The sequence below is a fragment of the Stigmatopora argus genome, chromosome 8 (genome assembly GCF_051989625.1).
Source record: "Stigmatopora argus isolate UIUO_Sarg chromosome 8, RoL_Sarg_1.0, whole genome shotgun sequence".
Taxonomy (NCBI): Eukaryota; Metazoa; Chordata; class Actinopteri; order Syngnathiformes; family Syngnathidae; genus Stigmatopora; species Stigmatopora argus.
The window spans coordinates 9,373,159-9,842,820 of NC_135394.1; the positions used below are offsets into that span (position 1 = coordinate 9,373,159).

The 469,662-nt window shown below is 40.6% G+C and overlaps 40 protein-coding genes and 6 long non-coding RNA genes across 96 annotated transcripts in view; 25 read left to right on the plus strand and 21 right to left on the minus strand.

The window, feature by feature from the left end:
- The window catches only part of prdx6 (peroxiredoxin 6), a 2,649-nt gene extending 246 nt beyond the window's left edge, over nucleotides 1-2,403 (plus strand). The window contains exons 2-5 of the mRNA XM_077608158.1: nucleotides 948-1,104; nucleotides 1,621-1,764; nucleotides 1,934-2,080; nucleotides 2,151-2,403. Of these exons, the coding sequence (XP_077464284.1) occupies nucleotides 948-1,104; nucleotides 1,621-1,764; nucleotides 1,934-2,080; nucleotides 2,151-2,276 (574 nt within the window). The 3' untranslated portion in view covers nucleotides 2,277-2,403. The remainder of the gene's footprint in view (nucleotides 1-947; nucleotides 1,105-1,620; nucleotides 1,765-1,933; nucleotides 2,081-2,150) is intronic.
- A 15,250-nt stretch (nucleotides 2,404-17,653) lies between these two features.
- Nucleotides 17,654-20,919, plus strand: LOC144079121 (uncharacterized). 4 transcript variants are annotated; one of them, XR_013301426.1, is made up of 4 exons: nucleotides 17,654-19,739; nucleotides 19,818-20,051; nucleotides 20,141-20,670; nucleotides 20,803-20,919. It is a non-coding gene; the product is annotated as an uncharacterized LOC144079121 (long non-coding RNA). The 4 variants fall into 4 exon arrangements; XR_013301425.1 differs by having other exon boundaries at nucleotides 17,654-19,153; nucleotides 19,233-20,051; XR_013301424.1 differs by having other exon boundaries at nucleotides 17,654-19,034; nucleotides 19,233-20,051.
- A 52-nt stretch (nucleotides 20,920-20,971) lies between these two features.
- On the minus strand, nucleotides 20,972-64,177 carry LOC144079427 (uncharacterized). Of its 4 annotated transcripts, none has more exons than XM_077608186.1 (8): nucleotides 64,107-64,177; nucleotides 51,586-51,711; nucleotides 47,015-47,076; nucleotides 45,458-45,653; nucleotides 27,913-28,095; nucleotides 25,086-25,131; nucleotides 24,912-25,006; nucleotides 22,964-23,295 (listed from the first exon to the last, which is right to left on the minus strand). In XM_077608186.1, exons 5-8 carry the CDS (start codon nucleotides 27,965-27,967, stop codon nucleotides 23,072-23,074), a joined length of 420 nt encoding a protein of 139 aa, XP_077464312.1. In that variant the 5' UTR covers nucleotides 27,968-28,095; nucleotides 45,458-45,653; nucleotides 47,015-47,076; nucleotides 51,586-51,711; nucleotides 64,107-64,177; the 3' UTR covers nucleotides 22,964-23,071. The 4 variants fall into 4 exon arrangements, 2 of the variants coding, with proteins under 2 accessions (XP_077464312.1, XP_077464311.1); XM_077608185.1 differs by having other exon boundaries at nucleotides 24,826-25,006; XR_013301522.1 differs by lacking the exon at nucleotides 22,964-23,295 and having other exon boundaries at nucleotides 24,037-25,006; nucleotides 25,086-25,248.
- Nucleotides 62,107-64,015, plus strand: jun (Jun proto-oncogene, AP-1 transcription factor subunit). Its single transcript, XM_077608028.1, has one exon. It carries the CDS (start codon nucleotides 62,439-62,441, stop codon nucleotides 63,414-63,416), a length of 978 nt encoding a protein of 325 aa, XP_077464154.1. The 5' UTR covers nucleotides 62,107-62,438; the 3' UTR covers nucleotides 63,417-64,015.
- Nucleotides 64,178-65,102: 925 nt separating the features above from the next.
- On the plus strand, nucleotides 65,103-67,649 carry LOC144079361 (uncharacterized). 2 transcript variants are annotated; one of them, XM_077608071.1, is made up of 6 exons: nucleotides 65,103-65,237; nucleotides 65,530-65,735; nucleotides 65,841-65,881; nucleotides 66,014-66,088; nucleotides 66,170-66,359; nucleotides 66,715-67,649. In XM_077608071.1, the coding sequence occupies exons 2-6, from the start codon at nucleotides 65,669-65,671 to the stop codon at nucleotides 67,068-67,070; spliced, it is 729 nt and encodes a 242-aa protein (XP_077464197.1). In that variant the 5' UTR covers nucleotides 65,103-65,237; nucleotides 65,530-65,668; the 3' UTR covers nucleotides 67,071-67,649. The 2 variants fall into 2 exon arrangements, with proteins under 2 accessions (XP_077464197.1, XP_077464198.1); XM_077608072.1 differs by lacking the exon at nucleotides 65,103-65,237 and having other exon boundaries at nucleotides 65,515-65,735.
- On the minus strand, nucleotides 66,168-74,358 carry LOC144079362 (uncharacterized). Of its 2 annotated transcripts, none has more exons than XR_013301506.1 (6): nucleotides 74,136-74,358; nucleotides 71,223-71,410; nucleotides 70,375-70,511; nucleotides 69,584-69,648; nucleotides 69,243-69,474; nucleotides 66,168-67,090 (listed from the first exon to the last, which is right to left on the minus strand). It is a non-coding gene; the product is annotated as an uncharacterized LOC144079362 (long non-coding RNA). The 2 variants fall into 2 exon arrangements; XR_013301505.1 differs by having other exon boundaries at nucleotides 70,375-70,515.
- On the plus strand, nucleotides 69,155-71,538 carry faslg (Fas ligand (TNF superfamily, member 6)). The gene is made up of 4 exons (XM_077608070.1): nucleotides 69,155-69,492; nucleotides 70,401-70,455; nucleotides 70,523-70,600; nucleotides 71,079-71,538. Exons 1-4 carry the CDS (start codon nucleotides 69,259-69,261, stop codon nucleotides 71,504-71,506), a joined length of 795 nt encoding a protein of 264 aa, XP_077464196.1. The 5' UTR covers nucleotides 69,155-69,258; the 3' UTR covers nucleotides 71,507-71,538.
- A 1,203-nt stretch (nucleotides 74,359-75,561) lies between the features above and the next one.
- On the minus strand, nucleotides 75,562-76,019 carry LOC144078560 (uncharacterized). The gene is made up of 3 exons (XR_013301248.1): nucleotides 75,977-76,019; nucleotides 75,737-75,887; nucleotides 75,562-75,652 (listed from the first exon to the last, which is right to left on the minus strand). It is a non-coding gene; the product is annotated as an uncharacterized LOC144078560 (long non-coding RNA).
- Nucleotides 76,020-78,691: 2,672 nt separating this feature from the next.
- hook1 (hook microtubule-tethering protein 1) lies at nucleotides 78,692-86,297 on the minus strand. Of its 3 annotated transcripts, XM_077607649.1 has the most exons (23): nucleotides 85,696-86,047; nucleotides 84,979-85,061; nucleotides 84,812-84,897; nucleotides 84,501-84,573; nucleotides 84,378-84,428; nucleotides 84,042-84,174; nucleotides 83,817-83,884; nucleotides 83,457-83,519; nucleotides 83,240-83,314; nucleotides 82,544-82,707; nucleotides 81,929-82,069; nucleotides 81,641-81,842; nucleotides 81,397-81,507; nucleotides 81,235-81,322; nucleotides 80,627-80,693; nucleotides 80,413-80,553; nucleotides 80,251-80,338; nucleotides 80,140-80,171; nucleotides 79,808-79,890; nucleotides 79,637-79,737; nucleotides 79,458-79,559; nucleotides 79,328-79,396; nucleotides 78,692-79,254 (listed from the first exon to the last, which is right to left on the minus strand). In XM_077607649.1, the coding sequence occupies exons 5-23, from the start codon at nucleotides 84,399-84,401 to the stop codon at nucleotides 79,093-79,095; spliced, it is 1,914 nt and encodes a 637-aa protein (XP_077463775.1). In that variant the 5' UTR covers nucleotides 84,402-84,428; nucleotides 84,501-84,573; nucleotides 84,812-84,897; nucleotides 84,979-85,061; nucleotides 85,696-86,047; the 3' UTR covers nucleotides 78,692-79,092. The 3 variants fall into 3 exon arrangements, with proteins under 3 accessions (XP_077463775.1, XP_077463773.1, XP_077463774.1); XM_077607647.1 differs by lacking the exons at nucleotides 84,979-85,061; nucleotides 85,696-86,047 and adding an exon at nucleotides 86,081-86,297; XM_077607648.1 differs by lacking the exon at nucleotides 84,979-85,061.
- A 1,888-nt stretch (nucleotides 86,298-88,185) lies between these two features.
- Nucleotides 88,186-91,271, plus strand: LOC144079276 (E3 ubiquitin-protein ligase RNF170-like). The gene is made up of 6 exons (XM_077607946.1): nucleotides 88,186-88,350; nucleotides 89,215-89,302; nucleotides 89,560-89,656; nucleotides 90,406-90,479; nucleotides 90,694-90,804; nucleotides 90,919-91,271. The coding sequence occupies exons 1-6, from the start codon at nucleotides 88,280-88,282 to the stop codon at nucleotides 91,195-91,197; spliced, it is 720 nt and encodes a 239-aa protein (XP_077464072.1). The 5' UTR covers nucleotides 88,186-88,279; the 3' UTR covers nucleotides 91,198-91,271.
- Nucleotides 91,272-91,558: 287 nt separating this feature from the next.
- Nucleotides 91,559-101,066, minus strand: pfas (phosphoribosylformylglycinamidine synthase). Its single transcript, XM_077607123.1, has 26 exons — nucleotides 100,917-101,066; nucleotides 99,675-99,794; nucleotides 99,319-99,454; nucleotides 99,076-99,181; nucleotides 98,696-98,894; nucleotides 97,731-97,977; nucleotides 97,549-97,673; nucleotides 97,211-97,339; nucleotides 97,000-97,137; nucleotides 96,796-96,924; nucleotides 96,448-96,521; nucleotides 96,223-96,379; nucleotides 96,097-96,158; nucleotides 95,845-96,006; nucleotides 94,978-95,214; nucleotides 94,662-94,892; nucleotides 94,426-94,606; nucleotides 94,123-94,206; nucleotides 93,902-94,057; nucleotides 93,633-93,755; nucleotides 93,414-93,559; nucleotides 93,135-93,342; nucleotides 92,952-93,043; nucleotides 92,605-92,869; nucleotides 92,045-92,185; nucleotides 91,559-91,981 (listed from the first exon to the last, which is right to left on the minus strand). The coding sequence occupies exons 2-26, from the start codon at nucleotides 99,790-99,792 to the stop codon at nucleotides 91,671-91,673; spliced, it is 3,957 nt and encodes a 1,318-aa protein (XP_077463249.1). The 5' UTR covers nucleotides 99,793-99,794; nucleotides 100,917-101,066; the 3' UTR covers nucleotides 91,559-91,670.
- A 436-nt stretch (nucleotides 101,067-101,502) lies between these two features.
- On the minus strand, nucleotides 101,503-122,123 carry ipo13b (importin 13b). 4 transcript variants are annotated; one of them, XM_077607425.1, is made up of 23 exons: nucleotides 121,979-122,123; nucleotides 121,556-121,664; nucleotides 116,653-116,778; nucleotides 116,226-116,582; nucleotides 115,886-116,139; nucleotides 112,586-112,726; nucleotides 112,374-112,515; nucleotides 112,118-112,284; nucleotides 111,914-112,034; nucleotides 111,619-111,766; nucleotides 111,363-111,544; nucleotides 111,255-111,281; nucleotides 110,949-111,083; nucleotides 110,025-110,177; nucleotides 109,778-109,858; nucleotides 109,550-109,687; nucleotides 109,103-109,199; nucleotides 106,709-106,761; nucleotides 104,542-104,608; nucleotides 103,765-103,823; nucleotides 103,597-103,686; nucleotides 103,279-103,460; nucleotides 101,503-103,184 (listed from the first exon to the last, which is right to left on the minus strand). In XM_077607425.1, the coding sequence occupies exons 2-23, from the start codon at nucleotides 121,625-121,627 to the stop codon at nucleotides 103,088-103,090; spliced, it is 2,889 nt and encodes a 962-aa protein (XP_077463551.1). In that variant the 5' UTR covers nucleotides 121,628-121,664; nucleotides 121,979-122,123; the 3' UTR covers nucleotides 101,503-103,087. The 4 variants fall into 4 exon arrangements, 3 of the variants coding, with proteins under 3 accessions (XP_077463551.1, XP_077463550.1, XP_077463553.1); XM_077607424.1 differs by having other exon boundaries at nucleotides 121,556-121,706; nucleotides 121,979-122,073; XM_077607427.1 differs by having other exon boundaries at nucleotides 121,556-121,671; nucleotides 121,979-122,072.
- A 900-nt stretch (nucleotides 122,124-123,023) lies between these two features.
- On the plus strand, nucleotides 123,024-132,949 carry LOC144079326 (uncharacterized). Its single transcript, XM_077608007.1, has 5 exons — nucleotides 123,024-123,199; nucleotides 126,991-127,155; nucleotides 128,235-128,732; nucleotides 130,302-130,459; nucleotides 131,000-132,949. Exons 1-5 carry the CDS (start codon nucleotides 123,130-123,132, stop codon nucleotides 131,042-131,044), a joined length of 936 nt encoding a protein of 311 aa, XP_077464133.1. The 5' UTR covers nucleotides 123,024-123,129; the 3' UTR covers nucleotides 131,045-132,949.
- A 167-nt stretch (nucleotides 132,950-133,116) lies between these two features.
- On the minus strand, nucleotides 133,117-137,530 carry LOC144078908 (uncharacterized). Of its 2 annotated transcripts, none has more exons than XM_077607366.1 (12): nucleotides 137,208-137,530; nucleotides 137,051-137,128; nucleotides 136,813-136,855; nucleotides 136,576-136,697; nucleotides 135,892-135,973; nucleotides 135,741-135,816; nucleotides 135,588-135,661; nucleotides 135,375-135,451; nucleotides 135,175-135,269; nucleotides 135,046-135,101; nucleotides 134,545-134,664; nucleotides 133,117-133,704 (listed from the first exon to the last, which is right to left on the minus strand). In XM_077607366.1, exons 2-12 carry the CDS (start codon nucleotides 137,114-137,116, stop codon nucleotides 133,571-133,573), a joined length of 945 nt encoding a protein of 314 aa, XP_077463492.1. In that variant the 5' UTR covers nucleotides 137,117-137,128; nucleotides 137,208-137,530; the 3' UTR covers nucleotides 133,117-133,570. The 2 variants fall into 2 exon arrangements, with proteins under 2 accessions (XP_077463492.1, XP_077463491.1); XM_077607365.1 differs by having other exon boundaries at nucleotides 136,576-136,733.
- A 296-nt stretch (nucleotides 137,531-137,826) lies between these two features.
- Nucleotides 137,827-160,480, plus strand: mmachc (metabolism of cobalamin associated C). Of its 2 annotated transcripts, XM_077607890.1 has the most exons (9): nucleotides 137,827-137,977; nucleotides 138,076-138,256; nucleotides 138,357-138,554; nucleotides 138,675-138,824; nucleotides 139,216-139,392; nucleotides 139,475-139,639; nucleotides 158,049-158,361; nucleotides 158,476-158,611; nucleotides 159,354-160,480. In XM_077607890.1, the coding sequence occupies exons 2-7, from the start codon at nucleotides 138,146-138,148 to the stop codon at nucleotides 158,064-158,066; spliced, it is 819 nt and encodes a 272-aa protein (XP_077464016.1). In that variant the 5' UTR covers nucleotides 137,827-137,977; nucleotides 138,076-138,145; the 3' UTR covers nucleotides 158,067-158,361; nucleotides 158,476-158,611; nucleotides 159,354-160,480. The 2 variants fall into 2 exon arrangements, with proteins under 2 accessions (XP_077464016.1, XP_077464015.1); XM_077607889.1 differs by having other exon boundaries at nucleotides 158,476-160,480.
- On the minus strand, nucleotides 149,373-159,914 carry lrrc52 (leucine rich repeat containing 52). The gene is made up of 3 exons (XM_077607888.1): nucleotides 159,373-159,914; nucleotides 158,055-158,593; nucleotides 149,373-152,572 (listed from the first exon to the last, which is right to left on the minus strand). The coding sequence occupies exons 1-3, from the start codon at nucleotides 159,480-159,482 to the stop codon at nucleotides 152,259-152,261; spliced, it is 963 nt and encodes a 320-aa protein (XP_077464014.1). The 5' UTR covers nucleotides 159,483-159,914; the 3' UTR covers nucleotides 149,373-152,258.
- Nucleotides 160,481-161,489: 1,009 nt separating the features above from the next.
- echdc2 (enoyl CoA hydratase domain containing 2) lies at nucleotides 161,490-170,348 on the plus strand. 2 transcript variants are annotated; one of them, XM_077606893.1, is made up of 11 exons: nucleotides 161,490-166,012; nucleotides 166,662-166,729; nucleotides 166,801-166,888; nucleotides 167,537-167,623; nucleotides 167,708-167,800; nucleotides 168,001-168,057; nucleotides 168,142-168,204; nucleotides 168,694-168,818; nucleotides 169,597-169,647; nucleotides 169,716-169,763; nucleotides 169,857-170,348. In XM_077606893.1, the coding sequence occupies exons 1-11, from the start codon at nucleotides 165,901-165,903 to the stop codon at nucleotides 169,932-169,934; spliced, it is 870 nt and encodes a 289-aa protein (XP_077463019.1). In that variant the 5' UTR covers nucleotides 161,490-165,900; the 3' UTR covers nucleotides 169,935-170,348. The 2 variants fall into 2 exon arrangements, with proteins under 2 accessions (XP_077463019.1, XP_077463018.1); XM_077606892.1 differs by having other exon boundaries at nucleotides 161,491-166,057.
- zyg11 (zyg-11 family member, cell cycle regulator) lies at nucleotides 169,942-176,857 on the minus strand. Its single transcript, XM_077606890.1, has 18 exons — nucleotides 176,152-176,857; nucleotides 175,917-176,082; nucleotides 175,581-175,792; nucleotides 175,190-175,507; nucleotides 174,989-175,102; nucleotides 174,742-174,858; nucleotides 174,537-174,677; nucleotides 174,302-174,478; nucleotides 174,108-174,172; nucleotides 173,929-174,028; nucleotides 173,798-173,848; nucleotides 173,570-173,731; nucleotides 172,730-172,777; nucleotides 172,408-172,605; nucleotides 172,293-172,345; nucleotides 172,108-172,205; nucleotides 171,257-171,449; nucleotides 169,942-171,052 (listed from the first exon to the last, which is right to left on the minus strand). The coding sequence occupies exons 1-17, from the start codon at nucleotides 176,173-176,175 to the stop codon at nucleotides 171,268-171,270; spliced, it is 2,226 nt and encodes a 741-aa protein (XP_077463016.1). The 5' UTR covers nucleotides 176,176-176,857; the 3' UTR covers nucleotides 169,942-171,052; nucleotides 171,257-171,267.
- Nucleotides 175,016-179,199, plus strand: coa7 (cytochrome c oxidase assembly factor 7). Of its 2 annotated transcripts, none has more exons than XM_077606895.1 (7): nucleotides 175,016-175,116; nucleotides 175,205-175,265; nucleotides 175,334-175,472; nucleotides 175,601-175,745; nucleotides 175,939-176,041; nucleotides 177,423-177,563; nucleotides 177,919-179,199. In XM_077606895.1, the coding sequence occupies exons 6-7, from the start codon at nucleotides 177,446-177,448 to the stop codon at nucleotides 178,365-178,367; spliced, it is 567 nt and encodes a 188-aa protein (XP_077463021.1). In that variant the 5' UTR covers nucleotides 175,016-175,116; nucleotides 175,205-175,265; nucleotides 175,334-175,472; nucleotides 175,601-175,745; nucleotides 175,939-176,041; nucleotides 177,423-177,445; the 3' UTR covers nucleotides 178,368-179,199. The 2 variants fall into 2 exon arrangements, with proteins under 2 accessions (XP_077463021.1, XP_077463020.1); XM_077606894.1 differs by having other exon boundaries at nucleotides 175,017-175,116; nucleotides 175,939-177,321.
- Nucleotides 179,200-179,479: 280 nt separating this feature from the next.
- On the plus strand, nucleotides 179,480-229,484 carry ralgps2 (Ral GEF with PH domain and SH3 binding motif 2). 3 transcript variants are annotated; one of them, XM_077607380.1, is made up of 21 exons: nucleotides 179,480-179,681; nucleotides 192,362-192,464; nucleotides 192,817-192,944; nucleotides 193,743-193,850; nucleotides 194,565-194,615; nucleotides 198,464-198,547; nucleotides 202,443-202,532; nucleotides 202,617-202,709; nucleotides 203,710-203,836; nucleotides 219,367-219,504; nucleotides 219,810-219,900; nucleotides 220,259-220,326; nucleotides 220,411-220,549; nucleotides 221,163-221,314; nucleotides 221,459-221,513; nucleotides 221,879-221,956; nucleotides 223,112-223,217; nucleotides 224,430-224,522; nucleotides 225,898-226,003; nucleotides 226,110-226,201; nucleotides 226,949-229,484. In XM_077607380.1, exons 3-21 carry the CDS (start codon nucleotides 192,885-192,887, stop codon nucleotides 226,976-226,978), a joined length of 1,761 nt encoding a protein of 586 aa, XP_077463506.1. In that variant the 5' UTR covers nucleotides 179,480-179,681; nucleotides 192,362-192,464; nucleotides 192,817-192,884; the 3' UTR covers nucleotides 226,979-229,484. The 3 variants fall into 3 exon arrangements, with proteins under 3 accessions (XP_077463506.1, XP_077463507.1, XP_077463508.1); XM_077607381.1 differs by having other exon boundaries at nucleotides 192,362-192,463; nucleotides 192,811-192,944; XM_077607382.1 differs by lacking the exon at nucleotides 221,879-221,956.
- On the minus strand, nucleotides 204,768-217,600 carry angptl1a (angiopoietin-like 1a). The gene is made up of 6 exons (XM_077607164.1): nucleotides 217,378-217,600; nucleotides 209,984-210,246; nucleotides 208,779-209,399; nucleotides 207,105-207,298; nucleotides 206,265-206,535; nucleotides 204,768-206,182 (listed from the first exon to the last, which is right to left on the minus strand). Exons 2-6 carry the CDS (start codon nucleotides 210,171-210,173, stop codon nucleotides 205,995-205,997), a joined length of 1,464 nt encoding a protein of 487 aa, XP_077463290.1. The 5' UTR covers nucleotides 210,174-210,246; nucleotides 217,378-217,600; the 3' UTR covers nucleotides 204,768-205,994.
- Nucleotides 229,485-230,162: 678 nt separating the features above from the next.
- LOC144079435 (glycosaminoglycan xylosylkinase-like) lies at nucleotides 230,163-236,187 on the plus strand. The gene is made up of 8 exons (XM_077608216.1): nucleotides 230,163-230,376; nucleotides 231,927-232,140; nucleotides 232,202-232,449; nucleotides 233,122-233,211; nucleotides 233,274-233,555; nucleotides 235,305-235,496; nucleotides 235,579-235,638; nucleotides 235,723-236,187. Exons 2-8 carry the CDS (start codon nucleotides 232,012-232,014, stop codon nucleotides 235,952-235,954), a joined length of 1,233 nt encoding a protein of 410 aa, XP_077464342.1. The 5' UTR covers nucleotides 230,163-230,376; nucleotides 231,927-232,011; the 3' UTR covers nucleotides 235,955-236,187.
- Nucleotides 236,188-236,222: 35 nt separating this feature from the next.
- LOC144078999 (glycosaminoglycan xylosylkinase-like) lies at nucleotides 236,223-244,947 on the plus strand. Its single transcript, XM_077607518.1, has 8 exons — nucleotides 236,223-237,030; nucleotides 240,263-240,476; nucleotides 240,538-240,785; nucleotides 242,761-242,850; nucleotides 242,913-243,194; nucleotides 244,064-244,255; nucleotides 244,338-244,397; nucleotides 244,482-244,947. The coding sequence occupies exons 2-8, from the start codon at nucleotides 240,348-240,350 to the stop codon at nucleotides 244,711-244,713; spliced, it is 1,233 nt and encodes a 410-aa protein (XP_077463644.1). The 5' UTR covers nucleotides 236,223-237,030; nucleotides 240,263-240,347; the 3' UTR covers nucleotides 244,714-244,947.
- Nucleotides 244,948-244,990: 43 nt separating this feature from the next.
- On the plus strand, nucleotides 244,991-256,356 carry LOC144078997 (glycosaminoglycan xylosylkinase-like). 9 transcript variants are annotated; one of them, XM_077607512.1, is made up of 14 exons: nucleotides 244,991-245,787; nucleotides 248,213-248,464; nucleotides 248,526-248,773; nucleotides 249,894-249,983; nucleotides 250,046-250,327; nucleotides 251,196-251,387; nucleotides 251,470-251,529; nucleotides 251,614-254,231; nucleotides 254,415-254,500; nucleotides 255,510-255,609; nucleotides 255,673-255,791; nucleotides 255,856-255,972; nucleotides 256,034-256,150; nucleotides 256,213-256,356. In XM_077607512.1, exons 2-8 carry the CDS (start codon nucleotides 248,297-248,299, stop codon nucleotides 251,843-251,845), a joined length of 1,272 nt encoding a protein of 423 aa, XP_077463638.1. In that variant the 5' UTR covers nucleotides 244,991-245,787; nucleotides 248,213-248,296; the 3' UTR covers nucleotides 251,846-254,231; nucleotides 254,415-254,500; nucleotides 255,510-255,609; nucleotides 255,673-255,791; nucleotides 255,856-255,972; nucleotides 256,034-256,150; nucleotides 256,213-256,356. The 9 variants fall into 9 exon arrangements, with proteins under 9 accessions (XP_077463638.1, XP_077463635.1, XP_077463636.1 ...); XM_077607509.1 differs by lacking the exon at nucleotides 255,673-255,791 and having other exon boundaries at nucleotides 251,614-253,704; nucleotides 254,077-254,231; XM_077607510.1 differs by lacking the exon at nucleotides 255,673-255,791 and having other exon boundaries at nucleotides 251,614-253,009; nucleotides 254,077-254,231.
- Nucleotides 256,357-256,396: 40 nt separating this feature from the next.
- On the minus strand, nucleotides 256,397-258,551 carry LOC144079003 (uncharacterized). Its single transcript, XR_013301379.1, has 4 exons — nucleotides 258,283-258,551; nucleotides 257,262-257,335; nucleotides 257,022-257,168; nucleotides 256,397-256,499 (listed from the first exon to the last, which is right to left on the minus strand). It is a non-coding gene; the product is annotated as an uncharacterized LOC144079003 (long non-coding RNA).
- Nucleotides 258,552-260,287: 1,736 nt separating this feature from the next.
- On the minus strand, nucleotides 260,288-295,492 carry LOC144078996 (choline transporter-like protein 5). Of its 6 annotated transcripts, XM_077607505.1 has the most exons (30): nucleotides 295,450-295,492; nucleotides 294,536-294,653; nucleotides 293,624-293,709; nucleotides 293,466-293,550; nucleotides 292,840-293,029; nucleotides 291,334-291,597; nucleotides 287,752-287,828; nucleotides 284,559-284,882; nucleotides 278,785-278,859; nucleotides 274,025-274,073; nucleotides 269,672-269,745; nucleotides 268,351-268,429; nucleotides 268,164-268,248; nucleotides 267,953-268,069; nucleotides 267,293-267,350; nucleotides 267,147-267,210; nucleotides 266,519-266,587; nucleotides 266,077-266,189; nucleotides 265,863-265,994; nucleotides 265,686-265,785; nucleotides 265,308-265,400; nucleotides 264,511-264,595; nucleotides 264,158-264,420; nucleotides 263,815-263,909; nucleotides 263,639-263,742; nucleotides 263,468-263,541; nucleotides 262,616-262,686; nucleotides 262,432-262,511; nucleotides 262,087-262,171; nucleotides 260,288-261,590 (listed from the first exon to the last, which is right to left on the minus strand). In XM_077607505.1, exons 8-30 carry the CDS (start codon nucleotides 284,572-284,574, stop codon nucleotides 261,466-261,468), a joined length of 2,106 nt encoding a protein of 701 aa, XP_077463631.1. In that variant the 5' UTR covers nucleotides 284,575-284,882; nucleotides 287,752-287,828; nucleotides 291,334-291,597; nucleotides 292,840-293,029; nucleotides 293,466-293,550; nucleotides 293,624-293,709; nucleotides 294,536-294,653; nucleotides 295,450-295,492; the 3' UTR covers nucleotides 260,288-261,465. The 6 variants fall into 6 exon arrangements, with proteins under 6 accessions (XP_077463631.1, XP_077463629.1, XP_077463628.1 ...); XM_077607503.1 differs by lacking the exons at nucleotides 293,466-293,550; nucleotides 295,450-295,492 and adding an exon at nucleotides 295,184-295,407; XM_077607502.1 differs by lacking the exons at nucleotides 293,466-293,550; nucleotides 294,536-294,653; nucleotides 295,450-295,492 and adding an exon at nucleotides 295,184-295,407.
- On the plus strand, nucleotides 262,815-265,467 carry LOC144079004 (uncharacterized). The gene is made up of 3 exons (XR_013301380.1): nucleotides 262,815-263,512; nucleotides 263,834-263,905; nucleotides 264,147-265,467. It is a non-coding gene; the product is annotated as an uncharacterized LOC144079004 (long non-coding RNA).
- ptgfr (prostaglandin F receptor (FP)) lies at nucleotides 282,055-283,964 on the plus strand. Its single transcript, XM_077607475.1, has 2 exons — nucleotides 282,055-282,168; nucleotides 283,129-283,964. The coding sequence occupies exon 2, from the start codon at nucleotides 283,143-283,145 to the stop codon at nucleotides 283,962-283,964; it is 822 nt and encodes a 273-aa protein (XP_077463601.1). The 5' UTR covers nucleotides 282,055-282,168; nucleotides 283,129-283,142.
- Nucleotides 285,392-287,191, plus strand: btf3l4 (basic transcription factor 3-like 4). Its single transcript, XM_077607523.1, has 6 exons — nucleotides 285,392-285,534; nucleotides 285,714-285,775; nucleotides 286,035-286,148; nucleotides 286,237-286,438; nucleotides 286,726-286,785; nucleotides 286,936-287,191. Exons 2-6 carry the CDS (start codon nucleotides 285,722-285,724, stop codon nucleotides 286,980-286,982), a joined length of 477 nt encoding a protein of 158 aa, XP_077463649.1. The 5' UTR covers nucleotides 285,392-285,534; nucleotides 285,714-285,721; the 3' UTR covers nucleotides 286,983-287,191.
- On the plus strand, nucleotides 287,883-299,284 carry zfyve9b (zinc finger, FYVE domain containing 9b). The gene is made up of 16 exons (XM_077607501.1): nucleotides 287,883-288,041; nucleotides 290,538-291,136; nucleotides 291,221-291,320; nucleotides 291,400-291,602; nucleotides 291,968-292,079; nucleotides 292,677-292,799; nucleotides 292,877-293,032; nucleotides 293,504-293,728; nucleotides 294,223-294,305; nucleotides 294,403-294,507; nucleotides 294,571-294,721; nucleotides 295,636-295,716; nucleotides 296,360-296,522; nucleotides 296,739-296,844; nucleotides 297,205-297,384; nucleotides 298,096-299,284. Exons 1-16 carry the CDS (start codon nucleotides 287,978-287,980, stop codon nucleotides 298,255-298,257), a joined length of 2,613 nt encoding a protein of 870 aa, XP_077463627.1. The 5' UTR covers nucleotides 287,883-287,977; the 3' UTR covers nucleotides 298,258-299,284.
- A 669-nt stretch (nucleotides 299,285-299,953) lies between these two features.
- On the minus strand, nucleotides 299,954-313,476 carry elovl1b (ELOVL fatty acid elongase 1b). 4 transcript variants are annotated; one of them, XM_077607520.1, is made up of 10 exons: nucleotides 313,384-313,476; nucleotides 313,249-313,275; nucleotides 306,396-306,501; nucleotides 302,250-302,344; nucleotides 301,964-302,154; nucleotides 301,786-301,866; nucleotides 301,428-301,484; nucleotides 301,243-301,348; nucleotides 300,943-301,079; nucleotides 299,954-300,749 (listed from the first exon to the last, which is right to left on the minus strand). In XM_077607520.1, the coding sequence occupies exons 4-10, from the start codon at nucleotides 302,317-302,319 to the stop codon at nucleotides 300,405-300,407; spliced, it is 987 nt and encodes a 328-aa protein (XP_077463646.1). In that variant the 5' UTR covers nucleotides 302,320-302,344; nucleotides 306,396-306,501; nucleotides 313,249-313,275; nucleotides 313,384-313,476; the 3' UTR covers nucleotides 299,954-300,404. The 4 variants fall into 4 exon arrangements, with proteins under 4 accessions (XP_077463646.1, XP_077463647.1, XP_077463645.1 ...); XM_077607521.1 differs by having other exon boundaries at nucleotides 313,249-313,272; nucleotides 313,384-313,412; XM_077607519.1 differs by having other exon boundaries at nucleotides 299,954-300,289; nucleotides 300,379-300,749; nucleotides 313,249-313,397.
- A 3,401-nt stretch (nucleotides 313,477-316,877) lies between these two features.
- Nucleotides 316,878-320,964, plus strand: mob3c (MOB kinase activator 3C). 3 transcript variants are annotated; one of them, XM_077607347.1, is made up of 4 exons: nucleotides 316,878-316,961; nucleotides 319,086-319,657; nucleotides 320,293-320,495; nucleotides 320,618-320,964. In XM_077607347.1, exons 2-4 carry the CDS (start codon nucleotides 319,240-319,242, stop codon nucleotides 320,645-320,647), a joined length of 651 nt encoding a protein of 216 aa, XP_077463473.1. In that variant the 5' UTR covers nucleotides 316,878-316,961; nucleotides 319,086-319,239; the 3' UTR covers nucleotides 320,648-320,964. The 3 variants fall into 3 exon arrangements, with proteins under 3 accessions (XP_077463473.1, XP_077463474.1, XP_077463472.1); XM_077607346.1 differs by lacking the exon at nucleotides 316,878-316,961 and having other exon boundaries at nucleotides 318,898-319,657; XM_077607348.1 differs by lacking the exons at nucleotides 316,878-316,961; nucleotides 320,618-320,964 and having other exon boundaries at nucleotides 318,879-319,653; nucleotides 320,293-320,489.
- Nucleotides 320,965-321,709: 745 nt separating this feature from the next.
- mknk1 (MAPK interacting serine/threonine kinase 1) lies at nucleotides 321,710-327,535 on the plus strand. The gene is made up of 14 exons (XM_077607668.1): nucleotides 321,710-321,816; nucleotides 322,341-322,403; nucleotides 322,813-322,918; nucleotides 322,985-323,083; nucleotides 323,155-323,252; nucleotides 323,451-323,530; nucleotides 323,629-323,702; nucleotides 323,787-323,891; nucleotides 323,974-324,029; nucleotides 324,384-324,479; nucleotides 324,635-324,829; nucleotides 325,614-325,778; nucleotides 325,865-325,908; nucleotides 326,003-327,535. Exons 2-14 carry the CDS (start codon nucleotides 322,350-322,352, stop codon nucleotides 326,232-326,234), a joined length of 1,404 nt encoding a protein of 467 aa, XP_077463794.1. The 5' UTR covers nucleotides 321,710-321,816; nucleotides 322,341-322,349; the 3' UTR covers nucleotides 326,235-327,535.
- Nucleotides 327,536-328,145: 610 nt separating this feature from the next.
- On the minus strand, nucleotides 328,146-358,937 carry LOC144079355 (uncharacterized). The gene is made up of 4 exons (XR_013301504.1): nucleotides 358,453-358,937; nucleotides 358,316-358,380; nucleotides 352,668-352,806; nucleotides 328,146-328,303 (listed from the first exon to the last, which is right to left on the minus strand). It is a non-coding gene; the product is annotated as an uncharacterized LOC144079355 (long non-coding RNA).
- On the plus strand, nucleotides 328,948-329,636 carry LOC144079335 (transmembrane protein 275-like). The gene has a single exon (XM_077608024.1). The coding sequence runs from the start codon at nucleotides 328,982-328,984 to the stop codon at nucleotides 329,528-329,530; it is 549 nt and encodes a 182-aa protein (XP_077464150.1). The 5' UTR covers nucleotides 328,948-328,981; the 3' UTR covers nucleotides 329,531-329,636.
- A 241-nt stretch (nucleotides 358,938-359,178) lies between the features above and the next one.
- LOC144079246 (diencephalon/mesencephalon homeobox protein 1-B-like) lies at nucleotides 359,179-364,750 on the plus strand. Of its 2 annotated transcripts, none has more exons than XM_077607901.1 (5): nucleotides 359,179-359,393; nucleotides 361,259-361,414; nucleotides 361,497-361,691; nucleotides 362,342-362,750; nucleotides 363,485-364,750. In XM_077607901.1, exons 2-5 carry the CDS (start codon nucleotides 361,262-361,264, stop codon nucleotides 363,901-363,903), a joined length of 1,176 nt encoding a protein of 391 aa, XP_077464027.1. In that variant the 5' UTR covers nucleotides 359,179-359,393; nucleotides 361,259-361,261; the 3' UTR covers nucleotides 363,904-364,750. The 2 variants fall into 2 exon arrangements, with proteins under 2 accessions (XP_077464027.1, XP_077464028.1); XM_077607902.1 differs by having other exon boundaries at nucleotides 359,183-359,393; nucleotides 361,259-361,415; nucleotides 361,513-361,691.
- Nucleotides 364,751-372,200: 7,450 nt separating this feature from the next.
- faah (fatty acid amide hydrolase) lies at nucleotides 372,201-380,844 on the minus strand. Its single transcript, XM_077607807.1, has 15 exons — nucleotides 380,351-380,844; nucleotides 379,661-379,774; nucleotides 379,337-379,477; nucleotides 379,081-379,214; nucleotides 377,990-378,196; nucleotides 377,855-377,895; nucleotides 377,657-377,781; nucleotides 376,606-376,731; nucleotides 376,442-376,536; nucleotides 375,194-375,293; nucleotides 374,614-374,657; nucleotides 374,495-374,534; nucleotides 374,322-374,430; nucleotides 374,100-374,245; nucleotides 372,201-373,183 (listed from the first exon to the last, which is right to left on the minus strand). The coding sequence occupies exons 1-15, from the start codon at nucleotides 380,570-380,572 to the stop codon at nucleotides 373,058-373,060; spliced, it is 1,770 nt and encodes a 589-aa protein (XP_077463933.1). The 5' UTR covers nucleotides 380,573-380,844; the 3' UTR covers nucleotides 372,201-373,057.
- A 273-nt stretch (nucleotides 380,845-381,117) lies between these two features.
- Nucleotides 381,118-382,986, minus strand: uqcrh (ubiquinol-cytochrome c reductase hinge protein). The gene is made up of 4 exons (XM_077607165.1): nucleotides 382,821-382,986; nucleotides 382,235-382,267; nucleotides 381,456-381,617; nucleotides 381,118-381,299 (listed from the first exon to the last, which is right to left on the minus strand). The coding sequence occupies exons 1-4, from the start codon at nucleotides 382,863-382,865 to the stop codon at nucleotides 381,267-381,269; spliced, it is 273 nt and encodes a 90-aa protein (XP_077463291.1). The 5' UTR covers nucleotides 382,866-382,986; the 3' UTR covers nucleotides 381,118-381,266.
- Nucleotides 382,987-383,513: 527 nt separating this feature from the next.
- LOC144078800 (uncharacterized) lies at nucleotides 383,514-389,961 on the minus strand. The gene is made up of 19 exons (XM_077607166.1): nucleotides 389,728-389,961; nucleotides 389,221-389,340; nucleotides 388,972-389,112; nucleotides 388,604-388,729; nucleotides 388,268-388,390; nucleotides 388,051-388,173; nucleotides 387,173-387,295; nucleotides 386,983-387,105; nucleotides 386,661-386,783; nucleotides 386,424-386,549; nucleotides 385,603-385,731; nucleotides 385,433-385,525; nucleotides 385,061-385,156; nucleotides 384,784-384,879; nucleotides 384,602-384,697; nucleotides 384,339-384,440; nucleotides 384,163-384,268; nucleotides 383,886-384,002; nucleotides 383,514-383,793 (listed from the first exon to the last, which is right to left on the minus strand). The coding sequence occupies exons 1-19, from the start codon at nucleotides 389,834-389,836 to the stop codon at nucleotides 383,730-383,732; spliced, it is 2,136 nt and encodes a 711-aa protein (XP_077463292.1). The 5' UTR covers nucleotides 389,837-389,961; the 3' UTR covers nucleotides 383,514-383,729.
- A 105-nt stretch (nucleotides 389,962-390,066) lies between these two features.
- On the minus strand, nucleotides 390,067-405,187 carry ghrhrl (growth hormone releasing hormone receptor, like). Of its 3 annotated transcripts, XR_013301292.1 has the most exons (15): nucleotides 404,610-405,187; nucleotides 399,267-399,372; nucleotides 398,151-398,258; nucleotides 397,017-397,108; nucleotides 395,741-395,844; nucleotides 395,024-395,156; nucleotides 394,786-394,939; nucleotides 394,178-394,238; nucleotides 393,918-393,984; nucleotides 393,592-393,683; nucleotides 393,335-393,464; nucleotides 392,584-392,625; nucleotides 391,323-391,485; nucleotides 390,241-390,369; nucleotides 390,067-390,121 (listed from the first exon to the last, which is right to left on the minus strand). XR_013301292.1 is itself a non-coding variant. In XM_077607031.1 (13 exons), the coding sequence occupies exons 1-13, from the start codon at nucleotides 404,661-404,663 to the stop codon at nucleotides 391,465-391,467; spliced, it is 1,164 nt and encodes a 387-aa protein (XP_077463157.1). In that variant the 5' UTR covers nucleotides 404,664-405,187; the 3' UTR covers nucleotides 391,053-391,464. The 3 variants fall into 3 exon arrangements, 2 of the variants coding, with proteins under 2 accessions (XP_077463157.1, XP_077463156.1); XM_077607031.1 differs by lacking the exons at nucleotides 390,067-390,121; nucleotides 390,241-390,369 and having other exon boundaries at nucleotides 391,053-391,485; XM_077607030.1 differs by lacking the exons at nucleotides 390,067-390,121; nucleotides 390,241-390,369; nucleotides 391,323-391,485 and adding an exon at nucleotides 391,662-392,458.
- Nucleotides 405,188-405,707: 520 nt separating this feature from the next.
- Nucleotides 405,708-418,632, minus strand: fyco1a (FYVE and coiled-coil domain autophagy adaptor 1a). 2 transcript variants are annotated; one of them, XM_077607028.1, is made up of 18 exons: nucleotides 418,585-418,632; nucleotides 417,199-417,299; nucleotides 416,053-416,159; nucleotides 415,571-415,696; nucleotides 415,076-415,182; nucleotides 414,663-414,806; nucleotides 414,406-414,499; nucleotides 411,674-414,178; nucleotides 411,504-411,596; nucleotides 410,852-410,970; nucleotides 410,617-410,784; nucleotides 409,607-409,759; nucleotides 409,309-409,538; nucleotides 409,079-409,232; nucleotides 407,987-408,079; nucleotides 407,697-407,907; nucleotides 406,830-406,939; nucleotides 405,708-406,694 (listed from the first exon to the last, which is right to left on the minus strand). In XM_077607028.1, the coding sequence occupies exons 2-18, from the start codon at nucleotides 417,257-417,259 to the stop codon at nucleotides 406,619-406,621; spliced, it is 4,551 nt and encodes a 1,516-aa protein (XP_077463154.1). In that variant the 5' UTR covers nucleotides 417,260-417,299; nucleotides 418,585-418,632; the 3' UTR covers nucleotides 405,708-406,618. The 2 variants fall into 2 exon arrangements, with proteins under 2 accessions (XP_077463154.1, XP_077463155.1); XM_077607029.1 differs by having other exon boundaries at nucleotides 417,199-417,296; nucleotides 418,585-418,628.
- A 913-nt stretch (nucleotides 418,633-419,545) lies between these two features.
- On the plus strand, nucleotides 419,546-420,743 carry xcr1a.1 (chemokine (C motif) receptor 1a, duplicate 1). The gene is made up of 2 exons (XM_077606503.1): nucleotides 419,546-419,589; nucleotides 419,674-420,743. The coding sequence occupies exons 1-2, from the start codon at nucleotides 419,562-419,564 to the stop codon at nucleotides 420,681-420,683; spliced, it is 1,038 nt and encodes a 345-aa protein (XP_077462629.1). The 5' UTR covers nucleotides 419,546-419,561; the 3' UTR covers nucleotides 420,684-420,743.
- An 86-nt stretch (nucleotides 420,744-420,829) lies between these two features.
- On the minus strand, nucleotides 420,830-425,419 carry LOC144078434 (torsin-1A-interacting protein 2-like). Of its 4 annotated transcripts, none has more exons than XM_077606496.1 (7): nucleotides 425,187-425,419; nucleotides 424,884-425,009; nucleotides 424,611-424,778; nucleotides 424,120-424,215; nucleotides 423,780-424,037; nucleotides 423,644-423,697; nucleotides 420,830-423,149 (listed from the first exon to the last, which is right to left on the minus strand). In XM_077606496.1, the coding sequence occupies exons 1-7, from the start codon at nucleotides 425,260-425,262 to the stop codon at nucleotides 422,371-422,373; spliced, it is 1,557 nt and encodes a 518-aa protein (XP_077462622.1). In that variant the 5' UTR covers nucleotides 425,263-425,419; the 3' UTR covers nucleotides 420,830-422,370. The 4 variants fall into 4 exon arrangements, with proteins under 4 accessions (XP_077462622.1, XP_077462621.1, XP_077462625.1 ...); XM_077606495.1 differs by having other exon boundaries at nucleotides 424,120-424,221; nucleotides 425,187-425,416; XM_077606499.1 differs by lacking the exon at nucleotides 424,884-425,009 and having other exon boundaries at nucleotides 424,120-424,221; nucleotides 425,187-425,418.
- LOC144078435 (torsin-1A-interacting protein 2-like) lies at nucleotides 425,393-428,390 on the plus strand. Of its 3 annotated transcripts, none has more exons than XM_077606500.1 (6): nucleotides 425,393-425,496; nucleotides 425,879-425,968; nucleotides 426,268-426,429; nucleotides 426,502-426,642; nucleotides 426,716-426,850; nucleotides 427,080-428,390. In XM_077606500.1, the coding sequence occupies exons 2-6, from the start codon at nucleotides 425,920-425,922 to the stop codon at nucleotides 427,814-427,816; spliced, it is 1,224 nt and encodes a 407-aa protein (XP_077462626.1). In that variant the 5' UTR covers nucleotides 425,393-425,496; nucleotides 425,879-425,919; the 3' UTR covers nucleotides 427,817-428,390. The 3 variants fall into 3 exon arrangements, with proteins under 3 accessions (XP_077462626.1, XP_077462627.1, XP_077462628.1); XM_077606501.1 differs by having other exon boundaries at nucleotides 425,394-425,496; nucleotides 425,892-425,968; XM_077606502.1 differs by lacking the exon at nucleotides 425,393-425,496 and adding an exon at nucleotides 425,537-425,815 and having other exon boundaries at nucleotides 425,892-425,968.
- Nucleotides 425,872-464,753, minus strand: atf6 (activating transcription factor 6). Of its 4 annotated transcripts, none has more exons than XR_013301206.1 (19): nucleotides 464,546-464,753; nucleotides 463,774-463,850; nucleotides 463,046-463,115; nucleotides 462,412-462,509; nucleotides 461,406-461,529; nucleotides 461,110-461,313; nucleotides 459,235-459,392; nucleotides 454,623-454,808; nucleotides 454,293-454,384; nucleotides 453,007-453,132; nucleotides 451,144-451,239; nucleotides 450,932-451,034; nucleotides 450,337-450,407; nucleotides 448,231-448,342; nucleotides 445,840-445,924; nucleotides 431,974-432,136; nucleotides 431,114-431,338; nucleotides 429,182-429,559; nucleotides 425,872-427,707 (listed from the first exon to the last, which is right to left on the minus strand). XR_013301206.1 is itself a non-coding variant. In XM_077606494.1 (16 exons), the coding sequence occupies exons 1-16, from the start codon at nucleotides 464,628-464,630 to the stop codon at nucleotides 438,207-438,209; spliced, it is 1,902 nt and encodes a 633-aa protein (XP_077462620.1). In that variant the 5' UTR covers nucleotides 464,631-464,753; the 3' UTR covers nucleotides 437,308-438,206. The 4 variants fall into 4 exon arrangements, 1 of the variants encoding a protein (XP_077462620.1); XR_013301204.1 differs by having other exon boundaries at nucleotides 431,114-431,412; XR_013301205.1 differs by having other exon boundaries at nucleotides 429,182-429,591; nucleotides 431,114-431,412.
- LOC144078431 (olfactomedin-like protein 2B) lies at nucleotides 429,283-437,185 on the plus strand. 2 transcript variants are annotated; one of them, XM_077606492.1, is made up of 8 exons: nucleotides 429,283-429,633; nucleotides 431,133-431,396; nucleotides 431,522-431,629; nucleotides 432,892-433,041; nucleotides 434,345-434,543; nucleotides 434,984-435,844; nucleotides 436,153-436,329; nucleotides 436,435-437,185. In XM_077606492.1, exons 1-8 carry the CDS (start codon nucleotides 429,457-429,459, stop codon nucleotides 437,049-437,051), a joined length of 2,553 nt encoding a protein of 850 aa, XP_077462618.1. In that variant the 5' UTR covers nucleotides 429,283-429,456; the 3' UTR covers nucleotides 437,052-437,185. The 2 variants fall into 2 exon arrangements, with proteins under 2 accessions (XP_077462618.1, XP_077462619.1); XM_077606493.1 differs by having other exon boundaries at nucleotides 429,493-429,633; nucleotides 431,204-431,396.
- Nucleotides 464,754-469,662: the final 4,909 nt, after the last annotated feature.

A 469,662-nucleotide genomic window follows, 5' to 3' on the forward strand; every position in this document is an offset into this window, starting at 1 on the left:
AGTTCAATGCCTGAACAATTCGTCGTTATTTTCTGCAAATAATAATGCCTGCATCAGGTCATCTAGTTTTTGACGCCCAAAGATTATTTGAATAGGATTTGAAGTATTTTCGATTTCAGTTTCGTTATTGCGCGGATTTCCTGCTCACTTTTCCATTTTAAATATTACGTATTTTTACAATGTTATTATTACTTTATTTTAATTCAGCAGTTTAATTACAGTCACTTAAAACTCTAAATGAATGTATCCCAACAATTTATTTATACCACATTAAAATGCATCGTCATTGTGTGACACTAGTTTAAATGTGCATTGGTGTTGCAAGAAGCAATGAGTTTCACTTGTGTTTTGAATAACAACTATTGCCTGAATATTTGAACTTCCAGGACACAAGGCTTGCATTGTTTGCACTCTTCAACTGGGGCATGAATCTGGGCAAATCGCCATTTTTAGGTTCCCATCTTATTTGGGGCTGCCTGGACTGACATACTAGTTCAATTAACATTACAATCACAATAACTAATCTAACAGTGTCATAATGTTAAAAATCAACTCAAGTGCAGTTGAGAACATAGACCAGGAGTCGTCGACTCCGGTCCTCAAGGACATCTATTCGGTCTGTTTTTCATGTCTCCCTCCTCCAGCACACCTGATTTAAATGATCAGTTGGTGAGCCTTGGCGTAGGCTTGTCATGTGTGAAGTCACATGAGTGTGCGGCGACCTTAGGAATTTGTTTTTAAAAACTTGTTAGGTCTTGCTGTCATGGTTTCAGCACTTTTGAAACATCTGAAAGGCTTTCATTGTTAAGCCATTCACAATAGGCATTCAATCCATTTTTGCTGTTTGATTATGCTTTTAAAATGAGTGTTTGTGATTATAGACTCATATATTACAATGCTTTTGAAGTGTTTGCTTAATAACCATTGTGGCTGTTTCCAACAATCAGATGGGGCATCTTGTTCTCCCACCCGAAGGACTTCACTCCCGTGTGCACCACTGAACTGGCATGTGCCGCTAGTCTAAGCGAAAAATTCACCAAACGCGACGTCAAGATGATCGCCCTCTCCGTGGACAGCGTGGAAGATCATCGTGGATGGAGCAAGGTAAAGGTTTCTAAGTTATAATAGTGTGCATTGAAATTGCATCTGTATACCTGCTAAGGTCCTCAAATTGTGCTAATATACTTCAACCTTTCTAGAGGAGAATAAAGTCCAAAACATTTTCTAGTAGCTTTAAATAGCTTTTAGTTACTCTATAACCTTTATAAACTTAAACAGTTCATCATCTACCCAACTTGAACTTTGAGGCTTTTGCAACATCTTTGGTGAAACTGTGTTTATGGATTTGTTTTTTTTTGCACGTAATCACAGCAAATTTTCTTTCCCCAAATAAAATAGACAACTAAATAATTAATAAATATTTACTTAAAATAGGATTCACTTATTTAACCTGGGCCTGTTATTTCAGATAAAATAAAAATAAAATAAAAAAATAAAAAAATCCTGCTAAGAAAGAAAAATAATACGGTATTTTTTTAAAATGATTTCTTTAATTGGTCTGTTTGTTATAGATAATTCTACTTGCAAAAAGTCATCCAAATTGTACTGAATTTTATGCAGGACGTGATGGCCTTCAACAGTCAGGCTTCCAGTCCTCTGCCCTTCCCAATTATTGCCGACCACAAGAGGGAGCTTGCCAACAAGCTTGGAATGCTGGACCCTGACGAGATTGACGGCGACGGCATCCCACTCACCGCTCGCTGCGTAAGAACCAGATTCTATTAAACACTCATTTGGATCCTGACTGCAAGAAAATCATGTACACATGAGAGGATTGAGAAACAAAAAATAACACACATACACAAAAGTAAACACACAAAAAACAGGATATTTTTGCAGGCTCCATTTGGTTTTACTATTTTGGACTTTTCAGGTGTTTGTGGTCGGGCCCGACAAGCGCCTGAAGCTGTCTATTCTCTACCCGGCGACCACGGGGAGGAACTTTGACGAAATACTCCGTGTCATCGACTCGTTGCAGCTCACCGCCCAGAAGAAGGTGGCCACGCCCGTCGACTGGAAGGTACACCTGACCGAGCTTCCCTAATATTTTCACGTCCAAGTGACGGGACGCACGTTCTCTCGTCTTCCAGCCCGGACAGAAAGTCATGGTGCTCCCCAATGTGTCCGACGCTGACGCGGCAGTTCTCTTCCCCAACGGTGTGACCACCAAAGAGGTGCCTTCTGGGAAAAAGTACTTGCGCTACACTCAGCTGTAAAGACAGCATTTACATTAGGTTAGACCCCATCGCTATCAAAATAAAAGCTAGGGTAATAGACGCAACAACAAACCCCATATTAGTGCCTTTTATACAATCCCATAATAAACATTATTTGCAAATACAAGTTTTTATGTTATACATTCATTTGCCACCAAGTGTTGCTGTCTTACCATAACAACTGCAGTAATCACCTGCAGTTCTTCGTCTCATAGATAGATGTCGCTAAATTTAAGGCTTCTGCTTTACTTACTAACAAATGCACCAAATTTTTCCATTTGTTTAAAAAAATCCTTACTTTTTAACACAAAGTGGCAACATCTCATCTCATTTTCTGAACTACTTTATCCTTGGGGGTGCTGGAGCCCATCCCAGCTGACTTGGGGCCAGAGGCGGGGGACACCCTGAATTGGTGGCTAATTAGGACATGTTAAATTTCACCCCTCATTTGGCATTCACTACTGAAAACTCACTTACATTTCCTCCATCCGGAAGCACCACAAGATGGCGGCCCAGCTTTGTCTTATATATCGCGCTCGTGCTTTAGCGCCACCCTTTGACGCCATTTGTCAAACTATTTTGGGGCGGTGCCAATGGCTTGGGATTTTTCACCATTCGCTGGCACAACAACAATAGCGTTGTATTATAAAGGGCGGGCGGGCATGAGAAGAGATTAGGAGTGTCAGACTCTGGCTCAACTGCCCTCCTTTTCATCCAACCCCGCACCCCCCACGCCCCAGCCGTCCCCTCGCCACGCTCATCTGTCACCCTGAAGCTTCGTCCAGCGTGGTAATACAACACCAAGCCCCGTACCAGCTGCACGATCGCACACAAGTATGTGTGTAGTAGTGCTGATCAAAGACATAAACAGTGCTGGCCTCCCAGCAATCCCCTCTCCCGCATCTCGGGGAGGATATTTAACCCCTCCTGAGCTGCTCGCCTCTTCTCAGATTGGCTGCTTTTCATGGGGATTGATAAGCGAAACAAGCACTCTTTCCTATTCTGTCACTCCAAAGCTCCCCTTTTAAAGTAATTTATCATTTGCCATTGACGGCGATAGGCATCCAATCCGTTTTGGAGTGCAACCCAAGAATGAATGATTATTATTTTACATAAGGCTATTTGTTATGGTTAAGGTTTCAGAATGACCTCGTGTTTCATATTACAAACCTATCCTGCAAGTTTGACAATCCCCTTACTCATTCTTGAATTATCTTGAGCCCAAACAGAGCCGGGCGGACATGGTATAAGCTTTTACCTCCTGGCAAAAGTAAAAATACTGTACAATTTTTCCAATAATAACAAAAAACCCCAATCAAATTTCTTAAACCTATTCCATTTATTTCAACTTTCTATATAACCCGACCATTTTACACCACTTCTTTGCCTAATTCCAGTGGGTCAACTAAACATGTATTCCCCTCTGACATCCATCTTAGTTTAATGTTATACCAATAGCAAGATTTCTGTCAATGTTTACCTCGGGGTGTTAAGTTTTCTACCTGAGGGGACATTCTATTCCACGTTTTGCCAGTCATGGTGACAATCAATGCTCACGTTTCAGTGCCATTGATGTCCACCGCCGTCAATGACAGTTTTCTCTCCAAAACTGGAGAATCCATACTTTCTCACCTTTCCTCTATTCAGACAATTTTCCACGTCCTTTCCCCCCCTTCCCCAATCAAAGCAGGCTCGGCGGCTTCAACTATTGGTTTGAATTTCTTTTACGAGTGCCAAGAGAACCAACGTAGGATACAAAACCCTCTCAAGAGCCAAGAAAGTTCATGAGAACAGTTCCTCTATCCGCTCCAAACTTTTTGGAAGCTAATCTGTGATAGCCAAGAACGGGAATATAAAAACTAAGACGAGGGTCGTTAGTTTCCATTGGAAGCTGCCAAACGTGCGCTTTTCCAATGAACGTTACTGGATGTAAACTGCCCGTTACAGTACACGTATTGTTCCTTGGCTGTTTTTTTAAGGCTCCCCGCTGAGTAGTAACCGCAATGGATGCAATAAAACAAAGCGCTCTGTTTGAGAGTGGCTGTTAAAAAATGCAGCAAGGTTGATACTGGATGTGGCGTTTAAAGCGGCCTGTTCTGCGAAAGGGATCCAGACGGGTTTTGCCGTTTGGGGAAAATGGCCTGAAATTCCCAAAGTGCAGAGTTTGGGAAGTAGCCAGCGGCGGGACAAAGAACAACTGTGCCACCGCAGCCGCACAAAGAACCAGCGTTATAGTCTGCGATCAGGCGAGACAGCACTTTGGGAAAAGACCTGGAGTTGCAAAATACAAGTGGCATTGAACACACCGTACGAATGACAGCTACAGCTAATGGAAACAAAAAATATTTAGAAAATATATATTTTTTGTTTCTTTCTTTCACAAAAAAATACATGACTAAGGTTTTTTATTTTATTATTTTTATATATATTTTATATATAAATATATATATGTATATATATATATATATATATTTCAATAATAAAAAATAAAAATAAAACTCATGTTAAAAATAAATACATAAAAATTACACTTTCTTTTGTTCAAAGTTCTTTTTTATTTTATTTATTAAAAAAATGTGACTTTCTTATATAATGTAGAATTCGTTTTTCCTGGAAAAATCAAATACATTAAGATATTTTTTTATTTATAACGTTTTATTTCTTGAAACCATGCATTTAAACAATATTCATCTTATTTATTTTTCCCTTTAAAAATGTATAATATTTGCATCAAAATGACCCTTTATTGTTCAATAACTCTTCCCCGAAAAAATAGATTCTGTTCACCCCTCCAATTTTTTTCCCCCGGCTATACACAACTTTTTAAAATTTAAATATAATTATGTCATAATAAAAATACCAGATTTGACCCCTTCAAATATATCAATTTTCTTAATTCTCAAAAATTATGTATTTGTTCCCCTTTAAATTTCTCAACTTTTTTGTCAAATTATGTTCAAAGACACCCTTTTAAAAAAAAGCATTATTTAAGCTTGCAAAAAGTTTTTTTTCCTGAAAAATATACTTTCCCCCCTTTAACCTCTCTGTGAAAATGAAATATAGTTAAAGGAACACATTTTTTAGGGAAAAAAAGCAGTTGGTAGGTTAGATTGACCCCAGCTAACTTTTCATCCCGCTGCTGTCAACAATTCTAATCCCCAAGTCCATAAATATGCAAACGTGTTTTTTTGCGGCCTTTGGCATTGAGATCGTTGAATGAATCAGAAGACGGGCCGTAGTAAATTGGCGCCTTGTTCGGATGTCTTCACTTTGAACGCGTCACTGCTGACCCAAACATAATTCATATTGGCTTGGAAATTCAACACACTCCCTACAATCATTCAAACACATTTTCAATGTTGGAAAGCTCGGAATGATCACTTTGAGAAAACGGCTGAGGAGGAGTAGCCCTTAAAATGGAGGCTGTGTTTTTAGAAGTTTGCCAATATTTTTGTTCAAACGAAACCCAAATAATGGCTGGCAACCAATTCAGGGTTGCCTGGGATAGGCTCAGGCACCTACAACTCTTGTGAGGATGAGCAGGATTGATGAATTATTTTAATTCATGACTTTCGACTCCTTTTTCTAGAATTTCTTTGATTTATATGGCATTTGTTGTCCACAAAAATCAAGATTGTATCAATGCTAATAACATTGTTTTTCCCCCTTCGGGATCATTTTTGTTCAAAATTTGAGCCGTTTGACTTTTCAGTTGGGCACCAAGGAAGCCAAAAGGCGACCCCCATGAGCTTTTTATCGGACAGGCAGGCATTGAAAGATGAATGGCGTGAAAATATGAAACTCCGGGCGCAAATGTTGTCACGCTGCTTGCTCTGTGTTGTCGCATCCCATTCACGACTACTTTTCTTTAATGGTGGTTGTTGTTATTATGAGGGTGGCTTTAATTGATAGGCCTGGCTCTCTCGCTGTAAGATGAACATAAACAACTTTTAAAGCAAAACATGTGTTAGTCACTCTACTCTATCTGTTTTTGTGTGGGTGTGTATGCGAGAGAGAGAGAGTTAGAGAGAGAGCCAGGCAAGGCAGACTGGTTTCATTACCAGGCCCATTATGGTTAAGCTAAGGGGAAAAAAATCATCCCAAACCCAAAGTAGTTGCCATGGCGATGCCGCCTCACACGACCTCCTCTGTCAACTTTCTCCCACTTTTCTTCTTGTGGTACCTCGCCCTACCGCCAGCATGTTTTTTTTATTTTTTATTTTTTTATGCCCCCTACACGCACGCGCATGGTGAAAAGTGGCAGCCGGCCCGTTTTCCGTCCGGCTGTCGAGTTTCACACGGGCCTTCTGGTCGCTTGCCTCGGAACGAATTCAAAAGAAAAGTCTGAGTTGTTGTTGCAGTACTCAAAATCTTAACTGCTCTAGAAAGGGAAATAGTATTTTTGCTAACATGCTAATCACTAATCAGACTTGGACATGACGGCATATTTGGCTAAAAAATTATTAAATTGGTGGGCCGTGAGTGGTTAGCATGATGGCCTCACAGCTTTGGGCTCCTGGGTTTGAATCCAGGTCTGTCCACCTTTTTGGGCCCTGCGTGGGTTTTCTCTGGGTACTCCTGTTTCCTTCCACATTCCAAAAACATGCATGGTAGGCTGACCCACCCGTGACCCTTGTGAGGATAAAGCGGTTCAGAAAATGAATGAATATAATTAATTAAATTGAATGCTTTTATTGGTAAATATTTCACAACGTATTGGACAAATAACAACAACAAACAGACCAATAAATATTTAATAAATAATAAATACAATAATAAGTAGTGGAGCGGCCTTGTTCCGTCTGAAGTCCAGGATGAAATCCATGTTCAGTGCCAAGTGAGTCAATGGACTCAACAACAAACAAACAAAAACATAGATAATCAATATACAGTAATGATGAGTAATTAATCAATAAATAGAAATAGATAAATAAGTGGTCAACACATAATATATAGTAATCAGTAAATAAGTGGTCAACATAATAAATTAGTAGACATGGGTAAGTGGTACAAGGTAAGTGGCTAGCAATAAGTCTTGATTAGGTCCTAGGTGTAGAACTCCATTTGAGTATGGTGACAGCTCTTGGGAAGAAACTGTTCTTGAGTCTGTTTGTCTTGGCTGTTATTGCTTTAGCATCTTCCAGAGGGGAGCAGGTTGAAGTGATGGAAGCCAGGATGTGTATTGTCTTTTATGATGCTCTCTGCCCTTCTAAGGCACCGAGATTTGTAGTTGGTGGACAGGGTGGGCAGGGGACAGTTGATGATCTTGTGGGCTGTGTTGTTCACCCTCTGCAGGTTGGTGTTTAGTTGTTCCTTGCCGAGTACTTTCAGGAAATTTAGCCTCTCTTGTGCCTTCTTGATAAGTGAATGAGTTTGATCATCCTGATCTAACTGCTAGCATGCTAACGGCAAGAGCATTGGAATTAAGACCATCAATTCCTTCTATTGAACAGATTTTAAATGATAGGCATCTGTGCAGCTGTGAATCCTCATGTTCAATCCATTTGCACTGGGAGGGGTCGAATGAACGTTCGTTGAGCGGCGTCAATGGCAGCCAATATGTTAATAGCACAGGGTTATGATCACGCGCACACATGGAGTAAATGTGCACTCTATTATGAAAGAAGCCATTTTGCTTGTCACGGTGATGAAGTGCTTGGCACTACTGTGGCGGCGTTGCTTTTTAAAGGCCCAGACGTAGACGGCCTCGGCCATTAGTCAGCGCAGGTGATCAATGTGGCTCCAACAAAGATGAGAAAGGGGGGGTGATGTGGTCGTAGTGATAGAGAGAGGGAGAAAGCCGAGCAAAGACACGGAGCGGACACTTTTACCTTCTCGTTCATCAACTTGTTTGCGAGGTTCTGACAGCAAGTGGTGCCTTTAGGAGGGAAACAAGTGTATTGAGGGCAGCTTTGTTAGATCGTGTGTCACAGTTACAAGGAATCCTCAAATTTCTGCTGGCTTTTGCTGTTTAAGTCAAAATTCAGGTCAAAATAAAAGTTAGTTGCTATACTTAACATCATTGCTGAGAAGTTGATAATTGTTTATAATTATTGTTAGGATACCACCGCGCCTTTCGAGGCGAACTTCCTACTTCTCCATACGTATTGGCAAGCCAGCTCAGTCAGACATACACTACTCATGTTTTTCGATTATTTCATGCTTAAAGTGTCATCATACGCCTTTTCTCCGCACTACCCTTCATTGCACCGGCTTGCTTTGAACCCATTGTGATTTACTGAATTCTGCACTGACTAACGCAAAAAAAACAGAAAAAAATGCAACGCTGTTCATAGAGATCTTTGCACGAGGGAGATGCGGTGAGAAAGACAGTGAGCTAAAATCATAAGCAGCTTCTCGCGGCCTGGCCACCTGGCTGTCTCGTATCTCAAAAATTTTCTCGTATCTCAAAATGTTTCTGGTATATCAAGGTAAATATCTGCTCGGAATTTTACTCGTATCTCAAATTCCTCTATGTCGGGGTACTCGTATGTCAAGGTATTACTGAACGTGAAAGTGACTGTTGATGTGGTTGTCCGCGTAAGAGCTCCAGGGTGACATTGGTCCTCACAAAGTTCATCTTTATCTTTAGGTCAACGCTAAAGCGTATGTGCGTGTCTGGTCCTCCGTCATGTCATCACCGGCTGAGGGTGGAAGTCTCCGGGGGCCGTCGCCGCCTCTAGAGAGGATCTAAGTGTAGTGCAGGAAGCCCCCTCTCCTCCTATGCACGGCGCCCTGTGGCACCGCTGCAGTGTTTTGTCTGCGCTTGGGAAAATGGAAGTTGAAGAGGCAAAAACTGTTGATAAGCAGGCGCTGGTGGTTAAGGGAGTTAAGTGTGTGTGTGTGTGTGTGTGTGTGTGTGTGTGTGTGTGGGAGTGGGAGAGTGGGTGCGAATGCCAAGCCGAGTTGGAGGGCGGGTGCGTCTGGAAAGCATCAAGTCATGGCTTTGCGTGCATGTGTGTGTGCGTACGTGCTCTCCAGCTTGTTAACCTGCAGGTCACGCGCAGCGTCAGGTGATGAAGTCAGTGCCTGGCACAATCACACACACACACACACACACACACACACACACACACACACAGCATGGGAACTGGGCGCAATTCCTTGGTGGATAAACATACGCATACATACAGGGAATATATACGTACAGCATGTTTTATAGTATACTGTATATATGTGGGAGATTGATTATAAACACATATGTCAAGTATATTTTCACAGTGTTTAACAAGTACTGTATACTATGTTTGGGGGGATGTGTTATATGTTTTCGTTAAGTATTCTTTTTTTTTTACTAAAAATGTGCGATAGTTAACTCATTGCGTCCATTGACAGTGGTAGACGTGCAATTCATTTGGAGTATTGATGTTGTAGTACGCCCAGTTGTTACCTCGTTTTAGGTGGCCCGCAAAAGTACATGATTGGAGGACGCGCCAGATCAGAAAATGTTTAAGTTCATTCATTTTCCGTACTGCTTTTCCTCACTAAGGGTTGCGAGGGGTGCTGGAGCCTATCCCAGCCAACTATGCGACACCCTGAATTGCTTGCCAGCCAATCACAGGGCACAATCAACCAGCCCATTAGATTTTTAGATTGTCCAACCAGACTACCATGCATTTTTGGGGGGAATGTGGGAGCAAACTGGAGTACCCCAGAGAAAACCCACACAGGCCCAGGGAGAACATGCAAACTCCACACTTGTGGACTAACCTGCATTTGAACCCAGAACCCCAGAACTGTGAGGATGTCTGGAGTTTTGCAAAAAAACAGATTTTTTTTCCAGAAGAAAGGAAACATGAGCAGTTTTTAAAAAAATAGATGTTTATTTTTCATAAAAGTCCCTTTTGATTTTGGTGGGCCAAAGTAAAGCCAGATACAAAAGAAAAATGAAAGACAGAAACAGACAGCATTTGACAGATGAGCACACGTATCTATCGCCAAACACCTCCAGGAGCCTACACGGCACTTATCATCTTATCGTTCATCGTTAACTGCTTGCCAAACAGGAAGTCCAAGCAAATTACACGCTGTCTTTCTGCAAAACAAAAGCGTTTTTGTATGTTCAAAGGAACAAGTTGAAGCTAGTTACACCCACAAGACTGCACAAATAAAGAAAATCTGTTGTATGTTGCAAGAGAAAAAAAAGCCTTCTTTTTCACTAATACGTTATAGATTTACAAAGTATATGTACTGTATTCTATGGAAAAAATGAAGAAAAAGCATGTTCATTGACAAAAGTCAAATATTTTTGGAGTAAAAAATGTAAAGACAGCGTAGTTGTAGAAAAAAAGGAAACCGTATTTCTTGACTAAAATTTTTAATATTTAAATCATATACAGGGTGTTCGAAAATGTTTGAATCCATTTCTCAGGCTAATAATAGGCTAAATTTTTGGCAAATTTCATTGGAATGACTTCAAAAACCTGAAACGTTTCTACACAAGCTGTGAAAATTTGAGGTCATTCCAACGAAAATTCTCAAAATTATTGGCCTACGAAATGGGTTCAAACATTTTGGAACACCCTGTATTTGAAGAAAAACATTTATTAAAAATATATATATATTTCCCCAAATCTCCACAATTACCCAAAAGAATTTAATAATTCTTCCCTCTAAATCATGTTGACAAAGTCTTATTTGAGGCACAATACTTTAAAAATTTACCACAACAACAAAAATTCTCATTTTTAGTTCTGATAACAATCTGTATTAAGAAAAATAATTTAAAAAAAATTGCACATCTTTATGGCCCAGAGATTATTTGCGGTGACCCTTTAAAGAAAAAAAAAAAGCGTTAAAAAATTTCCCCAAATTTTACAGGGATATATTATCTAGAAAAAAAAGAAAGATGTATGTAAAAATGTATAAAGAAAACACTCTTATAATGAATTTCTTCACAACAACATATTCCTACCAAAAGAAGAACTAAATGTATTTCATTCACTCATTTTCCAAGCCGCTTGTCCTCACAATGATCATGGGGGTGCTGGAGCCTATCCCAGCTGACTTCTGGCAGGGGACACCCTGAATTGGTGGCCAGCCAATCACAGGGCACAAAGGAACAGACAACCGCTCACACTCATACATAGGGGCAATTTGGTACTCGGTCGTTTGGTCGCCGGTCTTTTGGTCGCCCGGAAGCTTATTGATAATTACCATTTAAATCGTTGCTCAAATTCCCTAAATACAAACTGCAAATTATTATTTAGTCATACTTAATGCCCTAGTAATTGTTAGGCTAAAGAAAAGCTCAAAATTTCCGCTACTTTTATTGTGTTTTGTTGGAGAACTTGTTAAGACCCTGACTGACGTACCTCCTTAAAGGGACAACCCATGTACATACAAACTCTTATACACTCACAAGTCGGCTCAGTAAAACTGCTCATGGCCATTGTAGGCTTTTATTGATGCGTAGACCGTGTTGTTTTACCTTGTTTTGTCGCCGGTCTTTTGGTCGCCGGTCTTTTGGTCGCCGGTCTCATAGTCGCCGGTCTTTTGGTCGCCCGTTGTTTGGGTCCGGGGACCAAACGACCGCACACGGGGCAATTTAGACTGTTCTTTTAGGATGTGGGAGGAAACCGGAGTACCCAGACAAAACCCACACAAGGGAGAACAGGTTATTAGTCTGACACGCTAACCACTCTTTCACGGTGCCATACTAAATGTATTTCTCAGATTTAAAAAAAAGAAGACATTTCAGCGATATTTTTGTTGTGTGAGACGAACAGCGGAGCGAAGATACGTTCTTTCCTCTCACAATCTAAAAGCTACTTCTTCTTGGCCTTTTGCTCTTTTGCTCGGCACTCTTTCAACTTAGCGCACCTCACAGAGCGGGCGTCTTTTTCCTTTCCCACCCTCAGCAAGGCTGTCACATCAAGGCTGACCTTCCCAAATGGCCTGCAGGCTCACAATTTGGCAAATGTCAAGCACGGCGCGCGGGCGGGCGGGCTAGCGAGCGAGCGCGAGAGAGCGCCGTCGCACCGCAGGGACCGACGAGAAGCTGAAACTTGAACTGCGGCCCAAATTTTTTGTAAGAGTAGCCGCGCCGCCCGCAGCTGTCCCGCTAATCTTTCCCACCGCTACAATCTCTCGCCACATCTGTCTTTACTCCACCTCCCCCGCTCGCACACGATTGTACGAGAAAAAAAAAGTTCACCCAAAAAGTACGCGTAAAAGCCATTTAAAATATCATCTGAGTTGACAAAAAGACATTGAAAATTTATTGGGAAAAGTCTATATAAATGACGAAAAAGCCCATAACAATAAATCTGACAGAATTTAAAGAATTTACAGAAAAAAATGCTAAAAATATATGTTTTTTGGGGTAAATATGTAGAAAACATAGATGTTATGGAAAAATGTATATATATATATTTTGTATTAAAAAAATCGCGAGATTTAATAGTGTGACAAATCCTTTTGAAATCAATTTTTTCCCCAATTCATTTTCTAATCTCTGTGAGCTTTGACCTTATCGACCTAAAATGCAATAACCCATATTCAAACAAGTTTGATACATAACCTGCCAGTTTGACAACAATCCTTTTTTTGTCCTTGCGTTATCGCAATATTCCCTTTTTGGCCACCCTGACCTTTGACCCCAATCCCCCAAACTGTAATCACATCTTCTGTGTCATATGACAAACATAACCCAAAAAGTTTGATAGTAAACCACTTTATTAGTCCTTAAGTTATTGCAAAATTCCTTTTCTGACCTCGGTGACCTTTGAACTTACCACCCACAATTGTAATCACCGCTTGTATTTCATATTGTAAATATATACTGCAACTAGAAAAAATAGACTGGGATCAAATTTGCTACCTTTCGCATGTTAATAAAACAATTTAAGACAATGTCAACGTATTAAGGGGGTATTGGAAAATAAAATGTGTATCTGAAAGATTAAATTAGTGCCTTTCTGGATGAAAAAAGGTGCATCATTTGATATAGAAAAAAAACTGTATTTCCAATGGGCGAAAAAAAAAAAACTAAATGAAATCCTTTATAGATTGCCACCCTATTTGTGTGTGCATAAGTGTGTGCGTGTGTAATGCAAAATCCCAAGTAAGTCATCTCCATTTACACACACAAATCCGCCTTGCCCGCGAAACCTGATCCTCTTTCATCGCATTTCCAGTTGAAATGTTGAGAGAAACGTCTGAGAAGGCAATTTGGTTTGGAGTTTTAGCAAGTCAAACAAAAGTGCACTATGCGGGAAAAAAAAGAAAAAAAAAGCTAAACCTTTTGGGACGAGATGAAAAGAAATTAGCAAACGTAACCTTCTCATGTGTAACTCCACAGCTGATTTTTTGCAATCAGGACATCCAAAACTACACTAGAACCCCCCCACACCCCAATTTCGAGTTAAGTTAATTTTCTTCTGTAGGCTTGACGGTCGTGTTTTGGCAGGTAAGCGGACCTCCTGCCGCCCCCCCCGTCCGAGCTTGCCAAGCATCAATAAAAGAAAAAAAAACTTTAAAAAAAACCCACTAGCGGCTCAGATGGCGAGCAGATGGACGCCGCGTTAGCAAGGACGAATGTGCACCCCCCCTTGACATTTCTTTGTTTTGGGGGTCTTTTCATTCCTTTACCGTCTTCTTTTTTGTTCATGACTTGCATTTTGGCAACATTTTTTTCAAAGGCAGGGGGTCATTTCCTCTCGATTCATTTTGGGGCATCTTCAGGTCGCAGCCAGTTCTCCCAGTTTAATTGAATTGGATGTCAATGGTTATCGATGGTGGGCTAATGTGGGTTACTTCCTGTTGATTTTGGGTCACTTTAAAATCATTTTTGTGGTATTTTTGAGTAGCTTTCTGTAGATTTTTGGTCACCAAATGTTAATTTTGGGGTCCCTTTTTTGTTAAATCATTGTTGGTGATGGACGTCCAATTCATTGTGACTGGAAGGGCTGGATGAACCTTCATTTCTTCTCCCACTCAAAATGGCACTGAACGTTAAGCAGCCAAAGTCAGTTCTCCCAGTTTAAGTGAACTGTATGTCTACTGTTGTCAATGGTAGGCTTGAGGGTCACTTCCTGTACATTATGAAGTATTCTGGGGTCACATTCTGCTGATTTAGGGGCATCATTTGAGCACTTCCTGTCAATTTTTCATAATGTTATGGCATTTCCAAGTTATTTTCTTTTTTAAAATTGAATGAACACCATTTTATTTCAAAAAGTGCTGGTTAAAACGCTAAAATGAGTTCAAATAATAATATGATAATTCGCTCTTTACCTTCTTACAGTGGCTGTTTCAAGGCGTGGCTTATTTCCATTTTCCATCAGCTGTAAATTGGGCCAATTGCGGTTTCACGATTAGCGCTAAGCTTCTAACTAGTGAGAATCCATCTGCCACTCCCGTTTAAAATGCGACCGTTTGTGTACGTGGGACGTGTCACAGGTGTTCAGGTGAAGCGCCTCCAATGCATGATGGGTAAGGCTAATGGAAAAGGAGGGGGGTTGAGCGCTCGCTAACAAGAAGAGTTCAAAGCCCTGGAGTGACACCCCTATTAGACGCTAATGGAGGCAGCTGAGCACCACGCCCAGCGACAAGCCTCGTACTTAAAGCTTTTTATGGTGGGGTGAGGCGGGGGAGTCGGAGTGGGAGTGTGGGGGCAGGAGGGGGGCGCATGCAATCCTTCTTCCCCGGAGGTTACAAAGGGTCAAGGGCGCTCATTTTTCATGCTGCTCTTTTACGTCGCGGGCTTTTTCTACTCCGCCGATTCACAGTTGGGCTGTGAACCAGGGACCAACAAACATTTGGGGTATTTGATTCAAAAGCTCCATTTAGGGGGATCAATTAACCAGTTGTTTAGTTAACTCGTTTGCTGCCATTGATGCTTTCAGGTCGAATAGATTGTCGTCAATGGCAGTGAATGACTTTATTGGAAACAGAATCGTGGGTATAGATTGCTGTATTGTTTTTTTTCATGTGCAGTTTTTGTATTTGTAATTAAAGTGGGCCAATCAGATATATATTTTTTTTTGGGGGGGGGGGGATGAGTGTATCCTCCGTTTTGAAATGATATACTTTTAACCATGTTATTTTATAACCAGCCTTTGGAAATCACTTAATCTGCACTGTTCCAATACTTTGTTGTGTATGAAAACACACTAAATAATAATAATACTAATAATCAATCTTATGCATATTTTGTAGGTTTTTTTTAATGTTTTGTAGAATTCTTCATTTTTTTTTTAGATTAGATAACTTTATAAATAAGTTAATAAATAAATAAATAAACAAGCGTGTTGCTGAAATATACTTTTTATTATACTAATATATTTAATTTATTATAATAATACTAATTACTCAATACTTTTTAAAAATTGCAGTTAAAAATATTCATGACAATTTAAATACTACCCTCCAAAATAAACGTGTTCACTTTATTTAAAATTATTCATATGTATTTTTTTTTATTGCCCATCCCAAAATACATGGTGGCAACACTAATGTTACAATTAAATGTCAAATGGGGGCCGCAAAAGATTGTCTCGTGGAGTGCAATTGGCACCTGCAAGTAATAAAAACCATTTAAGAAAACAATAAATAATAATTCGTGCACGAAAAGAGGGTCGTAAAAGTGCCCTGTCATCCATTGTGCCTCAGCCACTCTCACACAAACCGTGTTCTTATCTTCAACCTCGTGACAAACTTGCATTGTTTGGGCTTGATTTTTTTTCCCTCTTTTTGGGAAGGGAAATTCCCCTTCCAATGAACATTCCAGCTTTTCCTGCAGATCTCCTTCTCATAGTGGCCCTGCTTCCTGTGTGAAAAAGTCCAGGACTATAGCTGGGTTTGTGCCTTTCTGAGGCCGGCGGGTGGGACAAGGGGTCCGGAGACGCTTTGACCTCCCGGCGCTCTCGGGAATGCCAAACACGCCGCGGGAAACAAGCCCAGTGTCTATGCTGCCCATGAAAAAAAATGAAAAAACCTGGACAGTGCGATAGGAAAATGAGGGGGTCTACTGAGGGAATATGTGGGTGATTTTGGCAATTACTTCTAAGAGGGAGCACAATTAACCCTCTGCTTCTCTGTGATTCCCCTCCGCCTTCACATACTTAACCCCACCCAAGGGTTACAGGGGTGGTAATACGTTCCAAAAATGTGGAAACATGAAATCAAATTTATTATTATTTGCCCTTTTGGTTAGTTCAGAGTTAACCGAGTCAATTAATAAAATAGAATGAAGAATTTACTTACTTAGCTACTTGATAAGCCACCGTTTGCTAACTTAGGTGGTGAATTAGACATTGTAGTCACTTAGATAAGGGTTAGTCATTTCCTTGTTTAGGTTGGTGGAAGGCATGTTAACCATTAACTTCAGGATGGTTGGTACCATATCAATTATTTGGAAAACGATAATAACCCCACCCAAGGGTGAGAGGGTCATACATTCAAACAATGTGGAAACATGATGATTTCTTTTCTTTCGCAGTGTTTAGTTTGGAACAAACCAAGTCTATGGATAATTAATTTATGATCATCCCTAATTGATAATCCCCTGCGATTGGCTGGCCACTGATTCAAGGCGCCCCCCATTTTGTGCCCGTAGTTAGCTAGGATAGGTTCCAGGACCCCCTGCGAACCTTGTGAGGAAAAATAAATAAAAATAGATCAATAAATTTTAGATATACAGGATGATACCCTGTTTAGACAAATGTTACATGGAAATATTCTCATAAACTGTAAGGAAGAGAGTTTTGACACTAAACTGTACAAAATAAGCATTATTTTTTCATTTATAAACGTTCTTTTTCTCTTTAATAGTAGGATATATGAATTGTACATTCCCTGACCCGATGATCGTGTTATAGTCTTTAGTGAGCCTAAATATTGAATATGCCAATTCAATTTGCTGCCAATCGTGAGGTTTATCTCACCCCCTTTTACACATTTAATACAACAATACTGAGTACTTCATCAGGGAGACTGTTTTTGTTTCCCCTTGAAGTTAAACTAGTGGAAGTAATGCACCCTGTGAGTTTGTATGTGTACGCAAATGAGTGGCAGCTTTAAACAAAGCGGAAAGTGAGAGAACAGTTCCGTCTTTCCACAATAATGGAGTTTCATGCCAAACAACACAAGACCTACGGCGAAGATTAGCAGCTTCTTTTGTGACTCATTCGCCGGACTTGCACCGTACGTAACCAAACAGCGGGGCACACGCACTCACCTCCTTCCACTGTCATACCAGAGCAATGAGTGTCCTTTAGCCCCATGAAGTCGGGGTATGCCATGAATATCTTGGGAAAAATGATATGCAAGAACAGGATGTTTATATTTCCAGTGAATCATCATGTTTTAATGCCATTGGTGACCTATTCATTCGAACCGGGAGGGCTGGACGCATTGTAGCTATGGTTTCTCTTTATCACAAAATTCTCTGATGTTTAAACATTTTGAAAGCTATATTTATCATCTTTAATTCACTGAAAAAACTCAAATGTTCATACCTGGCAACCCAAAAATCTAAAGGTATCAAGATATTCGAAATTCCATACACGTATGTTTACTCTACTGAAAAATTCCACACAATTTTCTACATTTGTTTCAACATGTTGTCAGGTTTTGAATCTTCAGTTAATGGAGAAGTGCTCTATCTAGTGGTAAAACTGAGAAATGCTATGAAGGCTGAATTTAAGTTTCATGTGCAGGCCATATTCAATGATATTTTTATCATTTGCTGCAGGCCGTAGTTTGGACAGCCCTTTGTTGAACTAAGTGAATTTATTTGCCAAAGAGGAATCATTTAGAGGCCTAAAAATGTTTTTTTAGACAGTTATCCAAAAGATTCTTATTTAGCATTACTTTCAAGTAAATAAAATCAGCATCAGGACATCTCAGATTACAATTTGCAGGGCAGCGATCAAAATGGATTATACGTTTATCCCCGTCAATGAGTTAAAAACATAAAAGCCTCTCTTTCGTCAGGTCTTGGCAGCCATTTTGCAAGAAAGCTCAAAGTCAGAGGGCGGATGCTGTACTTTTCGTCAGCAACCACAGCGCGTTTACCTCTCATCTGTCGACAAGGAAACACAAAGTGCACCCGAAAGGTCAAGGGTTTCTGAACGTTGACACCTTCTCGCTTGAAAAACTCCAGCAAAAATTGATGAGCTTTACTTTTAGAGCTGTCATTTCCAGAAAATGAAGTGTACATGATGTATGCAATCACATTGAAAGCTTATTTGTTTAAAAAAAGAAGAAAATTCCAGGTGAAGATAGAGGGTTATTTTGAAGTATTTCAATCCTTCAAGTAAGGGAAGAAAATTTGAATGGCAATTTGATAAATTTGAAATGCATATATAACAACAAGCAGTGGTGGACCTGCTGGCCTAAAAAGTATCTGAATCACAAACTGATGTTAATTATATTTTGGCCATGAATACTTTTTGAATAATTCCAAATTGTCTGTCAGATTCTTTTCATTGCGTTTGCTTTTATGTGTTTTTATATTTAAGCATTTAACTAATCACATTTCAGTCATTATTGGTTGCCAGGGTTAGAAATCTACCTGGAATCCTTCACAAACAGTTCCGCAGGCCCTGCAGCATAAGATAAACGTGGGTAATACTGTTGCTTTAAGCAGCATTAATATGCATGACCTTTGGGTTAGAGTTCAAACCGCCGCCATCTTCAAAATGGCGGATGAGCCGCGAGCTAGTCCACTAGTGTACTGTCGAGCAGCTCAGAAGTGACGATTTACCGAAGAAAAACCTGATAAAGCTCTTACGGGACAATGCGGCGCATTCTGTACGTTGTCACGTTGTCATTTGGGGATTTCGAAGCCCCATGTCTCATTTTAAGAGTGCTTTTTGACGGCAGAATGCTTCGATGGCGTGCTGTAGCCCCACATGGATGCAACTGAAAATGTTTGCAAACAAATTGGCTACATTGCGTTACCTATAACTCTTTATGTTTAAAAGGAATTCATTCCATTGTGTGTTTCAGGTCCTCAACGAGCACAGACTGCTGGGAAACATCAAGAATGTGGCCAAAAAGGAGCATTTTGTCGACGCCATAATGAGCTGTTGGTCAGCAAAGTGAGTCACTTTCTAAATAGTTTCTATATTCTTTATCCGTGTACTAATTAAAGCTCAGCGTTCAATAATCAAGGCTTTGTTCAATTAGCTCGTTTTTTTTCCTCATTATGACCCATTCAACTTTTAAATGAAAACACACTAACTGGTCTGGTGTTGATTTTTTTTTTTTTATAGCAAGAACCTGTGTGGATAACTCGCACAATTGCCATCAAGGGAGGTGTAAGGAATAAACCGTACACTTATAGAATATATGTATACTTTTAACCTGGGTTTTTTCCCCCCCTTCACTTTCTTAAAGGATGACCTCAGTGCTTGGACCTTTTCATTTTTAGTTTTGAATGTGGTTTGGACAAAACCTATGGGAGACATTCATTCAACAATAGCACAGGGGTCATTTTTGAGTGTAAATAATATGGTAAAATAACAATTTTTCTTCAGTGTATGAAGAGAAAAAATGAAGTAATGATGACTTTTTGAAATATTTATTTTAAAGAATGAATGTATTTGAAATAATTGACTGGAAAAAAACTAATCCAGGATGAAATATCATGGGAAATGAAGGTGGGTCATTTGTGCATCAAAATGGTTGAATAAGCATTTACATAATCATGCTGTGGTGTTTTGTAGTGGTTTAAAGCCATGGAGACGATGGAAGAGGTGACGAAGCAGGAGAAAGCTATCAAAATCGATGAAGACCAAAGAAGTCGAGGCAGAATTTGTGGATGAGGTTAGACCCAAGTGTTTCAGGTTATTTAATTCATTATTTTCATGTAATGTGTACTAAACCGACTCATTTTGTAACTTGCTTCTCTTCAGGGTCCACCCAAGTTTACCAAATCAACGCTAAAGAAAGATGACAAGACAAACTTCCCCAAAAAGTGTGACTGGGTGAGCTGGTGGTATGTGGACGTTTGAGGACGGCAATCTTTGACACCAACAACCCCTCAGGGTCTCCAACTCTGGTCCTCAAGGGCCCCAGTCTAGTATGTTTTCCATATTCCCCACCATATCTGAATCAAAAGCTCAAGACCCTGATTATTTGATTTAGGTGTTGGTGGAGGACATGGAAAATAAACTGGATAGGGGCCCTTGAGGACTGCAGTTGGAGATCCCTGTTATAAAGACTTGGATCATTTTTGTCTCTGCCTCTCCAGTGGACAAAAAGAACACCATGCCACTGAGCAAAGTCATAAGTGGGGTATGTATAATATTTCCATCTTCCCCCCCCTCCTTTGGCTTTAATATAGCTTGTTTTCTTTTGCAGTGGGATGAAGGCCCCTGACTATGGACAAAGGAGAACTGGCACCTGAGTGGGGTTATGGAAAGAAGGGCCTTCCTGATGACAGGTATACTTTTCATGTTGATAGCAAAAAACTAACTTAGTAGTTGTGTTTGTCATTTTTTGACTTATCTAATTCCCACTCTATTTTTTATGTTGGACTTTGTTCAATTGTAACTTAACCCTCTTTTTTTTCCAGAATTCCACCCAAGGGCAAGAGGATTTTTGTCCATTTACTGATGGATGATCGCACTGCTTGACAGTTTTCTCAAAACCCACTTGAAATTTGTGGAAAAATAAATGTTCTCAAAGTGTATACTTGTGTTATTCTTCACATTTACCTAGCAAAAATGCAAGAAACATTTCAAGTAAAAGTATTTTTATTAAAAGGAAAACATTTTAACACTTAGAAAAGTTGACAACATGTTGATTTGTGTACCCAATCTTTTCTCCACCTGCAGAAAAAAATACTTATAATTAAAAAACAAAAGCCAAACAATAAAAAAAGACTTAGAAAATAAAAACACAAATTAAAAGAAAAAAAAAAGACCATTAGGTCTTGTGGTCTTTTTTTCTCCAAGTGTTTTGAAAAAATCAATTGCTGCTCAAATCTCCTTTATGGTTGGCTTAAATCCTTAGAAGTCTGGCCTCTCACTTTGCCACCATGAGCCAGAAAACTCTGGACTTTACCTATAAAAGAGGGGAGTAAATTGTAACTTATGTTCAGTAAAACCTCACCATGGAAAAATAATTCATAAAATAGATCTCACATTTTTGACGAATACTAGGATATTTTACAATAAACAAATAAATTTACCTCTCAGAAGAGAGCCATCATCTTCAAGTGGGCAAGATCACCTGGTCCTCCAGAGTCTGGGCATGGGCCTGATGCGTGCAATCAAAAAAAGAAGCAAAAGTTAGCATATATAGAGACTGGAGATCCAACAGAAAGGCTTAGGTGGTTTCTTTTTTGGAAGTAGTTTTACCTTGATCTGTCTGGCTCAAGTCTCCTCTCCTGTAACCTCAAGGGTGTGATTGTTCTGGGTAGGCAGGAAGAGGAACAGGGAAAACTTTATTTAAATAAACTATTTGGGAGTTGCCAAACAATTATTACAGGAAAGAGAAATCTTACAAGGAAATTAATAAACGATTGAGATAAAGAATGAATGAAAATGAGTTAGCGAGTGCTCTGTGCTATTTCCCTTTTCCAGACAAGGTGATTAAATATACAGACTGACATTTACAACTAGTTGACCACAAAGTTGGCTTAACAATTTTTGTAAAGATTATTTTTAATGAAAACAGAACAATTACAAATTGGAAAGGGTGTTTAGTACTGGCAGTGAAAACTATCATTACATTCAACACACCGACGAACTAAATCATGCCTCTGGATGTCATTTTTGAGTCAGCCTTTACCCAGCAAACTGTCCGTTGATGTCTAGGATTTGTTTGATTCAATTAAAAGTCTTTCCACACGACAAAATAATCGAGAGAAAGCGGACCTGATACGTTTTAAGTCAAATGAAAAGCCTCGTCGTGATGTTAATGCTAAGATAGCTAGTCACATGCAGCACATGGACAGTGGGGAAAAGGAGCCCAAACTTACATTATCGACGGTGTGTTCAACCTGGCATTAAACTAACACATTTGTTGGCGTTTTGGCTCAATCGATTCCTAAAACAAATCTCCCGGTAGCGTGATAAAAATGCACATAGGCCAGTAAATTGCTCAACGACTTACCTCGTTGGCATGCTACTCGTCCGTGAGCATGGAAATGGCTGTCGGAGAAGACGAGGTACTGCGCATGTGCTGAATTTACACAGCTACGTCAATAGGCATAACCACGCCCATATTGCCCCGCCATATTGAATGTGGAAAAGATGGTGGATTGTTTACCGTGTTTCACGAGATGGTTTGTCCTCCCAACTCAATGTATCTGTTTTGAAGATGACGTAGAATAGTCGTGATTTTTGTGGTCTTGATGCTATAAAACAGTGTGTTAGTACACAAATTTTACCAAATATTGAGTAACATTTTTACTTAGTATTTTACATCAACTCACCTTTATTCCAGGCCATATTAGTCAATTAAAAGTTTAACATTTGAAACACAAAGAATGCTTTGTTGTCTCATCTCATTTTCTGAACCACTTTATCCTCACTAGGGTTTAGTAAAAGACCCTACAAAAACATACAATTGATATAAATCTTTTAAAAGTGAAATGGAAAAAAACCCTTTTATATATTATTATATATTAAGGATTCCACTGTATAGTATACATAGAACCAACAGTTTTGACCTTTTTTTTAAAAAACAAATTCCAAGGTGGAGAAATGGCAAGGATTTGCTTCAAAGAATAAATATGCATTTCATTTTATTTTTGGTGGTTGTGTACGTCACAGATGGCAAAAGCAAAGAAGGAAAGTCCATTTATGAGAAGAAGAAAAAAAACACCTGATGTAAAACTAGTCGTTCCTGATAATCCTTGCAGACGTCTCCGTTATTTTTTTTTCTTTCCCTGGATGGAAACTCCAGGCGGCGGTACCACAGGCTCTCTTTTCTTTTGGGCTCCACCCATCTTCCATCCTTCCACCTGATGGCTTTTCCTCGCTCGCTCGCTCGCTCCGGCGTAGCTGAGCCAGACCGGAACACAAACACGGGCAGGTGGATTGAGGCCCAGGAACGTCAGCTGCGGGGATGGAGGGGACGGAGGAAAAAAATAATAAAGATGGAGCCGCTTGAAATGAAAGAGGGAAAGCAGACACAAACATCAACATGAGCTCCTCTGACTCAGCCCTCCACCATAAACAAGGGCAGCGTGGAAAGCGCCGTAAGAAGCGAGCGCAGGAATCGCTCAATTTTGACTTTTTGTCAATCTTGATTAGTAAACTTTTTTTTTTTGTGTGACAAAAGCTTCCTTAAAATATGTATACGGATAGTCTGATGGATTAAGTGCTGACTGTGGCTATTTCATATGGAGATTAAAAAATGTGAAATAATTTTATGGCTGATTTAGCCGTAGTATTTCATTTTGAATATTTTTTTTCAAATTGATCTGATTTTATTGAAATAAAAAACAAAATTAAAATAATTTATTCCACAATATTTTCATGGGTATTTTATTTTAAAGGTGGCCTGGGTTAGGGTCTGTTTTGTTTAACACCTATTGTGATATTAATTGCATTAAAATAAAAAATGGACTTATTTTATTGACAACATTTTTTAACAGCTTTAAAGTTTTTTATATCATGCAATTACTAGCCCCTTTCTCATTTAGTTTCAACATTAAAAGGCAAATGTGTCATAATATATGAATTATCAATATAATTCTGGCTAAATCCAAATGGTTGGTTTCAGCTTTTATGTTAAATAAATCATATCAACTTTTACTGATTACACACACACAAAGTTGGGTTTTCTCCGGGTACTCCAGTTTCATCTCTAATCCCAAAAAACATGCATGGTAGGCTGGTTGAACACTCTAATTGCAACTAGGTATGATTACCCACCCCTCCCACTAAAATGGATTAGACGTCTACCGCCGTCAATGTCAGCCATAGACTTTAAAAAATAGTACTAGATGGAACACCCACGCAACGACGTAGGAAAAACGCTCCAATTCCAGACTAGGACGAAAGTGAGCGCCAATCTTCTAGTGACAGCGTAAAGACTAAGTATATACACTCTATTTTTACATGGCGCGCCACCCACTGCTCGCTGTTTGTTTAATATGGCATTTCACTTAGAGAACAGTATATCCCGCCGCCTTCTTTATAAGGGCACAACTAATGCACTGGTGAGACAAGTCGCCCTCCCCTTCTCACTCCATTTGCAATTACTCTCTTGCTAACACACACACACACACACACACAAGCACGGTCGTGCGGTGCCAGCAGCAACAGTCTCTTGGCACCGTCCCGTCGCCCTCGCCGGGAACGAGCATCTGCTTCATCTTTTCTTCTCTACGAAGAGCCTTCACACACCGACACACACACACACACACAAAGTGCACGCACCCACACTTTGGCGGCAAATGCTGGGATTTGAGGACTGAAAAAGACAAGAAATCCCGACTAAATGGGATCAAAGCTAGCACACGGAAGACTGTCCGTTTTCCAATGAATGCGAAGTTGTTGCGTCAACGCGCGTCAAGCAAACTTTGTTCTACACGTAAAGTAGTTTGTTCGTCACTTTACGCATTTTCAAACCAATATTTTACTTGGGGAGGCGGCCCGGTGGACAAGTGGTTGGCGCGGCGGCCTCGCAGTTTCCAAGTCGAGGGTTTGATGCCCACTGGATCCTCACCGTGGAGTTTGCATGTTGTTACCGGGCTTGTGTGGGTTTTCTTGGGTACTCCGGTTCCCACATCCCCAAAAGATGCAGGGTAGGCTGGTTGGACACTGTAAAACATGAGGGTGAGCGTGAATGGTCTCCTCATGCCCTGCGATTGGCTGCCAACCGATTCAGGGTGTCCCCTACCTGGTGCCGAAAGTCAGCTGGTATAGGCTCCAGCACCCCCGTGAGCCTAGGGAAGATGAAGCGGTTCAGAAAAGGAATGAAAAAAAGATTTGGGGGCATACCTTCCTGTGGATTGAGCGGCTTTTCCAGGTCACTTCCTGATGATTTTAAGGTAAGCGTACTCCTCAGAAAAAAAAACCACAAATCGACAAATAAGCAAAATCGAGTCTTCCATCCTAATGACGCACCCACACCACAAAAAGGTTCAACAAGCAACCCATAAAGAAAGCCTTGTTTATCGATTTGAAGACATTTTCCAGTATAAATGGATTGAACGTCGATGTCAGCCAATGAGCTAAAAGTTTTCATCCCGGTCTTTGGGTCAAACAAAGCCATTTTGTGGCACCATGGCTCAGGTTGGAGGGGCGCTCGCGGTAAATACAATCTCCCTGTGTGATATGTTCAATGGTCCTATGGGGCCTAAATGCGGTAATTTGTTTCGTTTTAATAAAGCGCCTGTTTTTCTTGGGTCACATTGTCAAGGGGCAAATTGCTTTTTAATCACATCAACACGCGCCAAGTGCCGCCAGCGGGGACGATGCGCGCCCGCGAGTATTAACACACGTGTGTTTTGATTCCAAAGCAAAACATGTCAGAGTTTGGCCCACTTTTCGCTCACGCGGCGGCCGTGACGGACAGACGGCTGGAACGGAGTCCTGACCGCACCAGAAGAGAGACGGCGTGTTCTGAAAACAAGCACGCTTCCGTGCTCGTACATCCAAGGAGACGGCTTGGAATCGCTGGGAAAGAAAAATCAAATCTGGGATTGAATTCAAATGAAGGTTGTTGAGCACTCCAGATCATTCAACTAAATAAGACTAAAAGCATTTATTTTTTATTTTAGCCCAGCATTTGTTTACATGGAGCCAAATCAATGCCAAAAGTATTGCGTGTAAAAATAGGCTTTGAAATTGGTTTGTTTTTGATTTTTTAAAAGAGGAAACACCTTATAAAAAGTAACATCAATTTTTTTCAGTTTCAAAATCACATTTATGCATACGGCCTGTTCAGGCCGTCCAAAAAAAGTGGATCACTAGAGTTGGAATTGAGTTGCATTGTGAACATGTGTGTCCCAGTCTGAACAGGTTCCGATCCAAATTGGGAATTTGCATCGGAACAGGTTAAAATCCAAATTGGGAATTTGCATCGGAACAGGTTCAGATCCAAATTGGGAATTTGCATCGGAACAGGTTCAGATCCAAATTGGGAATTTGCATCGGAAAAGGTTCAGATCAAAATTGGGAATTTGCATCGGAACAGGTTCAGATCCATATTGGGAATTTGCATCGGAAAAGGTTCAGATCCAAATTGGGAATTTGCATCGGAACAGGTTCCGATCCAAATTGTGAATTTGCATCGGAACAGGTTCCGATCCAAATTGTGAATTTGCATCGGAACAGGTTCCGATCCAAATTGGGAATTTGCATCGGAACAGGTTCCGATCCAAATTGGGAATTTGCATCGGAACAGGTTCCGATCCAAATTGGGATTTTGCATCGGAACAGGTTCAGATCCAAATTGGGAATTTGCATCGGAACAGGTTCAGATCCAAATTGGGAATTTGCATCTGAACAGGTTCCGATCCAAATTGGGATTTTGCATCGGAACAGGTTCAGATCCAAATTGGGAATTTGCATCTGAACAGGTTTGCTAAAAACCGTGTGAGCAGTCAGCCCTCAAAATCAGGTTTGATGCCAGAGGAACCGTGTCGGAATCCGAAGGATATCCTTAGTCATGTGCGTGTTAAATCCAAATAAAACAGCAGAGGAAGTTGTAGGGCTTTTCTGCTTTTTCCCCTCTAAAGCAGTCTTTTTTGGACGGGTGGGGTGGTGGTGGTGAGTTAGGGGCCCCCCAAAGGAATAAAACACTATTTAGCGAGGCCTTGTGCAGCTCCACACCTGCACCACACAAAAGCGCCCTCTGTGTGCGTCAGTCCTACGTCAAAAAGTGCCACCAGGAAACAAACAGAGGCTCTTTAGTGGAAAAAAATTCACACATTTGGACTGGAACGGCCACTCCAAATCTTCCCTCCATTTCAACGACTTAATAGCACGCTTTGCCTCCATTGACAGCTGTTGACACCAATTTACGTCTTATTTTTTTAAAGGGAGAATCTGGAGGAAAATAGAGTTTCCATATGTCAAAATGCGAGCGATAATGTCACAAAGTCCATCCAAATATTTGGATGTTATTTCAAAGTGCGTGTAGCCGACATGGGCTGTGTATCTTTCTCAGTCGAGCGACGGAACGCCGTGCGGACCAATATTGACGTTGGCGCTGCGGAATAGACAGCGCTGGCCTAATAGATATAATGATCTCACGTCATTATCTCCCATAATTACGTCAAATGAGAAGAAAAATAAGAATACGCCTGTGTTTCTGGGCACGCCGTGTTTGTTTGGATCCTCTGTGGGTAAATGGTAAGTCAGCCATTTTTTTTTTTAGGAACGATCGCTTTTGGATGGTCATGCACGAATTATGATTGTTTTGTAAAACCCTGCCAGAGCACTTGTTAATTTACAATTAAATTAAAAGTATTTAAAAGAGTGTTTTTTGGGGGTGGTTAAAAATGGGTTTAAAAATTTGGATTCCACACCCAAAACAAAAATGTCTTTTCATGAAACAAGGAGAGTGCTCAGAAAAAGAATAAGTCTTCCATATGTGTTCATAATTCAGGAGTGGGAGGGAGCAGAGGGGGCCGCATGATGGCAACATCAGCAGATAAAAAACGTGGCAAGGATACGATTCCAGTAAGCGGCGGTGGCGGCCGCGGCGGAGGATGACTCACCTGCTGTAAGACTACATCGCCGACGGCGTGAGATCATCAGGTGACCGGCAGGCATCGTGCCACACGCCGTCCGCCAATAGAAGAAGAGGATTCCCCTTGAGGGAATACGCGGAACGGCATGCTGGGATATCGGATGAGCCTCGCCGTTGTTTAATTAACAATTCGGTCTCAACTGCTTCGTGCCTGCAAAAAAAGGACAACATGACGTCAGCTTTGGGAAAGTTAGAAGTTAGATTCTCAAGTCAAATGCCTGCTTTGGCCAAATATTTATTTTTAGGTTCAAAGATGATGTTTAAACGCATGTAGTGAATATGATACGCAATTTTGTCACAATTTTACTTTACTACCAAACGGGTCTAAACCAGCTGTTTTCATGACAGGAAAGATGAATTAAAAAAAAAACACCGAAATGATGACAGCATTCATCGATGGCTAATTTTCAATTGATTTGATTGGATTGTTGTTCAATCGGTTGAACAACAATTTAAAAAAATTTAAATACATTTTTAATTTTTTGAATTTTCTTTTAAATTATCCCCAAAGAATTGGTTCTTTGGACAGTGTTATGATACTGAATGATTTTTCAAAGTCTGCAATGATTCAATTTTAATTCCATCCAATTTAACGGATGTACAAATTGAAAAAAAAAACAATTACAATTCCCCTGAATAAAAAAATAGAGAAATTTTGACCGTAAAACCTTTTACAAATTTGAATAGAATGCACAAAACATAATGCAGATGACTTATAAATAAATACATGAATAAATGTAATACGTTTGGCTTTATATCTGACAATTTTTTGCATTTGTGTCACTGAAATATTGCAGCCATTTGGATATTAAAATTTAAAAAAAGACTCAAAATATCTAAACAATGAAAATCTTGGGAGTCAATTGCAGCTCATGTTCATTTTTTCCAGGTGCCATCCAAACAAGAGGGCGCAACCTATGGCTCCAGGGCCAGATTTGGTTCTCGTCATCTCCCGCGGCCAACGTTAAACATCCCCGAACGCCGAAAACTGCCACGGCGACGTGCCCGAAACCAGAGCGAACCTTAACGGGATGGTCTTTGACCGCAAACTGCATTTTAAAGCAACACCCTACATTATTAATGTGCCCCGTGCTGATGGGGCAAGGCAAGTAATTACGCTGCGGCCCCAGCAACACTCAAGAGCCGGCGGGACTAGCATCAAGTTTCAGACGCCGGGCAATTATGTACGAGAAAAAGAAGGAAAAAAAAAGACAACCCAAATCAGAGCGTGGGACAAACTGCTAAATGATAGGCACCACTAAGCTAGTGTATTTTAGCATTCCCCTGGCCCAGTGCGCTCGTGGACGTTTATTATTGATGCGGCGAAACACGAGCGGGCGCTCCGAAACCAACGCTACTCGCTTACAGTAAGCCACGAGGAGGGATTTGCTTCACTCGCACTTCCCCAAAGCAGCCTATACTTTTATAAGCTCCCGGGTACAACCATAACAAAAAAAAATATTGGCCACATCGGGAGTCCACGGAAACTAAAGCAAACAGCGAATTTTCAACGGGAACAACGCGGCTGGACAGATTTCGCCGTGTAAAAGTCTGAAACTTTTGGAATCAGACAAAAGGGTCAGAATAGATTGTTGAGAGTTTGATGGCCTGCAATTGAAGAAGATGACATATTGGCTAAAATTGATTGGAGATGCAAGAAAATCAAGTTATGAGATTGGTCATGGAATCAATGAAACTAGTTTGTTTTCTAAACTTCTTTCGGGAAAGAGTGTGAATGAACGCTTTCAAGGATGGCACCATTTTCAAAGACCTTTAACCATTTGAAAGCCAGGTGACTATTTGGAGGATTATCGTAATATTATCTTATGGAGGTACATATTAGTCCCTACTGCATTTAAAAAAATTTTTTTTTTATATCTTGTATATGTCATTTAAAAAAGTAATATTTATTATCAAGTTTTTTAATGAAGCCTTATTATATTTTTGGTATTTTTCTCATATATAATGACTAAATTTACAAATGAATGCAATTTTAAGAAAGAATAAATCAATTAAATTAAAATCAATTTGACAGATATCCACTCTGGTTAGGGCCCTAACTTGATTTTTTTTATTGTCATTGTATTTTATCCATTGCATGCCGTTGGCGGCGTCCAATTCATTTAAACTGGGAAGCCTGGCCAGGAATGCTTAATATTTTAACATATTTTTCCAGGAAAGAACTGTAAAATTCAAGAAAAATATTCATTCCAATATATTAAAAAATCATTTTCTCTCAATTTTGTGTGTACTATCTCACATTAAAAAATCATTTTCTATCATTTTTGTGGGTATCTCACATCCTTCATACAAATTTGGGACACTTTGATCATGTTCAAAGGCAATAGATGTGAACAAATTATTGAATAAAATGATGAAAATTATTATTTTTATTTTTTTTTACCCTGGCAAGTAAACCATAATCCATTCGAAGTGGCGCGTTGGGCACAATTGAGCAGTCGACGAGAAATGTAATAAAGCGGCAGAGGGGGGAATTTCATCACTGATACGGCACGGCTCACGCTTTCCGGGAAACGCCGTCAGGAAGGAAGCGGGCTGATTTTTCCAGGAAGTCACGTGAGGGAATCTCCCGCAGGTCACATGACTGCTTTCTCTCCCCCTCCTTTTCCCACCATCTTATTCTAACGTCGCCCCCATCCGATGGCCGTAAAGCGGGTTCGCCGCAAAAGGCAGCCGGTGGGTGGGGGTCTTCCGCACATATCGGATGTCCCCAACGCCATGCCAGCCCAGCGCGCTGCCATGATGATGCAGCAAAATGTGCCTGTCATTTTACTTTCCTTTTGGTTGGCCATGATCCATCGACTATTTGGCTGCTCATCGATTATCAAATGAATGCACAATTATCTAAATAAAAATAAAATAAAATAAATACATGTTTTTGAATATGCATGAACTCAATCGAGCTGCTTAAATGTCCAATTCCCCCAAAAAACAATAAAGAAAAAAAATCTATTTACAGTCATTTTAATTTTTTTGTTAATCATTTCCAAAAGCATAACAGCTAATATTAGCATTTTCATTTTTTAAATTGAAACTTTTTTTTACATGTTTTTTTAATTAAGATTATTTTGTTTAGGAAAATTGAAAAAAATATTTATGCTTTCTTTTTAAATGCATTTATTTTTTACTTAAAACAAAAAAAGAAAAGGTTAATACTTTAAAAATAAATAGTTTGTTATTTTTTTAAAAATCAACAAAAAATTGCAAATATTTTTTTCTTTTGTTTCAATTTGTTTAACAGTAAATATCTTCTGGCATCTGAATGGAGGCCTACAGATTATTTTATTTAAATTGAATTTTAACCAGAAACTATAACACGTAAAATAACACGGTGGGCTGGAAGTGGCCCCCAAGCCTTAAGTTTGACACCTGCCGTTTATCTGCTACCTACGATATTTTCCGTCCCCCACCCCTATTTAGAGCGGGCCTGATTGTCATCCCAAGACATCCGATTCCATGCCTTCTCTTCACTCTTGCATAACACTTTTCCTAATTGTGACTCTCGAGAGCTACAAAAAACGGGGATGGTGTCGCTTAGAGCAATCAGGCTAAATCCGGTCTTCCATCCAGGTGGTCCGGCCCTGATTACTTTTGCTAATGATTGTCTTCGGGCCCCTGGGGTGATTGTCCACGCTTGCTGAAATAATCAAAGGGAGGGGATCTCTTTTTGAAAGTTATTCTCCCTCCCCCTGCCCAAAATTCCCGCAGGTGCTTCCCCACTCCAAGTTTTTGGGCGTGTAGACGTTGGACAGAATGTCGGCAACTCTTGACATTTTCTTCCCGTGCGCTTTTGCTGTCAATCAAAAATATTTGAATGTCACCGAGAGCTGTGGGGGTGGGAAACAATACTAAAGAACACAATAGAATAGAACCAAAAAAAAAACACTGAGGCGGACCACCATTCACACACACACACACTCATACCTAGGGGCAATTTAGAGTGTCCAACCAGCCTACCATGCAAGTTTTTGGAATGTGGGAGGAAACTGGAATACCCGGAGAAAACCCACGCAAGCCTGGGGTGAACATGCAAACGCCACACAGTGGGTTAAAAAAAAAAAAAAAAAATGAAAATCAATTGAGAACTTTCAGAGTGTTTTCCTTTTTTATACTTAATTTACTGTATTTTTCAGATTGTACGTTTTTGGAATGTGGGAGGAAACTGGAATACCCGGAGAAAACCCACGCAAGCCCGGGGTGAACATGCAAATGCCACACAGTGGATTAAATGAAAAAACTAAAAGATAAAAATCAATAGAGAACTTTTATAGTGCTTTCCTTTTTTTTAAAATTAACTTATCGTATATTAACTGGAATACCCAGAGAAAACCCACGTAAGCCCAGGGAGAGAAAGAGAAAACCCACGTAAGCCTGGGGAGAACATGCAAACGCCACACAGTGGGTTAAATATAAAAACAAAAAGATAAAAATCAATAGAACAGGCTGTCCCGAGGAAGAAAAAAATACATATATAAGTCACAGGTCAAACTATGAAAAACGTGTGATTTATAGTCCGGAAAATATGTTATTTCGTAAAAAAAAGAAGATTTTTATTTTGAAGAATCACAGTGTGATTTTTTTTTCACATAACTGCCGATTTAATCGATTACTCTATTCATCCTGTGCTCCCCAATTGGCAGACTCGATTGACACAACAGAATTACAACTTTTAATAGACTTCATTTAAAAAAAGCACCTACTCTACTCTGCAATGCCAAAAACTCAACCCCTTAAACTAAGCAATATGACAAAGACAAGCATGTGTTTTTCCTCTTTTGCGATCCAATTCACGCTTCACGCACAGTTTGGGCGCGAAAAGGCTGGCTGTCAATCACGGCCAGCAAACACTGGAGCTATTCTGCCATTCTCTTGGCAGCGGCCCATCCAGAGAGAGCGCAGTGTGTCACACGCTAGCGACACAAGCTGCCTCCTGTCACGCGCAAACGTCTCCCTCTCGTACGACAAACTTTACGGCCGCTCCGCCCCTGCGAATTGCCTCCACGCCATTGGAGCCAGCGACCAATCGCCGAGGAGATACCACTACAGATATTTTTGTACTTCAAATGTGACACAAAAATGTTGTATATATACTAGTATATATGCATTTAAAAAAAAAGTCAATTAACAGAAATGAGTAGCTGGTAGGGAATAATCTTGTTTTGGCGCAATTGCTAGAGATAGACGTCCAATCTTTTTCAACTAGGAAGCCTGGCAGGAAATATTTGCAATTTAATTTACAGATTTTTTACTCACTGCAAAATTATTGCAATGCAATATTATAAAGTTTTTGAATGCCATTGACGATGCTAGTTTGTAAGAAAAAACTAAAAATACAGAGCAACTAAGAAAAATACAAATAATTCAAATTTTAAAAAATTGGGGGTCTTATAATTGTAAAACTGATGAATAAATTAGTAGTTAGTCAATTAATAATATTTATACATATATGGATACGTATAAAATATTATAATATTAATCAATTATATAAAATTTTAATGAACAATAATGAAATAAAATGATTTAGCTGAACATAAAAATCTAATTAACAATAATGAAATAAAATGAATTAGCTGAACATAAAAATCAAATAAAAAAATAATGACGTGAAAAATTTAAATGGAAAATTGCTGTTTTAAATTCGAAAAATACTTTTAATTAAACTCACTTTAAAATTTGTAGATAAATAAATGAAACAGAAAAATAGAAAATCTTGTAGATTTATAAAAAAAACATCAAAGTTGAAAAAAAAATCAACTGGACAGAAATGATTTTGCTACTATTTGCTCTCCCACTCAACCTTTTTCCCCTTCCCTTACATTGGCCTAATTCCTTGACGGACACTTGACATGAAATTTGCATGAGTGGAGGCCTCACACACAAACACACACACACACACACACACACACACACACACACACACACACACACACACACACACACACACACACACCCAAACACATGCGGCAGCTCCCTGGCGAGCGACCGAGTTCGGCTTCGAGACGTTACGTCATTTCCACAAAAAGCTGCAAATAAAAACACGCGTGAGCCGCTTGAGCAGGGAAAAATACATAATCATTGAAAAAAAAAAGTGCCTGGTGACCCACCAATCAACATTACATAAACTTGACAACTGACAAGGGCTGCTATCCCAATCATGTTCAAAAATAAACCTCGACTCTCCCTCGAAATTTCAACCCAACATAGAAATAGGTACGTCAAACATTGGGAGCCTGTTTCAAATTTTTGGAAAATGTTCTTTCGTGTTCCGTAGCAAGTGCGTAATGCTGTGCAAAAACTCAGAAAACATGACCAGAGGAATGGGAGAAATGAATTTGACTCCAAACTTGTCCCCTGTGTTGGTCCTAACAAGGAATTTAGCAAATAGTGACTAAGTCCAAAGAGAAAAAAGCCGAAAGACGGCAGGTTTCCCTCTTATCCAGGGGTCTCAAACTTGCGGCCCGCGGGCCAACTGCGGCCCTCGGGACGATAATTTGCGGCCCCCGTCTTAATATGAAAGATCGATTTTTTTTTTTTTTTTTTTTTTACCCCTTTCCCCATGATGGCGCCGTTTAAGTGGCAGCCAGTGGCAGTAGCTCTGTCCACTCATGTTTTTCTTGTTTTACAGCATGTTTTACATGAAAAATTAGAGGGAACATTGACATGCACCTGCTTGTGGCAGGTGTGATACTGGTGTGCCGATAGCGAGCAATGATGATGTCGTGACCGGATGATTCGCCTAAAGACGTTTCGCCGACGGATGTTTGACAGACGGACAGGTCGTACTAGTATTTGTTAGTTTAATGATTAAATACAAATACTAGTATTTGTATTTAATCATTAAACGCTGTTTTCAGCTGGATTTGACCGAATTTGAGAGCATTTTGAGCCGTTTGGCGAATGGACGTCTATAGACGTTTTTTTGCCTCCATCGCGATATCATCCAGTATTTGTATTTAATCATTAAATGCTGTTTTAGGATGGATTTGACCCGATTGCTGTCATTTTACGGCTCGGTTCTGCTACATCTGCCTGCCCAAGAGTGCTTATTCCCGGACTGCCATTGATGGTAGACGAACATTGATTTTTACTATAATTTGGACAACACCGGCGGCGGGCCGGATTAAAAATCCTAACGGGCCGTATATGGCCCGCGGGCCGAGGTTGAAAAACTTGTACACACACGATCCGGCGGGGCGAGCGTTCGAATCCCGTTTCGGCGAAACCTCCGTTCGGCCGAATGAACGTTCGGTGGAACGTCCATTCGGCGACCTGCCCGTCTGTCAAACGTCCGTCGGCGAAACGTCTTTAGGCGAATCATCCGAGTACCGATGATGTCGCTCACACTGGTACTCAGTGCGCTCAGGGAGGTTGTCTTTCTGCTCAGACCAACAAAAAATTAGAGGGAACTTTGGTTCGGAGCTGAATGAACCAATCACGGTGAGGTATACGGCTCTGGAGGGCGGGACATCGGCCGGGCTGTCCAGTGCCTCGCTCACTCACTCATTCATTCCTCCAATCAGCTGGGCGGAGGAGAAGCCGTGAGGCCGATCACTCCGCTCGGCGCGCACACTCCTCCGCTGCTCTCAGCATAGAACTGAATGAGGCGCTATGATCCGTGATCCAGCCTGTGTCAGTGTCTGTAGCCATCTCCGCGATTGAAACGGAGAGCGAAAGTGCACATGCGCCACAAACCCGCGCGACTGAATGTGAAAGATCAACCCGAGACTCATTCCAAGTGGAAAAACATATTACAGAGCCCCAGAGATGTCTCTTTCAAAGCCTGCCGTGAAGAGAAAGGTCGGTGATGAGCACAGACAGTTTCAAGAAAAGTGGGGAGTGCAATATTTCTTTGTTGAACACAGGGGCACCCCGACGTGTCTCATTTACACTGAAAAAGTTGCGGTGCACAAGGAATACAATTTGAAACGTAATTGTACTACGAGACATGCTGAGGAGTACGAAAAATACCAGGGAGATGAGAGAGCCAACCAGGTTGCCAGTCTTAAAACACGTCTTCTGAGGCAACAGGATCTCTTCAAGAAGGCTACCAAAGACAGTAATGCAGCAGTCAAAGCTAGCTACGCCGTTTGTGAGTTGATTGATCCTGTGCTAAGTGATCCCAAATGGCTCATGGACTTGGCTTTTCTTGTTGATATCACACATGAGCTTAATGTACTGAACAAGAAGCTACAAGGCCAGGGGCAACTTGTCAGTGCTGCCTATGACAACGTGAGAGCATTCTGCACTAAACTTGTGTTATGGAAAGCCCAGCTCTCTCAGACAAACCTTTGCCATTTCCCAGCATGCAAGGCTCTCGTGGATGCAGGCACACCATTCAGTGGTGAGAAGTATGTTGAGGCCATTTCGAAGCTACAGGAGGAATTTGATCACAGATTTGCAGACTTCAAGACACACAAAGCCACATTTCAAATTTTTGCGGACCCCTTCTCCTTTGATGTGCAAGATGCCCCTCCTGAGCTTCAAATGGAGCTCATTGACCTGCAGTGCAACTCTGCACTCAAAGCCAAGTTCAGGGAGGTGAGTGGAGAAGCAGACAAGCTTGGGCAATTTTTGAGAGAGTTGACCCCCAGCTTCCCTGAACTTTCCCGAAGGTTCAAGCGGACCATGTGCCTTTTTGGGAGCACATACTTGTGTGAGAAGCTCTTCTCCACCTTGAACTTCAATAAGTCCAAGTACAGGTCCAGACTTACTGATGAGCATCTTCAAGCTCTACTGAGGGTCTCCACTGCTTCCTCCCTCAAGCCAAATGTGACTATGTGAGAAGAAGCGCTGCCAGGTCTCTAGCAGCAAGGAGTAGGCAAGAGAAGCCGTGTTCAGAATATTTCATGTTCAATGTTCCATTCAAGTTCAGAAAGTTAAAGGTTAAAGAGCTGTTAATACAGACATTTGAAACGGAATAAAAATAATTCATTTTCTCTACTTAGCCAGCCAGTGTATATCTACTGTATGCTCATTAGTATTATTTGGTTTTGTATTACTGATTGATTTATTTTTTATTCATCTTTAAGTTAATTTATTTAATTCATTATTTTTTGTTAAAAAATAAAGATATTTGATAACGTTGGAATGTTTTATCAGTGCTTTTCTTGTGGAAATCCTGATGCGGCCCAGTCTCACCCAGACTCGGCCTCTAGCGGCCCCCAGGTAAATTGAGTTCGAGACCCCTGCTCTTATCTAACAGTCCTGGAGCGGCCATAATGAGACTTTTCCTTCCAGAAGCTGCCCCAGCGGCGTCGCAAAAAGAAAAGGAAAAAAAAACAAGGCGAGAAGTCCAATTTTCTGCAAGTTGAGAGTTGTAACATCGTTGCGTTTCCGATGGAGACGAAGTGCCAGATTCCAGCGCCTTGAGGGACGCCGCACGTCACAATGGACGCACTGTTTCAACAATAACACACCACATACTTATAATACACTAAGGAATGGGAGGTAACAAAGTAAAAATACTTGATTACGGTACCCAATCATTGCCATTGGTTTTTGGATACAGGGACTCAAAACGCAATGGTCGAATTTGTCAAAAACTAAGACGAACGGGAGTACTTTTGAGACTCTCCTATCATACGTTTTCTTTTTAAATGTAGTATAAACACAAACTGCTAAACATAATTTAACATTTAGATGAATAACTGTTCTCTGCAGCTTTTAAGATGTTGATATTTGGCCCTTACTCGAAAGACGTTACCTCTCCCCTATGAGTCTTAGTAATTATAGTCCAGTCTCAAATCTTCCATTTTAAGCTTAAATGACTGCTAGGATTCTGCTAGAATATATTGTGTTATATTGCTACTACATACTTGGCCGGACGTATCCCGTATTTGATGGCAATACGACTCTTTATCATTTAGTATTGTACTATTTGGCAGTATCGTTAGCACATATAACATTAGCTTTTTTGTTATGACAATGACACCCATGTATACATGCCCTGTATTTTTCTAAAAATATATATATTTGAAACCTCATATCGCAATAAACCACTTTAAGATTCTAAAATAACCTGATTACTGCAAATAAAATGCAGATCATCGTACTTTTGACCCAACTCTTTTCGGTATATCTATACTATTTACAAAGTATACGTTGTGGTAATCCGTAAGAATCGTAATTCAAACCCGCCATTCACGACGATAGACATCCAATCCAATCAGTGCGTTGACCAGATTTTTTTTTTTTAATTTATATAATAACAAGTCACTTTTACCAAAGTACTTTTGTACTTTTTCCACCTCTACTGAAAAACCCTGACTGCGTTAATCCCACTCTTGGGGAAACATGAAAAATATTCCAGTGGCTACACTATGGAATCTTTGTCATTCCTGTATGTCAAAACTGATGACAAGCATGTCTCTGCAAATCCTGCTCAGGTGGAAATGTGTGTTCTGGAACTGCTTTTGTTTTGGGGGTGACTTGCAGGACAGAGTCAGTGGGATAGTGCAAGCGTACGTACATACGTGTGTGTGTGTGTGTGTGTGTGTGAGTGTCTCTGGGGTCGGGCATCCCATTAGTAAGGCTCTAATTGCCTCTTCATGAGCAGACACCCTGACAGCTCTGTAATCTACGCGTTCCAGCCAGCACTCCACACGGTGGGCGTCCTTCTGGAGCGAGGACTTAATGTTAGTTTTATGATGCTCAATTAGGGCGCCGCTCGTCTTTGGTGGCTCAAGTGAGGGCGTCGACGGGAGGGGAGGGGGGAAGCCAGCAGGCAGGTTGCGGTCGGGAGCTACCGACGTTCCACTTAATGGACGGAGTGGGCGTAAATGTCAGCCCTTGTTTGAAGCTGCTTTTAAATTATGTATTTTTTTTTCGGAGTTGCTACCACAAATGTTTCCCTAAACAACTGTTATTTGGGTGCGCGAGGCACGGAGGGCGAGTGGTGAGAGAGTCGGTGTCTCGTGGGAGAGAGGTTCCGGGTTGGAATCCGCGTTGTGGCTTTGAGGAGTGGCCGTTAGTTGGCGACACCAAATATCCGCCAAGATGCGAAACGGATGAAGGCGCAAATCAAAGCATTGAAAATGAGCGTTTGCCTGGAAAGTCGCGCAAAGTTCAAATAGTGCGCGTGCCTCCGTTAGGGGGGGGGGGCAGATTAAACATTAATAGAACAACTTGGCAGTTTGGGCCTTTGTGTAGATACGGTAATAAGTCAAACCCCTAACCGTCCGTCCTTTGGCTTTTCAACCGGGATTTGAGTGGAGATAGGCAGGATTAAGCAACGCTCGGCAAAGCCTTTCAAACGGGATGCCCTATGAATTATTGACATGCGGTTGGTTGGGTGCAGCTGTACAAGCCAAATTTATCACGGCCGGCTCGGCAGAAGAAGAAAGCGCTCTGGATTCCCTGATAGGGGAAAAGGTTTAAATAGAGACACACGTCCAGGTATGCTTTCATCTTGTCACCGGCGCGTCTTATCAGGGGAAGCTCGGCCCCGCAATCTCCACAAAAGCGCGGCGTCTGCACAAAGAGCTCGGCTTTCACGGGATGCTCTGTTTTCTTCCTGTTAAATATTACTCTCAGGAATCTCCTTTGGCGCTCGGTGTGTTTTGGAAGGTTTGTTCGGAGCGTTGAGAACACCAGTGTTACGAGTGTTTAAAGGGCCAACGGTCTGTTTTTCACTAACAAGCTTACTTGACATATTTTTGGAGGAAACGGTAATCTTTTTTAATTTATCGGAATACAATGGGTGCCAATGATTTTGGATGACAGTGGCCCTTTAAGTATGGTTAGCAATGGGTGTACCTTGGTGATGGCATAAATATTTAGGGTTGCCTTGAGATGTGACTAATCCGACATAGAGACCTGAATTTTGGTTAGGTACACAAAGCACAAAAAATAAAACCGGGCGACATTGAATAACTGAAAACTATACACAAAGAACCAAACATTCACACAAAAATATTTTGTAACTCATTCAGTGATATAGAGCATATGCTCAAATTCACTCATTCACAATTACGTATGACTGCGATGACTCAAAATCAGACCAACATATTCCCTTACTCATTCAAAATACTACATGATACACTCACTCAAAAACTAATAAAACACACAAACTAAAGCAAACAAAACAATACACTCAACACTCGATCATTTTCTCACTCAAACACAAACAAACAAAACTCACTCACCCACACAAAAACAAACAAAACAATCACTCATTCACTCACAAACAAAACAAACTCACTCACTCGCTCATTTTTTTCACTAATTCAAACATAAACAAACAAAACACACATTATCCAATTCACTCACACAAAAACAAACAAAACAATCACTCATTCACTTGGAAACAAAACACACTCAACACTAACTCGCTCATTTTTTCACTCATTCAAACACATCAACAAACAAAACTCACTCACACAAACACAAACAAAACAATCACTCATTCACTTACAAACAAAACACACTCCACACTTACTCGCTCATTTTCTCACTCAAACACACAAACAAAACAAACTCACTCATTCACTCGCTCATTTTTTCCACTCAATCAAACACAAACAAACAAAACACACACATGATCCAATTCACTCACACAAAAACAAACAAAACAATCACTCATTCACTTGGAAACAAAACACACAACACTCACTCGCTCATTTTCTCACTCAAACACACAAACAAAACAAACTCACTCATTCACTCGCTCATTTTTTCACTCATTCAAACACATCACCAAACAAAACTAACTCACTCACAAAAACAAAACAAAACAATCACTCATTCACTTAGAAACAAAACACAAAATACTCACTCGCTCATTTTCTTACTCAAACACACAAACAAAACAAAGTCACTCAATACTCACTCGCTCATTTTTTTCCACTCAATCAAACACAAACAAACAAAACACACACATGATCCAATGCACTCACACAAAAACAAACAAAACAATCACTCCCTCACTTTCTCACTCATTCACTCACTTTCTCACTCGCTCACTCACCCGACTCCACTCCCTCCACCCCATTCACACGCCCATCGACATGGGCGAACAAACGAGTCATTCACGGCCAGGGAGCCAATTTGCAGCACTTGACTTGACACGTGAAGGAACGCCACGGACAACAAGTGCAAACCATCTCGTCTTGTTTTCCTGCGCGCCAAACAAGCGTCCCGTTTGAGGGGCTGCGTGTTTTATTTTGGACGCACCCTAGCGACGGAGCTGTTTCTGCTTACCCCTCACACTCTCGCACCCCCGCCCTCTGGCCCCGAACGCCGCGGGCTGATTTTTTTCACGTGTGCGCGTCGGTGCGTACATGCTCGTGTGGCACATCTGCTTTGCATTGCGCACGAAATCCCTCGCCATTGCGCTCCCAACCCAGCGGCTGCGATGGGCGAAGACGGAAAATCCGCAGGCGGCGACGGGGGTCCTATAAATGAGGTCCACCTGGCCTATATGAATAAAGTTTGATATAAAAATAAAAAAAAGTTGGAGGGTTATGGCGCTATAAAAGTTTGCCAGAGCACACCCCACTTTTTTATTTCCCCAAAAGAGGTCAAATGGGGCGAGGCAAGAAAATGTTGATTGTAATGGCGCATGTTGGGGATCAAGAACTAAGAAGGGAGGTAACGGTTGAAGCAAAACAAGATGGAGGGTCACTGGGTTTGTCTGGCAATGACCCTCCATCACCTCCTCGACTACGTATGTTTTTTTTTACTAATTACTGGTCTTGGCCGCCAGATTATTTATCGCAGGATGACTGACAAGACTGAGACGCATTCTCTTTCTCTTCACAGACAAACACTGATTACGACATCAAGCAACAAGTTCAAACGTTTCAGAACTGCCCCACTTATTTTAAATCCAAACATTCTCAATTAACCATTGCTGCCAAATCGTTGGCCTCCATATGAATTCTCATTGACGAAAAATGTGTAATATACATGAGTACATGCTAAATTTAGTCTTTCAGTGCCGACGCCGGAAAATCACCGGAAATGAATGGCATTTAAAGTCCCACTATCATTTGTCGCTGAATTCGTTAGCTTGGACTGGTGTTAATACATGTTCAGAACGAAATTGCCACTTTTGAATGAGACTTACCTTTGAAAACTGGTTTCCACTATGCGGAGGCGTACCGTTACATCAATTATTTTTTACTGTACAATTTAAAAAGTTATGAGTCTTGCTAATATATTTTTTGAATACTCTCTGGCAAGATACTATCATTTACAATCAGTGTGTAAAGATTTAAAATAGTGGGACTTTAAACATCATCATTCACTGCTAGTCTGATCTCAACCCAACAGAGTATGTTTTGGAGATAAAAACAGAAAAGCAAGATGAGTAAGTGTCGGGAGGATGAAAAAAACTAGGCATAAATTGGGACAGGAAATACTTTTGAATATTCTCCTCTCTGTCTTTCATGTATACTTGCTGTCGGTGCAAAGTTGTTGTTTTGTCAGGGGCTCTCTAGCATGTTATTAGCCGCTTTGCGGCTTCGACACAGATGGCGCGTTGATGGCCCGTGCGGTTGCAAATACGGTTAACAATGTAGGCCTTTGTACGCATGCCAGTCTGTGTGTACGCGTGTCTTTGGAAACTGGATCGCAAAGTAACGTACTGATTCGTGACGTTGACTAATGTCGGATGAAATTAACCCTTTTGGGCATAAATTATTGATCTATAAATCTTTTTTTTTTAAATTCATGAATTAATTGAAGGATCCATTTTGGAAAATAAATCAATTTGTTAAATAATAATAATAATAAACAAAAAATTAATTTAAAAGCATGCAAGCTAGAAAAAAAATCCACGAGAAATTATTATTTTAAATAGGGTGGCCTATTTGTATTTTTTTCTGGGAATTTATTGATTTTTTTTTAATCTCTTGTGACCTCACATAACTTAACGGTCATGACGGCAATAGACGTCCAATCCATTTTGACTGAGGGGAGCAAATGAACATTATTTCTGCAATAGTGATCGCTCTTAAATATTAGCTATTATTGTTACATTTAATTTTTAATGATGAATCATTACTGTATATTTTATATTTGTTCTAATCGTAGAAAATGTACATATGAATACAATATTAAAAACTCATTTAAACTGAGAGGACTGGCTGTCAAAGCTGATCTTTCAGTGCCACTGACGGCGATAGACGTCCAAACCGTTTTAACAGTCAAAATGGATTGGACATCTAGCATCATCATTGGCAGCCAATGAAAAAAAAAAGTCCACGAAAGGGTTAAATCCCACATAGCGGAAAGCCTACCCATTTACACGTGTGACATCGAATGCACCCGCACACACATGAACACACACACATGGATGTGGTTAATTTCCAGGTGGAGCGTGTGTTCCAAAGTTGGAGTTCAAAACAAAAATCTGCTCCTTGTCCCTTTTTGACCTGACATACGCGCCCGCCTGCGCCCCCACGCACACCCGCACACACACACACACACACACACACACACACACACACACACACACACACACCCGTAGGCAGTGATATGAGAGCCAGTTGGTGTTTTTGCAGCACTTAGCTGGCCCGTATTCCCTTACCACAACAACATCCAATCACCTGCCAGCGCCTGACCTCTGAACCCTGTCACACAGTCAAAAAGGGGAGTCGGAGGTCTAGATGGAGGGGGGGATACGTCGCATACCAGTGCGGGGGGTCCGTGATGTTGAAAGTGAAGAGGGGAAAGGCACCAATATGTAACTTTTAGGGGCATCCTTTCATCACGGGAAGACACGTGAACCTCCCCCAGGGATTTGGTTCTCTTCATCGTCATCATTTTCATCCTCTCATTTTTCTTTCTGTCTTTCTTTCTTTTTTTAAACTATGCCAAGCACAAAAGACAATTTTTTTGGAGTTCAATGTCATGAAAAAAATAGGCGCAATTGATTTCCATAGGGAGGAATTTCCCTCTATTTATCTTTCTCATTACTTTCTTGTATAGTAGTGCACCTTTTTTATTTACAACAAACTTGCACATAATATATTGAAAATATTAGACTTTTGACAAATATTCTTGCCCTGTTTACAACTATATTGAGAAATTTTAAATTTATGATATTCAAATGTTATCTCTGAAAAAATTACATGTAATTTTTTTTTCTTTTGAAATGGTTTTCCTCATCATTTTGTGGAATGTTATTTTATACTACTATATATGGTGCAGCCCCCATTGTCATCTACAGTATGGTTGCACCAACTGTTACATGAACACAGATCTTTGTCTTTACTTGAATACATAAAGGAATCGTTGACACTCGTAACAGCCTCATTGTTGCGCGAGCGTTCACCGCCGATGGTGGACTTTTTTTTTCCTTTTAAATCCTCCCCGCAGTCCCTTTAAAACCATAACGCAATACATCTGAATTATGGGAAGACGCTTGTCTATCGCAGGCAATTACTGTGAAATTGACCTTTTTATTTTATCAGCTGAAGACCCAAGGGTGCAAACACTCTCACATACTGAAATGCACTCACTTGGCCTGTTTTACATGGGCGTTAAAGGATTACATTAGTCAGTGAGCCCATTAAACGCCATTGGATAATAGCTAGTGTGTGTGTGTGTGTGTGTGTGTATGTGCGCAATAATCATGACTCAGCACTTTGCGGGGATCATAACTACTAAGTAACGCCAATGAAATAAGCACGTGTGCCCATGTATGGCTGCGTGTCCTCTCTGGTTGTCCCTGTCTTCGTAGGTGTCAAACTCAAGGCCTGGGGGCCAGTTCCACCCCGTCATGTGGTTTTGTGTGGACCGCGAAAATAAATCATCTTCGTCGACATCACGTTTTACACATTGTTGATTGACTTACATTGTCTCTTTTAAACATTTAAAAATATCTATTCAAAGGAGTATGCATAGCGGTATTTACTAAAAGTGGGCAATTGGTATTAAAAAAAAAAAAATAACTGGAAGGGGTCAAAGCAATCCAATGATGTCCAAAAAATAATCGATTATCTATGTTTTTGGATTGGATTGGATAACTTTATTCATCCCGTATTCGGAAAATTTCATTGTGACAGTAGCAAGAAAAGGCATAGTTATAAGTTAGACAGTTGATTCCAAATTTCTTTCATTGAGTTTTCTTTTTTAGAAATTCACGTAATTTAGATTTAATAAACACTGCAATGTAAAGTAATTCTATGCCAGATGTACATTGTGAATTGGTGCAAAACTTGACACCACTTGTATAAATAGAAAACAAATCTCATTTCCAAACCGCTTATCCTCACAAGGGTCGTGGGGGGTGCTGGAGCCTATCCCGGCTAACTATGAGGGGACACCCTAAATCAGTAGCCATCAAATATAGAAACGGACAACCCTTCATGCTCACTCTCATACCAGGGGCCAATTTAGAGTCTACCCTGCATGTTCGTGGGGATGTGGGAAGAAACTGGAGTACCCGGAGAAAACCCACGCAAGCCGGGAACAACATGCAAACTCCACTTGGGATTAAACCCACCAGGGAGTACACAAAAAATGTAAAAGAAGAAAAATAAACTCACTGTATTTGAAGTGTTTTGTCAGTGCGAGGTGTTTGAGTTTGGATGGCGGAGTCGCCCACTTGACCGGGAGACAGCCCGCCAACCGTCGGCGTGCCAGGGCCCGCTCACAAACGCTCCGGCCCTTGGCCCATATTAACGGGCACTCGGCACACGTCATCGGAAGGATTAAGGACGCGGCCATCGCACGCCTCATCACCTGGATAAATGGGGATTCCACATTAACGCCTTGACTCGCCCGCCGTCACCGTTGACGGCGGCAGACGTCCGATCCATTTTGACCGTGAGAGCCTGCCGCCAAAAGATAGTCAAAACGGATCGGATGTCGGCCGGCGTCGACACGTGAAGATGGACTATTACCAGGAAACAACGTGAAACATTTGACAAAAATAACAAACAGTGTGTTTACAGTACATCCAGTCACATTTGATTGTTCCCAGCCGCAAAGGGGAAACAAAAAAAGAACAGGTGTTGTTTACACGCGCCTCGGTATGCACGCTTGTCACTCGACGTGTTTCTGTCAATGTGCCAAGCCAGAACAAGTCAGGTGAGCCCAAAGGAGAATTTATGAATGCCTTCGTTGTTATTCGACGCCGCTTGCTAGCGACCGCTGCGCGTATTACAGAAATCACCCGGAGGGTGAACGCTCGCATTGAGACGGGTTGGAGTGATAAACGACTGCGAGGTGGGCGGAAAGTGCGTGCAAACGAGGCCGAAACGCTTGCTTCGTCCAATGATGGCTGCTGGATTGGAAGCACTTTGGTCATTGCAAACTGGTTTAGAAGAGAAACCACAACTCAATATGCTCCCAAGCAGATGGCAATGATTTCATTTTTTTTTTTAATAAGATCCTCAAATGGAGATGTTCATCTCTGGGTCTGGGAGGCCACATGCTTGTTTTTTTTCTTTTGGATCTTTTGTTGTATTCAGATGTTTATTTATTAACATCTTTCTTTTTATGTTGTTTTATTTTGGTTTGATTTCCAAATAGTTTTGGATTTTATTTATTTATTTTTTATGATTACCGTATTTTTCAGGGAAAAAGTCAGTTGCACCATCTAAAAAAAAACGAGAGATTAACTCATTAACTGCCATTGAAAAATTAAAGGCTTACCAAAAATATATTTTAAAAAATTTACTTAGCATAAAATCAATTTATAAGCACAATTTGAATCAGATATAATGGTGTATTTTGAGAGAATTTTTACTTTCTCTGACCTCTAATAACCAAAAAGTAACTTGTTTTATCTCTATATTTTTACCTTTGAAGTGGTGTGACCAATTATATGTTTTACAATGAAAAATTGAAATAATTGCTTTCCTTTTTAAGCGCGAAAATAAATAATAATGGTCTCATTGTATTTATATTTTGACCCACTGTATGATAAATCCTGTATGATCAATTCTGTACGATTGCTTCTGTAATATTCTGTAAGATAAGTATAACAATAAAATGAATGCACAAAAATATTAAAGTATTGATTTCATCATACCATCACTTCGACCATTCTATGGTGACACGATGGGGGAAATAAAAGAGGAATTAAAACAAATACTCACTCAAATGTCATCTCCCGAAATTGGCCATTTTCCACACACATCACCTTTAGTTTCTGCAGTACCTGTAAACATACACAGAGAGTAAAAAAGAACTTTATTGTCCCTCCGATAGAAGTCACGGCACATAACGTATCCTAACTTTGGAAATAATAACACTGAACAAGATTGGGCCTTTGTCTGAACCCTGAAGTACTCCATAAACCATAATAAATGGACTCGAGAGAGAAAACACAATAAAGTTTTTTAATTAAACCCAGAGGGAGCTTCTTAGTGTGTCGCCGCGACGTCCAGAGAAGACAAAAGAGGGCAGACAATAGGTTGCAAAATGTCTCAACACACTGTGGGGGAACAAGTGGAGAAATTGTTCAGTACACAGGGGAGCAAAAATAAATGAATATGAAAAAAAGAACTGGCCGTGGAGTCAACTCTTTAACTCATTCACTGCCATTGATGGTGCTAGACCGCCAATCCATTTTGACTGGGAGGGGTGAACATTTAGTCAAGGTTTTTTATCGTTTAATTGTTGAAAATTAATCAAATCCTGCACATAAGTATGAAAAAATCAAAATATGGACTTTTCTGTAAATGTAAAACAGCAAACCAAACAAATGAAGTAATTCAGAAAGAAAAAACGAAAAAACTGAATTTTAAAATTTACAACATATTTCATCAATAAAACCCCAAGGAACCCCCAAAAAAATCTTAGCAAAACCTTCGACAAAATATTCAAAACCAAACAAATCTTTCATTCCAAACGATTAAACCCTGATCTCAACCCAATCGAGTATGCTCTATAAAAACCCTAACCCTGCACACCGCCGTCTTTCTGAGCCTCAACCATCAGAGGAAACAGCTGCACGGGTTCCGCATGCGTCGGAAGAGGCGGAACTGGCCAGATAACCCGCGACCACTCAGACGGGAAGTTTGGCGCGGCGCCTCAGGAAGCGACGCTCGGGGCCCCGATGTGCCAAAACGTGCGTATAAAAATAAACGATGCTCAGGTGCACAAACACAATGACATCTCTGCCTTTCCCTCCTTTTTTGGGGTTTTACAAGCCAGCCGAGGTGTTTCGACCGCGAGACGGTAAGAACAGGACCCCACGGTCACGTGATAGCGTGCAGCGGTTTAGTGTGGCACCCATCAATCAGTCAGCGTTGGCTCTGTATTAAGCCGCAAAACTCTGGAGTCAATCTCTATAAAAACTCCACCCGAGGCTGGAGGAGGAGAAACTGGCAGTGTGCCTCCTTTTAGCAACGGGAGAGGAAGCGCTGCGAGTACTTTTATGTTTACTCCTTCCTGCTACGCTTGGAAAGGTACACATTCACACGACAATGAGTGGCAATGTGAGCTGTGATATGGCGGTCGGAGCAATGGCACTGTTGAAAGAACTGGGAATTTGCATTGGCGTAATTTCCTAACGACTCGTTACACATTTAACATCATTACATCTATCTTACAGTGGTGTAAATCACTTTTATGAAATTGAAGTGATCAATAATTATCCTTTTGCTCGATACATTGATCAAAATTGACCGCTTTGGGAATTTTTGGTATTTGATCATAATACATACAAAAATTGACACTCAAATCTTTTACCATTTCAAAGTTATTCTATCTAAAAAAATGCATGTCGGAACACCATTTTATTTTTTAAAGCCATTCTGGTGGCGACGTCGTAACCAAAGTTGCATTCTTAAAATTTGGCCAGTGCATGTTGACAGAATGTCACATGACCACAAGAGAATAGAAAACTTATGCCAGCTTGCAGAATGGAAAAATCGTGACAGCTTCTGTTTGGACATTTTGTGTGTGTGTGTGTGTGTGTGTGTGTGTGTTTGTAGGAGGGTTAAGACAGCTGAAAAAAAGTAAGAGTAATTATAATCTACTTTCCTTATTAAGCCTTGTGTCACTTTTTGATGTATTTGTGTTTCCGAAAATAGCATCTGCCATCATTTACATTGACTTGCTGTAGCATTTCACAGCAGCCTTTTAACATACAAATAGGCCTGTAACAAAAGTGTAACATTTTGACCTGGTGCCTTGAAAACAACATAATTACTTGAAATGTGTTATGCACTGCGACAAAGTTCTTACGAGGCGACAGTCCCCAATCTGTTTGTCATTATTTTTACGTAAGAGACTGTTTTGGCCGAAGCTGCTGCACAACAACACGGAAACGCTCCAAAACGACGTAAATCCTGCTTAACGATAAAAAACACCTCTCTTCAAGCAAGCACCTATTCACCAACCTACTCCAAGCCAATATTTTACGTTTCCATCCAAATCGACTGACGTGCGGCGTACGTCCAACCCAAATGTCAACATCCTGACAAGTCTCCCAGATGTGGCGTGCAGCCGCCAAATACCACCGCGGCGCTCTATTGTCAAAACAAGTTAGCCTCCAGGGTAGCGGCGCATTCCGTACGCCTTTGCGAGATCTCAATGCGGCCCCTCGGTGTGGAGGCCATAAATTGCGACTAAAGGACGCGTGTCACTCGGGCTGTCGACGCGGGTAATTGTCACCGCTGCAAATCAACAGAAACCAGCAGCTGGTATTGAATATTCCTGTTTGGGCACGGTTGGTGAAGAAACACGTCCAATCTCTTTCAATTAGGAGGGCTGGCAGGAATTCTTTGCAATTTTCTTTAACTGACAAATTCTGTATGCACTGCAAAGAAGGAACTGTTCGGTAACCTCAGTCTCAGTCTGCAGAAGGTGCCCACCTTGTAAACTTCTTGTGTGTGGCTCCATTTTTTTTACCTAGGTCTTCAATGTCTTGTGTGTCTTGTGTATGTCTTGAAATTTCCCAAATACGGGATGAAATAAAGTTCTAACCTAACCAAAACTCTTTCAGTGGATGTTAGACGTCCAATTGTGTGGCTCTTAAAAATGACTGTTTGAATGAGTTTATCACCAGACGTCCAATCCCTTGCATTTGAACAGAAGAAGTGGAAGTAAAGACTGTCAAAAAGTCAACGTTCTGGTAACAGTTGTGGGAAGGTGATGCTAAGCATGTAAGAGTGCAGTATTTCCCCAGTATGAAAATAATTGGATTTTTAATATTATTTCAGTGCATTTTTGTTGCATTGGCAACATTTTAGTTTAGGACTCAGTTTTGGCAGATCCTCAAAATCAGGCGATTCTGCTGCCTAATTTGAAATACGTTTTATTCATTGATTTACATTTACAAAAAAAGTAATGAAACAAATAACAGCTACAAAACTGAAACACATTTTTTTAAAATTTGCTCACCGGCCAAGTCCATTTAAACAGAAACTGCATTTTCCCTGTTTTGTACGTAGATTATTGAAAATTTGAAGGTTGGGGCAAAATGTTTTCAAGTTGAGGAAAGAACCAGCAAGCATTTTCCAACACAAGCCTCCATCCAAAACGGCCACAGTCGCCAACACACCTAATACAGGTACTAATAATAATAAATAAGCAAGCTTTCACTTGCAATGTAATCAATGCGAGACGCCGGGCCAACAAGGCCAGCTGTGTTATCGTTGGTGTCCGAAGCCGGCCCGTCAAAAACTGGCAAAGTGACACGCGTATATGCACAATGGCTAATTACTGCCAGTTAGCCAGCTCATTTATGGCTATTATCCCTGAAATGACTTCCTCTACTGCCCGGTGGGATACGCGTCAAGTTGGAAATGTGCCTTTGAGTTTTTCAGCACAATTTAGGCCAAATGGCCAAATGGCCCGTCGTTATTGGCGGCACCTGCGGGGTCTGACAGTTGAGGCGTTCAGTACTCACCCGGGTGGGAACGAGTGTTGAAAATAGGGCCATTTAAATGTGATGAATAATTGACAGCTTGAGTTTGCGTCGGAATGTCGTTGGCCTGTCGCTACTTTCGATTATTGCAGATAAACAAAAAGACAAACATGCAGTTTTTCACAAAGTGGGGATTCGCACTCACGATCATAGCGCCACCGAGCGGAAATCGAGCCCACGCCTGACCGCATCTAAGTCAGGCGAGTCAACCACTAAACCATCAGACGGCCTATGAAAGAAAATATTGAAAATAAATATGTCCCATCTGTGTGAACGACCCCAAAAGTGTCTCTAGAAATAAATAAATAAAAGAAAGGAAACCATCAACAAAAGACATTTCTGGAATGGCTCTTAAATCTTAGATATTTTCCTTTCTGCAAGCCACACCCAAAACTTCAGCAGCGGCGCAAATTGATAGCTTTGACATATTGTTAGCAATTTAAAAACCGTCCTCGTAACCGTGACTACGCACGAGCGGATGACCCGACCTGGATTCAAAGAAGAAGAAACAGAGACATGGGCGTTCATTATTCACTAGACGGAATAGAGAAGAAGAAGAAAGAAACGTGATGACCTCGTGTAACGCCGACACCAGTATTGCCTCGCACTCAGATCCACTGCCCAAATGGACAAAAATGTCCAATCCATCAGAAATGGGAGGACGGCTACCACTGTCAAGCCAATTAAATTGCCAACTATTAAGTGAATGACTTGAGATTCTGTTTTTTTGTACTTGATGATGATGCGAAAAGTAGTGAGGTGTCATCAATGTGTTGCTCAAGGACGCCCCACCTCTACGCCAGCTCCAGGGTGGGCCGCCACATCACATTGTTTGGTCTGGGCCGAGGGTCCCGTTGGGAAGCGCACATCCACTCAGCACGCTTGCGTACAAACATGTCTGGACCTTCCATGGCCGACCTGCCAACACACAACAGTCGTCTCATGAGCTGCTCTGGGTTTTGTCAAACACACACACACACACACACACACACACACACACACACATGTGCGCTCAGGGGTTATCCAAATACACACACAAGCAAGCAGCTAATGCATGTGCACACAAGAGGCTGTGATAAGAGCCGGAGCCCTTAACCTTAACCAGTGCGCTCAATCACCCTCGCTGTTTGTGTGCGCTTGAGTTTCGACAGACTTTTTTTTTCTTTCTTCTTTTACCTCTCTGACAAACCAGTCGGACCGCACAAATATCAAGGCACGCGAGAATAGAAGCCATTTGTGGAACTGATTTCTCGTGCCCAAAGCACCACAACAAATAGCGATGACTGATTGATCCAGAAAGAAACGCATTCCAGTGACCAGGAAACCTGATTTTGGAATCAGAAAACCAGATTGTGAACCCTTATTTAGTAAAATGACTTGACAGCATGATGTGAAACTTAATCTGACTCTAAAAAGTAACCAGAAACCAAACTTTGACGACAACCTATAATTTAAAACTCCAACCTGATTAGAAGTCTAATTTGAAACCCTAACGCACACTTGAGAACATCATTTGAAACCCAATTTGAAAGCCTAACCAGACATCAAAACTTAATTTGAATTCCAAAACCTGATTTCAAACTCACTTTTTAAAACCCCACACTGACTTAAAAACCCAACCAGACTTGATTTTTATCCTCCTTATAATGACTACGAACACCAAATTGGAAACCCTAAATGGAAATTTGTCTCCTGAAACCAGTCCCAATTTAGAACCCTACTTTGAAACGCTGTCTCTGAATTTGGAATCTTTAATCACCCAACTAGAAACCCGAAACCCCATTTAAAACATTGTTTGAAACCATAGCTTCAAGTTCAAATTGGGCTTTCAAAACAACCTTTTCATGTTTGGTTAGGGGTTCAAATTAGACTTGAACGTTTTGAGTCACGATCAAGAGTCTAAAATCAAGTCTGCAGTGAAGCTCAGAAGCCAAAATGTGTACTTCTCATCCACAAAGGGCTGATTTTAAATTTTGAACCTGACTCAAAAATCTTAATCAGATTTGAATCCTGAACCAAAAAAAAAAACTTCATTGAAAGCCCTAACCACAACTTGAAACCCAATTTTCAAATCATGAACGTAAATATCTGACTTTGAAAGCTTAACTTAAAATAACAAGTCATTTAAGAAAAAAAAACTATTTGGAATTGACTCGTAACCATGACCCAGACTTGAAAATCCTTACAAACCCAAACTATAACCCTAAATCATTAACTCAACACTGACTGGAAACCGTTGGGGTTGCCAAACCCTTGAAAACAACATTTTTCTGCGTATTCTGCTTGTGATTGTCGTGCCCCCTCCTCTTGCCTCTCTTGCTCAACGCGGGCGTGGTGCGGATCGAGCGTGGACGCCAAGCTGAGTTTGTTGTGGAAATTTGACAGAGCAACGCTGCAAAGTGTCAGGGGCGAAGACTTTTGTTCAAGGCTGCTTTACATGCTGCCATGTTGACATGAAGCTGCATCAGTCCTCTGTCAACAGTCACAGTCCAAACAGCTCTAGGAACACTATGGGCCAGGCCTACTTGGAAAACCCAATTTATAACCCAAAGACAGACTGGAAAGCTACTTTGAATTCCAAAACGTATAAAGGGACTGAAAACAACTGCTAAAAAAATGACCGTCACGTGAAAGCTTAATGTTCAGAGCATGCAAAGGACAAATTTCTTCGACTTTTGGCGCTAGACAAAATACTTTTTAAACTTGAAAAAAAACGGCACCGCTTATAAATGCAGGCATTTTGTCAAATAAATGATACATTATGTAGCTTCAAGTATAGATGTATGTCATTGTGTTGCTCTGACACCATTTTTTTGACACTCCATTTCGATACGTGGTTAGTAGCCATTAGTGTACGCAGGACACGCCTTTTGAAAAAATACACGTAGTATTTTGTACGTGGTCTGGCTACTACTGGTTACTTTGGAGTAAACATCTCAGTACACAGCTCTACACGCCAGCATAAGAGTTTTTGTTCTCCTTCCTGTTGATAGGCTCTGCACCTTTGTAAGATAAGTGGAAAATGAATTTAAAAAGTACGTCTTTTAGATCAATGTCATTTATATACTGAACAGTTTATGTCCTTCTATTTTCAAGCCCTAACTCTAAACTAAAATGTCAACTTCAACCCCATATTTCAAAACAAACCCGATAAATCCTGACCTCTCACTCCAAACCACCATGCCTTTGACGGCAATAGATGTCCAACCATAACTTTCAAACTGTATCCTGACTTTTAACCTTAACCTTGACTCAAAAACATCATTTAAAAAGTTTGACCCTGACTCAAAACCCTCAAAGGGTGTACAGAAAAGTCCTTGTTAGATAAATGGACTTTCAAGCGGCGAGGAAAGTGTAAATAAAACAAACATGTGAGACACTTAAAGGTATTCAACAGCAGAGGACAAAGAGCACATTTATCCTGAGGAGATGAGAGACAGTGAAAGAGGAAAGGAAAGATAAAAAAAATAAAAAGGAAGGCGGGGTCGATGATTGGAGGAGGAGGAAGACGGGAGAAGATGCCAGAAAAAAAAAAATCAACTGTCGGTGGAACCATTCCAAAATAGCAGATGCTGGAATGTTGGCGTAAGGTGCCACATGAAGCTGCAAGTATTTGTTATTGAGTCGCCGCGGCAACGGGACAATCCGAGCCGTTCTCGTGCGCGTGCAGCTTTGCGAAATGACAGGAATGCGGACAATTGAAAAAGGCTGTGAGCAAAAAAAACAAAAAACAAATGCGGACCCCAGCACGAACGCTCAATATACGGCACGGCTGTCATTTTGCTATTAAACGACAACCTCAACTTAAAATTCTACTCAAGCTAGAGACTACTTTTGTCTTTAACGTGTCCCTGGGAGAAGACAAAGTCAGGAGACACTAATTACAACCATCCAGACACATCGGGGCCTCTTGCCACGAGAAAAAAAAATAAAACCCTGATTTATGGTCACCTTCACCTGCTTTCAGTGCACGAATCAATGTGAGCGTCGCAAGGACAACCCGGAGACAGACAACGCTGGGAGGTGTTTAAAAAAGGACGTGAAAACACAATGATAGATGTCTGACACATTCTCTGTCATTCAAAAAAAAAAAAAAGAAAGCGACCGTATTTTGCGACTATAAGTCGCACCTCAGTATAAATCACGGAAGTCAAAATAGAATATACATATAAGAATAAAACAGAACAACGGGCTAAATAGGCCTGTGTCAACATCACGTACAAACATTATTTAGATAGCTATACCCTACTTGACACAAAATAACATTACTAAATTAGATTAGATTAGAACTTGATTTCATCCCGTATTCGGGAAATGTCTTGGTTGCAGTAGCAAGACAGACACAAGACACACAAGACAATGTAGACCTAGGTAAAAAAAACTGGAGCCACACACAGGAAGTCAACAAGGTGGGGACCTTCAGCAGACTGATACTGAGTTATCGCACAGTCCCTCAGTAGTCTGGAGGTTTTAAAGATCATCTTCCTTGCCTAGATCCTCCTAAACTGTCCTATCACCTAATCAGCAGCAGCAGAGATTACCAATCTACCTCAGAATCACTACCAGAACCATGAAAGACTTCATCTTTAAAAGAACATGTCTAGAACTCCCTTTTCGTGTGTGTCAGTGGGAAAAAAACCCAAACAAACAAAAAACATCTCAGTTGCAGTAGAAAGCAAACTCTGAAAAACCAAGAAAGATTTCAAATGAACTACGAATAGCGCACACTAGCATCTGCATAGCTACTTAGCATATCAATCTATGTATATGTTTCGTTATTGGCGCGATGGAAAGAATATTTGGTCTTTCACCCTATAAAATATTCCGTGCATTGCAGTCATGATCAATCATCCTCATGTGCACATTGACAGCAATGGATGTTCAATCTATTTTGGCTTTCCCAGTCAAGCAGTCCAAATGGATTGGATGTCCGTCAGCGTCGGTGCCACCGAACAAGAAAATCCACTCGTATAGTTACACGTCTGCTTTCGTAGGCCAATTTCTACTTGCGAGCGAGCCCCCTCCCTTTTGTACTCATCACCCAATATTGATCTCAGATCAGCTTTCATGGCCGCCTCAGAGAAAAGGGGGCAGGATGCCTTGGACAAGTACTAGAAGTAAGAGAAAGCTGAGTCAGGAGTTGCTTGTCTAATGTTTCATAGGCTGCCGTCCTATTTGTAACTCTCATAAAACCAAAAAGGGCCGTCTTAAAGCCACGGTATGATATGAATTTGTCCTTAAAAAATGAATTCAAAGCATTTGGATCCGGTAACCTCGGAGTTTATTTTGATCCGAACTGAAAATAGCCGAATTTGAAAGCTTTCCCTATCAGTGAAACTGCATTTTTGAACCTCATTTAACTCCTGGCAAGACAACCAATCCATTTTGACAGACTTTTGAAAAGCTGCCCACTCTCCCATAAAGGGTTATAAGAACCATTATGCTAATCCATTTCCATCAACTGAATCTGAAATATAAATTATTGCTTGCCTAGAATCAAGAACTTTACCCTTTTAGCATTGTTACACTGTCTGTCTGCATGTGTTGCTCCACCGTTGGTGTTCACTCTCTGGATCATTTGACGGCTCCATTTTTTTTAACTTCACCCAAAGAGTCTCACTCATAAGACAAATTTTGTAATTCCCCCCAAAAAATCAACGGAGGAATGGTTTGTTGTTATAACTAAAAAAACGTGCAAGGTCGTATAAGTCAAAGTAAAAGGGCTTAAAGTTACCAAAATGGAGTTCTGAATTGTCCATTTGAGACTTAAAAAGAACAGCCTCCTACTCTTCTACGCTGCTATTCCTCCTCCTCTTCCTCCACACAAAACAACTTTGACTTCTTGATTGCCTCCGAAAGGCCCGGCTGGAATAACCAGCAAGTCCAAACAGATGCTGACAAGCTGCCAGGCGCCCTTTTTTTTCACGCACACAAAACAACACAAACGCACATGGAAGCCCCTTCCCCCTGCCTCGTGTGCCAAAACAAAAAAACTCACACCGAGTGAACCGAGTTGAGGAGGTCCCCCCCCTAGCTTTGTAGAGCTAAATGGAGTGGAACAGGTTAGCATTGCTGCCATACAGCATCCCACCTGTCCAAACATAGAACTCACGCGCACACGTAGAAAAAAAGGCCTCCATCTGGAGCGAGGCACCGCTGGGTTTTAATAGCGATCGATCATTCTCCCCGGTGGACGCACTCGCACTCGCCGCCCTGTTTCAGCCAGATGAGAATATGCATGTGCACACATATGCACGTCTTAAGTGCAGCAGAGTAAAAAAAAAGCCATTTACTCTTGCTGTGTGCATGTGTGTGCCTGAGAATGTGTGTGTATGTGTGTGTGTGTGTGTGTGTGTGTTTGCGTGTGTGTGTGTGTGTGTCTGTGTGTTTGTGTGTGTCTGTGTGTGTGTGTGTGTGCGTGGCTCACAGCCTTTGGTTTTTGATTTCATTTACATAATGAGGCCCAGACGCACTCCGAAAGATTAAATGACACTGGGACAACAAATAGATTCGAAACATCTTTCTCCCTCTTTGGGAAAAGCTGCCTCGTGTTACATTTAATTTACAATAATAATTGTTAAAGCCATACGCAGTGATGAACGGGAAATGGAGATAATCAGATAGCACTTTTTTTAAAGGACTATGATTAAAAATACTAGTAGTACGTACTTAGATTGGGGGAGTTGCCGATACCAAGTACGGAAAGTCGGCCATTTTGGAGGTAAAAATACAATAAAAACATTTTGGGGGGGTATAAAATAATCGTTAACAGATGGGGAAGGGGCACGTTATCCACATTTGTTTTTGTTGTGGTTTTTTTTGAATCCTCAGAATAAAAATGACAGCAAAAATCGGATTTCATAAAAGCAATGAAACATAATTAATATTGTCATGAAGTTAAACTGGAGGTTTGGAAAATAGGCTAATATAGATAAACACAGCATGTTTTGCCTTCATAACAAGGCTTTTCATTTTTGGGCGACTTTAACCCTCATTTCAAAGGCCAATTATAACTATAACTTAATGTTTAAAAATTTAGCTAATATCGAAGTTGATTTTTTTAAAGCTAAAAATAAAAACCAGTCAAAACAGATCCTCATGATGTCATAAATCCCCTATTTTGATTAGTCTGGGTAGTTAGTGACGATTAATCGCCAACACCAATAAAGTCTTTGGAGCTGCCACCTTTTATGGAGCTAATTAATTAAAAAGATGAAAAGACCTCGCCGGGCACTGAACGCTTGTCGCTTACTGGCGCTGAAGGGCGGAACAATAGGATGTCACCCTTCTTGTGTGATAATCAAACGCCGCGATTCCCGTCTTTAAGCCATCACAGTAAATCTGGGAGGTAACGAGAGACATTTGTCATGTGGCCCAGCCTCGGCTTTTTCATTAGAAAATGGCTGCCGGCGCGTCTTGTTAATGTGTGCACGTTTGCGGGCCTCATTTCAAATTCAAGTTAAGTCTGTAGGGCAGACAAAATGTGATGAAGGATAGGGAGCGTAAAGGAGAAACGGGGAATGAAAGGGAGGATTTCAAGGTGGGCTTTAAAGTCAGGTTACGGGTGAGAATTTGGGTCATATATAACTGAAATATTGATTTCAGAAATTTGGGGTGTTCGGTTAATAGCTAAAAGTAAAACCATTTTAGTTTGCTCATTTGTTTAGAGTCAGTTAGACTCATTAGCCCACTTGCATTTTGTCGCGGACATACGTAGTGATTTTCATGAACAAATCTAAGTGTACTTTGGGGTATTTTCATACTTTACATCCCCGATTGAACGTCTATCTTCATCAATGGCGCTGAAAGAGTTAAGAGGAGTTATGCAAGTGCTAAGTAAGGTTGGAAAGCAGAATTTTACTTCAGGTTTGGGGTTTCAAAATGCAGTCCGCAATTGTTTTTTCCCATACAATATGAATAAATGCTGTTTTTTTGGTATCGAGCGCACCTTCTCATCTTTCACTGTTGTCGATCTCACACACACTCACATTATCGCATTCACGCATTCACGCATACACGCATACACACATACGCAAAAATACTTCCACCCCCTGCTTTCGAGACTCGGCGTTCCTGCTCAGCTGCATCCTGACCCGAGTTGATTCGCTCTGCAGCTTTTCCTCCCATCGTGCCTCTCTCGCTGAACTCACTTTTTCATCCTGACCTCCCTCCCTCGCTCGCTTGCCCCCCCGCCTTCCGCTTTCCTTGCCTCCCTCCATCCCAATGATGACTTTCCCCTCTGTATTGTCCTTAGCCTACTCCCCCCACTCTCCCAACACACACACATGCACACACACACACACTTTGTCTCTCTCTTATCTCTCTCCTCCATTTTTTTCTCCCTCGTTCCTCTAGCTCTCATCTCGTTCCTATCAGCGGCTGTCAGGGCGGCCGGATTTCCCCCGTGATGGAAACAGGCTGTGGTGGGCCGACTTGTATTGTTTTGAAAAAAAGTTCTCGCCGCTGAAATCTCAGATGCTCCTTGCTTTCCCTCGCCACGTGTGTACGGGTGTCGCCATGGTGACAGGGTGAACCGGTGGCCAGCGAAAGGGTTGGGCGATACGGCCTTGAAATGAAAATCTCATCAAAAGATTTCCAAAGTTTTTAACTTGAAGAAAACGAAAATGTCCACGACTTGGTTACTAGCTTCTGACTTTAGGAAATGTCGTCTTTTAATCATTTTTATTTTTGCTTTTTTATACCTATGTTTGGGCCTTTCAGCATTTATATGCTCTGCGCTAACATTGCTAACATTGTGCACAATCATCAGAATAATTGCCAATAATGTAAGTATGATAAACGATTTCATCTCTATTTTTTTTCCGACTTTATCAATTTTGTAAGAAATACTAATAAAAAGATATACATGTTAAAATTCATCGCACAAACAGCTTCCATATTAAGTTGACAGTAAAAGCATACTATTCTTTTTAAGGTTAACTTATTTTTACATTTACATTCTCCCCTAAATAAGATCTCTCGGGGTCCCCCCGAGCTAATTTTAGCCTCGCGACAGCGCACAGCCAAATATATTTGACAAACGACCGTGCTGTAACTGCAACTTTAAACATGGCGGCCATTCAGAGGGATGACCGCATATTGAAGTGTTAAGGCCGCCGCATTAGAGACTGCTGATTGTTGCCAGGCCTAAAATGACATCAGAACTTGTAAACCCAAGCATGTCGCTGAATTAAGGGCACGGTATCACGCCCTAAATCACTCATAATCATTTCATATGTGAAGAAGTCACGACGAGAGTGGGAATAATTCATTTTTAACTCCTTCGATCCCGGACGTCTATTGATGTGGCTCTTTTGATCTGCTAACTTTCGAAAAAAAAGTTTACCGCTAGTAGTGGTCCAATCCATATGAGGTCGGAATGAACAAACGTTCTTTCGCTGCCATCCCTCCCACTTCAAATGGATTGACGACTATTGTTGTCAATGTTAAGTCTTGCTGCTTGACAAAAAGTCAAATGTGAAAGTCAAGAGTAAATCAGAACTTGTGTCATTTTCCATGCGTACTATCATTGACATAGTTAATACCATAATACAACTAACTAACTAACTAACCAACCAGTGAGCAATCAAAACTCTGGCAGTGGTAATAACAATTCCCTTTCTAACCCATTAGATCAGACTACACCTGACGTTATTGATCGCCACCGTGACATTGCACAGCGACGTTTAAAAGACCACATTAAAAGCCGTAAAAAAAATAAAAAAAAATCAGACGGCGGTGCTGTTTTTTTACGATCCGGTTTATCCTTCTTTCGGTGCCTGCCTGAGCCAGCCAGCGCCAGGGGACTGATTTACTCGTCAAGCCGGCAGGCGAGGGAGGACATATTTAGATGCGGCGCGCTGAAGATAGCGACCGGTAAGATGACCCAGACAGATGGAGTGGAGGAGTTAACCTTCCGCCATTAAACCAGCGCTGATTTCTGACAAAGGGCCAGGGGGACAATGGACTGCACTACACTAATTACACACTCTGACACGGATAATAGCAGATGTACTTGCACTTTACAGGCAGGGCCTTACAGTATATCTGTAACCCTATTACTCCTAAACTAAAATGTACATGGCTCTCAGAATGAGACTAGGGGTGAAGAAGCTTCTTCCCACCAGGGGCAAGGAAGAATTTATGAAAAAAAAGGATGTTGAAATCTAATAAAGGTTTACTATTACTGTATATCTTACGGGCATTTGTGAGTCTAATCAAATGCGCTCACAGAAGGCAAAGGTCCCACAGGATGTTGGTTTCTTTGGGCTTTAAGTCAATCATTTTTAATGGCAGTTGCTCTTCCCTTCTGTCAAAATGGATTGGACATCGATTTCTGTCAATGGGAACCAAAGAGGAAAATACTAGAGGCTTAATGAAATATGGATGTCAAACCCAGTTTGGTTCTCAGGCCACATTAATGCCAACTAGAGGGACTTTCCACGATTCTTCTGGTTTGTTTCTGTGTTCCTGCTGATTTTGCCACTTATTGCTAACGGTCCCAACTTTTTTTGATAGCATACAATTTAAAATCACAGATTTTTCCTTTGAAAGCATGCATTTTCTCAGTTTAAACATTTGATGTATTTTCTATGGTCTATTTTGAATGAAATATAGAAAATTGGCTCGTTCACATTGTTGCATTTGTGCTTTATCCACAATTGGTAGAGCATGTCAGACTTTTAAAATCTGCTTTCTATTTATTTTACTACAACTATAAATGTTGGGATTGCCACCGAGTGAGAGAAAAGCAATATTAAAATAAATGTGCTTTTGATTACAATTTATAATGAGGCTTTATCTCACAACCTTACAGATCTTTGCACTTCAATCTTAATTCACAATAATTAAAAACAAAAGCTAACTATCATCGGGAAGCGACGTAAACCACAAACACCCAGTAAAAAGGAGTGTCAAAAAGTGAAAATAGTGCCAACATAACTTGCCAGTAAAGTAGCTGTTTTAAACAACTTTAAGAGCGTATTTATGTGGCATTTAATGGGTTCTAAAGTGTTTTAAAAAAATATAAATGGAAGGACTATGGTGCTACTGTCTCGAACGCTGGCCATCCCGCCACTGACAGCAAGGGCGGGTAACCAGATATTCAAAAACAATACGTCAACCCACAATGCACCGCGCAGGCGCTCTTCCACGGCATGACCTCATCCCAACATGCACCGCGAATATCAGAAACTTCTGGGCGGGTGGGTGTTAGGTTGCTGTGGCGACGCATGGTCGCTCCGCCTTTAGACACGCCCCCCGGCCAATGGGAGAGCCCTCTCGTGACATCATGGCTATTTTCGGAGAGGCAGCAGCGGCATAAGGTTTGCCTCCACGCTTCTCCAAGTCAGAGTATACACAAGCAGCGTAGGGGAAACACCAGCCCTCACTTTGGAACGATCACCCCGGCGGATTCTTTTAGGGAAAAAAAATCAAGAAAAAAAAGTGGATCTATTTCTTAGAAGCTGTCCGAAAGCAAAACACTGAGTATCCAGTGTCGACTGGATTCGCTACTCGAAAGTGCATTTTTGAAAACTTTTGCCGGGACTTTTTGGGGACGTCAGCTGTTCACCAGGAGGAAGTCGTTTATTATTTCGTTTTTTGAAATTATTTTTTTTTTATATATTTTTTTCGGTTTCACTTCTATGTATACGAGGATGGAAACTACTTTCTACGACGACTCGCTCAACGGCGCCGGCTACGGATACAGCGGCTCCAAGGCGCTCAAGCACAGCATGACGCTGAACTTGTCCGACCCCGCCGGTAGCCTGAAGCCTCACCTCCGGGCCAGGGCCGGCGAACTGCTCACCTCCCCGGACGTGGGCTTGCTGAAGCTAGCCTCCCCCGAACTGGAGCGACTCATCATCCAGTCGAGCAACGGGCTCATCACCACCACGCCGACGCCGACTCAGTTCTTGTGCCCCAAGAACGTGACCGACGAGCAGGAGGGATTCGCCGAGGGCTTCGTGCGCGCCCTGGCCGAGCTCCACCACCAGCACATGCCCGGGGTGAGCGTCCCCTCGGGGGCGGCCGCGCCGTCCCTCGCCGGGGTGGCCGTGTACAGCGGCAGCGTCCGCTCGGACTCGCCGGTCTACGAGGATTTGAACACTTTCCAGCCTGCTATCAGCAGCGCCGTGTCTTCCCCGAGTTACACCACGTCGGTGCCGAGTTACACTAGCGCGGCTTTGAGTTACACCAGCGCGTCCTTCCCGATTTACGCCCAGCCGCCCTCTACCTCCTCCTGTTCCTCCTCCTCCTCCTCCTCCTCTTCTTCCTCCCACCTGCCGCTGCTCTCCACGCTCAAAGAGGAGCCTCAAACGGTGCCCGAGATGCCGGGCGAGACCCCTCCGCTGTCCCCCATCAACATGGAGAGCCAGGAGCGCATCAAGGCCGAGCGCAAGCGAATGCGCAACCGCATCGCCGCCTCCAAGTGCCGCAAGAGGAAGCTGGAGCGCATCTCTCGGCTGGAGGACAAAGTCAAGAACCTCAAGTCGCAAAACTCGGAACTGGCGTCCACGGCCAACATGTTGCGCGAGCAGGTGGCTCAACTTAAGCAGAAAGTGATGAACCACGTCAACAGCGGCTGTCAACTCATGTTGACGCAGCAGCTCCAGACATTCTGAGGAGGAAAGGAGACTACCAAGAAGTTGAACCCCCCCAAAAAATCCCTGTTCGGGATGAAGAGGCGGAACACTGGCAGGAAGGTCCGAGGGGCCGTGCAGAAAAATAAAAAGTTCAACTTTTAAAAAAAAACTATCCCAGTGCCACGAGGTTGGTCCCGATGGGAGCTGCCCTGGACACGGTGAAAAAAGCAGAATTCTATTCTGTTTTTCTTAGCCAAACTGGACAAAACGTTTTTTTTCTTGCTTTGGATCAGTGGAAAATACATTCAGTATTACTGACTCAATATGAAACTGCAATCATACAATGGACTTGTTTTCTTGTTGCAGCTCATCCTAAGCATTTGGACTCAAGTTCTTGAGGGGGGCCGGGGGGGCGCGCGCGACACGTCGTCTGACTTCTTGAGTTCCGACACAACTTTTTCTTTATTGTAAGAAGTTAGAAAATTCAAGATTGACTTTGTTTAATGGGGTTTCACTCATTGCTATATGTATATAAGATCAACTTTGAGTACTTATGTTTACCATTTGTAATAAGTCTAATTTTTTTATGTTTGGAAGTCATCCATATTTAAGAAGAAAATAAACTGTCTACAATGAAATTACAGTATCTCCTTGTGTTCTTACTTGTGGGTGTGCCATACAACAATAAGGCATGTCACAACATGTCGCAAGAACTGTGATGTGTAGTACCTTGCTGGTTAAATTCCATGAGTCCAGGGTGACAGGCCAAGAAAGCTGACTTGAATTTCACATCTTGAGAACTGAAACAAAAAATTGTCAGGGTGAGTTATGACACCTGTGGAATTTCACGTATTTGACAAAGGCGGAATTCAACCACCTAGCCTTCATGTTCTTACACCACACATTCCTTACTACTTCCTGTCTTGTGTAAACATGAAAAAACCCATCATGTGAAATGAAAGAAAAATCACTTAATGCAGTTCCTGTTAAATATAATAAAACTTCCAAGTAAAAAAAAAAAACTAAGACCATAAGACACAACTCGAACACAACAAAAGTTGATAAAAGCATTGTTAGATTACTATGATTACATTATAACACTAAGTTCGACAAAGTTTTGGACGCGTCAACAAGAAATTAGTGGCAGTTAATTTAAAAATAAACTTCCAATGACAGCAGTCGACATCCAGTTCATTTCAAAAGGAATGCCTGGCAACTCCCCCACTTCAAATAATTTACACATCCATTGCTGTCAATGTGTCAGTTTTTATTAAATTAGCTATCACTATCTCTACCGTTAATTTTAATGATAACAGTGGGTGAATGTGCTCATTTACTGCCAGCCTCTCCCAGTTCAAATGGATTGGGGTGTCTGTCAACGTCAATGCCAGTCAGTAAGTTAGCCATTTAGTTGATGAGCTACTAAATACCTTCCATTAGTTTTAACACTCTTAAGTGTATTATTAACTGCAGGTGAAGATAGTTAAAACAGTGCTTTAAAAAGTTTTGATGTGCCTGAGCGCTCAATTCACCACTAAGGGGCGACACAGGCCCACTAAATCTACTACCACAGGACTGTATTCGTTTTTGTGATTAATTATTCTCGAAATTTAAATACACCGAGATGATCTAAAATGCCAGTACAGTAGCATTTTGTCAACATTTAAGCATCTTTTTCTAATCGTGCAGCCTAATTATTTTCCTGATCCGATTGCCGAAAGGATGGACTAGCTGACATCATTCCGGAAGAAGTCCCAGCTTCTCCATATAAGGAGATGGGTCGCTCGGACGCTCAACGTCACGAAAAGGGGGCGTCACTTACGGGAAGTGACTTCGCTTTGGTAATCTCCTCTGTATACGGTAAATCGCGAGACCTTTGACAATGGACGACATTCACGACAGAACGTGTAAATTAAATACCGTATTTTTGCTGAAAAAGACTCAATGACTACCACATCCTTTACAGTTTTTGTATTTTACCTGACACTTTCTAACGTTTACTTTAGATTTTATATCATGTTCCATATTGCACTGAACTGTAAATTGTAAATGTCCCTCATTAATTATTATTATTATTTCTCAATGGCCAAAAGTACGCCATAACTGAATTGAATATAGTACATTTTTAAATTTTCCTAATCACTTTGTACAGGGAGAGCTGTTCCTGACAAGGTTCGGGCTGTTCTCGCGATACTATCACGCAGAAAGAGACAACATGTGACTTTGGCATCACGTGATTTTGTTTACTTCCGGTTGCTTTCCGAGGCAATCGAATTTGTCGCTTATGAAAAATGGCTCGTAACGAAGAAAAGCAACAAGGACGCTTAAACAGACTTTGGTTACAGAAAGAGAGAGAAGGTAACGTTGTTACAATTATAAATCAAGTACATGATATAGGTAATTAGCATCCAACGGCTATACACCCTAATAAATGACATTTACGTTCTACTATTTTTGTAACAGAAGGTCGAATAAAAGATGTCAGAGAGAGACGGCCAAAGCTGGTAATTAACCTTATTCTTCTCAAGTCTCAAATTCACTCATCTCGACTAAATATCTGAAAAAGTCGTGTGTAAAATGATTCAATCAGATTTCAAATGGAACTTAATTGCATGAAATTAAATGTCCCTTCCTAGTGTACACTTAACTCGACTACCTCTGTCAAAAAGTGGATCCCAAGCATCAAGAAAGAAATGGAGTATTATTTGCAGGTAATGACATGCTCACGTTAATTTCTTTGCATTTTTTTGTGTGGAACAATATCTGCCATTTAGTTATTTTCCCTCTTCTAGCAATCCCAACTGACCCACTACCCCGAGAGGAAGCTAGCAGAATTCCAACTCAAGTTGGAGGCCCTGGAGCGAGAGTACAAAAGGTTCATCATCAAGTTACGTGAGCTTGACCCCACCTGCAAGCACCATCCATGGACCCCCAGAGCTTATTGTAAACGGAGAGGAGACGTGCAAGAGTCTACGAGCGTCGGTGAGTGGCCTTTAGTCCAAAATCTAATGTTAGTTAGTTCACATTGGCAGCAAAAGAAGTCTGATTCAACTGCAGTTAACGCATTTGTTTCAGTGACATTGATGGTGCTATACAATCATACATTTATACTGGTAGGGCCTGGCAGTGAATTATCACTGCTAACCCTTCAGTCAAAATAGATTGGACATCTAACGCCCTCAATCGCAACCAGTAAATGAACAACTCTCGATAAAACATGGCCTTGGCGCCATCTTGTGGCACCAACAGCTAATAGGATAGTTTCGTGTTTTGTCATTGGGATTTTACGCTGCTAGTTTCTTCTAAATGACTGTAGTTGCTTCTTTTTTTGTCACAGTAAAGAAGTCTAAAACCTCAAGTAAACTCTTCATTCAACCAGAGAGCAGCATGCCAGTTTCTCTACATACTACAGAAGTGACCTCCACAGACCAAGACCAGCCCCTCGCTTTCGATCGCACACGCCTAGCAATGGCCGCCGCAGCGTTCAGAGGCGCGCCAGATCACCAAGGTGTCTCAGAAACACAAAACCTAGCGAGGATACTTCAGCGTTCTCTGCCTAACCTGGGTAATGCAGCAGCAGCAGCAGCAGCAGCGTCCAAAGACGCTGCCGATGAGGCGGCTTCGAAATCCTCCGTGGATCATGTGCTAGGGCTGGACTGTTATTCTTCTTCTGGGGAGGAGTCGGAAACGTGATGTTCCAGCCATGTATTTTTCTATGTGAAAAACAAAACACAGGTTTTCCAAGTTTTAGTTGGGGAATCTTTTTTTTTTTTACATTTTAGACATTCACATTTGTTCAGGCTGATCTGACAAGATAAAAATAATACAAAAAAATGCCGTCTTAATGACCGATCGATCGATTGATTACATTGTCATTGTCATAGCAATGAAAGGAGACTGTAACTTCCTGTTGTTCGGCCAGCGGCCAGCGTGTTAATCCAAAGTAATTGTCCAAAAAATGAGCCTTGAGGCACACCACACACTGGTGAAGCGGAGACTGAGTTTTAAGTAGCGGTTACCTGTACTGACTGCTAGTTTGTTCTTAACAATGAGGTTGGGAAAAAGTCAGTCAGATTAAATGAATTGTCTTGGCAGCTATATGGAAATCTGTTAAATACCGTGATTTTTTTCATTTTGATTTGATAGCGATTGTTCTCTTCCTATCAAAGTCTCTGTTTGTTGTTAAAGGCACATCTTGCGCCAATTTTGCTGTCTGTATTTAACTTTTTTATTTTTTTTTAAAGACCTCAGCATACTTTGTGGACAAACCTTTATTGTGTCCTTTTTGCATTGTTTTCCCATGCGCTTGTGAATTATTGTGGTAATAAGGGGTGTTAAAAGGCCTTTTTCCACATCGTCATTTTCTTAAACATAACCACAAGCCCTTCTGAAATCTGCCATGATTCATCAGCTACCGCTTACTCGCAAAGCGCCGCGATTCGCTCGCTCAACACACCGCAAGTTGGTATGTCTGATGCAAAAAGAGGGCATTCAAAAAAGTCAGAGGTGCCCCAGAAAGTGAGTGGAGTTGAGTCTCAAAGACCACAAAGAACTGCAGAGGAAGTCTCGACTGTTTTTGTAAATAGGACTTAGTCAGCGTTCACACGTTGCTTGCATGCGATGCCTCTTCTCAACTTTTCACACAAAGCCAACTTATACAATTTCACACGAGTTGAAATAGGAAAAAACAATCTTTTTAATGTAAAAATAAATTAACGTTTTTAACTTTTCCTAGGGCAAATGACTATTTATGGTAATTCAACCCTTCCGTGCATGCATTTTTTTTCGAATATTTTGCAGCCCCTATTTGGCATCCAATTGCGATTATTAATCCTTCCTGTACATATTTTGTGATGGGGTATATTTTTACATTTTAAATAAATGAATAATGTATTTGAATGATCGATTTAAGGAATAAATATAACTTAAATAGTAACTTATTAAAAAGAAAAAACCATTAGTAATAACAAAATCAATTCTACATAAATGAATTTATAAATGTTTAAAAGGAAAGAAAATTTCAATAAATACAAAAAGGTAAATGAAGACAAAAATAAATGGCCCGTGTGTATTTTGCTCTGGGAATGCATCTTTTTTGTGTTGATTTAAAAATCTCTTGTGACCTCGCTCAGCTTTAGCTGCTATTGACCACAACAGATGTCTAAGTTGCTCTAAAGTACTTTTGAAATTAATAGTACGTAATTCATTGCATGCCATTGAGAACGTTTTATGTCCAACTCTTTTAAACTGGGAAGAATGGCAGTGAATGCTCATCTTTCAGTGCCTTTGACTGTGCGTTCATTCGCACCTCCATGATTAACTGATTTGGACATTTAGGTTATCAACGACCGCCAAATAGTTGGCCTGATATCTTATCTTACATTTTTACATAGGAAATTCTAATCAAGCATTAACATAAAATCTACATTTTTTTAAAATCTAACTTGCTTGTTAGAAAAAAAAATCTTTTGTAATTTTGTTCACACTAAATGTTTCAAATATTGCAATCTATTGAACATTATTCACACACATCGTGTAGTTATTTTTTGTTGCTATTTTGCAAATTAGATAAACTGGAAAAAGCACACAATTGTTATGTGTGGTCAAAATATCAAACATTTTTTGTTCTTTAATTTCATATTTAAAAATTCCTTAAAGCATTCTTTTAAACCCCCAACGTGAATGACTGACTACAAGAACGGGTAAAATGAGGTGGGAAAGGGTCCTTTCAAAGTAGGACGGGTGATTGTGACTCACATCCTGAGGCTTTTTCAAAACGCGCCGTGTTAAGACGCCGACGACATACGTGCAAAGGGGACGGAATTTGCGAGCGGTAGTGTTACATACAAGACAACACATACGTACTTTGCAGCACGGCGCGATGATCTATGAGCAGGGCAACTTCGTGGACAGGGGTCAACTGCACCTTCACCAGCATCAGCCGGACCGGCCACCCGTCTGGCCCCGGCGGGACCGAAAGGGGGGTGGCGTCATCCCCAAATTGGCCACATTGGCCACTGGGGCCCTGCTGCTCTTTCTGGTGGTGTTTGCAGCTCTGGGCTTCGGTGGCTACCTCGTGTACAACATGCAGATGGAGCTGAAGGATTTAAGAAAGGTAAGGACATTTACTATGGGTTCACATCATAAAAAGTTTTTGTTTTTTTAAATCACTGGATTTGGATGCATTTTTGTCGGTGGAAACTCACCTCATCGCGGTTTTGATGACATTTCCGAAAGGCTTGACGATGCCACAAGGTGGTGTCAAATCTCCCTGACCAACAGGAAACAAGACATAGGTGACCAGCATTTTGAGGACAAAGCAAATCAGATGTGGGCATATAACCAGTTTATTGAGAAATGCAAATTACCCTTTCATAAATTTTGGTTTTTCGCTCAAACAACTTGTTTCCCTTTTTTTTTCTCTCCTAAAAATCACAATTTGAAATTTTGGGCCCTTTTGTTTCTTTCTTTTTTATACATTTGGTAGTATTTAAACATCTCTTTATTACATTATATTTGCTCAATTATGTTTTAGTTACCTTATTTGTTTGTATCATGTGTTTTATTTAGGTTTTAATTTTATATTTTAATTTTGCAATGAACTTGTGTCCTTTTTTTCTCTCCATATTTTCAAGTGTGCCTATTTTTGCTGCCATACTCCCCCAGTCAAAATGGATTGGACGTTTAATGACAACAATAGTTTTGAATTTTCCTCGTTTGCCAATTACCACAAAATAAACCCGGCGAATATTATACATCTACCTTGGTTGCCAGTTAGTTGATTAAAAATTTGAATTCCATTTTTAATTTGCTAAGTTTTGGCACATTTTGTAAATAAGACGGCGTCTTTTGGACACAATCATTTCCTGCATGTTCAGATGAAGCAAAAGCATTATCTGTGGTGTGACATTTAAAACTGTGAGTTTGACTTTGTGTGGTTGGTTAGTGCTCAAACAAATTCCAAGAATTTGATCGTGTGTGACTCTGTGGTACTCACCACGTTTATTTCTTTATTTCCCTCAGATGTCACGTGAGCTCAAGCAAGCGCAAGAGTTGGGCAGAGCTCAGAGGCAAATTGGTAAGTGCCGACGCCACCTCCTTCACCGCAATGTTGCGACGGTGGCAATGCGCTGTCTGTCTTCAAGGTTTCAAGGATGAAACCGGACGGAACAAAGATGACAAAAAGAAGAAAGAGTTAGAAAGGACCGCAGCGCATGTCATAGGTAAAGTGTTTCTTTAAAATATGGCTGAAGGCTCCCACACAAACTATTTCTGCATTTTTTTTTTTAGACTTTATAGAAAAATATTAAAAACCTTTTTTCACTTCATTTAATATTTTTTTGAAAGGTTAGAGAATTATTTATTAATCCCTTTTTTTTTTTAAAGAACACTTTTCGAGAACAAAATATTTTGGTGGACCTGTTCTATTTCATATTTTTTCTAAACATGTCCAATGTGAAAATATATATTTTTTAAAATAATTTTAAAACATTTACATTTTGTTAAAAAAAATCTAAATAAAAATCCTAATCAAATCAACGCTTTTTTTCCATTGTGCAATAGTTTTCCTTGATTCATTAAACAAATGTTCACTTACAATAGAAAAAAAAGATTCAATTTCATGAAAAAAATATTGCTTCCCATTTTATCTGGTAAATTTGCTTTCATTCTACCATCCAAAAAGTTTCTTTTGTGTCGCAGGTCGAATTGAAAAGAGCCACTTCCCCAAAACGCTTCGCTGGGATTCGCGCATCAGCGGCGCCTTCACCGGCGGAGGCGTGGCCTACCGGGTGTCGGACGGTGCCCTCCGCGTCAACCAGAGCGGACTCTACCACGTCTACTCACGGGTGGAGTTCATCTTCAAGCACTGCTCGCCCACGTCCTCCTTCATCCACACCGTGTTCCTCCGCTCGCCGTCGGGTGACGACAGCGCCCTGCTGGAGGCCCACCGGGTGGGCTTCTGCTCTCAGCGCCACGAGCGGGGGCCCCCGCACGCCTGGACCACTGACAGCTACCTGGCGTCGGCCCTGAACCTGCGGCAGAACCAAAGTGTGCTGGTCAACGTGTCGCACCCGGAATATCTCAGTCACTCCAGCCACGCCAACTTTTTCGGGCTGTACAAGATCTGACGGACACAACACCAGGGAACGCCATTGCGGTCGTCAAGGAAACCGTTAACACTAATGTCGTGTGTAGCATTCTATTTATTCTACCTGGTCGGCCTGGAGACAGCTTTGTGTTAACCACTTCTCACCATGTCGCCACTATTTTCATTACTACATAAATAAAGAGCCCAAAATCAAATGTGAACTCTTTTCGTGTTTCTCTATAGCAGGGGTAGGGAACCTATGGCTCGGGAGCCACATGTGGCTCTTTTGATGGGTGCATCTGGCTCTTTGCTAACATGTGAGCTAAAATATGGAAATCGCTGGTGACAGAACTGAGATATTACGTTTAGAACTGCTTTAATCTTCTTTTTTTTTGCTTTAATCTTTATTTTTTTGCAGTAGACTCTTCTAGAATGCACCCTCTCATTGATTAGCAACAGCATAAGAATCTTTTTTAAAAAAATCAGTTTTTTCCACTTTAAAAGTGGTGAAATTACAAAAAAGGCACTCGTTTACATGTATGTATTTTGACTTTTAAATTTGTAGTATGGCTCACAAGGAATAACATTTGAAAATATGAATTGTTTGTGGCTCTCTTCGTCAAAAAGGTTCCCGACCTCTGCTCTATGGGGACCTTTTTTCGACAAAAAAAACTTCCTTGAATGGGCTTAAAATTAACAATAGGGGCCTAAGAATTTGTAGAATCCTCAAGTGATCCGCAAATTGTTTTTTTATACTACAAAATTACATCAAATTGTGAGACACATTAAAGGTACTGTAAACTCAATGTAAAAATGAATAAATTGCTGGATTGGGTAAAAGTGAAGCCTGTTTACAACTATAACCAATTTGAATAAATGAAAAAGGGGTGCAAGTAATAAGGCTTTAAAAATGTTGCCCTATTAGTAGTACTAAGATTCAGTAAGGCATGACCGTGCCAAGTGTCAATCACATTTTCATTAATTAAATAACCAATCCAACTTCCATTTCCTGTTAGCCCTACCCTAGCATAGAATTAACGCAAAAAGTCCAAAGATGATCATGGAGATGACAAAAGTTTGTAAATGCACATTCACAGTATTTTGGGGTCGGATGGTCTTCACGTTTGGTTTTGCTTTGCACGCATGCTGAAAGAAGGTCGGAATACAAGTGGTGCACCTCTAAAAGTTTGCACCACAATTTCCTTCCTGTATAAGGACGTTTTGGGGGTCTCAAGTGAGTATCAAGAAACTTTGCACCCTTTCGGCGATCCCTATAATATCAATATCACTTGAGAAAATAAATAAATAAATGGAATAAGAAACTCGTTCATTTTTCATACCGCTCATCCTAGTAAAAATAAAAAGCGTTTGATAAATCTTGCTTATAAACCCAACAAAACATGACATCAATTCTTTATTTAAATGATTTTTTTAAATGACTTGATCAGGCCAAATTTTCGATCCCGTGATTAGCTGTGGAACATCCCAAGAAGTGAGATGGATAATTTTGTAACATTTTAAACACGTCTGTCAATTCCAATGACACGTATGTATGTCAATTCCAATGACCATCAGTTAAAGTTGATTTATATTTATTATATATATAATATATACATATGTATACATATTTAAACATCTCTCGTCATACGACCGCTCGTCATACAAAATTCTCGTCTTACGGCGGAAATTTCGATCGAATAATTCGCCCGTCATGCGATCAAAATTTCGTGATGCGACCAAGCCAGGTCTTTTTTGCATATCTTTCGTGTATAACAATATTTACGAGCACGGAACGATTAATTCAGACGAGTTTCTCCTAAGACCAGGAAACGCACAACGCGCATGCGCGGGCAAAAAGAGGGCTTTCTGGGTAATGAAGTATACTCGTGCACACAACACCCATAGGCAATGGCAACCTTTCTCAGAATAAAACTTCATTACCCACAATCAACACGTGGGTAAGCTCAACTATTGTATTTCCTGTTATTCTTTCTAAGGAAAGAAGCTCCTGCGATCGTTCTTTAAAGACTATTTCTCGTTGGCAAGTGGTCGTGCGTTGTCCTATTGTGAGGACATTTGTGTGCATCATTTTGGGAATATTTTGAAGGCAATACAACAGCAAACAGTCCATCGATAGCGAACGTGAGGGTGGCGGCGTGGCAAACCACCAACCCGGAAAACGAAGGTAACAAAAGATTACAACAAAATTAGAATTCAGTTTTGTGTAAAGTTACATTAAACGTATGTTTGAGTGTCTGTATATATTAATCCAAGTTAATTTAAATTTGTTTGTTCCGTTTACGAGTGCGTTGTCGTGGAAAAATTTTTTTTTTTCCAATCCAATATCCTGTTTTTGGTGTTTTTTCAGAGAAAACGTCCGCTCGAGTTACGAGAATCTCGTCATACGAGCTCAGTTCCGGAATGGATTACGATAGTATCTCGAGGTACCACTGTATATGCATATAAGCAGATTAATTCGAGAACCTCAAATGTTGCAGCAAATAATGTTAACCTATTCTGTTTGAATGTTCATTAAGCCTCCTGTTTCAATGTTCATTAAGCCTCCAACTGGTTGATTAAATATGGAGTTAATTAACTTGCATATTTGAGCAAAATAGTTTTAATTTGGCATTATGAGAATAGCACAAGTGGGTAAATGAGGAACTCACCAAACAATTCAATTCAATGCGTAGTTCTCGGCAGAACTGATGGTAACTCTTTTCGGGGGGGACTTTTCTTTTTGTATAAAAACTAATAATTTAGTTTTATTACTGTAATTTTACCTTTCTGTTAAGATACTATTAGCGATAATTTTGCATCGTGCACGCACGGTCACAGGTTGGAAATTGAACGTCACTTCCTCACTTCGATCTGGCCTACAATGACGATGAAAACGCTGCGCCTGTCCCCTGCTGGTTAAAATATTTACTGCAAGCAATACAACCTGAAATAGTGACTGGCAGGCCCGAAACCGAATGTATCAATATTTATAACGCCTTTTCTTCCAGTGTTAACTTTGGCAATACAATTTTTCGTTAAAAAAATATTTTTTTCACCTAAAAAAAAGCATTTCCCACAAAATAAACATTTCTGGATTAAGATCACACAATAACACTTATTTAATATAAAAACATAAAAACAACATTTAAAACAGTAGTAAAATAGTATTCACATTTTTTTTTACAAATCGAAAACAGATAAATCAAGGTCTTCGAATTCATCGAAGAGCATATCTCCATGCTCTTTAAAAAAATCATTTAGTTCCAGCTCAAGGCTGAGTGGCATCTGAAACTCTGTCGTCACGTCAAAGGACGTGAAGAAGGGCCAGGTGTCGGGAACCGTTGCCGGAGCGGCTTGGAAAGTTGCCGTTGGAGAGGCGGATGGATAGGCAGTGACCGGCTGGACAAAGCCTGGATCGGCATCGACTTGATGGGCGTAAACTGGATAGACACTGACTTGAGGAGGAGACGCTGGATAGCCAGCAACCGGAGGAGCAAAGACCGGATAGGCAGCGACCGAAGTGGCAGCGGGGCGCTGGCTCGTGCACCCTGAGAAGAAAACAAACAACAATTACTACCCACAACAATAACATTGCACGACTTGATTGTTCATTTTTCCACCCTTAAAATGTTGTCAGAAAACGACATCTTCCTTTGGAAGTTGAAAAAAAAAAATTAATGTAGGTTATCCCGTGATTTAGCGTGGGTATTAACTCACTATCTGCCATTGACAGCACTAAACGTCCAATCAGTTGGCAGTGAATAATTGGCATAATTCCATCAGGTTTCTCACAAATACTCTTCTTTTCTTATGTACCAACTATGATCTCAAATCATGTGACTTTTATATTAAGCTCCTAAATGGATTTTAAGAATTAAAAGAAAGAAAGAAAGAAACTTACGTGCCGCATGACAACACTTCTTTTTCTTTGTTTTACCCTGGAAAATAAAAACAAAACATAATCAAGACCAAGCTGGAGTGTGAATATGTTGAATATAGAAATGATATGATAAATAATATTGAAAATTCCATGAAAAACATCAGCTATGACAAGTTGTTGCTCAGTTTCTCAACTTACGTAGTTGTCACGGGTCGACCAGTTGGGATACATAATGGCGTGCTCGTCGTTCAAGCGCTGCGCCTCCTCGAAATATTTCTGTTTGTCACCTTGCGAAAGCGTTTTCCACTGTGGACAAAACCACACGAGCGTCAACACACACAAAAAGTTCACAAGCAGCAACAACCACACCGCATGGCCAGTTAAACTCACCATCTGACCCAAGAGTTTGTTAATGCTGGCGCTGTCTTTTTTCTCATAAAGCATTTTCAAAATGGGCCGGTTCTCCTTTGCATAAAGCATGAAGGCATTCAAGGGCTTCTTGATATAATCCGGTGAGCCTCGCACCGATGTCCTCTTTTTCCTAATAAATAAATAAAAACACAAAAATAAGTCAGTTGGGCTGAGTGTTGCCAAAGTGCAAATTTTTGGTGAACGGTTGAGACATCTTACAAGGTTGATGAGGACTTTTGTGGAGGATCAGCACCATAGTTGGAATCTGGGGGTGGTTGGTTCACCTGCCCTTGGCTACACAAAACCAACTGACATTAGGCCATGTTATAAAGCATGTGTATGTGTGTGTGTGTGTGTGAGAATGGTACTTACGTGCTGACTTCAACAATATTTTTAAGACCAATCCAGAATCCAGCATCAGTGTTCTGCTGAAAAAAGAAGAAAAAAAAGCAGTTAATATCATCTAACTACTTGACATTGTTGTAAAAGCTGTTGTTTAAATGCTGTTATTTGAGCCTATTACTTGCAACATGCATGTTTTTTTCCCATGCAATTTAACACTTGTGCCCAAACACTCCCATTTCTTGACAATTGTGGTAATTTTGTAAAAGTAAGAGCATCTAGCAGAGAAAACCATTGGTGCATTTTCAGTTAAAGCTTGGCAGAGCATGATGCCTGAACAAAAATATTTTTACCTGAAAAGTTTTACGGACATCTGAAGTTATTGTCAAAAGTAAAAAGTTAAGCATATTTATTAGGAAAAGATCTAAATCTAAACTACAATATTAAACTGGGATGATAATAATTTTGGTCTCCTACCTGTTGCATGGCAGGAAAAGTTGTGAATTCCCCAAGTGCATCTGGAGAAGAAGTCAAATTCCAGTCGATCAGCTCAAAGGTGGAGCTCAACCCAAGCTGGTTAATAGTTTCGAAGGACTCCATTTGATTTAATATAAGTTTTTCTTTCTTGCTGCTTGCAGAGACCCGAATGCTTCGCAGGCAAAGATGGACTGATGATGGATGACTGCCGTTGAGCGAAGGCCGCTGTGACGTCACGGGTGAAAAACCCCGCCCAACTAGAACGGCGCGTTCAACCATTCACTTCGCGAATCAACTCATCGCATTAAAATTCGATTTGAGTTTTGGACACTAAGGAAAAATAACGTTACCATTTTTAAATCTCTCTATATCGTCTAAGAATGATTATAGTCACTTTTTTAATGCAAGTTTACTAATGGAAAAATGTGTATTAACCAAAAAAGTTGGTGACTACACAATTATGATGTGATATAAACAAACGTATTTTACCTAGGCTACTTTTATTAAATAATTCATTGTCTCGTTTGTTCAAAATGTTATTTGAAGATCGAAAATATTTGGATTTTTATAATTGCAACTGATAACATTAGCATGGTAACACTTTTCTTTGACGTCTTTCATATACGTCACGGCGTTTGATGGCGCTTGTCCAATAGGAAGCCGGGAAAAAATGAGAACCATTTCACTCGATTTTTAAGTTTAACAAAATCGTTACATCGAATTATATTAATTGTCATATTTACATGAACACCCCGTTGAATTTTATCAACGGATAAATTAAAAGAAAAGTGGGAAAAATAAAAAGTGTAATACTTTACCGTCTTAAGATGGCGCCCACCCTAAGATGGCGCCCACCCCCCATCACTCGTAGCTCTGCTAGTTTTCCGCCAGGTTATCTTTGTTTATGTCGACAAAACACAACAAATAGCAAGTTTACACCATTTGAAAGTATTCACAAACATGCTAAACCCAAGCAATAAGGACAAAACGTTTTATTACGTCTGTGGTTGATTTTAGGAGTAGCATGTCGATGATTCCAATGTAACGGTTTGCACGTTAGCCAGAAAGATGGCAGGTGATAGAAAAAAAACAGGCCCCAATTTTGGATGACGTCATTTCTTAATATTTTGAGCCCCATAGAAACTATTATATTTTTATTTTATTTCAGGACATCGTACATCAAATTAAATACGAACTAGTTTTATGCAGACTTTTTTTTAATATGAAAAATTAATCAAGAAATGACCTGCATTAAAATTTGCACTTTTTTTTAGTTCACATTGTACACAAAAGGGGGGAAAGGGGGTGGGCAAAATAATAATTCCTTTTATAATACACAGAAAAACGATACAAATTAATAATTTCATAGAATATAATTTGACAGAGTAATTGGAAAATAAAATTAAATAAAAAATAATAATAAATTTAAAAAGCATATGCAGCCATCAAGTGAAAAAAAACTACCTTTGTGCTTAGGTACAATTAATTTGTTTATTTACGGAGTCAGGAGTTAAACCAATAACACTATTTTATGCCAAAAAATGAATCTTTATAAAAGACTTATGACCTAGGCACACTTACCCGATTCTCCGCTGCATGTGGTCAGTTATTAGAAATGTACACACCCAGAATATAGATATGTAACTTAATCAGCATGACACCAGAAAATTCATAAAAACTAAATTTAATTCCATCATAATTTTGCTTCAAAACATTTCTTTTAATACAACCATTAAATACAGATATATTTGGACAGCTTTATTTTACCATATAATACAGGAAAATTGTCAAATGTCTAATCAAAATTAAGCAAATCTGCATATTAACACATCGTGACAGAATAAGCCTGCCTAATGTTGATAAAGCACTTAGCAAAGCCCCGAACATCAACGCCCCCAATTAAAAACTATGCCATTGTAGGACCCAGGCTATAATTCTAAGACATTTGGATTTTGGAAAAAAAGCTGGTGTTTAAGTGCAACTCCATGGTTAATAAGATGAGACAGTCACCATTTTGTGCCCCCTGATTGTCCGTCAGTGATGAGTCGGTGGCCGGTACAAAATCTACCAAATTTCACATGACATTCACAAACGTAATGCAAGCTCCGACATCACCGTCCTCTATCTTGTAAGTAGTTAAAGGTTGTCAGGCTTCTGTTCCGTCCTGTTCCTGATGATCTGGTGTCGAGAGAAACTCTAGTCAGCTGAGCGGCCTGGATCCCCATCTTCCTTTAGCCTTTGGCACGGCGCTGACATGTTAAGGTCACTTGAGACTGGATTGGTCCTTTTTTTCCTCAGGGATTTCACTCCATTTTGCCAAAGCAGTAGAGAGAAATGACCCAATACGGTCAAAATAAAAACTATTGCTAGAAATCAATCGGTAAAATTGAGTATAAAAAAGAATGTTCTTCTACAAAAAGACCAAAATAGCTAACTTTGTGAGTAATATATATGTTTTTTTTACAATAAAGGCCAGAAAACGCTGACTGAGTTAAACATGTGGGCTCCACACAACTCTACTTGGAGGTCGTGTTGGGCACGCTGATGGAAAGCACGGGGCGAGGGGCGTTCGACACTTGTCGTTGTTGCGACAAGAAGGACTGGCCAGAACTTGACAGAGCGGCACCAGCGCGGCCACCCAGACGCGACTCGATGGCCAGCTTCTGAAAGTTCAAACTCTGAAGGGCGACAGCATGTTCTTGAGTAACTTGAGCGTGGATGGCGGCTTCAAAAGCGCATCTTGGACCTTACCTTGTTGTACCAAGCGGAGACTATCAGTTTCTCTTCGTACTCGCGCAGTCGGGCCTGCTCACACTGACGCTGTGGAGCCATATTGGCCTTAATTTTCTCCCAATGTGACAGTAGAAGATAGTACAATTACCTCTAGGTTGAGAATCTGTTTGTCTCTGTCTGTCACCTGGTTCCTCAGAGCCTGAATCTCAGCGGTCGCTGGGTTCAATTTAGGGTCTAGAGCTCGGATCACCTGTAGGCAAAGAGGCTCAAACCTTCAACTTCTTAAGTGGGGAAAAAATAGAACTTCATTCAACTCCTGTTACTCACATTTCGAGCTTTCTCTAGGTACAATTTGTACCTCTCCTCCATGGCCCTCATGTCATCATCCTTCTTTTTCAGCGCAGCCATGAGCTCGTCCACTTTTAATGCTGAAAAAAACCCATAATTGGACTGATTCGGGTGGGGAATTCCGTCATCCTGTGGGGACGAGACACTCACAGTTTTGAGTGTTGTCGGGCTGCAGGTCCTCCAGGAGCTCTTTCTTCTTCATGATTTCGTCCTGGGCCTCATTCAGCTGGACCCTGATGAAACAAGCAAAAGGCCTCTTACTGTAAAGAAACATCCAGATAGTATTCCTGGGGCTTCAAAACCTTGTCCCGCAAAAATGGTCACGTGGCAAAAGTAGGTACTCTCAGGTAGCAACATAGTTACCAGTTTTCCACTAGTTTTTCTTATACACTATTTGAACTGTGAAACTATAAAAATATAAACTATAGAAATATGTATGCTTTCAAGTTCCATCCAGAATCATAGTCCAGTCTGATACTTACATGTGCGCGTCCAGTTTCCGCTTCAGGTTTGACTATGTGTCAGGGACAGGAAGGACAGTTAATAATCAATGTAGGTATGCAAACACAATAGACATCTGCCAGCGCACTCACGTCATCAGGCTTGACCGCCTGACTCTGCAGCGCCTTTTGGAGGTCTTCAACCTGCTGCTGCAGCTCCCCGACTCGTTGGCGACTCAATCTGCACTTTGGGAAAGTAGGAATAAGGCAGAGTAAGGACACTGAACAAATAATCAGGCTGCAAGGAGGGGTAACCTGTTCTCCGTGTCCAATCGACTGCGGCTCTTGTGAGCGTTCTCCAGCTGAGACTGCAGAGATGCGATCTTCTCTCTCTCAAACTCTTCCTGCTGCACTCTAAGCATCCTGTTCTCATGCTGAAGCCTGATGAACTTCTCCCTACGCGCCAACCACAAAAGTCAGCGTTGGGCTAACCGGCCAGCCGTCGTACGTGTTGATGGGACTGTTGCACCTGTGCTCGACGGGGATCAGTTCTGCTGCTAGGTTATCGTGACTGGGGCTTGTGGAATGCAGCATCCCTGCCGCACACCAGAGAGAACCGCTGATGAGGTTTAGAATTGAAGATCAACCGCGGGAAAACGTTATAGGGGCATTTCAGAATTGGAGGACATTTTATGTTCCACTTTCCAAATTGAAATAACCCACATACGAAATCTTAAAATAGCATTTACTCGTTTGGAGACCAAATCTTAAAAAACTAAGACGAAAGGACGCTTGAAAATATGTTTGAAAATACCAAATAGGACTGAAGCATGGCCTAAAAATGTAAATTTTCTCCCCTTTGTCCTCAAGACAAGAACAGTTTGTTTCTACTCCTTTGAAAAAATTGCACATTGGTATAGCTTCGCAACCCTCTTACTATAATTATACTATAAATAAAAACTAAATCAATCCAATCATGAAAATTTCACAATAGATCTGTAAAATAGCTAATCTATCCGGTAAAGTTGATTAATACCATGAATATATATGCAAGAGAAAATTCATTTTTCCAATTTCTTTTGTTGACCAAGACAACCAATTCTGGAATGACCCAAAAGTTTTCTGAATGCACCCTACCGGCTTGGGAGAGTTGGTGCTGTTGCGCTTGGGTGCACCGAAGCTCCTCATTGAGTTCCTTCAGAGAGTCTCTCTCCACAATGATGCGCTGCAGGTGGATGGAAAAGTTACTCACGCTCCTCTCATTTCCCAACACCCTCCCCAGTTCCTAGAGAGACCCACCTCTTTCTCCTTCGTCACCAGTTCGTATTTCTCTTCCAGCCTTTTCATTTCAAAGTCGTGACTGTCCGCTCGCCTTGCCTCGTCTGACAACTTCAAGTGTAGCTCTTGGACCTGAAGGGGTGCAAACAACCAGAATACACCAAATCAGGGGTCCTTTGTTGATTTTTTTGTCTTTTCAAAATAAATCAAGGACAAAGAAATAATTCTCAAAACTTTCTTTTTTTTTTTAAATACATCCGACTACCTGGCGCTTATACGTTTCCAGCTGTGCCCGGGCGGCGTTGGCCTTGCGCAGTTCCTCTTCCAGGCTGACGGTGTTCTGCATGTAGATGGTGTTGTTCTCCTCCAGGAGCTTCATCTGCCTCTTCAGGTCCCCCAGGTTGTCCAGTTTACGCTTGTACGTTTCCACCGAAGCCTCCAGCATCACCATTCGGTCTGAACAGTTCCTAGAAGGCAAAATGAGATGTTTTCACTTGCGCGGGAAACCGTGAGCCAAATAATATTGCTCATTTTTGGGCAAAAGCTAACAGACCTCAGTACGTCCAGCTCATCCTTGAGTGACCTGGACTCCTCGGCCAGGCCGGTCAACTCGTCGTTGCGGTGCTGGACTTCCACCAGCTGCTTCTCCAGCTCTTCGCAGTGGATCCTGTAGTCGTCCTTTGCGGCCTCCAGCCTGACAAAATTACTTTCAGGGTCAGTTCACAATAGGAGCACATTTTTGCTCAAAGGAATCAAAGCGTTTATTTATCAGATTTTCCACTACATAGTATGTGTATTAAAACAAATGTTCCCACAGTTACAAAAAACAGTCACGAGAAAAGAAAAAAAAAGAAAAAAAAAGAAAAAAACCCAAACAAAAATCTAATTTCAACTCATTTTTATAGTTTTACTTTTGAGTACATTTGTTTATGGGGATAGCGGGACAAGAGAAAAATTGTATGCAATTAGGTGATACGCCAGACTTATTTGGTATTTTAAAACGACTTAAAAAACGAATAACAATTATTGTTCTTAACTGAGTTTTAATGTAAATGAGTTCAGATACTGCATGTTTTGTAAAATGTCCCATTTCTTCAGTGATCCCCAAGGTCTTCATGCTTGGCTTTGGGCTCCGCCTAGTGGCACAAGTTGGTAAGCGGTCACCTACCTGAAGTTCTCCTCCTGGAGCACTTCTAGCTGTTGCTGTAGCTGGCTGTGCTTCCTGCCCGACGGCGTGTTGGGGTCGTCAAACGTCTCCAACTGATTGGCTCGGTCGGTGAGGACGTCGTTCTCGGCGAGCAGGCTGTTATGTTCCTCTTGGAGAACAGCCACCTGATCAAGAAGTTCCAAGAAGAAAAACACAGGTAGTAACCTTGGAGAACGAGACTCTTAAAAGACTGGCGGTGGTGAACAGAGTGCAAGTTAATCCATGCACAAACACTCAGTTGGCAGTTAGTCAGCCCACATTTGCCTGGGTAGTACAGAAAAACCACTGAATTAAAATTACTCAAATCACACAGCGTGTCCATGTAGCAACCTTAATGGAGCCCCCGTTAGCCGAGTTAGCGTCAACATCCAAACAGCACGGGGGATTAGTTTCGCTCATGTGGGGCTTACCTGACGGTCCGGCGGGACGGCAAAGGGAACGACAACCGAATCTGTCGAGAGTGATTGGTCAGTCAGTGCCCGCTGCTGAGCGGAATGACCGCAAAGTGGCTGGGCAGACTATATAAGCTCACAATCCTTCTGCCACAGCAGCTCCAGACAAAGGCAATATTTTATTTACACTGGCACCGCGGACGAGTGTGCATGTGCTCTCGCTGTGTTTGTGTGCGGGAGGGTCCTTTAAAAGAAGTGGAGTCACCTGCTGGTCAAGCTCCTGGCAGCGTTGCGCGAGCGCTTCCTTCTCCGACGTGACTTCCTCCAGAGCTTTTCGGAGCTGAACACATGCGGCAGGGACAAACGGAGTATGAATGACTGCATGCTCATTTGTGCTTTAACTCATTGGCGTTGAAATTGAAAGACTTCCGTGACATTTGAACTTCAAAGGCTCTGGCAGCGAAGGAGTTAATCGTACTGACCTGCTGTTCGAGGTTTCCAGATTGCTCTGCTCCTAAGGGGGCCACGGTCTCTCTGTGTAAGAGCTGTTAAAAAAAAAGAGTTAAACATTTCACCCATATACGAGAACGCCATTTTCTTCAATGAACATTATATTAGGAGCGCCTTGATTAATCGACAGAGGCCAAAACAAAAATTATTTTTCGATTAATAATTTCCAGACATTGTTGACCAAAACAACTACGGTAAATTCCGAGTTTAGGGATTTATGCGTGGAATATTTTATATTCCAATTTTATCAGTGCAAAGTTTTAGTCGCAATTGTATTTAAAACTATTTTTTTTTACTACAAAACATAAGAGTTTATTAGATGTAGCACGAACCTCCTGAATGGCCGCCATGACGACATGCTGCACCGATTCCTCCAACGTCATGATGATTTGGATGTACTCTGTTAAAAGGGATTCACATTCAGTTGTTTTTTGTTCCTTTTACTTTCGTGGCCGTGGAATGAAGTAGCGAATTTGTTAGAAAAAAAAAATGCACTTAAATATTTAGCCTTTGACAAAAATACCATATTACATCAATTGGCTTAGCCCTATCTATACCTTGCTTACGCTCACATCTGACAGCGCAGCCCAGTACGAGCTGCAGTAGCCTGCCCAGCTCCGCCGGGTTCGAGTCCTCGGCGGCCAAGGCCACGTCAGGCAGAGGGAAGTCAGAAAGTCCCTGGACCAAGACCTAGTCCAAAGTGCATCAAGTTACGACTACCACAAAATGGTTAACTTTTTTGGCCCCGGTGATATGATCACATAAGCGCATACCAGACTTGATCTGAGCTTTTTTAGCCACAATACACACTGTTTTCTTTCTTGTGCCTTTTGCTAACAACACAACGTGCCTCGTTGGCCACATGAATCCGAACGAAATGAGGAGGCGCTTACCTCGCTGTAATACTCCAACACCATTTGGAGTATCTTCTTTAGGTTGTTCAGCTGTGACACACACAAAATCAGATACTATATTTATCCATTCAGTGCCATTGACGCTGACAAATAACAGTTTACCTTCAGCCTCCAGTTGTCATCCACGTCGGTTTTGATACGAGCAAGCCAAGCGTCAGTGAACCACGAAGGGTCTCTGCGCGACACACACTGCTTCTTAATGAATGGCTTAGATGAATTTTGATGAAGTAAATTCAACTTTAGAACAAAAACTGTTTGTCAGTAGTAGCTAGTAATAGTAGATAGTAAAGATTTAGCAAAAATAGGCTAGGTTCTTCATTGCACTTAAGTAGCAAATGTACAATACAAATATCAAAATCTCATGTCCCAAGACCGCAGGGGGTGCTTGTGCGCGTGCGTATGTGTCCTCTCACATTTGATGCAAAGCCTGTGATAAGGCAGCTCCACTGGTCAAGTCCTCTACTGTTGTGCATGGAGCAGACGTGTTGAAGGTCTGTAGCTGGGGGAAAAATGACAACAAAATGTTACCTCAAATGACCCTTTAATTAAATTCTTACATGGATTTAACAGGTTAGCTTACTTATAGGGCTGCTGTTGCCAAAACAAACTGTTAGGAGTGAGTTGGGTGTAGTCGCTCGACGGCCAGTTAAACGGATTAGGGCTCTAAATGCAAACTTGTGAAGAGTGGCTTAACAAAGATGTCTGATTGAACTTCAGACGCCTCAAAAGTGTAGTACTTTATGGGCCCTACGAAAAACACTTCTAATTGAACGAATAAGCCAGACAGTTCAAAAGTTTTTAAAGGCCACAAAACATTTCTGCTTGACATTGAAATTCCTTACAAAAGGATGACTCAATTCCTTGGGCAAAAATAGCAGCAGTCATCAAATTTCAGTTTTTAATCATCAAAATTTTAAATTGATAGACCAGCTAGAAAGTTGAATTATGATTATGCAACACTGTAACTGTCTCATTGTTTTCAAGTACAATAGTAAAGGTATGCTGTTATCGATTTTTATATTATTCAGAAAGATAACCAACTACTTCCATGGACTACAGAAATCAAAGTATAGTAGTATTTACAACTAAAAGGATAAAAAAAGATGTTGATCACTTTTAGTCTATATGTGTATCTAAACGACTAAATCAACTATCAAAATAGTTAAGTTCCTAATCAACTAAAATTGCTCAAAATGACTTACTAATGACAAATATTAATGAAATTGAAATTTCGCACAAGCATTTAGGTAAATTAGAAACTTATAGATGTCTCAAACAGAAAAGTTTGACCACATACCTTTTAATTTAACCACATAGTAGTATATATCGTTGAATTGAACCAAAATGGCATGTCTGTGACCAGACACGTGTGTAGTGACACTCACTCTATAGAAATTGTTAAGGAAATAATGACTTAATTAGATGAATGTCGTCGCTTGTCTGCTTAGATAACCGGATTAATGGTCTCGAGGTCGCCAGCCTGGCAACCTCTGTTTACATTAGCTGTGGCACGCGACATCTTGAAAAACGAATACTACAAGATTACAATACAGACAGAAAGCTTGTTTTAGTTCTTAATGACGACTATAGTTATGTAAACGTTTACTGCAAACCCGAGCGCCTCCAAGCAGGTGCGGTGGGCATTATTTTTTGCTATCCGTGCGTCACAGACCAAAACTCACCCATATTATGAGGCTTTCAACCAAAACCGTTGTGTTTTCGTCCATTTGTCCCGGATGGAAAAAAAGACCAACTACTATACAGTAAGCAGGCGGTGTACGTCCGCTCCGTTTCCTCTTTTGCATTTGACCTCACCTGCTGTCAATAGGTAACGCCTTAACGTAATTTACGTAAGGATGGAGGTGGTGGTGGTTCTTTCCGCCATAAAAGAGCCTAACCATGAAAATGAATAGCAATTCACTGGTACGCCGAATTGTTTCTGGGCTTACTTGCGCTAGTCGCGTATCCAATCAACGTCGAGATGCGCGAAATTGACTGCTGCTCGGGCAAATCGGAGCCCTTCGATTTACAAATGATTAACGCCTACATTTAAAAAGCCAGGAGGAGGATAATAAGGCTATAAAAAATATGAAAAAAATGCCTTCGTTTTCAAAATTTCTGCTATATATTAATTAATAATATGTAAATAAACTGTCAAAAATGTGTTTATCTCTTCTTAAAAATAAAAATATTCGTGATGTATTTGGTGTTCACTTAACACAAAGCAAACAGAAAAAAGTATGTGATTGATTTCTGAATCTAATTCATTACAAACCCTCCTAATAATCATTGGATTTGTCATATGACTAAATCAATTTTACCAACTTGCAAAATATTTTACACTTAACCAATTTCACTATCTATTGTACAATATTTACACATTTTGCATGAGCTTACATACACTCTTCAAAGGAAAATGTGTCAAACACTGCTGCTGAGAAAGTAATTCAAGAGTTTATTTTCAATCATAATGATTTGAAAATTGGTATAAATTAGGGTAACAAAGCCGAATAAAGATGGATAGCTAGCTACTTTAGTTTGGATAATAAATCTTAATAAAATATGAGAAACAAATGTCCAAAACACCAAAGTGTTCTCTGGATAACTTTTATTAGGAGCAAAAAATGCCAGTACTCCCAGTCTAAATGAATTGGATGTACTACCGGTAAAAAAAAAAAAGATAAACAGTGTATCTTCTGAGGAAAGATAAGTTATCTAGTCATAAAAGCAAAAGAAAACACAAATTAAACGACTCACTAATTGAAATGACATTTCACGTACAAAAAAAAATCAAAACACACATCATCCTGTGGTGTTCGATCAACAATGACCAGTGTGGACTTTGGTTCTGCAACTTCTCAGTTACTGCTTTTTATCTCTCTTCTGTGACCCTAAATCCACTAACCCCTCCGAGAGTTATTTTTAGATCTCTTGTATGTGTAGTACCAATATTATCGAGCCAATATTCGCTCAGACAATTCCCACATGATTTCCCACACAAATTCAGTGCAGTTTCCTGTTTTAAAAGTAATCATATTTAATAATTGCATGTCCTTGACGGCATTTGACGGCCATTTTATTTAAACTGGGAGAACTGTCCCCGAATGCTCATCTTTAATAGCCACCGAATGATTGCTTCTTCGCCCCCTCCATATTAAAATGTCTTGCATTGTCAAATGTAGCCAAATAGATAACTGCATACCCTGTACGGAAATAAAAAAAAAGAATCGAATGATCGCTTCCTGCCCCTCCGAGTTGATAGCGATTGGACGTCTATTGCTGTCAAAAGTAGTTTTCTATATCAATTTTCCTCTTTTACTAACTACCACAGCACATACTCTGACCTGGAATGGAAGTGAATGAGATTATCTGCAAATGACTTTTGAAATAGACGTCCTTTTTAGCGATTTTTATCCCTAAAATTGTAAATGGATGATTTCCATCAACTATAACCTGTGATTGACATATAAGTTGTAATGCTCTAAAAATCCTGTAGCAATACATATGACGGAAACCCAAGTACCAAGCTCAGGAGTTCTATCGGATTGGCGGATTGCCTTTCCAAACAGGTCTGATTGACTTGAAATTTCTCATGTCACTGTTTTTGTGTTGACATTAGTGGTATCACAATCAGGTGGAGTAGCGTGTTTGGTCAATAATTGTCCAGGTCAGCTTTAACCTACTTTTAAGCGCACCCGCTCATGTGACCTTGGTTGGAATGTTTCGTTTTATGGTTTACGGGAACGTTTTCCCGCACTACTTTACAATCCTAATGAGCTGCGTTGAGACCAGTTGTAAGGATTTTCGCTTGTACTACGCCAAGCTTTGGAGGAAAATGCGGTTGATGATTAACAGGCAGATGTTATATAGGCTGTGATAACATGGTGGCGCCTGCATTTTACTTCCTTCTCGTCAATTTTGCTATGAGCGCCGGTCAGATCGCCCAAACCAGGTTGGGACACACTTTCCATTACAAATGGCAAAATTTGGTAAAGTTTGTGGATGAAATTGTGCTAATAATGAGTAGATTTGAAACTGGAGGTCTGTTGTACTTTTACACTGAATGTGGTGAATGTATTTGAATTTATAAATGTTGGTATTGTGTGTGTAATGAATGATCCGTTGTTATAGATCAGACAAAACATAAAATATCGATCGACATCTTTTCACTATGGCATTTTGTTAAAAATAATGTTTTAATTCCCGAAATGGAAAAAAATCTGAAGTGGTTTATATTTTTTTGTGTATGGTAAAATGTAACGGATTTGTTCAAAGACCCTTGAAATATAGCAAATCTTGACAGTCTTTGAAAAATATCAAATTGCTATCTGAAATCTTGATGGCAATTGAAATTGTTGATTTACAAACCAATGTACATTATGTATTAAATGTGTTCGTTAATTCCATTTATATTTTTTTGTATCTTAAACCACTTTGGGATTAATTTTTAAAATCAATACATTTCATTCCATTAGAACATTCATTCATTCAATCAATAATTATAAAGTAGACCCAATTGTTTTAATTCAGTAACATGTCCAAATGTTGAGCTTTTATTTAACTTGCTTTTTATTCCATCATTTTATGTCCCTAAAATATTGACAATAAAATTTTAATCATCAGAACTCTCAATGCAAGATAATTTTTAACTTTCTATCATTGATACGCATTTTCCACAAAATCTGAATTCCCTTTAACCTCATCGCTATTGAAAACCACACTTCCCAAAAAAAGGACGTCATCGCAAAAATGTAATCATTACAGCGATTCAATTTGCCATGACATGTATTTACCTTGGCATGGTGTCATCTCTCAGATGGCGCTGTCTTCCTTCTCAAGGTCCAACGGGTCAGGGTCACCCAAGCTCGGCCCAAGGCCAGACGCCACAGCCCACTGCCAGCATGGTGAGAATTTGAGAATTTCATTTTAAAATAAAAATGACTATTCACATTAAGATGAGCTGGGGCCTTTAATATTACATGCTAAAATTATATGTTCCATTTAGCGACTAATACATGACAAGTTCATGCTATAAAAAAATCTGAAATACTACCACTCTCTTTTATGGGAGCTTTAACAAGGTCACAATTGTGTTTATTCCCCATCTACTTCTTCATGGTGCCCATTTTATTGGGGCTAACTGGCCTATAAATGTCTGCAGTCGTATCCATTGACAAGCCAACGAGAGCAACACTGTCCCGTGTGTCTACAAGCTGCCAGCCTGCCCGTGCGGACCAACTGCGGACATTTATTTTGCGGTAGGAGCACACACACGCTGAGACATGTAGGTTTCTGCCCCAAGCAAGCAGATTGTACGTTTTCTTAATGGTAGTCATTGCTGATTCTGGTGATGTTTATATACATAGGTTAAATTTATGATTTTTAAAAAGCCCTCTGGAAAATACGCATTGTGTGAATGTAAACTTAGGGGCTAGCCTTGACTGTGATAGACGTCCAATCCATTTGGCAGCAAATTGAACGAATGCTTTCATTGGCTCTATTAGTTACAAAGTAATTTAAATTCACAGCAAAAAGATGAAAAGAGTCACATCTCTCATCGTTAATGGCAGAGCGATAAAAATATTTTACCTTGTGACTTAGTTTTTTGCTATTCTAATAGGACATATAAAAAAATTCGCTTTGTAACAGAAAGCAAAATGGAGGCTGATATTGTTGTCCAATAGCTGGCTGTTTTTCAGTACAAATTGTTGTGCCGGCTCCCTGCTAGCGTCACCCATTTGTGTATTTAAGTCATCATGTGAAGTGTTTAGACCGGAGGCCATCTGGCACCGTTTTAATGGCTAACTTTTGGCAGCAGCCTCAAATGTAGTGATAGGAATTCTTTAATCCTATTTTTTTTTCCATTCACATTTGGGTGGTTGGCAGTGATTGTTGGATATGACACTAATGAGTTCATATTTTGCCCAAATAGAAAATTGGCTTTAACACTAATATTCTCACATCCAGTTTTATAATCGGTGTATATCTCTTTTCTATGCTTTTGCAGCTCCATGTTTAATCACCTACTGGAGGCACGGCCCATGGTTAGATGCAGTCAACTGCCCTCTCTGTAGACAGAAGGTATACTACAGTATGTGCTGATTTACAGTATATCGTAAACTCGGCTGTCAAAAAAATCGTTTGTAGCAGTCCTAACATGTACACAATCATAGACTAACGTTACATGAACAACTGTGTTCACTGTAGCAACAAACCTCTTTTTATAAGCCTCGTAATTAGTTTCATGAGCACGAACTGGCAGCGCATTACACAAATAATATTTTATTTTCCACAGGTGAGCGTCATGTGTCAGCTGTTTAACGAGAGTCGACTGGACCGTCAGTCCGAATACGTCGCGGGCCAAATAAGCGACTACAACAAACGCTATTCGGGAGCGCCTAGACGGGTCGGTATTTTTAACTCATTCGCCGCCAGCTTCTTCCAGTCAAAACGGATTGGATGTCGCTGTCAATGGCAGTGAATGACTAAAACAAACTTACAATGTTAAAAAAATATATAGATACGAGACTACCTGTTGGATGGGCCCCTGCTTCTTCAAAGGGGGTTGGGCACCCTGGGTGGTTTGGTGTCGCTCTTTTTCCTTCGGGTGGCCGTGTGCTGCGTGGGCACCGTCGTCTCCATGGCATCGCCGGCGGGCTCCCCAAAAGCGGCACCGTCCCTCTGCGGGCTCTTGGGACTGCTGGACGATCTGGTAGTAGTGGTCCTTCTCCTCCTGTGCGTCCTCAACGTCAATCATCAGATGGTGCCTGAAAGAGGACATTCTCAAAGCACCCCTTAGAAGACAAAATGCTACATGTTAGTGTCTTTTATAATGTTTTAAAGTCAATCATTGTGTATGACAACCAGCATTCTACCACTTTGGACTTCGTTGTAAATATTTGTACTGTTTTTATGTATACAATAAAATATTTATTGTTTTCTTCCCAAAAGAAACATTTTGTCTCTTGCTGTTAATTAGTCTGTATAGTAGGGCTGGAAGTGGCACAGTACCCACATGCACCGCATTAGAAAAAAAAAAACAAAAAAACGACGGCATTGCAGCTGATTGACATCCCAATGGCAGTAGTTTAATGATCCTTCTAAACAGCAAAACAAAACTTTAAACAGGGGTGGGTAGTCAACATAATCATTGGTTGACAGAGACATATCTATTCCACTTGAACTGGATGTCAACTTGAACTAAAGACATCAATGACAGGCAGTAAATTAAGAGTGAAAAAATACAGCAATAACATGGGGAAAAATGTGCATTTAACACTTTTGGCTGCACCAAGCGGCGGCGTTACGAAACATGCAGAGCCAGGGCGACGTCTCCAGTTGGGGGCGGAAGCTGCGAGGTGCCCACGGCCACTGCCAGCCCAGCGTGCAGCGCTCCGGGTGGGGCATCACTGCCAAGTGCCTGCCGTCTCCGGAGCACAGGCCGGCGATGCCCAGCGGTGAGCCGTTGGGGTTCATGGGGTACTCCTCTGTGGGCCGGCCGCCATCGTCCAGGTAACGGAGCGGGGCCAGGCCGCTTGAGGCGAGCTCATCCAGGACCCGTGGATTACGGAATTGCATCAACCCTGCCAGAAAACAGTGAGAAATTGTGCTTGCAATGGATCAATTGAAGGAAATGGATCTGGTACCTTCTCCATGAGCCACCCACACGCCCAGAACTGAGCCCTCCATGCCGGACAGCCACATAGAGGGTGAATTCTGGATTCCCACAGTGACAAATCGAGACTCAAACCTGCCCGACTTGTTGTGGCTTAGAACAACATTCGACTCTGAAAGACAATCAGACAGCACACTAATTTAGGAACTTTGAGGAATGGCAAAAATTGTTCAAGACTTTTTGAAGGCGAAAAAGTGGAGCTTTTTGCTATTCACCTGATCTTAACACAATAGAGTATGCTTTTCCTCTTCTGAAAACTCAAAGAGCAAAATTCAAGATAGGTGAACAATTCAATTTGGACTTGATGAATGAGAATTCAAACTAATTTTACTCGTATAAACTAAAAAAATAAGTTTACTCTATTCTAATCACTGAATAATCCATTAATCACTTACAACCGACAATCAAAAAGTAAAGATTTTTTTTTGAGGTTTTCAAAATTTTTGCACAAAAACACAAAACAGAAAAAAAAATCATTCGGAACCAGTGATTGTCAACTGGTGCTGCTTTCACCAAGCGAGCGCATCTCACCTGCGCCATCTTGGCTCTCCCCCACCCAGCCCAGCAGAGCCAGCAGCTGGCAGCCATTGCACACGCCCAGGCTAAGCGTGTCGTCCCTACGCCGGAAATGTTCAAATTGGGTTTTGGCGGTGGCGTTGTAAGCCACGGTGGCGGCCCATCCTTTAGCCGAGCCCAGCACGTCGGCATAGCTGAAACCTCCCACAAACACGACGGCGTTAAACGGGTCCAGCGTGATGCCGGCGGAGCACAAGTCCTGCATGGTCACGTCCCACACCTGCACATACAATTGGTTTTTCAAAAATCTCTTGTGTAGATAGATTTTAGCATTGGACAGAGGCAGTTCCACTGTATCCTACCTCAAATCCTGCCATGTAGAGCGAAGCCGACATTTCTCGGTCGCCATTGCTGCCCTCTTCCCTCACCACGGCCGCACGAGGCTGCACTGCAGCTACAACAGAACCTAAGTTCAACAATTTGCACCTACGCCAAACTCAGCACAAATTAACCTACTGTCCATATTGCATAAAAGCTCGTCATACCAGGCTGCTTGCAAAGGTGCACCTCAGAAGGGTCAAAAGTAACTTTAAAGTCAGGCTGCGTCCTCTTGGCGAGCCCCTCCTCTTCCTGTTGAACGCAGAGCTCGTCAGCCTGCAGGCGCTCCAGACGGAAGCTGGTCTCCTCCCATGAAGCTCGGAGGTGGGCCAGGGGTTGCCTCAGGACCTCTTGCCCGTCTACGCGCATCGTCACCTGGGAAAAAAAGGGAGGCACTAAGTGCAAATAAAAGGGAGCGGATGAAGAAGAGGAGGAAGAGGCCTCACCGTCGCCTCAGGGCCGAAGCCGCTGATCGTGCCGATATGGTGACACGGGACGCCGGCATCCGTGAATCTGCGGCACACGCTTTCTTCATCTGCCTCTGACACCTCCAGAACAAGACCTAACTCCTCACTAAAGAGAAGCTCCATGACTGCAAGGAGGGCAGAAACCCTTCAGCACATCCGACTTATTGCTTTCTTAATACTCAAAAGATAAAGAGGGACCTCCGGGGGCTCCCAGCGAAGGCACGTCCACGTCAACGCCACGGTTTCCAGCAAAGGCCATCTCCAGTATACAGGAAATAAGGCCTCCGTCGCTAATGTCGTGTCCGGCGCTGAGAAGACGGTCTGAGCAAGAATATTTCATTTAGTAAAAATAAAAATGAGAATGTATTTACTGTTAGGAGGTTCAAGAAGGAAGAGTTTGGACCATTTGTCTCTTAAGAATTAATTGACAATCAAAATAGTTGTTGATTAATTTAATCATTTAGTACCTGTGATTAAGGTCTGGATGGTGTTGAAGCAGGCAGCCAGGAGTTGCGGCTGCTCCATGTCGGGAGAACAATCTCCCAACTGAGCATAGCACTGTGCCAACGCTGAACCGCCTAGACGGTGCTGGCCCGGACTGAGCGGAACCCACAGTAGCATGCCTGAACACGCAAGCAATGGTCAAAGGTCAGAACTGGAACGTCCCTTTGGTTTGTGTGCGCCTTACCTTTTCCGTCTGGATCCTCGAGATCGGGCGTGACGGTGGCCCTGATATCTGGACACACGGCATAGGCCGAGATTACCAGTGCTCCTGAAACACAAGCAAAATTAGCACTTAACGTAAAGAAGTCTTTTCCATTTTTTTCATTTATTGTCAGGACACACACTTTAGATCCCCGATGTAGACAGGCCACTGTCTTTTCTTTAGAAACACAGACATAACAGGTCCTCTGACTAAGAAGGTAGCCCTTGTTGAAACTAACAAACAAAAATAATAGAAACCTTGAGCAGACTGGAATAGTGAACATACCTGGTGCTTTAACAGTTTCCTTTGCCACCCGTGCAGCCATACTGAGCGAGTCCTTGCCACCGTCGACGGCAACCCCCAACTCCCCCATCACCTTACACATGGCCCTACACGACTCCCAAAGAAGCGCCCCCTCGCCGGGCAGCTTGGCGGCCCACATCCAGTTGCCGCTGCACTTCACGTCCTGGAACGAAGCATCTGTAAGTTCATGAATTATTCACGCCAAGGCCTACGCTCACCTTAAGCGCGGTGACGCTAGCGAACATCAGGTTGGTGAGCGCTTCGCCCACCGCCATGCGAGCGCCCGCCGCCGCATTCACCAGAGCTTTGACAGGCTGCTCGCCAATAGCCGTCGCCGCCCCCTCTAGGCTAAAGGGCGACAGGGCCACCACTGCCACATCTGCCAAGGGCGTGTGGAGGGGGCCCACGCATTGTTGTTGCGCGACCAATCCTGTCACAGATCTGTCCACCTACAAAAAGTGACAATTTAAACGTTTTTTTTTACCTCTCTATAAGTGCTCCTAGTTTATTTTATTCCAAGGATCTTTAACAAACCTTATTAGTCAGGTAGCGTTTGGACGCTACGGCGGGCAAGCGCAAAACTCTCTCCAAGGCGTCTTTTACTGTGAGCTTGGCGGGAAGCAGCAATGGCTGAAGCGCGGGATTTAGCCTCTCCATCTTGAACTCCTTTTGAGGCATCTTGCCCAGCACCCATTCAAGTTGCAGGTCCACAGGATGGCGCCCGTTGACAACTGACTCGCCACCTGCTCTCTCGTCGTCCACCAGCACAATCTGTTTAAAGACGCACGCAGTGAATACAATGTAGGAAGGCTGACGCACTTTCCCCTCATATTTATTCAGATTTGTCCTCACTCTGTATTTTGATGAAAAATGTAATTGGAGTAGAATTTGACAAAAAATGTATTTGTTAACATATAAACCTTGCTGTAGTATAACCCTAAGGGTTTAAACTTTAAAGTGAGGTTAAAATGTAGTGTAAAATCACAGTATTAGCAAGGGCTTTTGATAATCAGCGTTTAATTGATGAGTGGTTAAATGGTAAATTATCAAAAATTAGGGCTGGGGAATAGTTGCTCATTTATGTGGGATTAAATGCATTTAGGATAATAATGAACTGAAAAGTAGTAATTAGCGCACTTTTAAATGTACTTCCATAACAATGAAATAATAATCTGGAATAAATCATATAGTACATCCAATCCATTTGTTTTGGGAGAGTTGGCAGCAAATGAACGGATATTCATCCCTGCCAGCAATCCTAGCCTGGGAAGTTAATTTATCGACTTTAAAATAGTATTTGCGATTAAAGGCATTCTGTATAATAATAATAATAATAATTTAAAACTAGTAGCCTTAAAAAAAATACATAATTAGTAAAACATCTGCTTGTTGAGCGCTCACCTTGCCGTCGCCAGTGATATTCCCCACAAAGTCCACGGGACATTTCTCCCGCTGGCAGACCCTCTCCAGAAAGGAGCGGTCCGATGGGCTTAGCAGCAGAGCGTTGCTCTCCTGATACTCAGCCCCCCACAACTCCAGCACGCTCAGCGTGGGATCGCCTTTCTGAAACGACACCCACTGATTTGACCTCCGCCGACTTTTGCACTTCTATACTGTCTTCCCCCGAGTTTAGATCTTTGTTCCTCGGCTCACCTTGAACCGGCTGCAGTAAATGACAGCGCCAGAAGGCTCGCTCAGCTCCTTTAGAACATTTCCTGGAGAAGAAAAAGGGTGAGTGTCATCATTAAATCTCTCCCGTAACATTCCAGTCATTACTACCGTTCCCTCCCGCTCCCTGGTCATGGATGCTACAAATGGGGTTGCCGCCACGTCGTTCCAGACAGGCCCTCAGCGCGCGATTCATCTTCTGCTCCATCTCGGCGTCTCCTCGCTGCACGGCGCCAAGGTCCCTGTCGCTGGAGTTGTCACCTTGAACCTGCAGGGCGTCGAAACACATTTAAGCATTAATGTTGAATCACAATAATTGGATTTTGCTGGCCCTACTTCAACGGACGACGCCGCTCCTCCTCCCACGCCGATTCGGTACACCGGGCCGCCGATCTTGACCACTTCCATACCTGACAGCAGGAGAGGGGATGTTCGTTAACTCATTGGCTGCCATCGCGGGGGGTGCTGGAGCCTATCCCAGCCGACTATGTGCAGCAGGCGGGGGACAACCTGAATTGTTGGCCAGCAAATCACAACCATTAACGCTCACACTCATACCCAGGGGCAATTTAGTGTTCAACCAGCCATCCATGCAAGGTTTTTGGGATGTGAGAAGAAAGCAGAGTACCTGGAAAAAAACCACGCAAGCCCAGGGAGAGCATCTAAACTCTCTTTAAAAAGTACCTTTTTCTGGCTGCTCTTTCTTTACATGCGTATCTTCAATGGAACCTATCCCCCCGCTGAACATAATGGGCTTAATCCACTCTCGTCGCTCACCATCGCGCAGCCTCATGCCAAAGGAACGAGCAAATCCTAGCAAAAAAATAGTTTCGTTTTTTTCCTCCCCTCCATATTGAGGTCACATTGATGACGACCTGGTGTCCCCACCAGACAAAACCGGCTCCCCAAACTTGTTGCCGTAGTCAGAAGCGCCGTTACTGGCCTCAATGGCTATTTGCAGTGGTGGAGCAAAGCTGCTTGGGTACTCCCATTCCTCTCCGTCTTCCTCCCATGGGAGAACGTAACCTGGGGGGACAGAAGAGGTTTTAAAATGGTGTTTTAAACAAACACGAGTTTTTACAGAAGTTTGTTTCTGCACCTGGTATGTGCAAGTTGCCAAAGCAGTACCCGGCAGTGCCAGCAATAACGTGGCCTCCCCGCCCGGCGCTCTGAACATCTCGGATGCGGCCGCCGGTGCCGGTGGTGGCGCCACTGAATGGTGCCACCCCTGTAATTTCAATACATTTTTTTGTATTTAATATACATTATTTGTTGGGGTGAGTCTTAATCTATTTGTCTTTTTTCTCACCGGTAATATTTTGAAATAATTTGATCAAGACTGGACTTTGAAATCGCCCGCAAACCAAGATTGTAACTTTATCTTTAATTATTTCCAAAATGTTAAATACAGTTCATGCATCATCTGAACAATGTAACCTGTTGGGAAGTTGTGCGTCTCGGCAGTGAAGATGACGTGTCGTAGTGACTGGCGTGTTTCGTAGGGACTCGCTTGTGACGTGTCTTTGGGGTAGAGGCATTCCAGCTCCACGCCTTGAATACCACTAAAAAGACACCGGGCAGTTTGGCCAACATTCGCTAGCTCGGTCGTCGTGTCCTACCTGCTGTTGTCGCAGAACTTGATGACATTGTTGCCATTGCTGTGCTTCTGGGTGTCCATGATGAGGCGGAAGAGTGTCTCCTCTTGCTCCTGCCCGTCGATGAGCACTTGGCCTCGGAAGAACCAGTGGCGGCTGTGCTCACTGTTGGACTGAGCCAAATCGAAACACTCCACGCTGGTTGGGTTCCTCTGTATCCTCTGGAACATGGCGGTGTAGAAATCCAGATCCCAGGCGTCAAAGGCCAGACCTGCGAAGCGCATGTGTCAAATCCGACTTGTTATGGAGTCAATTTTTTTTAGAACAACTGCCCTAAAGCAAATACAAAGTAATTCAAGTCGCTAAACAATCAACGATTCAATATGCCCATATATATGGTCAATTAATACGATACGGCTGATCACCAAGATCCATGTAAAAATTGACCGCACAATTTTCAATCATAAAATCACTCAGCCCTAATTTCATGATACGTTACCTGTGGTCACCTTTTTAAAATATTGTCATGTAATATTATTAGCAAATATATTTTAAAAAACAGACGGGTCTGTTTTTCCTGAAAATCTATAAAAATGATTTACGGATTATTTTAAGAAGGCTTTGTTATGTTTCTCCTCAAATACAACGCAATGAGGAAAAGACAGAAGTGAGCAAGCACAGTAGGAGGAAATGCAAAAAAACATGCAGTTTACAACAAAGATAAAGGAGCAGATCATTCAAGTTGAAAGACGTATTAAGGGATGCTTCCACGGATGGTCACACGTGCAAGCACGAGCAGCCTAATAAGAATCATGATGGCTGTGTGACCCGTAATAACATTAGCATGCGCGCATGTGACAGCATTACCTCAACCAGAAGATAAAGAGCAGCTACACTGACAGCAAGCGTAAAATAGAGAAAAAGAGGTTTAAGATGTTTAATAACAAGAGAACCAATTACTAAAACAAAAGGAGGGATCGATATATTACCCAGTTGGTCGTTGACTTTCTCAAGGGCTGCTCGGCCCTCGCCCATGATGTCCACCTCAAAGACGGGCTGAGACCTGGCGTCCACGACGAAGGAGGTGACAGGACGCTCGTAGATGCACTCGGTCATGCTGTCGTGCAGGAGATCGACGAGATTTTTCACTTCCTTCTGAATAGCGGCTACGTCCGTGTAGTTCGTCGGCTGGTAGAAAGTAACGCATATTTTATGTATATTTAAAGCACAAGGGTTTGAACACATTCAATGGCTTAGACTAAATGAATTTTATGTCTATCGTCATTAATGGAAGTAGATTAGTCAATCAATTCAACTAATTATAAACTATATTTCAAGCTTTCTATCATTTCTTTTGAGGCACGGTCACCTTGATAAGAAATCGTCGAGACAGTTCCACACGTGTGATGTTGGTCAGGCCGGCGCTCTGGCAGATGGACACGGCGTTGGTGGACCAAGCGGTGGAGAAGTTCAGCCTGAAGAGCACAAGAAAAAGGAAATACTTTGCTCATAAATATTAGGAAGATAGAAGCAGAAGAAAATGAGAAGAATAAGCAAAGCAGATGAATATGTGTAAAATACTGTACTTTTTTGAGACACTAGGTTTGCATACCTTGGTCCAATTTCCACCAGTGTGGCGCCATCTTCCTCTTTGAGTTTGGGGGTCTCACACAATGGTTCGGTCTGCATCGGAGGTCGGAACAACCAGACGAGGACCTCCTTATGTTCCTGGCTTAAATTCTCGCTACCTGCAACACACAGCATTGACAAACAATACAATTTAAAAAGTCTCCACACCCATGCTTGAAATGTCAAGTTTACGTGAGAAAGGATGAGAAAGAATTCATTTTTATGCTGGAAAAAGTTCAGTAAGGATTCATCTCTGTCTCAGTTTTAGTGTGACAAAAAACTTGGCAATGTGGAATGCGGACCTTATGGTCAGCTATTTGACATTTGTGTAACACTTACCCGTCAGCTCCACATTGTAGCAAAGCTCTGTTGAGATGGACAACTGGGGGTGGAGCTTGGCTGCCTGCTGGAGGCTCCGCCCCCTCACCTTGCCACCGTAAAACCTCACCACAGCCATTGCTAATGGGCACAAAATAAAAACTTCAAAAGCTTAACACAGTAACTTTTGGGACATAATGTGCATTATTTATTTAAAGTATATATGTTTTTTTTCTTGTTTGCAGGATATGTTGGAAATATGAAATGGAAGAGTAAATTGAATCTAATGAGGTAAAGGGTCAGAAAAAAAATATTGCACTAACTTGTAAATAACTAGATAATTCGGGTCACAGGTCACAGAGACCAGATATGTGGCCATGCTTTGAATTTGGCTGCTTAGACACTACTCAGCTCTCTCAAAGTGCTTTCTTAGTTTGTCTTGTATTTTGGCTTTATTCATCAAAATATTTATTTCTAATATTTGTGTATTTTCATAATTTGTGTCCACTTTGCCCCCATATTTTTTTTACCAATATATCATTAATAAGTCAGAATTTTTCCAAACTCATACTTGTGGAAAAGTTTCTTATTAAATTATCCAAGGTAGTACCTCAATTCACCTAACTTGGATTTTATGATGTAAATCTTATTTGTGCATGCATAAAATATACCTGTAAATACCTTACAGTTTTTCCATTGTGATTTGAAAAAAAACTACTTTAAGGCAAAATGGTTTGCATATTGTCTTAGACATTCAGTTATGCAACTCTGCTAAAGTAAGCATACCTGTAGCATACATCATTTGGTATTATTGATTTTAAACAAAGATAACCTCATCACCTCATCCTATCCACAACACAGTCAGTCGAGGAAGATAGAGGGAATTATTGATTTTTCTCTTGGCAAATAGTACATAAACAATCAATCACATGACTTTGGGCAGTGAATGGGTTTTCCCACGTAACAAATAGAAAAGACCAATATGTGGCAGGCGTCCCTTTTCAAACAATGTGACTCTCACTTTCTCCCCTCACATTTCATGATTTCAAGATTCACCAAAACACACGCTTACACGCACGTGGAATAGCAAAAGTTATTCCCTAAGAAAATGGAGGAACAACACACCGACCACTCCGCGTTACTTAGCGCTGCACACTCATATGTGAACAAATAACAATTTTTACCCCATTGATTCATTTTGCACCCAAAGTTAGGATAGAAGCTAAACTAGCTTGTCCTCCACCCAAAAGTTTCCCAACTTACGTCAAAGTGTTGGAGCGGGGTCCTTCTTCTTCTCGTCCCCGAAAAGAGTGACGTTTATTCGGCAGAAGTACGAAAAAATGTGCCTTTGGACGATAGCTACAGAATGTATGCACCCGAATGACATCCGCGTGGACTTCACTGGTAGACACAGTAGGAAGTGCGCATGCGCAGTACTAATCAAGCAGATGTAAGGACAACCTTGTGACACTCAAACGCATCACGGGCCACAAAAGTGGACAATGTTGGTGTGATATCTTTAAAAACGTATTGTAAATAATTTCCCCTTAAGTTTACTTGGAATTTATGTAGTGTGTAATATTTCCATTATATTATTTCATTTCATCTTCTCTTTAAAAAAAAAAAGAATTACACTGGTGATGAGCCTTAATAACATATTAACAAATAACATTTTATTTAACAAATACATTGTATTACATAGAATAATTGAAGTTTTATTTTTTGTGTGTTCAAATTAAAATATTTATTGTTATTGGTTTTACCATTTTGAAACAAAATTCTAGGATAAATTGACTAAATATTTTGAACATTTCTTCTCTGCGTTTGTTTGAAATAAATCAGACAGTGGTTTTCAATCTCAGATATATTTAATAAATTAAAGCCAAGGTACAAAAAGAACAATGTACATTTCAAATCTCCCCAAATTGAAACCAATTACTTCCTTGAACATGATCCAGTTTCTCACTGTTCATTCTAGAATCCATCTGTGTCCCGAAAGCCTTTCCGCCCTCCCCGACAAAACACAAATACATGCTACATGTCTGCAGGCACCTCGGAAAAGACAGCAGGATTAGGGTTTGATTGGGAATAAATACAACTGAATGCTGATGATGGTCCCCTTCGTCGATATCCTCTAATCCCGTCGAGGCGACCGCTCCTGACTTTGGGAAGCCTGTCAAGAAGTGAAGCTTGCAAAAGTGTCTGTTGTTTTCGGGGGTGGGAGTGAAAGATGAGGTTAGGTATACTCGTGTACTGGTAGGTCCAATATAAGTGCGCTGGACAAGTGGCTAAAGATGCAGCTAAGAACACGCACACTTCGATAATCTTGCCAAAATGGCTAAAAATATGCACAATTTTGATTATTGTCATGACAAGTGCTTAGAGTGGCGGGTATCGCTAGTGTCTGGACACGGCAGCAAATTTTCATTATTGTTGAACTCATCGGCTGCCGTTGACGGCGATCGAACGATCGGTGCCAGCACCCAGTCAAACTGGATTGGACGTCTATCGCCGTCAATGACAGTGAAAGGTGATCACGCAATGCCAGCCTTTTCAATGGAAATGGATTTGATGTCTCTAACCGTCAATGATATTCAAAGATTTTATTGCCAGTCCATGGTTGGTCACCAAATCACCGTCCACATTTAGAGCAACAAAGACCAAATCAATTAGAATGCTAACCCTCTTATTAAAAAAATTGCATATTGATTAAAGCGAATTTTGAAAGCGTGGCTGACGTCGTTTTTGAAAATGTGCCTTTTCGCAAGTGCTCAGACATTAGCGACACCCTTCCCTTACTTAAAGAAATAGGAATCATGATTCAAGATCCATATTATGCCCCACTTTTCCCCGAGTTCCAGTCTTGTCTTTGAATTTCGGATGCGATCAGGAAGGCGTGTGAAACATTGTCGAACATTATGAGCATTTTGGCAACAGCAGTTATCACAGGCTAAGATAACATCCAGAACCCAGCACACCGTCACCATTAAACATCAACACCAATTTCTCCCGAGTAGCAGCTCAAGTCCTTCTCTCGATATAATTAGTATATATATATTTATATATATAATATACGTATATTTATGTCATCCTGAATAAGAACTAGTAGCTACGTTACGATACCATTTTTCGTTTCATATAATCACCGGGAAACCACAGGGAGATGAGAGAAGGCGGAACAAAGATCGCTCCGAAAATGGCAGTTTCTCTGCCTGTTTTTGAGGGTTTTGCTTTGGAAGGAACTCAGAAGGTACACGAGGCAGCATGCTGGGAAGCTGAAGGAGGAATTGGGGTGGGGGGGGGCCTCCCTAAAAGCCACGAGGGTGTTTGTCCGTGAAATGAGCTTCCATTCTAATCTCGTCCCGCCATCACGACTTCCTCGTTAGTTGCGTTGTCCTTTGAGGATTATTGTTTCTTTTCTGAGCTTCTGCAATTCAGTACTCAGCGGCGTACTCCGTGCCGTGCAAGCCTCGGCACAGCAGGGTAAACTCCTTGACGATTTCCTTCACCCGTCGCTTATTCACTCGCTCTCTGTGGAGGAGGACATGATGAAATGGGTTCACGTTCAAAACCTTGAAGTGCCTCGAACCCAAATTTGTAACGATAACCCTCGCTTAAAATTTACCTGAGTATCTGCTGGGAGAAGTGGTCTTTCTGCGCCAAGGTGACCCGGGACGATGGGAAACCGGGCGGCTGCAGCGCCACCTTGAGCCAGACGGCTAGCAGCGAGAAGCAGTGCTTGTTCAGGCTGAAAAGCACCTCCGCAAACTGGTCCATCAGGTTCCGAGATGCCCCTCCGCCGATACCCTAAAGTATTGGATTCGCTATTGTCAGGTTCGCCATTAGACATTCCCAAAAACGTGCATAGATAAAGACAGATGAACACCATGAGACAACCTTATTGTGCAGGATAATGTAGAAAATTGGAATCGGCATTTCTTACTTCCAGTAAGGCCTGGATCAGCAGTTTCCCATCCTCCTGGAGCAGCCCGGCCACCGGAGACACGTCCAAACAACGGGGCAAAAGTTCCGTCTGGAATGAAAGGAGACCAACTTAAACGCGGTTCCATCCTCGTCATTTCACGTACGTGCTCGAAAAGTGTGCGCTCACAAAGAAGAGACACGTTGACTTGACGGTCGGAGCCTCGGGAAACTTGAGTGAAAGAAGTCCTGCAGGTAAGAAATAAAAAGGAATGTCAAACGAGTTGTTGTCCGTAATATAGCAACAAGCCCTTTTTAATATTAACAATTTCTTTCCGCTGAGCAATACATTTTTGGAAATACATGTGAGTTTTGTGATTGATTGTCAATGTATTTTAAAAGGTGAATATTCAAATGAGAAAATGAACAAAAACAATTGAACCTTAAATATCCTAAAATAAAAACTGCATATCGGTTTTGTTTGACATAAATTAGGTTTTTATATGTGGGCATAAAACTTCATCAGATTGAATGTCAGTCCCTGCATATTTTTTTTAGGCAAAAATACAAGATTTGGACTTATAAGAACAGCAATTCTGTTAAGACAAGATGCATATTTGATTTTTTTATTTTTTAAAAAAAGGCTCTTTAACCCCCAAATTTTATCATTTCAAAATATAAATTTTAATATTACGAGAACAAATGATCCTATTCACGTTCTCGTTGAAAATGTAGTCGGTGTGTGTATGCCTTGCTTTATTTTGTTGTTGTAAGAGGTAAACTTGAATTATTTTAAACTATTTACTTTTGTTGTCACTATAATCACTGGTTTAGATAGAAGAAAGCCAATTACTATTAGTGTAAAAATATAAATATCATAAAATGACTACGAATTGTGAACCAAAGTTTGATCTTATCAAAACCGAGGTAGTACACGGGACTTTAAAGTGGAACCAGGCAAACTTACCACAGTGGTACACGGCTTTCACGTCCAGACTCTCAGATAAGTACAAATCGGGCTTCCGTTTGAGAGCCTACGAGGTAGACAAAGGTGTTACGTTTGGGTTGGTGATGTCCTAGCACTACTAGCACCACTCTGTATCCTCCTATCCTTCCTTCCTACCAGCCTGGTAGTTGGATCTGACAGCAAAATGAGACTGAAAACAGATCTGCCTACCAGGCCACACTGGTAAAGACTCTCCAAAAACTCAAGCGATAAAGGCTCTGGTGTGCAACTCCGCAGGTATAACAAACAAATTGAAAGCAAAAGCCTGAAATCATAACTGGGAACTAAAACTAAAAGGTAATGGTGGTTTATGTCTGATACTAGCAAACAACTTTTTTTTTTAAATGTGTTTTTGGTTGAATATGCAACAAAAGAGTGCAGGTAATTACCATGTGCAGATAAAGAGAAATACAACTCATCTCATAAACAACTCATTCAGGATGGAGAAGAGGAGAAGAGAGGAGAGAGGGAGAGGAAAGGAGGAGAATTATGGAAGTTCCATCTAACCAGAGATAGAACTCATGAGAGAGGAATGAAGACGACGACAACAACAAAAAATATTGAAAAAAAAAACAGACAAGCCATCAGCCAATTTGTCTGAAGTGATTAATATTAGACTTGAATATTAATTCTTTTAGGGCTCCTATTGGCTATGGGCTGGAATGACATAAGACAACGCTCAAAGACTAAGCAGTCACCTTGGTGAAATACATTTTTTCAAACTTTTTGGTCATTTACTCTTTCCACTAAATATTAGGATCAACTCCCATTCTTTTTTTGTTCTTTAGTATTTAACAATAGAACATAGCTTCGCTGGGTCTGCGACTTACAAAGGTGCAATTTCAGTGTTTTTTTCATTCCTGCCCACGACTTCCAGAGTTGGTGGAGTTGTTCAGAAGTGATATCTAAAATAAAGACTTCAATGGTAGTAATTGCGAGTGAGATTGAGAGTGTGATAAACAAGGGCTGTTGAGGCTATAATTACAATGTGTTGTTACTCCAACAGGTGCAAAAGTATTACACAATATATGAAAGACATTTAAAATTTGAATGAAAATTTTACATCAATCAATTTAATGAGTGCATCAACCTCTTTTTCCCTCATCAGTGATAAAGTTGTGTCGTTTTTACAAGTTCACATCAGCGAGAAAAAGGTAATTATCCAGAAAGTATATCATCCAGTGAGGATTGTCAACCTCGATTACAAGCTGGCTCATTTATCGGTTAGGACTTCACTGATCTACGGGAAGCCAAAGCCTGCAAAGGTTTGGAGAGGGACTAATTACATTTGATTATAAGTAGACGGGACACCCCTCTAACGGCACAAAAAAAGCACCCAGGCCACCCTAAAGTCCATGAAAGTTGGCTGTCAGCTAAAGCCATGAAGAAAAATGTGTCTAAAAAAGAGAATTTTGTCAAAAACCGTGCAATTCTAATGTACGCTATTCCGCATTGAAAAAATATCGACACATACTCCACATTTTCACTTTAAAGATTGCCCTTCTGAGACATTCAACATGGGGGTGATATTATGCCGACCAATCACACCAGTTTGGTCAGGACACTTTCAAAACGCCTGCCAAATCAAGTCAATTTTTTTGTATAGTTTTGGATGTTATGGGTTTGATCTAAATTACCAGAATGCATACTAGTGCACTGTATTCCTATAGATACAGTTAGGTCTGTGATTCTCAGACAAATCCACATTTATGTCATTTATAATGCACATACAGGGTGTAATTTAAAAAAAAAGTTTGGGCCAATAATTTTGGCAATCTATGCTCAAATGTTCACATAGTCTCAAAGAAACATATGCGGCAGGTGTAAAATTCTTCCACGTAAAAAGGTAATTGTGTTCATATCCGTGAAATATTTTGGGTTTACAACATTGCGTCCTGAATGTTTATGTTCTAATCAACCATTTTTCAAATTTTAGGTGACAGTTAGAAAGCTGAGCGTTTGAGGAGAAAATGTCATTCCAAAGCTTCACCACACGTAACGGGATGTCGTAAAATTGGTTAAACAAGGCGAGGAGGAGTGGAGAGGAAAGGGACAGAAGGAAAGAGAGGAATAAGAAAAGAGGAAGCGAGAAACCCAAAGTGAGTGAAATAAGGAACCAAAAACACACCTGAGCTTGGAGTTGCATAAATGAATCAACAATATCAGGATGATCCCTGGGTCCTAAAATATAATAAAGATGAAACTTAAGAAATCAAAAGAGAATAAGAATAATATACAAACAGCAACGGAACAAATTCAACAGTCATGTGGAACTCAAAAGAGAACTCAAAAGTATTTCATTGAAATAATTCACATGTGAGTAAGGAACAAAGGGGGGGGAGTTGGGAGTGGCATTTTTTTTTTAAAGAGCATGTGAAGCATTGGCGGAGTCTTGAAGGGAGAAAGAAAATAGGCAGGAGACGGAGACATGGGTCTGTTGGTCGACAACAAAGAAAGAAGTAATCAAGAAACAGAAGAAACCTAAGAAAGAAAAGTGGCTTTGGAAGTGGGAACCCAGGAGGCACCTCTGTTACTGTGACGCTTTGGAGGAAGGGGCACCCAAACGCCCGCTTGCTTCCTTGCCTCGCCCTGAAACACCAGCTAGGTCATGAGCAGCAAAATCATGTCACATTTTTTTCCATTGAAGGTCAAAATAGGAAAATTTCCACCTTTTGCCCCATAATTCTGTCCTTTATGAATGACACTAACACAAACGTTGGGTGAGTCAATTTTACTATGAAATGCCTTTAGTGTCCTCAATCATGAAAATGTAAAACAATAAAATGGAGGTCCAAAAGTGTACTTCCAGACCCTTTTTTAATTTACACCGAACAGTTGTAAATATAATATTTCAAGCCAGTAGAAGAAAGCCTTCCGTAGGATAGGAATTTACCAGTTGAGAGTATCGCGCAGAGCACGAGGACTTATTGGTGCCCATGTTGCCTGTAGTTTATGAGTAAGCCAGTAGAAGGCAGTACAGATACAGGCTTGAGATGCATACATTATACACTTGAATGTCAAATGCACCTTATTAATGATTCCGACTCAATGATGAGTTCAACCTTACAATTTTTGGAAGTAGTTTCAGATTCCTTTTTCTGGTAAAAGCTAGAAAGACACTTTCCAAATACACTGCTTGACAAGGCTTGTGTTTCAAGGCAAAGTATTGAAAACCAGCTTACCAGATGCCCCTTTGCTCCAAAGATGAACCCTCGGTGTGAAATCGTTGAATTGTCAAGAAAGGTTCAGATAACACGAACCTCCGTTATGTTGCTGGACACCGGCCACTAGATATTTCTTTTCAAACATTATGACCAATTCCAAATTTATCAAAAAAATAAATAAATAACAGAAACACTGAACATTTCAGAACACGTTCCCAGTCGACAAGCCATCCTGGCCTGAAGCTGATGTCTCAAAATTGATGTTGCGACGACAAAAGTCAGTAGTGAGTGCCCAGCCTTTAGCTGTTCCCACACTCCAAACAAATTTTACCTCCAGACACCCTGTAGCGCTTTACACACTCACAAGTGCACGCAAACACACTCTCACTCTCGCTCTCTCTCTCGCACAGAGCTTATTCAGAGGGTTGCCACTCAGCTCGAGTAAAGCCGTCCATATGTTGTGTTTACAGGCAGCCATATGAATAAGCAAGAAAGCATCCTGTCTTACAGAAGAAGGGCACCTGCTTGGAAAGCAAAGAGCTGGTTGGTGAGGCAGCCATTACGTAAACAGTCAGAAGCAAGGAGGCAGAAGAGAGTGGTAGGGGGGTGGAAGGGGGAAGGAGGCAACATAAAGGGAAGTGGCAGACGCTGGCGTCGATGCCCTTTTTTGTGTATTGAATATCTAGCCTGAGTGTCAATTCCCCAAAATGGATTTACAGGCTACACTGAAATAAAACAGTCAATGAACTCTACTTTAGGTAGATCTGAACCTGCTTAATGAAATCTGTTAGATCATAAATTCTGCATTCACAATAAAACTATGCTCAGTTCAAAGTAGTATTTGATTGAACTGGCAGACTTCTCTAATACAGTCAAGATTTCATATTTGTCAACAATAACATTATCAATGCACCTAATTGTTGGATTCAAGGGATTGGGGTTTCGCCGAACAAATTTGATCACTTTAAATGGATGTCAATTAATAAGCTATTATATACAGAAATTTTCCAAATAAAGGTTACACATAAATCGGATCCTTTTTTTAATCTATGATACCCCCCACTTTTCTTTAAACAACAAAACACATTTTGACCTTTTTTTAAATTAAAGTTTAAAACTTATTTCTAAATGTACAATCCAAAATAACAGGTGTAGCTTTGTCTCCCGAACTTTTTCTTGATATTCCACCATGTTTATTAGATAATTCTGAAGTGAAAATTTGAATGGTTGTGCCAAGAAAATTTGGAAATTGAGCAAAATCAGTCTGTTTTTGTGTGACTTTGGACTGTATAAAATGAAAGGTAACACATTTAAAGATCTCTTGGAGGAGTGCATTTTACAGTAGTACAAATCCCTACCTTGCTGGAAGATGGACAGCGTTACCGAAGTAACAAGCTCAAACAGAGCCTTGATGGGAGGGAAGTGCTCCGTTTGGCTAGCAAAGATGTGGACCAGCTGTAACGCACACCAACCAATACATCACAATCAGAGCACACCCTTAAATATCTGTAGCTTGCACGTGTGTAGTCTCATTTGGTTATTTTTCCGGAACAACCACACATACTAGACTTCTTTGCAGAGTTGCCCTGGCAACCTATGTTCTGCCTCAAGTTCTATTCTTTTTTTAAATTGTTTTTTTTTCACGACAAAGAATTAGAAATGAGTCAAAGGGGGAAAATGACAGACGTATTTAGATGAAATGCTTTCCTAACAAAAGTGAATGTAGGTAAATATAACCTTATTTAACAAAAAAGTCAGGTTTTACAGTTGTTGCATATGGGGAATTCTCACTTTCTTTGGCCTACCTGTCTTGTTAGGTCAAGGGCCGAGGCTTGGGGGATGGTGCTGTACATCTGTCCTAGCATCTGGCTCAGCTGTGACACCATGGGGGCAAAGTCGTGCAACAGCGTCTTCACAGACTTCTCAAAAATGGCGCAAACTGCCTAAAGGGAGTACCCGCGAAATCCATTCGACCAAGTGTGGAATAATAATGTTACCAAATTCCAGCGGGAGAACATTTTTTTTGGACCTACCTCCACCACTTGTGAATCGTTCAGCCACTTGCTGAGTACGTTTTGTATGAGGGCAAACACTTGCTGCAAGACCACCACCACCTGGGGGGGCAGACATATATTTGACTGAGGCTATATTTGAAAGCATTGTTTTCCTCATGCTGTAGCACTGCATGAATCACGTCAGTGTTTAATGTGACCCTCATTCTGGCTACTCATATTGCTGGCAATGTTGTGTGTTGGGTGGGAGTAGTGGGGGAGCACTGACCGGGTTGGGCCCAGCTGTGGGAGGGGCTGTTTTAACAGGCACGGCAGAGCCGTCCCCTGATTCGTCATCTTGCTTGCTGATGTCGAGCGTGGTGAACAAGTTGGATAACAGCCCCAAGATGTGGATGATAGCTAACTTATTGGACGGATTAGGCTGCAGGAAGAAACAGCATAAAAAAAATCATTCAACATAGGTCGAATATCTACAGCTCAATGGTTCGTATACACACAAATATTTCAATGTATTTTTTTCTCCTTTTAATGTACATCCAGTGCACCTAATTCAGGTCATTATTAACGGTCTCCGGTTTCGCCATTGCCGGTTGCCTGGTGATGTGACGCATGAGAAACATCCTTAGTTAATTTTAGAATTCAACATTGAATCTCCTCATATCTGGAGAGGTGGAAGGTCTGCCCGCTAGGAGCTGCTATTTGTCCAGCGCCGGGCATGTTAGCTGATTTGCTAGTCTGATGTCATGCTGACAAAGCAAATGCGAGGCAAAAAAAAGCTGCAATGCAACGAGGATGGATGTGAGGTACTGTGGTACTCAGTTTGTGTATGTGTGTAGACTGAGAACAAAGATGAAGGAAAAGCTTTATCGTGGGTGACGTCTGGCGGCACCCAGCAGTGATCAATGGCAACTCTTGTTTTGTCTTCCTTAATCACTAGACGGAAAAAGCTTCCCTTATGTTGAACACGCTTGAAAATAAAGACTAGCTCAATGTGGATAATAAAATTGGTTTTGGGCTTGAAATAAAAGCTCCCTGATATTCTTGTCTGGAAAGAAGAACGGCTGCAGATATGCCGTAACTTATTTTTACAGCCAGTTCTTTTGACCTCTTGCTCTGAGATGCACTACAACCTTTGGAACTTTACATACGATGAGCTGAAGACAATTGTGTATGTAATTGTTGGTCCACTCACCGTCTCCTCCGCCAGTTTCTCTAATTGCTGGATGTAGGGCGTGATCAGGGAATGAAGATTCCTCAGGATGTCCTCCACAGGCAGAGCGGACAGAAGAAAGCCCAGCGCCTGCATCAGCCACATGCACTGACTTGTCTACCCAAAGAGAGCACACCATTTTAGTCACAACCACAAAAGAAAATGATGTTTCGAATTTAAATTTAAAGATATAAATGTTATTAACGACTTGTCCTTAAAAAAATTACCTTTGTCATTCAATGTGCATCATGAACTGAAAACATTAAAAATGCAACTAAACAAACTAACCTTGTGGATTTGCTTTATTAAAACTTCCTGTAATAATAAGAGGCAAAACGTCAGTGCCACAAAGCGGAGTGAACATTTTGCAGGTCGTAAAGAATAGAAGCGACATACTTGAGATACGGCTACTATGTTGGTGGCGTAAGGCGGTAGGTCGCTTTTGCATTCGCGGCAGATCTTTTTCAGCGTGGAGACGGATGAAATGGAAAGCTCCGGGTTGCCTAGAGCCTGCAGCACAAGGGGCAGGACGCTGCTCAACATCACGGGGTGGTCTGCCAACCACTCAGCCAGAGCACCTGGCAGAAGGATTCACTTTAAAACCCAGTAAACACACACATCAGAATAATGAAGATGACCGTAATGGTTTCACCTATGGTGAACATCACCGTGTCAGCCAGCTGAACATTGTTGATGCTTATTCTGGGAATGAGGCCTATGAGGCCTGGAATGACGTCGGAGTAATTCACATCTATCGTCTCCGCTATGGACTGGAAGCCATAGAGCAAAGCCTCTATATGCTGGAAGAGGAACATTGACGTGAGGTAGACTTAGTCTTTTTAATTGCTTTATTAATACTATCGAGATGTAATTAGGATAGCATTTCTATCTTAAGAGGATGTCAAACAATTGGTGAAAAGATCTGAGCAACACAGCAACCCACCCACCTGCCATGACGTGGGCTGCTCCGTATTCGTCAAGAGCCGTCCTAATTTGTCATACAGATTACTCAGCAGCTCAGCACCCAACATCTCATAGACGTACATGAGCGTGTCGGATATGTCCACCCTAAAGGCAAGGCCTCTTGTATTTAGTCTTTTATATAAGATATGACATGAATAAAAATTTCCCTTCGGATTGGAAACACCGACCTGTAAATTCGGAACTGCTCTTTCTCATCTGAGGACCACGATGCATACTCTTGGTCGGAAGGGAACTGGGCTTTGTGTAGCAAAACGTCCACAAGTTGAAAATAGACTGGTCTGTAAACCTGCAGGTACACTGCCTGCTTACTTGTCTCAAATGACATGATTTCATCCTGGAGGGAAATCAAAGGCGTGCCTTTCTTGAGTCCGGATCACAAATTCATTTCCAACGGACATTCCGTCTACACGAAGCCGCGCTTACTTGTAGCGTGTACCAGAAGGTGAGCGTGAGCGAGCTGGTGGTCTCGTTGACCGGGTAGTGGCCAGGGATCCCCGTGCAGAACATGATCATGTTGACTAAAGCCAAGAAGCTCTGCCAGTGATCGACCTGCTCCAGCAGAATTCTGGGGGGCAAAAAAGGGGAAATTTTGATAATAATACCAGGCGTTTTGTCATCAGGCAACCCAAGCTAACCTCGAATGGTTCTCTCCCAACGTGACAGCAATGCGGCAGATCCCGTGGCAAGTCTCCATGTCGCCGCTCTGGACGGCGTCTCGGAGCTGTTCCTGGAGAGCCAGCACATGAGGGACCAGCTTCAGCAACGTGTTCACGTACCTGTACGACGCATGCACACACAAAACTAGCATTTGGTTCCATTGAGAGCCAATTTCCTTCCTCCGATTACCCAATTGCCTGCCATTGAAATGATTGCTGCCTGCCCTTCAACTCAACGTGGCTTGGGCATCTATCAGCACTAAAACAAAATCATTCATCACCTTCCCTTCACTTTTAAACAGTTAATTCACTATCTGATTGCCTTGTGCCACGTCATGGGACAATGTCATCTTTAATGGCATCATGAAACAGTGTGACATTTAAAGATGAAGGGCATGTGTGTGTGTGTGTGTGTGCGTGCGTGTGGGGGGGGAGTTGTAGTGAAAGTCGATACATATGTGAGAGAAAGCAACAAAAAAAATGCGTGAAAATGTGTTTGTGAAAACCCAGAAGTAGTTTTGGGACGAATAGGGCAATGTTTCATTCTTCAGCGAATGTCAATATGAAGCGTGATTCTGGCTTGATTAATATTTAATGACAATGACACAGCAAAGTTAAGTGACTATTATTTCCATATGAACAGTTGTGGTTACATTGACCAAAATACTCCCAATAGCTTAGCACGTTAGCGAAAATACTATCTCCAAGTATAAAAGTGATTGAAAGATTTTTCCAATCACATTTCAGAGTTGAACTCTCATTTCCAGAAGAGATACTTCTGAACACAGACGGCCATTTTACCAAGTCCAGCATCTTGTGGACAGACGGCCTGCACTCAAACCCTAATGAGTGACTGCAACTTGCACTTAACTGGTTCATTCATTTTTAACTACTGCTGTACAGATGCGGTTCATGTCCTTTAAACGAGACAAATTATGCATCTTTTATAGACGTCCAATCCATTTGAACATTTGCTCTCAGTCCATTCAGTACAAATAGACTGGATGTCTTTCTACGTAGTCAAAAGTTAAGTGATTTAAGAGACATTTTAAGAGAGTCTGGCTCAGTCTGCCCGTCATCCCTAAAGTCGAACACTTCTCGACAACTCCTTGTTGTGATCCCAACCGCAATTACCCCGGAGACGGAGGGGAAAGGGTTGCCTGGCAACAGAATGCGGCTGGACCAATCGTGCGCCCTCTGACGAGTTGATTGTGATGAGTTTAAACAAGAGGGAGAGAACCCGACGAGGGGAGGGGGAGGAAAAAGACTGGAGAAGAAACATTGCTCCATGTATGGCGGATGCAAAAATAGTTAATGGTATGCTTGCTACGTGCTAAGGCTGCCAACTTTTGCTGATTGTTTAAATAGCCAAACACAATTAGACATTGATTATTTAAAACTGTTCAAATGCTCTTTTTTAGAGACAGTTAATAGTAAATAACCTCTCCTTTTAAAATTTAAAAAAAGAGGGCAGGGTAACAACAGTATTTTCTTTTTGATTTGTTCATTTTAGAAATAAATTAAAACCATTAAAATTCTGTTATAATTTTAATAAAGGCAAAAGAACAGTTCACATAGAATGACAATGTTGTCACTTACATTAAATGTCAAGTAAATCAGCAACTATTTTAATAATAAATCGTTAAGACATTTTGACATAAAAAAATTAAATCTGCTTTTCTGAGGCACTTAAGAGTAAATATTCCTTAATTATTATTTGACTTTAAAAAATCAGTCTTTGTAATTTGTTCATATAAACAAAATATGTATTATTTTTATGAAAAAAAAACATTATTAATTTTCACATTTCTTTGCATTTTAAATTGGGGGAAAAAAATTAACAGAACATTACAGCAACAGAATGGCTGCCATTGACGGTTATAGACATCCAAAGCATTTCAGCTGGGAAGGCTAGCAGTGAGGAATGGAAAACAATCCATTGTCACAGTAAACTTAGCACGTCCCAGTTCAAATATAGATTGAACATCTATTCCCATTAATGGTAGTGAAAGATGACCATTCACATTCAGAGTTAATTAAAGAAGTACTGGTCTATTTCTCAATCCACATTAGTGTAAAGCAGAGGGGCGGACCACCATCCTTTTTTCCCCACCTCCATCCTCTCGCTTGCATTCGGGAAGGAGGGGTAACGAATACTTGCCACATCTGAATCGACCGGTCGCGATGACATCTTGGCCCGGCTCTGTAACCATAGCGACGCCAGCCAACCAAGACGTGCTCCTCTCTTCCTCTACCCCTTTGCCTTCGCTCCCCCCATTAGCCGTCAACATGCTCCGGCATCACGTGACCACCTCTCTCCCGCCGGCATCTACCCACCCAGTCTGCTTCTAATGGACTAGCAATTCTCATATAGCTCCAAGGAAAAGCTTTCCATCATTTCTGTGACAACCTTTGATGCTGTTACAGTGGAACCTCAAGTAGAAAATTCAACTTTGACAACATTATTTGGATCATGCATTAAAGGGGACATATTATAGTCAAACTTTTTAAAAGGCACAGATACATTTTATTAATAGTTGTTATAAATGCTTCTCTGGAGTGCCTTCCTGCCCAACAAGTGTGAAATTGAACACGCTGGCTAATCTTTTCTTATCAGACTAAATATCTAATCATATTTTATATCCTGCTTTACGGAAATGTCAGTAGAAAATTAATGTTATCAAATTAATATTCTTGTCATTAAAAGCATTAAGACTTCACATTTTTTATAAATACAATATCAAAAACACTGAACAATAATTGGTTAAAATATATTATATTGGTTTTACTTTCATTTGGGTGCACCCATAGTTATGTTATTACGATCATAAATTATGCTTTTTATTAATTTTAAGATTGCGCTCCTGGTCTCTGATCAAATAAAATCTCCTTCTTGTGAGTGGTCTTAATTTGCAATTGTGTGTTGTTAGTGTATGCTCAGTTTATTACTGTAGCTCTCGTTTGAGACCATGACATGACTTCAATCTGGCAGTCACTTATGTTAACACATTCACTTCCAAAAAGGTATAAACAATGTTGTTCATGAAGAAGAAGTTAGAGGAAAAACTTGTTTTTATGATGAAAGATGCAAATATATGGTGCTTGAAAGAAAGGGATTTCTTGTAAGGTGATGTTTGGTAGAAAATGAGTTAACCTTACTTTGACCTCAATGTTAGCACACAAGACAAAACAGATGAACAAAGTGATGGCCTGCAACACAAAAAAACCTTAAAGCCTGTACAAGTACAAAATACTATTGAACTATAACTTGACACGCACCTTTGTGAGTCGGGCTGCGAAATGGCATTGACCAGCGCTTCCACGGCAGTGTCAAAAAGCTCGGGGTCCGGCAGGGCGGTGAAGCAATCGTGCACCAGGCCTTCGCTCTCGCTGAGGGGCACGTCCAGCAGCACCCACGATGACAGGCAGCGCAGCACTCGGGCTTTAACCGCGGCAGGACTGTCTGTCCGTCGCAACAACTGCTGCAGCAGCGGGGAAACTGAACCCCACTCTCGGCCCAGGGCGCCCCTGACCTAATAGGATTGAGGACAGTTTGTGTATTAGTGCTTTTTTATGAAGCAATGTAGAAATTCCATTGAAGTCAAGCATACAAACATACCTGTCCCTTTCTGTACTGCGGCAAGCGGCTGGTCTGGAACTCCTCGGGAAGCACGGTGAGCAGCTCCAAGAGGGCAAGGCAGCGCGAGCGCCCGTCGATCCCTCCGCCTTCCTCTTGAAACACTCGCACCATCTCGGCCACGGCACCGGGCCAGGCTTCGGGCATGGTGTTGAGCGCCAACGAGGCTAGCGCCACGCACAGCCGCGTCAGCACCATTTTGGCGCCAGATGAGAAGCAGGCGATCTGCGTGAACAGCTGGCTCTTCAGCGACTCATATTGGTCGCTGGGGATGTCGGACCAGTAGCGAGAGATCTTGGTGTGGAGCGCGTTGGCGCCAAAATATTGAATCTCTGGCACCTGTGGCAAAGGCACGTGGTACGATGTTTAATTTGAAACCTGCCTACGCGACAGTGTGTGGGTATTGTACCTTGTCTGGGCTGAGCAGAGCCCAGCAGAACTGCCAGGCTTGAGGAGACACTTGGGCCTGCATGAGCCACTTTTGGGCCAGATTCTTGTTGTCAATGTTGGGATCATAGTACAGTTGATGCAAGGCCTGCCAGCAAAGACAGATATTGAATACAACTCAATCCTTACACCATAAATTTAGAAAATAGAATAATTTTCATAGAAAAAAGGAATAACTTGGAATAAAGCAATGTTATTGCGCTTAAGCAATGATTCCTTTCACTTGGTCCAAAACTATATTGAATGATCCATTTATAGGCCACGCATTTAACTCATTAGCTGCAATTGACTGTGCGAGACGTCCAATTGACTGATCGCGGGCATCTGGATTGATCCATGCTAGTTAGCGACTTACAGTGAATAACAGAGTAGTTAACTGTGCTTCCAACATTACATGTCCCTGTTATTTTGTCCTAAACCATAAAAGTGTAGTATGCTGGCATCTATTATCAGTCCAAAAAAGCCCCGGAGCACTTTTTGAGCTATTATCGAAACCAATGACCTAAAAACGGAGCGCTTGAGTACTGCTGTTTAGTGGTGGCGAGGGTTAGAGAACACAGTCGTGATGAATGATGGCATCTGAAGGCGCACAGCCACAAGTCTACAATGGGAAGTTGTTTTTTTAAACAGGACATAGCAATCTATCATCTGCGTAATGACTCGCAGGGTCAGCGAAGCAATAACGATGCTGGCGAGAGCTTACTTATTCATTTTGAACCTCAATCTAATTCACAGAAAAGTTGTTGCTGGTCCTCTAAATCTGGATTTAAGATTACATTAGATTTTCTCAGTGGTGCTGAAAAATGAATAAAAATTACATTACAGTAATAACAGTCTGAGAAAGAGAATGTAAAAAAGAAAACCATTTTGGAGTCAATTTGAAATTGTGCTGCTCCTCCTAGTTTGCAAACATTGATCACCTGGGGGCAGTATAACGTACAATGCAGCTTTAAATACTGCCTGTAGAGCACGTGTCAAAGCGGCGGCCCGGGGGCCAAATCTGGCCCTCCCATCTCCGCATCATTTTGTGTGACACGGAAAAGTAAATCATGAGTGCCGACTTTCTGTTTTAGGATCAAATTAAAATGAAGAGTATAGATGTATATTACATTTCCTGATTTTCCCCCTTTTAAATCAACAATTGTAATTTTTTAATCCATTTTTCTGTGTTTTTAGTTCAAAAATCATTTTGTATAATCTAAAAAAATATTTAAAAAAAAGCTAAAATAAACATTGTTTTAGATCTATAAAAAAACTGAATATTTAGAGCTTTTAATCCATTTATGATAAAAATAATCTAAATATTATATCTAAAATGGTCCGGCCCACGTGAAATCAAGTTGACGTTAAAGCGGCCCGCGAACCAACTCGAGTCTGACACCCCTGATTGGATTGGATTGGATAACTTTATTCATCCCGTATTCGGGAAATTTCGTTGTTCCAGTGGCAAGAGGGTGAGGATGCAGGAATAGGAAAGGCATTTTAGACATAAATAGATAGGTGATCTAGAGCTAATAAGGTTCTTGGCAATGGTTCCACCCTGAAACACTTTAATTCAACTCCACTCCTTATTTCCTTGCTCCATCAAATGCAATATTAATATTCAGTCTGGGTAGAAGACATTTTATAATTTCATTATGTATTACACCATGCTTTGTGTGTGTATAAAAGGAAACTCAAAGAGATAATATAAAGCAGTTCTGGATACATCTTCCCTCATTCAAACAAACATGTGCACTAGGATGTTTTTTTTTCCTGCATCAGCTCCACTCTAATTCCCCTTTCAGCTAATTGCGGTGTTAAAGTTGAACACAGCAACGCGGCAGCGATGGATCATTAGTGGAGCTCACAGGGCTTGGCTTACTTTAAACCCCCTCAAGACCTCTAAAAGAGTTCTCAAGTGTCTTAAAAACACATCTGTTAGAGCTCAAAATATTCCAAGGAAGAGGAACTTTCTTTTAGAGCCTATTCGTGAAAGCGACAGTAAAGTTTGAGGACAAACCTACATTTTGCAACCATGTACTCCCTGATACTGTCCCTACAAATACTGCTAGAATTTTTCAAACAACTCATTATTTCAGCCAATATTGGCTACAAATGGAGGGGGAGCCCATCTATGCCACCCGGCTTCACCTGAGTACACCGGGCTCTCGTCAGTTTTGCCATCGAGAGGCGGAGGAGTGACGCAAGTGAGAAAATGTCCCCTCGGCCACAGCCTCACCATCTGCTCTCACATTTGCCAAAGTCACACTAAAATGCGCCAGCGGACTCAAATTAACGATAAGAGGCAGTCGCAAATCATCAATGACGAGCAATGAGATTGGGAGGGGGAGAAAAAAAATTATACCTAGTACTTGACAGGGGCATAATCATTTTCTTTCTTTTTTTATATGACTGAGAAGATTATTAAGAGAATTAAAGGCATAGGAATGCTGAGAAGAAAACACAAAAATGAGGTGGTCAGCCATTGCAATAAACACGAGTTGTCAAAAATGGCTATTTTTGGATTTATTTACTCCCGATCTGAATCACTGTGCTATTAAGGAATTAAGAGAATAAAAGTAAATTCATTTGACAGTCCAAATGGGAAATATTTAATTCAGGCCTCACAGTTATGGGGTCGTGGCTTCATATTTATTTTATGGCATTCTAGTTTTTACAAGTTTGTATTTAATAGTATTAAGATTACTTATCAAGATATTTATGAATGTTATTGATTTTGATCAACACATGGCAGTTTGTGGAACTAGCAAACGTCAACAATGTGGAACATTGTCTGTCAACCGGATAAAGAACAAAAGCCATCTTGGTGGCACCGGAGCTAGGAGCCATTGTCTCCGGCATTTGTACACAAAAATCAACAGACACACCATCCCACTATGACATGCTACGCTGGAGTTCCATGTTTAATTAATACCATTAAATCCCCAATTCTGCTTCTGAAAAATGTTCTTTTATAAAAATATTGAGTTGAGGAGCTTCATTTATGGCAAAACAAAGCTTTGCCACAATCTTGTAGCAATCTGTGTACGAGTAAGTTGAGGCATTTCATTTGGACCTAAATTATGCTTTTCCAACATTTTCTAGTAATTACAGCCAATTAGAAACCCTTTGCAAACATTAATTGCACTCAGCATTTTAAAAAAATGTCCCAGAGATCATTTCAAGAGAAACAGCATACTATATGAAAAAAAAAAGTTGTAAAAAATAATGATACCCCCCTTTGTGGGTTTCTGCATTAGTGCCAATTAGCATTTAGCTCATGTGGAACTGAACAGAACCATCAGGTATTTTTCTTAATTGAATAAGTTATTAATAAACCTAAAATAACACATTGGTTCATCTTTTTATTAATAATATGTGGACAAGAAAAATGACAGGAAAGGTCCTTAATAGCTATTAAAATGAAAAGCACAATAACAGTCTTGTCATTGTACCATTTATTAAATCGCCACGCTCCAAGTCTTTCCCTTCCCCCACTAGTCCAATCGGCACCCCTCCATTTCTGCACGTTAACTCTGCTTTCACACACACACCTTCCTGTCTCGATCCTCCCCCAACCATCCCTTTAGCAGCGTCACTGGCTACCTAGCAGGGAGATTTACTGCAACAACACAACACTACACACAGTTCATCACCTTAAATCAATGTCTCATAAAATGGTGGACGACCCAAAATGACGGTTGATTTCAAACTGAAAGGTCTCTGGACATACCAGACATGATTTTAGACAAAATTCTAGCCCGGAACGCAATGATCGATGAAGGTTAGTCATGCTGTCAAATGTAAACAACTAGAAAGTCAAAATATCACAGGGTAGTGACGTTGGCCTCAAGGACTACCTGTACGCAGGCGCCACGTCTATGAACCATGATGTAGACTGCTTGGTTAGCTATTCACTAGCCAATTACCCATACAAAATTATGTCCCACTGCAGCAAGAACATTATTTTAAATTATTTTCTAAATTAAGGCGTCAAATTTTGTCACTGGCGTTTTTTTAAATTGTTTATTTAAGGTACCAACAAGTTTGTAACCTAACTGGGTGAGCTGTGTAAGTAATTACTCAATGAGATATGACTAAGTTTTGTGAGGACTATATATTTTTTATTATTTACCATAACTAACGGCATCGAACATGTTAATTTTATCCACGCCTTAGCACATATGACAAATCCTACACATTTTCCAGATTTTATAGTTAACAAATACATTGCTAAAGTACTAAATTATCTCTTTAAATTCAAATAAACACAATCTGAGTGATACATTTTCAATGTTTTTGCCCATTCACATTTACAAATACATTGAATTAGTGTTATCAAACAACAAATTCCTGTTACCTGTGATTTATTTATTCCTGTTTATTTATTTTAACAAGTTAATAAGCATCTATTGGCTCATACCAACCAGCGATTGTTCACTGCCAACCTGTCTCCAATTCAAATGAATTGGACATTTACTGCCATCAGTAGCACTGAAACATTTTCATTTAATGGCAGCCCCACTCCATCATCTATTGCCATATTTTTGAATCATTATATACTGTCTGTTTCTATGTTTAGAAAACTTTCCAACAACAACATTCTTTTCACACAGTTTCAAAACAGTTGTGGATATCTGGGAAAACAAAATCTAATCTAATCACCTGAAATCTTAAATACTGTTGTTAGTAAAAAGTGAAGGACACCTACAGTATGTTACTGGAATTGTCTTTCAAAGATCCGATGATGCTGATCTCAGGTAAATTTTTGCACATATTGCTTGTCAGGACAGGCTGTTTCACGGAGTCCAAATATAGAGTAGGTACAACATCTACCTTATTTTGGAGTAAAAGAACATGAAACGACGACTCCGTAAACTCACCTTTTCTACGTTCTCCACTGTGAAGTCCAAGGCATCTGGTGTGGTTGCTATCCTCCCCGGTGTCTGCATCATAACAACCCTCCTTGGACACTGAGCTGTCAAATGTCCCCTAATCCCTCCCAAAAATCAGGGGGAAGCATAAAATCACAAACTGGAAGAGAGTTAAATAGGCATCCCAATTAAAGTGCAGGGCGGTGATGGTGGTGACAGGATCAGCTAGCCGGCAAGCTAACCAAATGCTAACGCGCACCCATAGAGAAACACTATGGAGACGTTAGCGGCTAGGCTAAGTTTAGCAATGCGCGCCTCTGGAAATTCAAGACTCCCCTACGCTAAACCCCGAACAAGACACTACGATTTATTTGTGCACGCCCGTGCTTGAGCTCGTGGGTCTTGTGCCTAACATAACGACGTTTTCCACACCTTGGCGTCCGGGAGAGACGTGAGAGGATGTGGGCTGGCTGGCAGCTTGATGCCGCTCACTGCTTTGCGTGCGTCCGCCTCCCCGTGTTACGTTCAGGTGCTATAGGAAGGGAATTCCAACATCTTCAGGGTGTTCAAAGTAATGTGGGAATTTTGGGTGCCAAATCGCCAGCGACCTGTCTCAGGTTTTCTGACACCTTCAGTCCGTTCGTAAACCATGTTTGAATTTATATATTTATTTATTTTAATTTTATTTCTTTGCTTTGAGAGGCATTTTCCAAAGCAACGCTGTTGGAAAATAGAATAGAATTGAATGCAATGTATTGTCATAATACAAGGATAATAAGATTTAAAGCTTCACCACGAAGTGCACAAATAACAACTACCAAATAGGCGAATAAATAATTAATTAATAAGTAGTCAATATAAGTACTCAACAACATAAATAAATGGGGAAGTGCACAAATAACAACAACAAACATACAAACGAACAGATAAATAATCAATGTAATTTACAGCTAAATTTGACTTTTCATTAGAATAATAACATTTCGCTATAATTAATCCAATGAGTTACATATGTTGTTTTTATTATAGCTCTTTGCTACACTTGTGTGAAAAGGCGTGGACTTTCAACATTTGACACGTTCAATATAGGGATCACGCATGCGCACTGTATCAGAAGAACGGCACTGACATTCAAATTTTAACCAAGGGACAACAGCGACATGAGGTGGTCAGACAGCGACATTACACCCTCACATTACCCTATCATTGATTTGACGACATATGCCAATTCTATGACTTGAATTCAACATTTAAAAAAGGATAAAAAGACCATTCTAGACTTTTCAAAGGATTAATTTGACACTGTAGAGACGGATTGTGTGACCTTTATCATGTGACAGCCAAAGCAGTGAGCTCAGCGGGCTATTTTTGAACTGGGAACACGTGGCACTGTTTCTGGTAAACGAAAGAGCGAGAGAAGCGCGTGCGCATGCGCACTCGCTTGTGCGTGTATGTATGTATGTGTGCGTGTGTGAGAGAGAGATAGAGAGAGAGACTAGTGTTTCAGCCACGAACACAACACGCAGTAGCAGAAGAGACAGATCACCTCTGTGGATTACAGAATTTGAGGAAAAAGGCCAGAAATGATGGAGGCTAGAATATTTATTTACCTTGGTGGCTTGATGCTGATTCACGTGGGATCTGCTGATCACGGTATGCGTCAATTTGTGCTATTTTTGTTGGATGAGTATTATTTACTCCAAACTTGATCATATCGCAGAGTATATAAAATGAATGGGTTTACTTCTATCAGTTGTACTGCAATATTGGGGCATTATAGTCGTGTATTTTACGTAAGGTATAGCAAGAAAATACTCTATTTATCTCTTTAAGACTAGTGAAACCCTGGTAATGTTGGACAAACTAAAATGAGTAAACGTTCTCTGCCTGTAAAATACAAAATACTGTATGAGTCATCAGAAAGGATTAAAAAAATAAAATAATATGAACATGCAATCTATTTTCTGGAAATACAGTAGTACACTGCACCTTCGGGTGGCTTGATGGTGTTTCTCCTTTAAAACAAAAATAAAAATGAAATAACAATAATACTTTTAATTCATCAACATAATAAACCTATGTTTTTCCCTTTAAAAAATAATAAATACAATATAAAAATAAGTTAAAGAGAATATATACTTTTTCTTTTTTCCTTTATGTATCTATACAAATAAGAACTAAAGAATATTAAAATATTTATAATAATAATAATGATAATAACAAAATACTAATAATATTAATAAGGTATTAATATGAAATATTTTATTTTTAAAAGGCTAAATAAGGTTATTGGACAATTCTTAGGTCAACAATGTCTCTTAAGTCTAAACCATTCATCATCTATCAATTCATTTAATCATCTATCGTCGATCAATGTCAAAGGCACTGAAGGAGTTAACTCTTTTGGTAGCAGTTGAGAAAAAACAAAACAAACAAAATCCCAACATTGAGTTCCTAATTTAACTCATTCAGTCTCAGTGACATAGTAATAAGTGGGTCTAATCCATTTTAAGCAGCAATTATTCTACCATTAAAATGGATTGAACGTCCATCACCATCAACGGTTGCAAAAAAGTCTAGTGAAGTGCCATTAATTTCACACATTTCCCCCCTCCTCTTCCTCTTTCAGCAGCACACTGAGCCTGTATGTTCACACTTGATGTATACTTCCCCTTTTAGCCCCTTTAGTTCCTCAATTCTGGGATTAAAGACCCCGTTTACTAGCTGTCAATGGACAAGGGAAGCGCTCAGCAGTGCAATAATGACACCTAGCACCAACGTCTTCACACATAATTGGGCCCCTGCAGTCTTGTAGGGTGTGTGCTGGTCCTCTGTTGTCTATGTAGCCTCTGCCTTTGAGACGTTGGCTGTTATTTGATGATAATGAGCTAAAGAAGGTCCAAAAATGTCAGAAAGCACTTCATCAAGTTATTGCAAGACTACAGTGCATGCAGAGATTGCTGTTAATTAAGGCTCATCACATTTCAAACACGCTGCTTTAAAAAAAAAAAATATATATATCTAAAGGTTGTGTGTTTTATCATTGTTTAGCCCAAAAGGAACAACAACACCTTCCTTAATCATGCGCATTCCAGCGGAAAAAAAGATTTTTTTCTGTTGTGTTATCGTGAATAAAAACCTAAATGAAGCCAATATTTCCACAAAGTAGCTACTTTTATTGCGGGCAGACATTTTGTTTCTGTCAGTGCTAATTTAGCCAATCAAATTAGCATAAGTTCTGCCCTTTTTTCTCAATACTTATTATCACAGTACTCGAGTCTATCAGTGTGTATGTCCATGGGTATAAATGACATCACAAAAGACCTGCGCCTATAAGCAGTCATATTTTTTTAGTCTTTAACCATTATTTACTCCATTATCAGATAACTCAATTCAGAATTCATGTTATTTTTTTATAGAGTTGACAATAAGGTTCTAGTGAGTATCCTAACATTTATTACAGGGCGAAATATTGGAATGGAAGAGAAAATAACAGACTAGAGGCAGTTTGAGGTCATTCAGTTGGCAGTGAACACCTGCAATAAGTGCACTGGGAAAAGGCCCTGAAAGAATGTCAGAGCAGATCTATTCAAATACAATATGCTCGCATGTCCCCCCCCCCCCCCCCCCCCCAAAAAAAACATTTTTTTTTTTTTAAAAACAGTGGAGGATTAAGATTTATAGAAATGTGCGTCGGTTGTCATTTCTAACCATCAAGTAATCATTCCATGCCAACCCTCCTCACCACTTGAAAACAATTGGACATCTATCGTCAACAATGCGAGTAAATGAGTTAAGAATGTTAATAAAATAATAATGAAACGCAAGGACATATATACTATGAAATGTAACTAAGGTAGTAAAAACAGTAGGATAAAACTTCCAGTTTTGGGGATTGCAGGAGCAGGTTTCTACATGTTGAATCTCATGTACACCAACTCCAATTTGCCTCATGTCGGAAACAGAGATTCTCTGTACCGTATGACCCCACTTTGTACACATGCACGGGGCTTAAGATATACAAAAACTCAAAAGTCAAGGCGTATCAGAGTCAGGTTCCTGAACAAGTCCGGCATTATGCAGCTGCTATGTTCGTCTATTTACGTGAATGTTTACCAGAGGTGGGTATAATAACGTTGTCAATTTACTTAGTTATGACTGCACAAAGTTTATGGCTCCAAAGCTCTACAACAGACAATCCTAAAATTAAATTAAAAACATTACATAATTAAATGTAACATTTTTAATGGCATTTAATCTGCAAACTATAACTAATAAATCACTAGTAGTAGTAGTAGTGGTAGTGGTGGTAGTAGTCGTAGTAGTGGTAGTAGTAGTTATAGGAGTAGTGGTAGTAGTAGTTATACGAGTAGTGGTGGTAGTAGTAGTTATACGAGTAGTGGTGGTAGTAGTAGTTATACGAGTAGTGGTGGTAGTAGTAGTTATACGAGTAGTGGTGGTAGTAGTAGTTATACGAGTAGTGGTGGTAGTAGTAGTTATACGAGTAGTGGTAGTAGTAGTTATACGAGTAGTGGTAGTAGTAGTTATACGAGTAGTGGTAGTAGTAGTTATACGAGTAGTGGTAGTAGTAGTTATACGAGTAGTGGTAGTAGTAGTTATACGAGTAGTGGTGGTAGTAGTAGTTATACGAGTAGTGGTGGTAGTAGTAGTTATACGAGTAGTGGTAGTAGTAGTTATACGAGTAGTGGTAGTAGTAGTTATACGAGTAGTGGTAGTAGTAGTTATACGAGTAGTGGTAGTAGTAGTAATACGAGTAGTGGTAGTAGTAGTAGTATTAGTAGTAGTAGTAGCAGCATCAGTAGTAGTAGTAGTAGTAGTAGTAGTAGTAGGAGTAGTAGTAGTAGTAGTAGTAGTAGTAGTAGTAGTAGTAGTAGTAGTAGTAGTAGTTGTAGTAGTAGCTTATACTTAATAGAAGTAATAATCACTGAGGCTAAACATTACTAAGTAACAGCATGAAGAACTTATAGAGAATCTTCCTCAAAATGAAGCATAACTTGAACTGTGAGCATGTGTTTGACTGATTGAGAAGGTAATAAAAGGCACCATGTTAACGAGCTGGCCAGCGTTAATGACATTAGCTTAAATGAGTGTTCTGGTTTTCCTCAAAGAGAAATTGAGGAGGCCGAAACTTCTTAAACTAATCAAGAGCAATAGAGAGAGGAAGCTGTGTTTGCTCAATTAGCAAATTAAAGCATTGAGGGACATCGTGGTTGGTCGCTGATAATATGTCATATTGTCATAGCGATGGTGACTGGGTCATAACAAGTGGATTCATAGTATAGTTGTAGCTGAAATGTAAATGTAAATTGACATGAAACACAACCTTGTCATTCGGATTTTTTTTGGTTTCATTGTAACAAACCCATCGTCCTCAATACCAAAATAACCATTAAGCCACCTTGTTGTGATTTGCTTCACATTAGGTAACGATCACACGACGCCACCAGCACCAGAACGGGATGTGGTTTTGAACACTCATCTACCCAGCGATGCCCCAAAAAGCTCCAACACCAATCCTTTGCCTGGTGAAAGTACAACGACGCACGGGCATATGAACAATGCGACGGCACGACCGAGCGGAGGGAACGGTAAGTGTGGAGATTTATGGACACCGTGCACCACAGGAAGTCATTAGCCGGGCTATATTTGTCGTCGACTGTCAAGGATGCTGACGGATAAGCTGATGAAGTGCCAGTTGATAAAGAGCAACCGACGTAGGGCAGGCCGAGACCAAGTTACGAACGGAACAAGAACCAAAAGCTACTATGATATAGTGAGGGTTCTCTTGATATATATATATGCAATTATCTAGTTTTTTTCCTCCCACATTCCAAAGACATGCATGGTAGGCTGATTGGACACTCTAAATTGCCCCTAAGTATGGGTGTGAGCGTGAATGGTCGTCCATCTCCTTGTGCCCTGCGATCGCCACCGGTTCAGGGTGTCCCTGCCTCTGGCCCGAAGTCAGCTGGGATAGGCTCCAGCACCCCCCGCGACCCTAGTGAGGATAAAGCGGTTCAGAAAATGAGAGATGAGTTGAGATTATCTAGAAATTTTTCACAGTGCTTCACTTAAAAAAAAACGAAGAACAAATTACCTGTGGATGAATTGCACAGTTTGATATCAGATGGTGAAAATGCATTAAACTGTTTATTGCCACTCCCAGTGAATGAAAAAGTAAGGAGGGCGTGAAATGATTCAAATAATTCTACAGCTAGGCTGTGTGAGACTTCACTTTCAAGTGAGAAAAGCGGTGATGGTTGGAAGGAACGCACACAGATACACAAACACACACACACACACACACACATTCACACACCACATTCCGAGGCACTTGAAGGTTATATTGGACAGTTTGGTTTCACAACTCAGCACTACCTGGCTTTGCAGATAGCACCACCTTCACTTCTTTTTGATTTTGCTGCCTTGTTTAGCGCCTGACTCAAATAGCTGAATAATTGTTCATTTCCACAAAGGTTGATCTAAAATACTTCCTACCATTTTCTGGTGATATAGGGGTAATGAGTGTTCTATTTTGAAAGGGTAAAAGGAAATTAAACAATATTGTAATACAGCAGTAATAAAAGGTGGAAAATGCAGAGCAGCGAAAAATACTGCTATGTATGATTTTTTTTCCAATGGAGATAACACAATTCTCGTTCATTAGCGACAAAGATGGAGCCCACATCAGCGTCATCCAACCCCCAAAAGGCCACAAACCTGACAGACGATACGACATGGAAACCTTCTGTGCCGACCACTCTTTCCACTCAAACCCCCAACACAACATCTCACAGCCACTTGAACATAACCCACGAGAACCCATCTGCACACGAGCCATTTTCTGCCTCCTCCACGCTGTCGAGCAATACAACAACCATTGAACCGCATCCTTCTACGTCTTCCATTTTGGCCCTCACCACATTGGGTACATCGCCCACAACAACTCAGCAATCTACAACGACCATCCCAGCCACAAGCCCCTCAACAACCACCACAACAACCACTTCAACAACTTCTCAGACAACAACGACAAGTGTACCGTCGACGCAGGAAACCAGAAGCAAGGCCCCCCCTCTGACCACCATTGCCCTTCAGACCCACACCTCCATGAAGACCAAACTGCACCCCGACACCCCGTCGCAGCTCAACGTGAATGGTGAAAGTGAGTACATATGTTATCAAGTATGAATGGTAATAATTATTGGCTGTTGTTGTTAATGACTATTTCCCTGAGTTGTAATATTCACGAATTTATTAATATTTCTGAACAATTTATATTACCACAGAATGTAAAGCAGAGGTGCCAAACAATTTTTTTGTTGATGGCCACATGTTATGGTTATAGTTTAAAACCGTTTAATAAAAAAAAATGGGGGGAAACATTAAATATTCCTTTTTGTTAATTAAAAGAACTAAATATTTTATTTTTAAATCTATTTATTTATTTCCATTGAAAAATAAATGGGGAAAGGAGAGGTATTTTTTTAATTCGAGAATTTTAAAAACATTTTTGGACTGAAAAAAGTTTTTTCTTTAGATTTAAAAAGGTTTATTATTATTTTTTCTTAGAAAAAACATTAAATATATTATTTTTTATTCATGTAAAAAAAACAAAAGCAAAAATAATAGTGTTTTTTGTCTTAAAAAGTGTTTTCTTTTACTAAAAACATACTGGGGAAAACATGACAGTTTTGGGATTTAAAAAAGTGTATTTAAAAAAAAGGGAACAATAGTAAAAAATATCTTTACATCTGTCATCTTAATTTGAATTTTGACATGAACATAAACTCGGAACACTTGCTTTACTTTGGTGGGCTGCACAAAATGATGTGACAGGCTTGATCTGCGTCACTTTGACGCCTGTGGTGTTACGTTTGATACAGGGAGTCCTTGAGTTACAACTGACTTCCGTTCCTTTGCTAGTGACGCAACCCGAATTTCCCACATTCACTGCTTAAGTTGAAATTCTACTGTACATAATGTTCCTTACAAGTGACCGAAATCCAGTCCCGAGTCCACCCTGCTTCCCTCAAAAGTCATCTGGAATTGGTACTACCCCACTTACCCCAAAATCCATAATAGCCACTAAATGCTTTCTAAACATGTCCTGGGCATTTCACTGTTTGGATGATGACAGAGTCTAAACTGGCCAAAGAACAACAACAAAAAACACACTGCTCTTTTGTTTGCTTAGACACAAGCCAGCTCTTTTCTGCTTCTTCTCCACACAAGTGCCGTCACCACCATTCCGTCCACAGTGGTCCCTCTGTTTTAGAGACAGTCATGGGACTCGTGTTCCTTTATCTGCCCCGTTCAATTATTTAGACACCCGCAGTGCCGTTCTGTAGTCGTTGTGGGAGCGTGCCACGCTATTCATTTCATCTTTCCCCAACTGCCTAGCAGAGTTTTCTAGGACGAAAATGAAAAAAAAAAAATCTCATCATTCCCGCTTCTGTGGCATTGTGGTTATATTAGTCCAAGTTTGGCACGCTCCCTTTTTCCATGATCCCAGCCGAGCTCCTTCCTCTGTGGTTGTTTTGACTTGATGATGTGAAAACAGTTGAGTTGGCAAAACAGTGCTTCATAGCAACGTGCTTAGATAGATGTGGCGGGCCGTGCATTTGCTAATCGGATTTAATTCACTCCTAATGCAGTAACTGGCTCACAGCCTTTATTGATGGCAGCTATGAGTGAAAATCTCTAACGTGTACCTTTGCGTTCCCGACTCCAGCCGTCCAAGTGCACGAATCCCCGAGGCTGGATCCGCTGCTGGCCGGCTTGGTGTCGGCCTTTGTCGTCAGCGCCGTCGTCATCGTCCTGCTCCTCTTCCTCAAACTGCGACGACGAGATAACAGGCCGGAGTTCCGCAGGCTGCAGGATTTGCCCATGGTGAGCAAGATTTTTTCAAGATTCAAGTAAATGCTAGCAAATTAGGAAAAATCTGTTTATCTGAAAGCCAAGAACTTGGTACGCAAAGTTTTCCATGCATGTATTTAAAGGTGAAACTATTTTTAAAATAGTCAACAATAGAAAAACAAATAATAATAAATTTGCAGGGCAGGCACCGGAAACTAATTATGATTGATTATCCAATTAACCAATCACAGTCAGATATAAAAAAAACCCACATAAGCTCATCTCATTTTTTGAACCTTTGTACAAGATTAGACCTTGGCTACAATCTTACATATTTACATATATATGTCCATTAACATGAATATGAATATGTTCATTAATATGTGCTGCCCCTTATTAAATAAATCAAACTATTTTGATAGACACCTAATCATTCTGAAACATTGTTGACCTAAAAACTGTCCAAACCTCTTATTAATGTTTTCCTTTTCATCCGGAATTGAAATATTCTCTTTAACGATTTCTATGATGGTGTATTAATTATCTTTGGTGTTTTTTTTTCTTCTTTCACAGGATGACATGATGGAAGAAACACCTTTGTCCATGTACAGCTACTGATTCTGGATGCAAAACCAAACAATGACTCCCCTTTCAAAAGCCTTGTTTTATTAAGGGTAATATTTACCATGATTTAACACACTGGCTACCATTGACTGCGATAGACGTCCAATCCATTTGAACTGGGAGGAGCTGGCTGCGAATCATAGTCAAAGGTAGCCAATGAATTCTTCTTAGTCTTGCTCCTGAAGAATTCACGTTTTGTGAAGCCACATGCAATGGTAATGTGGGTCGTGACTATTTTATCCAGGTCTGATGGCGGCTTTTGGCGCCACCCTTGTCAGGTTCTGTGGAAAATGTTTTTCATCTTCATACGCACAGTTCATTCTTTAGCGCGTTCACCGCATTTCCCCCACTGGCACCCAGTTACTAAGTAAACCTTTCATGGGAAAAAGTATTGAACATTATTTGCAGATGGCAACATAATGCCCAAAGCAATTTCAAGTCTTTTTTTTAGTACAAAGAAGGACCTCCTCTACCAATCTGCAGCAATCTTGTTAGTAAAGGCTTTTTGGATCATTCACATGCCCTAGAGGAGAACTGACCAAAATGGTCTGAATATACTTTTAATGAGGTTGCACTTTATTTTTATTCCGTGTTTGGTATTGAGGAAAATTATTTGTGTGAATGCAGTGGCGGGCGGTGCATTTTCTGGTAGCGCCTTCAACGTATCAATCCAACCCTCAAAAACTATTTTATGGCTATAAAACCTCTACTGCAGCTACAGCTGCGACACATAAAAAATAATCAATAAATTAATGCACAAAAATGGGGTAAAATCCACTTCCTAGCAGCATTTCATGATTAAATACAAATACTGGAGCTTTTCAGACATTAAAACCAGGCCAGGGGGTGATTTTCCCTGGAAAAGACAGCGATGAACGTCAATGGCATACGGGCAAACATTGCCCGAAAATGGGGTAAAATCCAGCCGAAAACAGCATTTATTGATTAAATACAAATACTGGAGCTTTTTAGACATCAGAACCGGGCCCGCAGTATCATTTCCCCGGTAAAAAGCGATCTCGGCTGCCTCGGTACTGCTTTGGCCCGCCTACTAGCCAATCATAGTTTGTGAAAGCAATGACACGTCCCAGCCAGCAAAATGCTAACGCCTATGAAAAATCATTGTGGGGTTTAGTTTAATGCAGCAGAGCCCGCAAGAACTGATTGTGCAGGCTTTGAGGCAGATCTGATCTGGCAACAAATAATGGCTGAAATGTGATTGGTTAAATGATTCAATATGAAAACACACATCTGGAAGCAGTGCAACCAGGGGGAAAAGCAATGAAAGGAAGCTAACAGACCATTTGGAATAAGTATTGATGGACAAAATATAATATGATTCAGATATTTCTTAGGCCAGCAGAGAAGGCCTTGAAGGCCCTGACGGCCCGCCACTGTGTGAATGTTTTTCAGTGTTTGTGTTTTAGATTAGTGTGCGTTGGGGTTTGATTTAATGCAAACGTGGGTCAGAACATAGGGCAAATGTGCACTGTAAATACAAGAGCTGCATGGAGCATTTTGCCCTTCACTAACATGATGATACGCCGATTTGATTGAGGGAGTGTGCTGGATGAAGATTCCAGTGTGTTTCAAATACAGTATTGTGAGTGGTGCTTTAACCCCCAAGCGACGTCCACGTGAGGGTGCCTTTTCAACATTCATTTGGTTTAGTGGCCTTTATAGTGTTTCTACTGTGAACAGTATTGTTGTTGGGTGTGTAAGTTATGACAACTCCCCAAAATGCATTCCCCTTTGAGATAAATCCACACTTAAAAAAATGATGCACTTGTGTTTAGCGATTGAAGTGTCAAACGCATCATCGTTGCTTTGTGAAGCTTTGCTGGTCAATGTGGATTATGGACTTGTTATTGTGACCAATAAAAAGGTATTTCAAGTGCATCTCTGTTTTCTTTTTTTATTGTGGCGACCAACCACACAGGTGAAAATCAGTATTGTCAATAATGTTATTTGGTGATATGTGATAGATTATCAAATTATCTACGTTGATATTTGCACTTCTTAAATTGGACGGGCTGATTTTGCTTAAGGAAGCTAGGTGTCAAAAATAAGGCAAACAAAAAGGGACTTTTAATCATGTTTTTTTTTACCAGCTTAAACGGGTTTGTTTACATATTGCGCAGAAATACATTAAAACATTGAAAATGAGGATGAAATCAGTATCAGTAAAAACATTTGTTTTTGACACTTTTGACAATAAAACCTTTCAGACATTTGCATAAAAAACATTCTATTGAACAAAAACTACATATCTAAAGATGACAATTTTGTGTTTTGATTTATTTTCATTGGATTGTAGTTAAAAAAAATCCATATATCAATCTAGATCAGTTAATTGATGTACTCCTACCACAAATTAAGCATGCGCCACATAAAGACTGTTGGCCGACAGCATCCTGATGTTTATCAGCCTGGGAAACATTGCCCAGTCCCCTAACACTTAACATGCCAAAAACTGATCCCCATGTCGTCAATCCAATCCCTGACCTCACATAAAAAAGATCAGAGGTCTGCCAGACTCAGATCAGATGCTAAATCCAGATTCACGTCATCGTCGATATCATTCAAGATGTCATCCACGTCATCGTCCTCCCTGTCTCGATGATCACGATGGACTCTGGAGTGATGTTCGAGAGCTGGCGGAGGAGCACAGGAAGTCATTAATGCGCTAATATGCGTGTTACTTTGTTTTTTTCCACATTTGGGATTACGATGGAACACAGAGTATTTTCCCAGAAACACTATTAGCCTGGTGTTGTTTGTTTATCTGTGTGTGTGTGTGTGTGTGAGTGTGTGTGCGTGTGTATAAACAATCAGCCTGAACTACTCTGGGAAGATTTGATGTCTCCCCTGGGATGTTGTGTTACAGTAAGACCATGTGCATAACAACCATAGCAATCTAATTACTAATTAACAATACAGCAATTGGCAAGGTGACTAAGGGGGTAATCTACAAATTCAACATACGAGCCACATAACACTGTAAAACAAGTGTCCTTTAACATTTTATTTGTTATGTACTGAAAACAACAACGTAAAACCACAGAAATATGCACATATTGGGTCATGGAGGCCATGATATTAACACATTGCCTACATGACAGGAAATGTAATGTCCACATATGTGGATGCAATGTCTCAGTTATATTGAACTATTAGTCATTATTTTTATGTATAATTAAAGTTACAATGTATTCAAATGTTTCAACAAAAATCAAATTTAATTCATTGCTTGCCATAGACCATGATAAACCTCCAGTTCTCATGTAAGAATGGATGGCGCCAGATGATCACTGGGATTGGATTGGGTCATCCAGAACCATAAATGGCAGCCACTGAGTTACTGGCTAGTAAATAAGAACCCCTATCCCCCCAAGGAAGTCTAAAAGAGAATTGATGTTTTGCTGCCCACTTGTGGCCTTTACAGGCAATTATAAACTACTCTAATCTATGCAGGACATCATTGTTTCACTCACTTAAGTCATCGAGAAATGAAAGATCATCCGAGCTGATTTCAGCCAGGCTCGCAGTCGGGCTAAATTCGTCCGAGTCCAAATCCAGCCTAGCCTTCCCAGCTTTGACTTTGCGCGGACCACCTGGAACAAGTGTTTGTCAAACAAATTATGGTCGACAGCCAGAAAATATGTCTGCAGGTGATGATATTGCAATATAGTTATAAACACATCCAAGTCAAAATGAACAATAGAAACCCGGCACTCAGACTAGATGTGACACAGTACTGTCATCTTTTGGTCAATTGGAGTAAATGATATACATAACAAGTCGGCAAACAATTATTCAGATCTTTGACAAAAAATCTTGCTCCATGGACTGATGAAACCCCTAGACTAGAACAACAATCAAATTTTGGAGTAGCTATTTTAGTTGCATTCGACCAAGAACAGGAAAATTAAGAAAAACAACAATAAAGTGACTCAAAAAAAACCACAGGCTTTAAATAGGAATTTTCAACTTACTTGCTCGGCGTTCCCTCAGACGCTTGACGTCACCTTCCAGTGCTGAGACTGCAGCACTGATGTGAGATCAAGATTTGCAAAGAGATGAATCACAACACAACACAAACATCCACTACTCGAAAAACATACCTTATGTGGCGGACTTCCTTTTGTGTATACTCAAAAGCGCTGTTGGCCAGACCTGCATTGTGAGCTTTGAAGCCATTGGTCAGCTGCTGGAACATCTGCCCCAGCCCCAAAAATATTATTTTTAGCATACGAGGGGCCATTTAAAAAATCTCATTTAAATAAAAACAATTATTTCTGTTCAACTGAAGAAAGGAACGCACCTCACAGCTATGCTGGCACCGTCGTCGGCCCTCTCTGGCTTCTTTATCCTGGTGCATCATGGCTTCCTCTTGCCTCACTTGTCCCGCAGATCAATTATTTTGGTTGAAAAAAAGATGGCAAGAGGACATTATAATCTTTTGGACAAGGCCTGCTATTTTCCCATGAAGGCCAACTAAGGAAGTGCACAGTCCATTATATTTCATATAACTCACCCAGACGCATTTTCAGGTGGTCCAATTCGATGTTCAGGTGTTCCAGCTCTGCTCGGCAAACCTTGGAGTTCCGACTATAAAAAGACGGTAAATATATTAATTTTTTTTGCAAAACTCCCTTTGATCGATTGGATTTTTTTTCTTTTTACAGACATCTCTGCAGAGGAATCTTCTGTCAAGCCCTCAGTTCTCCTCACTCTTATGCATTCGCGCAAATGGTCCACCTCCGCTGAAAGATATAAAATATGCGTTGACTATTTATGATCTTTCCGATGCTCGCGTCCAACGGAATTTAGATTTTTACCTTGCAGCGTCTGAATTAGAAATTGCTGCGAGTGTTTTTCCCGTTCTATGTCGGCCAGTTTCTTGGTAAGTGACTCGATCACCTTTTTGTAAAAAAGGAATTGTGGAATTATGTCACTGCGAGGAATGACATGGTAATGATTAACTACTAATAAACCAGTTTGGAGTTCAAGTGAGAATCTGGAAAAAGGAAATAAACTTCAAAAAGTACTTTAGAAAATTGTACAGTCGTAACCATCTCAATAGTTTTCTAGTTAAAAAACAAACACAAAACATTAACTTAAATCGTAAAAACTTTGTGTGGAGTTTACATGTTCTCTAAGGGCTTGCGTAGGTTTTCTCCCGGTGCTCCGTTTTCCTCCCACATCCCCAAAACAGACAGCATAGCCTGGTTGAACACTCTAAATTGCCCCTAATGTGAGTGTGAGCCTGAATGGTTGTCAGTTTCATTGTGCCCTGTGATTGGCTGGCCACCAATTCTGGGTGTCCCCTGCCAGAAGTCAGCTGGGATAGGCTCCAGCACCCCCTGTGAGGAAGATATTTGCTACAGAAAATGAATGAATGAATGAATATAGTACAGTAACAATTATTTTTTGGCCATAATCTAATGAAAGGTATTTAGATTTTGCGTACTCCTAACCTATAGAGAGAAACTATACGTCTACAATCCATCTCCCACATTCACCTGGTTCTGCGTGTGAAGCTGAGACTGGATTGAAGCTAGATCTGCCCACTGAACTCCGGGACTGACAGGAGGCATCCGCCATCCACCGGGTGAAGGAAAGCCAAAGCTGCGTCGTTCAAAGCCTGTAAAAGGAATCTTTCTCTTGTAAGGAATTAAGTCTGAAGAGAAGGAAACACTCATTCAACAGCAACTCACAAATCAGGACTACACTGCTCTATTGTTACGGACGGTACCCACCTTCTTCCCTTAGATTGGAGTTACCCAATAAGGACAGCCTCCCCTGAGGGACACACAGTAGAACAATTTAAAAATGTATGTACGTACAGTAAACCTAAGGATCACCAGTTTCTAATTGTCCATGCCTGACTGAGCACACTCACATAGCTACCATTACCAAGACCATACCATACCAAAAAGATTTATATATAATAGTATATTTGAAGGTGTGGGAAGGATGGTAATGTATTGCATTTACCCTGATGTTAGCCACGCTGTTATCTGCATCAGAGAGGATGGATTTTAGCTGTCGGTCCCAGCTCATCTTGCATTTGAACTACGAGCAAATAACGCACCGCTAAAGTTAGCCGTGTTTACAAAAAACAATCGGACAACATGTAACCTTGCTCATTTACCTAGGTAACAGCCTCGTTAACTGCTGTGACATTTGCATGGGGGATTAGAACATTTGAGCAGAGAATATGGCTGATATTAAAACCGATTAAAAGACATTTTGATGGCGAATTTGGTTTAGCAAACAGTGCCTTGAAGTAGTAAATTAACGCAATGATAACAAATATAAAAGCACGACACTATTCTAAATAGATATAAATTATATATACGAAGAAAACTACATCAGCGGAACAAAAAAAACTGTTAATAATAAATACTCCTAGTTTCGCGAGCAATTTTTAAAATCTGGGAGTCGACGGGTTTGCGTTATTACGTCACACGCACGGCCCGAAGAGCTTTGGTTATTGTAGTTGTGGTTGGCATAGGTAACACATAAACCAGGCTAGATGTCTGACGTGCGCTGTGACGTAAAGGACATTTACGTCATCAAAAGTAGACCATCTTGCGTCGGGGGTACCTCGCTAAACATAACTTTACTCAACGGAGCTCATACTTTTACATAATGTTTTCAAACTTCTAGGTTTTATACACGTCAGAGGTGTTCAGCATGTATTGCATGTCTAAAAATAATAAGAAAATATATATGTGCAGCTAGACTTATAGCCACTTTCTTATATTTTGTTATAGCAAACGTTTTGTAAATATGTCAAGAATTCGAATGTTTAGGAGCATTTTTGTGGATAAAACATTTCACCTCGTTACTCCTCTATTAGAGGACCTGCCAAAGTCGTTCTCCGACGCAAGATGGGCGTCACTTTATATCTTTATCATGGTAAGAGTATATTTTTTCCCTTTATTTCCAGAAAAAAACCATAATGGCACTCCTTAAATAGTTTATATAATATTCCCTTTTTATATATAAAAATTTAGACGGATTTAGACTGCTTTCCCACCTCGAAATAACTCATTTAATTGCTGTGAGCAAAGAACACAATATACCATGATTCCAAGCAACGTCAAAATGGCGGCCTCCAGCGTCGACGTGAAAACCGTCAAAAGGCTCCTTGATGGGACTCTTTCGAAACTTGGTTTTGAAGTGTATACTTTGAAGGTACTTTGGTTCGAATGGTTTATTGTTCTAAAATTCTTAACTTCAACCTTACACGTTATCAGTAGCAGGCACCACGTAAAGAACTTCCCCTCTTTTACAGGTGGGATGGTATAATTCTGTGTTACCAGCCAATCTGCACCTGCCTTACCAGGATGATTGCCTGGCCTTTGTGGTACTCAGCACTCCTGCCATGTTTGAGCAAGCTTTCCTTCCCTTCATGGAGGAGAGAAGATGCCAGGGACTCTCTGACCCTATTGACCAATGTGTCAAACACTGTGTCACCTCTGCTATTACACAGGTTGGTGATAAATGTCATGTTTAAATTTACCAGTTTTGTAAGAGTCGTTACTACTAAAGGTACAATTCAATCAATTGTTTTCTCTGATTGTTCCTCTGCTTGCTCTCCTTTTGACTGTAGTTTACGGAACAGAAGGTGGACGTGAGGTATGACTACGAGCTGTTGCCCAGCAGAAAGCCAAAATTCTTGGCGCAGACTGCCGCACATGTATCAGGAGCGGCTTTCTACTACCAGCAGTCGGATGTCAGCGACCAACCCTGGGCTGGCAAAGTAATCCTTTTGAGTTTTGTGAAAATTTTCATACGCTGTCCCATGGCCACCTTATGTAAGAAAGCCATTTTAGAAGGGATGTATCATAAAAACTTAAATCAGAGTTTCTTAAGGCACTCATGATCGCTGCCACCCTTTCCAATTAAAATTAGATTGGTTTGTTTCAGAACTGCTGAAATTGCTATTTTATAAGGAAAAACAAAATGGTATTATAATTTTTCCAAATTTCTTATGTTTATAATAACACTTGAGCCTAACCAGTTGACTTAAAGTGCGAAGCATATACTAGTGTGGGCATTAAAATAAACTTCAAATACAGTAGTCACCCTTTGAAACCAAATCCAAATATTTTAACCTAAGTCCGATTTTTCTTCCTCTTTACACCTGACAGAAGATGTTCGGCGTGTGCGTGCATCCCAAACTGGGAGGCTGGTTTGCCATCAGAGCTCTATTAGTCTTCCAAGACATTCAGATGGACCCAGAGGAGCAGCAGCCTCAACCTGTGGACTGTGTGCCCACCAGGGAGGCCAGAATTCAGCTGCTGGAGGAGTACAACTTGCGCTGGCAGGTCTGTTCATCGCCACAGTGAAATGAAAAACTCTAGGTCCACATTTTCACTTCCTTGTTCCCATCTTTTAACATTGCGGTAGGACTGGAACTACAGAAATATTATTACTCCTACGCAGACTTACTCCCAGAAACAGAGAGATTATTTCGGAACCCCGCCCACCCAGCGTGATGCTCTGTTAAAACGTTGGGGTCTTCTGCCAGAGTCTGAGGACACGCCCTCGCCCGACTCGGGGAAACACGCTCAGGTAAATGGCTTTAGTTGAGGTGTAAAATCTAAATTATTATGGTATCTCCTAACATAGACACTTAATCATTACTTTTCTTTATTTGAATTTGCATCAAAGTTGGTTATCAAGGCATTATTTATGCCTGTATTACAAGTTAAGGTAACCTTTAAAATAGCAGCTATAGCGGCTACATTTGAGTAAATGTAAAAAACATGAGAAACTTAGCAAGTATTGTTAGTTTCTATCAAAGAAAATTAGAGGCCTTTATTTTAAGATTAATGGAGTAATATTAAACAAAGTGGATGTATTATGGAAAAATGGCAGTAGAGTTTGCCTGTGCTTACCTGGTCTTGAGTCTAGATCAGGCTTCTCATACATCCCAAAAATATGTTTTTTACCCTGAGGAAATATGTTCCCTATGAAATAGAAATATTTTTTTCTAGTCATGTTAATGTAATAAGTTCGTATTTATGAGGAATATTTGTTTGAAATTTGAGTTTTATATTCCTTCCTCATGCCTTGCTACGTTATGGATAGAATGAAACTGAAATCTTTCAAACTTAGATGTACATAAAAATGCTTAGCTGGATTTATTTTTAATACGTAAACAAAAAATTGTCTCTTTTTTTCTTTCTATACTTTTTTTACTTTCTATCATTTTAGGCGGCACAGTGAACATTTGTTTTTGTTGTCAGAGGTTATTGTTTGGTGTCATTTAATATTTGTCCCATACATTGAATTGTTTATGAATTTGGAAAATGCATTTGTTTTTATTCAATGGTTTTTTTTAATGTATGAAAAAACACAACTATAGAATATTAGTTACATAAAGCATTTTATTCTATATAATTAGTTAATTTCGTTTCTAATACACAATCAATTGCAAAATGAATTGTCTCATTACGGTCATGTGCATATGTGGAAAAGGGCCAATTCCTTTTTTGTAGGAAGAAAAAAGCGGGAGTCATAATTCTGGTGTCCATGCATTTTTCAAACACTAGGTGTCAATATTATATTAAAGTCTGTGTGTGTCAACCCATACAGTATAGAACAGGGGTGGCCAACTCCGGTCCTCGAGAGCCCCTATCCGGTTTGTTTTCCATAGCTCCCTCCAACAACACACCTGAATCAAATGATCAACTCATCAACAAGCTGTCCAGAAGCTTGATACCAATCCAGATGACTTGATTCAGGTGTGTTGGTGGAGAGAGATATGGAAAACAGGCTATCGAGGACCAGACTTGGACACCCCTGCCATACAGTAAAACATCTATTCCGGGGCTCACTAACGTGATACCCATGGGCACCCAAGGACCACATAACTAGTTTGTGGGCCTTTTCTACAAATGGTGATGGCCCGTTATGATTTTCCTAAGGATGTCCTAGAATGGTTTTAACATCATTTTAGATTTGTTTGCCAACCCTTTAGCTTCTCTGTTACTCGATTAATGGTGATTTTTGGACTATTTCACCACGTGTTAGCATTTTTTAATCTGTTCCTTTATCGCAAAAGAGCTTCTCACCTGAGCCGGTTCTCCCGCCTGGTCCATTAGATCTATCAGTGTAGTGAATCAGCACTCTTGCGGAGTTAATTATACTCCCACTGATACGGCATCACCTCATTTTTACCACCTCCATCTCTTTCACTTCTAGCTCGTATGCTTATCGTGCAGGATGTGCGATGACTTGAGTCAAATCGGTATATGGTAATTGGCTGTAAGAAAAATTCAAATGTAAAGTCATGTAGAAATAGAGTAGTTCGTTTCTTGCGTTATCAAAGGCTACGATGTCTTTTCGCCCCACAAAACTACTCCAGAGAGTTCAGCATTTAGAGGTAGAAAAAGAACACATTTTAGAGAAAAATGTGGGTGCAAAAATCGCCGTCACAGCTATCGTGAATCAGATTTGGGGTGTGCGGATGAAAAGAGCAGCGAGCAGAGAAAGCGTAGCGGCAGAGTGGTGCTTTAAAAGAGTGGTGGGTGAGTGTAGCGGCGCCATCCGCCCACGGGCCTCGGTCACTCAGTTCACAAGGATTGCGGGCAAAGGCCAGCAGCATAGCAACAATGAGGAAATAAGAACACATGAACAAGAATTTAGTGCAATATGTTACAATATGGTAGGTAGGTGGGTTTAAACAAGTATACAATGCAGATACTTAGTAATCTTTCCATGGGTCCACCATCACTGATGCAGTATTTCAACCAAGATAGTATTTATATATACATTTAATTGAGCATGACTTGGACCATTGCTGCCAGTCCTCTGAGTCAAATTCGATTGGATGTCTGTCGATGTCAAAGGCAGCCAATGAGTAAATATAAAAATATTCTGTTATAATGAGCTGCGATAAAATTAATGTGAAAACAACATTTTATTTTTCCTATTTATTCAAAACTAATTTGGCATGGCTTTTGGTTTAAATGTAAAAGCAGAACATATTTTTTTATATATTAATGCAGTGTTTTGATCAGCATTTAAATAATGAATGGCTAATTATTTAGTTTAGGATTATTATTTACTCATTTTTCGTTAATGTGCAAACTCCTCCCACAAAAAATAAACATAATTTCAAGTAAAACCTGTTAGTACTATCCACATTTTGGCTCCATCACTTTATTGTAGAATGAATGCACACACGTCGCCAATAAAGTGTCCGCTTAGTGTACACTTGAAATGTTTACAACGAATTCTCTTATCAGACTCATTGGATTAGCATAATCAGCCTGGCCTCTGGCACCTGTACCTTGCTGTCTTAATCCCGAGCGGGTCCGTGAAGAGGTCAGTGAAGGTGATAATGATTTTGGTTAGACAAGGACAATTATGCTGTTTTTTTCTGGAAAAACGACAAGGTCGTAAGTTTACGTGGTCCACCAGTTCAAATGAATTGATTGGCTGAATAAATATCGCTGTTACTAAGCAAAAGTGGACTGTTGGGCCTCCGTTAGTGACACCGACAGATGATTATTCCGCTGATTATTTGCAATAAGAAAGTGGTGGTGGCGCCCCCGCCAACCAGCCAGCGACAAATACATCACCATGCCGGCAAGCCTGCCTGCGAGTGTATAGCGCTGATACGGTAATAGGATTACGTTCGTTATTCCTCCGAAGGGGACGAGGACGCAACAACGTTCACCTGGCAACCTTGACGTCTCTGTTAAAAAAAATAAGCCCATCAAAGGACAAACACGCTCAAGTTGCTGTTGCATAATCCAACGTTTGAGATTTTTCCTTTCAAGTCATAGCTTCCGTGTGGCGTATTTAAATGTATTATATATATTTCATTTTTTGGGCTGCCAATGACAGAGATAGGCGTCCAAGCTTTTTGAACTGGATCATGGCACTAAATACTCACGTGGACTGGTGGCAAATATTACATCACAGTTAATGAACGATTAGGAAATGTCACTTGTAGTTGATAATGCCACCTTCCAATCTACCGCACGTGCACTTTATCTTCTATTTGCATAATCCATCTCTGTTTCCCACAGATAAATTACATTTTGGTTTCTCGTCGCTTTTCACATAACCTTGTTTTCTGCTTTCTGCAACTGCATCGTGTGAACTAAATAAACACCTCATTTGCCCAAAATGGATTGGACGTGTAGGAAGGATGGAATTTGAAGCAATTTTTCATCCCATCAACTCATTTAGACAGTCAGGTGCTTATTACAGTGAGTGAATCTTAAAAACTTGGGTTAGATTTGACATCCTTGCCATTTTTCAACTCCTATTTTTATAGTCATTTCTGATTTAAGACATCCTGAAAGTTTGTGACAACCACCCCCTTTGGGAGGGTTTGTTGATATATAGTATGTGATTGGTTGTCCTTTTTTAAAATGATAATTGTCTGAATGAAATTTGTGTTTTTTGGGGAGTTATTTTTATGAATTAGCTTAAGAAATTCAACATTACAGCAACACAGCTTAGGAAATTGAATAAATAACAAAAAGAACATAAGATTCTATTCTAAGGTTATAATAAAATTTCCAACATGTTAAAATGTTGTCAATACTAATATTGTGCAACACTTCCCTTTATTAGTCAAGTTATAGCAAGTGTGACAACCAACCCCGTTCTCCCCTACTTACCTGAGTTTCTATTGCCACATTTCACAAACTTCTATTTTGGAGATATTGACAGGCACGTTTCATTGAGAGTCTCCCCACCTCTTCGGCTTCCCCTGAAATTTTAAAAGTGAGACAAATAGCTGACGGCAGAGCAAAATGTGAGAACACATGAATTCATTAAGGCTCACGCTGACCCGCTCGGATGAGGCGTTTAGCTTCAACACACTCTTGTAGCACCTGCGGGAAGTGAAGCAAATTAGCATTTCAAATAGGGATCACTTCAGGCCAGGCCAGTCAGTGTATGTGCACGTTCATAGCGCCACACTCACCCACCCGTCCAAATGCTCACTCGGGGCTGAGGTTGAAGTATTGACAAAACATTACGCCTACATGCAGGCACCTTGTGGAAAAAAGACAAATCTAAATACAGTGGAGAGAACGAGCCGAGCGCAGCTGGAAAATACTTGAATGTGTGTGACATAACAAAGCGGACTCCCACAGTAGCAGGCAAATCACACACCGACTTTATATGATATAGCAGAACTCTTGTCTTAATCAAGATTACTTTGTTAGCTTTCTTGGGTTGGATGTTCAGCTATGTTAATTGCAGCCATTAGAAAATATGGTGGTAATTGTTAACACAAAGTCATGTAAGAATTTGAAGAATAAGATGTCATATTTAAATCTTAAAATAGGCACATCTTGGGGAACGGCTTTATATTAGTATGCATACAAAATAATGCAAAATATCGGGTTATTTACATCCTCATTATGTACTACAGTTGTTCACATTGTTTGATGCACGTTCAAACTCCTGCAAAAAAGTCCTTCCTCTGTGTTGGTTTGAGGAGCTAAAGCTATTGAATTTCCACGAGTGGCTGTCCCCACAAAGCGACTCACTCCAGAATGCAAATGCATCTTGTCGTGGTAAATCCATTAGCACTTTAGCCTCCAGTCACCACTTATCTCTGTTATCGGCTGGGCGAATAAAATGAAGCTACAAAACCAACACGGCTACAAACCGTGACCGGACATTTCGTTGCCAGACAGTTCGTCGAACAGACATATTGTCGCCGGACATTTCGTCGAATGGATATTTAGTCGAAGAGCGTTTTTGTCGAAAGAGTGTTACGACCAAACCCTTAACACAACCATCTTTCTCTTCGATTCGTGCTCACTCATTCAGTTAATTGACTCATTGTCTTGGTACAGTTCGGGGTTCCGTAGTTTGTTTCTTATAGTCTTCTTCTTCCCTGTGTTTCTCTTGTCTGTCAGTCTCCCTCCTGCTCCTCTCACTGGTAACTACACCTTGTCATTAGTTTACAGATTTCGCTAATATATACTTTATGTAAACTTTGAGACTTAGTATATTAATTGTAATTTCTTGTATACTGTGTGTGTATATATATATATATATTTTTTTTTTGAATGATATACTACAAGGTGTTCCACTGCCACATTCTCACCCACCAGATCCCAGTAGAGTTGTTGTACTCAAGACAGTACAGAAGATGAAGGAACTAGCCTCTAAAACTGAAGAAATTACGAGTACTATAATTCAGAACTGCGCATCTAATTTTCCCTTAGAAGCAACTGGATCTCTTCCCAAAAAAGAAAGTCTTAGCAGAATGATTAGAAGACAAAGGAAATTCACAAAGGGGAACGAATAACAGACAAACTTAGGGTTTCGTTAAGAGGGGAGAGACCTACAAGCCATTGCACATAATTTGTAAGTTTTATATCTTCCTCACTTCCTGAAATTTTATTTATTGCCTTTTATTTTAATGTCAAAGTTCCTTTAAAAAAATAAAGTAAAAACTCGCTCTCTACTGATTATAATTTTGAGAGAGAGATTGCCTGGTTGATCGCTTTCAACAAATTATTTATGCAACAAAACAATCGTTCGCGAGTAAGCAACCGTTCGATAAAAACACTCTTCGACTAAATATCCATTTGACATATCGTCCGGCGACGAACTGTCTGGCGACGAAGTGTCCGGCGACAAATTGTCCGTCGACGACATGTCCGGGCGCCCTACAAACAGCACGTTGACTAAACGACTTTGATAAAGAGGACTCATTTATATGCAGAAAAAAGACGACAGATGATTCTTCATCGTCATCAGCGTTCATTCATCACTGTCAATAGCACAAGATAGCACACGTGGGTGATAAGTTAACATAAAAACATTGATTCCAGCAGCAGTGTATTTTTGGATCACACTTAAAAATGGTTAAAAAAACGGTTACACAAGTAGCAAAAGAGTCTCAAACATTGTTTAGAAAAAAAGTATTTTTAACCCATTTTACCCATGATTCATGTCCCAAGCATTTGGACTGGGATGGCAAACGGCCAGACCTCCCTGTTCGAATAGATTGGGCATCTTTCGCTGTCAATGTTTTTTTTTTCCTGATTCAACAATCGCAGTATTATTCACATTTTGGCAAATGTTCCTGTGAAAAAAACATTTGGGATTTACTCCCTCCTCACTTACTGAATAAGAATAATTTGCTGCACCTCAATGTCCCACGCCAGGTGAACTAAATCATCCAGGACACAAAATATACACACAGTATCACTGCCTAGCAAGCATCATAGGTTAAGCGAGGGAAGTCCTTGTGGAGTAGAGCGGAAAGCATTTTTTCCACTTCCTCTTTCCAGCTTTCTTCCTCATCTCTTTTGTATCGAGCGATTTTCCAGCAAATGACTTTTCAGCTTGCAGCCTCCGCGTTGGCGTCTGACCGTGATTCCTGCCAACTAATCTTTCTCCTGGAGTGTGTGCTGAGATAGTGTGGCTGCCACTAGGTACACTTATGATGAAAGTTCAAGCGTACTTCAAAAGTTCCAAGTGTGGTCGTGCAATGAATGCGACTCACGAGTCAAAGCACTGCTGCTTTCCGAGTGACACTCGACTAGCGAGGACTAAAATACATAATGAGACCTCATTAAGGCTAGCATCTCACAAGTATGTGTGTGTGTGGTGGTCCCAGGAAGCCCCCTCTCAGGAGATTCAATTCAGGAAAGAGAGGAGATTGAGGTGGGGAATTGTCGCCTTAAGTGTTTAAATCGGGATAAGTGGAAGAGGGCGAGGGGAAGTTCTGGGGATTTGTGCGTCACAAGGTGGTGGCGTTGGGGGGTCTCTATCTCTGGAGTAGAGGGGCCGGGGTGGTCCTTGAAGTGGCAGTCTGATGGTAATGAGTTGTTAATCTCAGAGGAGATCCACGTCTATTCCAGGAAGTGGGAAATGTTCTATTCAGGGATTTCATGCCAGGATGCTTCACCTCTCATTAAAAAGGAAGCAATGATATTAATGTGTATCATGAGCATTTTTTAGATAACCCTAACTTAGGGAAATGCCATGAACACCAATGGATGCATGAATTTTTGGGGACTTGTAGGGCTCACAGTGTCAAAATGAGTCAATAATCCCATCTAATGGTGGTATGCAGGCTCTGCCAGTGCCAGGACTCTACTGCACTTGTCTTCAAATCCTCGATGTTTTCACTATTGCTCAGTGTTCAACAAGTGAATTGCATGCTCTATTGGATTCAGGTCTGGTAATTTTCCATTGGAGAATATTCCACTTGTATGCTTGAAAAAGCTCTTTTCCATTGACCAGTAAGTTTGAAGTTTTATTATGGAGAAATACAAACATTGAATATTTCACTTAACTTTTAAGAATGTATCCTGACTCATAAGACACATTGAAATCAAAAGCATGAGCTAAATCGTCTATCTGGAACACCCAGAACACACCTTAAACTATTTTACAACTCGGTCCCACACTTCCTTACTTTGAAACTACTAAAAACACACACACAACACCTGTTCTGAAGCGTTTAAAAACTGAAACTGACCTTCACTAGAGATCTTCTTTAAACCCTGATTTACTTGGTTTGGGAATGAGATAGTCATCAAGTCTAAAGAACACAAACTACCAGAGGCAGAAGAGCATTGCTCGGAAAGGCGTTGATCCTGTTATTTCTCTAAGGGTGATGTTAGCTCGTAAGCGTGAAGCCCATATAGACCATCTAATGCAATAAGTCAATAACATGGTCCGGGTTCACACAGATACGTGCAGGCGAGCCTCCTAGGGTTCCACACGAGCTGTTTGTTATTCACTTGCCTTACTGCAAGCGCCCCGACGTTAAAACGCAACAAGGCAGCCGGGCAGGGTTTCCCCCAATGCTTTATTGGCTCATTTACCAGGCGAAAACAATGATACAAAAGAATATAAAATGCATACATAGTTTAACTATGTTTAGAAGAGCATTGTCGACCGCTTATTTTTTGTTGTTTTTGTTTGATACTGTGATTCAACACGTGCCGTTTTTGTAAGACTCTACTTTTAAGGAATGGTGATATATATGTACATTATAATAACATGTAATCTTTTTAAATTCCTGTCAACTTAACTTTTTTATTTATATTTCCCAAAAACCTGTTGGGGTACCGATGGGCTTTTTTTTTTACAACCAGTTCGGCAGGTTTTCTGGGTGAAATCTTAATGAGAAAAATGATTTGTCATTGTTATTTCACTTATACTTCTATAGGAAAGTTGAATAAGCAATGTTGGGTCCATTGGTCATCCTTGAAGTCTTTATTGCTCATGATACATGTTTTACAAAACTAAAAGACTCTCAAAGAAATGGGAAAAGAAAGCAACGTCAGCCGGCGTGTCAACTGTAGGTCATTGGCTGCCACTGAAACTGGGAGAGGCGCTGCCAGTCCTCCAAGTTCAAATAAATTGGAGGTCAATCCCTGTCAATGGCAGCCAATCAGTTGAGTTAATACCATTCGCACACACACTCACCAACACTCCCGAAAACCGTTGAATGTGTTTGAGGACCTTTTTGGAGTGGGGGTCTGACCATGAAAAGGTTTTGAGTCAAAGCAAATGTGTGTGTGTGTGTTGCGTGTCTGTATTTCAAAATGAGGCTGGAGGTGTGTGTGGTCATGCATGACAAGCACGAGCAAGAAAAAAAACAAAAAACAAGAGCGCTAATGTTGATGCGCCGACTTTATCGGCGTCCTTGACGTTTATCTTGTGCCGGTGAGAGCGTACACGTGTGTGGATCTGACAGATGCAGGAAATGTCTGACACCTTTGGACTATTAATGATTATAACTGCATAATTCCTTCCCATCCATTTTATATTTATTACAAAGCAGCGTCTCTAATGCAGATTGTCCAGCATTGAGCGGTCATTATTTTGCTACCATTGATACGGTACTAGGCATCCAATCCCGTTCAAACATGATTGGACGTCTACATACCTGTCAACCTCTGCCGATAACTGCCCTTATAAATGATTATGATTCCCCTTACAAACCCCCAAAAAACCTTACAAACACCGTACGACTCGTACGACTCGTACGGTGTTTGTAAGGTTTTTTGGGGGTTTGTAAGGGGAATCATAATCATTTATAAGGGCAGTTATCGGCAGAGGTTGACAGGTATGCGTCTAGTGTCTTCAATGCCCCCAATTGGGATAATTCCTTTTTTTATCTTAGCTATTTGTTGTGGAAAATTAATTCAAGTCATTTGTGTGTGGATGTTGTCAATGTTATGATTTCTCCTCCCCCCACCACTCCAAGAAGTTCCCCAATCATTATTTGAAGACATTCCTACCAATTCCCGCTCGCTTTCAACCAAAACAAGGCTGTTAGAGCAAAACCACCCGCGACTCCCAACGAACGGGTCGTCGTGGCGTCTCAGCGGGATTCCGTGTGATCGCTTTGCCCCACTTCCACACACAGAAAAGCAGTCCCACAGGCCGAGGTCAGCCGGGCCAGTCACTTAGATTCCGCCAGGGCTCGGCGATGTGCTCGATCACCCTGACGTGGTCTCCGTGCGTTAGCCTGATCTGCGTCTTCCACCAGAACAGGTTGGCATTCAGTGTCAAACACGCACACACCCGCAACTACTTCTATATACACGCAACACGTTAAAGGTAGCTTGCACATATTTTTCTGTTTTTACATTCATATGTTGTTGTTGTTGTGTTTTTTTTGGTTTGAGGTATGTTTTGTATGTTTAAGGATTTCTAATCCTAATCCAATTTAAGGTTCATTTACTAGTTGGCTCTTTGTGTTTACCACATCGGTTGGGTAAATTTTGGGAATCAGCAGTTTTGGTAGATGATCACTCAGTCAGGGGTGAAAATTTATAACAAATAATTTAAAAAACAAAAATGAACATCCAACTGGACTGACCGTTGATTTCCTAATTCATGCCAGAGGTTGTAGCAAGACTACTCAGTATTCATGTAAAACTACAGCGTCTTACTATATGCATTTTTTTTACTGTTTTATGACCTTTCTGCATATTAAAACTTTGGCAAACTAGTAGAAGTACTACTAAGTGTTACCAATGAAGCATTTTGGTAGTTCAGGAGGCTACTACTCTGGTCTAGCAGGGTTACTAATGCTGCACTATGGCAAGTCCATTGAGCTTTTTTCCCGTTCTTCTTGATTTTGTACTAGTACACTTTAAGTCCACACTAAAATATTCAGATTTGAGCTATTATTTGTGACAAAGACAGCACAAAAGTTTACAAGTAAACTTGAACTGAATACAATAGTAGTGGAAATAAAGTAATACATTTTACTAGTGAATTAGCGCTGAGGGCAAAAAGCATACTAGTTGAAATGAGTCTTTTCAGCATTGCTTGCCAAGTCAGTGGGACAAAAGCGCTTTGTGTGTTCGTATGAGAATTTAGTAGGATACTGGATAAAGAAACTTGAGCCCTAAAATGTTTGTAGTTGTATTTTAGGTGCACTTTCATGAATTTTAATGTCTTTTGGGATTATAGATTATGGTTATACATTTAGAGTTCAAATGGTCAATTATAGACATTTGAGTGATGGTCCGCCTTTGTTGTGACAGGTAATACTGTAATATCAAATGGAGTAGGATGAAATTAGAAAAGATGAAAAAGCAACATTTTTCAATACTATCCAATCTAAAATGTGATCTTTGAAAAATCTAAAATTAAAATAATGCCTTTTCCTTAAAGAATTTAAAATAATTGAATTGTATTTTTTAGATAAAGGAAAAAAGAACCGTCAATTTAAATTAGAGTTAATAAATTACAGTTTTTAAATTACATTTAAGTACTGCAGAAGGAGAGATTTAAATAATAATGCTGTTAAAACACATTCAAAAATGCATTTAAAGAATGTGCAAAATGCCAAATAAGAAATGAATGGCAATTGAATAGCACAATTAAAGTAAAAAAATACTGTTAAATTCACAAAAAATCTAAAAGGCATCTAACCAACAATTGTTTCTAAATGGCTGTTAAACATTAACAAAAAAAACTTAATTTTAGGGCCAAATTTCAATAAATTAAAATGATCATCACAATACCATTGATTAGATGCATTTAAATACTGACATATTATTCATATTAAATTCATAAAAAATGTTAGTGACCGCTTTTACGTACAAAATCTTACTGAATTCCTAAAAGATTGGTGTGTTTTGTATGTTGACGTATGTGTGCGCAGGGGGTTATTGCTCTCAATAAGCTTTTAGCTTTTTTCCTACTCTTAAGATGAAGGCATAGAGTTGATCTCCTGGCTTACACACAAAAACACACTCACGTGCACTCTCGCACATAACACACACATTCCATCCTTGTGTTAAAGATGTCGACAATAACAATAGGCTGCTTTCGGGATGGTGCGCTCATTCCCTAATCACTATACAGTGTTCCTTCTGCATATTTGTCGATGTATTTTTAGCCCCATCTTCCATTATTTGCTGGGAAATTCCTCCAACACTTTGTCCAATACAAAAGTGTTGTTTTGGCTGTTTTGTTAATTGTCTGTGCCAAGTAAGAACTATGTTAACATTAGTTTGAGGAGCTTCATTAGTTACTGTCTATATTACTTGTAGAGGAGAATAAAACCCACTATCACCTCAAGGTTTTTTTTTGCTGAATTTTTATAGATTGGATTTTATTGAGCCACAACCTCTAGTCCTTTTTTCAGTAAAATAAACCAAAAAAGCACAAAACATAGCCAGAGTCAGTTATAGGAAGTGATTTAGGGCAAGGTAGGCTTTTTCATCGAATTTAATTTCATTACTGTAATGACCAGAGTTTGAATTGTTTTTTTTCTCCATGAAATTCAATCGTTTCGTCCGAAAAATACTTTTTTTCCCACTAAATCGGCCTCCGGCAGAATCCTTACTTTTGATTACGTCATTGATTTCATCTATGCGTAGGCAAACCGTTACGAAAATAATTTTTGCACAATTTCAAGAGTTAGTGATCTATGTAGTTCTTAATGAATCATTTTTGAATACTCTTTGAGAAGATTCTATCATTGAATAAATATGTCAAATCTTTTGATAGTGGTACTTTAAATTCACAGATGTTTTCTCTTCCTGCCTGTATTCCATTTTTAACGACCGACCATTGTTTCCAGATGCATTATGGGATACAATTAATGCGTCATATGCCTACACTCACAAAAGGGCACCTAATAGTGACTAGGGAGTTATTCCGAACATAACCAGAAAGAGATCCGCTCGTAGAGTCTTTGGTCTGAGAGTCAGCGGTGTCAAACCTGCACGCCAGGCTTGCCCACGTCTCCGTTTCCCTGCTTGCCCACGCTGCCCCACTTGGCGTCGTTGTCTTCGCTGTCCAGCTCCTCGCTTTTGCGTTTGCTGTACCGCTCATACAGCACCATGAGCACGCCCATCACCCACGCCGACACCGTGCCCGCCGAGAAGATGATGAAACCGATAGCCACGAAGAAGAGGTAGTCCCAGTAGCCCAGACCCTGGTGGCAGTCCGCCCGCAGCTGCATGCCCACCTCGCCCAGATGCTGACCCGCCAACTCGGCCGGGCTGTGACATACCGTTTGGCCCTCATCTGAGAGAGGAGAAATCAAGAGATTAGTCCATTTGAAATGGATTGGACGTCCATCCCCGCCAATGAAAGCCAATGACGTCAAGGCATGTTAGCATTTTTTGGGGCTGAAGTTGCAGAATTAAAACTCACAAGGACACTTTGACCTTCCGACAGAGCAATCAGACACACGAGAGAGTAGTAGAGGAAGCGTATTTTTCCCTTTTTATCAGCTCATCTAACTTCATCTCTCATTAGCGGCACACTAATTGACATCCTCATCACCGCTTGCCCGCCATCCCCCCCTTCATGCTCAGTTGACTCTGCGAATAATAATGACGTGAAAGGACGAAAGGGAGGAAAGACAATGCGTAATCAACTTCCGCAATAGGCCAAGATGACAATGTCCCATGTTTTGTTTGTGTTTACATAGCATATGTAGTAGTATATCTTACATTATATTTGTATACACTATATGATATATGTACATTAGATTTAACTTGTGACTAGGGATCCGATATTTATTCAAAAGCTAAATTACTGTACTTCTAGTAAATAATAACTTGGTTCTTTTGGGTTTATTTGAGTGGGCGAGAACATTATTTTTCTGTACAAATCTTGTCTAGTAATGTCAAATACAGTATACATAAAAAAAAATAATTCATACTGTTTAGACGTTTGCCTTTCAAATGTTCTTTTGCGACAAAACTGACCTGTGAAACCAAACAACTTTGTCGCCTCACGTAATGATAAAATATCGCTAAAGTTTGGACACCCCTGCGCAACCATCAGTGACCTCCACTTTTACACATTCGAAAATACTCCAATATAAGCACCACTGACGGCTGAGTTTGTTCGCTCTCCCTTCTGGCTGATGGCTCCCTCTGTCCACTAAAATGTACTCACGGAGCAAGTAGGCTAAAGAAAGGGATTGGATACTTTACATGAATGAATAGTCAGAAATGATTTCCAGGAACGGGCTTGGTTTCAAAAAGCTTCCTCTTCCTCCCTGGCGCTCCTTCTCCTGTCAGTTCAAGCACATCGCTTGCTGTCACTGTCCATCTGGGCCATCTGACATTGATGCATGGCCTTTTCATAGGAAAATGACACAGTGGAACACGACAGGAGTCAATCTGCCTGCGCGGTATTCCTTAATAGTCAATCATGTCCCTCTAAAAAAGCAAAACTGAGTTTAAATGGGTTTATCATGGGTAGACAGACGTCCAATCCATTTAAAGTTGGAGGATGGCAGCGAATGAATGAATTCCAATCCTCCTACTTCAAATGGACTGGACATTTAGTGACATTTAGTAACAATGGAAGCACCAAAATATCCTCCATTTTTCCCAGGATTAGTGGAAAATCAAGTTTACACCTTGACAACAAAAACAAATAAATACCTGAGTATTGATACCTTTACAATCAATCAATTTTAAAATTGGCTGACTCACTTGGAATGATCGTCTTTCACTGCCCTTGACGTCAAGAGACGTCCAATCCAGTTTGATTGGGGACGTGGCCATGTATTGGACGTCTATCGCCTTGACAACAAGAACTTAATATCGGAGTATAGATACTTTTGCAATCAAATATCGTATCCGCAAGCCATGTTTTAGTATGGATACTTTGATATTTATTGATACTTATGACATTGGACGTCTCAATTTGCAAGATAGAGCAACAGCAGATAAAATAAATCATCATAGCCGCTTTGATCTGGAATGCCACTAAATCCCGTTAATAACAGATTTAGTGGGACTTTTAGTGCAACTTAATTGGAATTCCATACAAGTTTAAGGACAAATGCAAATGACTACGTAATGAGTTTGATCCAAGGTTATCAAACTGTGCCTGCGTCAATAAGACCCGACATCGCTTGGCACTTTATTTGCAAGATTTTAATTCCAAATTGATCAGATCCATCAACGTCCAAAGAAAAGAAGAAGTGCTAGCCGTTTTCAAAGTGGACTTTAGTGCCTGACAGATAAGAGCACCGGGCGCAAAATGTCAAGGACAGAGATGGCTTTCCTGATGGGAAGTGTCCAAAGCCTCTTATTATTTATATATATATATATATATATATATATATATATATATATATATATATATATATATATATATATATATATATATATATATATATATATATATATATATATATATATATATATAATATATATAATATATATATATAATATGTAATATAGTATACTGATATTTTCAGATTTTCTTATCCATTTTTATATGGTTACTTTGTGTATTATTTGTATTCGGCAGAAAGAAATGAGACTAATACAAACGCCCATTCTGTAAAAATACATAAACGTGAGCAAGTATGAAATCTCATGGTTTGAACTTCCAATTTTTGCTCAACTTTCAAGGCATTTGGACATCCTGAAAACAATCAAGTGATTATCTAAAGCTGCAGAAATGTGCGCCGATGCTATCAAGGAGCTTAAATGCAATCATCGCGCCTAAGAATAGTTGACCTTTTCCGCATTGACGCCTTCGCTCCGGTTCTCCAACGTTAGTCAGAACGCCGCCGTCCTCCTTTTTTTTTCAGTTTCTCCATCGCACTTCTCTTCCTCTTCCTCTGGCGGAGGATAAGTGGAGAACCGTAGCGAAGGTCGACGCACAGCAAAAAGCTCTTATCGCTTCATTTTGCTTCATTTTTTCCCCCTTTTTATTCTCCCTTCAGCATTTTTTCACTCTATTTCCTTCATCCATCGGCCTGATTTGGTTTCACTACGGGAACAAATGGATTGAGATGCTATGTTGAACCCATGAGTGATAGTGCGGCCCCCTTTGTTAAAAACAAAACAAAAAATAAATATTAAAATGTAGGGAGAAAAATTTGTGTAAGACATTTTTTCAGGGTACATTTCTTAATCACTTGTACATATTTTCTTGTTAAATGTGTAGTGATTCACATATTTGTTGTTTAATCTATTTTTGGGGCTGAGTTAAAGTAAAAAAAATGGATTTATGTTAAGTCTTCAAAGATTTGTAAGGGAACAGCAACATAAAATCAATGTAAATAAAAAAGAGATGGTTCCTTTATAGTCACTTCGAGTGACCGCAAAATAATATAAATGAACTCATTGGCTGCCATTGGCAACAATGGACGTCCAATCCATTGTAACCGAGAGGTCTGGCAGTGAGCATTTGCTCCCATTGAACATTAACATTTACAGCCAGTTCTCCCAGTTGAGATGAAATGGGTGTCTGTTGTTATCAATGAGTTAAAAAACAAAAAGTTATGCATAAATAACAAACTTTTACGCTTTTTGGGATAAGGGAGGAAACCCGAGATAACCCAAGGGGAGAATATACAAACTCCACACATGAGGAACCACTTGGGATTGAACCCTTGACCCCAGAACTGTGAGGCCGACGCGCTAACCACTCAGACGCCGATTTATATCATAAATAGAACAAAAAGCAACAAGATAAGGCAAACACTGTTTGAATGATATTCTTTTGAATATAACATAATACCATATATATCTGTGTTATGTCTGATTGTAAGTTACAAGATGTTTAAATGCAAATTTAACATAATTATAATGATGAAATACTAGACAGAAAAACAGACCTCTAAAAATAGATCAACTAAACACAACATGAATGAATGTCATCTGCAAGCCTAAGATTGAAAATGTGATATTTAAAAAATCGACATCCAGGTGTGCCATTTCTTTTGCCCATATGTTATATTTTGGCTCGGCCGCCCAAGTAGGTCAACAGAACTGGATCCGTCCAATATGCTGAATAATGCATGCTGCGCCTGTATTGAATGATGCAATTGTCTTTGATAAATTTGAGCGGCGGCCTCACGCCGACCCCGTTTTGTCACACCGCTGTGACACGTCTCGTGAGTTCACTGTGGGAGAGTCGACTTTCACTTCTTTCCCCCAGAGATGCAAGTGCGCTAACATCTCTGGAACGGAGGCTTACTTTGCGCTCGTCCGCCCGCGTGTGGAGGAGCTCGTGTCCAAATCGGCGCGTCAGGCCGCTCGACCGTTCACTGACAATTAGCCAGACTCTCTCTGTGTGAGAGCAACGCCGCAGGCGCGGAACAATAAATAGAATGGAGACACTACACGGAAGCTTTTCCCGCAAAAACAAACTCTACACTTCTCACATACTTTCTATTCGACATATGATTTTGTTCAGCATTCTCGGGTATTGCTATGATACTATTCTTTATTATTATTATGGAAGTTAGATGTCAGTGGCAGTGAATGAGTCAAAAAGCATTTCTGGTGCAAGGGTGTCTTTGGGTAATTAGAAAACCTAATTATTATTCATCAGTAGAAAATGCTGTTTTTGGAGAAACTGCGTATGATTTTTGCTTTGCTGGTTTGTAAACTGTAGGAGATTTGTGGGTCACTTTCTGCTGGTTTTGTGTCATTTTCAGATCATTTTGGAGATTCCGGGTCGCTTTTTGTTGATTTGGGGTCACCTATTCATTTTGATTCATTTCTTGATTATTTCCTGCTATTTAATTGTTTCTGTCTATTTCGTAGGAAATTTTGGGTCATTTTCTGTTTATTACTGGTCACTTCCTAATGATTTTAGGACATTTTTAGGTCACATTCTGATTATTTTGGGTCATTTGTTGATTAGAAATCAACTTTGGTTCATTTTAGAGCAATTCTGGGTCATTTCCTTTTGACTTTGGGGCATTTCTGCGTCACTTACTGCACATTTTGGTTCACTTCATTTGATTTTCACATCAAATGTTGGTAATTATTGTATTTTTACATGGTCATTTTATAAACAAAAAATACACTTGTTATACAGCCCGATTGAGACAGTTTTTTTCTTCGTAGCGTTTTAAAATGTGCCAGGACGTTAGGGTTAACGTTGACTTTTCCTATCAATACTGTCTCGTTAGCCTTTTATGATGTCTTCATGTTGCACACACGTTGTGGTGACAGTTTGATAAGTGTGTCGCTATCTGAGATTAAACCAGAGATGCAATCGCATCATCTTAATGAGATGATGTGACAACAAGCAAAATGGAGACCTTGGAGTGTCTTTGGAATACTTTATAGTATAGATAGTAGTCTCTTACATGCTGGCAATCTTAAAAGGCTTTTCTCTTTTTCTGTCTTGTGTGTCTGGGCCCAACCTGTAAATGTTCTAATAACTGACACTATGGATTCTGTATAGTGTCACTTCAATGAATTCTGTTTAGGCAAGTGTCCAAAGTACCTAATGATTTAAGATCTGATTTTTTATTTACATGGGTGCACACCCTGATTAGTTGCGGTTCACTGATTTGTTTCTGTTGTTGTTAGAATCCATTTTTTTTTTACCCTTTTGATTCGGCTTGACACTTTTCTTGAAAACAAAATATGGCCAACACTAAGTTTTGAGTTACTGATACAGAATTGGCAGGTTTCTAAAAAATAAAAAAAAACTACTGCTGATATTTGTCGTCTTTTCCGTTATTTATGATGTTCAAAGCCATTATGACCCTTTCTCCTTCCAGTCTTACCTTGGAACTTGAAGCTCTCGATCTGGACCCAAAGGCAGAGGTCTTCGGTGTCGCAGTCGCAACTCCACGGGTTCCCGCTGAGTCCCAGCGACCGGAGGGCCGGCAGTCCGATCAGACCGCTGATGTTGAGGGCGGTCAGGTTGTTCCGGCTCACGTCCAGGACCTGCAGGGCCGGGTTCTCTGCAAAGGCGTCGGAGTGGATCTCCCCGAGACCCGGGTTATCCGTTAGCCGCAGCATGACCAGGGACGCCAGGGGCCCGAAAGTCCGCTCCTCAATTTGCAGCAGGGCGTTGAAGGACAGGTCCAGGTAGGCCAGTTTGCGCAGGTTCCCGAAGGTGGACTCTGAGATCTCCGTCAGAGAGTTGTTGCTGCAGTCCAGGTAAACCAAGTCAGATAAGTAATTGAGCTGCAATGCCGGCAGGTCCCCGATGCGGTTGTTGGAGATGATGAGCTGCCGCGTAGCCAGTGGAAGATCAGAGGGGAACTGGGTCAGCTCCCGCCCGGCGCACTGGACCACCAGCTGGTCGTCGCACACGCACCTAGGGTAAGGAAATTTGGTGAGTCTTTCACTTCTTCAGTTTCAGGAAACACTTGGGGAAAGGAACGCATGATATTCTGTTGGGTAGAGATAGTCATTTGTTTTAAAGTCTTACCGGACTGATAAGAGGAACAGAATCTGCGGTGGGGTCTTTTGTCTTAAGAATAGTATTAGTTCAAGATCAACTGATCTCGGTCTAGTCTCAGACTCAGTCTTGTGTCGGTATTGGTCTGGCTTTTGTGTTTTGAAAGTCTTGATCTTGATTCGATCTCAGTAATTACGGGTCTCGGAAAGTCTTGGTATTGGTCTGTATAGTCAGAACGGATAATGTACACTCACGACTTTGCTCATTCTGGTCTCAGGCAAGTCTTGGTCCCTCTTGGGTCAGATCGCACGTGGCCTCGAGCACCATGTGATAAAAATCCTTGCTTAAACAATCACATTTTATGCAAGCATGGTAGAGTCGTGATCTGCGTGTGCCACTTTTGCAGTTTTTCGAGGTACTAGGTGTCACCTTGTCAAAGCTGACAGAAGTAAACATTGAATATGAAGGAATTAGGTCACTTTTTTTCTTCTCTATTGACAAAACAGTGCTTCTGTTTTTCTCGAACGTGAATCGTGATGCCTTTCCTAAATGTCATCACCAATTTGCATCTATTCCCCGTCAATTTCCATTCCTTCCAATGAAAAGTTTCCAGTTAGTTTCCTCAATCCTACATCCTAACTTCCAGCACGAATCAAACTGAAACTTTACCAAACAGTTCCACTCCTCGCACGCACCTGTCGGGGCAGCCGGCCGTCAGAGCCGGCGAAGGTGCCGCCCCCATCACGAAGACCAAGAGGGACAGGAGCCGCAAGGAGTGGGCGCCGGGCCGCCGGGGGACACGCATGACGGGGGCCGCGGCCCGGAGCGTCACGGAGCCGGGACGCTCCCCCGGCTCATCCCGGGCGGGCTCTCGGGATCTACCCTCTCGGAATCCAGCCTCTCTCACTTAGTCCCAGACGGGTGACAAACTGTCGGGCGATCTCAGCGGGCTTCGCCACACCGAGTCACCGAATCGAGCCCGCGGTGACTCATGCCGGTGAGTTAGTCGTCCCCGGCCGAGTGCATGACGGGGTCCTCGCTTCCCGAGCCAAAGGGATGACCCACGGGTACTCCTCGGATTCGGGATGAGCCGTCCTTTTCTTCTTCTCTCTGCGCGGCACTTCTCTCCGGTAGAGGACGGACGGAGGCTGAGCGCCGCGTCCTTCGCGCTCGTTGACTCGGCGCACTACTGATGCGCCTGAGAGCGGCGCTGCCTGGCAGAGCGCCTGTGCACGTGACCACCAGTGAGTGAGTGAGTGTGTGTGTGTTTGTGTGTATGTGAAGGGATGATTGCCAGGCTGACGTCATCAGGTGTTCATGCGTGCACGAGAGCAACCAAACTTAAATGAAACATGACTCTCTTGCTTTCTATCTGTTGCTGCCTCTCTCTCTCTCTCTGTCAAACGCACGCACACTTACTTATGGAAAGATGACGATGCAAAGGAGAGCCCCGGTCAATTGCACTTTTTTTATGCACATTTTTAGAATCCCACACGCGAATACATGACGAGAACACTAGCGCCATACTGTTGTAGCCGACAACTCCTACCCAGAGACACTCAAACTAACCTAACTTTGTAAATGTTTCCAATTTTTCAGGTTGTAGTTTCAACTCTAGCAGTCATATTTTTATAAAAAAAGTGGGCAACATTCAGATTTATTCTGACTTTTATCTCAGAATTCTGATGGTAAAGACTGAGTTCTGATGTCAAGTTAGAATTCTGAGAAAAATCTGAATTCTGGGAATTGAGTCAGAATTCTGAAAACAAAGTCCAATTTCTGACCTTAATCGTGGTCGGATGATTCGCCTAAAGACGTTTCGCCGACGGACGTTTGACAGACGGACAGGTCGCCGAATGGACGTTCCACCGAACGGTCATTCGGCCGAACGGCCGTTCGGCCAAATGACCGTTCGGTGGAACATCCATTCGGCGACCTGTCCGTCTGTCAAACGTCCGTCGGCGAAACGTCTTTAGGCGAATCATCCGAGTACCGCTCTGACATGAGTTCTTCCCATAAAACGTTATTGTTTTCACCATATTTGAATCAAAAGACAACAATAGTAAGGAATAGTACTAGCCAACTTTTCTTTCTAAATCCAAATGACACGATTAACTGACTGTTTGGAACGACACCAGTCGATTTATTAGGCACCTCTGGTATATATAATTGTACTGTCTGATGCTAAAAAAACTATAAATGCAGCTTAAACATACTATATATTCAATTTAAAATCAATTCATCCATGTTTTTGAAATAGTTCTTTCTAATTGGAGATTGTTCCATTTTGTATTCGCATGAGTGTACGATTTTCACCCTAATTTGTCCGTCTCAAACTTTACTGGCAGCAGCAGCAGCAATCGTGTGAAACGCACACAGAGCTATAACAGACCTCAGCTCGTATGCTCCACTGGCTAATTCCACCCCCGTCTGTCCCCCTCCCAGCGGCATGTTACTTTATTATGCGGAGTCACATTGAATTGATGCTGCTGTTTTAATTATTCATTTTTACATTTTTTAATTGAGGCAGGCTGCGGAACATTGGTGGCGCCACAATGTTGATTGTCTCAATTTCATTCATGTTAAATTCTGGGGAGAAATAATAGCAAGATCATTAGCCAACGTTGTTATTTGCACTGCTGTTGCAATTAATGAACAAATAGGGGTCCGCAAACCCCCGAGAGGCCAGCGCCCCCACCCCTAGTACTCCACAAAATTCTGCTTACCTTTCATATATATATATATATATATATATATATATATATATATATATATATATATATATATATATATATATATATATTCTAAACTTTGTCTTTTAGTAAGGAGCCCTCATGCCTGAGTAGAAAAAAAAAGTTTTTAATAGGTAAACTGAATTTACAAGTTAGTCATCTGAGGGTATAAATGAGTAAACTCAGTTCTATTCGTCATAGTATGGAACACCACAGGTTTTTATTTTGCTTAGCCCGATCCCAAAAGTTCAAATGAGTATTGATAGTGACCTTAAAGTCACTCATGTATGGAAAAACTCCATGAAAATACCCGCTGTACCCGTTCCCGCCTTAGTAATCGTGAAACAATCGGGCCATTAATCAGGATTAGGTTGCTTCATCAACTGAAATGACAGCATGAAAGAAAGGGTGGTCACCTCTGTGAGACCCCTAAAAGAAAAAAATCTTAGAAAGCATCGACAGTGAACCGAAAATCACCACTAAGCATCTTTTTAATTACTACTTGAAAGCATTTTTATGACAATATTCATTGTTGACAATGAGTTCATTCACTGAATTTGCTTATTAAAGTGTTACTTGTATTCATGTCGTGATTGTACGTCGTTGTCAAGCGCACACGTACATTCTGACTTTTCACGTCTCCTCTATTCTCTCGTGCACAAAGCTCGACTCCCCTTTTTTGGGGGGGGCTATAACTCTGAACACGGCCATAACTCGTCTGCGGCCGTCTTGCCTCTATGGACGTTACCTTCAGGGTCGTTAGGCTCTTTTATTTCCCGCAGAACACGTGCACTTCCATCACTATAATGTAATTGAAGCAAAGGGCAGGATCATTGCTCACTTACAGTGATTAGGTTTATAGCGGGCACATTGCGTGTGTGCTCACCCATACGTGCATGCATGAATGTGTGTGTGGTGTGTGTGTGTGTGTGATTGTTGACTCTGTTTTAGGTTGACACATTAGCCAATTCAGGACTTAATGAAATGAACCTATGTGCACCAAAGTAATGGGACGCATTGACTTTTTTTATGATACTATTTGTAGTCTGTATTCAAGTACTAGTAAATTTTCGATCACCTTAAACAACAGCGGTCAAACTCAAGACCCCAGGTCTCAGATACAGCCCGCCACGTCATTTTGTGTGGCCCCCGAAAGTAAATCAATGTGTTTAGATTTAATGTTTCTCCAGATACAATTGAAATGAAAATTCTTTAGACGTCAAGGAATGATCAAGGACTACAGGAATCTAAGAATTTTTCCCCCCTTTAAAATGTCAAATAATTCAAATACAATTTAAAAATCAAGAGAATGCCAATGAAAAAAAAGAAAGAAATATTCAATTTTGACTTTTTGAAGTCTTTTTTCGAGTAATTTTATTCTTATTCCGAGCTGTTTATCCTCCCTCACGAGGTTTGTAGGGGTGCTGGAGCCTATCCCAGCCAAAAACGGGGAGTAGGCAGGGTACACCCTGAACGGTTGGCCAGCCAATCGCAGTGCACTAGGAAACAAACAACCATTCACGCTGACACTTGCACCTTGAAGCAATTTGGATTGCTCAACCAACCTAACATGCATGTTTTTAAAAATTGCCCCCCAACAAGTTTGTATTACCACCCCAAATATTATGTCTTGTTCTGCTACCAGCAATTGTCACTTGAGCGGCACTCAGTCTGCAACATTCAGAGACTTTTCAAGTGTCCCAGTACTTTTGAGTGCTTGGTGTTGGTGTGACCGAGGCCAAACGAAAGGCTGTCTTTGCTTGTTAAGACAATATTGATCGCTGACTGGTGGCCACCAGTAATTAGATCCCAACTGTCGGAACGGCTACAAACTCAATCTAAATGATTGTCTTCCGTTGCCTTGGAAAACAATTCAACGTCAATGGAGATCACCTTGTTGGAAAGATGATTTTGAAGCGACTGTCGCCAGTCTATCCCGCCCGGCTTCCGCTGAGCCGACGAGAACGTGACAAGATGTCCGACACAAAGGTCAAACACAATGCGTGTGCCGCTGGCGCATGGCTCCTTGGCACACACATGCGGGAACAAGAACATTCCCTATGACTCATGTGGGCTGTCACCAGCAGGCCTAGACTGATCTTAATTTATGGTCTGCCTTTGACGCTGTTTTGGACTGAGAACTGTATTTTTTGAAATTGACTTTTGAGAATTTTTTAAAATAAGATTTGCTGGGAAATTCAATTTTTTGACCTTGGCTGTTATTTTGTGTCACAGAGAAATTTGGTTATGACATTTCAAGTTGGGCTCTTGAGGCATATTTTTTTTCATTTTTTTTTCTTGAAGTGATATTTGGATTTTTTGATTTTCAGGTATAGTAAGTCAAGTTGGACTTTTAAGGCATTTTCTGTTAGAAGTGTGTCGTATGTGAATTGCCAATTCCAATTTTTATTCAAAATCCCAATTGTATAACTTTGGAGGGACATCTGTCCATCAAAGTTTGGTTAAAATTCAATGAAACTGTACTTGTCCAATCCCTTTGAATTTTTTACTGATTTATTTAGTTTTTACATCTTGTTTCCTAAAAGTATTTATGAAAATAATATAAACACAGAATATATTAAATACAAAGAGCTTGAGTTAGTTTATTTAAGAGAGAATACATTAATTATAATAAATGGAAATATGTAAGATTATATAACTTTTGCTAATTTCCATATGTATTCCCTTCAGCAGGTTAAAGATACAGGACAACAGAAAAAGCAACAGGTACTTGAATCAAGTTTCAAGGAAAAAAGTTATCCAATAGGGCAGAAAATAAAGAAGGAATAACATTATTATAAGAACACATAATGCAAACAATAATCTAAAATATTGTTATAATCATGAACAGTGAAATTATACAATAACAACTACTACTATTAACGTTAGCTTTTTCTAATTGGCCCAAAAATTAACTTGCCATATAAAAGGTTTTGTACTCTGCCATTTACTTTAGCGATAGACATCCAATGATTTTAACTAGTACATACTCATTTTAACCCTAAATGGCCAAACGTCTCATATTTCATATATAAATTTTGAGCAATCTGACCTACATGAAGTAAGTTTGTCCTTGATTATTTGGGCAGGAGGTTGTTATCAAAAGCGATCACGGAGGTCATCAACGTCGGCGTCCTTGAACAGGGAGTGTCAGTGTCACTCACTGTCCATCAGGCTCAGGTTCTATCTCACACGTTCTGGCAATCCCGCGATCGGCGTTGCCTCCCTTCAGTTTTCCGTCTCCCCGCGTGCACAAACACGCGATAAGGCGACCTGTTGCCCCCTTGGAACCAGAACCATCACAATCCGTCGGCTAGCGTGTCGCTTGGCTGCAACAGAAACCGCACAAAGTCAGTTATACTCCTATTTTCTAACGTCTGGAGATGACACCTCATGTCTGGACACACACACACACACACACACGTCTGGTCTTTTATATCAGTCTGGTTGTAATTGTAAAGACCTGCTAAATAATGAATGGTCAAAGTAGTCATGGCAGGAAGGTGGAAAACATTACGGTGTGTACTCGGTTATCGCTATTTAAAACCCTTTTGTCGCTTTTTGTTTTTTTTCAGTTCAATGTTGCCATGTCATCAGTTCAGGAGTTACCTGAATTCACCTTTCAAATAGGGATAATATATCGGCACATCTGTTATTTTACTTTTCAATTTTGGTCACTAGTCGAGAGGCTCTTTCTCTCTCTCTTTCTTTTAACTATATTATTACCCCTGGCTAATTTGATATGTAATTTTAATATTAGTATCAGTATTTAATTAAACTCATTGGCTGCCTTTGACGATGATAGATGCTTAGTCATGAGGCTCTTTTCATACTTTTGTTGTGAATTTAACTGAGTTCATCACTAGTAGATGTCCAATCCATTTGGAATGGAAGGGTGGCAATGACGCTGACAGTTCTCCTACTTCAAATGGGTTGGACGTCTATGGACGTCAATGGGATCCTATGAGATACATTTGTAAGAGACAAATGAAGGTGATAGACGTCCAATCGTGCACTCTTTTCCACTCTTCTGCTGTGAATTTAAGTAGGTTTACCATAGTAGATTTCAAATTCACTTGAACTGGGAAGGTGGCAGCGAATTATTCTTGCCAAATACGTCAATGCACTTTAAATTTTAAATAAAAATAACCCACGTAAAACAACAACAATTTCTTTCAATAATAGTCAATTGTCCGAGCCAAAAAGGTGTTCTTGAACACATCACGAAGCAGCTACAGCTGGTTAGCCATTAGCCAAAATACTTGCAGCTACACTCATTCGAAGCTATTAAAATATTTTTTAGAACTCCCAAAATGTCCACTAAATGCTAACCCAAACCAACAAATGGCAAACTGTGAACTCACAATTTAAGAAAGTAACTTTAGCTAAAGCCCTGCCCCGTTTGGGTTTCTTTGACAACCAGGAAAAAAGACTTCCCGTTAAACAAAACAAGAAAAAAAATACTATCCACTACCGAGCAGCGCAGCAGGCATGCCGTCGCTTCTTCTCCGCGGGTTGTCATGGTCGGCGCTCGCCTGTCGTGTGGGAGCCCGGGCACTGATGGCCGGAGACGGCAAACGGCGCTACTCGAAGGCCAGAGATGGTGAGCTGGAGGTGGAATTAAAGAGACTGCCCGGCGAGGATGAAGGTATCACCCCGAAAGTCTCTAAAATTAACTCAATGGCTGCCATTGACAGCAGTGGACGTCCACTTCTTTGAACTTTTTTTTAAAAACATTTTCTAGTTAATGCCAAAACTGCATTTTTAGCATTGGCTGAGAAAATCTAAACACAATTTAGTGCTGCCTCACTGTGTGATGCACTTTTCATTCCTAACTAGTAGTGTCTTGTCAAACATTTTCATTTCACAACTAATCATTGTCTACAGTAATTGCATGACTAAATTACTTAGTATACTTGTAGTAGGCAATCGGATAGATTAGTGAGTCGACCTCACAGTTCTGGGGTCGAGGGTTCGATCCAAGGTGTGTCCTCAGTGTGTGGAATTTGCGTGGGTTTTCCCCAGGTACTCCAGTATCTTCCCACATCCCAAAACATGCATGGTAGGCTGGTTGAACACTCTAAACTGCCCCTAGGTATGCATGAGCGTGCACGGTTGCCCTGATTCAGGGTGGGGCCCGTCCAGTTCCCAGCTGAGATAGGCTCCAGCACCCCCGTGACCTTTGTGAGGAAAAGGAGTTTGGAAAATGAATGAATACTAAGAGTTATAAAACTGTGTCTTCTGCATTTCAGGAATTGTGGAGGTGCTCATGTGCAGAGACAAGGCCCGGAACGCTTTGGGTCATGTATTTGTGTCACAGGTGCGTACAAATGCATCGAAGCACGCACGCACACGTACACAAGTGATTTGAGTGAAGTATCGCATAAGCAGATGAGGGAGTTGGTGTCCATGATGGCCACGGATTCGACTGTGCGTGTGCTTCTCTTCAGGAGTTTGGTTCCTGGGGTTTTCTGTGCAGGTGAGCAATATTGTCAAATTGCTAAATTCACTTGATTTTGATTGGATGCATCTTGAGACTAGCATGTCGGCCTGGGTTCCAATCCAGGTCGGTCCACCTGTGTGGAGTTTGTATGTTCTCCCCGGGTCTGTGTGGGTTTTCTCCGGGTACTCCGGTTTCCTCCCACATTCCAAAGACATGCATGGTAGGCTGATTGGACACTCTAAATTGCCCCTAGTTATGAGTGTAGGCGTGAATGGTTGTTTGTCTCCTTGTGCCCTGCAATTGGCTGGCCACCGATTCAGGGTGCCCCCCTGCCTCTGGCCCAAAGTCACCTGGGATAGATTCCAGCACCCCCTGCGACCCTAGTAAGGATCAAGCGGTTCAGAAAATGAGATGAGAGAGATGAATCATGGGTTAGGGTTAGGAGTCTTTCTACAAGCTGTGGTTTAAATTGAATAATTTTACGTTTCTACTTTTTAAAATGTTGATGAAATAACATATTTTACAGTATTCCATGAAAACAAGTTTAAATAAATCAAACTTTAAACTACTTTGGTGGCAAATGTAAGAAATTCAAATGGCTAGAGTTTTAATTTCTTGAATTCTTATGGTTCAAGTTTCAAAATGTGTAATATATATAAAACTAAATATAAATGTTCCATATAGGTGCTGACCTAAAAGAAAGGGCTTTGATGAACAACCAGGAGTCTGATCTGTTTGTCCACAGCCTGCGATCCCTCATGACCCAGATAGGTGAGGAAAGATGAAATGTTCAGCTTTTTCATTTTTAATGTTCACCACAGGATTCTTTTTTATCCTTCACCGCCTCTCGCTCAGCCTTGTTGCCCATGCCGACCATAGCGGCCATTGACGGTGTGGCTGTGGGAGGCGGCTTGGAGTTGGCATTGGCCTGTGATCTGCGCACTGCCGGTGAGGAGACGGACCACCGTTTGCGCCCACACTCACACCTAGGGGAAATTTCATTGTTTCCGAAAAATCGGCATCATTACTTGTTCGTCCTTTCTGTTACCAAATACATAACCGATCCAGGTGGCCTTAATAACGGGCACTTAGGCCTTAAGAACGCTCATCATCTCCGACCTTCACGTGTCCTCTTGGTTTTTTCCCAGCGTGTTCTGCACAGATGGGCCTGATTGAGGCGACGCGAGGGCTGCTCCCGGGGGCCGGTGAGACGTCACGCTGCGAAATCTTTTTACCGGGGGCAAACAAAGCCTTGACTTTGTCTTTTTCTTATTTTTCTTGCGCCACAGGGGGAAGTCAACGGCTGCCTCGCGCTGTGGGCTTGGCTCTGGCCAAGGAGCTTATCTTCACAGGTGAGAAATACAATAAATGGGGGCTGCTCATTACGTCCATCGCCAAGGTACTTTTGTTAGATCGCCCTGGAAAAAAAATTTATCCAATATCTTAGTTTTCGCCCGAATGATGTCTCATTTATACCGCGACATCGCAATGCGCCCACCGCAAACTCGCACTTTTTTTTTTTTGAACATGCACATCTGACTCACTTAACAATCATTAGGCTCTCCTACGGATCTTAAGTGAAGTGCTGACAGCCTGGGCTAACATAAACGACCTGTCACAGCTGCTCATTAAAGTCGTTGCTTTGACGTTGAACAGATAAGGCTTGCCGCTTTATGCTTCATTTTGGCACATTTTGTTGGTAATCAGCAGTGCCAATTGCCCCCCTCTGTCCCCTTCCTCGGGAGGTTGTCTCATTGAAAAGTAGTAGATCTTGGAGCACAAAAAGTATAAGCACCCCTGCAGAAAATGAATGTGTAGTATTTTTTTTTTACTCTGGACAGGGAGGCGTGTGGGAGGAAAGGCGGCTGCCGAGATGGGCTTGGTAAACAGAGCGGTACAGCAGGACGAGACGGGAGAGGCGGCGTACGCGGAAGCGCTCGGCCTGGCCAGAGAGATCCTGCCCCAGGTCTGCCTCCGCCTTGCCGTCCTCAGACTATTAAATCCGCCTTCAATTTCCCCTTTCCACCCCCTCGTCGTTCTCCGCGGGCTTCTGTCGTTCCGTATTTCTTCTACTCCAGCTCAGACGCCCGCAGTCGGCGAGGCCACGGTGGCAGTGGAGTGGAGAAATGGGCCAACCGTAGCGTACACATCAGTGCGGAATAAACTGTACTAGTTGAAAGTACAAATATTTGGCGGGATAAGAAACCGTGTTTTCCGAATCAACTAGAGTGAATATTCACATGTGGCAAGTCATAAATAAGACTTGCTGCTCACAAGGAGACAAAACAAGACTTGGTATTGATGATAGGTGAATTGACCTTAATGACTTATTGAGGTCCACTTTTCAAAGTCTTGATACGAGCTGAAAAACAAGCAAATGGTGTGTTCGGGTAATAGCCTACGTTTTTACAATTCTAATCGTTATGGTTAAAAAATCACCTACTGGTTGTGAAAATGATGGTTTATAGTTTTTTTTTATATTGAGGTGAAATTCTTTTTTTGTAGTTTCATGGTTTATTTTCCATCCTTTTAGGTTTAAAAATTTAGGTTTATATAGCTGCAGTTGGACTTTATGTGAAATTCCCATTGTTTAAGAAAATTTGGGTTTACAATTGAATTGTGTTAAAACACTTGTATAAAATAGTTTCACATTTGAAACAGCTAATTGACTTGATTTTGTCATTTGGAAAAAAACAATTAACAATCTTGTTTATATAACAATCCCATTTTTTTATGTCCTTCAGGCCCCCATTGCTGTGCGGCTAGCCAAAGAAGCAATGATCAGAGGCATGGAGGTACACAAGTTGCTTGTTATTCTCGTTTACAATGCTTCTGTGCTATGACGCTTCTTGTCTCTTGCTAGGTCGACATCACCTCAGCAATGGCCATAGAGAGGATGTGTTACGCCCAGGTAAACAAACGACTTTTCCCCAAACTGCTTAACTGTTTTGTTTGCGCGGGTGTGCTCAATCAAGTGGTTGGTGGGTGTCGATTAACATTCTAGGTCATCCCGACGCGGGACAGGCGGGAGGGAATGGCCGCCTTCATGGAGAAGAGACCTCCGCGATACATTGGTGAATAATTTGGGATTTATTTTTGGGATAAATCACTTTATTCTCAAAGGAGTCAGGCATTTGCTGTTGTGTCTTATACAAACCAACTCGATAAAATTCAGGTAAATTTATTTCCTGGCATCCATATTATTGAGCCTCATCATTAAGTATAGTTTACTGTCATTTGAAAAAAAAATCATGAAAACCTGTCATTTCAAATGAAATATTTTTGGCTTTTTCCCGAGCTTCCATTTTCACCAATAAATCTGTACAAAATGTTTTCATTAGCAGTATGACATGAGTTAGCCGTAAATTTATAATCTTTATTTCCTAATTAGAAAGAAGTTTCCATTAGGACCAAAACTGATACGTAGACCTTTTTTTGGAATTAAAATGAAACAAAATAATCACCGATGTACAATAAAATACCATATGTGATGCAATTCTGAACAAGAAGTTTTTCCTTCAAAACATATTTACACATTCCATTGTGACTAACAAACATGCTTGCACAATGGGTATCTTACAAGGGTAAAATCGGAGCTTTACAAGAGTTAAGTTTTAAAAAAACAACTTGTGATGTTATGTAAATTTTGCCCGAAACAAAGAGTCAAAATGCTGAAGATTGAATTGAAGTTAAATTTTTAGAAGCATCTAATTTGCTCTCTACTATTTCAGTTCAAATAGGTTAATTTACAATTTGGACTATCTCCGAAAGTGCTTTTTTGGCGTATGTTGAGGCTGAAGTTGAAAAAGTTATAGGAATGAAGTTGGGATGTTATTAGAATAAATCATTCAATCATTTATAATCACATTTTGGGGCCAAAAAGTGTCAATTCTTTGACTGCTTTATCATAAAATTAACATTTTCTGTAGTATTTGGAATTTACAATATAACCCAGACATAGACACATTTACACACATGCCACTAATAACATGGTTATCCTATGTATACATTTTTAGATCTCATTTTACAGCATTAACATCATTGCGACATGCTTTAGCTCAGACAAGAAAAAAACCTAATAGACTTTGAAGCGTACTTGAAACATTCTTGCGGAATATAAATAAGGATTATGTGCAAACAACCGCGTACTCTCCATTTTTTAAATCCGTTTCTCTCTTGAGGTATGCAGGTTTCGTATACCTGAAAGAAAAAAAAACACCCTTTTTAAAAATGTCTAGTTAGTATGAATTTAGAAAGTGTTAACTCATTCACTATCATTGAGGCTGCCAGACATCCAATCCTGGCAGGGATCATCCCCCCCCAGTCAAAATAGATTGGACGTCTAGCACCGTAACGGCAATGAATTACAATCCCACCCACTGGAACTCAAAATCATTTTTTTACCCTGTTGGCGCTTATTGCTGTGGTGGCAGGCGGGCGCTGGTGTGCTGTCCCGTGCGCACCCGGTGGCGTTCCAGGCTTTCTAATATGCTTTCGGTAAGCTGCCCGACATCCGGGTGTGTTTGCGGGTTGGTGTGTATGCGCTCCAACTGCAGCAGACCTCCTTCCTCCAACAGCATACTGCAATAGCGACCGGCTACAAATACACAGTAGTCCATTACTATCACAAATATTCATTATATAGTCAATATCTTTCACTATTTATGAATATTCCTACCTACTAGCTAACGGTGACCTGGCTATTTTGTGTGCAAAAGTGTAAAATTACCAAATGACTCAGTTTTCTGTTGTAACTTTGTGCTCCGTCAAACGCAACTTTTGCTTCATTCCTATTGATAGAATTCCTGAAGCTTCGTTTTAGAAATGGTAAGCCATTTACATATTTTTATTTTTTTTAATCTTCTTTTCAATTGACACCCTGGTTTTAGAACGCCAATGCTTTTGTGAATTCAGTCCAGGAAGAATGGCTGTATAAAAATTAGGATGGCTCAACTAGCCTCGTTGACAATTTGGCTAATAGAAATATTTGATCAATCAAATCTTGTGGTGTAACATCTATGTAAATATACCATATTAAAAATGTGGACATATGTATATTTTCTTAAATTTGATTAGATCTGTGTGATGTGGCTTGTAGTTAGGTGTGTTCTGTAATGCTACATTAATGGTGATTATTTTAAATCTTCTTTCAGACAAACTCTAATGATTACCCAGTCCTAGTTATACAGGCTTTTGTATTGGGTGCTATTAGATGGTGACGATACCTAGTGTCCAATGATTGTAGTAAGTCTCACCGTTCTTGCTGCAGACATGTTGCATGGCCCAAGCAGCCCAGAGTTGGACGCCCGGCGTGTGGAAGCACTCCAGTAGGGGAAAGAAAGGGTTAAAGGACCTACAGAACAACATGCATACACATGACTAGGGCAATATGTTTCTCCAAATCAAATAAAGACTTCACCGGTTTCCTATAATTCCATACCTATAGGCCACCATCTCGCAGTCGGGCGCTGGCCACTTCATGATGACGTCGTGCTGTCAGAAGAGCAACCTGTGAGACTCAGAACTTGTTGCATTTGATCTGATTTCGCTCTTACCAGCTGCTCCAACAGGGAAGACCTGAGTTCAGGCCCGAGCGTCCATGCGTCCTTCCCCCGTGACGTCAAGTGGGCCAGAATGCCAGCTGCGAAGTAGCTCACCTCCACTTCAGGGCTGTGCAGCAAAGTCCTGATGTGGTCCAGGAAGGTGGTCACCATCAGCTCACTGTGCAGCTCACCAACCTCTGCTATGTTGTTCTAGCATAAGACAAAAAGACGATCACTTTATTCGGATTTCTTCATGTATTATTTTTTTTTACATTTTTTAGGATGATGACGCTTGTCTTTAAAATGGTGTTGGAAAAAAATACTGGTTGCTCACCAGCAGGCCCAAAACCTTCTGCTGAATGGAAGACTCATTTGGGAAGGACTGGAGAAAGAGAGGGGAAAAAGTGAAGAAAAAAAAATGGTGAGTCACGCTTCCCCCGCAGGCATACATTTATATATTGTTTAACAAGTTGCATACCTGTCAACCTCTGCCGATAACTGCCCTTATAAATGATTATGATTCCCCTTACAAACCCCCCAAAAACCTTACAAACACCGTACGAGTCGTACGGTGTTTGTAAGGTTTTTTTGGGGTTTGTAAGGGGAATCATAATCATTTATAAGGGCAGTTATCGGCAGAGGTTGACAGGTATGAAGTTGTCACGATGAGATCATTAATATAAATAGGACTACCACATTTTGGAAACCGATAGACGTAGAGGTGAACCTAATATGACCAAAATTTGAATGGACTTCCAAATGTTCAATGTTTCAGGACTTTTGGTATAAATTTCATTTGATCCTAAATCTGTATGTTTAAACAGTCATCGTCATGATTAGTTTCATGATAAATTTTACCATCAAAATCTTAAAGTTTAGATTAAATAACCAATTAAATCATAGGTCTATCCTCAAATTATAGCTGAAATCCCTAAATTTCAAATAGCTATAATGACAAGTTACTAGAAGTTAAATTGTAAGAATCCACTTGTAATGTTAAAAAAATAACTTTAGACTTAGTTATACAGTTGTGTAAATGATGAATGCTAAGAGAATGAAGCCCTCTAATTCGATATAAGGTGCAAAATATTAGAAAAAAAGTATTACTAAATTATGTACTGTCTAGCGTTTAGAAAAAACTGCAGTTTTCTTGTGGTTTCTGGTTTGCGTGTACCTCGAGAACTTTAATGAACAGATCCAGCCCTTTGTTCTCAATAAAATGACGGCAGGTAGTCGGTGACTCGTCGGTCAAGTTCCAAAGGGCACTCAGGGTGAATTTTAAGGTGGCGTCCACCATGCCCTGAGTGGCCTTCTGACGCACAATGTGGAGTAGTTGCTGCAGGGGACCACATTTAACTCGTCAAAATTGACCATTCAGATGACGGCGGATTTGGATTGTTACCTTGACTATGAACAACTCTGCCCCCAGCTGTGCAGTTTGCTCCGTGGACAACTGGGGAAAACCATTTTAAAGTTCAACAATGGTGAACATTTGTAAAAATAATAATAATAATGATAAATACACAAAAATACCTTAGCAGCGAGTATGGAGATGATAGCCACAGCCATCCTCTGCATATTCTGGTCCTCGTGATTGCACAGCCACTGCATGACAAGTTTAGCTGCCTCAAACCTTGAAAATGAGTGTCATATTTTCACATATTTGGTTGAATTGTTGTGAAACCTGGCCTTTTGAGCGTTAAGAATCCTACCTGTTGAATGGCACCTCTTGTAAAATGCGGTCGCTGCAAAGAGACAGAAGGCAGTTCTTCTGCAACTGGAAAAAAAGAGAGGAACATTGAGTAGGGGAGAACGGGGTTGGTCCCAGAATGATGCCTCCGACCCCGGTTCAATTATATTCGAATATCTCTGGCTGTCACAGTAAGAGTGAAGGAAAACGTTCTACCTGTTGGTGGTTGGGAAATGTCCTCATAGCTTCCAGCAGGAGCTGAGTGACAGTACTGAGCAGGCGGACCGGCATGCCGGCTGCCAGGTCCTGCTTGGTCAGGTTAAAAACGCAGGCGCTCGCTGCCAACTGGACGTTGAGTGTGGCCTGGTGGTTCTTCATGCCCAGAACAACCAGCTGCCAGACATTTTATTTTAGTCCTAGACTATTGCCGAGGGACGGAGATCGAATCCACCTTTAAAATGTCAGGTCGTGGCTTCTCCATGACGTGCGTGAGACTGAAGAGGTGAAAGAGCGCCTCTCTCACAAAGCCTTCTCGCTCGCTGTAGCGGCGCAACGCCTCGCAGATTTGCCTCTCATTGGCTTCCCCCGTCACCTGAGCCAAAATCGCAATGTCATTGCGTATGTTTGCTTTCTCTACGCCACTTGCTCAAACCTACTTTCAGGTTTCCGTCTCCAGAGAGAAAGTCGGAAAAACCGGCATCCGTCGCCAGAAGCCCCACAAATGTCATTTGCGGTCTTTCCTCCACAAACGCCTTCACGGCTGCGTCCGTTACCTGCAAAAATACATGAACTTTCAGCTAAACCTGAATAGCAATTCTATTCCTCAGGTTCTCCAAGTGTTTGCCATGAAATCTGTGAACTCAAACTTTAGTAAAACAGCTTTTTATTGGAAAGTGTTCTTACTTGTTTCCTTCCAGATACATCTAGTGAAACAAGAGCTGGAAGAATGCCGGGTTGTCCAAGCAGCTGTCGAGCGACGTCGGATGTGAACTGTTTGTCATCGCTTATGTCCAAGTGCTGCTCAAAAACAGGTACATACATAAAAATGTTTAAAAAAAAACTGCCCTAGTTTACCTAAACTTTGAATGCTTCTTATCCACTCACCTGCAACACATCCAGCTGTCCAATGACACCCAGCAACTGCGCGGTGCTCATCTCCAGCCTCTTCAGCTGGTGCAACGTGAGTGAGCGCAGCCTCTGCTTCAGGCCCAGCAACGGGTTCAGGTTGGTGACTGACGTGTTGGACAGATCCAGGCTCTCCAAACGTGGCAGGGAGCACACGTCGGCCAGACCCGAGTCGTAGAAGTCCACGTTGGCCAGAGAGAGCGAGCGCAGCCCCCGCAGGGCGCCGAAGCCGTGGCGACTCGGTTCCTCCAGGGACGACATGGTGAGGCCCGTCAGCACCAGTCGCTGGAGGGATTCCTACACGTTGGTAGACGGGGGCGCTTTTTTAAGTCTGTGAAATGTTACGTTGAATCGCGAGTCTTTTCCTCACCTGACAGTATTTATTCGTAGCCAAGCCGTGCAAAATGTCCGGGATGGTGAGGTCGGCGTTGACTCGGGCGGCGTCCAGCTCCGACAGCCTGTGAGGACAGAGGGCCTTCTGGAAGGCCTCGGCGGATATGCGCGCCGTCCGGACGCAAGCCCGTCTCAGCCGCAGGTACTCGCAGTTCCGGAACACGCCGACCGTACTGTCGTTCAGGAGACCTTTGATGGATACGTCCACGTAAATTGACATGTATGGAAATCCATTTCATTTAATCCCTTGGTAAAGTAACTTCAAGTGGACATTCTGAGTACTTGAGTCACATGTGTAGAATCATAGCTTTACCTTCTGTTGCCATTTTGGCCAGAAGCTGATCTGCAAGCTCCTGGGGGAAAAGGACGGGCTCTCTAAAGCACAAGGAGCCGTCGGCACGCTTGACGCACAAGAACTCCAGGTTCTGGCTCACAAAGGTGAGGCACATGTCTGTCAAACCTGCCGGGGACGCATCGTCCTGCGGTACACATAGCGGCACTTTGTCAGCCAAGGAAACCAGTGAAAGCGAAAAGAAAGCAAAACCTACCGCGTCGAGGAAGCTAGAGGCCATTATTCTGGAACTATTTTAGCTTATCCGACAGGGAATGTGCTCTCCTCACAGGCGTCGGATTGGCTCCAGCTTGGCCGCTTCTTTCGCGCAAACGCCGGGGCGACTGCTCAGGGACGGCCGGTGAAGCTAACTAGCTAGCTCGCTTGTTCTCGCCTCTGTTCGCGATGAGTGCCGATGACGGTCTACGTTGCTGAAAATCATTTTCGGGGATTGTTTGACAATCGGGATATTACTTAAACAGAGGCAGGGTACGTGCGTATTTATCTGGGCAGGTAAAAACTAAGTAGTCACGGCTATTTTTGGCTTGACAGGCAGTAAACAAATTGTCATGACACTGGAAGTACATTAGAATCGGGAGGTGGGGTTACACAACCTGTATGTTACAAAACTATAACACGTACAGTGGCCAGCAAGAAAGAAATCTAGAATATAAATTCGTAGTAAGTGACAGTCCTTTATTTGGGATAAAATTAACAGTAAAAGAAACGTGTGTACCGAAACTAGTGACTGACGAGTACACGGTCTAGTGTTATACATATTTTCTTCATTGCGACAAAAATACCCCTGCTGGAATTAATCGATTTTGCTCATTAAATAAATTATTCAGAGCAATATCTGGATAAAATACTTTTCTGGATTAAAAAAAAACTGTTGGCATTGTAATGTTATCTAAATGACAGGATGGCCGCCAAATGACGACATTCGCCTACTTTAGTTTACTTCGCTCATCAGACATCTAGTTTTGTATATATGGTATTTATATAAAACCCGGAAGTACTGCGTAAGAAGGCGGGTCTAGGGAAGCTTATGCTAAACGGCACGCGTGTTCTAATTCCGTTAATTTGCTATAGATACTTTTTGTGTACATCTTTTAATTTTTTTTAATTAATAGATTGTATTTCATTATTGTCAAGCAGTTCTGTGAAAATAGGTTAAACGGAGCGTTGTTGACACATAGGCAATGCATAGCATCGCAAGGTCATAACGAGCAAGTAGTACAGGTTTTCTACTGTGGGATTGTATTTAATATTTAAAACCAAATGGCGGGCCTCATAAACTTTGAAGATGAGAAAGAAGTACAGGAGTATCTCGATAATTTGGGGATGGAGTACAGCTACCAGTGTTACAAGGAGAAAAACCCCGAAGGTAACAAATAGTACACGGAAGATATTTATAGAATATTATACCTATATGTACCCCAGTGTATACTGTATATCTTGTGATTTTTTTAACTGTGTGTGTGTCAGGATGCCAGAGGTTAGCAGACTACATGGAAGGAGTGAAGCAAAACTTTGAGGCTACTGCACAAGTGCTGAAACACAACTGTGAAACATATAATCATGCTGAGAGCTGCTACAAGTTGGGCTCTTACCATGCCGTAGGCAAAGGTACTATAAATAAATAAATACATGTATTGTGAAATGTTCTCCTAAACTCCAGTGTAAGCATGGATGGTTGTCCATCTCCCCGTGCCTTGCGATTGGCTGCCACTAATTCAGGGTGTCCCCCGCCTCATGCATGGGTGGCTGGGTTAGGCTCCGGCACCCCCCGCGACCCTCGTGAGAATAAGTGTTACAAAAAATGAATGAATGGATGTTCTCCATATTATAGTACTTTCTCTTTAAAAAAGACTTTTTCTAACAACATTTTTTAAGTATTGTCACAAAAAAAGTAAGAATTGTGTTTTCTTAGACGATATAAAATAATTTTCACATGCTTAAAACATGCTACTGTTTCCACCAGGTGGTGTAACTGAGTGCTTAAAAAGTGCATACTCTTGCTTCATGCGAGCCTGCGACGCTGGTGGAAAGAAGTCCATCGATGCCTGCCATAATGTGGGCCTGCTCGCTCACGACGGGCGGGCCATGGAGGGCGGCACCACTGACCTAGACGCAGCCCGCCGTTACTACGAGAAGGCGTGCGCCGCCGGCTTCGCCCCGTCATGCTTCAATCTCAGCGCGCTGTACATCGAGGGCAACGCCAAAGGGCTGAAGCCAAACATGGTCGCGGCGTTTGAGTATGCTAAGCGTGCCTGCGAACTGGGACACGTGTGGGGCTGCGCCAATGCCAGCCGGATGTGCAAACTAGGCGAGGGCGTTGAGAAGGATGAAAAGAAGGCGGAGGAGCTGAAGAATCGGGCCAGGGAACTGCACGGAGTGCAAAAGGAGAAGCAGATCAAATTTGGAGAGTGACAAGAGCATGTGTTGATTATATACAAACTGTCAAAAAATGCAAGTATCTATTCAACAGACGTGTGTCATGAAGGTTATTAGATGGAAGATATGCAAGTCTGACAAAAAAATAATATTGCAACAAAGGTGGAAATTCTGAATAGTTTGAACTCATTAACTGGGTTTAAACAATCATGTCACCAACCTGTACTTTTATCAGTCATTTCTGTGAACAAAAGTAGAACAATTTATTTTTTTTACATCATGTTCCGCTCATAACTTTTGATTTTGAAGTTGTGATGTTCACTTTGTTTGACTGCAGTGGTTTAGTTCTTATTATATACAAATTATATTTTTTACCATAACATGTCATATTCTTGCTACAGGGTTTAATACTTGCAATGTATACTACAATATAATGATCAAGTAATGTCATCAGGGGGGAAATTTGAACATTTAAAAACGCAAATTTAGAAATAAATGATACAAAATACTAATTTGTTAATGTTGTAGTACATGGCATGTTGCAACGATTGTCTCGATTCATTTATTGAGTCGAGGCCATTTCCATTTCCCATAGTATACATTGCAGTGTAGCCATTTGGCCACCAGGTAGGGCGAGAGTAAAACGCGGGTTTTTGTAATCCTCTGTTAAGCGTCGCAAACAACTTGTACGATTACGCCAAAATGAATTACATAACAATATTGTCAGAGGAAGTGGGAGTAAAATTTCACCGAATACTTTCACGTCAAAACGTGCAATCGGTCAATACTAATTGCATGTTCGATTCTTTCATACATACGTTCTTCAAAATCCTACGTAAATTTAAATGAAATAAAATAAATAACTCAGGTACGGACTTGCAGAAAGAGCATTCATCCTCAATTATTATCAACCAACTTTATGTAAAAATGCAAAATTGAAAGGGGCGCAACCAAGCATAACGCTAATTAATAAAATCCAGAAGCAAATTCTAAAATATTATCCCTTTAGGAGAAATGTTACTATACAACCATGAAGGGAATTCCTAATTTGTATGTTTGATTTAGTACGACATTCTCAGCGAACTCGAACGTGACAGATGACGTCACATCCGAAGAAGATTGCTGCTGTCCATCGACACCAAAGAAGAAGAAGCGGAGCAAGCCCCGCCCCTCCGCCGCGCATCCCTCTCGATCCTCATTCAAAACAGAACACAGCTGTTGAGGGCTCACCGCCCGCCCGACACACCCGGACTCCCCGCGGCTGCTGCCCTTCATCATCTCCCTAAAAACTGTCTCATGAACCCGCTGGAATATCACGTGGAGAGAATTTCCAGGATCTTTGGTGCTCCGGTGAGTATTGTTTTGCAAAATGACTTCGCAACCGTCGAGTTGGCTTTGCTCCGCGCAGCTCAATGTGATGCGCTGCTTTATTTTTTGGGGGTATGTTTGTTTTGAAGTGCGGCGTCTTCCATCAAAGCGATTGGCGTACGGCAAACGTGCGGTGACGCTCGTTTGTTTATGAGTAATGTTTTTCTTTTTGGTTCAATAGTAAAAAAAATAGGCTTTGAATTACGCTAGGACCGCAACAACTATTTTTTTTAATGTCAGTCCACGTGAATACGGCACACGCAGGCCATTAACACCATCAAGTCCCACCGCGGAAGTGTGGTTGAGATAACGCGGACAATAAATCGCGCGCACCGCCCTCGTCCAGCTAGCTAGCCACATGCTAACTGTGGTTAAAATAGCCTCGGCGTTTTCTTCTTACGGCGCCACTTAAATCGCATTATCCTTGGCTCATTTGGTTGTGTTCTATTTGTGGATTTTTAAGCCGACCACTTGGTGTCGGGAGCCCGACGGCGGTTTGTTCCGGCGTTGGGTGGGCGGCTGGTGGGGAAGGTGGAACCCCCCTCCTGCACGAGTTATCTCCCGAGGGGGTGCTTTGGGTGTGGCGGAGGTTCACCCTCGAACAATGCTGCATGTGCACATTGCCATTCCGGGTCTCGTCCCCCGCTGCCTCGGGTGTTTTTTTTTTTTTTTTTTAGCATAAACATAAAACTTTAAACTATGCTAACATGCATAATTTAAAGCAATTTTCTATTTACGGGTGACAAGAGTAGTGTTAAATCGTGGTTTTCTTAAACGTAGACTTGAATTTATACCCAAATAGTAGATTAGAATGCCATTCCCATGCTATTTTCTGCATAATTAGTATATATGGCAGTGTTGCGCAATATTGAATACAAGCACATGTTGTTTTAAATAAATATTTTCTGCAAACTGGTTATTAATCGGAATTGTGTGTAGAATGCTGTCATTGTATCAATTCAGTACAGAAAGTTATTCTATTTTTTTGTTCATGGTGTTTAAGAATTGGAATTTGTAATGAATTTAATGTGCTGATTTAAAAAAAAAAGCAGAATTCTGGGAGAAACAGCCCTCTTCAACTACATGCTCTTATGTCAGCATCCTGGTGTACGTTTATGATTCCTAGTTGTTTTTGCCAGGATTATGCTAAAATAACAATTATCTTGCTAATGTGTCTTGCATGTTACAAAAAGAGCACAAACTGCAGTCATTTGCTTTAATTTGAGCAAGTTTGCAATTTGGCAAAAGATTGATTGCACATTTACGTGTATCTTGTCAGAAGCAGTCTTACTTGAGCATTTAAGTGCTTTATAACCCTCAACACCCATTAATGTAATGCACATCATTGGCAATCAATAAGAAAAGCGCAAAGGGTTGTCTTTTAATACCATTTCATTTGCTGCCTGATACATGCATATTTGAATTATGTGAGATGAAAACTGTTTGCTGTCAAGTGTACTTTATTTTTGAAAAACTTGCACATGCTGGATGTTCTCCCACACTTAACATATGACACGATGGTCAAAGGTTCAGACTCGTGACCGGAATGCTTGTTGCTGCAGTCTCGTGTTAATGCTAAAAGGGCAAAATCAATCTTATTTGCCTTAAGCCCTCTACATAGAAATAACAAGCTTATTCCATGCACAATGGTCTCTCGTGGCAGTTTTACAAAATATGTTGTTTGAATTGTTGGTTGTTGATCCACTGTATGAATTTGTCTCTAACTTAACATTTGGCAGGGTTAGGGTGGAGCATTCTAAATACTTTTCAGATGTACTGTAAAGCCACAAAGTCCACCCTATTTAATTCACTGCCGTCTTGCCTTTACACCTGCTTAGGTTAGCGAAGACCTAACGGTCTCCCCACAACTTCGCAAACCTTCCTGCTCCTTCTGGATTCCGCTAATCCTCGCCATGCCCGCCGCTTGTAGGCCCATCTGTTGAGCGCCGTCGTGTAACTGCTCAGCCCAAGGCCTGCAAATGTGATTAGTAGGAGATTACATCAGTGTGTTGACCAGAGTGTGTGAAGTGAAACTTGGAACCAAACCCCTCGCGAATACAAGAGGAAAGGATCACACACACGGCCAGGGCTTTTTGCGTCAACAAGTTCGACTGATGTGCTTTCTCAACTTGTGTTTATCTCTAGTGCAGTGTACCCTGCACTGTATCAATACAGGCCTTGGCTTGTGGTAAATGTCTCGCAAGAGGTGGAGTCTCGTGGAGGTTTTGCAAGGACGGCTATGAAAGAAAATAGGACATTCCGGTCCACTTTGACAATATTCTGTTTAACTTTTCTCCCATGAGTGGGCCAGGTTGTCCAGAAGCCAACACAATAGAACAAAATGTGACATTCTGGAACACTTGAAGATCGTCCATATTTACGTCTGTCCCCTGAGTGTATTAAAATGACACAAAAAACAAAATAAATTGTTGTCCGATTGGATATTTTAATAAGGAAATAGAACAAAAAACCTGCCAAGCAACAAGTATTATAACGCACCTCTTTTTTTATTTCCTATCTCACAAGTGTTTAATATCACCACAACACAGCCAAAGGCCGTATGATTTGATAGAGCTTACGCCATAGACTCTTCTTATCCCGTACCCAACATGTTATTTGTGTTTGATTTATTTAGTAGTGACAACACATATTAATGAACATATTTATATTCATGTTAATGAACATATGTATGTAAATATGTAAGATTGAAGCTGAGGGCTAATTTCCATCCGTAAATGATAACACACACAAAGTAGCAGTTTTAGACAGCGTTGTGATAGCAATTTTATTCGTCTAGCAGCCTTTAAGATGATTGGCGTAGAGGTTCAGAGACGGGAGTTCATGTATGTCAATTGGTGTTGAGTAACAGGTATGTGTAGAGTACGTGCTTTAATTGAAAGCACTCTTTTTGAAGGGAACTACACAGTCACTTCTAGAGCCAGCCCTTGTGATGCGTTGGAATTTTTTTTTGTACAAAATCTTTCATTGGAGGAGGAGCTTTGTGTTGGAAGATTTTGTAAACTAAGGTGGCATCTGCATATTTAACAGTATTGTCCCAGTTCAGGCGTTTGTTTTTTTAAATACCTGACAGTGGTGGTGTGTTTTTGGCTTTCTATCTAATACTTTCAAAGCTTGCTTATAATGATGACCAACTTGTTAGGCAGTAAATCATGTGTGATATGACCATTGTGTCAAAATATAATTTTCTTGACTCAGGCGTTCAATTTAATTTGTGTGGGTTTTCTTCCATCAGGTTGGTGTCCTTGTTTTATGGTGAAAGGTGAGTTCAAAAGAATCTTGTAAAGCCTTTTACGGCATGTAGAACGTCAGCTATGAGTGTTTTATTCCACTTGACACCTCCCGGGTTCCTAGGGCACATGGCCTATCTGAATTGATTGGAGAGGTTTAATTTTATCTTTTCTTTGCACGTATGTGAGAATGTGTTAGGACTGGAGTTGAAAGGAATTACTGGTAAAAGGTGACGGAATGTCAAATGATTACAAATGTTTTCCAATTTTCAAGGGCATTAGAAAGTGCTCCTGCTTTAATTATGAGATATTTGGACTTGTCTAGTGACAGTTAGATCATATTCAATTTACAGATTTGGATGACGGGTGTTGCGTTGCAAGCATACATGTCCCAATGAGAACTTGATTCCATCCGGGAAACTTTTTAAAGTTTGCTGAGTTAGAGGTTTGCATGCTCATTTAAGCTAAAAATGGCATGATGATTGTTTAATTGCAGTAACTGTTTTTCTAGTATGTCAATTTCCTTCATATTATATTGTGACTACTACCTGAATGCAATCATAATTACAGCCGCAGTTTGCTTTATAAATACACAAGTGTTAAATAAACAACGCACCATCAACATTGCTTTAATGAGACAAGCATGTGCCGAGTACTGTGCTCTAGTGTTTGAACCTCAAGCCCACCAGCTGTTCATTTGTACTTGAACAGACATTTTCCCTTCCATGCTGCTTCTTGTATCAGGTGCTGGTAACATATAGAGCGCTTCAACTATCTGAAATCCTGAGTAACATAGCAGAGCAACCTAACTACGGTATATCATGGAAACTTGTGACCTGGATCCTGCCAAAAGACAACACACATCCGATTCCTTTTATTTCTTTTAGACCTTAAGTAAACTGTAAGAGGACAAGGCCTTACCCAGCCAAGTTTTTATCCTCCACTCCCACCTTGTATTCTTCTGTTTAGGCTTCTCCAGATTATTTACATGAGGGAATTTGTGCAATTTTAAACAATTAGTTTTATTAGTCTCGGTGGATCTTGTGGTTTTTTTTTTTTTGTCCCTTTTCCCCCTATTTCATGTTTGGGTTTTGTCTCTATATGATAAATTTTTCATAATTAATCATGAATCCACTAAAGTCGATCCTACTAAGTGGTGATGTATTTTATTACTTAAATGGACAATTCAATTTGATTTCACCTGCAGTGTCCATGTTGCCATGGAGATTTACTGTTCCCATATTTTTGCCATGTATGTGTGTGTGCGTATATATATGTATATATATGTATATATATATATATATATATATATGTATGTATGTATATGTATGTATATATATATGTGTATGTATATATATATATATATATATATATATATATATATATATGTGTATATATATATATATGTGTGTGTGTGTGTATATATATATATATATATATATATATATATATATATATATATATATATATATATATATATATATGTATATATGTATATATGTATGTATATATATGTATATGTGTATATATATATATGTTTGTTTGTTTTTGTTTCTCAATGTAATTTCTTAGTAGCCCTTAAACTGCCAAAACACATGCAGATTAAAAAATTGACGTAATATCTCTGTTTATAGTTAACATCTGTTGTATTTAAAGATAGTCAGGCAGTGAGTTGCTATCCATTTTGAGTCGTAGCCACAGTTTTCTATTCAAATATAGTTTTGGTATGAATCTCTACCCAGTGGTTTTATTCATGTTAGTATGGCTAGAACATGTTGACATTAAGGGAAAAAATAGCAAATTTGAGCAGCCATTTTGAAGATAATTAAACCTTGAATTTTGTTTTGCCGTTGTTGCACCCCCCCTCCTCCCTGCGGTGGTTTTTGTTTGGATATACGATGGAATAAAGCAGAGAGTTTGAGGGGCTCGGAAGAAAGGGAGGGTGACGATACGACAGGAAGGAAGCATTGTCTTTCCTATTTTTAGTCAATAGACCAGGGCTTGGAAACACATGCCTCCTGCCTGAACTTGTTTTTTTCAGGCCGGAACGGGGCGTCTCGTGTCCGTGTGCCAGAGTTTGTTGCCCCTCGTCGATCCGTTTGATGGGAGAGGAAGTTCAGGAAGGCGTGCAAGGGGGTAATTTAGGGGAGTCCAAGTAAGTACAAGTGATACAGCCTTTTAAGTCTTTGCTGTTGGGCTTCTTCCATTTTGTACACAAAGAAATCATTCTTTAATATAGCATATCTGATGTGACGAAAAGGAACTCCCCACAGAGACACGTACTCAAGGACCACATGTCCACATTAGGAAAGGAACGTCTTCAGATTGTTGTCTTGTCTTCTTCCCCTTTCTCACTTTCGACTGCATCTTCTGAGACTTACTCTGCAGTTTTACTTCCTTTTTAGAATATTGCCACACGTCTGAAGAGCTTCCAATCAATTGGCACCAAAGTCATGCAATCTTAGTTCAACTAGTATCAAAAAGTGCAAAAAAAATCGTAGTCCAAATTGTCTTACTCTCTCATGGGTACCTGCATGGACATCTTTATTATCTTTACTGAGCTGGATAAAATGGATGAGGCCTTATTAGGAACAACAGGAATGTACATTGCTGCTTTTTAATTAATATTCATAGTTCTTCAAGAAATGACAATTAATGGTTATTGCTACTTGCCAGGTCATGTACTGCCAGTAGCGATGGCATGACCTTTTAGTGTAGCAAGTGCAATTGTGCGTTTTATCACACACAGGAGACCGACTGGGCAGTGCCATGTTAGAGGAAGTCATGCGTGTTGTATTGTATGTGGGTTTTGTGAATACAGGAGGCTTGGGATCTCTGTTATGCTCTACTGAGCAGCTTCAAAGCATTCTGGAATTTAAAGAAGAAGAAAAATGAAAAAGGAATTCATTTCAAAAGTGTCATTAGTGGAACTGTTTTGAAATTGTTGTAAATTGTTGGAATTGAAGGGCATGACAATGCAAGAATAGATTCACGTCTAAGGATGTTGTAATACTTTAATCTGATAATACGTGTAGATCTGTGTTCATTTTATAAGCATAGCTGTTCATAATATAACACACTTTTATTTGGTATTCCTTCAATATAAAAAAGAGGATAAAAAGTCTACAAGTCCTTTGCTAAAAGATGCTCAGAATTGAGAGGGATAATACCAAGCTTACATTTTGACAGCTGCTTTTTTAAAACTGAATTTAGCTGAGTTGGCCGACTTAAATGAGGCCAGCTTTTTGCTGCAAGACACCCCAGATTTTGCTGCTAAATATTAGAGATGATTTGTGCCCCAAATCACTGAAATGTACTTGAATAATTAAAATGTTGATTGTTGAAGTAATGGCAAGAACAATGACAGAATGATTGGAAGGTCTTTAGTCATTTCAGATGCAGTCTCCACATAATGGTAGCTCCTTGTTTTGAAATATTTGAGCACATTTTCAAGACATTCCCAGTTGAAACGGTGCCTCTTCATAATTGACAGCAACGTTTCAAAAGCAAGTCTTTGTCTTAGCAAATCCGTTTGTTTGTGTGTTGAACTCTGAACATAATTACAAGTTCTGTCAGGTTGAAACACGTCATGCTTTTTAAATTTACGTCTTCCGGAAGAGCCCCGAAGGCCCACTTGGAACGGTGTCGTGGGAAAAGCCCAACGTCCGTCTCTGGTTCCAATAACTGGGATGGTGCAAGAATAAACGGCTCCAGTAGACTTTCTAGATATGATAAACGTCCACAGATTGTGTCCCCCCCATCAAGCAGCTGTCTGCACTTTAGCCAAGAAGTAAACTCTCTGAACTTTTCATTGGGTAACAGTTTAGTGGGCTGTTGTGTTGATGAACAATCTGATTGTGTGGAAATCTCTTGAATTTTAATCTTTTTTCGTAATGTTTTGCAGTATATTGTGTTTCTACCACTTATTTTTGAAAAACGGAATGATTTTTCCGTTCTACTTTAAGGTCTATATTGCCCAAGATTTCCAGAATTCCAAAGTTTTACTTCAAATATATTGGCATAAATTCTGTTTTGCACAACTGAAAATAGGAATGATTACAATGGGACTTGACAAATGATCGTTTGCGGAAAACTAGAGAGCAGTTTTGGGTAATTGTGAATACAAACAATGCAAATCCACAAGTGCCAAATTTCAATGCATGTAAATGGCCTTGTCCAAACATTTATTTTAGCTCAATCTAAACTGGTAACCAGCCATGGAATGTTCTATTCTTCATTCATTGATTCTCACAAGGGTTGTGGGGGTCCTGGAGCCTATCCCAGCCGACAGTTGGCGCGGTACACCCTGGGTTAGTTGGCAGCCAATTGCAGGGCACAATGAGATGAACAGCTATTCGCGCTCACATCCGTACCTTTCATTTTTCAGATTGTCCAGCCCAAGACCATGAAAATGTTTTTCATGATTGGCGACCATGATTCTTGCATTTGGAACAGATACTCCTTTGGGCGAAAAAAAAAAGCTTTGTCCAGCAAGTCAGATGGCCGCATTTGATCTTGTTTGGCCCGGGTGGCGGTCTGCACTGAGTGCCATTCCAGCAACTCTTTAGTTATACTCGCACAAAAGTGTTGACATTAGCCAATCCTAAGAGAGCCATTGAGGAAGACATCAAGATTTTATCTTGTTTCCTCCGACCGCTCGGCTGCCCTCCATTGTTCCGCTGCCCTTTCCTTGTCAACAGTCCGTGCACTTCCATCATTTCCTCCTCCTCCTTCGTGATTTTCCCTCATTCATCCGTCAACTTTGCTCTCATTGGGTCCTAGTGGACTTGATCTCGTGCCCACTGCCCATCTGACAAGAAATCACACACTACTGTCGGGCCAAAGGCTGCCAGGCCACTTGCCACCGCTTACCAGCCCAGCTTGGCCCCATGACTGAATGTCTTTTTTTATACTGTTGAACAGAGTTGGAGGCATACATTTTAGTGAAATATAATGTGACTTGGTATGATTGTATGACTGATTACCTGACTCATTAATCACTTGAAATATGAAGTCTACTGGTAATTCTTGCTAGAGTTACTTGGGACTATCTTGAAACCTTTGAAGGTTAAGTCTGATTTTATTTTAGGAGTGCACTCAAAAGTTGAATTTTATGGTCTTTGTTGCTCAGCAGTCAGCCGCTCGACTGACAAAATGGGGGTGTTGGTTTGAATCCCGGTAGGAGCGAGTCAGCATAAAGACTAGGTCCATTTTTCAAAACAAAAAATAGGTTTTTATTTTTTTTTTGAAGCACACCCCCATTCTTGGCTTTTTCCCAATAACTGAGGGAAGCCTGAGCCCCTTTGCTAAAGTTCTAATTATCAAAAGCAGAAATCTGTAAAGGATGCAGTCAGGAAGAGGAAGAAGGAGAGAGGCGCATCTAAAAAAAGCATAATAACACCCCATGGTGCAAGTGGCTACCAGGATACAGATTTAGAACCGAGAGAATTCGACCAACATGGGATTGCACAGACTGTAAGATCTTTTGAGGTTACAGACGGCACACAATGAGTTGGTTGACTGGGTGCCGTAAGGATTTGTTGGGCTTGCTCTCTGTCAGTGCTACATTTATTTTTATCTTATTTTTTTCTGTCTTATAATTGCATAATATGTTTTTGTGCTTTTACTGGAATTCTCGCTTGACTACAGCATTCCATTAACAATAGGGTAATAGAATAAGATTTTTTTAAAACTGTAGCCACATCCTATGTTTGTGTACATGCATGCTTCCAAAGGGAAGGCATGCTTATAAAAGGTTGTTTGCTTATGTGCGTGTTCGCGCTTGTTACAGATCGTGCATGTGTCATTTGTTAGGTCATTTGAGTGTGTGGTGGTGAAATAGTAATAGACTGACTGCGAGTATGTTGTGTGTGTTTGTACATGTATGAAGTGACTTTGCGTAAGAGAATGTTAACAGGTCATGGAAGAAAAAAATACCACGATAAGGATTCAGTTCAATTTAAGGACCATGTCTATTTTGATGGTTTCAAACAGTATATTACCATCCATTTGGTGTAAACCGTAAGACTAAAGTAAATACTTTCTCAGAAAATGACTCATATTTGGCTTTAAAATCCTAAATACATTTCCTTTTTTTGATCACTCGCTAGTTTATTGCTAATATACAATCGAAGACCATTCACTGTCTAATGAAAAAACCTACATTGGCCTGTCAAAATAGTCTTCAAATATAAATAAAATGTTTACGCTAGTTTTTTTTTATTGCAAATTCTTTCAAGTGAGCAGCTAAAAAAATATTCAGCAATTGTGCAAAAAAATCAAGGTTATATGATATTAAAAAGATAATCATGGTCAGTTTTAGTCCAGATGGCCTAACCGTGACCCCAAGAGATTAACTCAATAAATATATTCTTGCCTTGAATCCAGAAATTGAATGTTCATCCCTTTTCAATACACCACAGTATTTTAAATGTAAAATGTTAATGGTGACAGCTAAAATTGTGAACATAGTTCAAATGTTATAAAAATAACGCAGACCGAGAGTGACTGGTTTTGTGAGTGTTGCTGTAAGAGTGTATTGTGAGCAAAAAAAATCCTTTGAATGTAACAGGTGTTTGTCATGGAAAGAATGTGTGCCGGAAAGAGCATTTGTAACTGGACAAGCAGGTGTGTATTTGTGCTGTAGATAGGGTGGGGGTGGGTGGTCCGCAAAGATATGGAGAGCTCTTTTCGGCTGCCATTATTGAAGCCCCACTAATAAAGAGGCTCTGCCGTGGAACAAAGGAACTCTAGTGGAAGTAGTAATTGGAAACGTCACAGGTGACACTGTTGTTTGCCTAGCAAAAGAAAAGGAGGCCACTTTCAGCGGCCTATCACTTCCTCGCCGCAACACACTGACCCACTTTTTGCCCGCCTGACTTTGGCGCAGCAGCGGCACGCTTCTTTGACGCATCACGTCCCGCTGCGGCCAGACTAAACAATGCTTGCACGCTTGAGTAGAGCGTTTTTTTTTTTTTTTAAGTTTCAATTTTTTAAGGTCCATTCATCTTCAATAGCTTTAGTCCTTAATGGGTGGAATGAACAGTATGTGGCTTTTGAGGTTTGGGGAAATTGTGGAAATATTTTAAGTGTGTTTCAGGAAGCACTGTGACAAAATGACCGGCACAAGTGACAGTTTGTGGATGGGCCACCATGCAAACGAGCTAGCAAATAGAGTGAACATTTGTTGTGAATGACGCCCGCAGCAAAGACCAACCCTGTTCCTGTTCCGTTTCGCACTCTGACCTTTCGCTGGAAGCCCTAAAATGACATTTCCATTGAATAACCCCTCACAGGTTTTAAACGTGCTAATCTCATGCTTGTTTGCTTGGACTTGGGACACATAAAACATTAACGGGAGCAAATGGTATTAAGGCCATGATGAATTACCAACCGGATTTTATCGATATTTTTATGGCTGCCGTAAAACAATTATACGCAATAGCAACTAAGTAATCATTAGCTAAAACAATTCTGTATTGACTACTTGAGTACTTTACATTGGATGTATTCACTTGTTTGAAAAACATCAAGTAATAACTCTAAAAATAAAAATATTAAACTACTGTATACACTCCTACATAGGGGCAATTTAGAGTGTCTGTTTGGGGTGTGGGTGGAAACCAGAGAACCTGGAGAAAACCCACACAGACCCCGGGAGAACATGCACACTTTACACAGGGAGGTCAGAATCCACCAGTGGAATAAAATGTGTTGTGTATATCTACGGCAATCATACTTTGTCCATTTGACAACCCTGGTGTACTATTTTAAGATGTTGTGAGTGGAGGGGGGGTCATTTCAGCTGTGCAGAAAGACAAACCAACTTCAAAAATGTGATGGACAGCTGTTGACAATAGAAGTTTGCTTCAGTTGTGAAGCGACTTATCATTTGGAATGCCAAGGTTTTGTCACGGAATGTCTTCATGAGCGCAATTGCACCTGTTGTGTATGTCACAACAACAAGCAGTCCGTCTGCAAGCGTGTGAACGTCATTTAGCAACCCAGCTCCAAATCTCCCCAACAAGCCATGGCACGTCTTGGATGGTTTGTCACCCGCAGTTTAATATTCTCTTTACGTGGCGGTTGAGATGGATTTGAAATGCTGGTGACTCAGAAGGAGGTGTCTGCTATGTGTGGGCGCCTAACTGACAAAAGAGCTTCATTAGATGTTGACATGGCTCAATTAGGGCATCTGACAGTGATATTGTAGCACTGAAATGTGTTTTCTTTTTAAAGCGTTTTATTGAGATCTTTTTGTCTCCCACAATTTGATATTTGCAGCTATAAAATATCCATCTGCTTACCTTTTGGACTTCTCACATTTTGGGGTATGTTCGTGGATGATTGTTTTTGGGCACTTGCTGCCAAATTGCGGGTGTTTCTCGACGTGGGTGACAGTTACTATGCAAATTAGCTCCGCCGTTAAGCACATATGCAAAAGATATTGGCAGACAGAAGCAGTTTACAAAACATTTACATGGTCGTTAATTTCACATTTGGTGAATGGGCGGGTACCATGGGAATTGTATAAATTAAAATTCAAGTTTTAAAAATCAACGGCTGTTTAAGATTGACTTTACCCCAGAAAAAAAATCTTAATCCTATGTTTGTTCTCCTCATGAGTTTGTCATTGCCCTCTGTGATAACAAACTGTAGGGAGGGAGGGGATTTGAACCCCCAACAGATATCCAAAGGCCTGCCAGCATGCAGCAATTGTCTGAAGCTGCTTTCCCTTCATCCCACAAAAACCCCACTAGTAGTGCATCTCAGTTTACATGTCGGATCCTTTTGAATGCTCATAACTCCGCCTGGTGGGTGTTTTATATTACTACACAGTATGACCAGCCAATTTCATGTAATGTTTTTCTTTTCCCAAATCTTTGATGCAAGTCATATTAAACTAGGTGTCATCGTCTTTAAGGGGAAAATAATTGCCTTTTTTAAATGTAATTTTTCATTTGCTCTGGGGAATGATATGTGGAATTATTGATCACAACTAAAAACACTTGTTAACAATCCTGTTCAATTTGAATGAATAAAAATAATGAATACATGTCATCAGACTTAAATAAGGAAAAATTACGTCTTGCCCTGTCAGTGTTAGAATTTTGTCGGCGTGGAGGTGATACGCGCTTTTGGACAGTAGGTGGCGGTATGCACCTAATTTTTCCTTGCAATCTGCCGTTAATCAAAATGAGAAATGTTGATGTTCCACACAGCACTTTTTTCATTGAGTATAGTTTTTTTTTTTAATTATTGGTGCTATATTTTAGCTCTCAAGAAAAACTGGGATTTTCTGGTTTAAAGAATATATATGAGTAATTTACCATTTTTTTCTCATCACTTTGCTTACAGAGAAAAATGTCAATCAGCATTTGAATTAACACGATTTTGTCTTCTCTGTCCTTTCAGTTTCAACGTCCAATCGCGGGACACCACGTAGCAGGCCAAAACAGCAACACGTGGGGAGAGACTCGACTCACCTCTGAAATCATGCTCATCTGACACACAACCGGTGAGCCGCAGAGTACTATTTTGTAGATTGTAAAGCTTCTGTTGCACGTCGCCTGATCAGTCAGCGTAAAATTGCATTTGCATCCGAAGCACCCGATTGGCCCCGTGGCTCAATCACAACGAACATACAATGAGGTCATGCATTCTATAGCATTTCAAGGGTATCATTCTCGAGTCATGCAAGCTGTTGAGTTCCAATCTTTCTCCTAATCTTCCTTTCGGTCTGTCCTACGCAATTTTTGCTTTGTTGTTGTGGAAAGGAGCCTTGCTACCAGTTGGTGGTGCTACCCTACTATGAGAACTATATTCATGACTATGTATTGTTGCGATTTGTATTTTTTTGGTCTGGGCAGGGCGGGCTTTTGCTGCAGCGGAGCATGATGAACGACGGTCTTCTGCGCTAGAGCTGCGTGCTGTGGGAATGATGGATTTCCCCAATGGCCAATTAAGCCTGGCCCCGACTGCTGCCACTATCTCTGAGGTGAGGCCACCTCACCGACACTTGGCTCTCACTGTCTATCGACGTTTCCCTAGGCATTTTTTTTTTAAATTTATCTCTTTGTAGGGCACTCATTTAACTCGTTGGCCACCTTTGACAACACTAGATTTCCTTGAAATCTGCAATAAATCGCTGCACATACAGTTAGCACCAGTACAAGTATTTTTAGTAAAAGTCCATCCAAGTACACATGCTTGTAGTACAGGTACTTTTAATCTGCTGATGGCGGAGGTTCCGACAATTGTTGTAAACGCAATAGGGAAAAAAAACAACTTTTGCTGACTCCTCTGGACCATGATAACATTATTTTCTATATTGTCTATTGAAATAATAGAGCTATTAAATGAAAAATTGAGGTGCTATTTTTACATACTATTGCACCTCTAACTCAAATTTCCAGGCTACGATATAAAGAGAAGCGACAGAGTGATGACATTATGGGGCCAAGGCTAAAGGGAGGCACTCTTATGGCGAGGCTTCGGATTTTTATTATTTGTATACACACATCAAATATATTCAACAAAGTATTAACAATAATAATAATGTTCCTATGGTTTATAAGTACACTGTAAACCAACATCTCATGACATGATAACATGTATGAGTACATAATAAAGGGTAGATATTAGTTGTTAATGTCTAAATCCTTCTTTTGTTTATATTATTTATCTTGTACAATACTCTTCCTGCCCAAATGTTCACCTCTCAAAACCTGCTTGTTTTTTGTTTGTTTTTTCTGAGTTGTTGGCCCCTCGCTGAACTGTACGTTTATTTTTTCAGAGGAGCAGCAGCTCGGATTCTCTTAGTGACAAAGGCTCCTCTGAGCTGAAGAAGAGCTTTGATGCGGTTGTCTTCGACGTGCTGAAGGTCACACCGGAAGAATATGCTGTAAGTGCGTGCGTGTTTGCATTTTTAGCCGGCCTTGTCCGACTACCGCTGTGTATTTTTGAAACCTAAGCAAAAATGTGATATGCTGAGCTGGGTTGGAATAATAACTGGTGTCACAATGAGGACCTTTTAATAAATACAACCAAAGGTTGTTGGACTGAAGTGATCTTCAAATGGACATTGTCCACCAAGGTTGGAAATTGCATGATTAAACCATCACCTTTGGGATTTAATTGCCAAAGCTCCAAAAAATTGATATTTGTATTATGTATTCTTGTTTTTTTCTTTGCAAATTGGCTTTTTAATATTTAATGTTTTTTTGCAGGATAATTATGGAGAACAGCGTTAATAAAAACAAACTGGAAAATAATTTATCAATGGCGATACAATGGTCAAATACAAATGAAGGGCATTGATCCACTAACCTGCATTAAATTGTGTTTCACCTTGTTTATGAATATAAACTTGTTGTTTGATGCTCTTATCGTTAGAAATATATTGTAGTTATTGGATAAATAGCTTCGCTTGAGCCTGCAGTGTAAATCCACCATTAATGAGAGTGACCTTGCTCACTAGTGCTGCAATGTGAGTCCGTAGTTTGACAAACGTCCCTTTTTTCCTCCACCACAAGAGGGCACTCTGTCTCTTCAGGACTGATTTTTAAGTAGCAAAAACAATCACTATTTAATAACTATTTGATTTATCTCCCCACAGGGCCAGATTACGCTTATGGATGCACCCGTGTTCAAAGCCATTCAGCCAGAGGTGAGATATCTCATGAATACATTCAAAAAATGGGCTCTGCTTTTTAAATGACTGCCAGCAATGACCAGTCACAAAACGGTGAACTAAATAATGAGAAAATTCACGTCTGTTTTATATTCGCCCACCAGGTGAGCTTTATGAGCCCACGCGTATTGTGAGTTTGGCCTCTGGAGGAGGAAAATATACTTTAGTGATTGAAAGACTTATTTTCCACTTCCTCGTCCTTTTCGTGGTCATATAATGCAAAAAGCAGGTGTGTGTGTGTGTGCGCCTGCCCGCCGTCTCAATTTTGTTCCCTGGCTGAGCAAGAACGTATTAAATAACTGGTTGTGTAATAGTCATTTAACTTGGCACCTGTTTAGATTTCTACTAAAGACTTTTCCAACATCATAATGTGCTTCAATTAATATGTAGTTGGCCATTTGAAGATTCTAGACAGTCGTAAAAGCGGACAGATGGTAACTGTTGGATAAGAAAACTAATAGGAGCATAATTTTGATCAGAGCATCATTTTTATATTTTTCCATTTCCATCTCAGTTCTTTTAGTCTCATTTTCAACGTTTGACGTGACGTTATTAGCGCCTTCACTGCCATTGATAGTGAAAGTTTTCAAATAATCATGTTTCTCTGCCATTGACCAAGATAGACATCGAATCCATTTCGACTGGGCGGGGTGGCAGCAATTACTGCCTTATCATTGTGCAGTTTTTTTTATTTGATAAGGGAAGAAAAATGGAAAGAATATATACTCCCAAGACGAGATGAGAGGAGCTCTGTGTTCGGATGTTGTAAATTGATTTTCTGACATTGCAGCGCTCCCACTCATCCTTATTTGCTCTTCACATGATATCAGATCAGATGTTTTTGTATGATGCTCCTTCATAATGGTCAAAGAAACAGCTGTAGCCTGTCTTCCACGGGATTCATTCAGAGTGCGGGAGTTTTATTAAAAACAATATTCAACAAAGAAAGCTAACCTACGTTTGACCTCACTGCTCAGCAGTCATTTTTTTTGTTCAACGGGAGACAAGCTGGTCTAGTGGTTTGCACATAGGCTTTGTCGTTTTGAGGTTTGGGGTTTAAATCTTGAAGAGTTTGCATCTCTCCCTTGTGCCTGTGTGGGTTTTCCCCGGATACCTCACCTTCCTGCCGCATTCCAGGAACATGCACATTTGATTCATTGAAGACTATAAATTGTGATTGCTTGTCTTTATTTTACTTGTAATTATCTGTGCTGCCAAAAGTCAAAATGGCCCCCGATATTGTAGATCGTATGGACGTCGGTCATTTTCCATACCAAGAAACAGTCTTTTCCATTTGAATGTTTGAAAGTTGATCACCTCAAGATGGGAGTCAATGAAATATTAAGTGACGGAGAGAGCGCTGCCTGAAAGTCACTCACGACCACATCAGCCAATTGAGTTATGTGGTGTGTCTTCCTCCCGTCTGCTAAGCATCACTTTTTAAAGTCCTCGGGAAACATGGCTATCACTTTCAATTTTATGTCCCGGCGTGTGCATTTCTCACACTTTCACACTGTAGGGAATCCTTTAGAATCCTGCAGACTTGCAGATTGAAGGTTGTGTTCCTCGATGGTGGTGTCCTGTAGTCTTCATGACTTTCAATGCGCCACGTGAGACTCAAAGTCAAACCTCACTCGTTACAGTAAGGTTGACCCAAAAGATTATTTTGATGGTTGACTAATCACTGATTATTTTTGGGAATAATCGGGTCATATAAAAAGAGCATTAATATTTCTCAGGGAATGTTTAATTTTTTTGATTTTTAAAAAAATAAATAAATAGGAATTCATTCATGTAAAAGCCATTTTCAAGAATAAGTTCAAGTTCTTAAATTTAATCTGTAAAAAACAAGAACTTCAATCTCGCAACATTACGATTTTTTTTTAAATTTACACCCAATATTAGTTGAAGCCCTCAAAGCCAATCACTAACACCTAACCTTACAGAAAATTAGCAACAAAATGACTTAATCTTCATAGTACGTATTACAATTTGAATTGTGTTATAGTACAAGCTATGATTTAATGTTCCTCATATTTGGAATTTAATCTCCTAATAGTTCAACTTTATTCTCGTAATGTTAAGATTTTTTCTCTTGTAACATTTCAGTGTATGACTTGTAATTTCCCGCGGCACATCTGACCATCACTCATGGAGGATTGACAGGCCCACCAAACGGAAGCACAATTTACTAAATAAATAATTGACGGCGGCACAGTGGTTGGAGAACATTGATCTAGAGTAACTGTGTCAAAGGTTGCACTGCAGACTTGACGTTATAACACGCTCAGTGCAATTTTACTGCTCTTGACAAACGATCAATCCACCGGCCTGTAGCAAAAAAAACGGGCCTGGTTAAGTCATCACCTCGACTGGTGTCCACAGGAAAAGGTAGTAATGTTGCCCGGGACACGAAGCAGATCCCAGCCAGGGTCTACATTTCGGAGGCGACGCCGCATTATACAGCTGGCCTTATCCCCGTCGTAACTCTCTCTCTCTCTGCTCCTGTGGGTGTTGTTTTTTTTATCAAAACAAGGGCTCTGTTGCAAAAACTTGGCAAAATCTGACAATCAGTTGATGGTTCTGCTCGGCCTCGCCGCAAGCTGATGTACGCTTGTTCAATCAATTTTTCCATTATTCCTGCGCTCGTCCTGGCACGCCGCGCATTCTCACTTCTCCCCGGGTATTCCGACACTGCAGGTTTCCGCTTTCAACGTAGACAATAGAAAAAGGAACCGCTGCGGGATCACTCATGAGGTCATTCTCATCTGCGGTTACACTGCAGCTGGTTATCTTCTTCCCAACCAAGCGCGTGTTTATATTACACTTCTCGTGACGTATTCGCAGCACCCAGTGGAGCAAAATTCTATCTGTAGTTGTTAGCTGATCATTAGCAACTAAATGACACTAAATGTCCACTTTTCTCAATTTAAAGTGACTCGGGTTCCACTGGTAGTACCAAAAAATACAGTTTCGAGCGTTAAAAACAATCACAATATTGTTTTAAACAGATGTTTGTTTGTTTTTTGTCTTCTTGCTGAATTGACAGATTCAGGTTCTCCCTATTGACACCTCAATATAATCTTCCGATAATCCTGTCTTTAATCTCGTGTTTTACAAGTCTATAAGATTTGGTTGGTGGTCAAGATCATATCCTTAATTTTGGGAATACTTAGTCAGCCGTGGAAGATGATTGACAGGCCTAGCAAGCGGAAGCATAATTTATTAGATAAATAATTGACTCACCTTAGTGAGACATGGTTCTGCTTCCACATCCTGACTCTAAATCCTTGTCTGGACTGTAGCAACATTTGGGACTCGGATCTTACCTAACCATTGTCTGGTTTTACCATTTGTCATTGGATATTACAAACGCGAAGGTCCAAATGCGGTTCTTTCTTCTCACACCAGAAGTTTCTATATAGGATTATTGTGTGCCGTCCTAATACAGCAGATCATGTTTTTCTTCGAGATGAGCGGTCTGACTGGGATTACGGGGATAATTTTAGTTACATTGGTTTCCTTGGTCTCCAGACAGAGCCTTTCTGCTGGTGCTTTTACCATTCAGAGGCTAGTGCATCTTAAAACTGATTCTCAACACATTTCAACATTTTACACAAAGGATAACTTAATTGGCCTATGTGGCGGACAAAGACCTGACATATCTGAGATCGTCAAGCCTTTGTGGATTCCTGTTCTCTCCTCGATGCAATTTATATTTCACAGCAATTCTTCTCAAAAATTTGGTTTAAAAAAAATGTGGGTTGAGGGGAAGCTGGCTTTGGCTCTGGATGACAATTCCCCTGATTCTGTGTTTTTTTCAGGAGCTGTCAAGTTGCGGTTGGAACAAGAAGGAAAAGCACAGCTCAGCTCCAAATGTTGTGGCCTTCACTCGGAGGTTCAACCAGGTGAGCACACTGCATCATCCGCGATTCTGCAACTGGGCCGATAACACCACATCCTTCTATTCTTGTCCTTTTTCCATTCTTCACATAGCCAATTATTTTCTTGTGTTTCAAAGCTCTTCCAGGGGAATGAATATACTACCATGGTGATTTTAATGTCATTTTTGTAGTTATCTTCATTATTGTACTTTTTGAAGGCATATGCTAATGGCATAAAATATTCATTCATTCATTTTCCATCCCGCTCACCCTCGCCAGGGTCACGGGGTTGCTGGATCCAATCCCGGCCAACTGTGGGCAGCACCCTTAATCAGTTGCCAGCCAATGGCAGGGCGCACTGAGACAAACGACCATTCATATTCACAGTCATACCTAGTCCTGATTTAGAGCGTTTAACCAACCTACCATGCATGTTTTGGGGATTTGGAATGAAAACAGTAGGAAAACCCACGCAGGAAAAGAGAGAACATGCAAACTCCACACAGGAAGGTTGGAAACCACCGGGGATTGAACCTTTGATCTCAGAACTTTGAGGCAGAAGTGCTAACCGCTCTCTCCCACCGTGCCGCCCACATAAAATATTATCTGTGTTTTTCTTTCAATTCAATGGACATTGTTGTATGTGCCCCTTGGCCACTTTGGGGCAGTATAATACAAATATGTAGGCACAAAGAAGAGTTGCACAACTGACTCAATAAAATGCAGCCGTACAATAGAACTTTCAAATTGATTGGACGTACTAGTCTACAAAGTAATCTATTACAACAGGGGTCGGGAACCTTTTTGACGGAAAGAGCCATAAACAATTCATATTTTTAAATGTTAATCCTCGAGAGCCATGCTCCGAATTTAAAAGTCAACATACATAAAAATGAGTGCTTTTTTTTAGACACTTCACCACTTTTAAAGTACAAAAAGTCTCTGAATTATTTTGACAACATTGTTACGTTGTTGCTAATCAATGAGTATCAATGAGAATATCCATGCAGAAGAGTGTAATGAAAAAAATAATTCCATAGTTTCCATATTTTACCCCACAGGTTAGTGGAGAGCCATATGCACCCAAGCCACAGGTTCCCTACCCCTGTATTACAAGGTTAAAATCAAAATATGGTGAACGTTAGATTATACTATTACTAGAGTCAAATTGTGAAACAGTCGTTTTGTTGCTTATTTTTTCTCTAACATGAACCGGAAGTTGTTTGGTTTCTAGGGCATCAACTTTTGGCGATGTAAAGACTGAGCACAATCTTTTTTTTTAATGGAATATTAGGAGATTTAAGTAATATTTGGGGGAAAGTCATAAAATGATGTGATTAAAAACACTACATTATTTATTTTTGCATTTCTCGAACCAGAAGTTGTTCAGGCTCTGCAGACATCAACTTTTGGTGACATTAGGTCAGTGTGAAAAATTTGATTTTGGAATAATTTTGGAGGTTTATGTGATTCCTGCTGATAAAACTTTGATGAGAATGCTATTGTTAATATAGGCGAGATAGTTTTAAATGAAAAGATTTTCAGATCTGGTGTTCCTTGAGATTTTTTCAATGCAAAAAGTGCCGCAGCTCAAAAAAGGTTGGGAAACACTGTTCTAGAATTTTATTTGGAAAGGGGCAATTCTACAAGGTGACACTTTGAACTCAATATTGCTGCCCGCCTTTAAATACGCTTTAAGTATCTACCTAGTCTAAACGGATGAGACCATCCAACAAGAATGCGTCTGTGAGGAAATCAGTCTTTGAGTGGCAGATCCCAAACGATGATTCAAGATGTCAGGCACCCCACCAAAGTCAAGGATAATTAGCCGCCCAGATAATAGGATTGGATTGCTGGACTCCCGCTGAGGAGCAATAGTCTTTGTCCTTCACTCGTGGCTTTGTTGGCACTCTCATACACTAAGGGTGGAGCCTAGCCAGGCTATTTAAAAAAAAAGAAGTACAGATAATAATTTACAGCTTGGTGGACGAATGCACACCGCTCTGACTTTATGAGTTTTGTCATAAATGCTGATGCAGTAATAGCTTACATCCTATAATTCCAGATGTAAATGCCAGTGTTCCACAAATTAATAGCCAGGCAGAGATACTGGACTGTCAAACACCTTCAACTTGATGTAATCACCGTTTCTATATTCCATCAATGGTTCCAGATCATTACAATATTTTTATTTTAATATCAACTTCAGACTATTAAATGGGTTGATTTCGTGTCAGTACTCGCTGGGCTTAGTACAGAACATTCAAATAAACTACTTTTCCACCCTTCAATTCAGTTTGCTCCACTGTGACTCCACGCTTTGAGCAAGGCAATCAAATGTTCCTTTTTGAAGAGAGGTTTTTTTTCTTCATCCTCCTTTGCAGTCTAAACGGAGGACGGCAACCATTCATGCATGGAAATTAATTTATAAAGAATGAAAAAAGAAGTACATTTGAAGGTGCAGTGGCCTTCTATATTAATGTAGTGGAAACACTGGCCTTTTTAATGGATTGTATGAAAATAGTTGACTCTCGGGGTTCTTCCCCGCCATGATTTTCGACAAGTGGGCTATTACAAAAGTCAAGAAGGTCCTTGATTTTACGAGGTTTCTGGCTTGAGAGAGAAAAGCACTGTAAATCAATGTTTAAAAATGTTTAGGTCTTTTGAGTGCCTAGCCAACCATCCAAAGTGAAATTAGTCTGAAAAATCTTTGGTAATCTGCCTACAGTGATGCATTCAGATACAAGTGACCCAACATATTCACTCATTATTTTCCCCCCGTGTCCGAGCGCGTTTTAGTTGTCATGGTTACGGGAGCTGTTCGCAGCATAAATGAGTTTGCCGAGCTGTACTGGTCTTACATAGTATCCAATAGCTAATATAGACGAGCAACTATCCATTCCAATGGTTAATTTAGAGTCTTCAGTGAACCTAAATATGTTTTGGAAGGTAAAAGAAAGCTATAGTAGAGCACAATTGGGTGTATATGTATATATTTTTATTATGCTTAAATAACTGCATTGAGGATTGTGAGTGCGAATGGTCATTTGTGTCTCTGTGTGCTCTACGGCTGACTGGCGACCAGTCTAGGGTGTAGTCTGCCTTTCCCCCGAAGACAGCTGGGATAGGCTCCAACAACCCTTATGAGCATACGCTGTATGGAAGACGAATGAATGAATATAAATACACTTTGCAAACCCATGTCCTGTCAGCCTCGTTATGGCATTGTAGCTAACCCCCATTCCCCCCTCCGTTCACGCCGACTTGACTCCGTCACCATAACAACCAGGGTAAGAACCTGGGCTTTGAGACTCCAGAGGCTTCAGGGATTGATTGCCTCTCGTCATTTCAAAGCAGAACCCAGAAAGAAGCCTTATCTTCACTCAGCCCTGCTGATCGTCAGGATTACGATTCATGCCTGCTGTCAATTAAGTTCTTTATTCACCAAGGAGGTATTAGTGAAGTCTATCTACACTGGACTTCTCATCCAGAAGTTAAGATAAGCTTGACATACCATATGCTCCAATTTTTTAAATAATTTTTTCCACTCCCATTCAACAACAACACTCTTAAACTCCATCATAACTAATTTTTTATTGCAATATAGGGTTTAAAAAAAATCTGCGAAGCAACGCCAAAAAAAAAAACACGAATTGGGGCTATTTTTCAAGCTTTCACAGCTGAACCAGATCAAACGACGCAAAAGTCCTTCTGTGGCCCCTTGCCTTGGAGCGTGATATTGTTAACAGGTTGGCAGGGTTGACGTAGCGGCTGTCTGTGAGCCTTGGCTCACGAAAGATTTCTAACAACTCTAGATAAGGAGTTTGAAAAATGTCACACGTTTTCGGTCATGGCTTTTCTAGTAAATGTGCTTTTGCTCAGTTCGACCAATATTTCTTCTTGTATGTGTTTGATCCAGACAAGCTTCTGGGTGGTTCGGGAGATTCTCCACGCGCAGACTCTGAAGATCAGAGCCGAGGTGCTGAGTCTATACATACGCACTGCCAAGGTACACACATCCCCTACTTGCGCATCACATAAAATGCTGCCGATTGTTTACATTGTAAATACAACTTAAATGTCTTGTTTTTAGAAATTGTGCGAAATGAACAACCTTCACGCTGTTATGGCGGTGGTGTCGGGCCTACAGAGCGCCCCCATCTTCCGGCTCACCAAAACATGGGCGGTGAGTATGTTTATCCTCGCTTTTAAGGCTCCAGCCAGGTTTATTTTGTTGGAAATTGGGGACGCATAAATAAAAGGCTGGTGAAAACTAACACATATGACATAAAAGATGGATGAAAAGGTGTAGAAAAATAAACCATGCCAAAAGTAAACGTTAGAATAGGACTTAAAGAACTCTTTTTGTTCAACTTTACTCTCTCGATTTTATTGTCAGAAGTGGAGATTTTTTGTTTCAACCTTCAAATTTCAAATAATCTGCTTACTAAGTACTAAAACATACCGTTTTTGGGTAAATGTACTGTTTGACCTGAAAATAAATGCTTGGCAAGATTTTTATAATTCAAAAGTTGTCTGTAGATACCCTCATGTGCGGTCGTTTGGTCGCGGTTGTTTGGTCGCCGAACTTTTGGACACCAAACTTTTGGTCGCGGTCTTTTGGTCGCCCGGACCCAAACAACGGGCGACCAAAAGACCGGCGACAAAACAAGGTAAAACAACACGGTCTACGGATCAATAAAAGCCAACAATGGCCCTGAGCAGTTTCACTGAGCAGACGTGTGAGTGTATAATAGTTTGTATGTACATGAGTTGTCCCCTTAGGAAGGGACGTCAGTCAGGGTCTTAACAAGTTCTCCAACAAAACACAATAAAAGTATGGGAAATTTGGAGATTTTCTTTAGCCTAATAAATTATTAGGGCATTAAGTATGACTAAATAATAATTCACAGTTTGTATTTAGGGAATTTGAGCAACGATTTAAATGGTAATTATCAATAACCTTCCGGGCGGCCAAAAGATCGGGTACCAGATACCCTTTAAAATGCCATGTTTCTCACTGCCTCATTACTCATTTGAATCTCAACTAAAATTTGAATGTGACATTTTGTAGTTATTGTCTGTTTCTCACAACTCAAAGATGACGAGGTGTTACCGTGACCATTGGCGTGTGAACCCATTTCAAGCCAGTTTTTTAAAGCGATGATATTATTTGATTTTTCCAGCTACTGAGTCGCAAAGACAAGGCCACATTTGACCGACTTGACTTCCTGATGTCTAAAGAGGACAATTACAAGCGTCTGCGGGACCACATAAGCAGCCAGAGCATGGTGTCGTGTATACCATATCTAGGTAATGCACTCATACACCCCTCATACATTCATCCCATAAATGGAAACTCAAAAAGATTGTCTTTTCACAACACATTCTCTGTTTGACAAAGACAAAAACAAACACAAAATTGTGTCATCTGCCTTATCCTTCTCCTCCCAGTATAAATATTCATATGGGTGTTATTTTTCGACACTAGTTTTCCTTCCACCTAGAACAAATGTGTAAATCACTGAAAAATTTAGTAATAAGCTGCCTTTTTCTGTCACTTTTACACCCTTTCCTTGCTTTGCCTGCCAAGGTGACATCACGCTCGCTTTCCAGCAAGGAAAATCCTCGCGTTGGGTTTATGGCCAGACTGCGTATTTTGGTTTTCACATTACAGATTTGCTAGTTTCGTACTGTAGCTACTGAAATGCAGACGTGTTTTTTCGCCTGTTTCAAGCTGAGCTCTGCACACGCAAGCAAACCTGTCATTAGGCCCGCTGTAGACACAGACCACCTCCTTGTCTGCACTTTTCACAGTGCCACTCTGTTTAGCGCTGTGATTAACTCGTGCCTGTTCACACCAGTCAATCACGCGCATAAAGAGACCACAGAGACGTGCAGTTCCGCTGTGATAAAACACACACCGTCTTTCAATGGCTTCCCCAAGTCATTATTTCACCCCTTGTCTGCAGTAGCAGTAATTGCTCGGCTCCTTTGGGGTCTCTCGCATACTGTAAGTGAATTTTCTCTTGGCCACTTGTGGCAATTTCGCTCTGTCTGTCACAGATGTGTATTTAATTATCAGGAAAAAAATGTTTTAAAAGACACGTGTAGGTTTTTTCAAACACTTTTAATTGGACAAAATGACTGACAACTGGCTGTGTGTCACAGTCCTTACTTTCTCTTTTATACAAGAACCCCCATTTCATCCTTCTGAAACAATGTTTGCATAAATATTGTTGGATTCTATAAAACGTGAAGGGAATGCAACTAGAGTGAGGAAAAACATTTCCCCCAATTAAAGTTATTGTTCCATCTGCGTACTCCCCTAAGCCTATTTTACGGTTTTATAAATTGGCTTAACATGACACGACTGGGCTGAAAATTAATCGTTACCACAAATATCTGGCTATGGAAACCAGCATCGAGTGGCATAAATGGCACCGAGAACATTTAGGCATGAGCTGAGTCACAGCTATTAAGTATACTGTCATAAGGCATGAGTTATTTACACGCCAGTGGATTTGATTGCCAGGAATCCCCCCAAAAATGTAGAAATTCATTCCAGAACTAGAGAACATTTCACTAATTCAATCTTATTTTTCTGTCTTGGGTGGAAATAAGTCTTAATAATAATAACTAGAGACAAAAGAATGAGAACAAAAAAAAAACGATGCAGGAAAATATATTTTTAAGTACCAAATAAGTCTGCTGTACCCTGTAAAATGCTGTTTTTCTCAAATTTAATCTCTAACAACACTGCTGTCTATGGTAACTGAGAACATTTCTTTTAATAAACATAATAATTTCTTGTGGAATCATATAATACGCCAGATTTGACACCATCAGACAGTTTTCCCAAAGAACAGCTACAGCAAATTCATGTCATAGAAAACCTCAGTAAATTTCCCCTCCTGGTCTGTGGTACCAGCTAGCTATATATCATGCCACACCTCGTCTGTTATGATGAGCTAATTAATTTTACCAACGTGTTATTGGTGAATATGTCGCACAACACCAGAGAAGAAGAGGCTTGTTTTTAACAAAACAGTTAAGCCAAAATATCCTCCAATTCTGACCCATAGCGTGACACTAGCCCATGAATATCTTACTTTATTAATTAGCCCTTGATATAAATGTAAGATGATCCTGAGAACAATATTTTTCTTATTGAAAAAAACAAACAAAGACCAATTCCCTATTTCCAATAGGAATCATTCGGCAAATAATACTGATTGTCCTGGTATCATAAGGCTAGATGTACACTCAAGATTTACACTTTTTTTTTTTCAACACTTATATTTCCTATTGTTTTTGCATCTGCATGGAGTCCATCAGTCCTTGCGAAAACGGATTCACCCTTCTCTTACTTAAATGCCAGTCTTTGTCCTCGTACAGTGTTTATTCAGGGATACTTCAAATAAAAATAAAATAAGCCTAGAGAATTAAGGGAGCCACTGTGGTCCAGTTTTTAGTCAATAGGCCGGATCATCAAGCGCACTGATTTGAGTGAGTAGAATCCCCCTCCGTATTCAGCCCAGAAGATTCCATCCTGAAACTTGCTGCGGTAAACTCCGCCGCTGTACCACACGCCGTTCAAGTTGGTCTGACCGCATGCGTTGTACCACCAGCCACCCTTGTGGAAGTGGGCACAGTTACCTGGAGCAGGACCACAATAGTAACCATTACCGTTTTCGTTTGAAAACAAGTGGAAATTCCGCCTTTTGCCACAATGATATACCTGAAAAAGCGTCTTTGTCCCGGTCCAGCGTGGTGAACTGTTTTCCGTTGTGGCTTGTGAGGGAGTCGCCGGCGTTGCCCTGGTAGGCCCCCAACCTCAGACGGTAGCCTTCGCTTTCCGACTCGAGGCGGAAGCTGCCGTACTCGGCGTATACTTTCTTGCCATTCCAGTCCTCTAGCTCCACCATCAGCTTGTAGTCGCCCTGCTTGCCCAGGTTGTAGATATTCTCCAGACCCAGCCAGTGTTCGCCATCAATGTTGCCGAAGCCCCTCTGCCAAGGGATAGATTTGCGTCATCCCCCTTGCAGATGATAATTAATAAGGCTGAGGCTCATCAGTTGGGATTTAATTACGGTTGCTAAGATGCATTTCTCTGCGTTGCCAGAGGTTGATTACTTAATGTATTCTTTTATTTATGATGCTGCAGGCAGTTTCTGGAGCAGTTTTTTTTTACCCCAGTGAAGTTGTAAAGCAAAAATGGGGACAAATAAGCACATACCGCATTTCCATCTCAGCCCAATGGCCCTTTACTAATTCTGTATATTTGCGTTATGGCCCCTGGCCACGAGTGCAGTTTGTATAAAAATCTGCAGCTAAATTGTTTATAGTCACGGAACATGCGTTGGCCTAGTAGCCTCGAAACGAAGCCCCCCCCCCCTATACACCCAAATGGTTGCTATAGCAGTTTTCCTCATTAGGGTTGCAGCAGTGACTTTGTCCTCACCTTGCCCTGCTTTATTTTTGTCACGGTAACATTAAACTTGCTTGATACTCGAAGGTTAAAACCTTTTGGGGAGACTTTCTATTATACTTGGACTTTGCTACCACCATTGGAATGTACCTTATAGTTTTCCCAATTGCGGAAAAAGTTGACAGAGCCATCTCGCCTCCTCTGCAAAACAGTCCAGCCGCCGTTGTCGAGGCCGTGTTCACACCATACTTGAATCAAACGCTCGCTGCCGTCTGTCTTCAGCAGGTACATGCCGCTGGTGGTGTGACCGGCTTTCCTCACCTGGAAGCAGTCCTTGAATGGACCTTCAGTTCAAAAATATAGATTTATATTGATGAAATCAATTCCAGGATGCAATTATGTCTATAAAACACTATAGAAACAAATACATGAATACATACACGGCCTTAAAAACAAAAAGCCAATGTAATTGATGGCACAAAAAAAAATATATCCGTGTCCAGGGGGGATGCAAAACAAGTCATTTCAGCTGCAAGCCTCCAAACATCCTGTCGTCTAAAGCCATCCAAACACATTTTGGATTATTTGAGTGGGTATTCACTAGCGAGCGGCCAGCGCAATATTCAGATGAATAATTTCGTTGTGTTTCCTGCGTTTGCCCTTTAGTGGATGTTGTCTTGTGCCTAGAGGCCTGAAATGGTTTTCCCAGTTGAGTTTCGGATCTACCCATTGTAAGGTCTCGCTATTTCTAATGTTCTACTGATAGATCTCCTGCACATTTACCAGTAGCTATTCATTTCTGTCAGTGTCATATCACTTTGTGCAAACACAAGTTCTGAGATGTCGAGTCTTCAAGCTAAATCCACCCGCAAAGCCACAGCGGTTTCCAAAAGGGTCTCAAATAGTCCAAACTGTGGTCGCTTAATGCGTATTTATAGTAATGGTGAGCATGCGTGGACCAGATTCTATTAGTGGTCAATGTTGTATTTGGTCGGGTGGAATACGAGCTTTTCTCTCTCATCCTAACTGTCACTGCAGTATGTTGAGAATGGTTGTTTCAACCGCTGTACAATACAATAAAATGATTCATTTTTGTTATAAAAACTCGAAAGTGATCTTTACTGAACCTTTTTTGAAATAAATCGACAATGACAATATTGACGTTTGTTAAACTACTTATCCACAAGGGAAACAAGGAATCCACCCGTTTTATATTTATAGGCAACGGTAAATTCTGTTTTGCGTGTAAACTCCAGTAAGTGTAGTGACCGAAGAACTCCCTTTCATGTTGAATTTGGATTCTCTTGTTTTCATGCAACCCCTTTCTTGCATCTTGTCATAGAATGATATGCTCATATCATTCGGATATTCTAACTCTTACAAAGATTTGTAGGGCTAGATGATTTCGTTCCTTGTTTTTGGACGAAAATATAGCGTAATGGGGTACATATGTTCAGCGGCCGATTAGACAACTGGATGATATCACCGTCTCACTAAAATGCCAAGTATCCATCAACAATCTTCCTGTCTGCACGCTACAAAATTATTGGATTCGCTAAAATTTATTAAAACAAAAGATGGAGAGGGATGATTGAAATGTATTTTTAATGGCAAGCTAAATAGACATTTATCACATGGCTACTTGCTGCAGGTCTCTTGTTTAATGGTAAATGTAGAGTTTTTGTCTGAAATCTGACTTGGCCCATTGAGAAAATCTACTACTCTCTGGATGCGCTCTTTTTGTTGTTTTGGCTTTGGCTTTGATGTCAAGATGTAGAAAACAGAGCCCCCCTGCCAACACACCTCTGTGTAACTGGTACTCACCGTCAGAAGTGAGGGTTCCCTGTGGCGGAGGAGGTTCTTTTTCAAAGGGGCTCGGGGTGGGCGAGTTCACACGCGATCCTCGCGAAAAAGCCTGGTTGTTGTGGTCCCGCTGTATTTCATTGGTGAAGCGGTTGTTGATAGGGATAGTCTGCGGCACCACCTGAACCAGCGGAGGCACCGCAGGCAGATCGCCTCGCCCCGCGGGCCTCAGGCAGTGCTCCTCCAAGGCTGAGATGAGAACGGACTGGTTGTTGACCGCCCCAGCCATGCTGGCAAAGCGGGCCTCCAACTCCCTGTACCTGGAGTTCAGACGCATCATCTCAGAGGTCACGTTGAGGACGCGGTTCTCCAGCTGTGCCAGCTCCAGGGAGTTGTCCCGCTTCCTGATGATCTCATGCAGCAGCTGCATGTAGAGTTGGGTCACTCTGGAGTTCATGTTCCTACTCTCTTTCCTCAGCAGCTTCATCTCATTCACTAGGTTGCCGTCCACATCCACCACCAGCTGCAGCGTGTCAATCTCACGCCGCTGTTTGTTCAGGACTTCCCGCACATCTGCCAGGTCCATTCGGGTCACTCTGTCTTTGTCTGGCTCGGGGCCTGTGGAGCTGGCACAGATTGGACCTGATAACAAATGACGTGCCGATAGTGAGAAGTCAGGAATAGCTACAGTTGTTCACATTCACCTGACAGTGTGCCAGAAGTCAATGAACTCTTCTGTTATTCATCTACGATAGAACAATGGGAAATTATCTTTTAAATCTTTAGTTCAAATGTTTGAAGTGTCTGTTGATGACTCAGGTCAATTTTGGGGGATACGGTACGTTTCCCACATGTTATGGTGGATTAATTGAGGTATTTTTAAAAAGTGAACAAAACCTTTTGGGTTAGATCTGGCAGTTCGACCCCCATACATGCATGTTTTGGGGATGTGGGAGGAAAACAGGGTATACCCAGAGAAACCCCACACAGACACAGAGAGAACATGCAATCTCCAAACAGGGAGCCCAGTTGATTTGATTTGTTACAAATGGATTTTAGCATTTCATATGTTTTTATTGGTCTCAGAAGAGGTAACTACTCCTATAAATGAACTCCTGATATTCGGATCAGTTGTAATTGATTACCCTTACAATGAAATGACCTGGACGAATTGAAATATTCACAGATATCAGACGAACAGGCAAAAATATCAATATCATTCAGACCTGTAATTTTCTGCTCAGGCACCAGGAAGGTGTAGGAACACTTTTTGGCGTCGGGATCCACAGGAGCTCTTTTACTTCTTTGAAAAGATGTCTCTTTTTTTCCCTGGGTCTCACCAGAAGCCCAGCAGGAGTTTCCCTCCCAATGGGAGAGGCAAAGTAGGGCGCACAGGGTCCACATCAGCCCCCGCATTTCTGCTCTGATGGATTGATGGACAGCTACTTGTGCCTACCCTCTTCCTCCAAGCCCTCCCAGGCTATCCAGTCTGTGAAGACAAGACCTTAAAATTCTAGTGTTCGGCAGACAGTAGTTTGGGGGTTCAGCAAAATAATTAGGAATAAAATTCACATACTGGATCTAAGGTTTGAGGTTACCCTGTCATCTCAGACAAAAATCAAACAGCTTGGGTTTAAAGTGCACACCAAAGTTGATCACGACCGACTCTATTTGACACATTTTAGTGAGTGGTTGTTTGAAAAAGTGTGTCAGCGTTTAGTTTTGTTAGCATGCAATAATCTGAAAGAACACATAAGGCTGACCTGCCAACATGAGATCTGTTTTGTATCTTTTCCTTCCCCCACTTAGAGACACTCTGTTTATCTGACAGTCTGTAGCTTAAGAGCCAATGTGTGGCGGATGATGACTGAGCTTTGTCTTTGCTACCTATTTTCGAGCTTTGCTTTCTTAAGAAATGTGCATATTTTTGTGGGGTTTTTTTTAAAGGCAAACTGAAATGATGAGGTTGGTTGTTGGGTTTTTGCAATCTAGGGACATCTAGCTCGTGTTGATGCTTAATTGATTATGGTAGAGGTCCACTTTATTTAAACTGGCATGGTTAACTAAATCATTCATTCGCCCTAAATGAATCCATCCCATGAATTAATAATAATAAGCACAAGAGCTTTTACACTTTTAGAACAATGTGCATGCTGAATTATTTTGTTATCCCATTTTTTTTCGTATTAGATGAACCCTTTTGGGTGCAGTGACATGGCTATGGAGGAATGCAAAATGAATAATGCAGAAAGCGAGAATGGAGGCGCAAGCTTTAATTTTTGGAACTTGGGCATTCATCGCAGCTTCATTTTGCCAAAAGCTCTCAGTATAAAACAAACATTCTTGCATTTGGTATGCATTTTAAAAGATTGGGAGTGTATAATGTTAATATTTAAAACACGCAATAGAATACCACTTCTTCTAGATCGATGATAGCTTGGTCAGAAACGTTTAGGATTGGAAAAATTGTCTCATTGCCATGTTAACCTTAAGTTGTCAAACATGATAATCAGTCATTCAGTTTTGCTTCTAGCCGCGCATTCCTCAGTGCTAACTCAATTGTCCTGCGTGTATCCCTTTCTATACATTTGTTTGCTTTGGTTGTCCCTTTAAATCTTATCTCACCACCACTGTGCATAATCAACTACTTTTTATATGAAGACAACCGCAGACGCTGCTATTAAATCTGCACACAAATATTACACATCCTTTACAATTCTTGCCATCTATTCTTCAGTTGTTGCATCAACATTTTCATAGTTAAACGGTTCAAATTGGAAAAGCTGCTGTAACCTATTCAAGACTGGATTCAGATGATTGCCCAATTCTGACCAGGATTAATGATGATCTACAATGGTTTTACTTGACCCACGCAGTACAAATCCAACTAACACATGAGTCAAAGTCCCATATATCCTTCAACAAAGGCACCAAATAGTCTTAACGCTCATGTCGGCTTAATCCTATTTCTGTTTTCCATCAACCAACTGGCACGACAACGATGACGCCATTTAGCTCCCTGGCCTTGGTCTTTCCTTTTTCTAATCTGGCGGCTCAAGCTCCTGACAGTCAGTCTTGACTCATTGCAAAGTCCATGAAACCTGGTCCCTTCTGTGTTCGCCGTATGACGGCATTGTGGTTTTTGAGGGCTTCAAACAACTCCTTCGCCCACTTTCCTCGGATCCATGTTTAGAGGGAACAGGATTACAGCTATGGGTTGCATGTGTGACTATCCGGATGAGTTACTAATCTTTTCAGAGGCTAGTTGACAGCGCTTAGATGAATGATGGGAATGACTTAGGCTGCATCAGCACACTAGCCGACACCAGCTCTGCCGTGAATTGCTTTCTTGATGAAGTAATGCAATCCAAATTTGTATGCAAGTCAGACCCTTCGCCTAACGTGGAAAAGAACTCAGAAATACACTCTTTTGTATGGAAAAAAATAGGCAAGGAATATAAAGCAGTAGTAACGTGTTTTGGGACTATACTGGAATTTATCTGTCTGTGACCCTAAGTTGAGCAAAAACTCTCGTCATTTCAAAATGTTATTTTTCCCTTTCACCTTATTGGTAGCTTGTCAGTCCATTTCCTTTCTTGTAATCACACAATCTACTGTCTTCCCACTCTTCCTCCTTCCCGTTCCTGCCAAATCCCTTGAACGGCAATTTGGCATACAAAGTTAGACTTGATTCATTCATTGTCACTTTCTACAAACTCGCATGCTCAATAACAAAGCAGCAAAAATCAGCATGACACAATGAAGTCGCTGCTAGCCTCCAACCCCACCCGCCTTACAGTGTACTTTGGCAACAGGGCTAGTGCCATAAGTCTTTCTAAGTGCACAGCCGGGGTCCTTAACCGTCTAACTGTTATTAACAGACCTCCCTTCCCACTTTTCTATTTTGGCACTGCGGTTTCATTCAACTACCTAGCTGTTTTTGCCATATCCATGAAAGAAACAAATGTTTTTTGTGTCATCTATTTCCTTTGTACTATATGCTTCATGGATTTTAGCCATTTTCATTTCAACACAGGTGCTCATGCAAATTTTGTGATTTTTGACTCTATATAGAGGCAGTCATTTCATTAATTGGCTGTCCTTGATGGTACTAACCGTCCATTCCATTTTGACGTTCTGACTTTAGTGTCATTGAACTTTCACTCCATTGCATTGGATTTATATTTCAAAGTTATTCTTTTGTGTGTGTTAATTCGATATTGAAAATCGCCCCAAAATTGTCATTAAATTTGATTTTAGGTGCTCTTGAACTGATGAACTGTTCAATGACAGATGAATGAGACAATGTAAATGCACAAATATAAACTAACAAGCCACAGAAAAAAACACATTCGATAACTTACTGGACTTTTGATGTTATAAATCCCCTATGAACCTTATGATAGGGTACTTGGCCCACCCATGGTGTCACACCTTAAAGTCCAAGACATTTCTTTAAGTAGAAAATAGGTGAAGAATACCACTTTGTGGAATTACCAAAAGGGAACCCATTTAATCAGTTTGACAGAGTGAAAAATGGCCTTAAGAGAGATGTGTGCACGACAGCAAGCCAAGTAGTCCCTAATATTTATGGTCCTTTTTAAAGATTTCTCACCCTACTTATTCTCACTGAATGTGGCTCTTTGTCTCATACAGCATGTACAGGAGGTGAGGTATTTCCTTCACATCCCCATCCCTTAATAATTAAACAGTGCGGTAGTAGCTTGTTGGACTCCCTGATGCTTTAAGTTGTTTTCCCGCACATATATTGGTACAAAATGTAAACGCTTCCATGTGTTGCTGCCAGCTAAAGAGAATGTTTTTGTCTTATATGAGGCAGAAATAATATTTTATGATGTCTGAGGGGCTAAAAAAAATAAAATGAGATATGAGCTCATTGAGCAAAACTGCATCTGTTGCAGGCAGATGGAAAAACTAGTGATTTTTAAATGACATCATAACCAATGTTTAATGAGTTATTAAGAGGCCAGTGGTATCTTTTATCGCTAAATTACATAAACTAATATGTATTTCTTGAATATATTATACGGAACAGCCAGTGCATGTCCCCGTACCAGCGAACAAAACATAAATGTATGGTACGTAAATGAAAAAGATGTCAAATCGATTTCAAGTGAGAGGTCGTGAACGCACATAGCTACTACTGCTGTATATTGGAATAAATGATCCACTCACTAAAGGCAAATGCGTAATTTTAAGTAAGATTTGTCCTTTTTTAATTTCGTCTTTTTCATTAAACAATTTTTAAAGCATAGATTCAATCATGGCATATTGTAATCATGCCATAAAATGGCCTATTTGTGTATGTATTTTGCAAGAAACATGGAAACACTTTATTTGCGTTAGTAGGGCACCAAAAATAATTTAAGGAGGCCACATCTGGCCCCTGAAACCTTGAATTTGACTGTAGTGATTCATTACATATTTTATGGATACAATAGTTCATTTCTGAAGTCTTAATGCATTTTCCGCCATCAGGTTATATACTTTCAAGTCCTTATTGTCTGCGGTGATTTACCAAAGCAGTAACCTGGGGGAAATGTACATATTTTTATAACCCATGTACTGTATTTCTCAGCATCAAAAACACCTGGATTTAGAAAATTATTATTTTTCCACTTGTCCAAATGCCCCTGAAATCTCCAAGAAATAAGCAATTTTAAGGATCAAATATCTGTCTTGTGCTGTCGTCCAAGCGTTCGATTACATCATGTTACCAGCCACTGTTTGCACTACATACAAATGAACTCCCTCCCTTTGCTCGCTGAAACAGATGTTACCGCAATAACTGCCAACCATTGTGGAAGAGGGGGGGAAATGTGTTGATAAACTGACAAAACCCAAGACGTGAGTTGAGCACAGCATGCCCGCTGACCTTTTCAAGCACAAAAATGGAGCCGTGTTAAATGAAAAATGCCTTCTAAGAGATTAGCCGTCACCACCAGCGTGGGATGAAAATGGAAAATGCTTTTGTGTTGCCGTACGAGCGGTGGCGCTTTACGTCTCGCTGTTAAACGCCACATGTGGGACGTATTAAAAAATGGCGCTACGGAGTATTTTCTGCGCGGAACGGGACCTGAGCCAGCGGTCTTGTCGGAGTCTTCCCTCGGGATTAGAAGGTGAAAGATGGGGGGTGGGGGGTGGAAATTGAGATGTTTTCCCAGATTAAGTGGCTCACTTTGGAGAAGACGTCTTGCCGGCTGGCTACCGAGTTGTAGCCCACGTTCACCCCAATCTGTTTCCTTTTTTGTAGCAGTGAAACATTAACCATGTTGGTTGATGGGCAGGTCAGAGGTCTATATGCTCGATTAGGGTAACGTCCCACCCTACCCCTTCTCACCGTGTCAACACCCATCTGCTGTTTCGATCAATTGCTCTTTGTGGGGGCCCACCTCCACTCCCACAAACAAAGGAGTTGTCTTTCGTAAATACTGTAATTGATTTGCCTTACAACTTTTGTGGTTTAGTGTTGTTCGATAGAAGCAGTAGTTGAAAGTAGAAAAGCACAAATAGTGGCTTTTGTATTTAAATCATCCCTGCCGTTGAACACCGTTGAACAATCTGATTTTGGTTCGGTCCGAATCTGACCTGTGCTCATTTGTTTGTGGATATAAATTGGATATATGCCTTTGCTAGGTTCTAGTTGTCTTTTGAGATTCTCAATCATTCTGGTCTCTTGGCAGCAAATGTAGCCCAATCCATTCCCGTTAGCTTTCACAGCAATTCATAAAAGGCCCTCTCTCACTGGTTGCCTGCCACACACTGTCAGGATAAGGACCCTGCAATTTCCCATCACCCTAGGACACACACAGCCCTTTGTGTCCTTGCCTTAAACACACTCCAGGAATTGTATTATAACCTGATCATTTCTGGAAATTCCTCGCTGGGTTCCCCCCCTGACGTAATGTTCGTAGTGGTTGCCCCTGGTAAATTGTGGTTTGAGCCGCCCGGGGATCCGGGTTAGAATGGAGAACCGGAAGAGAATTACAACCCCTTCTGGTATTGTTTCTCTTTGCTGGATATCCATCTCAGAGTGTGTCTGAGTGTTAGTGTTGAGTAAAAGGTTTCCATGAACAACTTCATATTCTTTGTCCCTCTACTAATCCTGTAATCATGACTTGTTCTGTCAACTGTGTCCATGCTTGTCATTACCAGCAAACTGCTATAAACAATATTACATTTACACTGAAATTCTAGGTGCTATTTGTCTACATACGATATTTTCGTTAGGTTTTTTTTGTCTTTGTAGATTTCAATTGACCTAAATAGTCGTAGATAGGTCTGAGTAATCAGGCCAATAACTATCAATTTTCTTTGTTTTTTTAGATAGTCTCATTTCTTTCACAAACTGCTATGTGGACTTCATCCATATTAGTACCGCTCATATATCTTCTGGAGTGCTTATCCTTATAGTGGCTGATATAGAGTCTCTCCCAGATGTCTTTGACCACAATTCAGAGAGAGGTAACCCTGGACTGGTTACCAGTAAATCATCGAGCGCAATCGAATGGTTGAGTTTTCCACAGAAAATCCGCACCACCCCAAAGATAACAACACATGCCTGCCTCACAATTGAACACTTGTGCTTCTGGGTCTGTCAACGAGTCATCAATCACTTTCCATCCCCCGATAAAATTTATCATTGCAACGTTATTTGACATGGGTTTCTTTTGGATCTTTTTCAATGGAATCGTAATTAAATGTGACTCAGTTGATCAAGACTGAACTACAAGTAGCATAATTTAGTCACTAAGCTCATCTGAGCTCTCTGTCGAATGTCTGCATTGGCAAATCGGCTGGACTTGGAGCCCATCAACTTGAGTGTCAGTTTCCTGGCAAACTAGCTATTTGCTACTGGATGCTAACCCGGAAGCGTGTCCTGAGCTTCCCAAGTGCCTTGAAAACTACTCGAGAGCTTGCAGTAACTGTCTCAGGTGAAAGCTGGAATGTCCTGGATGTTCATCAAGCAGTTGCTCCACTTTTTTATGACTGGATCTCCCCTTAGACTCTCAATTTCCAGACCCAACAGAGCTACGGATGAATATTATTTCTCCGGACTATCGTTACACAAGGTCTGCACCGCGATCCAAATAGTTCTTGAAGCCTGTCCTTTCTCTGTCCTGGTAGTTGACAGCAACCACAGAAATGCTTTTGCCTTGAAATTTTTCCACCATTTTATATATCGAGAGATCACAGTATTTTGTGCTAATGTTTCGATTCAACCTGGAGAAGAACCATGCTTCAGGTGATGATGCGCCTTTAAGAAGGAAAAAACAAATGATATCTCTCGATCTCTCCCATCTGATCGGGTCAACCAAGTGTTTTGGCAGGAATGTTGCTTCCTTCCTCTTGTGCTTTCTCTCTCTCCCCTGCTGCTAAGCAGCCACATATTAATGTCACTTGATGATTCTCCAGTAAATCCCGGCCTGAATTGACACAGATGTCACAGTTGGAGTCACGTGTATTCTCGTGCCTGACACTGCTCGAGAGAAGGCGAGTCCTGCTAAATTGTTCTGCCTGGAGCTTCCAGGCACAAAAGCTCTGCAGAATTCCTCCACACGCACTCACGAGTAGACCAAGCACAATACTAGACCCGTACCTTGTTCTGAGCGGTGAAGTGCGTGTCCTGAAGTTAAGGTCTGGCGTCTGCGCTGTGTTGTGATTTTAGCCAGCGGGACTCATCTCCGTCGTCTTCTCTTTTGTACCCTCCTACAAAATCAACCTTTTCTTGCTACGGAGGCCTACTACTTCCCAGAGATGTGCGTCAAGCCCAAGTTTCAGAAGCCGGCCTCTCGCGCAGACTGGACTCTTGAGGACTGATGCCTCTGCTTTTTCCACAAAGGATGGGGTTGACTTGAAGAGGAGAAGGGGTGTGAGAGTTCCAGATTGCCACCCCCCCTTCTGTTGTCCCTCCTCTCTGTTTTCTTTGGAGTGGGCCAGCCTACTTCTGATGTCACTGATTGGAGAAAAGAGGAATTTCATTTTTAACCCACTACTTGGTTGTAACTAATTTCTCAGGTGCATTCCGTAACAAGTTTTGATTTAACGGTGAACCGTATGGCCACTTTAGCCAGTCTTAGCACCACATTGTTATTCGTTGTGACTGACTTTATCCCCTCAGAAGTCGATCGCAAGATAGATATGGAATTGTAATGTATTTGATTGTGTAGGGTTACTATGGTAACTAAAGGAATACAGGTTGCTACATAAATGCTTACTTTTTATTGATATTTGGTAGGTAGATACGACTAAAAGGCGCTTTTAAAAAATGTTTTATTATTTATTAAACATCCTCCATTACCAGGGCAAATGGTCACGTCCAATCAGGATTCAGTTCTACACAACTATTTGATGATTGTGAAGAGAAAAAAGTTAGAACTTGAAATTTCAAGCCAACCAATTGCCAAAAGTAAAAGAAAAGAGAATAGTCTGTAATGTGTTTTCATTGTAGTTTATCAGGATCATCTTTCAGTGGTATCCAATTAGGGTATCAGACCCTTTTGAATTTTGATTAGGAAGCCTCAAATCGGCCTTAGATTCGATCATCGTATTGTTTCTCGTCTTTTTTTCTGCAGCAGCTTCCTGTAAATCAGTCCATAGGACATTAAAATCTCAACGAATCTCCAACTTTTAGAAACTTTGATGAGCAAGAGGTACAAATCTCTAAATTTGTCCTGACTTAAGAATGATGGAGGATAATTTGGCAATCCTGCAGTCACTGACTTAGATCAGAAGCAGGGAATCCACCTCAAATTTGGCTCAATTATCCATATGTACTTTAGCTTTAGCTTATTGCTGTTCGCAAAGCTCTGCCTCGAGCCTCTTTGGCTTCGGATTGACCACTTTCCCCTCCTACAATTTAGAGACCGATTATTTCTAACTACCGCCAGTACTTAGAGAGGCTGTAGACTTAAATGATTGTCCCAGTAATTCAAGATCCACTGACTGTCCGGGTGTGTAGTCTGTTCCCGCCTATTTGTTTTTTATCAACACTGTCATCTACTTGGGGCCTAAGAACAGATGGATCTGCTGGGAAAACAAGTTGAGGTGTAGCTGAATTGCTTTCCATTTGTCGGTATTGACGGCGACAGACATTCGTTCCATTTTAACTGGGAGGGCTGGCTGGGATCATTGGCCGCCAACCCTTTCCAGTTGAAATGGATTAAACGTCTATCGTTGTCAACGCCACCTAATATTCATATCTCTCGAAGTACCTTGTTTGCCTGCTAGGGCTGTCATTGAGTAATTGAGAGCTAATTCTTTCAATTCTACTCTAGTTGATGAATTGTTAAGAGAACGTATTGATACAAGTTGGGAGAAGATTTCCCTCAGTGTTTTCACTCGTCAAAACTAGTGAAACATGAAACGAGCCGGTCCTCACTCATGCGTTGGACCCGGCATCTGCTCCCTTTGTGTTCCCATTCATTTGTGTATTTGCCTTTGCTTTGTAATGAGCTGAACTCCCGGTAAAATTTGTTTTTGTTAGACTGCCAACAGATGGCCCTCATCCCCATTTGGAGCGTAGATCAGATGCTTGACTTGATGGGACAAAGCTTAACCTGACTTCCTTCCTCTCTCTCTCCTTCAGGGATGTACCTCTCTGACCTGACCTACGTGGACTCGGCCTACCCGTCCACGGGCAGCATTCTGGAGAATGAGCAGCGCTCCAACCTGATGAACAACATCCTCAGAATTATCTCAGATTTGCAGAGATCCTGTACATACGGTGAGCGGAGCGTACGTCCCCTCACTATTGCACTTGTTTGCTTATTTAGCTTATGGTAGTCCGTTAACGTTGATGATGGCGTACATATCTTGTGTTTTTTTACGATATGCCTGATTGACACACCTCCCCCATCAATGTATGAAAAATGACGCCCATTTAGTCATTTTCCCCATGTCGCTTCCTCAGGGGAGGATTTGAACCCTGATAGGGAACGAAATTCATATTATTAAACCACTGCTCTAAAACGGGTCTGTTTTTTTATACTTTCCGAGCTGAACAACTGATTTCCGACATATTGATTTCAGATATCCCGCTTTTACATCACATACAGAAGTATCTCAACTCCGTCAGGTACATCGAGGAGCTGCAGAAGTTTGTGGAGGACGACAACTACAAGTAAATCACCATCACAAAAAGAAGAAACCATGACTTTTGTTATTTTTAAATGGGCCTAATTCAAATTCTTCAGTCCTCTGAAGAAATTTTTGGTTGAGAATATTCCTAACTCATTTTATCAACTTTATATTATGAACATAATTTACCCACATGCCTTCAAAAGAGCTTTCTAGCAGCAGGGTGTTGTTTGTTTTTTTAGTTCAAACTACTTAAAGTAACTTTCTATACATTTAGAATGTTGAGTTTAAAGTGTTGACTTGTATTAAGTTTTAATTCAAAACTTGAAAATGTTTTTGAAATTGGTTGACTGAAATCTTACAAACTAGAAAGCTCATTTTGTTAACTTCTTATTGCCCAGGTTGTCGCAAAGGATCGAACCTGGAACTAGCACCCCGCGAGCTAACGCCTCCAAGGAGGATCTTGCGGGTGAGTTTTTGTCTTCATCGTAAACTTGAATTTAGTTTATTTTCCATAGTGTGGCCCCTTTTAACATGGTTCTCTGTCCAACAGGCCAGGAGGCGTCTGCATCTCCTCTGTGCGGCCGTAAATGTTCGATGACGGCCGACGGCGCCAAAGTCCCAGCCACGCCGCCCTCTCCGAGGAACCTGCTGCCGTACGGACACCGCAAGTGTCACAGTTTGGGCTACAAGTCAGTCCTTTCAAAGTCTTGTGTGTCCATTTTGTGTGTTGATATGAAGTACATATTTGGTCAATACGGTCTTAAAAAAATCAAATCCCAGATTTGTTTTTTTTCCCCAACAAGAATTTTAATTGGTGTTTAATTTACGTTTAAAATATGTTACTTTAAAAACAGTAATGACTAAGAATAAAAAATAACAAATAATTATGATCTGGCGTGTACATAGGTCCTTATCTAGGCCTCACTCACATTAACTAGTAACTAAATGACCAAAATGTGAAGTCCATGTGTAAGCCAGATCCTTCCTAGACTTATAAATTCTTTTTATAAGTACCAAAAACAGTCGCCTATCTTTTAAAAGGTTTTAAAAGCTCAATATTAATCAAAAGTAATGTAATTAAAGTATAAAACTTCCTTTCTCTCTCCCTATTTGTGCTGTTAACCCCCAAATAGAAATAACTTCAAAAAGTCTAATAAACTATTTATTAATTAGATGATTGATTATCCTTTTTCCTGGAAAAGAATCATTCGCAGTAGAAAAGTAAACTCCTACTAATTCATAAAAAAAGTTTATTGCCAAGGCCCAATTGAAACACATATTTGTCAATTTGTTTCTTGCTAGTTTCATCCACAAGATGAACACGGTAGAGTTCAAGAGCGCCACCTTCCCCAATGCCGGCTCCCGCCACTTGCTTGACGACAGCGTGATGGAAAGCAACAGTCCTACCCGGGGCCAAGCCGAGAGCTCCACGTTGTCTAGCGGCATCTCGCTGGGTGAGCACTAGATATGGGCGATATGGTCCTCAATTTAAATTGTACTTTGTGCCTTTTAGAAAAAGCACTAAATGAGTAAAAACTCTGACTTTCCCAGCCACATCCACAATTGACTTTTTTTTGCTGTGGTTTCGACTTGAACAGGAAGCAGCGACGGCTCAGAACTCAGCGAGGAAGTAACGTGGCCAGCTTTCGAGAGGTAAGATCCCTGTGACTATTTCCCTTGCCCTTGTCTGCACCGTTTGTTCCATCGCAAGCCATTATCAAGATAATGAACATGACTATATTATTTAATGTCATACACTGTCCATCACGCTTTTCCTCATCCCCTGCAAACCTCCTGAGATTTTAAGACTTAAGATAGTCTTGAAATTTTGCGAGTCCCCCCCTCGTTGTCGCCGCCCGACCGGACAGAAAATCGCCTTCCAAAGGCGTCGGAACGCTCGAATAAGAAAGCCCCGCCCGCTCTTCCATCCCACCCTTTGCACCCTGAAGGGAAAACACGAGAAAAGAAAGTGTGTTCCGTACCGCCTACCCTGTCCTATCTTATCCTATTCTGAACAGGACTCGGTTCTATCACTCTCTGGGCCCAGTGACCCGCGTGGCCCGCATCCCCTACCGAGGAGTCCTGAGGCCCAGCAGGTATACATACACACCCCGACCGGAATACCGACCCCACCTCAAACCGAACCTCTCTTTTGTCCTCACTCTGGTGCCCCCCTTTTCAGCGCCTGCCAGGGGGCAGACGCTGTATGTGTGAGTGCGCCTGCTTGTGTTTTAATGCTGGCCTTATCTTCTGCTGTTTTGGGGTGATATCACAAATCAGGTGAAGGGGGAAATTGGTTATCTGTCTATAACACTGAGGAACAATTTGAACAAAACAAAAAATCTTGAGTTCGATTTTTATGCTGATTAAACCTAAAATGACAGTTTTTCTGCTTGTATGTGATTTTTTTTCTTCTAGCCAAAACATTATATATGTTGGATAAACTTTGCAGTAAATGCCTGTGATATGGAGAAACATCTATCAGTTCTAAATTTCGTAGCCAAAAATGTTTTAGCTATTAACTCAAAATTGTTCCTCAGTGTAATCTGCCTTTATCTTTCTTTCTTGCATTTTTTTGCACATAACATCAAAAATTTCGTATTCAATGCAAACCAAAGACTTTTTATATTTACATGTCTTGTACCATTTTCCTATGTATACAAATTCTTATGTATATCTTTCTAAAATCTAAAGTTTTCTCAGAATCAAAATTTTTTAGCTAATGTAAATTTCCCTGCCAATGCAATATTACTCCAGGGTAAAAGCCTAGTATCCCACCAGGCTTATAAAGCACTATGGAGATCCCTGTACCCTCAAAAGTGCCAGAATGACCAGAAATTGTGTGGAAATATCCGTTTGTTTTGGAGTTCCCTGGTCTATGCTAAACTACACTTAGCTTAAGTCTTTTTTTTTTTACACTTGACTATAACATACAATTAAAAGCAGTGTCCTCAGTTGTATGTAAATGAAAATTCCAAAGCAAAATCCTTTGTGCGTTACAAACGTAGCTTAATTATCTTTGCTTTAAAGAGTTTTCCAGCTCCAATCACAATGTGCACACCACTTTGCAACGCATCTGCTGCCAAAACCTGGAGTTGGCTTTTCCGATTGCGTTTCCCCACCACTTGTCATCTCCACTCGTAGCCGCTTGCGTCTGTCGTCCTTTCCATGTTACTTATTTTACAAGCTGGTTTGCCGTATGCCTCTTTTTTTATGTCTAATTCTGAACCCCTCCTATTTTTTTTGTGTAGCTCGGCCGAATCCGAGGAATTGGCGGTACATTTGTATCCCGGAGCGGTGACGGTGCAGGGGGTGCTGAGGCGGAAAACTGTACTCAAGGAAGGCAAGAAACCAACGGTCAGAACACACGCAACGCATGGCTTTAATTGATGAGTGATTTTGACATACACGTCATTGTTTTTCTTGTGGTTGAGGTTATGCTAACAAATCGGAAACTTTCTGGGTGTTTACAATCTGGCTCCCGCTATCGTGGCTGATTGTTGAAGTGGACGAAGCACGGCAACAAAGTCTCTGTTGTTAGTCTGGCACGCACATATGAAGAATATTCATTAGTGTCATTCTTGTTTTCATTCTCGTACTCTTGCCAGTCTCATGAAGCCAATGAATGAGCAAATGAGAATGTTGGCGTGCTATTGGCGGTGATAGACATTCAATCTATTTTGACTAGGAAGGTTGGCAGCAAATTATCACTCTCTGCTAACTGGCATTCTCTCAGATACGCATACCTCTTTGATTATATTTCCTCTTATCAAATACTCCTCAAGGCACTTTATAATACTTATAGTGGTTAATTCCAAGATGTTATTGTGGAATAACCACGTTTGGCATATATTGATTGAACTGCATTTTATAAAAATGCGTGGCAACTGCCTTTTTTGAATAGTTAGCCTTGAGAACGTCTAATACTAACTGCGGAATTATTTTTTATCAAAATGGTTTTCTTTTTCTAAAAAATAAACACCTTGAAATAAGTATTTTTGAAATCTGCAAAACTTTTTCCCCCCAATGTTTTCCATCCAAAAATATTTCTTATAATAGAAATCACAAATTTTGATAAAGAACATTTTATTTTGTTTCATTTTTTTAATGCAAAGAAATAAAAAAAGAATATCTACTGTTTTTCTTTTTTAATTAAAAAAAAGAAACTTTTAATGATTTCCTTTGTTTAAAATTTTTCACAGAAATTATTTTGGACAAATTTTAATGTCACAAATGATCTATTATCTACAAATGATCTACTGTCTGAAAACTAGGCAATTTATTAGTCGATTAATTTTGCCAGCCGTGTTGGTTGACTTAACCGCCCTCTGAATTGCGACAAAAATGATCTTAACCCCCCTGACTCAATATGAATAGCAGAAACTCATAGAAATGAAGGCTTATTTTTAAATCATCTTGAACACAAACTGTTTTCCAATATTACGTCCCGTATAACCGCGAAGAAAAGCATTTCCAGTGATTTGAATAAGGTTTTCGGCTGTTCTCAGAGGAAACTCAACTTGTATTCCGAAGCTCCCTTGTGACATCTTTATTCTCATACGCCTGCAGGTGGCGTCCTGGACCAAATACTGGGTGGCTCTTTGTAGTACCCAACTTTACTTCTACCCTGTCAAGTCCTTGAAGGCTACAGAGAGAAAACATGTAAGCCCCACACGCACACTTTGAGACCATGTTCATGAGGGACTGCAGGTTTTCCAATGTGTCTTTGCTGCCGCAGGTGATACCCATTAAATGTTTAAAACCACAGCGCGAGAACGGCTACACAAACGAGCCACGCAAACATCATTGATTTTGTAAGACATCTGATAGCCATTATTTACTCTCGGTACACAATGATGTCAAGCAGAAACATTCTTCTTGGTGTGCGGCAGAGAGTGTAAACAATAGACGTCGTTAAAAGATGATTTTTTTTTTGCTGTCTCCTTGGACGTAAGAAAACTTTCAGATATTAATAAGCATTCATTCCACTGCGATGCACGAATTCATCCGCACCACCCAGTCAAATTGGATTGGGCGTCAATGGCGGCCAGTAAATGACCTTTTTTGGGGCCAAAAAAAACTGGTCCGGCCCGCGGGAGATCGAGTTGGCATGAGTTTGACACCCCTCTTTTAAGGCTCAAAATGTTGGTATTTACTATTTTAAAAAATCGTGGGTAAGTGTAAGACACAATAATGTGTCTAATTTTGTTATCTTTACTATTAAACTCTTCAAATGGCTTATCAGATATTTCTAAAAGATCATCTCATGCAATTATTTTTATTTCAGTGGTGAGTTTTTGGGGTTATAGTTTGATTTATGTTGTATACAGTAAGTCTGCCACAAAAATTTATTTTGATAGGCGGCGAATCCCTGATTAGTTGACTAATCGTTTCATGTGTAAATTACGTTATATTCATCTAGGCTTAATATTTTCGCTGTAAAATAAATACTTGGGATTTAAAAACGATGTACTGAGAATAGTTTGAGTAGGAAAACCCTTTTGAACGTATGTAAGTGCATCATTGTTTTCCAAAGTAAAAACAGATGTATGCCAATAACTTTTTTAAATTTATTGCAAAGATAAGTGTGCAACATATTTGTTGATGTTTTACGTCTGTCTGGCTGCTGTTTTTAACGAGTTTTGGCTTCAGAATACAAAAGTGATTTAGCTTTTACTCTATTATATCGAGTTTTTAAACTGAAGCATTATATATTATACACTATTTCGACATTATATACTTATACATTCTACATTTTCTTACAAAAAATATGAAAAGCACTGTACTTAACATAATTAGCTTGTTATATAATTCAAAAATAAGGCTCCCCGCACATTGACGGCCGTGTGAAGTGAAACTGCGCAGGAGCCATGTTATGCGTTTGCGTTCGTGTGCGTGTGCGGACAGATGGTAGCACTCGCTGACTAATGAGAGCAATGACATCACCGCGTGTCAATCACGGGCTAATGCGAACCCGGTGGCGGGCGGACACACACGTACAGTACGTTAACATGCGTTCCCTCTGCACTCCTGCCAGTTCAAGTCAAAGTCCAGTAAGAGCGTGTGCGTGGTGGGGCTTATGGCCATGATGGCGGACGATCCCGAGCACCCGGATGTCTTCATGTTGACCGACTCGGAGCACGGTGAGTCGTGCGATATCGCACAGTGTACATCCTTTCCTTGCAAATGTTAGCCATTTAGACAGGTTTTTTTTTGTTTGTTTATTTTTACTTTCTGTCGGTTGCCTAGGTAACACTTACAAGTACCAAGCGGGAAACAGGATGAACGCTTTGCTGTGGTTCAAACATCTGAGTGCTGCGTGTCAAAGCAACAGACAACAGGTGTCCTAAATTCAATATACTATAGTCATGTCCCGATCACGGCGTATCGGCCCCACAGTTCTGCTGTGGAGAGTTTGCATGTCTGAATTGCCCCGAGGTGGGTGTGTGAGCGTGAATACTTGTGCGTCTCCTCGTGCTGGGATAGGCTCCAGCTCTGCTCCTGCGACCTGGTTCAGTAAATTAATGAATGATAAAACAGTAATCCCTTGATTATCGCGTATTCACTTATCGCAAATTCACTACTTTGCGATTTTTTTCCCCCCGCTATTATTATTATTATTTAAGTTCATAAAAATGTGAAAATCCACACTGAAACTCATAAGCGAAAGCCACAGTTGCTACTAATACTGCAGCACTGAAGAAAAAAAAGTAATAATAGTATATAATTCTACTTGGCGATTTTTCGATTATCGCGGCCATGTCTGGTCTACATTATCCGCGATATTCGAGGGATTACTGCACTTAACTTTTTGTCTAACGCACCACTGGCAAATGCCACAAGTAAGAAGGGTCTCAAAATCTGAAAATTCTCTTTACCAACTACAATATGTGATTTTTTGACGTTTGGCAGCTCTGTAAATGACCAAAATATTCTCTCGCTCTATGATAGGTTCAAGGTCTTAAGTGTCAACTTTTGAATGGCTGTCCATTGTACTAGTGAACGGGTAGAGGAGCACTTTGTCCCTGACGCAAGAAAAATATGTAAGAGGTCAACTATATATATTTATTTGTGGCATTTGTGTTCAGGTGCCAGCTAATCTGATGTCATTCGAGTGAGCCAAAAAGGCAGCGGAGCTTTTTGACGCACCACTTGGAAGATTTCACTGCCCAATGAACCCATCACGGCCCCCCCCCCGTTGGTCTCCTTGCAGCCTCACCTGCCACCACTGCCTTAACAGAGAACCCTAGTATTTGCGTGTGCAATTGTGTGCATGCGGACAAACAATCTTTGACTACTGAACAAGGAAGTGCACCACTGCTCTCTCGTCCGATTGGCCCATGAGATTCCTCGCCAATCGGACGGAGCTCGTCCTCTCTATTTTCTTTTTTTTTGTCTATTTGTTTCGATGTACAGTTTTCTTATTATGAGCGCTCCATAGATGAGGAGACAGACATTCAGAGGACTCGTTTTGGGGCCGTTTAAAACATTTTGAGGTTCTGGCCCACAGTTTTGCCCAGAAAACCGGGTTCTGACAAAAGGGCTCCACTAATGAGTTGTTTTTTTTTTGTTTTTGGAATGTTTTTATTATAAGCGCCGACACAGTCTTCTTTTGTTTTCGTCAAGTGTTTTGTATATAAAAATGTGTTTGCGGGGAGGCCCATCTGTCACAGCACCCAGGTACGATGTTCTAAAAATGGAAGCGATAACACGGCGCTTGAAGCGTCCTCCTTTTGTAAACAGCTTTGGAATGGTAACAAAACAAGCAGACTGTGAATCAGTCTGCCATGCGGACTTTAAAGCGACCTGGAGTTGTGCACAAAGTCGTCTTCACGCTCCCTTTTTTATTTTATTATTCACAAAAGAAAGTAGTGCTTTCTTTCCTTTTTTTTGTGGCGCGCCGGTGCAGTTGACACAGTATTATCGCGCAGTAGATGAATTGCACATTGAGTGTCTGTTACATTGAAATTGTTACATTTTGATGTTCCTCTGGAAGTAGACCATGTGCTATCTGAGTTTGAATTTGAATTCCGTGCACTTCTTTTTTTCTTTTTTTACCGGAAAAAAATTCTGGTTTGAAAATTTCAACTTCTAAAAAGTTGAAAGTCTAAAAAATATTAAATTGTAATAAATAAACGGCTCAACTGAAGGCATGCGCTTGCCAAATATTAAGTATAACCCAAAAGATTTTATGGGGGGAAATATAAAACAGATTTAATGTAGATTTTGATTTTCTTGTTGAAAAAAAATGTCATCGATTTCAGACCAAAATTTTAATTTGCTTTTTGCCATCAAAATATTTCTTTTAAAAGTCATAAAAAGTGAACACCTTAAAAATCCCATGTTAAAGAAAGGACATTCAATAAAATTCTGTTTTTAAAGATAGGATAATTCAATATTTCTACAAAAGTAATCGTATACAAAGTAAAATTCAGTTTTAAAATATATACTGGGAAATTTTTCATTGAAATTTTGCACTGACTTTTCTGAATTGAACAATTAGATAAATATATATTTTTTTAAATTAGATGAAACTCACATGGCTTTTTTACTTGAAATAATTTGATGGTAAAAAAAAAAACCCGAAACAAATTCAATTCCAACTCAGCTGGCACAAGTCTATGTAATCTCATGTTCTTTACTTCCTTTGTGTTTTAGGCGCCTTTTATTTAAACACCCCCATGGCTCCGAATTTCAGCATTGGCATCCCCACTTTGCCAGCGTTGTGCCCCCGAGTGGGAACAAAAAATGGCGTTTTCAGGGCGCATTTGACCATCGGGGGGCATTCCTAAAAAAGCTGTTTCCAGTACGGTGAGCTCTTGCGAGCAAAGGCGCTTTAAACACTTCAATTTTCACAGCCTGAACAATATTACCAGAACACAAGTTGGTCTATCCTGTGGAGGAGCAAATGAAAACAAAAACAAAAAAACCAAAGCCAGGCTCGGCAGAAACCTGCACAGCTGTACGTAGTGCATATATAGATATATATATTTTTGAAAGGTCCTAACCTGAGCTGTGGCACAATCATTTGCATCGTGACTTGAAGGCCGAGGGGACAAAACAGCGCACCTGAAAAGACGCTGTGAATGAAATATATAGTGGCTACACAACAACAGATTTTGGGAGATAATTGAACAGCCTCCCAGAAATTGCCTGGAATTTGAATGAAATGCTCCCTGACAGTTGGAATAATCGCTGCCAGTCCCCCCCAAAAAGATTGGACGCCGATCTACAATAGACTGAATGAGTTAATGAGATGAAATAATGCCTGAATGTGATTTTGTATGGTTGTCTAATGATGAATTGAACAATTCTGGACTCCAGCTTGAAAATTGTCATCACGCTTTGTTGAGTTTACAGTGGACCACCTCCCCCCAATCCCCCTCCCCTTCGCTACCAATGTGTCGGACTACACTATGCGGTCAATGTCTATATGCTGTGAAGGAAAGCTGTCCTCGGGGCATTTTTGCCGTCCACAGCTTGATGGAGAGGTGGCCAAGCTGGTGCGTGAGCGAGCGCGAGTGTGTTTTTGTGGAGCGCTTGTGACCTCACTGCTGAGTGATGTGCTCCCATGTGAGAACACTGAGAACCAATAAACACTCGTATGCCCTGTTTTTTACTCCACATCCTCGCCTCCAACTCCTTGCCTTGTTAATGATGTGCTTGGAGTATTTTACTTTCAAACTAAGAAACTCTGAAGTATAGTTTCAAATTGTAGTTTCAGTTCCAAGTTGGGTTTACAACCCATGAGAGGGTAAAGTTTAGGGTTTAAAACTAGGATTGGGGTTTCATGGTAATAAATTACATGGCCATTTTAGTTTTAGGAAAATGGCCTTACTATGGTCATTTTTGAACAAATAAAAGCTTCCGTGTACAACGATGATAAATAGCCTTACTATACAATATCATTTTTTTTTAAAGAAAAAACTTATTTTTAAAAATTGAAAACAAATAAAAGCCTTAGTGTACAAGGTAACCATTTTAATGAAAAATAGCTTTAGTACTATGTAATGTCATTATTTAAAGAAGAAAAAGCTTTACTATACATGCTCTTAATTTTTTAACAAAAGATATCCTTACTATACATGCTCTTTTTTTCAAGAAAAAGCTATTCTACATTGTCTTTTTTATTTTATGACAAATTGTCTTTATTAGTTAAATAAAAGCCTTAGTATACACGTTTTTTAATGAGGAAAAATGTCTAACTCTAAGTGGACACTACATACATTGCACACTCGATTCGCGTGTGTAAAATCTGACACTTCCTGAACGCATCATGCACTCTCGGCCCGATTACGCCCCCTAAAGGCAGCACCCGGAGCCGGCAGCAAATGTCTCTCTCGGAAGTGGACGTCACCGACTAGTCGAACCAGTCCGGAATCCCCGAAAAGGAGGCGCCGCGAGGGATTGAGCGGCCGTCACCACCTGGAGGGAGAACCGTTAGTTTAACATTTTCCATCTTTACAATCTCGTGGGCTAAAAAAGGAGCAAAAGGTGGACCGCGTATGGCCGCGAGGTAAGGAAAACATAACGGATGACGTTGCCTCGCTATCTAGCTTAGCTTTAGCATCAGCCAGGTGCACCCGTAACTAGACACAGGTTGGAGGAAAATAAATTAAAAATAAAGATAGTCAGCTCGAAGCGGCTTAACCGCTCGATTTACGTGATAAAGAAACTATTATGGTGTACTTGACTGGTGAAAGGTGTACGTTTCCTTGTTTTTAAACTGCCTGGATGTAATGAAAGAGCGATTGTGTTGTGATGAGGTGAGCTTTTGCATGCGTGGCTTCTTCATTGACTCAGAAAAGCATTGCGAATTAATCAAATATTTAGTCATAACGAGTCAACAATGTTTTAATATGACTGTATTACTTCATTTTGGAACTACTAGCATGCCAAAGTTGTTCTCATTACTCTAGAGGTCTTGGTATTTTTTTTATATTTAAAAATGTTTGAAATGCAAAAAAAGGGAAAAATCTATATTTTTTTCACGTTTTAATTTTATTTTCACGGTTTTATATAGATTCATTATTAATTTAATGTATTTTATTTTTATCATTAATTTTTCAGATTTAGAAATTTAAAAAAAGGTTAAAACAATAAGTGGTCTGATTTTCGTTGACCTCAATGAAAGAAGATAAACTTGCAAAAATCTGCTTAAGCTTTGGAAAACAATGCTACAGCTACATAGTTGTCATCAACATTTCTCAGCGCATTGGTTTTTGGTTTCACTTAACATTTCTGATACAAATGCAAACCCATAATAATACAGTAAATACGGTGAATGGATATGTGATTGATGTCAGTTGGTGATTAGTCGACTGTGGGAATGATTTTTTTTGGCGGCCCTATTTATCATTTTGGTGTTGCTAAAGCTAGTATTTTAAAAAAATCAGGTCTTTGTATTAATGTCATCAGGCTAAATACGCGTGTGTGTGCCCAGTCAAAATGAATACTACTCTACTAAGCCTTATACGTATCACGTTGGAATAGTTTTGTCAAAAAATAAAGTGTGCTTTTTTCGCCCTCTTCTCAATACTTTGCCAAGGTATCAGACTGGACTCAGGTGCAAAAATGCATGTGATCGGGACATCCCTAGATTATTGAAAGCAAATGGATCATTTTAAGCCGTTTGTGGGTAAACTATTCCACAAAGGGCCGCAGTGGGTGCAGGTTTTCATTTCAACCCAAAAAGGGGACTGCTTGTCCTACAAGTGCAATCTGTAGATTGCAGTAAGGTGCTCCTTGTCTTCTGCAGAAATCTCATTGGTTAAAGTGCCTTTGCTGGATTGGTTGCTACAAAAACCTGCACCCACAGCGACCTTCGAGGGCCAGTTTGCCCACCCCTGTTTTAAGCGGTGTGTTGATGAACCTGATATTTGGGCGACTACATAATTAACCACAAACCACGATCAATGGCTGATAGGTCGAACCAGTTTGAAATAAGTCAGATGAAAATGTAAGGTTTTTACAGTAATTGGGGTGTGGTGTCTATTCGAGCCGTTCAGCCGTGGAGACCCGAGAGAAAAGCAGTGTAGTCACGTCTCGCGTTCTCTCCTCCTTTAGGCGGCCGCCATTTTGCCGACACACGGCCGACGGGCTCGGCGAGGAGGCCATGTGGCAAAGGTGAGAACGCGGGGGAAGTGCGGAGATGAAGCTGAAGCAGCGCGTGGTTCTCCTGTGTGCCGTGCTCCTCCTGCTGGGCCTGGCCAAAATTTTCCTGCTGGACGGCGGCGATGGCTCGGCGGCCAGCAGGCGAGACCTCCAGGCCTTCCGCAAGGTGAGCGGCTCGCTCCGGGTGTCCACCTGTCTCTTCTTGGCTAACGGGGCGCATCCGGCAGATGGAGGCCGGGCTGTCGCTGATGCAAGGAGCCCGACTGACCCACACCCTGCAGTCGCCGTGGGAGATAGCCAGCCAGTGGGTGGGCCCCCGAGAGGTGTATCCCGAGGAAGCGCCCGAGCTGGCCGCCGTGCTCACCGCACTTAGCCAAGCCCGTGTGGAGCGCGCCGACGTGGGCATTAAAGGCACCCAGCTCAAGGCCTTGCTGGTGTTGGATGGCGGACAGAAGGTGGTCTTCAAACCCAAGAGGTTAGCGCCGTGCTATCGACGTTAGCCCTCTTTTTTTCCTCTGCCCTGGTCTGCGCTCACCATTTTTACCCTTTAGCTTATTATTGGGGCGGCCCGCCGCCTGAGTGGTTAGCGCATCGGCCTCACAGTGGGAGACGTGGGTTCAAATCCAGGTCGGTCCACCTGTGTGCATGTGCTTCCTGGGCCTGCGTGGGTTTTCTCCGGGTACTCCGGTTTTCGCCCACATTCCAAAGACATGCATGGTAGGCTGATTGGACACTAAATTGACCCTAGGTATGAGTGTGAGCACAAATGGTTGTATGTCTCCTTGTGCCCTGCGATTGGCTGGCCACCAATTCAGGGTGCTGCCCCCCTCCTCTGGCTCGTGGTCAGCTGGGATAGGCTCCAGCACCCCCCTCGACTCTAGTGAGGATAAAGCGGTTCAGAAAATGAGATGAGACACATTTTTTGAACATGCACCTTTCCTATTCCACATTTTCAATTGGATTGCGTTCCAGTGTATTTACTGTAAAAATGGATTGGAAGTCGCTTGCCGTCAATTGTGGCTAAAGCATCAATTGAGTTTGTTTTATTTAATAAGGGACAGCACATATTAATGAACATATTTATAATCATGCTAATGAACACATGTATAGGTTTATATGAATTAATTAATCAAGTTGGCTCTTACAGATACAATCGTGACCACGTGGTGGAAGGAGTGGAGCCGTACGCCGGTTACGACCGGCACAATGGCGAGGTGGCCGCCTTCCACTTAGACAGGTGCGTGAGTCCTTCTCGTTGTCACGGCGAAAAGCGGCTTACGTGGCGTCGCTCCACGGCAGAATCCTGGGCTTCAGGCGATCGCCCCTGGTCGTGGGGAGGAACATCAACCTGCGCACGGAGATCAAGCCGGTGGCCGGCGAGCAGCTGCTCGCCACCTTCCTGTCGCAGGGCAACAACACTTGCTTCTACGGGAAGTGCTACTACTGTCGGAAGAACGAGCCGGCGTGCGGCCAGGGCGACGTCATGGAGGGATCTTTGACGCTGTGGCTGCCCGATGCGTGGCCGCTGCAGAAGCACCGACACCCGTGGGGACGCACGTACCGGGAGGGCAAGCTGGCCAGGTGAGGCCTCGGGGCGCACGCAAAACGTATGTATCATGTAGTAAGAAAAATAAAATGTGGAGTAAATCTTAAAATAGATCAAATCAAACGATGTTTTTTTAAAAGAATTTTTTTTTAAATTAAAAATAGGTCAATTTTGATAACTCTTGCAATATTTAAGTAATTATGGAAATGGAATGAAAAAATGAAATGTAATCACATATTAAATGACAGGTACACAATACAAATACCGTATTTACTCTCATATAAGCCGCCCCCACAATTTTCACCTCCATATTCATGGTTTTAATACGCAGTACAAATGTGTTACTTTGAGGCAAAAATCTTAAGAAAAATCATTGCACGTGTTATTTCTGAGATACTGTATGACTCAAAAACACATTATTAAGGTCAATATCATAAGGAATTAATTCATCCAGTAATGGTTGCTTTCTTACTGCAAAACAGAAAATAACCAGTAAATGTTACTTTTGCCGACATCTACTGGTGAAAAAGAGTATAGCAAGTCTTGTGCGCATATAAGCCGTACCCTTGATTCAGTCATTTTTTTGGTTACCAATACGGCTTGTATGCGAGAAAATACAGTAAATACACACACACACATATTTCTTAAAAATGGAAATACCTTACATTATTGAAAACTAAATGAGATTTGAAGTACCGCACTTCTTCCCATTTTTTTCTGTACATGAAAGAATGAGTACACTTTAAAGTATTCATGGGATGGCCTTTGAATTTTACCAGCGGTTTCAAGTTCCATAAAAGAATCAAGCTTTTTTTTTTTTTAAATAAGCATTAACATTTCTATTAGCTCTGAGAAAGCTACAGACGCTCCCCTACTTACGAACGAGTTAGGTTCCGAGCGATTGTTCATAAGTTGAATTTGTTCGTAAGTTGCTCAGTGCTATATTTTGTATTATAATTTATGTTTAAGGCCTATATAAGTATATTGAAGGTTTATATAAGTGCATTTGTATTTTTAAGGCTTGTATAAGTAACACGCATTGGTTTGTACTGAAAAAAAACATTTAATAAAATGGAGAGAATACATACAGTACTGTATACATACATTAGAGAGAGAGGGAGAGATTTACTAGAAACTGTCCGAAAGAAGCTATGTAATGACGATTGCAGTTTTCTTTTTTTCATCATAAATGATGCGGTAGCACTGTATGGCATCATTCAATTGATTTGAAAACTTTGTGCAACGTTCAATATTTGGGTCCTGCTGCTCGATCTTTGTTTATAAATGGTACTGACGGTCGAACGATTCAAGTTGTATTCCCGTGCAACGCGCATCAAGCTTCGTTATTATTGCCACTCATTTCAAATGAAATGGCTTGTCTCTTCCTTGCACCTCCCTCAATAGAAGCCTTTCGCTTTTCACCAACTATATTGAATAATGGATGCACAAGATATTTAATGATAAAAATGAAAAAGGTTCTTTGCGCACTGGAGATACGTTCACGCACTTCCGCACTGCAACGAACTGGGCAGAGGAAGGTAGATGCTGGGTGAGCTGAGCTCTCACCGCGCCAGGCGTCGGTATTAGCGGCGGAAAGAAGCACTACTCGGAAAAAGGCGCGCAATACAAAATCGAACTTACGAACATTTTCCGACATAAACGCAATTTGCAGACATGTTCATATGTACCGTTGTTCGTAACTCGAATGTTCGTAAGTAGGGGAGCGTCTGTACCCTGAATTAAAAAGTGGAGCCACGTTTTTGAAGTCATTTGTTGTTTTTAAGGTGGGAGTACGATGAGAGCTTCTGTTCGGCGGTGAAGAAGATGCCGCTGTACGACGCCGGGCCGCGCCTGCTGGACATCATGGACACGGCTGTCTTCGATTACCTGATCGGGAACGGCGACCGCCATCACTACGAGAGTTTCCAGGACGACGGCGGCACGAGTATGCTTATCATGCTGGACAACGGCAAAAGGTTTGCGGTCGCTCTTCACGCTAAGCTTGAAAATACGTAAACCGGCCCACCCCAAACGCACTACATGGCGTCCAATTTTCAGCTTCGGGAATCCCGCTCTGGACGAGCGCAGCATCCTGGCGCCGCTTTATCAGTGCTGCATGTGAGTAAATTGTTCCACGCCAACGTCTTTGACCGTTTATTCACGGGGGGGAAAAATCCAAATGACCTTCACGTCTGGTTTAAGGATTCGCGTGTCCACCTGGAACCGGCTCAACCTGCTGCGGGGCGGCGCCCTGAGCGCGGCCATGCGGGTGTCGCTGGCGTTCGACCCCATCCGGCCCGTCCTGAGCGAGCCGCACCTGGCCGCTCTGGACCGCCGCCTGGCCGGCGTGGCGGGCGTGGTCAAGCAGTGCGTCGAGGCCCACGGGGCGGAAAATACCCTGGTGGAGGACCGCGTAAACCTGCCGCATCCGTGAAAATAACGGCAAAACTTTTTTTGCTGAGAGAAACTCAGAAGACCGCCAAGCAGCCACTATCGTGATTGCTGTCAGAGACATGACAAAAAAGCCAAGTGTAAATAGTCAAGAGAAATACCATTGACACTTAAAGTGTGTCAATTATAATATAAATGCGTATTGGCGTGCGTGGGTAAGTGCAAAAGGGAAAGTCGCCATACTGTGCCGTTAAGCTACTGACATCACAGACTTGAAAGGGGGAGAAGGGTGGGGGGCGGGGTTTGGTGTAAAGGGCCATCTTCAATATTAAACATACACTCCATTTCACCTGTCTGTCTTTTCTCTCTTACAACAGGTTTTGGGAAGCTTTTCAGCATCAAGGTTCAGGTCTGGGTTCTCAAATTTGGAGCTTTTGCACAACCTGCCAGTGGATGAACATATATGTGTCCGTGCCGTTGACGCAGATAGACGTCAAATCAATTTTTGACAAGGCGTGCCTTATTATTGCAACTTTTGCTCATAGATATTGTCCTAGCCCTCCTAAAATCCTTTATTTTCCACAACATTGACAGCACACTTTTTGAATCCTATCAGGAATTTCCGGTTGTCCAACTACACCCAAATTACTAACTTCAATCACTTGCTTATTTTAAAGTATTGAATTGACAATGTTGACATTTAGTATGCCATGAAAGCATTTATAATGTTTTTCTTTGCATTTAGTATGCCACAAAAGCATTTACTCTTTCCCCCCCCTCAAGCCTGCAGCCTTCCCCCACTCTGCTGCTCATTTAGGCCCCTGTTTTGTTAGTACGCAGCAGGTGTTTTCAAAGACACACTGGCTCGGGTCAAACGCGACCACAATCCCAGTGTTATACAGAACAGAAATAAGAAATAGTATTATGCCCTTTGGTGGAACATATCAGATCAAGTCTTCAGGGTGAATGACAGGACCAGGGCCCCTGACACCACATACTAATACATTTGGATTTTGCTAACTATCACTATGGACCCTATATATTTGTTTTCTCATCTCTCCTCTGGGAGCCCAGGTGCAACTGAACTGGAGCTACGCTTACTGGGATCTGCAGAAACTGGTGAGTACCCAAAACCATGACTATGAAACAAAAGCTGCATTGAGAAAAGTTATATAGTACTATCAATATTGTATCAAGTGAGGCTGAATGATGTTACTTATATTTGATAGCATATATATTTGGAAATCTGTAGTCATCATGCAAATATGTGTTCTCACCAAAGATTTTGAATTCTAATTGTTAAAACGTGAATATATAGTAGGCTCGGCGACTGAGTGGTTAGTCTAACCACTCGACCACTGGGCCTCACTAGAGTTCTTCAAAAAAAAATGACATGACTGTAGGGCATGATGAGACAGACAACCAATCATAGCTTGGGGCAGTTAAAAGTGTCCAATCAACCTACCATGCAGGCCTTTGGAATATGGTAGGAAACCAAAGTTAATGGAGCTGGACCCCAGATCTCAGAGGTTGCCGCTCGAACCAACTCAGCCAGCAGGGATGTGTAATTTTGCATTTTTACGTTACCTAAACCTATCCCAGCACGAGGACATAGAACAAATGATACCTATGCTCCTTTTTTTTTAAGAAAAAAAAGGCTTTACTATAAATCATTTTTTAGGTAAAAAAAAAAGCCTCATTAGCCATGGTCGTTATTGATTTAAAAAAAATAAAACACCTTATTATACATAGTCGTTTTTTCAAAGAATAAGTCTTACTATTCATGTTTGTTTCTTGAAGGAAATACCTTACTATATATACATTGTCGTATAAATAACTATTATACACGGTCATTTTTAAAAGAAAAAAAACAGTCATACCTCTACGTACGAATGTCTCGGTAGTTGTGTGAGGACCATGGAACAGATTAGAGAATTTACATATAAAGTACACTTACCACACAGCCACCACCACCACACCACACCATCCCACCCCAAACCACCCCACCACAAATACCACCACACCACACCATCCCACCCCAAACCACACACACCACACCACCGCCCCCCACACCACACCATCCCACCCCAAACCACGTCATCCCACCCCCCACACCACAACACCCCGCCACACACACACGCCATCCCACCCCAAACCACACACACCTCACCACAGTACTCGGACGATTCGCCGAAAGACGTTTCGCGTCCATTCGGCGAAACGTCCATTCGGGGAACTGTCCGTCAGCCAAACGTCCGTCGGCGAAACGTCTTTCGGCGAATCGTCCGGTCACGCCTCACCGCACCACCACCTCACCACCCCACACCGACACCACACATCCCACCCCAAACCACACCCCACACCACGCCACACCACGCCATCCCACCCCAAACCACACACACCACCCCCCTACACCGACACCACCACCACACATACCACACCACCCCACCCCAAACCACACACCACCCCCCTACACCAACACCACCACCACACATACCACACCACCCCTCCCCAAACCACACACACCACCCCACCCCCGCACCTGCACCCCACCACACCATCCCACCCCAAACCACACACACACCCCACACCGACACCACCACCACACAACACCGCACCACACATACCACACCACCCCACTCCCCCACACCACCACCACACAACACCGCACCACACATGCCACCCCACCCCACACCGACACCACCACCACACATACCACACCATCCCACCCCCCACACCGACGCCACCACCACACAACACCGCACCACACCACCCCACCCCAAACTACACACACACCACCACCCCACACCACTACCACCTCACCCCCCCCCCCCCCACACACACACACTCAAATGCACATTTGTTGACTCTATCAATGTAAGATTTCTCTTTTGTTCGCTGATACTGTTTTGCTTTAGGATTCATTGCACGATATGTTACAGTAATTTAAGCCATTCAACTTTATTATTTTTTAAAAGAATTCCCATTGTCATCAAATTTGATAAATTAAAAAAATTCTCATTGCAAAACACAACCAACTAACAGATATGTTCATACTGTGATGTCTGGCAAAATGTTGTTAGAACAAAAAATAAAAAAAAATCATTACAAGACACAAATATAGGCTATAACTTTTGATTTCATTCGAGAGGGAATTAAAGGTTTTTAAATGTTTAAAAAAAATTAGGTTTATTTAATACCCAGTCACACAATATGGTGATATTGTGCCACAGGTGTGGAATTTGAAGCAAAATAAAGGTATCAAGACCAGTATCGGCGGTAACTACCTGCTGCATTCCTTCAACAGCACAATGGCATACCTGTCAAAAAACCTTACAAACACCGTACGAGTCGTATGGTGTTTGTAAGGTTTTTTGGGGGTTTGTAAGGGGAATCATAATCATTTATAAGGGCAGTTATCGGCAGAGGTTGACAGGTATGCAATGGCGATTACCAGCCGCTGCCTCAGGAAAATCAGCACAATCAAAAGTATGCCCTCGATCACAGACATCACAATCACTTCAAAAACAAGATCACACGTGGATTAAGTTTGGTTCTTTTTGCATTCAAATTGTAGCAAAGCCATTGGAGCGTACTGAAAAAAGGGGACTGCTTTTCCCCAATCTGGTGTCCTAAAAGTGCAATCTGTGGATTGCAGTCGGGTGTTCCTTGTCTTCTGCAGAAATCTCATTGGTTAAAGTGCTTTTGCTGGATTGGTTGCTACAAAAACCTGCACCCACAGCGATCTTCGAGGACCAGTGTCAGATCTAATCCATATACATTCAATAACTTCGAATTAGAGGAAGCACACAGTCAGCTGTGATGAGTTTTAACTAGCTTCAGCTGAAGGAGAGAGTCAGAGTAGCCAGCGCCAGTAGATGTACTAACATCCAGCCTGACCAGTTTGAATCCCCGCCTGCCTCCAACAGATCCGCCAGTTTTATTGACAAATGTCATGTGACATAGATACAAACTTTAGGCAGGAAAATGTGATTGTGAATTGACTAATAAAAAGCATAAGAATACATTCCATACTCCACAACCAGTTTGCCCGCCCATGTTTCAAGCTGTGTCTTGATGAACCTGATATTTGACCGACTACATAATTAAACACAAACCACGATCATTGGCTAATAGGTCGTGCCAGTTTGAAATAAGTCAAAAGCAAATGTAAGGAATGATAGTAATTGGGGTGTGGCGTCTAAAATGTTACGTTTGACAGTAATTGGGGTGTGGCGTCTAAAATGTTAAGTTTGACAGTAATTGGGGTGTGGCGTCTATTCGAGCAGTTCAGCCGTGGAGACTCGAGAGAAAAGCAGCTAGTCACGTCTCGCGTTCTCTCTTCCTTTAGGCAGCCTCCATTTTGCCGACACACGGCCAACGGGCTCGGCGAGGAGGCCTTGTGGCAAAGGTGAGAACGCGGGGGAAGTGCGGAGATGAAGCTGAAGCAGCACGTGGTTCTCCTGTGTGCCGTGCTCCTCCTGCTGGGCCTGGCCAAAATTTTCCTGCTGGACAGCGGCGATGGCTCGGCGGCCAGGAGGCGAGACCTCCAGGCCTTCCGCAAGGTGAGCGGCTCGCTCCGGTTGTCCGCCTGTCTCTTCTTGGCTTACGGGGCGCGTCCGGCAGATGGAGGCTGGGCTGTCGCTGATGCAAGGAGCCCGACTAAACCACACCCTGCAGTCGCCGTGGGAGATAGCCAGCCAGTGGGTGGGCCCCCGAGAGGTGTATCCCGAGGAAGCGCCCGAGCTGGCCGCCGTGCTCACCGCACTTAGCCAAGCCCGTGTGGAGCGCGCCGACGTGGGCGTTAAAGGCACCCAGCTCAAGGCCTTGTTGGTGATGGAAGGCGGACAGAAGGTGGTCTTCAAACCCAAGAGGTTAGCGCCGTGCTACCAACGTTATCCCCTTTTTTCCCTCCGCCCTTGTCTGCGCTCACCATTTTTAACCTTCAGCTTATTATTGGGGCGGCCCAGCCCGGCCTGGCGAATGAGTGGTTAGCGCATCGGCCGCACAGTGGGAAACGTGGGTTCAAATCCAGGTCAGTCCACCTGTGTGGAGTTTGCATGTCCTGCGTGGGTTTTCTCTGGGTACTCTGGTTTTCTCCCACATTTCAAAGACATGCATGGTAGGCTGATTGGACACTAAATTGACCCTAGGTATGAGTGTGAGCACGAATGGATGTTTTGTCTCCTTGTACCCTGCGATTGGCTGGCCACCAATTCAGGGTGTCCCCCGCCTCTAGCCCGAGGTCAGCTGGGATAGGCTCCAGCACCACCCGCTACCCTAGTGAGGATAAAGTAGTTCAGAAAATGGGATAAGACACTTTTTTTGAACATGCATATCTGATTCATTGAACAATCATAAGGATCTGATCAGGATCTGATGTGTGGTGCCGACAGCCTCGGCTAACATCAACAACCTGTCACAGCTGCTTGTTAAGTCGTTCCTTTGATGTTGAACAGATAAAGAGACTTGGAGCATCTATGCTTGATTTTGGCACCCTTGGTTGGTAATGAGCCGAATCTCAGCTGCATGCATTCGCCTGAAAGTTGGCTCATTGGAAAAAAAGTAGATCTTGTAGCAAAAAGTGTGAGCACCCCTGATGAGGTGGTTACATTACTTTTTGTATTATTTTTACTGGTCTAAAAAATATGGGAATCGGACTGGCATGGCCCAAAAATATTTGGGGGGAAAAAATCAGCATCGGGACATTGCTATTATTCGTATTCTAAATTATGATGTACAGACGCTCCCCTACTTACGAACATTCAACTTACGAACAACGGTACATACGAACATGTCTGCAAATTGCGTTTAAGTCCAAAAATTTTCGCAAGTCCAATTTTGTATTTCGCGCCTTTTTCGGAGTAGTACTTCTTTCCGCCGCTAATACCGACGCCTGGCGCTGTGAGAGCTCAGCTCACCCAGCATCTACCTTCTTCTTCGTTGCAATGCGGAAGTGCGTGAATGTATCTCCAGTGTGCAAAGAACCTTTTTCATTTGTATCATTAAATATCTCATGCATCCAATATTGAATATGGTTGGTAAAAAGCTAAAGGCTTCTATTGAGGGAGTTGCAAGGAAGAGGCAAGCCATTTCATTTGAAACGAGTGGCAATAATAACGAAGCTTGATGCGCGTGAGAGTGGTGAGCGTTGCACATTCAACACCATTTATAAACAGAAAGATCGAGCAGCAGGACCCAAATATTGAACGTTGCACAAAGTTTGCAAATCAATTGAATGATGCCATACAGTGCTACCGCATCATTTATGATGAAAAAAAGAAGAAAACTGTGCAATCGTCATTAGGTCGCTTCTTTTGGCCAGTTTCTAATGCATAAATCTCTCTCTCTCTCTCTACAGTACTGTACATATTCTCCATTTTATTAAATGTTTTTTTTTCAGTACAAACCAATGCGTGTTACTTATACAAGCCTTAAACATACAAATGCACTTATATAAACCTTCAATATACTTATATCGGCCTTAAACATAAATTATAATACAAAATATAGCACTGAATCAACTTACAAACAAATTCAACTTATGAACAATCGCTCGGAACCAATTGCGTTCGTAAGTAGGGGAGCGTCTGTACAGTCATAAGTTTGTGGTGCAAATTTCCCTTTCCCATTGCACATTTTCAATTGGATTATGTTCCAGTGTATTTACTGTCAAAATGGATTGGAAGTCGCTTGCCGTCAATTGTGGCTAAAGCATTAATTGAGTTTGATTAATTTATTAAGGGACAGCACATGTTAATGAATATATTATATTATAATATTTATATTCATGATAATGAACAAATGTATAGGTTTATATGAATTAATTAATCAAGTTGGCTCTTACAGATACAATCGTGACCACGTGGTGGTGGGAGTGAAGCCGTACGCCGGTTACGACCGGCACAATGGCGAGGTGGCCGCCTTCCACTTAGACAGGTGCGTGAGTCCTTCTCGTTGTCACGGCGAAGAGCGGCTTACGTGGCGTTGCTCCACGGCAGAATCCTGGGCTTCAGGCGATCGCCCCTGGTCGTGGGGAGGAACATCAACCTGCGCACGGAGATCAAGCCGGTGGCCGGCGAGCAGCTGCTCGCCACCTTCCTGTCGCAGGGCAACAACACTTGCTTCTACGGGAAGTGCCGCGACTGTCGGAAGAACGAGCCGGCGTGCGGCCAGGGCGACGTCATGGAGGGATCTTTGATGCTGTGGCTGCCCGACACGTGGCCGCTGCAGAGGCACCAAAGCCCGTGGGGACGCACGTACCAGGAGGGCAAGCTGGCCAGGTGAGGCCTGGGTGCGCACGCAAAACGTATTTATCATGTAGTAAGAAAAATAAAACGTGGAGTAAATCTTAATATAGATCAAATCAAACAATGTTTTTTTTAAATTAAAAATAGGTCCATTTTGATAACTCTTGCAATATTTAAGTAATTACGGAAACGGAATGAAAAAATGAAATGTAATCACATATTAAATGACAGGTACACAATACAAATACCGTATTTACTCGCATATAAGCCACCGCCACAATTTTCACCTCCATATTCATGGTTTTAATACGCAGTATAAATGTGTTACTTTGAGGCGAAAATCTTAAGAAAAATCATTGCACGTGTTATTTCTGAGATACTGTATGAATCAAAAACATATTATTTGGGTCAATATCATAGGGATTTAATTCATCTAGTAATGGTTGTTTTCTTACTGCAAAACAGAAAATAACCAGTAAATGTTACTTTTGCCGACATCTTCTGGTGAAAAAGAGTATAGCAAGTCTTGTGCCGTATAAGCCGTACCCTTGATTCAGTCATTTTTTTGGTTACTAATACGGCTTGTATGTGAGAAAATACAGTAAATACACACACACACACACATATTTCTTAAAAAATGGAAATATCTTACATTATTGAAAACTAAATGAGATTTGAAGTACCGCACTTCTTCCCATTCTTTTCTGTACATGAAAGAAGGAGTACACTTTAAAGTATTCATGGGATGGCCTTTTAATATTACCAGCGGTTTCAAGTTCCATAAAAGAATCAAGCGGTATTTTTTTTTTAAAAAAAAGTATTAACATATCTATAAGCTATGACAAAGCTACCCTGAATTAAAAAGTGGAGCCATGTTTTTGAAGTCATTTGTTGTTTTTAAGGTGGGAGTACGATGAGAGCTTCTGTTCGGAGGTGAAGAAGATGCCGCTGTACGCCGCCGGCCCGCGCCTGCTGGACATCATGGACGCGGCCGTCTTCGATTACCTGATCGGGAACGGCGACCGCCATAGCTACGAGAGTATCCGGGACGACAGCGGCACGAGTATGATTATCATGCTGGACAACGGCAAAAGGTTTGCGCTCGCTCTTCACGCTAAGCTTGAAAATACGTAAACCGGCCCACCCCAAACGCACTACATGGTGTCCAATTTTCAGCTTCGGGAATCCCGCACTGGACGAGCGCAGCATCCTGGCGCCGCTTTATCAGTGCTGCATGTGAGTAAATTGTTCCACGCCAACGTTTTTGACCGTTTATTCACGGGGGGGAACAATCCAAATGACCTTCACGTCTGGTTTCAGGATTCGCGTGTCCACCTGGAACCGGCTCAACCTGCTGCGGGGCGGCGCCCTGAGCGCGGCCATGCGGGTGTCGCTGGCGTTCGACCCCATCCGGCCCGTCCTGAGCGAGCCGCACCTGGCCGCTCTGGACCGCCGCCTGGCCGGCGTGGCGGGCGTGGTCAAGCAGTGCGTCGAGGCCCACGGGGCGGAAAATACCCTGGTGGAGGACCGCGTAAACCTGCCGCATCCGTGAAAATAACGGCAAAACTTTTTTTGCTGAGAGAAACTCAGAAGACCGCCAAGCAGCCACTATCGTGATTGCTGTCAGAGACATGACAAAAAAGCCAAGTGTAAATAGTCAAGAGAAATACCATAGACACTTAAAGTGTGTCAATTATAATATAAATGCGTATTGGCGTGCGTGGGTAAGTGCAAAAGGGAAAGTCGCCATACTGTGCCGTTAAGCTACTGACATCACAGACTTGAAAGGGGGAGAAGGGTGGGGGGTGGGGTTTGGTGTAAAGGGCCATCTTCAATATTAAACATACACTCCATTTCACCTGTCTGTCTTTTCTGTTACAACAGGTTTTGGGAAGCTTTTCAGCATCAAGGTTCAGGTCTGGGTTCTCAAATTTGGAGCTTTTGCACAACCTGCCAGTGGATGAACATATATGTGTCCGTGCCGTTGACGCAGATAGACGTCAAATCAATTTTTGACAAGGCGTGCCTTATTATTGCAACTTTTGCTCATAGATATTGTCCTAGCCCTCCTAAAATCCTTTATTTTCCACAAAATTGACAGCACACTTTTTGAATCCTATCAGGAATTTCCGGTTGTCCAACTACACCCAAATTACTAACTTCAATCACTTGCTTATTTTAAAGTATTGAATTGACAATGTTGACATTTAGTATGCCATGAAAGCATTTATAATGTTTTTCTTTGCATTTAGTATGCCACAAAAGCATTTACTCTTTCCCCCCCCTCAAGCCTGCAGCCTTCCCCCACTCTGCTGCTCATTTAGGCCCCTGTTTTGTTAGTACGCAGCAGGTGTTTTCAAAGACACACTGGCTCGGGTCAAACGCGACCACAATCCCAGTGTTCTACAGAACAGAAATAAGAAATAGTATTATGCCCTTTGGTGGAACATATCAGATCAGGTCTTCAGGGTGAATGACAGGACCAGGGCCCCTGAAACCAAATACTGATACATTTGGATTTTGCTAACTATCACTATGGACCCTATATATTTGTTTTCTCATCTCTCCTCTGGGAGCCCAGGTGCAACTGAACTGGAGCTACGCTTACTGGGATCTGCAGAAACTGGTGAGTACCCAAAACCATGACTATGAAACAAAAGCTGCATTGAGAAAAGTTATATAGTACTATCAATATTGTATCAAGTGAGGCTGAATGATGTTACTTATATTTGATTGCATATATATTTGGAAATCTGTAGTCATCATGCAAATATGTGTTCTCACCAAATATTTTGAATTCTAATTGTTAAAACGTGAATATATAGTAGGCTCGGCGGCTGAGTGGTTAGTCTAACCACTCGACCACTGGGCCTCACTAGAGTTCTTCCAAAAAAAAAAGACATGACTGTAGGGCATGATGAGACACAACCAATCATAGCTTGGGGCAGTTAAGTGTCCAATCAACCTACCATGTAGGCCTTTGGAATATGGTAGGAAACCAAAGTTAATGGAGCTGGACCCCAGATCTCAGAGGTTGCCGCTCGAACCAACTCAGCCAGCAGGGCTGTGTAATTTTGCATTTTTACGTTACCTAAACCTATCCCAGCACGAGGACATAGAACAAATGATACCTATGCTCCTTTTTTTAAAGAAAAAAAAGGCTTTACTATAAATCATTTAGGTAAAAAAGCCTTATTATCCATGGTCATTATTGATTTAAAAAAAAAACACCTTACTATACAAAGTCGTTTTTTTCAAAGAATAAGTCTTACTATTCATGTTTGTTTCTTGAAGGAAATACCTTACTATATATACATTGTCGTATAAATAACTATTATACATGGTCATTTTTAAAAGAAAAAAAACAGTCATACCTCTACGTACGAATGTCTCGGTAGTTGTGTGAGGACCATGGAACAGATTAGAGGATTTACATATAAAGTACACTTACCACACAGCCACCACCACCACACCACACCATCCCACCCCAAACCACACATACCCACCCCCCCACACACACCACAACACCCCGCCACACACACACGCCATCCCACCCCAAACCACACACACCGCACCACCACCTCACCACGGTACTCGGACGATTCGGGGAACTGTCCATCAGCCAAACGTCCGTCGGCAAAACGTCTTTCGGCGAATCGTCCGGTCACGCCTCACCGCACCACCACCTCACCACCCCACACCGACACCACGCCATCTCACCCCAAACCACACACACCACCCCCTACACCGACACCACCACCACACATACCAAACCACCCCACCCCAAACCACACACCACCCCCCTACACCGACACTACCACCACACATACCACACCACCCCACCCCAAACCACACACACCACACACCACCATCACAAATACCACCACACCACACCATCCCACCCCAAACCACACACAGCACCCCCCCCACCACACCATCCCACACCAAACCACACACACACACCCCACACCGACACCACCACCACACAACACCGCACCACACATACCACACCACCCCACACCCCCACACCGACACCACCACCACACATACCACACCACCCCACTCCCCCACACCACCACCACACAACACCGCACCACACATACCACCCCACCCCACCTCCCCACACCGACACCACCACCACACATACCACACCACCCCACCCCCCACACCGACGCCACCACCACACAACACCGCACCACACCACCCCAAACCACACACCACCCCCCTACACCGACACCCCACCACACATACCACACCACCCCACCCCAAACCACACACACCACACACCACCACCACAAATACCACCACACTCATTGGTTAAAGTGCTTTTGCTGGATTGGTTGCTACAAAAACCTGTACCCACAGCGATCTTCGAGGACCAGTGTTGGATCTAATCCATATACATTCAATAACTTCGAATTAGAGGAAGCACACAGTCAGCCGTGATGAGTTTTAACTAGCTTCAGCTGAAGGAGAGAGTCAGAGTAGCCAGCGCCAGTAGATGTACTAACATCCAGCCTGACCAGTTTGAATCCCCGCCTGCCTCCAACAGATCCGCCAGTTTTATTGGACAAATGTCATGTGACATAGATACAAACTTTAGGCAGGAAAATGTGATTATGAATTGACTAATAAAAAGCATAAGAATACATTCCATACTCCACAACCAGTTTGCCCGCCCATGTTTCAAGCTGTGTCTTGATGAACCTGATATTTGACCGACTACATAATTAAACACAAACCACGATCATTGGCTAATAGGTCGTGCCAGTTTGAAATAAGTCAAAAGCAAATGTAAGGAATGATAGTAATTGGGGTGTGGCGTCTAAAATGTTACGTTTGACAGTAATTGGGGTGTGGCGTCTAAAATGTTAAGTTTGACAGTAATTGGTGTGTGGCGTCTAAAATGTAAGGTTTGACAGTAATTGGGGTGTGGCGTCAATAATGTAAGGTTTGACAGTAATTGGGGTGTGGCGTCTATTCGAGCAGTTCAGCCGTGGAGACTCGAGAGAAAAGCAGCTAGTCACGTCTCGCGTTCTCTCTTCCTTTAGGCGCCTCCATTTTGCCGACACACGGCCGACGGGCTCGGCGAGGAGGCCATGTGGCAAAGGTGAGAACGCGGGGGAAGTGCGGAGATGAAGCTGAAGCAGCGCGTGGTTCTGTGTGCCGTGCTCCTCCTGCTGGGCCTGGCCAAAATTTTCCTGCTGGACAGCGGCGATGGCTCGGCGGCCAGGAGGCGAGACCTCCAGGCCAGCAGGCGAGACCTCCAGGCCAGGAGGCGAGACCTCCAGGCCTTCCGCAAGGTGAGCGGCTCGCTCCGGGTGTCCGCCTGTCTCTTCTTGGCTTACGGGGCGCGTCCGTCAGATGGAGGCTGGGCTGTCGCTGATGCAAGGAGCCCAACTAAACCACACCCTGCAGTCGCCGTGGGAGATAGCCAGCCAGTGGGTGGGCCCCCGAGAGGTGTATCCCGAGGAAGCGCCCGAGCTGGCCGCTGTGCTCACCGCACTTAGCCAAGCCCGTGTGGAGCGCGCCGACGTGGGCTTTAAGGGCTCCCAGCTCAAGGCCTTGTTGGTGATGGAAGGCGGACAGAAGGTGGTCTTCAAACCCAAGAGGTTAGCGCCGTGCTACCAACGTTATCCCCTTTTTTCCCTCCGCCCTTGTCTGCGCTCACCATTTTTAACCTTTAGCTTATTATTGGGGCGGCCCGGCCCGGCCTGGCGAATGAGTGGTTAGCGCATCGGCCACACAGTGGGAAACGTGGGTTCAAATCCAGGTCAGTCCACCTGTGTGGAGTTTGCATGTGCTGCGTGGGTTTTCTCTGGGTACTCTGGTTTTCTCCCACATTTCAAAGACATGCATGGTAGGCTGATTGGACACTAAATTGACCCTAGGTATGAGTGTGAGCACGAATGTTTGTTTTGTCTCCTTGTACCCTGCGATTGGCTGGCCACCAATTCAGGGTGTCCCCCGCCTCTAGCCCGAGGTCAGCTAGGATAGGCTCCAGCACCGCCCGCTACCCTAGTGAGGATAAAGTAGTTCAGAAAATGAGATAAGACACTTTTTTTGAACATGCATATCTGATTCATTGAACAATCCTAAGGATCTGATCAGGATCTGATGTGTGGTGCCGACAGCCTCGGCTAACATCAACAACCTGTCACAGCTGCTTGTTAAGTCCTTCCTTTGATGTTGAACAGATAAAGAGACTTGGAGCATCTATGCTTGATTTTGGCACCCTTGGTTGGTAATGAGCCGAATCTCAGCTGCATGCATTCGCCTGAAAGTTGGCTCATTGGAAAAAAAGTAGATCTTGTAGCAAAAAGTGTGAGCACCCCTGATGAGGTGGTTACATTACTTTTTGTATTATTTTTACTGGTCTAAAAAATATGGGAATCGGACTGGCATGGCCCAAAAATATTTGGGGGGAAAAAATCAGCATCGGGACATTGCTATCATTCGTATTCTAAATTATGATGTACAGTCATACGTTTGTGGTGCAAATTTCCCTTTCCTATTGCACATTTTCAATTGGATTATGTTCCAATGTATTTACTGTCAAAATGGATTGGAGGTCGCTTGCCGTCAATTGTGGCTTAAGCATTAATTGAGTTTGATTAATTTATTAAGGGACAGCACATATTAATGAATATATTATATTATAATATTTATATTCATGATAATGAACAAATGTATAGGTTTATATGAATTAATTAATCAAGTTGCCTCTTACAGATACAATCGTGACCACGTGGTGGAAGGAGTGGAGCCGTACGCCGGTTACGACCGGCACAATGGCGAGGTGGCCGCCTTCCACTTAGACAGGTGCGTGAGTCCTTCTCGTTGTCACGGCGAAGAGCGGATTACGTGGCGTTGCTCCACGGCAGAATCCTGGGCTTCAGGCGATCGCCCCTGGTCGTGGGGAGGAACATCAACCTGCGCACGGAGATCAAGCCGGTGGCCGGCGAGCAGCTGCTCGCCACCTTCCTGTCGCAGGGCAACAACACTTGCTTCTACGGGAAGTGCCGCGACTGTCGGAAGAACGAGCCGGCGTGCGGCCAGGGCGACGTCCTGGAGGGATCTTTGACGCTGTGGCTGCCCGACGCGTGGCCGCTGCAGAAGCACCGAAACCCGTGGGGACGCACGTACCGGAAGGGCAAGCAGGCCAGGTGAGGCCTGGGTGCGCACGCAAAACGTATGTATCATGTAGTAAGAAAAATAAAATGTGGAGTAAATCTTAAAATAGATCAAATCAAACGATGTTTTTTTAAAGAATTTTTTTTAGGTCAATTTTGATAACTCTTGCAATATTTAAGTAATTACGGAAACGGAATGAAAAAATGAAATGTAATCACATATTAAATGACAGGTTTCACAATACAAATACCGTATTTACTCGCATATAAGCCGCCCCCACAATTTTCACCTCCGTATTCATGGTTTTAATACGCAGTACAAATGTGTTACTTTGAGGCGAAAATCTTAAGAAAAATCATTGCACGTGTTATTTCTGAGATACTGTATGAATCAAAAACATATTATTTGGGTCAATATCATAGGGAATTAATTCATCTAGTAATGGTTGTTTTCTTACTGCAAAACAGAAAATAACCAGTAAATGTTACTTTTGCCGACATCTTCTGGTGAAAAAGAGTATAGCAAGTCTTGTGCCGTATAAGCCGTACTCTTGATTCAGTCATTTTTTTGGTTACTAATACGGCTTGTATGCGAGAAAATACAGTAAATACACACACACATATTTCTTAAAAAATGGAAATACCTTACATTATTGAAAACTAAATGAGATTTGAAGTACCGCACTTCTTCCCATTTTTTTCTGTACATGAAAGAATTAGTACACTTTAAAGTATTCATGGGATGGCCTTTTAATTTTACCAGCGGTTTCAAGTTCCATAAAAGAATCAAGCGGTATTTAAAAAAAAAAAAAAAAAGTATTAACATATCTATAAGCTCTGACAAAGCTACCCTGAATTAAAAAGTGGAGCCATGTTTTTGAAGTCATTTGTTGTTTTTAAGGTGGGAGTACGATGAGAGCTTCTGTTCGGAGGTGAAGAAGATGCCGCTGTACGACGCCGGCCCGCGCCTGCTGGACATCATGGACACGGCCGTCTTCGATTACCTGATCGGGAACGGCGACCGCCATACCTACGAGAGTTTCCGGGACAACAGCGGCACGAGTATGTTTATCATGCTGGACAACGCCAAAAGGTTTGCGCTCGCTCTTCACGCTAAGCTTGAAAATACGTAAACCGGCCCACCCCAAACGCACTACATGGCGTCCAATTTTCAGCTTCGGGAATCCCACTCTGGACGAGCTCAGCATCCTGGCGCCGCTTTATCAGTGCTGCATGTGAGTAAATTGTTCCACGCCAACGTCTTTGACCGTTTATTCACGGGGGGAAAAAATCCAAATGACCTTCACGTCTGGTTTCAGGATTCGCGTGTCCACCTGGAACCGGCTCAACCTGCTGCGGGGCGGCGCCCTGAGCGCGGCCATGCGGGTGTCGCTGGCGTTCGACCCCATCCGGCCCGTCCTGAGCGAGCCGCACCTGGCCGCTCTGGACCGCCGCCTGGCCGGCGTGGCGGGCGTGGTCAAGCAGTGCGTCGAGGCCCACGGGGCGGAAAATACCCTGGTGGAGGACCGCGTAAACCTGCCGCATCCGTGAAAATAACGGCAAAACTTTTTTTGCTGAGAGAAACTCAGAAGACCGCCAAGCAGCCACTATCGTGATTGCTGTCAGAGACATGACAAAAAAGCCAAGTGTAAATAGTCAAGAGAAATACCATAGACACTTAAAGTGTGTCAATTATAATATAAATGCGTATTGGCGTGCGTGGGTAAGTGCAAAAGGGAAAGTCGCCATACTGTGCCGTTAAGCTACTGACATCACAGACTTGAAAGGGGGAGAAGGGTGGGGGGTGGGGTTTGGTGTAAAGGGCCATCTTCAATATTACTAACTTCAATCACTTGCTTATTTTAAAGTTTTGAATTGACAGTGTTTTATGTTGAAATTTAGTATGCCATGAAAGCATTTCTAATGTTTTTCTTTGCATTTAGTATTCCACAAAAGCATTTACTTTTTTTTTCTCAAGCCTGCAGCCTTCCCCCACTCTGCTGCTCATTTAGGCCCCTGTTTTGTTAGTACGCAGCAGGTGTTTTCAAAGACACACTGGCTCGGGTCAAACGTGCCCACAATCCCAGTGTTATACAGAACAGAAATAAGAAATAGTATTATGCCCTTTGGTGGAACATATCAGATCAAGTCTTCAGGGTGAATGACAGGACCAGGGCCCCTGACACCAAATACTAATACATTTAGATTTTCCTAACTATCACTATGCACCCTATATATTTGTTTTCTCATCTCTCCTCTGCGAGCCCAAGTGCAACTGATCTGGAGCTATGCTTACTGGGATCTGCAGAAACTGGTGAGTACCCAAGACCATGACTATGAAACAAAAGCTGCATTGAGAAAAGTTATACGTATAGTACTGTCAATATTGTATCAAGTGAGGATGAATGATGTTACTTATATTTGATAGCATATATATTTGGAAATCTGTAGTCATCATGCAAATATGTGTTCTCGACAAAGATTTTGAATTCTAATTGTTAAAACGTGGATATATAGTAGGCTCGGCGGCTGAGTGGTTAGAGCATTGGCCTCTGAGATCCTGGGTTCCAACCCCAGGTCGTCCACTTTTTGTCTGTAGCTTCGTGCCCTAAAGTCATGTCAAGTTTTTTTTTTAAATTAAAATCATATCAGGTCCCACGGCTGAGTGGTGAGAGCATTGGCCTCTGAGACCTGGGGTCCTGGGTTCCAATCCCGGTTGGTGCACCTTTTGTCTGTCTAATCGTTGCCCCAAAGCAGGGGTCGGGAACCTTTTTGACAGAGAGCCATAAACAATTCCTATTTTCTAATGTTATTTCTTGAGAGCCATTCTCACAATTGAAAAGTAAAAATACATGAAAATGTGTGATTTTTTTGTCATTTCACCACTTTTAAAGTACAAAAAGTCTCTGAATTCTTTTGACAACATTGTTATGCTGTTGCTAATAAATCAGTATCAATGATATCATGCATGCAGAAGAGTAATAAAAAAACAAAATTATGATTAAAGTGGTGCTAGAGGTAGTAGTTTCAACACCACAGTGCATTCGGGACTCGGCTCTCTCACCAGTGATTTCCATATTTTACCTCACAGGTTAGTGGACAGCGGTCCGTGAATTTCCCAGCGACGTCTTCAGCTGTCGGAATCAATCCAACCCTCAAAAATTATTTTATGGCTATAAAACCTCTACTGCAGCTACAGCTTCCGACACATAAAATAATCATCAATAATAACCTCACACAATTGAAATATTATTTAGGAATATAGCCATATTTTACTCACCAAAAATCATTTTTACCTGTACACAATATCCACCCTCCTTTCTTTCTTCCTTCTTTTCTAGTCTGTGATTCAGATATTTCTTAGGCCAGCAGAGAAGGCCTTGAAGACCCTGACGGCACATCACTGCCAAGTATCATTTAAATGTCTAGAAGTAAAAAACACTAAAGTGCATGTCATCACAATATTCATAATGTGCAATACTGTATTTTAAAGGATTAAAGCCTAACCAAAAAGTATTTACAGCTTCCCCCACTGACTAATGCACGTTATGATGAAAACAATGTATTTTTTTAAGGTTGAAAGCCCAATCAACACGTATTTACAGCCCCGCCCCCGCCCCACCCACTGACTAATGCATGTTATTAAGAAAACAATGTATTTTTTTAAGTATTAAAGTCCAACAAAAAGCATTTACAGCCCCCTCCCCTCACACATACACACACTGACTAACGCACGTTATTATGAAAACAATTTATCTTTTTTGTGTGTCTATCTTTAATAGGCGTGGCCGAGGTCACAGTTTAAATAGCCGACGTCAAACCCAAAATGGCTGATGAGCCAGGAGGCAACACGGGCGTGCACCGCAGAGCAGCTCAAAAGTGACGATTTGCCGAAGAAAGCCTGACAAACTTCTCACAGGACGATGCAGCACATTCCGTACGTTGTCATTTGGGGATTTCGAAGCCCCAGTTCTCGTCTTAAGAGTGATAAGAGCATGATTCGTTGACGTGATGTAACCCCATGTGTGTGCAGACAGCAAAATGTTTGCAAACAAATTGGCTACATTGCGTTACCGATCGCTCTTTGTGTAAAAAGAAATCATTCCTTTGTGTGTTTCAGTCCCTCAACGAGCACAGACTGCTGGGAAACATCAAGAATGTGGCCAAAACGACCAGAAAGGGGCATCTTGTCGACGCTATAACAAAGTGAGTCATTTTTTAAATAGTTCAGAGTTTCTCTATCCGTGTAATATTTAAACGTCAGCGTTCAGTATTCAAGGCTTTGCGCAATTGGCTCGTTTTTCATCATGATACATTCAACGTTTGAATGAAAACACTAACTAGATTGGTGTTTTTTTAATAGCAAAAACCTGTGGATTAGTCACCCACACAAATGCCATTAGTGGACGTGTAAGGAATAAACAGTAATCCCTCGATTATCGCGGTTAATGTAGACCAGACATGGCTGCGATAAATGAAAAACTATAAAGTAGGGTCATCCCTATTGAATTCAATTAAAAAAATACTATAGTGGCAAGTGTAGGAGTAGCTTCCGTTTTTGAGTTTCACATCTTTCTGAACTTACAAATAATAATCGAACATAGGCTTTGTCATCATTGACTTGACAAAAGCCTAATTGTCATTGTACCCAGATAACTGCGTATGATGAAATTGGTAATTGGTACAAAAAATTCTGCCATGTAGTGGAACTGTGCACTCAAATAGATTATATACTTTTACCCCATTAACTTTCTTAAAGACCTCAGGGCTTGGACGTTTCATTTTTAGTTTTAAATGTGGTTTTGACAAAACCTAAGGCATTTATTCAACAATAGTGCAGGTGTCATTTTTTTTTCCTTGGCATAAGAGAAAAATGGAAGCTTTTTGGATATTTATTTTTTAAGAATGAATGGATTTGAAATAATTGACTGAAAAACTCAAGGCAGAAGTAGGATATATTCGAAATGAATGACATGAAAAATAGACTGGATAGGGGCCTTTAAAGACTCGGATCATTTTTTTTGTCTCTCTGCAGCAGACAAAGAAAACCAGAACATCAGGAGTATGTCTAATATTGCCTTTTGCAGTTTTATAGAAAGAAAGCTAAATGTAGGAGTTTTTTGTAGTTAAATTTGACTTGATGTAATTAGGTGCTAGTCTATTTCTTTTTTATGTAACTTAATCTATTGTGCCTTGACACCTTTTTGTTTTCCAGAGTTCCTGCCTATGTTGAGATAGGCTGACGCCCCCCCCCCCCATTTCTCGGTGCTACGCGTTACGCGAGAACCTATCTCCAAACTTTTTCAAAATAAAAGGTAAGACCTTGTGAATGGTTTTTTATTTAACTTGGTGTATTGACCCCTTTTTTTGTTTTCCAGTATTCCACCCAAGGGAGACAAGGTTTCCTGCCTATGTACAGACAGGCTGACGCACCCCCTCATTTCTCGGTGCTGGGGGTTACGCCAGAACCTATCTCCAAACTTTTTCAAAATAAAAGGTAAGACCTTGCGAATGGTTTTTCACTTAACTTTGTGTATTGACCCCTTTTTTTTGTTTTCCAGAATTCCACAAGGGAGACAAGGTTTCCTGCCTATGTACAGACACGCTGACGCACCCCCTCATTTCTCGGTGCTGGGGGTTATGCCAGAACCTATCTCCAAACTTTTTCAAAATAAAAGGTAAGACGTTGCGAATGGTTTTTCACTTAACTTTGTGTATTGACCCCTTTTTGTTTTCCAGAATTCCACAAGGGAGACAAGGTTTCCTGCCTATGTACAGATAGGCTGACGCACCCCCTCATTTCTCGGTGCTGGGGGTTACGCCAGAACCTATCTCCAAACTTTTTCAAAATAAAAGGTAAGACCTTGTGAATGGTTTTTTATTTAACTTTGTGTAATGACCCCTTTTTTGTTTTCCAGAATTCCACCTGGTGCCAAGGGGAGTTTCTTTGTCCATTTGAAAATGGATGAAGGCACCACTGATTTTTAAAAATGCTGGAGGGCCTGCGCGAACCTATCTCGAAAGCCCATTTTTCTATGTCAAAATAAAAGTTTTTAAATGTATACATGTTTGTCTTTATCTAACAAAAAATGCAAGTAACAATCCAAGTTAAAAAAAATGTATTTACAGGTAAACATTTCAACTTTAGCATACTTGGTTGGCATTACATTGAAGTGTTGATTAGTGTAGCCAGTCTTTTCTCCACCTGTAGACATATGACAAGATATTATAGTTAAAGGTTCACAAAACATTTTTTGTAAAATACACTTAGAAAATAAAATGGGGAATAAACACTTAGAAAAAAACAGGGTATATACACTTAGAAAAATAAATAAAAAAGCTGGGGGAATAAACAGTTAGAAAAAAACAGGGTATATACACTTAGATTTTTTTTTAAAGCTGGGGGAATAAACACTTAGAAAATAAAATTAGAAAAAAACAGAAAATAATGAGATATATACACTTAGAAAAATAAATAAAAAAGCTGGGGAAAAAAACAGGGTATATACACTTGGGGGAATAAACAGTTAGAAAAAAAAACAGGGTATATACACTTGGGGGAATAAAAAGTTAGAAAAAAAAACTGGGTATTTACACTTAGAATTTTTTTTTTTAAAAATGGGGGAATAAACACTTAGGAAAAAAATGGGGGAATAAACACTGAGAAAATAAATTGGGAATAAATACTTAGAATTCCTGCTCTAATGTTAACTGAGATCCTTCTTACCTTAAAGATTGAGTCAAAGGGCTGTGGAAATGAATGGCCAGTTAAACATCACCATGATGATTTAGGCTTTTATTTAATTTGGATTTTCTGAAGTACAGAGACACCATATGATTCAAGTGGGCAACTTGTGAGGAAGATCTCTCAGGCCTGTTGCATGCAAAAAAAACAGCAAAAGTTAGAATATATAGAATGGAGATTCGACTTTTTATTGGGGGGGGGGGGGGGGGGGTGTAGTTTTACCTTCATCTGGCCCAGTCTCCTCTTCTATAACCTCAATAGTGCTTAAGGCATGCTAGAAGAGCTGCATCTTGGTGCTAAACAGGGAAAATTTGCACACAAAAAAGCATAAGTTAACATACATAGAGCCTGGAGATTCAACAGATAGGCTTAGTTGTTTTTAAGGGAAAATATCTTATAACTTGTTTTGCATTTCAAAAGGAAACAAAATATTTTTGGGAATATGTTCAATATCAGAGTGGAAAAAAGATATTTTTTTTTAAATATATTTATTTTTAGATTTTACTAAATGCTTTTTGAACTAAAAACACAAAGGAAAAAAATGGATTAAAAAATTACAATTATTGATTTAAAAAGGGGAAAATGAGGAAATATAATATACATGTATAATCTTCATTTGAATTTGATCCTAACAGAAAGTCGGCACTCATGATATACTTTCTCGGGCCGCACAAAATGACGCGGCGGGCCAGATTTGGCTCCCGGGCCGCCGCTTTGACACCGGTGAGCTAGGAGAAAGTTGGCTTAATAGTTTTGTTTACGGCGATTAAATATATAGACTGACGTTAACAGCTAGGAGAAAGTTGGCTTAACAGTTTTGTATAAGTGATTTTTTTTGTAAAAACAGAACAATTACAAATCGGCAACGGGTGTTTTGCACTCGCAATGAAAACTATCATTACAAACTAAGCCGTGCCTCTGGATGTCATTCTAGAGTGAGCATTTACCCACCAAACTGTCGGTTGATGACTCGGCGTTGTTTGATTACATTTAAAGTCTTGCCACACGACTCAATAATGGAGAGAAAACGGACAACATACTTTTTAAGTCAAATCGTGACGCTAACGCTAATGCTAAATAGTAACATACGACACACAGCCGGTGAGGAAAAGAGTCGACGGTGTGCTAAACCTGGCATTAAACTAAGATATTTGTTGGCGTTTTGGACTCAATTGATTGCTGAAAAATCTCCCGATAGCGTGATAAAAACGCATTTAAGCCAGTGAATTGCTCTATTCCTTACCTCTTGGCGTGGTCGTCGACAGTCAGCGTGCGAAAGGCTTTGCAAAAGGAATGGTTACTGCGCATGCGCTTAATTAACTCGGCTCCGTCTCCAACAGGCGTAAACACGCCCATATTCATACTCCATTAAAAGTTTAAAATTTGACACGCAAAGAATGCTTCATTGTATTGTATACAATAACTCAGTGGTGGACCATCGGGGCCTGCAAGGCCTTCTCTGTTGGTCTAAAAGAGTATCTGAAACACAGACTGATGTTTATTATATTTTGTCCATGAATATTTATGATGACCATGTATAGTGAGGTCTTTTTCTTGCAAAAATGACCATGTATATATATATATATATATATATATATATATATATATATATATATATATATATATATATATATATATATAGTAAGGCTTTTTTTCTTGCAAAAATGACCATGTATAGTAAGGATTTTTTTCTTGCAAAAATGACCATGTATATATAGTAAGGCTTTTTCTTGAAAAAATGACCATGTATAGTAAGGCTTTTTGTTGCAAAAATGACCATGTATCGTAAGGCTTTTTTCTAGCCAAAATGACCATGTATAGTAAGGCTTTTTTCTTGCAAAAATGACCACTAAACAATATCCATCCTCCTTTCTTTCCTCCTTCTTTTCTATCACCATCGAAGCTAATGCTGAAAGTCGAGCCTATCCTGTCGCATTTCTGGCAAACGTTTTTATTCGATTTAGTGCTGAAAATGTTCGGTTCCGGTTGTGACAGGCTTGCTTGCTTTGGAGTTGACCAACCTTTCTTAATGATGTCCAGCTTTTTTTCTTGAAAAGTCCGTCTTGAAAATGTCCCCCCCACGACCAAAGGTAAGTGTCTAAGACAGTGGATGGAGTGGCTAAGAAAATGAATGGCCCATATTTTTAAGTAAAATTACCTTCATACCTAATGATAAGTGTCAATTCTACCTACCAAAGTACCTGGAGAACATGCAAACTCCACACAGGTGGAGCAACCAGGATTTGAACCCTGAACCACAGATTTCAGAGGCTGACGCTCTAACCACTCAACCGCCATGCCACTATAGTTTTACTTTAAAAAAAAAATACTTGACTTTGACTTTAGGGCACAAGGAGACAGAAAACATCTGGACTAAACAGGATTGGAAACCAAGACCCCAGATCTCAGAGGCAGACACTCTAACCATTCGACCACCAGGACCACTAAGTTTCAAGTTTAAAAAAAAAAAACTTGACATGACTTTAGGGCACGCCTTTGGAATATGGTAGGAAACCAAAGTTAATGGAGCTGGACCCCAGATCTCAGAGGTTGCAACTCGAACCAACTCAGCCACAGGGCTGTGTAATTTTGCATTTTTACGTGACCTTAACCTATCCCAGCACGAGGACACAGAACAAATGATACCTATGCTCCTTTTTTTTAAAGAAAAAAAAAGGCTGTACTATAAATTGTCATTTTTTTAGGTAAAAAAGCCTTATTATCCATGGTCGTTTTTTATTTTAAAAAACAAACAAACACCTTACTATACATAGTCGTTTTTTTAAAGAATAAGTCTTACTATTCATGTTTGTTTCTTGAAGGAAAGACCTTACTATATATACATTGTCGTATAAATAACTATTATACATGGTCATTTTTAAAAGAAAAAGTCTTCGTATACATGGTTGTTTTTTTAAGAAAAAAAACAGTCATACCTCTTTGTACGAATGTCTCGGTAGTTGTGAGGACCATGGAACAGATTAGAGTTTACATATAAAGTACACTTACCACACAGCCACCACCACCACACCACACCATCCCACCCCAAACCACACACACCACGTCCCCACCCCACCCCACCACAACACCACACACCACCACTCCATCGCATCCCACCCCAAACCACACACACCACCTCCCCACCTCACCACACACACACTCAAATGCACATTTGTTGACTCTATCAATGTAAGATTTCTCTTTTGTTCGCTGATACTGTTTTGCTTTAGGATTCATTGCACGATATGTTACAGAAATTTAAGCCATTCAACTTTATTATTTTTTAAAGAATTCCCATTGTCATCAAATTTGATAAATAAAAAATTCTCATTGCAAAACACAATCAACTAACAAATATGTTAATCATACTCGGTATTAAAACAGCGCTACATCTGAATCACCAAATATTAAAAAGAAAGAAAGAAAAAAAAAGTACCAAAAATGGCTTTGATATCCTTTTATAAACAGTATCAAAACAGGTATCCTCTGTTGTCTCTAAAAAACACATAACAAAGAAATGTCTTTTGAGATAAAAACACTATTAAACCTCCCTCCTTGACTGCCAATCACATCTGGTTTACGGTAAAGTATTTCCATTTTTTGAATTTCTTTGTCGGTCGTGGTTTTTGGGCTTGCGTGGCATTTTTAGGGCACAGCGGACAACGGGGGATTACTGTGGAAATAGTTTCACAGTAAAACCCCGTTTTTCATCTTTCTACAGTACAATTATTTTGACTCTGTGTAATGATTTTTTTGTTGTGTTTACATAGGACTTATAAAAGTGGTAGAAGAGAGAAACATCTACAGCCACGAACCCTTTTCATGCACAAATTATGATATTTTACCTTAAATGTATTACACTGACCCGGTGAGATAGTGGTTAGCACATCTGCCTCACAGTTTAAGGTTCAATGCTGGTGGGTGGATTGCGGTTTCCTCCCGCAAGCCACCCCATCTCTCATAAAAAAAACATGCATGTTAGGCTGTTTGAACACTAAATTGCCCCTACGATTGGTTGGCAACCAATTCCGGGTGCAACCCATAGTTGGCTAGGATAGGCTTCAGCATCCCCCACGAATCTTGTGAGGAGAAGCGCTATGTACTGTGCCGACGGGCCAGTACAGAAGTGAAAGTGCATATAAAATGATATTACACGGTAAAACCAAAGTGCGCCTCACCTTGAAGAAGTTGAACTGTCCTGTACAACTAGGAGCAACATGCAGGTCCTTCGTTTTGTCTTTATAATAATCATTGCGGCATTTGCTTGGGTAAGGCAGAGAATGCGGGTAAAGGAAAAGGACGCGCAACGTTCAATCAACCAGTAGTTCCAGGGAGTTACCCCGCATTAAAAAGTGGCTGCTCCAGCCAGCCGATATAAAGGAAGGTGAGTTTCGTTAATCAGTTTGTTTTGAGCGGAACACGCCTCTCACTGGGACTCGTACTCGGACGCACGCGATTCCGCCTCGTTCTCTTTGTGCAAGATTTTGCGCAGTTCGGGAGACATGTAGTAGGGCCTGGCTTCCGAACCGTCGTTCCTTTCAAGATCTTCGCCTAACGGAGCATCGGGGGAAGAAGAAAGGCAATGGTCAGCGTTAAAGCGACAGATGTCTATCTCTTTTGATATGTGGTCAACTCTTAACATTTTCTATGGGTTTATCTCTTATTGCATGAGTAAAGCACAAAACCTTTAAGGTATTTGTTTAAATTATGGACATTGGATTGGATAACTTTATTCATCCCGTATTCGGGAAATTTCGTTGTCACAGTAGCAAGAGGGTGAGGATGCAGAAATAGGAAAGGCATTTGAGGCATAAATAGATAGGTAATAAGTAAGTTAATAAATAAATACATGAATAATTGTCATTCTCATTTCCAATGGCAGGCAATTAGTTAAATATTTTTTTAATAATTTATATTGAAATCATTCATCACACACAAATAAATACAATTATTGTTCTTATATATTTTTATGCGATGTTAACTGTAGCTTTAAACGATAGAGTGTTGATGAGTGTTACTGTGTATCAAAGAAAATGAAGCTACTTACAAAAGCACAGGAACAACGTGTCCACGCACATGGAGTAAACGCTAAAGAAGCCACTCGCAATTAAGAATGATCCCAGTGCCACCACCTGAAAGTAAAAGGAGGAAAATGACAGACTTTCAGCCATTCAGGTCATTGAAATCAGGAAAGATGCACTCAAGGCCATTGGATTTTCTTAGCTATTGAAGACTTTTCACCGCCAATCGAGAAGACTTCTTTATTGATATTTTTAGCCACAAATAGCTTTGCCTTGATTCAATCTTTGCAGAAATGAAAAAATAATAATAATAAAAGAAAAGAAAAAAAGGCATTTTTGGTGTGGATTGCTAATTTGACTTGATTCCTTACCACCACTGGGACCCAGTAGGAGTACAAGATGGGTGCCTCGTGGGATATTTGATGGGAGAAGAAGAAATATGCAAATGCCCCTGATGCAAATCAAAGGAAGGAAAAAAAACAAGTTGAATTAAATTTGCAATTACAGTCCCTGCTAAACATAAAGGATTAAGATCTGCAAAGCAGGCGCGCTCACCAATACTTGCTGTAACGACCAGTTTTGCAAGTAATAATAAAAAGTCTGTCACCTTGTCAAGAACAGCCACCCTACAAACACAAACAAAAATAACCTGTATTCTATCAATTTATTAACACCATTTTGTTCATCTTTTTCTTCACACTATTACCATTTCTTGGTACCCTTATCATTTTTTTTCACAGTGCATAATTCAATTTGTGATGGAATAATCATTATTATAAATGTGTTTGCAATGAATATAAAGCCTTATAATATACATGCTTACTATATTAATCAATATATTTGCTCATCCTAAATGTGTAACTATATATATGTGTTGATCGCTTTCAACGAAGACAAACGCTTACGCCAAGGTCGCTCTCCAGGACAGCTGGGATCAGCGAGAGATACAAGTACACAGAGACATAAAACAATACACTGAGTTCTTGCTCCGAGGACTGAGTACTGGATACACCTCAACCGTGTTTTTATAACCTTCATGCAGAGACAGTTGTTTTTGCGTATGCAATTGTTTAAATCAGATTACCTTTGAATGTTTTGGTTATGTGCCGCTAAATGGAACGAAGAGTATTCCGCTCGTCAGAATGCACTGGGGACTAAGACGGCGTCACATGGCATTTTCCTTGCAAGTTGTAAGCAGAGTTTGTTGAAAGATGTTTTTCCTTTTTTAATTAAATATTACTAATAATGATTTAAAAGGTTTGAATCATTATTCCAACAATTTGACATAACTATTTTCCTTTTTCATTGTGTCATGTAGCAAGACTCGAGCCAGTGGAAGAATTCTCATCCGAAACAGAAGGACTTCATTTGATTACCCGTGTGCTTCTACTAAAAGAAAAAGCTTACCGGATAATGTTCCTCAACAAGAGGAAGAACGCATTCTTGGAGGAGGTGCAAAAGCTCTTTCCATATATTGCTATCTGTTAAAAGAGATAACCATTGAGTCAATTCTGTGAAATGGATGAACGGTGTAAAATAAATCTTCCCTTAGGCAGTGGAAAAGGCCCTGCCGCTCACCATAATGTATGCGTTTCTGTTGATGAACTTGAGGAAACGTTCCAGGCACCAGAAACAATATTTGAGGCAGTTAATAAGGAAGCGAGCACATGCAGTTTGGGAACCTGAGCAAAACAAATCTCCTATTAGAGTCACTTAAAAAAAAGAGATAAAGTCTGCAATCTCTTATAACTTACCATTCAGTTTTTTATCCAGGTACTCAAGAACTAAGCGGATCATTTGGACCGAAGAGAGGATGAGGGCGCCCAAAGCCAGCGAGCCTGTGTGGTAACTGTGGAAAAAGCAAGATTTATATATTTATATATATTAGAACATGCTTGTGATCAACAGCATTTTATTCAAGAGTAAAGCATGAACTTTAATCCGCACCCTATTCAATTAACTGTTAAATCAACGACAACAACCCAACTCTCCCCATATTTGCCTACGTGTGTCAAAACTGAACTCCCCTCTGCAATTGCTTTTGATTCATATTATTTTATTTATATTTTGTTTGTGTCTCCCCAAGGAAGGACTCACTGTATGGCTCTGTTGAACGACGAAATGATTGGGCGTGCGGGGATGTCTTTGGGCTTCCTCAGAGCCCAGTAGTAGGAAGCAAAGGCTCCGGCCAGAGTGCACTGGCCGAGGGCGATGACGAAGTTGACCAGCCACAGGAACATGAACACATTGTAGAGTTGGAAGACAAAGGTGTAGCGGTGGAAGAAGCTCTCGCCGCCGTAGTGAGAGAAAAAGCACATGGAGCCGCTGCACTTGCCGGTCATGCTCGATTCATCAAACGTCTGAAAGAATAAATTAGCCAGTATCCGATTGTCAGCGCCCGATTTAACGCTAGTGCGTAGATATTTCTAAATTGAAAATGTAAGGCTCACCTGAGGATCACACGTATCGTTCTCTAACACGCAACCTTCTACGGGTAGAATCTTGTAGACGGGGACACCAGATGTAGCCAAAAAGCTGAAGGTGAAAACAGTTAAGGCTTTTGCAAACTTGTATGATAAATCCCCTTAAGCAAAACTTGCACTACTACAGAAGGAATTCTGCCCACGAAAGGCTAATTGCTAACCTACGGGAACCATTAAATCCGTAATTAAAGCCCCGATGAAAAAAAGAACGGGGCTCCGAGGATCGATAGATAATTGTCCATGCTACGTAGCTACCAAGTTTCAAGACAAATAGTTGACGAATAAGGGAGGCGTAGGATTTCAAAGTTAGTGTGCACAAGAACAACAACTTGAGTGGCTGCTTGACAGGCCTTCAGCCAGTAAAAAAAAAAAAAAAAGCAAGCAAGCAACAACAACAAAAAAGCACCAGCTTTGGCAGAGCAGTAATGACATGCACTAAAGTTTCCCTGCCACTAGATGACAGTATTTATAAAGATTTCCAAATTCTGTTATGATTTAATAGCATTTTTTCATTTTGTTTACGTTCTATTGAAAGTTGAGAATATTCAAATATTTTTCAAAATATTATCCAGCCAGTAAATAATCATTTAATTATTTAAGTGACATTATTTCCTGTGGGAATACGTCATTGTTTAAATACTAGACAAATTGTTATTGCCATGGAGATGAGAACTAGCTGCTTAACTACCAATAGCTACAGTTTTTAAAAGACTGGAATTGGAATGTCACTTTAACCACCAACAATATTGTGTTTTCAAGGATACATTGCTACGACAGATCCATAAGCAATGGATATACACAACAGCAAGAAGGTGAAGACGGGGAAGATGAGAGCAGACATGATGTATCTGATGGCTCTAAAAAAAAAAGGGAAGAACATCTTGCTTGAGCTATGAACATGAAAAAAAATTCCTTCATACTGTGATGTCTGGCAAAATGTTGTTAGAACAAAAAATATAAAAAAATTTCAAGACACAAATATAGGCTATAACTTTTGATTTCAATCGAGGGAATTATAAAGGTTTTGAATTTTTTTTTTTTAAAGGTTTATTTAATACCCAGGCCTAGTACACAATATGGTGACATTGTGCCACAAGTCTGGAATTTGAATCAAAATACGTAAAGGTATCGGCGGTAACTACCTGCTGGATTCCTTCAACAGCACAATGGCGATTACCAGCCGCTGCCTCAGGAAAATCAGCACAATCAAAAGTATGCCCTCGATCACAGACATCACAATCACTTCAAAAACAAGATCACATGTGGATTAAGTTAGGTTATTTGTGCATTCAAATTGGAGAAAAGCCATTGAAGCGTACTGAAAATGAACCACGTCTGACTGAGGTCCAGGTAGACATTAGCATCTGTCCGGAAGCCCATTTCCGAAATGGTGATGTTGCCACCCTCCGTCTCAGAGAGGTTTCTGTACTTCAAAAAGCAGTAGATGATACCTGAGAGACACTTGTAAGAATAGAATCAAAAGCACCTCAGAAACGCGACAGAAAAAGCGTGGAAAAAAATCCAAAAACTCACCATAGCTGAGAGCACAGAGGAGCGCGAAGAGGAAGAACCACACCAGCACACCAACGATTAACCGCATCATCAGGAGTAAAAAGAAGCTGACCACCATTGCGCATACAAGACACCTGTGATCATTTATAAATAAGCACTGATTAGGAACAGAAATAGAAATCTTTGGGGCAAAATATCTAGTGAAACAAATCTCACGAATTTGAAGCAATGCTGATAATGTATTTACTATTGTTACTGTATTCTGCGATCTGTTTTCTACTAGTTGCATGGAAAAAATGAAATAATTTGTTCGTAGCAGAATTGATCAAAATGTGTAACTGTAAAACATAGTATATCTCAAATATTTTTGTTCTTGAGTGATTCATTTAGATTTTTGTCAAAATACTTGTTGCCTTTTCTCTGTTCAATATAGCAAAGATTCGACAGTAATATGTAAACTCACAATAGAATCCATTGCCAGGAATTTGCCAAGTCCTCAACTAAATTCACAGAAAGATCTGCAGATTCTTTCCTGTTGTAGGTGAGGAAGAAAAAAGTGGCCATTAAGACAAGACAGAAAAACATCATTGTTAAAACTGTCCTCGGAGCTTTATTTTTAAAGACTTATTGGTGCCTGTGTTGCTTGTCAGTTATTCTTATTGAGGACATTGACTAAAATGGTTACGCTTCCGTTATCTGCGAACTGATTGAAATAAAACTTTGGTAGGCATAGGAAAGTAGACACTATAACTAACTAACTATAAACTTAAAGCCCTGAGTCAGTGTTCAGTTAGATTAAAATGATGCTATCAGTTGTCAAACTATATAAAACTTACACTAGACTTCGACTTCCTTTTTACTGTCTGCACAAAAAACAAAGCAAAATGTCGCCGTTCGGCTTCCGAAAAAAACAGGAGCTAAAAATATTACAATACATACTTGAGTGCAACGAAGAATAAATAAATCAAGTGGGTAAAAACAACAGAATAAATCATGCAAAATAGAAGAATCGTAGTATAAATAGCGTAAACGTTGCCAATTTCAGAATGTCATTTTAGTGGTAACAAGTCAACAGAAAACAAAGCTCTTACCGTGTCAGATTTACCATTAGTTCTGGACCTGTGATATTCAGCACCAAAACGCATCTCCTAAGCACTGGGGAAGAAAACACAAGAAACATGCTTTTCCAATGGGCTCCATGAAGAAATGGTTATGGTCATCCTGTGATAAAACTTACAAGGTTTGCTTGGATGAAGAGTGGCTGGGCAGTCATCATTTGCAATCAGGGTCGTATACTGACAAAGGTAAAGTGTTGAAAATTATTGTTAATATGAAGTGATGGATCTAAATAATGATAGAATGGATGTGAAACTGTTATTTAAATGTCCGGTGAAAATCATCATGATTTTATTTATCGATTTTAATGGGGAATTTGGAGCGCAAGATGTTAAGATTCGTAAAAGGTGATCCTGAACCGTGATCTTAGGTGAAATAGGAATGATGAGAATATTATCGGAATTAAATGGGGACTTTGTTGAAACACGTGGAATTTTTTGAAGGAGCGATCTTTGGAATGAAAACAATACAACCCGAAAATGTGTGAATTTCTGGAATGCATTTCAAGTTAGAAAGTTACAAATCGGTTAAAGCACGTCAAAGAGTCGCAAGACAACATGAGATTTTTGAGAAACGTTATCACAATATGACTATTCTTACGAGAGGACACCTTGCGAGGAGTTGGGGGGGCTGGCTTTTGCGCTTTTGTGTTTATTTTACAGAGAAAAATGACTACGGGTTGTGGCTCACTCAAGACCCATCAATGGAATTCAGAGAAGTACCTCCTAAATTGACATCATATGCCTCAGATAGGGACCAGTGCAAATTAAAAGTCGCATACCGGTTTCCTGTCGTCAATTCCCGGTTTGCAGTATTGCTTGTAAATCTTCCATTTTTCCGGGTCCAACCTGGCTTGTGAAAGTTTCTCATATTTGTCAGGGCATTTCTCCACACAGACCTGCGAAAGGAAAAATAACTATTAGAAGAAGTCAAGCACATAAAAGCACGCCGTGGAAAGAGATGGCATCGGTGGCTCGGCGTTAACGTCTTACGCGGAATGTAGGGCACTCGAAATTGAACACGGTTTCGATGCTAGCACATTTCAGCATGTTAATGTAGAACAAAAAGGGTTTGTTCCTAAAGGAGAAGCAGAAATAAACATCGGAATGAAAGAGCAATCTAAAAATAATTTGCCCACAAAATATTTTGGATATACACAATAGGAAGATGAAAACTTACAAGTTTTGCTTATCGCCGCAGATATTCCCAAAGCTGTCCGTCGGATACACGATCTTTTTGGGATCGCCGTTGACCCAGGCTGAAAACATCAAGTAAGGGAATGAGGCCAGGGTTAAATAATAACTAATAATTGTGTTAATTACTTAAGTGCTGTATTTTCCAAAACTGTTAGTAACACTTTTTAATCAAATACTCAACACGGCTTGTGTATTTTTATTTTTTCTCTCTGTTATGTTGTTTTTTAGGCTATAGTTATATGAAAACATGTTATATTAGCAGATGCCTGTTGTTTTCCATTTTACTATTGTTACTTTAACATATGTTTCTTCTTGGTTTCTGATCAAAATAACGATTTGCCAACCCATAAACGCAATTTATATATTGTTTTGTGTATTCTTTGGCTAGTGCGATGTATATAGTCCAAAAAATACAGTAATTGTGGTTGATTCAATAAGTGTGGAACAACACAGTTCTTCCATTTTGATGCACCTTTCAAAACATTGTCGTCAATACTTTCCCTTTCAAAATCATTGAAATTCCCCTTTTTTACCAGTTAAGTCCTATTCTTCAACACTTTAGCATTACAAAACGGCTTTCTGAAGTTATCGTCAAGTTTTTCCGGGCAGCAGACCAGAAGGCTTGACTTCTTGATGTAAAATATGCCTTTCATCTGCTGAAGTACAACAAAAAATAGGCGAGAAGCACGGAGAAGCACCCTTTGACTAGATTGAGAGATGAGACTCCTTTGATGAAGAAGCTAAAAGATTTTTACAAAAAGTAAAAGATTGCTTAAAATTGCATTGCGGTTGTATATATTACATGTATTCTTTAACAATTCATGACATCGAGGATATACATCAGGGATGGCCAAACCGGTCCTCGAGGGCCGCTGTGGGTGCAGGTTTTTGTTCCAACCGATCCAGCACAGACATTTTGACCAATGAGATTTCTGAAGAAAACAAGAAGCACCTGACTGCAATCCACTGATTGCACTTGTAGGACACCCGATTGGTGAAAAGGTGTCATCTTGATGGGTTGGAATGAAAACTCGCACCCACTGCGGCCCTTTGTGGAATAGTTTGGACACCCCTGATATACATGAACACATGGGTAAAACGAGATTGGTTTGACAAAACCTATATTAAAAAATTCCCCTATAAAAGTTGTTATACGGCGAGCACAATTTGAAATGATCAAAAAATGTATAAAATACGGGGAAAAACATAAGTTGAGAGGTATGTAATAACTCATTATTTTAGTGTGCTTCACTATTACTATGTGTGATTACAAAATGTGTCTAGCCGCAGTGTGTCACACTTACCCAAAACACCCAGTAACACGTAGCCCAAGATGAAGATGAAAAAAACAACACAGCAGAGCACATCCGTACGGGTCCTGCAAAGATTTTTTTCAAGTGTGAGAAGAATACAATTAACGAGGAACATATTTCATGCAAAAATTTCGACTCTTGACTTTTTACTCAATCATTTGCTAGGCGTCCAATCCATTTTGACTGGAAAGTCCAGTTTAAATGACTTGGATGTGTATTAACGTCAACGGCAAGAAATGAATAAAATCATAAGGGGAAAAAAAATCACAAAATTAATAGATGAGGAATTATTTATATACTAATAATTGCTAATATTTAAGTTTTTTAATGACCAGAAATAGTCACTTTCCCTATATATAGGGATAAAGTCCAAGTGTCATGAGGGTAGACGTCCAATCCATTTTAACTGAAAAGAATAGCAGTGATTATTCCCTGCAATGGATTAGCCATTCATCCGTCAATGGCGGTTAAATTTGAGCATAATTGTGACTACCATGTAGTTTGTGGTGTTTTTTAAATTTTGCTCGGATATATCCATGCAGTCTGATTTGACAAGATAAAACTGCTTTTGGAACTTTCTGGACTTTCAGAGCCTGGAGGGAGAAGGAGAAGTGGGGTGGGGGGATGAGGGGGGGTTTGTTCTGGTGGGATGCGCATCTGTTTGAAGCTCAACTTTGTCTAGACTCCCCGCAAGTGAGCTAGTTCACTTCAAAATGAGTTCTTTTCTATCTTTCCTCATAACCAAATCCTTTTAAACAGTGGGAAAAGCAGTCTCTTGATCTAAAGAAGAGACAAATGTGCAGTAAGACTGGTGGTCTTGATGAGACCTAAGCCCAGTGCAATGTGAAGACTGGTAAGACATACTGGACAAGAGTGAGTCTTCCTTAACAACGTCAATTCAGACACTCGTATCCGACGTCTTTTTCCGGCTTGTTAGGAGAAAAAAATACAGAACAAGCACTGGTGTCAGACATCCGTCTATACAAGAAAGCTCATCATTATGAACGACGTACAACGGAAAAATCGGCTGATGAGAACAAAGCCTCGATGTTCTGATGGCCCAGACTCGCTAAAAATACATTGATTTTAGCAATTAATGAGATGTCTTTGTTAAGAAAACATTCCCCCTTACTCGTTTCAGCACATCTTGCCTTTATGATATATGTAAAATAGTCACTTGCCCTATAGTTTAAAGAAATAACGTATTTTCAGGCCATCCACTCCAAGTCACGCTTTATACTTTTTTTGTTTGCTTGTTTTACACTTGATTTCTCATCATAAGATGCAAATATGTTGATGCATTTCACCATCAATTTAAATTGAGATGTTCCCAAAATATACAGATTATAGAGAACTAGCTGCTAGGCGAGGTGCATGTTAAATTTAAGAACCTTAACAACCATTTTTTATCAGTACGTAGAACAGTTTGAAGCCTAAATGTGACTACAGAAAAAAAAATCAAAGTCAATGATTTTTCAGATACTTCAACAATATTACTAGTTTTAAAAGTCATTGCTCATCTAACTCGACATAGATAAAAAGAGTTGCAAATTGACTTTCAGTACCTTGTGTAAATATTTTACACCAGCCTGGGAAAAACAGCCATTTTTGATTGTTGCAAAAGGCATTTGAGGTGTCGAGAACAAGGCAGTTGCTAAAAGACAACAGACAATAGTAGTAGCAATTCTTTGCCTTGAGTAAAGAACAAGGGAAAGCACTGCTCAAGTTGCCATGGCAACCGCTGCCATCCTCTTTGAATTCTCCCTCTCATCCTCTAAATCTCGTACGGTGTACGGTAACGATCACTTGAGCACGCATCGCCGGCAATTAAGTGGAGCGAGATCTGAGGTGGTGTTTGGCAGTGAGCTGACCTCGCTCCTCCTTTACAGTAATCAAAAGTTGTGGCAACGATGCGCATACTCTATTAAAAACGTGCAAACAGCCGCGTGCAGTGGCTCATACAAAGTCACCTTAGAAGCATGGGAGGAATGCGGGAAGCTGACAAAGTGAGAGGGAAAACAATTTTGCTTTGTCTTCTTATCGCAGGAATACAGGCCATAGTCTACATACACTTTGTTTTTTGGTAATCCTATAAACATTGTTAAAAAAAAATTAAAAAAATCGGTTCAATACTGTCAGATTTGGTTACCAGAATTTAGAGATGAAAAAAAATGGGTAACTGCAAAAGGCTTACTGTCAAATTAACAACAACCTCTTTTCAAAACAAATAAATTAAATAACATTTTAAATGTCTAAGCGGTGGAGTGTGCTCTCTTTCTTCTATCACCTCTCCAAACGGGAGAACAAGTCCAATCCGATATTTAGTATTGGGTTTGGTCTCAAGATCGACTCCGATCCAGTAGTTGTAGCATAACATAATTTTCACTTTCTTATTGACACACCCTTATTATTATTTTTTTTTAGATTACAGTAATACCTCAAATATCGCGGTGAATAGGTTCCAAGACCTGCCGCAATTGGTGAATAACCACAATGTAGGAACAGTGTTTTTATGGTATCTATTTAGTATTATTTGGACTATTAAAACCATCTCTATATTATTATTTAACACCTGAACGTAAACACTGCCCTCTAGCTCCAATTGTAACTTGCCTTTTTCCCCATTTCATGTTTGTCTTATTGTTTGTACACTATAAACGTTTCATATATATTTGGCTATTAAACTAGTTTAGTTTTATTTAACCTTTTTTTAAGCACAAAGAAGTAAGTCTCTTTAATATAAAAAAAAAACTTTTTCTTAAAAGAGTCCTGGCCACCAATGCTTAAATGGAAGCCTGCCTAGGATGTTCTGACAACGTTCTCATTAGGAGAAAGCCTGCCAGCCGCACACCAAAGTCTGTGTGTTGGCTTTACCCAGCTAGACAAGAGACACGCACTGCGGAGAAAAGAGGAATGACACAAGAGGACTGAAGGCAAAACACTGCGTTACCTTTGAAATAGACTGAATCATCAAAAGAACAAGTCCACACGAAGCCTGTGGAAGAAACCCTTAAGGAGGTTGCTAGTGCTTCATTTGAAAAATCTCTTCTCCATAGTGTGTGTCCCTTCAATTGCTCAAAACCAGTCAAACAATTCTTTAAGTATACATTCTTTCAATGGTGTGATCCAGAGAAAAAGCTTGCGTACAAGTTGAAGTTGAGCATATTTTCACTGTATAGTGTTTTGCTAAAGTAAGCACAGCATCTTCAAGGTCCTTTAGAGGAATTCAAATCTTGCAACCTATTTTTAAATGTCCAGAGCTGCCTTGATTGACGGGTTAATCTATTCTGTTACCATGCTCATAATTCTATAATATCTTAAATACATTTTCTTTGTTGAAATTAAAGAAAAATCCATTAATTAGTGTTTTTCACACAGTCTAACACAGAGAGACATGGATAAGTAGCACCCGTCTAACAGTTGTTTTTATCTTATTTTGGGCAGCCGATTATGTCAAGCTTTTAAATTATAGGAATTAAGTTAGGAATCCCGTTTTCTTTTTAAAAAGATTGTGTTATAAAAATGAACAAATACCGTCAAACAATCAAATATGTTTGATATGTACTAACAACATAGTAAGTAGAAAAAGTTGATTTGCTAGGAAAACGCAGAAATAGTGTAAAAGTTCATCCTCACTAAATTACGCTTTATAGAATTAGCCCAAAAATGCCATATTAAATAGCATCTTTTATCTAAATGTACCCCTCGCAACTCAATCCCCCCCCAAAATTCTGAATCGTATCGTATCAATAGGTTTAGTCCAGCAACAAGTTTAAATTCTAATTCTAACATTACCTGTGAAATGACATTTTGATGCAGCTTTTGAATAACACTACAAAAGAGGAGCAACGACCTCAAATTCATGGCGCTGAATGTAATCTAACCATCCATTTTCACTTGCAAGTACATAGTCGTGATGTATGGCTGAAAACCTGGCTTAATGTTACGTACAACTCATACATAGCAGTCCGCACAAACCCTGATACTCCCTGGACTTCATCCACCATTTTGAGTGGGCATTTGTGTGTGTGACTACTTGATAACGTGTGTCATCAGACAAACTCCCACCACCAGTTTGACTTATGTGTAGTCATAGATTTGTTCGGTGGAGCGGAGAGAGCCGCTAGCACTCCACCTCCATCTGTATTAAAACCCAGCATGACAATTGATCAATCTGTCACCTTCATGGGAAAAGCTTACATAATAGTCAGAATCGATAAAGCCTTCCGGCTAGTTTTTCAGTATAGAAAGTCTCGGGGGGTGCAATGCAGTATTTTGATTTTTAAATTGACTTAAAAATACCTCATCAAAACACTCATGGGTATTGAGTAGAATTGTCAATACCTGTTATGGACTGGCCCTCTGAACTTTGGGTCAAACTTGTGTGGCTCACCTACAAAGAAAAGCAAAACAAAGTATATGGTTAGATGCATGAACAATATAAAGTACAGTGCCTATTTTTCAAGAATTCTCGATTTTCATACAAACCCCAAGACACAAGGTTCCACCTTCAGTTTGACAATTTGACAATTCTGTATCCCCTTTAAATGATTTAGTTTTACCTATTTTTATCCATTCATCTATTTTCAAAACTGCGTATTGTGTTCAACATTTAAGTCCTTACACAACCCGGACATTATTGCTTAACTCATCAACTTGCAACGGAGAAATTTACTTTTAAAAAAAAATCTGGGGTATAGGAGCTTTTCAACTTCTTAATTAATAATACAAAGCATGAACGCAAAGCCAGAGAAGACCTCATTTAAAATGTGGGACATTCAGTTGCAATTAGACGCGAGTTGAATGGAGCTAGTGAAGAGTTTTGAATTAAAGGCTTGAAAACGTGAGCCCTAAGACGAACTGTCAAAGACAAATTTTCCAAAGTACAACAATTGGGCCACAAAGATTTCAACTGAAATCTCATTGATGTAGCAACAAAACCAAAACAAGACACAGAGGCATCTCTTTTCTCAAAGCATAAGTTGTTCAGGCATTTTTAAGAAGCATGGAAGAAAGATACCTTTCTCCTTTTTATTTACTATTTATTTTTGAAGATACTGGAATTGCCGCCAAATAAATGTTTTTTTCTTGCAAATTAGTCCATAAATCCCTTGTGTAATAAACGGTAGCTTGTGTTACTATTCAAAACCAAGTCACCTAGTCATGTTCTTGGCAATGTAGGATAAAAACAGGTTTGTGCATATGGCCTCAGCAAGACGTGAAATCCCACAGGGATCATCAATGACATTCAGTGGAAGAACGACAGATTGCGAGTCAAGTTGGAATACCTCTTTCCATCGACATGTCATCACTAATTTCGTCTCAAATCCAACCACTGACCAATATTTTTTAACCATTAACTCATTGGTTGCCATTGATGGTAAAAGATGCAGCGAGTTAAATCCTCACGGTCTACAATGGGTATGTTTAACCTTAAATTAACCTGAAACACTGACCCTTCAAAATGAGTGAAAACTCCATTTGAAGTTGATGCTGTCCTTGTGATCCAATTGAATTTGCAGATCTGATCACTAATACCAGCTCTACGTATGAGTTTCATGATGTCATCTCTAGAATTTTACCAATCTAGATTAGCAACTGAGCAGCATGCTTCGACCATGGACAATCCTCATAACTATGACTTAACCTTACATTATTGGTTCCAGTAAATACATCCACAACACTTATACACGTCAACATGACTAGACTGAGTCACTTGTGTGCCCTTGGCTCAAATGTCCAACACTGGCCTCTTTCATAGCATAAGGGCATGCAAACAGCTCACACTGCAGGTGTTGTACATGAGTTATGTCACTGGAGAGCATTTTTTTTTCATTCTCAAATATGATTACATTCTGGAACTTGAACTGATGAGGAAACAATGTACTTTCAAAGCGTAACTGGGCGAATTGACTGTAATGCACTCGCAAAATGATTGCCATGACATATTGACTACTACATTTAGAAAGAATTACCGTTTTTCTCGCATATAAGCCGAGTTTGTAACAAAAAAACTGACTGAATCAAGGTTATGGCTTATATAAATTTATTAAACGTGATCTGATTGGCCAGACGTGAGTAGACTTGATACATATGATCGTAGTTTTTACATGTCACCACATCCCAATAGTTGTTAAGGCTGATTGAGGTCTTGCGGTCGATCATTAAAATATCAGCCTTGATACCTGCGTAGTGTGTATCTCATGATATTATTGCATCCAGAGACTTGGTGATTAGGGATGGTATGACAAACCTAGAGGCAGTCAATATGTGAGAAAATACGGTAGCCACTAACAAAATCAATTACTAATAACTCCATGTCTTCTAATAGTCATGTTAATTCATTCATAATGAGAAAATAATAGCTTCATCACTTTTAATTACATTAGGTGTGTGAAAATAAATTGATACGGTGATAGATCTATTACTGCGTTCAGAACAAAGCATCACTACAGTTTGGGAATGAAACATCTCGTGGGCACACTGACGCACTTTGGTACAAAATGATCGCACCAGTCCCCCACGCTTCCTGTTGGACTCCATCTCAGAAGCAATCACTGCAGCTGAAAGGCACCAGATGGCTCATTTTTTCTCTCCCTCTAACATTGAAGGTGTTTTACCAGATAATATCCAAGCTTTTCCCCCATTTTTGTTGGTCTCAATTGCCCTTTCCTTTACCTTGCTCACATAGCCTCCCTCTTTAGTTTTTTCATCTCCTGGTTGACACAAGAAATCAGCATCCAGATCTGTGCTTTACAATTTCTCAACAGCTTTCTCCTGGGGTCTTTTCAAATATTAGCACGATTTAAAGGATTTGGTTATTGGCAATCTTGCTTCTTTCAAGCCTAGTGGATCATGTCTTAACAGTGTATGCTTTAAAAATAGAGGGAGAATACACTCAGTACTCACTGACAGCAGCAGGGCACGGGATGGGATTCAACCCTGGGGACGAGCGTTTGCATCGGAGAGTGTCAGCCGTTGACAGCTAGCCTGCTGCTCTGTTCTTTTGGGTATAAATGTTGTTGTTGCCATGTGACCTTGACTAAATTGGCTGCAAGTCTCGATTGTGTCCGTCGGCAAGAGTCTGCTTGACGACGGAAAGCCATAAATTGGGAGTGGATTCATTCAAATTTGCTATGTGAATGAACTCATTCAGGGACAGTAGTCCTCTACTGAAAAGTCATTATTTCAAGTCGTTTATTTTCCTGACCCCTCTCTCGATCATTTCTGTATCTCATTATCGTGAGCTTTTTTTCACAAATTGTATTGCATCGCGAGGTACCCAGACGTCCCAAACCCTACTGGCAAGTGCATAGTAAAGTGGCCAGTGTGAGTATGTTGGCTTACAGGATTTAGGCAAACTACACGTGCGAGAAATTTCGTAATTAACTTTGTGCCAGACTTAACTCGTCTCGCTCTTTCTTTTTTAAAGTGAATGGACCGACTATCCAGGCACGTCCGACACTCTCTCCCTGAACGATTGAGATATTATCCTCATTATGGTAATTTCACATCACAGGAACCTTAAATCAAGGATTAAGCTGCATTGACATTTACTGCTACAAAGAAACAAGCTTCATAGAGGTTATTTTAAATAGTCGATTAAAAAAAAGGGTGCAAATGCAGCGTTGATAGCGCCATTAGTGCCTACCATTTGCTCACACCATGACTCCACAAAATGCTCCATTAGCTTGATGCATTGAACACGGCTGCAGCACAATTAACCTTGTTAATTGAAGTACACAAGGTGAAAGAATATGATTGATATACTGTGTGTATTATTACTGTATTGTGCATATGAGTTGGGTGGATTTCTCTACTGTGGTGGGAGTGAACTTGCAGCTAGTAGCAGTTATGTCACAATTGAATAACTAATTATACATCAAATTAACAATCGGGACAACAATTTTTGAGTTGATTAATTGCTTAGAAATATTGTTGACTTGAAAATTGCCCACATCTACCGGTATTTTGAGCTTCTTAATGGTAAAGACATGGGAGATAAATTGATTTTTAAGAATTCAAATATTTTATTTTCATTCATTCGTTTTCTGAAACGCTTTATTCCCACAAGGCTCGCAGGGGGTGCTGGAGCCTATCCCAGCTGACGTCAGGCACACGGTGGGGGACTCCCTGAGTTGGTGGCCAGCCAATCACAGGGCATGAGGAGACAGACAACCATTCATGCTCACACTAATACCTAGGGGCAATTTAGAATGTCCAACAGGCCTAACATACATGTTTTTTTGAATGTGGGAGAAAAACGGAGTACCCGGAGAAAACTCACACAGGCATCCAACGATTAAAAATGATTTTAAGGGTTTTCTATGCTGTAGTTTGTTTACCCAAAGGGAAATATAGAAACCAGTTATTCGTAAATAATTGAATGAAAGTTTGTTTGTTTGTGGAGTTATTATTTACGGTCTGACACACATGCTATCGATAAAGTATCGGTATCGGTATATGCTGACCCCAAATATTATACATTCATTCATTCTCTGAACCGCTCACTTATTATTGAAAGCCCCCCCAAAAAATGATATGAGTGCAACAGTGGTCTTTTAGTTTAGTAGACCCTGTTAAATCCATGCAAGTATGATTGCAGTAGTGTAGGCTTGCAATAAACTACATGCGATGGCCATGTTGGTGGTCTCAAACTTATGATACTCAAAGATCTGAAGTATTACGACAAAATAAAAGCTCACCAAACAAATCCACCCGTAACAAAGTGAGAATAGAACCAATTCACTCTTTACAGGTGACCTTACAGTGGCCCAGAAAGTAAGATATTCATGATATCACATTTGTTTTTGATCAACGTAACAAGGCGAGCACATACAATAATGTCCACCCATTTTCAATGAAAATAAAGAAATGCACACACAAAATAGGTAATCGGGATGCTGCCTTGATAAATACAGTGATTCCTTCAAACAACAAAGACATCCTTTTCCAAAAATTGGAACTTATGGTGAAAATGCCATTTGATTGCGGGCAGCCGGCTAACATTCCTTCACCGTACCATGATGATGAATCCCGGACAAAGGAGAGACGAAGTGGTTACTACAATCAATTTCGGAGTAGGTAAGAAACAAAAGACTCACCATAGTAGACGGAGGGAATGTCCGACTTGCGAGCCATGGCTCTCGTCAATTGGAAGCAGCGCAGTCGTCTTGGACCTGGGAAGGAACCGCAAACGAGGTGAGCAGGTGGGCCGGCACGTGCACAAAATACGTCCACCTGCCTCCGAGGTCTCGTCGGGTCGCCTTCGGTCACGAAGCGCAGCCCAACGGTGTTTACAGTTCGACGTAATTAATTATTCCAAAATGGCCTTAAAGGGTCCGCCGGTGTCTTTTCTTTGTTCGACGCGAGTTTTTTTTTCGCCTTGTTTGATCACTTCGAACGTTTGTCCTTGTGTTAGGATGCAAACAGAGGTATTCGTCACTAAAATGAAAGAGTATTGGGGATGTTATTTAAGGGTGATAATGTATGCTGAATCTGAACTCTTCTTTTGGGGAAAGTTGCAGCGAAACACTGGCCTCTGGTGTCATTTTGTAGGAACTGCGCTTTTTCAATTGAGATTCTTTCATTGTCTACTACTACATTTGTAAATGTTGTTTTTTATTGCTTATCTTTATATGTCTGCATTGTAAATGTTCTTTCTTTTTTTGTATAGTGTCGTTGTTTCTTATTAATTTTGGCACTCTTGTGACTCCAAATAAGACATGCAAGTGACTATTTTTGCTATTTATAACCCTTTTATGCTCGAATTGCTTTAAAAAAAATCATATTTTTTTATTATTAAGTGTAAAATCAGTTATTAGATCAAAACAATAAGAGTGGTAGGCTAATAAAAATATTTAGCTTCTCACTATAAATTCTAGCCATTTTTCCTAGGACAATGGACCAATGAACATTAATCTAAAAGCTTTGAATGACTGTCATGATTTGTAATTTAATGGAAGGACACTAAGCAAAACACATTTCTGCATGTTATCTAGGTTAGCCATCAATTTCATTATTAGGGCTACGCAGTCTGCCGTAACTTCAGAAATTTATAGGGGTCACTCCCTGGTGGCACCATTATTAGGTGGAAAACCCTTAAGTGGAAAGGCATGCAGAAATTGTTCATTAACATGATCACCACACTCAACTTTGGAGCTTTTTGTCTAATTTACATTTTCCAATTGGCCACTTGGGTTTGTACCGATGACATTTGCTTTGGAAAGGATGCTTTCCATTTTGCCATTGATCACCATGATATAATGCAATTATTTGTCAGATGCAATTTGTTTTCATCAGTCGTGTCTTAAAAGGCCCACCAGCCTTAAGATACTGCCTCACTTTTGGGCGCTTTGTGGAAATGAGCTTAAAATTGTATCGATTGCAGTGTCAATAAAACAAATGACTTGACCTGAGGACTTGTTCTTCTTTCAAAGGTTATATAAGAACCATATATTTCTATTCAGAAAAATATGGCTTGTTTAGGCAGATGTACTTTTTGTCCGACTGTAAACAGACTGGCCAAGATTCACGTTTTATTTTTGATTCATTTAAAAACCATGAATTTATTATTTAGATTTTTTTTGTGAATAATTTGAGGTGAACAATCAATTTAAAAGGCATTTTGTGCTGACACCTGCTGGTAATAAGTATCATAACAATAACCCAAAATATAAAATTCATACATACCTATCTATATTTATACATATTTCATATTCACATCAATCAGATACAGGAACATAATCTTTTCAGAGGATGAATAATATATGGGACCATAATCATAAGTATTATCTTTTTTACAGTTATACCAACCTATTGGGTAATAGAATTAAGCCTAGTTGACTGTGCCCATCCAGGTTTTTATATCACACACTTTTGTTTGAGGCAAAGCCAAAAAGATCGAAGGCAACAAGGAACAAGGGCTTCACTGAGAGCCATTTATCTCCTTTTGGCTCCTTTAATAATCTGTAAAATGGGTGCCTGTGCACCATTTAGGGCTACTTGTGGATGTGTGATGCAGAGAAAATTACCAAAAAAAAGTGGGAACAGAGAAAAAGTACATTTGATACCTGTGACTTTTCTATTTGGACAGTACAGAACATAACTGTGAAAGAACCATTATGAGGTTTACTTCCACTACTACATCTTCAACTACTTCATCCCCCAGAGAGGCAGATTGGTGATTTTTGGTCTGTTCACGTGGACCACGTCAGCGTCAGTGACCGAACACTTGGAAGGTGTCATGTCAAACAGAAACTGAGTGGATTTCAAACTTCTAGTCTGAAGAATGAAGGAAAATTGCCAAATGCAACTTTTCGGCACGTTTTGGTCTCATCAATTGAGTATTTTTTGTCTCTATTTTCTAATTGGGTAAATTACATCGTACCTTGGTCACCTAAAAATGGCAGGGGGAATAGAATATAAACATATCCACAACTTATTATATTGTATTTGGGGGCTGAAAGCACAAAGAGGGGGAGATGACAAGAGAGGTAGAAAAAAATATAAAAAATATATTCAAAAAGTCACAGAAATAGGGGTTACTTTTGTTCACCATTAAAAAAAATGTTTACTGTTTAAAATGTAGGGTTAAGAAAACAAAAAAAACGGGAAATCGCAAAGTGACATTTTTATGGTCACACCAGCTATTTCCAATACCAGCTTTTTTATTCCCTGTGTGGAAATTATTCCATAACAGGATGCTGCAACTTTTACACTGTTGTCCGATTCACTTTTTTAAATAGAGAACACACGAGGGTGGCACGTAATGACAAGCAGGGGGCTAATTAGATTTTAATATTTTTCTAGAAGAAAGCAATTGTGATGTTTCACAAGATTAAAAGGTTGCATAATTCCCTTTTCTGTGAATTTCAGTTCTCCTAACACTAAATTTATATCTATCATGCACCTGCTTGGCCTGTTTTTTCCGGGGCATCTGCTTTCCTGCAAGATATTGACTCCCACTCAATTTTTCATGAGATCAGCAAAAGCTTGACCCTTCAGTCGTGATTTCCCATCTCATGTTTTGATCTTTTTTGATTGAGGTGATGTTGTGGTGCTTGCTTTTGCAACATCCTAGCTTCATCATTTGTACACTACTCTTGATCATAAATTGTACATGAGCACCACCAATGGAGCCAAATACTGAGAAAACATAAGCAGTTTATGATAATGCAATGATTTTCTGAAATTAGCCAAATAAAAAGCACAAACTTGAGTTATGCACAAAAACTCACACACCCACCTATGTATAGACAAGCCTGTGTGTGTAATCATTACACAATGTAATGTAGATCAATTTGGTCGAAGGAGCCGTCACCGAAGGCGGACGCGCATGTCAGAGATGGACCGCTCTGGGTTTGTTGCTTTTCTTTTTTCTTACAGCAGCTGGAGCCAGGAGGCAGCAGCTCATCACTGCCTCATAAGCAACATCGAGGGGTGCGAGACTGACTGAAATCGCGGAAAATCAGGAGAAGCTTCGTGAGGTAAAAAAGATTTGCGTGACATTGCTTTTCCATATATTTTCTTTAAGTGTAGTCCGATTTTGTCAAAAAAGGAAGCTGACAGCCAAGGATATTATACTGGTGAGGAGAAATGTGGTCAACAGTGAACTTCTCCGTATCCCTCAGATTATTATATTATATGACTAGTAGAATACATGATTTAAACTGATTGCAAATGTATGTACGAACTCTTTTCCCAGAATTTTTAAAACACTAAAAGTCTACTTCGATCCCGTCGACGTAAAGACGTAATACTTAATGCCTGTTACTAAAATCACTAGATTTAGGGTTTCAGAATGCTCCATTCTTTTGCTTGTTTGCGGGTTTTACTGCTTTCATTTGTTCAAAGTAATTGAAAAGCATATTGTAGTTGGTTAATATGATGATGAAGATTTAGCAACTTCTTGTAAGCCTGAAGCATTGTTTTGTCCAAGGTTGAATGTGATTGAATTTGCACGTTATGATTTCATTCTTTAATCCCTTTATCCAGCATTTCAAAGAAAAACAAAAATCCTGTTTCAATAGAATTTTTCCCTTGTGATGATCTTTTCATCTTGTGCTGTGAACTTCTCAACTGCTTTCTTTTCATGAATAGGTTGCACTTTTTAAAAATGACTTTTTGACAGGCTCTCTTCAGATTTGGGATTCATGTGCATTGTTGCAGTTAAAAAGTTGCCAAAAGCCAACTCCATTAACCATGTCGTTTGTTATTAATTTACAAAGCTCTGCCTATTAACCTTATTAACCTTTTGTAAGTACACTGCATAAAATGGCTGTAATTGCTAAATGCTCATTTTAATTGAGAAAATAATTGGATTAATTATGGAAAGAACGCCTATAAAGCAATTTTAGTCATTTTGACAGTGAGAGGCTTGCAGTGATCCATTTTTGCATGGCTACAGATCCAGATGGATTCATTGTTCCACCCTTACTATTTTACAGGTTTCTCTCCCAACATGTCGGCCAGCGAAAGCGATGATGACCTGTGCGGCCGGAAAGACCCTCCATCCACAAATCTGACCTTTGAGGAGAAGAATCTTTCAGTGACCACCTCAGTCATCTCCATGAGTGTGGGTATCCTGTCCAACAGCCTGGCCTTCTTCATCCTACTCAAATCCTCCAAGCGCATGCCTCTTAAATCCAAGACGCCCTTCTCTGTGTTCGCCACCAGCTTGGTGGTCACGGACCTCCTGTGCCACTTGGTCAACGGCTCCCTGGTGCTTTACGTGTACAGCGTACACAAGAATTGGGAGACGTTCGACCCCCGTGGTAGAATGTGCAACCTATTTGGCGCCACTTTGGTCTTCTTTGGTCTGAGTCCCCTGTTCCTCGGTAGCGCTATGGCAATTGAGCGCTGCATCGGGGTCACCAAACCCTTTTACCACTCCACCGGGTTAGCCTTCCACAACATGAATAAGCTGCTGTCTGGCATCTGGTTGCTGGCTGCCCTAGTGGCCGCCCTGCCCGTGGTACTGGGGAAGTCCTACACGGTGCAGAGATCCAGGACTTGGTGCTTTTACAACCTGGACAAGCGCCACGACAGGCTGGATGCGTTCCTGCCTTTGCTCTTTGCCCTGCTAGGCTTGCTGGCACTTCTCTTCTCTATTGTTTGCAATACTGTGACCAGCTGTTCCTTGCTGTTGTCTACAATGCACCGAAAGCACCGCAGCAAAGGAAGGTCTTACCACATTGAAATGATCTGCCAGCTCGTAGCCATTATGCTAGTTTCCTGTGTTTGCTGGGGGCCTTTACTGGTAAGCAGAATTGCCCAAGCCTGACTCTCAATTTTTACTACAGCTCGATAGCTGCCCTTAATAAAGCTAGACATCCAGTTCATTTCAAATGAGAGACGTTGGGATGTCTAGCCGCAAATGGCACTTAAACGTGAGCAGTACCAGCCAATCCTGCGAGCTTAAATGAATTGGAGGCCTGGTTTCAATGGAAACCAGTGAGAGCAATCAATGAAATTCAGCGTGGACAGATTGGTGTAAGCCAAGAATAAATAAGCACATTTCCTTCTTTCATTTTTTAACAATTTAAAACAAGTAAAAAAAATATTAAGTGCATTTAAAAAAAATATATATATATATATTTACTACTAACTCATTGCCCACAATTTATAATCATATAGATCTCATTCTGGTTGGAATAGCTTGTAGATCATTCACTGCCAGCCTCTCCCAGTCAAAATGGATTGGACATTTAGCGCTGTCAATGATAGTTAAAAGTTACTAAGTTCTGTATTGGAGTGTAAAACAACCAAAAATACATGTATTGGAGTACTATTTAACCACTAGGATCTATTATATTCATGCCATACAATTTTCTTATTCTGTGTATGACTTTTAACAGGCACGCATCATTCTTCTTACCTCCAAAGACGAACATGAGCCGGCATCAGAGAAACTTCTCTTTCTGGTGCGTGTAGCCACCTGGAACCAGATCCTGGACCCCTGGGTCTACATCCTCTTGAGGAAGGCCGTCCTTAAGAAGCTCTATCTCATGTTACAAAGATGCTGCCAGTCCAAATCCTGGCAACACAGCTTTCTTCTGCGAAGCTCTGCGTCCAGCCACTCCAAATTGGAGCAACCAGCATGCCTCCTCGATGGCTTAGTGGCGGAAAATTCTCGCATCGGTCTGCCTAGCGAGTCCAACACCGAGGTGTTCCACGTAGTGTTATCCGTGTGGAAGAAATGCTAAAACAAAGTGGAAAGATACAGAAATGTTTTTTTGAGAGTGAAAACAGCGTCATATGTCATTTTTTCCTTAGTAAATGAGTGAATTGTGTGTAATTCCCAGTGTTCACTATGAAATGGTACAGTACTGTAAGGCGTCATGTTTATTATTATGTATTATCTTGTGTTAATGTAATGTACAAAGCACAGTGCATTAGTTTCTGTTCATTTCTAATTTCAGTTTGATTTTGTTTTGAATACGGCATATTATCTCTCAGTGAGTTATTGTTTTATACTGAACCAACATTCTGAACTGAAGTGACGATGAATCCCACTCTCCCCTACATTCTTAAAATCATTTTATACTTAGTTTTTATTGTATATCTTTTTTTTGCATTGCCGCTTATGTGTTTAGTGAGTTTGTGTACTATATTGTGATTTGGGAAATGAATTGAAGTACTGAAATAAACGAAATAAAAGTGTTTTTTGGTCGAAGACGTTTGCTGATGTAGTACCTAAAAGTTCCAGACGATGGCAGAACTGCTTGTCACCGCCTCTATTTGCTGACGAGGAAGAAACAGGAACAACATCCATGTATGCCTAATAAAAACGCCTCCCTAATAATATAAATCTCTTCTTTAAACCCCGCATGCCTCCTTGGAAACTTGAGCAGGTTTGACGAGTAAAAAATTCGATGTTTGAGTCTGTTGTGTCACTAGTGAAATGTTTTTGTTAATGTGTTGTGGCGCAATGCTAACGTGAAGCTAGCAGCTGGCTTTGTCGCGCTCATGCGTGTATTGACAACAGCCAAACGCACATTTTAAGAAACATTCATTGACATACTTTCTGTAGGTCACAAGATGAATCAGGAAAAATTGGCAAAACTTCAGGCCCAAGTGCGGATAGGAGGAAAGGTAAGCATGCACTAACCCGGAAGAACGTTGTTCGACCTGTTTTATCGAATATGGCGATGTATACAATACGGTATCAAGTGGGTACACAGGTAAATACTACCGTTGCCATATAGTGGCATAACACTTTTGGGTCCTACCGGAGTCATAAAAGATCAAAAAAATATTTTTGTGTTCATTATTTAAATAAAAAAGGCAATTTTACACATAATTCTATCAAAGATCTTAGTTATAAGAAATTAATTGTTTGAAGTTCTTTTAGGGTTCAGCACGTAGGAAGAAGAAGGTGGTACATAGAACGGCCACAGCAGATGACAAAAAGCTTCAGAGTTCCTTAAAGAAGTTAGCTGTCAACAACATTGCCGGGATTGAAGAGGTAGAAATACTCTAGGGTTGATTGTTGCATTTAAATGTATTTCCTCAAGAGGACATGGGAGCAGTAATTCCTGTCTCACACCACTCAGGTCAACATGATCAAGGATGACGGCACAGTGATCCACTTCAATAACCCCAAGGTTCAGGCATCGTTATCGGCCAACACGTTTGCCGTCACGGGTCACGCTGAGACTAAACAGCTGACGGAGATGATGCCCGCCATCCTCAGTCAGTTGGGGGCCGACAGCCTGAGTAGCCTGCGCAGGCTTGCTGAGCAGTTCCCGCGCCAAGGTGTGTGTGTGTGTTCACGTACTCTATCATGTTGACACTAAGGTTAAATTGTCTTATTTATTTTTGACTTTCATTTTCTCACTTTTTAATTTTAACAGGAAAAGGAAAATTAATTCTGTATTTGTTTTCCCATCTAAACATACAATCGCAAAATACTACTAGTCCTACTTTTCTTAGTGGATCATTCTGCTTTCAGTGCTCGTTTTTGACCAAAATTTATTTCGGAGAGAAGTGAAGGCTTTGTTTTAATTTATTCAGGCACTAATGTTGATTGTTCTTCATTTCAGTACTTGACAGCAAATCTCCAAAAGTCGAAGACATTGAAGAAGAGGATGATGATGTTCCAGGTATATTTAGTACATATATGTAATGCTAACAAGTCCACATTAGGCGAATGTGTTTTTTAAAAGACTTAAATCTAACAAGATGTCAAGTGTTAAAATAAGGTCCAATTTTTGTTTTGATTTCAATGGAAATTATTTTTTGTTGCCATGCAGATTTGGTGGAAAACTTTGACGAAGCATCCAAGAATGAAGCCAACTGACGACTGCGACGAAATCGGAAACATTTTGCGATGCTATCACTTCTTCTCATCCACACATATCGCAGTACAATGGTGTCCCCCCCTCCCTACACACACACTATGTATACTTTTTTCTCTCCTGCAGATGTCCGAATGGTTGTTGTTACATCAGTCATCTTAAAAATATACTTTTTTGTTTTATGAAACGAAATAAAGATGACAATTTTTGAGAGTGCTGTCATCATTGCTAATCAACAAAAATATGAGTAACAGCCAAGGCATATAATCTCATGGGTTTTGGAGTGTACTGCATCAATGAGTAGTGTTTAGTGGAGTTACATAACTGACATAATTACATTAATGGCCTTTTCTCTTTTATTACTACATTAATGGCCTTTTCTCTTTTATTACAAGTCACTATGTTTACATTATACATGTTACGTTTTTTTTTGTGCTGCCCAATTTCTAACTTGTGACTTTTTTTTTCCATTAGAAGGAAATATGCATTTTGTCAGCATGAAAAATAAGAATTAATGGGAATACGTAAATAGGCTTTTATTTCAACATGTCAGGTATTAACCCCTAACTGACTGGGTCTATCTATTGTTAAATTTGAAAAGTGCAGCAGAACATATGCAAAACTCAAGCTAGTTCAAATTTCTCTAATTTGGTGAGCACCAATAAAAATTGGGCTGCAGTCTACTTAGTGGCCACTTACCCTGAAAGTGTTTCATTAAAAAGTATTATTATTTTTTTTTTTAATCATGAGTTTTGACACCTGCTTACTTACCTCTGTATGAGCTGGCCTCCAATGCAGAAAGCTCTTGACGCAATTCCTGATAGTAGTTTCCGCCTCCTTTTGAAGAACTGCAGAGAAACACAAGAGAGGGGGTCGCTCACAGAATGGGGGAGAGAGGCAAAGTACCAAGACCCCCCCTCCATCTCCCCCCTCCCCCCAACCCATCATTTCTGCTGGTGCTGATGTTGCTGTGTGAGTGTGATGTAAGTGCAAGACCATGTTGAAGTTGTTCTCCACGCGGGACGACGACAACGAAAGCCTCCTGGGGGGCGTCACAGAAGGTGAGAAATGTACTCCTTTTTTTTTTCTTCTTTTTGCATCCCCCATCTATGTTGCCTTTGCCTGTGCGTCATGATGACGTTGACGCGTTGCTTGAAAAGCTGATGCGGCAATTATCCACCACGCGCCGTTTGTCCCATGTTGAATCTCGTTAAATTAAAAAAAATCTGAATGCATAAATCGTTAAAGACGAAAAGGTGGAGTGAAGAGTCCTGTTAGCCCTCACGGTACCGGATGAGTGCCGCATTGGCGACGGATTGAACTCAATGCGTCACACAACCTGCAACGAGCGTGCTACTTTTATTGCGATGTTTTGGTCTAACTCTAATCTGGAAAAGGGGCATTGGTGGTCCCCTAATTGGGGCTTTACGCTGCAAAATTAGCCGCTATCGTTAAGGGTGTGTTTGGATGAGACAGTCGTGTCGCTCCCCCTTGTTGCCATGTGCGATTTAGTGAGTGATGCACGAGTAGTGCGAGTGCTGACATTGTGGTGAGTCAGGAAAAGGCATGCCGAGGGCTTCCTGGCTTTACGCCCGAAAAGCGTACGTAAGTCGGAACTGCATTAAAGCACAATGTAAATCTCTCTTATCAAAGTTTGGACATCCAAAAGGGCTCCCTAAACTCATGGCAAGGATAGATATTCAATTCATTGGCATTGAGGGGACTGCAAGTGGATTCTCATCTTTCAATGCCATTGACGGTGGTGGACGTCTAATTCATTTTGACTCAGAGTCGACATGCATTGGATGTCTAGCGCCGTCAATGGCAGCCAATGAGTTAAGTGTAAATTAACGTTTGTAAATTGTAAATTACATTTTCAAATTGAATATCACCCCCTGCTGGAATTTCTATTTTAATCACTGTCAAATTCTTCATATTCTTTAACAATACAGAACTTAAATACCATACACACACAACATCATACCCATTTATTGAATCTATAACTATATTTGTTTTGACCTTATTTTGACCTCAGACTCATTTTGATTTTTTATGTCAACATAGTAATTTCAAAAAAATATGCATCATATTTGACACATTAATTTTGAGCAATGTGATATTTTTACAAATTATATTTGAAAAATTATTTTGGCTCTAAGGACCATTAAAGATTCCATGTGTAAAGCATTTTAATTTACTGTCAATTATTTGGGGTTTTAAAGGGCTAATATTAATATTAATTCTGAGTTTAAAATTTCATCTCAATAATATTTCTAATCATTTGAATCTATAAATCTCACCTCAGCAATAACCTTGACATTAAACCTAATTTTTATGTAAATTTAATTCAAAGACGTCTTAACCATATTTTTAATACCAATCTCAGGCCATGAATTGAACTATCACTACTTTACAGGTATCTTAATTCCACCCATAAATGTACTAAATTTTATGTAAAATCTCCTTAATCCATAAACACAAGGAATGTTTTGCTCTGTCACTCATTTTTGCTGCAGTCTTGCTGGACAGGCTGACGTCTTATTGGCGCTTTGTAGGTGACTTGTGAGGCTCCGCTAGTACATCATCTTACACGGCTGTCAAGGGTGACCTCCGGATAATTCAACACATGCTTTAATGGCCACTTATCAACCTGCACCTTTCTCTGTTTATGAGGAGTTATGTAAGGTTTGCCATCTGCATACGTGTGCAGGGGTGATAAAAGTACTCAGATGCTGTTGAAGTACAGTGCAAATATACACAAACTAGAATTTAGCTAAATTCAGAATAGACTTTAGTGTCAACAATGGTGCTTTTTCTTTGTCTAGAAGAAGAGGGTTTACCCCAAGTAGAAGAGTGGAAGAAGGGAGAGAGAAATTGAAAGGCAAATTGGTGCAGTGTCAGCAGTAATGCAGATGCTGCATCAGCCGGTGGTGGTGGTGGTGACGGAGCTGGGATGGAATCCAATGCGCTTGATTTGACGGTCTATCAAAAGTTTGATGTTCAGCTTTCAACTATGGTCACAATCAATGCCAGGCAACTAGTATTCATTGATTCACAGATCCTGGCAAGGGTTGCTTGAATGTATCCCAGTTGAATTTGGGCGAAAGTAAGACTACACCCTAGACTGGTCGCCACTCAGCCGTAGGGCACGTGAAGAGGCCAATTCTGATTTTTCAAATCTGACCTGGAATTATTCCAAAGGACCATGTATAACTTCCGTAAATGTCACGTTACAGTGTACATACATACGTGTCACTCGGTGGCGATATTCCAATCACAGTGCAAGTCCTTAACTTTGTTTTCAATATGTACGCCGACACCCAAAATAACAGAAATAATAAACAATCCGACTCAGACAAGGTCATTTTGGTATATAATACTACTATACTACGAACACTGTGTTTGTGAGGGGATAATACTAGTAACCAGTGTAGGAATAATAATAAGAATAGGAAGACGAGATAGGTCAGATTAGGGTGTGACAGGGAAGAGTGTGCAAGCAGTCCAAGTAATGGGAAACCCATAACACTGCTGACAATATGATCTTTTTGAAACAGATGAAGGAGACAACCCATCTCTTGGTGACACCAAGCTGCCATGGCTGAGCAGACCATGTCTCCTGGTCCTCAAAGAGACGGGAGACATGTCCAAATCAGGGCAAATCAAACCGGCACTCCCTTCTCCGAAGCCCTCCTCGGATAAAACAGTCACTCCGAATGGAGAAAAACCACCTTCAAAGATACTCCCTGTGGAGGAAGGTGGTTGCATGGTGACGCCGTGGGTCGAAGGGCAAGGCGAGGAACATCCCAGACCTTTAGTTCTGAGTCTGTCCGAGAAGGAGGACGAGCTCAGTTATGTGCCTTCCAAGGAAGACTCGGTGGTCGAGGAGAAGGAGAAAGAGGAATCCCAAGACTTCCAGAATCATCGTAAAGATGTTCTGCCCAATGGAGAAGAGGAAAGAAAAGCCTCCGCATCTTCGCCAGTCGATTCTGACCACAAGCCTGGTTCGGTCGACATCGCGAGCAAGGAACTATCCAACGCCTTGGGGGAGGTGGCTCCGGTCTGGGTCCCGGACGCCGAGGCTCACGTGTGCATGAAGTGCGGCATCAAGTTCACGTTTACTAAGCGGAGGCACCACTGCCGCGCCTGTGGCAAGGTGAGGAACGCACGTTGGCTATCGGTCCGAATACTTTCCGAGTCATTCAATATTTGTCTGCATGCGCACGTGTTGTGTCGTCAGGTGTTTTGTGCACTTTGCTCCGGCCTCAAGTTCAAACTTTCACATCTGGATGGCAAGGAGGGGCGGGTTTGTGTTTCCTGTCATTCAACTCTCATTAAAAGTGAGCTACTTACAGATTGTTTCTCGTCTTCGCTCTTTGACGAATGTCACGGCAACAACCGCTGGCCTTTTCTTCCCAGGCACATCGCCGAGAGGGAGAAGAAGGGTGTGGTTCGCCGACGAGCTCCTGATCCACAAGCAGTCCGAATCTGCTCCCACCACGCCGGTCAGAGGGCCTGCTTTGCCGCCGTCGGGGAGCAGAGCAGTGGGGACCGGGGCGGCCAAAAGTCCGGGAGGGTCACCGCAGCTTAAGAGGGCCTCCAGACCACACGGGAGCACTAATGTAAGATCATCCAAAACAAAAACCATCCAAATTATCCACTCTTTATCCTGCTAATATCTATTATAACCTCAAAATAACATTTAAAGTGATTCACATTCTTACAATAACCAGTAACAAAAATTTCACCAACGTACTAAACACTTACAAGGACATGTAACATTGTGGACCAATTCCAAATTGTTCTCACCAATTTATTCAAAATTCCAATATTCATCTCCATTTTTTTGTCTTATAATCAACATTGTATTTAAAATTCAGTTCTCAATGCCTGCCTTGGACTCAGATTGTCGGCACGGAGCTGCCAATGAGTTAATGACAATCTTATTTATGTAAATTGATATTTTGACTTGCCTCCTCTCTATCAGGAGGCGTGTGCTCCTCGGAGCTGGGGAATGTCCACTCTGGTGAGCACCTCCTCTAACCTCATCCCAGTAGAAGGCCTGCCGCCCATCCTCACCTCTACAGGCGTCAAAGGAGGTACGGCAAAACCTCCCACCATTATCCCCTGCCATTTGTCAAGTGTCTTTTTGTCCTGCAGAAACAACCTCTCATATTCTATCAGAAAAATCCACCGTTTAAGTATTTTTGTGCCCTAATGTACCACAAAATGGTTTCAAATCCCAATGAAAAGTGGCAATAATCATACACAAGTATCACAAATGCCTTTCCTCTCTAAATAAATAGTTCTGTCAGTTATGAGGGGTTTTAAAAGATGTGTATTTTTTATTAAATATAACTGAACTGCACTTAACCAATTTATTTTATATAGGGAAACTTGCTTTGAGAACCACCGGATTAACTATAAGTATACCAGCAAGAATTCCATTAGACTACTGGTGGCAGGGTGCATTCCCTATCACCCGCGAACAGGCAGCTATTCATGCCACCATAATTGTCTCAAGACTTAAAGTTGCTCGACCTTGCGGCTTGGGATGTAAAATTTGCATGGTGATCTATTGAAATGCAGCGTGACTCCATTTGGAGCTCCCACAGATAACAAATCTAATGTCGGAGTAATTACTCTTTAGAACGCCCTTGGCCTGCTTAACGTGCTCGAATACGCATTGTTCTCAGATTACACCGTGGAGGAGCAGGCCTCGGAGACGTTGCTCATCCAAGAGCTGGAGAGCGGTCGCTCAAATCCTCTGGTGTTTGTCCTCAACGCTAACCTGCTCGCCATTGTTAAGATGGTCAATTGTAAGGTGTTTATTATTATTTTAGTTTTTTAGTTTCCCACCTGAGATGACTACTTGAGATGCATGCTTGTGGGTCAGATGTTAACAGGAAGTGTTGGTGCGTGACCACCAAGGGGATGCATGCTGTTGGCCAGGTAGAAGTGATGGTGCTCCTCCAGTGTCTCCCCGAGGAGAAGAGCTTCCCCAGTGACATCTTCAGCCATTTTGTTCAAATGTATAAGGACAGCCTCACTGGTGAGAAACACACAAAGGACATTAGCCACTTGACATTCAAATACATTCGGGTCTTTCAAGAATAAGAGGACATTATTGGCTTTAAAATTCCATAAAAATAGATGAACAAATAATATCATGTGACTCTGCTTTCTTCTACCATGTTAAAAATGTATTACAATGGGATTGCGTGCATATTAGGACACATGTATTCCACAAACAATAATTATTTTTATTTGAAATGAAACAGATCATTCTTCAGAAATTTAAATGTAATATTAACTACTCTGTGCGTTTCAATTATAGCAAGTGAAAATTGGCATTCTAGAGGATATTAGGGGCTTTTTTTGTCATTTTAAAACACAAATTAAGCATTATTTTTCATTATATCTCAGGAAATGTCACATTTTTAGTATTTTGTGTTTGGAATATTTAAAATTTGAAAAGTGCCCACCAATTTTGCCACGACCTTTATTGTCATCTCATCTGCAGGGAACGTGATTAAGCATCTGTCACTGTCCCTGTCCACCGGCTGCTTCCTGGGCAGTGACGAACACGCGGGCTTCTTATTTGTGCGCCCCACGCGTCAGTCCCTTCAGGGTCTGCCCTTACCCAGTCAGCCGTATGTCTTCGGTCTGCTGCTCCACAGAGCTGAGGTGGTTTGGGCCAAGATGTTTCCTCTTCGCCTCATGCTGCGCCTGGGAGCAGAGTACCGATGTGAGTTGGGGTTTTTTTCTTCACGCTTTTGCCCATTAGTTGAATGCTTTGGGTACAGGTTTGAATATTTTTTCTGTACTTAAAATTCAGACTATCCTGAAGTTTTTAAGCATTTCACTTTACTCCCACATTACATGGTAATTTACTGCCTAACAACCTGGTCACCATTCTAGTTAATTTTACTAGGTGTCACCATTACGCCTCAAAGGCACAGGTTGATTATGTCGCTTTTATAAGACCATAACATACGCTTAAGTACTCAAGTTCATTTTGCTATGCTTCTTAAATGCAAACCAGAACAACAACTTTTGACAAACAGTAAGCAAAGAACAGCGTGGCAGGTGCTCAATCTTTGGGTTCATGAAGAGACTGGTTTAAAAATTGGACGAAAGAATCTCTGGGAATATTATACGATAAATCAAGGTGTGTTTTTATCATGTGTTTTCTTCAGCTTGATTTGAGTAACCCCAAATTTTGCACACACCCCACCACAGTTTACCCTTGCCCGCTGTACAGTGTGCGTTTCCGAAAGCCTTTGTTTGGAGACATCGGCCACACCGTCATGAGGCTTTTAGTGGTGAGCGAGAGTTGTGCAATCTTAGCAAAATACATGCTAGCAATACACATTTTTCATGAATAATTTTGAACAAGGAAAATCCCTCCATCCTGTCTAGGACTTTAGGAACTTTCGTTACAGTCTTCCAATGGTTCAAGGGCTCACCATGGACCTGGAGGCTCAAAGAACTTGTATAAAGATACCAACGACCGGGTACAACGAGGTGAGATGAAAGACACTACTTTTAAGACCTTTTTGTTGACAGCATGCATTTCTTGCCCATCAGTTGATGAAAGCAATGAGCAAGTGCAACGAGCACGTGCTGGCTATGGGGGCTTGCTTCAACGAGGAGGCCGACTCGCACCTCATCTGCGTGCAGAAAGAGGACGGCCAGTATCAGACGCAAGCCATCAGCATCCACAACCAGCCCCGAAAAGGTAAGCAAAGGCCAGACATAATAGTCAAAATGGACCATTTGTGATGCAGACGTGCAAACCATAATTAGCGCAAAATACCAAGATACTAATTTAAAAAGCCAAAAGCTACAGAATGTCAAGTTTTGGGGATCATGAAGCATACCTGTCAACCTCTGCCGATAATTGCCCTTATAAATGATTATAAATGATTATGAGTCCCCTTACAAACCCCCAAAAAACCTTACAAACACCGTACGACTCGTACGAGTCGTACGGTGTTTGTAAGGTTTTTTGGGGGGTTTGTAAGGGGAATCATAATCATTTATAAGGGCAGTTATCGGCAGAGGTTGACAGGTATGGTGTTCGGACCCAAACGTGGGGGGAGCAGGCAAAAACAGGGAGTAGTATGCACTAACAAAAACTTTCATGTGGGAAGAGTTTCAAAAATAACAAAGACTTCAAAGTTAAATAACAAAATCAAACCTGACGGGGCGGATGTGGGGAAATGAGGATCACACGACACAGACAGGAGCATGACGAATGCAGACAACCCGACAAGGACTGACAAACACAACACAATCAGAAGCACCTGGGTCACACAAGAGCCAGGAAGCAAGAGTACACCAGGGGTGGGTCAACGACAGGTGAACTCAATGGGTAATCACAGGTCAAACATGGGGGGGAGGGGGTGACAGATCAAAACCAATCCCTAACACAGAGTTGGAAAAGGGTGAGGAGAAGATGAATACTCTGAAGATGAAATATCTGAGGGTGGCACACTTCTGGGGACGAGGGTTCAATCCCAGGTCGATCCTCACTCTGTAGAACAGTCAAAATGAGTTGAACAATTTGGTCCAAAATAAACTGGCCTAGTCTACAGGAAATGATATTTTGTCCCCACCATGTTTTCCGATCCATTTTTCTCTCTTCCTTAGTCACTGGATCCTGTTTTTTCATCTTCAGCAGTGCCCTGAAAGCAACAGCAGGTTACTTTGCCAAGTCCAGCATCGTAGAAGGTAACATCCCCACGACACGATTTTTCTTTTGCAATGGCCTCGCATGTACTCATTAATTAGCAACAGCGTAACAATGATATTACAAGAATTTAGATTCTTATTGTACTTAAAAAGTGTTAAAATGACAAAAAAGGCATTCTGGGTATTGCTCTCAAGAAATTACATTTAAAAATAAGAATTGTTTCTAGCTCTCTCGGTCCAAAGGGTTCCCAACGACTTGACGTCCAATTCACCCAAGATGATACAGATCTAGGGTCGAGAGTTCAATCCTCACTGTATGGAGTTTGCATGTTCTTGCGTGGGTTTTCTTCGGGTACTCCGGTTTCCTCCCACATCCAAAAAGCATGATAGGCTGGTTGAACACTCTAAATTGCCTCTCGGCATGAGTGTAAGCGTGTACGGTTGTCCCTCTCCTTGTGCCCTGCGATTGCTGGCCACCGATTCAGGGTGTCGCCCACTTGGTGCCCGAAGTTAGCTGGGATAGGCTCCAGCACCCCCGACCCTTGTTAGGATAAGCGGTTCAGAAAATGAATGAAACAAATGTGTTTTTGCTCACATGAACTGCCTGTTTTTTACTATCTCTGTCAATGTTGACAAATCAGTGTGTGTCTGTGTGTGTGTGCCCCCTTCTGGCCTCCTTCAGATGGGCTAATGGTGCAGATTACCCCAGAGACCATGGCCGAGCTGCGCAGGTCACTCCGGGAGATGAAGGACTACGTGGTCACGTGTGGCCGCGTGGACCGAGCGGAGAGTCAGGAGCTCGTTTGTGTGCAGTGGGTGGAGGCAAAATGCCTCCTCAATAAAGGGTGGGTGGTCCTCTTCAGCCTTCTATATTACGGTACAACAAATCGCTTGGCATCTTAGTGCTAATTGTTTTAAAGAAATCATCCATGTTAGTTTAGTTCAACACGACTGAGTTGAATTAAATAAGTTGTATCAACTTATTCTTTTTCAATTTAAGAAAACTGTATATCATAATATCAGTGACTAGTGTATATATATGTGTTTTCCTATTATTCTAGAGTTATAAGTCCAATTGATGGTAAATCCATGGAATCCATCAGTAGCACAAAGATGTTCCAGAAATCTGAATACAAAGAAAATGGGAAGATTATCCACTGGACAGAGGTATGCTGCTAAACTATATTGTTATTTATATATTTCTCAATTATTTAACTCTTTATAGAACATTTGGTATACAAGTTTGTTCTACATGACCCAAAATGTGGATGGCAGGTCTTAATCTTAATTATATTTCTTTTAATTTAAATCATGATTGAACATTGTGATTTAAAAAAAATATTTTTTTAATGAAACATTCTGAAATAGACTGGGATTTGGCCCCCAATAGAAGTCTAACTTGGATTGTAATGTTTTCTTTTTCTTAATTTCATTGTATTTAACTCATTCATGGTCTAATTCATTTAAAGTGGGAACAGCTACAAGTGCCAACCAAATAAAGGGTTAATGAAGGCATGTTGTGTTCAGGTGTTTTACCTGGAGCGTCCAGAGCCTCCGAAATGCATCGCGGTCAACGTGGCGGAACACAACCGACTGACGGAACGGATTGCCAGGGCCTTTTGCTTGGCGTTGTGTCCGTACCTCAAACTTCTCAAAGAAGACGGCATGGCCAAGTTGGGCCTGCGTGTCACCTTTGACCCCCAGCAGGTCAGTCCCACAAGGCCTGGTTTGTGCATGACACACAGGGCATTTCATCGAGAACAGCTGCACATTCTAGAAACAGTGGGACATTGTAAAAATAATAACAAAGTTCACTTTTGATTGATACTGTCAGAGTGGCATTTGTACAATGTCTCATTTTTATATGCTGTTTTATTTTTTGTTATTGTAGTTCAATGTGGCATACTGACAGCTGTTGCCACATAAATTTATCTTATTAAATTCCACAAAAAGAGCCACATTACAATGATGAATGATTGATTATATATATATATATATATATATATATATATATATATATATATATATATATATATATATATATATATATATATATATATATATATATATATATATATATATATAATCAGGTTAGGGTATTTTGTACACTGAATATCATTATTACATGTACATTTATTTTATATGATTTGTATTTGATTATAAACATGACTAGGGTATTGAGGAAAATGATTGATAGTTAAAGTGAAATGGAATTGTTTTGTTATGAACAACATTCATAGTTCAGATTTTTCTGGTTTCTGATTTGCTGCCACCCTTCCACCTTCAAAAGGATTGACCTCCATCAATGTCATTAACGGCCAATAACTTAATTTGGAATTTGATTGACGCCGACTTAACATGCATTTGAAAAATTGCAATTTATCATATGTCCTATATTGTCATGTCTGCCAATTTCAGGTGGGCTTTGTGGCAGGCAGCAACAGGCACCCACTACCGCCCCAGTACCTGAACGCCCTGGACAGCACTCTCATCCCAGTCATCCATAGCAGGGGGCGCAAGAGGGGCGATGAGCCCATCGTGATGGAGCTCATTTTTTACATTCTGGAGTTCATCACATAGAACAAATCCCATCTATAGTTGCATCTTTTTCCCTGAAATTCGCCGGGGCATTCCACTCTTGAGTGGCGAGAACTCAACCCTGGTGATTTTCAGCGCTTAGCCCGCAGAAACGTGGGTAGCAAGCAATCAAATAAACAACATTAGAAGTAGCAAACCCACAACTCGTGTGGATAAAATAGCTTTAACGTAGAAGCTGGATGCTACCACGGAGTATTAGGCCCAAGCAATGAAAGAAAACAGTTCTGGGGGTATATAAGAATAAAGTTGTAATATTACATGATAAAAGTCATGGTAATACAAAATTAATGTAATGCTTCGTACGAGAAACAGTCGTAGTATTACGAGAATAAAGTCCTACTTTGTAATATGAGGAAATAGGAATACTGAGGGAAAAGGAATATTATGAAATTAAAGTCATAGTATTACAAGAATAGGTCATTTTATGACCGATATTAAAGTCATTAAATTACAAGATTCAAATAAATTATACGAGATTAAAGTTATTACATTAAATAATATACACACAATAAGTTGATATTCAATATAATGACTTGAAACTCTAAATACTAAGTACAGTTACAAAAATAATATCTGACTTTAATCTTGTAATATTACATCAAGTTACAAAATAAGTACATTTTACGATTTAAAACTTGTAATATTAACTTTCTCCTGACATAATACAATTTTAGTCTCATAATACTATTAGTGTAGTGTTTTTCTTGACAAATTTCATCTTTTCCCTCATAATATTGCAACTGTTCCCTCAGTGTTATACCGTATGACTTTAATCTTGTAATATGACTATCCTTGCACTCCCATTCATTGGGCCCTAGTATTCCGTCGTATGATTTAGCCCTCCTTAGTTGAAATCAGGAGAGAATTACTTTTAGCGAGCAGTGGATGCAAATGATTTAAATGAATGCCTGAAAGATGGTATATATTGCCTTGAATGGAATGTTTTTAAATTCAAAATTAAGCTTGGAAATTAAACTTTGCAACAAAATAAGTCTGTTTTCTGTAGTAAAGAATTTTAAATATTACCTGCCATAGACAATGGTGAATATTCAAGTCCTTTAAACTGGCAGGACTTGCTCTGAAAACTCATCTTTAAGTGCCAGTGACAGTAGAAAGTGATGCTAAAATGCTGAAAAATGTACAAGAAAGTGACACAAAATGAACACTGACTTCAAGTGACAACAATACATGTCCAAATCATGTAAACTGATAAGACTAGGTGTGCCTTCTAATTTTAGTGGCATTGTGACATTCACCTTTCGCAGTCATGATGCATTGGAGGTCCAACGCAATCAATGGCAGCCAAGGTGTCCACCAATAATTCAGTATATCAATCTTTCTTTCTTCATATTTGCTCATTAGCCGAGTGGCAAATGACACAAGCATCCTTTTCTTTTTGTCAATGAACCAGCTGAACTGAGGGGGCGTTTTCTTCGCTACTGCTTGAACAAAGCAGAATGCGTCGCTTGTGCAACTCCTACGAGCGAGCGCCACATTCTTGGCATATCCCAGCCAGGAGGCACAAGACAAGCACATGCTTCTCTTTGTTACGACACAGCACAATATCTCATTGGAGTGCGAGGATGACACGATGGCCACGCGAGCGTGAAATCACAAAGATTAAAGATCAACGTTGCTCCCCGAAGACAGGGACCGAAGATTACACATACGCACGCGATCATTTCTAGCATGGTTTATTGGCAATTTATTTTTAAATACACAATTAAGAAAGTAGAAAGCCTTACCAATACAATTAGTCGTTTTGTAGTAAAACTATTTACAGATAAAAGTATGTTCAAGTCTTCTGTACAGTCATCTGTCCACAAAAGGGGTGGATGAGGTGAAATGCAACCAGTGTGATACAAAAATGGCATGCCAGTGAACATCTCTTCATACATTGTGCTTTCCCAAAAATTCAGAGAGACAACCTGACCAACCGAATGTGGAATCCCCCTCTATGTGGAAGTCATGGACAGTGTGTCATTCCTCCGCCCCACCCCTCTTACGTGGAAAACTACAAAACAGGACAAGAAACACATACAAAAATCATCTTTGGAATCCGTGGCAGGTTCAACGGTAGTCGACGGGTTCGCGAGGTCATACTTTGAGAGAGTTTCCTTTCCGGCGTCCTAGGCCTTCTTCATCTTGCCCATGGGCGTGCTGCCGTTTTCATGGTGGGTCGAGCCATTGCTCGTGCCGTTGGTCGTGCAGTGTTTGACGCCGTTCTCGTGGCGCTTGCCGTTGGCGTACACGGCGGGAGCGGGAGAGGCGGCCGAGCCGTTGCGACACGACTTGATGTCCTGTTTGGGCAACCGCTTGCCCTTAACGTACGCCTGCACCCAGAAGTTGGAAAAGAGCACGAAGAAGAAGGTGCCGTACACCCACACCAAGTGGATGACCATGGGGAACTGGTAGTCGCAGCTATCCATGAAGTAATACTGGGTCGCGTGAAGGGATACCAGGACAAACTGGATCTGTCGGAACAGCGGAGCAACAATGTCATTGAGCGAAAGGGTAGAAAAGAAAAGAGAAATAATCCAGTGGGATGGGTTAGGCTAAACAAATAAAAAGTTAAAGACAAACAAAAAATATTCCAAGGGAAAAAAAACAAGAAAAATGAGTGGAGAAAACAAACAAAAAAAATTAAGAAAATTAAATTGTACATACAAGCTGAATAGCAGTCATATATTTCTTCCACCAGAGAAACTTCTGGAAGCGAGGCCCAGCAGCAGCCAGGAAGTAGTAAAAGTACATGATCACGTGGACGGAAGAATTCACCATTGCGTGGAAAGATCCCATCCCACCTGATGGCATAATCATAAAAATGATTAGCGGAATTCCGAGTTGTCATCAGACTATACTAAAACAGTTATCACCACGTCTCCGGAGACAAAGGCTCTTTGATGAGATAGCAAAAAAACTGGTATGTCAGCACGTTCAAGGCAGAGTTGGTTCGAGTGTACTCACCGGGAGCGTAGCCGACTCCCCACCACCACGTCCAGGGCATGAAAGAGTGGTGGAAGATGTGAAGGAAGGTGATCTGGCCACTCTTTTTTCTTAACACGAAAAAGATCTGCCATTTAAAATAAAAAAAAACTGAAGTAGTGCTACAAAATGCATGAAACTCCCATCTCCCATTAAGTGTGACTTACGGTATCCATCAACTCAATGATTTTGGAAAACCAGAATAGCCAAGCAACCTCGACCATCTGAAGGATAAAAAGCAAAGGTTCTTTTAATTCATTTATATTCATAATCACTTCATGTATAAAATTATAGTATTTTTTGGTATTGTAAATTCTTCCTTTGCCTCGCTGCAACAAATACAGGTTTTGACTAAGTCACACCATTCCAACTCCCAATTGTTCCAATAGTTTGGATTTTGCTCCTAAAATTCACCATTGGGCCAATTTTTTTTTAAAATTTGTATTTAAACAACGATTCATTCAAGGCGTTAATTAACATTTATGAGTTTTAAAATGCTAAGAACATGTTAAACCCCAAACCTACCCTAAGTGCTTGAGGGCTGTCAGACATATCAATTGCATCACATCGCCAAGTATACGTCGTGGCCCATCCTGACAGTAAGAACTAATAAAAATAAAAAATATAAGAGTCACACTGAGTACATTCAAATAAGTCAAAATACAATCTCAGTAGGGTTAAGGTTAAAAAAAATCAAACCCACCTCATAGACAATGTATATGGATAGGGCAACTAGAGCAAAGTTATAGACGATCATTGCTTCCTTCAGCTGGAAAGGCTTCCGATTGGCCATGATGCGAGGGCCCAGGTACAGTACGAATAATAGATAGGACAGCAAAATTACAGTCATAGGAACAGGACTTTGCATCAGTAAATGACCTTTGAACCGAAGATCTGAAGCGAGAAAACACTGAATAAGAAAAACAAATCCAAACACCTACAATTTCATGTCATTGACTAATGAATGCCACAATATTTTTAGGACTGACCAATTCCTGCGACGAGGTAGTCATAGATATCAATGGCATGTGAGCCAATCTCCTTGATCTCCTGCAACATGCTTGCAATTGTGTGAACCAGTTATCTGAAAAAAAGAAAAAGAAAGAATAAACAATCAGACTTAAATCCTTCAGTAAAATATTTAGTTTCTTCAGTTTTCTATTAACTTCCCAAGACTCACTCTTGCAAGATATGCATTTTTATTCTCTTTGATATTTAGGCTAAATGGGACCTCAAACAAAGAATTATCTTTTTACATATGTTTTCTGAGAAAAATGATGTCCACATCATAAGTGGACGCCAGGCCCTTGTAGTCCAAACTTAAACATTGTAGTCTTTGACAACCAAAAATGTCATGTCCACACGTGGACGCCAGGTCGTAGGAGGTTAAGTTACACTTATTCGTTGCAATGAAAGAATCGGTTCCTTCCCTGTCTCTTTGGCAGAATCTCGTGACATATTTGACAGTCTGCATGAGTTCACGCCTTGTAAAAATAAAAAGGTGGTTAATTATTACAACACTGGAATTTCCAATGGTGTTGGGAAATTAAATAGTAAACTCCCTTCAGTCCCAAGAATTTCCCAACATCTCTGCATTTCTACCAAGGGATCGAACAAGTGTAATATTAAAAGCAAGCAGTTCTATTGGAGAACGTTCCCCGATTCAGCTGAACAAAAATGAAATTTGAACCAAGCCAATTACTTCCCAGACCAAACAACCCCAATGAAAATCCCAGGATGCATGGTTTCTGCTCATGCGAGATGGCCCCACATCAGACAAGGTGGGGCTTCAGGGGAAGTGGGCCGGCATTTTCTCGCCCTGAAGCGACAGGCACTCCTAGCTGCTTCTGCAACGCTTGTCGCAAAAGCCAAATACTGAGGTTAAAATGTTCAAAGTTCCTCAGCAGACAACATTACTGAGCCTTATCCAAACAGAAAAAGTGCTTCAACAAATATAAGAAATGTTAATCGTACTGTACACCCTAAAGGCAATAAGGACAAACGGGGAGTGTTATCCTTTGAAAGTGGAGCTGAAAGAGCAATTGTTTGATGTACAATCAACAATGACCGGCCGTACAAGCAAAAACGCTCCTTAAGCCAATATCATTACCAGCAGATACGAAGTCCTGGAGGAAGGCAAACAAAGGAGGGTTAAGTATTTATCTTAGATAAAGTTTTTTTTTTTAATTAAATAAAAAAAAGAGGAACTAAACATTCACACCAATGGCTTCACCACAAAAATTGTTTTTCAAAGTACTGTGCTTCACCTTGCTTAAAATCTGTTAGGCTTCATGATAACACTATAGTAACAAATAGTAATCATATCAAAAGGTTATAAACTTTGTAGACTGATGATGGACCATCACAAGTAAACAGACAATGTAACAGTTATATCATTTGTTATCCTTTTGTTTTGAGTTTCAACTGAACAGTGAGAAATCTAAAAAATTATGACGGGTGTCTAAAGGATAGCACCAAAGTGCTCACAGGTGAAAACCAGGAGCAGCACAAAGTCCATTGAATTGAGGCAAAAATAAAATGTACCAAAAGCCATCTAATTCAGTATATAATATATTTAAAATACTGTATTGTTTCATAAAGTACAACATTATGGAGGACCATCTTTTCTGGTTGGAGTTGATTAATTACATTACCATGTGCATCTTGGGTTAAGAGCTTGGCAAAAGAAATGCCCCTGTAAAAAAGGTACAACTTTAAGAATTTCTCACAACACAAATTGACGATGCAACAGCTTGTAATTGGGAAAACACAAAAGATGCATAGCACAGTCAAAATTCTAAAGTACTTGGTCAGAATTTAACTAGGCAAAAAATAAATACATAAACCCACATCACGTTCTCCAAGTATTCTTAAGTTCCAAAAGCATCAAAAATGGAAAAAGCACAAAATGGCCAATACTTTCGGTGACATAAAATGCCAACTATTTGTACTTCAAGGTATCGATATATAGAATACCACCTACTTGAAATAAAAAATGCAAATGGGCCTTCCAGCATAGTAGACTACGGCACTTCAAGAACAAAACAGTCAGCCAATTGACAAAGACGCCAGCTATCCGGGCTTGACTTTCCGAAACGTATAGTAATGTAACAGTTTCGTCCGAACATTATCGCAAATGACAGATAAATAAACTTTCACCAGACTCACAAAAATCTTGCACAAAACGTTGTGGCTGTTTTTGAGCAAAGGTGCAGTATTTCGTCAAGTGCACCATCATGTCTGTGATGAGTGCAAACGTCAAGGTCTTGTTCTGAGGAAAAATGCTGAACAGTTAAGTCGACCAGAGTTGTCATCTGGTCGGGGAAACACTTTGAAATGCTGACAGAGATATGCTGGACGTTTTTTTTTCTCCCTGGCAGCAGCAGCAGCATGAGATCTACTCTATTCTGCTGACTTGCTTTAGCAGCACTATGCGGCTAAAAGGAGATTTCCCAAATTGCGTCCATTGCATTTCAAGAATGAGGTGTAAAAAATCTTCCAACCAAGACTGACGGCACCAAGAAAAGAGAAACAACATGCCTGTCACCTGAGACCCAGATAAAGAGCAAAACTGAAAGAAATTGGAAAAACAAACCGCTTTCCTTTATACCTTAATAATAAAACCTGAATTTCTCTGCCATTTTAAAAAGGTCCTCTTTCCACTTTGTCCATCATCTTCACGCAAATTAAATTCAACCAACAGTGCCATCTCCCTTATAGTTTGGTAAGGGTGGTAAATTTAGCCAATTGGCAATTCTTTTACTCGCCACCCCCAAATCGACAACTTAGTTCCCAGAAGGCACACAATAAAAGAAAGACATTGCCACATTAAAACTGATAAACATAGGCACGGCTGTATTACATAAAACTAGGTTGACTTGAGATTCTTTGAGGTGACGCCAAGTGGATATCATTGAAAATGTCAAATGCCAACTCGTTGTGCCTGCTTTGCCTCAAAACAAAACCACTTACCTTCATTGTCTTCAGTTTCATTAGCCATACACATGGTTCATTCGACAAAAATCCCATTCAGATCACAACTCTAACCTGTTGTAAAAGTATCCAATTAGGAATTCATTCCATCTGTCAGCCAGCGTTTGCAGATGCCTTCTAAGATTACTTAACCACTTGTGATTTTGTTATATTTATGGGTGTATTAAATGTTTTAAAACAAAATATTTACACTGAGGGCACTGCTGAAAACCAAAACATGTCATCATTATGTGCAGTGTAAAGTTGCCACCATTTGGTTGAAGTCAATGTAAAAATACCCACATCAAGAAATGGTTCCCTGACTTCAAACTGAATTACCAAATGTGATTGACTCAATCAATCACAGGCACAGAGTTCAATTTCCTTAAATTCTACAGTCTCCCTGGATTTTTCTAAACTGCTTTCAACATGTGAGCGCTGTACTTGACAGAATAGATCTTGGTGCAACTTTGACGTACTGCGAATGACGCTCAATGAATAATTTCCCATTTCTGCCATCATGTTACTCTTCGAAAGCAAACGGAATGACCAAATACGAACTTGGGCTGGTTTAAGCTGAGTCGTGCACGCCCCACTGTACCATTTGCATGAAGAGACAATTACTCAATTTTCTTTTGCAATTCCTCTATTGACAAGAATATTCATCACCGCTGACATACCCATGAAAGGACTCTTTGAAAATGTGTAGCAGAATAAAAAGGACCTTCTCTAATAGGCCAGAGGAGTTTTAAAAAAAAGTGTGTTTACCCTTTTCCAACCCGCATGATACTGTAACCCATGCGCTCCATAACAATATAGACAGTGGCCCAACCAGTAAAACTACACATTTTGGCTACATTGCAGATATTTGTTTTCCAAAGGTTGAACCTTGCCGGTTTATATCTAGTGAAGGAGACAAAGTGGACTGTTTCCTGTTCATGGTCAATGAATCACAGGATGGAAAAGAGGTGGGAAGAGTTAATAATGAACCAAAAAGATGGAGTTATAAAAAATATATATATATAAAACACCCAGAGTACATTTGTTAGAGGCCAAAAGCACACAATTTGAAACTGTAGCACCACAGTACACAAAATAAAATAAAAACAACAAAGCTCAGAGGGGGCACACAAACTTTGGTCAACAACAGGTGACTGACTTACCTTAGTGGAAAAAAGGCACTAATCTCCAGCTTCAGTCCACTAAAGCCAGCGGTGAGAGAATCCTCTTCGGGGAGCCTCTCAGAGAGAAGACTGGAGCGAGTAGAAACTGTAGTAGGATGAGGGAAAGAATGGAAAAGGGGAAGGGAGGGAAAAAAAATAAATAAATGAAATTCAACCGACAAACGCGACTGGTACGGCCGTCTTCCGAATCTCCGCCCTGCCTGACTCACCCCGCCGGATGAATAACTAGCACAGAAAGAGAAGAGGGAGGGAGAAGCTGAGAATGAGAGTCAGGGAGAGCAGAGAGAAAGAGCCAAGCAGACCCTATTTAAACACTCAACCATCCAAAATGAAACTGCTCAGTGTGACCACCATCTGACTTTCAGAGCAACTACCCCCACCCTTTCACTCAGCAACAACCTTCCTGGCCACACCCTACAAACATACCCGCATGGAAACCTGGCTCTCAAGTTGCTATTTGTCCTCTAGGGTGAGCATATTTCGGTTGGATGCAGCCGACGAGGAGTCATTGGAGTCCGTTATGCAACATTTGCGATATTTTGCTTCAGTTTTAGAAGTACTTGTATGATAGCAAAAACTGGTCCATGGTAGCCATAGCAGGCATACAAGGATGGATGTTAGTCCTCAGTTTTTTTTATTCCATTTAGATGGAATGGTATTTAATGGAATTAGGTTGGAATGGTTTAGTTGCAGTAATCATATCAATTTAAAAAAAAAAGGGGGACATGCATTCATTCCTCCCTCCCTCTTTACATTACCAAAATATTGTTTCAGGTCTTCAGTCAGTATGAGCAGATGCTTACAATCAGATAGCTGGGTTGCAAAAATTTGAGCGGCACATAATGGTTAAAATATTTGAAAGGATTTAAAACGACACATGAATGTTGAATCATATTACCTGTCAGAGTACAATAAATCACATTACAACACCAAAATATTTTAAACATGCACTGTACACTGCAGAGAAATATTTGCTTGTCAAAAGTATGAGTTAAAGAAACTCCAATTTTTAAAAAAAAGGAGAAAATATAAGGGCAATAGGTCATTAAAAATACTAATATTTTTGCATGTTTTATGGTAGTTCTCATAGACACCAAAAACAAAAGACATGGTCTTAAAACCAAGAATAAAAAAACCTGTATCTAAAGGAATTCACTAGACGGATAAGTTCTTCATGGTTGGCCTTATATTAAAAATGTTTCCCCATTGCTAACAATCACATATGGTTTGACGTAGATAAACAGATAGCTTGGCGTCAATACCAACAGACCATTCTGTTTATAAAAGGCCTGACGAGCACAGCTGATTGCACTCGTTGACAACCGATGCTGAACTGCAAAATTTGATATGAAAAGAAGTCTGTCTACATCTCCACATCCTTGTTTTGGAAGATGCTATGCCATATTACAGCAATCGTGACATTCTTTAATTGTGATTCTTTTTGAAAAGACCTTAAATTCCTACTTGGGAGAACAATTCATGCAGACAGTGAGGCATTGCATTCTTATTATCAAGTAGCTCTTGGGTAAAACATAACTTGGTAAGTGCTACATACAGAAAATTTAAAATAATAAAATAGACTTTACTAAAAGAGGCGCTTTACAAAAATCATAGACCAACTAGGCTGGTTTGACTTGTCACTCAAGCCCAGTGGGCGTGTGGGGTCACGGGTGGGTAGGTGGCAGTGGAAGTGCCAGTAGTCTAGCGCCCCTCCTCCAAATACCACAACACACCTGACGTCAAACTACATCATCGTATTGCACCGCAGTCACTAACAGCATCGTTTCAGAAATGATTGTCATCTTGTCCCGTGAGACCAATGCCTTGTCAGGTAAGCGACCTGAGAAATTTAGACCTTAAAAGAGGAAGTGCATATGCCAATCTTTGGGGTTTTGTTTAAAAGCACTAATATAAAGAACAGAATTTTGAATATTCATTCCACTAGCCTGTTTTTGAGAGCAAAAATTCACTTCACACTGCCACTGCCACTCAAGTGTTTTTAACGGCCATTTTTAAGTGAATTTTGTATAGTATGTACAAAAATACTACCATTCCGCTCTGACCAAATTCTCAGGTTGAAAATAAACACAAAAGTTAGTCCAGTTTTACTGTACATTTGAAATTAATTTTGCCAAATTTCTCATCATACACTAATCAACCAAATATTTGTGTTGTTAAAAACTAATACATTATGTTTACCAAGCATTTCCAAATCATATATTAGGCAGCCACTCCAATACAGTGAAGGTCATCAAGTTTATCCCTACTAATCCAACTGTGCTCCTGGCTCAAACATAATTATTTTAACGGTGCAGATAGCCGACTTTAATGATTATACAAAATGATCTGGTTTGGTTGAACATTTACAGTAAAGTATACTGTAACTTGGTGTAGATTTAAAAGAGCAGTCCTGACTTAGGGCTGGGCAAATAGGACAAAAACTGATCAATAAATCACTCCACCTCTTACCGCCCACTTACAATTTTCAATTTTTTTTGGTTAAAGTTGGTTTTAAGTTGTTTTTTTTCTTCCTTATTATTACTATTATTTTGACCTATAATGGAATCCACCATTCTGTTGCAGGGACGTATTTAAGAGAACTGTGCAATGGGATCACCAAATAGATAAGCCACAAGACTAAGAAGCCTGCAAAATTCCAGCAACAAGATGTATGTCAGATACACCTTGATGTCCTACATTGCATCACTGTCGACAACCTGATTCACTACTGCATCACATGGTTGGGTGTGGAGTTAAATGCCACACTGATAATCATCATAATTTCTATACATTTAAATGAAACAATTATTTTAAAGACTTACATCTACCGCTACTTTTAAACAGCTGTAACCTATAAAACCACACTTAAAATATTTAGAACCTGAAGCATGTAATGAACTAAGGCAGCACAACAGTCATTTTCCCTGCTAGTAAGAGCAAGTCAAATGTTGCTGCCAATTCGAGAGACTTTGTGCACACGTCTCAGTTTTTGTGGTACCATGTGAAATGCTTGCAGTCCAGGTGCACTGAAATGGAATGCATCCAAGTCTAGGACACAAAATGAAAGGCACTTCAAGTGTCTATGAAAGCAACAGGTGGTGCTAGAACACCTTAGTCCAAAGTCATCCTAGAGGTTTCATAATCATTAGCAAAAATGTTAAATTAGAAAACAGCAATACAGGATAAGTACTACGTACTTGCAAATAGAACAAATGGGAATACAGTAATCCCTTGATTATCGCAGTTAATGTAGACCAGACATGGCCGCGGTAATCGAAAAATCGGGTCGCCCCTATTAAAAATAAATAAAAATTGCCAAGTCCTAGTAGCAAGAGTGGCTTCCGCTTATGAGTTTCAGCGTGGATTTTCGTATTTATATCATCTTTAATAAATAAAAAAATCTTCAGTGCTGAGTCCTAGTAGCAAGAGTGGCTTCCACTTACGAGTTTCTAACCAGTGGGAGGACTAAACACATCAAGGTGCCGACCTGGGGGAACTGGGAATGGAGCCAAAGACAAAATGAGCAGAAACATAACAAGCAGGTGTCACTCCACACTAGGAGCAACTCAATGTCAACAAGACTTGCTCTGCTGCGTTCTGGCTAAAATTGGGGATTATTTTGTGCAAAGAGGTTAATAACCACTTTCCCTCTTTAACAAACAACAGCTATTGTAAATGTGGCCTTAGTTCAGAATCAGGCATCTTTATCGAAAGGTTATGTAAAAAAAATAATAATAAATGTATAACCCCAATTTCTCTGATCCTTGTTTTTACAGAAGATGATAATGTAACACTAATTACTCATCTAGTAGTTTACTGTTACAGACCCCCACCAGATTACTGGAATGTCACCCGACTAGCCTTAGGCCCGACATGTTTACACTTCTTTGTTTCATTGTGTTTGGGTGAGGGGAGTGTGTATATGCCGTGGGGGTGGGCGGTTAAGTTAGCATCACCCCCATCGTGTTCAGACAAGATCAACCTTTCACCATTACCGGTCTCATGGTACCAATGCCACACCCATCGTCTTCCACTGGTTTCTTCCATTCTCAAATTTCTGGAACTTTCCACAAAACTACAATAGTGCGCTCCTGCATTTTTATCAGCAAACTCATGCCCGGAGGCAAAGAAACAGCAAGTTTATTTACATGCCATCATTGACCAGTTGGTTGAAATCAAACCATCTTGTAAGAACACGGGTGTGGCAACTCAATGAAACATTTGGATTACCTCATGTCTGTTTCGGAGAGTAGGACAATGTTGAATAGATAATTTAGCATCAGGTGCATGTGAACTACATTGTTTAGAATTGGTTCAATTAAAAACCCAGCCTTATTTGCCTTATGAAAGATGTCTACATTTCCAAGGACAAAGATTTGTTCAAAAGCAAGACCTACTTGAGGGATTTTTTTTCTGTTGTAGCTGTATTAATTTTGCAGAAATATAATATTTATATTGTAATCAAAAGGTGCACCAATTCATCAAGGTCAATTTCAGATTTCATTTTGTATTTTTTTTAAACTTAAAATGCATGTCATGTTTACATTTCGCTATGCCAAAAATGTTAAGAGTAACCCTGGGCCTGAAGGTAAAAAAAGAAAAATAAATAAATTAAAACTTGTACATTTTTCCAAGAATATTTGGATCGGCCAAGTGGGGTAAGCGTAAAACTACCTTGGTAGACTAGTTTGATTACGCGAAGGCTTTGGTATGAATGGAACGCCATTCACTTCTGATGTGTCACACAACGGAACTTTGATCAATTTTTTTAAAATAAATCTCCTCTAAAAATAATTTGATAATTAATAGCTTGAAAATATTTTTTTTACAAGTTTATGTTTGTATGCGTGCATATGTGCATGCATATATGCGTGCATGTATGCATATGTGCATGCATATGTGCATGCATATATGCGTGCATGTATGCATATGTGCATGCCAGTGGCGGGCGGTGCATTTTCTGGTAGCGCCTTCAACGTATCAATCCAACCCTCAAAAACTATTTTATGGCTATAAAACCTCTACTGCAGCTAGAGATGTGACACATAAAAAATAATCAATAAATTAATGCACAAAAATGGGGTAAAATCCACTTCCTAGCAGCATTTCATGATCAAATACAAATACTGGAGCTTTTCAGACATTAAAACCAGGCCAGGGGGTGATTTTCCTGGGAAAAGACAGCGATGAACGTCAATGGCGTACGGGCAAACATTGCCCGAAAATGGGGTAAAATCCAGCCGAAAACATTTATTGATTAAATACAAATACTGTGGCTTTTTAGACATCAGAACCGGGCCCGGAGTATCATTTCCCCGGTAAAAAGACAGCGATGAACGTCGATACGTCCATACGTGAAATGACCAAAAAAAATCACTAAAATTAGGTAAAATCCACTTCCTAGCATCATTTATTGATGGAATACAAATACTGGAGCTTTTGAGACATTACAACCAGGCCAGGGGGGTGATTTTTCCCGGGAAAAGACAGTGATGGACGTCAATGGTGAAACGCCAAAAATTTAACTGGGGTAAAATCCACTTCCTAGCAGCATTTTGTGATTAAATACAAACACTGGAGCTTTCTTTCTTCCTTTCCTATCGCCATCGAAGCTAATGATGAAAGTCGAGCCTGTCCTGTCATATTTCCGGCATAGTCCATTTTGAAAATAGCATTAAATCAACACAACAATATACTATTTGCTTGTGGAGCTAAGTTAGCGCGCTGAAAGTGCCCCACACACCATTTTCCCGGCTGTAACAGGCTTGCTAGCTTCGGAGTTGACCGCCCTTTCTTAATGTCCATTTTTTTCTGGAAAAGTCCGTCTGGAAAATAGCTTTGTGAGCAAACAGAATCCATTTGTTTTTGCTTCTGTCGGCCATTGTGGGTGGAGTTTGCGATCTCGGCTGCCTCGGGTACTGCTTTGGCCCGCCTACTAGCCAATCATAGTTTGTGGAAGCAATGACATGTCCCAGCCAGCAAAAATGCTAACGCCTATGAAAAATCATTGTGGGGTTGCCAACTCGAAATCTGATTGGTTAAAAGCAACAGTCTAGTTTAATGCAGCAGAGCCCGCAAGAACTGATTGTGAAGGCTTTGAGGCAGATCTGATCTGGCAACAAATAATGGCTGAAATGTGATTGGTTAAATGCTTCAATATGAAAACACACATCTGGAAGCAGTGCAACCAGGGGGGAAAGCAATGAAAGGAAGCTAACAGACCATTTGGAATAATAAGTACGTATTGATGGACAAAATATAATATGATTCAGATATTTCTTAGGCCAGCAGAGAAGGCCTTGAAGGCCCTGACGGCCCGCCACTAGTGCATGCATATATGGTGCAAATGTGCATGTGTGCATTTTTTTAACTCAGTGTATTGAACTCAAGCTTCCATTGAAAATGACCAATATAGTTAAAGTGGGAGTGGATTTAAACTGGAAAATGGATAGGACATCTAGCTCTGTCAAAGGCACGCAAACATTGGCATCCCCGGGCAACGCCAATTTATTGAATTTTAAGTCTAACGAAAATGACAGGCAATGAATGAGTTAAAGTAGTGTACTCTTTGTACGAGGTTGCTACAGGTGCAAAGATCTATGACGACACGCAATGCCTCAAAGCACAACGGACGTGTGATCAAAATTCACACAATTATTGCGGGCAAAAAGTCCCATTTTAAATTGCAAAAAAGCGAAATTTATAACATGATTAAAAAGTCCATGAAGTGTAAAGCGATCAGGGCGCTGCTTCGTTTGTACGGAGGTGAAATAGAACGCAACTCGGAAAGTCAATATTTAGGAAGTACATTAATGGCGTGTTAGATACTCACTTTTTTGAGAGATGCAGATAACGCCTGCTGAAAAGAGACGGCCAATGCGTGTAAACGATGTGTAAAGAAAGTTGGCACAAGTTGGTCATTTCTTCATCAATCAACCAATATTTGCAGGAGAGGCGAGTAACATACCTCTGATGGCGCTCAGGAAAGGTGGAGTCAAACCTCGCTTTCTGGTCGCCCCATTTTTACGTCATCAACTGACAGCTTCCAACCTAATTAGCGAAATTTTAATCGAAACGATTTTTATCGAAACGTTACTTCTATTTTAACTTAAGAAAAATCAAACAACAAAACTCAGCAGAGCCAAATTGTACACCACAACACAACACACCACTAAATTAAATTTCCCAAAAGTAGTACTTTTGTACTTTCATTCATCATGTATGTTGTCACTATAAATCACAAGCAAAAAACAGATGATGAAAGCTGTTTTAGTCACTAACAATCATCATTTTCAGAATATTAAACAATCTGTCAAAATAATTCCATGGCGTGTTAACACCCTGAACCCTGAAGGCCTTCAGAAACATCTAATGTATCAATAACATTTTATTTATTTATACAGTCGTTTGTCGTGATGTCAAAGTTCAATGTGTCTTGGCTACAGAGCTTGCAGTCATTCAGTTTAACCAGATTTCAGCTTCTATGTGATGTATGTCGTGAGAATGTATTTTTCCAAGGACCGATGAGTATTTTCGCTTTTTTTTAAACAAAACTGGTCATTTGTTGATAAGTCATACAACACTTTTCGCAGGGTAACATATCCAAATCGTTGTGACAAATACATTTGAATTTAATTGATCACAATATCCATCCATCCCTCCATCTAAACAGCCCTAAACTGTCCTCCTTTCCCCATACAAGCCAACAAAAGAAACTGCTAAATTAACTCAGTAGGGTCGTTGTGGCCCACTCAGGTTTCATAAGAATCCTAGAATGAGGATAAAGCTCTTTTTGTACTTGTCTTTCAAACAACAGCTCAACTGTAGCACTGCATAAACCATGCTTTCGTGTCACATTCTTGGCATATTTAACACAGTATAGGTGAAAGCAGCCGCTCTTGTGATGTTGACAATCCTTGCCTGGGAGGCATACAACTTATTTAACGTTCAAGTTGAAGTCCAACTACGGCTTGTCTTCAAATGCAAGTGGAGATTCTGTTCATGCGTGCATTGCCAAAGATTGGTGACCAGTCCAGGGTGTAACCCAAAAATAAATGGGTGTAGTATAGAGTGCTGGTACACGGTCGATTGGTCGCCGCTGTTTTAGTCCCCGATCTTTTGGTCGCCGGTCTTTTGGTCGCCCGGAAGGTTATTGATAAATAACATTTAAATCGTTGCTCAAATTCCCTAAATACAAACTGCGAATTACTATTTAGTCATACTTAATGCCCTAGTAATTATTAGGCTAAAGAAAAGCTCAAAATTTCCCTGACTTTTATTGTTTTTTGTTGGAGAACTTGTTAAGACCCTGACTGACATCCCTTCCTAAGGGGACAACTCGTGTACATACAAACTCTTATACACTCACACGTCGGCTCAGTGAAACTGCTCATGGCCATTGTTGGCTTTTATTGATGCGTAGACCGTGTTGTTTTACCTTGTTTTGTCGCCGGTCTTTTGGTCGCCCGTTGTCGCGGTCCGGGCGACCAAAAGACCATGACCAAAAGACCGCGACCAAAAGACCGGCGACCAATCGACCGCACACGTAGAGTGCTAGGGTAACTCGAATGAATGAATTTCGGTGGTGAACTATATTTTCCTTGAAGCCTATAAGAAATGAATTGTGTTGATTAATAACACCCATGTCCTAAACATTTCAAGTCATCTGTGTTTATAGGCATTCACTTTGGCCAGTTTGACAGCTGGAGAAGTCCTGACTGGTTCAACTTCCTCATGTGTGACATTTCTGACTGTTGACACAAACATTTGGCATAAAGCCAAAAAGTGGCATGCATATGTCATACATACATCCATGGCTCCCTAAATGAGATCACATCGTTTTTCAATAAGCCATTTTGAAGTGGCATCATTACTGGAATAAACAAAGTGGAGGTGATCCAACGACCACATTCCTCAAGTGATGTATATGATTTAAGAAGAGGCTATATGAGGATATGCATGACTTTAATCATACAAGACTCAATCATTACTTTTTTTTCTGTGATCACATTAGAACCCAGAATGGAAATATGGAACAATATGAAGTCTATAAAGGTAGAGGTGGACTGACTACATCCTAAATTGGTCACCAGTCAGTTGTAGGGCACACACAGACAGACAATCAATCGGTCGTACTCGCAATCACATTCCCGCTGAGTGGGAATCGATGCCTGACTACCCGCACCGAAAACACAAGAATGAACAACTACACCATCAGAGACTCACCATAAAGTTGCTCACCTTATTCAAATATCTAAGCAGAGGCAATGTTTGCACAAGGGCTGCACAAACAAGCTTTAGGGAGAATTTACATGTTAATTTGGTTGAGCATTTTCATATAGTCTTATACTGTAGTCCATATTTTATTCATATGACTAGCAAAAGCTAGTTTAAAAAAATATGTTACTATTGCCTTATTTCTGAATACCATAGTGGCAATGCCACAAAATAACTTACTAGAAGGAGGACTCCAAGTGGCCACTCTGAGTAACTACTATACTTCCATTCCTTCCATTACAAGTTCTGTACTCACTATTCGAGGCAATACAGGTACCAAGAAAACCTGTTATGCCACTAAACAGACCAAAATATTCTTTTATAAATACAAAATTTAAAGTATATGTGACATGGCAGACGAGTTCTTAGTGCGTCGGCCTTATAGTTCTGGGGTCGAGGTTTTGATCCCGATTCCATCCTACCTGTGAGGATTTTGCCTGTTCTCCCTGGGCTTGCGTGGGTTTTCTCTGGGCACTCCAGTTTCTTCCCACATCCCATGTTAATCTTTTTGTATTTAAAAAGACAACTTTGAATTCACTCTACAAGATCTTTATAAAATTGGAGGGTTCAGAATATTGAACGACTCAATACGTTTTCCCGAAGGAATCTTTACAATAACATACAGTATAGAAAGTCTTGTGTCTTGATCTATCTATAGAAAGCAGAGAAACTGATTCCTACTGCTCTCTCATTCACCTTTAGCCGTGTTCACAATTTGAACTCTTGACGACAGCCCATTTTATATTGGTTTCCATGAAAACATTTCAAAGGGGCAAGGGATTTAAATGATATGTTGCCATGAAAGAGTTGTCGGCACTGCCAGATATTCTGACATATTTGTGGGATTGTTATGCTCTCTGCTCTGTACTTATGGTGGAAAGACTTGGCCCCCTCCATGAGAGAGGGGGCCGGGCTTCAGTGGGCTAGTAGGTTGAGGAAAAGTGAGGAGGAAACAAAGCGGAAGGATTGAAAGAAAACCTTTTCCAGCCCTCCTCCGTTGACACACTAACGCAACCAGCAGGCCTAGAAGACAAAGTCAGGATGTGACATCAGCTACAGGAAGAGAAGGCAAACGACTGGTTCGGCTTTTTCTTGACTTGTGTTTTGCTGCTGAACAAAGTTGAATGTCTGTTTGAAGAAGGGGTCTGAGAGGGCGATAGGGGGGTGGCGAAGGGGGTAAAGCAACTGGAGCTGTCCTCCACAACTACTACGGCCCCTCCCAGTGCTTTTGCCAAGAATTTTCAGGCACCGTTGTAGGATACCAAGCAGGTACAGTGAAAATAACTTTTCTATTCTGTCCTATTTGTAAAGAAATTGAGCTTCTACTTAAAGAGGCTATTCCTGTGTTTTAGATTTTGACTTTGGGGTATCAAAAGTTTGTTTTTAGAATTAAACTAAAGTATGCATGCACAGGAGATGAGTGCACGATCAGACATGCTTCAGTTTGAGACGATGCTTTTATTTTTGGAGACCAGTTTTCATTTTTTGCTAGTAAAGAATGTCAATGCTTATGTTTGGTGCATATTCAAGTACTGGTAAGTTTTCCATTTGAACCTTTTTAGATATGCTATCTCATGACCACGTATTCACGCTCCCCACATAACTCACCAGCAAAAGAAGAAGTGATCTGTTTTGCAGATCACTGACGCTCAGATCATTAGGATGACATCATCTTTTCGCGACTTATGAATATTTAGGATGAATTTTCTGAATTATCGATCAACAGTGGGAAAAAATGGCAACTCGTTTATCACGCCAGGAATCAAAGAAACTAGTAATTTCATTTGGGTAAGAGTAGGACAAGAACACAAATTGTATGGAGTCCTTTTACACAAATGTTAAAGACAGTGTCATGTTGCACCCAAGGTCACTTGACTGCAGTCCAATCAGTGGAGGCCGTGCTCTAATCTCCTCAATGGAAAGTTCACCAGAGAGCACAAACACAAGGCAGTTCAAAAACAATGGGATTTATATCCAATGTCAAATCACAACCAAATGTAATGTTGTGTTTATGGCATTTGTGTCACCTTGGTAAATGCTTGTTACACTTATCCTCAGAGCAAAATGATTACCTATGGAGTGTGTGCCGATTGACGTAAATGCAGAGATGAAATATTATTCTGTCCATATTGAAGATGACTTTTAATACCATTTATTCAGCTATATTTACAAACAACCATTTACGCTACCATTCCATTTAGCACCTGTTTCTGCTCTACATTTTCAAAACAGGATTCCACAAACTAGCTATATTAACTGATATGTCAAAAAGCAATGTTTTTTTCTGTATTTGCACCAAACCTAACCGCCAAACTAAAACAAAAAATACAATAGACTTTCCTTTCAACAACCTCAAATGAACTACGACCACCCGTCTCACTCCCTGGCGCAGAGACATGAAAAGCACAACTCAAGAGTGTCTACTGGCAAACTTGGAACCTTAGTCCAAAATAATTTAGTTTAATTTAGTTCACTCACTATTAACTCCAACATTCTGTGTCCTCTCTAAGAACAAAGTGAGATCTTGGTGTCCTCAAAAAGAGCAAAGCGAATGAGCTTTTGAGATCTTCCTCTAGGCCAAGGGTGTCAGACTCGGGTTCGTTCACGGGTCGCGTTAACGTCAACTCGATTTCATGTGGGCCGGACCATTTTAGATATAATATTTAGATCTTTTTTTATAAATGGATTAAAAGAACTGGATTAAAAGCCCTGAATATTCAGTTTTTTATAGATCTAAAACAATGTTTATTTTAGCTTTTTTTTAAATATATTTTTAGATTTTACAAAATGATTTTTGGACTAAAAACACAGAAAAAATGATTTAAAATTTACAATTATTGATTTAAAAGGGGGAAATCAGGAAATTTGATATACATCTCTACTCTTCATTTTAATTTGATCCTAAAACAGAAAGTTGGCACTCATGATTTACTTTCCCCGGCCACACAAAATGATGCGGCGGACCAGATTTGGCCCCCTGGGCCACCACTTTGACACATGTGCTCTAGGCCGTGTAACAAAAGAAAATAGCTGTAATACGTGGATTGTTTCCACCCGCAAAACCAGTTTCTGACCAAAAGGCAGAGAAAATCAGTCTCCTTTATGAATATATGTAACACCTCAAGCTGTAATGAAACACAATACATAAGACTGAATTGGCCTTTTATTACAAAATAATGCTTTACCATAAGCCAGACTGAATATCGTTGAAAGACAAGCTTTTTACTATGGTGCATATCATTTACCTATGAACTGCATCTTCTTTCATTATAATCGTGAGTCGTGACACAATACTACAATAATAGATTTGGATTGAAGTTATGGCACAAAAAGTAATGTTTTTTTTGTTCTCTTTGTTTTGTCCTTTTTTTAAATGTCTTTAATGCTTCGCAGTGTACAACCAACCATATGGAACGTGTTTTGGCTCCAATCTTCCCTGTTTCAACCTAATAAAGCCCAGAAACTGAACCCACAGCAGACAATCAGAAGCATCTTCTGGCTTCTACAGACCACAAAGTGCCCACCTCGGGGCGTACCTGATGAGGCCATGGCTTTGTGTCTGGGTCAGGTGTTCAGCAAAGACAAAACGTTTCGGCCAAGAAAACGTTTTGAACCTGGCACACAGCGTTTCGAACTGTACAAGAAGGCCCAAGCCTCGCTCAAATCCGGCCTGGACTTGAGGAAGGTGGTGCAGTTGCCTGAAGGCGAGGGCCTCAGTGACTGGATCGCCGTGCACGTGGTGGATTTCTTCAACAGAATCAACCTGATCTATGGCACCGTCAGCGAATACTGCACAGAACGGAGCTGTCCGATCATGTCCGGTGGTCTCAGATACGAGTACAGGTGGCAGGACGGTGACGACTACAGAAAACCCACCAAGCTGCCTGCTCTCAAGTACATGAACCTGATGATGGACTGGATAGAGTCGCTCATCAACGATGAGGACATCTTCCCTACCAGAGTAGGTGTGTGACGTGACCTTTGCAGATTGTGCAACCAATGTATAACGTGTATCGTGACGGACGTTTCAAGCTTCATGAACTCCGAGATTAAAACGAGAGGTTAATTCGACCGCGGCGTTGACATTTAGAGGCAAGGCAATCAAACGCCGTGCACATTTGATCACATCTATAGGATGGATAATTATCACATCTGCATTCACTATGGGGGCTTATGGGCACAGTGGTAGTAAATTGCTCCACCTGTATCTCATCCACTCATTTTCTATCACGCTAGAATAGATGGCACTCCTCCATCTATTGCATGCTCTTTCTTCCTATAAAAGGTTATCAAAATAACTGATCAACATTGAGATGAATTCCCAAGCGATGACCTATTAATCTGCAATTTGATAACAACACTCGCATGTTGCAATGAAAGAAACCATTGACAACATAAGAATGTCTTTTCAGGAAAGCCTGTTGGGAATAAATTAATATCATTTCATGGAACAAAAGGAAATTGTCAGTGCTTCTGAATATGATAGTGCTAAAGGCCTTGCTGTTGGCATTCATGACTCTCAATGTGCATTTGTATCACTATACTAAAGATAAACAGTGTTTTTTTTTTTAAATAAGAGGTTGTTTCATGTCTACTGCAGGTGTGCCCTTCCCCAAGAATTTTCACCAGGTGTGCAAGAAGATTTTGAGCCGGCTCTTCAGGGTGTTTGTACACGTTTATATCCATCACTTTGACAGCGTCTGCAGCATGGGTGCCGAGGCCCACATTAATACCTGCTACAAGCACTACTACTTCTTCATCTCTGAGTTCAACCTCATCGACCACTCTGAACTTGAACCACTGGTGAGACGTGACAGCGACCTAGACCTTCTGTTATGCATGTGATCAATCAAAACGGATTGGGTTTAGTCATTATGGAGCTAATTGAAAATGTGACTAACTTAGCTCTGTTTTCTTTCCTACAGAAAGAGATGACCGAGAAGATTTGCAATTAAATTGGAGAAATGAAGAAAAATACATTCAATGGACTTGAAATTATGAACTTAATATGTAGCGTACTAAAATGTGACCAGCGTGAGTCTCATTGTGATTTTGTTTGTCAGATGGTGTTGTCACTATGTGATTTATAACTTCCTGCATTTTTCTGTCCGTCTTTCATTCAGCGCATGTATTTATGGTCAGTCTTTTGTAACATATTTTGAGCAATTTCAATTTTTATGAAGTGAAAGATTGTATTTTAGAAATTTTTAGGAACGTCAAATTTGGGTTAAGCTGGATGTGAAAGAACAATATGAATAAACTGAAAAGATTATCTTGTGTTATCCCTGTATTGATCTCAAACTTGGGTCCCATTCATCATCCAAGAGTCATTATTTTAACATCAGCCTGTAAATGATGCTCTATCATTTCCAAAAGTGCATATTTTCATGGAGTTGCTGGGTGCCAATAAAAATGGGGTTTATAATTAAAACCCTTTGCTAGGTGGAAATTAAAAGCTCAGCTATAAAACTGTTAAGGATCTGCCATCTCTCAATTGGTGCAGTATTTCAAGTAGTTGTATGGGAAAGGCTTCTTTAAAAAAACATATAGTAAACATTCTGTATTGCTTTAGCATGAATTAAAAGTCATGTAAGGAAACCATGAACACTACTTATTCGCACTAAAAGTGTACAAAATCCCAGACTGGAATAGGTGCAAAAACAGTGAAATATAATGCAAGAGCAGCATTTAGTGACGAGTTAAAATTATGAATTAAATGTAACATGTAGAATACTGTGGATTTAAAAGTTAAAAATGAGTTCTTTATTTAATTAAAAATGCAAAAGTGAGGGGGTGTGAGCATGCTTTACGTCAATGTATGCATCAAAATGTGAGTGAGTACCAAAATACATTTCCTCTGGGATTTATTTTATTCTAACTATGACGTAGGGAGCAAAATATTTGCTCAAACAAGAGAAGCATGTTATAAGTACGTGAAGGGGGCGTTTCATACCTGACCAATGGGTGAAGAGAATATGTGAAAGTAGGCGTGGTGAGAGCAGATCATGTGGTTTCCTGCTTGTCACGTCACTGGTCGAACTGGTGGTTTTGAGCCAGGATGAACACTTACATCAGTTTTTGGAGGCTCTGACAAGGAGATTCGGCAAGTTCGGAGAATGTTCAGGTCAGAATTTATATCTTATATTGGTTTTATTGGCATCGTGACATTTTTCAACGTAAATACGTAGGAATTGAATGGACGACAGTGGGATGTTTTGATACACTGTGCTAGGGTCGCTGTGGCAGACCCTAACAACATAACGTCGCTTGTGTGTCCATTCTGACACATTTACAGTATTTTTCCCAATCAGGTGTTAGGAAGGTAATAATATACTTGTTACATGTAATTAAATGAAATGATAATTTAGCTGGTAGGGGAAGTGCTTGGCTATCGACGTCACTGCCTGGTTTGGGTTTGCTCACGTTAGCGAGCTATATTGGATTTCATGCTGAAGTTTCCTGGTTAAGTCAATTTTATTTAGGTAGTACTACTTCCGTTGGGTGACTCACAAAATAGTATCTTAGAGGCAATACGATACATGTAAGATGGTGTTCATGAATGGAATTCTCCTAGACTTGATTTTATTATTGCATCTGAACATGTTTTAACTGATCAACCCAACTAAAATATTTGTGCTGTTTCCTCAGCTGACAGTGATGGTGAGCCACAGAATTATGGCAGAGATGCAAGTCTTCCAGCATTCGCTCCAGGTATGTTTCATCAGGGTAATGATGTAAAATGCAAGTTTATCAGTACACACTTGTCACCCTTATCTACCTCAACAAACAGACATACCATCACTTTCAGTAAGTCATGAACTATGACTGGAATCGGAGATATCAGCTGTGGTTAGATAAGGTTGCTGTTTTGCCTTTTCAGAGCAAGCTACTGTTCTGGCAGGTTTATCATTTTACTTACTAAAGAGGGGTTAATAAAAAAGGTCCATGCTAGTGGGACCAAAATCTGACTTTTATCACGTTCCAAAGCAATATGGTTTAGATAAGAAAAATGTCGAAGCAATCCATTTTCTTTTGACATGAAGAAGAAGCCATGCATTTCTTCTTGTGATTTCTTGACACTACTCTTGTATGTTTCCACATTTTTTTGTATCGCTTCCAGAGTAACTCCCTGGCTCTAAGCCAGAGAGTGCCGTTTTATGGGGAACAACAGCAGCAGAACGGGACCTCCTCAGAGACAAGGCAGCACATCACTCAAGGCCCTGCAGGTATGAACACCATATTGTTCAGTGCAGAAGACATGATTTTTAATATCTTTCATTTCTTGCCCATAGAAGCTGAGAAAAGCCAGCCTTTAAATATCCTTGACGGAGCCAAGCGAAAGAAGAAGAAAAGATCAAGAGCAACAAACAGCTCCACTGACACTTTCGATGGTTGTAAATTTAATTGTAGTGGATATGAGTACAACTTATTGTGAGGAGTATTTAATGCTTCTTTATTTCAGACCTCTACAAGCTGACTGATGAGGTGCTCGGTCAGGGAGCGTTTGCCAAGGTTCAAGGATGTGTCAGCATGCAGAACGAACGGGAGTACGCTGTGAAGGTGACTTTCTAAAATTAGTTTCCATAAAAAGGTATTTTGTGAAATTGAATGGACTACTTGAGCATTAGCAATTTTTAATAAAGCATTATTACACATTGGAAAAATGAAAGACTGTCTTTCCGCTTGGATGCACATGATTGTGGTGTTTTTTTTTTTTTAATCCCTTTAACTGAAGAGATCTTTTCTGGCCTGTCACAGATCATAGAAAAGAGTGCGGCACACAGCCGTAGCCGAGTTTTTCGAGAAGTGGAGACTCTCTACCAGTGTCAAGGAAACAAGTATGGGAATACATGTCTTTTATGAAATCCAATCTGTGAAATTACTGCAATTAATTTGAACTCTGCTAATTGGGGTTGTTTTTATTTGTTTTATTTAGGAACATTTTGGAATTAATCGAGTTCTTTGAAGATGACACCTGTTTTTATTTGGTGTTTGAAAAGTTGCGTGGCGGTAAGATGGAAAAAAAAACAGTAAGCATATTCTGTGCAAACTGTGACGCTCATTGACTCCATTTTTAATTTTGTTTTCCTCCAGGCTCCATTCTTACACACATCCAAAACAGGAAGCACTTTGATGAGCTGGAGGCCAGCAAGGTGGTCCGTGATATTGCTCAAGCTCTTGATTTTCTACACACAAAGGGTAAATCACTTTCTAATTCAATATCCTGATATCCTGCTGACTGGTGTTGATTTGTCATCGTAACAGCTTGTTGTCTTTTTAGGTATTGCTCACAGGGACCTCAAACTGGAGAATGTCCTTTGCGAATATACTGATAGGGTAAGACGTTTTTTACGGGATGTTATTTAAAAAATAATTTGATAAGGTGCCAGTATTTTGATTATGGATAGTGATTTAGTTGGAAAAATGTCGTTTTGAGGCAGTGTATGTGCGTGAAAGTACTAAATGTGAAGTCTACACTGAACATCCAACTAACATTTATCCTCTACGCCAAGAATAACAACAACAAAGTATCGTAAGGCTGTAAGGAGACTTTTTTTGGTGTATTTTTGTTTAGTATGCCTGATTTCTCATTCAGGAATACATCCAATTCTATTGACAAATGCTCGAAACTGGTCAGGTGTAAAAATGCCCCAAGTTTCACTTTATAAACTTTTCTCTGACTCTTTTCAGGTGTCCCCTGTTAAGATCTGTGACTTTGACCTAGGAAGTGCTATGCAGCTGAGCAGTGCTTGCACACCTATTACCACTCCAGAACTCACTACACCAGTAAGATTTATTCATTAATTTACCAATTATTAGTATACCGTGACAAACTAATCCGTTTACCACAGAGTAATTGCTCCAAAAATGTATTTTTAATTTTTATCTTTTTACTTTATGCTGTTCGCTAACCTCTGACCAATATCTGGCCAATTTTTCAGTGTGGTTCAGCCGAGTACATGGCCCCTGAAGTAGTGGAAGTTTTCACCGATGAGGCGTCCTTTTATGACAAACGCTGCGACCTTTGGAGCCTAGGGGTCATTCTCTATATCCTGTTAAGTGGCAGCCCGCCCTTCACGGGCAACTGTGGCAGCGACTGTGGGTGGGACCGGGGGGAAAGATGCCGCAAATGCCAGGTAGTGTACGCTCACCTACACACTAAACAACTACATGGCCTTTCATTTGGCCTATCAACTAGGCCAATACCTCAATTCCCTATGACATTTTTTTATGAAGCAAGAAAAAAATGCTAATTGCTAGGATGTTAGTAATTTTAAATATTATATTAATTTGCTTCATGATTAAAGGGAGTACCCACACTTCCAAATATGGCAATGCGTTGAAATTTGTTGAATAGACAGGCAAGTAAATAGCTTAAATATGTCAGACAAATACTCACTTTGCCCCTAAACAGCCAAGAGGCGAGTTTTTTTAAAACAACTTAATGAGGGATCAGGTCTGGCCAAAAGAACTCAAAAACAGTAAATAGGTGAGTTCATTCTTTAACAAATAATGAGGAATCAACAAATTGGCGAATGCATAACTGCGGAAAGCTATGAATGTTCACTAGCGAATGCCTAACTGCAGAAAACGATAGCTGTTCACTGCAAACGCACAAATCTAACAGAAATGTCCCTGCTTGATTTATTGCCCTTCGCCTGTCACCACATTTTGTCAAACAAGTTGGTGAATCAAACGAATAGAGGAGGAGAGGACTTTTCTGTCCTCACCTGATTATCTGACTCATCTTATCGCCACCATCAGGAGACGCCTGCGTGTAGTCGCGAGCAGATCGCCGTCCAAAAAAAGAACGCGATGGCAGTAGGAACACGGAGTTAGCGTGCTGAGAATGTCACCTGCATGCTAGAATGCGTGACTGACGCGTGTCTAATTAAGACGCCGTGTGATATCCGCCTCCAGAGACACCTATTCGAGAGCATCCAGCAGGGCAAATATGAGTTCCCGGACAAGGACTGGGCTCACATCTCGGATGCCGCCAAGGATCTTATTAGCAAGCTGCTGGTACGAGATGCCACTCTACGTCTCAGTGCCGCCCAGGTCCTCAAGCACCTGTGGGTACAGGGGGTAGGTGTTGTTTCGTACTCGGTGTCTGACGGTTAGATCAGGCACGCTTGAATTTCATGTCTGTTGCTTCACCCGTCTTTGCACAGAATGCACCAGAGAGAGGTCTTCCAACTCCTCTTGCCCTCCAGAGGTAAGGCCAATGACAGCCATAGCAATTCTTAGGTAGTGCTAGCTATGGCTTGAGCACAGAAACAGTGGATAATCGTAAACTCTCCTCAAAATAGGAATAGTAGCACAAAAGACCTGAGCCAGTTTGCAGCCGAAGCCATCGCTTTCCACCGGCAGCTGTCGCAGCACGATGAGCAGCAGCAGGAAGAGGTGAAGGAGGAGGTGGTCTGCCCCACCATCATTTGCTCCATGAGACTCTCACCGCCATCCAACTCCAGGTTGGCTCGTAGGAGGGCGCAGTCCAATGCACTCCGTGCCCAAAATGGCACCGCTGAGTTCACTGCCTGACCTAGAACCCCTTGACATCCAGTTTAATGCCTCCCCCACTTTTTTTAAAATTTAAATATCTGTCATTTGCCTTTCACTGCAGTGCAGATGTGTGTAACGGGCCTGCCAGCCTATCAACATTTTTGTTGAATTATTTTTTCTCACCATTTCCCTTTACGTGTAGTCTTAGCAATTGCAAAAAAAGTAGCACTTTCTCTTGGAAACATGTTAGAATTTTTTTCCCCTTTTTTATCAAGCATTTTTGTGTATGAGTTTCTGGGCATGTCCAAAGCGGAAGTGGGTTGTGAAATACCATCACTGTGAAGAAAGAACTTTTGGTTATTGTTACAAATGTTTACCTTCAGCACTGGTGTACTTTGGTTTTCGATGACATTTATAGTTAATACATATCGTAAAAGACGGTCAAGTTCAAGCCTGTTTTGCTAAAGATGTTACATTCTTTTTACATTGTTACCTGATACTGCCAAGTTTCATATTTGTTCACCTAAAATGAAAGCTGTTCACTCATTGACGTGAAAGAAAATGACACTTTACAGATATTTTTTTAGGAAATTAACACGGAAAAACAAGTGTAAGGGCTTTCGTATGGTATTAAAGGGATTTATTTTTATGTGATTGTTGTAGATCAATTGAGGCAGCCCATTTTTGCTTTCATTTGTGCAGCACCTTCCTGCTTTTTACTCCGTAAATGTCTATGGTTGTAAATCAGAGGGTTCCCAACGGTCTTTTCATGACGCTGCACCCTCGTGCTTATAGATATTTCTGGCGGTTTTTATGACTCGAGTTTATTGTCGCTGTCCCAAAGAGTAAGGAGAAGACATTGTCCCTTTATGACTAAATCAAGGCAATGTGGTTTAACATCATATCGATCAGATACCTCTCGCATGTCGCTTGTTAAATTGTTTGTGCTGAATGAGCCAAAAACCCCAGTAGTACAAATAAGCTATACATTAGATTAGTTATTTTATTTCATTTTAGGAATTTATTTTTTTATTACAGGATTAGTTTCATATGTCGTGCGTGAGGAAGTAATGTGTGCATGGTTGCCGTGGCCACTACGTCTCTATAGAAACGCTGAGCTGCTGGCTCACAGGGATATCAACTCAGGAGTGCTTGGATAAATTGAAAGCTTTATATCTGATGTCGTTTTTTTTAACCATTTACCTAAGTAGCCACAAATAAAAAGAATAAAAAGTAAGGTATGCATTTTTTCAGCCCATCTCTCCATTGTGATTCTATTACAGTAGTAAATGGTCTTATACAAAGGATGCTCTGAATAAAAGAATATCTTTGATAAACTCTCTGGTGTCGGTTCTTATGCCCCTTAAGTGATGATAGGAGTGTCACTCAAATCTGAATTATGTTCCAAAAGTATGAAAAAAAATTGAATAGTATATTTTTGCAAACGACATAAAACCACAATAATAGGCATAATGACATGTTAGAATAAGTAAAAAACATTTAGGCAATTGTTTTGAGATATATTCAATGTTACATTTACAATTGTAATTGTAATTTTTATTTTATAAATTTGAATGATTTCCATCCATTTTATTGTGCAAAATTTAGCATTATTTTTAAAATTAAGTTTAGTGTGATACATTTGAGTACTATACTTTCATTATAATTGTATTTTACAAAATGTATTGGTACTTCTTTCATTTGGGTTCAATTGTAGTGATTTTTTTTTCAATGTTATTGTGTTGTATTTTTTTCTTAGAATTTTCAGTGGTATTTTACTTTTAATTATTTTCAATTTAAGTCAAGACAATTTCATTTGGTTTTATAATTTGAATGTCATTCTGGGGAATGTATTTTTGTTCTTTAAGTCATTTTACTGTTGCTTGTTAAAATGTTCCTGTTCATTTTTCTAAATGTCATTTTATGGTTTTGAGTTCATCATACCTTTATGATCATTTGATCATCTGCTTTATTGTTGTAGTCCAGGCTTTAAAAGGGGCGTACTCCGTTTCATGTTCGGCAGTAGATCAGCGGCGTGGTGGCTTTGCATCAGTGTGTTCCTCACCAGCAGGGACGAGACATCAGATATCCACTTCTCTTGCATTCTTCTAGGACAACGATGGACAAACATTGTTAATCCAAGTAAGTTTATGTAAATTATAAAGTGTGGGATGGGTTATGCACAACTCTGCTGCGTACATAGTGGTGCTTTTCCAATGCATAAAGGCATAACCTGTTGCGTTAACCTGGTATAAATATTGGTGTTTGTATATCTGATGACAAAAAGATACTCAACCAAATATAGCTTGCATTTGTGTAATTTATTGTTAGTAGATGATTAGAATTTGGCTTTGTCAGTGCGCTTAATATGAGGAAAGAGAGTGGCTTTTTTTGACGGCTTGAGTTTACAGAACTTGTTATTTTCCATCATTTATCTTCTATACCGCAAAGTCTTGCTGGAGCCTATCCCGTCGGACTTCGGGCAAAAGGCAGACTACACCACAGACTGGTCGCCAGTCAGCCATAGGGTAAACAGAGAGATAGACAATCATAGGCACGCCCAATTAAACAACCACCAAGTGGGAATCGATCCCACGCTTGCCCACACAGAAGTCAGGTGAGTAAACACCAACACCAGAGCTGCCCAACTCCAGTCCTCAAGGGCATCTAGCATCTACTCTATTTCCCACGTCTCAACAGCATCGGGACATGACTAATACTGATGTGTATACGTTATAGACAACAGTTCTTCTCATTGCTCTCCAGCCTCTTGTTCATCCTAGGTGATGAGTCCATCACTTATTTTTCTAAACATCAAGCAGTTTGGACCCCTCTCGCAAGTCTTCATGGTGCTGCCAGAAAACTCGTGTAGACCCGCTCCAGCCAAGCGGGTCTCGAAATCCACCGCCATCCTGGGCCCGCAAAACCTGCCGTCGCCGCCGTTGTGTTGCGCGTGCGGCCTCTGCATGCTGCTGGCCGGTATCAACATCACGCTAGTGGGCGCCTTTGCCTTCGGCACCTTCTCCCCGAGCGGCAACCCCCCCATTATCATCGGCCCACTTCTTCTGCTGACCGCCTTGGCCATGTTCGCGGCGTGCTGCGCGGCGAAGAGCCGAGATCCGTCGGCGAAGTCGGCTCCCCGGGGCAAGGGGCTGATGCAGGCGGGCGCGGCCTTCGAGATGGAGACCAGTGAGCACACGCTGCAAGACACTACGGCGCTCCAGTTTAGCCCCACCAGCTCGCCCGCTTCCTCACGAGGGTCCGATGCCGCATCATCCGCGCGTCCCGGCGGGGGTGACGATGAGCACGTCGGATTCAAGTCTATTGACGACTAGATGAAGGTTGAACTATCATGCTGGCTAGATGCTAATAGGGTGTATACTTTCGGGAAATAAGGAATTAAAAAATGACAAGATGAATTTCTTTATGTACTTTTGTGAAAGGTGTAATCTGTAAATTTACAATGATCACAATTGTTCAAAACTTTACGGTAGCTATTTTTCTCATATGCTATATTTGTGTGATTCTCCTAGTATTAAATAATTTGACTTCCACACATAAATAAGATAAAAAAATAACACATTTGTCATATTTTAAAATTCATGCTGCACTTATTAAACACAAATACGCATTGACAAAAAATGTCATTGATAAATCACTACTTTTAAAATAATAACGAAGGTTTTTTTTAAATAAATAGATTCTGCGGTATTACATGGGATGATTCTGAAGATTATTGGGTTTACTTTTTCGTTCTTTCTGAATCGGTGGCTAACCAATCGCGGGGCACGAGGAGACGGACAACCATTAACACTCACACTCACACCAAGGGGAAATTTAAAGTGTCCAAACCAACCTACCATGTATGTTTTTGGAATGTGGGAGGAAACCGGAGTACCCGGAGAAAACCCACAAAATCCCAGGGAGAACATGCAAACACCACACAGAAGGACAGGCCTGGATTCGAACCTGGAGCCCAGAACTGTGAGGCCAACCCGCTACTTATTATAATTAATTTTTCTTTATAAAAAAATGGGTGTTCACATCTACATAGACATTTTGAGTCATGTAAGCCACAATAAAAATGGCATTTGGCAAAATTTAAGTGTGGTTTGTAAGTGTACCCAATGTTGTGACTTGGCAGAGAACACTATGTAAAGAGGAGAGAATTGTGTTTACGCAGGATTGAACACCTGTGTGTGTGTGTGTACACAAACCCAGCCATCGTATAGCAGAGATAAGAGGCCTATCTGCTTGTCTACTCCAATTACACTTCTGCGCCTTTCTTTTGTCTCTATTCTGAACCCCATCAAGCCAGCAATACACTAATGCCGTCAAAACCATCTTTTCATGGCTCCCATGTCTAGATTAAGCAACAAGGCACGTTAATATACAATATTTAAGCATCATTCCAGAAATATATAAATATTTAAGAAAATATATTTCTGTTTGTTAATCAATTTGGGGTTTCCTGAAGTACTTATTATTATCACTAGGTGGCAGTGTCGTCTTTCAGATCTTGCACTGTACCTGTCACCCACAGTCAAAAGGTTTTGAGACACTTCAGCACTCAATAGTGTCAAGTGTCTGAAAACCTTTGACCGGCATGTGTATGTGTCAACAGTTGGGTCAGTATCTGCTCATTTTAGTGTAGTAAAGAGGTGCAATGGTTTTAATGTGATAGTTATCATGTTTTTACATTATAATATCATGTAAGACATGATAACTTTAATGAAATGATGTATATCTATTATATATAGTATATAATAATGTCAAAATTTGAAAAGGGTTACCATGTAAAATAGTGAAAAATGTCATGTCAAACATAATTATTATGTAAAAATGTAAAAACTAGCATGTAAAAATGAGATAATGTAAAAATTGTAAAAACTATCAGGTAAAATGCTGATGTAAAAACACAGTTATTGCATAAAAATGTAAAAAATATTGTGTACAAACATGAAACTATTATGCAAAAACATGGTACTGGAATTGTGTGTGTGTGTGCGGCAGCAATCAATTAAACCAAAAGTGCGTTTAAATGAAAATGGAGACCTAAACATAGCTTGTTTGGAAACCATGAGTATCCTTTGGGCCTCCTGCACAATTTTCCCTCAGGTCAAAATATTGCCCTGCAGCACTGAACGCCTGCATTAGAAAAATCCATTTCCCACAGGTGAGCCATTTCATTGGCAAAATATCCCAACAGAGAACAAGGTCAATTTATATTTGACCGCCATCTTCCGGCAAGCATTTTTACGTGAGCCTTTCTTGTCCCGTCTTCTTCATGATTTGATCCTTATTTTCACTTTTGAAAGAGCCTTCTCCTTCTAATTCCCTAATGACTGTTGTGAGCGCTGACTCGGCTGTTGTAAAACAAATGATATCTCTGTCCTGCTGGAATAATCCTCATCTATTCCAACGCCAGGCCCCGCATTAAAATGACAGACGGGACGCGTGAGCGCATGTGTGCGCTGGGGAAGGGGGGGTCCATTTTTTTGTTGTATTTTCCATCTTTTGATAAATGTGCAAATGCCCAGCGACGCTGAATCAGACGTTCCCCTTTTAATGTTGGTTCATTTCTCGCCTCATTCTCTCGCGGGCCTTTGTGACGGCGAGCTGGTCATATTTTGTCCTAGATTAGCCGAGTGACAGTTGCCTCTGCTCAAGGTATTTAGAAGACATAATTCATTCATGGATCTAGAAGTGGCCCCATTTGTCATTTAATGCACCACGCCGGAGTCAGGCGTGTGCGTGAGTGTGTGCTTGCGTCAGGGGAGATGAGGGGCCAGGCCACTTTTCATCTGATGTATTAGCTGGCATATGCAAGCAATGAATTATCAAACAGGAAAAAGGAGTCAATTACCCACTACTAAAGAGGGGGACAGCCCTTTGATGCCCTAGGGGCCCTTTTCCATATTTACCATATTATTTTCTCACAATGGTAAGATGGGAGAGGTGGCAGAAACACAGTCAAAAATATTTAACTAAATGTTTTTATGATTTTATGTGTTATTCCATGTGTGGGGTAAAAAGGTGACTTTCTTCAAGGTTGTTATAAAAAATCACAGCATATGATTTTGTTTTCAACATAATTTTTCTTTTTCTTTTTGCTTTTAGTCGCAAGTACAAAGTTGAAATGCAGTTCAGTTTTTTGAAAAAGGGGTTAAAAGTCGTGTTTTCAGGTCTTTTATGTTTATTCACGAGGAAAGCTGTAGGAATGTCTAAAGCTTAGTGTGAATTTTACATTTGGAGATCATTTTAACTCATCAACTGACAGTAATAAGAGTTAGAGTTGTTTCCTAACTCAACTAAATAGAAAACAAAATAGAATACTACAACTTTGTCTCCAGAACAATAAAAATGGATTGGTTAGAGTATATTATATTTTAAATTACTACATCTTTTTTTTTCTAACCACAATGACACTACCCCAAACTCCCATGTGGCACATTAAAACTGTCCAGTCTATAATTTTCTCTTTCTAAGCTCTGAGTAGGACATCTTATATTTTAGTTTGAGAAAAAAACATTGTGGTGCACCTTTTTCCCGATAAGACCCTGCCATTTGCATTCTAGGGCGGGAATGTGATCCATTTTTCTATTTCATTGTACATAATCCATTTTTACACACGCTCCAACTCCTCAAATTGATTCGGGGTGAGCTGCAATAGCTATGCTATAACTGTCACCATGACCAGCCTTCCAATCCCAATACCTACCCCCACACTTACCTATCAAAATGCCCCCCCATTGACTGCTTGCCCTCTACTAATAGACTGGATATGGTAAATGAAATAGCCGCCATTTTCATCCTAAAAGTCTCTCACCCTCCTGTGTGACATGTCTGAGTGAGCTATGCTGATTTTGATGAAGACAGGCTGTGTGTGTGTGTGATGCCTCCAAGCGGACCCTCTTTAGGACTCTCAGTAGGCCAGTGGCTGCTGACAGCATTTGACACTTAGGTAAATGAGGTGGTTAGACTGCATTATGGCCAGGTTGATAGCTCGCTAATGGCTTTTAAGTTGGGGAATTTACCGGCCGAGCCCACCGGGGATGTCTTTTTGACAGGTGGGCTGCTTCGGAATAAAGACTGAGGGGGGTGTTCTAGTCGACCTTTGCCGGCAAGGAGATGATATTCTAAAAATAAAGTGGGGGCAATGGCAAACCTCTTAAAAGGCAGAGAAATGAACGATCCACTTTAAAAAAAGTAGTAGCTTGTGAACCGGCTGTTAACTCATTGGCTGCCATTGATAGCGTTGGATATCCAGTTCATTTTGAGTGTGTGAGGGTCTCGCAAGAAGGACTAGTGATGGCAAATGATGTAACAAGCACAGGCAGGAATCGAGGATAATGATAGTAATGCATTGGATTTACTATTTAGCGGCTTTTCAAGTTTTTCAAAGTTGCTCTATATCGTATTATTCTTTCACTACACACTAGATGGTGGTAAACCACGGTTTTAATAATTGCTGCCCTGGGGCAGTCTGACAGAAGCGAGGCAGCCAATTAGGGCTGTGGCCCTTATGACCACGATTAATCACTCATTCTTAGAGGCAAGTAGGGTGAAGTATGTTGCCCAAGGATACAACAACAATGGGCACAAGTGAGACCCGGATTCGAACCCCCAATCAATGCACAAAGCGTCAAGGTTCCGATTGCTAAAGGTTTATAATTCTGCATGCTGTAGCAACTGTGTACTCAGGTACTCAGATTCCAAGCTACTGGCAGTGAAGGGAGTCTAAATTTAGCAGCTAACGATAAACTCTTAAGTTTTAAGACATAGGCTAATGCGTACGGGTGTTAAAACCAGTGGGACAGTTTAGTGGAGATTAAGGGACGTATCAAAGTCTGGTGCAAAGCTCCATCCCGAGCCGCGCGCTTGTTTGCTCGGCATCTGCCTTCCGAAAGAAAAAAGAAAAAGAAACGGAGTTCTCGCCTGCGATTCCTTTAAACGACATCTGCTTTTGACCTCGAATGATGTTTTGTTTTGAATGAGGACTCAACTCGGCGACGGATGGAATGGACCGGGCTCAACCTTTTTTCTCAGTAATGAAACAAATAAGGAAACTAAAGTCCCATCATCACTAGTTTCCATTTTCAACACGTTTATCCTAGTCAAGGTCGCAGGGTGCCGTAGCCCATCCCAGCTGACTTTGGGCAAAAGGCAGACTGAACTCTAGACTGGTCGCCAGTCAGTCATAACACACATAGAGACAACCATTGGCACTCACAATCACACCATCATCCAGTGGGATTTGATCCCACGCTGAAAACCACACCTAGAAATTTGTTATACAACAGTATGATTCAATCATAAATTGAATTTCAAAGAAAGGAAAACTAAATGGACAAAAAAGCCTACCTTCCACTACATTACTTACGGTAATTGAGTCTAGCTTTGTAGCCAACAGCAAAATGAAATTAAAATTGTGTTATGTACAGTTTCTTTCGGTGTGTTTTACGAACAAAGGGACGTCAGGTTGTGGCTGAGTGACGTTCAATTTATTAAATTTAGTAAAGTAACCCCAGACATGATAGTGGGGCTTTTTCAAGCTAGGTTTAGGGTTTCAAAGCAGGATTTAAAAACCACTTAGAGTTGCAAACTAGGTTCAGGTTTTCAAATGGCGGTTTCAAGCAAGGGTTAGGGTTCAAAACCCACTTTGGTTTTCCAATTAGGCTTTTAAATGGTGATCCGCATTTTGCTTATTTGGCTTCGTTAGAGGTCAACACTTTGATACATTGCTCTGATAGTTTGCACTTAGAGATACTCAAGGGAAAACAACACCTCTTTTCAGTGTTGCAAACAAGATAGAAAAAAAAAAGCTGAGGTGTTGGATGATGTTTAAGTGACAGGTAAATTGTAGGTTAAGTGGAGAACACCGTCTGTTAACAAGAGACTCTGGGCTCTTCTAAATCTCCTTAGTCTTTAATCTGAATACAAAAGAAAAAGGGCAGAGGATTAAATCGGACCCCTCGATGATTTTTTTGGAACGTCACTGCCAGTTGGATTGCTATTTACGTACAGATGTTATTAAAAGTCAAAACACATGCAAGAACTAAGCTGGAGATATCAAAAGAGCACAAGTTTGTGAAAAGACCTAACAGTAGAAAAAAACGGACAAATGCGCAAGATAACATCGTTTAAGATAGAAATGGGCGGAGCCATTTTTTGTGGGCAAGGAAGTCCCCAGGGCTCCTTCCTCTTACACTACTATTTCAGGTATATTTGGTCAATCTCCAAAATCAAAATAGCTTGAACACACAAGTCCTAACGGTATAATTAAAAAAAATGTCCATGAAAGGTATGGATTTAAGAAATGTTCTCCATGTAAACATAGGGAATGTCAGCCAATGAGTGAATCAATGTTTTGCATTTGAATTTTGCTTAACAATTCAATATGCATGCATGTACATTTATGTGTATGTATGTATGTATATATGTCCTAAGCAACACGCTTATTTAATTATATATTTATTCATGTATTTATTTCTTGACCTACTTATTACCTATCTATTACCTATCTATTTATGTCTAAAATGCCTTTCCTATTCCTGCATCCTCACCCTCTTGCCACTGGAACAACGAAATTTCCCGAATACGGGATGAATAAAGTTATCCAATCCAATCCAATCCAATATACCAACGCAGATTCAAGTATCGTTGCACCACTGTGGACAGAATGAGGTTCAGTGATTTTGCGTCGAAAAGAATGTGCTAGCCTCTCCATGAACGTGTACAACCCTTGTTTACTTAATTGTGGCTGAAAACGCCAAAGAGAATCAAAACAACACAGAGGACGACTCTGTCCTTATATAGCAGTTATGGTAACTCCTCAAGAGGAAAATAGAGAAGGAGGAGGGGAAAAAAAAGGCCAGGGTTGAGGCTGGCTGTGAGAAAAAGGCGCTTTGGGTTGTCAACGTTTTAGAAGCTTAGAGTCAAACGTATCCGGGCTCAGGAGAGAGGAGTCTGGGTGTTAGGCAGCCAGAATGACTCCTGATAGAAGGAGTTTGCGGCTCAAGTCGAGAGGAATCGTCTTGGCTGCGGGATGAGGCGGCGACTAATTGATTCTCTGAAGTTTTCTGTCGCACGGCCCGATTACAGGTGTGACCGGATTAAAAAAAAATGGGGAGAGTGGGGGGAAAAAAACAAGGGATCTGGAGGAGGGAAACGATGAGGGAAAAAAAATCAAAGAGAAAAGATGAGTGCTGCCAAAGACGGATCAACATCACTTCTACTCATTGATGTGCTTATTCTTGCCTCGTTTGTGTGTTGGAGGTTGCACGCAGCAGCGTTTGATCTCCCTGGCAAACCCCAGGTCATGTTACTGGGCCCACCCTTGTTTTTTCTTTCTCTCTAAAGCAACGCATTGGATTGTCGCGGCACGCTTCCCCAAATCACTCACTTCTTGTTAACACACTTCCAAGCCCGAAGCTGTGTAAAGACAGAGTATCGGGACCAGCGGGAGCCATATTGCGAGGAGGCCAAAAGGAGCGTTCGGGCGCATATCTCCGCCTAAGCTGTCTCGCGCGCAGGCCGTTATGGCTTGTTTGGCGACATAGTCCAATCCCGGGCCTCAAAGAACCATTATTCCCGGACAATCGATCGGGGCCTTAGGCCAGCGAATTCCAGGTCCTCGTTTCCTGATCCTGTTCGGTAATAAGCGTACTCGTGTCAAGGTGGTAATTATCATTGATCTGCTGCTGGCGCGACAGGGCGGCTGCCCCCCTGCCGTGATTCATACCGGGCTACCGGACTTCAGGCACCTAATCAGCACCTGACGGCGTCACGTGCGCTTCAAACAAAGGATTTGCGCTAGTTTTTGTCAGTGAAGGGAAGTAACGACTACAAATAATTCATTGCAGTATAGCGGTAGATCTTGTACTGTACACTCGAGTAGATATTTTCCTGACAGAATTTCATCACGTATTTGTACTTTCTAGTCTTGACCAGTTTACCACAATAAACGTTTGAAGTAGGAGGGTTGACAGCAAATGAACAAGTGCAATGTCAATGGCAGCCATTCAGTTAACTGTGACAAGTCGCGTTGTCTTAAAACACAAACAGTCATTTATCCAGTCTTAAAACACAAATAAAGTAATATATCCAGTAGTAATGGTCATACGCAAATATGTCCTGACTTTCCTCTTCCTGTTCGATTGGTTATGACACTGCAGATAATCTTTTTTTTCCATTAGTCGAGCTAACTAAGGACTTTCAATTAATTAAATTAAACAAATTACTAGCAGGGGATTCTTGAGATTTACTCTCTCAGTGGAACTGACAAGGATGTTGCTCTTTTCATCCTTCTGTTGTGAAATTGAGTTTATCACTAACATACGTCCAATCCATTTGAAGTGGACAGGTTGGCAGCGAGTGACTGAGTTGTTGTTCATAACTGATTTTTCAAATTTTGGCTTGCTTGTCCACGTCCTAAACCCAAATTGTCTGTATTCAAGAAAAAAAAACATTTTTTTCACCTTGTAATAATCTGAAAAAATATTTGATATGTCCTAATGGGTTAAAGTCGTGTGACTGGTGGCACGAGTCAAGCGGTTTGAGACCGAGGTGGAAATAGAGACAGCGGTGCGATTGCGTCTGCAGTGTCAAAGCAGGCAATCCGTTTTCTCTTCGCGAGCGGCGGAGCGGGACGCGTGTCACCTGCAGACCAAACCCCATTTCCTCTGATTAAGTCCTCTGAAATATTTCATTTGTCAGTGTCAAGGCAGCAGCGAGCAAGGCAGCCAACCGTGTCTGTTGAATGTGTCATTTGCCAATTTACATCAGACACCGCCAACATCATCATCATCTTCGTATCCCTAATGTCCCTGCGGATGGCTCTCGCGCAAACCTTTGCCTTGATGTCTTTGTTGTTTTCGCTGGATGATGCGCCACTGTTGCCTCTGCCAAGCAGTCAATTGAGAGGCTGACATTTAAGTTCTATGGACCAGGGGCGTCAAACTGATTGGTTTGCGGGCCACATTGGTGCTCACTAGATCTCGTGGGCTACCGATACTAGACATCCAATCCACTTGGGATGGAATACTTCCTTTGGGTTTTGAGATATTTTAAGGTTCCTTGATAACTCATTGATGACATTGAAAGAATCAATGGGTTCATTGATGCCGCCACTTTGACTGCAGGGGTCGAAAAAACGAATACGACTGCAGATAAGACAAGAAAAATAAAAGTATGCACAGTATGAAAGAGCTACAAATGGGCAGAACAATCCCCGGGCCCGGATCAGACCCCCTAGTAGGCCCTGTCCGGCCCGCAAGCTGAATTTTTGCCACCACTGTTCTAGACAGTGCGCTGAAAAAAAACCTACTTTAAAAAAATATTCAGCAATACTTAAATACTGAATTCACGAGAGATGCAGTAGACAAATGCAGTTTATAATGTGTTGTATTGTTATCAATGATAATCATGAACTTCAAATGGATTGGACATCTATAGCTGTCAACATATGCCGATATCTATCCTGTACTTTAACGGAGAACTGGTTCAGGAAAGATGGAAAATTTTGAATTTTCCTTCTGAGGTTTCTATCTTCTATCTTTAGTCCCGATAGGAAAAGGAAAGGAGGGCACGCCGCCGTACTCGGCGCCCAACTCCGGTACTGGTCTATTATTAGGTCTCCGTTATAATGCAGCCATCACGTCGTGGCCCCTCTGACAGGTAGCGGGCGGTCCGCCGTGATGACTAGACTCAATCACCTGTGACAGTTTTGATTTGATGTCACTTGCCGGGTCGCTCTATTTGTTTGAGCAGTTAAAAGGTAATTGTGTGACATTGGCGGCGAAAAGCACGCTTTGGCGCCGCAACCGCTGAACCGAGGGGACGAGACGAGGCCTGGCAATAATAAATGAGGGCTATTACACTCCGGCGTTACAGAGAGGCGCTAGTGTGTGCGCGCCGATGAGCCACTGTGCCCTGAGGGAATTCAACTGGAAGATGCACGCAAAGGTGGCAAGCGCACATTGTCATCATGGTTTTCTATGCCTTGTTTTTTTCCCCCTACTTTCACAGTTGAAAGTGAACGCGTCGCTTCAGGTGGAACTTGGAGAGCTCCGGAAATAAAACAAGGCAATACAATTCCATCAGGTGCCATATAAGACACAAAAAATGTGGGAAAAAAACCTCTAAACAGGCAACAAGTAACTTCACACTCATATAAATCTCACCAAAAACTCAATGCACATTTACATACACTGGGAGAATTCCAATTAATACCAAAAGCTAAAAGCCTTCTTTCACATTATAGTCCCTGAAGCACACAATCACTAAAACTGTAAACTCACTAGAAAAGAAATCTTGCGGGAAAAACTCTCACACAAAATACAACTCTCACATATACTCAAAATCTACCTCAATTCTTTCACACACATGCATACCTACAGCCTCCCATTTCTGACACCCCAAAACAGTGCACAGAAAGGTATATTAACACAGAATAACAGTCACTAAAAAGTCTTATACGGAAGAAAAAAGTTCTTATACACTGACCCCCTACAGATAAAAAAAATTCCCGCAAACAAAAGCCTCTCGTTGCCCCCCCCAAAAAATGACTAAAAGTACCAAAAACACCATGCCTAAAGGCGTTGCTCGATATTTAATGTGTGGCAAAGCCTTTAAAAAATCTTAATTATAACATCATGGCATTTTAAACTGTCTATTTTCCCAACACAAAAAAACAGGACTTTTTTCCCCATTTTTTCACAATGCCAGTGCAAAGATGAGGCCAAATCAGAAGTAAATCTGTTAAGGAGTGCGCGGCTGTAGTACAAGCAAACTGGCAGAGAATTCCTCTCTCTGTCGGCTTTGGGCGCCTGAGCTAATCTGGAAGCAGAATCCTCCTTTTCTTATGTGGAAGACAAAAGAGGAAAAGTCGTCGCCGTTGAGTGCAAACGTGTCGGCTTCGGCCTTCCTTCGCTATTTGCCTATCGTGCGATCTCACGCATATGCATGATTTTAGATGAGTAGTGCAACAAACCAGGCAAAAGAAAAGTCAATAACGATAACAAAAAAAGAAAACAAATCTGACCCACTTCTATTTTATGCGCTGACCGTGAGACGGCACCACGAATGGCCTTTAAGATGCCAGCAGAAAGGCTTTTTTTCTCCTGCATGTTGAGCTCATCCATTTGTTTGTTATCTCAATCCAGGATTTGGAGAGATACAAAGCTGATTAAGCAACAAAAGCATATGGAAAGATAAAGAACACTTAGGTAATGGGTTTAGTTCGCCTGTTTAGCACGGCAAATTCATTCCACCCCTTTTTTCTCTCTCTGTGCTCAAAATGCATTTATATTATTCTTCGCTGGGTCTTGATCTAGATTTTAAAAAAAAGCGCAGAACCGCAACACGGAAAAAGATTCAATAAGACACTAGTGAGCAACTTGGAAACAACACTGAAGGAACAAAAGGACGCTAACTGCTATACAGTCAAAATGCTTCCACTGGCCCTATTAATTATGAATTTGGTAGCCTTATTTTGCTTCTATAGATGAGCAAAATATGAAGATGAGTTCCATAAAATGCAACATTTTTGACCTCCAAAAAGTTAACTTTTTGGGCCAGAAATGAACAGGTAACAGGTAACAGGTGAAATCACTATTAAAGTTAAAACTTTAATAGTGATTTCACCTATCATTAGTCTAAAATTGTTTACAAAACACGGGTTCTCACTCCAAAATCTGTATGTCTCATCTTCACTATCACTTCCGAACAACTCCATTAACTCTAGAAGTAGAGAGTACGTTTTTAGATCTCACCAGGCTCTCACAAAAACAAAACACATGAGTTGCAGACTGACAAAAAGTCATTGAAATCGTCAAACTAATAGCCAAACTAATTTGAGAAAAGAGCAACTTGTAGGCCGGAAAATACCATACTCCTACATTTTAGAATATCAGCATTCGACCTTAGGGTGATTATTTTATTTTGTGGCCAGGTGGTGTAAAAAAAAACGAGGTTGACTGGCACTCAGTCCAGGGTACCCCCACCAGTACCAGTCTCTCCGCCTTTTGCATGGTATGTAAAACCAATATGGTGCATTAAAACAAGCTGTACTCCCCTTAGCGAACCTGCTGAAAGCAATCTCTGTCCCTGGCATTCACAGTGATAATAACAACCCAAAGAGGTCAGTTGAGAAGGCTGGAGGGGCGGGGGTCTAAACATATTTACACTCCTCCCTAGTCCCCCCCTGCCTTTATGGAAAGCAGCCATGAGAAAGGTGCTTACTTAGAGCAGATAAAGCACAAGATGAGGGGCAGCGGACTTGGATTAGGAAAAAGAGACGAGCTGGGCCAGAAAAGGCAGGGAGGGGCCGGTCGGGGGTTAGGTGTGCGCGGGGGGAGGCGGCGCGGGGAGGGCGTTCGCCGAGGACGGCGAGGCCGGGTGCCGATGTCTGGTCCGCTTGGATATGGGGGGAATATTAATCTGGCTTTAGTGCGAGCAGGACCCCACAAACGGCTCAAGCAAACAGAGCTTAGACGGGGCCAAGCCTCGGAGAAAGTCCTAAATCTTCACATTAGCTCCCCGCGTTTCTTCTGCTCAACCCGTAAGCTCTTTTTCTAAAGGACTGCACAAACAAACCTCTACCCCCCCAACCCCACCCTCAACTCACGCATGCCCCCCTTTCTTTAGTACCTCTTGCCAGTCCTACACTTCCTCTCTCACACTCACTCAAAATCAAAACAGCTTTTAGATTGCAGGAAATGTGTAAATCCAGGGCCTGAGTGGATAGGCAAAGATTAGAAGGGTCCCCCCAGCGGTCCTCTTAAAGGGCCAGGGCCTTCCAATTGTGTCACTTCTTCTCTACTTTGGCCTACTTCTGTGTCAGCCAAGAAAAACACGGTCGTCTACACAACTCGCACATGACACGGAAAATGAAAACGATGTCCAAAGGGTGACATTTTTTCGTCTTCAATTTTTGCGAAAGAGTCCCATTTCCTAAAACCGGTAAGTGAAGTATAACCCACATCAACACAAGTGACCTAACTCTTCTTCCTCTGTCTGGTAGTACCTGATTTTTCCACTGGAACTGAGTGGTGGTCATATTTGTAGATGCATGCAGGGTTTAATGAGCGGGACTGCGGTGCGATAGTGTAGCTGGGGGAAATAGGGAGCGGTGTGCTTGGAAGAAATCCGTGAACCTCATCCCGTCACCCGCAGCTTGACTGCAGGGAGCAAAGCGGGTAGAAAAGTGCCTTCTCACTGAGTTTCATTAACCTGACCGCATGCGCCAAAAGTTGCGGTGTTAGACTTCATCAAAAGGAACACGGACACACTTGCCGCAATCTGACGCCTCACCTGGGATGCTCATCCTTGTGCTCATGCAAACGTTTCAACAGTGAACACATTTTCTCACACGAACACACACACTATCTAGCAAGTTTCAATTAACTGGAAAAAAAAAGGCTGTTTGATGTCAAAAAGTCTATTACTGTGAGCTTAGTATCAACGGCTCAATGTGATTAAAACAATTGTTACACAATTCCAGTAACAAATATAGTAAAAAATGGTATCTGTGAACAATTTAAAAAAACGTAGTAATCTAAATCATCGACAATAAGTCAGAGGTCAGGGAAATGTTGATATAATCCTACGTTCTGGCCAAATTGAATTTGTACTCATTTTGCATGTAACATCGGCCACGGAAAACAGAGGCTTAAATGTGATTGGGAAAAAACTGGAACAGTTATGTGTACTCACTGGAAACATGTCAGCAAAGCGAAAACTATGAAATTGATGAGAGAAAGCTTGGGCGTCTTGGAAAAGTCTTAACTATATTCATATAAATCATTTAGCGCGTGCAAGCGGAGGCATGGCGAGGCCGCGCTGTCGCTAATGTTTGAAGGTTGTCTAATATTTGCTAGGCCGCTTTTGATGAAGGCGCGTTGGCTCGTCGTCTTGTGTTGTCTGACAGCTGCACGGGCGCCATAATGCCGCCGGCAGGAGACTTTGCAGGTAGCTTATACAAGAGCAGTCCTCCTACTGTACACATCTAAACCCCCCATTTTGCTCCTTTGCGTGAGTAATTCTTGTCCACAGAAGTGGATTTTTACTCTCTGTCATATTTAAAGCGCTACTTTCTCCTCTTTGAGAAGTATTAGGCTAATCGCGCACTAATTCTTAACTTCAGAGAATATACCGTTTGCCAATGCCGGGCTGGCTTGGCCTCGAATCTACAAGGAAGGATCCACCGGCGACTCAAGGCCACGGTATTTGAGCGCAGGCATGTTTTAATTGGATTAATTGTGTTGGATAATAAAAAAAGCCATTTACGGAGAAATTGTGTGGCAATACTTTGATTTGCTGGTCAGATTATTCACATGGGTCACTTCCTGTTGACTTGGAGGCATTTATGGGTCAATTTCTGTAGATTTCAGGCCAATTCTTCTTGATTTGGGGGGTCACTAGGCCACTTCCGAATCATTTCCCATTGATCTTGGAGCATTTCGGGGTGACTTTCTGTTGTTTTTGGGTCACTTCTTGTAAATCCAAGGACATTCCAGGTCACTTTCCTTTCATTTTTGGTCACTGTTTATTTTTCGGTAAATTCTGGGTCACTTCCTTTTGATTAGGGGGTGCTAACAGTTTCTGAGCACATCCAGAGGGAGTCCAAGACACAATTTTATTCTATTTTTGAACAATTGTGAAGTGATAGTCTGGTGGACGAGTGGTTAGCGCATTGGCCTCACAGTTCTGGGGTCGAGGGTCCAAGTTGGTCCTCACTGTGTGGAATTTGCATGTTCTTCCCGGGCTTACATGGGTTTTCTCCAGGTACTTCAGTTTCCTCCCACATCCCAAAAACATGGATGGTAGAGTGGTTGAACACTAAATTGCCCCTTGGTGTGGGTGTGTGTGAATGTGAATGTTTGTCTGTCTCCTTGTGCCCTGCCATTGGCTGGCCACCAATTCAGGGTGCCCCCGCCTTGTGACCATAGTGTAGTTGAGTTAGCCCCTGTGACCCTTTTGAAACGGTTCAGAAAATGAACAAGTGAATGAAGTGATAGCGCTGGTATTAAGGTGTGAATAAAGGAGCATAAAACCCACTGAAAGCCTGGGGAGCACATGCACTGGTAAGGACCTGAGGGCATTTGTTAAGGGAAGAACAACCGTAGTGCGAGCAGATCAATCACCCTGTGACACTTCATTTAGGCTACACTGATGAGGAATCGGGGTCCATTAAGGCTATTGGCAGGACCTGACAGTGCTTCCCACTTGGGCCTATGCTCAATAACACAGATAAGGCCTTTTTTCTGCCTCTCTTTCATTCAAGACGGTCATCAGTATTCCTAATCAACTAAAGGGATTCGTAAGGTGTTTTCCCCTTCCCCTCCATCCATTTCTCCATGGCTCAGAGGATCATATCAAAGCCTTTTTAAAGATAGATTTCAACGCCATTAACTTGGATATATATACTCTTTTTCAAAATCTATCATTTGGAGGTGTTCTTAAATGTCAGATAATCACCAACTGGCTCTGAACTTAATCCAAATGACTGACTGTCATCGATCATACAATGTGTCAAAAGGTTTTTGTTCACATTCATTTCACAAGGACAGATTCTCAAGTCATTTTGAGTTCTTTGATTCTCATTCACAAAGCGGTAGGGGAACAAGGGTGGATGGTACCCTAGTTGGACATTTAACTGGGTATTCCTGGGGGGTTAATCATCATACTACAAATGACTTGTATCTGTCTGTCTTTATTCAGAGACCATGAATGTGCAATGTCTACACTTGAGCATGCAGTATTTACTCTGATTGCTCAGTGCCAGGTCTTCCCAGTCAAAAAGGATTGGACGTCTACTGCCAACAATGGCGATGAATAAGGTAATTTGTGGCCATTTACATTTATTCCCAGGGCAGGTGAAGGCTTGCCAAGGAGTTGGAAGTCAGGTCAGCCTCACCAAGGGGTCTCCCCACCTTGCCCTGTAGAGAATTCACACCGCCCCCCCCTGGCGCATCCCTCACTGACCAAGTGGCTGAGAGGCACACAGATACCCCCTTAAGGAGCTTTGCTTTCTGCAGGAAACTTAATCTCCTTTTCAAACGCCGTGCCGAGGCTCCTCACAAGCCCCTGAATGGAGCGCGGGGGGTTCGGGAAGGTGGGGTGGAGCCAGCGACAAAGTATCTCCGAGCCCACATGGCAGCCCGGTCCAAATCTGAATATCTGAGGCGATGCTCCCAACGCCAGTGCGGGAATTAAACCTCCGGCAGGCCGCGCCAAACGCGCCACCTCCTCTTTTAGTCTTCCTACGGCGCCTCCTCGCATTAACCCAGCGTGACGTCCTGTGACGGACTGACGTGACAACATAGACACCCATTGAAGGGAATTTTATGCTAGCTTTTCAAGAACACAGATACCTCAATTCACCATTGTTTTTTGATCCCTGGCTATCAGTTGAAAAGATTTGTGGCCTTCATCGTTTTCTTTTACATTTAAGAAAATCAAAAATATAAGAGAATATTTGCTATTAAGAGGCTGAAATTGGGACAAAATGTAACATCTGTAAATGACCTCAAGCATCCGAAAAGATGCCAATCCATTAGTCATTTATTTGGCAGACATGACGACCCCCTGAATGACACCATAACTACGAAGTGGCCCGCAACGAAAATGAGTTTGATTTAATACAATGACAAGTCTTGATTAAGTGTATTTTACAGCTCTATGGGTGACAACATCACCTCTGTTTTCCTTGCTGTCCCACAGGCCGGACGTCTTAAGATGAACCCTGACAGAAATGTGTCCAAATCTTTGCTGCGTTTTATTCCGGAGGTGTGACAGATTAACCGAGAAATGAGGGGCGGATTCTTCAACGGCGGCGCCCTTAACCCGAAGCGCTGTGGGCCCCGTGAATCGACATGCCGCTTTAGCAGCCTGTCAGAAGACTATCAGCCCCCCCAAAGCAAACATGGCCAAGGCTTTCAGCGGGCCCTCATAAACTCCCTGAAAAGGACTTTAGACTGCCGAGGAACCCCAAGAAAACAAGATGTGTGCAAAGCAAACAGGCCTCACAAAGCCCAGGGACACGGTGTCTTTGGTTAACCTAACAGGAGTTACGGTGTTCACTTGTCGGCGACTGAAAAGGGACACATTTTATCACAGTGGGCAGCATTCTGAGTTACTTTCTCCCACCAATACTGATTTTTGAAAGCCTTTTTGAAGCCTTCGACTAAAGCATATTCGACAGACAGAAAAATGAGAAAGAAAAGATGATATCACCAGAGAACAAGCGCAACAGACATGGCAGACAAAAAAAGGTTAAACAGTGTAGTATCGAGCCTTAGAAAAATCACTCTTTTATAATTGCCAAAAAAAATCCAATACGTTATTGCAAATATTTGAATAATCTTCAAAAAGAATCAATCGCATTAGGGAATAGGCCATCAAACAATTGTGAAAAAAATTGAACAATCAGGAATAATTCAAAATTGATTATCACAAAAAGTGGAATGACAAAAAAATGAACTATGAAAACAAATTAATTCATTTTCGGAACCCCTTTTTCTCACAAATGTTGCGGGAGGTCCTTTAGTCTATCCTAGCTAACTATACGCACCAAGACGGGGACACCGAATCGGTGCCTAACCAATCGCAAGGCACAAAGAGACGGACTACGATTCACGCTCACACTCATATTTAGAGGCAATTGATAGTGTTCAACCAGCCTACCCTGCATGTTTTTGGGATGTGGGAGGACACCAGAGTACCCAGAGAGAACATGCAAACTCCACAGAGTGAGCACCGACCTGGGGTCGAACACTCGACCCCTGAAACGTGAGCCTGACACGTTAACCACTCATTCGTCAGCACGATTACTATTATTAACTATCATTTGAAACTGTGGCCCTAGTTTGAAACCACAACCCCAACCCTATTTTTCTCGTTTTGAACCGCAAATCATGGTTATAAACCCTAAACAATAAAAGACTGAAAAGTAATTTCGAAATGGGTGCAATGAAAACTTGATTGGTATGGTATTTATCCGAGGTTGCGGGCATAAGAGGGATCAAGCCATGGCCAATTTCCTAAATTGAAACAGTCAAAAGCCACGTGGATCATCCGCGATTCCTAATGTGCGTTGCCGTCTTAATTGGAATTCAATTTAGCTGCCGCTTTCCTCTTAATTGGAATTCAATTTAGCTGCCGCTTTCCTCTTAATTGGAATTCAATTTAGCTGCCGCTTTCCTCTTAATTGACTCGGTTCGATGGGCCCTAAAGTACATTTGAGCGGACTTAGCTACGTTTGTCAAGTTATCAAACGAGGGAAGTGGAAGGCGAATGTATTTGCTCTTTATTCTAGTGGGCATCATTGGATTCTTTCTTTTCGTGCCCCCCACTCTGTAAAAGACCCACCAACCTCTCTATATACATTTGCGCCGGTTGCTTTCATGTCATTTAGATAAATGGTTAATAAGGCAGAGCGTTAAGAGGATTATGATGTGGTCGAGCTACTGCTGCTGCTGGACAGGGGGAGGGGGCGTCAAAAGGCAGTCAGATTTATGGGGGGGGGGGGCATTAACTGGGTACAATACTGGGCTGAGCATCCTTCTCACTGTCAAGACTCATTTAGTCAGAACTAAGCACTCCGATAGGCCATATCTTCTTTCTTTTCTTTTCCTCATTGGCTCTTTAAAGACCCACTATCTTTTTCTCTCCATTAATAAAGACCCTCAAAGAGGTGAACCAATGAGAGATGATTCAAGACTGATGAGAAAACTGCCAAGTTTGGATTCAAATTTTCAGGGACTGGTCTACAGCTGTAGAAAAGGCTTAAGAAGAAGAAATGATTTTTTGGGGGAGCAATGAAGATTCAAGTCAGGTGCACCTTACCTGGGAGAGGAATCTTATCCTCTGGATGTGTTCTTAAGCAAATGTGAGGGCGGACAGAGCTCAAGGCCTGATTTCGCTTTGATACAAGGTCGTTATTGCCCCTACCAACATGGCTACCGAATCCAAGAAGGGTATTGATATCAAGCAAATACTGTAAGTGTAAATGAAGGGGCTAGTACGTTGATACAGATACGTAAATAGAATCCCGAGATTTAATGTGTTTCTTTAAATTTGGCAAAAACTTGAACAAGAAATGTCAGAATCATCAAGTAACCATTTCAATGCATCGGTATCAATACCAACCTGGCTCTTGATGGTATCTACTATATGTAGATTGATCTGCCTAAAGCTAAATTGCTTCCCCAGGAGTGGGAGACTTTTCCAGAGCCCACCTTAAGAAATAGCTCCCTCCCCCCTCCCACAGACACACACATCTAGCACCCCTCTTTTCTCAACACAACCTCGACTGGGTGGTTGCGCCCGGCACCGGGGCGTCTTAAAGGCGTCTTTAATTCAACCAACTTTGAAGTGGCACTCTGGCAAATGCACTCAATCAATTATAAATGAAATAATCTCCTTATAATATTAGAGATTTTTCCAGTCTAAGAAATAGCGGGAGATTAGGGCACCCAAATCAGTTTTAGCGGTATCTAAAGTGACAGCAGCAGAATCATTGGAAGGAGCTGCGAGGAACTTAAAATGATTATGTAGATCTGTGTCAAACTGGCGAATGTTTCTGCAAATCCCTCCGCTGGATCGACCGCGACGAGGGAAACAGATTATTCCTGGCCTTATTTAAAGGGTCGCGCTTCTTAAGCGGGGGAAACATTCATATATATTTACACTTCTATTTACACACACTCCCAGTCCGTGGCTGCGCAGCCATCTTCCTGCCTCCGGGGGTCACCGTGTTACACCAGCCTGGCTTTTGTGCTGCCGCTCAAGCTGTTGTTCGCTAATTCGCCGAAGATAAACGTACGTTATACGCGTTTTTACGGAAGATTAAGACGCAGGTGATTTTCAGGCGACGCCTCAGGTTCTATTTGTATACACGGCGTTTGCACTAATGGAATATACCGTAGGACAGTGTTTCCTAAGTATTTTGGAGGTGTGGCACACTGCATTAAAAAAAGAAATCGGAGTATATTACGCAAAAAAGCAATGTTTTGCTCACACAGATTTTACGTCGACAAAAGTTGATGCCATAAGTACCAGTTTAAAAAAAAAAAAAAGTTAAACGGTAGAGACAACACCTTTCTTATGCCAAATTGAAAAACACAGAATTCTATTTTAATGATCTAGAATTGTAAAAAAAAATAAAAAAGATCCAGTATGTCTAGGATGCAGCCATTCTCAGAGATGGTACTATTTTAGCCAATCAAATGCGAGTACCCCAGATTTCCTGGGCAGTGACATTAGTGATACCCATTGTCATGTGTTCGGGTCTATCCGTCTATAGTATGTGCGTGGGTATAAATGACATAAGAAATTAGCAAGACTTGTACAGAGTATCATTTGTGTATTGAAACATTACTTTTATCCTTCATCAAAAGTCTAAAAAATTAGCAATTTGCATATTTTGAGTGACAGTCTTTAACATGGTCACAGTCAGAGTTTTCTGTCATTTTATGTTTTATGCCAATTTAAGAGCTTTTGTCTAATTTTTATGCCAAAACTCCAATTTGTATGACTTCAGGAACTGCGAGTTCTGTTCTTTTTTGGAGACTGCACAAAACACAGTTTGGATGTCGTTTGTACTTTAGTTTCTCTCTATTCTCCTCACATTACTCACTGCATTGGAAATTATGACCCAGCACACATTTCGAGCATGGCGGGGCTCATTCATCTTTGATTACACCTTTCAGATGATATAAATTAGGCCTGTTAGCTTGATTGATTACCGAGGCCCATAGGAAACGCACTGATCAATATCATGGATTAGCCTCATGAGTTTTCAGGCTATGCGCTCCCATTTGTTGGCTTGGTTTTTGGAGCAATGTTTGCCACTATTGAAAAGCTCGAAACACCACGTTTGGAACTTTTTAGCGTAACATTGCCAAATGTACACCAAAGGAATGTCTTTTAAGTTTGAGTTTAAATGAATTGGGCTTCTATCGTTTTCAATGGCAGGGAATGAGTTAAAAGCGAATTTTAGTTCATACTACGTTTTTAATCAGGTCCACGTAAATAGTTGAAACAGTCACGCATACACAAATACAGTAATACCTTATTTATCGCAGTTAATAGGTTCAAAACCTGCCGGAATAGGTGACTAACCACAATGTAGGGAGAGTATTTTTAGGGTGTATTTTTTATATTATTTGGACTTTTAAAATCCTCTATCTACAATTGTTCTACTCCTGAGGGTAAACACTGCTGCCTAGAGGTCGACGAAATACTCTAATTCAGGGGTAGGGAACCTATGGCTCGGGAGCCACATGTGGCTCTTTTGCTGGGTGCATCTGGCTCTTTGCTAACCTATGAGCTAAAATATGGCAATCGCTGGTGACCGAACTGAGATATTACATCTAGAACTGCTTTAATCTTCTTTTTTTTGCAGTAGACTCTTCTGGAATGCATCCTCTCATTGATTAGCAAAAGCATAAGAATCTTTTAAAAAATATTCAGTTTTTTCCACTTTAAAAGTGGTGAAATTACAAAAAAAATTGAAAAGGAACTTGTTTACATGTATGTATTTTGACTTTTAAATTCGTAGTATGGCTCACAAGGAATAACATTGGAAAATATGAATTGTTTGTGGCTCTCTTCGTCAAAAAGGTTCCCGACCCCTGCTCTAATTGTAACTTGCGTTTTCCCCATTTCAGATTTGTATTATTGTTCCTACACTAGGAACTTTTTATGTATATTTGACGGCATTATAAAGGGCTCAATTACCTGAATCACATTTTTTCATTTGTTAGTTAACGCTTAAACCGTTAAGTCTATTAAGAACAAATTAGGATAAAAGTTCCTGATTCTACATCATTACAATTAAGACGCAAGTAAAATAATATAGGGCCTCTGACAGGAAACACACTGAAACATTTATCAGGCTTAATAAATACACTCCCTTTACACAAAGGAAGGGGCCAAATGAACAAGCTTTTAAAAATCAATCTCACCAATTACTGTCCATCTTGGTGTCACGCTTTTCTCGGCACACATTACAAAAAAGAAAAAAAATAGGAGAATGAAAAAAGGGGGGCAGATGCTGAGGAGGTGGGTGGGTGGGTGTAGAGTGACAACTTCATGTTTGGGTAATTATCACCACTCCTGCCATGTCGTGAGGGGCCTCTTAACAGCCTCATTGTTGGTGTTAAACACTTTGGGCCACTGATTGATGAATGAAAAGGGAACACGGACACACACACCTCTCGCGGGACCCGCACATAATGTGTGTGTGAGACCCCCGCCAGCTGGGTAGCCTAAACACGAGGCAAAACAACGCACACATGGACAGGATTGGGAGGACTATGCCACAGGGGTCTGGATATCAATACATTATTCATAACCATCTGACAGGACGGGATGGGATGGGATGGGATGGGACGGGATCCGGCTCGCGCGCACGCCCACAATGTGAACGCCACCACTTTATCATATCAGTGACGGCTGTGAGTGAGAAGTCCCCCCGCGCCCCCTTTACTGCACTGTCATCAGCTTCCATGACATTCCCCTGTGCGTTAGTGCGGCTCATTCATAGTCATGAGGACGACGTCCACATTTGTATTGATAAAAGCATGTCTATTATTTCCATGCATCAGTCATTTAAACTAAATCGAAACGGACACCGCTTTGACTTTTGTAGAATATCAGTACGTTATCTTTTGGTAAACAACCTATCAAACATTATAGGAGGAGGAATGTAGCTAAAACTGAAAGTGTGTCATTTTTCAAGTACAGTAAAAGACATTTATTTTGTAATTTTTTTTTAATTTAAATTTTTCCCACTACACATTTGAATTGATTGTAATGTAGGTGCTTTTTTGTTTTGCATGATGTTACTGTGCATTACAATAATAAATTCAGGTTTGAATGAATACTACTTACTATAGGCCTACTTTTTTTTAGTTTTTTTTAAAGTTGATGGTATTTGGAGAATGAATATTTTTGACATGTATTTGATACGTTTTATAATTAAATAAAAAAAATGCCTGCATTGTTTTCACAGATTACAACTAATGCCATATCGCTCAATTCGTCTCAGATGGCAGGGGGGAAAGTAGCTATTTGCAAAAAAAGCAAACATAAATTATACACATTCTATCTGATTGCTTGAAAAGTTAACATTTCAGTTTGATTCTAAATTGTATATTTACATTTCAAATTAGTGACAGCTAGCACCATCAATGGCAGTTAATGACTTAATTGCACAACACAACTGTGTCCATGCTGTGTATTTTGGTTAGTGTGTTGTTTACATCTCAGCAGGCAGCCAATCAGCACTCATTAGAATGGCTAAATAATGAATACACATCGCCACTCCAGAGGTATTATTAACATTCCCTCACCATTTAGTGTTTGTTTTTTAGTTTTTTACTTTTTACCCCAAACATGACGAAGCAATATTTCACAATCTGAAGAACAGATGTTGTTTATAAGTATAACATTATTGCGACATACCTGCCGATGCTGTCTTGCAAGATCCATCGTGTGGCCTTCATTGTTCTTTTTGGGGGGTGGGGGGGGGACGGTTGGGTGGCTCAGTGGCTTAATGGAGGTCAGCCAAAGCCTTTTTAAGAAGGCTTTTTGCAGAACCAACCTAAAACCAGATTATAAAGCAACAATAAAAAAAACAATCCCTTATGCTCATTTTCACAAAACAAAACTGTTCAGTAATAAAGCTTACGGGAGAACGAGACTACGCATGCTAACTTGCATACGTAGTATATCGGCGGCGGCCATTATGGCGATGGAGCTTTTTAAGACAAGATTGCGAATAAGCCGAGCAGATGAGCTCCAATTCTCTAAATGTCAGAATCCACATGACCCGCAGATACTTTAGCGGCGATTTGACAACAAAAGACAGATGTTGGAGGTAGCTGGCGTTGTCGGGCCGCCGGTCCGATTGAATGGTGTAAAGACTGGGAGCTGTTTCTAAGTGCTCCCAAATCAGATAAAAACAGACGATGAAAACCCAAGTTCTCCGTGTAAGAGCGTGCCGCTTTGTGCGGCTCATGTGGACCAGAGAGGATTACGCCAGGATGGGAGCCTGGCTTTGGGAGGACTATGAAGACAGAAATATGGACTTTACAGGATCACCACAGTCCAAAAGTGGATGGGAGCCATTGCGTGGGATGTGCATATGTTCTTAGGGGCCAAACATCCACACAATCAAGTCCAGGATGTGGAACAGGGGCATTCAAAAACATTATTACCATCAAATAATGCAAATGAAATATATCAAATTATGCCCTATATTTATTTTCGAGCACTTGAATATACTTGCTATTCATAAAAATGTGAGTCAGGCTTGTAAGTGGCAAATTTAGTGCACAAAAAGCCTTTATTTTAACTTGTCAGTAAATTTGCCATTACTTTTTTTTATTTTAAGTTAGTTTTCTCTGCTTTTAGGAAACATATTTTGGCGAAAGCAACTCATAATCTGGTTGGTCGGCAACCAGGTCAGGGTGTACCCCACCTGCTGGGACAGGCTCCAGCACCCCGGCGATCCTGGTGATGTTAAGCGATGAATTAATCAATACTGTAAGAGTAAGTGAAAAGTTACTTAGGCGAAATCTTCACTTAAAAATCGACAACAATAATATTGGCGTATACTCTCTAATCTGACTACTGTAGGTTTGGGGGTAACACCAGCCCCCGACATACACCCTCTAGACCACTTCCTCCTAAGCTCGTGTAATGAATCACTAATCACTCATTCCCTCATGAGCATCCCCAGCCTGTTATCTCTTAATTACCCCCTTGCAGGGGTTCACGGGCCACGGGGCTCAGAGGTGGGGGTGAGAAGATGACAAAAAAATGCATTCCAGTGAAGTTCATTTGTATCAGTGAAATATAATCATTTTCAAAATGCGAAAGTTTAATGTGGTTTAAAGTCTCGCAAGGCGAGTATAAATGATCATCGTCAGCCGAGAGCCTCCGAGCTACTTTCCTTTTTACTTGGAGAAGCAAAAGCGATCCGTTCTCAATCTCGGAAGGACTGGGAACGGTCCTCCGGTGGTACATTTAGGCGGTAAGGAAAATGGAGTGCGGAACTTGGTCATTTGGCCAACGCCATGTCTGACAAAGCCGAGACACAAATTGGAATTGGCAGTGAAACGGGGTCACGAGGATTTGTCCATCATACGTGCAGGCGAGATAGTGCGCCTTTAAGTAGGCGGGAGGTCCACTCAAACAAAGGTTACATGTCTGTGGGCTTGTAAAAACAGATTTGGGGTTTGTCACTGTCATTCACCATCTTTTAGGGGGAATGAGCTCAATTATTACTGACATAGTAGCGTTTTTTTCTAAGGTCAGGAGAGACAGATTCCCTGACTTTTTATTCCAGGGCAAAGTTTAATATCTCACAAGATTATATCGCTGGTGTCAAACTGGCAGCGTGGATGTCAAAACCTGTCTGTTACATTATTTTGTATCGCCCACGAAAATAAATCATGTACTTTTTAAATAATTTCTGTAGAAGGACATGTATCAGATAATATTTGAAGTTTTATTCTTGAGGATTTTTTTCCTTTTTGTTAGAAAAGCATTTCAAATATATTAAAAAGGCAGCATTTATTGTTTTTATTCATTTTCATTCCTCTATGCTACAGAAGCTTATTGCATTCACCTCATAAAAAAGTAATACGCTTCTGTACTATACAAATTTTTAAAAATGCATATACATGGAAATTTTTAATAAAAGTGTATTTACTTTTTTCCCCATTGATTATTTTGTTTAAAAAAAGATTCTCTATTATGATACTCAAACTGAGGATTTTGTCTATTTAAGGCCAACATATCCCTAAATGACCTTCAAAACAGTTGTTAATTAACTTGGCCAATTAGTGAATGAATCGGAGACTGTAGTTACGATATTGCATAATTACGACGTGGCCCGCGACAAAGATGAGTTTGACACTCCTGGTTTACATCATCCGTACAAACCGGGAACAAGTTCCAAATCTGACAGGCACCACACCGCAGGTCCTCCTACAGTTGTGGAATTTAATCTGGCTAATTTCAACATATCCCGCCGAGGAACTTGAAGCTCAATTGGAGAATAAAGAGGGACCTTGAATGGCCCTTTTTTAGATTCCCGGTGTCCGTTTTGTGTCAATCCTTTAGTGAAAGCCTGTCAAAAATGGTTAGCTTCTCCGATGAAACTACTTCTTTGCATCTTAGCTGCCGCTCTTGCCCTGCGTCTGCACAGTTTCTTTCTATCCTCTTGTTTCTCTCCTTTTGTTTAGATAAAGCGAGGGATTAGGAAAGATTTTCCCCCGTAAAGTAGCGGTTTGATGGGCTTTTATCCCACCATGTTGCTAAAGCTGTGTAGCCCCTGGATTAGGGCCCGACAATAGGAACCCTTGTGCTGGGCCGCAGCCCGAGGGGCGCAAGCAGAGCGCGGCTCTGAGAAACACTGAGGAAACAAACCTGCCAACCTCGATACGTCAAAGTTGGGGAGAAGGGAGCGTTCGGGAAGGGCGGCCTAGACGCAAAAAACTCACGAGCAAAACTTTGGTCACCTTTACAAAAGTGCACAAAGTCCTCTTGTTGCTTTTGCTCCAGGAACAACAGAAAAAAATGTATTAACTATTATGGTATTTTGTTATGTTTTTTTATATATATATTTAAAAGATATAATATAACATTTAAGAAAATGATGACTAAAAACTGTAATACACACCTGTTACTGCCCTAGGTAACACAGTGATGTTTTTTTTGTCATTGCATGCTATTAACAAGAATAGATGCCTAATCCATTAAAAGTGGGAACACTAGCAGTGAATTTTCATTAGTTTCAGTGCCATTGCCAGAACGTTGCAATACGATATTACAGGATTTAGTTCTTTTATATCTTATTTTTAAGTCACGTGAACCGTTGTTTGTTTTTATGGGCTTTGAGTTTTTGCAACATAAGGTCTGTATGAACACAAAACACAAAACTGCTTTAAACGACTTATTTTCGCGCTACTGATTCATAAATTGGGCATGAAGTTGGCATTAAACTTGGACTGGAGGTTTGGTTAATTTGGTCAATGTTTTGCTGGCACAAAACCTTCAGACCAATGAAATAAAAAACTTGATTTGGAATTAGAGAAACTTTAATCAGAGGAAACAAACCTGTCATATAAACAGTGGTATGTAAGCCTTTTAATGGCTTTTTCTCTTTGTGTTTGGGGTGTCTTCCATTTCCAAAAAAAGGCCAAGATCGAACATTTCACAAGGTTTGACCCCAGCTTGTTTGCAAACTGGCATCCACTACAGGCCCTTATTGTTTGACACAATTTTCCGGGGGGCACAAGGTCTCTCCGTGACAACTCGTTGGATATGCGCGAGGCCAGCCACTGAGTCAGAGAGCTAATTGGAAGTCAGAAGATCGCTAATGGCAGCTCGCTTTGTTACTCCAGTCACAAGAGTCCCTTGGAACCGCCGCGTTTGCAGCAATACATCAAAATGATTAATTTCAGCCAAATGAGCGCGCGCCGGCTAACCTTGGTGGCGAGCACGCGCATGCCACGGCTAGCTAATATATTCATGAAGTTGAAGAAAGCTTAATGACACAAGTTAATGGGCTCTGAAGGCGTCAACTTTCTCCTCGACTTGACGCGCCAGGCTACACAGTGGCCGCTGGAGAAGCGAAATGACAAACATCCCGGCGTTATAAAACCTGATTAAAAAAGGAACGAGGTTCATAAATCGCCTGGGCTGAGCCGCCTGGAGTCCTGATGCAGGGATAAAGTTTGCAGGCGGGAAGAGGATGATGGAGAGGAAAGGCGATGAGTTAGATCTGGAGAGGAGCTTAAAAGGGGGAATTGGGGGGGGGGCTGAATACGGGCCCGGCCTGGAGAACAATGAGAGCGCCCGGGAAATCCACGGAAATCGCAGATGAATTCCAGGTTTAGGGAAAGTTAGCATCCTGAAGGTGAGCACAAAGAGCGGCTGCGTTTGCAAAAGGAGAGCGAAAAACTTCCATGGCAGCAGCATCAGCATCATCACAGGCAGTGGAAGGGAACAAAATCACTTTGTCATTTGAAAGCCAATGAGCTGCAACTGTGAATAAGTCCAAATGGACTCGTTCATTTGCTTTCTTATACGTGCTTAGCTCCACATTTACAGGCGCTATTATACTGTTTGTAGGTTTTTAAAAATTGCATACACTTATTTTAGCCTATGTGGGGGCCCGGTGGGCGAGTGGTTAGCGCGTGGGCCTCACAGATCTGGGTTGAGAGGTCGGTCCTCAGTTTGTGGAGTTTTCATGTTCTGCCCGGGCTTGCGTGGGTATTCTCCGGGTACTCCGGTTTCCTCCCACGTCCCAAAAACGTGCATGGTAGGCTGCTTGAGCACTCTCAATTGCCCGTAGGTATGAATGTGAGCGTGAATGGCTGTGCGTCTCCTCGTGCCCTGCGATTGGCTGGCCACCGATTCAGGGTGTCCCCTGCCTGGTTCCTATAGTTAGCTGGGATAGGCTCCATCACCCCCTGCGATAAGCGGTTCGGAAAATGAATGATGAAAGAATCGATGCAGTCGTCAATAGCAGGCAATGCGTTCAAAGAGTGCCTTATAAAGAGTTAAATCATACCTTTGTTAGAAAAACCATCCTTGTGGTTTAAAATTATCTCTATTTTTTTCTTTTAAAGTAGATCTTCCATAGTAATATACTTCAGCTTTTATTCAACTAGCTAGATTTGTGTTATTAGATTTGGAAATCTCCCTATTATTTTCATATTTATGATTATTAAGAATATTTTTACTGGCATAAACGTAGTTATTTGGTGATTCCTTCATGATTTAATTATTTTATAAATTATTTGGCCTCTGATCTTTTTCTAATGGCTCACAAGGTGCATCCTATCCATTTTTTTCTCTAATGGCCTATGATGGGGGGAAAATCTACATATTTAAAACTATAAATTACATGCTTTATTGCCAAAATAAAAGCTTGCAAGGATAACCTGTTGCATGGGAACAAATTACACCCAAAAAAATCACGTTATTTTCCCTTTCCCACGCTGCAAATGTGTCCAAACATTTCCATTGAAGTTTAGCAGCCCCCCCAAACCCCTTTTTTTGTCTCTCCATCCACAAAATATGCAAGCTTTACTTACATTAAAAGGCTACTTCGTCTTCTTCTTTTCGCTGCCCTTAATTCCAAAACCTAAACGCTTTTTTCCTGGTGGAGGAGAAATCTTTTGAGCGAAAAACCTTGAAGAGAAGCGGGGCATTATTGTTTTAATCCTCTTACCAGCAGTCATTTGAAGACATTTTCCCTTTTTTTTCGGGAGGGTGTGAGATGGCGTCTTGTCTAGCAAATCCTGAACCCCCCCAAATAAATCCCCTGGGGGGCGCGACCGAGAGACGCTGCAAGCAGCAGCCGGCCAGATGCATCTGTAGCTCGGGTGACTTCACGGCAAACAGCCGCTGTTGTAACACGGGCCCGAACGATCCGACAATAAAAACATGCACTAAATTAAAGTGGGCATAAAACGCCATTTTGTCAATTGAATTATTCGTTAACACTATCAACGTGTTTGGCAAAAAGCCACGAATGTTTGTTTTTCCTATAGACGACGTGTTTACGCATTAAAATAAAAATGTAAAAATGGACATGACTATAATTTGAAATAATTACAGAGACGTGAATGTCATAAATAATTTTCAATTAGGTACTAAGAGATCTATTTTAAAAGCGAGACGATGGCGTGAAAGTGCGGATGCAAGTTCCTGAACGCACGCAAGACTGTACTAATGAACACACGCACACACGTGTGCTCAGTTAATTAGCATGCCTTCTACATTTTTAAATATAAAAATGATAATTATATTTTAATATGTGTGAAATTTAATGATGAAATTAATTATTTGAGGAAAATATAACGAGCGTTAATGTGGTATGTTGGCAGTCAGGTACGTATTTTAGGGCGTGACGTGATTGGTCGACAATGTGTTCACGTGACGTTGCTCGTTGCGCTTTAAAAGGGTCGAGCGATGGACGCTGCGAGCATTCTCTCCACTTTGATGGAATCCACCGGGATGTTTGCGGGATACGCACAAAGTCCAAAGGGAAGCAAATTTGAAGAAAACAAATCATAAAAATATGAGGATTTTTGTTGAGACCATTTAGAAGGACGATAATCGATAGTTGGAGGAAATATTTCACTTAAAAAGATCACAAAGACGACAGAGGTAAGCAGAACATATTAAAATATCATTCATTTTTCAAAAATGGAATTACTAGATTATAATATTGATGTGATTTTTCTTGGATTAATAAAATGTATTATACGTAACTTTAAATTGTAACGTAAACTGCACAAAACTATTTGATCTACTAGTTGTTATAATGCTCATTATAATAGATAATCAAAGGGGCAAAAGAGCACTCAGTTTTTTTAAAAAATAAAGTCTCGTATAAAACACAAAAAAAACAATTGTATTGCCGTCCATATACTTGCTATTTTTCTGTATAAATTGTTTGTAATACTTTTTTCCTGTGGAATCAGCTCACATTTATTGATGTCAAAGTTGAATGTTGTGTTTGGCCAAAGACCTTTGCATAGTACATAAAATGTTACATTTCTATCACACACATCCATCTATTGACACACGTATATATTTTTTTACTTTAAGCGAAACAATTGCCAGTTTAAATTGTCCCCTAATGTTTCCTAAGCCTGGAGCCAAAAACCGTGTAACTCATAAATCCACGGCAATTAGCATAATGAGGGTTAAATCACAGCCCGGGGCCAATTTTACAAAAGATCACTTAAAAAGCATTATGTTGATTTTTATTCTCTTATTCAGTGCATCTTAAAATGAAGAAGATTACTGGAAAACTGCCTCAGGTTGATGTAGCCTAAATAATACGTGAATGGGTTATTTTAGAAAACACATGCGCACACACACACACATGCGTGCACTTTTCATGTGTCAGCCAGATGATAAATTAATAGCCCGGTACAGTTCAAACCTATTTGCACCCACATTAGACACAAGTCCACGGGGGACCCCACGCAAATGTGGCAGTCAGCCTGCAGGCGTCTGGAACACAACACGGAGAAAAGAAAGGGGAAAAGACGGGGTTAAGGGTCACACGGCAAGGAAAAATATTTATTTGGCCTCATCATCATAATGAATATGAACTTTCATTCTTTTCTAAATGTGACAAAATGACTATAAGGTGTTTTAAAGTTGGCAGTGGGCATTTTTCAGAATAAAATAATTGGACTTGCCAATTAATTCCTTCAAATTTTTAAGGCCTAATCCAGTTTGCATAAACTAATGACCAAATATTTACCTTTAAGATAGGCCTGTGTGAATAAACTGCATGATAATAGGAATCCTTTTTGAAAAAGAAATGAAAATACAAATATTATTTACCTTGTGACATCCTTAATAAAATATTGCTTTAAGTTCCTTAATTGTTTTTGTGCTGCTTTTTCCTGACATTAGTATCTATGTGATATTTTCTTAATTTTGTCTCTGCCTGTTCAAAATACATATTACCCATAAAATAAAAAGTGTTGGTATCATACATGAACAATCATGTGCAATCAGCTCGCATTTACTAACGTCAAAGTTGAATGTTTTTCAGTGTGAACTATTTTTCAGTTCATATAAATACAATTCCATTTATTTATAATCACCTGACCACGAGCACTTTTCAATCACATAGAAACAAAAAAAAATCTTACCACTTCCACTTGTTGCTGTATGCTCCCCTTACAATTGCTACAATAAACAGGGAATAAACTTTTATGTTTTTCAATTTCCCTAAATAGAATGCCTTCAAGCCAAATCCTACTTGCATTCAGTTTTAGTGTACATTTTCGTGGTTGTTTGTTTCATGTCACCCAAAAACTCAGCTATAGGGATCAGTGCCTTGCTCATGAGCACCTTGACAACAGTGATGGAAAGTCATATGGATCTACATTAATAAATTACAATGCATATTTAATCATTTAGTACAATTTAACTGTGCATATCCAGTTTTCAAATATAAGAATATAAAGTTTGCATGAATTAGACATCCATTTTTTCCCCTCTCATAGGTCATGCAGCACTACGGGGTCAACGGCTACTCCCTGCACGCCATGAACTCCCTCAGCGCCATGTATAACCTCCACCAACAGGCGGCGCAGCAGGCCCAGCACGCCCCCGACTACCGGCCCTCGGTGCACGCCCTCACGCTGGCCGAAAGACTGGCTGGTAAGTATCAGGCGTGGCGCCCTGGCGGTGTAAAAGGGGCTCAATTCAACGTGCCGCGCGGCTTGTTTTTTGTTCCCCAACGGCTGCACGTTTCAAGACATCATCCTGGAGGCCCGTTACGGCTCGCAGCACCGAAAGCAACGGCGCAGCAGGACGGCCTTCACCGCCCAGCAGCTGGAGGCTCTGGAGAAGACCTTTCAGAAGACGCACTACCCCGACGTGGTTATGCGGGAGCGTCTGGCTATGTGCACCAACCTGCCCGAGGCTCGTGTGCAGGTAAAATGCAGGCTTGCCTCAAGTTGACTTTTTTGGTTTTGTTTTGCTTTGACTTGGGCAAAAAATTGAAATACAAGCATAGTGTGGTGGCAGTTAACACACTTAACAACAAAAAGCAGTTAGAATTAGTAAGCAATTTTTCAAAATGAGTTGAAATGTAGTTTGATTATATGAATTTAGTTTAGCTTAAAATACGACGTATTATGATCCAAATGATACCGTTGGATTCATAGTGTGATCCTCTATTAGATACACATTTTTTTAATGGGTTTCAGACCACCTGTGCGCTTGACAATCTTTCCAAAAAACGTTACGATTGGCTCAGTGATTGTTTTTTTTAATTTCAAATTTGAGGAAGTCTCATAAAACCTGAAAAAATGGCTAAAGGAATGATATTTTATATTTAACTCCCAAAAGGTTTAAGAAGGCATCAGTTATTCAAAAAAAACTTGATTCCTTATTTTGACAATTTATGGAAAGTTGGCACCACCACCTTAAGAGCCAAGTGATTGTGTTCACCAGCAGATATTTTCAATTTCCTAAAAAAAAACAGGCAATTTTTCATTAAGTATGAAATCCAACAACTAAGTCTGACCCTCAAAACTATGCTTAAAAAAGCTCACACTGTCTTCTTCTCTGCACACACTCAGGTTTGGTTCAAAAACCGGCGAGCCAAGTTTCGCAAGAAGCAGCGAAGCCTGCAGAAGGAGCAGCTCCAAAAGCAGAAGGAGGCGCAAGTCGTCGTTGAGGACACCAAAACCGAGCTGGACCCCCCCGGCGAGACCCGCGCTACTCCACCCCCTCCCTCCTCCGTCTCGTCCTGCCACTCCGAGTCGGACAGACCGCCGGCGGCGAGGTCCCACGAACCCGGTGAGACGAGCGTGGAGGTGAACGTCACCTCCCCTGAGCCGTCGGAGGGCGAGTCGGCGGCGGAGGACAACGCGGACGTCGAGGACGACGGCGAAAGGCGGAGGAAAAGGGAAGAGGCCCAGGGTCACGGTGGTACTCAGCCCTGTGGCAGCCCACCGGCCTACAAACAACTCAGTCCCGCCGCGTCAGGTATGATTACTGTCAGCGTGAACTTTTTTGGGGGAAAAAACTGAACTGGGGCAAATTCCCCCACTATTGTGCAAATTTCCTAACAAATTGGAGATTTGTCCACCAGACAGAAACTGCGGTAGATTGAGAAGAATTGCCATTTTGGTTCAGAAAACCCTGAATTGGTTGACAGCCAGGAGGACAATCATTCACATACACACAAACACTCACATCTAGGGACAATTTTGAGGGGACAATCAGCCTACCATGCATGTTTATGGGATGTGGGAGGAAGCTAAAGTACCTGCAAAAAACAACGCAGGCACAGGGCGAACATACAAATCCCACACAGGAAGGCCAGAACCCACCAAGAATTTAACCCTTGATCTGTGAGGCAGATGTGCTAACGTTCTCTACAAAATTGAAGTAAAACCTCTAGTTTCAAATATGAGCCCATGAGTCCAGTTTAATTTAGCATCATGAAATTTGGCAGGTATAGAAGTATCCATCATGAGTAAGCCAGAAACACAAAGTCAATGCACAAGTATACTTTAGGGGGCCACACTAAAGAATACGATGGGGCAGATCTGGCCCCCGGGCCGCGACTTTGACACTGTGTCCTCCACAGATGGGTGATAGCATGTCAGCAAATACAGGCTTCGCGCCTGCTTTTAAATTTTGTATTTTTAATTTTTAAAGAAAACTAGTTTTAGTTTTGGACGCTGTGTGATTAAAATGTTCAATCTGCCTCTCAGAGTCGCCCTTGAGCTCACCCGCCCTGCCATCCTCCAGCAGCGTGACGAGCGGTCCGTCCCAGAGCAACTCGTACGCCTCGTCGCCCCTCAGCCTCTTCCGGCTTCAAGAGCAGTTCCGGCAGCACATGGCGGCCACCAACAACCTTGTGCACTACCCGTCCTTTGACATGAGTGCGCCGCCCTCCCTGCCCTACTTGGGCATGAACGTCAACATGCCGTCCCCTCTGGGCTCGCTCCCCTGCCAGTCTTACTACCAGACGCTGTCGCAGGCTCAGCAGGTGTGGAACAGCCCGCTGTTGCCGGGGGCGTCGGGCGGCCTTCCGGGAAGTCTCAACAGCAAGACCACCAGCATCGAGAACCTCCGGCTGAGAGCCAAGCAGCACGCGGCCTCGCTGGGATTGGACGCGCTCCCCAACTGAAGGCCGTCCGGGACTGAGCGAGTTAGCCCTTCGTCATTTTCCTCATTCAACCGCTTGAGTATGCTCAATAACGTCATCTAGCAAGGCAATTTGGACATTTTCCAACTGGCTTCGCCCGTCGTGAGCGTGTCTGCTGGGAGGACATAAAATGGATTTATAAGAATATAAATAGGCTTAAACGCAGTATATAGTGAAGCGCCACTATTCTCAGGGGATTTACACCCCCTCTAAAAAAGGTTTGTAATTACTTCTAGATGCCACTGGATGACGGTAAAAGACTACTCACAGTAGGTCCCAAGAAAACTCAACTCGCTTACAGTGGAACCTTGGTTTTCATGATTAATCCATACCTAAAAAGTCTGTCTAAAACCAATGTAATATTTCTCTCAGGAACTAATGTAAAGCCAACAAATCTGTTCCAGAAAGCTAACAATATATAAACTGTTCGTATACCTGTTCAAAATCTAATGTATGTTTGTATATTACATTTTGGGGAAAATCTTTTCTTGGAATAAACGCTCACCTCAGTAGGTTTCACCTAAAAGTTTTGATCCTTAATAATGTTAAAGATAAGTTTTTGAAATTGCCAAAAAGTGAATATTTTACTTAAACTTAATTTTATTATTATTTCTTATATTTATATACTTTGAATTTTTGTTTACATGAATTCATAATTCAAAAAAATGTTAGATAAATTTACTGGGAAAAAATGGATAAAACTGACCTTCAAATACTGTATTTATTTTTTCACATCATTATTTAAATTAGTTTTAAGTATACTTTTGAAAACAGAGCCATCATAGACAGTGAGAAAAAAGTTTGATGTGAATAAAGGATCATCACTAAAGATTTTTTTACTTTGGTCATTATAAACAAATCAAAACAAAAATCGAAACAAATTAAAACCATCAAAAACGCAACCTTACAAAAACCGAGTTTCCAAAGATGCAACCAAGCTAAACTGTTGTTGCATTAGCTGAGTTAAAAAACTGCAAATAAGTTTTTAGCAGATACATTTCAAACAATTAGCCAATTCACAAGGTTGTTTTCCCTGTAAGGATTATGCCATTGACAACAGACATCCAAACTGTCACTATCAATAACAGTGAATCAATTGAAAATCTCAAACATGCAGCCTTACCTTAGAAAAAAAAAAATAAAAAAATATTTTGCACTGCCCTAACATATAAAGTTAAGTCTTTTCTGTCTAAATGCACCAACTTTGTCACCATCATGTGGCAATTTTCTAAAATGACAAAAAAAAAAAACGCAAATATGAATAAGAGGGCTGGCTTACTGTATACAATACAAAATACGTTTTTTTTTTTTTTTATTGAAATACAATCGCATGTATTTCACATTTGTTTAATCACTAAAGAGGCTAAGCAACGAATGTACATGCCAAATGCAAGTATAAAATCAATCGTGTTGTCTTGAATTAAGCTTTCTTTTGAGCAAACAAAAAAGTAAAGTGAGCATCAATGTTAGATGTTGGCTGGTCCATCAAAATTGTACATGATCTTTAGTCGCCGTGGCGACAACAGAGGTACTGTTGAATTAGTCCGTGTGGCTTTAAAAAAACAATGGCGGGTTTAACTAAAAGCAGGCCAAGTCTGTGTATATTATTGCTGTAGATTTAAGATGTGTATCTTTCAATTGTTAAAAAAAGGAGTAATTTATCTGTGAAATGCAAGGGAATAAATTAAGCCTGACCGCTGGGAAAAAAATGCTTGCCTCCTCTTTACTCTTATTGGGAAAATAAATAAATATACTAGGACTTAATCTATAACAGGAGGTTAGAAAATAGATAATATTGTAAGTAATATTTGAAAAATATATGTAATTCTCTGAGAACAAAATGGTTTTAAATTTTGACATAAAAGTAGCAGTTTAGGTCGAATTTTGAGATTTGTTTTAAATTATGTGATTTAAGATATTTCCATTTTTTAAAATGATAAAATCCTCTCATAAACATCCTGCCAGTATTCTTCCCTGAGCTAAAAAGTCTGAAAAGGAATTTTAATCAAAGGATTTTCTCTTAGGTTGTACTATTACTATGATGAATCAAATTCCAAGTTATGATTAATCTGATTCAAAAGAATAGACTATCAATTTGTATTTACATATGTTATAGGTTAAACATATATGTCAAATTTACATCAAGAAGTGAGAAAGCAACAATTTGGTGAAAGAAAAACCCTACATGAATTATCAACACCTCATATTTACTCTGCACATACACACAGACATGACCTTTGACCTCCCCTACTACACAGCACGCAGTTTGCTTTGGTCACACAACCCGTAAATAATTCCAACACACGGACGTCCCCGGCATGCTCCACGTTGTGGTTCACGCCGCGACGCGCGGGGGAGAACCTGCCGCTTGTTCGGCCGCCGCAGGAGAACTAATCCTGAATGAGGCGGGAAGGGGAGGGGGGTTGTCGCACCCATCCGTGAACCACCGCCGCCCCCCCACCCCCATCCGCATCCACCCTGTCAGCTGAGGTTTGGCTGCAGCGAAACCAAACGCTTTTGCCATAAGAAGATTACCTCGGGTCGGGATATCGATGGATTAAGTAAGAATAGAAAGGAGATCAAAAAGGAGTGAAAGGGTTCATGCAGTCAGCAAAGTTCACACACCTGTTTTTCCTCCTACAACCAGAAAATATCAATGCCTCCTCTCTTGACCTACATTTACCGACTAAAATCGAATTTTTATTCAATGGGATTGTTTTCTATTCTCCTTATTTTGTTGCATTTCAGCTGTGTTCCCACGTCAATTTTTACTGCTCGTGGTTTCCAGAATTGATAAGTGCTGGTCCATGTAAGAAACGGCTTTGAGATACGAGATGAAACTATTCAGTTTTGCTTCTGATTTCGATTATCCATCTGAAAATTTAATTAAAATAAATGAGAGAAAAATGCTTGATTTTGCATATGGAAATATCCATTGGAATAGATTAAGTTAACTCTTTTGGAGACAGTGGTCACTACAGAGGACAATTCACTTAAGAATTTTAACACTTTTATATGCTAAGTGACTATTTCTGATAATTGTAAACAAAATATGAAACAGAAAACATGGCACCTGTCATGGCAAGACCATGATCAGTGTAAATTGGGGAGCAAAATGAGTCCAGCTGAAGCTATTGATCTGTACATTTTTACAGCATTTGAACTATTTCTTTTACCAAAAAACCTAATTTGGTTGGTTGGTGAGAGCAAGCTAAGTTAGACTAGGAAAACATACCTGTTGTCATGAAAAATTCATGAACATATTCAATATTCAGCCTCTTTGCTGAATTATTGATTCGCAAGTGCTCCAGACGATGTAAGCAACACTTTTGTACACTTTTATTCCAACGCTTTCTATAAATGTGACGTGATGGTCGTAGTATTAAGAGGTGGATTAAGCCTGCTAAATCCTCACTGAAGGCCTGCTGCCATTGCCATAAACTATATTAGATTATTTTCTTGGACTAGAAAGGAAGTAGTTAGTGTTTTAGTAATGGAGCACATTTACACAAGACTACCTTCTTTTCAACACATGCACTTCAGATCCTTTTAAATATGAGCTCCATTTACCATCAGCACTTGAGTTTTATTTGCAAGCACAGTTAGGGGTGTAAGTTAATACTGTGTGCGAGTGTGTGTGTGTGTATGTGTGTGCGGGCTAAGCCGTTGAAGGTTTCCAGGAGCTCTTTGATGTGTATCTCTGCAATGCGCTATTAGGGGGATTTTCCTAGTTGACAGCTCAGAGAATGTGTGGAGGAATTGCGATGCCAGCGGGCCTAAAAGAATGCTGGAAACAGGATTAGGATCATATTCTGGCAGTGCCTGTCACTTCATCAATGGCTAAGGTTCCCTCAGTGACAGCCCTCCTTCTCTGAGAGCCTAAAACCTTTAGTGGGACCATAAAAGGGGTGAGAGGGGGGTGAAAAAAAAGGAGAAACAACACAATGATTGAATGGCGCACGTGATTTTCTGGGCTGGATTGGATGCGAGAAGCTTTGTGCTGGGAGGTCTGAGAGGGGCGGCATTGATTGGGAGGGAGGGGAAGGTCGTGGGTGTGAGAACGGGTATAAAGGGAGGGGGAAGAGTTACACCCACAAACACATGGTTGGGTTTTTTTTTTCTACATGCGGACCTTTGCACGGGAGGGATGGAAGTTTGGTGTCCTCCCCCAGCAGGTGGAAGAGTGGAGTGAGATGTTCTACGGCAGGGGTTCTCAAAGTGGAAGTTGGAGGTGTGCAAAATCGTTTCAAATAAAGCCCTTCCCTCCTGATTGATTTTCATCTCCGACTTGCAAAAAAATGTAATTCATTTACCAACAAAAAAGGTACTTTTCAACTGAAACTTCCTATTAAATTCCACTGACATGTCAACGAGGACGCAAAAAGTTTTTGGGGATGATTTCAACTGTTCCAAATTAAGTGTTTTGTTTGTTCCTCCTTTAAGGTTTTAAAGGAATAGTTCAATAATTAAGTGTGATCAGGTTATTTGAAGGTAATTTTGGGGCATGTTATTGATATTATGGTGGAAATTGATGTCGCCCTGAGTTTCATTACCATAAAACTAAGCTTGAAATTATAAAAAGAAAAAATATAAAGATATGATTCAGACCAGAGTTCAACTGTTGCACCTCTCTTCACAAATTGCAGGGTTGTGGTCACACAGACCTTACGTCGCCGGTAGTCAAAGTTCACGTAACATAAAAATAAGGGGCACTAATTTAACGAATTTTTTCGACCGTTCGTAAACACACGGAGTGTCAGAGAGGGAGGGGTGGAGGAATTGGCAAGTTTTTTTGGTGTCGGTTACGGCCACTATTAGTCATGTTTTGTGCTTTTGATTCCAAATAAACCCCGGCATCTTATTTTTTTGTTCTACTTTTGTTTTGAACTTAAACGACGAAATCTGACATGCACCGAAATTTGCGTTAGGTCGCCATTGTAGAAAGAGAACTCGGTCATAACTCAAGGGTTCCTTGTATTCTGATTCTGGAATAGTGGGGGGCCTTGGCTGTTCTCAGGTGGTTTAATGGAGCGACTAATTGTCTACACTGCAAACAAGCGCCGTCGCCAAAAGCGAACCCCTCTTTCTGCCACAATTTTTACCCGCCTCCATGAAACATGACTTCCACGTTGCGGCGGGAGTTTGATTGTTGGCGACAAGTTATATAATGCCAGGAATTAGACGCTGGCATGCAAATGTGAAATCCTCCGCTGGTTCTCCTGAGGAGCGCTGGAGACGGACTCTATCTACGTCTCCCTCGGCTTTGTGCCGCAGAGGCGCTCTCCCTTTCTCCCCGCCGACTCGGGCGATAATCCTGACACGCACTGTCTGCATTTTCTTACTGTACGTCTTTAAGCGCATTTGCCCAGCTTTTATCTCTCCAATGTAAACCAATTTGGCTATAAGGGCCCGGGGCCAATCAAGGCGCCGGCAGGGGAAGAATGGGAAACCCGAACGTAGCAGATGTGCAGAGACGGCGAGATGGGAGAGCTCGGCGATTTGACGAACGAGTGAATGCGAGGGGAAAAAAAATGTCCCTGTCCGAAGGGGAAGCTTTTCAAAGTTGGGATCGGCGCTTCTAAAGCTGATAGAGGACGGATCACGGAATTGTTGAGTCACAGAATCGGGGAGAATCAGACCCAGCTTGCTTGTTAATCCTTTCACAGGGAGGAAAACTACTCTGGGAATCCTTTCCTTTCCTCCTACTGCTGATATTGAGAAGCTGCTGTATTGACAGATGCTGCTGGCGTTCAATAAGCGCACTTGCACCTGTATCAGCGCTCTGGTAATCTCCTGTTGTCTCCTCCTACTACAGCGAGAAGCCGCTGGTGGAAATAACTCTTGATAAAAAAAATAAAATAGGGTAAAGAGGAAAAAGCTGGCATAGCCAAGATGCTTAAATTGGGATCAAGCGAGTTAGAGGTCACCAAACTGGGCTTATTACTGGTAAAGAACATTTGGCCGGGTAAAAGGACTAAATCTAAGTCAATTATTTGATGACATTATTGATTTTTTTTATTACGGTAATCACTGTTTTGTGCATTATGGACTGGTCTCTCGGCAGTCATAAGAACAAATAGAGAAACTAATTTAGAGTCAAATTAAAAGACATGACTTAAAAATACAATATATTTAAGTCATCCAACTGAGACCAGATGAATTGAAAAAAATGATTTTTTAACTCTCTTTAAAGGTTTCCAAAGTAAAAGAGATTATTGATAATTCATTGCAGTTGCCAATATGTCATTACATTTTTAATTAATATATGAAATCAGTACTTAAACATACAGTTTTAGCATTTTAAATGTCCTTAGCAATACCCTTTCAAATTAACATACTTCTGACCCCAACTTTAAGACCCAAACCTTTAAGTGAACCTTTCTGAGGTGACAGTTTACTCAATAACAAGAAAAAAAAATAGAAACGCACTACCAGTCAACACTGAGAGGTTTTTGATTTTGGTGGTACAGCTGGCAAATTAGTGAAAGTCTCATTGGCATAATGCTAGTTTTCTCTTAATGATTTTGTTGGTTTGTTTCATTGGCAAACTTCTGAAATATTGCCTCACACGTAAAGCGTAAAAAAAAAAAAGATCGGGAACTGCTGATCTAAAAGCCAGAAGCCCCCCGCTGTGCCAAATATTACCTCGGTGGTCATAATGACCACGCGCTCCTTGGTCCCTGAAATGGGACATTAAGACAGAATCATCCCAGGTTAGTTGGGGCGACGACAAGTTGGGACCGGATGGCTTTTCAAGTACCCGATCTCATCGCCTAAGGTTCCTGAAAATGAGGTGTTTGCCACTCTTATCGAGGCCGACGGTTCAGGCTGACTGCGTTCAACAGGCTGATCGCCGTCCTCCTCCATCTCGCCGCCTACTTTATATTTCACGATACACTAGCTCAACACTTTGTGTTCCATTCCCAGGAAGGATTGGATTGGAACACACGCACCACAATAACTAAATCAAGACATCTGTAAAGTTTTCGAACTGTACTACCAATGGGGGTTTAAGTGACATGATATCAAGCAATGAAGGGAAAAGTCAAGAAATCCTTTGCTTAGATAGGATGTTTGCTCTTCACACATCATTACTTTTCTTCTCTAAAATGAGAGTTGGAGAATGTTTCTTTTATTCAAGAGCACATTTTTTTCTACCCCTTAAATTCAAAAGTCAAGGAGTCATTTTACTATAAAAGGAAAAGTAAGTAAGTAGTTTTGACAAAAACAGAAACAAAAATCTCTCCCCTGTCTATAATATTTTTATGGTTTAGTGGAAAAAAGTAAGAAATCCTATAAAAACTCATGCCCTGTGATTGGTTGGCCACCAATTCAGGGTGTCCCCAGCCCATAGTTGGTTGGGATAGACTCCAGCACCCCCCGCTAGACTGGTGAGGATAAATGCTCCGAAAAATGAACTAGTAATGTCTTTATTTATACTGTCTCGACAAATACTAGATGAATTTCCACACTCTGATATTCACTAATTCAATAGTAAATTGTTGAAAATTCCCTAACGTGAACTCATCTACCTTTCATTCATATTCTTGAGTGTGGGCTTGATTGTAAGTCTTCAGTTCTTGCGGGATTTATGAATAATATCAAATTCCCAGAGGACTCGGCGAGTCCCTCTGGTGCCTCTTAAAGCTTAACGCTGTCTGATTGATTGGCCCAGCAAGAGCCAGTGGTTTTCTTTCCAAGCGCCGGCGATAAGAGTGGAGAACAAGCTCTCGATTGCCGCGCCCCTCCTCGTCTCGCCCTTTTCAGCTATTTTCCCATTCAGGCGTTTGTAATGGAAAACGCCGACACTCTACCTAATGGCTTGGCATCCCCGCAAGAGCAGGGGTAAACATGTAAATTTATGTAAACCCGCCAGAAAGCACATATTTACAATAGTGCGGTGTAATGTGAAGACACGCAAGATGGTGGCGCCATGTGTCATTAGGCCGCTTTATCGTTTTGATTTCTTTATTTCTTTATTTTGACCTGGGAGGTGCGACAATCATTCTGCGAGCGCACGAGAGAGGAAATGATGTGGAACAGTGCCGATGACGATGAGGAGGGATATTAAGTACTGGTGCACCTGCCACCGATGTCATTTTTTTTGCTCCCGCTACTATTATTTGTTGATGCCGATACTGGAAGGATACTTTGTTTTTGGAAAAAAATATTCAAAATGTTGTTTATCTTCTAATAGTAAATTACTGCATACTCGCTACAATGTAAAGTAAATGCTATCATCGGACAGTGCTCGACTCAAATGGTAAAGAGCTCAGTGATGACAGATATAGTGTGCTTTATTTTTAATGAAGATATATTTTGCTACTAGAGACTTTTTTTAGCCCTGCAATTTAGTACTGAAAAAAATCATTGAAATATGGAAAAACTGAGTTTTGTTCAGTTTAAACTCAAGACTGTGATTTAAGCTGTATGTTAAATTCTGTAATGCAGCAAACAGAGTGGATACACAAAAAAATATTAATGTAGTGGTGCCTTGATAGACGACTTACCGTATTTTCTGGACTATACATCGCACTTTTTTCATAGTTTGTTTGGCTGAGCCTACGACTAATACTCAAGTGTGAAGTGTCCCTTATATCTGATTTTTCCCCTCTCTGACCACCGACTGCCTGTGGTGTTTTTGTAGGCTATAATTTATCAATAAATACCCATTTAACCCGTTAACCACTCGTTTCTCAAGGCACCACTGTACAGTAGTTGGCAACCAGGTGCCGATCTTTTCCATCACATTCAATCAAGCATATCCTACTGAGTAGTACAGTACAAAATTATATTATATTCAAAGATGGTCAATTTCTTAGCTTTAGTACATGGAAAGACAACTCTTAACCCAGCTTCCTTCACCATAACAGTTATATTTCTAATTGATATCCATAAATTAACTTGTAAAATTGTTTGGACAGTCAGTCACAAATGTGAGTACAAATTTGAGCAAGCTAAGAGGTTTAATTTTACTCTTATGAGTGATACGTCATTCATTCTTCAGTTAGTTTGTGATAGAAAGTGTGTGAGTACCTTTAACTGGCCATGTGATATCAGCTGAAAGGAACTGGTTTTGTGAGTGGCTTATCTTTAGTGTTCCGACGTTGACTTGGGAGACCGATAAGGCGAGGCCTTACTCGACCTTGCTCTGTTTAACAAGTGTTTCCACCTCCTTCATGAAGCGCAGGCAGAGCTCATCTTTCCACGGCGGGGCCACACACTGCACGGCCATGGGCAGACCACGGCCTCCTGACAACGCCTATGCACACACACACACACACTCATATTAATACAGAAAATTCAGGAGACGGTCTACTGTGTCCATCTGCTGACTGAAAAAGTAACTGCAATTCAATTTTTTCCCAAGTGTGATCATTTCTATTCGCATATTTGGAATACTGACAAGGTTTTTTTTGCTGCCTTTTTACTGAAATGTGCAAATGCTATTGGTGCTAAATGAAGACCACAGTTGAACTAATTAAATAGTATGGCAAATGTAGTTAGTAGTTACTATTTGATATCATACTTAGTGTTGAAGCAGTTTTTATTTGAACTCATTGACAGCGCTAGTGGAGGGGTGAACATTTGTCCACCTGCCGCCACCCCTCTCACTCCAAATGGACTGGACGTTTACCATACCTGTCAACCTCTGCCGATAACTGCCCTTATAAATGATTATGATTCCCCTTACAAACCCCCCAAAAACCTTACAAACACCGTACGACTCGTACGGTGTTTGTAAGGTTTTTGTTTTTTTTTTAAGGGGAATCATAATCATTTATAAGGGCAGTTATCGGCAGAGATTGACAGGTATGGTTTACTGTTGACATGATTATTTCAATTAAGAGCAGAAGGATTAAAATGAGTGAGTCTTTGTAGTACAATGGCTGTTGAGTCAAGTTTTTTTTTTGTCCCATCTCTCTTTTTCAAAATGTCTGTAGATTGAAGTTTTGTTTTTAATTTGGAATCTGAAAATTATACTAAACAAGGAGTGCATTTATCCTGGACAGAAGTATACATTAACGCAAAAGAGTCAATAATCTAATGAACTGAACAAATGGCCTCTGGGAGCACATGAATCATATATAACACAAACTAAAACTACTTAATGGCACATAAATGATTATAAATATTAATACTTTCTTCTCGCCGCCTTGTGAATGCATTTTCATCACCTGTTTGAAAAGCCTGTCCCAGCGGTCCTTAGACACGCCTCCATAATGGCAAAGTTCCTCCTCATCTTCCGGTGTCACCATGGAAACGGGAACGACGCCGGCAGGAAAGTTGAGCAGGTTGTAGATTGCCGTGTAGGCCAGTGGAACTGGATGGAAAGAGAAGACATTAAAAATAAGGGAAAAATATTTGGAAGAAAAAATAAATCTCAACGACTTGCGTACAGCTAAGAGAGCTGCAGTATAATAAGTTGTAGGCGGGTCCAAACATGGGGCAGAGAAGCACATCGATGTTGCACCTTCTCCATTCATCCATGGTTTCGTGAATGTAGTCCTGATGGCCACGCAAAAACAATGCGTGTTCCATTCTAAATGCATTGGAGCCTCAGCGACGGTACCTGCACAGCGGCTTGCTGATCCCACAGCTCCACGATGGATCTGACACACAGTGGAGAAAAAAAATGGAATGAGTATGGCTACTTGCCATCACCGACAAAAGAAGCTCCAAACTTCTCACCCGACTCCAGTGATGCCCTTCAGGAGGAAAGAACCACGAGGAGACTGAGGGAAACACGATGACAACACAGATTAGGGGGACAAACTTCTCTCACACTGTATATAGAACACTTAAATAATAGTTGATCAAGTTTAATAAAATATGCCTTTACAAGTTGACCACTTTAATCAGGAAGGAAAATGCATCATTTTGTCCCAAAAGGTACAAAATGAATATACCACTACTCAGCACCCTTGATGCTTATATTTTAAATCAGTGCAATATTTTTTATTTCTGATTTTTAGATATAACGGTTAATTGTTTATATTACCTTAAATATAAATTGTATCGATATTTTCAATTATTTTATAGTCTGAAAAAGATGGCACAGTCAAAAAACAAATCCACTTGTTATTGGAGCTAATATTTTGAAATTGTTAACCCAGAGCAATTTATAAGTCAACATAATAGACATATAGAACCAAAACTGGACGTTATTTAGATGATGTCTGCGTACGTCTTGCAAATTTTCTTCTAACAGTCTTGTGCTGAAGTGGAGTGTCCTGTGATTGGACGTGGCCCAGTGTATAGACAAACTCACCAGAGGCCTCAAGAGGAAAGAGAGGGTCTTTCTCAGCCAGCAGGGAAGGTAGAAAGGGTACAGTTGTAATCTGATAGAAGGATCAATTGGTCCTCCTTTCCTAAAAGAAGGGGAGTATGAATCAAGATTGGTTCTCACTGCTCTCTAACTCATTTTGACTGGGAGAGCATCCAGTAAATGTTTTGTTTTTTTTAACTTGAGAAAACAAGTAAAACATGAACTGAAAATTAACATGAGTTTAAGATTAAATAAAATTTCAGAACATTTGAAACATTTTTATAGTCTTAACAGCCTGTAATATATATTCGCACAGTAACTGAATGGAAACAAAACATTCGGTACTTGTACCAAAGTTAGGTGAATATGCTACCACTAAACCATTATTGACCCAGTGGGCTAAAATTTGCAAAAAAGTTCAAACAGTTTGAAAGTTTAACAGCGCAATTGTGCTATTTGCTCTCTTTTTCATTTTGAATGTTTAATAAATAGCCAATGGCAAGATTTCGATTTTTTCCTAGATATTTTTGGTTGACCAACAAATCCAATTTATGTATTTTCCATAGCAATGTTTTCCTGATAAATGAAATGTAGTACAAAAACTATGATATTATTAAATGTAATTCTTGTTTATTCCTAGCACAGGGCAGCTGCTGTCAAAGTACAAACTTAAAACAGGTTAGTTACTTGGATTGCTGCTTGTTGCAAAAAAATAACCTTGGATAATGAGTTACACAAAGGAATTTATTACCAGATGACATGTAGGCAGCCTGTCCTAGTGAATTTTTATTTCATTCCATTGAACTGAGGTGCAGTAGCAATATATCCCTCTTGCTGTTATTTCCAACTACTATAGCGATATTTCCATATCATTATTATTTTAGTTCATTTTATCTTGCTTTTCCTGTAAATATTTCAAGATTTCTATATTTGACTATTTTGCACTTGTACTATTTGCATTGTAAAGCAGTCCTCAATTTCGTGGTACAATTGGATAATGACAAAAAAAAGGCATTCATTTGTCAATTCATTGAATCAGTCAGTCCACAAAACCACACTGGAATTGGCCAAACTACATTTTGACAAGCTATGAAGGATTTTCTTTGATGAAATTCAGTAAATGATTTCAAAAACTCAGAAATGTGCTTGTAAACCGGTTAACAATGGTCCCAAAAAGTAAGCTTTGTTACACTTTATAAACAGATCTTTGAAATATTTTTTTCAGTACTCTAAAACACGTGCTACACTCACAATTTTTGTAGCAGGTTGGCCCCTCCGTCTGCAAAGATCCCTTTAGAAATGAGAAGAATGGCATCCTGCATCCTCAGAGGACTGTAGGGCACCAGCTGTTCATAGACACAAAGAAGCTGTTTAAAAAAAACCACTACGGATGTAAATTTCCGATCAGTTCTTACAGTATGTCCCGCTTCCTCCAACAGAGCTCGGACTTTTCGCAGGCTTCGGATCATGCTCGGCGTCGGCAGAGTGACGCCATCGCTCTCCATGTAGCCGATTCTCAGAGACGTGGAGCTCTTATACATCTGGAAAACATGGACATTCATTCATTCAGGGAAAGAAATGCAGCTGAATTGGTTTTATGTAAACATCCACTAAATTAGGGGCATACGCCAGAATTCGCAAATATGAGCAAAATGAAGTCAACTTGTCTTGTTGTACCAAGAGTGATGTTTGCCGGAATGTGATAAAAGGTGTATTTTAATGTTACATCACATGTCGAAAGATTAAAATGTACTGTTTAGAAGCAAAAGACAATTGTTGCGCTATTAAAACAATTTCTTTTGAAAAATTGAGTTTACACACTTAGAAGGTGAAGAAATGCAAAACTCTCTACTTTGCACGGTTTGGACAAACGTAGTGAGAGAATCTTAACATACACACACACACACACACACACACACACACACACTCCCACACCCATAAATCACGCTTTATAAGGATTATAGATAACATTTCCTCCACTCATTCTTATGAGACCATCACACTATATGATTTGTCTGTATCTTCAATTATATTTTAAAATCATTTAGTGTCACAAAATAGATAATATATACTGTATCCCTTATGCCAATCTGTATTTATATTGATAATTAACCAAATATTTTGTTGAGGTTTTGAAGATGAACATTTTGCCTGACAAATTCAATACCATAAAAGAATAGTATTTGCTTGAAAAACTTAATCCAAGTTCATAAAAATGTGAAAATCCACACTGAAACTCGTAAGCGGAAGCCAGCAGTGAAAGCTTTAAATCTCATTATATACTTGCATAATGACAATAAAAGCATTACATTCAATTCAATTCAAATTACAACGCATATACACCTTCATTTTCGGAGCACAGATAGCAGCAAACTGGGAGAGTGGCTAAAATAAGGTTAAAAAGGGTATTTTTGAAGGTTTCAGATTTTTTTTTGTGGTGTCATGTTGATTTAAGCAAGGACGCACCTCCACATTGAAAGGCACAGGAGGAACAGTTGGATCCAGGGCAAACATGTCATCACAAAGCAGCGCCTGCATGCACAGAGCCAGGCCATCCACATCCTTGGCCAAGGGCCCGGGAGATCCCGACACTAATTTTATAAGAAAAAGTCACATGAATATTATTCACTTTGACTGCAAACAAATAGCAGAGTCGCTACTCACCTGTTTTTTGCCCCGGACAAATAGTGCCTGCACCCAGTTTGCTGAAAAATGCAAAATAAGCCATTTTATTGAAGGGATGTACTTAGTTAATTACTTATTAACTGCAAACGCATTGATTCATCAACAGATGGTGACCTCAGTCGTCCCCCTGTTGGCTTGAAGCCGCAGATGCCACAGAATGCGGCAGGGATCCGGATGCTGCCCCCGATGTCGGTGCCTATTCCCAGGATGGAGCCCCCTCCGCCGATGAGAGCCGCCTCGCCGCCGGATGAACCGCCGCTGGTCTTTTCCGTGTTGTGGGGGTTCACCGTCTGACCGTAGATGACGTTACTGCAGTCGTAACTAAAAAGTGAGCCGGAAAGGGGATAAGGCTGATGATCGCTGCTAGCCCTCCCTGCCAAAACGGATTGGACGTCTATCACCGCCAAATACAGAAAATGAATAAATGCAGTGTTGCCCTGAGATATGAGTAGAGTTCAATTAGTGATAAAACACTCGATACCACAAATCATATTTACCCTTTGATATGAATGGAAATGCTATTAATATATTTTGGCCTACAACATGCCTTTTTAAAAAAATGTAAACATTATATTTTAGAAGAGGGCGGCCCAGCGGGTGAGTTGGCCTCACAGTGGGAGATCTGGGTTCAAATCCAGGTCGGTCCACCTGTGTGGAGTTTGCATGTTGTCCCCGGGCCTGCGTGGGTTTTCTCTAGGTACTCCGGTTTCCTCCCACATTCTAAAGACATGCATGGTAGGCTGATTGGACACTCTAAATTGTCCCTAGGTATGAGTGCAAGCGTGAATAGTTGTTTGTCTCCTTGTGCCCTGCGATTGGCTGGCCACCAATTCAGGGTATCCCCCGCCTATGGCCCAAGGTCAGCTGGGATAGGCTCCAGCACCCCACGCGACCCTAGTGAGGATAAAGCAGTTCAGAAAATGAGATGAGACAATTAAAAAAAGAATCCACCATGGCCGAGCTAAGCATGCTTTTCCACAGGTGAGCATCATGTGTCAGCTGTTTAACGAGAAATTTGACATTCGCTTAGCGGATTTTTCAGGCGACAATTGGCATATCGTACCAACCAAAGAAAACACAATGAAAATGAAAGGTTGCATTTTTTGGGAGGGAAATTTTGAATTTTTATCGGAAACCAACAAACCTCGGCACTAAAATTGGGAGGGAGGGCAGCTGAGACGCGACTCATTACTCATTGACGTTACCTTAACATGCTTTGAGAGACGTTGGTTTTCACAAATGGGATGGCACCTTGTCTCCTCAGGACTTCCACAATGACAGCGTCCTTCTTGAGTGGACAGTCCAGGTTGATGACCACACCGCAGGTGGAGTCGTAGTTCTGTGGGAACATAAAAACGGGCAAAGATTAGTGTACAGAAATTATTCAGGAATTGATTTCATTACGTTAGTTTCAAACATTTTTGACCATCTGTATGTGCAGGCAGCCACCTTGTCAATTACCTTGTACGCAATGTTTTCCTTGATGCTGACCGGAACGCCATACAGTAGACCTCGCTTGTTGGAATCCAGCCTTTTCAGTTCCCCAAAACTCTCCAGCAGGATGGTTGTGCAGCAGTTCAACGTTTTGTTTACACGGACAGCCTGTGAAAACAAAAGAGTTATGATTACATTTTTGTATACATGAGCGATCACTCTAAAAATTTGAAGACTCTTTCCAGGATAATGATTAATTAAACAGACATTGGCCCTACAATCATAGCAATAAAACGTGGAAAAGTACTAGCAATCTTAAGTGTCGGTTTAAGAGTGATTGGTATACTGGACCTTTTCTAGGTAGGAGTAAAACACATCTTCTGGTCTCAGCAGGCCTTCTTGCAGTTTATTTGTCAGTTCAGTCAGGGACAAGGACAAGACGAGAGATGAATTTTTCTTGGGATGCTTCAAAGGGTCACATACAGAGAAAATGCATATTTAAAATAAAAATGTGTTTTTAGAAAAAATATTTAATTTGATGCACAAGAAATACAAAATAACTCAAAGTGTAAGGATATTGATTTGCCTTTTTAAATCAGCAAAAAGAACCACTTTTCCACTTTCTATAAATGTGAAACTTTAATTGTGGCACTTGTCTGTTATGCTAAATGATTGATTTTCAAAGATGATTAGAAATCACGTGATTTTCAGAGTTGCAGAATTGGGTGCAAATTGGCTTTTAGAATGTATTGATTTATCAATTTTTAGTTAACAACTCAAAATGGAGTGGACGTCTAGAGCCGTCAATGGCAGCAGATGAGTTAAATCCTTTTTTTTTTAAATCGTGCATGATTAATGTCTTGAACATATACAACTTTTAAGGGAACAAAACTACGCTTTTGACAACAACAAATGCATATTTAAACTCATCCATTCATTTGCCTTCCATGCCGCTTATCCTCACGAGGGTTACTTGAGCAAATCCTAGTAACAATAAAAAATCCCTCTAATATATAGTATTTTGAAAACATTTCAACTCACCGAGCTGTTGTAGTCGAGTACAAACTGCTCAACTCTCGAAAGCCTGTCATCTCGGAGTTTTGTGGCTCTCTGAATTTTCTTCCTAGCGTGCTGACCCCCGTCCACCGACCGGGCCAGCACCACCACAGCCCCGGCGATGCAGGCGGCAACCCCGGCGATGACGACGCCCGTCGACCGGCTATCCGGCTGCAACCAATCGAGTAACTGCCTGAAAGAATCCATTCACGCTAGCCTAGTTTGCTACAATTTAGATCGTGCCGAAAGCTTGTCACCTCGCTTTTAAATAGAGTAAACACTGGGCGTCATGTGCTTAGGAGGCGGTTTTGACCCTCATAAATTTGAGGGGGCAGTGGTAAAACATTTGTTCAAGATGACATCGTTTCCTTAAGGACGTGACAATCTGCGCATGCGTGCGTGCGTATATTCCGCGACAATCATCTAGACAGTACCAAACATGGTCCGGTAGAGGGCGTCATTGTTGTTCTTCTTTCATAGGCATCCTGTAGTAACTTGTTTTTTTTGGGGGGGGGTTAAACAATGACTATAGTACCTGATTCGGGTCCCCTCGTCGTTAGTTAATTGGGCCCTGAGCATCAATCCGTTTACATCCCTAAGACATAACAAATGTAATTCTCATTCGGCTACAAATAATGAAAGAGTGGCTATTCAGTTAGTGTCCTCACAAAGAAGAACAAAAACAAAACAACAAAGTGATCAAGAACTTATCACTATCTGGGTGATCTTAAAATAAATGAAGACACCAAGCATAATGTCTCTGGCCTCCCACTTTAATAGATCACACTAGCTCTCCTGTTTTCCTACTTAAAGACACAGATACAGTATTGATGTCAAATGCATTTAGAACCATATTGTCCTCATGCATGGGCCACTAGCCAGTCGTATTGGAAGAGAAGTTTCATTTAACAGAATGGAAGAGTTTATGCGCCACCTAGATGAAGAAAAAAAAATCAAAGTTAGAAACATCACTGACACTGATAAGTCCACGCTAACATGTTAAAATATGCATCATTTCTGTCGAATGACAATAATGAATTGGGATTGGTTGCATCCAGATTGCGCCATAAACCAGTCACCTCTCACTTACGCAGTGGTCCCGAGCATGGAGGAAGTCAAAGAGCTCCTCGGTGCAGTCTTCCGTCGTGGAGGAACGAGCGCTTACTCTATTCTCGCACTGTTCAAGACGAGCATGAGTGTGTACGCAGTGTTCCAACTCCACGCACTTCTCGCGCATCGTTTCCAAGGGATCCTAAAAAAGCAGCGCTATTAAGCATTCTCACAAACACAGATGGAAAATAAAGTTTTCTTGTTTCCATGAACACCTTAGAGTTAAACTAGCAAAAATCTTGTAATTAATCACGACCAAACAGGTTTTATAAACGAATTGGTTTGCATTGACGGCAATAGACATCCAATACTTTTGTCTAGGAAATCTTAATCGATGCTTATTGCCATTAGTACTAAATTTCAAAAGGGAAAGACAACAACATGAATAAAAAAACTGAATGTGAAAGATTGTTGCTCAAAGTATTTAAGTAAGAAAAAAACAAATTTCTTAAGACCCCTGATAATTTCCAAACACTAACTGACGAGTGATAAACGTATTTAAATTCACAGAAGGATGATATGACCCTGATTGGAGGTCTATCATCGTCCAGGTCAGTAAAAGTTACACGTTAGAGAAATTAAATGTTGTGGTTCTTCACTGCACTAAACAAGTTTTTGGATTAGATTAGATTGAACTTTATTCATCCCGTACTCAGGAAATTCCACTGGGATGCACGTGATAAAGGTGTTAACTGTCTTTAAGACAGTTCTATAGAGTTCTATATATATTTCATATACATTTTCAATACGCCAACATACCACTAAATCTTCATCTTCATCCTCCTCTTCTTCCTGAAAACAAAACAGTAATAAGAGTAGTGTCACGTATTATTCACATTTATTCAAGTCATTAAAAATGGCAGTTTTTTTTCAACGAAAGGCTTCTTTTGTATTGTCAATTATATAATAGGATATATATGCATATATATATATATATATATATATATATATATATATATATATATATATATATATATATATATATATGTGTGTGTGCATATATATGCATATGTGTGTGCATATATATATATATATGCATATATGTGTGCATATATATATATATATGCATATATATATATATATATATATATATATATATATATGTGTATATATATGCATGCATATATATACATATATACACATATTTATACATATATATGTATATAAATGTATATATAATACAACATTAATTGCCACTTAGTGCCAGAAAATGTAAAACGGCGTGAGTTTATTGCATATTGCACCAAAAAACATCAATTAATAGAGCAACTTCAGCTATCTTAGCGTCATTGGGCTAGTTAGTAAAAATATCTGATTTGCGCCGTAGTATAATAAAAACACTTACATCTTCTGGTTCTCCATTCATAATCATTTTCTCCTCCAGGACCATCCTCTTAGCTGGGTGGGATCTTTGAAGGCCACACCGAACGAGTGTTTTGTTTGGAGGACAGAGCAGGTCACGCCGATGGGATGCAAAGCTTGTTGTGTGTGCGTTACACGCTTTCAAAATAAATGGCAACGTATAGAAATATGGAAATTATCAAGTCATAGAAAGCTATGTATAGTCCTAAAAATAACAAACTCTACTTTCAGTAATACCTAATATTTCTATTTTATTTTTCCACGAGTTACCTTTTTTTGTATCACTTTAAAGGCGTTTTACTTTGCTAATATCAAACTGGAACTAAACTGGAACATATTATACTCTTTGCTGCCGTCTTGTGGCTCTACGTTACCACTTCAACAACAAAGACACGCCGGGTGAATATTACTTGGCCACTTAGTGCCAGAAAATGTAAAAAATGCTACCCAGATGCCCTTACATTATAAAATCCATCTCTGCATTTTAAAGTAATGGCTGGTGGATACATTAAAATATGGCCTCAGCAACATTTGTAAACATTTGAACTAGAGGCCAGCTTCATTAACTTGCATTTTAATCATCTACTATCATAAGTATGCAAACAAGAGTACAGTGCAAGTGATGTTGTATTTCAAGTTAGTGTGGGCAGTGCATAAATTCACTGCTATAAAGTCATAAAAATAAAAACCTTTAATCCACCATAAAAAACAAACGATGCTATCTGAATCCATTGTAGATTAACAAAGAACACGCCTTTGCTTTTATAGTAGTATTAAAGGCATTTTTTTATTTCAACATTTAATCCAATTCTAAAGTATTCAATTTAATTCATAGTATTTTACAGCTTCAATAGTGGATAAAATGTATTCTATCCATTATCTACCTTTTTCTCTATGGACACTGAATTTTGTAACCCACCCTGTAGGCTTGTAGGTACACACGTGCTTGGTTCATCCTGTTAGGAAGAAACAAAATGTCACATAAATAATTACTACCCAACTCTTAATTTTTTCAAATGATAATCTAATTAAGAAACAAATACAAAACCTGTATTTGGTGCAAAGCTGGATCCCAAATGGTCCACAACGGTCAACATAACTCCCCCTAAAAGCTTTCCTCACCGCTCGAGCCATGCTGACCACAGTGGTGACGACAGGGCATGTGCTAAACATAGATAAGAACATCACACATTGCAAAACTGGAATACTACAGCCCCATTCAAACAATTGAATGGAATATATAATAAAGTTGGGCGGCCCGGTGGTGCGAGTGCTTAGCTCGTCGGCCTCACAGCTCTGAAAATGAGATATAATAAAGTTCTCACAGTCTCTCGCAGCGCAGGCCCGCGGTGCCCTCAGGACAGGTGCAAGTGTTGTGAGGGCCACATGTGGCCCCGTGTCGGCAGGGAGGGACGCACGGGGTGGTCACCGCTGCGTATGAGTGTGGCAGAAGGGTGAAAACACTCATCATCATCATCATGATACAAACACACACACTGACCTGTTTCACAGACACTTCCAGTAAATCCTTTGGGACAGCGACACCTATTGAGGCCTTCGCACGTGCCGCCGTTTTTACAAGGTTTCTGACATTGAACCGGCTCTGAATGAGAAGAATTATAGAGACAAACAACACAATAGCGATATTACATGCAACCCAGTGGAAAGAATATTGTTTAAAACGTAAAAAAAAAAAACAGGTAATTTCATTCAGTCCGCAGGTGGAATGTAAATTGCCAGGATTACTCATTGGAAAAATCTCACCTATCTGGCAGCGAGCTCCTTGCCATCCGCCGACACATGTGCACTTATTGACGTCCACGCAACGGCCGCCGTTTTGACAGTCGGGTGTACACAAGGCTGTAAAACACACAAACAACACGTCAGAGGTGGAAAGTTGTCTGCTGTGATTAAAACATGCATTGTTGCATGTTTTGGTTACTCACGCAAAAGGCATTGGGGACCTGTGTAGTCTGACGGACATTGGCAGCTACCGGGACCCACGCAGCGACCCCCATTAGTGCACGGTAGCTCACAGATGGCTGACAGGCAAGGGCAAAATGTTTATAATTATAATTTACTGAAACGGACTAAAGCTGAATCAGTAGGGAGAATTTCCGAGAATAAAAGTAGCCTCTTCAGGCATTTGGGTATTGCACTCATGGATGAACCCAACTCAACTCAGTCCGCTTTCCGTTTAATAGCGAGCAAAAGGTAAAGTACCTGTGTGGCAAGCGTCTCCGGTCCAGCCTGGAGGACATAAACAATTGTTCCAGCGCATACATGTACCTCCATGCGCACAAGGTGGGGAGCACATGGCTGAAAACACAGGGAAACATTAAAAAATTAACGACTCTCGGTGTGGGACAAATACCAATAACGCTACGCTTCAACTATCCTGTCAAATCCAGGAGAGAACTTTAAGTAGCATTCCATTGTATTCATGTGATCAGGGCACCATTGCAAATTATTATACTACTTTACCAGTATTGCTACCTGTGATTTTTTTAAAAATGAAAAAAGCTGTTGAGCCCTCAAAATTGCCCACTCTTGTTACATGTGTATAAAGGTCAATATGTGAGTAAAAAATGGAACCTGAGCAGCCAAGGCCAGGGTAACCCAGAGGGCAGTCGCAGCTGTTTGGCGCCATACAAATTCCATAGTTCCGACAGGGGGGATCGCACACAGCTGGAAAGATGAGAAAGCGCAAGACTCAACACAAAAAAGGGACTGTACTCATTTTGCAGATGTCCGGATTGACTCACGCTGGCACTTGGCGAGGTTGTCAGTTTGTACTTGATAGCCTTCCCTGCATGTACAGTTGAATGTGCCAGGGTGATTCTCGCACAACTGCTCGCAGCCCCCGTTGATAAAATCTCCACACTCGTCCACATCTCATGACAGAAAACAAATGTTTTGTGAACGTAAAGAAAGTATTGTTATGGCGCTTTCTGGGTATTAGCCAGCAACTTATTATTTTTTTGGGGGGGGGTGCTCTCTATTTCTAGAGTTGTCCTTGATGTTAAGAATTGGTAGTCATTTGGAATGAGATCAAGAGTTTGGCTTTTGTTGCTTAGGATATTTGTGGTCTGAATAAATATTATTTTGTTATGTTAGCACATGTGAGTAACACTCATGTGCAACTTATGTTTTTCCTATTTATTGTGCATTTTTCTCTGGTGTGACTTGGAATGGAATATAGTAAATCAGATTTTAATAGAAATGTAATATTTTGAAAAATATAGAAATAAATTTGTAGTATGTGCTCCCCCTGGTGCTGAAGCCAACCTTCTAGAAGAGCTTATTCAACTCAGGAAGGAATGTACTGGCTGGCATCTGTAGTAAACAGTGGGGTGAAATGCAATGCCTTTAAACCAGCGGAACTAAACACACTCCCCCCCCCCCCCCCCCCCCCCCCCCCAATGAGCCACTAAAGATACAGTGAGAAAACCTTTGGGGAAAAAAACTCTTACGGTGGTTGTGGTGCAAATACATTTAAATGTAGCTGGAGGTCTTACCTTTGGGAAAAAAAAACTCTTACGGTGGTTGTGGCGCACATACTTTTAAATGTAGCTGGAGGTCTTACCCTGGCAGCTTCTCCGATCCTCACTCAGCGTCCAGCCAGAGGGGCAGCTACACTGAATGTGCCCCTCGGCCCTTGTGATGCATTTGTGGTCGCAACCACCGTTTCTCAGTTTACAAGACGTAACATCTGGAGAAATGGGGGGAAAAACACCACTTTGAAAAAAACAGAATAGCATCCTATTTTCTTTGACAATGTTCTTTTTTTCATTTGACAATGACGTGATTTCCTGTAACATACTGATGCAGGTGAGGTTGTCGGTGTCAAGCAGCAATGGTGGCGGGCAGTGGCAGATGCGTCCCCCCACGGAATTGGTGCAAGCGTGCGAGCAACCGCCGTTCTGGAGTTTACATTCATCGATGTCTAACAGAAAGATATTCAGGAAAAAAACTCATTTGGAACAAAGTTTTCACTCTGTGATATCACTGACCCAAAAAATGTGCTCTTGGGGCGCTCGCTTGCAAAAACGGTGAGTGATTTAGCCATACTCATCCGTGTTTAAATACAAAATGAGTGGGTAGATTGTAGTGAAAAGCAAAAGAGTGTCAGCGGGTAATCTGACCTACGCAGGTGTGACCGTCAATATGTAGCTGGTAGCCAGGCTTGCACAAGCACTGGAAGGATCCCGGATTGTTGATGCAAAAATGCGCACAGCCTCCATTCTGGGACAAACACTCATTCACATCTAGAGGTTTAAAAACAGTTCCTATGAGTTATGTTATTCAGTACCTAAATTGAATATATCGGTTCACCTGTGCATCTGTGTCCATCTTCCTTCATTTGGTATCCGGCGGCACAGTGGCAACTGTAGCCTCCTGCTTCGTTTGTACAATTGTGCTCACAGTGTCCGTTCCTCATTGCGCACTCGTCAATGTCTGTAAATGAAATAGATTTGAGGTGCATCAAGAGCTAATGCTCGTGAATTGGATTGGATTGGATAACTTTATTCATCCCGCATTCGGGAAATTTCATTGTGACAGTAGCAAATGGCTGATTAGACAGAACAACAAAGCAAAAGCACAAAGTACAAAGCAAATCAAAGTAAATGGGATCATTATGACGTCATGTGTAGAAAGTTTCCTATCCAACATCATAAATATTTGGATGCGGATTTCTATGACAAACGATTCATGGGGTAGGGCATCAAAATCAATTTTGATGGGATGGTTCATTTAAGGATTTTTACAGCCTAGTGTGCGCCTTGTTGTGGTTTAAATATCTCATAAGACAATGTGGACAACGTTCATTTACAGTCGAGTGCGACTTATATATGAACAACGTATGTAGTATATCTATATACACATTCATTCATTGCCTATCCCAGGCAACTGTGGGCATGTGGACACACTGAAATGGTGGCCAGCCAATCGCAGGGTTCAATGGAACGAACAACAATTCACTTACACATTTGTGCCATGCTGCGAAACATATACTCTCTGACACCTCAACATGAAAAAATAAATATGTTTTCAGTTTATATGTAAACGTTTTCTATTAGAGATATTTCATTCCAATTTTGTATTTTTTCAAAGGAGTAATTCATTTTGAAAATGATTTTACCCCCTCCTAATAATTGAAACCAGTTAGCCATAACACACCTACTATACACACCAGCAGCACAAACACTTACCAAAACAAGCATACCCATCTCCATTGAAACCCTGATAGCACTGGCAGAAGTATGAGCCAATGATGTTGCCACAACGGGCGTTGACGTCACAGCCGTGAGCGCTCATCGCGCACTCGTTCACATCTGAAAAGAAAGACAAAAAGATCGGCTACATATCTTATCACGCATTGTCAACAGGAAGTTCTGTTCCCGACAAAAGACTATAATAACTGCCTACCTTCACACAGTGTGCCGTTTCCCCGGTAACCTGGTGGGCACACACACTTGTAGCTGCCCAATGTGTTCTCACACACACTCCGGCCATCACACAGTGCGGGACCCTCCGAGCATTCATTTACATCTGTGAAGGGTGTTTTTGGTTTAAAAAAAAATGTTTTTCTTTTACTAACTACCACAACAACACATGATGTGAATACAATACTAAACACACACCTAAGTGTGTTAAAAGGCACCCGTTCAGTCTTAGAATGGAGAGGATTCTTGTTAAGTGTTCTTGATAAGTGTTCTACTTAATGAGAGAGCATTTTGAATTAAATTTGAGTGCCTATCTTACCCAGACATGATGCAGCCTCTGCTCTGAAGCCAGGCCTGCATTGGCACAAAAAGCTCCCTGGTGTGTTTACACACACTTTTCCCAGCTGAAAGGGACATTGCTCCTCGATAGTGCACTCGTCCACGTCTACTCGAGGAAAGAGAGAACACACAAGTTATATAAAATCACCAAATTAACTGCCACTGATAAAACTTTGTCAAGCTGGTACCCATCATGGGATATCACCATAGACAGGTAAAGCCACAGCAAGTGGTTCCAAATAAATCTGGACTAAATATAATCTATAATTTTTGGCCACTATGAGCAACTCTTTTGGGAATACTGGCCGGGTATTTTCTTGTAAAAAAAATTCCCAATCACAGACTCACCTTCACAGTTATCTCCATCAGGAGTCATGAAAGATCCAATCGGGCAAGAACAGCTGAAGGACCCCTGTGTGTTGGTGCACTCTACATTCACACCGCAAGCTCGCAGTCCTGTCACGGCTGCCAAAGCGCACTCGTCTACATCTGCGAAACCGGCAAAGTATTATTTAGCGGAGTCACGAGACCCAACATGACACCTCTAATGATTCCTCATCATGCTCCAACACACAAACATCATCTCTGCGGACGGACCCTGGCACCCTCCTGCGCCCGCCAGGTAACCACGGTGACACAGGCATGAGTACGAGCCAGGGGTGTTGGTGCAGTCGGCGTAAGGACCGCACAGGGCTTCTCCTTGGCATTCGTCAACATCTGCAGATGGAAGAAATGAAAACACAGTGGTACCTCTACATACAAATGCTTCTACATACAACATGTTCAGGTTACAAAATCCCCCAACGTGTAAATATTACATTTCCTGTAACTCACCTACCATCGCTACGATATTGAATCTTTAGGAAACATTAAAATGGATGCTTGGTAGGATTTTTTTTTAGGATCATGGGACGGATTAAAGAATGTACATATAAAGTACTGCTCTATTTACGAAAAATCCAAGTTACGAAACAAGTTCTGGAACCAATTAATTTTATAAGTACAGTATTTTCGATAATCATGCACTCAAATGTAAAACTCGTGTACAGTAATCCAGCCTCACTTCAGATATATTTGACACAAAAAAGAAGATTGGTACTTCACCTTTACATTCTCCAGTGCCAACAAGACTAAAGCCAAGCTGGCAGGAACAAATGTCTCCAGTCTTTAGCATGTCAGATGCGCAACCACAAGTCGAGTTAGCCTCCATCATCACCAGGTTACCAGGACACTGAGGCACAAGGCTCGACAGCTGGGGGGCAGCGGAAGTGGGTGTTTGGCTGGAAGTAGTATTGGAAGTTTGGCTTTCAGTTGCAGTGGGTGCTTGACTGAGAGTGGCAGGGTTGACAGAAGTGGCTAATGTAATGTAAAAAATATGACAAAAATTAGGGACATTGTGACTTCAAAAGGGGGGAAAAAATGTTCTATTTTTCATATCACCCGGAGTTGGTGTGCGCCTTGTTGTGGGTTCGCTGAGCTTTCCGATGAGATTTTCAATCTATAAGAAAAGAAAATGTGGATTTTTTCATTTATCACGGTTTTTGCATTTTCGCAGATTTTGCAAAAAACGGGACCATTACTGCGGAAATTCTCTGGGCTACTAATGACATCACTTGCCTCGTCTTTGACAAGTTCTGGCTCTCTGCTTTCTAGCGCTTGATTTTCATCTGACCTGGTCGGGTGTTGGGCAGCTGTGGTGTCCAGCAGCAAGAATAACAGGAGGATGCAGTGAGTCATGGCTTGATTCTGATGAGATAAAAAGGTAAAACAGATAAAGACACAGGAGAGACGAGCTCACAAGAACTGACACCAATAAAGTGAACACAACACAATTTTGCAACTATTGAGTTTACGCTCACTGGAGATGTAACTGGGAGTTTTGAATATTGTGAGGAAACAGTGCTCGAGACTCGTCTAGTCTATAGAACTCTAGACCTACCTAATCCAGGAGTGGCGAACAAGTTTGACACAAAGAGCAAATATTTTAAACTGTGAGAGTCAAAAGAACCACACCACACAGTGACCTGCCAAAACAGGCAGACGCACACACAAAAACACACAATTAAAACCATACTATTCACCCCAACACTTTATTCCCCTTACAAAACAATGTGTTCGTTTCAAGGTAAGTGTCCACCCTCAACACACACATCAAATGCAACTTAGCCAGTGTTAACACATCCACTGCAAGGCAAAGAGCCACACTATACGTATACAAAATATGATAAGAAGGATAGAGGCGCATTAATTTTGGGCAGGAGCCACAGGCGGCTCGAGAGCCACGTGTTCGCCAGCCTTAAAGTAATCGACAAAGAGGGAATATATAGGATAAAAATGATATAGGAATGCACAAAAAAGTCCCAGAAAATATCAAGGATGGAGTTCTGAAAAAAAGTACATTTATGGTAAGCATGTCCAGACAAGCAGAACACCACAGAAGTGAATCCCCCCCGTTATTAAGTTGACATTCCTCAAAAGACCTCAAGTAAAACCGTACATTAAAATAGTAAGCTACAATATATAAGATATCAGAACTAACCAAGGTAGTCGCTTAAAACAGCCAAAGACCTGTCACAAATCACAAACCCCCACAAAAAATAATAAAACTAAACCAAAAAAACCCATATGTAACCCTATTTGTACCAACTTTACGACTTTTAAGCGAATAAATGTGATGAAAAAAAACCTCATCAACTTACCCGGTTGCGTGCTTTAAGAATAATTCATATATAATTCCAGTTCCCACTCGACTTCTCTTGCTGCGGGGAGGGAAGCACTTAGTGGTCCGGAACGACCCCTCATTCCGGGGGAGGAGGTTTAGGGAGGAAGGAGTGGATGATCCTAGTGGTCGCCAATTTCACACTAAAACAGAAGGACTTGAAAGAGAAATTCATGCTAAGAAATGCTTCAAATTGAGTGGAGAATGGTCACTGCCATTGACGGTGATAGACGTCCAATCCAGTTCGACTAGGGGGGATAGCAGAGTTCGTTGTGTTAAAGAAAAAGGCGCGCAAACAAAACGGAGAAACTTCTAATGCTTGGTTTTATCAACATATTTATTTGAAAGAACATTTTTGAAGTGCCATAATTGTTGTGAAAAGTGGATAAATCTATGGTAAATTGTTCTTTTCACAAGGCATTCAAAAGACTCATTGCAAGCTGCATGGACGTAGGAAATACAACAATGGCGGCCATATAGTACCGTACATTCATGATAAGGCAAAAGATAGGTGGATTTGTAATAAAACTACCAAAACATTGCAAAATTGACTATCTGCATTATATTTCACACACAAATCTATGGAATGGGATCAAGTGATTGTGAGTGCGAATGGTCGTGCGTCTCAACGTGTGCCCTACAACTGACTGCCGACCATTCCGCCTTTAGCCTAAAGTCAACTGGGATAGGCTCCAGCACCCCACAACCCAGATGAGAATGAATGAAATCTATACGGATGGCTCATTTCTTAACATTTTCATAAAAAGGTAGTGTACACTCATTGTTTTCTTGATATTACCATGCAACAGTACAAATAACATCACATACTACTAGGTGTGGAATCACAGTAATATATTTGATAAAAAATGGAAAAAAAATGTAGTCCTCCATAAATCGTTCATTAGACTTATTTAAAACGGAAAAAAAGATTAAAACCAACACGAGGAGGCAAATGTATGGCTTTAGTCTTGAAATTAATCTAGAGCTGTGTGTGAATGTGTGTTTTTGACCAATCTAGAAGGGTGTGTCCATCATGCTGCACTTTACTGCAGGGGAAACCATCCCACAACTTCTCTCCTGCCATCTCAGCCACTGTAAGTGTATTTCTTTTTGCACCTGTGACATAATACATCCATCCACCCAATTGCACAAGCATTTCAGATAAGATTTTGTGGTCACGTTGAACTTGAAATGCAACATTAGCTTGATTGTGATGTGATTTGTGGATGGTGGCCACTCACCTCTTGATTGAGGAAGCAGTAGAGGATTGAGACAAGCAGTCCCTGGGAGAGAAATAAGAAGATATAAACACCCTACAATCAGATTCAAAAGCAATTTCTATCCACATGGATAAATAAATACACATACACTAGTCATATTCCTTCAGGAAGATGATGCTTACAGAGAAATCATTCCCAGAATTTGAATCATCTGATGAAAATTGCTTTAACAATGCAGTCACTAAACAGATGGCTCAGGAAAGATTGTTTCATGCAACTTTTGTTTCTTCATCCAAAGACCTTTTTCATCCAAAAAAGTCGATTGTGAAAGTAAAACTCTAGGGTTGATTTATTTTTATTTGTTATATTTTATATATATTATATATAAGTGCATTCTAGTCCAAAAGATAAAGTACGTATTAATATTTACTGTAAGTATTTTATTGTTTCTGTTAATGGTTACTTCTTTCTCATTGTAGTAGTAAGGGATGTGATTTCACCCATTTTCCTTAACAGTTTTTTTCCATTCATGCACCATAATTTTAAGTGTGATTCCATATCCTAAATATGTCATTAGTGCCTATAAAGGGAAATGATAAGAATTTGAAATTTCCTTTCATTTTTGTGATGCTTATCATAACAAGCGCTAAGTTCCATTGTATTAGAGTTGGCATTAGTTTTTTCCCCAAAATGTTTATTTATTTATATTTATTTAATATAGAACAAAATTCTTGAATATTTCGTGAACGGGCCAGATGGTGATTGCAGTTACCTGGAAGGATCCCATGCAGAGCTCCAGCCAGAGGCGTAGGTTATCATCAAAGTAGTCAGGCAAGAAAGTAAAGAATATGTAGTGGGTGCCAAACAGAGGGATGAGCAGTAGGGTGGACTTAGTCAGTCGTCTGGTGATAAGCAAGAGAGGAATTTAACACTTGGCTCAAGGGTATTGGCAATTTTTAACAACAAACACATATGACCACCATTAAAGTGACCACTAAATCAGCACGTCAAAAATAAACATGGGATCACCTGTACTGGGAGGAGTTGTTGAACTGGATGAGACGAGGGCTCAGCTTCTGGATCAGGATTCGGACAATGTTGACAAAGAGCATAAAATTGACCTATGGGAAGATTTCAAAATGCCCGATAAAGGGATTGCATTGCAGTCAGCGGCAACAATATGTGCAACAGCACGTGTAAGTGAATGCGATGGACGCATCAGGCACTGAAGACCTTTGTTGAAATTGTTGGGCATTTATCAGCGGACAAAAGCATCTGATCAAGGATGACGGTAAACAAATCATCTGCATGACAATTTGGGAGATGAATTATGCAGTAAAAAGAGAATTATTTACCACAATGGACACCACAATTGGACCCTTGATGATCCACCAATAGAGCGAGTCCTCATTGTCCCAGCATCTGCGTGCAGGGACATTTAAGAAGTAACCATTAGATAGTATTCTTTAAAGTAGAGGAGAAATCTGCTTTGAGAAGAAGATGCACCTTTTTGAAAGGTCAATTCAATTTCTACGGTGCACTTAACATTCAGATTTCTCATTAATGAGAAAGGAAGGAATAAGTTTGACATGCGGAAAAAGGAAAAGATACAAACGCGGTGTCTTCAAAATATACTCTTGATCCGATCCACAGTGCGATGAAAAACACGGGAACGCCTGGGGAGTAAGTAAAATGTGGTGAAATGTAAGATGATCAATTACTCTCAGAGTACAACTACAGTATAATCGCCAAATTGTCATTAAAAAATTAAACATTTTATTTCTTTTGCTATAATATTATGAGGTAAAAAAGAAGATTTATTTAGTACTACCCTGAAAAAATGTGCAAATTTAAATGACTTCCATGCAAAGAAGAAATGTTAGGAATGGAATTTGGTATACAGTAGTGGCCAGAGAACATTCCCTCTCAAAAATAAAAACCAAAGAGAAAATATAATAATGCATAGAAATAAATAGGACAAGAAAAAAATTGCAAAAAGACACAAAATAAGCCAAATCCACAAAAATTGCAAAAAAAAACCACATGGAAAACGTTTAGTCATTATAGGGTACTTATTGGCTGGCACTGACGATGCAAAAAAATCCAATCCAATTCATCCAGTGAGTGAACAAGGAGCGACCCCAAAATGAATGGGAAGTGAGCATGCAAAATTTTCCAGTTCAAAGTGACATTTCCTTTCCTCGAAGACGATAAGCGTCTCACCCCATCCGAGCAGGCTAAACCCCCACAAGCAGCGGCGGCTCCGGTAGAACGAGGAGAGCAGCAGGGAAGTGAGGAAGAGCGCCTCTACTAGGAGCCAGAAGAAATTGGCCATGACGCAATAGTGGCAGAAGACCACCGCGGCCTTACAGGCAAACTTGGACGAACGGGAGAAGATGAGGAATTCATAGAAGCCGATGCTTGATGACTATCGGAGTGGACGGACGGTCCCGTGTCTTACGGTGGAGAGAGTGCAGTGGTTGGTGTCGTCACTGGAGAACAGAGTGGCGTCCTTGATAAACACCGCCACGGCTTTCAGGATGAAAGTGATGAAGAGTTGAATGTGGATGAAGTTCCTGGCGCAACGGAGTCTCCTAATAAACAAGAAAATAGAATTATAATTCTTCCTCTTGTGTTAACATTTACATTTGGGCTGTAACGAATGATTATTTTAATTACAGACAAAATTATTGACACTTTTTTTAATAGTCTGGCCAGGGGTCCGTTTTATACTCGAGTGCGACACGTTAATATATAATTTCACAAGAAGTACTTGGAAATATATAAAAATATTTTTTTTAACTTTTTTGTAAAAATCAAAAACATATTCAGCTTGTTGTTATTATTATTATTATTATTATTATTCTTAAATGCCTTTTAAGATGACATTTCAGTGCTTTGTTTGGATTTCATCAAATAAAATTCCCCTAAAAATGCGACTTATGAACCAGTGCGACTTGTGTTTTTTTTCCCTTTCACTGTACATTTTTTGGCTAATGCGACTTATAGTTCGATTTTTTTTCATTACTTGTCAACATTCGATTTGTTTTACCATTTTAAAAAAAAAGCTCAGTTCTTCTTGTCAAAATGTGTTGGACATATTGGCAGCCCAATAGTTTAATGGTTTAAAAGTGGTGTACGAAGTGACCATTGCGCACACACTCACTCACTCACTCACCTAAAGAGCAGCAAGACGCCCACCGCAGCAGTGAGCATCAGCAGCGAGATGCTGTAGCCGATGGTGTAGATCAATTTCACAGTAGCAAAGTAGCTTTGTTCTTTCTGCTCACAAAAGGAAATCTTTTTTAGTTCCCAGGCCCGACTTCATAAAAAGTCTTTTGCATATTTTAATAATAAGGTGACATCGCAAAGCAGCATGACAAATTGGCGCAGGTGAAAGCGCTTCTTAAGTCCCCTGAAATTAGACCTCGCAATCAGTCGGATACCAAGATAACATTTATATTACCTTCCCCAGGTGCACTACGTGGCACCTTAAGTAGTTTGCTTGTAATTATTGCCCAGCAGCCACTTTTATTTCTTTTAATAGTTACACCACATTCCCTGTAATATAAGATCATTACAACTCTTATCGAATGGACGACAAGAGATTCACGGCTTACCTAAAGTAGTCCCACATTAGAATGTTTTCCTAACTTTTATCCAACAACACATATCGGAAAACTACGAAAATGTACGGTTACCCCCTCCTAAAAAAAGATCAGTATTAGGTTTTTACTTGATAAAGATGATCTTGATACATACAATTTTTTTACAGGCCAGTTATAACTTTCAAATGCTAATTATTCATTTTGATGACTAAAAATTATTCATGAAATGATCACATTTATACATGAGATAAGATTTAATTATCCCATTTTTATACTGTTTTTCAACTTTACATGATAATTATGATGTTTCGGATGAGAGTAATAACTTACTAACCAACTATAAGTCACACATTGCTTCATATTTTGGCTAGGCCTGCGACTAATACTCAAGTGCGACATACTATATATGTTTTTATGACAACTGACAGGTTGTTTTGTTGTTTTTGGCTATAATTATCTGAAAAGCTGTCCTGTTAACAAATGCCTATTTTGATAATTTTTCTCCATTTTATTATTCTAACTTTAAATCATGTTTGTTCTTGGTTCCTGATTAAAACACATTGCATTCACAAAAATGCGACTTACATATATCGTGTCCTCTTGGTTGTGCATTCTTTGGCTGGTGCGACTTATAAGGCAGAAAATACCGTAACTGAACTGAAATAACGGCGCAACCAAGGCTCATTGAATATTCACACCACCTTAAACCCATTAATAAAGCCAGGCACAACATCAAACATGCTTCTTTGATCCCACCTGGGCCTTCTTTCTGCAAATTGCCACCCCTCCCTAAAGCTGCATCGCTAGGTTCTTTTCATCACAGCATGATAAAACTTAACCTCTCACCTCTGGGATCTCATCATCCACGCTGCAGGCAACGTTGTATGGCGGGAAGGGCCTGGACCAACCCCCATCTGTGCAATTTCGTCTCACTACCCCTGATGTAAAAGAGAAGTAGACTAATTAGATTACTTCTCACTAACAAGTATGCATAATCATGAAAAAAGGGGGAAAGAAATCAAGCCATGTGGCTTCGTGGCCAGTCTACTGATTAACTGCTTTAATTTGAGATGAAATTGGAATGTGTCAAGAATTTGCCAAGATTATTTATAGGCATGCAATGGACTAATGGACTGAAGTTAATGTCAATAAAAACTTTCAACCAGTGGTAAAGACGACCATATGAAAGATGGCTGTACAAAGTATTTAAGGCTGATAAAAATTAAATACATGTATATATAGTTAATACTAAAATCAAATTTAAAATCAAATAAAGCAGAAATAAGGTTATGGCTTCCAAAAGTACTCAAGTATTTTTTTAATTCACAGTAATAAAATGTTCTGGTTGCTACTGGACATCCTAATCCGTTTTGACTGGAAGACAAATATGGATTGGACGCCTGTCGCTGTCACTGAGTCAAACACAACATCTGATTTTCTGTTATTGCGAGACAGAATATTCAACAAAGTGACTTTACTAATTGTTCAAAAACAAACTGCAAGCAATTCGTGTTCTCCATTTCATTAATCCTTCTGCAAAACGAGTCAAATATGCAGATCAATTTTCTCCTAATGACTCAGTCGGGCTTGGTGATTACTGCTCTAACAAGCAAATGCTATGCAAATTGTCATCATAAAAATAATTAGCGTCACGGCCGTCGAACATCAGTCGATGATCAGGTGACATACGCCCTATTTCGGGTGCCTTGTATGAGACAACATTACATTGTTCAGTCACCGTGATGCGCGTTTTAAAGGCAATTTAGATGACTGGCTTTTCTACATGAACGGTCCTACAAACCCTCCCATTGCGGATAATTAGCGGGGACCCCCGAGCATCCTATCTATGCGACTTATTCATTCTGTGTGAAGACCAAGCCGCATGAACAAACAAATAGATTCTAAACAAATCCGCGGCAGAAGTAGCAAGTTTAAAGGCCGAGTTGAAGACGAACAGAAAGGTTTAACTCCAAAGCCCACCTGTGCTGTTTCTGAAGAGGGAAAACACAGCAGGGCACGCGCTGCCAACAGTTTCCCCGAATGCAGCGTGGGGCCAACACACCACGGCGTCCCAGAATGCACGACAGCCTGGCAGGTAAACAATTACGTGTTATTGTGAACATTTTTGACAAAATGTCCCGCGGCAGTCCTTTTTCTCCATTTTAAACTAAGAACTGACACAAGAAGTCCTTGGCTCTAGGGGTGGCCATTTTTTATTTAATAGGCGAGTGTTTGAACATTTACAATGGTGATATAACGCAATACATTTCATCCCTATGAGTTATTGATATCCTCCCATCAACAATAAATGTAGCATTTTAAAAAAGGTGGCACAGTTTAATAAAAGAAATAATAGCTTACTAGCAAAGTTTTCCACTAATCTAATGGCGACGCGAGACGTGAAATCCATTTTGACAAAATGGATTGGACGTCTCACGACGTCAATGGCAGGTTAACTCTGGCTGCCGCGATTCATTAACTAATTGATTAGTGACTAATCAATCACTATTCAAAAAAATCATCATCTATTTTGATAGTAAAAACAAATGTTTAGATTGGCTGTCCACCAATTCAGGGTGTCCCCCGCCTGTTGATTGTGGTTGGCTGGGATAGGCTCCAGCACCCCCCGTGACCCTTGTGAGAATAATCGGTACAGAAAATGAAAGAATAAACAGTTTGGAAACATTGTTGACCTCAAAAGGTTTTGAAGTTTTAACTTTTTAATTCATTGGCTCCCATTTATGGTGCTAGACATCGCGGTAACTCAAGAACGAATACAGAGATTGCTATCAAACTTGCTAATAAGTGTGTTTGTATTATTAAACGCAAGAGAGGATTACATTTGGGAGTCATGAGGTCAAAGTTAACAGACAATGAATTTCGCAATTACTTTAGTACTTTTTACCACTCTACCAATGCATTGTAAGTCATATATTTGTCTATTCAATGTATTGTTTACTTAGAGTCAAAAACTAATACTAATACGTTCTCATTTATCATGCCACTCTAGCAGGCATTTTAATTTTAGTTTATTTAGTTTGTTTGTTTCGTTTGAATTCAACATTTTAAACATTAAGATGTTTGAAACAAACACACCTTGGGCACTGGTGTTTCCCTGCTCGGCGATGGAAAGCAGGCAGCTTCGTTCGTCCTTCTCCAGCTGGAAGATGAACTCGCATTCAGGATGCAGGCTTGTTTGTGCCTGAATTCAACACAGAAGGAATAAATGGTCTTTAAACAGAACTTGCACAACATAACTTGAGTCTTTTTGGTTGTTGTTGATATTTTAATTTTAGGAATGGAGCACCTTTTGTTACATTTTTGGACACCAAAAAAAAAAAATCATTCAACACCCTTGATTCCTAGGCAGTAACTTCAGACACGATAGAACTTGGTGATTGAGCCTTATTTATGATTTGCCACTTTCTTAATTCATCAATGGTGTTTGTCCTCGATAAGGGCCAAGATTGCTTTGGCTTTCAGTGGGTTTGCACTCTATCAAAGTCAGCGCCACAAGAGATTGTGTCTGGCACTAGTCATACTGCCGTGGCGCCAAGTAAACACTCAACATCACTTTTCTAGGCTATCTGACACCGCCATAACAGTTGTCTAATACAAAGGTGTCCAAACGTTTTTCTTCGAGGGCCACTTTCAGAAAAATTGAAAAAGGCAAGGGCCTACTTGAAATCCCTCCATTTTCATTTCATCATTGTGACAATATACACTATGTACTATCATATTGCACATTACCTGCTGCCGGCCAATAAAAAGTGGGCCGCATTTTGGACACAACAATAATTCTTGCGAGCGGGGGAAGATGATGATGAATGATTTACATATTTGACACTAATAAGTGTTGGTGAGACTCAATTAAAGCAGGCAGGCTGAATTCTGGGTTGTTCAAAAAATACACGTTAGGCTTTTTATAATGTTATAATGGAAAATAAAACGATTTGCTACGCATCTACCAATTACTTTAATGGGCTAAATTCTGCTAGAAATAATCTTTTGATTTTTTTTCCGCTCTTTTTTGTTATGTTGGTATTATGCACAAAGTGAGCTTGGATTGGCAATTTGGCCGTCGAGAAAATGGAAGATTAAAGGAAGGACACAGATATATATACAACAAGCTATTGCATTAAATTCATACATAGTAATTTTATTTTCCTCAGTTATTATGTTCCATCCCGAGGAGATGGTGAATATATTTCTCCTCATACAGAAAGAAAATAGATAACATTTCAGTATTTACTACACTGATGATATGGTTTAAAAGGTTTGGGATGTTCTGAAATTGAAAAACTCGCAATGATGGCAACCGTTCATTTAGATGATTGCGTTTAAAACATTTTGGAAATGATTTGCATTTGGGTTGTGTCATTTGTTTGGCAGCTACTGTGAGTGTCCTTAAATAGCATATAATATATAGTAAAATGAAATACACACGGAGCATCCATCCTCTTTAAAGCGTTTTTGTTGCGTACAGAAAAACAACAGCAAATTTTGTGTTCTAATTAGCTTATTTTAAGGACAGTGGGAAGTGATTCAGAAGAGCTACTTTTTTCCCATTGGGAGGAAAGCCTCAAGGCAGAAAACACGCTTGCACAATTCGTCCAGCCTGTTCATTGAGTTATATAACTGATCTTTGGTGTTTTTAAGCACAGTGTTACAGACAAAACATAGACCACCGAGGGACAGACCTTTGTTATGTGTACACCAGTGGAAAGAATGAATACTACATTTAAAAAGAAATACATGAATTTAAATTTCCATTGTTTGGATTTTAACCACAGAAATAAAAACAGCATTTCCAGCTATGGGGGCAGACGTTTTATTAATAAAGATTTTTTTTTTGAATACTTAAATGTGTAAGCATCTGTCTTTCATATTAATGTGATTCATACTAGGTGGGGTCATGGGTGTCCAAACTATGGCTTGCGGATAAACTGCGGCCTGCAGAAAAACTGAGTGTGTCATAAACATGGCTCACACAAAAAGCTTAAATGAAGCCTAAATTCTATTGCACTTCCCATCTTTAACACTAGATGGAACAAGTCACTTAAACAGTGCCTCTCCATTGTTACCAATCAATGTAGGGAACAGTGTATAATTTCTTTTATAAATTGAGCTATTATAGTTGTTATTTTCTTGCCATTTTTGCTGATGCTGAAATTTTCTGTTTGTTCAGAAAAGTGTGAAAGCAGTGTAAATATAAATAAACTGCAATATCCTCATATCACTGGACTATTTTGTTGCTAAAAGCTCATTGATTACCATTGACCATTGTCGACATAAAATCTATTTCACATGGGAAGGTTGACATTGAGTAATCATATTACACTGACTGCAATACATGAATGGCTGTCAATGAATTAATACTTAAATCAAGGGTCTCCAAACTATTCCACAAAGTGCTGCACTGGGTGCAGAATTTTATTCCGATCAACCATCCCGATGCTAATCTGGTTTCATACAATTGCAGTCTGGTGCTGCTTGCATTAGCAGAAACCTCACTGGCCTATGCTGGATCAGTTGGAACTAAAATCAGAACCCACTGACGCCCTGTACGACTGTCTGAATTTACTAAATGAATAAAACCAGAACTTTTTACCCAATTCTAATTCTTTGTTGAACAAATCAAAGTGCGAGAATTTCAAGTTGGACCTTGTATCCTTAGATTTAGTTTGTGAAAGGGGCCTTTAGAGGAAAAGATTCAGACACGGTGTCTCTAAATCATTATTTGGCCTTAAAAAAAAGCTTCTGAGTCCTCTTCTTCTGTGAACACTTTTTTGTCATGTTGCTATTTAGGGCCGTGATGAGTGACAGACAAAATGAGACGTACAGTGAAGAAGATCAAAGTTGCCCAAATACATGCAAGAAAATGACGTGGGCCAAATGGCACAGAGCGGCAACAAATCCGTTTCCGACGGCGCGGAATGAAGGAACGGAAGGCATCCTGAGCAAATTGTCGCTTCTAATGTCAAGCTAACGATTTAATGACAGCTGTTAGCTTGAGAAATGAAGCGCAATTATGATTTGTTTCTCTTCAAAGTCAAAGAAGGGGGATGGATGGGAAAAATATGTGGCGGAAATGAACTATCACTCCATTTAAATAAGTTGAGTAGAGTAAACGAGTAGTAAAATGTAGAGTACAGTATGGTAGATATCACATATCTTGTGTTGGGGCTGCAGCAGACATAAAGTCAGTGATTTTAGCCATTAAAATACTTTTAACTTATACCGTATTAATGTGGCTGGATTTTGTGAAAATGTTATTTTAGGAGGGCGGTAAACTGACTGCATCTTTAACATTTTTGACAAACAAAGCCGTTTGAAAGTCTGGTGCAATCGATTCCAAAGAACTAATTCCGTTGAATACAATGTTATATTTGCAAGTGATGAAGGCACCCATTGGCTCACAGCGTGCGTCAGGCATCGATAAGTAGAGTAAGTTAAAGGATCTGTAATTCTGCTTATAGTTTGACACAATCATTTTGCCTAGATCTGAAATATTTAATGTTGGTTGGGTTAAGTGAGTTTTTTTGTTAAGTTTCCACAATGTAAACAGCAATAAGGTTTATTTGTCATATGGAGCTCCCACTTGCATAGGGATAAATTTCTGTTCTTTCTAAAAACAGGTGCCACGTTAAATAAATACAATATAGACTCAGGTAATAAATAAGAATAATTTGGGTTACTATACCAAGAAACATTCACAACAAAGAAGAAAAAGTGCAAAAGTGGAAAATGGCATTTCCACTCATTTCTGTATGAGAGCTGACTTGCAAATAATTTGAGTTAGTCTAGTCTTGGTATAAACAAATATATCAAGGTGCTTTTATTATTTTGTGGGGTGGTTATACCTATTTTCTGGTCACAAATTGGTATTTCGTTGTCGAGCCTAACGATATTCCGTCTTTTTCTCCCATGCAATCTAAATGGAAATCAAGAAACTGGTTTATACGGCGGATAAATGAGTTTTAGCTTGTTAAATACTAGTCTCACTTTCAACTCATTAACAGCCATTGAAAAAGATTAACGTCCAATCTATTTCAAAAGATAAGATCTCTGTCACCATTCTGAGCAGTAAGAGAGCTCAATAATTGCGATGTCAAAAATTACTTGTTGTCATTCCACCTATTTGAGCAGCTGTCAGGGTGCAACATTTCAATTGAATGAACCAAGTGAATAGTCCTTTTTCACAGTGGCTGTTTGTTTGTGTTGTGTAGATGATTGGAATTCTCCACAGTCCCGTGCCGTGAATGGAAATAGATTGAAGCGGAACATTGTGGCGGGCGGGTGCCATGTTCCATCTCGCAATTCTATTTGGTTATGAAATTCAGCGAGGGGACGGAGAGGGTGGCCTGCCTAATGACAGCCGTAGATTTAAAGACCTGCGCTGGGCAAGTTGCCATGATTGATTTATGATATTAGATGGTATAAACAAATGAATGGAATTCAAAATCAGAGCCTTTTTTCGCCTCATTCTTCATACATGGAAACACACGCTTTGCTGATTTGGAGATGTCCTAACAGACTTTTTCAGATTTTTTATTTTTTTTGTCTTTCTAGGAGCAGCCTTAAATTTTTATACTAACACTGAGTGGATGCATTTCTTTTGTTAATGTTTGATTATTATTATTATTATTATTATTATTATTATTTAGGCTACAAAGGTGATTTTTGGATTTGCATTTGTGCAGAAACACACATCACGGTTTTCAAAATCTCAGCGGGAAATGTGCTATTCCAAAAGGTACTTAATGACTAAAATATGTCTAAAATATGTTTTGCCAGACAATATCCATTGTACTTTCATTCAAGCAATTAATGGAATAGTCAGGGCACATCAAGATCGGAATCACACGCTTTGCCTTATTAATGAATATTTATGTTTCATTGTTTCAAACAACATTGCTATTCAGCCCACCATCAAGTGAAAATTGCCTGTCATATTGCTTTTAACTTTCACTTGCTACCCCGAAGTGCATGACTTAGATTTATAATGAGTTTTTCAGGAGTTTAAATGTAAAAAAGCAGGGTATTTTTCCCAGTGGAAAATCCAGATGTATACAAACAAATAGATATTGAACTGATAGTTTGACAGAAAACAAGAATCTTTGAGAATTGTCAGGTGATGTTTAAAATAGAAGTTTATGAAATATGAAAATAATATATTAAATTTGTTCCAAGTGACCAAGAAAAGATCAGTTAAAAGAATTTGAAATATCTGTAAATTATTGAAAGTTTTGAGGATTGCAGTTAAAAGGTACCTGAAAAGCAGTTGTGCTTTTGTATTCCAATTCAAATTCATACCAAAAATGAGAATTAGAACATATTAATTTAAAATATAATTTTACAGGGAATAGAAATGAACCCAACTTGTATTGCAGTTGCAGAAAAGTGCATTTTGAAAATAAACAAAAAGACTCTACTCACAGCAGCAATGAAGCACAGTGCGAGGAAAGCCGCTCGGATGCATTTCCACTGCATGTTGCCGTCCACCTGGATGAAGTCCACACTGGATTCAGTTTAGGGATGCGGAGGGAGCCTCGCTCTCTTCTTTCTCACCAGATTAATTTGAGTTCCAGCTGTCAAGCTCACAGATGTGGGAAATGTAGACATCCAAAGTGTTTTCAGAATAAAAGTATTTATCATCATCTCATATATGTATGTATGCATTTATATACCGTATTTATTTGAGTATAACGCACACCCATAATTTGTGACTAAAAGTGGTATAATTTTTTTTTTCTTCACTTTTCCTCAGCTCACACCAAGGATTGCTGGTAAATGGCAAATACTGAATACGTCGCCATGGCAAAACATATGGTACGCATTCCTGGTAAAACAAACTACCGGTATGAACACAATTCTCAAATGGAATTTACAATTTACATCATAATATTTAAAAATTTTAACAGTCTGATTCATCATCAACAGATTCACCAGACAATTGATTCCATTCTTCTTGAGTTATTTGAGTGCGAGCACCGGCCAATAGAACAGGCTCTCGTGCCCCATCTTTAACAGTGGGTGAACAATGTGTGTGTTATACCTGAATTTGCTGCATCCCTTTCATGTAGAGCTGGAAATGTATTTTCATCATGAAGCCTTCTATAGTGCCTTCTATTACACTAAAACAAAATACTACTAGTGAAGCTTTAAATTAAGAAAAGATTGTATTGGATTCTGACAAAAAAAAGGAACAACCAAAAGTTATCACGCAGGTTCATTTACCTCCAGATACAATTACGAAAGTAAAGGGAAAAAAATCCTAAAGCAAAAGTTGATTTTTAAACACCATACCTCTTAAAACTTCAATTTGGATCAATTTTCCCATTTTTGGTGAGACTGATGTATTTGGAAGTTTCACTAGAAAATAAACACACTTTTACAGATTATTTTGACAAGGGTGATATCAATATCCCAAAAACTATTACAAAAAAAATGCAGTTTTTTTTCCTCCTTATTTTAACAGCAATTGTGTTGCAGTCATTCCAGCATGCATTAAGTAAAACACAAATGACCATATCATACCATTTGAAAATATATTTTTAACAAGTGCCGCTCCGTAGAGAAAAATAGCTTTGCATACAAAATTGTGCCAATCAAAAATAAGATCATAGATAAGCCCTTACTTGAAGAACATAATCAAATGTTAACCAATGTTTTTACCTCTTTCCAAATATAAAACAGACACAAAATTCATGTACAAGAAAGACAAAAGGTTATGTCAAAAATATGATAATAATAATAAAACCCAACCAACACAAATACGCAAAGTTGCCCAAATGTGATCCTCTATAACAACCCATAAATGTCCAAGCATGTGGCTCGTTTCATCTTTCTGCTGTGATTCTAAACCAGTTTTCCCCACTAGTAGACATCCAATCTATTTGAATTGGGTTCCGTTAAGTTCAAATTAATTGGACGTCTATCGCCAGCAATGGCAGCCAATTAGTTCAATGCTTTGCAATCTGTCGGATACAAAAACATAAAATGACAACCAAGTGTCACATATATGCAAAAATCCTGAGAAGTGCGCACAGTGCAAATAGTGTTCAGTCACACACACACACACACACACACACAAAACTATGTCTTCTATCTCTTTGGGATTTTTCAATTAGAAGACTGGAAAAAAAAACCAATAAAGATGTTGTTAAAAATAAAATTTAAAAAAAGATTCAGAGAAGGATTATTTACTTATTTTAGGGCTAAAACATATGATATATTTTTGCTAGTGTTAATTCATTCTTCCGTGTAAAATGGCAACTTAAGGGCACATTTAAACATTGGTTAACTGTAAGAATATTGTTATGCTGTAATTGTGTTTTTTTTCTCGAGGTTAAAACAAATATCCCTCAATTTGAATTTTGTTTAAGCTCCTTTGAGTTGCCACGGTGATACCGTAACTCCAGTGACGTCGCTGCGATGTTAAAGCTTCAAGGGAAGTCGCTTCCATCATAGATTATGGGCTTTTCCATGGTCAGTTGATAGAAGACTTTCTTGGAGATAAACCTGCGGGGGAAATGTTTCCATTCCAAAAGATGCAATTCCATTAATTGCTGGATAAACTGTAGTGATAAGATTTTTTTGAATCATTGACCCACTCATGAGGATAAATGCCTCATCGGTAAAGAAGTGTGCGCCTACCGAGAAAAAGAATTGTCGAAGATGAGCGCGTAAATGCCCGGCCGTCGCACTTTCAGCTGTCCCTGAATGGTCTCTTTGTGAGAATTGCAGCGAGTGAGTGGTATGAGGACCTGGGAAATAAAAGTAGAAAAGAAAATTGGCCTTTGGTCAACATCAATGCACCCCAGATGCCAATCAGCACTATCAAAGAGGTCTGATTACGCCATGTACGGGGCGCCATTGAAAGACAGGATGTGCTGCTGAGCTCCGATTTGTGGACCGCATGACTTTTTCAGGTGTTTGTACTATGGTCAGCATAGGTTGTTATGGATTATTGATGTCCCAATCGTGCCAGTACAAGACTTCAGTCGTGTACAGGCTGTGGCGCATGAAGTGTACATTCTCCTTTCTGAAAATTTGGTACAAGCTTCAGAAAAGGAAGGCTATTAATTTTTGATTGATGTATTTAAAACATAGAGCACAATTTAGGGATCATGAGTGCCTACTTGCCCCTCTCCAAACGCAGTGGATTTACCCCAGTGCTGCTTACACAGTGCATTAGCAAATATAGTTTTCTAGTGAAATTTTGTGCGTGCACCTTCAAGAGTGAAAATGAGGGTAATAAAATATATTACAAATGTTTAAAATAATTTTTGAGGTGGGTTTTGTCATCAAATAAAATCGTGCATTTACGTACTTGTAAGAGCATACAGCCCTAATGTATTCATTATTTTGTTTATTTTTGTTCTGTTTCGGAACGACTGCTTTTACTTGAGGAACATAATATTGAAGTAATGCTGCTCTTACTTGAGTAAAATATTTTGCTACTGAACCCACCTCAGGTTATATGTGTACCTGGTTCTGAACTTAACCTAGGTGCAGCTCTACCTTTGATTGTTCCACTTGCGCTTCAGCAGAGTCCTGGTAAACCACACTAAAAGAGATGCTTTTAGGTTCAGAGGAAAACATCCAGCTGATGGTCGGCCCCGAGTCGTCCACGGCAACAGACACCACACTGTAACAGCTGGACTTGATGAAGAGTTCACGGGAGCCATCGCCAAACTGGGAAATGTCCTCGATGCTAAGCGGGACAGTCATCCTGTAATGAGCCAAGCGACAGACAGTTTAGTAGCTAAAGATTCAGCTGAAGTTGCTCACAGCGAAATGTCGACACTCACGTGAGTTCTCCCGACTTCAGAAGGTTGATTTCCGAATCCTGCACAGTGGCGACGTTTTCCTCCGTTTCGTCGGGCGTTGATTCTCCTACCCCTCTGCAAAAAGGATTCATTCATATTTAAACCTAATGCAAAAGTAAGGTGGCGAGAGAGAAAGATGACGACCTGAAAACCTTCTGGAAAATGACTTTTACACTTGGATGCTAGCTACAAGCCCCCGCCAATCTTAACCCAACATCTCGTATCGACAGTGGCCTTTTTTTCCCAGGGGCTTTCAGACAAATCTTAGCAGCCAATGAAATACGCTCTGTCGTCATGGCGATGGCAAAGTTGTCATTACATGTAACCATCAGGAACCAACTCTAGCCACTGATAAATACACTCATATGCAGTTGAAAGCTCCTTGAAGAGCAAGCCGAGAGAATTTTAACCCATTACTAAGCTCAAGAATGAACCATTGTGACTTTTACGCTTTCACGCTAAGAAGCCATCGTCCTGTATATTATGACCACATTTAGTGCTGCTGTTCTGTAAAGGATGCGTAAAAGTAACAGAAAGATTTGAAACTATTTGCTCAAGACATGCTACTTCATGTCACTGTGAACTTCAAATGGCGTTGATTAATGCCAAAATGTTAATATTAACATTCTTTAAAAAAAAAAAAAACACACCTGAAGATTTCTCTTTTTAGGTCAACTAAAGAAGGCTCGGCATCTTTGTATTTTATTCTTAAAACGTAAAGCAATGGGGTGTTCACGGTCACAACAATTGATGTTGCAACTAAAGCAACAGGGAACTTGTGTAGTTCCAGTTTTTCTGCTTCCCACCTTTGTAGGTGGAGATTATAATAAAGGGAAAATTGTTGGCCTGCTGGGCTAAAAATTATAACCTAGTCTCACAATTCTGTGTACTATAGAAATGTTTCCATATCAAAACAAAAAACAGAAATTGAAGAGCAGAGAGCTAAACAAGCCTTTGGTAGTTTATGAACTATTATTGACAAATGGAGGATAAACCCAAATAAGTAAATGTTTATTCCACAATAATTTTTCAACCCAAAATGCTCAACATTTCTGTTAAGATCCAAACACTCACATGTCCAAGGATCCTGGTGGCCTTTGCTCTTGATCTCCCTCGAAGGAGCCGCCGGTGGTCTGTGAATTGGCGTCACTGTCATAGACGCCGTTTACCTCCTCTTCTGTGATGATGTCAAAGGTGCCGTCGTCAGGCTTGTTGCTCGGGTCTGAAACTAGGAGGGAAGATGCACATTGGACTCTACAGAAAACTACTACAAACAGAATAGCATTGGCGTTCCGAGCTCCTACCTGTGACAGAGGGAGTGGGAAGATATGGGGCAGACTCGGGGACAGGATGAGGTCCAGGTCCCGGCGGCGGAGGCTGCCGTTCAGACGGGCTCAGCTCTGCGGCGGTGAAGCGTTCCACCACCGCGCTGTGTTGACTGTAGCAGTCTTTGCAGCAACGCTCCTTCTTACCGCTGTGCTTGGTCATGGCGTAGTTGTTGCTGCAGTAGTAGCAGAAAATGCGGCCGCAGAGCCTGCAAAATTAAAACAAGTGTTATTGGTGTTTCTTTAAAAGTGCTCTTTTTGGATGATGAGCGCCCACCTGCAGTGATGCCTGCGCAGCCACCAGGTGAACTGTCCCTGACAGCCGAGGCAGTGAGTGGCGTCTTTGTCCATCAACCACCAGCGCTCCTCGGCCCGCAGTTTCTGCTCAAACTCCAGGGCGTCCGACTTCTGCCACAAAGCGTCTTTGTCCCTGAGGAGACCGCACGACTAAGATCAAAAAGCCTACGATGGTTTTCGTGTTAATTCCCTCTTGTTTGCCACGTAAAACAGCCAACTAGTTGGTTTTTCACGGTGTGATAAATCACGTGTCAACATTTTTATGGTAAAAACATTCATTTTCATTCGCCCCACCCAGTAAAAAGGGATTGGGCGTCAACAGCAGGCAATGAATTAAACGGGAATTGGGGCATAATTGGGTTAATGCAATGTAATGTACCAAAATGTTTGCTTTTCCAAAGACAAAAACACTAAACTTTGAATCATCGTCAGCGAAGTACAAACTGTAATGCACTATAATGGGATCAGATTATAATATCGTTGCTGAAAAGATTATAATTCGAATGACTTTTCTGCACAGGTACACCAATTGTTTATGTATCTGTATGTGGGAGAAGTTGATTAATTTCACAAAATAATGCATAACACATGAGGAAGCACATTGAGATTGTGTGGCCAGATCCAAGGAGGAAGTGAGTGATAAAATCACTGACATTCAGTTCAAGTTTGCCAGATATAAATGCCTTGTGGGCAGTGAGGTACCAACAACTGTTGAAACCAGAATAATAAAGCGAACTGCTTCTCTTGTATGTTCCTCTCACCATCATTAAAGTGTCTGCGTGCATTTTCTCACTCTCAATCTAACTTTGGGGCCTTGCATTTTTTTACAGATGCAAAAAGAAGAAAGTTAGCTCCCTCTGGAAAACCTTGTTAAAACATAGTTGGAACATGAAAGAAGAGGGGACTAGGCTTTCAAACAAATAATTATGCCGTGACTACGCTTGTCCTAGCAGCTGCTCCTAAATGATTCGATTAGAATCTAGGCACTACCTGATAAGCTCAATGAGCCGCTCCTCTAGATTGACCTTGGTACTGTTGAGGTCATCTATCTCGGCCGTCATCTTCACGTGCTGACTTTGTCGGTCGTCTTCTGTCGTGCTGAGTTTACGCTTGAACTCTTCGCATTCGTTTTGCTTCGCCATATGCTCATTTTTGGCACTGAGGAAGCACAGAGACGGTAGTATTGGACCACTAGTGATGATGTGAAGGAGAGCCGCACACTAACCTGGTCAGGGCATCTTGCAGCTGCTGAATTGCACTGTCACGTTCGCGAACGGTCGCTTCAGTCTTGGTGATATGAGCGTCTTTCTCTCCGCTCAGCTGCAGAAACTCGTCACTTTCAGCCTGCGGTATGCATGAACAGATTGTAAATAGTTTATAGTTTAAAACTGCTAACATTACATTTAAAGTCTGCTAGTTTTTTAATCTGGTGTCACCATGTGACCGTTCTGTCATTTGATGAGTATTACATGTACTTGCGCAGAAACAAAAAAATAGGCACGATTGGTCTTTCTGGTTGTGATGTCACAACCAGAATAAGATGTCTATTTTTGTAGTCTGCTAACATGCTATGAAAAGGTTTTCTGTTTTGCCCTTTGCCATTTGTCTGGTTTTATTGTTAAAGTACAATACATGTCTCACTGTGAGTGAATAAAAGACACCATTATGGCCTGCAACTGAAAGTTAAACATGCACACAGCGCAGTGTAATTATCTACCAGGGCCAATGATGATGAAGGTAACTCTGCGGGAAGTCTCGCACTACAGATTCAATCGTTAGATGTGCGGGGCTTTCTTTGACAAGGCACGAAATCGCCAGAAAATTAAGGTGCTGTACTACAACTTTTATTAAATGAATAATGCATGAGGGTGGCAAACCTCAAGTTCACACACTCTTTCTCGTAAACCCGACACGGTCTTTTTCTCCTCCTGAAGCTGGCTTTTGAGTAGCTGTAGCTGCTTCTCTGCATTCTAAGATAAATGAAATCAGTGTATCAAGTGACATAAAAACAAACAGTTGCAGTGCTTTTTGAGTTGCTGCGTGTCACCTTCAACTGGACTTGATGGTTCATATTTTCGGAGCTCATCTGGAACCTTACAGCCTCTACCTCCTCTTGGCTGGAAAGCTTGAGGTTCTCCAGCTTGGTCCTATTATTTTCCAGCTGTTCTTGAAGTTTTGCGATCGCTTCTGGGAATTTCTCTTTGAGGCTCAGTTCTCCTTCTAGTCGCTCATTCTCAAGTTGCAACTGGCCCACGCATTCCTCCAGGCGCTCGACCTCGTGCCTCAGTTCTTCGATAGCGGCGGTGTCGTCCGCCCAGTGCTTCTTGGCCTCCTCCTTTTCTGCACCTAACCTACAGATGGTCATTCCCAGCTCAGCCATTTCTGTGTTGGCCCTGTGAAGGCCTTCTCGTGTCTCAGTGTTCTCCAGATCGAGACGGTTCTTCTCGGCTTTGAGGGCGGCCAATTCCTCTCGGAGTGCGGCTGCGGATATGGAGAGCTCAGCGTGGGCGGCCATCTCTCTGTCGCGCTGTTCCGTTAGCACGTCTTCTTTCTTTTTGCACTCCAGGAGCTCCGCCACATGTTTCTGGTTCAAGGCTTCGGCCTGGACTTTAAGCTGCTCGGTCAGAGTCCGCAACTCATCTCTCTGAGCCTCGGTCACCTCTAGCTGCGCTTGGGATTTCAGTTTCTCCTCCTCTGATCTCTGTGAGCTCACCTTAAGGTCGAGAATGTCTGCCTGGAGCCTGGATACTTCTTTCATGCTAACCTCCAACTGGCCCTCCAATATGGTTAGCCTGACAGCCGCTTCCTGGTTCTCCTTTGCTTGGATGGCACTCCTTTGGAGTTGGCACTTTTCCATTGCCTGCTTCTCACAGGTAACCATTTCAATCATTTCTGTCTGTTTCGAGCAAGCTGCTTCTGCCTTTGCCTTTGATAACTCTATCTCCTTCGCTGTGGTCTCTAGAGCAATCACCCTAGACTGGACCTCAATCAATTGCTTGTCTTTGCTCTCCAGCTGCGCTTCTGCCGCCTGCAGTTGCTCCTGAAAGCTGGCTTCACTCTTTTGCGAGTCTCCTAAGCTTTTCTCCAGTTCGCTGATCTGCCCGTGAACAGTCTTTAGGTTGCCCTGCATGCGAAAGAGAGACTCTTTCACAGTTTCCTGCTCCTCTCTCAGACTGTGGTTCTGCTTCTCAAGCTGCTTCAATGTAACATCTGAGAGGTTGGCAGCCATGTGGGCCCGCTGCAGACTCTCCTCTAGCTTTAGGTTCTCCTCACGTAGCCCTTTTTCTTTTTCACCCACTGTCATTTTGGCATCATCCAGCTGCTTCCTTAAATGTTTCTCCGAAGCCCTTAAGGATGCTAATTCGCTTTCCAGAAGTCTCCGGTTCTCTGTCATCTCTTTGTTAAGATCCTCGTTTTTCTTTGCTGTGGTCAACAGCTTCCCATTTACACCCATTAGATTGGCACACTGTGTTTTGTAGTCTTCTGTCTTTGCATCTTGCTCTCGAACGCAACTCTCAAGGTTTTCGAGTCTTGTCTTCAGCTTGTCCCTCTCGGCGCTCAGGCTTTGGTTGCGGTCCTCAACAAGTTGTAGCTTCTGGTAGCTGGAGGTTAACTCTGCTTCTTTAATCTCCCACTGCTCTTTTAGAGTAACGATTTCTTCTTCTAACATTTGCTTCTGCGTACTCAACTCTTTGTCATGCTCCCCTCTCTCCTCTTGTGTCCTCATTTTCGCCTCTGAGGCCTCTTTCTCCTTTTCATCCAGAGATGTTTGGAGGTCCCTCAGCTGCCTATGTAAGTTGCTGGTCTCCTTTTCTCTCAGCGTCAAGTCACCCTGCAGCATTTCAAGGTTGTGGCACTGTTCCTCTACTTTGGTCTGGAGTTTTCCTTTCTCCTCAGATTCAGATTTAAGTAACGCCCTAAGCTTTGTTTCAGCATCCTCTGCCGCAGTCTCCTTCAGCCTCATTTCTTCCACTGTCCTGTCTGTCTGCCGCTTCTTCTCCTCAGCCTCAGCCACTGCCTCCATCTTACATTTCTCTGCCTCCTTCAAGCTGTCCAACAGTTCATGTATCTTTTGTGCTGAATCAAAGTGACTAGCCGCCTGCTTGCCTTTCTCACTCAGAACTCCGTCCAACTTTGCCAACAGCTCAATGTTCTTCCCCTCAGCAACCAACAACTTTTCTTGAAGACGACCCTGTTCCGATTCCTTGGCTTTTTCGCCAATCCTAAGCTTTTCCACCTCATTCGAAAGGCTCTCTTCTCTAACTTGCAGATCACTCAGCTCTTCCTGCAAACCTTGTTGTTCCTCTTGCGCCGTGAGGGATAGATCCAGCTGTCTCTGAAGCGTCACCACAACGCCTCTGAGCTCCTCTGCCTCCCCACTCAGCTCCTGCACTTTATTCAGGAGCTCCTGCTGTTTCAGATCAGAGCGATCGAGCTCCAGACGAAGATCTTCCACGGTGCTCACGTCTTCGTTGCAGGGAGGCAAGGAGTCGTTCAGATCATTCAGGAGACCCTGACCATAGTCCGGACTGGAGAGGAAATCAGATGCTTGCTAGATGTTTGTAGGGAAAAACAGAAAAGACCAGAGAGAGAGATATTTGAGTGTGGTGTGAAATCTTACTGCAAAAGATATTTAATAATTTGTACTCATTCCTAATACCCAACCCTTGGGACAATATTTTCAGTTATATCTGTTTTTATATGTTAATTCTGAATCCCAGAAAATTGTTGGCAAATTAACATCCTGAAGTGGATTTTACTTGAATTCCAATCGGTTACCTGAGAGTAATTGCTGGCTAGGCTGTTAATACTGGAACTGCGACTGGGTGGTTTCCATGCATGTCCGGGTGAGCTCGCACCTCCAAGAGTCCTCCTGTTGAAAGGATAAATAACACTGATACTAAGAGAACATAACCTTCCCACTGTTCTAACAGCTTTACTGTTCTTTCATAAATTAAGAACTTCTCTTCTTGCTCATTTCCAATCCTAATGCGTTCCTCTTTACATTCTTGTTGCTTTCCCAGCCGTACTCTTACCTGGCAAAAGTAGGCCAGGAGGAGTCGAGGTCATATCCTCTTGAAGCGACATCAAAGTGAATCTCATTGAGTTCGTACAAGTGATTGATGATATCGACACTGTGGTGAGGCTTCAAAAAAGGGCTCCTTGCATAGTACCAGTCACTGGTGACAAAAAAATTGAAAATAGTGGAGAAAAAATAGCACAATGATAATGTCAATTGCAATTTTTTCCACAGTCCGCTGTGAAAATATATATATAGTGAGTAGCGATCTTCACTAGTCTACTGGTTCAAAATTTGTTACTTATTACACTAGTATTTTGGTGCTTCCTCCAGGCATTCCAAATGATGCTGAATGATTGATTGTTTTCCTACATAAGAGTTTAGAAATTTCTGAAAAACCTATTGCTTGCATTCAATCCAAAAGTGTACCTGGTGACTCTCTGGTTCATGAGGCACTGTTGCAGCGTGTCCGCCAATCGCTGGTGCACCAGGGAGTAACGAATGAACGCTCGGCCCTTCCCCAGCGAGGTCTTCAGCTATGGAAGAAGGAAAGACTAACATTGTCACATCTGTCTCTTTACAAAAAAACACAAGAGGAATCTGGTTGCCTTGATTCAACCTATTAGCTTTGGATGACTGGGAACCTAACCAGATATTTTTGCTTATAAACAACCAGCTTTTCATTAAAGTTGAGGCCTTTGGTATTGTTGCGACTGCTATACTTAAATTTGCAGCACCCTATTTTTGGTAATGAACACTGACACAGATACACCAGCACCAATGCAAATTTAACCCCTTATTGCCTTGCTGCTATACAAATATATTTCTTAATAATTATGGGGAGAGAATAGATCATTTTGACTTAGTCATTTCTTTAGTATATATGTCTGTGATTAAATAAAGTTCTATAACGTTTAGTTATACCTCTGATATGGATTTGACAAAGCGAATGCCATCGTTTGCGCCTTTAATTTTAGCCAGGCATTCGGCAAAGTAATCCCAGTAGTCCTTTTTTGTGCCAAGAAATGTCGTCTTCACCTTCTGGTCAAACTGAAAGACAATTAATGACAATTTTGTTGTTAAATCATTTGGAATGACATTAGTAACACGATTTAAGGGCTCTCATTTAACTCAAAGATTTGAATGTTAATACTGTGGCCGACATGACACAATTATATATATATATTTTTTCAAAGCTCCTACATAAGAGTTTAGAAATTTCTGAAATGTCTGAAAAACCTATTGCTCATAGCAATGACACTTAAGGTTATTATCATTATACAAGACTTGAACTATAAGCAATAAATAAAGTGAAATAAAAGAAATACACAGATAGAAATACAAAATAAAAGTGTCATGTCCAATGCCAGTTCTTTATGGAGCTTTTTTTAAAAACTGGGACACACCTGCAACAGGTACTCCAGTCTGTAGGAGAATTTGTGCAAACTGGTGCTGTCATCAGTGATCGGCTCGCCATTTTCCTTATACTCTTTAACAAGCTCCCCAACAGCTTCTGCAAATCCAAACACATAAAAACAGAAATTATGTTAAAAAATTGGGACATCTATCTCTGTCAATTACAGCGCACAAGTCCATAATTTCTATAAAATAGTATGATATTGGGAGCCATAATACCTTTATAGTCATATTAATACAATTAATTTAATTTTTATTACTATATGATCCATGTATCTTTTAAATATATATATATATATATATATATATATATATATATATATATATATATATATATATATATATATATGTATATATGAAAATACAGTAACTCGTACTAAAATACTAATATAATTAAATTACTATTGGTCACATATAAGTGACAATATTGAAATGACCAAAAATCATGTGGCCAAAAAAGTTTAATGTACGAGCAAACAGTGCACACAAGTTTAAAAAGCGCACTGAGTGGTTTCGTTGCCAGCCCACAAAATGACCCGAGTTGCTTATACTTCAAAAAGTTTGACTGATGAATATTATCAACAGATTTGTTTCAAAGCTATATTACATCAAACCGACTAATGAAGTGGCCATGTATTTCGATGGGGAAACGCTCATTTGTTCTGACACTGACTTACAGTAGGTCACACTTCCACGGCAGCATTTAATGCTTTAAATTCCCATAGAGAAAGTAAACCTGTAACATTTTGAGAATCATTTAAATGTGTCACATTTTTCCCCATGCAATAAAGCACTACCATACGCGAGGTCCACTCCCCATCCATAACGTACATACTCGCCTCTTATCCACCGCAAAAATTGGAAGGACACGTTGGCTGGGCGCACACTCAGCACATGCTCTTTGTCTGGCTGCATGCTGACACAGATGTCGGCACCAACTCGGATCCCAAAGTGACTTTTTATTTTAATTTTTTTTAATACCAGATAACGATAGATTAGCTGGATCCAAGCGTGCCGATGACAGTGACACTCTGACAGTAAAGCCTTGTGACACTCCTGTTCTTTCTCAGGCCACGGCTGTCCACTGCTGATCTAGTCACACGCAAAAACGCACATAGAGAAAGCTGGGGGCGTACCATGGAGATCACGGATAATCCTCTGGAGCTGGCTCTCCCCGACCGAAGCCCCGACAGCCATGGCAGCACCGCTCCTCCTCCCTGGGGTCACATCCAGCCTGCTGAATCAGAATATTACAATCAGCACAGCACAAAAGAAGGATGATATGATTTTTTTTAAAGAATGATAATGAGATTTTTTGACATTTTTGTTGACTTTTTGTGCAGTTGTCTTGCCAAATTATCAATTGTTAAATTCTGGCTTTGGACATTATTGATAGTGAATTGATGGCATTTGTGTATTGTGGTAATAGGACAGCATTTGGTAACTAGGCCTTCAGTGAGGACTTAGCTGACTTAATCCACCTCTTAATACCGTCACTACCATGTCACAATCACACAAAATATCAACACTACATAAAAGCGCAATATATGCTGCTGTTTACAGTCAGCATTTATCAAATAACATGAGGGGGAAAAAAGAAAATATTCAAATAAAATATACGATGATCATTATTGCTGAGTGTGGGCAGATGACTAAATGATGTTGCACCCCCAAAACAAGACATACTGTGACGAACCAAACAAATAATAGTAACATGCAGCCAAGTCAGACAAAATCCAATTGGTTAAAGAAAAATTGTATTGCTAATGTAGTTTAAAATACTTAGAGCAATACAAATTTTGAATAGATTGACATGCGAATTTGTTTTTTAACCAACCACGCCCCCCACCCGAAAAAAATCCTTCTAATAAACATACTGAAATGACTAGGCAGTTGGGCATCAATTAAGTCAATGTTATTGAACAAAATTTAGAATTTGGGTAATAAATGTTAAGTAAACAGATAAGATCTTTCTTCCTGTATTGCAATTTTGATAGGAGCACAAAAATGCTTCACTTTTAGGGTTAATTAACAAAGCAAACAACCAAGATGTGATGAAAGGAGGACACTTAATAAAATGATCTCAATATAATTTAGGGTTTTGAAAGTTAATCATTTATGAAGCATGGATATCGTATGACAAGGAAATACAAATTCGAAGAGCAATGTAAAGCCAATTTTGCTCACAGTTATTAGGGGTACGATATAACTCGTTTGCTAAATAAAAAGTACAATAATCTCTAACGATTGTATTTAACTCTGACAACATATTTGATAAGCGATCAAATATCAAAAGGCTTTGATAACTCATTTAAACGTACTCGAAAATACAAGCTTAATGCTTTGACACAACAAACAAGCGAGTGCTTTTCTCCGACATGTAATTAATATAACTCTGAGAGGGCACACATACAACAAACATTCTTGACAACCCACAAGTCAACGTGAAAGCTTATTTTAAATGTTCAAACAATATGATCGACATTTATCAATTGCGGGAAAAAAAGCAAACTTTAACATACTTTCCAGCGTTCGATTCATGTCCAAAACAAAACAGCTGCGTTCTGGGATCAACTCGGAGCAGCTGAGATGATTGGCAAAGAACTTCAACCAATCACAAAGCGAGTTTGCGATCCCCGACCAATTGGTATTCCGTCAATAGGCGGGATTTAACGACCCTCATGGTCGGTTGTCGTCGCTGTGTAAACACAGGCATCATGTGATCGCTGGCAACCATTATCATAGACATCATACGCGTAAGAATAGATGCGCCAAGGCGCGTTAAATGAACTACCAAATGTAATAAATAATAATTAAAAATGTAATAAATACTTTTAAAAATATAAAATATTCTTACAACATGCGGAACATCATAGGGAAATTTGTAGTGTATCTGCTTCTATGTGATATTTTGATCATGTTATCAAGCTAGTATTGTGATATTTATCTTGATTTCAACACCCAGAAACGCTTGCCAACATAATGTGTTTAGCTCAATTTAAGTTCTGCATTTTTTTAACAGTATAAGATTAATACACTTTCTGAATGAATGATCCTCACAAGGGCTGCGGGGGGTGCTGGAGCCTATCCCAGCTGACTTCTGGTACCAGGCAGAGGAGACACCCTGATTGGCCAGCCAATCGCAGGGCACAAAGAGACGGAAAACCATTCATGCTCACACCTAGGAATAATTTAGAGTATTCAGCCAACCTAAAAATGCATTTTAAAATGCATGGAAACCAGAGTACACAGAGAAAAACCACAGAAGCCCAGGGAAAACATGCAAATTTCACACAGGAATCGAACCTTCAATCTCTGAACTGTGAAGCCGATGTGCAAACCCCTCCCCTACTGGACCGGTGGTAGAGTGTGTGTGTGTGTTTGTGTGCGTGTGTGTGCGTCTTAATAAAAAAATAACACAACAGGTTATACCTCTTAAAAGCAGAAGCGAAACCCAAGGGGTCATGAGATACAAAAGATGTATTTGTGTATTTCTAGAATGAGCAACGGTGAGCCACATCAGTCAGGTAATTTTCCCTTTCTCTTCTTACATTACGTAATACTTTTTGGGGAGTTTTTCCAATTTCAGATTGTGAATACTCTCCTCACAGCAATGAACGACTCGGACACTTCTTATGACTACGACTATGAAGACGAAGTATGCGAAAAAGCCGAAGTGGTCCAATTTGGCTCCATCGCAATTCCCGCTTTCTTATCGTTCGTCATTACGCTCAGCCTCATTGGAAACCTACTGGTCCTGGTCATCCTGGCTTTGTACGAGAACCTCAAGTCCCTCACCAACATTTTAATCCTCAACCTGGCTCTGTCGGACTTGGTCTTCACCAGCAGTCTTCCTTTTTGGGCCGTCTACCACATGTGGGGGTGGCTGTTCCACGAGGCACTCTGCAAAATCGTAACTTTTGTCTTCTTCATCGGGTTTTACAGCAGCGTCCTGTTCCTGACGGTCATGACCGTCTACAGGTACTTGACCGTTGTCCACCCGCTGTGGGATCTGAAGCCCCGAGACGTAACCAAGGGGGTTCTGCTATCGCTCCTTCTCTGGATCACCAGCATCGGAGCAGCCTTGCCCTCGTTGCTCTTTAGTAGCGTCATTTCCATCCCCCACAAGGACAAACACTCCTTGGGTTGCGAGTACGAGGACGACTGGTGGACCACGTTTGGCGTTTCCCAACAGAACATCTTCTTCTTGCTCTGTTTTGCCATCATCACTTTTTGCTACTGTAAAATACTCACCATCATCCGGAGAAGCAGAGGGCACACAAAGAGTCGAGCGGTAAAGCTCATCTTCTGCATCGTGGTGGTCTTCTTCCTGGGTTGGGTGCCGTATAACGTGCTCATCTTCCTGAGGCTTTTGGCCGACAAGTTGGTTCCGCCGTTTGACGCTTGCCAAGTTAGTATCCGGCTCGATTATGGGTTTTACGTGTGCCGGCTTGTGGCTTTTTCCCACTGTTGCATCAACCCGGTGTTTTACGCGCTGATAGGCGTCAAGTTCAGGGGTCACCTCAAGACGATGTTCCAGAAGGTCTTTAGGCGGTCCAACCTGGTTCAGATACAGCAGGGGAGGACCCAAAATGTTATTTCACAGGGATCAATGTATTAGGTTAGTTTTCTTATTTGTAATTTCAAGTCATTTAGGCTGATTTCACTAATCAGCCCATATTCATCTTTTCTTTCCCAAAACTAAAATGTAAAATATTTAAACTTTCTTGGTGAAATAAAACACTCTTTTTTCATATAAAGCATCAGTTTTCTCTATCAAAATAATCTTTATTCAACATGTTCAGGTTTACTAAATATTCAGAGAATGCCAAATAGGAATACAAGAATCATCAAATATGTGATAATTAAGCACACAAACAAAGAAACATGATTTGAATTGTAAACTATTTACATCAATATTTTGTCATTTCAATAAAGTTTTTCTTTTACATGCGTCTCAAAGGCACATTTTCGTCACGTACAGTCCAAAAGAGCATCCGTCATTTTCCCGAAAACCAATAAATCATCTTAACATTACATCCAATCTTCACACATGCGCACACACACAAAAACCAAAACTCCAAGTTCAAAAACAAATAAAAATAGGATTCCACATAAAAGGAAACTGTTTGAATAAAGGTCCAACATCAGTGCAAACATATCTGTTTGAAAACAAATGAATTAAAAGAGGAACTTCAATGAAAAGAGAATCAGACGTGAGGATGCCAAAGACCAAATACAGAAGAAAAAAAATGGTCACCAAAAGCAACATGTCCTTCTGAACAGGGGTGTTCAAACTTTTGCATCAACACCAGGCTGTGAGAAATCAGCGTAATGTTTACTTCATGATGATGCTATCAAATCTGGTCATATATGGAAAATCTCTGTGCTGAGTGGATTAGAATGGAGTTCTTAAAGAGACATGAATGTAATTGAATGGAAAAAAAAAATGGCAATCAAGAATTTTCCCTTCTGAGATTTTCTCCACATTTTGAAGAATAAGACCAATCAGTTTGCTACTTCGCAATTTGTTCATTTGAATTTCAGCACGGCTTTCGAGTAGAAAAAGATTAGAAGCGTGATTTTGCCTCGTCATTTATGGGGAAGAAAATTGTCAATGCGTTTCTAATTGGACATCAACTCAAAACAGTGCATTTATGTAAGGTGAAAAAAGTGACAATCTTGTGGAGTGATAAAAGACGTGTAAATTCAAATCAAAGCATATGTTGTGCAAGCATTGCTAACTTGAAATATATTCCATTTCTTAGGCTTGTTTTGGTCGTTTTATCATTTTAAGGGTCACAAAAAGCCAGACAAAAGATTGGTCAAGTCCCTGTTTAGCTACGGTTCACAAAAGACCCAATTTCTCAGGTTTTTGGTTTGAAACTGCCTATTTTGTTGAAATGCACAGTGCCTATTTTAAATTCAGCTAAAGAAAAGTGTCTTTCTAGTTAATTTCATTGGTCAGAACTTGTTTTTAAATTCCTGGAAAGTAAACGCAAGGAACCTGCCTAAGCTTAAACAACTTTTTCAGTGCCATTGATGCTGATAGGGTGTCTGATCCATTTGAGCTGGGAGGGTTGGCATCAAACGAACAAATGATCTTGTTCTCAGGTCGAATGAATTGGCCGTCAACTCGTTTATATTTACAGCAAAAACATGAAAACAGAAACACGATTGGAAGTCTGTCATCGTCAACGGCACTAAATGAGTTCAATTGGTTCTTCAAAAACACTCACAAATGTGGTTAAAGTCTGAAGGTTAGGAGAAAATCCCCAAAAATGATTGAAGGGAAAATTCTTGAACTTTTACAACGAGCATCCATTTTGCTCAATGTCCTCCTCGGCCACAACGGGTAGAACAAGATGGGAGATACGGCTCCACAGCCCGCCGAACTTGTCGGCGTCCATCTCGTTGAAGGCCGTGTTGCCGCCCGGGCCCGCCATCCTGTCTTTCAGATAGTCCTGGACCATCTCCTCGACGGCTCCCAGCTGCCCGCTGACCTCGTTCCGAGGCAGAAGCACGGTGAAAGCGAGAAAGACCTCCTTGAAGGCGGCGTTTTCGTGGTCGCAGTAGCGATAAAAAATAAGGGTGGACCCAGGCGGCAGCTCCTCCAAGTGATGGATGACGGCCGCCGCCGCCCGCCCCTCTCCGAAACCCACCCGCAGCTGCCGGTCGATGTCCAGCTTGACCTCGTCGCTACCCCGGCCCGCCTCGGCGGCGCCGTCCACGCGCAGCGTCGAACTCCCCAGAGCCGAGGAGAAGGCGTCGGCCAGGCCCTCGGCGAGGCAGGCCAGCGTTTTTTCGGCGCCCCGGCCGGCCGTCAGGATCAGGCTGACGGGTTCGGTGGGCCGCGGGGTTTTCAGGTGCTTTTCCAAGTGGATCCTGCTCCGCTTCCACAAGTCGGGTCTCTGATTGCGGAAGCGGCTCTCCAGTTGGGACAGGGCGCTGGCGAAGGACTGGAGCTGAAAGGTCCTGACTGGAGCCGCCGCTCCTTGCGGGGATCCCCGGTATAGGGCAATCAACTTGTTCATGCCCAGCAGCAGTGGCAAAATTACAAGGAGCCCACAGAAATAATGAAGGAATCCTGAAACAAACGTCAGGACCATGTTCAGGTATGAGAGATTTTGTGGGGGGCTTGGGACAAACTATTCAGCGTCAATCACTGCCACTAAGTGGCAGTAGTGAACTGTACAACATCTGGTCAACATGGGCCCCAAAGTCCTTGTGCCCTGTGAATGGCTGGCCACCGATTCAGGGTGTCCCCTACCTCTGGCCCGGCCGGAGTCAGCTGGGATAGGCTCCAGCACCCCCCGCGTCCCTAATGAGGATAAAGCGGTTCAGAAAATGAGATGAGAGAGATAATAGTGGCAAAAAATTAAAATAAAAGCCAGTTTAAGAGGTGGTCACCGTAAATTGTAAGAGATGTGTCACTTTTCGCATTTAAAGATTATCTTCTTCATTATCAGTAGTCTGAGAAACCCACCATTTCTATGCGCAAGTAACATTCAACAAATATTTTTCACAAGAAAATCTTTGATACTAGTTTTGTCTGTCCCTTTAAAATAACTTTATCGTTACCTCGGGATGATCCAGCAGCGGTTCTGCTGGTAACTGCTGCTGTCTTTTTTACTTCTGAGAAAGGGGGAGGAATAATAAGTAGGGTAACAATGTTCAATTTAACAAGCAGCTAGAATTCAATTTAGGGCCTGCTTACCTTTTCTCTTGTGAGGAATGGATATATTTCCAGCCAGAAGGTGAGTGGCTCTCTGTCGCACAGGGTGTTCCATAACAGTGGGCGCCCACAAACGATAGTCACTGTGGTGGTTTAGATTTAAACGTTCGGCTTTAGCCTCCATCTGTGTTTTGTGCCCAGCCGCGCTCAAGCCCTTGTGACTCCGCGCATTGTCGGAAGATCTCGGATGTGTGCTAGGCTTTGTGAACGCGGAGCTTTCTTTGGTGGATGATACGAGACCTGCAGACAACAGAATAACGAGCTAAGAATACGACAATTTGACTTGCAACAAATTACTTGAATAGAGAGAAATGGGTCAAACCTGCTGGTTTAAGGAAGTGTCTGTCTGGATTTTCAGTTAAAAAGCAGTGCTCGCCAAGTTGAACGTAGGGGGACAATGTCACGTGTTCTGTGGAGCCTATTCCTTATGAAAAGGAACCCAATCATAGAATAGAAATGACAAACATAGTAAAAATTGTGTATATTGTTTGTATTGAATTATTAACAGATTGACTAGTAATTCCACATTATCATAAATCAGTTCTAGCGGTTGAATGTTAAGTGCAGTTTCATTAATGTAAACTGATGTAATGAAATCACGTTATTATGATTTTTTTTCCATGAAGATCTAAATTTAGTTAGAATGTTGAACTTGATTAATTCCTGATATCCTAAATTTGGAGTTCAAAAAGTGATTTCAGATTGAAACTGATTATTTCCCCATTTGGATCATTTTAAATTTTAATAAAGGTTGGTGTTTGAGGTTTGAGTGTCTGAAAAATCCTGGCAAGTTGTGGCTAATCGAGACCTTACCAAACTCTACATTTGTCTGGAAGGGATTGTCAACAGACAGTTCCTCATTATCCATTTCCTGGTCTTCTGTTTTCTCTTGTGAAGATTCCTGAACATCCATCTCTTTTTTATCACCACTGCCACCATGTGTTTCTGCTTCTTCCATTCGATTCTTTTTGCTGGGGAACTCTGGAAGACAAGTTTTGAAAGATGACATCACTTTTGGAGAAGCGTGAGGACGACACATCAAGTTTAATTGTTGTTGAGTCCGGAAAAAAAATCCTGTTAGCTCACCTTCGTCTTCAGAGCCACTTTCCAGATTTTTGGATCCATTAACAATTGGGATAGGAGAAGCCAACACATTTTTTCCCCTTTTGGACCTCTTTAACGGACCTCTTGGTGTTACCTCAAAAATCAAAGCTATGCAGGAGAAGAATTGTTGTTTTTAACTAAACGACTCGACTCCATTTAGTGTCTTCAACCGCAATTAACTCAATAATGAATGCAAATGGGCGTGGAGTGGCGACACAAAACTTGGTAGCAAAGTAGGCTAGCATTGAAGCTAATGTCAATCGTCCACATTTTTTTTAAACTTACTCGTCCCTGGAGAGTGCCGTCGCGTCGACCTCCTTGGAAGTTGGGCGACGGTATCTTCAGGAATATCCGTATCCATTTAGGGTTTTGAATCTAAATGACGAACTAAAAAATAGGATTGCGCATCATTCTAAGACACGGGGGAAGAATTTGGTGGGGGTACCCTAAAAACCAGAAATGAACGTGACTTCCGTTGAGCTGGTCCGTCCAGGAACTCCTACGTAACTTCCGTTCTGCCTGGCAATAACATCCGTGTTGGCTAGAGATCGTGCAAGTGATACGATTGCTTGTATTTCATGGTAACGTGATTAGGGTGAGTTTAAATAAATAAATAAAATCAAAAGGCATATACATATTTATGTACTCAAATTGTTTTCCCCCCGGGAAAAGTGGTGTTGTTAACAAAGATAGCGAAGTCGCATGCTAGCTAACTGGGTTTCAACATTTTGGTTTCGTTTTCTATTTTTTGCATTAGATGAAGCAGTTACTTTTGATTTCTGGTTTGTTTGGCGTTAACACGTAGATTTTTTGTTGTTGTTGCTTTAATTCATCATTGATATTCACGCATCTATTCGTGGGGGTGTTTGAAACGAATTGCTTTGAACTGGACACCTGCAAGAATAGTGACTGCAGTGGGTTAATATGCAAGATTACTCTAATATGACACGTTTTTTGGTCCATTTTTTACAACAAAGGATCATTTATTAGGCTCATTGGAGTGACGCTCGAAACAGCCATGGAAGACCCACCAGACCCAACTGACTATTGCCAACAAGATACAGCAGGTAAAACATAGTTAATAGACATATCTGCCATATCAAGTTATTTAAAACATTGTATTTAATATGGGATCATTAGGGATAGGATCACACAGCAACATTGTTCAGGTAAACATAGTTTTACGATCACCTTTTTTTGCTGTGTACCTATCAACTTGGTGATAGAATCAGTGGAACCACATAGATAAAATACAACAAACAATGGGTGGGGTCATAATTTACTTTTTTTAAAATTATAAAACTTTTTGGGGCCTCTTATTGAACTGAAAAATAAAAATAAAAATCTGGTTTTGTTTGTCGTGCAGATGTTGAAGAGGGGGAGCAGAGCAATTTAGCGCCGGCTAATGAGTTGAGTCAAGACCAGTTGAATGATTCGAATGTGGAGAAGAGCGCCACCATCCTGTCAGACCTCAGCGAATGTGTTGATGGTGATTGCGCAGGAGCACAAAAAAATGAGGACGCTGCACGTGAGTATTTTCTGCTTCCCATATTAAGTGAATTACTGTACTATGTAATTAATCAAATTTTCTTTGGTATAGCTGAGGGTGACCAGCCAGAGGATGAAGAAAACACACCAGCAATAGAGGTGGGAACAAACGCCGATCAGGCAGATGGTCCAATTGAAAGCCCCCTGGAAGACTGTTTGGTCCTCAACAAAGCAAACTGTGGTGATCAACAAGGTGCGAAAAAATCATTTTATAGTCTCTCCACTTTCGTGTAAATAACTATTTTTGATCCATCCTTATTGATTAGAACCTGCAAATAAGAATCTAGCGGAAGAAGAGTCCAAACAGGTGCTGCAGGAAATCTCAATGAAAGAACCGAGACCTAAAGTGGAGACGATTGGTCCTGCAAGCCAGGAAACAGGTCACGTGACTGGTAATAAAGGTAATTATATTATTATATATATAATATGCATTAGTGCACATATATGATTATGAAGAATGCAGCGAGAGACGTCCAATCTTTTTGAACTGAGAGGGTCGCTGCCCCTCCCAGTCACTGTATGATTGGATGTCCATGAGTTTTTGTGGTTAAAAAAATCTGGTTTCTGTAAATAAATGAGTTTTTTAAAATAATTTGCGTAACAAAGTATGTCACCTTTGTGTTGGAATAGTAAACCTGCTTTGCATCGGCGTAGTGGCACTCGTCGCCATCGTGGTCCCGTTCGTCCTCCACCGCGAGCCGCCATCTGCGGTCGACGTCTTCCTCAGGCAGCTGGAAATGGTGCAAGCTCGCTTTCCCCACCAGCGTCCCGAGTTGTGGAACCGGAGCCGAAGACACCTGACACGCCACCTGGAGACGCCTCGGCCCACCGAGCCCGTCAGCCTCATCTTGACGGCGGGGGTCGGGAGCCGCCGGACGCTACGCTGCCTAGCCCGCGACCTCGGCGCCGCCGTTTCCGCCGCCTTGAAAGGATCGGTGCTGCAGATCGACGGCGCGGGCAGAGCCGGAGAGGACAGCGACGCGGTGAAAGAGGACATCGACGAGCAACTACAGGGAGCGTTCAGAGGAGACAAACCCGTGGCGGTGATTCACCGCTTGGAGCAGCTGCCTCCGGGGTCCACCCTCATCTTCTACCGCTACTGCGACCACGAGAATGCCGCGTACAAGACCACGTCCCTCATCTTCACCGTGCTGCTGGAAGAAGAGGCCATACCCGCCAAGATTTCTTTGAACGCCGTGGAGGAGATGGTGGACGACCATCTTCAGAGCAAGTTCCTCTCGCACGGTCGTCCTCTGGCCTACGACAGGATGGACCTGGATAAGTACAGCGGACTGTGGAGCCGGATTTCTCATCTAATCCTTCCCGTTGCTGCAGAGGCGCGAACGGAGCACGAAGGCTGCTCGTGAACAGTCAGATTATGCTGGGGAACACACATTTTAATCAGTTAGCTACGACAGCTGTTTTCACCTAATTTTTGGGTCTGTAATCCATAACTGAGCTCAATTTCCTGATTTCTAAAATGTGGGCTTGTATTTAAAAATGTCTTTGGGCATGAATGTACTCTTAAATTAACCCTGTTTTTATTTAAAAAAATATGGTTAGCTTGACAAGAAAAAAACCTGAAAGAGCTCAAACAAAAATAACTGCAATTTTGGTATCTTTATGCTGATTTGAATTTGAATCAGCATAAAAACTTAACCCAACAGATTTGTTTCTGGCTAATCGTTCCTTGGTGATCTTAATGCTTCTTTGTGGTGGTTGGCAGCCATTTTGGGAGATTTGTTTAAAAAAATAAATAACGGCACATGTAGAAAAGTATGGGTGGAAGTGGGCTTGTGGGTGGATGTCTTGGTTGATTCTGTAAATTATGAAAATATTTTGTAAGATAAAGATTTATACAAAGAGCAGCGTTCCCCTATTCATAATTGTGACAAATTAAATTCTTGTATAGTAAAAATGAATAAAATATTCTAAATGCTGTCTTTTGGGTGTTTTTTTAAGTATACATATATCAATAAAAAGCATCAAGTTTTAAAGGTGCTCCATCATTGAATGAAGTTGTTTTCATAAAGCGCACTTGATTTGATGACATTTGTGCATCAATATATTGCATTTATGATTTACTCTAGCTTTTAATATAACATTGTTTTAAGTAGTATTTAATCCATTAATTGCTCTATTGTTTTTTAGCCTGAACAAAATAGGTTTGAGGTAAATAAGCTCAACCAGAATGTATACTCAATGTGCACTCAATTTTTGGGAACAATAATGGATTTTAAGTGCACCTAATGATACAAAATATACAGTAGTATTCAGGAAATGTGAACTGTGTAAACGTGTAAACATATTTATAAAAAAAATAGACCAAATTATTTCAGATTAGATTTATTAATAATTAGTCTTTACTAGTTTAACAAATAAAATTATGCTATTTTTTTAATTATAATTTTATAACTGTAAAATTGAGTATTGAATATTTCTTTGTAATGCTTAAAATAAGTAATATACAGAATTTAACCAATGTCATAATAATCATTATTTAACAGAATGAATATGAATTTTCTCTATATTTTTAGCATACAAACAGATGATTTCTGAACAAAAGTGAGAAATAAATATCAATTAATTTAGGGTGGAAAAAATGTCTCATCAACCAATTACATCTACATGGAATGAGTAATGTTAAAGCAGATTTTGAGTGATGTAAACTAACATTTCATTGACCTTACCTCAATGAACTCGTAGCAATACATTTCTGACTTGAGACCTACTTTTCCAGTGCTGATGTAGTATTGTGACTTGAACTCCTCCTCGCCTCTTTCACCAGGTCCCGCCTCCTGTCGCCACTCGCACCGCTTTCCACCCGCGCGTCCTCTCTGCCTCTACTCCCCAATCAGTGCGTTGACATCATGGCCTCATAGAGCCTCAACTCCAGAGCCTGGACTTGCCATGGACTTTGCTTAGCTCCTAAATTGAACAATCTGCAACTTGTTTTTTTTTCTTTTCCTTTTCATTGGCATCCGGAGGGACTTGACTATTGGAAAGCATGTTCAAGTGGTGCTTTGTGATCTTGGTGCATGGTGCGCTTTTTGCGTGCACAGCGGCTGCACCGGCGAACAGCCTGGCTGCCTCAGACTCCGGCTGGCGAGCTGAAACAGAGGCAGGGCAAGGTGCCAACAAGCTGCAGGAAGCGGCAGATGACGGGGAAAAGCCCCTATTAAAGGTGAGCTGTGCACTTATACTAAAGCATCAGACAGTTACAGATGGATTTTTGCCTTTAAAGACTACCCAAATTGGATTTGAAATGAAATAGTTCATTTTCTAGTATGTGTGGGATTTTCATTTCTGCAGTTTTGTATTGATCAAAGCATGCATTTCGTCAAATGCTTCAAGGCAGAAAAAAAAACCCAACCAGTTAAAATTTGGTTAATATCTCACAAGAGCTGGTGATATTAAGTCCGAAGGAGCAGTATAAATAAGCACGTGGATAAATCACGAATATGAAATTGGACAGCGATGGCTCATCCGCATCAATACAAGTCACAAATACCTCGCAAGAACTAGAAGTGTTAAAATATTCAATCATGTGACACCTAGGGCTGGGCGATTTTAAAATCGAGATCAGAAAAAAAAACACTCCCTCACACAGAGTCCAATGTTGATGGTTTTTAAGTCGGTCATTATACTGCATTTGAGGCAAACGAAAGATTAAATACACAAAGAAAGATTATGCATAATGCGTACATTTCACGGTTCATGTGCCTACTAGTTAATTGCTATTATAACATTCAAGACAAAAAGGAATTGACTTGACGATTTGGACGATATGAAAATGACAATCGTGAATTTCTTTTTTTCTTTTTTCGGCGCTACCTTCAAGTTCGTACATCCCAAAACAGAATTCTGAAAGCAACTCATATCGGAGCAATGCAAATGCCGACTTTGAAGTGTCATGTGTCAACTGTGATGAATAGGCACATATTCACACACAGGTTAACAGATCGTGCTCGCTCGTGTTTATTGATGAGCTTGCTGCTTGACAGAAGTAACAAGATGGATCATGCGGTGTAAAGAAAACCTGTTAGAAGGCCTTTGGTGAATCATCCTAAACACAAACGCAGATGTGTGTATTGATGTAATATTTCCTGAAGGATTTGTTTTCATCTTTGTAGCTGTAACGGCCCGACGTGTGCGCCGAAAATCTGCACCGTTCTCGTCAACATTTAATTGCGGAATAGGTTGGAGGCGTGGCTTGAAATAGCTTTCGAAAAATAGCTTTTGAAATGAACTTAAACTATCTATAAATTACGTAACGTTATTGGATCATTAATATGTTATGATTTATTTTTACTTCAAATAAACAGAAACGTGATGTGGGGGTAAAGCCAATATTCTGCCATACTAAATGAATGTAGACAAAACACTTTGCTGTTGTCACTCGATCGGTAAAATAATTGTTTCCTCATTTGGGTTTAGATCAGGTGAAAATCATTAACTCCTTCATTGCCATTAACGTCCAATCCAATGAAGTGCTCAACAGTTAAAACTGAAGGACATCTTTTGCACGTCAATAACAAAAAGTCCACACTTGACGTCACTTAAAATACGTTGTGGTGGTATTTAAAGGCAAAAAAAAGTATAAATCCTTCTGCGATTGTCTATTTTGTCTTTTACTTTGAATGTGGTAAAAAAAAAATACATACCATCCTTTTCTCTTTGTAGCTGCTGGGTGATTATGACAAAGTGAAAGCCCTCTCGGAAGGCTCTGACTGTCGGTGTCAATGTGTTGTCAGACCCCTGAGCAGGAGCGCCTGCCGGCGGATAGAGGAGGGCAGGGTAACGGCGCACGACTCCTACACCGTGGAGACCATCTCGTCCGGTCCGGAGTGTAAGTGCGCCTGCATCGCTCCTCCGTCTGCGGTCAACCCCTGCGAGGGAGAGCTCAGGCTGAAAAAGCTTAGGGAAGCGGCTAAAGATGATGTGAAGGTGAAGTGTCCAATCACTGAAAACAAAACAAAAAGCAAAGAATTATCCCTGCGCTTGATTGGCAATTTGGTCCCCCGTTTGGGCTTCATGTCTTTTGACTGAGTCCACTTGATCGTTTTTTTTAGTTGGCCACTGTCCTTGAGCTTCTGGAGGGTTCCTATTATGGGATGGATCTACCCAAGCTGCACTCCGTCATCAGCAATCTGGTGGACCGTGTGACACACATTGAAAAGGTACCGGACAATGGAGAAGAAGCTATTTTAGATGATTACCTTCACACTGCAGGTCAATTTAGATTTGGATTAAACTTGTGCATGCTCTATTAACATAACCATGTTTTGGTAAATAGAAGAAGTTGTCCTCAATAGTATACTCAGACCTAAATATCTCATTGATAAAAAAATAAAAACTAGTGGGGTTGCATCAGAAAGAATAAAAAATCCTGTAGAATGTGGCAGTCTGCATCTTTTCATTGAATAAACTCAAAATGAATCCCAGTTGTAATCATGGCCTGGACAAATAATTATGGTGTCGTCACCTCACAATAAAAAAGTCGGGAGGAGGAATATTTACTCACATTGGCCAATTGATGCTTTGGCAGAGAGTAAATGTTGACTTGCTCCTCCACTAGTTGGCTCACTGACATGGGATGTGACACAGCCATTGTTAGGCAAACTGAAAATAGATGTGCTTTTCCCCACCAAAAGGCCTCCGGAGACTTTTTTTAACCATGGGAAAACCTGAAGAAAAATGAGGCTCCATTTAGACTTGAAGTATTTATACAGCGCAGAGTCTACAATATATAATGTATAGCATGGCAGCTGCTGTAACATTCCCACAAGGCCTTGTTTACACATAATTGGAGCCGGGTTGGACAAAATGACTTTGGCAAGAGACATTGTCATCATCATTACAGTTGATTATTGCAGTTTGCAATGGTAAACTGTCACTGCAGTGGAATATTACTAATGTAATAATAAAAAATAAAGCCAGATATTCATCAATAAGGCTTAATTAACTGATCTTAAAGATCACTGCTAAAAAAATGACAATTTATTTGGTACAATATTTTGTACAATCACAGTTACCTGTTTGCAATTTTTTTCTGAGGAAGAGAGGCTAGTTTAGCTAGTTGTGACTGCTGATCAAAAATATATATTCTCAAGCATTCTTTTTCTTATGTAGTTTTGGTCTCAGGAGAAGTACATTTCCACAGAAACTTTTTAAATTTTCAATCTGGATTGTTTAAAATTTGAAAGTGGGAGATAAAATGTCTTCCAATTCTGGTATGACCCTGACATATTTTTAAATATTAAGTGTAGTAGTCGCACACAAAAAAAATAATCGGAAAAATAAAATTGGGTAAAAATGAACACAAAATTTGAACATTTGGATAGTGACTGACTACCTTAACACTGGCAAGCTAAACATAAAACACAGGCAAAAATGTAATTGCATGACTGCTATAATCACATTTCTTAATGATTGTGTGAAGGTGATGGCCATAAACCAGTCTAAAGATGAGGTTAAGTCCCAAACGAACCCACCAAGGGCGACAGATGATGCTAAAATAAGGACCATGGCCCACTTTCCACCTTCTCACCCCCAAGATGATCCGCATGGACCAGAAGTCTCTCAAAATAAGGTAAACATGGAATCCTTGACAAAGTTATGTGACAAATTTTAACACATGATAGTTACAAAGGTCCAAAAAGAAAACAAAAAAATATTACTGTTTTTTAGTTCCTCAGATTCAAAAAGCTTTGCTCCATGTCTTTAAAAACCTACACAATAGGTAGAATTTCGGAACAATTAAATATTTGTATTCAACCCTTTATAATAGAAGACTTGCAGGATATACTTGTAGTGTGAAACAGAAGAGATGGTTACATTTTTAAGCAATAAGGTCAAAGGTCACAGAGGTCAGGAAAGGTATTTTGTGATTACTTAATAACAGATTAGCCTATTTAACTATTCTAAGTGTTTCACATTTTACCTTATTGGCCACCAATTAAAGTGATAGACATCCAATCCATTTTAAAGTGGGAGACCTGGCAGTGATCATTTTTATGGGTTCATCTGATTAGGCCACATATGTCAAAGTGGCGGCCCGGGGGCCAAATCTGGCCCGCCGCATCATTGTGTGTGGCCCGGGAAAGTCAATCATGAGTGCCGACTTTCTGTTTTAGGATCAAATTAAAATGAAGAGTATAGATGTACATTAAATTTCCTGATTATTCCCCTTTTAAATCAATAATTGTCATTTTTAATCCATTTTTCTGTGTTTTAGTTCAAAAATCATTTTGTAAAATCTAATATATATAAGCTAAAATAAACATTGTTTTAGATCTATAAAAAAACCTGAATATTCAGGGCTTTTAATCCAGTTCTTTTAATCAATTTATTTAAAAAAAATTAAATATTACATCTAAAATGGTCCTGCCCACGTGAAATCAAGTTGACGTTAAAGCGGCCCGCGAACCAACCCGAGTTTGACACCCTTGGATTAGGCAATCTAATTTTGCAAATGATCCATGCAATTTAACGCCGTGGATGACAACGAAACATGATCATGGTTTGTGAATGACTGGGTGACCCCATGACAGCATGCAAGAGAAATGGCAATATTATGCAGAAGCATTAGGTGGACTTCTTCCCAAAATGGAATCACCATGCTGCTATGCTTTCTCTAGGGTGTTACGCAACGTTATTGATGAAAATGGAAACGACGAGGAAAAGCTCTAATGTGATGAAAACATGGCAACAACAAGATTTTGTTAATAACCAACAAATACAGAAATCTGTTCCTACTCAATTCTTCTATTGCTCAAAACAAATATTTATTGGTGAAAAATTATTTTGTTGTTGTTGTAAACTCTCACTGTTCAAACATGCAATGTTCCACCTCGCGTGTTGGTTTTGAGTTTTTTTCCTCTCTCCTCAAACAGGAAAAACATGGGGGGAAGTTTCTTGTCAGAACTACGGTCGCCAAGGAGAAACCCGATGTGGCTCCCAAAAAGGTGGCCAACAAGGAAGTTTCAGGAGGGTCAAAGACTGCTCATAATGGAATGATTATCAGAGGAGTGACTTTTTACAAAGCTGAGCCAGAACCAATGGCCATCGACGATGGGGAGCATGAAGAGAATGGTAAGAGACACCAGCCCTCAAATAATTACCAAAGTCAAGGTTTTCAGACAATGAGATGCAGATTTATGTCATGAAACGAACGATGTTTTGCTATAAGCACCGTACATTTTGATAAGAACCAGCTGCTGACAATGAACAGCCATTGTAGCGAAGCCAAATGGACATTTGTTTGATCGCTAAAACCACAGTTACTAACAAACAAACATAAAAACAATGGTTCAACACTCTAAATTGCCCCCACTGTATGAGTGTGTCCTTTGTCTACTTGTGCCCTGTGCAATTCAGGGTGTCCCCCACCTTATGCCCAAAGTCAGCACCCCCTGCGGCCCTAGTGAGGATAAGCGGTTCAGAAAATGAATGCTTCACAATGTATTTACGTAAATGAGCACAAATATTTGATGTTGTTCTACTTTTGATCCAAATGCGTCTATCGTCTGCAGATTTCGAGTATCACGGATTCAGTGGTGATGGTCAAATTGACCTCCTAATTGAGGATCATCTTATTCAACACAGAGTCCGCCCCCATCTTCGAAAGAAGGCTGGGCCGAGGTCATACCACCCTGTAACAAATGGCCTCTTTCAAGAGTCTGAGAAGGCCAGTCAGTCCACAAACGTAACCAAAGTTCTGAGTGAGGAGATCCAAGACATTGATGGGCCACCTGTTTTCACAATGGTCAAGAACAAGACAAACACGATGAGTAATGCCACATTTGCACCACACACAACCTCGGGAAGCTTCACCTCAATGAAGTCTGCACCTCAATCGCTTCCTTCAACCGTCACTCAAGAGACTCTGACAGAAGACCTATCTCTAGATGTAACTCCTGAGAACACGATCTTCTCAAACCAAGATAATAATAAGGCAACCCCCACAAGTGCTACACAAACTATCACAATGGACTCTCATAGCCTGGAGATGAGCGATCAAATGAATGATCAAATCCAAATTTCAGGAACACCAAACACTACCAGCATTGGAACGACTTCATCCTACACTCCAACAATTAAATCCACTCAAGTTCCCCCCACCACTCCACAAGACACAGAGCCCACCTCGCTTCCGATGTCCTCTTCCGAAAGTCCTCCACATACTTCTCAATCTGTCACCACACCTGCGACAACATCATTTCCACCGACTACTATCACTATGAAGAGCACAACAAGAACAACGACCTCGACCATGTCCAATCGAGGTCCTACTGTCAAAAGAAAGTACAAGATCAGCTGGGAGGAGGAAGAGGAGGACCTGGAGTTTGAGGACATAATGCAAAGACAGGAGGGTGCCACGACTCGGAAACCTGGTAAATAGACGCTTCATTAATTTATAGTAAATACTCAGTAAAGATAATCTCTAGTAAACATGTCATGTATAAGTGAATTGACTGAGATTACTAACAAAAGTAACCTGCAAGGGGAATATTGGAAGTCTTGCAGTGAGTGGTACAATGGGGTATTATTTGGGCTGTGTCGATATGACAACCTTTGCACGCACCAGACTGGTTCAAATTAAAGGCTGTTACAGTAATTATTTTCAGCCTCTTTGAGGTAAATCTGGAAGATGTTGATGCTCTCCTAAATCCTCACTCATAACACCCGGGGTCTTTCACAGAGGAATGTAAGGACACCCTGGCAACCATCTCTGAACCAGTGACTCACAACAAATACGGCAGGACTGAAGGGGCCTGGATGAAGGATCCCAAGTCGGACAAAGACAGGATTTATGTCACCAACTTCTATTACGGGAACAATCTCCTGGAGTTCCAGAACTTGGAAGTGTTCAAAAAAGGTAAAGCATTATGATTGTGAGCTTTTGCTCTCGTAATATGACTACCTCTTTCAATCAAACTTCCATATTATGACTCCCCAAATATATTTGGTTGTCTTTCTCCAGGCCGTTTCACCAACTCCTACAAGCTTCCTTACAACTGGATCGGCACTGGTCACGTGGTCTACAATGGAGCCTTCTACTACAACCGCGCCTTCTCCCGAGACATCATCAAATTTGACCTGCAGCAACGCTACGTGGCTGCCTGGACCATGCTACATGATGCCGTGATGGAAGAATCCACGGCGGCGTGGGAGTGGCGCAGTCACTCGGACATCGACTTCGCTCTGGACGAGAGCGGCCTGTGGATCATCTACCCAGCTTTGGACGACGAAGGCTTCTTACAGGAAGTGGTGGTCCTGAGTCGTCTGAACCCGGATGACCTCAGCATGCAGAGGGAGACCACATGGAGAACCGGGCTGAGGAGAAAATACTACGGGAACTGCTTCATTGTGTGTGGCGTCTTGTACGCTGTTGACAGCTACAACCACAAGCATGCCAACTTGGAATACGCCTTCGATACGCATACCAACACTCAGATGATTCCCAGAATGCCCTTCACCAACAACTACACTTACACCACCCAAATTGACTATAACCCCAAAGAGGGCGTACTGTACGCATGGGACAATGGACATCAAGTCACATATGACATTAAGTTTGCCTACGTAGACTCCAATTAGGGCTTTAATTGTAGTGAATTTCAATTCTTCAATGGATTGTAGATCAGTCCAACCGGCCTATCATGGTAAATGTCAATATTTGTTACATTTGTACAAGAATTATAAATAAAATGTGAGTCACTTTGGTCTATCGACATCATGTTGTGTAGTATGAAGACCGCTGCACACTCTGTGCGACTATTTGAGGGTACGGTACTGCAATAAAGATGACAAATCCAGAGAAAAAAAAATAAAATTAAAAAATTTAAAGCATCACTTATGTATACAGAAAATCCAGTGTTTATTTTGATGTCTGTACAAAAAACATCAACATCAAATTCAAAACCCTCAAGCGCACTTTACAAAAAAAATTCCTTACTTCCCAAAGAAAAAACAAAATTCCGTTTACACAATTTTGGCTAGTTCTGGGCGATATGGACAAAATTTAATATCTCTCATTAAATATGTATATTATCCGTCCCCCAAATGTTGATATAACCATCATATAATCTAAAATAATTAGGATTATTTCTAAAGTTTGTCAACAATGACCCAAAAAGTATTTTTTTTTAATTAATTTAGTCGTCGAGGGTGTATTATTGGCCAGTTTGAGGCAAAATAAAAATCCCTTTTTTTCACACAGATTTTAGACATATCGCCCAGCACTATAGTAATAGAAATAAATACATAAAACATCTCATCTTCATTAAAGATTTTCATACAAAAGCTACCTTCAGTTTAGAAAAACAACAACACACAGCACTGTACATAGTGGTAAGACCTTTAGAGATTGCTTTTTAAAGTTTACTATTGCAACTGTGTGTAATTTCCTGCCATATTTGTTCATAATTTATGCAAGGTTTGTACCCCCAAATCCTTGCTTTAAAAAAAACATACCTAAGTAGAAATGTATGATCATGAGGAAGAAAAGAAAGAAGTGGATAGAGCTGCATTTGTGTTGTGACGGGGTGAGTCTGGGTTCACTGCCCCGCCCCCTGCTGCTGAGCAATTATCCGTACATGGGACGTCAGAGGTTATGTGGGAAAGTCAGTGCAGCCACACAAGGAGCTAACTAACTCCCAGCCAATACAGAGATTTTTAAGGAATTTAAGCCGCGTCAAAGAATTACGCCATCAAAACATTGTCTCCACTACAAGTAATTTTTTTAAATGTCAATTATTGTTGATTGTGGTCCTGGCCAAACCCCATGAGGATTCCGACAGGAGGGGCAGCGTTAGGGGTTTCCGAGGAGGACTCGTAAAAGGTTTGCGTGCGGTTGACGCGCATCAATGGAGGGATAGTGGCCGAGCGAATGTGGAGAATCCTGGTGTCCGTCACTTCACAATCGATCTGCATCATTACTTCGTACTCCTTATCTCCAATGATGCTGTCTGTAAGAGTCAATGAAGACACACAAAAATGTTTTTGAGTTAGATTTATTCAATGAGGCACAGCACATAATAATGAACATATTCATATTCATTTTAAGGACCATATATATGTAAATCTGTAAGAGGGCTCCTTGTGGAGGTTGAAGGTAAACGATGACACATACACACACACACACACACACACAGAAGTAGCACAGTTTTAGACAGCGTTGTGATCGAAATTGTGGTCGTCTAACAGCCAGGCTTTAGGATGATTGGCAAAGAAGTTCACTGATGGGAGTTCAAGTATGTTAATTAATATTGAGTTCCAGGTATGTGAGGCACGGACAGAGAAGGTGCTTTGGCTGAATGCACTTCACAGTCACCTCTAGAACCAGCCCTGGTTGATGTGTTGGAATTTTTTGGGTACAAAATCTTGCGGTAGAAGAGGGGACATATTGTCCTTTTTTCACCGGACAAATTCCAGAATCCAACAGGCCACAATGGAGGAAAATACTTCAAATGTTTCACTGCTTCCTCCATTTTGCTATGTAATATAGCACTCCAAATCATTGAAGTGTGATGAGAAGAGGTTGATTCACTTAAGCAACGCCTCCCAAACCATCTCCTCTGAATAGTGCTAAGGAAATTTCCCGAATACGGGATGAACTACAGTTTAAATCCAATCCAATCCAAACTCTTGAGTATGTTGACGGCACAAAACATCTGTAGATTTGTCACCAGGTATCTCTGAGTTTAGCTACTAGTTTAAACTCCTTTTGAATGGTGATGCACATGAATCTGAGAAAAGTGAGAAGGGATTTTTGGAAGGGGGCAGCTGGAGGCTCGCTTACAGAGGGGAATCTAGAGGTGAGTCACGCTGGATTTCTCCCTCATACAGAGACAAAGCGGCTCCAAACTAGAGCTGGACACGCATATTTGGGAAGAAAAAGGAGTGAGGGAGTGGATGGGGTATATGGAGCGATTCGGCCTCTTGTGGGTTTCAATAGAAGAGACCATGATTTACATGAGGCTTCTTTGAAATTAAAGACGAGCATGAGGTTTTTTTTTTTGAATAATTGAGATTAATGACCTTCAAAAGCAGACACCCTTGTAAAAATCCTTTGCCATAGGAAATATGGTCAAATTTATACTACCATCACTCAGGAAAAGTTTTCAGCCAACTTAAAATATTGGTGTGCAAGTAATTGTGAACTTCAATCATAGCCAACCAAATGTTCAGCTGCCAGGCAGTCAGTGAGCACCATTGGTCTGTTTTTTTCGGACAGTATTTGGCCGATTCACCATTGAAATCAGCAATCAATTACTGCAATTGACTGTACGCTTGCAGTAAGATGCTCTGAAATCCGTGAAGAGAGCAGCAAATTGTTTTAAAGCTGCTCTTTTTCCTGCCACCTGTGCAACACATCAGCCTTCACAGAATCTTCCCAGAACTCTCACAAGGAGGGACAGATACGGGAGCTCCCTCTACTTGCCTGGAAGATTCTGCAGGTGTTCATGTCATCAGATGTCCGTCCTAACTATGACCTCATTTACTGCTGAGATTCATCCTTCGCACCTGCAGTGCAGACTTCTTTGGATCGGATCCAGGCTGGAGATAGGTTACGTTATGACTATTTAAAAGCAAACTCCAAGCTGCTCAACTATCTTTAACGTAAGATAATGCTCTCTCTTTGGTCCAAACTGAAAAGTCCTGTTAAGAGTCCACTGTTTGGCCAAGTAGCATTGGTGCTTTGGGCATTTTATTCCTTCAGCCACTGTAAATGTGCTTAACTGCACCCAGAGCCAAGTTTACCAGTCCTACTTTGGATATCATTAAGAATATTCAGCCGTTCCTCTTGAAATGTCCAATGAGTTATGTGAAAGCTGATCCTTGTTAAAGCGCTTTCACTGTCAAATTGTTGCTTTGTTAAAACCAGATGTCAGAAGCGACCGTACGCCCATTATATCCAGTTGTGCTTTGTTTTTAGGCAAAAAAAAATTTAAACGATCAATCAAAATGTCAGGTTGTCAAACTACGTTTATGTTTGCATCAGCTTCCAGGCAGTGTAATAGTGTAGAACATAAATACGACCAATAGTTTGAGAGAGGAATATGCTCAGTTCATTACCAAGGTGCTTTGACTCTGTCACAAAAACGGCTGTGATTAGATTTACTAAACATAAATTTACTACAAGGTCTAGTTGTCTAGTACACATACAACTGCTCTTGAGAATTTTGTATTATTCTTTGCAATGCTGGACCCGCAATCTCCACCAAATTCCTATTCCTGTTTTTGTTTTTGTTTTGGGACTTCAAGCTTAACTATCTCTATCATCTTATGTATTATTATATAAAAGAAACCTGTAATTCTAATAATTACCCTGTCATTTGTGGCTCTGATCTAAAGGATCTCATCCCCTTTGAGGGTCTTTATTTGTTCTTTCCTATACTTAATGCCAACCCTAAAAAGGCACAATGGAACAACCACACAAAAAAAAAAATCGGACGCTTTGGCACTCCGCCCTTGCATGATCTCGTTTAGTCCTCGACAGATAACATCTGGAGGTGTTCCGCAACATTTCAGTGATAAAATGAGCTGCTGCTAGCTGATAAAGGCTGAAGGTTTTGCTACTATGCTTCCGAGTAATCCGGGCAGCCATTTAAATCGATCTTATCTGCCACAATGGCGCCGACATTTAGAAAAAGATTTGAGTGACCTGACATTGACCGAACATGTTCAACCCAGAAAATACATAAGGCTGTCCCATCATTAGGTACAGGTTGTATAATGCACAATCTTGACAACCACATTAAACACTAATATTTTCCAAAGTAGTAAAACCTTGACTTACAAGTTTTGGAACCGCAAGTAAAAATTTGCCACATTAAAAAAATAAGAACATTCCACATGTAGGCTTTATGGCATAACTCTGACTTAGTGCAAGTGTGAAGCTTAATGTAACACATAGTCAGAAATAATATTCAAAGGCCTATACTTTTGCTCTTGGATGAAAAAAAGCTACTATTTTACTGCAGTACTCTAGAAACTGTTGTTACCATCTTTGTTTGCATACCTGTCAACCACTGCCGATAACTGCCCTTATAAATGATTATGATTCCCCTTACAAACCCCCAAAAAAACTTACAAACACCGTACCACTCGTACGGTGTTTGTAAGGTTTTTTTGGGGTTTGTAAGGGGAATCATAATCATTTATAAGGGCAGTTATCGGCAGAGGTTGACAGGTATGTGTTTGTAACGAACTGATCAGAATTTCTCACCATTAATTCAAGATTAGTATGTTAAACACTACAAGTAAATGACTTCTTAAGACTCCATGAACAAGACCTCATTTGGTTTCTTTCTGTCTATTTACTATGGCGGATGTCCTCAATATGCCTCAGCTAAAAAGAAGTAAACCACATCCTTGACAGGTCAGCAGTCAATAAACATTACCAAAGCCCCCCCAAAAATTAAAAAAAAAAAAAAAATCATACAGTATAAAAGTGCAAATTACACAGAGGAAAGACAGCCACATTTTCAAACTCTTAACCTCAGCTAGGATGCAGACATGCCAACCACTCAGATGGTCACACAGTCAGCATTTCTTTTGCCGCTCTGTGGTTCAATAAAAGTTACATAAGGGATTTCTTCAGGGTGGAATATTCATCAAGCGCGGTATAAATTCAACCTTGGCAAACTGGTGTTTCATTCGTAACACAAATCGTACAGGACAAGTTAAATAGTCTAAATTGGCAATCTGTATAGTACTGGTTCTCAAAATAGGGGCCATAAATGAGGGGAAAGCAACATTACCTGAAAATTGTATATTAAAACATACAATAAATTAAGTCCAGACCCACATTCGGGAAGTTATATAAGATGAGAAACCAATTACTTAGAAACACCTTAGCTAAAAACCAATTAAAAAGCTTCAATAAGACTGTTACATGATAATTCTGAAATACCTGCAAACTATCATCCATTCATTTTCATTTCTAAGAAGAAATTGTGTACCATAACATAGTTGAAGTCCCTTTGTTTTGAAACAACAGTATCTTATTTGGGCACAATCGGTGAATTCATATATGTTTTTTAATACCAATCCTTCAAGAAGCAAAAACACGTTTTTTTTAAATTGCGAGTAATTTTGCTAAGGCATAATTGGTAATCCATTCCTGGAACCACCTTTCAAATGTTATTGCCATTGCATGTATATACAGTAGTATATGATATCTGACTACCTGCCACAAAGGCACGTTATGTTTGGTAAGTACGTACAGTCCGAGAGCATCAATCATGCTGGCAAGAGCAAGAGCACTAATGGGGATGCACTGTTTAGATTAGGGTAGTAGGAAAATCTGAATCGGGGGCTTTACCTCCAACCCCTGGTGACTGCTGCTGGTTAGCCATGGAGCACATGTACTCAAGAGTAAATAGACTGTCTCTCATGGTTGATCCACCTGTAAATGATGTCACCGGCCAAAAATTCCTCTCCTCCAAACATGTCACTTCCACTTGATTGAGCTACTTTCAAACTTTATGGCTCATTAAATAAACACACAAAGTCCATATAAGGGAGCCATTGCTCAGTTTGATACAACTCCAAAGAAATGCTAGAAGATCAAGTAACTTTACTAGGAGTCTTTGTGTGCATATTGAGGATTATCGTGTTCAGTTGTTAACCAAAAGATGACTTGCACATTGTGGTTGTCCACCTCCAGATGCAAATCATTTAGTGACTGGAAGCAAAAAGCATTCCTCACAAGGGAGCTGGAAAGAATTAGTATTCACTGTGGAATAATGGTGCTCCAATGAGAGGACATTGTCGCTCGCCCAGTTCATTGTAATCACTCGTAAGTTTATAAATAAAAAAAAAACAGGGAAGATCTAAATGTTTCCTCACAATGAGGAGAAATCGACACGTCAACATCAGAAAATGTTGTTGCTTTCCTTGTGTCAGGTGGTCAACTTAAACCTAGTTTCAAAGTCCTCATTGTTTCCAGGTAAACATACAATGAGTAGCGACACAATTGTAGTTTTCATGAATGTTTCTGTTTCAGCAAACTGACGAGACTTCAATGCCAGCCATGTCATTAATGGAATAACATTAGAGATGTTAAAAAATAGCAATAGTGATGGGGATTTCGTTCCTTAGTTTCATTTTAAGAGTTACTATGTGGTCAATGCAAAAACAGTTTAACTGATTTGTCTATCAGCATTAATGGCAGCCAATGTGTTAATTTCCAAGGGATAACTGCTCCCAAGATCCCACAGAAGACTAAAAAAAATCTCTAAATTCTTTGATAGCACCATGCACCGACCGGTCTTGATCACAAAACATGCCTTTTTGCCCTTAAAAAGGGGTTGGACATTTCTCAATGGGCAAATCCTCTGAGTAAGACAACCATAAGATTAATTACTTTCTGTTGGCTGAAAAAATGGGGCAAATATGCTCTTGGCCACCTGCCATAGAGCGTCAGATAAGCAAAAGGCAACAGATATCTGATCAAGTGCCAGAAAAGTACTGCTTTCAAAAAGTCTCCACTGTACTGACATTCATTGGAAATGATGATGCAGTAGATTTTGGAGAACAACTTTATGAACTAAGAAATAAAACATATGCACACTTGAATGATTCACAAGAAGCGTGGCAGCCAAATGGTGATCTAAGCGTAACCAAAACCGGTCGGGTTTACCCCTCATGCACCAGCTTTGCTTTCCAATAGGCTCAAGGAAAAAGTCCCTGATATGCACAGGAGACGGCCCAGGGCAGCAATGCAAGATTAGATAAGTAAGCCTGCACAAATGCGAACTTTCCATTGCATAGTACCAGCTTAGCTTTGTTTTGGGTGGTCAATTTTCCATCTCAAAACGTTGGACATGATAAGAAGACTATAGTTCTATTCTGGCTGCGGGCATGAATATAATTCTCTGTACCAAATTAGATACTAGAGTAGTCTTTGCAGCATCCAGAGCAATAAAGTGAGCCAACAATATCATGAGTATTTATTTCTGTCATTTCCAGCCAAACGTGTCACTGCAGCTAAGGCCTGGTAAACGTCAAAGATTTTTTTTTACGATTCTTTTTGTTTCAGACCACACATTCAGAAATATAAATAGGTATGTAATAGAGTGTGTGGCTGGCATTATATTAATAATTCAAAATTAATTGTAGGTCTACTGCTATTCATGGTAGTTACTGAGTGTAAAACACTATTATGTATATATTAATAGGAAAAAAACTAATTGTCTTATTGGAAGCATAAGTATAACGAGGTTGCATGCCAAACATAAAAAAAGGTATTTTGTAACAATATGAAAAATAGCATTGACAAATTTGGAAAACTATAAGTTTGTATAATGTGATTTACCATTTATTCTTTTAACAACCTAAAAAGGTTTGGTGTCTGGGTTGCATGCACATTGTGGTAAACATGTGCACTGACTAATATTAATATTTGATGTACTATATTCTGTTAATTCAGACAAATGGTCTCTTAGTTACAAAAAGAAAATGGAACTAAATATATTTTTTAAATTAAAATCAAATATCATTTTATTCTTATTATAATATTAAAGAGTTTAGCAAGTACTACAAACTTGTTTGTTGTGGATATTTTTTTAAATATTTGGTTTCAGGTAAATAAATTTACTCAGAAACTCCATGTTCTAAAATCGTGTACGTGGATTATTTAAAACGTGAAGAGTGAGATGTAAAATGTCCTCCAATTCTGGAATGACATCGTCTGGTTTTTAGCCGTGCATCCTCAAATGGCTGAGTTCACATTTCTTCCTTTGATACGTCAAATACCTGAGGTTATGTCAATATGGGCGAGTTGGAAACCTCACATTAATATTCATGAACCAAACTGAAAATGATATCTGAGAAGATAAGATAGCCTCACATATTTGAATTATTTTCTTCACAAAGAGGGACGTTTTTCATGTGTTTTATATTTCTTTTAGTAGTATCATTATTAAATAAATATGTTAAGCTTGGCATCTGTTGAATTATTTCAAGTACAAGAATTAGAGAGTCACCGCCAAATGGAAATCACAACACTGAAAAACAATTTTCCCCCTCCTTTTTCAAATCTTTTTGCCTGTATGTGGTTTGGAGGGTTGCTGTGGAGCCACGTTGCAACTCTGCTAAAATCAGCAGAGAGAGGAACAGGCTGAGGAACATGACAAAGGCCACCGAGGGGCTCCATATGAAAGATATTTTAAGTAAAAGTTCAACAATAACATTTCATTTTAACAGGCAAAACACATGGTAGAAATTTTGGGTTTGGGTCATGAATATTTGCCATTATTAAATGTTTAAAAAACACAAGTAATATATTCATGTGCAGTGTTACTGAGCTCCCATCTCGCCTTGCTTGTGTTAAAGTGCTGACTGATCGGTTTCCACAAGTGTTGTTATGAGTCCTTACCGTTTATGTGAATGGCAGGCAGCAACACAGACATCTTAGGGCGACTTCCCTTATTGTGGTTGGTGGCAGGAAGTAGCAGATGATCCTGAGAACAAACACAAGGTGGTTATGGAAAGCATACAAATGGTATTATCCTTTTATAAATGAGAGACTTCTCATTTTAGGGTGCTGAAAAAATCTTTGTGGTCAATAGTGGTCATTTCTTAGAAGTGTCACAAACTGAGTCCAATTTCCATTGAGCCTATAATCAAGCTCTTCTTTGCTAGGCACTTTTGTGTCCTTCATTTCCAAAAGATCGAATTCATTCATTCATGATATTTTAAATAAGGACCGAGACTGTGAAATCGGAGGTAAAGACTAAACAAAAGATTTTTAGGAAAATCCTTGCAACAAAAAAACAGCAACGGGTAGTTGCCTTGAGGTATGAATTTATGTACAATGAGTTTTATGTGAACAGTGAAAGGATAACTACAGGATACGAGGGTTGAGGGATGCCAATATTTTAGAGATTGCATGCCAAAACCACTGTTGTCAAAAGGCCCAAATATCAGGACCAGGATATGAAAACCACACCAAACATGAAATTTGTGAGTAATGACAAGTGGGTGTGGCTTTAGTGTAATTTACTATTTAGCAGAGCCTCATAAAAACACATATATAATTTCCCATAAGAAATAATGAAAATGTTAAAACATGTAACTAACTTTTTATAAAAAACGTATTAACCCATTAAAGGCAAGTGACTATATTTTGACCATTAAAAAATAATTGATTGGACAACAAACCCTGTTTAAGGCACTGTATTCTATGTTGGTCTTACTTGGAGAGCTAAGTTTTGCTAATATGCTCAGAGACCACTCAATGACTTTTATCTCTCGAAATAAGTGTTTTAATATCACCAAAATGGCTGTCAGCAGTAAAAATAATGAAGTGTTTTAGGAATATAAAGTTAAAATTCAAAGTATGACATGCTTACGGCAAACAAGGCACTAAAAACACTGGAAGGCACCAATGGGAGTATTAAATGGCTCAATATGAGAGGTTGTACATATTACTGCTCATCATCAAGTGGCTTTCAGTGAGACAAACTGACAGATGAGCTACAGCCTCCATGACCACAGAGACGTTTTCCTTGAAGCTTGGATAAGACCCTCAAGCAAGCCTTTCCACCACGTCACCCTGATACAGCCTAACATAAAGCTGCAGGTGTCATAACACAAGAAATATGAGTATGTCAATTTTCTGGGCTTGTTGAGAAGTAACATTTCCATCACCTCAACTTATTTCATGCACAAATGAAGGCCACAGGTGCCTGTTTATTGCATAGGGTTTAGTGTAACCTGGGTTTCTACAGGAACGGGTCAGAACAACCTGAACAATAAGCTGCCAGTGAGAGCAAAAAAGTACCAAAAAGCTACATGTCAAAATTTAAAATGATTGCCTTCAAATTCAATCCAGAACCTTGGCTAGCATTGTAATCTTATCATATAGAGTACGTACTTGGAAAAAAACTAATGTACATTCAATATGGAAATCCAGGGGCCCAAGAAAAATAAATACATGCAAATAAAAGTTGCAAAAGAACAGTGTCTTACAAATCAAATTTATTATAATGAGAAACATATGATTGTTTAAAAAAACTACTCTAAATGTGACATATTGCCTCAACGATAAACGGCAATTGCAAACCACTACGTCATATAGATGTGGGGAGCCACATGCTATTTTTACTTTTAACTTATTTATCTGTCATTTGCTGTCAATGGTTGACAATTAAAATTAAAGTGGAGAAATCCAAAAGGAAAATGACAAATGAAAAAGGCATGTGTATAGGCTTTGTGCAATGTAACAAAGGGGCCCCTCTATGAAGTATCCTTCTAAGAAAAGGTAGCGCTATAAAACCTAAAGTGATCAAAGTCCTTTTATTGAAAGTGATGTCCAGTTTTGAATTATGTCAGGGGGGAGAAAATCAAAAACAGGCCCCTTGTCTGAACTGAGGTAAAGTAGCCTAATGAAGAAAGGCATAGACGATGAGAAATGACACGTCGTGGGGCATAAAATCCAAAAACATGCACCTCATGATTGCAAATGGGCTGAGAAAAAAAGAACTGGACAGGCATAGTTACACATGTGGGTGTATGCGTATTATCCTATTTGACGCATGGACTCACATCAAATTTTTATGTTGAGGAACAGACCTATTACACACCATTTATGATTCATTCGTTAGGCCCTATTTTCTTAGTCACTTCATGAACAGTTTACAGGAAAAGACAAATTTGAAAATGTCTGGCAGTAAATCAGTGCTGTAAAAAACTTTATAGACTATTTTTACACAACAAGTGACATTATGTCAGATTCCGTTTTAGAGGGGTGTAAATCCAAACTTACCCTGCGGAAAGACACAACGTAGAATGTGTCGCCTCGTCGATTGATCTCGGCAAAAAAATCACCATATGAGTGAGACGGTTTGTAGTACACCTGGAGCTCACTGCCAGGGATCCTTAAAAACAAAATGGCAATATTAATAAGAGTCATCTATCCATTTTTTTTCCTCATTAGGCTGAGCTGGAATCACAGTGTGCATATACAACTGTAAACCAATGTAGAATTTTCACTCTTTAATCCCATTGGCTGCCATTGATGGCATTAGATGTCCAATTCCTTTGGAATGGGAAAGGGCGAATGAATAAATGTTCTAGTCAAAATGAATTGCAGATCTCTCAGTGTCACTGAACTGGAAAACTAAGTATCATCGTCAAAGGCTGGCAATGAGTTAATAAAAGTAGTAAGACTGTTTTTGAGATAGAGAATGACAACATGTGGAAAACATGTTAACTCAATACAGGAGCAGTAGGGATTTACAGGAATATTTTAGGAAAATGGCAATGTGTACAACACATGTACGGACACGTAGAAATTAAACTGCAATTTGGATGATTATAGGTGAAACAACGGCTCTATTAGGGTCAGTGCTGAACTGGGGGACAATTTACATCCCAATGTAAATTATGCACATAAAAAATACTAAGATATGCTGTGTGTGGTTAAAAGGACGTACTGAGACCAAATGTAAGAAATGAAAAGAAAAGCATGCACCCTTTTTTACAAACGAGTCTAGAGTAGAAAAGTCGTTTTTTCCTCTTACTATTTCCATCAGTAATTTTTTCTTGGTCAACTCCTAAAGCTAACATTTGTACAGATTTTCAACTCTGTTACTACTATAGCAAGCACTGGTTATTTTTCAGGATTTTTTTTAACCTAAAATGTCCTAATGTCCCAAAATTCTTGAATGACCCGCCATGAGTGATTTTCCTGCAGTATATAATGGGTGGGGGAAAATACAATGGATCGTTTCCATGAGGTAGGTTGGCTCGCTCAACAGGACGATTTTAAAAGCTGGGAAGATTTTACAGCTGTACAAAATCTGTGTAAAGTGTGTGGTTGGGTTAATTTAATCAAAGCATGTCCATGAAACCTGGAAAGCCTTTTTTCGTAAGGGTTTTTTGTTCTTTTTTTCTTTCCCAATTGTCTTCAAGCCAACGCACTTTGGCGACGGCTTGACATTTTCCCACCTAAAATTAGCTTCTTACATTTGAGTCAATTTTGTTGTTTTCATTTCAGATGATAATTTTTGGTCAAGAAAGTAATACTTCTGGGAAAACTGGCACTGGTAGGATTACTTATTAATACTGGACACAGATAAACCAAATAATTCATTTGCCTGTATTACTTTTCCTGTATTCCTGTATTTTTTCAAATCTGCAACCACATTGCCTATGATCTGAATTGAGAAAACCTATACTTGAAGCTGGACTGCTGGACCTGTTCAAAGCGTTTCTCCTTCGTCCTTCGCATTTTCTAGCCAAGGAAGGAAAAAAAACTATAGGGGGCCAACAAAACCTATTGCCTCCATCTGTCTGATGTGAGTGCAGCTCAGCAGAAAAGGTTTTGAGAGCCAAAACTATGAAGTCAAGTACTGGGGTCATCCTTTACAGCCTGTGCTTCATTAAACTGTAAAAAGTAAGAAGGGGGACCATTTCCAAAAAAGGAGAAGACATTTTACCTCTCATTATGGTTCCATTTAAAGAGCCACTTAAGCTAAATGCCATTTTACGAACAGTTGATCTACGTAATGGTGTTGTGTGGCAGTGCGTCCGTGCAACTGTAATTTACAACATAAAAACGTCTCACGTTCCATAGAGAAATGTGTATTTTTTAGGTGCATCATTTTTTTCAGCAGGGTGTGTAATTAATGCCAGGTCTATCAAAGCTTTATTTGTTTAGCTGACAAATTCACATTTACCTCAGTTGAGCTGTATTCACTGCAGTGACTTAAAAAAGTAAATTAAACTTTAAATGTAGGTGGGTGGAGTCTAGAATAGAATAAGTTACTCCTTATTGCTTCTATAAAATTGAGCACATTTTGCAGGTATAATCATAATAATAATAATAATAAACCTTTGTGAAAATACATGATATCATGCCATTACTCACTTTTCTTTGGCAGTTTTCTCATATGGAACAGTCACAATCTGGGAGCTCTCTGGATCCTTATGTTCTGTTTTCTGTTGGAAAATTTTAAACATGGTTTTCGTATAGAAACACGCAACAACAATAACATTGGCTGGCAAATTCCAACCAACCGATTAAGTCTAATAGTTGGGTTGGCCCATTTAAAAAAACATTTTTTTTAACCGCAGTATTTTCAAAAACAATGACACAGGTACCATTTGTGGAAAGCCCTTATAATATATTACGATGGTACCCCAATGGATGGTCATTGAAAAAAAGTAGATGGGAAAAGGAGCAGGATAGTGGGGAGCCGTACTAATTCCACAGATACCCCTGCAGTGTTGTATTTACTTTCTCATGGTTGCCGGATTAAATCCAGCTCAAAAAGCAGGAATGAGAGAACAAAACCGAGGTGTGGGGAGGTAAAATGGTTGCGAACAGAGACACTTTAATTTGCCATACAAACCCCCTTCATGACGAAAGTGATTAGTTTAATGTACTTAGTTTCAGTTTAGAAGTTGTTAAGAAAGAGGTTTATAAGGCAAATCATTTAGCAGAATGAGTTGAAGGGACTTGCCAGAATGCTCCTGGAGGGTCTGAGGTGGTTGTTATTCATTCGCCTGGATTTGGTCAGCTGCGCGTCATGACGATTGAACCACCCCTTCAACTCATGGGCCAGCCTGTCGATCAAAGTCAGCACACATTGAAAAGCAAGCTATTTCCCCCCCCTAACTACAGAGCCGTTATGTTGTGGGTATGTTAAAACAGTAACTGGACTTTAACACTTACTCAATACACTTGGTCCTATTAACGTGTGGCAGGCATGGGGGTGGGGACCTGAGAAAGTTCAGCTCCTTTACCACCATCAGCGCCTTGTCTTCAGGACTGCAACACCACAAACAGATGACAGAGGACCAAGAGACAATTAATGATAGTTGAAAACCTGTTGAAAGGCTTGGAAATGGTCATGTGAGAATTTTTGGCGCTTTAATCATCTGCTATAAATGTTCTTCTCATTAGAAAAAGGCTTTCGGTGCAAATGGCGAGCCAACCTGGCTGCCTGCCTCGTGTCTGTAGTCAAACAACCGAGACGAGTGGGTCCGAGGAAAGCTATTGACAAATCGGTTTGGCTTCATTTGGGTGATTTTGTGCAGTCATCTCACGGCATGAATTAGATTTAATGGATGCCATAAGTAAAGGCGGCAAGAGGTCTGTCACACAATAGAGTTTAAGCATATGGCAAAATAAGAAGTGACACAATGTTAACACATTGGTGAAAGTATCAGCCCTATGCATGCGTTCGACATTACTTGTACATTTGCATGTTGACTTCTTTATGTAATGTGGCAAAACCTGAGCTTATTTTATATCGTACAGGTGTACATTTTCCTTTATAGCGAGTTTGACGGTCCTGCTCAAGCTACTGGTGTACCCTGTCTACACTTTGTGCCCACCTACTTGCAAGGTCGCTCTTTACCCAAACCTAGGTCACTAAAGCAATTCTCCCCATGGGTCTTCCAAATCTGAGCACTTGTAATGACTAAACCTCAACCATCTCTCAAGGTCCTGTAAAAAGTTGTGTTGGACAACATGTCAGACCCCAGGGGCTTGATCATAACTCTCGGTGTGGGGCCCACATTAACCTTTGTGCACACACAGCTTCCTATTTAGGGAACCCCCCAGATTAGGTTGCATTGCCCTACCCCAATCATCCTGTCCTCTGTAAGCATTTGGCAGTGTCACCCCCTTTAGAAACATCTAATGTGTTCCTTCCTCCTCACGTTGGTTTCATGCGCCGAGGAAAGCTGATACCACAGGTGACTGGCTTGTATTAACAAGTGACATAATGCACATGTAAATCTGACAAAACACAGGCTGACAATGCCGTGGACTTTAACCACCTTCAAAAACATCATTTTACGACCACAGGAGTACAGGTAAGGTACGAAATAAGAATGCTATTCGTACAATTTGCAAATGAGACCGGCTGACCCCCAATTGCTTTTAAAATAGAAAGAAAAACATACAAGTACTTGGAAAAATAAGCTGTGACTTGTGATATAGAACTGGATGTCAAACAGTGCCTGACCCCAATTTCCCACCTTGTTACTCAAAGTATAACTCGAGGGATATTTGAAGGCAGACATTTGGATAGCCCCTTGCGTTCATGTTTACACATGTCACAACCAGCTGGCGCCAGTTCATGCTAGGCCCCGTGCGCAGGTGCATCCTGGGTTGTGTATCAAGGTTGTTATCGTTAACTAAAACGAACGAAGTGACAAAAACTAGAACTGAAACTGTATTTTATGTTCACAAAACTAAATGGGTTTAAAATTAAAGACACTAATCCATTTATCCAATCTGTTTTATTCAATATTTTGTATTCAATTGTTGCATATAAAAATGAGAAAAATTAACATTTTTATTTTATTATTTATTCCTATGTATTTCTATGACGTGCTGAAAAGTCAATTTCAATTCTTTATTTAAATAAGCATATTGTTTTTAAGGTTTGTCTGCTTTATCAGACTGATGTCTGTTCCCCTACTATTTCAGAAAATGAGCTGCTCTTACAGTCAAAGTAGAGCAGTCCAAAGAGCTATTTGCTAGCACAAACGTTTAGGTAATGTTATTTGTGTTTGAGCACATTACCTGTCAGCCATTATGATGGGGTCGCTTTCAACAGCGTTGCTCTCTGATTGAGGCAAGCCCAAGAGGTGTCGGCTCTGTTGAGCGAGTGTGACCTCAAGCCTGGTATCTGAGTCTCCCTGAAGATGACTGATTTGAAGCATGTGTATAAAGAAAAAGGGAGGGAAAAAAGAAATCAGGACATGAGTTGGTGAAATAAAAAAGGAAATTCCAAGTGGCCCTCATCCTGTGCACACTGTGAGTTTCTTTGTTTGCAACAGTGATTTCTGATCTAGTCTGTGCAATCCAAAGCACACGTAGTGTCCTTCAGTGCTTTTATAACACTCCCGTTGGCATTTTCATTTTACATTATAAAATGGAATGTGGCTTGTTAGGTGTGCACATTTTACAGTTACTGAGACCAAGAGTATATCACAAACATGAATAAAAGAAGCACTTTTTTCCATGCGAGTGCTACATAGACAATTCTGAGATGAAGCGCACATTCCTAACGCGGAATAAAGCCTATCTAAGTCAACATATTCAACTCTTACCACTTGCAGAGGAGATTTCCCCCCAGGAGAAAACTAACATTTTTATAACATGACATCAGAGACTCTGTTGTTACAGTTGGATTAAACAGCGCATTTGCAAGATGGGTGGAATTGAGCTCTTTATATAACTTGTCTTAATTTGACGGTGGTTAAAATGAGAAAAGCAGAGATGAAAAGGAATGGCCACATATGTATTTTGCACAAAATGTGGTGCGTGACATGTTTTGTTCTAACGTTGACACGGGGTAAATGTTTACATCTCACCAAACCTCAATTTGGCTGCTCTGATGTTTGCACACCTATTAATCACCAAGTCCTATAAACTCTGGCGAGAACATCAGAAGCGTTATTGCAAAGATGACTACATTACCATAAATCATCTAAGACAAGGACAGTATAGACCACTAAATTCTCATGGTTTATTGGTTGATTTCAGCACATTGTCTGAATCAAGCACGTTTCTGTAATCACAGTCTTAGTTAAACTTAAAAGTTGGCCACTGATTTGACATACTGTGAACTGCCTTCAGGCTCCAGATTGATTCAATAGGAAATAGTTTGCACTGTTTTCAATTGGCTTTTGGATAATGTTGTACATGACAGGCAGGAGTCCCACAGTGAATCATCGGGATTCCCATTTATTTCCTCTTGTGAGCCCGCCATAAATTAAACGTAGCAGTAATATTGCTCTAATAGTAACTGCCAACATTTTTTAATAAAAATAAAGAGACATTGCAACCGTCCATTCAAGTGTTACCTTATTGGGCCGACATTAAGCAGGAAGAAGACCAGGACCACCATGAGGCACACAGCTCGTCTCTTGGGGGCAGTTGCCTTAAGCACAGAATTCTGCAAGAGGGTAAAATGTTTTTAATTCAAACAGCATGAGTCGCAGAGATGTTGTGGATGATGCCACATTGTGAGGACTTTTCCCCACTAGGGGAAGAAATAAAAGATGAACTTGGTGCCTAAACTTTGAGTTCAGCGTACAAATGATGTCTTACTTTTGACCCTTCTGACCCCAAGATAATGTTGAATTAAGATTGAAAAGAAGAGTCTTTTTCACTTGCCACAAATTGACACTCACCTCACTCAGCAGGCCTTCTAGTTGCCTCTTGAGGCTGCCATTTTCACATTTGAGCATCGCGTTCTCAGATAGCGCCACATTTAGGCGCTCTTCCAGCATCAGCAAATACTCTTTCTTTTTCTTCCGAGACAAGGACGCAGACTCGCGGTTCTTTATCATGCGCTGCTGCCTCTGGGAAAACTTTGTCTGAGATCCGAAAAGTCGGACAGACAGAATCAAGGGAGATTGGGGGGGAGAAAAGAACAACACTTATGATTATGACTCATGTCGCAAGATTCATCATCACATCTGGATGTGTTTGGCGACCACCTATCCAAACAGGAAAAATGGCAACTACAGTGTGAGAATGCAATGAATGCCCACATGAGCCTCCTGCTGAGCTGTAAATCATTTGCCCCTCACTGTAATGTGACATCATTTTTATAAATGTTATAAACACCTTTTTGTTCCTGTAATGAATGCCCCTCTTTATCATACTTATTGCATATTATCCACATATGAAGCCACAATTTCCCTGTATAGCTCATAATTCTCCTGCATGAATTGGTGGGGCAATCTTTGCTTTATTAATGAAGCTTTCTGTTTTCTTGGATTCAAAGAAGAAACCAAATGTACACTTAAACCGATTCATCTTTAATCTGTTTATGATCAGAAAGTGCGGCAAAACTAAACGAAGGACAACAGCGGAAAAACTGACGTGGAAAAAAATAAATCAAAGAAAGTGTGCCAGTCGGAAATATAAGATGGGGGAATCAAATTAAGGGGAAAAAAAGAGACATTATAAAGAGCTCACTCGTATTCCTGTTCACTACAAATGATGGGAGTCTTAAATTGATGGTTCAAGACATTTGTCAAAGGGTCCATGACACCCTTTAACACCCAACAAGTGCTTAAGTGGACATGATAAAGTCTGGGCTAGTGAAGCCCTTGGGGCTATATAAATAAGACATGACAAAGCAGACCCCTAAGTGTGAAGTGTCTTCTTGTTTTGTTTTTATTTCACAGTGGTTAGACTTTTTTTGTCTGTCAACTATGCTACAAAATGAGACATTTGAGGCACCTTCATTATGTTCATTGTCGCCCTGTCTACTAATGTAAATACTCCCAGGCTGAAGCCGCTAACATTTCTGGACAAATAACCCTCGCGTTGATGAAGTTATTGGGATCCTTGTATTTGTGTGCCGTTTCCTGAGAAACTCGCCGGTCTCCCAGCCTCAATTTGGGAGAAGTGCCACAAGCGCGAGCCTGGGAACGCCACAACTACGCAGTTACCAAGGGGCGTGACGCAGGGTGAACGTCACGTCGACACCACAGTGAGGCTGAGCAGGGCAAAAACGGTGGTTACATTTTTGCCGCTGAGAAAATGTTCATGTGGGGTACCATGCTATGCACAGAAAAACACATTAAGTCTGCCCATGAATGGATTACATGACCGAGCTGTCCAATGGAGTGCTGTGTATGGAACCTGTTGAAAACCACTGACAGTAGTGCAGACACTTGTGTGCAATTATGTAGGTGAATCTATAAACAAAGACTTAAGTTTTATAGGGTTTTTAAAGCCATATGTACTATATATTCTTTATTATAAGCCAGGAGAGTATCTGGTTGTGATGTGTTGAAGATGGCATGTCCCCCACTTTCCAAATCCGCCCCATACCCCACTCCCCTGGCTATACATTAATTTTAACAGCCATTAAAACATTATTTTTAAACACGTCGTTTCACGTTTTCGCCAAGCTGCCTTTGAACGCAGACAGCAGATGACAGCGAAAGTGTGGAAAAAAATACCATCTGCAAAACTTTACATGAATTTTTCCATGAGAGCAATAGAAGTTTATGTGTAATCTCTTTTAGTGCGTAAATTAAAAAAAAAATGAATTTTGCCTTTAAGAAAACTTAAGTTTTTCTAATGGTTTTGAATCCATCTCCAAGTGCTGCCCCCCTGAAGTCCTTTGATGACCACCTGATGATCGTTAGACCTTCACTTGATAAAATTAAGTATTTGTAATATAGTGTAAAATAATGTGTCTGCTTGATGCGTCATTATTTCTGCAACTTCTTGCATCTGGGTCAAACTGGTAACACTTCACAATTTTCAAGTTTAATGCGCACTGTTATACGGGACAGGCAGATGAATTCAATCATCACACACTCTGGGCATGTTAACCAAAACAAAAGATGGCTTTTATGTGGTTGCTGGATTGCCCCAAATGATGGGAGCAATGCATTTCTTTTGTGCAACTTTAAGTAACGTTTGTTTCTCATTGCATCATTCCTTCAGAGCTATCTAATGCACAACTTATACTTTGTTTTGAAATTCATTCCCCAAAGCCTTAATATTCCACTATGAATAACTTACACTTATTTAGGTCTTTTGCCGATTAAATGTAGCTTATGGAGAAGCACCATCAATTTCGTCACACGCTGTTTCTGCGTGTGATGACAAGTAGGCTTTTTGTGTTGTGGTAATGACGACATGGCCTATGTCCGATTATTATTATTATTATTATTATTATTATCTTAAAATTGAAGTATTGAAATCTAACATACAAGGAGAAAAGACCAATCAAGACTAACACCACCACCACTTCCGTAATCCCCCCAGGTGGTCGTGGACCTTCGGCTTATCCCCTTAGGGGTCAACACAGCGAAACTGTAGAATCTCCCGTTAGATTTGGCACACAGGTTTTAGGCCGGATGCTCTTTCTCATGCATATGCGGGAATCTAACCTGGGTCACCACCACAATGTAGCAGGACGCCCAAACCACTGTGCAACCACAGGGTCACCGCTGTCCCCTCTATATCCTCTGATGCTGACAATAGAAGATTTGTGGAGGTTGATAATATGTGTCTTATTCTGGAGCAGCCAAAAATCCCGGCTGTGCAAGAGCAGCATTACATAGCAAAGGTCCAATGCTTGACGACGTTTACAGCTGTCGCCAATGGTTCATCCTGCGCAACACCTGTCTGAAGCATGTAATCGTTCACAGCCGTTTGACACCCGGGCTTATATAACCTATATAACTATAGGTCACAATACAGTTACACATGGATACAATTGGCACTGTCAAGTCGTATTTAACAGGCATGTGACGTGAGATGTCACCCGGCCAAAACAGTACACCACTGTGCTGCAATGCACAGTTAAATAGATTCGCAACAGGCAGATGACCTACATATAAGTTTTATTTTTGGACTGTCGCTCATTGTAGTCAAAAAAATTGGAGAGTTGAGAACCGCCAAATCCTGACAAAAAGTCACATTTAAATTATTCAATATTATTTTAAACAAGGGTTTTTTATGCTTGACCAAAAAAAGCAGTATTAAATGTCAGTGTGTTCCGTTCTAAGAATAAGATGGTATTGTAAAGGCTTTTAAGTGTACACACAGTTCTTCATTCTGTACTTTTTAAAAATGTTGTTATTATGTTTACAGATGGGGTGAAAACATGTTTCTTTGAGTTAGTTGTAAAATGCACCAACTATGGAAATTTGATTAGACTCAAAATACTTCAGGTTAGGCCTGTGCTAGGCTGATTTTTGTTTATATGGTCCAATCTCAATTTCATGTTTTCTCCTTTTTTTTTCTTTTTCTTTTTTACACTTGGTTTTATGTTGATTTATAACTGCAAGTATACATACAATGGCACTTACCATTATATAATAGCATTAAGCTAGATGATGCTAAAAAAATGTAATGTGTTTTTCATTTTAGAGCACAATATGGGTGATAATCTTACCCAGCTTTACTTTGGGCTGCGTGTTTGTTATTTTATAGGTCATTTCATAGTTTACCCTGAGTAGACTCCAACTGCAGCTTCTTTGAAATAATACAAAAAAGATAACGTGCAAACACTTAATGAAACATTGCAAATTGTATGCCAAACTAAACAGCAAAAGAGAAAACAGCAGATTCAAGACCATGTCCCAGAAAAAAATGCAACGACCAAAAGTTGTGAGAATATTTTCTCAAATCAAAAGGTCAGACAAGATCGGGCCAACACAAGCGTTGATGCTGCAGACCGAAGCCTGAAACAACAGTGAGGGTCTGTGTAAAGAGGCAAACAAATCTGAAAGTTTTGTAGGTTAAGTTCAAATATTTACAATAAGGAGGATGTAGATGTCACTGCATAAACAGCCAATAACTCTGTGTGTGAGAAGGACAAAGTTGAGAAACTTATCATCAACACTAATATTTCACTCAACCATCTTATCTCATCTATCAATATTTTGGTGGTTAACACCTCTGGTTTACAGTATGCCATGGCAACTGACTGGTGGTATGTTAAACAGTTCTGCGATTCAAGATTTAAATATTTGCTGCCTTCCTTTGTGAAGCTTAAAAACTTTAAATGTTCTTTGTGCTTCTTACCCAATATGTATTTGATTCATATGTAGTAGTATGGAAAATAGAAGGATAGATTGTATGACTTCCAGTTGCCACCAGCGCCATGTTGGGGTCTATTGGGTGTGCCATTGTTTTCATTGGCCTATGTGGCAGTTATGACTGAACTCTACCTAGCAACATGTGGCAAATGTGACATTGTTATGTCAGGCATGGAGCAGAAAATTTCCAATCCAGCCCAAAGCTTTAAAAAAGGTGTTAACTCACATCGTCATCCGAGGAGGGGCTTCGAAGCGTGACCACGGGTGGCGTGACGACAGGCCTGTCCTTGCCTAGTGCTGGTATGGCAACCATGGTGCCAGTGACAGACTGGGGGGAATTTATCTGTAGCAACTGGCTTGGTTGTGACAGTAAGAGAGGCTGGCCTAAACAGGGAGATAACACAGATTAAAATGAATAATCTTGTTGAATCTTTTAAGCAATGTTTATTTTTCATAGTGTTGAAAATTTCAATAAAAAAACAATTTTCCAATGAAGTGAGCAATTAATTTTGCAAACCAAGAAAAACAAGCAAATTGATGACAGAAAATATTGCTGTCTTCTCAAAGAAAATATTGATGCATGATTATATTAAGGGGTAGTCTTATCAGTGTTCCGTTTAAATAGCCTCGGTCTGCAGGCGGCCCAAAAACCCCCCACGACTCATGACCTCCATTAACCCATGCCTTTTAACGGCTGTCGTTATGTTTACCAAGTTTACTTTGACCTGTTATTTTTTACCATGCACATTTCAAGTGGAGAGATGTGTTAGTATATGTGGAAGAGTGCATGTGTGGCCACAGTTTAAAAACACTGGTTACAACCACTAAGAACATAAGCAAGCAGTATCACAAATGGAAAAAAAAGAAAATCACATTAAAGCAGGTGGTAGCACTGCAGGAACTTGGGACTTCCCGGAATAATTCCCCGTAGAAACACAGTGACTCCTAATACGAAACAGCCCGTCAAAGCTAATCAAGTGTTCGCCAGCTCTGCTAATTAGTGTGTGTGTAGTGCCAAACACTTCAAAATTAGAGCGATGAAGTCACATGAATACAGAAGCCTCAAGAGAGCAATTTGTTCTTGGTACAAAAGTACATTAAAGCCCAGAGCAGTTTACAAAATGAGAACTTTAATGTAATTCTTCAAGCTGATTGAGGCAAACAGTTCAATTCTGTGAATAACCAGAAGAACATGATAAGGCAAAGAATAGCCCACTTTAGACTTCAGCCTTTTGTGCAAAAGTTTGATGTATCGGACTCGGCCATCTGTAGCCTCAGCTTTTACCGAGTGGACGGCAAGGGGAGCCAAGTTCAAATTCAAGGCAAGAAGGGAGCCAAGTTCAAATTCAAGGCAAGAAAAGGTCACGAAATACGCCGCCAACTTGGATGATGTGTATTTACATTGGCCTGGGTGTTGAAGATGTAACATATCGGGGAACATGAATAAATAGATGTAGATTGGGAGTAAGATAAATTAATACTTACTCAAAAATGTAGCGCCTTGTAGAGTCCCACCTCCCACACATGAATTTTATCAGTAACACGAAAGCATTAGATTGGACACTCTAAATTGCCCCTAAGTATGGGTGTGAGAGTGCGTGATTGTCCGTCTCCTTGTGCCCTGCGATTGGCTGGCCACCGATTCAGGGTGTCCCCCGGCTATGGCCCGGAGACAGCTGGGATTGGCTCCAGCACCCCCCGCGACCCTAATGAGGATAAAGCGGTTCAGAAAATGAGATGAGATGAGACGAAAGCATTACTACCGGAAAGCTGATTAATAATTGAATTGGACTTTAGCAGCCTCTAAAAGGGTACATAAAGTGGGAGGGGGGGATTTCAAATGAAAGCTTCATGATCTGATGCAGCCTTCAGAATTGGGGAATTCCACTTTGAGGCAACACTACCCTCTGTTGGCTACATTGCAAATTTTGCTAACTAAAAATAAAAAAAATAAAAATAAAATCGGTACCAAAGCTATTGATTTCAAATACACCAACTCAATCAAAAGTAAAAGAACATGGAGACTGATGCAACTTTCTCAAAAACAAAAACACAGACAGGAGTGATGCAATCTGTGTAACACATTGATTTGGACGCAAACCTGGAGAGGGCGCTGGCTGGATGCTGATCGGAGCTGTTTTGACCACAGGCACCACGGTGGTTTGCAGGGGCTGGATGATGATTGTCTTAGGTGTCAGGCGAGCAGGTGTGTTTGTCCAGGGCACTGCTGTAATAACCGGTTTTGGTTGGATGGAAACTTTGGCACTCAACTGAATGGGCCTGTTGCCTGACGGCACTGGTTTAGCTGTGAAAGGGACATAAAAGAATGGGATTGATAGAAGGTATCGTTTAGGTAAAGGCAGAGATGTATATGAAAACGCATCTGAATTGGCTCACCTCTCGTGGTCTGGCTGGGCCTCTTTGGTGCTTTCTTTGGCGTGGGTGGCATTTCAGAAAAACCACTGGACTCCGAGCACAAAGAAAGAGGAGAAGGCTGTGACTGTGGAGACAGAGCCTCATCCTACAGGGAAAATATATGCAATCAGTTAATTGAACAGTGTTTATAGTCAGATTTTGAAAAGATACAAACAAAAGCACAAAATGAAAACTCACACAAAGATGACATTAGATAAGTGAGGAACAAAACGTACATTCAAGTGTGTATAAATAAAATCAGCTATTATATTTATGTTCTCTTTTGTTTATTATGCTTTTACATTTGCATGTTATAAGTGCTATTTTCCTTCATTACAAATGACATATATAATTTACAATCTTATGTGCATATAAATAGAAAAAAGATTCATTTTCGATTGATTCACAAATTAACTAAATTCACAAATTAATCTGTGGGATTAAAAATGCAACTGTTTGACAACTAATTCTAACACAACACAAAGGCCACTATTTATCTTTCTAACTTTAAAAAGGGAATTATTTAAAAACCTATGGCATCATTTTACTGTAATCTATTTTTTAAGTTTGCATATATAAAACTGTGCCGTTTGTATTGTAACTCAAGGTAAGATCATGTTTGTCCTTGTTATGGCCAAGTGTGGAAACATCTGCCATTTAAGTCCTGCAAATTTGACAGAACCTGCCAACACATTTTATAGTAAATGAAACAACGAGAAAGCTCAGTCCCGCTTGGGTGGACAGTAAATACTAAGCTGACAAGGTGTTTACAGATTTTGCTTAATAAATGTCTCTTAGGAGTGAATTGTGCACATGTACAGAAAGTGTGTCTGTCAGCCAAGAGCATCTGTCCATTTTTGGATACCATCTAAATATTTGCACATATGGACATCTGACAGGAAATAGGGGGAAGCAAAGGTCACATTTGCATTGCAAATGTTCCAGTCAAAAAGGGAGAACGTTAAGAAGGTGAAATCACTGGACTTACGTGTAAGGAGTACGGGGACAGTGTCTCCGCAGCTGTGGGGGAGGGGATGGAGCTCATGGTGTAAGAAGGTGACAAAGAGTGAGCGCTCACCTCACCATCTGGATGCACAGGGACAAAGACGCATAGGACATTGTGTTTAGACAAAGTGTGGAAACACCTTGCAATACTTTGTTATGCCTCACCTTGAGCTACTTAGTTCTGCAAGCCCTTTATCAATAGCCAATAACAGTTTTTCTTGTTTAAATCAACACAGTCACAGTAACATTAAATTTGCATCTATATACTGAATGTATAAAATAAGTTTACAGGGGTATTCCTCTCAGTTAAAATGGATTGGATCACTGTCAGCAGTTGCCTTTGAGTTAATAAGGACACAGTGCTAGCACCAAAAAAATATAAGTCCCAAAGCATAATACTGCATTGCATACTTTAAAAGAAATAGGTTTTAAATTAGGGTCAAATAATGTAAAAAAATATATTTTGCGAACTCATAACTACCAACACAGTTGATTGAACGTATCAAATGCAAATGTGTTAGAAATTATGTATAGTTAATGTACTACATTCAAAGAATTCCCAGAAATATTTGTTACTTAATATACCATTAGAGTTGTCAGGATCTATAATTGTTTACCTGTGCTGATCGTGTAGTAGCCATCTGTGCATGTAGGAATATCAAAGTCAAAATCTGCACCCTCGCAAATCTGAAATGTAAAAAATATGGATCGTTAAAAATGGCATTAGTCTTTGACACAAATGAGAACAAAATCCACAAAATAAAGTTATAGCCAGTTGGAGGATATTAAAAACAAACTGAACACAATAATACTCTGTAAACCTAAGCAATAAAGATTTAATGAATAATTTGGATTTTGTAAAAATGTGAATGATTGAAAAAAATGTGTTTTTGGTATTAATTTTTAAAACAGAGGTTTTGCCCTGTATTTACATTTGTTCATTTTATTTTTGCACTACCTGTCTCGTTAAAAAGTAGAGAGGAGATTGTTTTTTTTATCATAAATTAAATTTGTGGTGAAAAGAAATATTATAATGTATTTTTAAATCAGCTTTATGTGTCATTAGAACAAGTGCAACAAAATTTCATTCCAGGTTCACATGTAATTTTTGGTCCTATTTCCCGGAACATAATTCTTTGTGTTTAGCAAATGCCAAAATTGCCCAAGTCATTTAACCAAACCTGCTGTGGATTCTTGACATGTTTTGAAATCAAATTGAGAGTGAGTTTTTCCCCGTCATCTCCCAAATCAATGTCCTAGATATGACAGCATAGTCCACTAACCTGTTTTACAGGTTTGGTCATTAGACATTATTAAAGTAATGAAGGATAGTTGCATTATTTACATAGTCTGGGTTCTCGAGGGCCTTGAGTAAATCATCTGTATCTCCCAGGGAGGCAAATTCATCAAAAAGATCCATATCTATATGGGAAAAAAAGAAAAACAATAAGAACACCCAAACACTGTATTAAACTTCAAATTTCATAATACGTACTACCTCATTTTCAGCACTACCCTTGCCCACTGGCACCAACAGCCCCCCTCCAAGTTCCGCCCCTCTAACACACCTGAGCTATTTGATATTGATGAAATAAATCATTTTTCCACAACTTAATAAAATCCTATTTGAAATGTTTTTCCTTTTTTAATTAAATATTACTAATAATGATTTAAAAGGTTTGAATCATTATTCCAACACAATCTATTGCATTTAGCATATAGTAATTTATATATTTATTTCTATTTTCCTTTGGGGTGTGGATTGTAATCACGCAAGAGTTGAGGATTAATTGTAACAAATACCTATATTGTATTTTTTAAAGATGTTCACGTTATCCGACTGACAATATTGTTATTATAAATCAAATGACACATTTGATGAAAATATGTCAAAAGATGGAAGCAGCATCTTGCCTTCAAACACAACCTATTACATCATCGCGTCATTACTAGTAAGATAATGCTAATGCTAACTTGGGTTAGGTACAAAGAGCAGATCGGCTACATCCCCGATATATTACATGTTAAAAGATGAAATCGTGTACATTTACTAATAGAATTGGTGGAAATTATGCAACAAGTATCCATCCCAAAGAAGGTCTTTCAAGAAAACTTACCCCATTCGCCTCCCTGGTTAATGGAGAAGCCCGACATTAAACAACTTTCAGGGTTGTCGATGTCTAAAGTTAAGTTGGACGACATCTTCTTTCAAATTCATTAGTAGGATTATTGTCCAAAATTCCGAAGAAATGTGAACAAACTGTACTAAACATGTGAATATGACCGGAAAGGAAGCGTCACTGCGTTCGACACGTCTGTTTTAAAAGGACGACGGAACTCATAGTGGGACAAAAAGGAAAATGTCTAAAGAACTGTTGTTACGTTACTTGGCCACAAGGTGACGTAAATGTGCTGCAAAATGAGAGTGAATAAACGACGGTTGCATATGTATATATGTATATATATATATATATATATATATATATATATATATATATATATATATATATATATATATATATATATATATATATATATATATATATATATATATATATATATATATATATATATATATATATATATATATATATATATATATATATATATATATTTGTAACAGTGCCTTTTCCATGTTTAAAAAAATAGATAGAAACTATGTCAAAAGAACTGAAGGACAAAACATTTTTTTAAAAACTAGTATTCAAATAACATACAGTTATGCATTTTATATTAGGTGTGAGTATTAGAATGTTATGATCTTTACAGCACGTAAATATCCATCTGTTTCTACAAGATGTCATTTCATTTTGGTATGCTAAAGAAGGACTATTTTTCTTAAAATGATAATTTTTGATTAGGAAATAATTTGCTATTATATTATTATATTACTCTCTAATTTAATTAGGTTAATTTGTTGAAATATTGGCACATAAGCCATCCTCAACATGTTTTAGACAACCATCAGTTAAAGTTTTATATAAATTAATTTGTGTGTCTCCGATTTTGAATTTGTAGATGCTATATACTTCCTCACCTGCTGTTGATTGGCAGAAAAATATAAGATTAATAAATGAAACATATGTCCGATTAAATTTACCCTGTTCTTGAAGCAGAAATTTACTTACTTGGTCCAAATCCTGATTACGCTATGCTTAGAAAGGCACAACAACGCTTAATGTGCTTGATGACGGCAGGACAGTTGAATATACATTTCAAGCTGTTGATTTCAGCAGTGTACACTAATGCGACTAAATGAATAGTCATAACAACAATAATTCCTGTATTCTTGTATTATTAGTAGTATGCTTCTGTACTAAATCTAGTCTCACTCAGATTGGATATGAGTGCATGCCATCTGTTTCGATGATAGCAGTTCACAAATCATTTTCAGGTTTTCAGGGGTTCATCATGCATGAAGGCGTCCTAGTATTTAATTCTCACTCACCTTCTCATGGTCACACAAGACATTAAGGACACATCGGTGGACTGAGGAGGGATAGATGTAAGGATAAATGACTTGGATTATGTAACCCAGGTGGCTGGACTGGCTGGAGGTTTTTTAATGTACTTGTCGGTGAGGACTTTGTGATTGACAGCTGTCCTCACATTTGTGAGAATAGGGCTGACTCCAAGGTGGCCTTGTCCGGGTTGCTTGGTACAGATGGGATGGACGGATGCTCACAAAGCTTATGTACGCTGATGATATGTCACTTGTGGTTTGAATTAAGTGTCACGACGAGGAGCAGCTGGCCTTTAAACCCACAATTTATAGAGGAGCATGTCTGCCTCAAAATTAAATAAATAAATGTCCCCAAATCAGGTTTTATATATACTAATCCAACACAAATGATCATTGCTTTTGCAAATGGACTGTGAATGAATATATTTTTTGCACCAACTGCTCAATTATTATATGGAGGGTACATGGAGACTAACAACCACACGCAAGTGGTCACTTACACTTATGGGGAATTTACAGGATTCAATCAGCCATGTTTTGGAATGTGTGAGGAAACCAGAGTACCCGCAGAAAACCCACACAAGTGTGGTGTGAACTCACCAGGCATTGAACCCTCGAGCTCAGAACTGAACTGTGCCGTTCAGATTGACAACGTTTCTGTTCATTTTTAACATTTAAGCAAATTTAGTCAGATCATTCTAAAATTCTGTGGCATTCTTCATCCAAAATGGGTGCCACGTCTAAATAAAAGTTTTAAACCGTTTCCTTGAAATTGCAGGTATGAGCTAAAATCAGTAGCAGGTGTACATCTGCGCTAATCTTTCGCGGACATTTCAGGTCGTGGCAAGATTAACCTGAGGTGGTATGCTTGACTCCATGCAGGATTGGATCCCGATTGTTGTATTTTGACAGATCAGGACTCAGGAGATCATCTGTTTTGACTTGGTACATAGCAGGACACCTTTTGGTAAGAGTCAGCCATCTGCTTCACATCTTGCAACCTAAGACATTTGTCAATTAAGAACATTGGGAATACGTATTTATTTCCACACCATGGCGCTAACAATACTTGTATTTCAAGGCATGTGCTGTACTAACAAACTTGAAAGCACAAATATACTGAACTTTGTTTTAAGGTTGAGAATTTGTGTTGAATTTGAACTAATTTGTGTTATAATAGTGAATTTATTTTAGATTTTTGACTGAAAAGCCAAGATGTGCATGGGTTTTGAATCAAATGAATTTGCCAATTCACTATTTTTCTAACAGGTATGCAAATTCCATATTGTATGTTACTGTTCAAGGTATTAACAAGATATTGTTCTTTGCCATACACCGATATTTGGTATATGGTGAAGCTTTAAATCTCATTGTACTTGTATAATGAAAATAAAGGCATTCAATTCTATTTAATTCCATTTCCATTGCCACATTTACTTTTCTTTGTTCGTGTTTTACAATGTTAAAGTTGATTTAAACATTCTATTGCAGAAGTGGATACTAATATTAACAAATTAAAAGGTCAAAATCGGCGATTACTTAAAGGTCAAGCAACTATAATATTGATTTAACTAAATAATTACAGACATTAGACTATTGATATTTTGTCCCAACAGTGCAGATCTATATAGTAGTACAATAAGCCATGTCTGGTGTCTGGTGTTATAAACCTCTTTAATAATGTGCATGTGCTTGATCTGAGTGGTGTGATAATGCTGTAGATGACAACAGGGGGTCGGTAGGCAGTGGTGGGTAGTGGGTAAGAGCGTCGATCATATTGATTGTGTGAAAAGCCCCTCACATCCAGACATGGACATCGGATTATCAAGTTAACCCAATAGACTGGCAGAGCACTTTAATAGGTTCAAAGTGTGACATGAAGTCTCCCGCTTTTTGTTTGTAGTGATCGCTATATGATTGCAGTTTATCTATTTCGTTAGTCCAAGTGACGTATTCACATTAAAATGTTTCATTGTTAATATGGTGAATCCTTGAGAGTTAACACTTACTTTTGTGGCTCCTTTATCTACATGTTTTACTGTTCTCAAATCACTTTTCATTAGCTCACATCCCCCCATTCATGAACACATTGAAACACTAATGGTACTTTTGACCTGAGTATGGACCAAATTTGCTTGGATTTTACTTTGTTTTTATAGGCAATGTTAAAATCCCATAGAAAGTTGACCTAGAGTTGATTGGAGCAGATCAATACTCATTGGTGTTAGTTCGTAGAGATTTGGACACATTCCATTGCTGACGTTATTCTTTTTTTCTCTTTAGACCGCCAACAAGTGTAGTCTGAATCAAAAGGCATCTGGTTACAAAAACATGATTTTGATTTTTGTTCAAACATAATAATTTTGGAACACTGCTATGTCAGGGAGCCAAGCTCCTCAAAACATAGAAATCTCTATGTCAACCAAAAAAAAAGGTAGTCCAGGCTACATTTCATCTTTTGTGTCCCAGATTGATGACCTTTGAGATGGATGATTCTCGGCATCGTTGTGTTGCATTGTCTTATGCAGGTCGACACAAAGAGGGTAGAACACTTATCATCTTAGGCGTATGTATAGAGCTGGGAGGAGGGGTTGTCACACAAGTGATGTGGTGGAGGGGGGGTCCCTCTGATAAAAAGTAATGGAGATGGGCTAATGAGAGCAAAGGCAGATGGAGAGTGTGACAACACAACAGACTCAACCTTCATTCTGAATATCAGAAACGTGTGTTTATTTATAATTAAGTCTGTCTTACCATACTATTGATTTATTTATTACTTAAGTATTTTAAAATGACATATGTAGCAGCTTGTTGTCAGGTTTGATATTTGTTGTCCTTTCATGGTGCTTGGTGACTTGCCAGCAGGTGGTCCAGGTTTCCAGAGCTTGGTTTGGGATTAGTCTTCAGGAAGACATTGTTTGGTGGGAATGGCGCTGTGAATACAAAGGGATTAGTGCAGAGGGTTTCTTCATTGGCTGTGTGTTTTCTATGTGTTTATCTGCGCACTGGTGATGGGTTCGAGCAAGCTGAAGTTGATCGATGTACTGGAGAAGCACTCAAATTTAGGTCTATGTAAACTCATATGGACATGTAAAAAATACAATATTTTCAAGTGGCCATGCCTCACAGGAATAACCCCCCCCCCAAAAAAGCCCTCTGAAATCATCTCAATGCCTGAAACCGTGTGCCACCATTAGGCTCGCACAAAGAAAGGTCTGACAAATGACCACTTTAATGTCCCTCTTTGACTTTAATGAATTTATGTTATCTGGCCCCTAATGGGGCCGTGGTAGTGGGGCTGGCGCAAGGCCATAACAAATGAAAAGCTCTGATTAGCGCAGAATGAGCCGCGAAGGGGAAAATGCCATTCGTCTTGGTTAGCATCCTCCTGGGCTCTTTTATGGCTCGCTGTGACTTGGACTGCGGGGCCGGGGGTGCCGGTCCCATTAGTGGGGCAGTTGAGTGGTCAGCAGAACCGGCGTTGACGGAGCGTCTGGCGTGCTTGCACAGTTCAAGTCAGTGAATGGCTCAGTGCAGCTTGACTCCTGAATAACCTTCGGAGGTACCGGGAGCCTCACCCCTGCATGACCCCGGTCTGTGGAGAGGGGTGTGTGTATGTGTGGGAGTTTGGGGGGTGTACTCTGAAGAGCTAGAGAGTGGGATACACCACACAGTGAGGCTTAAGTCACGCTTTCACTAGCAACAGGTAAACAGATCGGATGAAATAAACATATACAATTTGTAAATTGGAAAGGCTACATTTTTTGAATA

What these genes read in the sequence shown, in the direction of transcription:
- mmachc (XM_077607889.1), top strand. Translation starts at nt 138,146, where the DNA reads ATGATTCCAAGCAACGTCAAAATGGCGGCCTCCAGCGTCGACGTGAAA. An exon ending in TTGAAGTGTATACTTTGAAG is followed by an intron (nt 138,257 to 138,356) that starts GTACTTTGGTTC and finishes CCTCTTTTACAG; the next exon opens with GTGGGATGGTATAATTCTGT. An exon ending in AGTACAACTTGCGCTGGCAG is followed by an intron (nt 139,393 to 139,474) that starts GTCTGTTCATCG and finishes ACATTGCGGTAG; the next exon opens with GACTGGAACTACAGAAATAT.
- mob3c (XM_077607346.1), top strand. Translation starts at nt 319,066, where the DNA reads ATGTCTTTAATGCTTCGCAGTGTACAACCAACCATATGGAACGTGTTT. An exon ending in CATCTTCCCTACCAGAGTAG is followed by an intron (nt 319,658 to 320,292) that starts GTGTGTGACGTG and finishes TGTCTACTGCAG; the next exon opens with GTGTGCCCTTCCCCAAGAAT. An exon ending in ACTCTGAACTTGAACCACTG is followed by an intron (nt 320,496 to 320,617) that starts GTGAGACGTGAC and finishes TCTTTCCTACAG; the next exon opens with AAAGAGATGACCGAGAAGAT.
- ghrhrl (XM_077607030.1), bottom strand. Translation starts at nt 404,663, where the DNA reads ATGCAGTGGAAATGCATCCGAGCGGCTTTCCTCGCACTGTGCTTCATT. An exon ending in GGCGTCTTGCTGCTCTTTAG is followed by an intron (nt 395,157 to 395,740) that starts GTGAGTGAGTGA and finishes CTTGTTTATTAG; the next exon opens with GAGACTCCGTTGCGCCAGGA. An exon ending in GTATATTTTGAAGACACCGC is followed by an intron (nt 393,985 to 394,177) that starts GTTTGTATCTTT and finishes CCCTGCACGCAG; the next exon opens with ATGCTGGGACAATGAGGACT.
- LOC144078435 (XM_077606500.1), top strand. Translation starts at nt 425,920, where the DNA reads ATGGAAGACCCACCAGACCCAACTGACTATTGCCAACAAGATACAGCA. An exon ending in TTGCCAACAAGATACAGCAG is followed by an intron (nt 425,969 to 426,267) that starts GTAAAACATAGT and finishes TTTGTCGTGCAG; the next exon opens with ATGTTGAAGAGGGGGAGCAG. An exon ending in TCACGTGACTGGTAATAAAG is followed by an intron (nt 426,851 to 427,079) that starts GTAATTATATTA and finishes GTGTTGGAATAG; the next exon opens with TAAACCTGCTTTGCATCGGC.
- faah (XM_077607807.1), bottom strand. Translation starts at nt 380,572, where the DNA reads ATGGATTCTTTCAGGCAGTTACTCGATTGGTTGCAGCCGGATAGCCGG. An exon ending in CCAACAGGGGGACGACTGAG is followed by an intron (nt 377,896 to 377,989) that starts GTCACCATCTGT and finishes TGCATTTTTCAG; the next exon opens with CAAACTGGGTGCAGGCACTA. An exon ending in CTTTCCTCTTGAGGCCTCTG is followed by an intron (nt 374,658 to 375,193) that starts GTGAGTTTGTCT and finishes TGTTTCCCTCAG; the next exon opens with TCTCCTCGTGGTTCTTTCCT.
- LOC144078996 (XM_077607505.1), bottom strand. An exon ending in CATTCCCTCCGTCTACTATG is followed by an intron (nt 274,074 to 278,784) that starts GTGAGTCTTTTG and finishes TTTTCTTTGTAG; the next exon opens with GTGAGCCACACAAGTTTGAC. An exon ending in TTGTTGAGGAACATTATCCG is followed by an intron (nt 262,687 to 263,467) that starts GTAAGCTTTTTC and finishes TTGTGTTTGTAG; the next exon opens with GGTGGCTGTTCTTGACAAGG.
- LOC144079326 (XM_077608007.1), top strand. Translation starts at nt 123,130, where the DNA reads ATGATGGAGGCTAGAATATTTATTTACCTTGGTGGCTTGATGCTGATT. An exon ending in ACGACCGAGCGGAGGGAACG is followed by an intron (nt 127,156 to 128,234) that starts GTAAGTGTGGAG and finishes CTCGTTCATTAG; the next exon opens with CGACAAAGATGGAGCCCACA. An exon ending in GCTCAACGTGAATGGTGAAA is followed by an intron (nt 128,733 to 130,301) that starts GTGAGTACATAT and finishes TCCCGACTCCAG; the next exon opens with CCGTCCAAGTGCACGAATCC.
- jun (XM_077608028.1), top strand. Translation starts at nt 62,439, where the DNA reads ATGTATACGAGGATGGAAACTACTTTCTACGACGACTCGCTCAACGGC.
- angptl1a (XM_077607164.1), bottom strand. Translation starts at nt 210,173, where the DNA reads ATGCGGGGGCTGATGTGGACCCTGTGCGCCCTACTTTGCCTCTCCCAT. An exon ending in GCCTGAGCAGAAAATTACAG is followed by an intron (nt 209,400 to 209,983) that starts GTCTGAATGATA and finishes ATTTGTTATCAG; the next exon opens with GTCCAATCTGTGCCAGCTCC. An exon ending in GGGAACCCTCACTTCTGACG is followed by an intron (nt 207,299 to 208,778) that starts GTGAGTACCAGT and finishes TTTGAACTGAAG; the next exon opens with GTCCATTCAAGGACTGCTTC.
- LOC144078800 (XM_077607166.1), bottom strand. Translation starts at nt 389,836, where the DNA reads ATGATGGAGGCTAACTCGACTTGTGGTTGCGCATCTGACATGCTAAAG. An exon ending in GGGCGCAGGAGGGTGCCAGG is followed by an intron (nt 389,113 to 389,220) that starts GTCCGTCCGCAG and finishes CCGGTTTCGCAG; the next exon opens with ATGTAGACGAGTGCGCTTTG. An exon ending in CAGCTTTGCACCAAATACAG is followed by an intron (nt 383,794 to 383,885) that starts GTTTTGTATTTG and finishes TCTTCCTAACAG; the next exon opens with GATGAACCAAGCACGTGTGT.
- uqcrh (XM_077607165.1), bottom strand. Translation starts at nt 382,865, where the DNA reads ATGGTCCTGGAGGAGAAAATGATTATGAATGGAGAACCAGAAGAT. An exon ending in ATGAAGATGAAGATTTAGTG is followed by an intron (nt 381,618 to 382,234) that starts GTATGTTGGCGT and finishes CTGCTTTTTTAG; the next exon opens with GATCCCTTGGAAACGATGCG. An exon ending in TCCATGCTCGGGACCACTGC is followed by an intron (nt 381,300 to 381,455) that starts GTAAGTGAGAGG and finishes TTCTTCATCTAG; the next exon opens with GTGGCGCATAAACTCTTCCA.
- faslg (XM_077608070.1), top strand. Translation starts at nt 69,259, where the DNA reads ATGATCTATGAGCAGGGCAACTTCGTGGACAGGGGTCAACTGCACCTT. An exon ending in AGCTGAAGGATTTAAGAAAG is followed by an intron (nt 69,493 to 70,400) that starts GTAAGGACATTT and finishes TATTTCCCTCAG; the next exon opens with ATGTCACGTGAGCTCAAGCA. An exon ending in CAGAGCTCAGAGGCAAATTG is followed by an intron (nt 70,456 to 70,522) that starts GTAAGTGCCGAC and finishes TCTGTCTTCAAG; the next exon opens with GTTTCAAGGATGAAACCGGA.
- btf3l4 (XM_077607523.1), top strand. Translation starts at nt 285,722, where the DNA reads ATGAATCAGGAAAAATTGGCAAAACTTCAGGCCCAAGTGCGGATAGGA. An exon ending in AAGTGCGGATAGGAGGAAAG is followed by an intron (nt 285,776 to 286,034) that starts GTAAGCATGCAC and finishes AAGTTCTTTTAG; the next exon opens with GGTTCAGCACGTAGGAAGAA. An exon ending in ACATTGCCGGGATTGAAGAG is followed by an intron (nt 286,149 to 286,236) that starts GTAGAAATACTC and finishes CACACCACTCAG; the next exon opens with GTCAACATGATCAAGGATGA.
- LOC144079246 (XM_077607901.1), top strand. Translation starts at nt 361,262, where the DNA reads ATGCAGCACTACGGGGTCAACGGCTACTCCCTGCACGCCATGAACTCC. An exon ending in CGCTGGCCGAAAGACTGGCT is followed by an intron (nt 361,415 to 361,496) that starts GGTAAGTATCAG and finishes TTGTTCCCCAAC; the next exon opens with GGCTGCACGTTTCAAGACAT. An exon ending in TGCCCGAGGCTCGTGTGCAG is followed by an intron (nt 361,692 to 362,341) that starts GTAAAATGCAGG and finishes GCACACACTCAG; the next exon opens with GTTTGGTTCAAAAACCGGCG.
- LOC144078997 (XM_077607512.1), top strand. Translation starts at nt 248,297, where the DNA reads ATGAAGCTGAAGCAGCGCGTGGTTCTGTGTGCCGTGCTCCTCCTGCTG. An exon ending in ATGCTGGACAACGCCAAAAG is followed by an intron (nt 251,388 to 251,469) that starts GTTTGCGCTCGC and finishes TCCAATTTTCAG; the next exon opens with CTTCGGGAATCCCACTCTGG. An exon ending in CCGCTTTATCAGTGCTGCAT is followed by an intron (nt 251,530 to 251,613) that starts GTGAGTAAATTG and finishes GTCTGGTTTCAG; the next exon opens with GATTCGCGTGTCCACCTGGA.
- echdc2 (XM_077606892.1), top strand. Translation starts at nt 165,901, where the DNA reads ATGCCGTCGCTTCTTCTCCGCGGGTTGTCATGGTCGGCGCTCGCCTGT. An exon ending in ACTGCCCGGCGAGGATGAAG is followed by an intron (nt 166,058 to 166,661) that starts GTATCACCCCGA and finishes TCTGCATTTCAG; the next exon opens with GAATTGTGGAGGTGCTCATG. An exon ending in AGAGGATGTGTTACGCCCAG is followed by an intron (nt 169,764 to 169,856) that starts GTAAACAAACGA and finishes TTAACATTCTAG; the next exon opens with GTCATCCCGACGCGGGACAG.
- LOC144078431 (XM_077606492.1), top strand. Translation starts at nt 429,457, where the DNA reads ATGTTCAAGTGGTGCTTTGTGATCTTGGTGCATGGTGCGCTTTTTGCG. An exon ending in CAGAAGTCTCTCAAAATAAG is followed by an intron (nt 433,042 to 434,344) that starts GTAAACATGGAA and finishes CTCCTCAAACAG; the next exon opens with GAAAAACATGGGGGGAAGTT. An exon ending in TGGGGAGCATGAAGAGAATG is followed by an intron (nt 434,544 to 434,983) that starts GTAAGAGACACC and finishes TATCGTCTGCAG; the next exon opens with ATTTCGAGTATCACGGATTC.
- LOC144079276 (XM_077607946.1), top strand. Translation starts at nt 88,280, where the DNA reads ATGGTGGCGCCTGCATTTTACTTCCTTCTCGTCAATTTTGCTATGAGC. An exon ending in GGTCAGATCGCCCAAACCAG is followed by an intron (nt 88,351 to 89,214) that starts GTTGGGACACAC and finishes GTCATCTCTCAG; the next exon opens with ATGGCGCTGTCTTCCTTCTC. An exon ending in GCCCTCTCTGTAGACAGAAG is followed by an intron (nt 90,480 to 90,693) that starts GTATACTACAGT and finishes TATTTTCCACAG; the next exon opens with GTGAGCGTCATGTGTCAGCT.
- hook1 (XM_077607647.1), bottom strand. Translation starts at nt 86,203, where the DNA reads ATGCAAAAGAGGAAACGGAGCGGACGTACACCGCCTGCTTACTGTATA. An exon ending in CTGATCCCCGTCGAGCACAG is followed by an intron (nt 80,554 to 80,626) that starts GTGCAACAGTCC and finishes GTTGGCGCGTAG; the next exon opens with GGAGAAGTTCATCAGGCTTC. An exon ending in GCCCGACAACACTCAAAACT is followed by an intron (nt 79,738 to 79,807) that starts GTGAGTGTCTCG and finishes GGTTTTTTTCAG; the next exon opens with CATTAAAAGTGGACGAGCTC.
- elovl1b (XM_077607520.1), bottom strand. Translation starts at nt 302,319, where the DNA reads ATGTTGCAGGAGATCAAGGAGATTGGCTCACATGCCATTGATATCTAT. An exon ending in CTACCTCGTCGCAGGAATTG is followed by an intron (nt 302,155 to 302,249) that starts GTCAGTCCTAAA and finishes TTCTCGCTTCAG; the next exon opens with ATCTTCGGTTCAAAGGTCAT. An exon ending in CCATATACATTGTCTATGAG is followed by an intron (nt 301,867 to 301,963) that starts GTGGGTTTGATT and finishes TATTTTTATTAG; the next exon opens with TTCTTACTGTCAGGATGGGC.
- fyco1a (XM_077607028.1), bottom strand. Translation starts at nt 417,259, where the DNA reads ATGGCTGTCGGGGCTTCGGTCGGGGAGAGCCAGCTCCAGAGGATTATC. An exon ending in GATTATCCGTGATCTCCATG is followed by an intron (nt 416,160 to 417,198) that starts GTACGCCCCCAG and finishes TTGGATTTGCAG; the next exon opens with AAGCTGTTGGGGAGCTTGTT. An exon ending in CTGAAGTCGGGAGAACTCAC is followed by an intron (nt 407,908 to 407,986) that starts GTGAGTGTCGAC and finishes GGCTCATTACAG; the next exon opens with GATGACTGTCCCGCTTAGCA.
- LOC144079435 (XM_077608216.1), top strand. Translation starts at nt 232,012, where the DNA reads ATGAAGCTGAAGCAGCGCGTGGTTCTCCTGTGTGCCGTGCTCCTCCTG. An exon ending in GTGGTCTTCAAACCCAAGAG is followed by an intron (nt 232,450 to 233,121) that starts GTTAGCGCCGTG and finishes TGGCTCTTACAG; the next exon opens with ATACAATCGTGACCACGTGG. An exon ending in GCCGCCTTCCACTTAGACAG is followed by an intron (nt 233,212 to 233,273) that starts GTGCGTGAGTCC and finishes GCTCCACGGCAG; the next exon opens with AATCCTGGGCTTCAGGCGAT.
- mknk1 (XM_077607668.1), top strand. Translation starts at nt 322,350, where the DNA reads ATGGTGAGCCACAGAATTATGGCAGAGATGCAAGTCTTCCAGCATTCG. An exon ending in TACCAGTGTCAAGGAAACAA is followed by an intron (nt 323,531 to 323,628) that starts GTATGGGAATAC and finishes TGTTTTATTTAG; the next exon opens with GAACATTTTGGAATTAATCG. An exon ending in CTCCAGAACTCACTACACCA is followed by an intron (nt 324,480 to 324,634) that starts GTAAGATTTATT and finishes CCAATTTTTCAG; the next exon opens with TGTGGTTCAGCCGAGTACAT.
- LOC144078434 (XM_077606495.1), bottom strand. Translation starts at nt 425,262, where the DNA reads ATGGATACGGATATTCCTGAAGATACCGTCGCCCAACTTCCAAGGAGG. An exon ending in ACGGCACTCTCCAGGGACGA is followed by an intron (nt 425,010 to 425,186) that starts GTAAGTTTAAAA and finishes TCTCCTGCATAG; the next exon opens with CTTTGATTTTTGAGGTAACA. An exon ending in CATTCCTCACAAGAGAAAAG is followed by an intron (nt 423,698 to 423,779) that starts GTAAGCAGGCCC and finishes CCCCTTTCTCAG; the next exon opens with AAGTAAAAAAGACAGCAGCA.
- pfas (XM_077607123.1), bottom strand. Translation starts at nt 99,792, where the DNA reads ATGGCTGTGGTGAGGTTTTACGGTGGCAAGGTGAGGGGGCGGAGCCTC. An exon ending in TGGCAACTTGCACATACCAG is followed by an intron (nt 97,138 to 97,210) that starts GTGCAGAAACAA and finishes CTGTCCCCCCAG; the next exon opens with GTTACGTTCTCCCATGGGAG. An exon ending in GCACCTTTGCAAGCAGCCTG is followed by an intron (nt 93,044 to 93,134) that starts GTATGACGAGCT and finishes GTTCTGTTGTAG; the next exon opens with CTGCAGTGCAGCCTCGTGCG.
- LOC144079361 (XM_077608071.1), top strand. Translation starts at nt 65,669, where the DNA reads ATGGCTCGTAACGAAGAAAAGCAACAAGGACGCTTAAACAGACTTTGG. An exon ending in AAATGGAGTATTATTTGCAG is followed by an intron (nt 66,089 to 66,169) that starts GTAATGACATGC and finishes TCCCTCTTCTAG; the next exon opens with CAATCCCAACTGACCCACTA. An exon ending in GCAAGAGTCTACGAGCGTCG is followed by an intron (nt 66,360 to 66,714) that starts GTGAGTGGCCTT and finishes TTTTTGTCACAG; the next exon opens with TAAAGAAGTCTAAAACCTCA.
- zfyve9b (XM_077607501.1), top strand. Translation starts at nt 287,978, where the DNA reads ATGTTGAAGTTGTTCTCCACGCGGGACGACGACAACGAAAGCCTCCTG. An exon ending in TCATTCAACTCTCATTAAAA is followed by an intron (nt 291,321 to 291,399) that starts GTGAGCTACTTA and finishes TTTTCTTCCCAG; the next exon opens with GCACATCGCCGAGAGGGAGA. An exon ending in CCACAACCAGCCCCGAAAAG is followed by an intron (nt 294,722 to 295,635) that starts GTAAGCAAAGGC and finishes TCTCTTCCTTAG; the next exon opens with TCACTGGATCCTGTTTTTTC.
- lrrc52 (XM_077607888.1), bottom strand. Translation starts at nt 159,482, where the DNA reads ATGCGTGTCCCCCGGCGGCCCGGCGCCCACTCCTTGCGGCTCCTGTCC. An exon ending in ACGGCCGGCTGCCCCGACAG is followed by an intron (nt 158,594 to 159,372) that starts GTGCGTGCGAGG and finishes TCCTTACCCTAG; the next exon opens with GTGCGTGTGCGACGACCAGC. An exon ending in CGAGAGCTTCAAGTTCCAAG is followed by an intron (nt 152,573 to 158,054) that starts GTAAGACTGGAA and finishes CTCCTCTCTCAG; the next exon opens with ATGAGGGCCAAACGGTATGT.
- LOC144079427 (XM_077608185.1), bottom strand. Translation starts at nt 27,967, where the DNA reads ATGCCTGCCGGTCACCTGATGATCTCACGCCGTCGGCGATGTAGTCTT. An exon ending in CAGCTGACTTTCGGCACCAG is followed by an intron (nt 25,007 to 25,085) that starts GTAGGGGACACC and finishes CATGTTTTACAG; the next exon opens with TGTCCAACCAGCCTACCCTG. An exon ending in CCACCGGGCCGCCTCCCCAA is followed by an intron (nt 23,296 to 24,825) that starts GTAAAATATTGG and finishes CCATCCCCGCAG; the next exon opens with CTGACGTTCCTGGGCCTCAA.
- ralgps2 (XM_077607380.1), top strand. Translation starts at nt 192,885, where the DNA reads ATGATGGATTTCCCCAATGGCCAATTAAGCCTGGCCCCGACTGCTGCC. An exon ending in CTCCAAGGAGGATCTTGCGG is followed by an intron (nt 220,327 to 220,410) that starts GTGAGTTTTTGT and finishes TCTGTCCAACAG; the next exon opens with GCCAGGAGGCGTCTGCATCT. An exon ending in AGGAAGGCAAGAAACCAACG is followed by an intron (nt 223,218 to 224,429) that starts GTCAGAACACAC and finishes ATACGCCTGCAG; the next exon opens with GTGGCGTCCTGGACCAAATA.
- xcr1a.1 (XM_077606503.1), top strand. Translation starts at nt 419,562, where the DNA reads ATGAGCAACGGTGAGCCACATCAGTCAG. An exon ending in CGGTGAGCCACATCAGTCAG is followed by an intron (nt 419,590 to 419,673) that starts GTAATTTTCCCT and finishes CTCTCCTCACAG; the next exon opens with CAATGAACGACTCGGACACT.
- coa7 (XM_077606894.1), top strand. Translation starts at nt 177,216, where the DNA reads ATGGCGGGCCTCATAAACTTTGAAGATGAGAAAGAAGTACAGGAGTAT. An exon ending in CAAGGAGAAAAACCCCGAAG is followed by an intron (nt 177,322 to 177,422) that starts GTAACAAATAGT and finishes TGTGTGTGTCAG; the next exon opens with GATGCCAGAGGTTAGCAGAC. An exon ending in TTACCATGCCGTAGGCAAAG is followed by an intron (nt 177,564 to 177,918) that starts GTACTATAAATA and finishes TGTTTCCACCAG; the next exon opens with GTGGTGTAACTGAGTGCTTA.
- LOC144078999 (XM_077607518.1), top strand. Translation starts at nt 240,348, where the DNA reads ATGAAGCTGAAGCAGCACGTGGTTCTCCTGTGTGCCGTGCTCCTCCTG. An exon ending in GTGGTCTTCAAACCCAAGAG is followed by an intron (nt 240,786 to 242,760) that starts GTTAGCGCCGTG and finishes TGGCTCTTACAG; the next exon opens with ATACAATCGTGACCACGTGG. An exon ending in GCCGCCTTCCACTTAGACAG is followed by an intron (nt 242,851 to 242,912) that starts GTGCGTGAGTCC and finishes GCTCCACGGCAG; the next exon opens with AATCCTGGGCTTCAGGCGAT.
- ptgfr (XM_077607475.1), top strand. Translation starts at nt 283,143, where the DNA reads ATGTCGGCCAGCGAAAGCGATGATGACCTGTGCGGCCGGAAAGACCCT.
- LOC144079335 (XM_077608024.1), top strand. Translation starts at nt 328,982, where the DNA reads ATGAGTCCATCACTTATTTTTCTAAACATCAAGCAGTTTGGACCCCTC.
- atf6 (XM_077606494.1), bottom strand. Translation starts at nt 464,630, where the DNA reads ATGTCGTCCAACTTAACTTTAGACATCGACAACCCTGAAAGTTGTTTA. An exon ending in CTACTACACGATCAGCACAG is followed by an intron (nt 462,510 to 463,045) that starts GTAAACAATTAT and finishes CTGTGCATCCAG; the next exon opens with ATGGTGAGGTGAGCGCTCAC. An exon ending in TGTCCCCGTACTCCTTACAC is followed by an intron (nt 461,530 to 462,411) that starts GTAAGTCCAGTG and finishes TTTTCCCTGTAG; the next exon opens with GATGAGGCTCTGTCTCCACA.
- ipo13b (XM_077607425.1), bottom strand. Translation starts at nt 121,627, where the DNA reads ATGATGCAGACACCGGGGAGGATAGCAACCACACCAGATGCCTTGGAC. An exon ending in TTGGGAGAGAACCATTCGAG is followed by an intron (nt 112,516 to 112,585) that starts GTTAGCTTGGGT and finishes TTTGCCCCCCAG; the next exon opens with AATTCTGCTGGAGCAGGTCG. An exon ending in CCACAGCTGGGCCCAACCCG is followed by an intron (nt 109,859 to 110,024) that starts GTCAGTGCTCCC and finishes CTGCCCCCCCAG; the next exon opens with GTGGTGGTGGTCTTGCAGCA.
- zyg11 (XM_077606890.1), bottom strand. Translation starts at nt 176,175, where the DNA reads ATGGCCTCTAGCTTCCTCGACGCG. An exon ending in CTACGAATAAATACTGTCAG is followed by an intron (nt 175,508 to 175,580) that starts GTGAGGAAAAGA and finishes ACCAACGTGTAG; the next exon opens with GAATCCCTCCAGCGACTGGT. An exon ending in TCTCCATACTCGCTGCTAAG is followed by an intron (nt 173,849 to 173,928) that starts GTATTTTTGTGT and finishes GGTTTTCCCCAG; the next exon opens with TTGTCCACGGAGCAAACTGC.
- LOC144078908 (XM_077607365.1), bottom strand. Translation starts at nt 137,116, where the DNA reads ATGAGCTGGGACCGACAGCTAAAATCCATCCTCTCTGATGCAGATAAC. An exon ending in CTCCAATCTAAGGGAAGAAG is followed by an intron (nt 136,734 to 136,812) that starts GTGGGTACCGTC and finishes CCTTCTCTTCAG; the next exon opens with ACTTAATTCCTTACAAGAGA. An exon ending in GAAGATTCCTCTGCAGAGAT is followed by an intron (nt 135,662 to 135,740) that starts GTCTGTAAAAAG and finishes GTCTTTTTATAG; the next exon opens with TCGGAACTCCAAGGTTTGCC.